This window comes from Callospermophilus lateralis, chromosome 1 (assembly GCF_048772815.1).
Source record: "Callospermophilus lateralis isolate mCalLat2 chromosome 1, mCalLat2.hap1, whole genome shotgun sequence".
NCBI lineage: Eukaryota > Metazoa > Chordata > Mammalia > Rodentia > Sciuridae > Callospermophilus > Callospermophilus lateralis.
In genome coordinates, this window is record NC_135305.1 from 21229784 (window position 1) to 21657541 (window position 427758).

The 427758-nt window shown below is 40.8% G+C and overlaps 1 protein-coding gene across 1 annotated transcript; it reads left to right on the plus strand.

The window, feature by feature from the left end:
• Positions 1 to 1124: 1124 nt before the first annotated feature.
• Chchd3 (coiled-coil-helix-coiled-coil-helix domain containing 3) lies at positions 1125 to 274867 on the plus strand. Its single transcript, XM_076833112.2, has 8 exons — positions 1125 to 1371; positions 12581 to 12668; positions 58898 to 58979; positions 101385 to 101502; positions 176036 to 176119; positions 224429 to 224499; positions 264266 to 264401; positions 274108 to 274867. Exons 1-8 carry the CDS (start codon positions 1291 to 1293, stop codon positions 274129 to 274131), a joined length of 684 nt encoding a protein of 227 aa, XP_076689227.1. The 5' UTR covers positions 1125 to 1290; the 3' UTR covers positions 274132 to 274867.
• Positions 274868 to 427758: the final 152891 nt, after the last annotated feature.

Genomic DNA, 427758 nt, shown 5'->3' on the forward strand with positions numbered 1-427758 from the left:
GCCTTGGTATGTCATGGCTCTAATGTTGAAAGGGACCAACTGAAAATAGTACCATCACTCACCTAACATTTTCCTTCCCTTCCTTTTCTTTCCCTTTTTTTGTGATCTGGGGATTGAATCTGAGGCCTTGCACATGATGCTACCAAGATATGCCCCCCGCCCCCCCCACCCATTCACCTAATTTCTAGAGAATACATCTGCCTCTGTAAGTCTAAGGTGATATGGCTAAATGTACATGTAGCAGAATGTTTAGAAAAAAAAGTTAAATCTGTACAAAAATGACCTAAATATTAATTTGGTCTTGTAGAGGTGACATATGAAACTAGAAACTTTCCAAATAAATCATCTCAGCTTGGTGTGATGTAGTTTTAGTCCCTCCACTAATTTATGCCATCATTGGCAAGCACTTAACTTTTCTCTGCTTAACCACATTATGGCCCACCTTTTGTGACTGAAGTGAAAGAAGACACCCATGTTGAAAGTGAATGCTCTACTTGTTTGGTGCAAAATTTCCCCCCGTTTTTAAAATTTCTATGCAGATTTGAAAATCAGCATTAAAAATTGTACTTTATAGAAAGAAATAAAACAAGTATTTTATGTAGTTCACGAGATAGGTACATTGGCCAATTTTTTTTTTTTCTTTTAATGGCTAAGACTAAAATATTCTAAATTTTGTGTCGGGGATTAGATGTAGTATTTAAGAACAGCTCCATTAGGGGAGTGCATCGCTCATCCAACTTCAAATTTCTTAAAGAGAGAGATTGTGTCTTTGAACTCACCAACTTCAGTTTCTAGATAATGTCTTTAAATCTCCATTGCTGGATGAGCGAACTTCTTGAAAGTTGACGAGTGACAAGGCTTTAGAGCCGCCAAGACTACAACTCCCAGAATGCCGTGCTTCCCTGTCACTCTCGAGACCAAGGCGAGTTCGCCCCAGCACCCATCGCTTCAACTCGAGACTACAATTCCCAATACACTCAGGGGCTTAGGAAACCTTGTCAAATACCACCTGTTGCCATAGCATCCGGGTCCGTGCCAACCAATCATGGCTCTCCCGCTGAGTAGAGGCGGGCCTTTCGGATCTCCGACCAACACTAGGGGGTTTTGCTATGGCGCGTGACCGGAGGAGGCGGGAGCTCGGGACCGGCGCCTTCTCCTTGCTTTTTGGGGTCGTGGCCTTGCTCCTGCCGGGCAAGGGAAGTGTCCCGGCTCCTCCACCCGCGTGAGTGCGCGGGGGCCCTGAAGGACTCGTGGGTCCGCGCTAGAACTGCGGGGACAGAAGCAGGAGCCATGGGTGGGACCGCCAGCACTCGCCGGGTCACCTTCGAGGCGGACGAGAATGAGAACATCACCGTGGTGAAGGGCATCCGGGTGAGTTTAGTGGGCGGGCGGAGGGCCAGCACTCCGACTGGGACCCCAGCGCCCCGAGGTCCCCGGGACCCGCTCCGCTGGGTGTCTCCCTGTCCCGCCCCCGTGTTTGTCCCACCCGAAGCCTGGCTCTCTGGGGAGAAGCCCGTAGTTTCCAGACTCGGGACGTTCATTCAGAGAGAGTTCCTGGTTGCGTGCCAAGTGCCAGGCACTGTGCGGGGCCGGGTGGGGCATGCCGGGTTGAACGGGACCCTCCAGGGCTCACCGCCTGGCCTTACCTGCACTGCTCACTAGTTGCAGGACTTTGGCACTCACCGCGCCTGCCGTGGGACGGGTCGTGTCTTACTGCTCCTGTATTCAGGACCCGAGCCCTGCTTTCCCACGCCTACATCATCTCTCAGGGTGAATTGGCGTTTTAAGGATCACTTTAATTTGCTTTCTGTCATTTAATGTTTTCCTTCTGATGCCACCCCTTTCCCCATCACAGACACACGCGCACACACACACACACACACGCACCCCTCCCCCTTTCTCGCCTGCCTCTGTGACTTCTGACTCCTCCCTCCTTCACTTTCATCTGATATCTGGTTTTTCCCAGGAGCCTTCTCTGTGGCCTGCTGTGCCTACGTTTTTGGACTAGTCCCAGTTACTACAGGCCTACTGTCTGCCAGCCTGATGGGGGCTGAGATAGGTTGGAAATTCTCCAGGCCAGTATAAGTTAATAGAGTCAGCTCTGACCGAGACATTGTAAGGGAATTTTTTTATGCCCTCTGCATGTACCTGATACGTAAACTGAAAACTTGATTTTTCTCTAGGGTGTCAGTATACCAGCACTAACTTCATTAACACACTCTCCGCTGCACCTGAATTTGGAGCTTCACATTTTTGGAAGTATGATGCCTGAACGTAGTAAATAAAGCACTTTTGACTTCAGGAAAGTTTTATGATACTTTATATTTTTTCTTTCTCTGTTATTACACAGCCAGCTTTACTAAATTAAATGTGTGAATTCCTTTTAGCATTTGTTATTAGGAAATAAAACTTTTTATATATTGAAAGTGTTTAAAAACTTTTTCCTTTGCTACTGTTAACCTTGAAAAGAGTTTATTAAAGTTTTCTTTTAGAAACTCAGACTGTTGAACTGTTTTTGGTCTTTGACCAGCATTGCTTTCTATAAAATATTAATGAATGGTAGTACTACATTTTGTTAAAAAAAAAAAATTCAAGGCTGCATTCTTTGCAGTATTGTGGTTGGTACTCTTTGGAGTAAAATAAACATTGCTGTAAACTCTTGAGTTTTATGGAGAGATTTTTAAAATCTTAAGTCTTGACTATTCCACACTGGAGGGTGAAAATGGCTTAAAAGAAAAAGCAAAATAAGTTCTGGGTGTGAAGATTGTAGAAAAATGCAAAAATCCATATTTTCATGCTGTAGTACAGACACAACGGTGACAACAAACTAAATTGAAAGAGAATTTGGTCATAGCAGAGATTCATGTCAAATATTAGATAAGGTTGAATAGAATAAGCATGACAATAGGGATATGTATGGATTCAAAAGGTAAGGTTGTTTATAAAACCTTTTTAAAGAACATTAAAAAAAAAAAAGAAACTATGTCCTTTGGCCCCACCATTTGATAGAAGCTTTCTTTTTTTTTTTCTTTCTCATATAATACATTTTATCTATGTTATAATTTAAAAAGAAACTTTGTCCTTTGGCCCCACATCTTGACAGAAGCTTTCTTTGTTTTTTCTCTCTCTATAATACATTTTATCTATGTTATCATAATTCAAGTACACTCTATGCTCATTTTTGACTTCTTTACTTTTCTTCAGAATGTACCCTTCACCTGGAATGCCCTTGCACTGTTCTCCATTGCTTCAAATCCTTCTTTTTCAAGGATGATTTGCAATCTCTTTGTGCTTCAATTTTCTCATCAGCAAAATGATAGCTGAGTACAGATCTATGATTTCAGTTTTGAAATGTGGTGAGCCTAGTGGCAGTGTAAGTTCTTGCAGCCATACTTAGCCTGTTACAGTTTCCTCCAAAAGTGTCATGTTGTTAACTGCTGAGTACTCAGAGGTCATTCTGATTTCTTTGAGGTCATGGTCAAAAGAATATCAACTAGGAATTAGACTGACCTCGTTTTAAATCTTACATGTTAGTTTGTGGTCTTGGACAAGTCACTTCTCGGAGAATATACCCTTATTTTTAAAGGGGGAGTACCATCACTTCCTTTGATTGGTTAGGGTAATAACCTGAGGTAAGGTCTGTGAAGCATCTTAAGATTCCTGTCACATGGAAAAAGAAAAAAGTCTAAGATTCTTTGAAAGCACTGTGTAGTGTAGAAAAAGCATGTGCTTTGAAACCAAAAAGACCTGGGTTTGGATCCTAGCTCTGCTTTGGTAGCTATGTATCCCTGGACAAGTCACTTTTAATTATGTTTCTTTCTTCAGTTTGTCTGGATTATAGAGCCTACTAGTGAGAATTTGACATGTGGATGCATTTAGCGCAGTGCCTAGTGTCAAACAGTGTTTGCTGAATAGTAGTCGTTACTAGAACTGTTTTAAGAGGACAGATGCATAAACTTACATGACCCTAAAGTAGGTAAAAATAAGACCATGTTGTGCTCCCACTGCTGAACCTAATGGCAGGAGGACTGGATATTGGGAGTTCAGTGTGATTTGTGTTTTGATACTTTGTAGATTTATTTTAGTTGATCCTTACATTTTTCTTGGCTTAAAACAGCCATATTGTTTCCTTCCGAGTCGTGGGGAACAGCACTATGGGTATGTAAGCAAGGCATTGTCTTTAGCTCAGTTGGTTACAACATGGCACTAAAGAAAACTTTACCACTTTGATTAATTTTCTAATGTTTAAGTCATTGATTATGGAAAATGTAAGTACATGTTCTGTAGCATCAGTCACTGCTGGAAAACCAATTCTGTTCCACTGATTAGGATAGTAATTTCATCTTCACTTACTGCATTAAGAATAACATTTAGTAAGCAATGTAAAACTTTTTGTAACTAAGCCAAGTTTATTGATAGATAATGTTTTTTCATATTTTTCTTGCTGAGGTCCCAAACAACTAGCAATTAAAGAACCTATTTACAATTTTAAGTTTAAAATTTCTTCTCACCTAGCAGGTGTTTTCATCATAAGGTCTGTTTATTTTCTTTATCCTTAGCAATTGTTAGCTTTTTTCCCCTTCTATAAATAACCAATATTCTGATACTTGATTCCAGTTTTGAGTCTGAAACTATTCATATGGGTTTGATGAAGGGACCCCCTCTTGCTTTGCCCTCCTCTCCAAGTCCAAAATAAGCTACTAGTGATAGAAATACCAAGCATTTTTATTACTCATATTACATGTGCTTAATAGGATTTTTGTGACCACCTGCTGTGCCTGCTTGGAAAGTATGCTTATGACCCAGTCTTTCACAGGTTTATCTGAAACATCAAAGCTGTGAGTGAACTCTTCTAGAGCAAATGTCAACTTCAATGAGTATCACTTTCAAAGTAAGACTTATCATGGTTTCCAGGCATAAATGAATCTCTGCAGCTGGCATTGAAGTTCAAGCTAAAATTCACAGGAGCAAGTTATGGCAATATGGATACTTACAAGGAGTACATCTTTTGCTTTGGGAGATATTGATAGTTGAGAGCCCCTAAATGAAGAGATTCCTTAATGGGGTGTCATACAGGCTGAATGACAAATTCATTCTGTCAGCCTTTGGGATTGTTGAGAATGTTGCACGAATAATTCAGTTAACTAATAGATGAATGGTCCCTTTAACTGTGGATTCTGTGACTCTTGTGCATAGTACCTTCTTAATCTTTCTAGGATTTAATAAAGACAGAAGTTCATGGTGTCTTCTAATGGCAAATGCAAAAAAGATACAGGTGACAAACTTATAAAGCCAAGAATTATGTATTTTATAGGTATCTGTGGGTATGGTATTCACAACTGTGCCCTATGCCCTTGAAAGTTTGGGAGTGATTTCTGTCAAATGATAATAGCAGTTTTTGGAGACTATGTCTTAAAGTAGTTGAAAAGCGTACTAAGTCTCACAAAAAATGACCTGTGCTCTGTGGAAGACCAAGAGAGAAAAATGGGTCTGAGTTCATTCGTCACTTTGATGACACATCTGGAAGAAAATAAAAACTATCATGGGGGTGAGGGTCTGGTTTGGTTCTGTCTGTCGTGGTTCCTGACTTGGGCTTTCAGAGAAGGACAATATAAGAGGAGTTCTCGCTTCCTTTTACTCTGTTCCTTGGGAGCAGAATACTTTATTTTTGCTGCTCTAACCAAGTCTCCAGTCTGAGAAAATACTGGATTTTTTAATTGGTGGGTGGTATGTTTGTGCTAATTTTTGGATAAGACCAAACAAGGTGGGTGGGAAAACTAGAAGATGACACACATCCTCCCTCTGGAGTGCGCTGGTGCGGTGAGTAATACCCATTTCAACTTGGCTTAAAATTGGTTTTAGGAGCCATGGAGAGCAGGTTGGATAGGCAAGGTCAGTTGGTTGAATGTCAGCAGGCCTGCTCTCTTGATTGCCCCATATATTAGAAGCATAGTTCTTAACTTCTTTTAGTTAATAGACCACTGTATATCTACCTGTGATCAATGAACTCTGCCCAGAACAGTGCAGTAAGCAGACAATTTTGCATACAATTGAGGAATTAGTCCATGGACCCAGTTGTAGTCCATAGACTTCTGGGTATATTCTTAGCATCAATATATTGTGTGGGTGTTATTTCACTACACTTTGATATAAATAATTTCCATAAATTGTACTTGATATTTGCCTTAGAAATTCCAGATATGAGTGGAAAGCAGGTATAATATAAGTATAGATCAATAAATAGGAAAAACCTTTTCTAAAAGGCATGCCTTGTTTATGAAAGCTGCATTTCCTGGAGAAGTTGCTTCTTGCAGAGGTTGCCTATCTAGCTCTTGCAGAAGCTTGTGCTGTACCGTTGAGTCCCCATCCCAGCTTTGGGTCAGTTTTTGTCACACATCAGAGTTATTCTACAACTGCAGATTTTGTGTGTAACCCTGGCCAGCATTTCTAAATCTTGGCAGCTGCCTAACAAGTGAATGTCCCTGTTCTGAGAGGAGATCAGGTGAGTGTACAGGTCTGAACTTACTACTGCAACTTGGAAGGTCAGCTCAGAGAGCATGAACTCTAAATGCAAACGATAACAAAGCAAGACTGTTGCCTTGGATCAGCAGAGACAGGACAGTCTGAGGACAGGCTAATAGTGCTTGAAGTCACAGAGTTGGAATTGTAGATGGTTATGGGTGCTACTCTGAAGGGCCCAAGAATGTAGTCTGGAATGAGTGTAAGAACAAATGGTTGACTTTCAACAAGGCAAACCTATATGATATGTTTATCAACCCTGCAATGTGTTTATCATCTGTTCCTGTGGGTGATGTGCTTATTAATTCATTGGACTACATATGACCAAAGACTGCATTGAGAAATATTTTGAATCATGTTAGAGTTTGACATTAAGTGGTAGAATTTGAAGCATCAAACCCACAAAAGGAGATGGACAGTTAGTAAGAAACAATTATTGATTAGGTTGAAAGAGACATTCCTCTCTTACTACCCAAAGAGCACAGATATAGGTAAAGGAGTACTTTATATATGCATACCAGCATGGAGCTGTGGCCCTAATATTTGTGCCCCATGTAGAGAAGTATAGGCTCAGGCCATTGGTGAGAATCAACCAAGAAGAAGTAAAAATCAGTGTCCTCCTGGCTGGAGCTGTATGAGCAGTAGATTTACCAAATACCTTGTAGCCAATTATAGTTAATACTGCATAAACTATAATCTTCTCTGTAACCCCCAGAAGCAAATTCACTTTTTAAATGAGGGAAGTGAGATTCATTGAAGAGACTTCCCTAGGGTTACAGAGCTAGTAAGTGGCCATGATTTTTCATCTATTCTGGGCCAGCTTTCTAAAAAAAAAAAAAAACAATCTATCTGAAAGGACGATATTTTTGAAACTACTTTGGAGATTGGAAGGACTTATCATGGTGGCCAGAGATGGTAGCAAGGTATGAATTTTTATGAGAAGTAAGATGTAATAGTTAGAAGGTATCTGTCTCCCATATGGACAAAGGTAAGGTTTATAGCTAATACTTGATTTTCCATTTTCTGATTAAGTAGAATATATTTTTAATGAAGTTCTTTGATTTTGCCCTGAAGTATATAAATATAATTAATATATAAGTTTATTATATATAAATGTAATTTATACATATTTAATATAATAAATATAAATTTGTTATAAATAAACAAAATTATATAATCACACATAAGAATTATATATAAGCTAAATTAGCTTTATGTGTCCCTTTATACAAATTATACTGGGTATGTAACAGTATGTTATACAATATAATACATAGTATATACACTGTAATATAGTGTTATATGTAACACATTGTAACAATGGTACATTATATATACTAAGTAGTATATACAATTGAAACCAGCTATTTGTATATTATCTATCACTACATATATATCACTTGGAATAGCTTTAAGATTCTAAAACGAAGGGTCACTTTATCTCTTTAAGAGGAAGTGATGTATTTTTATTATATGTGAGGGGTTGAAGGATGTTTCTTACTAGAGAGAGCATAGAACTACAGATTGGGGGTTGCCACTTCTGGTAACCCCTTGGTGCTGCCAGTAACTGCATATTACTTAGGATCTTCTTTTTTTTTAATTTGACCATTGAGGGATTTGATTCAGTCTTACTAAAGTTTTTCCTAAGCTGTATCTCAACTTTGCAGATGAGTTTTAGCAAATATTCTTGGTGATTACTGTCATTGAGAAAAGGCACAGCAGGCCGTGGCATCTTCAGGTAGAAAGCCCCTTGACACCCTGCTTTTTTGCTCAACACTTGTCTTTCATAGAGAAAGTGATCATGGGTTTTTCCTTTGAGGAACACGGCTTACGAGCTGTACTCTTTCTCTTTGCCATCTCCTCCATTCTGGTTTGGGCTCTGAGATACGAGTATCTGCTCAGACATAGACTGTTTTGTTCACATACCACAGGGCTTTAAGTAGTGCCTGGGGTAGTGAACACTGGCTGAATGAATAACTCATTAATACATAGTACCTCACCATCTTATTGAAAGGCAGACAGGGAAGTATGGAAGGGCTCATTCTTATATCATTGGGGTGCTGTATTAAAGGGTTGTGTGAGGTATAGTGGGCACAATGAAGGATAGCTTTGGTGGGAATAGAATGGGGGACTGGTTAGGTCAGTGAGAACTTTCAGATGTATGAAAAGATGGATCTTGAAAGTTGGCTCCTAAGGCCTCAGGAGAGCAGGCACTGATGGCAAAGAAAGGGCAACAAAGTGAGGTGTCGGAGTGGAACAGGTGTGAAGTGTTCAGGGACAAACTGGAGGTTGAGGTTGGGGAGAGAGGCCATCACCAAATGATGAAAAGAATTTGGAGCTGGTCATGGTGGTGCATGCTTGTGATCCCAGCTACTTAGGTGGCCGAGGAAGGAGTTCCAGGCCTGTCTGGGCAACTCAGCAAGGTGCTGAGCTGTAAAGTGAAAGGGCTGAGGATGTAGGTCAGTGATAGAGAATTTGGTTTGATCCCAAGGACTGCCAAAACTAAACCAAACCAAGGCAAGACAAAAACCTCAAAACAACAACAACAACGACAACAGCAACAACAAACCCTGAAGAATTTGGACTTTCTTGTCAGCAGAAGGTAGGTATTGAAGAGTGCAGCAGGGAGTTGTCATTATCACATTTGCATTTTGGGAGATTATTGATGGTGCCATAAATTAGGGCAGGAGAAGAGATGGTGAGTTGTTTAAACATTTAGGGGTTGAGAGAGTCCGGGCTAGGAAAGTGAAGGAGAATGAAATTAAGTAAAGTCCTGGGGGCTGATTTAGAAACTGGATAGAGGTGGTGTCACAAATGAGGTAAGCAACCTGTGAGGAAAGAGTATTTTTGTCAAACGTAAGTTCAGTTTGGACGCGTTGGTTGTGAGGTGCCTCTGGTACGTCCAAGGGAAGGTGTCAGTTAATTCAACACGTAGGCCTGGCTTTTGGGATACTGGTCTTGAACTGGAGATAAGGGTTAAGAATTCATTAATTTGTCATCAGCAGTTAAAAATCAAGGGATTGGGTGAGAGCACCAAGAGCTCCTGGAATGAAAAGAGAATAAAGACAAAGAATAAAATGTGGCCTTGAGCACTTAAAGGTATGTGGCTGAGGGGAAGACCAGGAAAGAAAGGAGACCCGCCAGAGTCCTTGGAGAACCAGCAGAGTGGGATGTCAGGAAAACCAAGGTAGGGTTTCCAGAAGAGGCCAGTGACCCAAGTTGCAGCTGCTAAAGGGAAGTTAGGAATACGGTGCTTTGTAAATATAAAATATAGTTGTTTACATAAATACAACTACAAAAGATTACTAACTTGGCCACTAGTGATGTTTACCAAAATACTTTGACATTTGTATTGAAGGAAAAGCTAAAGAGTGTTGAGTTGAGAAAGTGGCTATTGCAAGAAGGTCCTTGGTATAGGAGAGGATCACCCAGACTTGACCAGGAACCTGGGTTCTTTCCTGATGTCCTCCCTTTCTTTATTTCCACATCTAGTCAGACCCATTGTGGTACTGAAGAGGGATGGTGGACTGTGACCTTGACTCAGGCTTCCTGAGTTTGAGTCTTGGCTCCACTACTGATAAAACGTGTGATCCAGGGTGAGGTATTTCATCTGACTGTGCTTCAGTTTTCTCACCTATAAAATTGAGATGATAGAAGCATCTCTCTCATGGCATGTTAAGGATTAAGTGAGTGAAGTACTTAGCTTAGAGTCATGCCTGACTCAACAACAAGCACTCAGCGAGTATTAGCTCTTTGGACTCCCAGACGTCTTTTGAATATACTCTTCCTGGATTACTATATTTCCCCTAACAGCTTCATTGTAGAATGATTTACATGCCATGAAATTCACTTGTTTTAGTGTACAGTTCAACAGCTTTTAGTAAATTTACTGTGATGTGTAATCATTACTACAGTCCAGTTTTAGAACATCTTTGTCACCCCAGTAAGATCTTGTGAGTTAATCCTAGTTCCACCCTGGCCCTAGGCAACTACTTAGGGATTCTGTACCCACAGAGTCACCTTTTCTGGGCATTTCATATATATAGAATCTTACAATTTGTGACCTTTTAGCTGAATGATTTTTAGGTCCATCTGTATTATAGCTTGTATCAGAACTTCATCCCTCTTTGTTGCTGAACTGTGTTCTGTTGTATAGATCTATGATGTTTTGTTTATCCATTCACCAGAAAATCAACATTTGTCAGTTTCCACTCTTGCTGTTACGAATGATACGGCTCTGAACATTCCTGCGCAAGTTTTTTGTGGACATATGCCTAATAGCTTCTTAATTGGTCCTCAGCCTCCTTCAGGGGTCCTTCTGTTCTCATCCCTCTCCAGGCTGTTCTCTACACTGTAGCCAGAGTCATCTTCCTGAAATGTGCATCTGATCATGTCATTACTCTGTTTCAAGTCCTTTAGTAGTGCCTGGTTGCTTCTGGATGTAGTTCAAACTCATTAAGCTCAAGGGTTTTAATAGTCTAAAATCTCCCATCTCCCCTCTACCGCTTCTTTTCACTGTGTCCCCTCTTTAGTTTCCTGCTTCAGCCATTCTTTCATTCATCCATTCTTGTCATTTCATTTATTTATTTAAGTATTCTTTGTAGGCTTATTGATTCTGGGGTATCGTGATGGGACAGCTAAGTCCTTTTTTACACGGAGCTTTCTCTTTAATGTGAAAGGCAGAAGACAAGAAAGCATCAGGTGGTGGTAAGCACTAGCAAAAAAATAAAAAGGAATGATGCAGAAGTAATTGAGGGGCCGGTGACTCAGCTCTCCAGGCCTGAGAGTTCCTCAGAATCTCAGCGCTAATGACTTCCTACCTAATACCCCTTGCCGCAGTCTGGCTGGGCACAATTCAGGAGCCACTTGTCAAAAGAAACAAACTTTATTTTTAGAACCACACACGCCAAACAAAACAGCTCCTCAGGAAAAACCCTCAGAGCCCAACTGCCACCACCGGCTTCCCACAAGCCTCTCAGCTCAATGAGCATCTCCAATGAGCATCACCGCAGAGGAGCCAATCAGTTAGATGTTGCTGGGGCCGCTGTGAGCCAATCATCAGCTGGCAGTCTGAAAGTTTGCTGGGGCCCCTTCGGCTGTGGCTCTCAACAACCCCTATTTGGATACCTACTGGCAAACCTTGTTTCTCATGTGTACTTAATGAGGTTCCCTCATCCTGCATGGTTCTCTTCCCTCTGTCCATCTTTCCCTTGCAAGTCTTTTTATTTTTTCTCTTTTAAAAATTAGCACATATAAATTGTCCATATCAATGGGATTCTGTGTGATGTTTTCATACATGCAACAGAGTGCTTGGGTCATATCCAATCACCCATCTTCCACTCAGCATCCCCAAATACATGACCTTCCCAGTCCCTGGTAATCACTATTCTATTTTCAGGTGAAAATTTTTTTTAATCCTCTGCTCCAGACCCCACCCCTACAGCTTAGCTGGAGCGCTCCCTTTATGCTTTTTGCCTTACAGGTTGGAGCACACAAGTGGTACCTGTCACGTTACATTTAAATGCCTGACAGTTTTCTGTTTATTCCACTTTACTTTAAGCAACTTGATGACTTTGAATTGTCCAAGTCTAGCTTAGTTCCCAGCACATAGTTAATGCATAAGAAAATCTGTTGAAAGAGCAAGTGTGTCGGGTTAGCCTTAAACAAGGGAGGGAGGGAGGAACCCTGTTTTCTTTGGGACTCTTGGAAAGAAAGGAGCTAAGGACTGTTAATGCCTAAATAATTTTGTAGGTTGAGGGAGAAAGGTTGAAGGAGTTCTGATGGCTTATAGAATTTTCTCCAGGATTACAATTTAGTGCACAGCAGAAAACAAAGAATTATTTATAATGAGCAATTAGCAGTGCTTTAGAAGAAAAAAAGGAGTAGTGCTATGGGGGGCATCTTGAAATTTTAAAACTATTCTTCTAGTTTTATAGCTATTAGACTAATTTCTTTAGGCGGTTCTTTGTATATATTGATATGGGTGACTAAATAACTTAGATGTTACTGCACTGTTTCTTGTTCTTTTGTCATTGATATTATTTTGATGTTGCTTTTTCAGCTTTCGGAAAATGTGATCGATCGAATGAAGGAATCCTCTCCATCTGGTTCGAAGTCTCAGCGGTATTCTGGTATTTATGGTGCCTCAGGTATTACGGCATTTTAATTTTAGGAGTTTTAATTGAAAAGTTCTAAGTGGAGAAAGTTCACTGTAGTCAAATTCAACTACCTTCTGTGTTTCATTATTTGGACATTCAGCTTTTCCTAGGGAATGTTAGAAATCAGTATCAGGTTTTCTTTAAAATGTTTGACATGAGGAATGAGCCTACTTTCAAAACAGCCTTTGGAAAATTTTTTTCTCATCCAACTCCTGAACCCTCTACTATGCTTTGAAAGATTACTTCATATATATTTTTTTTTTTGTGTAAAATGGATTGATAATGGAGATATTGGAGATTAGGAGGAAATATATATATATATATATATATATATATATATATATATAAAAAAACATTGAACTTGGGGCTGGAGATATAGCTCAGTTGGTAGAGTGCTTGCCTTGCATGTACAAGGCCCTAGGTTCAATCACCAGCACCACAAAAAACCAAAACCAAAACAAAAAACAAAACAAACAAAACAAAACCACATTGAACTTAGAAAATATCTTCAGCTTTTCAAATTATTAAATATCTAAAATGATTTTGTTCCTTATAAATTTCTTTCAAATTTATGAAAGATTTATTTTATCATTCTAGTTATTAATGAAATTATTGTGTTAAACAAGATAGAGAATTATTATGCCTCATTTTATCTGTAGGTTTTGCTGGAAAAGAAAGAGATAAGAGACCTAATACTAGTTCCTTTCTCTTTGCACTTTCCTGCCACACCTGTGTGTTCATCCAACAAATGCTTGCTGAGTGCCTGCAATGTGTCCAGCACTGGTTTTGTTTTTATTTCTTTCCTTTCCTTCCCTTCCTCCCTCCCTCCCTCTCTTTCCTTTGGATTAAAAACAGGGCCTTGCACATGGTAGGCAAGTGCTCTACCACTGAGCTACATCCCAGCCCCAGCACTGTTATTGATACTGCCCAGTTGATGGATGAACATTTATAATTATTTTTCCATTGCCATTTTGTTTTTGTAAAATGACAACAGAAAGGTAATCGGAATGGTTAATTTTGGACTAAGTGAAAATTTTTCATATTTATTTGAAAGGGGTAAATTTGGCCAAAGACTGAAATGTGCTATTTACTTGGGGCAGTTGTGAGCCCTCTTGCTGATCATTATTTGATGGACATAGTTGAACTTCTGGTATGTTCAGTGCTGTGGGTACTAGGATTAACAAGAAACAGTTCTTGCCCTTTCAAAGCTTCCTGTTTGGTAGGAGAATTTAGAAGCTTCATGACCAATTAACACTTGATAGAAAGTGAGCACGCTCCAGCTTAATAGATCCAGATGGACACAATACCTTTGTTTTATTTATTTATTTTTATGTGGTGCTGAGGATCAAACCCATGCCTTATGTGTGCAAGGCAAGTGCTCTACCACTGAGCCACAACCCCAGCCTCCCATGGGAAGTTTTTTTTTTAACTTTTTTTTTTTGTAGTTGTAGATGGACAGAATGTCTTTATTTTACCCAGCCTCCCTTTTATTCTTAAAGACTTGCTTCTCCTCTCCATCTTTCCCCACAGGTGGTCAAACCCCAAACTAGAGATTTCATTCTCATTTCCTTTTCTCCTTACTTCTACATCAGTTCGGTGGCTAGTCTTATCTTGTTCAGCTCTGAAATATGTTTGAATTATCCTTCTGGGTCCATGTCTACTGCTACAGCTATAATCCAGATAAACCATCACTCTTACCAAACCTACTACAGAAGCCTCCTATTGCCCCCATGCAATTTTATAAAAAAAGTAAGTCAGGTTGTGGCTCAGTGGTAGAGTGCTCACCTGGCACGTGTGGGGCACTGGGTTTGACCCTCAGCAACACATAAATTTAAATAAATGAAATAAAGGTGTTGTGTCTATCTACAACTAAAAAAAAAAAAAAAAAAGAACCACAACAAAACCATAAGTCAGTTCATGTCACGTCCCAGGGGTATAAGGATTGCAGTTAGAACTGCTTCTCTTGGCTCCCGAGGAACATCATGATGGCCCATCTGCCTGTCCAGCATCATCTTGTCATTCATCATCACCTACCATCCTTCTTTTATTTACCTGCTCTCACTATTCTCTTCAGAAGATAAGCTGTTGGGCCTTTGTCCTTATCTGTCCACAACTGAATTCCCAGCTCCTAGGATAGTTCCTGCTTCTTAGTAAGTGCTCATTACTGTTTGTTGAATTAATTTAGGACAAATACCATTACTCATTTTGAAGGTAACGACTTCTGCCATGCGTGGTGGTGCAAGGCTATGACAGGAGGAGTGCAAGTTCAAAGCCAGCCTCAGAAACTTAGCGAGGCCTCAAGCAACCTTATGAGACCCTGTCTCAAAATAAAAAATAAAAAATGGGCTGGGAATGTAGCTCAGTGGTTTAACCCCTCTAGGTTCAATCCCTGGTACCACAAACAAAAAGTAACTACTTTTGATCATCCTGGAATACAATTCTATAAATTTAATTTCAATGACATTCATTATATGTTTTTTTTTTAATAAAACTTTTATTTTATTTTATTTTTTTAAGTTGTTTATGTCAGGTACTTTATTACCTAACAGAAAGCTAACACAAGCTAATGTAAGGGTGGAGTTTTCTCATACTTTTAACCATTATCATTAAATGTTTACTTTGCAAATAATTTGGTTTTTGAGCTAATTTGAGAGGACAAAATATCAAAAAGACCTGTCCTTCCAGGGTTTAGAGAATTTGGGCAGATATAACTAAATTTATAATAAGACTAGAAGCAAAGTAAAAAACTTAGTATGGAAGAAGCCTAGATGATAATGAGATTACATATGTTAAGTGTTTTGGTTTAAGAATAATTTTTGATATGAATATTTTTAAAATTGGAATTTGTTGTAAAATAATTTGTTCTAGGTAGGTTTTTTCCCCTGCTCTCTGTATTAATAAGCTAGGATGGTGGTGATGATAATGAAATAGTGATAAACAGCACTTAAAATTGTAATGTGGTAGGTGTTCTGCTAAATCCTTTTATAGCTCTTATTTTATCCTTACAATCCTTTGAGAGGGGAGCTATTATTAACCCATTTCATGTAGTAGGAAACTGAGATTCAAAGTGATTATTTTTCCTAGAATCACATAGCTGGTGAGTAATAGAGTTGAGAGTTGGGCTCGTGTCCATGTGACTAGAGCAAATGTGATCAACCACTTTTTATTATAATCTGATTTCCACCTTGCTTCATTTGTAGAAAGAGTGTGACAAAAACTAGTCAGAAGGTAATGATGTTCAGCTTGAGCTCAGGAAAGAACTGTCTATAAGTGCTTGTTGGTTTTTATAGCTTTTTTCCATATTGACTCTCATTCAGTAGAGAGGCAAATGAGAGAAAATGCTTTCCTTGTTGGGTTAGTTTCTTAGGATACTTTGAGAGAGTAGACATGGGTTTGCAGACTTTTATGAACGCTCATGTGTGTGTGGCTTCAGAGCAGGACACTGATGGCATGATAACCTCTAGCTTTGGCTAGGGATCCATCCCTTTCCATTTCTGGTTTGACATCATGAATGAGCTCTTTGGTCCATGCCCAGTTGTGACCAGGTGGGCACTGAAAGTTTTTAGAATGCCACCTTGTGTTTTGGTGGTCAGATTAGAACTATACTTTCTAACTGGTAGCTACTAGTCACATGCAACTGTTACATAAAGGCAATTAAAATGAACTAAAATAGAACTATTAGTTTCTCTGTTGCACTGCATACATTTCATGCTCCGAAGCTGTGTGTGGCTAGAGACTACCATGTTGGACGGCGCAGATATAGAACACTACTGTCATTGCAGGAAGCTCTGCCAAAGCTCTAGACTAGAATACTCCAGTGCTTGGCATTGTGAGTTTTATCAGATGGTTTCAGTGATGAGGTGATAGAAGTTATGGAGGGTAGATAGCTCTGTGTGTTTCTGTGTTTGTGAATCTTATTCCCGCCCCTTCCACATCCCAGGACCATCAATTATGGAAACTTCTAGGAGCATTCCCCTAAACTGTACTCCCTTGACATCTGTCTTTGGCATAGTTTTCCATCCTGTGTGTTATGAGTGTGCTGCTGCAGGTGCTGCCTCCTTAGCCTTGGAGTAGGATCACTTGTGCACCATGCAAAGGCTTCTTTCCTGTCTACACCATGATATGAGAAGGGCTTGACAGGGCAAATAGGACAGGTTCTTTGAGTATGTATGTGATTTCTCTAGGTTATTATTGAGATATGATTTGTGTTCCGGATCCTTTTGGATTTCTAGTTTTTAATCTGAATTAGTTTCTCCTTTGATTGACTATTCTTTTTTTAAAAAATTTATTTTTTATTCCAATTTGTTATATATGACAATAGAATGCATTACAATTCATTTTTCATGTCTCTCGTTGTATACAAGTTATATCCACACCATTCATGTCTTCATTCATGTACTTAGGGTAATGATGTCCATCTCATTCCACCATCTTTTCTACCCCCATCTCCCACCCTTCGCCTCCCATCCCTTTGCCCTATCCAGAGTTCATCTAATCCTCCCATGCTCCCCCTCCCAACCCCACTATGAATCAGCCTCCTTATATCAGAGAAAACATTCAGCATTTGGTTTTTTTGGATTGGCTAACTTCATTTAGCATTATCTTCTCTAACTCCATCCATTTACCTGCAAATGCCATGATTTTATTCTCTTTTATTGCTGAATAATATTCCATTGTGTATATATACCACAGTTTCTTTATCCATTCATCCACTGAAGGGCATCTAGGTTCCACAGTTTAGCTATGGTGAATTGTGCTGCTATAAACAAGTGTTCTTTTAGTGTAGTTCCTCCCTTCACTGGTTTTCACTTTTTTTTTTTTCCCATTTCATCTTCATGGAGTATTTTGTTGAGAAATTTCTGAAGTGCAGGCTTTCTTGTTGCAAATTCTTTTGACTTTTGTTTATCATGAAAGGTTTTTATTTCCTTTTCAAATCTGAGGCTTAATTTTGCTGGATATAGGCTCTGGCTTCTTAGCCTTGGAGTAGATGGACTACTTGTGCTCCCCATGTACCATGCATGCAAAGACTTCTTTCCTGTCTACACCATGATATGAGAAGGGCTTGGTAAAGCTAATAGGACAGATTTTTTGAGTATGTTATGTGATTTCTCTACCCCATTCCAGCTAAGCCAAGAAAGGAACTCAGATTGGCATGCTATTTTGCCTTTAGGTTAAGAATGCAATTAAATTACAATTGTGTAAATTAACAAAGTTTTATTCTCTTTAGAATTTAAAAATATGTTGCTAAAAATAGAAAGACTTTTCTGAGTTTGTCTCATTTAGGGGTTTAAGTTAGTACTCAATAATAGACTTCATATGAATTATAATTTAGATGTGTTATGAAATAATTTTTCAAGTCTACAAAAATGTATTGATAAAAATGTCACCAGGCTTTTCTACATTTTTCAATGTCAAGTAAATTATATATTAAATGTGAGTTGGATTTTTAATATTTATTAAAATACTTTCTTTCTCACAGGACTCTTATTCAACCAGCCTTAGGCTATTCAGATGTGTGAATATAGGGCAGTGTATTTGATAGACTGAGAGCCCTAGGATTTCTGAATATAGGAAGTAAGTTTTATGGTATACATAGTTTTGAGAATATAATTTATACTTCAAGTAAGTGAGTTCCTCTGAAGACTTTACTGAAACTCATTTTTGCCAAACCTTGAATCAGATCAATGACTCGTTGCAATAAGTATTTGCATGTAAAGCTGTTTGGGCAAAATAATATACTATGTGACACACAGCAGATTGTAATGCCACTTTAATAAATGAATGTGCTCTAAAGAACTTAACTGTATCCTCACTGCCTCAAATTCTTTGCTGCATTATCTCAACCATATTGGTTTGCTTTTATTCCAGGCAGTTTTTTCCTTAGGCTGACATAAGGAGATGCCATTGCACATAGTTATAAACTCACCTTTTCATGAACGTCTTGAATTTTTTGATTTTAAAAATTGATGTTGGGTATTGATTTTTTTCTTTTCCATCCTGATCATTTAGTTTTTCTGGCTCGTGGTGAGGTCAGATTGCTCATGTTTGACCCTGCGTAGTGCTGAAGAAACTGTCTCCAAATCAATAAGAAAGAAACAAACAGGAAGCGATATTAGGAGGCTATTTGTTGTCTTCTTAAGCCACTAGCAACCAGATGAAAATGATAAATCTGGAAGAAAAGACAGATGAACTTACTTTTATTATTATCCTCACTGTACAAGTTTCTCTGTAAATTTCTTGTCATTGTGAAAAATAAAAAAGATTTGCCAATTTGTGTTAAGTATATCACTGAGATCACTAAGTATTTGGCAGCCTTAACAAATTGCAGGAAACCAATTCGAGCAGGAAATAGCACAGCCTAAACTAAACAGCCAATTTAGGGAAACAAATTCATCTATATATTCTATGTATTTTTCTCCCGAAATCTGGCCCTCCTAGTTATTTTTAAACAGCTCTTTAAGGCTCTTTTAGATATAGCACCATAGGGAGGGTTCAAAATAAACAAGTTGTACTTGTTTCTTTGACTTGAGTTATAAGATCTGAAGGGAATTGCAATGTCTTGATTTTCAACTTTTAATATATGAAATTTCATGGATACCACCATCTCAACTCGATACTGTTATACAAATGTACAGGTATCTTAACTGTGTCCATTAATGGATAATTTGCTTAAAGAGTTCCAAAGTATTAAATCAGTATATTCTGTTCTTTTTTTTTTTGGTACTGGGATTGAACCCAGGGGCACTCTACCATTGAGCCACATACCCACCCCTTTTTTATTTTTTATTTTGAGACAGGGTCTTGCTAAGTTGCTGAGGCTGGCTTTGAACTTGCAGTCTTCCTGCCTCAGCTTCCAGGGCCACTGGGATTACAGCCATGTGCCACCACACCCAGCTGTATATTCTGTTTTTTTTTTTTTTTTTGTATGTGGTGCTGAGGATCAAATCCAGTCCTCACATGTGCTAGGCAAGTGCTCTATGGCTGAGCTACAACCTCAGCCCTATATTCTGTTCTTAAAAGAGATTCCATAAACAGTCTATATTTAATGGATGGTTAAAGAACTCACATTGTTAGTTCCATCCATCAAGAAGTATTCAAATGTTGGTGATCTTTGACTTCAAGGAACTTTTAGTTTGGTCAAAGCATATTTCCCATTAAAGTGGAGTGCCTGAGTGCCAGTTAAGTACCCTTCACCTGTTCTGTTAATGTTTTTGAGTTGGTGAATGAATATGTAAGTGAGATAGAATATATAAAGAGGTCTGGAAGGTGCATTAGGGATTCAGTGAAAAAGGATCAGGAGCTTGAGCAGGCAGGCAGCCTTGCCAACAGGAAGTGGATTTGAGCCAACCTTGATGATATGGTATGGGAGGGGTGTTGGTGTGGAAGGTGGCCCTGGTAGAGTCAGTATACAGACCAGATTAATTCAGATAAAGGTTTCCTGGGGCCTAACTGGTGAGTAGGTTGGAGAAGATAAGATATTGGATTTTATTCTATAGGGCCTAGACAGCTACTGAGCAGGTCCATCTAATTTTTTGATGCAAGTTTAGAAATTTGCTTTAGTTGCTCCTTCATGTATTCTCAGATATTAGTAACATTTTTTTTTTTTTTTTTCCGGTGGTGCTGGGGATTGAACGCAGGGCCTTGTGCATGTGAGGCAAGCATTCTACCAACTGAGCTATATCCCCAGCCCTCCTTAGTAACATTTTTATGGTTAAAAATGCAGTGCTGATTTTCTTGCTGATATTTTTATATTCAATAAATAAATCTGAATGGTAAGAATATGTATTTTCCACTATAGAACTAAATAAAGAAAATTTCATTTTCAGTAACAAAGTAAGTAGCCTTATTAGCATTTTTATTTGTCCTTAACTAGCCCCACAGCAAAAAGAGAAAAGAAAAAAAAAATGAAGGATATAACATGAGCAGGGGAAGTGAGATGTAACAGCAGGTTCTTGGAAGGATAATGTAAAGGATGAGCTAAAAAGTAGAGCCAGAGAAATTAGGTCATGATAGCAAACTCAAAGGACGACTTGGGGGCACTTGGTGACTTAGGCTGTGTGGCTGGGTGGTGGCAGTCCTTGACTCTCAATCCTTTTCCTCTGGTCTAGAGTACTCATTTACGTGCCACTTGATTCATCACTCTTTGCCTGAGTCACACTTTCTTCTAGTTTCCTGCAATTAGGAGCTTTTGCCCATTGATCTAGTGAGGAGATTAACACTGGCCTCAGCTGCTATTTGGTGAGTCTTCAGTGGCTGCTGCTCAGTGACCACTAATTTACTTCACATAGTGCTTCCAGGTCCTATGAACTCAAGTGCCTGCTTGTGCCTGACTTCCTAAACAGCAGCAGCATCTAGGAAGGTGTATTGCATAAGGACATTAGAACCTCAGCAATGCCAGCGTATGCTGGCCTGGAAGCTAAACCAGGCATTACTCCCTGGTACCTTTGGGGACCACAGGGAAAAAGAGAAGCTGTTTTAAAGAAACTCCCCATTTTGCTGCAGTAGATTTTGGACATTTTAAAGTGAGTTGTAACATAGTGGATTGCATTTTCTCAGAGAACAAATGTTGCTCTTGGTCATAACAACCAAGAAAATCATGGATATCATCAATGATAGAACAACTTTAAAGTAGGAGTTTTGTAATTAGGTGTCAGGACTTAGAAAATAAAATATATGACATTGGTTATATAGGCTACTCTAATGGAATATAAAGCATGGCACAAACAGTACATAAAAATACCGGTTTTGATTTAAATTTTATGTGCCAGTTGTAAAATAAACACTTACTTAATAATACTATTGCTTTTCTTGGAATTTGACAGGCTTTGAGGGCATCATCTGGATGGCCCAGATCTCTTAAAATAAATTGCCCAAGGGAGTTTCAGATGTACATTTTTCTATTGCAAGTGGAGGTATTCAAAATCAATCCATTGACTTTCCAGCTGTCAGCCAAATAGTAGGCTATTGTTGTTGATGATGATGTTTTTCCTTGTAAAAAAACATTTTAAAAAGTAAGGCCTGACACAGCATTTTATTTCTTCCCTTCATCCTTTCCTATCTCTCTGGTTTGTTCATTTATTCCCACAGTGCACTGTATTAGGCCAACCATGTTACCAGAGAACAATAAGCACTTTTAAGTCCCCTTTTAAACCTGTTCTGCCCCCAGGGCTACTTGACACTTTGTTGACAGCTGTCAAGATACTTGAGCTTCCTTGAAAAGCCTTGGGAACCCATTTGTATCATTACAGTGAGGATCTTTAAACTTTTTCTTGGCGGGACAGTGACAGGCTGAGGACAGTATTCTGGTGCTTATGTGCCCTGGTTCCCCTGAATGAGTGGCTAATTGAAATATGTATTCGAAGTAGCCAGCATCAAATGATCGGAACTTGAAATTACTTGAAGTTACCAGGTAGTAGTGGTAACTCTTATTACTATAACGATAGAAGATTGTTGGAACATCTCACAGATTGTAGGTGGGAGATACACAGCTGCTTCAGACCAGTCCTGTGCGCCCGTTTTGGTGGCAGAACTTGTTCCCTTTGTCAGATATGTGAGTGGTGCTGCTCAGCTTCTCATTCACACTCCTTTGCTCCTCCTCTCTCTCCTCTTCTTTCTCCTCCTCCTTTTATCATTTTGCTGTAGTCCCCCATCATTGCTGTAGTCCTGTAGGGGACACCCACAGACCCTGCTCTGTATTTGATGAATAGTGGTGGATCCTTGCTCTGCATTTTCCATTTTCTGATTGCAAGTTTTACAGTTTCTCCCATGCTGATGTCATTGCCTTGATCCCCGCCTCCAGACTTTATTCCCCCATCTATTTTAACTGTGGTTCCAGTAATCTTTCCAAAGCAGAAACCAATTATGGTGTTCCTCTTGAAAACTTGGGAGGCTTCCTCGCTTCTCGTTGGAGGAAGCCTAAATCTCTTTTATATGTCAACAAGGTCCTGCACAATCTTTCTCTTCCTCATCTCCCAGGCCCTCCTCTCTCACATTGAACTTCTTTATCTAGTCATATTGAAGTTCTTGAGTGTCCTTGAACTTGTTCTTGTTGGGTTTTTGACTGTTGCTCTAGACTGTCTTAACACTGTTCCTCTAACTGTCTAGCCCAGTCCCACTCCCATTTCACCCCCTACTTTTGTATGAGTTAGAAAGCATCCCAGGAAATGTTTCCTGGTGCTCAGTCTGGGTTCCATGCCCCTCTCGTGTGGCCCCACAGCCGCCTGTTTGACCTTTGTCTATCAGAGCAGTTGTCAGAGTACATACCACAGTTCCAGAAATGCCCGTTCCCTTGCCATTCTCCCCCAGATACCACAACTTCTGTTTTCCCACTTGTTCTTTCTCTCAGGACCTCCTTTTATGGCCCCGATTTCTGCACTTGCTCTTGTTTTGGTGTTGACCTCTGTGTGCAGGTGAAGAGCAGTTATTGGACTGTGTTTGTTACAGGTAAACATTGGCCAGCTGGGGCCAGATGATAAGGCAAAGTGGGATAGAAGAGAGTCTCAGAGGGTTGGGGAAGTTTGTCTTTCTTTAGGAGCCATTTCCTCGTTTTTCCAGTGTGGACTTCCCAGATGGATGCCTGTTTGGGGAATATCCTTTTCTTGTAGCACTAATTCTGCTGGCCTGATGCTTGTTCTCATGTTTACTTCATTGAGTTATAGTTACACTTTTACTTGTTTTCCCTACTTGCTTATGGGGCTTTGAATGTGGCTGCTCATCTTCTGTACCCTTAGCCACAGGGACTGTGTTGTAATTTTGGTTGCTCAGTTAATGTTTGTGGAGTGAGTGAACTAAAGCATATCAGAGTGAAACCTGATATGTCTAAGTACATGTCTCTTGTACCTAGAGACAAGGAGGAAAAGGGGTCTTTCTCTTGAATTGGTTCTGTTAGTCGTGGATGTGGGTCTTCAGCAGGTTCATAAGAAAGTGCCTCTTATAGCAGGGCTTCCTGGGGTCTGCTAGGGTTGAGGCCGACACTGACAAAGCACAGCGCTGTCTGTTTGAAGCCTGGGGTCCTGGTGTCCTGAAGCTCAGAAGAATTGAGGTTTGACTTGGTTTCTTTTGTCTCCCCAGGAAAGTTGGCTTCCCTGTGTGTGCAAACACACATCAACATCTGAGTCCTAACTAGCAAAGAAAAAGAAAAATGGCCAAGAATTTGGTATTGCTCTTGTGGGCTTTTACCCTTGCTTCTCTTTGACCTCATCACATCTGTTTTGCACTATCACGTTGGCTTTGCTCTATATTGTATTTGGTAGGTTCACTAAATAAATTCATCAAGGTGTAATTAGTCTTGCTGTTGACATAATGATCATCTGATGACCTTAAAAAATAAGATAAAATATTGATTGCCATCTACCATTTTTTCAGGATAAATGTGAGGAATGACAAGAAAATCAATTACTATAATCAGGATAGTCTTGATTTAAATCAAAAGCATTAAAGCAGAGTGTAAGGTCAACACTACCTCAAAATTGTTTTGTCTACCTGTAATCCCAGGGACTCAGGAGGCTGACTCAGGAGGCTCTCAAGTTCAAGGCCAGCCTTGACAACTTGTCAAGACCTGGTCTCAAAATAAAAATTAAAAAGGGCTGGGGATGTAGCTTAGTGATTAAGCACCTTTGGGTTCAGTTTCTAGTATTGAAGAAAAGAAATAAAAGGTTTTGTCATCACCAACTAGGTTATGGATTCTGAATCTTATCCTTTTAATTATTTAAACAATTATTTTAATAAAATATTCCCAACAGCCCTCAACTCATTCCCATTGAAACTTAGCTTTAACTGCCTGGACCCTTGCACTACAACCATGATAAGGCCACTCACCTCTCGTTTCTTTTTCCATTCATGTTTCACTTTCACCAGCAGGAAAAATAAGACTGGCTAACCGGCTTTTGTTTAATTTTGTGGGACAACACAGACCCATTGGGTACAGTGTGTTTCTTTAATTTTTCTAAATAACATGTTGATTTCTCTGGGAATCCCATGGGATTGAGCCCATAATCTGCTTTTGTGACATCTTTTTAAAGCTTTCCTAAAATGTTGCTTTAATATTCTATCTCAGAAACTTTTTTAGAGTATTATAAGATTCTGAGAAGTTATAATCCCTTTTTCATGATTATTCTTTGACCTTTGACATATTTTATTATTTTTTAAATAAAAATCTAAGAAAAACATGATCCACATAATTAAAAATATTTTTTATCAAGCCTGGTAAACATACGAATAATAAGTTACTTATTCTTTTTTCCCTATCAAACACTATACTTCTGACATAATCATTGTTTCATAACCCATATTTGGGTACAAATGACAGAGTTTTAAAAACTTAAAAACAGTGATTTCTTTATTGTTCATTGTTATGCTTATTATGTTTTATGGGACTTTGACCTGATACTTTTAAGGCTGTGTTATGTTTTGATTGGAAACCACCTCTTTCCATTCAAGTGAGATTCCTTTAGCTGAGTCATCATGGAGACCACCTGGTGCTCAGGCCAATAGCATCCTTTCTGATATAGTCCAGTAGGCATGATTTGTACCAGGCTGGACAGACCCGGGTGCAAAGGCCCCGTCCAGAATCATCACTTCTGCTTTGCCAGCAGTGAAGTAATATGATTGTGTGGTTTCAAAAACAGGGAGACAAAGGAAATGAACCTTAGTTTTTCTGAAAACAAGTGAAAAGGCTGTAGTCGCATCACCTCTGAATGGAGGGGTATTTGTGGTGTGTGTTTAGTGTTCAAAGAGCTTCTTCCACTTAATAGTCGTGTGATCTTGGGCAAGTTGTCTCATTTTCCTCCAGGATAAAATGGAGAGACTAATGCCAATTTCACATGGTTGTCATAGAGACTAAATGAGATAACGTGCAGGTGTTGAAATATAGCAGGAGATCAATAGATGTCGCTTTCTTTTTTTCTTCTTTAACGTAGCAGCCAGGGCCACAGCTTCACTGCTTCCTTTCACCTGCTCCAGGTTGACCCTTACAAAAGTGAGCTACTTTCTGTGCCCCCTCTTTGCCTTTCACTGGGTGTTCTGTTCCCTTGTTCCGGTAAACATTTTTCTAGTCCTGGCTGTGTTCCTGACATTGTACTAAGAGCTGGATTTCAGAGATGAATAGAGCAGTATGAGTTATAATGGAAATACACATGACACATGGAGGATTGATTGAGACTCACTGTCCCTGGGAAGGGCAGGCTAGACTTCATGAAAAAGGAGGTGATGTTGGAGTTTAATATTGAAAGGTGAATGGAGTCAACAATAAGGCACGATGGGTTTAGTGGTGGAGGATAATGGGAAAGGGGAAAGGCATTTCTTGGGAGGAGAAATGAGGGCGCTGTGGTTAGAATCATGAAGGACTTGGTGCTTTCTGGGAATTATGCAGATACTTAGTGGGAGATGAGGATATAAGGAGTAAATGCAGATAAAATAGCAAAGCTAAGGAGTGTGGATTTGCTTCTGTAGGAAATGCCTTCATCTCTACATCTTTATACCCAATTTTAACTAATGTACATGTGAGAAGGGGCAGGAGGAGAAGGAGATCACCTTGAAGTTTGCCTTATTAGAACTTTCCTTGTTCTTGTTTATATTGTTTTCTTCTATATTAACATGGAATTGTATTTTTCTCTGAGAATTCACTACTTTCTATATTTTATAAGTTATTTTTAGTTATGTTTGCACCTTTACCGTGCACTAAGCTCTGTGAGAACCGAATGCATACCTGAACCCTTGTGACCCATATGGCATCTGCCTCACCTGTAGAAGGTGCTCAAGAAATACTTGAGGATAGAATGAATAGAAGGACCCCCTTTCGAGCATTCCCAGCTTCTTCAAAGTACTTTTGACTTCAGAAACATTATGTTTGATGAAAGCAGCCAGTCACAAAAGACTGTGTATTGTCTGATCCCAAAACTAGTAGATTAATGGCTGCCTGGGGTTTGAGGGGGTGGGTTGGTGGTAGTAGCAAGCTCAGTGAGTCACTGCTGATGGTTGTACAACATTGAGTCTACTAAAATCCATTGCATTATACTATTTAAATGAGTGGTTTTATGATATATAAATTTTACCTAAATAAAGCTATTAGAAAGACTTGAAATTTTGTCAGATTTTAAAAAATACCCTCATTTTTTTCTGTTCCTGTATTTTCCATATACACTTAGGGACTTACATTATATTATATTTTTTAACTAACTAATTAATTATTTATTTAAACCAAGGATTGAACCTAGGTAACCACTGAGTTACATCCCCAGCCCATTTTATTTTTTGTTTTAGACAGGGTCTCACTAAGTTGCTAAGGGTTTCACTGAATTTATAAGGCTGGCTTTGAACTTCTGATCCTCCTGCCTCAGCCTCCAGAACCACTGGAATTACAGGTGTGCACCACCACCCCTGGCTAATTAATTAATTTTTGAGTGCCGGACATTGAATATAGAGCCTCATACATGCTAGGCAAGCCCTCTATGACTGACTCACATTTCAAGCCCATATTTATTATTATTTTTGAATCTTTGACTTGGAGCTCATGGCATGGACTTTGGAAATTCATTAACTCATTCAGAGATGTGAGGAATGTGTGAGAGAGCTGCTGCTGAGCCTTTGTAGTAGCTTCAGGCTCTCTACCATAGGAATGCTTCATCGGGTTGTTTTAGTATTAGCAGAGTGGCATTGGTGAGTATATTTGAACAATGTAATTTTATATTTCATGTCATTGAAGTTGTTTGTCTTCAGAGAGTAATACATTGCTTTGTCTTAATAAAAAAGACATCGCCTTGGCAGAAGTAGAAGGAATAGTGGTATTTTCTGTCACCTTCACAATAAGAGAGGTGGATATAGTTTGTTCTTTATGTGGTTGATTTCATATTTTTCATTAACTGACACTTTATTTTTACAGTGTCTTATATTAAAAGTATTTTTGAAGCCATATAGATTAATAAAGCATGCACCCTTAGTAAAGTGTTTAATATGGTTTTTGTTTTCTTCCAGATTATAGGGACTGGTGATTTCTGTTTTGCTGAAACAGCAGGGAACACCTACTCTGGTTTGCTCATTCATGCAAATTTAGGCCTCTTGAAGAATGAACAAAGATCATAGCCAAAAGTTATTCATCATATAATCTATCTACAAGAAATCGTGAATGAATTCATCATCAAATAACTTAAATAAAACAGTTATTTCCTGACACTCTATCACCAGAGTAATCCTTTAGAACATTTATCATTATTGAATGTGCATTTTCTTTTTCATATGATTGGCAACTATCTTGAAAAGTAGGATGCTTAAGATTAATGTTTTGGGATGGCTGATAGGATCTATTTGACCCTGATTTAACACAAATAATGGCTGTGGATGGTTTCTCACCATGAATCTGATTGTTACTAGGGTTTCTTGAGAGAATGTAATAGCAAAGACATTATATTTGATTTTTTTCTTGACTTTTTCTGTGAGTAGCAGAGTACTGCTCAGTGCTTTGGCTTGGGGCTGAGTTGGTAAGTCTCTCTAAGTAGGAATGGGAAGGCTTACTTGACCACAGAGAGGCACAGGCTGCAGGATTTGGTGAGAGGTTCTCCCAGTTGTCTAAGATAGGCCTCTGCATCTCCTCTGTGTGGTCGTAGAGGTTACTTAGAAACACCTTTGCAGTAAATGCCAACCTTGCACTGTGGTTGGGTGGAAGGAGCATGATGCTTGGGGACCAACCAGTCTTGAATCACCATAGGTTTCCTTATAATACCTGTAAGACTGTATAATAGAGGCTAAGTTAGTGTATTACAGGATTGATGATTGAAAATGCTTCTATCCTGTCTTAAGACCAACTAGCCATTTGACTTGGATAGGTTTCTTTATCTCTCTGGGCCTTAGTGTTTGTATCTGTCAAATGGTAGAATGGACTTCTTAGCTTTAATTCCTTTGTGAGTTTTAAAAATAGGAACCATTTTCATTCATCTTTGTATCCTAACACTGCTACCAAGGTAAAACATTTTTTGAATGAATAATCGAGTTTTCAGCTGTGTATATTTATTACCCAAGTCATAGCATATATAGTTATGAGCTTGTTCACATTTTATGTGAACATTTATTAAGTGAGAATCCCCTTTTTGAACTTTTCCCCTATCTGAAATACAACTTTATCTTTAAATATTCATTTGCATGTTTTGTATACACACACACACAACACACACACACACACAGAGATCTAATAAATAAATTTAAAAAAATTAGACAAAAATACATAAAGATTATCAGGGTATACAAATATATATATATATTTAAAAAGATCTATTACTTTAAAATGATTTATTATTTGGATTTGATGCTCAGAATAACTTGGCCAACAGAAAAATGCTTTTGGCAGCTTCCAGATTTTAAAAAACTCTAGAGAATTAGGGAAAAAACAGTAATTAAAAGGGGACTGTCAAGGTTGGTAGGTCTAAATTTAATCTCCCAGCTGTGCTTTGGTTTGTAGGAAGTGTGTGTCGTGCTGGCTCTCCGCGCTGCTCCCCCACCCTCTGCGAGCCAGGAGCACGTTACTCTGGAGATGAAGACACTGCTTCCAAAATGCAGCTTCCAGGAGTGGTGGCTGGAGAGGTGCAGTGTCCTGCTGGCTTTCAAGCACCTCATCAGTGTCTGGAGCAGTTATTGAAAGGTGGCAGGTGAAATGCTGGCTTGGCTGGCGTCTGTTTTGGAAGAAACTCTCCAGGAATGTTGGTCAGCCTTCTCCTTTGCTGGGAAAACTGTTTTATTGCATCTGAGATGCCAGCAATCATGATATACATCATTATTTTATGTTCCACTAAGAAATAGTGTTGACAGTTAAGCTATGATAAACTGCTTTCTTATCTATTTTCTTATCAAAAGTGTTCATTTTATACTTACTGGAAGAACATAGATAAAAAGGAAAATTTAGGGATAATGAATTGGTAACAATATTCCTTTTTCTTTTCTTTTTTTTTGTGGTGCTGGATGGAACCCAGGGCCTTGCATATGTTAGACAAGTGCCCTATCCCTGAGCCAAATCCCCAACCCAGTACCAATATTCTTGAAACTTAGATTTGGAATTAAGTCTTCTGAGTCATTTCCTGACTGAGTTGTTCTCGTCAGTGTTCATGGCACTCTGTGACACTCGAGTGCTAGTGATATAACATTTCTTAAAAATAGTACTCTTCTGTCCACTCTGGAATTTCCTCCCAAACAGCTGGCCCTCATCCTGCATATTTTGATGCTTTTGCTTTTTTGAGCCTTCACAATGTCATGATGTATGTTATGTACGACTGCCACTTGGCCTTCAGTGACAGAAAGGTGCCATCGTTATCAGAGACTTTAAAATGTGAATACCTGTGTGGCTTAGAATCAATTGACTGTGGCAGTAGCCCCACTAGCTATAAAAAGGAACTTGATCAAGGAGTCCCTTTCCAAGATTAGTAGTAGAGGGGTGGAATGTAGAGTCTTTTTATGCTTTTTCACATAATGAGACTCACAAGGCTGTGCGGTTGTCTCATAGGAATTCTAACCCTACTACACTTTGCCTCATCTCTGTGAAAAATAGTTGTGTTTATTCCTATTTCTTATTTAGCCACAACACCTTGAAGGCAATAAGCCTAAATGGTTAGCACCACAGTTAAAGATAATGTTTTGTGTTTAGACCCTCTTAGACTCTTTTTTTTTTTTTTTTAATGTACACTTAGTACCCTTTTCTCTCCATGGAGAATCTTAATGAAGAGTTTAACCTGAAAAGAATACTTCTCTTCTGTCTGTTCTGTTGAAATACCTTTCAAACATCAAATGTACTTTGCTTTTCAAACATTTATATTTATGTGTAAGTTTTGAGGGATCTAAAGATGAGTGACACTTTTTGGCTTCAAGGTATTGGTGGGTTAAATGAGAAATGAGAATAAACACAAGTAACAAGACTACTGAAGAGACTCGTGGACCTTGTTATGGGTGTAAAAGCATTTACTCTGCTTCATATGCTTCTATGAGTTAGGCTTTCCAAATTCTACTATGTTAAAACAATAGAGCATGTAAAAAGAATTCAAAATCTAAGTGGGATGTAATGTAAGTGGGTTCATTAAATTTAAGTTTTCATTCAATAAATTTAGTTCAGTGCTAGAACTCTGGCCTAGCATGCATGAGGCCCTAGGTTTGATCTCCAGCACTAGGAGAAAAAGTTAAAATCAATAGTGTGTAAAGAAATATGATAATGTGTATGATACTGGGTTTGATCTGAATCAGATTTTTTTCCCTTTTAAAAGACATACATTTAAATAAAGGAGCAAAAGTAAGATCAGTAGAGGAAGGAGAATGGGAGAGGGAGGAGAGGAGGGAAAGGTGGGAAGTGTATGATTTTGTCAAAAGGAACCCAACAACTATGTATAACTATAGTGCTATAATTAAACACATACACACACACACACACACACACACAATTACTTTATGAAATACAATAAATTCTATAGATTGGAGTTGTATAACTATTAATTTCTTAGTCAGATTTGCATCACTGTAACCAAAAGACCTGACAAGCACAACTTAGAGGAGGAAAAGTTTATTTTGGCTCTTGGCTTCAGAGGTCCAGTCCATGGTCGACTCATTTGAGACCTAAGGCAAAGTCTTGGATGGGATCCAAGATCAAAAGCAAGTTACATATGTTCAACATACAATGGCACAGAGTAAACATTTTCTTTCCAAAAGGAAAAAATAGGGGCATGGAAAAAAGGGATGGGACCAAAGGAAGACCAAAATCCATCTGTGAAAACAAATTCTATAGCTCCATGTCCAGGATTGGGGTCACATGGCATCATGATCTTCTTTCCAGAGGACCTTGTGTCACTCCACCCCTATGACCTTGTCCATGGCAGCCCATATGACCTCTCTCTTGGCTTGCCTCTGCTCAGTTCTTGTCTTGGGGGTCTCCACCGTAGCTTTGGCTCCCTTCTCACTTCTTTATGCTTTCTCAGGGGCTGACTATAGGAATTCTAGTTCTACTACACTTTGCCTGATCTCTGAAATCTCTTGACCCCCCAACTCCAGCATCCTGCATTCCTGCAGAACCATACCACATGGTTGATGCCGAAGCCTGCCACCACCTTGAGCAATAGCCAAGACTCCTAGGACCATGGCTGTAGCAACCTCCAAGTGCCTGTGTGGCTGGGTACAGTGGCTATGCAAACAGGGGTGCCCTATTGGTCTCTTCTCAAATAAATTTTTACTTTTAACACCTTTGAGCCTGAGATGGGTATGGTCTTAATTCCTAAAATGCCTTCAAGCCATCTTATTTTTTTTTGGGTGGGGGACAAAGTGCTTATATTCTCTTTAGTGGCTATGATCTCTTTAACAACCACACCTTCCTTAGCCCCAGTTTTACTTGCTCTTTTCTGGCCAAACTGAAAGTTTTTCAAATATTTTTGTTCTGCTTTCTATTCCTGATTATTACTATAAACTTGGTAGAAGCTGCCAGCAATATCCATGCCATTCCATGAGTGCTGTACTGCTTTGAAATTTCCTCTGCCTGATTAATTAGTCTGTTGCCTTTAAATTCAGAGTCACAGAAAGTCTTGGGACATAGGCAAAATGTAGATAACTTCTTTGACAGAATATAATATAAATGGCCTCTAGTCCAGATTCTAATAGAGTCCTCCTTCTCCTTCAAGCCATAACAGTTGTGTAATTTTGATCATGGTATTGTAGTTATGTTACAGATGTCCTTCTGTTTTGAAAATCACCCTGGAATATTTAGGGTAAAAGGCATCATCTCTATAACTTCTTATCAAATGTTTCAGAAGAATATATTAGTGTGTATATTTATGTGAATTTTTATATAGAGAGATGATCAAAGATATTTGGTAAAATTAATTTTGAAATCTCATTGGAGGGTACATGTGGATTTTTTTAAGTACTTTTGTAACTTTTCTGTAAGTCTGAAATGATCTCAAAATAAAAAGCTACTGAATTAAAAACTATTCCTAAAATAGGAAGTGTCCAAAGCACATTTTTTTGGTGACTTTTGGGCCGATATATGCTTATTTTTTAAAAATGCCATTTGCTTGGCAGGAACTTGCAGAATTCTGGTTCTTTGCTTTCAAATGCTCTGAAATGCTTTCTCAGTTGTGAATTTATATATCTTGAGGCCTTCTTGGGGGAGAATTTGCATGTTTCTATGTTACTGCTCTTTTACAAATACTCTATTATTTTTGTGTACAAGAGGTTGTAAACGATTTAGGGGGGACAGTTTCCTACACTTACCCTTGGATAGTGAATCCAGTAATCTGTGACTGGTTATCTTGATGATTGAATTTGGAAAGGAGGTCTTTCACCACTTTCTAAACCATTCCTATGATTCCAGCTTGCCTTCTGCCTCTTTGTGTATCCTTGATTGCTCAGTATCCCCTTCTCATTTCCCATCAGGACAAATTCATGATTAAGATCTGTGATATCCTGTCTCTTCCAGGAAGCCTGCCCTGATCATTTCTATGGAACTCTGATTATGTCTTAATTTGCCATTTCCCCTACTCAGTTTGCATATACTTTGTTCTATAATTAGTCTCATTGATGGATTAAAATGATCATTGCTTTGTAGTCATTTGAAATTTACCAGCCCAGTGTCAGTATTGGCTGGTACAAATTACTTTCTTCCTCCCCACTTGCAGATTTATTCCCATAGCTCATGGCTGTTATCTTAAGAAGTTAGTTCATTAAAAGATTCTGAGTGGGTGTCTCTTATTACATTCAAAATTAAAGCTACCATGTTTGACTTTTGGAATCATCTGTCTCTCTCTTCTCTTCCTTTTAAAAACTTGCAATCTCTGAGGATTAAGATAAATATATGTAATATATTCATAATTTGGGGAGCCTTCGTTGAAATAGTATTTTCATAAAGTAGCAAATTCATTTACTTTTTGTTAGTTCAAATTCACAGTCACAAATAAACTGGATTTTTCCCCCCCACCTGTAATTTCTTTCTTTTTTTTAAATATTTTTTATTTATTTATTTGTTTATTTTTAATTATTAGTTGTTCAAAACATTACAAAGCTCTTGACATATCATATTTCGTACATTTGAATCTAGCAGATAATGAACTTCCCATTTTTATCCCGTATACATATTGCAGATTCACATCAGTTACACATCTGCTTTTTACATACCGCCATACTTTTTTTAGTTATATATGGTTGCAGTATCTTTATTTTGTTTATTTACTTTTATGTGGTGTTGAGGATTGAACCCAGTACCTCACATGTGAGAGGTGAGCACTTTACTGCTGAGCCACCCCCAGCCACCCCCCACCTGTAATTTCAATCTGTGATTGTTGAAACTTGTAAAATATACTTAAACAGAACAAAACACACACACAGTTTGTGCAGGGATGTTATATTATCCCCTGTGGTAAAGATAATATAACAAAGTTGATTTTTGTTTGAGAGTATGCCACTTGCTTTTTCAACGTAACTGTTATTAATCTCTTTTTGTTTATTCAGCAGAGGTCAGTTAGCATTTCTTCTGTGACAGAAATCTATATAATTGTGGGAAATAATCAGCTGTAGCTTCTGACTTTGTCTCATATCTTGCTTCTCTTTGGATTATCCTTTTTAGATTACCTGAGAGCAAGGGTTCTCTTTTTATGGGGCTCGGATTATAAAACTTCTAAACTGTCTCTCTACCTTTGCCTGAACTTTGGGCTGGGGTTGTGGCTCAGTATTAGAGTGCTTGCCTGGCATGTGTGAGGCCCTGGGTTCTATTCTCAGCACCACATACAAATAAATAAATTGAATAAAGGTCCATCAATGACTAAAAGTAAAATATTAAAAAAAATTTTTTGGGGGGGTCACATTCTCTTAAAGAAGTCACATTGGCTGCATCTATGCTGTTAACTCCGGTGTCCTTACTGTGATTCAGTATCATTTGATTCACGTTCCTGCATGCATTTTCATATCCCCCAAACTCTCAAAAGTCTTACAGATGAAGAGACTGAGGCTCTGATAGGCTAAGTGACTTTCTCTAGACCTCAGGTGACTATGCCAGGTGTAAGTTTGTGTTTAGACTCCAAGCCTGTGTGTTCAGCTGAGTCAAGACCTCCTTCCATGTGGGAGGTCTGCTTTCACATTCTGGGGAAGTTTGATGGGCTCATTCTTGGTAGTGTTTCCCCCGCCCCCACCCCCCACCTGTACTGGGGATTGAACCTAGGGCCACTCTGCAACTGAGTTATATCCTCAGCCCTTTCCAAACATTTCTGTATTGAGACCAAGTCTTCACTTAGTTGCCAAGGTCTTAAATTTACTGTCCTTCCGCCTCAGCCTCCCAAGTTGCTGGGATTATATACATGAACCATCGTACCCAGCCTCTCAGGGTAGTGTTTTAAAATATATATAAACTACATAGTCCTACAAAGGAAACCAATAATAGGGACATTTTTCAAAATAATAAAAAATACCCCAAACTTGTAGTATGTGTTTACGTAGTAGCACATTAAGTAAAAAGTTCTAGTGTTGGTTGTAATAGTTACTGTTGCTTCAAAGTAGTGCTGAGTGTGAATATTTGGAAATGTCCAGAACTATTGTAATATGTTATAAAAATATCTGATTTCTGTTGATGGCAAATCACAGGTACTGTGGCCATTACATCATTTATAATTGAAGGAAATGCTCACTTTCATTTAGCAGCTAGTGAAAATGTATTTAAAGATGTGTTTATTTTTCCCATCCAAGTTTACAGATCCCTTAATCCCCAATTTAAATACTACTGTATTAGACCATACCGTCTCTCATGACTACCTACATTTATGTCACCTACTGGAATTGGCTTGGATTAGGCACTTAACATTTGACCAAGTAAATAACAAACTGAAAAATATATACTAACAATATCAGGTCTCATTAGAAAAAAGAGACAGGGCAGACACAGGACCTGAAATAGAGAGTCAGAGAATACCAAGGTGGCCTGGCTCTCCTGCACAGAATGTGGGCCTGAGAAGGTTTGTTGTATTGCTTTTCACCTGGCCAGTCTGAACCTCTTCATCATTTGTTAGGTCCGACAGTGTAAGTGTATTTTGGTCGCTTCTGTCCTTACCTAAAATCTAATTCTGCTTGTTCTTTCATTAGTTGAACAGGAACCAATTAAAAGCATTTTGTTTCCTCCCTTAGGTGGGGAATAGGTAAGATATTTCTTTTTAACTCTTAAACCTGCGTGTCTGATTCAGTTGTAGCTCCAGATATAGTAAGTTCCTTGGATGATGTTGTTAGGAGAAGCTTTAGGTGCAGGGGAAACACCCACCCAGCACATTTTTACTCAGTGGACTGCTGCACTTCCCAGCTGGCAGCATACAAGAGTGTGTGGCTTTGCTTTGTCGGGATGCTTCTGGGTCAGAGCTGGAGGCTCAGGAGTTATTAGGAGGCACTGTGACCTGGTCCTGCTCGCAGCCTCATGTCCTTCCTAGGCAGAAGCCTGCACCTGTGTGCACTTGCATTCAACTTCCTGAATTTCCTCTTCTGAGTTTGCCTGGCAAAACCATCAACTTGATTCCTCTTCTGCCTTATACATCCTCTCCCGCCACTCTTTCTGATGCCTAATTTGTTATTTTTCTAATCATCACAAACGCTTTACAGTCTTTGTGTTTTATCCAAAAAGCTTGCAAAGCTTACAGTCTGAATTTTTGTAATATTCTTTTGCTTACTAGAGAATACTAACTACTGATTTTCTGAGGACAGGTTGTTTTGAATTTGGCTTATAAGTTGGATAGTGCTTGCTATGGTTTGGATATGATTTGAGTGTGTCGTCTAATGGCTCATGTGTTGGAAGCTGGTCCCCGTTGTAGTGATATTGAGAAGTGGTGTGACATCTTCAAGAGGTGGAGTTTAGTGGGAGATAATTAGGTCATTGAAGATGCTCCCATGGGAAGGAACTGACCGAATTCTCTTTGGATCCTGGTTAGTACTTTGGAGAGGGTTGTTAGAAAAAGGCAAGTCTGGCTCCTCCTCGAATTCTTTCTGGCTTTCTGTGTTGTCCTGTGATTTCTCCTTCTCACCTGTGCTCCTATCATTATGATGCCATTTCCCAGGAGCTTCTCACCAGAGCCAAGCTGATGCTGGTGCCTGTCTTTGTGCTTCCAGATTGTGATCTAAATAAAACTTTTAACTAAAGTTCCAGCCTCACGTATTTTGTTATGGTAACTGAAAAGATACTAATGTTGCACTTTTTTTAGTACTTTATTTTTGGATAATACCCTTTTTACCCATTAGTGTTTATTTGGTTGCATTCCATTAGGAAACTTTTGAAACCTAAAAATATAAGTATCTTTGTTCAGCGAATATTTGAAAGAATACTGGTCTGTTTAGGTTGGTTATTTTATACCATTCTCAACTGGGGACTTCAGTGACATTGTTTTGGAGAGCACATGCTAGTAAATAATCTAAATGAGGTTATTTTAATTTCTATTAACAAATCAACTAATAAGTATTTTCTTTGAGTATTTAATGAATTTTATGATTGTTAGTAGAGATCAGGCAAATGGGTTTCAGCCCCTGAGTTGCTTTATTACACAGTTGGCTTATAATACATGCTGCTAGCTGCTATGATGATTAAACATTCATATATTTAAAATTTTTATTTGTAGTCATGTAGTGTTTAATTTATGCCCATAATGGATTATTGGTGACAGTCTAGAAACACACGGGACACTGATGCTGAAAAGCGGTTAATGAGCACCATAAAAGTGATGATGGCCCTGGAAATTAGCTTTAGGATGCTTTTTAGTTGATTGGTAAGGTATATTCATTTGCTAAAAATTCTCCTTTAGCACATCTTGGTGTGTCTAATATTTTAATGCTTAATGCTAAAAAGAGAAAGATATGGTGATTATTATGTTCAATTTTGCTTTTCATATGTTGGGAATAAAAGCTATCCACCCAAAATGTATTTGCACTTTCAAGTACTTTGAATTTTTTTCTCTTTTCTTGTCATTTAGAAACAAAACACAACGTTCGAAAATTAAAGCTGTTAATTTCCTCAAGTGCAGAATATAAGAATTCCAAATGTTAGGTCATGAAAGTGGATTTTTCTCCTTTTGATGCTATAGCAGGTTTGTCATTTTCATCTACATTTTAAAATACAGCTGGCCCTCTGTATTCCAATATTTTGAAAAAATTGGCATCTGTAATGAATACATACAGACTTTGCTTTCTTGTTATTATTCCCTAAATAATACAGTACAATAGTGTTCACATTGTCTTACGTACTGTAAGTAACCTGGAGATGTTTTAGAGTCTATGGGAGGATATGTGTGCGTTATTTGTAAATGCTATGCCTTTTATATAAGGAACTTGGGCATCCCTATTTTGGTATCCATGAGGGATCTGGACCAATCCCTGCAGATACCAAGGTATTATGGTTTGGATATGTGGTGTGTGTCCCTCAGAAGATCATACGTGAGACAATGCAAAAAACGTTCAGAGGTGGCTTCCTCCACTGGCATGGGTGGGTTAAATGGGTGGTCGCTGTGGGCAGGCAGGGTACACATTTGTCCCTGGTGAATGGAGTTCCCTCTCTTCCCTGATGGCCATGCTCTAAGCTGCTTTCTTCTTGCACACTCTTCTGCCAAGTTATTCTGCCTTACCTCAGATGCTGAGCTGTGGAGTCAGCCATCCTGTGGACTGGAATCCCTGAAACCATGCACCAAAATAAAGTTTCCTTCTTAATTATTCACATCAGATCTTTTGGTCACAGTGACGAAAAGTTGACTAAAAGCTTTACGTGGGATGATTGTACTGTTGGTCTCCAGAGCCAACATGAGGTCACCTTTGAGTTTTTTTTTACAATTAAAGATTGGAACAAATCGAATTTTATTTTTATATTTTATAAATGCTAAGAAAAGGTTATTACAACATACTTTATCATGCTCTTAATATTAGTATTAAAATATTTTAAGATTAAAACCACGTTTTTGTAACATATAAATTATAAATGTCTTCAAGCATACCAAAGGGTTTCTTAAGATGGTATTATTGTGAGAAAATTTGCACCTCTAGAAGTGTTGAGAAATGCGATCGTCTGTTGGAATGTGCAGTAGGGAGAAGAGTTTTGGGTAGAAAAATGAAACATCTTCTCAGTTTCTGCATCTGAGAGTGGCTGTATGGAAATGTGTACACACTGGCACACACCAGAGCCAGCTGTGAATGGCTTCAGCAGTACGTTGGCCTTGCTTGGTTTCCCGTGTTATTGTAGAGTTGGTTGAAATGAGTATCACCTCACAGAGATGCCAGCTCCTTCTTTCTGGGGGAAATGATGATGTAAGTCTGTTCTTTGCAGCAAGGACAGTAGAGCAACAGCATGTGTGGGTACTTGTGGGAACCCCGAGTGCTTTGGATAGGGTATGGCTGGAGTGGACCCGAAGGGTTCATGTGCTGGAATCTTGGTCCCTAGAGTGCTTGTGCTGAGAGGTGGGGGAACCTTAAACAGTGGGAGGCTCTTAGATGACTGGGGGAGCTGCCCTGAAAAGGGATTATGGTAGCTCACATAGGATGCCCAAATCACTCTCTGGCTTCCTATTTTAGGGTATCTTTTCCACCCATTTGTGCTCCCTCCATTGTAATGCCATTGACCCATGAGGATCTCACCAGAGACTGATCTGTCTAATGGGACCACCTTGTTTTGGACTTTTAGCTTCAAAAACTGAGCTAACTAAATCTCTTTTCTTTATAAAATTAGCCTGCCTGTGGTATTTCATTATAGTAATGAAAACAGGCTAGTTTGAGAGACTCTCGGGGAAATGAAAAAAAATATTATATCAGTGTGATTAAGAGATGGTTTTAAGATTGTAAAAGTACAAATATTGCTCATTAGAAAATAGATGTTAAATGTGGTGTTAAGCGAATATGTTTAAGTCAAGTATAGTTCTCCATTTACATCTTTTATAAAGTTGGGCATGTTATATTGGAAAAAAAAGTGCCTTTGGATATGATTTTCATTTCTTAAGAATGTGGCAAATCTGTCATTGCATGCTTAAAATGATTGTTTTTTTATAGAACTTTAACATGAAAAACATTACCAGTCCCTTTCATGTATTCATGTTTTACCTAACTTATACTCCAGCACACTGCTTTAGACCTAATCTAATGTTTATTTTTTAGCTGATAGTTGAGGTTCCCTGAGGAACTGTTAGGTATCAGTGAGCATTTTGAATTAGTTCAGTTGTTTGTTTTGAGATGTAAGAATCCCTAAAGTTCAGCAGCAGAACATAGATGAGAGGAAATGGATTCATGGATACAGCCCATATAGGGTGGTCCCAAATCACATTTAAGTTTTTTGCATGTAATTGGGGGGATGGAGAAGGGAAGCAATTCTGTGTGAGTTGCTCCTTATATTTCAGACTTTGCTAGAGCATTTGCATTGAAAGAAAGCCTGAACAAGGAAGATCTAGGAGGGTTTGTGTTGAACCCTGGCTGCTGTGATGTAGAATGCTTCCTAAGAAAAGAGAAGGAAAAAAAATTGAGAACTTTGCTTTAGCTAGTCAGGTTCAAAATAAACTTTGTGATAGCTGAGACTTTTCTCATAAAACTTCAGCTTGCCAGAAGGGTGATGGGGAGATATGAATTACTAGTTTGTGTGATTATGTTAGACTGTCACTAAACAGGAAGTGGTTGATTAGATGGAGCCTCGAGTAGAAAAGATTGCAGAGTAGAAAAGAGAATGTAGTCATATTGATGTGGAATCTCTGAAATTCCTTGTTACTTGAACTTTGTAGGTTATTTGTGTAGCGTTTCGGGTATAGTGGATTCATGGGAAGTGAAATGTAGTCTGATGAGGTATTGGTATGTATCAGAAGCTGATATAGCTCTTACACCAGTCCTATTACGTGATTACTTTTACTTTACCCATTTTACAGATGAGGAAATAGAGTCACAATATACAAATAACACAGGGCAGAAGAGGATTTTAGATCCTAAGAGATCTGATCCCAGAACTAACATTCTTGGTTGCTATGTAGGGATGACATGGGTAGACAGCATAACAATTTCAGAATTATGTTAACTGAAAGGGACATTAGTAGTGATCTAATTCATGTCCTTCATTATGGAAATAATAAAATGGCTCTTCTACAGAGATTAGAAACCTTGCCTGATGGCTTACTCTAGAATGGACAAAGCACCCTCAATGATTTCCCAGTCACTCTTACCGTGCATAGTAAAAAAAGAGACTTTCCCAGGGCAAGCATGTGCTTCTGCCTTCAGGTCTCTTCCAGGTCTTCCAAGAGCACTTGACATACCTGACCTTTCTGCTGCTTCTCTAAATCCTAAGCCTGTGTGTTTTTCAGGCTATCTTCCGATTCTTCTAGCTTTGACAAAGAGTTTTATCAGGATAGTGGGGCAACATTCAGTTTCACAGTTCTGATGGAGACCCTAGTTACAGTGGTTTTAAAAAGTTAGATTTTTTCCTTTCATATAACATTTTGAGCAATTTGATGATTCCTTAGTGCTGGCACCCAGTCTTCCTCTGTCTTATTGCTCAAAATGAATCCTTATGCTTCAAAATGACTTCCAGCTGCAATCAGGCCCGTACCTTGGGGTTGACCGGGCAGCTGCTCCTGCTGTATCTGCTCACGCCTCACATTAGCCAGAACTTAGGCACCAGGCTATGCCTAAGTGCTAGTGAAGCTGAAAAACGTAGTCTACTGTGACCAGCCATGTGCCCATCCAGAAACTGTGTTCCTGGTCTTAGAGGGAAAAATGGAGTATGGAGACCACTAGACGCTGCTGCCTGGGGCAGCCTGCACTGTGCCTCTTGATAGTCATACTTTTCTTTGGATTCCTGGGGAGAGCTGAAAAGGGTATAGTCAAAACTTTTCAGTGATGGGAATATTGACCACGCTGAGACACAAGTTCTTCTCAAAATAGAGCTGAGTTGTGTTGCAATATTTCAGTCACAGAGCCTTCACTTTCTCACATGTCTGAATCCCTCTTTGGATCTTAGTTACTCCTGATTTATCAGCATAGATGAAAAATTGAAAAGATTTGATGTTTTCAATTTATCTCCAAAATAGCTTAAATAGTATCTGAGAATTCCTCTGCTACTGTAAGGATGAATAATTTAGTTTGATTTCCCATTAAATCCAAATAAATAAGATGAAGATTAAACTCAAGATAAATCGATAGTATCTCTTATTGTGTCTTGTCATTTACCTTTGGTACCGTGTCTTGAAAGTTTTATGGAAAGTGATGTTTTGATATTTATTATTGAGATATAATTTCCACAAATAGGTGTTTAAAATCTCTTTGTCTTAGCCAGTTGATTGCAATGTATGCTTGGACTAAATTACTAAAAAAAAAAAAAAAAAGAAAAAAAGAAAAAGAAAATGAAGTTTGGTATGTTAAATAATAGCTTTCACTAGAGATACTTCAGGCCATGAAACCCCAGTGAGAAGTTGTCAGATTCCATTTTAGGGAAGCAAAGCTAAATTTTGATATGTGTAGCCTACCAACTATAAATCTAATCAGCAAGCAAAGAACATTAAATGTTTTATCTTGCTAGTGGCAGCAAAGAGTATAATGATGATTATAATATAGTTTGAATTTATAGTTGAAGTTCTATTTTGTAGCTTGTGCCTGTGTGGAATAAAATGAATAGGTCTCTAAGTCTGTTTCACAAAGTGGACAGTTTATAGAGTAGTTTTCTAGAATACCCCCAAACGCAGTGACTTTCTGTGACAATGACTGCTACGTTTAAGAAATGGATCTCCATAGAGTCCCACCATTGTTAGGTGGCAGTATATTTGTTGTATGATACAGAAAGTACAGTCTGGTTATCTTTCATTCCTTTTATCTGACTTTGCTTAACCTCAGCTGATTGCTTAAGTGAGTGGCCAAGAATTTTTCATCTGCTGTCCTTGGTAACACCTATTATTCATCATCCTAGGATGATTGCTGTTATCAGTTGAAAAATCTAAATGGAAGGCAAAAAATTAAATGCTCCTTGAAAAACTAGAGTGGAAGAGACCTGTTTTTGCTTTTCCCCTATTTTCTACCTATAGACACTGAATAGTCTTTTTAAAATACTTTGAATTTCATAATTTTAAATTATTTAACTCTTCAGCAAAAGAATCCTTGTCTGGTATGTTTCTAGATGTTTAGTGCAAGAAACCATATACTATAAATTGTACTTTCCCAAATGTTATTGTAAAATTGTGATTGTATTTTAATTGTTGTTAGTTTACATTTGGAAAAACTTAGAGGTATTTGTTAGAATGGGATGTGGCAGGATGACTGTGGGGTAAAGGAAAAAAATGTAAGTTTTTTTTTTTTTCTTGGATCAAATGGTGCTCACTTTTAGGCACTTAATTTCAGACAACTGTGTTTTGGAGTCTGAGCCTCTGAGAGCTAAACTGTAATTTGTACATTTGATGTTCGTGACAGAATTGATAAAGATATTTTAAATTTAATTTATTTTTATATTTTGGGTACCAGGGATTGAACTCAGGGGCACTCGTCCATGAGCCACATCCCCAATCCAAATTTTGTATTTTATTTAGAGACAGGATCTCACTGAGTTGCTTAGTGCCTCACTTTTGTTAAGGCTGGCTTTGAACTTGGGATCCTCCTGTCTCAATTTCCTAAGCTGCCACCTTTTTTATTTTTGAAGAGACAAAGTCTTGTTATGTTGCTCAGGCTGATCCTGAACTCTTGGCGTTAAATATTCCTTCTGAGTCCCAAGTAACTGGGACTACAGGTGCATGTCATCACCTGAGAAAGGTGTTTTTGAAAAACTAGGATTTCCTTTAATTATTTATGTATTGTTTAGAAATAAATTAAATAATGATGAAAGTAGGAGGTGTGTTTTTGGTAAAATAAATACAATCAAGTATACAGAGAGAAAGGAAAAGATCCATTTTCTCCCAGTACAAAGATAATCCTAATGTCTTGGCCTATATCATTCCAGGCTGTACATATATGTGTAAGTACTTCTTTGTGATGGTTCCCTTGTGCTTCTTTCAGTGCTGGACATACACAAAAAGAAAATGAATCCAACAGTATGTTTAGCCCAGTGCCTAGTCCTTTTTACCTGTGAGAATTTTTTCATAGGACTAATATTCTTCAAAGCATGTTTCTTAATATTAGTGAGGTATTTTATCATGTAGATATGCCATGTTACTATTTGATGTTATCCTGGCTTTGGCTATTTAATTTACTTTCAGGTTTTCATTGTTTTATATATAAAATATTTAATAGCCAGCCTCATTATCTGGGTCTTTGTCTTTGCCACCAGTCTTCATGTTCCTAGGAGGAAGATTCAGTAGGCTTTTAAGCTGGTCATAACAATGAATTTTTAGAAAATACTTTATGAACATCAATTTTTCTTTACCCTTCTGTCTTCTTATTATTCATCATAATCTTTGACGTTAGCAGCATTCAAAGGTAATGAAAGAGACTCAAATTAATTTTTATTACTGTCAAATCAAATTCATTTAAAATAAATATATGAACCATGGTGATCAGAAGCTAAAATACTAATGTAATTGGACCTAGACATCAAGCCAGGTCCTAAGTCCTCATGAAAGATGCACCAAAGATTTTTTTTTTTGTTGTTATATAATCTTTTCTGGAAGTTTAAAAATTGCAGCGCCTAACATATTGGCATTCTGAAGAATATATGGCTTAAAACAATCTCTTCCAAAATATAGTACTGGCTCACTGAAACGTTATACAATATCAGTAGGGACTTTTAAAATAAAACACTGGTGGTTCTTCAGTTGAATAGAGTTTCACTCTCTTAGTGTTCATCTTTGACCTTCAAATACCTCCTCAGTTCACTGCATTTCATCTTCAAGAGAAACCTAATTGGTAATTTCTAGATAAGACATTAAATCACAGGGGGAAGGGTCAGGAGAACATGGGTCTCTGTAAACCTTTTATTAAAATTGTTTGCTATCCTTCTCATTGAGTTGTTTTTCTATACATTTAAGTTGAATCAAACATGACACGATTCTGTATTTTATTTGACAGCCCTGTGGTCTATCCATGCCTCTGCAAACACCTACGTGCACCATGGCTGTGGCTGAACCTGAGCCTGTGATGTCTGGCATGTTACACCGTCCTCATGATTTCATAGCCATGTTTCACGTGCATATAAATTTACATTTGACCATTTCATCTTATCCTTTTAAAGATTTCTTATATTATACATATAAAAATATATTAAATGCATTATTAGATTAATTTCTTCTGATTAAATGCTCCATAAACTATATATCTGAGATAAAATATGTTAAAACCATTTCGAAGTGTTAAAACATGCAGTTAAATCTTATTCATTTGGAGTAATTAAATTTATAATTTGTAACAGAATTAGAGAAGATTTATGTTCACTTACACTAACAGGATGGGAGGTGGGGCAAGGGGTGAGAGTAGGGGAGGGCTTGGTAAGAACATTCCCTGAGAGGAAATCTCAAATTACTTAGCAAATTATTTGAGGAAATCATCGTGTATGTTGGAAGTTATTATTTATGGAGAATCAGTTGATATTCTAATTATTTGTTTCATTAAGTCAATTCCCCTAAGGACCTCAACCTGATAACACTTTTTTTTTAAAGGACTGGATCCAATTGCTGAAGGTACTTGAAAAGAATTCTAAATGCATTTTTTTTTTAAGTGTCATATAGGTTTAGATTGTACTCTTCCTTGCTGCCTTTCTACCATTTCTTCTGGATAACTTCATATTATGGTATCCAAAAGCTAATGTTATTTTTGGGGTTTAAAGAGAAATTATTACTTATTAAATCTTCACTTCTGTAATTTCAAAAAGGGATCTTGGTAAATTATTGTTAGTTAATTTAGGGTGAGTAACTTTAAATCCTTTTCTTATTTTCCATGAATATAAATAGAATGATGGGGTCTTATTGAACTCTTCGTTTTTGGTGTTAATTTGGATATTGTCACGTAAGAATCATGCAGTTTTAATTGGTCATGATGTAGATCATTTTGATGGGAAGTAAGTCTGAAAGAAATCTGTGCTTGGGAAATTGGTCTCTTAGGAACCTGAAAATGTCTGCAAATGCTTAGTAATGCACACCTTTGCAGTTTGTGGGTGGATGGGGTTTGCTCTGTACCTCCCTGGTTTTTCTGTGCATGTGCTCTTGTGATATCATCACAGACACCTGGGGTCTTTCTTTAGGCTGCAGTTTGCATCTGAATTAGCAGCGGAGGCCTCACCTCCTCTTAATGTATCAGGAGAGAGAGAAAAAAAAAAAAAAAGACAGAAAAGAAAATTTGATGATTAGCAGAGTAATTTTGGATCCCCCAAGGAAATTCAAAATGGTCTTTATAAGTGGACTGGGCAAATATGTTTTTTGGTGAGCAGGGAAATGAGCACCTAAAGGCAAAAATTGTGTTGGGGAGGAGAGGTTAGTGTCATCTCTAAATTTTTATCTGTGTTTTTTAAAAAAAAACCTGTAATAATATTAGTGAATTATTTGTTGATTATTAGTGGCTATGAAAATTATAAATGATATAAATTCCCCTCCCTTTTTTTAGGGTGAATATTTTAGCTTAGCTGTGGTGGGGTAGTACAGGCCAACTTTGGAAATTACTGCATGCTTTAGGCACTTTGGAAATCTGTGGGGGAGGTGCTGGTACTCACAGGTCCAGTCAGGCATCTAGATGCCCACAGTGTCTAGGGTAGTTCTGCACCTCAAAGGATTGTCCTGTACCCTCAACTTCTGATTGTCCTGTCAGAAATTCGAGCAGTTACAAACCTGTTTACCTGGCTTAGAACTTAGTTGATTTATATATAAGCCCAAAGTATGTTTTGTATGGTTTTAAAATATACTGAATTTTCTAGAAATGCAATTAACTCTGTAGCAGTAGCTACAGCTTTTGCATTTGTGGTGATTTACACAGAAACTCAATATTCAGGCTGTTTTATTGCATCTTCTAGAGTAGTTATGGTTGAGCATTTACATAGTAAAATGCCATTATTTTATTATAAATCAGCTTCCTTTATTTCTTTTTAAATATAACACTTGGGGCATTATATTGATTAAAAATTTTGTTAGATTATTATCTGTTTCATTTCAGGACAGTAATTGTAAAATATTTGCTGTTATAAAGCAGAACTGGGGGCTAGTTCTGAGGTAGAGTGCTTGCCCAGCATGTTGAGCCCTGGGTTTGTTCTTCAGCACTGCAAACAAAACAACAGCAACAATCACAAGAGCAGAGCCCCAGCTGAGAAGGGTGAGAACCACTGGTTTTATGTGGTCCTTGGAATTCCACACAATTGATACCCACCTTACAAAATGGAGTACATTACAAAAATGAAGGGCTACTTAAGGAGAAATTCCACCTCTATATAACATTGGTATTAGGAGATTCTGTATCATTTTGAATATGATCATAAGGTTTTTTTTTTTTTTTTTTCCTGTGATCTCTGTGCAGTCTAACTTTACGGTGGAGAATTTATTTTACTTTAAAAAAAAATGTAAGTGTATCCTTGCATTTAAACAAAAGACAACACCATGCTTTGGTCTTAAAATCTTTGTGTATGCAGCCTTGTATTTTAAAAGTGGTAAAATCAGCTGTGACCAGCTAAGTCACAGAGCTTCCACAAAGCTTCGCAGAGAATTATTTTTGTTTTATTAGAGATTATAACTACTTATGATACATTGAAATGGTGTTTTCTGAACATTAAGTGGAGATTTGTTACTTTAGATGAAGGAAAAAATAACAGAGCCATAGGTATTATAGTCTGACTTCAAAAGAGGCTGATCTAATTATCACAATGTGAATTAAATAAAAAACAAAGCCCAGGATATTGCACTATAGCTTAATGAAAAATATTATACCAATATGTATAATGCTGTCTCGGCATTTTAATATATTTGAGCTATCATAAATAAAATATGAATTAGGCATGGGTATAAAATCTGAATTGCTTTTAAAAAACTTCCCAGGAGAAGCCATTGTTCTGCAGTGGTTAGCCAGTATGTTAAATAGATCCTTTTGGCATCTCACCCTTAAAGGGCTCTCTGTGCAGCCACTGACACCCCCAGGTCTGGGATCCTTCCAATATTTCCATTGTCCAATAGTGGTCCATATCTAGACATAGGATTCACGTTTTCTTCCTTTTTAAAAAGAGTTTTTATTGAGTCACAAATTTTATTTTCATTCATAAGAATGAAAAGAAACTGTGGTACATACACACTATGGAATATTATTCAGCATTAAAAGAGAAAAAAATCATGGCATTTGTAGGTAAATGGATGGAGTTGGAGAATTATGCTAAGGTAAGTAAGCCAATCCCAAAAAACCAAAGGCCAAATGTTTCCTCTGATATGAGGATGCTGATCCATATGGGGATGGTGGGGGGTGGAGGGAGCATGGGAGGAATGGAGGAATTTTAGATAGGACAAAGGGGAGGGAGGGGTGGGGAGGGGGCAGGGGAGTAGGAAAGACCGCGAAATAAAATGGACATCATTATTCTCAAGTACATGTATAAAGACATGAATGGTGTGACTCCACTTTGTGTACAACCAGAGACAGGAAAAATTGTGCTCTATATGTGTACTGTAAATTGAAATGCATTCTGCTGTCATATATATATAACAAATTAGAATAAATAAATAAATTAAAGAATGAAGTGTGGAGATTGGTTTAGTTGGATTTCCTAAGGGTGTAGAAAGTTAGGTGGATTAGAAGACAGATTTCATTTTCAGACTTTTGAGTCTTTAAGCTTTCCTTGCACGTTGATTGTATCTAAAGATAAATTGAAAGTCTTCTTTACAAAATAGTATCAGTTAGAGCTTAAAGAACTAAGTAGTATATTAGTTGAATTCAGGAATTTTATTAGTGTGTAATATATTTGAAGATTAAATATATATATATATTTGATCATATACATATGACTAAAACACAGACTAGTTCATAACAATAGGAAGAGAGAAGATGATTTATGAATTAAAAATCAGAATGGAATTTGTGGTTCTATTTACCAAAACAAATTATTTAGGTAAGGCATTAGTGTTGTTTGAAGCTTTTTTTTTTTTTTTTTGGGAATTGAAATGGGCTTGTCTACTCTGTTTTAATGTTATGAAATATTCTTAAAAAAATGCTGTGAAACCTGTACTAAGATGGTCATTAGGAAAATGTACCAGAGAATAATATATAAAGATTAATTGCTTTAAGTTACTGTGTGTTAGCCTGCTCTTTATGAGTAATATATACATTATATTCTCTAAATTTCTTTGGAGAAATAATAACGAGCATCCATCTGTATCTTATAATTTAGTGACAATTATTGATCAAGACTGCTTTCAAACATGCACAGATTTCTACTATTTGTGAAAATCTTCTTTTATTTATAATTTTCACCCCTTCCTGTCTCAGTTTTAAGACCTATAATTGCTGCCTTCCACTACTCTCCTCCCACTGATGGCTGATGCTCACACAATCTGATTTCCATATATGCTCCGTGGAATGGCAGGTAATTGTAACCCAGGTTGCCAGCTCTTCCTCCTGTGCCCAGGGTAGACACTAATTCCCCGAACCTGGAGTTGTCCTCAGAGTCCTTCTACACACAGCACCCCAGGCAGCTCCTGCCAACTGATCAGAATTGGCACCTGAGATAAAGTCTATTTAGCATTTCTATGTTCTACCTTGGTTCATTTCTTAACTTTATTTCTTCTTTGTACCTAATGATTTATTTTTTTTTTTAACTCCCCTTCTTCATCTGATGAATTTTTAAGGCCTATTCCTCGGGCTTTTACCTTTTTTTCCTTTGCACACTTTTTTTTTTTTTTCTTCCTGGGCGAATTTACTGAGCTCAGATCTGTAATAGTCATTCCTAAATCAGCATTTCCAGCCAAGTCTCAAATCAAATCTGAGTTTTCAGGATCAAATATCTAATTGCCTACAATTCCATGTGGTGGTTCTACCATTACCTTCCATTGAACATGTCTGAAACTGAGCTCATTATCTTTCTTCCCCAAATACCCTCTCCTTCTTTACTTAATTGACCATCATGGGTATTAATTTTCTGGCATCTGGATGCACCTTTGACATCTTTCTCTTTCATCTCTTAGTCTCAGATGATCGGTTTTTCCCAGTGATCTGTCTTGTACCTTAGACTCTACCTTCATGGCCAGTCTCCTACTCCAGGTCCTCCTCACCATTTGCCAGTGGCTCTCAAACTTCAGTGTGCAGCAAGATCACCTGGAGCACTTATTAACACACGTTGTTGGGCCCCTTCCCCAGAGTTTTTGATTTGGCGGTTCTGTAACAAGTTCCCGGGGGGTGCTGCTGCTTTGAGGGGAGGGCAGGCATACACTCAGATCACCACTCATTGCCTGTGTTTTCCCTCCCTGGTCTGTCTGCAAACATGTACCACATTACATTTCCCATAACACCTTATTTTGCTACATTATTTTAGGTTTGTAACTGTCTGCGATGCCCTGTTTCTTAAACATTTCTTTTTAAAATTCCTGCCTAGTTTCTGAAGCTCCCTACCATTTAGCACTATTTACCCTTCTGTTTTTACTTCTTATAATCAAATCGTTTTCCTTTCCATCTGTTTAATTTAGGTCATCGCCCAAGTCCTAACTCTTTAACTATAGTTGACCTTGGTGACTTTCCTTGATACTAAACACAATTTAGTAACACAATTTTACTGATTCAGATACATTATTATATCCTTAATGGCAGGAACCATTTTATATGTCTTCATCTCTCATAAAGCCTAGTGTAGGATTAGATCAGCAAGAATTTGCTACCTGGTGAATTGATGGCTTTCTCTAGTTTGGAAGAGGCTGTTTGATTTTGGGGGAAAAAGTTAAAAAGAAAAATAACTTCATATGAGAGAACAGAAAATGGAGCTTAAACATTCAGACTGCTACTCTGTGGCCAGGGGGTATGTGATTGGTGAATGCCCAGCCCTCTCCTTCATGAGCAATATGCTGTTGGTACTGGTGGCTTCAGATTCTTTGTATAGGAGGGTTAGAAGCAGAAACCTGATGGTGGCAGCAGGGTTATGGGAGGCTGGGGAGCTGGGATTTGTCTGGAGGGTTCTTTTCTGAGTAGCAGTCAGTCTTTATATTTAGACAATATATTTTACAGTGTGTATATGTTTCTTCTAAATCTTCCCTAAGCTGTCCCCAAAGTAGGTGACTTATTTTACTAATGACTGATGCTTGACTCCACAAATTAAACAATTAACAAGTTTTTGTTGAACACCTGCACATATTTACCTAGCAAAGCCTGCATGTGTTTTTCCTTTTTCTTTGTAAAGCCTAGAGGCTGGTTTTGGTAGTTTGCTGGGTGGGTACCTGAGAGACAATTTCTGCAAATGAATAAATTGTCACTCCAAGCAAACAACTGACAATATATGTTTCCTGTGATAAACTGTAGTTTTCCTTTACCTTCTTCATTCCAGAGGCCTTTTTAGGGCCAGTGAAGGCTCAAGCCTGAATTCAATCCATCAGTCTCCCATTTAAAACAGAAGGGAAGGGATATTGGAAATTTGCTAGTTTGGACCCTGATTTTACATATGAGACAGTCTTGGCCTAAAGCAATGAAGTGTTTTGAACAAAATTACAAAAATGAATTGTGGCCCTGCCAAGAGCAGACCGAATCCCCTTCATTTCCATGTGATCCTCTCTGCATTTCTTGACTCCTTCAGATCGAACCTTTAACTATTTTAATTAAATGGAAACAAGTTTTTGGTGTTTTTTTGTACTTCATTTGGGATTGGAGAGTTAATGCTGTTTAATTTATAGTTTTATCCCCAGTGAACAAAATATATCCATTTCTGAAACAAACAAAAAATTAAGCTATGCATCAAAAAGCAATATCCAGAGGTAATTATTATTTTTTAATTTAAATTATAGATCTTATTTTCCTAGAGGCTTTGTGAGATCTTGCAACTATTATTCAGGATATTAAGACATGAAATACTAGATAGATCTGATTCTCAATTCTGGTTTTACGAATTGTCTACTTAAAAACGTGAAAACTGTAGAATATGAGTTACGAGCTTGTCTCTGGCTGTACAGCTTCTGCAGCCCAGTATTGATGTTTGTTTTCACATAGAATGGAACATGGAGCTGGTTTCTTTGAGTGCTTACGGTGAAGCAAACAATAAAACGGACATTATTTGCATATTATGCCATACAAATTAGAAATTTACAAAGGTATATAAATCCTGATGGAGCAATAATACTACAAAATAAACCATTAACTTGATGCTGTTAATGTTTAGGTTGCCAAACTCTTTGTAACACTGTTCCTTCTGACACAATATTGATGATTATGAATGTGCAGTTAAGAATTTTCATTCTACCATCTTCATTAACTTTAATGTGTAAGTAGCCACAGTTACCCTGCCAGGTATGACAGATGGCAGTTTTTTGAAGTGGCCTTTAGGTACATTCTCCTTACAGGTTAGTGAAGGTAACTGTCAGCCGAATGTACTTGTATTCTATGTGTGTGTGTGTGTGTGTGTGTGTGTGTGTGTGTGTGTGTGTATGTGTGTGGGAGAGAGAGAGAGAGAGAGAGAGAGAGAGAGAATGAGAATGAGAATGAATCAGGTTTATTTGTCTGAAAATTAGATTGTGCCACAAATGGCAAACCATTTATTTCTCACCCCTGAGATTTATCCTAGTCATGTTTCGACTCTCCTCCCAATCAAACCCTATCTCTTTTAGAAGGTAAGGAGCAGGACAAGATTTATTCAGCACATGCAGTGTCATTTAGTTCTAATATACTGTGTATTGTATTTCATTGATTGCATGGGATGCTTTCATTAGTATTTGTTGACAACACATTTTCTTTTCCTATTAATGAATTTATTGAAATTATAGATTAATGGGGATTTCTATGGTGCTGAAAATTTAATTTGGATGTATCTTATGCTCTAAGCTTTGGCTCAACTGTCTCAATCCTGCGAGAGTCAGAATCACTGTCTAAAAATCTGATATTATGAGCCGGGCATTGTGGCACAGGCCTGTAATCCCAGTGCCTCTAGAGGCTGACATAGGAAAACCATGAGTTCAAAGCCAGCCTTTGAACTTAGCCAGGGTGCTAAGCAATTCAGTGAGACTCTGTTTCTAAATAAAATGCAAAATAGGGCTGGGGATCTGGCTCAGTGATCTAGGGCCCCTGAGTTCAATCCCTAGTACCAAATAAAAAATAAATAAAATATGATATTATGCAATCTCATATATTTATTTTCTTCTCATAGTAGATCTTTACCCTTTAGTGTTTGTAAGCTAGCACAGGAAATAATAGGCTTTACATAATTTCAGTGATATGTATCGGCACATAGTAAATCCAAAATGAGAAATGCAGTTAAGGAAAAATCCCAAAGAATCTGATATTGTTTTAAAGTAGGAAGCCATAATTTTTATTAAGCAGTTTATAGAGATTGTTTAAGAAACACTGTAATTAGGGAGGGAATTAATGTGAAAGGATTATGCAAAAAAAAAAGAAGGAAAGGAAAATCATACATGGGATAAGTTGCAAAGGAAATTGGTTGGTCTGTCCCTTGAGGTCTGGGGAGTTCATGTAAGAAGTCCCAAATCATGGTTGATTTTCAGTCTTCCATTTTTTCCCCCCATAGGTGGTGAGGTTATAAAGTCCTTCCTTCTTTTGGAGTCATTTCTGTTCACCTTTCAGGGATCTGTCTTAAATGCATTGTAGTGTCTGTCCCCACTCCCGCTCGTTAGTTTGCTAGAGAAAACAGAAATTTGGCTGCACGTCATGTAAGAGAAGAGGTGTGCTGTATGTGTGCAACACTTTCTCTGAAGAATATGATATTCAGTTCCTAAGAATACTCAGAATCAAGCATAATTTAGAAATCTTTAAGTTTTTCATTTGGTCCTAACCCCAAATTTATAGCTTAGTAATTAGATTACCAAGAGAGTTAAAAGATTCCTAGGTGATCAGTAAAGACAATTCTTTGGACTAGCAACACAATTTGTTAGGAATCATCAGCTGCTTTTAATCATTCAAGTATTTATTATTTATAACAACAGTTTCACATAAAGGGTTTAGGGCCATTCTTCCTATAACCAAGCAACTGTAGTGTTTGTCTGTTTCTCATGTTTTATGGTCAGTGTCAAAACACCAGTGTTTGTGTTCATTAAGATACATTTGCTATTGAGAAAGAAATTAAAATGATGTCTGAGAAGATTTAAGAAGTGCAGGGTCAAGGATGAGAAGAAAACATTCTCTTGCCTTAACACATTTTAAGGGGAATGTATGTATGTAAAAGCCATGAAACCATACTTACTGAACTTGAAATCATTTTGCAGATTTCCACGACAAATCTGATTTATATGGCTTGAACATTTTGCTTTTACTCTTTTTCTCATTCACAAACTTTGCCAGCTCCTAAAGATCTGCTTGGAGACTCACTGTGCTAATAGGCAAAGTTGGCCTTTCCTGCGCTTCCCTTAAAGTAGTCCATCCTGAAACACTGACCTTTTAGTTTAATAACAGTTTTATTTGAGAAAATGTTCAGATCCTAAGAGCTGAAGAGTGTTTTCAGAAAGGCCACTTTAAATACTGGTCTCCAAATGGTGTATCTTTTCCCCTTATGCACTTTGGATCTGACCTATCCAAAGAAATATATTTTTGCTTTCTGTATATTCTATTGATTTACAAACAAATAACATGAAGCTTAGATTTGCTAAAAACCCATTACCACCCTGGTTTATTTTCCCATCTGTGCTTTGATTTGCTATTTTAGATTTTAAACTTTTTATCCTAGGTCATATTTTTCCTTTGTTATTATAAAATCTTGATTGTAGCTAAGGCAATTACATTTTTTAATTTGACCCTGGACTTGAGACCCAAAAGTTGTGAATTTTTTTCTTCTTTTCTGTAAGTAGTGAGGGCATTAGAAAGATAGCTGTGCTTTGGTCCCTTTTCATACCAGAAGTGATGTCACCTGAGCGTGTCTTCAGCAGCCCTGGAGTTTTGCCCGTTCAGTTGCTGGTCCTTTCTTGTCCCCACTTCCCTCCCTGTCTCATAGCCTCATCTGTCTTCTCCTCACCCTACAGCAGGCGGTAGGGCTGATCACGGCCAGCAGAAGGGTGCAGGGAAAGAAACATCAACCTTCTAAGCTAAATTTCCGTGTTCCCACACCACTGCCTCTGAAGGGCCTTCCCCATTTGGCTTCATGCCCATCCACCAAGGGTGGCCTCCTTGTTCTACCAGTTGATCACATCAGAGTACAAAGCTCGCTGCTCAGTTTGGATTTTCCTCCATAGGTCGCCCCTATGTAACAGGCATAATATGCACTATGAAGAGATGACATTGTGCTAAGTGAAATAGGTCAGATGCAGAAAAACAAATACTGCATGATCTTGCTTATACATGGACACAGAGAATAAATGGAGACCAGGACAGTGGTTGCCAGAGGCTGTGGATGGAGTGGGGAATAGGGAGATGTTGGTGAAAGCACATTAACTTGACATTATAAGGTAGGTTCTGGTGATATAGAACTTAAAGCAGAGTGACTTTATAATATTGTATCCTTTACTTGAAATTTGACAAGAAAGTGGATTTTAGGTGTCCTCACTCCATATACACACAGATGATGAATATGTGTGGTAGTTGATATGTTAGTTTGATTATAGTAATTATAGCATAATTTGTATTTATGTGAAATAATCACATTGTACATCTTGAATATATACAATTTTTTGTCAGTTATATCAATAAAGTTGGAAAGAAACTTTAAACAACAAAAAGATAATGTGAGACTTTCAGCTCATTTTCAAAGCTTATCTGTTAATTATACTTAAGAGTTGGTAGACTGAAGTCTCACAGAAGCCTAGTTTTAATTGACAAATTAAATTTTGCTTGAGAATCTGGTTGAGTTTTGCTTGAGAAAACTTTTGGTGTTGTAATTGGAACTAATCTAGGAGAAGCAGCATGATTTTAGATAGGTAGGTCTACAGTGTGTTGATCCTAATTAGCATGCTTACCTTCAGAGTGTAGATTGATCGGGTAGGACTAATTAGATTAATATTTATTTCAATATTTTCTTCTTATGGAGTTGCTGTCTGCGTACAACTTGAAAAGTTAGCATCACATTGTTTTGCTCATTTCTGAGAGGTAGATGGAAATGTGGAAATCATCACCTTGCAAAGTGCGTAGTCTAGAACTTCGTAGCCCACAGGTACACCTAACCTTGGGTGAGTATCCAAAAGTCAAAAGTTGAATATATTTACCCAAAGTCTGGCTGGTAGAAAACCAAACTGTTTAGATTCTTTGGCAAGCTATTATGCTGGCAATTTCTCAGCACTTATTTGTATTGTTTTAAAACATTTAATTGTGGAAAAACTTAAGATTTTCCTGAATACTTACAGAATTTTCTGTCCAATTGTTTCTCTAGTTTTTGTGTTATCATTTCAAAGTAGAAACCTTAAGATTCTTCTGTTTGGATTTTGGCAAACTAAATGCTCACCACATATTTAACCTTATGTGCCTGATTTCTTTTGGTTAGCATAATGTTTTTAAGGTTTATCCATGTCGTAGCATGTATCAGTACTTCATTTCCTCTTTATGGCCTATTAGTATCATACTGTGAGAGCACCTTCCTGTATCCATTCATTAGCTGATGGGCATTTGGTTGTCTCCACTTTGGGGATTCATGAATAATACTGCTATCAATATTCCTGAACAAGTTGTTGTGTAGACATGTGGTTTCAATTCTCTTGAATATTTACTTTACCTGAGAGTAGAATCACAGGGTCTAAGGTTATTCCATTTTTCAGTTTTAGAAATGCCAAACTGGGAAGAGCAGGAAGAAAAGATCAACATCAATCAGAGACATGAGGTGGGAGGGAAAGGGAGAGAAAAGGGAAATTGCATGGAAATGGAGGGAGACCCTCAATGTTATACAAAATTACATATAAGAAGTTGTGAGGGGAAGGGGAAAATAAACAAGGAGGGAAATGAATTACAGTAGATGGGGTAGAGAGAGAAGATGGGAGGGGAGGGGAGGGGAGGGGGGATAGTAGAGGATAGGAAAGGTAGCAGAATACAACAGTTACTAATAGGGCATTATGTAAAAATGTGGATGTGTAACCGATGTGATTCTGCAATCTGTATTTGGGGTAAAAATGGGAGTTCATAATCCACTTGAATCTAATATATGTAATACGAGATGTCAAGAGCTTTGTAATATTTTGAACAACCAATAAAAAAAAAAAAAATAGAAATGCCAAACTGTTTCCCAGCAGCTGTGCCATTTTATACTCCCGCCGGGCATGGATGAGGGTTCTAGTTTCTCCATCCTCACTGACACTTGTTATTGTGTATCATTTTGATGATAAAAGTTTTGAAATGGTATGTCATTGTGTGTGTGTGTGTGTGTGTGTGTCTTAGGTTTTAAATTTTAAAAAAAATTAAATATACTTTTTTAGTTGTAGATGGACATAATACCTTTATATTATTTATTTATTTGTATGTGGTGCTGGGGATCGAACTCAGAGCCTTGCACATGTAGGCCAGCGCTTTGCCACTGGGCCACAACCCCAGCCCTAGGAAGGTTTTAATTTTATTCAAGGTTTTTAAAGCTGTGTCACTGAGGTTTTGATATGCCTGGTAAGAAATGCTATTGAGTAGCTTTTATGTGCTCATTGGCCATTCTTACATCTCTTCTTTTGGGAAATGCCTGTTTATGTCCTTTGCCCATTTTTAATTGGGGTATCTTTTTATTGTTCAGGGGTAAGAATTCTTTATATATTGTACTATGTATACTCTAGAACAGTTCTCTTGTCAGAAGACACTGTTCTGTGGGTTCTGTTTTCACCATTATCCTTTTCTTCTTCTTCTTTTGTCTGAGGGCTCGAACCCAGGGGCACTTAACTGAGTCATATCCTCAGCCCTTTTTATTTGTTACTTTGAGACAGGGCCTCAGTACGTTGATTAGGCTGGCCTTGAACTTACCATCTCCTATCTCAGCCTCCTGAGCTGTTGGCATTACAGGCATGCACCATCCTGCCCCTCTTTCTTTTCATCATCTTGATGGTGTTCCAGCAACACTATGCTTTGTTGTTTTGTGATAGTCCACCACTGAGAGAAAACATCCTTATTGCATTCATATATATTTTTGCTACTATTCAAGGTTAGCTAAGTATTTAAGGATTGCGCATATCCTATTAAGTTTTTGCATATGCTCTGAGGAAAGGCACATAGAATGTCTAGTTCCTCAAGTAATGTATTCAGAGAGAAGAAACAGTACTGTCTCGATTTCCATTTAATAGGTCCAACCATTTGAAATAATGCTTGGTTTCTGTGTGTATTCCTAGATTCTCCTAAATGGTTCTGGTACTCTTTTGCTCATATTTTAGGCAGCAAGTTTCTAATGAAGAAGAGATACTGTTTGCATATTTCTCAAGGCTCATGAGGAAGTATGTAAAACTTGTCCATTTTATTTACCATCATAGTTGTAAGAATCTTTACAAAACATATCACATATCAAACATAGTCTTCTAATTGCAAAGGCCAGATGTTTCAAATCAAGTCACCAGGTATTTAGGAAAGCTCCAGCTGTGTCCTCAGCAGTGTTCTGTGTCTCCCTCCAGATGTTCGCTCTTGAATTTGAATGACATGTATTCCGGAAAACATGATTTCCAAATTTTTTAAAAATATTTTTTAGTTATATGTAGGCATAACATCTTTATTTTCTTTCTTTATTTTTACGTGGTGATGAGACTCGAACCCAGTGCCTCACATGTGCGAGGTAAGCGCTCTGCCACTGAGCCACAACCCCAGCCCTGTTTCCAAATTTTCATAAATCACAAATGTCTTCTTTTATAAGTCATGAAAAAAGAATGTAAATGCAATGATCTCCTCATTGTAGTAACTGACTTTCTTAAATAAATTTAGTTATTGAAGTGAGAAGATTTTGGTGTCCTTTCTTCTCTGAAGTCCATTACAGCTTGGCCTCCATTAACACACAATTGTTAGACTTTAATGGTGGGACATCATTTTTAAAAATTTGTACCTAGTGGATCAGTCCCCAGTGGGCAGTAAGCAGTCCTTGAGTTTATCATGCATTTTGGCAGGTGTGGAAATTTCTGGGTCACCGGGAGACTCTTGTTAAATTACTACACTTCTTAGGAAATTTCAAGGAGATACCGACCACGTGGCAGAACCTTGTGCATTTAGATCCTTCTCATCTTGGTGTTCCTGAGGGTTTTCTTTCCTTTGTTTTTAGGAAGTCACTTATTTTATCTCCTGCTCTTTGTTGATTCTAGTTTCTGATGAAGAACTAAAAAGAAGGGTCGCTGAGGAGCTGGCATTGGAGCAAGCCAAGAAGGAATCTGAAAGCCAGAAGCGGTGAGTCTCATGTTATTGCAGAGAAATGCTGATGGACTGGCTGTCTATATCATACATTTTTAGAGAAAAATTATTGTAATAAGACACATCATTAGCTTATGACTGTACTTGAGAATGTGCTGCACGTAGAATTTGGCTACTTTTTGGTTTTGGATTGTGCTTATTAGTCCTATGTTACCTCTTTCCAAACTTAATTATAAATTATCATTGTATCTCTTAATAGTTCTTAGTTACATGAACAGTGAACCTTGTTTTCTCAATATATGAGAATAGTTTTTGAGGATTCCCCAGGAGTTTCTAAATCTATTAATGAATGTATTTAAAGATTGAAAATTAAATGCCTGCTATTCTGCTATTATGTATTCAAGTAAATAATATTGTAGCTAATGATGAATAGCATATGTCATACATAGTACCCCATTAACAAAGAGCACCAATTAGTAATAGGCTTACTTAAAAAATTAAGATGTTGGGCTGGGGATGTGGCTCAAGCCGTAGCGTGCTCGCCTGGCATGCGTGTGGCCTGGGTTCGATACTCAGCACCACATACAAACAAAGGTGTTGTGTCCGCCAAAAACTAAAAAATAAACAAATATTAAAAATTCTCTCTCTCTCTCTCTCTCTTTAAAAGAAATTAAGATGTTATATAAATTTGTACTGTTGGAAATCAAAATTTTCTATAATTCCTTCCTGTGGTGATGAACTCTCACATTTTATTCATTTTATTACTCTAGATTTTTTTCTATTACATGCTTCTATCTTATAGTTGAATTATTAATGGTATTATGAATAGTAACTAAAAAGAATTCTATAGTAATAAAAACGGCATGGTATTGGCACCATAATAGACTTGTAGACCAATGATACAGAATAGAGGACACAGAGACAAACCTACATAAATATGGTTATGTCATACTAGAAAAGTTGACAAAAACATTCACTGGAGAAAAGATAGCCTATTCAACAAATGGTGCTGGGAAAACTGGAAATCCATATATAGCAAAATGAAATTAAATCTCTATCTCTCATCCTGCACAAAAATCAACTCAAAGTGGATTGAAGACTTTGGCACTAGAACAGAGACCCTGTGCCTAAGAAAAAAAATAGGCCCAAATCTTCACCACCATGGCCTAGGGTCTGACTTCCTTAACAAGACTCCTAAGTACAAGAAGTAAAACCAAAAATCGACAAATGCGATGGATTCAAATTAAAAAGCTTCTTCTCAGCAAAGGGAACAATAAAGTGAGGAGAGAGCCTACAAATTGGGAGAAAATCTTTACCTCATGCACCTCCAATAAAAATTAATCTCTAGGATATATAAAGAACTCAATAAACTTCACACCAAAAACCCAAATAACCCAATCAATAAATGTGCTAAGGAACTGAACAGACACTTCACAGAAAACGAAATAATTTGATCAATAAATACATGAAAACGTGTTCAACATCTCTAGCAATTAGAGAAATGCAAATCAAAACTACTCTAAGATTTCATCTCATTCCTGTCAGAATGGCAGTCATCAAGAATACAGGGAACAATAAATATTGACAAGGATGTGGGGGAAAAGGTACATTTATATATTGCTGGTGGGATTGCAAATTGGTGCAGTCAATATGGAAAGCAGTATGCAGATTCCTCAGAAAACTTGGAATGGAACCACTATTTGACCGAGCTATCCCACTCTTGGTTTATACCGAAAGGACTTAAAATCAGCATACCATATTGACGAAGCTACATCAATATTTATAGCAGCTCAATTCACAATAGATGGACCATGGAACCTAGGTGTCCCTCTATAGATGAATGAATAAAGAAAATGTAGTATATATGCACTCAATGGAATATTACTCAGCTTTAAAGAAGAGTGAAATTATGGCATTTGCAAGTAAATGGTTGGAATTGGAGAATATCATGCTAAACGAAATAAGCTAATCCCACAAAACCAAAGGGGGAATGTTTTCTGTAATATGTGGATGCTAATTCATAGTAAGGTGGGGGACACTAGGGAAGAATAGAGTTAGTTTAGATTAGGTAGAAGGAAGGGACTGGAGGGGATGTGAGGAGAGGAAAGATAGTAGAATGAAACAGACATTATCACTGTTTGTATATATGTGACTACATGATCAATATGATTCTGCAACATGTATACTCAGAAAAATGAGAAATTATATCCTATCTATGTATGATATCAAAGTACATAAATGCATTCTACTATCATGTAGAACTAATTAAAACAAATAAAAAAATAAAAAAAGAATGCTCATTAAAGTATTTTTGTAATAGTAGAAAATTTGAAGCAATGCAAATACCATCCTGTGGGGCTGGACAATGAGCTATGGTTCATGCTTACAGTGGAATACTAGTCAGTCAAGTAGATCCTTATGTGCTGATTCAAAAAGACAGGGAAGAGCTACAAACTGAAAAAAAGCAGCGTGCAAAACATAACAGATTATTTTTCTTTTTTCTTATTTGGCAAAAAGTACTACTTTTTAAAGACTTAAAGGATATACTTATTCATAAAAATGTGTGAGTACATTTTAATCCAAATAGAGTCAAGTACTTCCCATCTGTGCTATTTCTGACATTTGCATATAGCACGGAGCATTATGTGGTCTTGTGAATGTATTTCTTCTGTGAGCACCAAACACATGCCTGCCTCTGAGATGATGCTGGGTATGCATTTGTTTTGTTTTGAACTGTGCAACTATTTTGTTTGTGAGAATTAATGTAAAGAATCTTTGAATTGGATTGTCGTTCTCACTGGCTATAGGACCTTCAACATTTAATATAACCTCTTTGGGCCTGAAATCTTTCATTCCCATGATGAGGGGTTTGAAAAACGTTCTCTAATATGTTTTCTCTCTTGACAAACGGCTAAGCATGCTCACAATTTGCACAAACATATGGAACAGAATGAGTTGTAGATTAAGACCACCATTTTGTCAGGAAGTAGAAAAGGCTTATGGCTTAGGGTTTAAAAAATCAAGATGTAATTAGCACTGCCAAAAGGGTCTGTGTATATTTCAGTAGATTCCCATGTAGCACTTTGTAATTATTTAATTGGGTTAGTTTGATGGAGTATATAATTAGATAGTGAAGTTTAAATATTAAAAAAAATTTAAATCACTTTCATTAAGAAGCAAAGAAAATCAATAAGTTCTGGTAGCATTTCTTGTCTTTGAATTTTTAGTATTTTTAATTGAATTTTATTTTAATAAGGATTTTTTTTTTTTTGGTTAGTCTCGGGGTTACACTGCTTAATCTACAACACATAGGTTTTTTTTTGTTGTTGTTGTTGTTCTGTTGTTTTTTGTTTTGTCCCCCCCACTCCCCATATGCTGTAGGCTTTTTGTTACAATAACCCTCACTGTGATGTGTATGTGTTTTTCCCTCCCTCACTCTTCAACTCCTGTTCACTCTGCCTAGGTCCATGAAAGGGAAAGGGCAGATGAGATGAATAAAAGGTGCCAGTGAGAGCCAATTTCGTATCTCATGTGGAAGGGGCTGGCAGCCTACCTGCAACCTGGACAAATGACTATTGATAAAGAATTTATTTTCTGTCACCTTTAAGGAGTACAGAGGGTGGTACATCCTTGGTATTATTTCTTCTTATTTTTTTAAAACGTTTTGTTTGAAGCTTCCTTCATGAAAACTTCCAGCTGTCAAATCTTGACAAAAAGCATGTGTTCATCTATATGATAGTTCTCAGAAGAAACAATAGCTTTCTTTTTATTTTTTCCTCTACCAAAGAAGAAACTTTAGAAAAAGCATTAAGAAAGTTTTCTGTTCAGTCTTTTAAATACAACTTTTTTGAATGACAGAGCATTTATACATTATTGTGTCTGTTGCTTAAATTTGAATAAAGCCTTGTAAGCAGTTTTAGAAGATGGTTCTTGTGCTGTAGTGCTGTCATGTATATATGCCCACATTTTGTCTTTTCACCTCAAATGCACAGAGAACTGTCGACTGTGTTCTCCAGCATGTAAGATCTAAACATAGGCACATACCCATGCCAGTCTCAGATAAACCTGTTTGAAAAGGACTTTTAATCATGGAACACTTTAATTTCATTTAAAACTAGAGATGAACACAAGGAATTGACATAATGCATCACACACGGTTTTAGTTTTACAACCTTGTTGCTTGTACATCCCTACTCACTCTCCCAGGTGGTGAGTGTGAGAAGCAGTACAGTTTTAACAGGCTGGTGAGCTTTGTGGCAGGGAGAAATCCTGAAATGTCTTCTATCAGGATAGCTTAAATAAGGACCTTGTTCCAGTTAGATTTCTTTGATGGAAAGACTGCAACTTAACTCTGGTTAACTTATGGAGCAAGGGAATTTTTAGAGGCATATTGAACCAGTTCTAAAGAATCAAAAGGAAGACCAGAGAACCATTAGCTAGGGAAGAGCTGGATACTACTAAAACTACACAGTGGGAAGTAATTCCTCCAAAGGAGACCAGGAGGAGGGCTCCGTAACAAAGGGGAATGGATGGTGGGCGGCTGAATTTCATTGGATTGAAGATGCTATTGATTTTAAGATGTACCACTAAGAAAAAAATTGCTGCAAATTATAACGCAATAGTTTGTCTCCTAGAGTTTCCTTTTTGAAACAGCTCGTTAAGACTTATTTTGAATTTTTAGAAACATATGTCCATTTGTGTATTCATGAAAAGGAAAGAGCAAGCAAAATAAATTGGCGAAGGTGGTGATTCTCAACTGGGGGAGATTTTGGTCTCCAGGGGACACTTTGACAATATTTGGAGGCATTTTTGACTGTCATATTTGTCAAATGTTATTGGCATCTAGTGGATGGAAGCCAGGGATGCTGTTAACCATCCTATAATTCACAGGACAGGCTCTCTGACCCCTCCCTGTACAACAAAAAAGAATGATCTGGCTTAAAATGTCAGTTGTGGCAATAGCAGGAAACCCAAGCTTCAATTATTCTTCAGACCTTGTTCACATTGGGTTTCATTCCTCTGAATCACTTTTGGACTCGGGGTGTCGATGTTCTTATTTTTCCACACAATATCATATTCTGTGCCATTAAAACCTTGGCGACACCATATTGCTTAAATGAGATTGCTCCACTGTTGTTCCTGGGAGTTTTCCAAGCTGCTGACACCAGTTCTGCAAATTTTGATGCTTACATGCAAGCTCTGACAACTGCGTCAGGGCTGCCGCCTGGCAGACAACAATCGTGAGTTGCTTTCAAGCGTGTGAAAACGTGCAAAAGATAGCAATCTAGAATTGGCGAAATATAATCTGTGCAAGCGCCAGGCCACAGCCCTTCAGATTGGGAGGACTTCTTGAGAGCCTTTCTTGCCTCATCTTCCACCTGGTACAGAAGCCCTTTTAGCATCTCTGACAGGTAGCACCACGCACATGCACATTTAGGTCCTGTTCAGAATCACTTAAAGCAAAGATATTTCAATTATGGCCTAAAATTTGTCCCAACTCCTTTTAGGCACCACTCGATTAAAGTCTAATGTGGATGTGGCATAGTCAGACTTACCCCAGAGTTTTCTTACTAGAACCACAGTGACAGCACAGCTAATTATGAGAACTAAGACCATATGTCTGTTGTGTTCTCCTTCATTGTATTGTAGGTTTATTCTTGCTTATGGAAATCTTAAGTGATTTGCTTATGTAACAAAATCATGCCGACCAAATTGCCCATATATATGGGTCCACCCACTAAAATTGTTAAGTCTCATTTTGGAATCATAGTTTTGCTTATTGTGTTAGTCAGCTTTTTATCACTGTGAGAAATACCTGAGGAAAATAAGGAAAGAAAGATTTATTTTGGCTCCAGTTTCAGAGGCTTCATTCTTGGCCGCCTGGCTCCATTGCTTTTAGACCTGTATTGAGGCAGAAACATCATGGCAGAGGGTGTGGCAGAGGAAAGCTGTTTATGTCATGGAAGCAGGGGTAGGGTAGGGAAGGGGACAAAATATAGCCCCCAAAGGCATGTCTGCAAGGACCCACTTTCTTCAACCAGGTCCCACCTTCCAAAGACCTGACCACCTCCCATTCATCTGTCAATGGATATATCCACTGATGTGGTCAGAATCCTCATGATTCCATCACTTTCCCAAGCCCCAGCTCTGAATATTGGTGGCATTGGGTTGAGCTATCAACACATGTATCTTTGGGGAACACTTCACATCCAAACCATAATACTTATTGGAATATCTAATGGACAGAATAATTGCTCTGCATACTGAGAATTCAAATGCCCATGCCAGCCATATGATTTGCCGTGGTAGTCTATATTGTGTGTTTGCATTATAGCTGACCATAGTGTTGGACCTTCAGCAGGTCAAAATAGCAAGGGCATACTGTGCTACACTTTGAGTGTAGACTTTCAAAATGTGAGTGCTCTTCCCCTTTGTCTTGCGTCCAAAAGTCAGTCTCTGACAGCAAGAAAAATGTGCCTCCTCATGACCTTTGACCTTTGAATTTCACCTATTTACCTATAAATGCATATGAAAGTATTTCAGTTTTAGTGACCTTTCTTCAAGAAATGAGAAGAAAGGAAATAGCTGCTGGATGTTGTAACTGGCTGTCCATCAGCCAGGATTACTTGCTTGTTATTTTTAAATGGATATCAGTTGAGATTTTCCTTCACTTTTAATTATTTGGAAAATTACATTAGATTTGTCAGTCTTAAAATAATTGAGCTTATTAAGTAGTTTAATAAATTAGTCATAAATTTTATCAGCTATCTGGTTCAGAGTACAGCACGGCCCATTTAGTTTTCCATTGATAGCAGTATGGATGTCATCAAATAAGGACTTAAAATGTATTCATACTTTTTAGTTTCTCATGATAATGCTGCAATTCTTAGGGATTGTACCTTTAGCTTAAATCCATTCTGCTTAATAATTTATCTTGATATCAATATTAGATATTTTCAGCCTTTGGAGGATAAGGCTAAGATGGGGATGAGGACAGAGTTTGCCAGTGACAAGGAGGGCTTTGTGAGTCAGTGTCATGTTTAAAATATTTAATGTGAGAAAGCACATTTTTTTGCATGGTGCTTTTACAGAGAGGTCAAAATAGCAAGGACATACTACTATGCTACACTTTGAGTATAGACTTTCAAAATATGCTGACTCTTCCCCTTTGTCTTGCCTCCAAAAGTCAGTCTCTGACAGCAAGAAAAATGTGCCTCCTCATGACCTTTGAAAAATAGCTGTTCTACTGAGTGAATCACTAGGACTGGAAAATCTTGACCTCAGACTTTTTTTCTAGTAAGTGCGATGCTATGGTTTGGGTGTGGTTTGTTTCCAAGGATTCATGTGTTAGAGACTTGGTTTCCATGCAGTAATGTGGAAGGTAATGGAACCTTCCAAAGCTGGAGTCTCGTGGGAAGTCACTGGGGGCACTGCTCTTACAATAGCTCTTGTGGGACCACTGAGTTCTTGCTGGAGCAAGTTGTCACAAGAGTGAGACAGATGCCTGCGTCACTCTCTGCCTTACTGTCTGGCGATGTGATGTCTCTCTCTCTCATACATACTCTTGCTGTGATGCCATCTGCTGAAAATCTTTACCAGAGCTGAGTTAATGCTGGTGCTATGCCCTTGAATCTCCTGAACTATGAGCTAAATAAACCTTTTTCTTTATAAAGTTAGGCTACCTTAGGTGTTTTGTTTTAGTAATGAAAAATAGACTAATGCACACAATTTTATATTGTAGAAGTGTATGTCTATGTTCTACATTATATTAAAATAAGAGCAGAAAAAAATTAAATCATGCCTTTAAAATTAGGCACTAACCAAAGATTATAGATACCTGTCTTATAAATCTTATCTTTGTCTTAATTTGGTGTTGAACACTGTTTTCCTGTCATAGACACAAATCATAACTGTTATAAAAATTACATAACTGTAACCTACATGTACTTTCTGGATATATAATGATTTAAGGAAAATACAACTTGAAGGGAACAGGTATCTTTGATAACTAATAAATATCATGGCTCGTTGTAAAAACATAATTTTGAAATGACCTTAAGAAATCAATCACTACTGATTATGGATCATATGGCAACAGATTAAGTGCAGAAACTGATAATAAGAATCCAATAGACTTCCATTAGGATAGATATGAAAGATATTTTTAATTTTTTAAAAATTCCATCTCATGACTTCTTTTGGAAATACATTTTTCATATGAATGTGTAATGTAGTTTTACATGATGTAATGGATATTTTATTATAGGCTTTAAAGGAATTAAAATAATAAAAAAAGCAGTCACTACTGATATGAACACATAAATAAATTTTACTTCTAATTTAAAGATACTTGCAAGAAAGTGAATAACAAAAATTTGAGTTGTAACTCTTCATTGATGCACACCCAATGCCCGAGTGTGGCCTGCACCACCCTGCTGTGAAGAGGAGTTTGTCCTTCCAGGGTCTGCCTTCATTGTAGGCAGTGGGCAACATTTCTTGGTATTAACTCCAAAAATTCTTCCGTAGGTTACCCTTAAGAAATCCCTCTGGTGTATGATAGCCCACTGTTTTATTTATTTCTATTTCTTTTTAACTCCATTTGATTCTCTGTTTTTCTTTGCCATGCTTTCCACATTGCTGTTGTGTGGTACCCATGCTTTTTAAAATTTCATTCTACTTTCAAGTAGTTAAAGACTTAGTCATTCTGAATGTAATAGGAAGATGACATCCCAGCCACTCAGTATTTTTCACTGGAAGATGATTGGAAGTGCTGTTTATGTACGAGGTTTTGGAATCCTGTGCCATCTGCTACTTTCATCTTTTTTCTTCAAGTGGCATTTCTCTATTTTTAATAGAGACAACTGCTTTTCTATAACCAACAATTATAGAAGGTTGGATTATCTAAGTCTGTGTTTTATTCATATCTTTTTAGTTCTTTTTCCAAATCCAATTTCTTTCCTATTGATGCTCTGCTGTTGTAGAATCCTGCTCTGAATCCTATTTGAGAAGCTATTTTTACATGGCAAGAATTTCCAACTTGGAAAACCAAAGTCAATCAAGCATGCCATAGAAATCTGTAACTTTTTTACTAGGTATAATAACAGCAGTGATGTTCAACCACTTCTTGTTCAAATGTTTCTTTTGACAGTAATTATAGTGTTTTCTTTCATGAAGCATAGTGTTTGAAGCAATTTGTGCCCAAGTTGGTTTTTGCATTTGGAAGTCTTTAGGAATTGATTTCTCAGTGTTCTATTGTTGTAGTAGTTCTTGTTGAAGTTTCTTCATTACCTGGAACAATTTAAGTTTTCTTCTTTTTTTTTTTTGGTCAAGAGAGGGAGTTGTAATAATTCCATAAATTGTTTATTACTCCTTACATATTCCATTAGTGCGTATTGTTGGTGACCGAGGTAGACAGAACCAGATCAGATCTGGATTGCCCCATGGTCTCATTTAGTCTGAGGTCATAGAGTCCTGTTGTCTCTTGTCATTATGTAAACATTTATTCAAAGGAAATCCAAATAACATTGCTCTAAGAACCTGCTAATTATAGCCAAGACTGCGGACCTAGAGTTCTGTCAGCACCTTTGCCCTATTTTTCTTTGAGAATCTATGTTTAAAGTTTAAATTTTTTGCTGGTCTTGGAGGTGTTTGAAGCTTCCTTCAAGAAACCTTGAAACAGGATCATTTGGTCTCAGATTTGGGCATTTTCATGGAAGAGGACGTACTCTAATCCAAATTGCATTTGTTGGGTAGACTTAATTCTGTTTCATTTTAGAAGTTGAGGGGGCAGTGGCCTGATGTTCATTTCCTAAAGTCTGAAAGTCTATTTTTGGGCAGTAGTCCATATAGGCTGGACCGGGCCTGGCTGATCCTCAGTCCTGGGCCTTCTGGTGGCCATCTGCTGGTCCTGCTGGTAATGCTGTGATAGGAAGAGTATAAAACATGTGAGGCCCTTTTATGGGGTTCACTCTGGAAATGCTGGAGAAATATAGTATTCCCCCTTTCTTTTCTGTTAACTTTAATAGCTTTGCCACTTGGGCTTTGAGTTGAAAAGTAGAGGCAACATAGTTGCAAATCAACTGTTAATTTTATCTCACATTTATAATTTCTGAACACTAGAATATTTTCCTGTTTAAGTATTAACCCTCGTTCTCCTTCTTTTCCTGGTTGGAGAAGAATGTTAAAAGAAGAGTAACTTATTTCTGTTAAACATTTTAGTGAGTGAACCCATATTCTCTTTCATCTCATTCTTATCTAGAAGCAGATATATTTTGTTTTTGTTAAAAATTTCCTCACAGTTTATAGATGGCATACACATTGAATATACACAGTGGAGTCATATATTACCATATATCTGCTATGAAAACCATTTTAGAGTAGAGAACATATGCCCAATGAATATAAGAAAAATAACAAAAATAGATATTGTTTTCTTCTAATTTCATGTGCTGACAGTGTTTTAAGCATTTTTTATGTTTAAACTCATCCTCCTAGCACCCTTATGGGTAGGTATTTCCATTATCTCCGCTTTATAAAGGAGGAAACAGGGCAAGTCATTTTCCCAGGGCCATATCTGTAAGTTGTTGTTCAGAGATGTGAACCCATGTCTTGTACAGTTCTTGCACTTAAACATCCTGTGGTCCTAACTTCTGTGTACAGGGAATGTCTTCTCTAAAGTTTTCCATTTACTATATGGAAAAGAGTAATAAGCATTTACTTGGATCTTTTTCTTCTAAACCAGTAGTAAATAAAAGGTCTCTTAAAAATGGTCTCTGTTGTGTGCTATTGGGTATTAGACTTGGACAGCCATTCTCTGTGACATTCTTTTTTTTTTTCTTTTTTAAGAGAGAGAGAGAATTTTAATATTTATTTTTCAGTTTTCAGCGGACACAACATCTTTGTTTGTATGTGGTGCTGAGGATCGAACCAGGGCCGCACGCATGCCAGGCGAGCGCGCTACCGCTTGAGCCACATCCCCAGCCCTCTCTGTGACATTCTTAAAACTTCCTTTATCCTAGGACCAAACTCTTTGAGAATCTGTGTTTAAAGTTTAAGTTTTAAAGTATAAAGTATAAGTTCCTTTTCAAACCTTGTTTATGTGTACAGCTTTAGTGAATGTGGCAATTGAATTTCTTGTTAGTTCAGTTCTTGTTAGCTTGAGGTTGGGACAATTTCTTAATAGTGTGGTGGAAAATACGTGGAAGCAGATGGTTCCCTGCACTGGGAACTTTAGAGGTAAGTATCTTCTTCTGGTCAGTGAGGTACACTTGTGTCCACTGGCAATCTGCTGAGTTCAGAGGCGCAGCCTGGGTACTTTCCACAGTGGAGGAGTTTGTTGACCTCCCTCCAGGAGTCAGGAAGCAGTAAAGAGTGCAACATTTACTTTGATAAATGGTTGTGGAGTGGAAATAATTTTGCACTTCTCCATTTATAGTCTTTCTTAGACTTCTTTTTTCTCTTTTTAACCAGAAGACTGACTTACTCCATTGTTTTGTATTGGTTGTATTGCTTGATGTATTGGGTTTTTGGCTTATAGTGTTTGTTCTAACTAATTTATTTGCCCTTTGTGCGATAGTCAAGTCATCACCTTTAGTCTCCACGCTTATATGTTTTTATGATCTATTAAAAAATTACCTGGGGCTGGGGTGGTGGCTCAGAGGCAGAGCGCTTGCCTAGCATGTGTGAGGTACTGGTTCGATGCTCAGCACCACATAAATAAATTAATAAACAAAGATACTGTGTGTCCCTCTACAACTAAAATTTTATATATAAAAAAAGTTAGTTGCTGGGACAATTTGCCTTTGAAACTAGAATATTGAGTTCCTCCAGTGAAATATGTTCATGAGCATTGGAGCAATTTATAAGTTATATACTACTCACAGTTGCTTCCTTACATATAAACTAGCTAGCTCCTCCAGGCTTCAATCATTTCATTTGGAAGATTTTCAGTTTGCCCCATTCAGATGTTTTTAGTGTCAAGTAAGAATTATAAAAATGGAGGTTAGCCACATAAATGTTTCAACTAATGAGTTGAATTCAGGTTCCATCATGGCTTCTCAGAGGATCTTGTAGAATTATTCTGTTTTGTGAGTGCTGATTATGTTAAAACAAAATCTTTAAAAGACCCATATATCACAGTGTGTTCTGCTTCATGGTGGGATTGATGGATCAAACCAAATCATATCAAAACAGTACAAAAAAATAGTCACTGACACCACTGATTTAATGTGAGAAATGTCTATTTATTAAAAAACTATTATCCAACAGAGTTTCAGCAACTCTTAATTCCAGGAAACCAGGTATGTTTGACTAAAAAAAGGTCAATCCTCAAATTCTTAAAAACATGGATAACAGTGGTTTGAGGAAGACAGACCAAAGAAATACGTACCTCTTTACCCACCCACTCTCCTTTGTTCTTCTCTCCATAAAATCACTCACACATTCGTGTCCTAGGGGAAATGTATTCTTAGCATGTTATATATAGTTTTGAAAGCAAAGCAGGATGGAATAATGTTGTATAACCCGCTTTCTTCCCCTCAGTATATTCAGATCTCAAGTAGACTTTAGATTGGATAATCAACACCATTTAAGAAGGCTTTTCCTAGGAAAAGTAATGCTATTAATGGAAATATGTGATAATGCGTGATCCTATGTATTAGTCACAGCTCCCAGGTTTTGAGCACTTCCTTTGTCCAAGCACTTAGCACATATTGATCATTTCATTCCTGCTGCACTCCTATAAGGCAGGTTCTGACCTGCTGGTCTCCTCACTTTGTGGATGAAGCAGCTGAAACACAGAGAAGTTCCCTTGCTTCCAGTCACCCTGCCAGGAAGGGCAGGCGCTGGGATGAACCCAGGCTGCCTGGCCTCTAAGGCCATGTTAGACTGTGTCTCAGAAGCTAAGCTGTTTCTGTTCTAACAGCGACGTTTCTTATTATATGTCTGAATGCTCCATCTGAGTCTCCTTTGAAGCAGTTTAGTGAAGGTTTACATTTTGGAGGTTTTTAGCACAGTCAGCTAGGCCTTGATTATGGAGCTCAATAAATAAGAAATTTAGTTGAAAAAGAAATTCACAAATGAAAGGACTTCTTTGGTGTTTTTGTTTTTTTTAATCCACATGACTATATATTGAAATAAAACTGTCAAAATACTGTCAAACAGTGGGTGAAGATTAATATTTCTGTAGATTTTGCTGTAATTTGTTGGAAATTGTGCATTTCTTTATGAATATATCTGTCAACTGTGCAATTCAGTTTTTATAGAATTAAAGAAAAGAAGTCCAAACTATTTTCCAAGTGAGTTTCTGTTAACTTTCCTCAAACTATTGAAAATGTAAATATGTTAGTTTAACAAAAAGGTGAAGGTAGCATCAGAAATTTGGTTACTGATTACTTTTTTTAAAAAAATAGTTTTTAGTTGTTGATGGACCGTTATTTTATTTATTTGCATGTGGTGCTGAGGATCAAACCCAGTGCCTCACACATGCTAGGCTAGTGCTTTTCCACTGAGTTACGTCTACCTTTGTGTCTCTACTTTCCCCGTTCCTTCCAATTAATTGGGCTTCAATGTCTATATTTAAAATACAAGTCCCTTTCCATTCCTACTTTAGTCTTAGTCTTAGTCCGTGGTTCTCAGCTGTGGGAGATTTTGCTCTTTTCACCCACGGGACATTTAGCTATGTCTAGAACATCCTGGATACCACCAGCATCTATCAGATCAGAGGCAGGCAGTGCTGCTAAATATGCCCCAGGGCACAGGAAAGCCTCTTTCAACAAGGAATCTTTCCATCCAAAATGTCGCTAGTTATGAGGTTGAGAAACCCTGATCTAAGCCATTGTCCTTCTCACTTGTACTATTACAGGGTCACCTGCAGGGAGCCACTCTTGTCTTAGATTCCATTTTCCACAAAGCAGTGTTAGCGGGCTTTAGAAATGTATTTTGACTCTTGCTGGTTTCCTTGCTTAAAACCTCCAACCGCTTTTTAATTATACTTAACATAATGTACAAGCCCTTTCTCTTGACTTTTGTCCTCTGTCTGCTTTCCTGCATTCACACACTTAGACCCCCCTCACCCTGTCATTGAGCACTTGGACCACACTGGCCACTAAACCTGCTGGTTCTAATAGCTCTTTATCTAGTCTCCTCTCTCCCCCTATTTGGCATGGCTGGCTCCCTCTTGCTCTTCACAGTTCCTCTCAACCCCACAGAGAGACTTGACCTGGTCACTTTGTGGAAAATAACTATACAATTCTCCATTTTTCTCTCCTCTCACTTGAGCTGTCCCTTTTCTGCTTCTGTGTCTCTGCAACACTTTATCTGTTTCTTGTGTCTCTCCGACACTGGGTGTGTGAGACCAAAACTCCATCAATTGAGAAGTGCCAAAAAAGAATGGACTACTAAATTCTAATAGTATTTTACTGTTGCAGCTAAATGGATTAAAACGAGATATAATTTGTACAAAATGAAAAAGAGGCAGGAGAGTTATCTTATGACAACAACAGTTACCATTAGTGATCACCTCCTGTGTCCCAGGAGCTGTGCTGATACAGGTTTGTGCTTTAGCTTGGACCATCCTCGAGCCCCCTGCTGAGGCCCACCTTAGTGGGGGTTAGATAGCCCAGAAGAGACCTCCCTCTCCTTCCCTCCCAGGATCCAAGGATGGGTAATACCCTTCCCAATGATCTGGGGAGCAAATGGATATGGTAGCTATGCTTTCTATGGGATATTTTATAATATGAAGGCAGTTTACACAGGTTACATACCTAACCCTAGGCAAATGTGATTGTGTCTTCCCTTCTAGTAGGCTTCATTGTTTTTCAGGTTTTCTTATGGGAACTGCATGGACACAGTAGGTGATCACTAAATGGTAATTGTTGTTGTCATAAGATTTTTTGTCTGTTTGTTTCAGGTGATTTAGGCAAAAATGTTCTACTTCTCCCTTCTTGTCCTGAGATAATTGCTTAGTTTGCTTCATTTTTAGTGAGCACTGTCTAAAAGTAAAAACTGACAGTATGAGAATATATATACTCTAAGCTTTGGACTATTTTTATTTTTGGCTAAAAACATATTCAAGATTTGTAACTCCGTGCAAAACATATACTGTATTTCATATATTTTGTTCAGTTGGGAAACTGAACCCGAACCTGTTTCATATAAGTTTTTGAGCGTTGGCAGTTGGGACAGTCAGAAAGTGCCCTGTGTCTGTGGGCATAGACCTCTGACCCATCCCCATGGACCTGGTTGAAGGTCTTTCTCTAGTCCCTTGAACACATGGGGTTTTAAGGTCAGTTGGAGGATGGAGTAACATAGATTTGGATCTAGAATTCCTGCATTCTTTACGTGGTTGGGTGAGAGTTTTTGTTGAAGCCTGAGATCATCTCTTCTCTTCTTCTGATCTCCTGGGCCTCCTTGGCCCCTGGAAATGAGTGCCCGGCCACCAGCTGAGGCACTAGGGAAGGCAGAAGCCCATAATGACCCTTGATGACAAAGTGTTCTGAGTTTCATCCTGTGCCTGGGCATTTTGTGTGTTGAAAGTTGTCTTGTGCTTCATGCCCTCGTGTATTTGTCCTCCCACTCACTACCTTTAAGTGTTTTTCTTTTTTGCTGATTTTTTTTTTCTTTTCCAGTAGCTTGTCATAGCAATGACACATGCTCAGCAAACTCAGCCTTAGACAGCTTTTTGCAGACAAGAACAACAAATTCGCCAGTCAGGGAACAAAGTGAGAGAAAAATGAAGAACAATATTAGAAAAGAACCCTTTGGGAAGCTGCACAAAAAATGTTATATTAAAATCAATACCAGGGCTTGACCTTTTGTGGTACTGTATATTTTAAAGCCTCCTATTGATTCTCTTTTAATAACATGTTTATTCTAGTTTACTGACATAAGCCTAGGGAGAATATAAAAGGAAAAGATCAAATTCTTTATTATGGTGGTCATTTAAATTTGTCTCAGGTATTTTTTATGGCTCACTGGTGTTATCTGTATTATTTAACATATTCTTATGCAGTATAAGACTAAGAGGTTATGAAATGAATTTTTTTCTTTTGTTGAAATTATTCTTTTTTTGTGACATATAAGTATACCTGCTCCCCCACCCCATTAGAATCTTTTTTCTTTCTTTTTTTTTTGGCAAGTGGTTAGAAGACAGAAAAATCTGATTTTGACTGATAGCTCTTTTTCTTTTTCTTTTTTTTTTCCAGTTCAGAAAACCACCCATAGTCTAATCTGTCGAGTCTGGGTACATTTGGTGATAGTTCTGTGCACAAAGACAGATGCCATTTACTATATAACTAATGGCAAAAAATGTCAAAGGATAGAAAGTCTCCTTAGCTGACCCCTTTGATTGCTGAGTCTTGTCATTTCAAAGACAAAGATTCATTGCTTTTCCCCAGTGCGGTCGTTCTCATGCTGCTCAGGGTGGCATCCTCCTAAGGATATTGTCCAGTCTTGAATCAGTTACACTGTGTGTTCATCTCCTGATGGAAAAAACAATGAATTTTTCCCTTCATTCAGATGATTTTCTTCAACATACAGATATTAAGAGATACCCAGAACAGCAGGAAGGACTTGAGAGAGATACCTGGAAAGGTTATCTGGTAAATGGCAAATCAAATGAGATTCAACCTGTGGAACATCAAGTTAATAGGCTTGGGGAGAAATAGGATGCTTGGGTCTAATTCATGGTTTTAATATAATAGTCCCGTTGTTTATGGGACAGCTGATATAACATGTCCAGAAGCCAGACAGCAATTCCAGGAAGGCTGTAATGGATTAGAGGACATTGTGAAAGGGCAAGTAAATTAATCAAGAAACTAGAAGAATCAAAAGATTGGGATACATGTATTATAGAGTGAGGCCTGGAGGAGGAGCAGCAGACGCACAGCAGGGGGTCCCTAGGGAGGTGGAGAGTACCTAGTTTTCCTCTATCCTCAAGCCTCTAAATGCCGAGGAACCTGGTGCCTGGTGCACTGATACCGCTGTCTGTCTGCCCACTGCTGGGATGGGTCAGGCATTGGTCCCTGAGCAGCAGCCCTGCTTGCTAGGGTCACAGAAGGTCAATGTCGCAAAAGCTAGATTGGAAGCAAAGGTAAAACTCAAAACCAAGATGAGAAACTGTCCAGCCTTCAGAACAGTTAACTAATCTCCAGTAGAAATTGAGTCATGGTATATGTCCAAAAAGAATGAAGAGAAGACAACGACTAAATGTTAAGTGGGCCTCTTCTGGAGTCTGCTTCTGCCTGCTCCTCTTACTCGTCTGTAGTCTATTCATGACTGTAACTTCCTCTGCTTTCTCTGTGTTCTGTTATTATCCTACATTCAAATATCTTCCTAGAGCCTAAGAATATCTATAGGTTGAAGTGAAGAATCATGTGGCACTAAGAAGTACTAAGAAGTGTTTTTTTCCTAATTACAAAAATAACATACACTGATTAGGAAATTATAGAAATGCAGCTAAACAAAATGAAGAAAATTGCCCATCCTACTATTCACCCCAAACCACTATCAATATTTTGGTATGCAGGTATACACCCACAGGGGGAAAAATAACATAAGTTATTATCATATTGTTATTATTTTTATTAGCTGCTTTGTTTTTGCTCCTAAGATGTATCATGAACATATTTATTAGTGTATAAATTTATGGTAGTTCATTATTAGACATTTAGGCTTCAAATAAAAGGTTGAGAATATTTTACTATTATGAACTCATTGCATTGAATATCCTTGCAAAACCACTATTTCCTGAAGGTAGATTCCTATAAGGAAAATTACCAGGTTAAATTTGATATAAAATATCATTATTTCCAAATTACTGTCAAGAAATTGTACTAGTTAACTAACTACCAATGCCAATTTCTGTTTTTTTTCCCTTCAACTTCTGCAAATTTGAGGAACATAGTAAAACTAATATTGTATTGTTTTATACTCATCTGACCTTGCCTTATCATATCTGTTTATTTGGCTAGTATTTTCATGGGTGTTTCCTAATGGGATAGAATATTTTGATGCTCTTGTTCAGGCACTTGGTAATACTGACAAATTATTTTGGTTTGTTGTTAAGTCAATATAGTTAAAAGTATGAAAATCTATAATAATGTTTTCTTGTTAGTTGTCTGTAGGTATAAATCCTGTCACTTAGACCTATATATATCCAATGAAAGACAATAGATATATAATAGGTACAATTCAGTATACAGCTGGTGATATTCCAGGTGCACTGGATTGAGCTTCAGTGTTTCTGAAATTTCCCAAACAGGTGTCTCCTAAGTGTGATTTAGTTAACTGATGTCTACAAATGTGTGATTGTGTCATAAGAGCAAGTGACAGAAGAAATAAGCCAGCTCAAGATATTTCCATATTTAGAAGTAAAACAATATCTTGTACATAGTGGGTATTCAAAATTATCTATGGTTGAATTCGACCATTTCTTTCATCTTTTGAAGGATACTATGGTGTTTGTCTTTTGCTTGGTACCAAAACAAAACAAAACAAAACAAAAAAGAAAAAAAGAAAAAGAGCATATAAACTAGAAAATTGAAATGAAAAATCTATGGGAAGTGAAATGAATGAATAAACTTTAATCTTAAAAATATTATAAGCTTAGACTTTGTTGATTTACTACTTCTTGATTCTCCTACTATCCTGTTTTTAAAATTTCTTTTATATTTGCACATATTTACAAAAATGTTGATAGTATTATTCTGAAGTTATAAATAAAGATTTTTGCTTTTTCTTTTTTTTTTTTTTAAATAGGGTCTTGCTATATTGCTCAAGTTGGCCTTGAATTTCTGGGCTCAAGCAATCCTCCTGCCTCAATTTTCTGAGTAGCTGGAACTATAGGCATGCATACTACACCTTACCTGGCTTTGGAACTTTTGTTTTTCTTTTAGTTGTAGATGGACGCAATACCTTTGCTTATCCATTTTTTATGTGGTGCTGAGGATCGAACCCAGTGCCCCACACATGCTAGGCAAGTGCTCTACCACTGAGCCACAACCCTAGCCCATGGAAATTTTCTTGATTACAAACTAACAACAGATGCACATGACTTGTTCATTGTTGACACACACACACACTGGAGTAAGGATGAAACTGGAGAGATACGGATACTTCATCCTTAAGCCACATAAAGAACATAGAAATGGCATTTTAGAAATGGAAGATATTTATTTAAGCAGAAATAGCCTAGAACAGGAGTCAGAAGAGACCTTGTTCTAGTCCTGCCTTATCTACTCACTGATCAAGAATGAATCAATTTCAGTTTTCCTGTGTTTAAAAATGGAAATAAATATAAAAGCACTTTTTCCTTCCTAGTTTTGTTGTAAAGATGAAATAATTGGTTGAAATTGCATTGAATTTATAAACTATAATGATGCTGCTTTTTTAATAAAAAATAAGAATGATAACTATTACCACATTTACTTCTGTAACTGTTAATCTCTTGAATAAACGCCCTCATTATACAAATATGACTGTGGCTGTCATTATACAAATATGACTGTGGCTGTTTGCTACAGATGTTAGCTCAGCAATGCCCAACCTTTACGTTCTTTAGCTTGCCATATTGTGGCGATCAGATCCCCAAGCTGTGCATCTGCTTATGAAAGTTCTTTGCATTTCAGTGTCATACTATTTTAAAAAGTTCCTTTAGCCCCTCCCCTTTCTTAGGTCAGGTGTGGAATCTTTCACCCTTCACGTTACCTTTCTGCTCCTATCTTTCCCTGTGTCTTCTTGTTCTCATTCCCTTTTTTGACGTTGTCATAACTCAGTGTCTACGATGGGATTAGTTAACCTGAACTGAACTGGCTGGACAGTTTTACATCTTGGTTTTATTTGTTCTCCCTTTTCTTTAAAGTGTCCTTTCTGACTCTTCGTGTTGTGTGTGCTCTCATGGCCCACATTTACAGTCAGTCCTCCCGTTCATGAATTCTGAGTCTGCTCCATTGTTCTCCTCCAGGAGATGCATAGACTGGTTGGTAACACATATGGACAGGTCTTAGTTTTTTTTTTTTTTTTTTTTTAATTGTTCTTCCCCAGCAGCCCATTAATTTTCATGTTAAATCTTTAACGTGTCTTTTAATTCCAAAATTCAAAGTGTTTACCTTCAAAAGAAGAGTCTTGATATAGATCATTTCCAACATGCTGAAGATTTAAAAAGTCTCAGGTTAAACTGATTTATACAGATGATGTTATGTGCCCTTATTGATCTATTATTTCCCTATTTAATCTGTGTTTATCTTAGCAGGTATTTTGTAGTATCAAGTTAGGTGGGCTGGGGATAGCCACTCAAAGGTAGCAGATCACTGTGGGCAGGAGCTTGAGTTGAGGCGTTGAGCCTGAGCAAGTGTAAAACACAAGACTGTAAATTTGAACATGACAATTAAATTGGAATACATTGTCTTGGGACAGAAAAACAGAAGAAATGGTCTTTACAGCCATGTGGTGTCTTTTTCTGTCATATATGAGGGATAGTGATAAAATTATCATTTGCTCAGTTATCATGCTTGGAGTCATGTGATATCTTTAGTTATGTGTCTCATGCAGATAAAAACAAAGGATCCATTGTGGTGCTTGTTATTCTTAACTTTGCTTTTAAAATCTAATGGTCTTTCTTGTCTTCTCAAGGGACTGACCCAAATCCAAAGAGGTTAATTTGCCATTTTAAAAGCAAACAGGTCTCTAACTACTTTAAGACCATGTTTGCCAATTCTGTATTCCTTTAGCACTGTAAACATGAATCTTAAAGGAATTTTTAAGAATTGGCAATAGTAGGAATTTTATGTTCTTTTAACAATCTTTTGAAATTGTACGTTATTTTTTAAACATTTATCTTACTTGAGATACTGCCTTCTGGGGTTCATCTTGATTAATTTTGTTTATCTATATATCTCCTTAATACTTTTAGGATTTGGTTTTTCATGAACTATTTGAATTGACCTCATTGGTTTTTTTATATCCTTTTCCACTCTATTTCCTTGCTGGTAGACATAGCCAACATACTCCAACTCCTAGAAACTCAAATATATGTTTTATTTTTCAATAACTTGAATGTTTCATTTCATCCTGGGAACTGTAATGAAACTGTGTAACAGTGTTACTGATTTTCATTTTTATTCTTGCTCAATCGCTGTTTAAATGAATGGTAAGTTAATATCATTGCCACATTCACTGCTGATATGAATGCATTGTGTTTGAGGTTTCAGGAGGTGGTCATTATGATGTGACATTAAATGGAAGAGCAATTTTGGAAAGGGCTCTATAGATATTTGAAAAGAAAAGGAATTTGTAAATGTGTCTCTATTTAAATTGTACTCCCATTCTGAGTTAATTCTATTAAGTCAAGCTAAAAATGAATTAGAAATTGAAGCAGGGTTGTGGCCTCTAATAGTCTTTATACATAAGTGTTTTTTTTTTGTTGTTGTTGTTGTTGTTTTGTAGTGCTTACCTTTATTCAAGTTATCTCTGTATAAATAATGCTCTTTGTTAACTTTTAATGCACTACAAATAAAGTTATTACTAGGAAAGCCCAATTATCATGGATTTCTATAATTATAGGAATATGAAAGTCACCTAAATTGTAGGGGAAAAAAAAAAACAAACCCAGGGCCAAGAGTTAATGTCTCTTGGTTTTAGAGATGTGATTTGCATGCCAGCTTTGCCATTTAGTAACCTGTTATCCTGAGTGGGTGACTAAGCCTTTTTTGCCTCAACTTCCTCAATTAGAAAATGAAATTAATAAGAATACCTATTGGAGGGGGGGCGGGGGAGGCTGGGGTTGTGGCTCAGCGGTAGATCGATCGCCTTGTACGTGTGAGACCCTGGGTTCGATCCTCAGTGCCACATACAAATAAATGAATAAAATAAAGGTATTTTTAAAAAAGCTTAAAAAAGAATACCTATTGGATATGCTTGTTTTCAAATGAAGATTAAGTTAGGTAATTTATGTAAAGGTAATAGATGGGGCAGGTGCCACACATTGAATTTTCAATACAAAATGCTTTTTCTTATAGAGAGATTTTTTTGTTTGTTTGGTTTTTTTTTTTTTTGTTCTCTTTGCATTGAAGAGTTAGTTGAATGTGATGGTCAAGAAAATGGTCTCAGGAGTCAGTTTGTTAGGGTTGGAGTTCCGGCTTTGTGTGGTTACTGGTTCTGACCCCATGTAGTTAGTTCATTACTTACTTCATCTGAAAGATTCAGGGCAGTAAAACCCATCTGGATCTGCTTTCAGAATGTCTTTTTAATGTTTTCAGAATTAAATGGGTCATTCCATGTAAAGCACCAGAGTTTCAAACAGAATCATAGTAAATGCTCTATAAAGGTGATTATCTATTTTAGCAGTCCACTCATCCAGAGAACTAATTGTTTCCTAGTTGTATGGAAGGGAAAAAACCGATCTACTTTCTTTTATAGATGCCCTTTCTTCATCTTCTCATGTCATTACAATTTCTAAGGATTGTAGAAAATCTCTTTGTTCATGAAATGTGGGAAAAACAAGCCAAGTGAAGCTTGATGAACTTCTCTGTTGCAGGAACCACTTATGTTCTTCCTCCAAGTCTGTGCCCAGCCAGGAATTTGAGTGCCAAGTAGGAGTACAAGATCTTGCTCTTCAGATTTACAACTAATTAAAAATTTAACTTAACCTTTAGTTTGAAAACAATTGGTTTTTGTTTATATAGGTTTTAACATTGATGTTAGCATTTAATGATTAATGGTTTCATATTGATGTCTTTACTTTGATTGTTCAGAAAATCATCTTCAGGGTGCTGGAGACCTCTGTAAAGTCCAGGGGACTGTGCTGCTGGAATATTGCGGTGTTCAGTGTGAGAGAAGTGGGTAAAGTTGCATTTGACTTTTTAAAAGACGTTGTAAAAGAAGATCCGGATAGATATCAGTAGCCAGCGTTGCTAATGGAGTTAAAGTCCTGAAGTAAAGACAGCCAGCGGGTATAGCACCCAAATATTGCAATCTTAAGAATTCCCAAAAGGTAAACAAAGTGCAAGGATTGAAGGCATCAAATAGCAAGTGGAAATCAGACCTTTCAGAGAGAAATTAAATCATTTTTGGTAAGGTAGAGGCCATCAAAGCTAAACCTTGATAAAGATCTTAGAAATTAACAGGGGAACAGCTGTAAGCCATGAGATAAAATTGATGAGAGAGAAGTTTTAATAAGCACCTCTTTCTTGCTTTGAAATTTAGAAAGAAAAATATCTAACTTGTACTTAGGTGTATGACTTTGAGATTTGCTATAGCCCTGTGCTGTCCTGTGGTCACAGGTAACTATTAAATATTTAAAGTGTGATTGATCTGAATTGAGATATGTTCTAAGTATAAAACAGCAGATTTTAAAGACTCAGAATGAAAAATCATAAAACTCTCTTTAGGAATTGATTATATTGACTGCATGTTGAAATGATAATATTTGACATGTATTAGCTTAAAATAAAATACATTGTTAAAATTAATTTGAACCGATTCTTTTTGCCTTTCATTAATGGCTTCTAGAAAATTTTTAAATTACATAATGTCGTTTGCATTGTATTTCTGTTAGTGCTGCCCTCACATAGTTTGTTTTATTTAAATGTGAGATGATCTTGTAATAGTAACAGCACTGAAATGATAAAAAGCTAAAGCCCCTCTTCCTGTGTAGTGGACCATCATTAATAGTTTTTCTCCAGCCATTTTTCTAAGTATTCTGTTAAGTACATTGTTTACTAGGAAAAAAAAAAGCTGCTGTGATTTAAGAGATTTTTGATTGGTGGTGGGTATAAAGTACCAAATGAATATCTGTATGCTTTTTTTGTATTGAGTTATTCATACTTGAGAACAGTGTAATTACTGAATATGTGCACTTTTAAAGAGATACCACCTACCTGGTAGGAACATCAAGACTGGTGCTGAGGAAGAGTTGATTAATTTTCATGAATTTGTAGCACCAGTTCTTTTAAATGGTTTAAAAATGACTGTCATTGACTTTGGTGGTAATTAAGGTCTTGTCTGAATGAAGACTGTTACCTATCATGCACAAAGTTTTCAAGGTTTTGTTTTTAAAATCTTAAGCAGTTTTGTTTATTTTCATCTTTTTTTTTTTTAAATTCTTGCTGATATAATTGCTGATCTGGTAAAAGTGGGATAGAATGACTTTAGCTAATAGTATCATGGAAATGTCATGATATAAAGTAAATATGATACTGTAATTGATGGTAGTCTGATTTTTTTTAAACATAATACTTTGAACACTGTTCTAAGCATACAATAAATGTTCAATAAATGTTAATCAATGATTAATACATGTCAAATTGAATAGTAGAGTACTGAGTATTGGGAACAATTTGTTTTTTTCCAAATTAAGAAGATACTTTGTAAACTCAAACTATGACATTAGGAGAACTTAGGTGTTAGAGAAAATATTCTACTCATATATTTGGGCTCATTTTCTTCCTTGTTTATAGAAATGAAATGAGGCAAAATACAAATTGCCATTGCTTGCTTGTTTTATTGTACCAGCTACAGTGCAAAGTGTTTTGGAAAAGTATTTTCCTGAAACATTGTAGGTGCTCAATAAATATTACATGGATTTTTCTTTTTTATTTGATCTAGAGCTTGATAGTATCGCTTAATTTGGTTCTATAGTAGTTGTTTGACATAGAGTCTTATTATTCCCATCATCATATGAGAAAATCATTGATCCAGGGAGTTATATTGATGAATTCAGAGTAGAGTTTTAAACCCAGATGTTCTAACTCTAGGTTAAGTTTTAATAATCATTGGCCTGGCTGTTGTGAAGCATAAATGCAGATGCATGTTAGGGAAGCGGCTTTGTTTTCATTCTTTGAGTAGTGTTTTATTTTAAAATCATAGTAACATTAGCATTCCATTTAGGAGTACTTTAAAGTCCTTTCTTCATAGCTTTGTGGTTTGGGGTATTACTTATCTAATCTTTATAATTTCTGCTCTCTGCTGTTCTTATGCTTATTTTTAAAACATGATTGTTTGAAGTGAGGCTAGTCCAATAATGTGTGCAGATTACCCTTCCGTTGGATTAGATTGACACATTGAACCAACTTTGTTGTGTGATACTTTAGATTAAGTGCTTTCCTTTATAGAAGAAAGTGGAGACAAGTCATTATTTGATCTAAGTTACTACTTTATTACAGTTTCGGATTTTTTTAAAAAGAGGAATAATCAAATTGGCATGTTGATGCAAACGGCAGATTTGGTTTCTAAATGTGTTTCAGTGTAGAATACCCAGTGTTATTTTTGCACTAACCATCTCTCTCTTTTTTTTTTTCTTCACCCCTTGGCTTAGACATGTGAACTCTTAGTAATTTAAAAATTCTGATAAATGGCACTTGATAAATGGTGTGATCCTGTGAATACTGATAAGCACTAGAAATTCAGTTGATGAAGCATCAATTTCACACCTGAGACCCCAGTTCCAATTTTAGGTTAAAGGTTTGCCTGGCATCTTGGACTTTTTTTCAAGTCCCCTGATAAGTACAGTGATTCCAAACCACATTTTTCTTCTGCATCAAATCCAGGCAGCACTCTGAGTCATTAAATATTAAAACTTATATTCAAGAACATTATTCACTCATTAATATTGCATTGCAGCCTAAACTGCATTGTTCAAAACATTTTAGGATGTTATGCAAGTCTGTCAAAATACATTAACAAACTTAGTCGTGTTGAACTAAGCAAAAAATGACAAACTGTTTGTACCACAAACGTGTTGTAGTTGAATTTTAGTACAATGTAAGCATTTTGTGTTGGAATATTTGGAAATCACTGCAAAGATAAAACGGATTTCAGTAGAAGCCAGATGGAATGAATATTCATTTTTCACGTAACATCTGCTATATATCTTAATGAAATTTATAGTTATCTCTAAATTTTTTCTTCCTTGATAGTATTTATTTATTTTTGAGATTACTTATCTGGGAGTTGAATACGACTCAGTACCATTGCAGCTGGTTATGAATGGCACTGTCTGATTTCAGGGGCCATTTTTCAAATCTCCAGGAAGGCTACCATCTGCACGAACTCCAAGCTGTATAGGCCTCCTGTGAACCGTGGAGCAACCGAGAAACTTTTGACATTCGGCAGAGTGTAAGAGAGTGATCGAGTTCAGGCTTTAGTCTCTGTGACAAAATTTGTTCTGGATTGCTGTGAACACATCTGGTTTCTTGCTGCTTTTCACAACCCTGTTAGTTACAGTGAGAAGCCATAAAATTCTTCCTACGAAGGAAAATGACAGGAGTATTTTTGTGTTTAAAATTGTTCCTTTAAAAAAAAAGAAAGGAAAATAGTTTTTTTTTTTTTTTTTTTTGGTATGACAAAGAAAATTCAAATAGCAGAAAGTGTGAAAATTTCCAGTTGATGAGGGGATACATTGTGTTTTTGCACTGTGGTAACAACAGCTTATGAGCTTTATTTGAAGTGTGTTTATATTGATTATATTATACTTCAGCGATTATTGACATCTAATGAATTAGAATTTAATGAGGGAGGTCAGTAAGAGAGTATGGGTTGATCTAAAAACATCCTTGGCTACCTGGATTTTTTTTTTTTTTTTTTTTTTGAATGGAGGGTAGATTAATTTTTCTGTGCTATGTGGATCAAAAACTAGATAGGCAGCCTGTGGGCTCATCTTGAACACCTACAGCTGTTGTTTCAAACCCCATAGAAATGGATATTGTGAAGTAAATAATGAAGGTGGCATAGTGAATTCCTGCTGGTTGAGAGTTAAATTATTCATTTTGTTAGTTTAGCTAACATGGTTCGTGCTGCGTGGGGTTTGAGCACTATGTCAATGACTAATATTGCATAATTAAAAAGCCTCAGTTCCTCGGGCCTGAAACATAGTTGAAATTTAGAAATGGTTGTTAACATCATGGAAATTCAGTTTTATTTGTATAAGTAGATGCTGTTTGCCTAGTCATTTTGAAGTTTTTAGGATGTTAAACATTTGTGCAACACGTAGGCTGTATGCCCAAGATATTTTTAACTGTAGTTAATCTTCTAGTTCCTTCCCCTTGCTTTGCGTACCACTCCACAGTGTTTTTCTTCTCAAAAGGCTGCTCTGCAGTAAATGGTCCATTGCAAAAGCCTGGTGAGCACATCGCCTCTGCCTGGTGATGTCATTCTTCCTTGTCCTTCTCACTCGGCAGTTATGGACTGAGTGGTAAAGGTCACCACTTCTGTACCTGCCCAGTTTGGGGACTGCATATGTATTTGTACCTTTACAAAAGCAACTTCAACATTAATTTATTACCTTTTCAACTTAAGCAACTCTGAAGGAAAAGACCGCACTTAAACCTTTTAAGTTTTGTGTAATGTTGATGTAGTATTTTGTAGTCACAGTCAATTTGATTATAACCTTTTATTCTATACTTCTTCACTTAATGTAAATTTACATGCAGATGTGTACGTTTGGAATAGTTTTTCAGCCACATTTCTCAACCTTAGTCTGTGAGTGGAAAAAGATGAGTGGAAACACATTCTTGTCAGCTTGTTGACACGTGATGCTTATGTTTGCTTTTGCAGTTGCAGAGGGCTAAGTGCATGGCAGAACCCATGATGGTGCCCTGTGGACTGCAGAGGGCCGGGCTTTTTTAGGGGAGGGTAGCAAGACTAGAAAAGTCCATCAGGATTTGAATAGTAACACTGAGCATTTCACTTTGAGAGTTTTCAGCTAATCATTTGGTTCATGTAGCTTAGTGACTACAACATGATATTTGGGGTCATGAATCTAGAAGATGAATTCTACTACATTTTTGCCTTGTGTGATTTTTAGCAAGTTATCTAATGTCTTGGCTTTGGTTTCTTTAGCTCTAAAAGGGGAATACGGTGCCTCTGAGGGATTTTTGTGCCAAATAAATGAAGTAACGTTTATAAAACACCTTGCACAATGTGGAACTTAATCAGTAGTAGCTATTATAATATTATTAATAGCCAGATATTATGCATTTAAAAATTTAAGTGGCATGAGTTATATGTTAGTATCAGAACTAAAAATAACAAAATAAATGGACTAGAAAGTGAAAGGACCACATGGGTCTGATGGCTGTTGTTGGAGTGAATTAAAATCATGTGTCTTGATGACCTCTTGAGAGCAAAGCCTAGATGTTATGATATCCTGCTGGTTGATTTCTTGTCCTCACACTATGATCTACACATTAGATTCGCAAAAAAGTACTATTTAATGCACTTTTATTTCAGGCAACTTCATTGTTTGTTATTTCTTTTTTGTTCTTGATGTGAATTCTGCATAGTAATTCTTATTTCTTGAAGTATGTCTGTGATTTAACTTTTGAACTGGAGGTAAGAAATAGCAAGTGAGGGTCCAGCGTAGTGCTTCTGTCTAAAGATACTGTTCTGCATAGGTAACTTTGTTGAGAGGCAGATCTTATGTTAAGTATCCTTAACCCGCCGCCCCCCCCCCAAAAAAAAAAAAAATCCCCAGCAACAACAGTAATAAAATGGGTGGTAATAAAAGGGGTGGAGGGCAACTCTGGGAGTGATGACTGATGGGTATGTTAATGGCCTTGATGGTAATAGTTTTGTGGGTGTTTACTTATCTTACATTCACAGAGAGGCGTGCATTTGATATGGACAGCTTTTTATATGTCATTCTAATAAAGCAGCTTAATCAAGAACATGTCAAATAAGGGAATGAGCAAGAGTTATCCTAAAATGGCAATAGGCAAAATCACAGAGAAGTTTACATTTTTTTTCTCTTTTCTTTACGCTATTCTATCATTTTATTTAATGTTTAAGGTGAAAATTAAAGTAAAATAAAAAATCCAGTATAGTGCTTAGTGTGTTTTTCAGATCAGTGGATTTTTTATTGCAATATGTTTTCTTTAGCATGATTTCATGGGGAATACCAGAAATAAAGCATCTGCCAAGGAATGAAGTTTTAGTTGATGAATAGTGTCAGAGAGGCATGAAAATTATTGCTGTTATCTAAGGAATAGCACCTCATGGAGCAGGTGTGGTGGATGCTGCTGTTGTCTGGTGTGCTTCCTGTGTGTATCATGGTGATTTCTATCATAGAGATGCCGTTGGTCTAAGGGACAGGCCCCATCAACGCTTCATCTTTCTTTGGCAGTTGCAAAAGAGGTTAAGAAAAAAAAAGGTGGAAAGTAGACTATCTTTATTCAGAAGTGAGACCAATAGGAATCCTTTTAGAAGGTTTTTGTTTAACTAGCTGATAGTAAACATTGTAGTCATACCCAATGATGTAAAATTTAATTCTGAAGAGGCTGTTTATTCTTTGATTGGAAGGAGTTTCAAATAGTTTTTAGAACAGAATTGGTTTTGCAGCATATATTTCTTTGTTTTCCTGTTTTCTCATACAACTTCATTAGGCTCTTCAGCTTTCAAAAGAGGATGTTACTCTTCCTCATTTTGGTTGACCTGTACAGTGATTGACTGTATTTATCAATAGCATAATAGAAGGTGCTTGTCGTGGAGTTTAATCTTGGACTTCTTACTGTGCAATATTTAATCAAAGTGGGAATCTGAAATATGGGGGTTCTAATCCTTGATTGTCTAAAACCTGGCCTTGATTTGTGTCTGAGTGTTATTAGTGAGCTGCACAGCGGTTTACTTTCTGTCACTACTGCCCTTATTTGATTGTGTTTGTATTAATAGTTTCCATTAGCTGTATATACAGAGTTCAGAGTGCTTCCAGTATGGGGAAAATTCATTAAACCTTGAGGATTCTTTTTTAGGAAAATGCAGCCAATGGTGAAAAGATGATTCTGAGAAATTATTTCCATAACAGTTGCTGTACAGGGCCTTAGATTGCCCCATCCAGCTTTACTTATTAACTCTGCCCTAAAATTCTTTAAGTAACCTTTTAATGTTAAATAAAGATATGATAGAAAATTTAGAAGTGCAGAGGATTCTAGGAATTTAGAGGCTTGGAGCATTTCTACTCTCTTCTTTCAGTGTCAGTCTCATTACCAGCTGTATTTTCTTGGAAGAGTGTCTGGCCATGGTGGGAGCCATTGACTTGGTTTTGGCATAGCACAAGCATTCAGAGAATTGGCCTCAACTCCACGTAAATGTTCCAGAGAAAACTTTTTGGTATCCATGTCTCTTATCAACTGATTTGGGTGGATGGGGGTGTGGTAACAGAGACTTTCTCCACGTTCCCTTCACAGGGGGCTGCAAACTTGTCAGCAGGCAGTATGCCACTGGGCCACTGAGGCAGAGACCCCCTCATCTCCCACACTGGAGCTGATGCCTCCAGCTAAGGCAGCCCAGCAGCTGGACCTGAGCACAGATGAGTAGGCAGCGTAAATAAGGAGGCATGCACGATAATACCCTGCAGCCAGAGAAAAAGGGCCAAATGAGAAGAGCTCTCAGGAAAGGCAGTTTCTTGCAAGACCTCTTGGAACACTGTAGTGGTGCTTTGGTGTTTGTACCATTGACAATTATTGCCATTTGATGGTAAGACACCATCAGTTTTAAAATGCATCTTGATTTCATACATATGAAAGAGTGGAGGTCAATAACCTCATGCATGGTATATTTGTTGAAGCAGACTAAATTCTAGAAGGAGACAAAGGAAAGAGTTAGGGGAGAGGTGATAATTAAATGATATAAGCCATTCACTGAGCTGAAGAAAAACTGGAGCCTGTAAATTGAAAGGATGCTTTCTTGTAGGTAGGATTGATGAGGAAAGATGCACACCTAGTCGTGGACTGCTAACATTTCTGAAGGATAAAGAGAAAAAATTTCAAAGGATAAAAATGAAAATCTTATAAGCTTCCACACAGAAAGAACAACTAATTTATAAAGGAAATAGAATCATCCTGGGTTTAGGCTTTGCTTCTGCAAACTGGAAGGTAGACGCTGGAATGACACCTCGAGATTTCCAGGCACAAGGACTAAAATCCCAGAATCCTCTACTGAGCTCTCCCTCACCTTGAGGTGAAAACAGGGCCACAGATAGCAAGGATGTACAGAATTTATTAATGTAAACAGCCAGTAGGCAGAGTCCGTTAAGGAGACAAAACATATGAGTTATTTTTACAGGGAGAATTTCATGTAAGAATTGTTAATGAGGCATTTAAAAGCTCTAAAGGCAAAAATAAAACAAACAAAAAACCTGACTCTAGGGCAGTGCTCTTTAATAGAAGTATAATGTGCTCCATCTATGTAGTTACCTTTCTAGTTGCCATGTCTAAAGTGAAAAGAAATAGGTAAAAATAATTGTAGTTTATTTCTCAGTGCAATCAATGTAAAATATGCTGATGAGATGTATTACATCTCTCCCTCCCCCTTTTTTCCATATGGAGTCCTCAAATTCCACTGTGGATTTTTTAACCTAAAGCATATCTCAGTTTGGACTAGCCATGCTTCCTGGGTGCAGTAGCTCTACACGGTTTATGAGAACCTTATGGGACAGTGCAGCTTCAGGGCATCTCAAAGGCAGCACTGGCAGGAAGCAGTCACCATGTCTCCACTGGAGGCACATGGGAAGAGGTGGGAGCTGTTAAAACAGTGAAGCTTGGAAGTGGTCTCTGTGACACTGCGGCTCAGACCTCTAAAGTGGGGTGCATCCTGGCTGGTGCTGGTGTTTGAGCTGATGTGCCGGAGGGTGGGGCTAGTGTCTCCAGGTGGAGGTAGAGAGACTGAGCAAGCTGGAACAAACCATACCCTGGATTCCTGCTGCTGCAGAAGGCAAGGATGGCCGCTGGTGTGAAGCGTGAGGCCTGAATGGTACTATAGGAGCAGAACAGAGAGTTCTTGTTCTTTCTTCAGCCTTTCAGACCCTATTGTACTGGTTATTGGCAGACCCTATTGTAAAGCAGAAAGACACTCCCAGCATTGCAAAGCAGGGAGTAGAAGAGGGGTAGGAAGCTGAGATTCATGGCTAAATAGCTAACACAGTAGAGCATCTGAGGAGGATACCTAAAGAAGGACTCAGACCATGTTAACTACCACAGAGACCTCAGTAGAGAGGAAGATGAGGAGGAGGGGAAGCAGCCAGGGGACCAGACTTTGGCTTGCATGTATGAGTGATAGACTGGGAACATCTCATAAAAGTGCTAATAAGGATTCTTGACATTGAAGAGAAATCCTTGAGGAGAAAGTCTAAGAATTGTATGAATTTAAAAAGCACTGATCTCTTAGCCAAGAGTGGTGTTGGGGGGAAAGTCCAAGTCGTCAAATGATTCATCTTATTCGGTTTGCTGGGGGAGTAGTTGAGAAAATAGTGGGAACTGTTTTTATGTGAAAATAGGGAAAAAGTGTGAGTGTTCAGAATGGAAACACTTAATAGAATAGGAAAATTCAATATATCTCTTTCTGGGTTATTGTTCATTTGGGGATATGGTAACTTGACACAATCAGGAAAACAAGGAAAAGGATAAAAAGAGACAACAAAGTAAAATATCAATAATATTAATAATATCAAATGGAAGAAATAAATTATTTCAGTTATTCTGTTAATAGTTGTGACAGAAAACAGTCACCCATGTTAAGATCAAGGCCACCTGATTATGTTAATACACACACATTAAGTGCGCATGCACGAGCTATATGCTATGCATTAAATGCAGCTAAGATAAAGTAATTAGTTATAATCTTAATAAAGGTTAAAAATTTATGGATTAGCAAGCTGTACCAAACAAAAAGAAATATGAGAAAAGACACAATCAAAGGTTAAAAGCTCTGAAAAGAACAGCAAAGCACAATTATGTAATAATCACCAACGCAGATTGTAAAGACAAGTCATTAACCTTTATGTGTCAGTCAGATTAGCTTAGTATATTAATCAAAAGTGATTAGAAATTTTAAACTATTGAATTTAAAGAAATAAAAAAGGAGTTTGTATAATCATCCTTTCCTTAAAAATGTTTACTCTGGGTTTGATGGAAGAGCATGCCAAGCTTTGATGTTGGGCATTTCCCATAAGAAAGGTCGGGCTGGTTAGTTGATGGGTGCATGTGTGTCTGCAGGGAGCAGAGGGTCCACCCATGCCACCTCTGCCAACTCTACGTTCAGGAGGTTAACTGCTGCTTGAGGCGGGTAAGTGGCAGTTTGATTCAAGCTGGAAAGTCCTTTGAAATAGAAGAAGAGAAGTATTGACTGTGCTTCTCCACAAGTCTTAGAATGGCAGTGTCAACTCAAAGGTTTCCTAAGACTTATCAGTAATAGCATTTCAAGTATGTGTCCTGGCAAATGTATCCTGTATGAAAGAGGAATGTAAGTGCAAAACAATGTAAAAGGCTTGATGTATGTTTTGTATATGTAAATATACTGAGATTTTGACTTACAGTTCTCTTTATGAGAACCCACTCACGTCTCTCAGGTTACCACCATCTCACATGGTCATCTGCCTACAGAAAGGACTTGGTCATTTGCCCAGTGGGGGCCAATAAAGGGGGCTTACCTGGAAGTATTGCATTTGTCCTTGAGTTCCTTTTTCCTCTGGCTGAATCTAATCTCCAGTATCTTAGTAAATTGAACAGCTGCACCACTCTTTCAAGGAAGGATGCTGTAGGCCAGGATGCAAGGGGAAGGGTGTCCATACTTCCTAAACAAGTTTTTAATAATAATAGATCATACATGAACCTTTTCTTCTGCAACTTCTATAAAACAGGTTTTAATGATTGGTGTCTTTGTCTTCTCTACCATTATTCAGCTGTATTTTGACTTTTATGACAATCAAGTGTATACTTTATTGTAAAAAGTTGATCATCTTGGTTCAAGATGCCTCTAAATATTCTGTTCAAGTCAGACAAAGAAGTGGCTATAGGTCATTCTAGAGGAAGATGAGAGTGCTTTAGGTTGTATAACTTCCTCCAAGGGAGTCTGTAAACTGCTGAGGGAAAATGGGTACAGGGGCCACACCATGTATATGGGGACATTAACTTGTGAACCCAAATCTGAATACTCTGCAAATATAAATGTACTTTTCAGTGAAATAGCAGAAAATATTTGCCAAGAAGAAGGTCTCAGAAAATCCAGGGCAGGTAGTATTTTGTTCCTAAATGAGAAATAAAATAAGAACTTCAGGTACAAAATAATATACAGTATATAAATAGGAAACCATCTTCTAGAAGGGAGAGATAAAGACCATTTAGGATTAAGGTTATGAATAATCCCTAATTATAGTCATGGGCTCGTAGTTTTGGGCTGTGTTCTTTTTACCTCATGCATTATTTTGAATCTAGTTACTCTGGCAGATGTCCAGACTGTGACAAAATTTTAGTGTGAATTAAAGAAAAATTACTTTTTTAGAGTGTTCTTGTGGAAAGGAAGTTGTTAGTCAGTTTTCCATTACTGTTACAAATACCTGAGATAATCAATTTGTAAAGGGCAGCATTTATTTTGGCTCACAGTTTTGGAGCTTGAGGCCATGATTGGCCAGCACTGTTACTTTGGACCTGTGGTGAGACGGTACATCATGGCAGGAACATGTGGCAGGGCAAAACTGCTCAGCTAATCACCAGCCAGGAAGCAAAAGAGAACAGGAAGGGACCAGAGCCACACCCTCGTCACCTAAGGACCCCCTAGGTTCTACCTTGTAAAGATTCTACTGCCTCCCAGTAGTGTCACCCTGGGGACCCAGACTTTAACACATGGGCCTTTGGGAGACACCCAAGGTTCAAACCACAGCTGAAGGAAGCCTTGCTTGTTAAATTATGAGTGCCATTTTAATTAATAGTTACATAAAATTGGTGACCAAAATTAATGTTTATTTTCAGAACCAGGTTTTTATGCTGGTTAAGTACTGTTGTCTATCTAGCATATGGTTTGCTAAATTGTAGATCATTCTACTTTCTAAGACAATGCTGTTTATTGCTGAATTATTATTTTATAGATAATATACTGCTGGATTATTATTACATAAAGAGTACTTGTGTTTCATAATCTTTCTTGAAATAGCTCACTTTATTCATATCTTATTTTTATTGAATGGCTTCCAAAAGCCAGACACTACCCACTGTCTGTGTTACCGTGGTACTGAGTTTAATCCTTGCTACATCTCTCCTTGGCTTTGTGACACTCAGTAAATTAATTACACCTTCTGTAAGACTCAGTTTTACATAATTTCTCTGTGCCTCAGCTTCTCTTCTGAACTATAATAATCTATTCCATAGGGTTGTTGTGAGGATTAAATGAGTTACACTTATCAAGTGCTTAGAACTGTACGTGGTACAAAGTAAACATAAGAAAATTTTAATTCTTTATCTGGCACACAGATATTATGTACAAGCACAGTTATATTAATTCATATTCACGCTCAGGGATTTATATTGAAATATCAACCTACATTTCCTTCCAAGATTGGAAACAATCAGAACTGAAAAATGTTAGATATGTTATGTAGTCTTATTTTTATAAAGTTATAAGAGGAGAACTGTATACTTATTCAATCATTATCTTTAGTAGTCTAATAATTAGTTTGTTGGATTATCCAGCTCAGCTTTTCTGTAAAAATGTATGGTAACAGTCTTTTGAAGGCTAGTTCAGCATGTTATGACAAAGTATGATGCATTAAAATAAAATTTATGATTAACATTAAAAATGACCTTTGAGGTTGTAGTCACTCATTTTTCTCTTCCAGTGTTTGAGTCTTTCTGAATGAAGTACATTGCAATATTTTGTAGATATTATCTGTATTTAATGGCCACAGTTCAATTTTAGATAAATCGTTTAGTCAAATTGTTTTATCTTAAACAATTGCATTTTCCCATTTATTCCTACCCATTATCTGAGGTTCTTATCAACTTTTTCTCAGTAATATAATGACCGTATATATTAAATTATAAAGTAATTTTCTAAGTTAGAATCATATAGAATTACTTATGTGTCAACCTATATGAAGATAAATCTGAGTATTTGTGAATGGCCAAATGAGCAGCATCCAGATTCAGAGAAATTTTAGGGCTATTGAAAGCCTTAATATAGTAGAAACAAATTAAAGCATTTTAAAATAGCTACAAATAAATAGATTTTAAAAACTGTCCTTATATGGTCATAAAAATGAATAATAGAATGGAAACTAATTCTTGTAGAGGGACTTACTCTTAAGGAGGTTTAAGAAATGTGGCATTGGAAACCAGATCACGGTTTTTCTCTGCCTCTGGTATGGTCTCCAATTTCTAATGTTAAAATAAAGGTAGGAATGTCTCTATCTTGAAGGATGATGAAGTTCAATATATAAAAAATGCCTAGGTAAAGTTATCTCTAAAATTCCCCTTCTACTTTCTTAAGACCTTTAAGTTCTTCAGAATGAAACCACACTGGCTGGTTTTTACTCCAGGACTAAAAATACAGAACTGGATTTTATATCAGATGCAATGTGAGTTGAATATATATGAGAAGTACCCCACCCTCATTTAAAAGGACCTGTAATACTATTCATTATAGGAGATTTGACTGGTTTTTAGGAATCCATTTTGCTGGTGCATCTTAAGTCTTCCACCTGATTGGTAATATATTGAGAAAAGCTAAGTTGCTAGGGCTGAGGTGTACGGGAGGCACCAACTGGTATTTGTTTCATTAAGCTTCGGCAAGCTATCCAATTACTTAATGCAAATAAGAAAAGTTTACACTAAACTCCTACTTCTTTGCTTAAAACTCTAGAGAATTTAAATGAGGGGAGATATGTATTTAAAAGCAGGAAATTTAAATGAAACTTAAATCAGGGGCTTAATGTAGAATAATATTAGACCATGAGATCTAAAATAATAAGTAGGAAATGCCAGTAAATAAAGAGGGGAATGTATTCGCTCAAATGGTGGGTGTGTTTTCTTTTGAGATGATTCTCAAATCTTTGGAAACTGAAGTTAAGAATGAGAGACTTGGTCCCGGTCCTTCTTTTTCCTAACCCGGGCAGTGAATGCTGCTTCCCCTGGCAGGAAGAGCATCACTCTTCTTCCCAGGGGAATGTTTGTGAGATAACGTGGCTCCTGATGTTTAGCTCCACCATTGGGCAGTAGAGTTCACAGAAGTCCAGAGAACAGGGTCTCTCATTTGGCTCAAAAAAAGACAAACTGGTTGGCCACACAGCCATCTGTCTTTCATAGATAATCATTGAATAGAATATCTGGATGGGATCTGAAACCAAGGAGATCAGAGAGGATCTCCAGAAAGAACTGGGAGCTTTTGAACATATAAGCAGTTTTTCTTTGTGAAGTGGTGTACTTCATTAAATGATTTAAATGAATCACTGGAAGAGGAAACTTATTAGAGGAACAAATTGCTGTAAATTAATGTTTTGGAGAGGAGGGTGGGGGAGATGGAGGAACAGTGCAATTTAAAAGTTTCTGATCTGTAGCTTTTATTTCTAAAGGCACTTGACAAGCCTCAATTAATGCACCATTTATCTGAAACTGTGTGCTCAAAATAATGGGAAAGAAAACCTTGTTCTTTGCAGAGGCCATTTAAAGTTTCTGGGACCCTTTGAAGGTCAACATGAGACTCTATAATTCTTTCTGGGTATTTCTGGACCTGATTGGAGTTTCTTCTGCCTAAGACAGTTTCTTCTTCTCCATGTAGCTCAGCTAATTCCCTTTAGACATCCAGTCCAATAGTACTGCCCACCCATGTAGTGTCATAGCAACCTTATTTAAAAATAATGCATTTTCCTTTTTTAAAAAAATATTTTTTAAGTTATACATGGGCACAATATCTTTGTTTATTTATTTGTATGTGGTGCTGAGGATCAAACCCAGGGTCTCATACGTGCGAGGCGAGCGCTCTACCACTGAGCCACAACCCCAGCTCCTGCATTTTCCTTTTATGATTTAATTAAGCTTCATGAGGGCAGGGACTCTCTCTCTTCCTCACCACTTTATTCTCAATAACCAGAATGGTGCCTCTCACCCAGTGATTATCTACTGGATGAATTCATGAATACCATTTACTCTTACTAATGTACAGTTTTGGTTAAGGAGTGGGAAGTCTAAGAATTAGTAGAAATATAAGTGTTCACTGAATGAAAATTTGGAGATGATACTTCTCTGTTTTATTTATCCATTGGTACTATTTTTTGCAAGCATTTTATTGAATGAAATAATATGTTTCAGGTATGGGGTTTGTAAGATGTGTAGCTTCAAAGGATCTTACAATTATGAAGTTTAGCCATCAAATTTTAAAGGTGAGAAAACTGAGATTTATTAGATTCCACAGCTGAGTAGCTATTAGGAAATGAGAGTTTGTTCTGGGTCCTTCTTCTAAACTCCTAACATACAGAATTCTATTTCTTCAACAATCACTGTGCAGAACCGACCTTCCTTTAAAATAAACTGTTGGGAATTTGAGCAATTCTATTTGTAAAGATAAATGAAACTAACTCTAAGAATTTATTAAGAAAGAAAAATAATTTTCTTTGTAGTCAATTTGTAGTAGTCTCTCTGAATCCAAAATCCACAGTTAGTTAGATGTGGATGTCCCAAGAGCTCTGGAATGTTCACACCCTTCTGTTGTTGGTCATTTACTGTTGTCTGGATTTTATCACATATGTGCTGCATGTATGTTGGACGAGGATCCGGCTTGCCTCTCTGGTTGTTTCACACATCCCTCAGTCTTCTGTTTTCTCTAGGTTGATACTCATACTTGTCTATGGTTACAAGTATGCTGTTCATTTGTTCAATTGTTGACACATGCCTGCATACCTTCAACAAGTTTTTTCTGAGGACTTCCTATGTGGTAGGATGGTAGTAAGTACTGAGTACCTAGCAGTCAACAAAACTAGACCAAGGCCTTCCCTTTATGGAGTTCATGGGCAAATGGGAAGAGAGAAAGCATGAGAGAGGCATGCATGGGAAAAGGAAGGGTTGCTAGCGTCTGTAGAGTAAATTTTCTATTTTAGAAGCCCCTCGATAATAAAAGCAAAGCAGAACCTCCCGTTGGCAAAACATTGGGAAGAGAAGCTGTTTTGTGGTCACAGTGTGGTTAGTGAGTTGGGGGATTTCCTTCTTCATTTCAGAAAATCTCTACTTTTTCTGTATCCCTGATCCTGTCCTGGGCTCTGTGGTGGCTACTGCTGGCTGACACTTGCTGAGTCTTGTTGTCGTGCCAGCTTTGTGTACCAGGTTTGTTTAGGAGAAGGCTATGGGGAGGCATCACACCTGCTCATGTCCTCGTGAGAGTGGCAGGACTCAGGGAAGCTAAGAGCACTCAGCTAGCAGGTTGGAGCCTTGATTCAGACTCAGGGCTCCAACTTCATGGTTCATTCATTGGGGGCAAGTATGGCAAACTAAATAAACCTTTATTTTTATTATAGCATTGAAGACTTTTGTTCTCATGGTTTTGCTTCTTTTTTCATTAAATTGCCCAAATTTATGGCCTTATATTTAATTTGAACCACTTATAGCTCCATTGTAATTAAAATTGATATATAAGTAAACTCAACTAGAAAAAAAAGTAGTTGTTGTTAAATAGTACTTCAAAATTTGATATACCCAGTTACATGATAAAATATAGTTTATAGAATTCATTTTTACGTTTATAAATTAATAATGTCATTTTTATGATGTGTGTGTGTATGTGTGTGTAAATTGCCTAGCATAGCCGGGTGCTTGTGTTGTACGGTTTAATCCCAGTGGCTCTGGAGCCTGGAGGCAGGATGATTGTGAGTTCGAAGCCAGCCTCAGCAACTTAGAGAAGTGCTAAGCAACTCAGTGAGACCCTGTCTCTAAATAAAATACAAAAGGTGCTGGGGATGTGGGCTCAGTGGTTAAGCAACCCTGGGTTCAATTTATGACAAATAAACAAGTAAGTAAATAAATAAATAAATTGCCTACCATAGTGCCTGGCATGTAGAAAGTAATTCATAAGGATAGTAATGTTATTGTTTTATTTCAGTTTCCACCTCGCATGCAAAATCGTTGATGCTTTATTTTTATTTTTTGGTACTGGGGATTGAACTCAGGTGTACTCAACCACTGAGCCACATCCTCAGCCCTGTTTTGTATTTAATTTAGAGACAGGGTCTCACTGAGTTGCCTAGCACCTCACTAAGTTGCTGAGGCTGACTTCAAACTCATGATCCTCCTGCTTCAGCCTCCTGAGCTGCTGGGATTACAGGCGTGTGCCATCACGCCTGGGTCTGATGTTTTTTACTTGTAGTAATATACTCACAAAAGTGCTTTAAATGCACAGTTCTGTAATTTTTTTTTTTCAGATTTTAAAAACAAAATTTTTTCTTTTTTTAAAATTTATTTTTATTTCTTACATATATGACAATAGTGGAATGCATTACAACCATAATTATCCATTCACAGCACAATTTTTCGTAACTCTGTATATAAAGTATGTTCACGCCAAATTGCTGAGGTCATTAAATCAAATTACAGTTCTATAATTTGATTTAATGATCTCACCACTTATCAGTGCAATATCCTCATGTGGACTGCTCCATTTTGATGTCGCTTTCCTGGTGTGTCACCAGGATTTCTGAATTGAGCTGTGGCTCTCAAACTTGACCATGCCTCAGAACCCCTGGAGGGCTTGTTAAAAGACTCTCGGAGCTTCTGATTCAGTAGGTGTGAGGTGGGGGTCTAAGAACTGGCATTCCTAGCAAGTTCCTAGGTGATATTGCTACTGGTTTGTGGACCATGCTTTTAGAACAAATGCCCTGGGGAAATGGCATGACTTTTAATTATTGCTGTTCTCTTACATGTCCAGTGGAGTTTGATGTACTGATATCACTGATGTTGCTGAACTTATTGTATGGTCTTCATGAAATAACAGAGAAATTTGGTTCCTGTATGCATCATTGTGTTCATTGCTGAAGGAAGTTTCCTAAAGGTTTCCTTGACATTAGAGAATTTCAAAGAATAGGTCTTAATTTGTTTCTCTTATTCTTCTTTCTTCAAGACATAGAACCAGACAGGTTTTTTTTTTTTATATGTAAAGCATTAAAATTTTGGAATATATCTAATTAGTTTATTTTTATTTTTTTGGTACGAGGGACTGAACCCAGGGTTACTTAACCACTGAGTCACATCTCTAGTCCTTTTTATTTTTCATTTTGAGACAGGTTCTCAGTAGGTTGCTTTGGACCTCACTAAGTTGTTGAGGCTGGCTTTGAACTTATAATCCTTCTGCCTCAGCCTCATAAACTGCTGGGATTATAGGCATGTGCCACTGTGCCTGGCTGAAATATATTTTATTGAACAATTTTATGTTATAATTGATTTGTGAGAATTCCAAAAAATCAGGAAGTTATGGCAATTAAAATATAGTAACAAAAAGTTTTATCTTCTTAGTTTTTTTTGGAGCCTTTTTAAAGCTAAAATTTGAATAAGTAGAATTTGGTGCTCATCATTCACTGATTTCATTCAGTCTTATACCAGTGTAGCAATTTTACCTTTTCCTTTTAAAGCTTTAGATTGTACTTTTGGGGATATGATGGTGTAGAAGAGTTATTCTCTCAAAGAAGAAAAGGCAATCAGAAAATCTTTGTCCATGAGATTAGACTAAAATGTTCTCTCATTCAGTGATCACTGAATGCCTTTCTCTGCCAGGCAATATGGCAAAAATCGGTGCCAAAGTAATTTATCTTTATCATGTACAATGAGGGGTTTCAGTGGATTGTAACTTCAGATGGTCTAATTGTGTGATGAGGCTACTGATATTCTTAATGCAATCTTATGCCTTGTTAATAGAATTAGAATTGTGTACCCAGATAGGTGAGGTTCTGCTGTCTTATTTTGCTAGTCGGTGTGTGGAATGCGTGGTGTAGTTTGGAGCACAGAGAAACATTGGAGTCATTCCAGAAGTGAGTTGCCTGCTGTTGAGAGGTGTTGCTGTGTTTGCATATGAGGATTATTGGAAAATGGGAGTAAGATGTTGGGCCAAAATATGTCTTCATGTGTTAGTAGTTCATCCCTGCTGTGATGTAGCATCCATATGGACAGAGATCTGTCCACCTTGAGCACCATTGTGTCCTCAGTGCTTAACACAGGGCCTGGTGTGTGTTCTATAAATAATTGGATTGAGTCAGTTTTGGGGGAAGAATAATCATCAACCTTCAAATATTTGTTTACCCCCGCTGTGATTCAAGAAAATATTTAAGATGCTAAAGATTGTATATAGCATAACAGATCTCCATGGCTTGTTACTTAGCTTTGTTACTTAAATTTCTATAGAGTGGATGGGAATTTTTAGTTGGGGAGATTTCAGTTTTATAGAAGAACTTTTTAAAATTTAGGTCTATATGACAGTCAAATCAATAAGCTTTCTCATTGGTGTGAACTGTTTTCTCTAATGTGTGGGTAGAGGCTGCGTGGGAATTTGGTACCAACTTTTGTAAATTGTGGGTCAAGATGAGGATTTCAGCCATTGACACTCAACAATGGGTATATATCTGCATTTGTATTTAATTATCTCACTTAACAAAAAAATAATGTCAACTGATAAAATATTTTCTAAGTAGACCTTTTTTTTTTTTTATCTTTTTAGACTAAAGCAAAGCAGGGACCTGGAGCGAGAGAGGGCTGCTGCCAATGAGCAGTTGACCAGAGCCATCCTTCGAGAGAGGATTTCCAGTGAGGAGGAGCGTGCCAAGGCCAAGCACCTGGTGAGTCCTGAAGGTTGATAAAGATATTTTGCCTCCAAGAAAATCTTGGATGTCTGGGAAGAGCTAAGAACTCTGTGCCACTTTACTGTTGAGAATCTTCATGTTCTCTTTGCTTATACCTTCTTGGGTTTTGCCTTTTACAAATAGCTGATAATTTAATATTAACCATCAAGGACCCCGAGGTAACTTCAGAAGAATTAAAAGAAAGATCAGCTCACAGACAGGCAAATGTATTACACTAGGCTGTTAGCATTTTTCTCTCTTTTGGTTTTATTATCATTGAAACCTCTGGGGCCAGCTGACCAGCCTTCTTTTTCTTTCTGGTGGCAATGACCAGATATTCATCTTGGAAGACTCCAGTGATGTGAGCTAAGGTGGGTCAGTTACTCTCTGGACTTTAGGAAGGGACAATGTCAAACAAGGGCTTTGTGGAACCATCTTTTACTTTTAAGGGAACCAATAATTTTTAAAATAATTTTTCAATTTTTAAAATGGTATATAAACAGCTTTTCAAAAATAGATTGTTAATAGAAGGAAGAAAATTTAAAAGGCACCTGTAAGTCAGTCTGTCTGATGTAACCATGGTTTACATTTTTTTCTAGTCTATTACATATTTAAGATTTGGATAATGCTATATACGGTACTTTCCACCTTGAATATTTTCTTGTATCACAGGTCATTTTTTGAAATGTAGGTTTCAATGACTGAATAATACTCTATCTTTTATATCAACATAAACTCTCGACCAGTTGCCCCTTAGTAGGTAAAAGTGGAGCTGCTCTGGTTGAAGCCCGTGCTCCTGACTCTCAGCCCCTAGATCAGCCTTCTTAGAATTGCAGATGTGACTCCTCAGAACCTTTAGTCCTCCAGGGACACAGATGAGAACTCAGTGGACAGGGAGATAAGGACCTTATTGTTGAGGACTTTTGAATGCCAGAGCTCCTAGTTCAGCAGCTGTTGGGAGTTACTAATCTTTGTAAGAAAAGGGTCAATTTCTGTTCTTTCCTAGTCTGTCTGTCGCTCTTTTTATAGTGTTCATTAATATTGGAAAATATTCATTAATTTTAGGAAGTTTGACATTTTTCTTCCCATTTTTTAAATGATATATAATAATTGCACATATTTAGAGAGTCCAGGGTGATAACTCAGTATGTGTATATAACACACTATGGTCAAATCTATGTAGTTAGCATTTTTCTTTCCTTAAACAGTTATCTTTTTTTTTGTGTGTGTTGGGAAGCTTCAAACCCTTGAACTATTCTCTCCTATTCTTTATTTTAAAGTATTTTTTTTTAGTTGTCAATGGACCTTTATTTTATTTATTTACATATGTGCGGAGCTGAGAATTGAACCTGGTGTCTCGCACACGCTAGGCAAGCACTCTACCACTGAGCTACAGCCCCAGCCCCTCTTTCCTATTCTTTACCTCACTAATTTATTTGAAAAGCTAACCTAAGACCAGGTGCAAGTAGAGAAAAGACAAGGAAAAGTTAATATACTATAATAAACCTATTTGTTTCGTGACTGATGCAGAGTAGATGTTAAGCTAGAACAGAGGTGATAGACCAGAAAAGAATTGTCAGTGGGCTCACTGGCAGCCACACACTGTGTGGGACTGAGAGAGTAAGTGAGGGAGAAGGAAAGTCAGTCACAGTGGAAGAGGAATAATTTCAGAATTAAAGACACTAAGTGTTGAATAATCTAATTGATGATTACGCCTGTTCTGTGTCTAAGCTGAAGGGTTTTTTGAGGAAGTAAGAAAAACGTCAGGCATGTGGGTTGAAGCACCATTTCCGTGCCTATTGAAGTCTCCCAACTTGAAGGATAAGGATGGAGTGGAGAGGGGGGTTATTAGTGCTCATGTTTGAGAAAGGTGGGGGTGGAAAATTCTTTTTCCAGTGGGCAGAAGAATTTTTGTTTTGCATTTTCACATGCCTTTTGGCCTTTTGCATCTTAGACTTTTTTCTCTTACTACCTGAATTTGAATATAATGTCTTCTTCACTTAGTTTAAGATTCTAAAACCTCAAAACTCACTAACCATACACACTTAGGCAAGCACACACACACACACACACACACACAGCCAGGTACATGAAGAGGAGAGTGTTCACAAAAAATGTGAAAGTAGAAAAAGATTTCTTATCCAAAAGTAACTTAAATATTATATTATATAGTATGGTTGGAACAGTGTATATTCAGCCCATATTCTCTTTCTACCTAATAAATCTTGTCTATTGTATTTGTTTGTTTATTTATTTTTGTTTAGCTGGTCAAGCGTAAGAAACTGATACTATACATTCTATTTTGTAGATCTCTTTCTTACTGATTCTTGTATTGTGTGGTATAGATGGCAAATTACAGTACTCACAACTCCTAAATTTCACCATCTATCACAATATTGGCCAATTGAGTCCTCAAAGCACTGAAGGGATACAAGTAGAATTTATATAGTTGGATGCTAGCTCATTCAGAGGTCCCTTCCTAGCTTGAATGTTCCATTCTACTTGAATGTATGTTAGGGCCCATAGCTGCCGATGGCAATTAAGGTACTGGATAATTCTGGATACTGGATAATTTATTGACCATATTTTTTCCATTATTAACATTTGACAATACAGAAAACATAACTATTTATTGAAAAAAGATGAGAAATTAAACCCCAAAAATATTAAAATCAACTTAGTATCATCAAGCAAAGATAATGATGTTAATATTCCAGTTTATTATTTAAATAGTTTTTTTCACTTGCCAAAAAGTTTGTATATTTATATTTGAATGTGTAAATGTGTTAGGCCAAACACAGATAATAGAGTGCATAGTTTTGTACTCTTATATTATTAAACCTTCTCATTTGAAGACATTTAGACTATGTGGTGAAAGTCTTTGTATCTATAAATGTGGTTTTGTGTGATCACTTTTTAATGATTGAATGTATTTCAATGCATTTTTTCTAATTATTAAACTTATACAAGGTTATTATAGAAAAAATTAAAAAATATAAAAATTACTAAGAAAATAATTGTCATTTATTATTAATGGTTAGAGGTATAAAATTCTTTGTAACTCCTCCATATATATTCCATATAGATTTTAAGCTTTCAGATTCTACAACCCAGCACACTCTGAAACAGAATCATGTGGTGTGAACTGCGAGCCTGCTCTTGTACCATACCCCTTGATTCCCCGTGGAGGGGTAGGTCTCTTCCAAACCCACAGTTCATACGAGAGAGAGTCACCCCAAGGATGTTAGTATTAATCTGCTGTGAATGCTGGCCCCCTGTTGTTTAACCCTAATATATGGGCTCTTTGAACGATGGCCAAATATTGCTTTGTTCCTTTCTTTTTTTTTTTTTTTTTTGGGAGAGTGGAGAGAGAGAGAGAGAGAGAGAGAGAGAGAGAGAGAGAGAGAGAGAGGAGAGAGAGAGAGAGAGAGAGAGAATTTTTTAATATTTATTTTTTTTTTAGTTTTTCGGCAGGCACAGCATCTTTATTTGTATGTGGTGCTGAGGATCGAACCCGGGCCGCACGCATGCCAGGCGAGCGCGCTACCGCTTGAGCCACATCCCCAGCCCCTGCTTTGTTCCTTTTTATTTTGAACCCAGGCATTGCAGCCTGTAAGAAAATAGAGTTGGATTTCCTACATTTTAAATAATTAGACAGCAGGAAACCTAGGGTTGGAATTGGAAGGCCGTAAGTTGAGCATCCCTTGTCTGAAATGCTTGGGACCAGGAGTGTTTTGGATTTTTTACTTTTTTGGGATTTGAAATATTTACTGTGATATCTTGGGGATGGGAACCCAGTCTAAAGATGAAATTCATATGTGTTTCTTCTACAAATGTATGCATATAAGGTGAAGATAATTTTATCCAGTATTTTTAATGTGTCTGCATTTTGACTGTGGTCTATCACATGAGATTAGGTGGCATTTGCCACTTGTGGCATTATGCCAGCAATCAAAATATTCTGGATTTTGGAGCATCTTGGATTTTAGCTGTGTGCTCAACTTTTACAGTGACATACAGCTATCCCCTTTCCCTAATCCTCCTGCTCACTAACAATTGGTGTTTAGATCACTGTCCCCAGAATTGCCAGTCCAGGCTTCTCCTCCCACAGCTGTTGTAGCAGCTGGCTTTATCGTAGAGACAGGATGGCTTTGTCATTAAAGTTTTAACATAGAGTCAGATCAAAACTCTTCCCCCTTGGAAGAATTGCTTTGGGTGGGCAAGCTGTTACTTCCATTCTAGATCCTAGGAAGAGTATACCAGCCCCTCTATACCAGCTCCTCTATCCTGCACTGACTGATGCGGATATTTTAATCAGCTCATTTTATCCACCATCCTCTCGTGGTTTTACCTGCCTGTGAAGCAAAATTCATGTTAAAGATATGCTGCATAGAAATAGAAAAGCACCTCTGTAAAGAATGAAGACTAATTAAAAGGACAGGACCAAGAAACTCTGAAGTTAATATAATTTGACATTTTGTGTGTCTTTAAGATCTTGTACATGTTATCTGCTATTTGATATGTCATTGGAATTTTTTAAATTAAATAATAATAGGGTTTTTTTTAACTTGTAATTTTATTTGATTTCTTTTATAAAGTGATTAAAATTTTGATTCACTTTTTATGTTATTAAATTTTGTTAGTTTAATTTTAGTTATGTATTATTATTCATCACCACACTATGCAGTATTTTCTGTTTTTTTTTAATTTAAACTTTAACCTTCAATTTATTTACATAAGGCAATATTTATTTAAATATTCTGGAGCATATAAACCTGAATATGAAATGGTTTCCTTCACTTTAGGATGATGTTTTATTGAGTACTTACTATTTGAAAATTACAGGGCTAGGTACTAAAGATGTAGAAATGAAAGGACAAAATGTCCTTAGGAAATTCACTGTGTAACACAGGAGTCTACTACATTAGAAATAATGCTTGCAAGGGCAATGTCTGTTATTAAGCTATGCTACTTATTGTCTTATGAAAATTCTCATTTTTTGAAAGCAGGAACTTTGTCTTGTAGCTCATTATATCTGCATTTGTTCCTCCAACTTAGTTTAAATGTCTAATATTTGTTGATTGAATTAATGCATGAATACATATTTGTTAATTGAGTAAATGAATCAGTGAATCTACTCAAGCACTGGAAGCAGTAGGAGAGGAAATGGAGAAGAGTGAAAAGGGTTTTCTGTGAAGTGGTGCCTGAGCTGAATCTTCAGGTATGGGTGGGTATTTTCCCCAAGGTGAATGAGAGGGAATGGTGTAGCCTTGGACAATTATAGGCAGAAGCCTGATTGTGTGGGGACAGTGGAACGCTACAGAGAGTTGTTGAGTGGGAAGAATAGGGCACCAGAGTGGAAGGATGAGGCAGAAGTAGTTGGTGGAGCAAAGATTGCACAGGAAACATGTGCTTGCAAAGGACCCTGGACTAGGCATGTAGAAAAGTTTGAAGCAGGGAAATGAATGGTTAAAAAACATTTTGATGGCTCACAGTGATGTGTGAAGGAAAGAACAGAGAAGATGTGACTGGAAGCATAGAGACCAGGGGAGAGAACCTGGCATTAATCCAGGTGAGAACAGGTGGTACCTGAATTAGGGCAGTTCTCACAGGGATGCAGAGAAGAGATGTAGAAATATTTGGGAAATAGTATTACTAGGGTCTTAAGTTTTAAAGATTGAGAGAAGCATTAAGGCAAGCTACAAGGTTTTTAATATCAGTAGCTCTATATCACTTTTAATAGAAATTTTATCAGCTTTTAAAAATTGTCCTGGGTTAAATGTGCATTGTAAAGTATAGAATTGGGCAAAGTCCTGGCCTCAGATACTGCATCATTATTTTTAGCTCTTGATGAGAACGTTCAATCAGTAGGTTCTTTGGTCTCTTTCTTTGTTTTTCTCCATCACAAATTTATTAAACACCTACTATGTGCTAGGCACTGGAAGTTGCTGGGGCTGCAAATTAGACCTGGTTGCTTTTCTCAGAGAATCCAGTGGTCTTTGTGAGGAAGGTCATCCTTACCTTGGATTTTCTTCTTTTACCTATGTTATAATTTTTGAATTTGTAAAACCTCATACTGTTTAGAAAAACGTAACACTAAAAAAACTGGGTGCATAAACACATAAGTTTAGTTTTTGCAAATTTAAGTGACTGTTTCACCAAAATGTCACTTTTCATCCCCAGTTTCCTTTTTGTCTGAAATGCACCAGTGAAGCAATCAAGAAGAAGAATTGATTAATTTTGTGCTGTGTGCTTTTCAGTTCTGTGTTTTCTTTGTGCTTCAAACTGTGACAGTTGAAATTTTATGTTAAAAGAGAAAAAGGTTTTGAATTTAGGGTATGGAGGAAAATGACTAAATTAAAGGGAGTAGATAAGAATACCTCTGCTGTCCAGATGTAAGTGAGGTTCTACCCAAGGGCAAATGATACAACTAGGGTTTGTAATTCTGAAATGAGCGAACAAGATTTATGTATACAAGAGGCGTGAGAGAGTGATCTCTTGGGGTATTTAACCTCATTGCAATTAGCAAGGTGAATGAAGTTGCATGGTGACAATGATTATCTTGGGTTCTTTTATTGGACACTTAACGATGATTGTTTAAAAAATTTCCCTGTTTTTGGGTGCAGTTTAGTACTTTGACTATAACCTCTATTAAAGTTTTCCCTCTGGTTATATAAGCTGTGTGCTGGTTTTCTTGCCCCAGTTATTTGGATATGTGTAGAGTATTTGTTTGCTTTGATCGCCAAAAATGAAGTTAATGATTTTGAGCTTTTACTTTTGAAGACTATTTAAATATACAATTTCCATTTTATGTTCGAGGGATTTGAGCCTGGTTTAAGATATTTTCCTCAGGGTTATTGGTGAGTGCAGGGTCTGGAATCCATCTGCAAGTCCCATTCTTTCTACTCTTGCTCAGTTAATAGCTTACCAGGAACTTCAAAGGGCAGCATCCCTCAAGACAGGTGAGGGCAGAGGCACACTGTCATTTTGCCTCCAGTGCATTTGGATTTAGCAGGGCATTACAGTTTCCAACACAAAGCATTCGGAGTCTCTTTTCCTCTTTTCTGTTCTTTGTTATCACATGTGGTCCTGCTTCCTGTGCATTATGGCAGCATTATTATTGTTGGCTGGAATGCACACAACCCAGTGAAGAGATTGTTAATCAGCTATTCTGTGGAGTGCAGGCAGCCTCAGGTATGGTTGCTGCTGCAGTGGGAGGGGAGAAGCATGGTTTGTTCCGTTTGCCTACCTAGCTTTAATGTGTAGAGCCCAAAGAATGAGTAGGTTTGCAATTATAGATTTAAATATTGTCTGTATGCTGAAATCTTGCCCAGATGAATATATTTCTTAAATGTGCTTTATTGAAGCCCCTTCTTTTCAAGACAGGCTGAAATACCTAGGATTTTAAAAATCACTAAATTGCCTTAGAGAAGCATGATACCATGTTGACCAGACATTGAGAGATCTGGAGGAAGAGAATGGCCAAGTGTTCTTTTAGTGGTGTAGATTAAACTGCCTCGTTAAGATGGGTAAACCTACCCAGTGAACACAATCTAGAGGTGACTACAGTTTGCTTATGTTGGCTTTCTCCAAAGGATTATCTTAGACTGGGTGACCTTGTTGAGAAAGTGATTAGAGAGGAAGACAGCGCAATCGAGTATAATGCCATGGAAGGACTTGGAGAAACAATGAGCTATATTTGAAGGCAGCTGTGGGGACCAACTCTACTTAAAATGTGTTTGTCATATTTTCATTTTAAGTGTACTTTGGAAAATTCATCATGTTGCTTGCAAACCGACTGGCTCAGGGTAACTTCTCTTGAGTGGTGTCCTATGTTGTAGTGCTGCCATTAATAGCTTATTGACATCCTATCACTTGGGTCATTATGGGTGTCCAGGTGAGATATGGAGAGCACTGAGTGAAAATCCATAGGTAACTAAGGTGCAAAAGGCTGGTTATAATTCCATCTCTTTATAATGACTTGGCATTTATTGTTAATATATTTGCTTCACGGCCTGCTCGGAAATGAACTGTCATTAGGCCTTGGAATTTTATTGAACCAATGTCATAATCTTATTTCCTATTGAAGAGGCTAAGAAATGTGGCTCTCAGTGTTTGCTTTAACCTGTAACATATTAAGAATTTAACATAAGCATGATCAAGTCTGTCAGTTCTTGCAAATCCCAAGTAAGTATTTTGCACATTGTGTTTTGACTGAGACCAAGGCAGATGAATTCCTTTTTGTTCAATAGTAATCTCTCCATTTTACCTTCATGGCAAGTCTCAAGACTGTCAGTTCTGATACAGTCTTTGTGAATTGCTTTCCACCTATTATGTGTGGACCCATGGTTTAGTGAATTCAGTAGAAAATTGAATAGCAGTATTGTTTACCGTGTGATATACCATGTGTAATGAGAGCTATTTCAGTTTTGTGTATTGGACATTAATGAACATTCCAGTTCAGTGTTTCTTTCTTTTATGTATTCTTGCTTTTACTGCTTAAATACGATTTCTAAATGGAAGTGATTTATGTCCTTTCTGTGTTCTTGATGAACTGACCCATGCCCTGCTCCTGAGTGGGGGAATGTTTATTATATGGTTAAGGGGGAGAACCAACCTTGGGGTTATTCCCCTATAACCATAAAGACATTCTCCATTTTATTCCAATGTGACTCACTCTGCTCTTTTCTTTGCTAACTATATTTTAAGGATGACTTCTCCTGAAAATACCGAGGGGCAGAATTACCAAATGAAGTAAGCCCTCCATTCTCTAGAGAGCAGGAATCTGTTTACAAACCTGCAGTATTTATTACAAACCTCATTTAGTCCATTTATCATTTTAATAGAAAAATGAGTCATTTTAGATGATTCTGAAATAATTCGAGGTAAGCTACATAGCCCCAGGCAGAATATGATTTACTCAGACAGTACCAAGCTATTTTTAAAAAATATAATGGAATGATCAGCACCAATATTTTATGATTACTTATGGTAAACTTATTAGATATCTTCATTGTCATAGAAATTTGTTGATTAAACATTTGGAGTTTTCTAGCTAGTGTTCTCCCTTCTTTCTCTTATGACAAATGGGTCAGAGTTTTATACTTAGCTGTGTCTAAATATTCTTTGCTAGTCCCAAACAGAATGTAAATTTAATTCTAGATTTGTATTTAATAGTCTGTTGATAGAAAAGGTTACTAATCAGTGTCATGGGCCACTTTAATTGGAGATCATAAAACCAACTTAATATACATTTTCTGCTTAGAAATTAAACATTATCTTTTTATAGTTTCCTTAGCACAGTGTGGGCAACTATTTTGAATCCTGTCTTATTGATCCAGAGATCACATATTTGACTCCCCAGAACATAGCTAGCTGATCACTGGAACCATAGCTTCAAACCTGAAAGAAGTCACAAAGTGTTCCTAGTTAGTGTCATAAGTTTTTGCATCTAGTGTCTCATGGTAGGACATGTATCATTCCTGTTAGAGATGATCAAACAGTTGTTTAAAGAGACCATGAACCTCAGTGTTGCACAGAAATACAGCCAGGACTACAATTCAGAACATTAGGGCCTAGGTGAAATGATTCCAGGTATGATTTAGCTAATTGATTATTATTATTTTAACCTAAGGTAAATTTGATTCATTATATGAACCAGGAACATGGACAAAGTAGAAATTACTGCAGATATAAAAAAGATATGGAAATCATATCTGTAACGCACATGCACAGGAAGTGTGTGGATACATGCATTATGGGCCTGCTCAGCATAGAGGTAGGCAACCTTGACCACCCTATTAGGCCTCTGTGTTGTTGCTTAGAGAAATAGTGTATTCATAATTATAATATTCTCGAGATTGGGATTAATCTGTTTCAGAGCAGGGCATCCAGAAATATGTAATAGAACTACTAAACCATTCTGAATTTTAAAAGTTATGGCAAATCAAGTTATAAATTTCCATGTTAAAAAAATTGTCTCACATGAGTCCATACAGTGCAAAGCATACTGGTTATATGAATGAATTTCATTGTCACTTTTTGATGTGCTCAAGAAAAAACATTTTGTTATAGGTTGTCATAATCTGGGAGAAACTTTTCATTTTTTAAATCTTGGTGTGAAGTCTTTATTTACATGGGAGGGAATAGATGATGTTTGTTGAGGACAATAGAGATAGGCATGCTGCAACAGGTTATTTTAAAGAGTCAATGTGATAGATATTAGCAGTACACACTTGACTCATGCAGTGGATTCAATCAATCTTGTATTTTTATTTCATTTTATGAAAAAGTTAAAGTAAAGATACTCTACACGTTTGTCTTGTAAACTCAAACTCTGAATAGAATTCAAATAACATGCCATTGACCATTTTTGAGATTCATTGAGTTAATAGAAAAAGAACAAAAAATTAGGACATAGTTATATAATCATTAATGTATTTTCCAGTTATACTTTCTAGGTGAAGGAGTAATTCTTATTGATAGCAGGTTATAAAAATTAGTTTATTTTCCCCTAAAATACATTATTTCCACCTAGGTCTGGCAGAATGAGGAGAAAGAGCTGGTAACTTATTTTTTTGTTTTATATTTGCTATTGCAAAAATAAAAAATTGATTGTAAACATTGCTGGATTGTGTGTGTGTGTGTATAATTTATTTGTATTGCTTTTGGTAAAAAAAAAAAAGACAGTGTAAGAAAGTAAAATTTTTAAATTTATTTCTTAAGTGTCTGTCTTGATGTTTTTTAGCTTACAGAAAAGTTTTAAGAATAGTACAAAAATTTAACCAACCGTTCTCTTTTTATACATTTACTAGACTTTCTTTATCATTTATATAAATACCTGTCTGAATTTGTATAGACATATGTCTTGTATGCCTGGGGGCCATCATTTTGCCTGGGTTGCACATGCTATCCCCACTTCCCCTTTAATATTTCCTCTTAAAAGTCAGTACGTGTTTCTGATGTAAGCAAATTTGGTTGTCAAAATCAAGAAACTTAACAGTAATGGTTATTTTAATCTTTAATCAGATTCTAATTTTTATCAAATCTCTCCAACAGTGTTTTTATGGCAGACTTTTTGTCCTCATAGAGGATTTATTCTAGGATCAGGCATAGCAACTAGTTATGGATCTTAAAATTCCATCATAAGCATGATTTGCAAACAGCAGGGTTAGGATGAGCTTACTATGTTAACTGGGATCCAAGAACTTCTGCCGTCATTGCTGGAGTTTTAGGAAGAAAAAAGTAGGATGCCCCCAACAAACGAACAAACAAAAAAGAAACAGAAACAATAAAATCGCAAGAGGAGAGATGAAAGGTGTCATTCATACATACAGATTAATATTCTATATTATGAGTTAATTAAGGAAAAATGTTTTGGAAATTTCCTTTTCATGAACCAAAAATGCTATAGCAGTCATCTAAGTTGTGTCATTGAATACCATTAGAAAATGAACTTCTTTCCTATTTTTCTACAGTTTTTTGAGTAGTAATTTCTTATGAAATAGCCTCCTCTCTGTCCCTCTGCCCCTCCTTTCAGGTTATACTACATGTAATTTTAGTCAAATTGCTTCCTTTTCTTTATGCCTTTTGTTTCCATCTGCTTAAAATGAGGACAAGGTCTTTAATGTATTTCTCTTTCAAGTCTGTTGCCTTGATGAATAAATATATAAATACAGGGGTTCTTAGAGAATTCAAAATTCTATATACTTATAAATTGACTTTTCATAAAAGTAATTTTGTTTTATGAATAGGTTACCAATTCCAGGAGACACATCTATTTTAATTTTCTTTAGTTATTAAAAAAGTCCATTTCAAAAAAAAAGAAAAGAAAAATAGTTAAAGTTGAAAGCCTCTATTTTCTTGGTTAAATTGGATTTTTGTTATTGAAAACTTATTCTGATTAGTAGAGGTACATTGGTCACAGGCACAGATATAAATGTTCTTAGACAGTCATTGTATTGAAAGGTCAAAATGAGATGAGTCCCCTTTTTGAAAATAAGAGGATAGGATATTTGTTTGTTGGCTTAGAATGAAAACTCGGAGCCTCATTAGCAAAATAAATTTAAATTGATATTTAAAAATGTGTGCAACCAAATTATAAGGAACAGAAAGTAGTCTAGTTTATGCCTCAATGAAATGACTATTAAATTAAGTGTCCTAAATTTGCCAGTATGGATGAATCTGAAAGACATTATGGTGAGTGAAATAAGCTAGACAATAAAAAAAAGACAATTACTGTATGATTTCATATGTGGAACCTGGAAGAGTTGAACTCATGTAAGTGGAGATTGGAATGGCTGGGAGTTGGAGAAAATGGGAAGATATTGGTCTCCCAAACTTTCAGTTGCGAGATTAATAGGTTCTGTGTATCTAATGTACATCGTAGTGACTATAGTCAATAATAATAAATTGTGCACTTAAAATTAGTTGTGGGAATAGATCTTAAATATTTTCACCATACACAAAAAAGTAACTGTATGAGGTGACAAATGTGTTAGTTAATGTAATTATGGTAACAATTTTATGATGTATGCATATTTTAGCCATCATGTTGTTCATCTAAAATATATATAATTTTTATTTATCAAATATAACTCAGTAAAGCTGGGGAATAATAAAAGAATCGGTGGGAAAAATATCATCTTAATTTCTGTATTACAGTCAGTTAGCCCTTTTGTTCCTCTAAGCTCAAAAATTCATTTTTTTTCAAATGTTTACTGTATTTTCTTTTTATTTTCATATATTCAGCTCATGAAAAATCAATTGTTGATTTTCATTATGATTGTTGTATTTTTTGCCTTGTCCATTTTCTGGCTTTTTTTTTTTTTCATAACACTCTTTTGCCCAAGTTAACTTTGCAGCATATGGACAGTGGCATCTCTAGAATGTTCCTGTCATCTCTGTCATGCATGAGTGACAGAAGAATTTATAAATGTTTCAGGTATTATTATTATTATTATTGTTATTATTATTATTTACCTGTGATGAGACTCAATATATTATAAAGAGATTGGCTCAGTTCCAACTTCGAAGGCATCAAAAAGAACCAGTTCTAAATAGCAGTCTTCTTTAGAGTGCAGCATATTTTAACTGTGCCACCATCTTGTCGATCACCATTTCCAAGACACATCTATGACTGTACATATGCTTGGTATGCATGTTATAGTACTGTCCCCCCTCCTCTCTTCTGCACTCTCCTCTCTTTGAATAGATATATGTAGTGAGCCTTGGGAACATGTGTACTGGGCCCGTAGAGTGACACAACAAAAGCAGATTTTTTGAAGTAGTCAGGTTTTGTCCTTGTAAATGACATGGTACAAATGTATGCAGTGGAAAATATGTTCACCCTGACAGAAATCTTTTACTTGAAGTGAAAAAGCCTCCGTCAGTTCCGATGGCAACAAAGGTGGCTGCTGTGAGGGAGGGCACGTTTCTCAGCCTCCATTCTGGAGACACATTTGTTACTCTTCTCAGCTTTGAGTTGGTTATAATCTTATCTTGGCATGCTCTGTTTCCAGAAGACATCAGTTTTCACGTTTCTTTGGCTCTTTCTCAAGATTTATGAAGGGGGGCGGGCAGTTAGCTTTTTGTCTGGCAAGTAGCAAAGCCTGTTTGAGTTCCCTAATCGATAATTGTAAAATAACTAGAAATTGATCCATGCCAGCTGTAAATCCATCCATGCATTTCTATTAAAGTCTGTCATCAGAGAGCAGCTTTACAAAAGACGTTTCTGTCCCCCATCTCTGAAGACAGGACAGAAACAGGCAACTATGTATTAAGAGAGTGCTGTTATAGTGTTTCAGTTTGATACAAGGCTTTGGGGCTGTTTCTTAGATTTGTAGGGCATATTTTGCAGAAGGCTGAAAAAGTTTCTGGTCTGTAAGCACAAGCTAATTTGGGGAATTAGAGCTTATTTTATACTTTTAGGTGAAGGAATGATGTGATTTTTCAAGATTCTGCTGCTGGCTTGTTTCCTCCAAAATATACTTTTCCCTGACTTGGTGTGGCCTCTATTTCTTCTCTATTTGGTGTAAAATTCTTGTTTTCCCTTTTTCAAAATGGAATTAATTTGACAAGACCATCATTGATATATATATGTTGCTTGGGTAAAATGATGCTAGGAGGTATTTGAGGAAGAGAGGTGCACCTGTTCCTCCTCTCCCAGGTATCACGGTATCCCCTAGTTTGTCAAATTGCCACCTTGTCATTATGCTATGAGGCCTAATGGGAGTAACTGGCCAGGGGATTTTTATTTTAGGCGTATGGATTGCAGTAAAATACAGCTCAACAACTTAGAAAAAAGATCTTAATAGATTCTAGTGACAAAGCTTCAGACATGCCAAGTGACTCCAGAGTAAGGCTTGCCTGTCACTGATTTGAAGATATGAATATGTAGCAGTCCTTATTTTTCAGTCTTTAATGTTTTAAGAAGATTATTTAATGCATGAGACATGTTTACGATTTGTTTATTATAATAAAAGTCAGGGTACTCTTTAATATCTGTGTATCTGCACAGACAGAAAACTTACTAGTAGGATTGTGTTTTCCTTGTAATTTTTTCTTATACTTTAAAAAAGCCCCATTTCTGAATGTGCCTGCGTCTCTGAAATAAATATTAATTTATATACTTATGTATAGTAAAATAAAATACATTGGCCAGCTACTTAGTCTAACTTAGAGAAGCATTTAATATACAGAAAGGAAAAAGATTTAGAAGGATAAGTCGTCATAGTGAATGTTCCCTCCTTCCTGCCCTGGTCTAACAGTGGCCTGGCCCTTGAAGGCATTTCTTCATGCCATCATACATTCAGGTCATAAATCTTACCAAATAACCCTCCAGTGATGCTTTGGCTTTCCACATACATTGTTTGCAGAAAGAGCCTGTCTCAGTAGGAGGTCCCATATGCCTGTTCTTCTTGGCAGATGCAATTCTTATTTTAAAGTGATAATTTGGCCTTTTAGTGGATTTGGAGGTCTCTGCAAACTTCTGAGCTTGTTGACAAGCTAGGCTTTTAAGTGTTCACCCAAAGTCAATAGTTCTTTACCCAGGGCCTTTTGATAGGAAACCTAATGTTCCCAGTCACAACCATATGCCAGTAGTTCTTCTTCAAAATCTCACTGAAGAAAGGGACTTGAGAAGGTGTGTCCCACAGAGTGTGCCTCAATGTCCAGTGAGAGGAGACCCTCATCAAATTGGAGTAGGTGCAGCCATTTCACAGTCTTGCCCCGGACCTGCTGTTTTAGGGCCCTGTCTTCTGATCCTCCCCTTTTGTGGAGGCCAATCAGCTTTGGAGGAGATGGCAGCAAAGTATCTTGCACAACTGCTATGCTTCTTGCTAAATTTTTTTTTCTTTCAGTGCGGGGGTGGGGGTGGGGTGGGGGGTGTTGAACCCAGGGCTTTGTATACGCCAGGCAAGTTATGTGCCACTGAGCTACATCCCCAGCATTCTTGTTAGAATTTGAAGAGATCTTAAGACATGCCATCTAGCCTCCTTTTATGAAAAAGGAGGCCTGGGTCTCCCGGAAATAAAGTGACAGACAGTAGCAGCAACCCAGTCTCTGGGTTCCCTCTCTTGGGTATTTTTCAGTTTTCCTCTTAGTGGTTTCCAAACAGGCTCTAAGGATTTCTGGCCAGAGAACCAGAAGGCTCTTTCTATGTGTCTGGCTGGCATGGGACTAGAAGTTGTACTGAATGGCGCAGTCCCCTGGCTGGGTGAGCCCAGGCACCTAGCAGACATTTGGGATTGATGGCTCTTCAACAGAGCTGTGAGGCTGTATGTTTGCTTTTGTATAATGAACGTCCTGTTCTCAGCCTCTGCTGATATGCTGCCATTTTCTCAACTGCCGTTTCCACCATCTACCTACCTCCTCACCGAAGAGCCTTGAGTGACTGAGCAAGGATTAATGTGATGACTTTCTAGACGGTGAAGCAGGTGCTTCATACCTCAATCTCTCTTAAATGATGGGGAAAAGCCCACAGTATTTATCAATTTTCTTCAAGGGCACTATTACAACAGGTAAGGTAGAGAGTAAATGTCCCCAGCTTTTCTCTGTTCTTACCTTGAAACAAAGGCAGAAATATGATCACTGAAAACAGAGAGTGTTGATCAATGATAAACTTCATTGTGTGGTTATAAAGAACATTATGTGGTACTTATGTGGAATTATAATAAAGCTTATAATTTATAATATGGCTTGCCCATCATAATCAATGCCCATTAATTTAACAAAAGTGGGCTTTTCTTTGTGTACGATTTCCATTTCCATTCATCTAAGAATTATTTATCAGAGCCCACCATGTGTCAGACATTGTGGTTTATAGTCTGTGAGTACATCAAAATATATGCATAAAAATCCTTGCCCTAATAGAGCTTATATTTTATACAGGGGTTGCTATATGCCATGCTTAATGCTTATGCATTAAATACTGAGGGACTAGACATATAGGATGCTGGGATAACCCTAAAGGAATAAAAATAGTTAATGCAGAATTTAATGCTGTAATTCAATTTCTTGCTCATTGTTTTGTGCATCTATAGAATGCTTTATAATTATCCAGGCACTTTTGCTTTCATATTTATGAAGAGTTTTGACATTGAGTCAGAGGACAATGTTTACGAAAATATTTTAAAAATCTGTACAACACAGTGTGGTCTTAATAGTAGATTAATCTGTATTAATTAGATTCTCCAGAGAAATAGAATCAAGAGGAGAGAGAGAGAGTGAGAGTGAGTGAGTGAGTGTATGTGTGTGTGTGTAAGAGATTAAAAGAGGGAGAGTGTGTGCACGTGCTTGGGAGATTTATTGTAAGGAATTGCTGAATTGCGTTGTGAGGTTGTGGGGGCTGTTAAGTCTGAAGACTCCAGAGCAGGCTGATGGGTTGGCTCTCCAGGGAGGAGCTGCTATTTCAGCCTTGAGTGGGATGCAGTCTGGAGGCAGAATTCCTGCTTCCTTAGGGGACCTCGGTGTTTTCCTCTAAAGACCTTCAGTGGTTGGATAAAGCCTGACAGACATCTTCTCCTTTGACCAAGATTTTAGCCAGGCTTCTCGGGAGTCCTGCTGACTTGGCTATCCTTGGGTTTCCCTTTCTGATCGTGTAGAATCCAGTTGGAGCAAGAATCCTGCAAAGTCAGTGTAAGGACAATCCCCCACTCTTTGTATCTGATCGTTCCTGATCTCTTATCACGCTGGCCTGCCTTTAGCAAGAATTCTGTCAGGTTGTTTTGACAGAAATCTCTTTATCCAAGTTGTTCCCTCTTAGTCACTTTCTATCCACTGACTCCCATCTTGCCCCTTTGTTATAAGCCCTCACTTGTCCTTGTTAGAGATGTGGCTGAGTCCAGTCTCTCCTGCACACAAGACCCCATTGCCTAGGAATCCTTAGATCTATTGCCTTAGCTGCCCCCCTGAATAGAGGCTGCTCTGACAGCTTGAGTATATGTCATTCAGTAATTTTTCATCCCATCCACATTTTGGATGATAATCTATTTTGCTCTATGTCTACTGATTTTTCCCCCAAAGCCTGCTGATTTAAATGTTAAATCATATCTTTGAAAAATAAAATAAAAAAGGACGACCTCACAGCAACAGCTTGACTGGTGTTTGACCAAGCATCTGGATAACCGTAGTCTAGCCAAGTTGACGCATTAAATGAACTGTGACAGTTATTGTCTCTACTTTCTAGATGAAAAAGCAGGTTTTGCCCTGTCTTCTGAATGACATTGTAGGACTCTGGACAGTCACACTGGTGACATGCATACCAGTGGCTCTGAAATGCAAAGGCATTTGCTTTTTCCATAAAGTGAGTTTTTTTTGGCAAAGGTTGGGGAGAACACTTGTGATTGAGGAAAAACACACACACACACACACACACACACACACACGCCCCGAGAGAAAGTCTCCTTCACAGATTGACAGTATTTTTTTGTTACTTTTTAAATTGTAGATGGACACAATCCCTTTTTATTTTTATGTGGTGCTGAGGATTGAACCCCAGTGCCTTGCCCATGGTAGGTGAGCGCTCTACCATTGAGCCACAACCCCTGCTCTTGATTGTGCCTGGGTGCACAGTTTGATAATCTGAGACCTTATGACTTAACTGGGTTGAGCTCATAGGCCCATCTAGAGAGGGGCCTTTGCCGACCCTTCCCCAGTTGCAGTTGTCATTGTCGATGGCTCCTGCTTTGTACTCCCTCGATGTCTCCCTGCAGTGTGTTGTGTGCTTCCATTCCAGAGAAATCTGTGGGCCACAAAGAACAAATAGCCAAGTGATGACATCATAAGTCCTCCATGGTAAACGTCAGACTTTAAGAGAATAAGGCTAAAATGGCCCTCAGTCTGGCAATGTGTGGATGTCCAGAGGAACCCAGGCAGGCAGATTTAGAGGGAAGCTCACTACATACAAAATGGAGATTTCCTGCTCGATTCTGCCTGTCAGTGGCCATGACTACTGCTACCCTGGTGGCTTTTCTGGCAGAACTTTGTAGAATGTTGGGGCTGTACCTTTTAGAGCCCGTGAGCCTGGAGCTGTAGTCTCTTCTTTTCTCTGAACATTGCAGAGTCCTGTTCTAGTTGAGATGTCAAAGGCAGCACAAGAGAAGACTCTGGTGGCTTCATGTTGGCATTGTCACTTCCCTTTTCCTCTCAATTACTTTGTAAAAATTTGTCTCTGAATTAGTGTCTTAGGATAACCCCTGATCCCGTCTCCGGGACATGGATTCTACCTGCTCTGGCAATCTCTTCTGGATTCTACTAAAGTACAAGCTGTATCGTGGTCATAATCATCCTCTTGAAACAGCAGAGGTATGTAACAGGACATAGGAGACATAATGTGGCCATCCCCATTCATTCAGTTGAATACCACATGCTTATGAACCCAAGGGTTTTTGTGTCTCCTGTGTTGGAAGATAGGGGGAAAGGGGAATGGGAAATGCAAGGTGGAGCCTAATAGTTGCTCTCAAGAAGCTTAGAGTAGCTATAATGCACACTACCATATACAAAATGAAGACTGAGTCTTCTGTGCCTCAGGATGAGGTAGGCATGCCCTGCTTTTCAAATTCTCCTTGTTCCTTGTCCCGGAATGTCATCTCTGCTTTCCTACTCTGCCTTTCAGCCCTATCATTTAAATTTTGCCTTTTATTTCAAAGATAGTATTAATATCTCCTTTGTAAAAACCTTCCTGATTTCCTGGTGACTGATCATAGTCATTTCTATATTTCCAAAATCCTTTGTTCACAACAACTCTTTTATAACTAGGACAACCGTATAATTTAGCATCCAAACTGGGAAGGTGAAAGGAAACTCTCTTAATTTTATGGGACAGTACATATAAACCGGAATGTTCTAGGCAGGCCAGGAAACATGGTCACCTTATTTGTGAGTTTTACCTGTTATTGTTGTATAGTCTAGTCAAGTATGAATTCGTCTCTCATTTCAGAATTGGAGTTCCACTGGGGTAGGAGAGGCAGAAAAGAACATGCCATGTATGCTTGCTTTTCTCACTGGATTTACACTCAGTAGGAGCTCACTAATACTTGCTGAATGGAATTTTTGCTGTCCATGATAGGTGTCAGAAGTTGAGCAGGCCTGCTGGGCCACCGAGGAAAGCTGGCAGAGAGAATATCATTCTGAATAGCTGGAGCAGGGGTCAGGGAGACTCAGCTGTGGAGTGTCTCTTTATGTTGTCCCGTACTCCAAGTTTGGGATAATAGTAATTGGTACCTGTCCTGGCGGTTATGATCAACCAGATGTCTGTTCTGTAAGGCAGGAAGGCAGACAGCCCTCAGGAGCAGTCTGGAAGGTGGTGGAACTATTTCTGAGAAGCCCATGCAAGTTGACGTAGGATCTTACCTGGGGCAGGAGTATGGCCTCCTCTGAGGCAGGCAGGAGGCAGGCAGGAGGCAGGCAGGAGGCAGGCAGGAGGCAGGCAGGTGACAGGGCCTTTTCCCATGCTGTGGTCGGTATCTTCAGGGTCTGCCTTAAATCCAAACACTTCCTGGCCATCCATTAAACTCATTGCATTCGAGAAGGTTATAATCACTTAGTAAGGTTATTGCTAAAAATTATGTAGGTAGAGGACTCTGTAAGATTTTTTTTTAATAGACTAGGTGTCATCAAGGAAATTATGTGATGAAGAGTCTAAGTGACATTAGTTCCTAGGCTTTTTCATATAAATGAAGGCCTTGCCATTTGAACAGTTCTTCCCCCTGGCCGGAGCAGGCAGCCAGCCATGGGTATGATGAAGTGGGGTGTGGAGTATGATACTTAGTTCATTACCACATGGCTCTAAGATAAGTAAATAACAGATACACTGACTTCCACTGTAGACCACCTCAAAGGCCTTCCCAAAGGCTGCCTCCCCGTTGTCATTACTCCTTGTTGCCAAAGGGCTAAATCCCATTAAGAAGGTGGACATTTAAAATCCTTTTTGGGGAATGATCATTTGGTTTCACTGAAGTCTGAAATTGACTCCATTGGCAAATTGTTAGTGCAAACTTTCGAGCTGAGGATATTCAAATACATTTTATCAGATACCTATGATCGGCACATGCTATATGTCCTAAGATTATTGTATTTCCTGGGAAAGTGAACTTTTCATCCCTTCTGAAGTTAAAGACATCTTAGGCTTGATATTACCTTCTTGGAAGGATTGTATCTTGTTTAATTCTTTGCTACACTTCTTGTATTTCACTTGCTCTTGTAAAATCTACAGCCAACTTTTAAAATTGTGAATTTTGACATACTTCATGTTCTCCACCAATTGAGGATGCAGGTGCAAACAGAAGTGTTGTGTAATTCTGGGTTGGAAGTTCCCAAGTCTTCCTGGTCATTAAAGTCCCCTGTCAACCTATTACAGAGAATGAATGCCCCAGTAGAATCAGACTTACAGGGTGAGATTCGGGTATGTGTATCTTTAAAATCCACACTTTTAATGACTAGCTCTCTGTGTGCATAGCTGTTGGAGCACACGAAGGAGGCGAGGCTCGCAGCCCAGCAGTGGCTTTGGTGCTAGGCTAGCAAGGCCATTCGCTGGTACCAAGGCCTCAGTGCTCACAAACACTGTCACGCTTCCTCCACATTAGGTGAGCATAAAATCTGTGAAAACATGTCACGTAGAATCATGTTCTTAGTGTTTTTGTGAGGAAAGAGTCCTCACTCTTCTTTCTTCTTGTCCTCCCCTAGTGCCTTGGCATTCTTACGTGATCTTAGAGAAGAGTCCCTCCTGGTCCTCAGAGACAAAGCACCTGGCTGTGGCTCTGTAACTCAGGAGCTGGCGATACATAGTCTGTCGCCTCACTTACCTGAGCTTCCTGTCTCCAAACTCAAGATGGCATTTTCCTTACAGCTTTCTTGGTAAAATTAAATGAGTTAAAGTATAGGCAAGCGCTACATAGAGGTGTGGTGCCAATTATACCAAGTATATTTCACATAAATGTGCCCACGTGTACATACGTACACACACACACACACACACACACACACTGAATCAGTATCCCTATCAAAATGGATGATCAACAAAATATTCCTGACAGATGATTCTTAGAGCACAAATGGGTCTCTGTGACTTCTTTCTAAATTCCTCAACCCCGCACCCTCCTGTGAGGCTCGGGATCCTACCCTACCCTTGATTCATTCCCAGGAAGGAGGACTTCTTTTGCTGGCAGTTCCCATCTTGTGTTGGGGACCCACCAGTCAGAAGCGTGTGGAGCTTACTCCTTGGCCTTTTCAGTGGTTTAATTCTAATCACGTTGTGAAAACAATATTTCACTACTTCTGATTTTCCTAATTATCATGCAGATAAACAGTGGGGATCATGACATTAGAATAAGTGAGTGCCTTATGATTTTTGCCTCAGAAAGAGAAACTCTTGCTGTTTTTCTCCCCCCTTGAGCAACACAGCAGTAATAAACGAGCAAGTCCAGAGTACTTTATGATAGATAGTTAATGGTGCTGCGCCTCAGCCAACAGGCCTGTTTCCACGGCATCTGTCACAATTCAGAGTCATTAGCATACCTTTAATGGTTTCTTTTCAAAATAATTTCTACTAGGGCATTTAGAATGCATCAAGGAAAAATATTGAGTTGTAGAGATGAGGAATTTTAAATGTAGACAAATGGTTTTCATTCCCTCAGATGTAATTTTGATAAAACTGAAACCACATAGCAACGTACTATGGAGTATCATACATCTGACAGCATTTCAGGTACTATTGGGGAATTATTTTTTCAGGCATTCTAAGGTGGTTAATTAAAAGAAACTTTTTAAAACATAAACTTTGATTTAACAAATTATAAAGAAAATTGAGGTGTTTTTTTTTAGCACCCTTGACTCTATGGCAGGCCTTCTTCTGGTTTGTGCTTGGAAGCCTTTTTGGCTCTTTCCCATTCTGTCTTATGATCAATCGTGGGATTATGTGATTCTCATGAAAAATGCTTTGTTGGGTACATGCCATTTTTAAATAACACTGGTCAGTTTTTACTTGTTTGGTTGGAGGGAAAATCTTCAGAGAAACAAATTAAGCTGTCTTTTTCCCCTGAAATGTCAAGGGTAGGTGAGAAAAGGTCTGTATTAAGTTTTAAAAGAAGAATGCATTTACAGTGACTTATTTTCTTGAAAAACTAAGTACCTTTTTACTTTTTAAACTTGCCAACCAGGTAGTACTTATAGCATGTATGCATAGCTATTTGAATAATAGTTCTTTATGGACACCATGTAAGTTTTTCTCTTATATATTTTTTTCTCATGCTTAAGGTTTACAATAGGACTGAGAAGCAGATAGGGCACATGGTACCCTATTTTGCAAAGTAAAATTAAGAACTTCTGAAGAGGAAAGGTGCTGTGTCATGTTTATACAGTTGACAATTGGCAGGGCCAGGGCTTCTGACTTGTGTCTGCTTTTTAACCCCTTCTGTTTAATCTCATTTTATCCATTCTGTGCTATCTGGGATGATTTTTGTAGCCTCACCAGCAGTACATTCCCACACAATCCTCCTGTCACCTCTTTGGAGGAGTGTTGTTTTCTCTATATTTTTCTTAGTGCTTAGGAAGCAAATAATTTGATTTTCACATGTCTTAATACATATTTTATCAATTCTCTGATCAGAATATTGGTTTTTCTTATTTGAAACATTGACACTTCATGCCATCTTTTACTCATTGCTTTTTGCTTTTTTATTTTTTTAATTGTTGGCTTCTTTAATGTTTAGAATCAGTTCACTGAATTAGAGAGAGGGCTTCCCACTTCTGGAGGCTATCCTCATACATTTTGGCATTCGAGAACAATTGCTTTTCTGCTACTTTGGCAAATACAGACTTATAAGAAGATGGGACTTGTGATTTTAAACATTTTAAACATTAAATCATCCACAGGTCCAAGAAAGCTTAGTATCATGTGCTTGAAGAGGAGAGGGTACTCCCTTTTCCTTTAGGAGAAGTCTGGAAGGGGTGCAGATCTTTTCCCCTCACATTCTGTGCATGCCCAGCATCAAGGAAAACCAGGAAATGTCTGTTTTTTTCCAGAAAGATAATGAGCCCTGCTAAAAATCAGCAGTCTTATTATTGATAAAGGCAAGAGGGATATTATGAGGGGTTAACATCTGCCAGTTACATGGTCTTCATAACTGACATTTGAGCTTTCTGATGCAAAGGCAATTTTAGAAAGTATTTGGATATTTACCATCTCTTGACAACTCCTTTGCGATTATAAATCATATTGACTTTTTGATTGCATATATTCATTGGAAAACACCAAGTACTATTATTTTCCTAGATATTGTGGTGCTAAAAAGTTGTCAGTAAAATCTAGAATCTTTAAATAAATTTTGAAAAGGGGTGATGGACCAAATGGAATTCTAATTACAGTACTTGATTTCAACACATTTCCCTTTCATTTGAATCTTTCAAGGGAAAAGTGAAAAGCAACATTATCCTTGAGAAATTCTCTCTCAGCGTCTAAGCAGCCGTTTTTAATTACAGAAAATGTCTTCAAAAATCTGTTTTGCCATTTGAAAGTTTTGACTGTGAGAAAGTCAATTGTCAGGGGTATAATGAAGGAAAAAAATTGTAAGCTAAAAATGCCATTCATACATTATTTTGAATAGACACGTGTGTTATTTGAACATTAGTGGATGATTTCCCGTAGTAAAATTTTCCTCTTGAATATGGGTATTATTGTTGGTCATACAGATACCAAAGAGACTCTAATGTCAATCAATTCATGCCTGTGCACAACCATGACTATAATTTAATGAGAATTGTTTAAAAATAAAACCAAAATCAAATATCTTTTCTTTCTTTCAAGAATTGCCTCAAAAAGCACATTCCTTTGAAAAGTCCCCAAGGTGATAAATCTTTATCAGTTGAAAATAGATTTGATTTGGGGGAAGAACTAGAAAAGATTTGGGTGATAAAAACTATGTGACCTTTTCAGTTATGTAGAGGGAGTGGCTAGAAAGTGATGAGATCACTTTTCTTGAATTTTTAGAAGACAACTTGGAAGTAAGCTCCAAAGTAGGAAATCATGGTTTGATGTATATGTTTTCTAAAAAGCCAGTTGCTATGTGACAATGACAATGCAGGGTTTTTTTTCTTTTAGTCTTGTGTGACTGAGCATTGAACCCAGGGCCTCCCCATACCAGGTAGGCGTTCAACCTCTGAGCCACATCCCCACCTTGTGTATTATTTGCTCATTTATTTTTGTATTTGTACCTACTTTTTTTGTAGTGGCAGTGTTTTGCCACTGGTTGTCTGTGGGATCATTGTCACACTTTTATTTTATGATGATAGTCTTTTTTGGAGTCTTAATGATATCTGCATATCATATTTGAAATATAGTAATTAAAGTGACACAACACAGGAGAAAATTGAGTTTCACTCAATGTTTAATTATATAAATTGGCGACTTGATAGAGTTCTTTCTTTCTTAGTTTAGCATTTTAAAATTGGCAGCAAGGTTTTAATGCTTTTTAAAACGTAATTATGTAGATTTATATTATCAAATGCAATGATATTATAACATCATCAAATCTTATATTTTGTGCTGTCATCCACCTATATTACTTCAAAAGTGTAATCTTGCAGAAATAAATTGAGATATCCAGCACTTACACTAAGCATTCAAGTCTATTAAATATAAAATGTTCAATATCTGTTAAATATAAATCTTGACAGTTTTTTAAGGAGAATTATTTTCTTTTATTTTTGGCAGTACTGGGGATTGGACCCAGGATCTCATGCATGCTAGCCAAACACACTACCACTGAGCTACATCCCCAGTCCTTAAAGAGAATTTTAAATACACACACACACACACACACACACACACACGTGTATATGTATGTGTGTGTGTATATGTATGTGTGTGTGTATATGTATGTTAGTTTTAGTTGGACATAATACCTTTATTTTATTTATTTTTATGTGGTGCTGAGTTTGAATCCAGCATCTCACACATGCCAGGCGAGCACTCTACCACTGAGCCCCAGCCCTAGCCCTTAAAGAGAATTTTAAATTAAAAAAATAGGTAATTGTCACTTGAGTATTTCTTTTGACCTTATGTGGTATTTCACTTGTTTCAAGGCTCTAAATTAGAAACTTTAGTTTACATGGTTATTGGTCATCAGAATTTTTATTTTCAACCTTGTAACTTCATGCATAAAGTTTTGAAAGAAAGTGAAGATGCTATTGAATTTGCTTTGGAAGCAAGGTGAATAGGAAGGAAAGAAAAGAAATTAATACAAAAGTTGAAGTAAGTCTGCTGAGATTACATACCTTTTGTTTCTGATTATTTATGTTACCTGTTTTTTTCATTCAGTTTTGGGTTAATGAAGTTAAACCTCCAATCATGATAAAAACATAAAATAATTAATGCATTAATAGTAATAATTAGCCATAAATATAAGGTTGTTTTATTAGGATATCCTTTTGTCTACTTGCTTTTAAGAAAATCTGTTTATTTACATAGAAAGCAACAATCTTTATTAGATTTTCTAGTGTTTTAGCAGAGTATTCCATTTTGTAAACAAGAACTCATTAGTCTGTGTCTTGAAATTTAGTAAAGTTCTTTGCCTGTTTAGCAAAAAAAAAGATGCATGTGCCACTGTTCCAGATTCAAGTGTGTATTTAGGGCCTATGATGTGCCAGGTGTGTTGGTGCATATTTTCACTAATCAGGTACTTTCCAAAGGTATTGAAATAATCTTGCATTTATCTTTATTGTCTTCCAATTTGTGGGAGAATAGACAACTAGTAAATGTCAGTGACTTGACAAATGTTTCGGGATGTTATAAAAGTTACTGTGGATTTGAATATTAAAATAAACAAAATATTAAGTTAGATTTTTTTTTCTTATTAAGTCACCTAAACACATTGTAATGTAAGTTGCTCATTTATCCATTTATCTGATTAAAGATGACATAATATCAGATACAACTCAGTAACAGAGATGCAAGTTTACTTAAAAATAGAACTCTATCACACTGGAACACAAATCTGATATATGCCAATTTTTACCTTTATATTTATAAAACTGGAATATGAAACTAATCATTTCTGATAGAAATTCTTCATGTTAATGCCGGAAACAACTAAAAGTTGTTGTTTGCATTCCCAAGTAAGTGTGAACAAGGTCACAGGAAGAGCTCTCAGTGATGTTCCAGTTCTAGTAGGTCTAAAATTGGATGGGTTGTATTCAACAAGTATTCATTCAGTACGGGGGATTGAACCCAGAGGTGCTGAACCACGGAGCTACGTCCCTAGCTCCCAGGGTTGCACTAAGTTGCCATGGCTAGTCTTGAACTTGCTAGCCACCTGCTGCAGCCTCCTCAGTAGCTGGGATTACAGGCACTTGCCACTGTGCCAGATTCAAGTGTGTATTCAGGGCCTATGATGTGCAGGTGTGTTGGTGCATATTTTCACTAATCAGGTACTTTCCAAAGGTATTGAGATAATCTTGCATTACTCATTATTGTCTTCCAAAAGTAAATATATAATGGTCGACTAAAGTTTTTAGATAAATTGAATTATTCCCTAATGGTTAACTGAGCATCTTATCAAGGCTAAATACAGTAATCACCAGCATAATTTTTTATGTTTGATGTAATAATAATGTGTCTATTTTTTATCCAGTTTATAATTATTAGATGGATGTTTGGACAGTGTGTACATACAGATGGTTCTGTTTATAATTTTCAGGAAAAATGTTTATCTGACCTTTGTAAATCTGCCCTCTAAAGATTATGCTTTATAAAGATTTCTAGTGTTCATGAGCATAATTGCTAACTGGTGTTTATATAGATTGTGTTGAACAGTCTCATGGAAAGAAAAAAAACCACATTATGCTAGTTTTTTGGATTTCTTTTTTTCTTCAAATTTAATTCAGAAAATCTTGTGAGCACTTATTGTGCCTTTTGCCAGCTACATTATCTGAATGGCTTAATTTTTCTTTTGAAAAGTTATTTTAACACAAATTTTCAGTCAAACAAGTTGTGTTTCTTAAATGAGTGTAACACAAATGACTGCTTATTCCTCATAGCGGTGTCAGTTTTTCAGTTTGTTCTTGATGTGTTTTCTTTTAAAGGTCTCTTGTTCATTCCACTGCCATGTTTCCTATTTATCACGTTTTGTTTTTGGTAGAGCTGGGGATTGAACCTAGGGCCTCATGCATGGTAGACAAATGATGCTCTCCAACTGAACTACATCTCCATCCCTGGTTTATCAATTTTAAAGTAAAGAAGCGGGGTCATTTAATCTCATATAAATTATAATAGAAATTCGTTTTGGTGTTTGTCAACTCCATTGTTACATATTGTATGAGGGTAAGAAATTTCATGAGCATAAGAAATTTACTCATCAAATTTATGCATGAATATAAGAAATTTTGTCTATTGCATTATATTTGTTTGTCACAAACACAGTTATGGAATATCATACCTTTTTTGATTTTGATAATCCTTTTAATTTTAGTGCTGACTTAAGATGAACCTTTTTAAAAATTGAGTTTTTAAAAATGAAAACCCAAGAAGCCATCATGATTCTTAATGACAATTTAAAAGAAACACTGCCCTTAATTTCCAGAACAGGCAGGGATGTCCACTATTTGTATTATTCAGTTGACAAAGGAAAAAATAGAAGGAAAGACACGGGAGAGAAGAAGTAAAAGTTCCATTATTTGAAAATCGTATAATTGGAAAAACCAAGGAAGTCAACATATAAATTTTTTATTTTCTTTTTTAAAAATTTTTATTTGTTTTAATTAGTTATACAGGTTAGTAGAATGCATTTGTGCACTTTGATATACATAGATGGGATATAATTTCTCATTTTTTCTGAGTGTACATATTGCAGAATGATATTGGTCATGTAGTCATGTATATTCATACAGTAATAATGTCTGTTTCATTCTACTATCTTTCCTATCCCTACATCCCTACCTCTCCCCTCCCATCAGTTCCCTTTATCTAATCTAAGGTAATGCTATTCTTCTCTAGAGCTACTAGACAAGGGTGTTAAAATCATAAATTTTTATAAGATGAAAGAATTCAGCTCATAGTAGCTTGCTATAAAGTCAGTGACATTCTAAGAATAAAATTTAGAGTAGGCTTCCATTTTGAAAAAATAATTATGTATCTTTAACATTCACACTAAAATGAAAAGAAAGCCAATGTTTATTTCAAAAAAGTTTGTATTGGTTGATTTGAAAAAAGCAAGATATCTATAATCCTATGGAGCCTCCTGTAATGATTAGGGTTTGTATTTTGTTATATGTGATTCCTGTTTTTAGATATATATACATAGATGGGATGGAAGAGATACAAATTTATGCTCATCTTGCACACTACCATGTTAAAATTTCTTTCATTGCAGTAGTGTATAGTTTTTCATATTGTTAATGTTCTTCTGTGGCACTCTTGTGTAGTTTGGGTATTTGAGCACTTCCCTATTTGGGGATGTTTATGGAGCTTATTTTTTCTTTCCTCAATATCCTGAAAATTCCAAGAAAAAGAATATCGTCTTAGCTAAATCTTAGTTAATATCCATGACTAATTTTCTGTTTTTCAAAGAGTTCAAAGTTGTTGCATGCAAGGGTATATTTTAATGTTTGTTAGATGCATATACAATCATAGACACCTACGCTTTTCTCTCCAAAAAATTTGTATCAGTTTCTGTTCCCGCCAGCATTATGTGAGTATACCTACTTTCTTGCCCGGTTTTGAAGATTGGGTATTTAAAATTTCTATTATTATTTATCAAGTTGAAAATGAAAACTTTCTCATTTTTGGTTGGTTCTTAGGAGAGAGAAAGGTAGACAGACATACACACATTGCTTATTTAAATTACTTATACTTTTTTTTCCACTTTGCAGAATTATTTTAAAATATTTTCACAAGAGCCTATTTATTGTTTGCACTAATAAGTTTTAATGCTTAGATAGGGAAGTTGATAATCTTTGCCTTTTATAGTAATTATCTGCTCAGAAATGTTTTTTTCCCTTTTATTTATATAGTTACTGTTTTATTTTTACTTACGTTTTCAATTTTTTTAATAATGAAATTATTATTCCATCTTGTGTTTATTTTGGCATAGTATCTAGCCAGGTTTTTCTGTACAATTTTGCCACTTTCAGTTTTCTGAATAAATTATTCATTCTCTGTTGACTTGAGTTGGTTAGTCCTAATGTAAGTGAAGGCCCTTTCTGGTCTTTAAGTTCTGTTCAATGGTATATTTACCAATTCTTTAACCAATACTATTCTATTAATTATCATAGATTATTTATGCTTTCAAAAAAGTACTTGTGAAGGCGATTCCCTTAGTCACGATCATTAGTTTGCAAAATTTCTTTGCCAGTATGTTGTATCTGTTCTTCAAAATGAACATAGTTTCTCTTCATTGAACATTTTAATACTACATCCCTTGGGTATTCCCTTTTGTTTAGAGATACCTTTATGCAGTATCTGGAATGTCTGTATAAATCAACATTTTTGTGCTTCTTACATTTAGATATGTTGGGTGGTTTATTTTTACTGTGATTATTCCTTAATTTTTCTCTTTCCTCCTTTCATTATTTTTGTGGGTCCCTTTCTCTCCATTTGCTCTCAGACCCTTTATTGTTTGTGCATGTTAGCCAACCCTTTATCATATGTTTGTAACCAGTGGAGACCCTTGTAGCCAATCAGGTCCCTAGTGGTCGACCACACTTGAGTTGTGGTTCTTGCTTGCAATAAGTAATATCAGTTGTACACCTGAGATGTTAACTTAGCTGAATTTTCATAAGCAGAGAATTACTTCCTGCCTTTTCAGAGGACCTTTGTATCATGTTTTTTTTTTCCTTCATCTTTTACAGATATTGTCATAGAGCATCACCATGTAATTCCAGTCTAGATTCCATCATCATTTTTAACTCTTTAATGTAGTTTATGTATATATCTTCTTTTAATATAAAAACACAACATAGAAACTGTTTGAAAATTCTCCCAACATATAAAGCCACAGGATTCAGTAATGTGAAATTACAGTGGATTCTTTAGAATCTTCAGAGAATTGCAATTATTAACACTGTGAGTAATTTTCTTCTTTCCTTAACTTGTAGTTGTTAGAGAACAATTTAGAAAATTGATGCTTCTGTCAAAAGTCTGGATGGGTAGGATACATGCTCAGTCTGGATATGACAACATTGAGAACCCCACAACTTTTACTAACTGTGAAAAAAGGAATCTATTTTATACTCCATTAAACTGTTACACATCATAAATAATTTATATCAACCCCGGTTCTTGTCTTTATCATGATGATAAACTAGTCACTGTAGAGTTTTTTTTTTTTTTTTTAATGAACATAATAATATTTTCCTTTTCTGCTGCCTGCGTTTCTTTCTGCCTCTTTTCCACTGGAAAGAAGTGGCTGACTTTAACCAGCAATTATAGGACTGAAGTGTGGCTATAGGGAAGAAGTGCGGGCTCTGCAGGAATCACATGACTTAGAGCAATTGGCACCTTACATCAAACTGCTCACTAAATACATTCTTTTGAGCACAGCCCAGGCTTTCTGTTGCCCAGTTTTCTCATCTTTCAGATAAGCATTGATACTTATGTCAGAGGTTGTTTTGAGAATTCAAAGAGATAAGTGAAAGTGTTTTTTTTTAAAATTTTGATTAGTAGATGAACACTAAAATCTTATTGCTGTGGTTATTTTTGCCAATGTTGCAAAGATGGCAGATATATAGGTAATGTTTGTGGTTATACATGGGAAGCCAGGAGCTTTGGTTCGTGATTACTTAGCCTGTCTTGTGCTTTTTACAAATGTCCTCATGCCTGCTTGACTAGACTCCTGTCTCACCAGATCAGCTCACTGTCCCAGGGTTTTGATGGAAAAGTGGGGGAGATGATGGTATAAAAAAGAACAGTATCAGTATTGATGTCTCCAGCAATGATAGGAACCCTGTATCCCCAAGAAGTGGGCAATTGGTTGGTAAAGGTGGAGGGTTTCAGAATTATACACTGTTAAGGAGGGAGATAAAAAGATGGTAAATAAGGAGATTGGGGTTGAAGAGATGGACTCTAAGTTACACATGCATGTTGTAGAGCAGTCTCTGTGGTCCAGCCGTCTAGCAGTGACTGTTCCAGTGAGTGGTTGGTGTTCTTAACGGGGATGTTTTGATGAAGTCAAGGAAAACCATTGGCTTGAGCTGAAGTGTGGTTATGTTGAGCAGCAAGGAGAGCCTGTGTCTCCTAGCTGAGGATGGCCTCATGCTTGCAGCAAGTGGAGAGGCTGCCGTGCTCACTGAAGCCTGGGAGGGAACTGGCTGACACACAGCTGTGAGAAATCAAGCACCTTGTGCAAGTCCTGTCTTCAGGGATGATGTGCATCCAAGAAATGCTGTTGTAGGTACTTACTTTAGCCTCTTCTTAGGTAAGATGTAGTCACACATTTGAGGATAGAATACAAGGAACCTCTGCCGCACCATAACCTTCTTACATACACCATCACCTTCTTCTTAAATACACCATCACCTTCTTCTTACACACACCATAACCTTCCTCTTTGAACACAAGATCAGAATATATTAAAATAGATAGAAATGGGCGTGCCTTAGAATAAGGCACATGGTAACATTGGAAGCATCCACTTTTAAAGTATTTTGAAAGATCATGAGCATCGAGATTATTTGTTTACAGTGGAACTGGGATCTTGGACACCCCCCCCCCCCGTACTAAAAATAGAAACTGAAAAGGCGAGTGGAACAACACCACCTTAACTCATCCATTTTCGAGTAGTAATCAGATATGTTCAGTAAAGCCCGTGCTTTTCACCTTGTGCCCCTGCCTAGCCTTATTGACACCTGTTGAATATGTTTTTCTCAGCAAGTTCGCAAATTTTCTTCCCAGTCAATTTAACAGATTCTTAGACTGTAGTGAATAACAGATTCTGTGGTTGTTAAAAGCCATCGCAGCAGTTATGAGAGAAATGACTGCTGAGTCTGACGTCGAAGGAAGAGACCAAATATAGAAAGTAGAAACTGTATTACAGTACTTCAGTGATGCATATTACTGATGGTGGCCTGACTCATCCACAAAACAGAGCAAAAAAACCATGAAAGTCTTCACCACTTTCTAGCCAGCTGCCTCTGAGGCTGCAGGGAGTGAAATACTCGGAGGAAAGATTTTCCTTACACATAGCCAGAGTTAGCCAAGGGGCGCATAAGGGATAAGCCTCAGTTTTAGAGACAATGTACTTAGGTGGAGCACTTTATTTCCCAGAGACGGCAGATAATTGAGTTACACCTAAAATCTTGAACCATCTGACTAATGTACATGCATATACATCTAGCTTCTCAGTGCTGAAAGGTGTTAAATGGTTTGAAAACTGTAATTAAATAGCTGAAATTGTGCTGCAAACCCACAATAAGCCTTGCCTCATGTAGCATTTCAGTGTTAAGTGCTAAAATTTAATCTCAGTAGCTGTGATTAATCTAGTCTTTATTTGTAACACATTCAAATTAAGAGGTGTATGTTCTTGTTCCTGTACTTTCTCATTAGCACTAATATTGCTAATGGGAGTGACAAATGTATTATGTTTTTCCCTTCTATCACTCACGCCTTTTAGATAACCACCTCCTTAGAGGAGGTAATTTTCCCTGGGATACATTTATGAAGCTGTGTTTTAAATAGTTTTACTCAAAAGAAAGTATGTCCATAGGGACCATTTATTAGTTGATGGGCTCTGGGGAAAAGAAGTTTGGATTAATCAGTTTGAGCCATAGAAGAAATTATGATGCAATTAATGTAAATGGGGATATCACATACGCATTTGATCCTGTATGTCTTTCAAGCATTTTTTTCCTAGTTTATCATGGTGTTGGAAGGTTCTTTTCCCAGTTCTTGATGTGGATTTCTTGAACCCTTATTTCCATTCTACATTCATTTCCTTAGAGACAGTGTTAAGTAAATAGTAGTATCCTTCGGACTACTGAATTTTTATGAAAATGTAGTTCAGCTAGGTAGTGAATTATATAAAACTTGCCAGATGTAGCTCAGTGGTACCGGGCTCGTCTATCATAGGTGAGGTACTCAGTTCGGTCCCCAGTACAACACAACTAACAACAACAAAAACTTGCCTGCACTGGCTTATAACTTGGCCGTTTTTTCTACAGGAAAACACAAGTTTTTATTTCCAAAATCAAATTCCAAGTGACTTTTTGAAATTGCCCATTATCAAAAGTTATATACTGTCTTTATGTCTATCTCTTCTGGATGAGTTACTCCGTTTTTCCCAGTTTGGGAAATAGATATATCAAATCTGCAATGTAGTGTAGAGGAAAGCATTTTTGAACTTGGAATTCAGTAAGCAAGGGTATGAATCCTATTCTTCTTGCCTTTGTGTCCATGAGCAAGTCGTGTAAACTCCACAACAGTTAGAATTTCCTTCTGTTAAATGGAGGATGATTAACAGCTAGCTACAATACATCCTTCACAAAGTGCTCATGAACATTATGAGACAATATACATGAAAATGCCTTGTGGATTATTAGGAAGGGATATAAATTAAAGAAGTATTGAATGTTTAAAAATTGGAATGCTAGAACAATAGCTGTGATTAACAGGTCTGCAAAATATTATAAATATTTGTAAGTTGTTGGAGGTTTTTGCTAGTTTTTGTATCCCTGTTATTTTATAGAATCACTGATGTATTGTTTTTAAGTACTATAGATTCTTAATGAATTAATTTTCTTAATGGCAGTATGTTTGTAAGTAAAACACCTTGCAGTAATAATGTTCTGTGAAAGGGCAGTGTCCTTTGACAAATGAAAGAGAGTCAGTCTCTTTATGTCCTATAGTACAGGAATACCAGCCACTATATTAAATTTTAATCAGTAACAATGTTGCACTAATTACAAGTGTTGGTTTATATATTGGGTAAATTGCATTTGTAAACGTAGGGTTATATTAACTAATGCGGCTAATTGCCAGCCACAAATAAGCATAAGGTTTCCTAAAAGCTTCCATCAGTAGCTAGAAGTAGGCACTGCTGCCTAATACTTCAGTCTGTGTGGAAAGGCAGGTAATGACATTATGAATACATTTATAATGCAGGCCAATTTCTTCTAAAATGCATGTTAACCATTATTACTTTACCAGGAGTCTGTGAAATATGATTTATTTAATGCATTTCAGTCCCCATAATATTAAGATATAATTGAGATGCGAAGTAAAAAAAAAAAAAAAAATCCCATGCAGTCAGTATGGTACATGAATCATAGACTAAATTGCTTGTAATTTTAAAGGCACTTAGTGGAATTGTGAAATTTATATAATGCATTCTTATGTTTGGAAAAGGTTATAAGAACAATAGTCCAGTTATTTTAGTATTTCAGTCCTAAAAATAGGACTTTTTGAGTTGTTATTAAACCTAAGATAGCCGCATACATGAGCAAATCCAGATTTTTCTGTGTCCAGTTCTCATTTACTACTTTTCATACATTGTCCCTTTAAACCTCTCATGTTTTGCAAAGTGGTGAAGCAGTATATAATTCCAATAAAGGCCATAATCTAGTTTTTATGAACTGTACAACTGGATGAATGACAACAACACGAATGTTGCCAGCATGTTTAGAAGGGAATCAGTTAAATGGTACTTGGAATTTTGATGATTATTGCTTTGAAAAGACTGAAAATCACAGGTCTTGGCTTTATAGTTTAATTACTTGCTTAACAATTGCTAGTGATTCACTAAATCACAAGGCTTCCAAACAAATAACATCAGTAACTCTGTCATGCCTGAGCAACTCCAATTTTCTTGACAATGGCTACCAAACTGTGTTTAGCCTAATAGAAACTGTTAGTTTAACAGCAAGCAAGGGGAGCTTCAAGCTCATTGATGAGATGCCAGCAAACTGAGCGCTTTTACCAATGGTGACACTTGTGTCAAGAATAACTTTAGCATGTTTCATCAAGACCAGTTGGAGAAGCAAATATAGTAATTATCCACATCCTTTTTTGATATTGGATTTAATAATAATGAGCACTGTCCAGCTTTCCAGGGTTTCTAATTAATAATTGGTTCTTAAGAACACAGCATGTGGTTCCTCTCAGCTTGAATAAGATTGGGAAATAGGGCAAGCTTACGGTCCTACATACTTTCATGGGCCAAATTGAAAAAGCAGTTTAAAAGAAGATGGAGTTGTAGGAAGAGACTCAGGTGTGCTGGTGTGAAAATTTAATTTGTGCCCTTATTGACCTGTGCTCTCTTTCCTTGCTGTGTCTTAACTTGGTGGCATTTCCCTGAGTACATTACTCCCCCATCTTTGCCTTTTTGCAACAGCAACCTCTTTACTTAGATGAGTTCCTCAGTTTTTAACTCATGTAGCAGCCACAATCTTTTGCTCACAAGAGAATTATCGTATCCCATTCTTCATTATTTTGTCATAGAAATACATATGGTCCCCATCTTATGGTGACTCAACTGATGATTTTTGAATTTACAATGGTGGTAAAGCCGATCCCATTCAGTAGAAACTGTACTTCAAATGTTGGGTTTTGATCCTGGAAAAGGGATGTGCAGTCCGATCCTGTCTCACCATGCAGCGCAGTGGCAGCTCCCCACTCAGCCACACAGTCACTCGGGAAAAGGACCCAGACTCTGCAGAGTGCTGTGTTGCTGAGCTAGCATGATCAGTACATTGGGTGTATTAAATGCATTTTTGACTTGGGATATTTTCAACTTATGATGGATTTATCAGGATGTAAACCCATTGTCATAAGTCAGGGAGCATCTGTTATGGAACAGAAGTGTGTCAGACCTGTGTTTAAGGAGGGACAATAACACCTACCACTTACCGAGTGATTAGTCATGCCATTCATTATACTAAGGACTGAACATGTATTTTAATAAATTGTTACTTCATGAGGTGGTGATTTTGTTGTCCATACAATAGGAATAACTGAGGCTTAGAGTAGTTGGTTTATCTAGAGTCACCAGTTTGGCTCCAGATTCATCCTCTGCACTTCTTTGCTGTGCTACTTCCTTAGCATAAATACGTACTCCTGATATAATAACTATGGACATTACCTATTTAGGAGCATATGAAATGTTATCCTTCTTGGTATAGATAGATACTTAACAAAATTTTTAAAAGAAGTTTTGACCCCCAATAATACATTTTGCATCATGACCCATATACACACATATATTAATTCATACATAAGAAATAATATACTACTTGTGATTTATTCTCATTATTTTCTGCCCTCTTCTATTTTCTATTTTATTTTATTCTGTTTTCATTTTGCAAATGCTGGTTGTGAGCCACTGAAAAATGACTTTGCGGTCCACTAATAGGTAGCAACCTACAATTTGAGAACCACTGAGAATCCAGCTGGCCGGTGGGTTCCTGCTGGTCGGTGAAATCTGTGTTCCACTGCCTTTACTCTTGCTCGTGTGCTGCCTCAGGTACTTGCACTTCTCATTTTGTTAGTTTTCTAATTTTGTGAGACCTTGAATAGTTTTGCTAGTGGGCATTTGTGAGTGATTGAATTCTGGGGATGGATTAATGCTTTTCCTGAGGCTATGAGTTTCTTCTTTGCCATTTTATCATGGTCCTTTGGGGGTCCAGTGGAGTTGGAACTTGGCTTTCCAGAGACGGCCTTGCTTTCTTTCTGAAGTTCTTCTATGCCAGGCAGGTTCATTATAACCGTTGAAGGAAAGTAAAGGAGAAAAGTGGTCTTTCTCCATTTTGTCTCATGTTGTGTTGGATACAGTTATACCAAATGTGTTTTAAACAATCGAGGAGATGCCAGAAGAGTCTTGTGTTTACCAGACCCATCTGTTTTTTTTTTTTTTTTTTTGGTGTGTGTGTTTTGTTGTAAAGAGTTGACTGAAAGCCTTACTTGCCTTTAAAGCCTTACTTGCCTTTGCATGGGGTGAACTGGTGGCATACATGGATACAATGTAGAACCATCTCACGGGAGGTGGCTGCTTCATCTCATCTGTCCCTGAGCACGTGAGCACATCTTTGTCAAGCGACTACTCTGTGCTAGGTGGAGTTGGAGGTCCTAGGATTACAACATGGGAATGAGACACACATCACTGCTGTCTTGTGTGTATTCTAGAGAGAAGACAAACAATAAATAAGAAAGCATAGCTGTATACTTAGTTTCAGAATGTGGTAAGGATACGATGGAGAGGAGTGTAGGGTAAAGTGATAGAGAGTCGTAGACCAAACTATCTAACAAGATCAACTTACAGGAAGAAAAGTACATTTAGGGATCAAGGTTTTAGAGGTCTCAGTCCACAGACAGCCAACTCCATTGCTCTGGGCTCGAGTTAGTGCAACACATCAAGGGAGAGGGGCCTAGCAGAGGAGAGCTCCTCAGCTTATGGCCAGGTCCGAAAGCAGAGTGGGTAGGGAAAGGGCCACTGGGAAGATACACCTTCCAGGGCTGTCCCCAGAGACTCACCTCCTCCAGCTATGCCCCACCTCTCCACAGTTGCTACCTAATTAGTGCATTCAAACTAGCATAAACTGACTAGGTTACAGAGCTCATAATCAAATCGTTTCACCTCCCAACATTTCTGCATTAACAGGAGCTTTGGGGGGGACACCTCATATCCAAATCATACTCTTATTGCAGTGGCTCAGATGTGATATGTTCTGACATTCAGTACCTGTAGAGGGAGACACCAGTGGACCTAGGTGTTGGCCAAGTCAGATTAGGGACCTTTAAAGGGAATCTTGATTCTCAGTCATCACCCCAACCATTGAAATCAGTGTCTCTGCAATTTTTTCAAAGATCCCCAGGTGATTCCAGAAGGCAGCCAGGATCAAGATCCTTTGCTCTGTTGTTAGGGCCAGGGAACATTTTAGAAGGTTCTTATGATTCAGTTTGGCTGATGTTAAGATTGCATATCCATTGTCGAAACATACCCTTCTTGAGCTGTGTGGGTGTCACATGCTGAGTAGGCCATAGAAATTGAGCAGTCCCTTTCCTACAAAATGATGGCAGAACTGATGACAGGAGAGTGGAGTTGTCAGAGTGAATTCTGAGTCACCACAATGAGATGAACATCAGGGCCTGTGAGAAACATGCTGCCACAAAGGTGACTCAGTTGGTAAATGAATAATGGCATTTTTTTGTATTTGAAAAATAACAGTTCTTTTTAAAGTTGATGACATTTTGTACCTATTTGCTTTCATCTAACTCAAACCAGAATTTGCTTAATAGATTTATGAAATGGGTTAAGACCTAGGTTTTATGTCTGAATCTGGAAGTGACCTCTGGGGTCCCAAACTTGCATCTTGTGCAAGGTTTCTTTGTCAGCTTTGCTTTGGCCTTTAGCTTTGTGTGATGACACAGGACAGAGGATCAACTGGGAGCCCTCAAAGCCAGAAGATCTGAGTGGAATGAAGAGAAGGTATTCTGAGGCAGGAAACAGTGGCTAGATGAAGGGACTCCCAGGAAGATTGTGAGGGCCTTAGATTTTATAAAGTTGGATAAGCCAGGACTGTGAGTCATGGTTTGGTACAGGAGCTCAGGTGGAAAAATTGAAAGGAGGTCCCTAAAATTTTGTAGGATGTAAAAATGAGAAAATTTAGCAGAAAAGGTTTGTGTGCTCATAATGAGGCTGATTTGAAATATTGGCTTTCCAGCACTTTGATATGTGTCTGCCTTTGACGTTAAGGCCCTGTGTGAGCCGGCTTAACTTGTGAATCCAGACCAAAAGGGAACAGTTGGAGTCAGCAGCTTCAGCGCTGCTGTGTGACAGCCATTGGCTCCTGAGTTGCATAGGCCAATGAGCAGAGCCTTCCAGGGCAGAGACTGGGGGACGCGTCTCGCTTTGGCTTTGTCTTAGTGTCTGCATGCCTTTGACAAGTGAACAATAAAATGTGCTGTTTGATTCCGGACTGTCTTGCTTTTTTTCTGTGTCCCTCCTGCAATCCTCCTTTTTCATGTTGCATTACAGGAGCTGCTTTTCACCTCTCTTTCCTGACCCTGAGTTCCAGTGTTCCTAGGTCCCTCTCACCCGCAATGTGCTCTAATTGGCAAAACTATAACCTGGTAACAGCAGTTCTCCATTGCAGTTTCCTAATTGGTGTCAGGGGCTGCTGGCAGAGCTTGGCCATGTTGGATTGATTGATAGATGAGCTGCTGTGACTGCCAGGCTTCTGTCTGACCAACAGGTTTATTGCTTTTGAAACTAAAAATTAAAATGTTAAATATATCCTGCAGTATCCTTAGTGGGTCTGAAATAAAATCAGCTATTCATCATTAAGGAGCACTTTCAATGTTACCTAAGGTCCCTTGGGTTTGCAACTCAAAATTTTGTTCTATTTCTAACTCACAGCTGGCTGTTTTCTTGCTTTCATAATGCAGTGTAAAGCTGCATTATATTTCACACCGCCTGCTGCACAGTGGGTTTCTTCTTTTCAGAAATAATGCAGACATGGTGTTAAATGTGTATGTTGGGGGCAGGGGGATGGGGACTGCATTGAAGATGTCCTTACAGAACTTGAAATTTACAAGCTCATTTACACTGGTCAGTGAGAATTCAGACAGTCATGGTAATTTAATGGTGAATCATAAGAAAAAAGATAGACATTGTTTTTCAAAGGCTGTTTCATGTAATTGACATTTATGTGGAAGATATAACTGAACATTTAGGCATATGAGTGGAACATAATGACTGGTTTACCCAAATTAATGGCTGAAGTTACAGAAAGCTACAAAAGACTGCATTTTAAAATCCAGTTTTAATGCTTTGATTAGCACTTTATAGACCAGCATAATAAAACAATGCAGTGACCTTAAAGAGATCAGATGTTACCAGTGAGCAAACCTTTTTGATATTTTTGTCTCTTCTAGTGTCTGTAACAAAGTACTTAATCATTTATAGCAGTCTTTCATAAAAAGATAAGTTTGGACTCATCCTTATCAACAAATATTGTGCAAAATATCATGATAATAATACTGTCTTATACTTGTTGGCATCCTACTGATTTTCCAAAGTACTCTCATATGTATTTTGTAGTCTTTTGAATAAATTCAAACACATAAGAATGATCATTTTATGTGTTATTGATGAGGAGACTGAGAATCAAAAAGTTAAGGAACTTGACAGAAATCCCTGCTGCTATATATGTGACTGAGTCGTGACTTGAACCAGAGAATCATCTCTGTCAGGTCCAAAGCACTAATATAACACTTACCAAAGAGAGGGAGAACACGGTGGTGGGAAAACCACAGACGTGGAGTCCCAAGTACTGGTTCTGAGTGAACAGCTGAAGCAAAAATGTATGGCCATGGGAGAACACGTGTCCTCTTTCTAAAGGATGAGTGACTTCATGTAGTTAGGACTACCTAGGAGAGAGGTGTGGTCATAGTTGATAGGCTTGGAAGGTCGAGAGCAGGCCAGCTGCACTCCCGTGGAAGAGGTAAGCATGCATTGGAGGGTAGAGGGGAGGAAGGGCGAAATCTGTTAGAAATGTGGTGTAGCCTTCCAAACAAGGAGAGGTGCTCTGAGTTAGGGGGTTGCTCATTGGAATTCAAACAGGAAGATGGTGTATGATAGATATTGCTGAGAGTAAAATAAGAAGTGAGAGGTCAGAAAGTTGGAGTGAGCTAGGCCAAACAGTAAAGATCACTCCAGCTTTGAAGTCATGAGAGAACCATGGGTTCTCTGACTTTCCTATGTTGAGCTGAGGAAAGGGCCCTCCAGCATCTGCTTTTTTATGGCTAGAGGAAGCTCTTTATGTCCTCCCCTCCTGCCTCATTAGGCCCCCCAGAGCCCTGGCCATGGCCTGTGCTGTGGAGTAAAAGGTGACTATAGCATAAAGCCCAGTGACCAGCAAGATGTCGGCAGGTTTAGATTGGGTGAATGCTGAGTTATGTTTCAGATTGCTCGTCTGAGGTACCTCTAAGACAGACACATGAATGTGTTTGTTAGATAAATTGGAAGCACAGGCCTGGAACTGAGAATGGTTAAGAATGGAGAGGTCTGGGAATCCTTCTGAAAGATGAAGATCTGGGAATGGGCGAATTCTCCAAGGAGTAGTGTATGGAAAGAAGACAAGATGGCAAAGGCGGGATTTTGGAAGATGTTCATCTTTAGACAACAGGTTGAGGCAGAATTGCATAGGACACTGAGCAGGAGCCACCAGCAAGCTGAGAGAGGGAGAGTGAAGAGTGTTAAGGCAGCCAACAAAAGAGTTTTGAGAAGTAGGGTGGGCTGTTGAAGGTGAAGTTTCCAGAAAGGGCCAGTGGCATAAGTTTCAGTGAGAGGCTGTTGAATTAGGAAGTTATTGACCAGTAGCTGTCCTTACATAATGTACATAATGCACTTAATCAAAAGCAGAGCACTGAATCAGAACCCAGGTCTCAGGTGGTTGAAAAGAGGAAAAATGGAAAAGCTGGGGTGGTTACTGTCCTGTCAAGACCTTGAACTTTGGAAGAAAGTGTGATAAGGGATTTGTACCTTGAAGAGAGAGTAGGAGAACCTTCCCGCTGTAGAGTGCAAGGAGAAGAAAGCCAGGGTGGCACAGGTGGCTCTGAGTGGGAGGGAGAAAAGTCCATGTTCTGTGGTGTTCCCATTCTCAGCTCTGGCCCTTACCAATGTCACAGTCTTCCGTGTGGTTTTTTGGAGTCAGGGGCAGAGGCCACCCAAGGTGAACAAGGTCAGACAGGACAGTTGGAATGTCAGATGTTGTTACCTCTTGCCTGGCTTAATTTTCCCCTTCCAGGACTCCGTGCAGCTTTCACCCAGACCACTGTGTTTCTTTCAGTGGTTTTCTTTATCTCTGATACCAGTAGCTTCCTGTTACTGGTCTTTTGTCCTCTTCCTCTTCCTGACAAGGAATAAGGTGGGACACCTTCCTAATCAGACCTGGACTCTGGCCCCCATTCCACACACCAGCCTGACCTTGAGCTGAGCCTTGGTGTGCTCTCTCCCTGACCCTGACTGGGTGTTAACTTTGAAGGAACAGAGACTGAGGTTGCCTTGTGGGCCCTTTTCACAGCTGTGTAAGTCCATGCATTTTGTATGAATATATTAGAATATATTAGAAGCTCCTTCAGGATTTGGATATCCTTGAGTTTGGGGGTAAATCAAGATACTTCTGGAGAAAGATGGAGCCTATTTTAAAAAAGAGAGTGAAGTTTCAGAGACATCTGACAGATCTGTGTTCTGTCAGGTTAGTTTTTTCTTGCTGAAACATACTTATGAGTCCTCAGATTCTGTTCTTCCAGTGCTTCTGAAATTTCTTCTGACTCTGACAGTAGAAATGGACATCTAGTTCCAAAAATAGCCTTAAATTAAGGATTGTCAGTTTTAAAGTTTAATAGATTTCCAAGTGATAGAACTATTTTAAGTCTTTCATTTTTTGAACAATAACACTTGCTATAGAAATTTTAGCTGTTTTTAACCAATTACTTCCATCCAATTTAGTAGCAACCAAAACACTGTTATAAAAGGCCTGGGCAAGGTATAGTGTTGAAGATTTGGGGAGTCTGAGGTTTCTTTCATTTGAATTCAAGTACCCTAGTTTTGCTGCTTGATATGTATAGATTGTTTAAATCTATCTGTCTGGATGAAGGGCAGGTCTGGTTGATGGCAGTGGAGATGTCTGAAGTGAATCCAGAGGTTCCTGAGATTTGGTGTGTGTTCAAAGCAACTTTGACTTTTCCATTTAGCTTCATTGGGGTTAATAAAGACAGCTGTGAAAGGGATCATATGCATTAGTGGTTGTAGAAAACATGAGGTTTTCAGTGAAACCACTCTTGACATTGCATTTTGGGGAACAGACTATAGTATCTGTATTTTGGATTGGTTATAGTGGGTGTTTAACTGTGGATCTAATCAAGGGGGGGGTGTTATGATTTCAAAATTTGTGTGAGCACAGTTTTAATAGCCTGTGCTCCCTAAGGTTCTCTCTGACTTTGAATTCTAACCTATCCATAGCCCATAATATGTAGAACTGCTCTTACTGAGACAAATCGGCAAAACCTCTTGTTAAACAAATTGGATGCTGGCATTTTTCAAAAACAAAAATACGGAAAGTACATCTTACGGAATATATGTGCATATGGTATCTCACTGGCTTCTCACAAGTTCCTCTGAAGCAGGCACATTTCTTTTTGGTCTCTCTGCCCTGCTTGTGTGGACTCATCCAAGTTCTTGGCATCAGTCAGCTGCTCTAAACCAGCAACCCCAGACTTGTACTTTTTAGCCCGTCATTTCCAACATGTAACACTGAACCAACCTTCTCTTCCAGCCTGCCAGCTTCTTCATACTAGTTCTCCCTCTCAGTGATGGCACCACCGCCTACAGCAGAAATGCATCTATCTTCTTTGTCACACCCACCCTCTTTCCATACTCCTCTTATTCTGATTCTTTATGACTCTAGAATCCAAACCCGTGGCCCTGGACATTGCTCTGGCCCTCCCAACATTAGCCTGTAATTCTCAAATAGTTTACTTGCCTCCCCGTTCCACATTGCCTCTGGATTGGAGTTTCTCAAATGAAGCTCTAATGTGTGTTTTTCATGCAAGAAACCCTACAGTGGCTCCCCAAGGTCTCCAGGTAAAACTGGGCTTCAGTGTGGCAGAAGGCTCATCTTGGTTGTCTGCCTCAAGCTTGCTCTTGCTGCCTTATCACTGGTCATTTTTCTAAAGTGCAGCTTAGTCTCCGTTTCCTTGAACTACTGGTAGGTCACTGAACCTGCCCAGCTTTTGGATGCTACCATTCTTCTGTGCCTTAACGCCTTTGCCTGCACATATCCTTCCACCTCTTTCCCCCTTCTTTCTGGAGTCCCATCTTTTGCAAGCATTTTGTTGACATTCTCCATCCACATTGAAGTTTGTGTTTCACTCTGTACCTGTTTAATTTCCCCAGAGGTCTGTGAGCTCTCAGAGGACAAGTAGGATGTTTCTCCAGCATCTTGTGTCGTATCTGGGATACAAATGTGTACAATGAATGTTTGCAGACATCATACAGATCTCAGTCTCCCCCCACCCGCTATATATTTTTTGGTACTGGGGATTGAACTCAGGGGCACTTGACCACTGAACCACATCCCCAGCCCTATTTTGTATTTTATTTAGATACAGGTTCTCACTGAGTTGCTTAGTGCCTTGAAGTTGCTGAGGTTGGCTTTGAACTCAAAATTCTCCTGTGTCAGCCTCCCAAGCCGCTGGGATTACAGGCGTGTACCACCACACCTGTCTCTACCAATATTAAATAACTAAATGACTTCTTCAGGATTACAGGACTAGAATTAAGTACAATTAACTCCACATTCAAGGTTCTTCTGTGGAACTTTTATTCTGTTTTTATATGTAACAGTTATTCTTTTTTTTTTTTTTTTTTTTTTTAAAAAGCCATGATTAAACCTTTGGTCTTAGTTTAGTTATTCTCCTTGATTTAAAAAAAATTACATATATCAATGTTATAACAGCTCTGTAACATGGCCAGGTTCTGGTAGTTTGTGCCATGGGTGGAAATATCAGTTACAGATCTTTTTAAAATTTCTATAAAATAACCAAATTTTAAAAAATTTCACTTCACTACTTTGAAGGTGTAACTAGGGAGGAACCATGTCCTTTGTGAATAAGGCATTTTCTTGAAGCTCAGTTTTAACATTTAAAGGCAGCAACTAGACAAATTTATTACTCCCAATATTTATCTCTTATAAATTAATAAGTTGTTGCTGGAAAGCAGTAATGAAATTTGGTTATTTTGATATGAAATTAAGAGTTACGATACTTCAGGATTATTCCATGACATATCAGTGGTTTGTACTTGTACTTGTTTTTATTCTCAATGTGAAAATCTCATTTAAGTTTTGCTTAAATGAGAGTCTTCCTCCCGTTTTTAAGAAAGTGAGATTTCCTCCTTTTCTTTTTAGGGGCCCATGTGATTCCCCCTACACCTTTTCCTCTACTCTGTCCCACCTACCCCACTCCATTATTGATATTATCATTTCCTAAGGATTGTTTTGTATTTTGAGAATTAATTTTTCTCCTCAAAACCCCTACCCTTTTCCTCTAACCACATAGAATTCAAAGAAAGAATTGCCCTTCTCTCATCCATTATAAATGATTTTTCATTTGAGCATGTCATTTTGCTTTTTTGTTCCAATGGAGATCAAAGGGAGACAGGTTCACCCCCAGTGTTCAGCAGTCCTTTTCAGTGCTGGACCTTAAAGAAATGGAATCTAGTTGAATTTGTCTCAGCCTTAGATCTCTCTCCAGGCATGTGGTACTCGGATGGCTTGGTATTACTGCATGCCGAGTTCTGTGGCCCGGTGTGTGTGTATGTGTGCTGTGTGTGTGTGTGTGTGTGTGTGTGTAGATAGCAAAAGCTGGAGATTCAATATTTCATACACTTTGTCTTGCCAAAGACACACAACCCCAAGACAATATCTCAAAGGTATATATTTGTGTTGAAATATTACTACTTAAAACCAACTTGGGAGTCTGTTAAAGATTTCCCTTTAAAAATCCTCATAAGGATTCTGAATGAATATTAATATTTTTAAAAAGAAATTAAAGAAAAATAAAGTATTTAAAATCCTTGGGCTGGGGCTGTAGCTCAGTGGCAGAGCGCTTGCCTAGCATGCGTGAAGCACTGGGTTTAATCCTCAGCACCATATAAAAATAAACAAATAAAATAAAAGCTTTCTGTCCATCTACCAAAAAAAAAAAAAAAAATCTTGCTTTAATCAGAACCAGTAAGACACTTTCAAAGGAATTCTAGGTTGTTTTTATTCTCAATGTGAAAATGTCGTAGGTAAGTGAGGAGTGATCAACCGCCACCTATATTGAAAATTAGAAACAAGGAATTGGGCTTTAACAGTAAGAAATCCACAGGTTTATAAATTAAAAGTGAGTGAGTTATTTTTGACACACACAGAGGTTCATGTATTTATGTCATGATATCATGAAACTAGTGCTAGAAAATGTTAGGCTAAAGTTGTACCACTGACCATTCTGTCTGATTATTCTTAGTCTTCCGAATTCCTGTCATGTATTCCATATTGTGCTAAATGAGGCCTCTTTCTCCCCCAATCTCATCATCCTTACTTAACATCAGTATTATGATTGATCTTAACCTTACATCTAAATGCCCAAATTTCTCTAACTCCATTCCTTATTTCTCTGTTTGTGGCCAAATTCTCATTTTCTTTCCAGTATCATTGAATCTTACCCAGGATTTATAAGTCAAAGGTCGTTCTTTTGAATTACATAATTTTCTCAGTGTGGTATACAAGGTTTGGGCAATATTCTTTAGAATCCCATTCATTTATTTCATGGTACTAATAAATATTTAAATAATTTGTTTATGCATTAATTTTTGTACTTAAATTTCCCCTTTCCTCTAAATCAAGTTGAACTTTGATGTATCTGATTCTTTTTTATCTTGGGGAGGGCAAAAATTTTAAATAAGTTTTTCTGGGACTAACAGCTGGAAGTGTTTGTGATTTTTATATGGGTTCTATCTTCTAGTCTGTTTCTTCGTGACAGAACATATTTTTTTTAAAGTGTGTTTATTTGGATTTAAATTTAAGAAATTAAATACCTCACTTTGGTTCTGGTTTGTTGGCTTAGTTTTCATGTAATTTTATGGATAAAATCTGAAGATATCCTAAAATTCATGTAAGTCATGCTTATATACTCTCATACCCCTGTTGCTAAGAATTTTTTTTTAAAAAAAATTATTCACAATCAGTAATATATTCCAGCTGGTTGCATGTCTCAGAAATCTGCTCATTGTATAAATGGAACAAATTTTATTTTTTCATCTCTCTGAATATTTTGCATATTTACTTCTTTCTCTATCTAATCTTATCTATCCTATCCATATGGAAAAAATGGGCTTGACATGTCCAGTTACACATGAATCTATCTATAAATGGATAGCCATTCTCCATCCAGCAGTGTTGACACCAACTAAAATGTCAACCCAATTTTTGAAAAAGGACTGTTGATATAAATATCATTTCTTAAAATAAAACAAACTTTTTAGAAGATTCTATGTATGTTCTTGAACCTTAATTAAATGCTTATTATGACATTTTTGTGACAATGTCTGCTATAAAATATGTTTGAAAGGTGAATGCTTTGCTCCTGTTTGAGCACAACGTTATTTTGATTATCTTGAGTTCTATTATATGAAGATTATGGTTATTTTTTTTTTCAATACTGGGCATTGAACCCAGGGCCTCATGCATGCTTGGCAAGTGCTCTATCAACGAACTACTCCCAGCCCTTTGAATTTCTATTCAAAATGACTCTCTCTACCCCTTCCTGATCATTTTCAATTTCAGCATGTGTGACAATTATATAATTTTCCAGAATGGTTTTATATTTAAGTTTTAACATTCAGCACAATCATAGCTGGGGTAGGTTTGATTAAGCAAGATTATTTGGAATGATTTTTTTCTCTTTTCTTTTTGGCCAAAGGTTATGATTTAGAAAAATAAGAAGCGGTTGCTTTGCTGGTAGTGTACCTTGTTTTTGAAACGTTGGGTAGATGTTTCTAAGTAAATCTAAGATAAGTTTGAGAGTCCACTGTGGCTGAACCGTGGGAATGACTATTACTCCCTAAAAATTGGTCAACCCACTTGTATCATGAACTCAAATAATCAGAATATTTCTTACTAAAGAATATTTCTTACTAGATATGGCTTATTCATTTCAAAACCATAATTTACATATGATGAAAGTTCAGGTATGTTAATAGTTTGTCTTTTAAAAAATATTAAACAGAAAAGAGACAGATACAGTATTGAGGCCTCTTTTAATGAGTGAGCAGAATATGGGATATGGGCTTGATGTGCACTGGGTATAAATGAAATGCTTCACAGTGGGATATTGGCGATCTATAAGACTCTGACATTCTCTTTGTTGTTTGGGATTTGGAGGTGAATTGAGTATTGATGATTAATGAGCAGAGGTGTTTAGTGATGGTATTAGTAATTTTACCCAGGAAAGGTCTCATTTATGCCTTTGAACAGATTTTTGAGGCAAGAGAGATTTGGCCAACGCTCTTCTCTCTTAAGGGTATCGTACCTGTGCCATAGCTGCTCTTTGTCTTTGCATCTGTCCCAGCTCTTCTCTGTCTCAAGCAGTGTCATATGTACACCCATCCTCCCCATAAACCATTGCCTCCTTCTTCACTGCCCTAACTCTTACCTACCACGCCAAGAAGTTTTCCTTTGCCTTGTGCACTCTCTATCTAGCTTGGATATAGATATATATGAATGAATGATATATAAATATATTTTCCCCCATATCAGGAAAAAAAGGCAGAAGTGAGGCACTTCTTTGCTTTTTCTTCATATTCTTTCTAGCTGTGCATCCTTGGTTGGTCACTTATTCTTACTGAATCTTTGCTTCCTCCTCTGAACAGAGATACAGCCTGAAAGGAAGGTTTCTCAAGTCCTCTGAAACCATAAATTCTGAGTCTATGGAAGTTGTATGCTCTGTAGGGAAATTAGACTTCTCACTGGCCCCGTGTCATCCACCTCTGAGACTTGGTGATAAGAAGCCCCCTTTAGGCCATGCAGGCTGCCTTAGGACCATTTTCTAATGGAAAAATGCATTCAGAATTCCAAACAATTGCCTTAGAATTGAGTATTGGAAGATGACTTATGTAAGCCTCATGTGTTTTTGTTGTTTATGTGTGTTTCACATATTTCTGTTTTGTATTTTGTAAAGGTCTCAAGCTCTACCTTATTTAAGTTTATCTATAAATTGGAAATTTTCACACCTCCTCCAAGCAAGTATTGGGTTTATTTACTGCTTACTTTTAGGATGAACCTTGATATACAGAGACTTGTAGATTATTAATCTTTTTACTTTGTAAGAAAACTGTTTCCAGGGGTGAATACTGAAACTTGTCCCAGCACTTGGAATTTACGTGCTTTTATTACATTTCTTAAATGAAATTTCAGAGCCTGGAGGAGAGTAGTGGTGTAAGTATATTTCAGGAATATATAATTGGTTTGAATTCTTTGGTAGAGAAGAAATTTACGAAATTAGAGTATCATTATGAGCGTAGTTTAACTTCTTGCGTATGTATATATAGACCCTCAAATCTTTTTAAAATTGGGGCCATAATTTACTCAAATACAATAATAGAGCTAAAATACTGTTCAGTTTACATATATCATCATTTCCCTTCTCTTGCTCTACATTTAGTGATGTTCCATGGTTTTTGCTTCTCTGTGATGGTGATTTATCATGAGGATACTGGTGGTGATAGCTAGGAAATAACCTCTCTCTGCAGTTGCTGTTTTACCCAAAGCAATGTCCATTACTGTTTCTTTCCCTAGCCAGTAAGTGTTGGTAAGTGGGCAGAAAAGAGATGGTGTTTAGAACTACCCACCAAGAAACTGAGCTTTTTCAGGAGATATGGTTTGAAATGATGCTTTCATTATAAATTACATATCCAAATTGTTCTAAAGGTAATCTGTAGATAGCTTTTTTGCTAAAAATGCAGATGTATATTAACATTGTTGTAATAAGTGAGAAATTATCGTATACTTACTTGGGGGACAGAGAAAGCCTGTGATTCTAAGTGCCAACCACCTGAACTTACATGAGATGGGTCATTTGTTGGGCATCTGGGCTGGACACAAGGTTTGTGCCTCTAAAACACATGAAAGCATCTGTCAGCATCCTGGAACTCCATTATTATTTTTGTTTTTCATGACAATAAGCAATCAATAAAACCATAGTCAGAAAATAATATCCCCTTTACTATGAGTCATATTTTTTGTATTTAAGCAAAGTAGTCAGTTGAGAGAACTTACTGATTTTTATTGTGTTAGGTCATTCATAAAATTTAAATGATCTCACAGTGAATATTTCAAGCTTTGTATAGTATAGTTTCTCTTAGAGTTCTTGACTCTGTGTTTGTTGTATAAAAACAGCCACAGCCAACACACAAATACGTGGGGCTGCGTTCCAAAAAAACCTTTATTTCCAAAAGGCAAGATTTGGCTCTTGGGCCATAGTTTATTGACCCCCACATTAGAGTGACGATTCCTATTTATTATTCATATGTACACCAGTGTTCCATGGCTACCCATATTCTAGGCCAAGGGATGGTGATTGAGTGCATCCCCAGTGTTCTAGTTGTTGCTCTATCCTTTCCTTTTCACTTAGGGAACACATGTCAGAAACCCACAGAATGAGAGCTCAGGATAACCTGAAGTATTCTTTGATTCGGGTAACATATAAATCAGTCAAGATCTTTAGTACTTCCTTATTGGGTTCAGCTCACTTGTCACATTCCTCACCGCTGCCTGCCATCCATCAGAGTTTAGCTGCAAGGTCTTTGCAGAGTGCTTGTTTTAAAGAGCTAATTATTTGGATTAACATGGAGGTTTGTGAACAAGGGAAGCCAAATTGTAATATGCCTTGTGTTTAATAGTCTTAGATCCTTCCCTGTCTCTGACTCTTGCAAGCTACAGTTACTGCCGACTTGAGTGTAGCTGACTGAATTTGGCCAAGTTAAAAACAAAAATTTTTATAGTTTTCTGGGAGGGTGCCAGATCAACTTGTCTAGTGTATTTCTTGCCTCAAGCAAAGCTGAACTGTTTATATAGAGTCTTAAGAACAAATTTAAATATGTAGGATTGGGGTAAAAGTGATGGTGGTAGTGGTGGTGATGATGATGGTGATGGTTCAGACACAGCAGAAACTCTCCTCCGGCTTCCAGGGAATCCCCTGAGTGGTGTAGAGAGCTTCCCGTTCCTTCCTAGCATTTGCCTTCTGCTGTATGTGGCACAGTGATACTCATTACTAGTTGACCTCTGACCGGTACATGTCTTACCTGGTCTGTTCAATCAGATATTTAGCAAGAGTCAGTTGTGTTTATTTGCATACCTGTTTTTCAGTTGTGTTTATTACATAAATTAATTAAACATCATTTCATCTGTTGCTATTTGTTTGAAAAATAAGCTGAGAGTGCTTTGGAAAAAACCAAAGTCTGACTCACTAATGAATTTGCTATTGAATTAGGAGTGGGTGAAAAATTAGGAGGAAAATCTAGAAGGATTCTGCACTCTGATTGCTCTCTTAGGGTCTTTTAGTCCTCACCTTTTGAGAAACCCATTGTCGATAATCCATGATGAAGGGCTACAGAGAACTCTTGCTTAACTATGGTGTCCTGTTCTCATACATGAAAATTGGCAAAGAATTTATTACTAAGATATCTTATTGCATCTTAATGTATAAAGTAATTTCCATATCTTTTGTCTTTAATCCTTTTTCTCTTTGTATTTTAAATATGTCACTACTCTTGATTTTATGCTAGTACTTTTATCATGTACTGTGCCCGAGCTTTTCCTAAATTCCTTTATTTAATCCTCACAGCAGCCCATTAAGGAGGGTTTGATTATTACCCTCATTTTACTGATGGGGAATCAAAAGCTTAGATTGCCTATGTTGGATCAGAGATCCTGTGTCCTTCTCTCCATAATTATATCTTCCTTTTGCCAGTAGCCGCCTCAAGATATTTGAATGTTTTTGAACATGGTAGTAGGTGAGATCTTAACAAAGTCAGTCTTTGTTAAAGGATCATATGTATGTATGTATGTATGTATTATTATTATTATTATTGTTATTATTTATTTTTTTGGTACTGGTGGCTGAACACAGGCTTGCTTTCACTTAGCTACATCCCAGCCTTTTTATTTTTTATTTAGAGACAGGATCTTGCTAAGTTAACAAGGCTAGCCTCAAACTTTATATACTCCTGCCTCAGCCTCCTGAGGAGCATGGAGGTTATTATATAATAGATTGCCTAGTTTTAGTGTGGGGAATATAGACAAAGCTTGAGAGTATCTTGTAACTCTGGTGTCCCTAAGTCTTTTCTGTATTCTGCTCTTCTTCTGTTTGCTCACATTTTTACTTACAATGAGTATATTGTTTTTTTTCTATTAAAAAATGCTTTTAGTATATGATTTGATTCTCAGAAGTCAAGTAATAAAGGAGGTACTAATAGCTCTAGTTTTTTTAGATGAAGAAAATAAAGTTCAAGCAAACTCAAGTGAATTAGAGGAGTTAAGTGTTTAAATATGTACAGAAAAATTATTTGCAGTTGAAAAGCTGGATGAAGGGGTACTTTGCTGTATACTGTAGATATTTAGTTAAGAGAGGAGAAGGTGGAGCGGATGACCTAGTATGTGTAGACATATAAAGGATTACTGTGGCTCTTTTCTAGCTACATCTGAGTATGGGATTAAATATTTTTTAAAAGGATTCAATTTCAACAGGAGGGATTTAGTTTAAAGGTGGGAACTAGTTCTGGCAGAAGGAAAGTCTGTTGGTTAATCTTCTCTATGGAATTGCATAGAATAGTTTTAGATTCTGTTCAGATTCAGAATAGTAAACTAGCCAGCCAAGTACAAAGTCCTGTAGTTATATATAATGTTTACTTAAAAAAAAAAAAACAATGGGGGAACATAAATTTGAATTCAGCTTATAACATTTTAATGCACTTAAAGTAAATTATGTTTCTAGACTTTATTGTATTTAATTTCCTACTATGTTCTTTTCATTCTAGGGAAAATAAAGAGTGGTGATGTGAAAGAATATATTTAGGTATAAAGAGGCTTCTCAATAAGATCTCTCTTGTATCAGTTTATATTTCCTCCTGCTGAGTGATTTAGTTATTATTTCTAATTCTCTAAAAGAGCACTTTAATGGTAGGCCCAGACAGAAATAAACCAGTTAGAATGAAGAGTGGTGGAGTAGATAATGGGTTTAAAGGTTAGAGGTATGATGTTCTAAAAAATGAATTTCAGAGATAAGTATTGTTTAGGTAGATTATTGGGAAATAGTTATAAAAATAGACAATCAGTGGACAAGAGACACTGCACCTTCATGGGGAGGCATCGTAATCCACTGGACTGTTACCCATAGGTGTTAATTCTGCTGTGTGAAATCCCGGAACCACAGTACTGATTTTTTTTTTTTTTAATCATAGAAAGATATTTCACATTTCTGGAAAAAAAATAGTTTTATATATCTTACCACAAGGCATCACAGTATTATGTATACCAGCTGTATTGTAACTTTAGTATCCCCTGTTCCCCAGGCTTACAAAATTAACAGCTAGAAAAGTAGATAAAAGATTGGCACACCAGCAACATGAACAAAGATTGAAAGAATTAAGAATGCATTTGCTTATTCAGGCGTAGAAAATCTTTTCTCTAAAGCACTACTGATGATCCTGAGGAAAAAAGAAATTAGACAACAAGTAAGGTGGTTGGGGCGGGACTGACACTTAGTGATTCTGAGTCAGACCTATGAAATCTTCAGGTTGACTCCTCTGAATTTGAAGACAACTCTTACGCATTCCTTAAGTTGTAGCTCACCAAGGGCCAGGACAGTGAGTGAGGAAATAAAAGATGAGGAGAAAGGAATGAACAAAGAGAATGTGCTTGTAAGTGGGAGGATAAATGTGAGAGGAGAGGAGAAAGGTGAAGAGTCAAAAAGGAGCCATGGGAGGAAAGGGGAGGAGGGAGCCATTGGGGTCCCCCTCCTCTGCCCTCCAGGCCAGCTCCCGCACTTCCTCAGGGCTCCTGGTCTGTGCCCCTGCTCTCTAATTGGGCACCATCTCTTTATGGGCTCACCAGGATTGCCCTTTTCCTGACCACGTTTCCCTGAAGTCTTCAGTTCTGGTTCCTTGCTGCTCTCTTCCAGTGGATGCTCTTGAAAGCCTGTTGAGGGATATGGGATTTTAGAGTGTCTCTTTGTTGACTTTTTCTTCCTCTTTTCTATTTCAGTTTTGTCAGTGAAGCTTTCCTCCCTGCTGTTTCTAAATTGATGTATTTCAGTAATCTGATTATATATCATTTTAGAGTCCCTGTTCTCCTGCCCCGGAGCACACACCAGACAGGCACGTCTCTGCCAAGTGCCTCCTCTCCGCTCCTCTTGGAAGAGATGCACTGGGCTTGCAGAGCTGCACCCCTTGCTCTCACTCTTAGGTTTAATGGGTGGGAACATTTGAAGAAGACTGTCTAGGAAAGGAAGTGTTTTTATATTTCCTTGGATTTTTATAGTGTATCCATCACAACAAATGTATAAACCAGATCATATTTTTTAAGTTTTAAAAATTATTTTTTTACCCATTTTGTGGGAAAATGTATTTCCTATTGAATACACATATAATAGTACTAGTTTGGGGAGCACCTTGAATGAACATAATCACATCCTCATTTCTAGGTGGTGAAAGTTATAACATCATTTCCTAAATATTCAGTAGAAATCATTGATCAAGTAAACTGACACTCATAGCCCCTTTTCTCTGATTGGACACTGCATTCTAAATTAATCAAAAGTTAGAGAGCCTTTAGCTGTTGATAGCCCTGATTTTCATCCAGGCATCTTTGGAAACACAGTTGGTTTTCAGTATCAGAGGATTCTGCATTTACAGATTCGACCAGTGGTGAATTGCAAAGGTATTCCAAATACAATTCCAGAAAGTTCAAAAAACAAAAAAACCCAAAAAACAAAAAAAACCTTGAATCACCCCTGTGTTGATCACAATGCTAAATCCATGCAAATGAGGTGATATATGGGAACACCCTGCCCAAGGAGCCTCCCACCATTTCCCAGATCTCTGCAGCTGTTTGAACAATGCTAAGTTCACCTCTTATTCATGTACTCTGTATGTGGAAACTAACGTCCATGATGGTTGCTTCTGTATTGAACATGTAAAATCTTTTCAGTACTCCCCAAACAATACAACACAACAGCTTCTTACATAGCATTTTTATTGTATCTATATTGTAAGTTGCCGCAGTCCGGCTGCAGCAAAATAACCAGGGGGTGACGAACAACTTGTGTACATTGATACAGCAGGAGTAGGAGCCGTTTATTGTAAGACAACAGAGGTATTTATATATTCCACACAGCTTATCTTAATTAGCATAAATTCGATACAGCAGTCAACCAATAAGAAATCTCCACACTTAATGGCTCGCTGGCGTTACTTCACAAACCACTCCCTCTGGCATTTTGCCAGGCGCCATCCTGACTTGTTTACAGACTCTAACAGTAAGTAACATAGAGATGAAGATTATTACTATTATCAAGAACATAGGAAGGTGTATGTTGGTTATATGCAAATATTACACCATTTTTTAAGGGACTTGAACACCTGAAGATTCTAATTTCTGTACTGGGGTCCTGGAACAATTCCCTGTGGATAGTGGACACCAAAGGAAGGATGACTGCACATTTTCAGAAGCACCCAAAAGCTTTGCTGCCCACCAGTGTCATCTCTCTCTGTAGTTGCTTCCTGGCTGGTTACATCAATGTCACATTGTTGACAGTTAGTTTTCAGGCTATCTTAAAAACATCTTTCTTCCCTTCCCTCTGTCATTGGCCACCTGGCCCAGCCACTGGAATGCCTCTGCATTGTCATCCACCTTTAAGCTTGTTCAGCCTCAGCAGGAAGTGTCAGGAAGTCACTGCTTCAACATCAGTAGACCTCCCTGTTGAAGGACTTTTATATTTGGGGATTTTTCTTTCTTTCTCAGTGTAAATAAGGTAAACGGAATTGTTCAGGCACTCACATGTGTTATCAGAGTTCAAATGCTGCCTGAATTCCCCACTTCAGGGTTTTGGACATCTATTCCCTTCACCTCTAGTGCCCCTTCTCTTGCCTGCTTAACGAACAGCTTCTCAGGCTCCTGGGCCATCTCTAAGTTTACCTCCTCTAGTGAACCCTTTTCAGACTCCCTAGGCATAATTTCTTCCTTTCCCCAAGTCCCATTCTTCTGTTATCATCGTCATGATTTTTCAACACTGTCTGTCTCAGGAGACCTATAGATCCTTGTGTCAGGACTTAATTCATCATGGATGTACCTGATTCAGTTACAAAAGGTTGTTAAACTTGGAGGCGTGGGGCAGGTAGCAAAAGTTCTGGTTTAGCTGAAAAGCAGAAGAGATGCAGGGTGCATTCCCTTGACTTCAGTTGGAGTCTCAGCATTCTCTTCCCTTGCCTCCTTCAGCTTGCATCTTGAACCAGTTGGGGTTCTGGTTTATTGAGCTCTGGAGTTTTCATCATGTAGTAGACAGTGCCATTTGTTGTGCCTTAGTTGTTACAGTGCACATAAGGCTTTTGGCAGGAGCCAGTGTTGCCATTGGTTACGCTTTTTATTTGACAAACATAGAACATTTAAGCATGTTATATATTAACACCTTTAGCCTCATAACCATCTTACGAGGGAATACTATTAATATTCTATTTTTATAGATGAGAAAATAAGGAACAGAGAGGGTAAAGTAATTGTCCAGTAAGACATAGCTAGTACGTAGAAAAGCCAAAATTTCAACTGAGAGTTCCAACTGTGGATTAGGTGTGATTTCCACCCACATTTACTGCCAACATCAGTGGTGGTATTTTGCTTTCACCACTAGCAGTTGTTTACCTTTTTATGAAAGAGAAGCAAGTATCAGACCCTTGGGCCAGGTGACAGTTTCTAACTAAAAATAGTTTTTATTGTATTTTCCCTGCTATCTTCCATTTATGGTAGTTGAGTCTGTTTTTCTAGTTGTAGCAATTCTATCAAGATTTCCCTTATAATTGTTTAACTTTTTAAAGTGAGCCTACTTAAAAAAATATAAGCCAATAGCAGTAGGTCTTAAATTATGGTCAGTATAACAGAAATCCAGAAGGTGATACATAAAATACAAATTCCTATGATATTGTGATTAATTGCACATAGAGGGTAAAAGAGAGTTATGGATAGGATTCATTTCTGAATTTGCTGGTGTAATTGGCATTCTCTGTGTTAGCAGAGATAAGGAAACCAAAAGGTGAAAAGTGAGTAGCAATTGAGCAGAGAAGAAGGAATGAGAAGGACATAGGACACATTCATGTTTAATCAGTAGCTTTTATTATCTGTGTATTCTATTATTTATGTCAGGTTGGTTTATGATCAGTGAACTCACTTCAAAAGTTTGCTGTTGGGTAGTTGCTAAAAGTTTTACACATTTACCTGTTTGGGGCAGGAGAAGGGGATAGTTTAGATAAGAAGAGTATGAAGAGCCAAAAGACCATTACTGGGAAATAAGTCCAAATCAGTGGGGAAGACAGCAAGCATGTGTCTGGAAGATACAGGTAGGCTGAAGCTGGGATGGCCCAAGATAAGTTCCAGCACCTCATTACACCTCAGTACACACCACTTGCATTTCCCCAAGTCACTTTTACAACAAACTTTTATAAAGTCACAGGACTTTTATGGGAAGAAGGAGAATAAAAGCAATTTAAGCTGCCCAGGACTTTGCATTCCTTGGGCCTTTTAACAGGCCCATTTTCAGTGTCTGCCTTGACCCATTTGCTTCCTGATGGTTGCCAGGACAATCAATAGCCCTCACCCTTTCTACCAATATGATCTGGAAATAGCCTTTGCTCTCTTCCTGTTGTGACTTTGGCAGAAGCTTCAGCTAGCTCTTTGGATGGGAGTAACAAATACTCTTGTGCCACTTCCCAGGCCAGCACCACTTGCCTTAATGTCCATGTCAGTCCCTGATTCCCCAAGCATGGGCTGCTTGCCCTCTCCCTGCTTCCGTGTTGAGCTGTCAGCATGCCTCCTGAAGCTGCTGAATCCCTGCTGTGCATTAGTGGGCCTCCCATCTCCTCTAGCTTTTCTGTCATTTTCTCCACACCCTTTTTACCCTGGATGCTTTATGGCTGAGAATGGCTTGTGCCTCCTTTTGGCCTAATTTGTGATGACACCTGTACCCCTTAGTTATCTTCCCTTACTCCTCTTACTTTGCTGACCCCCGTCCCCTTGACTCTTCTTTCACCTGTAGCATGTCTGCCAGCCATGATCGTACTGTGGCCAACAGCCAGCCCACTTGAGTTCCCTGGAGTGCACTGAGCACCATGCAGGACCCCAATCAGACTCCATGAGTAAAAGGTAGTGAGACTGAGAGATGTCTGCCATGGGCACAGATGTGATGGGAACGGTGACGCTCTTGCCCTTACCTGCTGCACTTGGAAGCATATCATTGTTACCTCTTCCCTGATGAAGTTGGAAGAGTCAGGTTGGACCAACAGAAATGGAAATAGTAGGTTGACTGCTTAGAGCTAGCTCTTGGCACAGGGACACAGAGCCAATGACACCTGCAAATGCCCAGTATTAAATTGAGAGACATACATGCAAAGGGTAATTTGCAGAAATGTGCTTTGTCAAAAAGCTAATACTTGAAGTTCTAATAGTTCATAAGTACAAAAAGGGTGAGGAATATAGAGTACACATTGAGTTCAGCCTTCCTGGTCTGTCAGGAACCTAAGCAATGTGGACAAGTTGCATTGGGCTAGGCTTTAGTCACACAGTAATAAAAAGATTTGGCCCCTGCCCTCAAGGCCTCCACCAGTTATACTTTTGCCCATTGTGGTTTTGTATAAGCTTGAGTTATTTCTTGATGTATGTTTTCCATAGGCCTCCCTGATTCTGATTAATTCTTTATTCTTGCTCCTGCCCCTAAGCAGTAGCTCTGTGAATACTACCTCACACCAAGAACGTTCTCCTTAAATATTACTGTGTGAATTGTGTGCTGTGGTTGCAAGTGCCACAAAGAAAGAGTAGGTAAAAGGGAACAACCAGCAGAGCCTGGCCTGGCTTAGTAAAGAAGGTGGTGAAGGTAGTTGTGGTAATAATGCAAGAGCCATTGATTCCAAAAAGCTTGACCATCTATTGGCCATGTAACTGGACCAATTCCTTTGGCTTCTGTGTCTCTCAGTGTGCTCCAATGTGAACTGTGATAGAGTTTGTTATTTCACTGTTCCTTTGCTATGCAATATTCTAGGCATAGCTTTGAGAATCTGATTAAGTCCTAGCATTGTTTTCAGAGTTGAGTTAAGTGATATAATGAATACAAAAGAAACTTTATAAACTGAAGAGCTCTGCAGCTATTAGCACTTATCATTAGTCTTTGTTATCAGAAGAGGCTTTCCTCCAGACTCGAGTTCAGGGATCTATCCCTTGACTCCATCTTTCTTTTTATTGAAGTGTCCCAGAGCCTAAAGGAGTCTGCCTGGCCTGCCCCAGTATTGGGACCAGGGTTCACGTGTCTGACCCACGTCCTGGGATGTCTCAGCCACTTACTGAAAAGGTTGATCTCTTCGTTGGAGGACAGGCTAGAGTTTTAACTTTTAGGATCTTCCTTAGAACCCAGGGTCCTCGGATATGAAAGGATGCTTTGAGGATCAGAAAGATAGTTAAATTATCAATTAAGAACAGAATACAAGTTACTTTGATTCATGTTTTAGAGGTGGCATACTACACTTCTCGGGAAAATATTTGAACAAATACTAAAATTAGGATATTCTAAGACAAATAGAGAGGCACCAGGGTTCTACTAAAGTTGGAGATTTTATATAGTAACCTTTCATTTAGGTTAAAGGACTTAAAATTTAGTGATAGATTGCAGCAAATTGGACTTTTCAAATTGGAAAATTTTAAAGGACTGACATTGGCACTTGTAATGAGTTGGACGAGGGCAAATGCGCAGGAGTTATTTCCCATGTGGTGGCACCATAATTCTCCTAAATATCAGATTTTAAACCATAGACCAAGACTGGAAATGAGAGAAAATAACTTTTAAAACCTCATGGTGATATACCTAATTTTTCTCCTCTTTCATTAATAATGTTTTTTTCTTTAATTAATTTTATTTTAGAATAGTGTATTTGAGCTCCTAAATGTATCCTATCCCTAAATTACTTATTTTCAGTGATTATTTCTATTTGTAGGATTTTCTGTTGAACAGCCAACTTACATTAGCTCCTATACATTATCCTGTGTTTGGGAGCATAGTTTGTTGTTTAGGTTTTTCAGTTCACTGTCCTCTCTAGGGTCTATACACTTACTTCAGAGAGGTTTAGAAAGTGCTGGTGGAAACATACCTGTTGTTCAGCTCATGGAGATCCTGCTATCTCACTCCTGGATCCTTTCCACAGCTCCCTAAGGGTTTTCCTTAAGGTATTCTGTCCTCCCTGTTGTTTGTCCTATAGACCAAGATTAGTCTTTCTAAAATGCTGTTTTCATCATGCTCAAAACCTTTTAGAGCCCCCGCACCCCACCTCCCAGCCAGACTGTTAAATCTTCCTGCAGACTTGTTCCCACTTACTCTCTGCCTTCTTACTCTAACTCCCTCTTCAGCTGTTTCCATGCTGAGGTCTCCTTTCTTCTCTCCTCTGTACCTGCTTATTGCCCCTTTTTTGTGTGTGATGGCCTTTGACCTGATCTATGACCATCTAAATCCTACTCATCCAGCTTTCAAGTTCCAGTCCAGCTGATCAGATCCTTTATTTTCCTTGAAGCACTTACTGTCCTTTTCATACATTATCTTTTATTATGATAGTTTGTATATATAACCAGTGCAGCTGCCCTCTACCCAATTTGTGATTCCTGAAAGACAACATTTATAGACAGGAATGGATTCTTAGTAGTTTTATAGCTTTGCGTGTAAATGGGAGCTTTAGAATTGTAGTTTATGGTCATTGAATGAGATGCAATGGGTGTAGTTATTTATTATAGTCTACCATGTCCAACTTACTGTCTGAAAGTCTTGCACAAAATAGATTTTCATTGGATGCTTGTTGAATAAATGAATAGATTTGTTAAGTTGGTTTTGTTCTTCAGGTGGGTAAAATATTTTAGCATTTAATTTAGTATGTTAACATGTATATGGTGTATGCTTTATTATTCCAGCAGGCAAAGACACAGCCATAATGCTCCAGAGTCATTTATAGACTCTAGTGAATTGTGTAGTGTGTTTGGATCATGTCTGTGTGCTTACTTAGAACTGGATGGTAGGGGGCAGCCTTCCTACCAACCAAATTGGGAAAGTTCTCCAAAGGGTTACAGGAACTATTTGGATGACACATCAATTAATAGTTTTATGTTGCATTTCATCTCGTGAGGATGCAGACTACCTCAGGTGACAGAAAGCTCTAGTAGGACAAAAGATAGCTTCTTGCTAAGACCAGCTAGGCAGTCTTTTACAAATATTCCAGCCAGTTGTCTGCTCTTCCTTGATCATGTCATCATTACTGCTGTATTCATCTGACAGCAGACAAAGAGAATAAAGGCACAAGATAGAGGGGCTTGGGAGGGGATTCCTTCAGCGCTTAAACCCGGCTTGTCACACTGCAGGGGCACAGTGTCTGCTTTTAATAATCTCATATGTCATTATTAGTAGTAAAATACAAACCTATTTCTTAGAAGTTTTATTTTAATTCTTTGTGAAGATTATGCAATGTCTCTTATACTCTTCTTACAGGAAAGTGGCAGAGGGGGTGTTAACTTGCTAAATGTCATTACACTGCTTGTTTTCAGTTTTAGATTAATAGCAGGTGGTAGCCATTTTTCAAAGCAAACAGGCTGTCTTTTTAGCTCAGTTAGAAAAATCACTAATTCTTTACTGTAGCATGGAATATTCTGTGCAGGGTGACAAATGGCAAAGATCACAAGACATTCAACATTAAAAAAAAATGGAGTAGCTGCTAATATTGTAAAAATTTTAAAGGACCAAACTAGAACTTTAAGCAACATATTTCTCTTGCCATACTAAGTGAGTTACAGGTCTTGGTTATTTATATTTAACGTACATATGTATTACTTTCGGTGAATGTATTTTCATGCAGCCGTGTTGATTTGTGGTCTGTAATATCTTTGTCCACTCTGCAGTGCTCATCTCAGATAGAAATGTCTCTTGAAAGAAATTACATCTTAGAAGTGCTATAGATGATCACCAATGCAAATGGCAGCTCATGCGTGTGTGTGTGTGTGTGTGTGTGTGTGTGTGAGTGTGTGTGTGTATATGTGTATGAATGTGCATGCATGGTGGGGGTACTCAGCTGTGGGTGAAGTTATGTTTGGAATAATATATCAAGAATTTTTATTTTTGGATTCTTGCTTATTCACAGGTAGGTTCTAAAGAATATCTGAGGTATTTTTTAGTATGCCAACTCTAAAATATGAGTCAAGGTAATCTCTGTTCTATTCTTAGCTATGACTAACTCTGTGATATTAAAAGTATCTTTAATACCTGTGGGCTCCTGGTTCTAAGGTATATTTCTGCTTCTGAAATATATGATTCTCTCTCTTTTTGTCTGGGTGTTTTTAATATCTGAGAAACGTGGCATCAAACTTTACAGGTTTGTCATCGTGATCATCATCTTATATGTGATTTACTTAAACTTGGCTTAAGAGGCTTGAGGGTGGAGTTCACTGTCCTCTAGTCTGGACTCTGATCCATGAGCTCCTCAATCTGAATGGTTGCTAGAAGCTTTTCAGCATCTGTTCAAATGATACAAAAATCTTACAAAAAGATAATTTTTAAGCCAAAAAGGCAATATATAATTAAAATGATAGCCATAACCATAAAGTAGACAGGTAGTTAATAGTATTCTGACTTCCGAGCCGGTAACACCTAATCAAAGTGATGAGGTTGTTTTTTATTGCTGGGTCCAAACCTAGGGAAGGGTCTGCCCGGTGTGCTCCAATGGGAAGAGCCATCGATTCTGTGTGCACCAGACAGCTATTCCAGATACAGATTTCAGGCATGACTCTTATCTGCAACTATTACCTTAGCTGAAAATAAGGAAATAAATAAAAGATGTGCATAGAAACTGCACTACTTTCTTCACAGTGCTATATGTAGTGAGACTTGCCATGCAGTTATGTTGTTACAGACCTTTAAAAGCGATAAGGATATTAAAAATTGTGAAGTTGACATTTGGTTATGTTCATTCCTTAGTTTCTGGGCAGCAAAACTATGATTAAAAGCACTCCCAGTGTTCCAAGAGATTCCAGAATTTGAGATGGTTCTCCCACATCATAGTGTAAAGAGGGATGGGAACAAAGCCAAGTCCACCCTAGCCAGGGCCTAGACATGAAGAGACTAGAGGGCTGATTGCTTTCCTTCGACTGCTTCTCAGCCTGGCTTTTCCAACAGACAGTAATTTTTGTCTTCTCATCCCTCTTAACCATCTTGATCCAGGAAACACAGTGGCTTATTTTCATCCTGTGTATCCTGTTGTTCTATCCAGGTGATTTGTGCTTCCCATCTAACCATCCCTCCTTTCTACGACTTCTTTCCTTTCTGACTTTGTTTAAGCCTGAGGCTTTCACTTCTTATTTCTTAACTGAGCTTCCTTGGTCAGATAAGCTGGAAGCTTTGTACAGAGGCTAAAGACTTTCAAGAATCCCCTCACCTTTGGGCTGGGGGGAGACTAGGATATTATGAAGACCAGGTACCTTACCACACTTTCATTACCAGTGGCCATTGTCGAGGATTTGTTTTTAAAGTAATTTTTATCTCAAATACTTTCCAAATTCCATTTTTCCTTGGACTATAATCGAGTTACATCTAACTTAAGGATTTAAATTTCCAATCTGCACACAAGGTAAAAAATTCTTTGGTTCAAAATCATACTTCGGAATACAACCCTGCTAGATTTCCTTCCATTATTGGGTCAGGAATTTTCTTTGGTTGAGTACTAGATGAAAATGCTGGCTGTCACTTAAGGGTTGGTGAGTGAAATGTGTCTGATTTCAAGCTCTAGAATTCCATTCACTGGGAAGAGATGTTCTCTCTATGAGGGCACATGGGGAAAGACACAGGCTCAGAGTAGAGCTGATCCATGTCTCCTGCCCTGGCTTCCCCCTGGCGCAGGTAGAATTCCTGGGACTATGTCAATTATTCTTCGTTCATTCCACCCAGCTAGTTGAGTTTGCATAAGCTAATTGTGCCTATGATGTAATTCCACTGTGCCAGCCTCTGTAAAGAGCCGTGAATGAGACAAACATGGCTGATTATTTGCTGGCTTTCCTATTCTGATGTAGAATATGTGAACTAGGGTGATTTGGTTGGTAGCAATGAGTTGAACTTGTTTTAGAAAAGTGGGCTCTTTTAGCCCCATTTTTACCTGTTGTAATTTTTCAGGTGGTGTTAGGTTCAGGAACAGCCCAGTGAATATTGCTAAGGCCCTGTTCTGAACCCACGGCTGGTGCCAAGGCAGGCAGAGAGGGAGCATCGCTGTTGCCATGCAATGTCTGCCCCCGGCAACCAGGTGTCACATCTACATGGTTATTTCCAAACGTTGTTTAATGTGTGCTTGTCACATCCTAGCAATTTGGCAGCAGAACAGACTCATTTATTGAATTTCCTCTGGCCTAGCTATATAGTAGATTCAAAATGAGTTGTAGAAGAAATTTTGTGATAAATATAATGCATAAAATGTGAATGTTAGAGGAATCTTAGATATCTATTCTTTAGCTTATTCCCCAAATTTCATAATTAAGAAAACCTCCCCCAAAAGATTCAAGAATTTGCCCGAGACCATGAGTTAGTAGCCAAGATGCAATTAAAGCTTAATTGTTGATTGTGTTTTTATTGCTTTTTCTACTGCATAGAATTTATGGATCAGACTGTGTTCCTGGGTCTAGTTGGACTTACTGAGCCTGTCCTACGTAAGTGAAGCAGTTCCCAAGGGAACTGACACATGCAAACCACATGACCTCATCCTTAGTTTGCTAAAGTTTAACCTTCTGTTTGGACTGGAAGTTGACATCTGAGACTTGCTCACAGTTTGTTGTTTTGTTTTGTGTTAATTAGCAAATCAGATTACATGGGTAACAAAGAGAATGTGCCCTTCATATCATCTTGAGACCCTGCTGCAAAGGGCATCAGCCTGACCAACACTTTCTCAGAGCCGTGCTGGCCTTCCTCCTCTCTTCCCCATAGCAGGTGTCAGACCTGCAGCGTGGTCAGAGGCATCCTGCTTTGTCTTGCTGCTGTTCTCTCCTTCACCTTTCCCAGGTATTTCCTCATCATGAGCTGCCATTGTATACAAGTGGTTTTGAAAATTTAGAATAGCTTACATTAACTGTTGCAGAAAATCTTTAAAAATCTCTTTATGTTGAGAAGTGCTGAAAATAGCTACAAATATTTGACTAGTCATTTTTACATTCTCTTCCTTTAACTTCAAGTCAGCAGGAAGAAATAAAGCCAGAGTGATGGGAAATACACTCTGTCAAGAGGCAGGAATCCCAGAATCAATTCACTTTCTGACCTTAAAGAATTCTCTTCGCCAACAAGGAACTCGGAGCCTCACTTACTGTGTATAAAATGAACTGGATGAACTTGGGATGTGTTTTTAGCTCTGAATGGGAAAAAGATTGGAAGAGAAGTTGACTATCCAATTGGTCTCAGTAGTGTGAACATTAAATCTAAATCTAAATTGAACAAATACAAGTTAATTCAAAGAACAGGCATTCAGGAGATATATAGTAATTGTCTTCATGTTATTGTCCAATTTATTTTTCTGATCAGCACCACCAAATACCTTGGCAAGGCAATGTAGTATAACTAGCATCTCTATGTCAGAGTGTTTCTGAGCTTTTTAACATCCACACCAAAACAAGATTATATATAAGTGCCTGGAAATGGAACTTTTATTCCCCACAATATGGAATAAGAAGAGATACACATTTTAGTGTAATTGCACCTTAAATTATATAACTCCAAACCGCTTCATAGTCCTTCCCACTTTGTAACACAACAGCTGTGATTTAAAGTTGAGACCACCCTGCTGTTTATATGTAGTGTAGCATTTAATAGTTGATAGCACCAATCTATTCCATGGCTGAATTTGATAATAAAAGTCCCTCCCCGCTCTCTGTCTATATAATTCCATAGTAGTTTTATTGAATACTGTCTCTTTTACCATGTTTTCTTCTTTCAGTTTTAATTCTTATCTTTGAAGTTCTTAAGCTCATTATTGATTTTTCTGACATAGAATCCTTATTTATTTTATAGAACTTAGTCTTCTAGAACTTGGTTTTATATTCAGTTGCTGAATTTGACTCAACATGGTCTTTTAGACCTGATGCCTGTTTATTTCCACTTGTGTCTTCCATAAGCATGCAGTAGCTAAAGCCAGTGTCATTAGAGAAGATAAAACTGCTTACTTGAGCCAATGTGGTAGCACAAGGTCTATAATCCCAGCGGCTCCAGAGGCTGTGGCAGGAGGATTACAAGTCTCAGGCCAGCTGGGTAACTTAGCCAGAACCTGTCTCTAAATAAATAAATAAATAACAAGGACTGGGGACGTAGTTCAGTGGTAGAGTGCTTGCATAGCATGCCTAAGGCCCTGGGTTCAATCCTTAGTAAAAAACAAAACACACCAAAAAACTTATTTGAGAATTACCAAACCCTCACAGTTGATTCAGCATTTATTTAATGTCCCTTAGATGTTGGGGATTGTGATGAGTATTCTTCTTCAGTGGGTGGTGGGAGAGGAGAGGTGGCGCTCCAGCATCTTTCAAGTTGAAATTTCATGTTGCTTTGAAACATGAAACTTGTACATTATAATGGAATCACAATATGCCTTGTTCTTAGGAATGATATATAAAATATTTAACAACAGCACAGCATAGTCACTGCCCAAGCAGAACAGATGTTAAACAACCAGTACCAGTTCTTGTGAACTAAATATCCATCCTGCTTGAACTGAATATCAGTTCACTAGATTGAACAACTTATGTGTGATTTAGGCCTCTATTTTAAAGGGAGCTCTGGAAAAGAGTGTGCTTATGTACCTGTTTTATACTTTTTTTTCTTATTTTGAAAATAATGAATTAAAATTTCCAATTTTCCCTCTTCCTGGGACATGATTCATCACTTTATACGGATGCAGCCACTCTTGCAGGTTTTGTACACTGCTTGCAATTCAGCTGTACTTCTGGGTTGTAATACAAACAGTCCCAGCCCAGGTCTCCAATAACGTAAAGACATTTATTGAACAAAAATTTATTGGCAAGCAGGTACAAAATGATTCATAAGGCCCATTATGGGAACTCAGGGGCTTCCCCGTTTTCTGTTCCGTTAAGTGCTTTCTTTGCAGGAAAGGTTCCCCGGAGGTAAATGAGACTGCTGACAGTTGGCCTCAGACAACCAAGAATCCTTTTAAACAAGGGGTTTTCAGTAGGGAAGAAAGGTTTAGGGAACTTTTATTAGTGTCTGGAGACAAGTCACCGCTCAGGGTAAAGGGTGGCACTATTGGGCCATGCAGGTGAGAGGCCAGGAATGCTGCCAATCTCTTAAAAAGTGTGTACAAGATGGCTTCTACAACTATGAGTCATCTGATCCAAAACATCAGTAGTGCCAAAAATGAGAGTCTCATTCTTAAGTGGATGGTTGGATACAGGACCAGTTGGAGGTCAGTTCTGAGGTACCATCCCTAAGGTTGGAGTCTCATAATTCAATCATGCAACAGATGTAAGAATATCCTTGTAGTCTGATAACTAGCCCTTATAGCTTTCTCATAGCTTTTATTTTACCAGTAAGAACCCATATCTAGCATTTGTCACCGTAGTTAATGGACCATTTTCACTAGTAAAGTCCCATTTCTAACAGTCATTGTGCTAATTAGCAAAATATAATTGTTGATCCATACATGGATGAATGAAGTCCCTTGTACCATCCCCTCTTCTCTTTGAGCTTCTAGTTTTGAGCCTTTGATAAGACTTGCTGATTGCTCCTGGCTTCTGTGTTTTTGAGTAACCTGCTGGCACCACCTTGTTCTGAGCTTAGCCTACGTAACACGTGCACATGGTATCACACTGTGTGCACTGTGGTGTTTTCAAGTAAATCAGAGATTTCATCCCGGGAGCTGTGTCTGCTTGCTTTGTACACCCCCAGTGCAGTTCATTTCAGTTCAACCACCCTGACTGTTTCCTTTGTAGGAAGTACAGACACAGATTGAGCCAAGGTTATAAACAGAGAGGAGTAAAGACTTTTTCTTGCCCCAGAAGAGTTTAGAGTTAAGGAGAGGGACTAGAGGTGAGTGAATGTGTGTAATAGAAGACAAAGTCAAGAACAGGAGCCATACAAGATGGGGTGAAAAGGTTTATGAGATGAGAAAATGGGGTGACAGCCAGGGCTGTAACTTGGCAGAAACTACATGAAGTAATGTTCAAGGGCAGTTTTGAAACATAGGTGCTGGGATGGGTGGGTGCATGGTTGTAGGGTGATTTGGTAGAATCAGGATAATCATCAGGGTGGCCTATCTCCTCACTGGTGGGTTTCCTATTTCCTATTATATTAATAAGTTCTGACCAATGAAATTTAAATTAGAAAATTGGAGATGTAAATGTATGGTTTAACACTCCTCCCCAACTATAGAATAAAGCTTATGAAATTGAAAAGATAAGAATTCAAGTTTTCATTTAGCATTTAATTTTGCTTCTGTGGCAAGTACCGTGATCTGTAAACTGAAATATAGAAAAATTTAAAGCACAATACCACCAGATCACTTTCAACCTTAAGTTTATATACTCTCCTTTTACTCATTGTTGGCTTCTCTTTTTAATTTCAGAAATCACCCATCTTTGTCTCTGCTTTCTTATCTCAAGAGAATGAGCAAACATGCCCCTAAGTAACAAAGGTTGTGTTCATTTGGCTCTTTCCAGTATGTGGTTAGTTTGAAAAAACAGAAATGTAGACCCGGTTCTTAAAACTCTCTGGGGGAAGACAAGACAAGCAACAGGCTTGGCTCCAGCTCTGGGGGCTTGTGATTGAGTTCAGACCTCAGTCAGGTTCAGAGGCTGTTAGAAGAGAGGGCAGCTGCCTCATCTTTGGCCAATGTCCAGCCTCTCTCAGGTATTACATGTTAGTCAACATCAGTGTAGTTTTCACGTTTCAGGCTGGGATTTGCTGGGAACTTAAGCTTATTCCTCTAAGTACTCCTTGAAAAGATGATAGTATTGATCATAGGCAAGGTGTCATCCAAGTTCACAGAGACGTGTTACCTTCTTGAAGGTCACCTTCTGGTGTGGTTTGTAAAACATTGCTTTAAGGATCATTCTTTGTTTATTAATGCTACTTAATAAAGGCTCAGGGAGCCCTGTGTAACTTCTCATTTATAACAAAAGCCTAATATCGTACTAATTGAAAACAGGCTACTTTATTCTTTTACGCCTAATTGATATTCACAATGATTATGTCCTGTAGCTTCCAAACGTAGTATTACTTAAAGTCTGTGATTCAGCCCCCTTTGATATTTCGGTTCTTTCTGTTTTATGCGAGCATATTTTTATTAGGTTCCCATATATTGCACCACACATGTAATTTTAACAAGGAATAAAGTTCTTTTCCTTGTCTTATTTGCTAATCTATCCAAATACATTGTAAGATAGGTATAGATTTTGCCTGCCACACATTATCCATGTGATTATGAGTAATTAATCTTCCCGGCTCATTATATGTGTTTCAGAATGTTAAGAAATATAGAATAAAAGGGAATATGGTTATAGGGCTTTCCTATTTAGAGTGATTTAGATTTGTTGTCCTTTCTTAATCCTAGTCATTTCAGGCTTCATAGTATCATCTCATGGAAAATCAAACAGGTACCTTCTGTTTTCTACCTTGAGTTTTAAAATTGAAGACTGATATTTCAAGGACTTGATCATTTAAAATATACAAGCTTTCCCATCGCACAGAACCCTGCCTTCATATGCCTTGTGCTTGATGGATGAAATCATAGTATACTACCTTTGAGCTATATGATTGTGATGTCATTGGGTTCCTAGTGTCATGCACTTTGCATTGTACCTTGGTCCTCAGGAGCAACCAGGACAGAAAGACACAGTGATGCCGAGAAGTTTGCACCATGAACATTTACCTAAGAATTTATATGGGAAGGTAAAGCCATGTGTCATATCAGCTAAAGTCTTCTCTTGCATTGACTTCATGAATCCTTTCTTGTTGAGCACCTTTAAACCTCTTCTGAGGAAAGACGAGACTTTAAGGAAGGAAATACACGTGTGCCTCCTTTTTTAATCTAGCCACCAACACTGAGTTAAGACATCAGAATGTTTGTGTTAGACTCCTTAAAACGTGATTCCCTTGTTTTCTTTGTTTTTCTTGCCTGTTGGAAGCTCTAGATTTCCATAATGATCCACTTAAGCATATTCTATCACATTTTCAAGCCCAATCATGTTATCCCAAATTGAACACGACCTGAAAACTAATCAGTATATGTGTCTTTCAGGAATAGCAAATAGGAGATGGGGAAAGACTTTATACTCATCTTTCCCTCTGAAATGATTCTACCACAATAATAATGTTATAATCCTCTTTGTTTTTATTTGCTCATTTATGATTCTGTGCCTGTTAGAGAGTTTTGCAGAGAAGTTTCATTTCCTTGCAACTAGTTTACTGCTTGCCTTAAGTTGAGTGTGACTCTCCATTCTCTGCAGCTATTAGCTTAGTCAGTGTATTCTAGGCTTATTTAAGTTTCAGGATTCATATCGTGTGACTTTTCCTCCCAGCATCCCATTAACTGTTTCAAAGCAGTGTGCCATTAAAGTGTTGTGGCGTGATTCTTGCTTTGTTATTCTTCCCAGTGGATCTCAAACTATTGATTCTGTTGTAGTTGAGGAGATTTGCGACATTAGCCTATAGTTTGATGATGTTGGAAGTATCTTCTTCTTTGTGTCTTTAGTGTACCTGTCTGACTTTTTGGTGTGTTGCTTTAAAATTTATTTTAAGGATTATGTCTCAGAAAAGTGAATGAGAATATTTCTGTACCTCTTTGATTTAGGTTGTAATCAGCTCTTCACAATTAATTTGTTGGTTGGTGCAGTGTCCCCCAGTAGGCACAGCATTATACTTGCAGTATTGAATTCTCTTAGTGTTTTCTAAATAATTATAATGAAATGTCCATTAGGGCCTCATTGCGTTTTCTGAAACTCTCACTGTGTGAACAAAAGATAAGGTTGTTTACTGCTAGCATTTTAACAGCCATGGTAGGCAATGCCATAGGTTGAATGGGAAAGAGAAGCAAGCGTGAATATATCGAGGGTTTAGAAAGTAAAATAATTTCCAGGCTATGTGTAACTGTTCAAGCTGTTAAAATTTTGGAATTGTAAAGTATAATTACTTAATAGTTTACTCTTTTGCAATTCTATACTATATTACATTTCCATCTCATAGTTAAAGATACATGTATTAATATTGATGTTTAAAAGATAATTTTTCTCATTACAGAAGTAATAATTTTATTATGGAAAACAGAGAAGAGTCCAGATGACATATATCCCCTTGTGCATACCATAATCTCTGTAAACATTTTTAGCATAGTTTATTCTTTTCCCTCTTAGGCTACTAGGTTCTCATGCTTCTCTCTTCCTCCTCTGCCTCCCTCCCCATCGTTCCCTGTCCTATCCAAGAATTTACTGTACATGCCATTTGATGACTTGTTTTTTCCCCCACTTAATATTTTTGAGTTAAAAAATTAATTCTTATGCAATATCACTTAATTTTTGTTAATGTTTGATCATGTAGCTGGACCAAAATTTTTATAATAAATTTTCTATTGTTAGGGCATATCTTATTTCCCCAGACTTCTGTTGTTCCCACTTTGTTTATATAAAGCTGGATGCATTTTCTTAGATATGGATTCTTCTCTATTTTTCTTAATATTCGCTATGATTCAAAGCCTGAAAGTAAAATTTGCCACATGATAAAGTTAGCAATAGCATTTATATACACATGTATTTATATTTCATAAATTTTAGTATGCTTAATTTATATTTGCTTTAAATTTTGTATAGTTAAATTCATTCTTTTGAATTTCAACAAATGTATACAATTGTATAACCACCACAATCAGGAAAAAATAATCCGATTCTTACCCTAACAAATTCTTTTCTTTTGTTCCTTGACTAAAAGTATGTTTATTATTAATTCTGAAAACATAAATAAGCAAAATTAAGAAAGTGGAAACTATCCTAAGCCTACCACCATGCTGTGACTTCTTTGGACATGTTGTAGAATATCATTCTGGTCTTTCTCCCCTTCCCCCTTTCCTGTTTAAAAGAGGCCATACTGACTTTCTGTTTATAATCTTTTTCTTTTTTCCCATTTTTATTTGGTATATTTTGAGTATAGGTACTGCTTAACTATTGAATTGGTTTGGGGTTTTGTTTCTTTGTAGTTCTCAACAAGCCTGTAATGAACATCTTTGCATATTGCCATAATTATTTAAGAAGGGCTAGAAGTACAGTTTTTAGATGTCAGTGCATAGATACATATTGAAGACCTACTACTTTTTACAGTCTGTCAAATTGTTTTATAAAACACTTATACCAACTTACTTTCTGACCATACATTATATAGGAGACAGTGTTTTTCTGACTCTTGCCAATACTATTAATAATTTTGTCAGTTTAATAGAGGATAAGGTAACCTTATTTTAATTTGCTTTCTCTGATTTCCTGTGCTGTTGGTTGGTTTTGTTTTCATGTGTTTATATTTGTAATTTGGGGTGTGTGTGTGTGTGTGTGTGTGTATTCCCAGTGTATTTTTCTTTTGGGGTGGGGTGGGGTGGGGTGGGAATTTGAGGGAAGGATAAAGGCTTTTTAAGGGCTTTATATATTAATAACTTTAACTGTCACAGTACATGCTGAAGTTTCTTTTCCTTTTTTTTTTCCTTTGCTTATTCTATTGATTTTTGTGATTTTTGTTTTCAAAAATTTTTTTTGAGATTTTTTGAGTATTTTCTTAATTTATATTTTGGGCATGTATATTGAGTTTAGAGAAGTCTCTTCTCTTTATTTAATCTTTACATTTTTTTTCTCTCTTTGTCAAAAATTTCTTCTGTATTTATGTATTCTTTTATATTCCTAACAGACTAGTAAATTTATATATTGTTGCACCAAGAAACCTAGATTATGTACTTGCATTTGAATGTATTTTTATATAATCCTAATGTTGTATTTGTTTCTATTTATTCATTTGCTTTCAATTAGCACAAACTTTTCATTGAAATCTTGTATTTAAACTGTAAAAGCACAGTGACATTTAAATGTATCTCAAGTTCGGCATCTCCTCTTATTATTTCCCCATTGCCTTTTTTGGTTTGCATTTTATTTATTATTCATCAAATTTCTCTGTGAAATTGGAAAAAAATAGTACTTACATTGTTAAATAACTGTTTGTTTGTTTTTTAACATGCTGCAGGATATTGAAGACAAAGTAAGTAACAAAACAGCCTACGAATCTGCAAGTGAAATCACCCAAACTAAGCAGGTAGTTGAGGGGACAGGCACTCAAATGGATCGAGCCAGATGATACTGATCTCTTTACCAAATAATTGGCATGTATGAAGAATGGGAATGCCCAAACACATTTATTTCTTACAAGTTGTAGTTGGACATGTGGTTAGCATTCACTGAACAAAAAAAATGTGAAAATTCTAACTCAGGTGAGATAAGGAGATTCCTTCTGACCTGGATAAAGGCAGATAAACATAATCCAGATACCAACAACAGTTTAAGAAGTACTCTAAAAAAATTATTTTGCAAAAAATTCCATAATTTTTCAAAGATCAAAAATATTTGATTGCCTATGTTTTAATTTTGTAAAATAAGGTCTTATAAATTAGAAGTAATATAACTAAATGTTTTAAAATTACTTATTAATTTCAGTTATTATTATTTTTAATTATTAAAATAGTTAAAATAGTTTTGGATTGTGGGTCCCCTAAGCTGCTATTTCATTACAGGCAGGTTTCACTGGGTAATTTCAGAGTTCTTAAACATAAGGTTTATAGACAAAATGTTATGTAGACATTTTGCTGTAGTTCAAGGTTAGTAACTATATATCCTGGTATAAAAATTAAAAGTTTTATTGTATAAAATATTAATCCTTAAAATTACTCTTCAAAAGAGAACTGTGCTGTATCCTGACATTTTCAAATATATTTGGACAAAGTAGGACACAGCTGTTACAGTAAAAAATAATAACAATAACACAATGCAGACTCATTCTTTACATTTAAATACAGCAATCATCATCATATTAATATTTTTCTATGGAAGAGACCTAATAGATTGCAAAAATTGTCAGCTTTGTGTACTTATTTCTAATGCAATTTGTACTTGACTTTTGCTTTGCTGTTGCTGCTTTTTCTTGATATAGTATATTCCTCATTTCTTTTTTTAGGTTAAGCAGCTGGAAGAGAAAGACCGAATGATAAAGAAGCAGGATGCGTTCTACAAAGAGCAGCTGGCTAGACTGGAGGAGAGGGTATGGCTATTTCTTCATTGATTCTCTTCTCTCACTACATCTGTAGCTTTCCTGTATATTTATTTAAAAATCAATAAATTAGAACTAAACTGCTTTTACTCATTAAAAAAGTGGCCAGGAAATGAAGAGGCCAAGCAGGTAGGCCATTCTCTCTGGGAATATCATTTCTTCAGTCATTTTTGTTAGGGTTGTATTATTGACTCATTGATACATTTTACCATACAAGAACTGTCCCGAATATTTTTCCTAATTCAGTCTGTTTGTATCTGCATTGCCTCCAGGTGAAGCAGAGAATGCTACTCTTAACTCCTCTAAATGCTGAGTAAACTTAAGCGTGTTTGTAGAAGTAGTCCTGATTTAAAGGAAATGTTGTCATTATGAAACTCAGTTTCATTGCATTTCTGGCTAAGAAATGAATGTCTCCTTCAAGAATGGTGATAGAGGCCAAATAGTAGAACCTGAGGAAAAGATTTGTGAAAAAAGAAGACAGTCTAGTTGGCATGGATCTAGAGTTGGGAGACACAATGAAGGGAACTAGAACTGGAAGGAAAGAAGGCAGTATGTTTAAGAATGAAGTTTGTGTCCCTCCTCAGTCCCCTGTTCAATGAACTAGACCACTTGTCTAGGTTAATTTTATACATAGACCATAAGTTTACAGAGTGAGCGCTCTCTCTCTTCCAAAATTTGATTTGTTAAGAATATGATATTTGACAAAGAAGTTAAAAAAAAAGTAGGAAATAAATTCCTAGACTCCACTCGATATAGTTATGTTTATATTAAATGTGTCTTAGCATCTCCATATGTCACTGGTTTGCGTGCTTCTCGAATGGAAACACCATTTTCTCAATTGTTCTGCAGGTATCTACTTAAGCACCTTATATATGTCAGGTCCTGTCTAGTGCCAAAGATATCCTAGTGAAGAAAATAAAGTAACCATCTGCTCTGACAGAACTTAAATTCAATTAAAAATCATTATACTTGTTGAATGGCAGGATGGATAATAAGAGGAACAATAAATTAATTGGAAAAGGGCACCCTGGGGCCAATGTGTCGGTGTAAAGTTGGGTGAAGAGGAAGGCCTACCTAAAAAGATGACATTTGGTGTCTTCTCTGATACAAGGATGCTGATTCATAATGGGGATGGGATGGGGAGAAGCATGGGAGGACTAGATGAACTTTAGATAGGACGAAGGGGAGGGAGGAGAAGCGGGGGTACGGGGGTAGGAAAGACAGTGGAATGAAATGAGCATCGTTACCCTAAGTACGTGTATGACAACATGAATGGTGTGACTCTACTTGTGTTAAACCAGAGACAAGAAAAATTGTGCTCTATTTATATAATATGAATTGAATTGCATTCTGCTGTTATATATAACTAATTAGAATAAATAAAAATTTTAAAAAAAGATGACATTTGGGAAGAGGCCTCTCATACTAGGGAAGCAAGCCAATGTCACAGCCCTGATACAAGGGAATTCTTGGTAAGTTGGAAGGCCAGGGGGTTTGTAATTTGGCTGCTATCTTGGCAAGAATTTTGAAGCATAGGAGACTTGGTAAGAGAATGAATTCCTAACGTGGCATGTGCAAGCTGAGTAACTTACAGCATCTTACTTAACTTCTATTTCCTCATTGTAGAAGGAAGGTACATTAGTTCTTACCTCACTAACCTGTTAAAATGAACTAACACTCATAATGCATCTGTAACAGTGTCCAGTCTGAGGTCACCACTCAGTCTATGGCTGTTATTTTATTTGCATACTTCAAAGCAATATACCTGACACAGAACTTGTAAATATTACCTGAATAAATGAATGCAAGTGAAAGTTTCTGAGATGATAGTTTTCTTTGCTATTAGGTTTTACTGTGTTAGGTGCCTTATGAATTTGTCTTTAATCTCTGTAGGGTACAAGAAAAGACATTGCAAAATGTTTCCGTTTCTCATAGATCTACCCATTTGAGAGAGTTCAGTGATTATTACAAGGGACTAAGGATTTTCTTGAGGTAGATTAAGGTTGGCTGCTCAGCAAGTAAAGTACTGTGTTCAGCCTCAAGTAAACCAAGGGTAGAAGATCACATGGACATGGTGTGGTGAGGTCCTCTCCTACAAACCCAATAGTATACAATATATATATTGTGATTAGTGTCTTCTTACAGAAGCAAGACGGTTTTGAAGATCAGGCTGGAAAGTAGTTACTAAGGGCTTTAAAATGCAAACTGAGGAGTATCACTGGGGTGGAATGGTTACTCTACTATCAGTAAATACTTAACTTCTTGTTTAATAACATAGAAGAAAGAATGTTAGACTAGGAGTCAGGGGGCAAGGTTTTGTCACTTCATCTTCTGTGGTTTTTCATCTGTAGGATGGGGATACTGCTCTGTACCTTGCTCATCTTTGTGGGTCATGGGGGTAGAGGGAAGCTACATAAGGGACCTATAGGAAGACTTCTTGAAAACTGACAAGAGTTTAACAAATTTGAGCTATTGCCAATGACAAAATGTTGCTTACTTTCATTATGTGCAAGATCCTAATAATCATAAAATTAGTGTTATCCAATTTTCTCATGTCTTCTGCCCACATCTATAAAGTCCTATTTTTGTTAATTATTGACATTTCTAGAACAACTAAGTTCAATTTTTTTGCAGGTGGAATTCATCAAAGACATTTAGGTCTTTAGTGATGAAGTATTTTCTAGACTTAATACAAAAGATTGTGAAGAAATGTTATATTGTTCTAGTAGTGAAGGGTCTAGAACCATTTCTATTAGGACTTCCACATATACATTGTGTTAAAAGATATGAAAGTGCTAAAGCCAATAGTATATAATGTGAAAAAAATGTAATGGTGATAATATTAAGTTGCAGAATCATCTAACTTACTCTGAAATCCAGGTTGCTGTGGTTTAAAAGTGAACATAAGCACATATCTTTCTTTTAACCAAACGAAATGACAAAACCTTCGAGTTGATACTCAGTTATGTATTTTTAGTGGAGAAGAGGGGCGATATCAACAAGCCTTTGACAGAATTCATTCCAAGGATGAACCCCTACATGAGCTTACCATCTGCCTATCAACTAGATTGACAAAAGACAGTAACATTAACAGTTTTTGGTGACTTACCATCTTATTAGTTCATCTATTTTCACTGGTGTGATGCAGATTTCTTTTGATATGAACCAGAGACTACTATGCATATGAAGTACATTCAGTTCTGTAATACAGCTTGGTTCTTTTCTTGGATCTATTTCAATAAACTCTTCATCAGTTAGTAATTCCCATGTGACACTGCTGCTTTATTTGCATTAGCTAGTCCACCAGGAGTCTGAGATAATTTTTCCCTTATTACGCTTGTGAAGTGTAATAAATATCTTTGAACCTGTATTCAAAATCAGGAACTCTTTACTGGAAAGAAGGTGAATGGCATTCAAATATCTGTATTTCCCAGTCAAATTTGCTACCTTATCAAACCACATTGGTATAGATGTGAAAGTAAACTTTTTAAAAAAATAGTAAAGGTGTCCCAGTTAGGTATTGACCAAAAGGGACTCAGACAATATTTATTCCTTCTTATTGACGTAAGTGACTTGAAGAATATTAATTCCTGGTTGGTGATTTGCTTAGAGGAAGTCCAGAACAGTCTTCAAAAAGAAGACTGAAATATTTTTAAGGAGACTTCCCCCAATCTCTGAGGGGATTTATAATTTGGTTTTCCAACTATTAAGATATAATTGACAAATCCATAATGCCTTAATACTTCTCTTTACAATGCCCCATTATATTTGTAATAATGTGATTAGTTACGAGGATTTATCTTGTATACTTCTGGAGGGCAGATCTCATTTTATTTTGTTATCCTCTACAGTTGACACATAGTAGGAGTACAGTGAATGAATCTGAGATTTACTAAGCTTAACCATTCAGTTATATCTAAACAATGAGTGTAGACGTTTTAAATATTCATAAAATGTTTAGCATTTTCTTCCTTCTTTAATAATTTAAATCTCTCTTATGAAAGTCAAGTTTAACTTCTGAGTATTTTGGTGTCATAGATAACATCATTATTATTATAGTAGATAATGTTGACATTTATAGAACATTTATGTTGTGTTAGATACTTTGCATGGATTATCTCAGTTTATCCTCAGAAAACCCCACGAGGGGCCTACCAGCCTATTGTTTAGGCAAAGATCCTGAGGCTTAAATTTGCTCAAGAATATATAGCCCAAATGTGATAAAGCTGGAGCTGAGCCAGCTTCAAGACCTGAGCTTTTAGCCACCACTAATGCTATCTTTTAAACATGTATTAGTTCTGTACTTAAGAACTTAAATCCTACTGATTGTAGTGCCAGTTCTTTGGGTGGTAGGTTAGCTCCTTCTGGGTTCTGATTCAACTTTTTAGGCCCCAGGTCTTATAATTTGATTATTGCTACCTCATAGTCTGAAAGCATCACACATCAGAAATATATGACTTGACACCAGGATTTGGTAGTTCTAGGTAAACTTGACCAAAAGGGAATAAATAAATTCTCACACCTAGCAATCTATAGCATGATATGCCTAAGAGTTGTTTTGATATCTAGCTGTGTTTCTTTCACTTTAAAGTAAGAAATTTATAGCCATTTGAACAGTTTGAAACTTCTTGAGATGCTCATTCATTTGCTCATACTTTCACAGTGTTGCTGTAGCATAGTCATTTCATCTTCTAGGGAAAAAAACATTTTGTTTTAGTTTTGCTAAATTGTTCTAGGGTTATTTCCTTAGAGTCTGGATTGTTTGCATGTTCGTGAGGAAAAACGTGTATTTTCCAGTAGTCTGTTGGTCCTGGGGGAGGGAAGCCAGAGGAAAGCTCTCAGCTGGAGTCCAAGATGGTCGAGTTCACAGACTCCCCGGGATCTTCCAGGACGAAGGCCTCTGCCTCCCCAAGGCATCATGAAGACTTGACTCTGAGAGTTGGTGTGTCTTGCATGTGAAACTTCTCAATTATAAATCTGAATTAATTTGCGCTACTGAATTCACTTTGCTCTTGGCCTTTCTAAGGTTGGTGGGGTTTGGCACAGCATGAAGGGGAATATAAAAGCCTTAGTGGCATGAGTTCCTGAGGGAGACCAGAGAAGCTTAATGAAGTAGTTATAAAACTCAGACCAGCTGGTCATGTGGGGCGTGTCTTGCTCTCAATGTACAGACTCAGGATTTCACCAGTCAACTGCATATACACTGCAGTCAACCCCCTGGAACTAAGGGAGAAAGAGAATAAGGCAAAGAGGCTGGGCCAAGAGAATAAGGCACAGAGGCTGGTGAAAAATAAGTCACCCTTAAGATGAAAAGTACATTACTAGATTGTCACCTGTGGAGAGAGTTGCTAATTAAATCCTAAGGTCATGCTTACATCCAATGAGCAATTTTTAAAAGTCTCCCACCTTTGGTGGGTGATATATCTTCTATTGCATCACAAAGTGTTGGACTCATCTGTATGATTAATTGGCTTTTTGATTGTTTGACTTCTTTGTCAACTAATACCTTTGTTTCTGTGTTCCTCTACAGAAAGCAGGAGGGACGGGCGGAAAATGCCAACATTGATAATAAAAAGAAATGACAATGGAACAATTTATTGTCAGCCCAATATACTCCTTATGGAGAGAAATTACGATGTATTTTTACTACCAGTTGAAGTCGGCCATAAAATATTTCCATATGTAGCTGGATCAACACATGGTAAAATCAGATCACTAACATTTGAGACACTTAAAATACAAATAATCTATCTTGGGGAGAGGTAGGAAGATACATTAATAATAATAATAATCCTAAAAACTATTCTTCTTATTATTTTTATTATTATTATTATTTTTAAGAAATAAAACATTTAATATTTTTCCACTAAAATGCTTTCTAAACAATTGTCAATGATTTCAGGTCATGGAGTAACTCTTTTTGGCCATGTAATGTGAGATAAGAAATTTAACCCAATAGCTAAAAGCATAATTGTCTACTAAATATGCCTGCCTAGGTTATACTAGTTTGCACTTGCCAACCTAGAGACATCTATTCTTTTACACTTGGAAATTTTGTGCTGGCTTCCTCATTCATGTTGAAATCAGAAGAGATTCCCCTGGTTTCTGTAGTTACAAGGAGTTGCAGAAGCAGATGAAGTTCTCTGGTCCATGAATTTGGACATTGAAGCAGTAGAAGCCAATTTTGCTTTTAATTATAGTGTCATTACAAGCAACAGAGATTTGAGCAAATCTGCTTGGAACATGTACATTGAGTTACTCTCAATTTTTTTTATTGTTAACAAATAATGGTAATAATAAATGCTTTTAAATATTAACTGTTGGGCAAGAAAATTAATAAAGCCTAGGATCACCGTATCTTTGTTAATATAATTGACACAGTTATATATAATTTAGGTGCAAAGACTGAACCATTTTGCCTCTTACCTGCTTTCTTAAGGGAGGTTTCCTATTGCAGATATTTTCAAAAGTAGCAAGAATATGGGCTTCCCCCACTCCCCTATTTCATTCTCTAGGGAAAAAAAATCAATACAGTTTAGTGGATATGGTGGTCTTATCCTTAATTCATTATTCAACAAATCCTCCAAGCACATTGGCTTTTCTGTTAACCTCTGAAATTTCGAATGGGAAATGTGGTTTGAGTAACCTTGAATTGCTTTTTTAATCTGGCTTTAGGGATATGAAACTTACATTTTTTTTCAGGGGTGAGCTTTAAAAGTGCATGCCGTTAAAATGATCCCCTTAACTGGAGCCAGTTTTTCTATGTCTAACTATAGAGGAAAGATTTGCAAATCATGGGATCAGCACTTAATTTGGGGCTCTATTTACCATGTCGGCTGTCAAGAAGTATTAACCTTAAGGTAAGAAGAGAACATGGAGCACAAAGCTCTGAGCTGATGGCGCACAGTACACCAGGTATTAAATAGCATTATCCATCCTGCTTGCTACAGTAAATAGGATTTCACTATTATGATGTGTCAGGGCTTTCACTGAAATCAAATTTACAAGACACTAAACTGCCATCCTCTCTGCTGAGCAGCTTTATTCTGGGATCTTGCTTTCATATTAATCCTGTTGGTAGGAAATACTTGTACCAATTGTGCATGGAAATTATAATTTAATGATCTCTTCCTTTCCTCTATTCAAAGATTAGAATGGACCACTGTGCTTTGCAGTGATAGCCCCAGGGCTCTGAAAAAGATAATATAGAGTTCAGCTTTAAAGCCCAGTATTGCCTCTTTGTGAGTGCTTATAATGATCATAAGTGCAAAGATGCCAACAATGTGGGTTACCTACTTTCTCAACTCTCCATACCTCCTTTACCTTTTGAAAGACCATACAGTAAGATAATCTGATTCTGTTTATCATGATTTTTTTTTAAATGATGTGGCGCTTGAATGCAAAGACAAGGTAAGAAATAAACATTATGAACTTCAGGGAAGATTAGTTTCAGTTTTTAAAGATTATGTATGTTTTAGGCAGGCTTAGCAAGCAATTTTATTTGAAAAACAATTAATGCCTCCTTTCCTTTCTTTAGAATCTTTTTTTTTTTTTTTTTTTTTTTTTTTTGCTATTGACAAGAGCACTGAAGGCAGGAAGCCATTCTGTGTTTCTTTTGTATGAGATTGAAAATGGGCTAAATCTTGAATTTTCTTCACATCCAATTTCAAAATTAGTGATTGTTTTGCTTCTTGATAGCTTGTTTATTTATAAATTTTAAATTGCTCCATTTAGGGAGACCAGCCAATGCTTATTTCCCTGTTTTACTGACTAAAAAATTAAAATACATGAGTATTAAAATTTTTAAAGGAAATTGCAGAGCTTGTGATAGAAAATGTTCTTCAATTCCAGTTTTATGTTCAGACCAGGAGACAGCTGGCCCTCTGTGAGGGATTACATTTCAACACATTATCTTTGGTTAGAAAGACACGTTTGGTCATTAAAACATTTACAAATAATATTAGCTCATAGCATCAACCAATAAGGAATGCCCACCTCTGAACTTGGCATATAAAATAGGTTTTTACAGTGAGCTCAGCATCTAATAAGAGGAACCCAAATCCAATTTGACCTCTAAGACTAAAATAAGATTTTGACCTTGGTCATTCTTATCAGAATTTGGGGGGCTACAGAGAATCCATGGCATTCTCTATCCATTCAAAAACACATTTATTAATCTCTTACAACGAGCCAGGCACCACACACAGACACAGTGACAGATACAAATAGACAGACACCCATGGGCATCTGGTACAGAGCTTTTTACTGATACAGCAAATCTGTGTAGGTTGTGTCAGACTATTATTTCCAAAACCAATGTGTTTTGTGAAGAGTATCTGTTGCCTTTGTCTCTTAAAGGCCAAAAGATCATACCTGCGATTTAGAGGGAAATTTATTGGGTTGGAAAGATTCACTGGGTTAAATGCTCAGATAAAGACCTCTGGTGCCTGATGAACTGAGTTGTCTCAAATAGCTCTCTCTAAAAGTAAATCTTAAATACGTGAGTTCCATGAAGACAGGACTGTTTCCCCTTGGATCAGTGTGATAATGCCTGGCATATACTAGGCATTGGATAAAATTCTAAAATTAATAATGTCTTTGTCAGGGAGTAGGGTGAGTTCCTTGGCCAAATAATTTTGAGGAGTGTTAGCTTTGACTTAATCTGAACAGATTTCTTTACTACAGGCCTTCTCAGAGTTTCTATATATATTCAGAGTTTCCAAGTTGAAGAGCCTGAATGCCATGTTTCAGTATTATACTCAAATTATAGCCTCTAATTTTTTTATTTTATTAATTTATCTCAGTGTCATCTGAGATTTGTATGCCCTGCACAATGTCTATATCCACAATTTTTGAGTCCTGAATCTGCACCCTAGGATGTAAAGGTAGAGGAGCAATAGAATTCCATTGATAGAATTTCTGATCTGAGGGCTTTTAGGGCCTGAAGGCATGCTGGGATTGCCTTCCTTTGTACTGTGTTCCAGAGGGGTGGAAGGTGAGTAAGCGGGTTGGCTGAGAATTCTAAGGCTCCCTTGTGCTGGACTGTGTTCCCTCTCACTCTGAATTTTCCTCATAATCCTTGGTGTCTCTAAATCTTCAAGAAACTATATCCCATAGTAATCTTCTTTTTTCATTTTTCAAAAATGTATTCTCTTTAGTTATGTACAACTCCAGGATACATCCTAACATTATCACAAAGGTAGGAACTCAACTTGCTCCAGTTCAATCCCCAGCACTTCCCCACTTTCTGCCTCCATTCCCCTCCCTTCATGCCACCAGTCCCTCTTCTGTCCATTTATGGTTCTTACTTCTGTATTTTATGCATATTCTTGATTCAACCCCTCATTTTTTTCCCCAGCAATCAATTGGTAATGGGCTTCCACTCAGATTTTCCCATCAGGATTCAGAAAGTTTCTCCTCTCCTAGAAGTGTTTGAACTTAAACTTCCCTAGGTTCTGCATAAAAATTAACAATAGTAATTAATAAGTCTCAGTAAATATACCACTCAGTCAGCTTCCTTTAAGTCACTCCTGTTTTTAACCTTCTTTGATGTCAGATTCTTTTCCAAATACTCCTTTAAGGTTCTTCACTAGGAAATCACTAAGTTTTCTTTCTTTCTCCTATTAAGAGATGTTGAGTACCTACTGTATGCCTATGTATTGTGCAAAGTGTAGATACCAGTGATATATGGAGTTTAAAAATCAGGAAGGTTTACTTTAGTATCACATCTCTCCTTCTTGTCTGTTAACCTCTTGTTAGTATTAGTATTTCTAGAACTTACTCATAATGTAGTTTATATCTTGACTAAACGGACTATATGTGACATAAGGTAGGGAACTATTATGGTTTGGAACTAGGAATGTCCCCTGAAAAGCTCTTGTTAGGTAAGGCAACAATGTTCAGAGCTGAAAAGATTGGATTCAGAGAGGTAGGAACTCATCAATAGATTAATCTGTTTGATGGATTAATAAATTGAAGGACTAGTGGGTGTTAATTGTGGGCAGGTGGGCATGGCAGGAGGAGGTAGCTCACTGGGGGTGCCCTTGAGAATTATATCTTGTCCCAAGCTCCTCTGTCTCTCTTCCTGGCTGTTACAGCCCAGCAGCTTTCCTCTGCACCCTTCTGCTATGAAGTTTCTGCTTTTGACCAGCCAACCACAGACTGAACCTCTGAAACCACTGGCCAAAATCAGCTTTTCCTCCCCGAGTTGTTATGTCAGGTATTTTGGTCACAGTGAGGAAAAGCTTGACTAACACAGGAATGAAAGTAGAAATGAGAGTAGAAGAGTACAAGGCCGAGAGGAAAAGGGGCTCAGGTTCTCTAGTTGGTGTTGAGAAGATTATCTGTTTATGCTGTCATTAAGATGAAATGTGACTAGAACTACAAAAAGTGCTTCTGTAGTTCAAGAAAAATAATAGAGAGGAAACTGGGAATTGTCTGTTCTCTCGTGGTGCACTTGCTCTAAATTGTAGAAATTTGGCAGTCATCCCTAGACTATTTGTTAAAATTCAATAGTATGTAATTAAAGACAGAGACTGCCATTTCACTGTCAGGAACATTAAAAAATTATATTATGTTTCATTTGGGTTTGACCCTGAACGCCTTCCCCAAAAGAATAATGCCAGAGAGACAAAAGGGTAAGTATTTTGGTCTAAATAGAGGCTCCAGTTATATAAAGTAACTAAATTTATAGAAATATCAGTTATACTGTAGCAATTTAAGAGTAATTATGCAAAAGATAGTTTCTGAATGAATATTATTTTAGAAGTGGCCAAATGGAAGCAGTGATTATGAGGAAATTCTGGGTTTCAAGCTTTGCCAGAGAACAAAACAAGATTGCTGATATTTTAATCCTATCCCTACTGACAGTTAAAACCAATATTGGTACAGCAACCTGGCTAATCTGTTAATGAATTGGAATGTTTTATAGTCACGCAGAAGTTTACTGCTCCTTGGAACTTTAACATTCATCTAGTACAGAAGGACACTTTTTTCAGACAAGGAAATGGAAACCTGGAGGCTTGAAAATTGGTTTTATATAGTCGCAGAGGGAATGATGGGGCTGTTTATCTCTTCCTTTTGTTGTCTCATCAAATAGGTTCTAGGCAAATGAATGAATATTTTCCTGTTTAGGCTCCTAGAACTGATTTAGTGGCCCTCCCAAATACTGCAGAGGGGATTTAAAATAATGAGTACTTCAAGTATCCCTTCCTAGCTTTTATGAAATTCAGGCGGGCCGTGTCATCTTTGAATTAATTGCTGTACCAAGTGAATGAAGTTTTCAGTGGAACGCGCCTGGTTTGTCTGTCAGAGGAAAGGAGTGCTAACTTGCTGATTCGTTCCAGTTGCTAATTTTCAGACACCCATACCATGTTGTAAAGCAGTAATTCTCAGGGGGCTTGGCCCCAGATCATCTCACAATTACCTGAGGCAGTTGAGAATTCCCCCAGACCTCAGAATCTTAGGAAAACAGGCTTACGTGATTCTAGAGGACATTAATAGTGGGGACCGTTCCCCCAAAGCATCTCAACGTAAATATTATGGCATCAAAGGCAACTGAATATGGATTCAAATATGAGGCCTCCTGTTTATTAGCTATTGTCCTTGGAGATGATCATGTAACCCATTTCACCCTCAGATTTTATATTGGTAGACTGGCCTTCCTGATGTACCTCTTTGGGGTATGGAGATCAAATATATATATATATATATGTATATATATATATATATATTCACATATAATGTTTTATGTGTCTATTGAATATTAGCTATTATTGGTGGCAGCAACATCTAGGAATTTGATAATTTACCAACTGTTTGGAGGGAAAAGAAAAAATGTTCCAAAAGAATAGAGGAGCGGGGTTAAATATGGAAACACAAGTTTCATTTTGTATGAAATATTTATCTGTTATTTTTTAATGTTGAAGTAGTATATTGAATATTACCCAAAGGAATGAATTAGTGGTTCAACTAAAGAACTATTTTTGTAAAATAAATTCTTTTTTAAAAACCTACAATTAAGCCTACATGTAATCTTTAAGATTTTTAAAACCTCCTTAATGTGTATAATTTTATTCTACAAAATGGGATTCCTCTTGTATATATGTTCCTTCAAATATGGTAGATTTTATACATCTTAGATAGTAACCTGCTAGATTAGTGTACATAGTGTAGATCTATCATCCAACATCTTTGGAATAGAGGATGGTTACAATTTTATCTGTTTAGTTGGATAAGGATCAGCCAGCTAACAGGTAGGAAATTAAAAAACAAAATTAAAAATCAGCTGGTTGAGCTCTCACTTTTCCTCATTTAAAGAGATTTGTTCACTAAACCCTATGATATTGCAATAATGAAGTCCCCTCCTCCAGGCTGGAGGAAGTAACCAGGTTCCAGAGACTGTGGCTGTGAAGTTTGGGGACACCAGCTTGAAGGACATTGCTTTCCAGACGAAATGCTACCCAGGTGGTCTTTTGATGTACTCTGAACTCATCTACTGGTATTCTTGTTGTTGTAGTTGTAGTCATCAATGGAAGTCTCTGATTTAGGAAATCAATGGACAACAAGGATTCAGTATTTTCATTGTGGTGTTCGGGCCCATCTTGCTGTTATCCACTAATAGAATGGATGATGAGGAGAGCATGAAAGTGTGGGTGAGGTCCCCAGGGCTGGATGGGCAAGAGCAAGGGGACTTTCAGGAAGGACCCAGAGAAATTATTCCTCGAGAGCACTGCCCTTCTGATGATGGGGTGTGTGTGTGTGTGTGTGTGTGTGTGTGTGTGTGTGTGTACGAATGATCCTGGCTAAAGGTCTTTTCTTATAAAAGGAGACTTTTATTTTGGATTCTATTCCTGGGAGGCAGAAAACATTTCTGGAATCATGATTTCCAAAAAATGACAGTAGGATATTGATATCGATATTGTAAATTTCATTTCTACAGAAAAATGGACTAGGTCAGATGGAATTCTGGTGTGTCTCATCATTTTGTGCAGTTTATGCAAAAGTTCATATAAATAAAGTACTCACCAAAGAGTAAAATCACCAAAATCTTTTTAATTAGAAAACTAAGAAGGTCAGCATATTGTTGTCCAGCTCAGAAAAAAAATTTACAGTAGGCTCTGTTACCATTCTTAAGAATGTACTGTTTTGACTAAATTCTTCAGAAGGCATTCTGAGATTAGAAAATTTTCATTAAAATTAAGTGACTAACTCTCCAAACAATAACCATCTAAAAATATCTTTCTGTACAAACCTATAGTATCTTTCTCATGCAATCTAAATTCATTTTTATATTTCTTCCACAACTTCTTGTTTACTTAGTCTGTCTGGAAGAAAACAAACAAACAAACAAACAGAAAACTAATATTGATTACACCTCTTAAGTTGTGTTTCTTAGACTTAGGGCTTGTAGTTTTAATTCCTCAAACCAAAATATATTTTAATGACTGAAGCATGCAGTTGTTATAACACAGATTAAGTATTGAACTCTGTTTCTCATTGTGTGTATTTTATTTATTGTTTTATTTGAATATGTTACAGTGTTGAGATAAAGGCATAAACAACTGTTTAAGTGATTTTTTTGTTCTCATTTTCTCTGTGGTTCAAAATGTGGTAAAATACCTGCTAACTCTCTACCCTGACAACCACCCTTCAGTTAAATGCTCATAGCCTATTTTATATAATGTACTTTCTGGATCCTCCCATTATCCAAAGAAAATCATTTTTCTTTTGAGAAAATTACTTCTTTTTAAGTTTATCCATGCAGCAGAACAGGATATTGGTAGATATTCTTCTCTTCTTACACTTTTCTCATCATTTATTTATACTAAAATCAGTAATGGCAATAAAATACTATATGTTCATGATAAGTATGTTAAGTAACTGAAATATTGACATTTAAACATATTTTTAGTAGTACCTTCATTTATTTGTAGGCATTTTAAGGGATAGAGTGCCGCAGTCTGGCTGGGCACAAGATCACGAGCCACTCAAACAGGAACAAACTTTATTTGAAAAAACCGCCAATACCACGTTTGTGCCCGGGAAGATTCCCGATCCACCCACGCGGCGTTCCACCGGTTCCTTCCCGGAACTCCAGCGCAAGCGCCTCCCCCGGAATTCCCTCCTATTGTACTTTCCCAACCAATGGGAACTCTCTAGGAGTCCGGTATCCATATGAATGTAATTTTTAACATAATCATATCATCTCAATGGCTAGCTGGCATCACCTTTCAATCAAAAATGCCATGCATCATATTAATTGACTGTGGCTCCCAGCATCTCCCCCCTTCTGTTTAATTAAGCAACAAGTAATGTGGCTAGGGACCGTGCCTGTTAGGTTTGTCCAATTCAACATATGGTTCTTACCCGTCATTGGAAAACTGACCTTTAGGCGTCAGCCTCCTGTCTTAGGTTGATACCACTGCAATTGGATCATACCTGTCACTGACTACTGGTCCGGCATATAGCCATACTTGTGGATAGGCCTATGCACCAGTGGGGGGGTGAGGTTTTTTGCCTCACCTCTGTTGGCCCCCAGATTTGGCCTTGGTGCCAGTGGGGGGGTGAGGTTCTTTGCCTCACCTCTATTGGCCCCCAAAATTAGACCATCACTAGTAGAAGGGAGGAGGATACAGAAATGCCACGACACCAAATCAATTGACGACTCCTAGGGAAAATTGTATCACTGGTGACACATCAGCAAAGATACGCCAGCATTACCATAATTTGTTGTATCAACAGATAGATCACAGTGCATACAAGTGATACATAGTCCAGGCAAGTTTTGTAAGCAGTTCAAAGTGGAGGAATCTATCAATATGTCCATTTCCTCCCAAGATCATTGATGTATCAGTTTATACAGTTTGTTGTGATAATTATCGAAGAAGTTGTAGTTTGGTTTCATCTTTGTCTTCACCGGCACTGGGATGAAAAATAGGAATTCTGACAATGATGTTAAAGAGAGAAAGAAAAAAAAATGTAACATTTTAACAGGTACTAAGAAAACATTTTTTTTTTTAGAACAATTTACATTATCTTGAACAGAATTATTAAATATAATGAAAAGGAAAGATGAAAATAAACAAACAGATTTGTTAACCTGCTTATTTGTACACATATTAAAATAATTTTTAACAGCTGTTTACCCAATTTAAATTAAACCATTAAAATTACGTGAATAATAAAAAGTACTTGGATCCATTTTTTTATGAGCACTCCTCATATATGATCTATGGACATATGCACATATAGACATATAACACAAAACAGAAGTGTGCACATATAACATACAACACATAAGATAATAGTAAAGGCCTTGTAGTTTCACCTAGGTGAAATCTCCATTGCAATGTTAAAAACTCCACAGTCAAAAAATAAAACTGATCAGAAAAACATCAACCTAGGTCTGTATGAGCTCAAAAATAAAATAGAACTTTATGATGTGGGAAAAAGCAATAATAAAATAGATATTGAAAAAAGCATCCTGGTTAATCACTGTCGCAGATGTAAGAATGGCCAAGCTGGAGTTCTGGATATCAGCTGTTATGGATTTGAGTCAAATCATCTTCTTTTCTATCTGTAGAAATCGTTTTGGTTAGTCTTTCTGGAATCCAAATCGGCTGCTGTTCTCCCTGTGGAAACACGCAAACAGAGCCCCGACTCCAGACAATTACTGGGTCGGGACCTTTCCATTGTCCTGTTAGAATGTCTTTCCAAAGAACTTTAGGCTTATGCACATTTTTTGGATACATATGCCTTTCCGCAGCACTAAGTCCTGATGAATCCAAATTTAAAAAGTTTAGAGTAAAGAGGGTTATTTTAAGTTTATCTTTGGGGGATATATACCCCTTTCCAATTCCCTCCTTTTGTTTTAATAAGTACATTTTAATAGTTTGATGAGCTCTTTCAACTATGCCTTGTCCCTGTGGATTGTATGGAATTCCTGTTATGTGAGTAATGCCAAATGATGAGCAGAATTGTTTAAAAGAGGTAGAAGCATAACCAGGACCGTTATCTGTTTTTAACTGTTTTGGAACGCCCACAGTGGCAAAATTTTGTAAGCAATGAGCTATAACATCTTTAGTTTTTTCTCCGGCATGAAGGGAGCCCATCAAAAATCCAGAAGAAGTATCAACTGTAACATGCAAATATTTTAATTTTCCAAATTCTGGCAAGTGTGTAACGTCCATCTGCCAAATATGGTTAGGTATCAGTCCTCTAGGATTGACTCCAAGATTAACTTGTGGTAAAAATGTCACACAATTTTGACATTGTTTTATTATATGTCTGGCTTGTTCTTTAGTTATTTTAAAACGTTTTTGTAAAGTATTAGCATTGACATGGAACCTTTTATGAAAATTTATAGCTTCTTCTATTGTGGAGAAAATATGTATGTCATGTGTAGATTTATCTGCTAATTCATTGCCCAAACTAAGGGCTCCAGGCAATCCTGTATGTGCCCTGATATGTCCTATAAAGAATGGATCTTTTCTGTCCCAGATTAGACTTTGTATAGTGGAAAACAAAGAGAAAACAGTAGAAGAAGGGAAAATCCTACCAGCATCTTCAAGGGATACTATAGCATTAACTACATATTGACTATCAGAAAATAAATTAAATACAGAATCTTTAAACATCATAAAAGCTTGTAATACTGCATTAAGCTCTACCTTTTGAGCTGATTGTTTGGGTACTAAAAATGTAAAAGTTTGATCAGGGGTAACTACTGCTGCTGTACCATTATTTGACCCATCAGTGAATATATTTGGAGCATTCATGATAGGGGTCTTTCTTGTCATTTTTGGAAAAACTACAGGATGCTTAGACCAAAAAGACAACAAAGGATTAGATGGCAAGTGATTATCAAATGAAACATTAGATTTACACATGATTATTGCCCAAGTATTTAACTCATTGGCTAACTCATCAATTTGATCCATAGTATATGGAGTAATAATTTTATTGGGAGAAATCCCAAACACTCCCTTTGCTGCTTTTATTCCTTTGAGTATTAATTGTCCTACAGCCTCAGGATATCTAGTAAGAATAGTATTAGGAGAATAAGATAAATGTATCCACAATAATGGACCTTCTTGCCAAAATACTCCTGTAGGAATATTTTTTGTTGGTAGTATAATAAATAATAAAGGCAAACTTATATCAATTCTATCCAAGTGCATATTTTCCATATATGTTTCAATGATTTTTAATGCCTTTCTTGCTTCAGGCGTTAACATGCGGGGTGAATTTGGATCTATGGACCTTTTAGGATATCAAATAAAGGTCCTAGCTCTCCTGTTGGTATGCCTAGATAAGGCCTTATCCAATTTATGTCTCCCAATAACTTTTGAAAGTCGTTAAGTGACTTGAGTTGATCTACTCGTATTTGAATTTTTGGTGGACGGACCATGGTTGAGGATAATAGAACTCCTAAATAATTAATTGGAAGATTTAATTGTACTTTATCTATTGCTATCTCTAGATTATAACCTTTTAATAAATTTGTAAGTGTGGCATAACATTCTAGCAGTGTGTTTTTATCTTTATGTGCCAATAACATATCATCCATATAGTGAAATATTTGTAGTTCAGGATTTTGATTTCTAAGTGGTTGGATTGCTTTGTTAACATAAATTTGACACATAGTTGGACTATTAGCCATCCCCTGAGGGAGTACTTTCCATTCATATCTCTGATCAGGACCTTCATGATTTAGTGCAGGGATAGTAAATGCAAAATGTGGACTATCCTCAGGATGAATTGGAATTGAAAAAAAACAATCTTTAATATCTATAGCTAAAACATACCAGGTTTTTGGTAAAGCAGACAATTGGGGAATCCCTGATTGAGCAGGTCCCATAATAACCATCTCATTATTAATGGCTCTTAAATCTTGTAATAATCTCCATTTACCAGATTTTTTTTTAATGACAAAAATGGGAGTATTATGGGGAGATATGGAAGGTTGTATATGTCCTTTCGCTAATTGTTGTTTGACCAGATCATGGGCTACTTGTATCTTTTTTTTAGTTAGGGGCCACTGAGGAACCCACACTGGTCTTTCTGATTTCCAAGTAATTTTTATTGTCTCAGTGGCCCTTTCTGAAAATCCAACCCATGTCTGTCTGTTCCTTGATCTATTTGAATTGGTGCTGCTATATTTTGTCCTTGTTTTCCTAATCTTTTTTCTTTTTTAAAACCTTGTCTAGCCCTAGTAGTGGGCGCATTAGGATTGATGTTATTTGTTAACGTCAAACCTAATTGATCTAGAACATCTCGTCCCCATAAATTTATAGGAAGATGATCCAATACATATGGCTGTATAGTTCCCTCACATCCTTCAGGATCCTTCCAATCTAATACCATTGCACTTCTATGGGGATTAGTAGCCACTCCTAGGCCTCGAAGCGTTTGAGTGGCTTGTTGTAATGGCCAATGTTTTGGCCATTCCTGACTAGATATGATGCTAAGGTCTGCACCTGTGTCCAGTAGCCCATTAAAGTCGTGTCCTTGAATATTTAGTTTTAGCATGGGGCAAGAATCTAAATTTAAAGACAGCATAGCCCAATCTACACCTGTGGAGCCCAATCCCCTGGTACCTCTTTCTACAGTACGACTGGAAAATTTATCATGTAGGCTGGGTATTATTAGTAACTGTGCTATTCTATCCCCTGGTGAGATTACTGATATGCCTCTTGGAGAACTAGCTATAATTTTTATTTCACCTTCATAATCGGGATCAATTACCCCGGGACTTATCATAAGTCCTTTTAGTGTAGAAGAACTGCGTCCCAATAATAAGCCTACCGTTCCTTGGGGAAGAGGTCCTTTTACTCCTGTGGGAATGATTTGAATTCCCATCTCTGGAGTTAGTACTGCTCTTGCAGAGGCGCAGATGTCCAGCCCTGCGCTCCCTCTAGTTTGTCTGATGAGGGATTTAATGGATAATGTGTCCTGGGCACTACTTTGATGGTGCTGTTGGGTTCCTCCATTGCCCCGTATATTTGTGGTTTTGGGCCCCAGAGCATTGGGCCCTCCAGTCCGTTTTTTGGCAATGGAGCCTGATGCCTTTCTCCACGATATCGTGGGTAAACACTTGATCCTTGTCCGTTTTTTGATAACGGAGTGCCCTCTATGGTGGTTTGAAAACGGCATTCATTAGCCCAATGTCTCCCTCTACGGCATCGTGGGCAAATACCTGGTATTCTATTCCTTTGATACCTAGCTTTGTTAAACCCTCCTCCTATGGGGCAATTCCTTTTAAAATGTCCTGTCTGATCACAATTGTAGCATGTTTTTGGCCTGGCATCTAAAGCCTGTTGTACTGCTGCTAAGACTTGTCCTTGTTCATTAATGTCTCTACATAATTTAATATATGTGTTTAAATCTTCATGTTTCCATGGTCTAATGACCTCTCTGCAGCAACGATTTGCTTGGTCATAAGCCAGTTGTTTTATAAATGGCATTGCCTGTTCTACATCTCCAAATATTCTAGAAGCTGTCTGAATAAGCCTATCTACAAATTCAGCGTAAGGTTCGTTAGTTCCTTGTATTACCTTAGATAACTGTCCTTGTAAATCTCCATGCCCCTGTAAAGTTTTCCATGCCCTAACTGCATCTGCAGCAATTTGTGCGTATACACCAGGATCATATTCAATTTGTTGCCGTTGACCCTCATAAGGTCCCTTTCCTAACAACATCTCCAGATTTCTTTGAGGGTAACCGGCTGCTGTATTTCGCCTAGCTGTCTCCATGCAGAATTCCTCATTGGCAACCTTCCATAACAAATATTGTCCTCCATTTAGCACAGATCGACACATGTTAGCCCAATCTGCTGGTGTCATGTCTAAGTTGGTAATAGATTCGACCATGCTTATGGTGAAGGGTGCTTGCGGGCCATAGGTTGTTACAGCCTCCTTTAATTGCTTTACTGTTTTGAAATCTAAAGCACGGTGAATTCGTTGCCCTCCTGCCTGCTCAAGTACAGGGCATGCTAGTCTTTGGGATCTTGCCTTAGGATTTTGTGCATCAACTACGAGAGTTGAGGGCCGCTCAGCTGTAGGTGGAGCTGTTGGTTGAATTACGCCCTCTGGTGATAGAACGGAGTTAGTAGCAGCCTCCTGTTGTAACTCCCCAACTGATGGTCGTTTTTCCTCTAAGCTTTCTTTCTTCAAATTTTCCTCTGTTTGACTAGCTGGAGAGACCTTCTCTTTTGCTTGACCTGACATGTTTTCTACCACAGTTTGGACCTCTAACAATTTACTTAACAGTTTTTCGGTTTGTTTTTTACTAGTTTCTAATCTACTATAAAGGTAACGCAACCCAATAAGGTAGCATAAAACAAAACCGAAACAGAATGAAACAAAAACGGAGCAAAGAATAGTTGTATCAATTTTCTCTTTCTCCGGGCCAAACAACTTCATGCCTTGAGCCAACCATTTTTCCCAGTTTGCCTGAGAAAATTCTAGGGATAGGCAGCTTGAAACAAAAACAAAATAAATCAAAAGAAGAACACATTGTTTTTTGAAATGGTCACCCATTCTGTCGCCTACCCTCAGGGGCGAGCAATTTTACTCACCTCCAAGCTTCAGGCGCTCCCCGTACAGGGCCACCAGTTGCCGCAGTCTGGCTGGGCACAAGATCACGAGCCACTCAAACAGGAACAAACTTTATTTGAAAAAACCGCCAATACCACGTTTGTGCCCGGGAAGATTCCCGATCCACCCACGCGGCGTTCCGCCGGTTCCTTCCCGGAACCCCAGCGCAAGCGCCTCCCCCGGAATTCCCTCCTATTGTACTTTCCCAACCAATGGGAACTCTCCAGGAGTCCCGCAGCAGGAGTCCGGTATCCATATGAATGTAATTTTTAACATAATCATATCATCTCAATGGCTAGCTGGCATCACCTTTCAATCAAAAATGCCATGCATCATATTAATTGGCTGTGGCTCCCAGCAATAGAGAAGTGTTTACAAGTTAACAAGTGAAATAAAAAAATCTAAAATATGTATGCTCATATACCTACCTATGTTTCCTCCTAATTTTGGTTGAATTTAGGAATAACAACTCCAATTTCTTATTTTCATCTGAGATTTAGACTACTTTTGGGTTAACTCTATAAAGGAATCATTACTTTTTAAATATTTTTATTTCTAATCATCCTTCAGTTCCCTTGTGATTAACAATTCAGGATTTTGTCTTTTTTTTGGTATTTATTTTCTTTGCTTTATTTGTCATCATTAGCTGTTCACTGGGCTCAGTCATTCATCTCGCAAATATTTATTGAGTCTTCTGTGTGACAGGCTCTGTTTTAGGCACTGGGGATATAGCAGAGAGCAAAACAGGAATTCCTCTCCCTGTAAACAATCTGTTAATGTAGGATAGTGGACAGCACGTACTTTATGTTGATAGTGATGGGGTCTATGGAGAACTAACTGATGGTAAGACTTAGTAACAGTGTGAATGTGGAAGGTGACGTGGAGGATGCTCTTATGCATGGGGTGGCCTCTGTTAGACACTGCTTGATCAGGGGCCTGCATGAGGGAGCCGTGCATGTCATCCACCTTGGGGATGAACCTTGGGGGGAACCTTGTCAGGTCCTGTTGAATGCTACTTGCCCCAGTCTCTTGCCTGGACTCCATGTCACTTACTGCTCTAAGGTATTCTTCACACTCTTCAGAAAGAGCCAAGTTTTCTTTGCAAGTACGATATCTATCTTACCAAGCCCAGCAGATAGCTTATTTGGGTCTGCACTTTGTTGGGTGTATTGGGTCATTTGTATGTTGAGTTCAAATGGCATTTCAGCTTCCAGAGAGACTCTAATCCTTTTTCTTCTAGAGGAATAGTAAACAGGGACTAGGAGTCTGTTAAGCGAATATTGAAGTGTATTTTGGCATTCCTTATCAAATGAAAAGGCACCCATGATTTTCCCTGCGACTTTCCTCAAGCCTCCTACCAACACAGTCAACATTGATAATCCTACCTAGCTATTGGAAATGAAGAATAACATTTGTTGTGAGCTTACCATTTGCCAGTACTGCAATACTGTGTTATTTCATTTAACCTTTCCGTCTGTCCAGAGCTGGTATCCTCATTTTATAGACGAGTAAGGTGAGGCACAATAAAGGTAGTTACTTTATTCAAGATCATGAAGATGGTAAGTGGTAGAGCCAGAATCTGAAACCTGGCTGTCCAAACCCACATTCTCAACGTCTACCCTGCACAGACTTAAGGAAAGGTTAGAATAGGGATGGGATTGCATTAGACACAAAGAAGCTAAGGAAGCCTCTTTGATTTAGTGTTCCTACCAAAGCTAAACAATCTATGGATTAGCATGGGATATATTTTAATATTACTTGGGCAAACTTCCTCTTCTATTAGTGTCTGTAGATTGGAAATGGTTAGCCTGTCTACAAAATTGTGAGACCAACCTGTTTTCACATCTTCATGTTCCCTTCATTCCTTGCACTCATAGATGGAGTCCCATATCAGAACAGAAAGGCCTGATAGCTATTATTTGCACCTGTCTTTTTGTGCTGCGTCTTTGATTTTATGACTGCTTTTTACCTCTCTTCTTTGGGGGAATTCTCCTTCTTGCTTTTAGGTTTCTACTGCCCCCACTGCCTTCCCACCTTTCCCCCATTATTAAAAAACAGAAGAAGATGGGACTTCCTAAAACCTGAGGTTGCAGCCATTGAGGACAGCTGAAAAAATTAAAAGTGTCTCTTCTGGAGCTGTGGGGCCCATGATCATTCCTTGTTCTCAGCATGAGTTATCACTGTCTTTTCCCCTCAATAATTTTTCTCAAATTAAAACACCCATTCCTGTGATATTGCTTTCTAATATGTTTGACATAATTTATTCAGTATTTAAAGCATCTTTGTGCCATAGCCCTCTTATCTGACAAATTAAAATTCATTTTAATGTTCTCTCTTATCCCTCTGACTATAGAAAATGAAGTTTTAATGAGCAAGGTATGTGGATGGAAGTCATCCTTGTTGTGATTAATAGAGATATTGTTGACATTGTATTCAAAAACTGTTTGTTCTCAGGATAATATACAGGATAATACAAAAGAGTGCTCAGAACTTTTTACAACTTCTGTAGAGTCTTTGCAATGTGTGAATCATTGTTTTAATTTGAGACCTAAATTCATCATATTGCCAACTCAATTTTTTTAATTGATACATTTCTCTACCTTAGATTAGGTAGAGAGAAGTGATGGGAGGGGAGGGGAAGGGATGTGGGGATAGGAAAAATAGTAGAATGAAATACACATTATTACTGTATGTGTATATGTGACTGCGTGACCAATATGATTCTGCAACATGTACACTCAGAAAAATTAGAAATTATATTCCATCTATGTATGATATATCAAAGTGCATAAATGCATTCTGCTGTCATGTATAACTAATTTAAAAAATTATAAAAAAATAAATAAAATGATATATTTCTCAACATGGTCAGATACTACCAGAATCAAGGGAAAATAAGCTTTCACCTTTGTTTGAGACTCCATATGTTTCTGTTAATTTTTCTGAGAGGTACCAGATAGACAAATACTGGGATTTAGTTCTCCTGTTCTGGTAAAGTGATCATCACAAAATCAAAGTATTTCTTCTCTTCTTTCCTCCTTCCCTTCCTGTTCACAAACATTAGGTGCTAGGCATGGAGATTCATGGACGTGAATCTCAAGGGGACAGTAGGCCAGTAGGAGAGTAGCAGATAAATATAAGGATTACTTTACAGTATGAAAAATTCTTTCATAAACGTTACTAATCATTCAGTTTACATTTTTTCGCCTTCCTAGTTCTTAATACCCGATGCCTGAATCTGGGATAGATGAGGCCATCAGCAAACAAACAGCCTGCATGCTGAGAATAGTTTTTATAGTTTTAACTGGTCGGGGAAAAAAAAATCAAAAGAATTATTTCATGACAAAATTCAATGGAATTCACATTGCAGCACTCATAAGTGGTGGTGTTGGAGCATGGCCACACTCGTTTGTTTGCGTATTGTCTCTGGCTACTTTCACACTACAACAGAGTTGAGCAGTTGCCACAGACATCTATGGCCATACAGCTAAAAATGGTCACTCTCAGGGCCTTCATGGGAGAAGTTTGTCAACTCCTGCTTCAGACATTGTTTTTATTTCCCCCGAATTGCTCAGGATACTTGATTGCACGAACATTTCTTGAGTTCCAGTTACAGGTGCACAGGAAATAGCAGCAAGCCTGAAGGACAGGTTCCTTGTTGTCATAGATTGTAGAGTCTAGCGAGCAGAAGACAATAAAGAAAACAAAATTTCGATTGATTCTGCTTCCAAAATACAGCTCAATTTTTTTCCACTCCCTCATTTTATACAAACATAGACCAACTCTCTGCCATCTTTTTTTTATTTGTTCTGATTAGTTATGCAGGATAGCAGAATGCATTTTGATTTATTGTACACAAATGAAACACAGCTTTTCATTTGGTTGTACATAATGTGGAGTTGCACCACACGTACAGTCATACATGTACCTAGGGTATTGATATTCACCTCATTCCAACATCTTTCCTACCCCCTTACTCCCCCTCCCTCCCCTTTCCCCCCTCCCCTTTGCCCAATCAAGGTTTCTCCCCCACCCCCATTATGGGTCAGCATCCACTTATCAGAGAGAACATTCAGCCTTTGGTTTTGGGGGATTGGCTTACTTCACTTTGTATGATATTCTCCAGTTCTATGCATTTACCTGCAAATGCCATAATTTCATTCTCTTTTAATGCTGAGTAATATTCCATTGTGTATATATATATGTCACAGTTTCTTTATCCATTCATCTATTGAAGGGCATGTAGGTTGTTTTCATGGTTTAGCAATTTTGAGTTGCGCTGCTATAAACATTGAAGTGGCTGTGTTACTGTAGTATGCTCTTTTTAAGTCTTTAGGGTATAGACTGAGAAGTGGGATAGATGGTCAAATGGTGGTTCCATTCCAACTTTTCTAAGGAATCTCCATGCTGCTTTCCAGATTGATTGCACCATTTTGCAGCAAGGTATGAGTGTGGCTTCTCCCCCACATTCTCGTCAACACTTATTGTTGCTTGATTTCTTGATAACTGGCATTCTGACTGTTAGATGAAATCTTAGAGTAGTTTTTTTGGGAGAACTGGAAATCCATATGCAGCAAAATGAAACTGACCCCCTGTCTTTCATCATGTACAAAACTCAACTCAAAGTGGATCAAAGGACCTAGGAATTAGACCAGAGACTTTGTGCCTAATAGAAGAAAAAGTAGGCCCAAACCTTCATCATGTTGGATTAGGCCCCAGCTTCCTTAACAAGCCTTCTAAAGCACAAGAAATAAAATCAAGAATCAATCAATAGGATGGATTCAAACTAAAAAGCTTCTTCTCGGCAAAAGAAACAATCAGTGAGGTGAAGAGAGAGCCTACATTTTGGGAGCAAATTTTTGCCACACGCAGGTCAAATAGAGCAGTAATTTCCAGTATATATGAAGAACTCAAAAAAAGAGCAACCCAGTCAATAAATGGGCTAAGGAGCTGAACAAACACTTCTCAGAAGAAGAAATACGATCCATCAACAAATTTATGAAAAAATGCTCAACGTCTCTGCCAGTTAGAGAAACACCTCTCCCATCTTGCACCTGAACTCTTGCTTCCTTACTTGTCTCCCTACCTTGAGCCTCTGCTCCCATCACCACTGTCTATTCGGAACTTGAGTTGGATTATATAATCTCTCGGCTTAGAAACCTTCTTTGTTTCCCCAGTGCACTTAAAATAAAATTCAAACCCTAGTCCTGCTTGTTACAGAAGATACAGAAGACTTCCCTGTCCACAGTGTAGGGAGTAAGGAACTTTGATCTGATGGGCAGGATGTAATAGGAAAAAAATAGAACAGGAAGGAAGGAGGTTGGTTCTTGTGTTTCTGGATCCAGCCAATGGGTGAAAGGTAGAGCCAGTAATGAGTCTAGGAAGAAAAAGAAAAATGAATTTTCTTGCTGAAGCAAGGATGTAACTATTGGGTATATAAATCACAAATTGTATTTTGTCAATTATATTTAAAGTACCTGCATGATATCTAATCAAGGACTTCAGTGAAACATTTGGACCACTGAGTTATGGACTCAAAGGCAAAGTCTAACCCAGATATATAAATTTGGGAGTTGTTAGCCCATGGGGAAGATTTAAGCTGTAAGACTAGAAAAACATCCCCAAGAGACCAAGTGTAGATCCAGAAGAAAAGTGGACCTTGAGCAAGCCCTGAGGTCTGAACTGAGGTCTTACTTCTTTGGGAAACATAAGAGTTTGGCAGAAAGATTCTTCTGCTAGAGTTGGATCATAAATAATACAGGACCTGTGCTAATGATCATGGAGGCAATGAGAATTTAAGCTAGAAAAATGCAAAAGATTATTAAAAGCATCTTTTATAAGCAGCAATATCCTTGACTTGGCTAAATTTAATCTGGGTCTTGTAATACACAGCTTAGGAGTTCATTTAAATTTAATTTGTATAGGGTGGAAGTAGTTTTTGACCTTTACAACTCTTGTTGCCAAAAGAGTCACATTTATTAACTTGTTCACCAATTTTCCATCTATGATTGCTCTTCTGTTCTTTGGCGTTAGTGTGCAACATAGAGATTTCAAAAATAAGTGTCGGCATATCCACAAAGACATCAGAGCCTTTTAGCACCTGTGTCTGCTTTTGTTTGGAATGACAGTTGACTGAAGTCCCCATCTTCCCCCTTAAGTAAAATATATATTTAGAAATTTTTAGTATAATGACTTAAATATCACCTAGTAGATTGAGGCAAGCTAGTAGGATTAGAGTCTAAATGCCACTTCCTACACGAAGCCTTCTGATCGTTCTCTTTAGGTGACATCTCATTTAATAAGGCATTGAAGTTTACATGGCTATTTGGAATTCTCTGTGCTTTAGCTACTAAGAATATTAACTCTGGAGTGAGGCTGCTTGGATTCAGTCCTATCAGTATCACTGACGAGCTCAAACAATCTGGTAAATTATTCTACTTTGGGCCTCAGTTTTCTCATCTGGAAGACTGAGGATAATAGAAGCAACCTGATAGTGTTATTGATGTTTAAATGAGACGATCCATAGAAAGCCTAGTGTGGTACCTGGCAGATAGGTTTGTATCAATAAATTTGAAATATTCCTATTAACACAGCTACTCCCACCCCCACCAGATTGTGTGCATTGGTTGAGGACAGTTTGTATGGCATGGATCTTGGCGCCCTATGTATAGTGAAGTGTTTGAAAGAAGTTACATTATCTTTTAAGAAATAAGGACATTTTCAGAAACACTTTAACTTGGATAAAATAAGTGGTGGAACTAAATTGAAAAATCTTACTTACCATGCTGTGTTGTGCAGTGGAATCTATAGGAGTTGTTAACCTGTGAACCACCCCTGAAGAACCCGCATTGCTTTTATCTAAGCTGGGCTGTATAAAACATAACACAACTAAGAGAAACTCTAGCATCTTGGTCATTATGGAACAGATAGAATTTTTTTATGAAGTGTCCTCTAACTTTATGTTGACACTAACTATATTGGAAAGAGAACACAAATTAATCTTTGAAGATTTTACTGCTGTGTTTCATAGACTGCTAAAAAATTATCGAATACACTTCTGCATCAGTTCCTTCCATTGAGCTCAGTGACAGGAAGTAAAACTTTCATAGTAGTGAATGAGGATCTTGTACAGGTGATAAACTGAGGCTCCTGGATATAACTGAAACTGATCAGTGTTATGGTCTGAATATTGGTATAAAAGACAGTTTGACTGCCCAGCTGCTCTCAGATAAGATTTAAGAGCTGTTTAGGAAAAAGGAAAATCTGTATAAGCATTTAGCTAAAAGATGTCACTGATTTGTAAAGGTAATGTTATTATTAGCATTTATACTCTTCTTATTCCCCCAATGAGTAATATTTTAAATTCTTTCATTAGTACATTATAGTTACACAGAGCAGTGGCATTCACTTTGATAGAATCATACATGCTTGGAGTTTAATGTGCTCCAATCCCCAGTGCTTGCTCTTTTCCTCCCCTCTTCCCTCCTCCTTTTCCCCTTTCTTTCCTCTACTGAGCTTCCTTCTATTTATTAATCTATTTTTAATTGTTGCTTTATAGATAGACAGGTGGAATTCACTGTGGTATATTTGTGTTTAGACATAGCACAATGTTGTCAAATGTATTTGCATTTCCTTCCTTTTCCCCATCCCTCCTTCCTCCCCTGCTTCCTCTGCTTCACTTAGCATAATGTTCTTCAGTTCTGTCCATTTACGGGCAAATTCCCTAATTTCATTCTTCTTTATGGCTGAGTAAAACTCCATTGTATATGTATGCCACATTTTCCTTATCCATTCAGTTGGTGTGCACCTGAACTGGCTTTATAATTTAGCCATTGTGAATTGTGTTGCTATAAACACTGATGTGCCTATAACTGTAAAATGCTTATCTTAATTCTTTTGGATAAATATTGAGGAATGGGTTAGCTGGGTCTTATGGTGGTTTTATTCCTAGTCTTTTGAGGAATCTCCACACTGCTTTCCAGAGTGGTTGCATTAATTTGCACTCCCACCAACAATGTATGAGTGTACATTTTCCCCCACATCCTTGTCAGCATTTATTATTATTTGTATTTTTAAATTCTTATTTATTTATTTATTTATTTAGTACTAGGAATTGAACTTAGAGGCATTTAGCCACTGAGTCACATCCCCAGCCCTTTTTATTTTTTTATATGAGACAGGGTCTTGTTGAGTTGCTTAGGGACTCACTAAGTTGCTGAGGCTGACTTTGACCTTGTGAACCTCCTGTCTCAGCCTCCTGAGCTGCTGGGTTTACTAGTGTGCACCACCACACCCAGTTATTATTATTTGTATTCTTAATGATTGCCTTTCTAACTGGAGTGAGGTGGAATCTCAATGTAATTTGATTTGCATTTCCCTGATGTCTGCAATGTTGAACATTTTTTCATATATTTGTTAGCCGTTTTTATTTCTTCTTTTGAGAAGTGTCTGGTTCTTTTGCCCATTTATTGATTGGGTTATTTGTTGTTTGGGGGTTGAGGTTTTTGAACTCTTACGCTCATACATTCTCGATGTGGGTACTCTGTTGGAGGAAAAGTGACAAAGATCCTTCTCCCATTCTCTGCGTTCTCCCTTCATGCTCGTAAATGTCTCCTTTGCTATGCAGAAGCTCCTTAATTTGATGCCATCCTATTTGTTAGTTCTTGGGTTTATTGCTTGAGCTTTAGGGGTCTTGGTAAGACAGTTGATGCTTATACCAGTATACTGGAGTAGTGACCCTATGTTTTCTTCTAGCAGTTGCAAAGTTTCTGGTCTAATCCCTGGGTTTTTGATCCACTTTGATTTGACTTTTGTACAGGATGAGAGAGAGGGATCTAGTTTCATTCTTTTACGTATGGATATCCAGTTTCCCAATACCATTTGTTAAAAAGGCTCTTTTCTCTGACATTATTTATTAGGTTTCTTTCTGTTTTCTCTTAAGGTAGATACCTGATACTGTAAATGTTCCTCTTAATACTGCCTTCATACTGTCCTGTTCTCATTGGCTTCTAGGAATTTCTTGATTCCTTCTCTCATTTCTCCTATGATCCATTCCTCACCAAAACGACTACTACTTTAAGAAATGGTTTATCAGGAGGACTGGGGTTTTCTAAGGTACAAACTCACAGGACAAAAGACTGGAAATTAAAATTCCTTTTATAACCATTATCTGGCCCAATATGGGGATTTTTATGCTTCTCTGAACTGAAAGATAAACTCCAGAAAGTTGGTGTTAGAGCATCTGGATGCCCAGGGCATGGCTGGCAGAGGCGGGCGCTGGAGGAGTTGTGTTAGCGACTGCGGCCTCCGCAGAACTTGCTGTTGCGTTACTGCTGCTGCTTTTTGTCAAGAATTGAAGTGGCAAGAGGAAAGCTGGCTTGAGGGAAATGAAGCCAGGGGGAAAGAGGGGAAGGAGCTGAAGAAAGAACTAAAGCAAACAAATAAAAAAACGCTGAAGAACGCTGAGCTTTGAGCAAGTTCAGATGTGCCTTGCATCTCAGCATAGAGTCACGAACAGTGTGCCTGCTCTGCTTATGGACGGGCACAGTCTCAGAAGAGCTGAATTATCCAAGGTGACTACAGGGCCACATAGTCTGTAGTTGAGCCTCTAAATGATTTCCCTCTCCTTCCGCTCTGGTTGTTTCAACATAAGGTTTTTCAATACCTAAGAACAAAGACCCTGAGGCCCTGAGGGGTTGAATGGCTTAGACAAAGCAACACCAGCCAGGCCACCTTTAGGAAGTACCCCTGCCAGCCAGTCTTCTGCTGGAAAACAGGCTGCACTGTGAGATCTGCCAGTCTCCTCATTGCCACCAGTGTCTCAGGCAAAATGAGAGGGATCACTTGTCAGGGACAGTGCAAAGGAGAGTCTTGCAAAAGGATTCAGTGACCTGTAAGGTCCTTAAAATTCAGTGGGTCTAGCTTCCGTTTCATGGATTTAATAAGGCAATACTCTCCCTAGCTCCCCGAATAAATGGATCTTTAAAAGCATTTTGTTGTATTTTCCATTTAAAATAGCAATTAGCTTTGCATCTCAGATGCTTCACAGTGCGCCATGTATACTATTTATCTGAAATGCCTGTTCACTAGCTAATAGCCACCATTTTGGTTATATATGAAATGGTAGGTTGGTGAAATAACATCACGGCTCCTCACTAAACCAAAAGCTTGAGCAAGCTTCTTGTCGCAGAGAGACCCTCATTTTCCCAGCTGTCAACCTGACTGATATTTTAATTTTTCTGCCCTGTAGAAAACTTCAGTCTCTTATCCGATAGATAAATGAATGAACCCCCAGGAAATGCAGCAGAATGTTTCTGTTTGCCAATGCAATAAATGCAGAAGCTAATAAATGTCTACTTCCATCAGGAGGAGGCGTGTAATGAGTAAATGATGAGAAAAAGAATTCAGGGAAACAAATGATCAGTCCAATCTAAGATGACAAACAATTTCTTAATAACTTTGCCTCTTGTTGGAGAAAGGGCTTTCACCAGGCAGAGGGGATGCCTGTTGAAACCAAGCCTAGCACAAGGCCATTTATATCCAGCTGCTGATGGATTTGGTCTGGTTACATTTGGGTCACACCAAGCAATAAGCTGATTCAAATCGAGCCTGGTTATTGCAGACTTGCTCTGCTTTGCTTTGTAATTTCTGTGGATGTATGCGAGGAAAAGGAATCATTTCGGGGCCTAATTCACATTGCTTACCCCAGATTCCATTTATATTTTACATTTATCTTTTTAATAAAGACCTTTTTCAAAAGTAAAGATCCAGTTGCTTGCCCTTGAGATGTGTTCAGACCAGAGTTGCACAAGAGCCTTTCTCCTGTGGGGTGAGTGTGCTATTCTTTAAACACTTTGGTAGACCTCGGCCTTCTAAATCCCCAGTGACTGCCTTTGTGGGAGCAGGTAGAAGCAGCATGCTTTGTCCCTTGTGGATGGATGCATTTGTTTACAGGACTTGCTTGAAAGACCTCAGACTCTACTCGGCAGAATGCACAGTGTAATTAAGATGGAGTAAATGAGCTAGGCCTTGGAAGGAGGAGAGTTGCAACCCACATGGAAAATGTGAGAGAGCGACATTGTGCCAGAATGAAAGATCATTTGATGAGATGCATTTTGTTATCACCCTTTTGTGGGATCTTTCTAAGAACATTTCTCTGAAGAGTCACGTGGAAAAGATTGGCTACCAAATACCAGCCGTTTTCAGGGACAGATTTTCATGAATATTTCTAGAAGACTATCAGATTTGCTTATTGTGTCCTCCATAATTATCTTTTCCTCCCCATTCCACCCATCCTATCCCACCCTCCTTTTAAAAAAAGAAATATGACACATTCTGTGGTATTTGGTGCCATATGAAGGAGTGCACTTCTGAGTGGAGGGGTGGCACTTTTAAGCAGTAGTAGGGTTTGGGGTCATAATTCAGGAAAATGCTAATGAGCCATCAGATGGAAGCTGGACAGAGGCGATACTGCAGGGCCCTTGGTGTACTTGGCAGCCTATGAAATGCACCTTAGAGAGTCAGGAATCCTGCACAGTGCTTTCTAACCGAGAGCCATTATATCTGAAAGCTAAGACTTTTCAATGTGCTTCTATTCACATGCATATTTCTATGCCAAATCTTTCAAAAGGCCTTTCCTTTGAAATACAAAAAGATAAACACATCTTTGAAAGGGATAGGTGATCTCCTTGCCACTTTTGAAATCTTTCTCCATTTTATATCTGAAATTTTTAACCCTTAAATTAAGACTGATTTTTCTATTCACCTGTGTGGTTTCCTACCTTTGCAAGCACTAGGGAAAACCATGTCACAATTATTAAGACCTGAGTTTGTGCTCAAATCCAGGAAGGAAAATTAAAACCTGAGGTGTATCATCTGGGGTGGATCTTTCCTTTCATGTTGCAGTTCATTTCTTCTGTGACTGTTAATAAATAAATTTAAGACCTCATAGTTAAAGAAAAGCATGAATTTTGTCAGGCACTCAGTTGGACACCATCCATTGCTAAAATATTTCTAAATCTCAACACCTAAGGCCTTCTGTTTCTGGACTTAGCGTATAAGATCTGGATTCCTTCGGTTAATACCTATGGGACACCAAGGAAACGTACAGCCTCAGTTATGCACACTGTTCCCGGCAGGGAAAAATGAAGACAGTAGCACCTAGCCTTACTCCCTCCTCAGCTGGTTTAATCGTGAAATCAAAAGAGATAGATAGGAGAAATGATTGATTACTGATAATATTTGCTTCGGGGAGCCCAAGTCTCCAGCCTCCTCCTAATAGCCTCGACTCTTGCTCTTAAGGAATTGTGTTTACTTGGCAAGGAGGAATCTCTAATCCTCTCTCTTTCTAGGCACCACATCCTGATAGATCATGAGCCCTGGAATTACATAACTGATTTTTTTAATATCCCCTCAGCTGCCACTGCTACCTTACCCTGTAGGAGTTGGATGTCTGAATATTGACCCACTTAACAAATGGCAGCTGAATTCCAGAGACACCAAGAATAACGAGAGCATTCACCTCCATAATTTAAAATAAATATGCTCCATACCCACTTGTTAAAAATTAATCCTTATTGTTGTCTGTATTGGCTTATGGTTGGATCCACATGTAGCAGGTGGAAATGTCAGACTTATGCTATTATTTTTTTGTTTTGAAGACGAGCTCTTCTAGTTTGTAACATAAGAAACTGTTGTGACTCTCCTCATTCTTAAATCTGTTCACCAAGAGCTAAAACTTAAAGGAATTTAAACATTTCTCCTCTCCTTTTCCTTCAAAAGAAGAAATTAATAATAATTTTAAACAACCCCATCTTTCCATCATCTGGATGATCTATTTTAGCTATCCTCTGTGGTTGAATGTTTTCCATTCTTCAATATAATAAAGTCTGTGATGGACAATTTTTTAGTTAAATTTTATACCCATGATTATTTCAGATGTTTCTAGAAATTGAACTTTTGAATTTGAGTATATGTTATTGAAAGGTATCTGAAATGTTGCCATAAATTGTACCAATTTATACTCTCACTAGTAAATTCTGAGAAAACCCACTTCCTCATGTGCTCATTGATACTTAATCTATGTTTTTTTTAAAGCCAATGAAAACCAGTTTGATAGGTGTAAAATAAGATGATTGTATCAATCCTTATCTCACAAATTTTTTCAAATACTGCTCTCAGGAGGCGTGTGTGCCAGTACCTGTGTTCTAGACCTTTACCTCCTCCAGGCCCCGGATGGGAGATTTTAAGAATGGCATTTTCTGTTAGGTAAAATTTCTACTTAGAAAATAATAAAATTCTTTTTAAATTTTTCCTTGTGGTTAGGTTTTAGAGTGTTCTCTTAGTTAGACCTCTGATAGTGCACAGCGCCCATGATTCAGTAAGCGATTCACAAAGGAGAAACTGACAGACGGCCATTCCATGCCAGTTCCCTGCACAGCCCTATGACTTTATTAAATGAAGGTGTGAGATACAGGTCCCAAGACTGTTGAATGTACGTGTTCAATGTACGCATTAAGAGAGAGTGAGCACCAGAGTTGTTAATGAGCAAATCTATTTTATACACCACGTGATGTTATTTACTTAGAAGGTGACACAAATAACTCTCTAAGAAGGTGATGAAATTATCTCTGGAAGGATGCTTGGAGGATGCTTCACCTTATCCACAGCATCACAGCCGCTCCTCATTAAACGTCCGCTGGGGTCAGTCGGGATTTTCTCATCATCTTATTTCCTCAGGGAAGTGCACAGAGCCTGGGATCTGAGCTTGTCTGTGGCACTCACCTTCTTGAGAGCCCCTTATTCGTGTCGGCGAGGTATTACTTCTGAGCAGGGAGAGCGCTGTGGCGTCTGTGGACGAGTGTGCTCAGTTTGCAGGGTAGTTCTGTGCCAGGAGAGTCTCTGGATCAGAATACCTTATTGGTTGGGCCTCAGTGGAATGTCTCCATGTCATCTCATGAGAGAGACCTGATGAAATCACATATTTAAAAATCAAGTTTTAGGAAAGTGGGCAACGGGCTAGCTTTGTCTTTTCTCTCCACTCCAAGCTCCCGTTTCCTCTCTAGTGTCCCATTTCTTCCCTAGCACAGAGATTCCTGCTTTTCTTTGGCTTTGGGAAGAATCTTCTCCCACCAGTTGCTTATGAGTCTCTTCTAGAAAATTAACTCTAAATAAGCTCAAGGGTGACAGTTGTTTTCACTCTTCTTAACCTGGGTTCCAAGAAAATGACCTCAGAGGTCTTCCCACAATCTTTCAGTCTGTGTTTTCTTTATGTGATGAATAGCATCGTATTTTCTGTCAATAGGATGGACCTAAGTTGGATGGTATTTGCAAAGATGGAGCAGTAAAAACTGAGGCCAGGTATGTTTGTGGACTGTGCCTGGTTAACTGTACATCTCTCTCCCCATTAGGCTCCCGCAGCCTCTTCAGGGACTATCCCCGCACCTGGCCGTGTTAGCTCATTGACCACAGTGCTTTTTGAATGAGTGACTCTGAGGGTGGCCTGTCGAGAGGCTGGAAGCCAGGTCATCCAAGTGAGCATGTGCCGTAAATTCCTTAGATGATCCGTGTAAAACGGATTGGCCCAAGTGCTAAGTAGTTGCTGGTAAATGAGCTAATGTTTGCCTGCTTCCTCTACAGTGAGGGTGGTGGCTTTTGGCTGTCTTCTTAGCTCACTGTCTTCAAGAGGGCTCCATTGTCACAGTTCCAGGAGAGGTTCTCTGTTGGACCTCTGGAGGACCTGCCCACGGGAGAGGGAAGGGACCTGCTCTGGTACAGGGGAGAGCGAGCCTGAGAGTTTTCTTATAAAAATCAGATAAGACGCTGTGGATAGCTCAGCTTCTTCCACTGTGAAGCAGCCCACTGGTTGCTGTTAACTGTACATGCAGTGTCACCTCCTCCAGCACTTCCCAAGGAAGACTTGTGACCTCCAGAGTGACAGTGTTGCATCCCACAGCCCTCAAGAGAAGCAGAGTCTTCTGTACCGTGACATGTAGTGACTCAAGAGTCACCCTACAGGTCTTGTGAGACATCCTGGTAAATTCTGTTGATGACTCTTCTGATGTAACTGAGATTGCTTTGACTCACCCTGTGGAAGAAACAGTGAGACACAAACCACGGTGTGAGCAGAAAGGTCTCATGCATGTGATACAGAAGTCCAAAGTGAGGGTAGAAGAGTGGTACTGTTTTGTCCCAGGGAGAAGAGCTACAGACAGGGCTTTAAGACCTTCTGTTGGCATAATACAAAAGGACATAGTGAGAAAAATACAATTAAGCATGAAAAAATGGGAGCTGGGTGGAAAAGGACCAGTCACTTTCCCAGTTCTATGTAGAGCAGTTAACTTTCTTGCATAAGGATTGTGGAGTGATGCCTCATGGAAATTAAGAAATAATTAGTTTTCTTATAAAAATTAGGTAAGGCCATGCTAAAACCTTAAGTTGTTACAGAAGGCTATTAAATGAGAAGGAAAAGTATCTCCTCCATACAAATCTTTCATCGCAGGACCTTCCTGGGTATTGGTGTGCTGAATACATGCCAGTCACCTTCAGGAACACTCTTCAAAGTGTTTTGCAGCTTTGTTCACATATTTTCCATATTAAGACAAGTAGATCTCATTTTTTTTTCTTCTCGCTCGCTCTCTTTCTCTCTCTCTTTTTTTTTTTTTTTCTAGTACTGGGGGTTAGACATGTCAGCAAGTGCTCCGCCACTGGATACATCCCCAGACCTTTTTCCTTTTATTTAAAAAAAAAAATTTTAATTATACCTGTATACAATATCTTTTCTTTGTTTATTTTTATGCGGTGCTGAGGATCGAACCCAGTGCCTCATATGTGCGAGGCAAGTGCTCTGCCACTGAGCCACAACCCCCAGCCCTTCCTTTTATTATTATTATTTTTTTAACATTCTTTTGAGGCAGGGTCTTGCATAGTTACCCAGTCTGGCCTTGAACTTGCAGTCATCCTGCCTTGGCCTCCTGAGTAGCTGGGATTACAGGTGTGCATCACTAGATCTCTATCCTTAAAAGAGGTCAGAATAACTTTTAAGAGAGAGAACGCAGAGATGTAGCCTCTGGGTGTCTCACAGAAATAACCAGAGAAATAAAGAGGAAATGAAATCATAGCTAAGTCAGGAGCTAAATATGAAAGGCAGTCAGGTACTTTAGAGAAATATAGGGCTTTAGAGACTCATTAGAAAAACCCCTTCCTAGAAATAAAAACTTCTACATAGCCATTCTAGGGCACTGTGATACTTTACTAATTACACATTTATTTATGATTTTAAAATTTATGCCTGTCTCTGCTGTTATGCCATCAGCTCCATGAAAGCAGGGCCACGTCTCTGTTTGCTCACTATATTCCCGGTTCCTGGCCTCATAACTGGCACGACCTTCAGTACGTGGGGAATGGACAGGTGAACAAACGAAAGGAAACGCAGGCTGCCCTGGAGTTTTGGGTGCAGCTGTATTTTTTTAAATTTCCCAGATGAAGAAACTGAGGACGGGATGCGTTAGCTAAGGTTATCCTGCGTAGTGGCAAGGCTGCCAGCGAATCTGGGATTCCTATTTTAATTAGAAAACTAAGTCAAGGAAAAGAAACCTGAGACTCTAATTAGTGAAGTTTCTAAAGCTCCTGGAATAAAACTGGAAATGCCAGCAGCAGCTCTGAATAGCTCTGTTGCTTTTATGAGAAATGGTAAAGATGGAGCGAAAGAGTAATTACAAAAGAAGTTTATTAATTTTTGCCCAGGTACCCAGGAGACAATGGGCTTTTCACAAGATGTGGCTTTTTCGAGATGATGAGATTTGATGCTGGAGTTAAACATGACTGGGAAATTTTTTTTTCTAATACTCCCTGTTCTTGGTTGGAGAAGGACAGAGGCAGAAGGAAAAGGAAATTTCTGACAAGTGGAAGCAAAGTACTACTGCAAAGGAGAGCTGTCCCAGGGTGTCACTGCGTTTGGCTTTATTGAAGTTATTCATGAGGCGTATGAAAGGCAAACATCTCAGCGCTTCAAGAAGGACTGTGCCTAATTAGTTGGACTCCGTATATCATAAAAAATAGAGTGGCTTAATTTAAAAAGAAGTTTATTTTTCTCTTATTTAATAAAAGTCTAAAGGTGAGCAACTCAGGACTGACCTGGTAGCTTTGGTGTCATCAGAACCCCCTTATTTTTCACTCTGTACCCTAACAGTTTCCCTCTTTAATCTCACATTCCAAGATGGCTGCTGGAGCTCAAGCCATCACGTCTACATTGCAAAAGGGAGGCTGGGGTGGTGGGTGTGGGGGTTGGGAGGGGTAATGCAAATAACCTAAAAAGATACCCTGTCAACTCTCTTTATGCAGCCTACCTGGAAGTCTCACAGAACAATTCTGCTTACAGCTCAGCCTAATTGGAAGCAAGCATGATAGTTTACTTTAGTTGACTGTATCCAGCTTAAAGCCAGGATTATCTAAAAAGGAAGGAGAGATGTTGGGATGAGGTTCTTTTTTTCCTACTTGGAATCTTCATTTGTCTTTAGAATGTCATAGGATTTTTTAATCAATAGAAAGTGTTAGTCATTTGGTATTGATCACTAGTGAAACAAATTTGAAAAAAACAAAATAGGGCTGAGAAAACTAAGATATACTGATGGATATTCACAAATGGTTATTAGCAGAAATTTAGCAGTCCTATAGATAAATACGTAGCCTTTTGAGTTTAATATCAACAACAAAACAAATAGCAAAGCTGATTGTTAGAGGTGCAGTGTGAAACCATCTACTCAGCGACTACGTTTCAGGTTCATGCGTAGTTTGCAGGTAAATTAGCGGAAATTCAGGCTCTTAGAGTGCGGGGGGATCCAGGACTTGTTGGCAGGACTGGTGTTGTAACTGAGAACCTCTGCTTTCTGCAAGGGGAAATCAGGCTAAGTGCCAACCAGTGAACCTATTGTCCTGTTGATGGAATTGCACCTCATTTTAGATGTTAAAAAGTGAGACTCAGTTTAAATAGCCCAAACCATTCCTTGCTTGGTGTACTTTTAGATGCAGAATACTAGATCTGATATACCATGAATCTGAGCCAGTGTCAGCAATTGGCAAGCTGTTTCAATGGCGACAGCAGGTACAGGGGCAGAAGGGCATGAAAGAAGACAATGCTACCAGGGCCCTGGCTTTCAAAAGTTCCACTAGTAAAAGGTCCTTTAAGATGCCAGCTACTCTATTCAAAGGACCATTCTCTGAGAATTTCAGATTCCACTGTTCTCTTTCCCAACTCTAACAGACTACAACAGGGAAACAGAGAGAGGCGAAACTCACACCAGCCATTAAGTTTTCCGATAAAAGGTTTTTCAGGAGAAATACTGAAACCACTAGATAAACTAAATTTGGACCATTAGTGATTTTTTTCTTTTAAATCGATAGCTCTTAAAATTGTTGAGCTATAAATGTAGTTATGTTGCAAAGTCAGTCTTTGGATTCTGTGAAATTCGGACAGGATGGTGGATAAGGCACGAACTCTTTTGGGCCATCTGATGCCATTAAATAAATAACTGTTTCAGGGCTTCCATGACTGGAATTGTGTCTGAGTTACAGTTGGTGGAGCATTGAGTTGGGTTCCTAAATGCTTGCTTTCCCCCTGGAGGAAACGTGTACCTGTATCATGTGTTATAACCTACTTCTTAGGGGGAGTGTTATCACAAAACATATAAACAAGACTGATTTGGACCTGGGAACTCTCTTGTTGGCATTGGTGTTTGAGTCCTGGACCTTTGTTTGAATTGACAAGCCACATCAAGTGACATGTCTATTGGGTATGTTGTGAGATGTGTTGAGACCTGTAATGTTTAGCTGAAGTTGTAGATTTGCTTACAAAGAGGAAAACCACACCTATGGCTGGACTGATCGTATTCAGGAACAGATTTGTTCCTTCTGCTGTTCATTTTGGGCTAAATGAACAAGGGAGTCACAGAGTCCTTGAGTGGACAGTGAGGAGGAATGCTTTCAGGCCACCAGAATTTAAATTGTACCTTGGCTCTGGTGTGTTATCTACTTAGGCCCTAATCTCTTTATGAAGCATTTTGTTAAAGAACTGCCAAGGGCTAATTAACAAATTTTTCTTATGACTTTTCGATTTGTTCTTTTCTTATACACAATAGGTGCTATCAGAGTAGCTACAAGGGAGCAGAAATAAGATTCAGAATCCGAGAAAAGATTGCAAGAACACTGCATGTGTGCATGTTTTCTTTTGATCTAATTTAGAACTTGAAAACAGACACTTTTCAAATCTAGCAATAACGTGTATCTGTGTGTGTGCATTTTAATATATACTTTTAAAAGAGAGACATTCTGAAAATGGAAAATGGCAGTGTATCACGCATTCACAAACTTGGGCTGCAGCCAGCCCAAGGAAACTTGGGAATGATGCCCGCTCTTCTTGATTTCCATTTCCTTCCAACACTGTCTAAGACTTTGTTCTTGGGTATCAGATGGGTGAGTCCCCACACATACCCCAGATTAGGAATTGAAGGGACATTGGAAATCCTGCATCTTAAATTACCCATACGGTTCTATACATGCTTTTGTGCTGTTGCCTCAACTCTCTGTGGCAGGTGTGACAAATTGGCTCAATGAAACTCTGCAAATTCCTTCTTTTCTTTCTTTACCCTTAAAGTAGGAAAGCAAAAATACTGGATTTCCCTGCCTCTTTTGCAGCCAGCATTGTGCATGTTCTATAATTCTGGCCAAAGAGATGTTAAGCGGAAATTTCTGGAGAGGACTACTTTTCTTCCCCCTCTCTACCTTTCCTTTCTTCCTCCCTTACAGCATGGATATATTAATGGGGGGGGGGGCAGGAGGAACCATAACTTATCTTGAGACCATGTGGACAAAGCTAAATGCTAAGGGAGACTAGAAAGGAATAGAGAAAAACAACCCGGTGAATGATGTCGCAGCTGGGCAGCCACATCAGTCCTCGGTTTCCAACCTCCAAACTTCTTATTACATGAAAAAAATAATCGCTTTACCGGTTTAGCCAGAGGTACTGTTTGCAGCTCTGACTATACTGTTGCTATAATTGAACAGTCTTAAGCAACATCCATGCCCTTTGTGTGTGTGTGTGTGTGTATGTGGGTGTGTGTGTACATATGTGTAGCACTGCAGGTTGAAGTATTATCCATCTAGGAGACCCAGTAAATAGAGTATTTCATCTTATTCTTGTTATGACAGTATTATATTTACATAAGACTCGTCTCCCTGTCCCATCCTGTTTTAAATAAGAGCCAAAGTTGAAGTGCAATTCAGGATTACTGCTGCCACTCTAACATTATTTCAGTGAGTTTTATGTGCCATGTATCTTTCTAAGTGCTCTAAGTGTAAAGATGAATAGGACAAGATACCCGCCTTGGGTTTCTTATGGATAGTTAGAGACCATATGGAAACACATATTGTTGGTCTAGTGTGGTAAGTGCTTCAGTAAAAGTCTGTGTTCTTTATGAGAACACAGAGAAAGGACATGAATCAGTGACGTTTTCTATATAACAAACTGGCCCAAAACTAAAGGCTTAAAACACTCACCGTGTATTTACCTCCTGATTCTGCAGGTCATCTGTTCAGCTGGGGTCATCTGGGCAGTGTGGGCTCTCTCCTTCTGAGATGGCAGAGGTTTGGCTGGACTAGGATGCCTGGGTACTTCAGTAGGCTTCCCTGGGCTTATTGATGTGGCACCGAGGCAGGGTGCCAAGACAGAAGCCCAGGTTTGTAACGGGCTCATTGCTACTTCCATTCCCTTCTGTTGTCCAGAGAAGTCACTGAACAGCCCAGATTGAAGGGGTGGGGAAACAGACCTTACCTTTCATGCCAAGAGCCAAGGGACATGAATACAGAAAGGAATAAGAAATTTTGGCTATTTTTGTAATCTACCACAGGATTCAAGGGAACATGAGGCAGGTACAGCAACAATTTTCTTGAAAGGATTTCGTCTCACATTTTAAAAACTCTTGGCAATAATAGCATGTTCTTTGAATAAAAGGTGATAGCATCAGTCATCAGTTTTGAATCATTTTTCAATATTGTCAATTTCTTCTCCTTTCTTATTTGTTTCTCATTTCTTAACATTAGTTTTAAAGTAATCCATAAGAAAATATTGCTTTGAGAAAAGAAAAGTAGTGTGTCAAAAGTGCAGGATTGAAATAATATTTGGACTTTTCTTTAATTCAGCATTTCTCATGGACCATTACAGGGGATTCTACTCCCTCAAGATAAGTGAATGCTAGTCCATAATAGGGAGGGAGGAGGCGTGGGAAAACTGCAGGAACTTTGATTGGGCAAATGGGAGGAGGGAAGGGAGGGTGCATGGAGGCAGGAAAGATGGTGGGATGAGAAATGGACATCATTACCCTAGGTACATGTATGACTGCACACATGGTGTGACGCTACACAGAGTGCAATCAGAGAAATGAAATGTTGCGCTGCAATTGTGTACAATAAATCAAAATGCATTCTGCTGTCATAGATACCTAATTATAATTAATTAATTAATTAAAAAAAGAAAGTAAAAATAAAATATATGCATCATAGTCAAAGGTTTCCAGGAGCAATCAGTTTGGGAATCCTCATGAACAATATTACTTGGAGTTTTACAATGCACGGCAAGAGTTAAAGCTGTGGAAAGTCCTGGCACTAAAGTACTTTTGCTATTTCATTTAGAAATCATTGGATTTCATTGGTGACAAGTCAAAAATGATTAGTCTGATTTTTACATGGGCTAGTTGGTTAGCCCCATAACCATTAACACTCCCACAATGACTAGCCATCGCCTTCACATTTCCACACTGAATGTAATGCTTGGTTTAATAGAAGGAAAGACTTTGTTCTTTTCTGAATATTTTTTAAATGTCCCTTGGAAAAAAAGTATATTAGTTTCATGTACTATCTTATTTAATATCCAAAGAATCCTACCAGGCAATTGATGTCACTGACCCTGTTTTACATATGTGAGGCAAGTTTTTGAGGTTTAGTAACTTATTCAATTCCACAGGGGTGGAACCATGGTTTGGCAGCGTGACCCCAGAAGTCCGTGTCCCTAACCTTGGTGCTCTACTGCGCAGTGCAAAATGCAGTGGGCAACGTATGTTTCATGTTCTAAATGAAACACTTAAAAGTTTTGTACCGTGGAACAATGTCCCACTCAGCTCGCCGCTCCTGTTTCCAGTAATTGATTGCTGGTGCCTCAGGTTGGAAGATGTTTTACATAGCAAATAAATATACCTGTTGTTTCCAGTAATGCCTTGTCCTCTAACATAGGTGACAGAAATATCTTCCAAATATGAAGAATTATATTGTTATTTTTTAGATCATTAGCCTTCCAGGAACTCATTGCTTGATAAAGAAAGATAGCCTTTATCAGACTTTTAATAGAGCTAAAAGATACTATCATCTACTTTGAATTTATGAGATCTACCTCTCGAAGAAAGTCTTGGTGGGAAACATGTTTGATGCTTTTATCAATAAAAGTTTCTGTCTTAAAGGAAGAAATTAATGAATCGGACCTTTGGTATTTGATTTAAATCACATTTACCTGCCATGAATTTATACTTCCACCCGTCAAATCATGTCAAGAATTTTTCCTCTGGTTGATGGGGCAGGAGACTACACAGAACAAATCTGAGTGGAGATATTTTTAATTTTAGGTTGTTGAGGTCTTTACAGAAAGAAGTGATAAGCCTTTATGCAAAGCAGTAATCATTCATCGAAAGACCACCTTGCAAGGTCATGAACACCTTTCTCTACCTGTTCCTTTTGGCTCTCTTTAAAGACATCTTACCAGGATTTCACCCCCACCCATACAATAAAAGGACTTTATGTATCAGCCAAGTTTGAAGGGAATATGCATGTGCTAATTTAGAAATGAGAATGTGGATGTTACTTATTTGAACCATATTCAGCTATTATAAAATGATTAGATAAAATACACTTGGTGTAATTATATGTTACTACAGATTGTAGGGTTAACCAAATAACAAACTTAGTTACAATGATGAATTTAAAGTAACAGTAATCTGTAATTAATAAAAAACATAGCAGCCTTACCACCTGTTACTAACTCAAGACAACAGAGATAACAAAAGCAACCTTTCTGAAAATTATTATACTTCTCCTTCCTCTCCATTCAGGGTAGCAACATTGCAGCGTTGCTAGGCAATGTGTGAAGCCAGAGCTCTTGGAGCAGTTTGGGGTCCACTAGTGATTTTCAGACAATGCTGGCAGAATCACTAATTTGGAACAACTTTGTAAAGATTATAGCTATATTTAATTATGGAAAGTGATGTTTGCCATCATTCTTCAGGAACACCGATTATTTTTCACTATGAATGGCAAGTTAAATAGTACATTCTTCTTTCATTGTTCTGAAAGCCCATTAGTTGTCAGATTTAGTGGGTATTGAGAATCATCTGAAATATTTAAAAATGCAACTTCTTGGCCCCAGAGATTGAGGATGTTACCCAGGACTGCAGTTTGGTAAGGTCCAAAAGTACCCCTAACGCAGTTGGTCCATAGGCCTTTACCCAAAGCTTCACAATACAGTAGCGCAAGAGTTGGGTCCCCTTTATCTCCCATTCCATAATTTATAATCACACTGTGGGGTTCATTAGGACACCTACCCACTCTTGGAAAATTTTATTTCTAAAGACTTCCTATACAGCTACATAGCTTTCATTATCAAGTACAAAAGTAAATGAAGATTTTCATTATATATCAATAAGGTATGCAGTGATGTTACTTAAAAATAAGTGCACAGGCTGGGGATCTGGCTCAGTGGTAGAGTGCTTGTCTAGCATACGTAAGGCCCTGGGTTCCATCCCCAGCATCACAAAAGAATATGCACCATCAGAACATTACGGGATCATTGTGGTTGCAGGCAGGACTCACTGGTGGGTACAGAAAAGTGATGGACAAAACTTTGAGGATCCACAGGATATTTGCACGTCTCAAAGTATCTTCTGCAAGATATCAAAGGAAAAATTGTAACTTTGCTGTGGAAAAACCCTGTGGACACCACCATAATCAAGTGATTAAGGTCAACATCAGTAAAAAGATCTGTCGGCATCATGGAACCCCTGAAGGGCACATTCCTTCTGTGGTATTCTTCCCTAGCATGCGTGAACTCGGCCAAACCATGAGGAAACCTCAGACAAGCCTAAATTGCAAAATATTCTACAAAATAACCAGACCCGTATTCTTCAGAAGTGCCAAGATAAGAAAAGACTGAGAATTGCCACAGGTTAGAGGAGACTGAGCAGCCAAGACAACTTCATGCTAACCAGGATCCAGGATTAGATCCCAGAATAGAAGAGGAGCACTAATGGAAAACTCCAGAGTCTGTGGTTTAGTGCATACCAGATACTACGAGTTCAAGTATGTATCCTTGTTATCACTCTAGGTCATTGTAGTATGACTGAGATGTTGGCATGAGGGAAAGCTGAATGATATAGGGACCCGCTGCTATTTTTTGCCCCTTTTCTGTAAGTCTAAAATTATTTCACAATGAAAAGCTGGAAAAAAAGACATTTGTTTCTTAATGTGCACACAGTGGCTTAGTTTTCAAGAACATATAAAATCTCTGCACTGCCAACGTCTTCAGCATCTATCTTCTTCCAGCTTTTTATATCGTAGTCCAGTTAATCATTTGCTGCTGTTATTAGCTCCTTTGTGGCTGGCAGGGGTGGGGTAAGACAAATTATTTATGTATTATGAAATGTTTAAAACCAGTGTAACAACTAGCTGCACCAATACCTCATTTTAGGGGACGTTACAATGCTGTAGTGAAACCTCCCCTGTGTTTCCTTCATAGCAGTCTGCCCTTCTGGTCCCCTTCTACCACTACCATATAACTTGGAGAAAGCCAGTGAAATTTGTCATTAGTATCCTTGTGTTTTATTTTGCACTTTTCTAAACTTGACATATATTGCATCCTACCATATTTCTTCAACCCACCCTGTGTATGTGTATATACTTATATGTATGTGTATGAAATATCTGTATACACACACACACACACACACACACACACATATATATACACACATATACACACATACACATATATTTGATTCCTTTTCTCTACAAATTTCCACTGTGCAAATTCATCCATTCTCCCATTGGCAGCAATGTTGGGGTCTTTTCATTTTGAGTAGGTGGTGCTTATGAAGTGTTTTCTGGGGCCAAAGAAGATCTCGGTTCTTTCTGAACTTGAAAAACACCATCTGTAATTTTTAACTTGGCCCCTCTGGCCTTTCATTATGATTGTTTTTCTTTCCTCTCATATAAGATGGAAAAACTTGTTCAGGGTGTAATTTCCCAAAATGGATGTTATTTGGATAATAGGGACCTAATGTTGAATGAATAAGGAATTATTTGAGTGGATCAGACACTGTCCGCCTACGTATCTTGAGTATGTTTCTGTTTATTCCCTTAGAATTTTATTCATATGGTGCTGCCTCCTGAGGAATTCTCATTGTGAGGAAGATTTATGCGGCATGGGAAACTGGTCACTGAAGTTGAAAAATGGAGCCTAAATAAAGTCTAAAACTTTAATTTGAGATTATATGCTAAGTTTGCAGGCTATGGGTGTACTGGTCTTTTGTGTTTTAACATCCAAGGGAAATTTTGACACATTCAGTAATAATTACCTGCATTTGGCATAATGGAACAAGAGGAGATCTCACCTTATTATGGAAACCCTTGTTCTGTGCATCATTCTTGTTAGAAATGTCATATTTACTTTTTGGTCAGTTAGAATTTGTATCCAGAGTGGAATTACCCAAATTAGTTATTTTCTTGTAAAATTATTTTATTTGGATGTTGATCTTACTCTGCAAAAACAGTTAACAGTTTTCACAGCTTTCTTCTTGATCTTATTTGATTTCTACAACAGTTTGGATAGAGATAAGCAGGGCTAATATTACCATCCATATTTACAGGTTAAGAACCCTGGAAACGAAGTGGGGTGGGGGTGGGGGAAAAAGACCTACTCAAGGTCACAGAAAAGAACCAGAAACCAGAACTTTCAACCCCATTCTGTCCAGATGTTATAGTTTCTTAAAATAAGTGAAAGTATTAATCAAGATGTTATTGCTTTGCCAGCATTTTAATAGATAATTCAGTAACATAATGCCCACTTGACAGTTAAACATAGTAATTTGGGAGTTCTTTGTCATTGTTAGTGATAGATTAGTAACTGCCTTTTTTTGCTGCCCTCATTGTTTAAAAAAAAAAAAAAAGTTCAAAAAAAAGCTTAAATCAAACATTGCAAAAGAACATGTCATGACTGGTGTGTATCTTAAAGGAAAAAACCTAATAAGTGAAACAGAAAGGAAAATGTGACATAACCTGAAGTTAAAATATCTGAGAAAACAAATGACTTTTTGATAGCTTTAGACCAACAGATGAATTAAAACCTCTCAGCATACAGACTGGTGCAGTTTATCACTCAAATTGCAATTTTTAAAAATGCAGAAGCAGTATACTTCGAATATTGTCTCCATGTCAGAAATGCACCTTTGTGCTTGAAAATGATAAAAAATTACAATCGATCCTTACAACTGTTCTGTTCATCTTTATTGATCAGGTGCAAGAAAGATAAATCGTAACCCAAATAAGATTATAGTAAATGTTAGCATCGTAGGGGACTATAGGTTGATAGAAAGCCATTCATCATCTCAAATGGTGACCTGTCCATGGCTCCAGCCACCCTGCATCTGCTGTCTAATCACATACCTATTGATTTTATCTACATCCTAGAAACCTGGATGTGACTGTCATTGGACAACCCAGATTGTTAAATGCAAAGGGGTCGCTGGTGTGAAGTGGATTTCATTTTCATTTTCTCACCAACCAACAATGATTTATTAAAAAATAATCTACCCCAAGCCATGCATGTGAAACCTGAGTGATTAAGGAATGAAGGCACACAATAGACCCCTGTATTGTACTGTGTTCTTTAGCACTGCCGAGTATTTGGCAGGATATTTCATTGAGTCTGAGGGCTGGTGGGGTCATTTAGGCCACCCTCTAAGACTGGTAAGATTGGTTTCAAAGTAGCTAGTCAGCTGCCCTAGGAAAGGCATTATTTTACCATTGCAATTTGGTTTGTGTTGCTTACATGTTCTTATAAGAGGAAACATTTTTTTAAATTAATGTTACCTAAGTCTGCTCTCTCATTCCTACTGATGGTTCTGAATGTCGATGCTCTTTTGGTCATATGGAGGTGATTGAAAAAAAAATTATTCATAAAGAATTCACTTTGAGGCCAAAATGTTGTGTAAAAGAAATAATCCTCTAACATCCTAGTTGGAACTCTGATGGAATAATAGGCAAATTTCATCTCAAACCTCCTTTGATCTTGCCATGGTAGATTCCAAATATGACAGATCTAAGTAGTCTTTCAAAAATATGCTAGGAATTTTCTTATGGAGATTAAATAATGACAAATTATAATTATGAAATTTGGTTCTGTAATTGAAATCTGTGTATCAACCAGTGTGTTATTTAAACAAATAGCCTTCCATGCATTTCTAAAAGTATCCATGCAACTTAGTACAAGAAATCCTTCTATACTTCAGCAGCTGAAATAAGGCTTTATGAATTGTTTTTGTTTTGGAAAATCATAAGTCTTCACACATTTGTCCTTCTGGGTAATGAGCACTCTATTATCCATCTTTGTCCACAGAGCTCAGAGTTCTACAAAGTCACCACTGAGCAATATCAGAAAGCTGCTGAAGAGGTGGAAGCGAAGTTCAAGTGAGTTTTTAATCCCACTATGATCATTTACTATTCTTAACAGGATGAAAGAATGATTGTATTGCTGTTTGAACAGAAGATAGTTTGTTAGGCAGCACTCTGGAATACTCAAAAGTGTGTGGGGGTGTGCAAGATGGGTCGTGTTATCTGCTGTTCTTGAATCCAGGTACGACTGAAGGGCACTTGATGAAAGCTTGTTACACCTCCATCCATTCTGTGAACTAAGGGGAAATCAAAAGCAATGGTGATACAATTTTCATTGGGAATAATATTTAAGGTAGCACGCCTTAAATTGATGTTAAATTGCTACCTGTATTAATGGAAGCCATTCATTTTTGTGTAGTAAAGTGATAGTCATGTCCAAATTTGGATATACGCCTTTCTCATATTTAAACTATTTTTATTTCTTTACATGTACCTTGAAAGCATTTAAATCATAGATTTTACCTTGCCCTTGATTATGAAGGTGATATTAAATTGCTACCTCTATTAATCCTTGGGATGTCTAAATGAATGTTCTGTAATTGATGGATCAAAGTGTCCATGACCCATAGCCTTCTATGTTCTCTTTACTGCCAGTTCTCACAGTAGGTAAGAAGACATCATTCAGATTATCCTAAGTGTATAAATGACTCCATTGTATAAACCTGTTAGTAGCTCATGTGCAAATTAGTGAAGCAAAAAAGGTGTTGTGACAGGTTTAGTTGAAAGATTGCATTGGGCTCTGACCTCCTTCCTTGCACATGTTTATAAGTATTTGATAAAATGATTAAACCCTAAGGTGGAGTTATTAGATTCTGCAACAGTACAATTTCTGTGGTAATGGATGTTAGTGTTACTTTAATGTTGATTAAAACTAGATTTGCTTTTAAAAGGTGCTTTGAGGTAAAAATCTTTAGTCTTCCTTAGTAAATTATCTCTTTTAGCAGTAGTAGGGAGAAGACTGCATCACAAATATCACCCTTAAAGGATAATGTGAGATCTTAAGAATTTGGATATAGAATTGGGTATAGATTTGATATTAAAAGGTCTCTAGAAGTGGGGGAATAGCTGAGTGGTAGATCACTTGCCCAGCAAGGTTTAATCCCCAGCACTACTACCAAAAGAAAGAAAGCATATTCAATATAATTTTTAAATTTTGTAATATCTTTTAAACTGTGTGCTATGAGAACCTTTGACTTTTCACCCTGTGTATTTCTTCATTATAAGATCATAACTATGAAAATAACTAAAATTTGAGATAAATCAGAGATCGATTCTAACTACAATGATCTATGAAGTCTTCATAAAGAAGATGGTATTTAGTGAGGCTTGAAAAAAAAAAGTATTGAGTAGGTGGAAGGGAAAGATATTCAGGAGGAAAATCACACTCTATAGTTGGTAGGTGGCAACTTTAGTGAAGATCAATGGTGTGACTCTGAGAGATCAGTCAAGATACAGCTGGCGAGGTCACTAGGGTCATTCATTAGCTGCTGGGCTGGGAATTTGGTCTTCTTTTAGCAGAAAGTACTGGAAAGCATTTGCTTGGTGAGTGCCCTGATGTCTGTGTACGTGTAGGAAGGGTAGTCTGACCCTGGAGGTGAGTTTGGTTGGAGGTATGAGAAATGAGAGCCAGGAGTACCACGTGGGAGGGCTCTGCCAGTGAAAGAGAAGAGCGCTGGTGCGGCAGCAGCAGTCATTGAAAGATTGGACATCCTATGGCTTGAATCTCAAATGTCCCCCAAGGTCGCGTGTTGAAGACGTGGTCCAAGAGCGCCAATGTTCAGAGGCGGGGCTTTTAGAAAATGGTTGGATCACAAGGGCTTTGACCCATCAGTGGATTAATCTATGTGATGGATTCATGATTTACAGCGGCTACCAGGAGGTGGTGAGAAGGTAGGGAGGGAGAGTGTGGCTGGAGGAGTAGGCCCTGCGGGTGTGCCCTTGGGGACGATGTTTTTTCCCTACTCCCCTCTTTCTTGCTTCCCAGCTGCCATGAGCTGAGCAACTTTCTTCCACTGTGCCCTTCCTCCATGACGTTCTGCCTCACCTTAGGCCCAAAGCGATGGAGTCGTCTGACCATGGACTGAAACCTCGGAGACCATGAGCCAAAATAAATCCTTCCTCCTTTCAGGTAGTTTCGTGTCAGGCATTTTGGTCACAGCAATAAAAATCTGGCTTCCACGGATGTGAATTAGAGCTTGATTGGTACATTAGCTTGCCAGGCTGCAGAGTACCACGACTGGGTAACTTCAGTAACACATGTGTTTTCTCACAAGTCTGGAGGCTAGAGGCCTGAGATCTAAGTGTTGGCAAGGTTGGATTTTTTTCTGAGTCCTCTCTGCAGAGCTTGTCAATGGCTGTCTTTTCCCTGTGCGGCTTCCCTCTATGAATGTCTATGTTCTGTTCTTTTTATTTTTTTCAGAAGGATAATAGTGGACTACCGTCCACCCTTATGAGCTCATTTTAACTTACATTAATTCTTTAAAGACTCTTAAATAGTCACATTTTGAAGTACCAGGCATAAGCATATGAACTGGAAGGAAAGACACAATTCAATCCAAAGTGTCTGCATAGAAGAGGCGAAAGAACAAAAAAATAAGAGCTTAGCTGGTTGGAAAATTTAGTGGAAAGTGGATTTTACAGAGAGAAATAAGTTTGGTTTTAGATGAGAAAAATCTTTCTTGAAGCCCTGACCAGCTGCCATGTCATTCAGGGTGGGCCAGACTAGAGAATGAGAAGTCTCAGGGAACACCAAAGTATGTATTCTGGTGGCTTAGCTTTTACAAGACAAATGTGGGCCTTATAGATTAGTCTTGATCTTAAACAAAACCTCAATAGCTTCATTCTTTCTTATCTTTTAAAGATAATATTCCTTTTTAACGCTATTGTATTTTTTTATGTCTTTATCTTATTTATTTTTATGTGGTGCTGAGGATCGAACCCAGTGCCCCACAAATGCTAGGCAAGCTTACCATTGAGCTACATCCACAGCCCCAGATAATATTCTTTCTAAGATGCTGTTTTGATCTGGCTAAACTGTGTAGTAGGGATGTGGCCTTACCAAAAAGAAGTCTGGGCTTTCTACCAGGCTCCCACAAGGTGACCTTTGGAATTTCCCTAGCGATAAAAGTTGTTGCTCATGGTGGGCCCCTTAGCCAATGTGTTGGAGAGTGGGGCAATTGATCAGTCAATAATGAGGCCCCAATACAATTCTGTATACAGTGAGCTACCCTGGCTGACAGTACTCCGTGCACATTTTCACACATTGGTACCAGGTCCTGGGGACAATGGAAGTTTTGCATATGGAATCCTCCCAGACAATCTTTGCTAATTTCCTGTATTATTCCTCTGAATCCATAACTGTGAGTTAATAGTTTTCTATGAGACATATGAATTTTAGCAAATTATTGAACCTTAGGGTGATCTGTGAACCCTTCTGAGCTTGCCGCTGGTATCAGAAGGCAGTCTTGAGGACTGCGCTCTCACACTGCTGTCTGGCTAACCCCAGTACAAATGGCAACCCAGTGTTCACACGCTGAGGGACTGTCAAGAGCTAGTGTTTTGGCCTGGTGATGTAGCTCAGTGGTGGAGCACTTGCTTAGCCCTTGCATGAGATCCTGGGTTCTATCCTTAGCACTGAAAAAAAAAAAAAGAGCCAGTGTTTTAGAAAGCAACTTCTTTGTACTAATACCCTTCCCTGCAGCCCCCAACTTCTGCTGCTAGCCTGAGCTTTGTAGAAAGTCATATTTTGATTTGCAGTGAACGTGTTAGCTTCACATCTGTGAAGGGATGGCACAGTGGCTGTAAGATGCTTGCCGTCTATGAAGTCAAAGATCTTTTAGTAGAACTTTGTTTCTTCTTAGAAATTTGACTGTCTCAGATAATCACAACCCTTAGCCTTATGTAAGGCAGGATACTATAGTATTTCCATCGTGTAACGGAACTGTCTTGCCCCGCCAAGAAAATGTACATGAATGTAGTAATGGTCCGAGGTGTGTCAGTATATTTCCCTGTCTCCCATCTGCACAACCAGCTTACTACCTGTAGCTTCACCTTGAAGATCTCTGACCTCCTTGAATTGCACTCACAGTCGCTCTTCGGCAGCAAGCTCTGAGACATTTTGAAGAGGATGTAGTTAATTTTATCTGATGGAAAATAGGATTCATTGGGGTGCATCTTTGGCTTCAGGAGATGGAAGCTTTTAAAATTGCAATTTCAAGGGCACTGTTTTACAGCTGTAGGGGGTCACCCAAAATCACCATAAAGGGAAAGAAAACCAAGAATATTTGCAACTAGACAGGACTAACACCAGTCACATTGGTGCATCCTACCAGGATAGCTAACAAATTCTTTTTTTTTTTTTTTTAATTTCAGAAACATTTTATTTTTTTATTTTTTATTTGTTTCAATTAGTTATACATGACAGTAGAATGCACTTATATACTTTGATATATCATACATACATGGGATAACAAATTCCTTAAGGGTGCTTAAAATATTTACTCAGACTTTGGTTCCTCGGTTTATAGTTTGAGTAGTATTAGACCATTTAAGCACTTTAAAGTTAATGAGGTTTTTCCCTACTTCATCCACACATCATTTATCGATAGAAGCACCTATGTGACATGTCCCCTGCTGTATTCTGAATATTCATCTATGGAGAAAGCAATCAGGGTCTTACTAACATGAACTTACTGTTCATCATAGAAAAAAACAAGAGGAAGACAGATTTTTTAAATGAAAATCTTTTTAAAAACCCAGAGTTGTACTATGATGGAGTATTTATAGCCCTAATTAATATTAAGTTATCAAAATATCATTTACCAATATTTTAGTGAGAATGAAAGGACTTGAAATTAGAGAGTTTGTACTTTTTATTTTCCTACAGGAACTTTTGCCCATAATAGCTTTGAGATTTTAGCTATAAAATGTAAAGCACTGACAAATTCAGCACATTTTTACATCCAGTTTTCAATCTGAAGAAATAGGTATTCTTTTTCTAATCTAACTAAAACAATCATTATCAACACTTTGTATCACATTTATCACCCTTTTGTCATTATCAATAAATAGAATACCTTACAGTGCTGGTTCCTAGTTATGTGCTATTGTGCCATGTTATAGTTCAGTTGAATGAAAACTATGCTCTCTATTAATCTTTCTATTTTGCTTTATAGGTAATTAATTAAAATATTACATTAAATCATGTTCCCTGGGGCTGGGGATGTAGCTTAGTGGTAGAGTGCTTGGCTAGCCTGCTTGAGCCCTGAGTTCAATCCCCAGCACCACAAAGGAGAAAAAAAAGAAGCTATTTAGAGTTCGTAGCACAGATCTGGCACAAAGTAAATGTTAGGTTTTATTATTATGTCAACTCAAGTTATAAAACTAGGGGCCATAGGAGAAATTTCTGTATTTGTTTCCATACAAAATCTAGATGCTATTAAACCTGCAAATGGAACATTAGAAGGAGTCTGGACCCTTAGGGAGTCCACACTGCAGCCAGGATTACGAGTACATAAAGCACTCGTGACAGTATTGCTCATAAGAGGTGTGTGGCAGCAAAGTCGTCACAGTGCTGTGGGCCCTGTTTCCTGTCAGCATCATAGTTGACTCTGGGAGGACTGGAGCAACATGTATAGAAAGGAAATATTACCAGTGTTCATGCACAGGCTGATTGTCTTTAAACAAATATCCAGCAAGTGAAAAGCAAGTATCAAAGAAACAAACTTCTTTAAAGGCAATATAAACGTTGTAAAGACAATATAATATCAAACATAAGGAAAGCATTTTAGCAACAGTTGATATTTCATTCCCATGCTGTCATTTAGGTAATCAAGTGACCGATTTCTACCTTCCATAAAAGAAAAAAAAATATGGAAAGTGACATAGGTCTCTGGAAATATTTTTTAGTTGCTTTCATTGGTTATTGAGCTTTCCAACTTGGCTTCAGTTTCTTTGAAAGATGAAGTACTTGTAAAGAAGTATGATTTTATGAAACTGTACATGAATGCGAGTAATGATCCACGGTGTGTCAAATTTTCACTTTTGTCCTTGATGGAAGTTGTAGGAACGTGACATAAATGTAGGCTCATGGGAAGACACTTTGGGTTATCCATAGAAAGTATTTAAAGATGAGTTGGAGTTGCCCTATAGGTGTGGTGCGGGTGACTAGAGAGGACTTAGGGAATGCTGTGTACAGAAGAAATGGACTTTTTAAAAGTATTGCATTACTATGTGTTCAAAGTCCTTTCTTTTTTCCCGTGTAAAAACCCTTTAACTTTCAAATGTCCTTGTTCTTTTTTTTTCCGGGGGGCACTTTACTGTTTAATTTCCTTTTTTGGTATTGGATTGTAATAGGTGTGCACTATGAATGAATTTGTGAACCTGAGGATGACATACCAAGAGTATCAGCAGGTGTTTCTCCTGTTCACTATAATTAAAGTGTGGATCTTGGACAGTTGTAAGCAACAGTGCTTAAAGATCCTGCTTAATTGGCTGTAAAATAATTAAATAAGGTTTTGACTGGCAAATTTATAATTCTGTTAGATGCATAAGCCAGTGTGCCCAAATGTCAATGTGACTTCAATTTGGAAATATTAGATTAATAGAACTAATTGGACTGCAGTTACAAAGTTTACTCTGATTAATAGTCTTAAGTCTCTTCTAGAAGTTCAGTCAGGTAAATTTATGTTACTTACCTTTTTGCCTAAACTTTTAATTAAACGTTTTTTTTCAGAAGTTTGAGCTAGTCAGTTGCTCTGTGCTGCTCTATCTAGTTTTTCTGAAGTTGAGCTTTTGTGGTTTTTCAATGATGCCAGCTGCCTTATTGAATAACTTGCCTTATCAAAAGGATTAGCATTATATACTGTTGTATGCATATTTATATCTGCAGCTGACAGGTAGCCTGCACATCTGTCTCTAACACTTATTGATGTCTACTTATAACCTACCATAGTGTGGCGTGAATGGATCTAATATACCAAATATACATGATAAATGTTTTATCTCTGATTCTCATTGATCAGTTTTGAAATGATCAAATGGTTTATCTCAGTAAGACACTAATTCACATTGATCAAATTCTAAATGACCAAGTTGACTTGGTTTCTGCTGAACACAAATTATATTAAAACAACATTACTTGAACATGCTGCCTTTTCTAATGCAGGAGTTATGTTACCAGCAGTTACATTATAACTAGAGTTATTGTATTATAAAGATGTCTCCTTCATAATGAAAAGTTTACCCAAGAAGAAAAGAATGCGATATTACGGGAAGAACAGGGCTTGAGGCAAGGATTTGGGCTTTTACTAACTAATTAAATTCTGCATTTGTATTGGGCCTTTCTTCCCCCTTTTTTAATTTGAAGGGCTGTGAGCAGGAAATATAGCAGCTGCAATGGTGACATTTTATTCCCTATGGTCCTTGGAGCCAAGTAACATCTTGATTATTCAGTTAGAGAGTAAGTGAAGGGGCAAAATTCTAGATAAAGTAAATAAACCTGTACCTTTGTGCATGAGTTTCTTGGTTACAGTGGCCTTTTGAGAAATTTAGGTTGTTTGTTGTTTTTTGTTTCTTAAACATCAGGTTACCAGTTGACCTCCATAATAATTCATGCCCTCTGGACCATGGAGGAAGATTTTAATTCTGAAATTGAAGAAAGATATTTGTACTTTTTATATGAAACTAATAATAACGAATGTACATTAGACTGAAACATAGATTTGGTTATATAGAACACCCAGTTCCAGCAGGTTATTTATTGTATCTTCCATAATAATATATATGTTTCCTCTTTAGGGCATGTAAAATGAAAAGGTTTAAGAGTTACCAACAGAAAGTTTTCAATGATCCTTATCTAAAAAGGTGGTCATAAGTTGTTTTATTCAACTCTAAGACGGTGGCAACCTCGAGGTGTGTTTTAGATGGTTTCTTCTGAAACTCATCAGGCTTCTATAAAGTCAGTTCTCAAGCTATGAATTTGGTTATTTGGGTGGGTGGTTGTTGATTGGTCAGTTGGTTGAAATGGTTGTTGATTGATTGGTTGGTTGGTTGGATTGTTCCACCAGCACCATATTAGTTCCAAGTACAGTGGGGCCTGTTTTGGAACGCACCAATATTTGACAATGTTTCTTACGTTAAACATTTAGAATTTCTTACATTTGTAATGAAACCTTAGGTGATTGATACTTTTTCTCCCCTTCTAAGATTGGAACTCTTTCAATAAGATCTGTCTGGTTGAATAGCTTCTTTTTATTTTTTAGGTTTGCATCTCTATACTTAATCTACATACTCTTTTCTAAGGTAATAGAAGTAAATGCTAAGAAATGTTATTAACTCTTGAGAGTTTGACTTCCATCTGCATTATTTCTCTTACTTTCCAACTGCTTCCCCACAGCATTCCACCAATTCAGTGGTGTCCTGCAGGATGGGGTAGAGCAATATGGCAAACCTGATTGCAATATAAAGCTAAAAAGATCAGGAGCAGAACTGTGAACTAGGACCACACAGTATTGTCTGTTTCTGCAAAAAAGGACAAATACAAACTACTGCCATCTCATGAACATCTGCACTTGGTTCCAAGATGGGGAAGATCACTGTAGAAACATTCTTACCCTTCAATATAGTGTATGAAGATATCTCAAGTGGCAAATGTGCTGTGAGGGTCCAGGTGGATTATCTGCATCCTGTAACAGATCTGTGACCTGGAATACTCTTCCCTGTCCCAGCCTTGGCATTTGGGATTTGTCAGGGTGGCTCTGGGTGTCTTCTTTTCCTTTAATCTCTTTATGTATTACATGTAAAGGATCAAAACCAGTCTTGTTGCTTCCTCAGGTTCATGGCCCTAAGCTCCTGAATTCACGATTATGATTCCTTCTTTGTGAGATAACAAATTGTTCTGTTTTCCCCTACAGGAACATTAGCATTGAACTTTCTTTCTTAATCAATACAATCCATTAAGAATCTAGCATGCCCTACATGTTATATGAAATATTAATTGTACCCTGTTAGTTAGATAAATGAAGATTCTGCCAAAATGATAACTTGTTTCTTTCCTTATATCATAATATATTAAATGAGAACATTTTGAGTTCTAGGGTACATGATATTTTGGAATTCATGTATCGATCCTTATTTGAGTAATTAACTGCGTGGCTCATGGTTCTCAAAAGTTATTTCTAACTGGAGCTACTGAATTTTTCCTCTTGCTGATTCCAACCAGAGTTCATTTACTTTTTCAAGACTTCAGATGGAAATAATTTCTATCATTTTTCCTTTGATGCTTTAAAAGATAAGGAAACATTATTTTGCTTTTTGAGTGCTGTTCAGCTACAGATAGAAAGCAGTGAAGCTTGCAGGGGGCGGCAATTAGAGTTAATTATTGTCTGACTGACCTGCCACATTATTGTCCAGGAAGACTTGTAGAGGTAGATTTTAAATTCTGTCCTTGTGTCAAATTTACAAAGGTAACCAGCTTAAGACTTGAGCGTGGTTAAAAATTGTAGCAAAGAAGTCATCTACTCATAAAAATGGTAGCTCTCAAGATAATCTCTGGGATATTGTGTAGGCTCATCTCTATTGAGTTATGTTATCCCTTCGTTTAGTGAGCCCATTTCAAATGCTATCATTTCTTTCTCATTTTCAACAAGATAATTAACAACAGTACTGTGTGGCTGTTTCCATTTATATAGAAATCTGGAAGTGGTTGGTGAGGCTAGAGGGGAAACTGATTGGAAAGGGACACAAAAACATTTTTGGAGTCATTAGAAGAAGTCTTTAGCATTCTGAGTGATAGTTTCACAAGTATATGAGACTTTTAATACAATATGAACACCTAAGATTAGGGCATTTTGTTGTATATTAATTATACTCTAAATTCCCTTAATTAATTTTAATTAGAGAAAATACTGGGAATTTCTAATTTCTAACAGTATTTTGCCCGAGATCAAATATTTCAGTTTTATCACAATCTTAAACATACAATTTCTAATTCTATCCACAGTCATATTTTTTTTCATTAGAATTTGAATCCCTTATCTCAAAGTCTGGGCTTCTTCATTCAGTATTTTTCATTACTCTAGAAATAGGAATACATCTTGCTTGTATTTGTTAAGAATTAATCTTTTTCCCTTTTACTAAATTCCATTTGCCTATTGTATTCTCCTGCTGTTTAGCCTGGAGCTTTGGAGGTAGGCCTGGTTAAGTTTGGTAAGTTGTTTTTGATAAGGAGATTTTGAAAGCAGTATTTGTAAATAAGTAGCTCTTGGTAGGTTTTTAACATAATAATCTTAGGCAGCAGTTTGTTCATACTATTTATTGAGTCCTGGCAGAACGCTTGAAAACTTGTAAAAGCCTGCATCTTGGCCCTTCCCTACATGTTGAAATGAAAGCACACATGTTCATATGTTAAAGTGTCGCCAAGCAGCCTCAACCATCCCCAACTTGCTCACATGGCTGCCTTAAGTTATTTTATGTGTGTTCTTATTCAGTGGCCAGCAGTTAAATTGCCTCATTCCTTTTGTGCATATGTAAGTCTAAATGCTGTAATCAACTGTGTCCCTTGAAAATTGATAGATGTGCTCATTAAGGAAAGTTCTTGCTCCTGGCACTGTTTCACCAGTCACCTCAGCTAGCATTTCTGGATGAAGCTGGCAGGAAATACTGTGCAGTGATACATCTGCTTTATACTCCTTTTCAAGGACTAACCCCTCCTTATTCAATATGTTAAACATGCATTTTAGGGATCTCACAAGTACAAAGAAGTCAGCTATTTGCTAATTACAGTATTTATACAAGAAAGACCAAGGTCTTCTGTTGTGTGGTGAGATTCTTTGATTTAAGCATGCCATTTGCTCCTTGTTTTTTGTTTTTGTTTTTCTTTTGTGTTTCTGCAACTACACAAATACAAATACCTATTTGTGAGATGGATCCATCTAATGGAGACTCAGATGTCCACCAGCCTGCCACTGGCATAGATCTCAACAAAGCTGTCTGCGTGAGAGATGCATTCAGTGTGGTTTCTGATTGGGATTTCGAAGGTAGCATACACCTGTTTCTGCTTTCAGGATGAAAAATGAATTGCCAATTACTGTCGACATGTTCAGACACGACACTTCATATGGTAGGAGCCTGCTCAGCCTGCTTTCTGCTGGGCCCCCAACTAGGAAGCTATTAGTTCTGGGAAAAGGGGTGTGTTGGCAAGGAGGAAAAGTGAGAAGGGGACCAGTCTCGGATCCTTTCCCATTGTTTGCACTTGTGCGGGCTGTGGGCAGGGGGTCAGCGCCTCTCACCTTGGTTTCCCCAGCAGAGCTCTTGAACAAGATGAAGTGATCAAAGATAGTGCCAGGGCCTCGTCACAGTCTCATTACTTTGCAAGCTGCACGCCCAGATGCTGCTGTTTCCTGCATCAGGCCTTGCTGATTTGCATTCCTAACACCTCCATTACAGCTCATTGGGTGCTACTCATCATTAGCCAGTTCTTTTCTTTTCATGATCAAGTTTCTCCAATATAATAAACATTGAAGGGGAAAATGACACGACTGGGTGTGGAATGTATCTTTCTGGGTTAGTGGACAAGAAGCAGGAAGCAAAGGTTTTGCTGCCTTGCACACCATTCCTGGTTTTGGGTTGATAGTGCGGCGTTGGGTTGGTGGGAGTTTCTAAAGAATTGAGTTTGAGACGTTTCATTTTTGCCAGGAGACTGATTTCATCACTCCTCTCTCTTGGGAGTTCTTTTCAATCATAATTCAACAACCTGTCCTCATTTGTTTGACTTCTTGGCCCAGTATAAAGCTCAATGCCATCTATTTATTTTTTTAAAGGTATGACTGTGACAACTTTGCTTAGAAGAACTGAGTCATTGTTCTTCAAATTCTGTCAGAATTGAAAATGCAGAAATACAAGTCCCTACCCTCAGAGATCCTATACTCATTGAGATCATTAGCTCTCCCATAGACGTGTCAAAATCAGACACAAGAATTATAATTTTTACATTTATTCAGGAAAAAATTTTTGTGCCAATCCTCATATACCCCAGATGCTTTTTAATATATTGGGATTTCAAAAAGTGACATTACTGTGATAAGTGCAACATGAAGGTACAAATAAAGTACTGTAGGAAGGAGGAGGGGTGCTCTGAGTTGCAGGTAGAAGTGACTGGCATAGCTGGTTAAGGAGGAGAATGGGTCTCCATACAGAGGGATTCAAATGCTAGGAATAGTCGGAAGAAACATAAGAAGAGGTCAAGTGGAAAATGAGACCATGAAGAGAGACTGGACTCAGACTTTGAAGGAGCGTAAATGCAGTTTTGAAAGGCAGCATTGATAGAGGGTATAAGGATTCAGCCCAAAGTTCTGCCTCCTTGGGAATATTTTTTCATGCCTATAATTCTCACCATTAAAATCATGCTCATCTTTGAGTTGCTCATTGTTTCTAGAAGTCTTCTGACAAATCTACAAGTATAACAATCGGTGAACATATGTTGTCTATATGTTAATTATGATAATTATAATTGTCTGAATCATTAATTACATTATATTATCATATTAATATCCATTCAACAAATAAGCACATATTCACTTGCTATATTAACTGTCTCCTGGCAAAGTTTAGGACTTGGAGAGAATGAGACCCAGGAAATAGTAGTTTTAACTGAACATCTGGGGAGGAGAGAGTTCAGGAAAGATTTGGTTCATTGGATGCTATCTGGGGAAAATCCTGGACTTTAGAAGAGGAGTCCCATCTTCTTGCACCATTGGAATGGTATATGTGAACCTTTTGAATATTCCCACAGTCTCTTTGAATGGTACCCTAAGTATTCAGATAAAACCAAATTCTACCTCTTGCAAAGAATATGTGTTATGGTTTGGATGTGAGATGTCCCCCAAAAGCTCATGTGTGAGACAATGCAAGCAGCTTCTGAGAAGAAATGATTGCATTATGAGAGCCTTAAAACAATCAATGAATTAATCACCTAATGGGATTAATTAAGTGGGAGCCGAAGGCCAGTAGGGTGTGATTGGAGGAGATGGGGCACTGGGGTATATATTTACATCTGGCAAGTGGAGATCTCTCTCAGTTTACTGATCGTCATGTGAGCCTCTTCCCTCCACCACATTCTTCCGCCATGTTGTTCTGCCTCACTCAGAGACCTGAGGAATAAAGCCAGCTGTCTATAGATTGAAACTGTGAGCCCTCAAATAAACTTTTCCTGTTTTACAGTTGTTCTGGTTGGGTCCTTTTAGTCATAGAAGTGAAAAGCTGACTAAAACAATATTTTAGAGGCAAATTTATAGGGTTTTCAGATAGCATTTCTCTGGGTATGTCCAATCTTCTGTCTATAACTCTGACTGAACATAGTCACATGTAAACTTAGCTCCTATTCTAGGTAAATTTGTATTCCTAGTCCTCTTGAAGATGCTAATGCATTATTAAACAAGCCTTTTTAAGTATTCTCTTTCCCATTGAATTTTATGATCAACTTTTGCCTTTTGATAGCCTTCCTAGAGGCTTCCAGGAAGAGAAAAGACTACAAAATTAGTCAATATTATTGAATTTTTATTTGAATTATTAACGTAGTATTTTTTTCTTCCTACAATAAGGGAAATGAAATTTTCCCCTTTTCTTTTCCAAGTCAACTTCTTAAAAGTAAAGCATATGAAATTGTAGTTTGATATTTATCCTTCCATGTTTATCTCTATGAATAGAAATGTTATTAAACATAGGTTTTATTTTTATACAACCATGAATTTATGCCATATTTATTTTTGCATATGTTTATGATAGAAATATCTCCCCTGGTCAATACTTACAAATCCAACCATTCTTTTAAATAGCTACAAACTGTTCCATGTTCTACCATAATTTATTGTATTCTTCCTATCCTGACAGGTACTCAGGTTATTTCAAATGATTTTTATTTTCCTGACATACAAAAAAACCAAACAGGAATAGCTACAGTGCCACATACTTGTACATAAGCCCTTAAAAACTGGTATACATTTTATCTCTACAACATGGATAGGTTTGGAATTGCGACCAGTCCCTCTAGCTGTGTAGTGTCAAGCTGCTTAACCTCTTGAGTTGTTTTTTGATGATGTAGAAAAAGCATATGGAACTGCTCATAGGGTTGTAATAAGGGTTGTGAAATAAATAGGTGAAATTTCAGGCATTTAGTTGGTACCCAGCCCTATACATCTCAATTTTTTAAGGATCTAGTAGGGTTAAAGTTGTCAGGGCCCCGTAATTTAACCTTATAGGTTTTATCATGGTGGGAATCTAAATCGGTCCTCCTACGCCTTTATTTATTTATTTATCAAAAAAAAAAAAAAGAAAGCCTGTTTTGTGAAAATTTTAGGCTCTTTTGGACTTGTGTAATTTAAAAGTACTGCATTTTGGCACAACCTTTGCAGTTTTTGCTGCTAGTTTGTAATTCCCCAGAGGTGAATTGAAAAGATTAGTGGTAGAAGTTTTTCCATTAACTCTGGGAAAAACTACAGAGCAAAAAATTGTCCTTTGGCAGAAATGTCAATCCATACCTCTTTTGGAACATTTGGAAACTGAAGTGCTGAGGAACTGATTTAATAGGAGAATTGAAAACCAAAATGTATACACATCTTCACCTTTTCCAACTGACGACAAGACAAATGAAAAATGCGTTCTCAGAACTTGATGATGCAGAGAAAATAAGATTGTTGCTCCGGAGAGTGCATTAAGGCTGGATCTTTAAAAGATTTGAGTGCTAAACTTTTGGAGAAAGCCTGATCCATTCTTATTAATGATACATCTATTTGTACTTCATGCCATAAAATTCCCCTTTTGTATGACAGAGGACCTAGGAAGTAGATTTAAGAAAAGGGGAATGTTTAATATGCCACAGGTTCTGCTAGAGCAGCCACTAGAAAATATGCTCATTTGCTCCTGTTTGTGGTTCTTTGTTTTTCAGATTTTTTAAAAACTTAGAACTTCTGTTAATTTCCCATGCCATGAGGTCAATACAACTATAATAAAATGATAAATATCCACATGTGCAAAAATTTTATTGGACATAAAGTATATAGGTGTCTTTCCCTGAATACAGTAGACCTACTCTAGCAAGTTACTCTTCCTGCCTCACACCCTTCTCTACATCTATAAAATGATGTTACTGATGGAGAATATAAGAATATAAGAATCAAATGTATAGATCAGTTTTTATTGAATGAATTTTGTGTTTTTTTAATTGATCCCCATCGTATAATCCAATATATATTTCCCTGATGAATAAATCCCTGGACACGATAAATTTTCAATTGAGAAAATACCATGTCTCTAAAAGCTTGTGTTTAAAGACAAATGTTTCTGTCAAATCACTAACCAACAGTTAGCAACACTGCTCAAAATAATAATTATATTTTACGACACTAAATGAGAAGAACTACCTAATTTGGTTAGAAATGTATATGGAATGATGTGCTCAGATAAATGCCACTATTATTAGTTTCATGATATAGTTCTCATCTAATATCTTGTCATGCCTTTAGAATATATATATTTATTTGTGACTTATGAGCAGTTACATGTTGGTCTGTACTGAACAAACAAGAGTCACCCTAACATCTGTTCTGAAGGCAGTTGCTTGCCACTTAGACCATACTTTTTCACAGAAATAATGACACTTGTGGGTGAGTGTCTAGGTTGGTCTTTAAAATCCTGCTTAGCTCCTATTTAGTTACAATTAAGAATGAAAGGTTGGAGATTGGGGACAGTGAAAAAGCAAGAAGCAAAAAAAGTACATTTGAGGACATGGGAATGTACATGGCGTTTAAACCACATTCTGAATTTAAAAGGCTTAATCACAGGGAGAGCTGGATTTCTTTGAAAAGGGAATGAAGAAGCCTCAGGGAGAGTAGCTTCATCTCCCCTGCCTCCACCTTGGAAGGAGCAGCTTCCTGCCCTTCTGCCAGTCCCTTTAGAACTTTTTGACCTTTTTATTTAGCAGTTAGTGGGATCCTGTTTTCAAATGAAATCTTCTGTAGAGTCCTAATACCTACAACCGACAATATACTATTTTTTTTTTACTATAGTTTATAAGCTTATTTGCAAATAGAACAATTACTATAAAGAGGACAGTGAATTTTAGTTTTGTGAATACAGTATTTAATAATTGGAGGCTATGGGTGAAGGCTACAGTCTTATCTCGACCTCAGAACTCAAATTTCTTTATTTGGTTGCAGTGTTGTGATAATCCCGGTTTGTGGTGATAAGTAGTGGCGCATGATAACAGTTTTGTTTTTTTAAAAAACAGCTTGTCTTGCAGTCACAAGATACTCATCCATCAGTCTGATCTATATGATTAAAAGCAAAATAAGTTTCTGCTTCAAAGCTGAATAATTGACAGTATGTAATAAATCACAATATAGAAGTTGGGACGAACACCCTCAACTTGCAATATTAAGGCACATGAAAATAACCTTCGCCACCTCCTCGGGCTCATCTTTTGACACCCTCCTTTCTGCACCTCAGAGTTCATTTATGACGTGCCTTCCCCTTCTGACTTCAGCAGCTGCTCCTGTCACCTGCACACAGAGCACAGCACACCTTTCTCATTTTCTTCCTGGTGAACTCATGCATTTGTCAGGGCCTGTCTCATATGTTAATTTCTCCATGAAGTCTTCAGCACCTCCTTTCTCACTAAAGCACCCCAATTTAACTACTCCCTGTGTGTTTGTGAACCCCAAGCCCCTCTTGCAGCCTAGCTCATGTGGTGGTTGCCTGTGCTCATCTCCCTTCTCCGGTGCAAGCCCTGTAAGGTGGAGCTGTACCCAAGCTGTCCTTACAACAGCAGCAGACTCCAAGCTTGTGTTTGAAGGATTGCCACTTACTGCGCTGAGTTGAACTCATATCCATACTTTTCATCCTAGGCACTCAGAACATTTTTAATCTAGAAGGAGCCCTAAAATGACTGGGAATGTACAGAAGAGGAAGCTTATCAAAAAGCTAAGTAAGAGTTACAGACTCTCGGGAGCCTGAAGAGCTTGTTGGCAAGGTCTTATATCCAGGTATAGCGTGTACATCTCATGGAAACCTTCATGAGAGCAGGGATTCAATTCTCTTTATAGATTTCCCCCAGAAACTAGCACATATGCTGCATTTGGGAAATAGATGTTGAAATAAATTCATTCAGGAAATTAGGAGCCTGTGGCTATGTTGACCTATCTGTGTCCAGTCTAATGGCTTGCTTTATCTAGCTGTGGATGATCTCCATTATAGGCAGTTAATACAGGTTTGATTTTTGTTGGATGTTAGCTAATTTCCAGGGTTCATCTCCAACACATGCTCAATAGAAGCCAGGCCTTCCTCTTCATGGTATCTATAGAGTAATTAGGACTGAAGTGAAATTCAAACCATGATAGAATATTGTATATTAGATGAAGCTTTGTCACTAATTGTTCAGATTTCTGTTATGTTGTAGATTTTTGTCAAGATTGTAAGGTCTTATCTACATGGGTTTGATTACAGAAACTAATAAAAAGTATTCTCTAATGAAATAAGAAAGATTATTGGTACTTGAAAACAACTTTTTCTGATTTTGAGGACAATATTATATTGTGCTTCTGTTAATGTAGACAAGATTTATATATTTCCTGAAACCAAGGTATGTGTCATTAACATTTTCTAATTGTATGTGTCAACATGATATCTTCAAGTCAGGTGGCTCTACCAAGAATACCAATTAAATGCTGTATAATAAGAATTCTTCTCTGAAAAGCCTACCTACCTACTTCCCCATGAGATCTCTCTTGTCTGCCATGTGAGCCTGTACTAAACAGGATCACAGTCATTTCCTGATGGAAGTACTGATAGGACCAAGGTAGAGAGGAGAAAACCCCTGTATACTTTAAGGAAAGGGTAAGAGGGCGAGGCCATTGCTTTCTCTGGCTCAATTAAAAGTGTACTGACTGTCAAGTCCCATTAACCCGGTGGGTCACTACCTTGCATGCATTAACAGCAGCCTCACTGTAAGGTGGCACGGTCTTGCCACTTTGTGGACACATTTATGAAGATTGATAACAGCTAAGGTTCGGTGTTAACTTTTATTGTCAGGCAGGCTGTACAAGAAACTGTCTGGTATTGGCTTTTGCTTTGATTTATGAAAAGGTTGCCACATGAAGAAGATATCACATAAAGCAGCCCTGCTGGCAGCAGTGTTATTAGATGCCATTGTAACTATAGCAAATAATAACGAACTCTAATTAAGTCAGTTCTCCTTTCTTTTTACATCCCATGCTTTGGATGGGCCAGACCCTCTGAGCAACACAATATTCTCCGAAAGGAGTGGGGGATTCACTTCCTTTCTCCAAAGGGTTTTTCTGAACAGAAGCCAACAGTGTGCTGCTCATCATCTAAGAGAGAATCATGAAATAGTGGACTTGGCAGTTCAGTAATCCCAGGGTGACAGTGGTTGAGTAATTACCTTTTGGTTTTGCCTCTGGGCACATGTGCATGCTCATTCTGCTATGCAAACCCTGAAGGTGGAAGGAGTCTGAAATTCTGGCTCCTGAATATCTGCAGAAGCTCCAAGTAGTAGCAGGTGGCTCTTCTGGAAAATGGCACCTATAGCTTCTTGCTCAATAGGACTTTTGTCCCCAAGGAGAATAGTCACTTTGCCTCCATTTTTTGGTTTCAAAGCACTTTGGTATAGTGAAGTGTCTTTCATGCGGTAAAAACTTTCCTTCCCTTTGAAATCTTTGGTCTCCCCAGTTCCTACACTTGCATCTTAATATGAGAGAACGGCAGCTGTGTTTTCCTGTAAGCAAAGGTAATTGTGGGGGAAGACTGTCTGTTTATCCCACAGACACATACATTACGTAAATGCCAAAAAAAATTTTAAAAAACCAATGACCCCAGGAAAATTATGTACATCTTTTCAACTCTTTCTGGAGCCGAGGAAAGACGCCCTTGGAGGGGGTGCCTCCTCCAGTGTATTCTTTAGAGCTAGCAGCTGTGGGGGCTGAGGAAGGGCAGCTAGCGATGAGCACATACGTGTACAGAAACCACCCCCTTAATTTCAGCTCCCAGGTACAGACAGAGGTGTCCTTTGAGTCTCTGGCTTGTGTCTGTTTTTTGGGCAGCCACATTTTAGTCATAAAATGACTAAATCTCCTTCAGAACCTACGTCCATCTTAATATTCCAAAATTTAGGGAAGATTTTATGTGTCATTGATTGAATTAAGTTCTGACAGCATCTTTGTCTGAGGAGATGCTCTGTGAAGGTTTGAGAGACAGTGGCCTCTCAAGCAGCGGAATGAAAGAAATGGGCAGAAGTATGGATCAGCTATTGCTGGGAGCAGAATATGGCCCTGACCCGAGCAGGTTGCTTCTAACAGCCCCTCGTTGCCTGGGAGGCTTCTGTTCATGGAGTGGCTTAGAGTGAGCAGACAAGCCCCCACCATGAAGGAGGAAGCCCAGCAGCAGCTGGGGAGAGTCGCATTTGGCCCACAACGGCAGGAAGATGGTGCCTGGGAAGCCCTGCTCTCTGATTTGGAGGAGCCAAATTATGAAGGCTGGATGTGAGATGGTGTCATTAAAGGCTTTCTGGAGAGAGAGTGCAATTAAACATGAAGCCAAATGAGCAAGTGTGTTAATATATGGGGAAGGTGCTCCTAAAATGTTCATGAGGAAAATCTATTAATGTCATGAAACTTTCTTTTAAACACATACTTTTTAAAAAGGCGAATATGCAACCTAACCCTCAAACCAACTTTAAAACAGGCTTAGACATTAATCGAGGCCCATTCTTTTTCTCCAGAAAGTGAACAAATACACTTCTAAACCCAGATTTTTCACGGCTTTGCTTCCCTTAGAGAGGGATGTGGAATGAGTCAGAAAAGGGGGCATTATCTGGTCTCTTTCTTACTTTCAGAAACCTTGGGTTTTGTATGGCAAAGTGCTTATTGGAAGAGAGCCAGCCTTTCATGATCTTCAACATCACAAAATGCTCAGCTTAATTGCAGGACCATAGGAAAGTGCAAAACTAAGAGATTCCAACCCAGTGCCAAAGCTAGAACACTGAGGGAAAGTTGACTGCAAGGGAAGTCAAATAAATTTTATTTCAGGCACTGACTTCAATTGATTGTGATGGTTCTTGCATCATTTTGTTGAAGGATTCTGAGAGTTTGATGGGTTCCACCTGAAAGTCTGTCTGGATTGATTAGTGATGTCTGCCACTGGCATCAGATTGAGAGTTGGCCTTTTTACTTATATTTGCTACTTGTACTTTAGAAGCCTATGCAAATATCTATTTACCCCTTACTTAACTGTGCCTAAAACAAAAATAGGAAGTATGGGAAATGGAGGAATGAAAGAAGGAAGGGAAAGAGGAGAATGCTGAAAAGTGCATAATCCAGTATCAATATCTGTTCTCGGTCCCGATGTCACTTTTATTCCGACCATCAGGCTTGGTGAAATGAAATGCCTCGAAACAGAACTCTAGTTTGTTGCTTCTTGTCCCAACACTGCTCCTAGGAGGATCTCCCATCACTTCTCACTCATTTCATGTACCTGAGCATCCAAAACTGACTGGCATTTGCAGGGACTTCAGAAGTTTTCAGGATAAAAACAACTACTGGTCAAGTGTCCCTGAAGTACAGTCAGATCTGCCATTTTCTTTGTAATAAGAGATTATATCAACATTACATTGTGCTTAGCAAATTTGTAATATGTACAAAGATATTAACCTTCTGTGCATTTCTGAAATAAAGTCTCATAGGCAAAAGTCTTAGGTCACAAGTAAGGAAAAAGACTTCAGTTCAACAACAACAACAACAAAAAGTTGCATGATCTTACTTAGGTATGGATGTGCTTAAAAAAAAAAAAAAATGTCTATACAAAGAGATAGAGAACCTGTGGTTACCACAGGTAGAGGGTGGGGTGAGGAAATGGGATGGTGTAGATCAGAAGATAGAAGATACTCAAGAGGAACAATTTGGAAATCTTAATACATGTGAGGACCATAGGTTATAAAATTGTCTCTGTGTTTGTAATTCGTGCTAATTGAGCAGATTATAACATCCCTTTCCACAAAACAAACAAAAAGGGAGGGTTAACTACAGGAGATGAGGGTAGGAATGCTAATTTGCTTCAGTAGTAACCATTTTATTGTGTATTTGTACTTCGTGATATCATATTAATACCCAAAATATACACGATATTTTATGTTATATGTAATTTAGCCACACTTTTAAAATTATACACTTTAAATGGGTAAATTGTATGATATGTGAATCATACTTTAATAGAATTAAGTTAATAAAAGGAAAAAAATGACCTCGCTCAAATACTGAGAGTAGGAAAGCTTCATTTGTTAAACAGTTCTTCCTTCAGTCTAAATATTGGTGCTTATAGCTAGTAGTAAAAGTGTAGAATTTGATAACATTTGGTAGAAATTATTGTGTGATTGATTTATCATTGTCTTGAAAAGCTTTGCTAAAAGCCCTCATTGCTTTATTTTATTCTAGGTGGTTATGATAAAAATTATCTCATTAATCTATTCAATTTAGGAGCCAAACCATTATTCACACCTTAAACTAAATTACAGTCCTGGGCAGCACTTGAGATCCTCCTTCAGGGTTCTTCAGCCCAAACCCAAGCCGGAGTCGCTGGCCTTCATCAGCCAGTTTGACAGTTTGTAGTAATCCAATTAGGCAGATAAGTCTAAAGTGTCTATTTCATGTTCTGCTATCTAGCCACAGCCATTATATACCTCTTACCGTATGATATGATATAGCAAAGTTCCAAATTTTACAGGCTTTTCACATAATCATTTAGTAATGTACAATTAACTTCTGAATAGGAATCAATCCGCAAATACCGTAGTTTTATGTGTTTGGCTCCGGGTTCTCGTTCATCCTTCACAAAAGCCATTTGTTCAGGCCTAGGGAAGCCCATCTTTAACTTTTATTGGGGTTTTCCTGGCATCCAGCCATGGGGTGTGTATTACAGAAAGAAGGATCCTTCAGCCCCTCCTCTCCCCCATCCCTGCCTGTGGACTGGGCAGCAGGACCAACCATTAGTGCTATTATTATTACCTGGCCATCGGAAGCCCTTGGAAAATGAAATCGTCATTAGTATTTTCCTCTCCCTATTGTTTCTGAATGTCCTTTGGGGTTGCAGCTTCTCAGGATGGAGGAGGGGAAGGAGCAGAACTCGCCGCATGAACAAACCAAAATGGTATCTGACATTTTTAATTAACACTGGCACTTCCAGGCTTCCCGCTGAGAACTGCCAGCTTGACTTTCCAGAATGACATTTATGACCCTAAAGATACAGAAACTTTCTCAAAGAGGCTGAAAACCAGTTTCTGGCCTGTTTGAATACTGGTTTAATGGTAATAGAAATTTAACTGTGTGGTCTTTATTATTCTTAAAATGTCCAACTTATTTTACACAGGATTGTGCTAGTGTGAAAGCAAATTAAAGCAGTTTGCCATCAATTCTGTTAAGTTCCCCTCACTGCCTAGTCACAAGTAGCAGCCATGCCACCAGCAGTGGGCAAATCTGTGCCAAGTGTAATTACTTCAAATACAATTCCATTTATTCATAGGGAGGACTGTGCACCCCATGAGAACTTAGTTCAGGAAAGAAAAGGTATATAGGTTTATGTTAATGATGTGCTCCATGCTGGAGGTTTGATTTTTAACATGGGTACAGTTTTTTTAATCCCTTTAACAAAAACACGTGCAGCAACCATCTTTTGACCCCACTGGAGCACTTGGTGGGCACCTTCAAGTTATGTAAACAGTCACCAATGCTCAGATGCACTGCATTCTAAAACTTGATTTTCAAGTTGGCCATTTGAAAGTAGAAACCACTTTGGAAATAAAGAAAAACTAATAAACAGGATCCCAAAATAACCTGTAGAAGTGCATTCGTTGAAATAATAATGATGATAGTGGTTAGCATTCATCCAAAGCTTACTCTGTGCTGGGTGTTGTGTTGAGAGCTTAGATGTTACTCACTAACATTCACGACAATCTTAAGTGGTGGCAACTGATGGAAGAGTTGCACCTTAGAGAGATGAAGCAACTTCCTCAGGTTTATTTCTCTAGTCAGAGATTGGACATGCAGATTTGGACATGCAGGTTATAGATGCTGGAGCTTATAGTCTAATGGAAGAAATGACCAATCACCTATATAACTTGACAATGTTACCTATGAAAAGTGCTGTCAAGCTGGGTGCAGTGGCAAACGCCTGTAATCCCAGCGGCTCGGGAGGCTGAGGCAGGAGGATCGCGAATTCAAAGCCAGCCTCAGCAATGGGGAGGTGTTAAGCAACTCAGTGAGACCTTGTCTCTAAATAAAATACAAAGTAGGGCTGGGGATGTAGCTCAGTGGTGTTGTGCCCCTGAGTTCAATCCCCGGAACCCACCCCCGGCTCGAAAAAAAGTGCTGTCAAGTTCTGTAGATGTGTACCACTAGAATCAACCAAAGGAACAACCAGAGTGTCTTTTAAGTGACGAATCTGAACTTACATCTTCCAACCTAACCCTTCAAAGACTTCCCATGCCTCTTGAAACAAAATCCCAAATAGGATTATGGCCAGAGTCCTCTGAGATGCCGCCCCTACGCATTTCTTTCTGCTGTGCTTCCCACACTCTACTTCCTTTCAGAACTCAGAAGGAGTTGAGCTCTTTCAACAGACGGTTTCACACACTGGCCCTGCAGCCAGCCCTTCCATTATGCTTCCCTAAAGCCTCCTATTTGAGCCCCCAGATTCCAGTCTTAAGAACGTACCTTTGTTCATGAATTGCAGTGAAGATGAAGGTGGGGGACTGAGAATGGAGAGCAAGAGACTGCTTTGGAGACTATTGAAATATTCCAGGAAGGTAATTATAGTGGCTTGGACTAGGCTAATGACAATGGAAATGGAGAGAAATGGGTTGCTTGCAGATGTCTGTTTGATGTTTAATTGACAAGACTTGGATATTGGAAATGCCAGAGGAGAAGTGGCAAAGAGGGCTCCCTGATTTTGGAGGCCCGTTTACTGAAATGAGGAGCACAGAACAGATTGTTAGGGGTACAGGAAGGAACTAAGAGTTCAGTTTTAAGCATGAGGTACCTATGAAACCTTCAGTATAAATGGCAGGGGGCAGCCTCCCGCATAAGAGGACTGGGATAGATACAGAATCTGATAGCTTCCAACACACAGATTGCAGTTAGAGCCATGAGAACGGTCGAGATACCTGCAGGGAGAGTACAAGAGAGAAAAGAGCAAAGACCTGCCGTCCTGAGGACTCCAACATTTAGAGATCAGTTAAAGGTAAGACAGAGCTAGGAGGAAAAGCAGAAGAGTGGTATATTATGAAGCAAAGAAACTCTTTCAAGAAAGAGGGGTAATGTACTGGAATCCATCTGTGCTCTGGTCAGTCTTATGAGATGTCTATGAAAAATAACTGAAAGCTAAAGATTTAGCTCAAGTGGTAGAGTACTTGCCTAACATGTGAAAAGCCCTGGGTGCTATGCCCAACACTACTCTTCACCATCCCACCACCAGGAGGTGGAAAAAAATTTTATATATAAAATCTCTCTCCAAAATCCCATTCAATGGTGCTGTTCCATTGAATGCTGGAGTGAAAACCACATTGGTGTGGATGGAAGAGTGGGTAGAAGGTAAGGAAATGGAAGAGGCCATGGCAAGGATAGAGTTGTTAGAGCTTGGCTTTCAACGCTATGGTATCCTCCAGCCACAGCTGTCTCTTTGCATTTAAATTCACTAAAGTTAAGTAAAATTTAAAATGTATTTCCTTTGCTGCACTAGGAGTATTTTAGGTGCTCATCAGCCACATGGCTGTGGCCACCATGTTGGACAGCATGGATTCAGGACTTCTCCATCACTGCAGAAAGTTTTTCTGGGTAGCTAGAGAGTGTTGGAGTGCTGGTGAAAATGACCTAGTATAGGAAGAGGTCGAGGATACAACGAGAAAAAAAATCCCACTAGAAGGCAGAGTAAAGGGCAGGTGAGAATTGGATCCATGGGTATTTATTTTTTAAATATCATTATATTTTGTTGCAGATCTTAGCCTTTCTTTTTATAAGACAAATTCTTCCCCTAAAAAAGATGGGGGGAAAGGGGAAGATGGGTGCAGATCTAGGTTTTATGATGGAAAGCAGGGAGAATTATCCTTTGGTTTTTATTTTTCTCCATGAAATAAGAGACCAGGTCATTAGCCAAGAGCAAAAGGGGGTAAAAAGGGATGTGATCCCAGAGGAGGTTGACTCTATCATGAATAACCATAATAATGAAGGGGAGAGTGAGGTTAGCACAGAAGTGTGATGACATTGTAGGCAGGACTTACTGTCTACTTGGAAATTTATACTGATTCCAGTTTCCCTAGTTTTGTGATTTTTCTCGAGAAACACTCAACTGGAAAGCTGTATTAAGGGACATTCATAAGGCAGACATTTGTAGATGGGGGCTGTATGTAATGGCATAGATTAATACTGCTGAATTGGAACCCTTAGGGAGATGTAAAACTAATGGAGCTCAGCATGGTGAATCCAATCCAGACTTGAATTGAGAAATGTATTATTTGGTCCTGCAGTAATACATCATTATGCCTTTATGCGGGAATCACTGAGATTCCACCTCTGAAATACTGGAGTATGAGGCTGATCATAATCATTTGGAGAATTTGTGTAGCAGATTGTTGTTTTCTGTACTTCATATTTCGTCTTGTTCATTTTAAGTCTCAGCAGCAGCCCAGAATGTTAAGCCAATTTGCTAAATCTTGCCTGTCCTCTGAAAAATACTTAAATCCATTTATGTAACACAAGAGAGGATAAGATTATATGATGTGTTAGGATTTAATGCCTTCTTATGACATCAGTACTGAATACTTCAGTTAATCAGAAGAAAAAAAGAGCATTAGATTTTTAAAGTTGCAAAGTTATTGTGTGGATGTTCCATAAAGGGACATGTACTTTAATATGTTTATATGCCTGTATAAATATTTCAATTTTATACTACAAAGCACCTTGAAAAGGTATATTTTCTTCTGATTTTTGTATTTACTTTATGATGGAGTATGAAGTAGGGAAAATTTTAGCAACTATTTGAATCCATCGTGTACTCCTCAAGATTAGTAAATAGTGTTACCATACCATGTAAAAGTAGTCGTGCCTAATGCTAGAAATGAAACACTAATAATTAGCAATTTACCTTTTAAATTCTCTTCTTAACCGGTTCCCTTAAACATATCCATTTCTCCATTGCAAAGAGACTGTCTTTCATTTCCTGGGACTTGGGGGAGTAAAAGGTTAATATTTCTAATGCTCTGAGCTTCAAGGATATAAGGCACTATATACAAAATTGTTGTTATTTGAGCCCTTTTTTTAAGCCTCTATGTCCAACCTTTTGAAATGAATTTAGTTCCTATGGAAACTTATTGCTGCTATAGATAGTGCCTTTATCCACAAGTGAAAAATAAAATCAATTCAGAGAATGATTTTATAATTTTATAACATGGCTTGGGAAATGGACATTAGGAATATGTGTAGTTGTGCTCCTTGGCTGTTATACTGGTTCATATTGGATTGTGTTCGAAAACAACCTTGCAAATGTCACCATCTGTGCTCCGCTTTGAGGCCAGAATAGGTAAATAGAGATTTAGTAGAAGTTTCAATGGATATTTTTTTCTATCAATGCAACAAGTAGTAGCTTGTGAGAAGGCAAGGTATATGACAGATATTTTGGAAGTAAAATTAGCTTTAGGAGGTGGAAGAGATGGGAGAATTCTGGTTGATTCCAAGCCGAGGCTGGCATTTTGCAGGCTCTTCATTGAGAAGAATTTGTGTTGGTAAGAATGAAAAGCTGAGGGCAGAGGGACTGGAGACTGTAGTAATAGTATATGCATGAAGTGAGAGCCTAGCACAAGATGATGATGGGGAAACTGAGGAATAGTTGAAGGCAAAAAGCATTTCAAAGGAAGAACTAACTGTCTTAATGGCATCTTACATACAAAATATTAAATACCAAAAATAAAATACCCTGAAATTTAATGCAAAAACAGCATTGCTGTTGATGAAAAATGGAAGGAAAATCTTGTCTGCATCAGAAAATAGAAAATAACAAAATTGAACATATCCAGCTGATACTTGGCATAGAGTACTCAAATATAGAAGGAATCAGATCTAGCCCTGGCTTCAGACAGGTAAGAGTACTATCTATCTGTGTATTTTATAGAAGAACTAAAGAACTGAAATCCAATGAAATCTAAACTCAGGGCTGCTGACTGGTGAAGAGTCTAGAAATTCATTCTCACCAGAGCAGTAGGAGAAACTCCAGGAACTGTGAAAGAAGAAGGGATAAAGACCTGAGCTTTGGGAGTCATTGTAATTAATAATTGTAAGAGAATTAATTGTAATTCTCTTATAATCAAGAGAGGAAAAGAGGTGGGGCATGAGTGACTACAAAGACAGAGGAGGGACTAACTTGGAAGAATTCCATGGATAGAGAAAGCATCTAGGCTAGAGTTCCCTGTTACACTTACTCCCAATGCTTTGACCCATGACTTCACTAATTTGGCAGTTTCTCTGTCCTTTTTCTCACAAGGTTACTGAGATATTAAATCAGGACTTGTGCCAAACTTGTGCTGAAGGCTGACAGGTAGGGAGGTATTGAGTTATTTCCCAATTTACATTTTTGCCTTGGTGTAGCATTGGCATGTGGAGTTTCATATCTGGTGTCTTGGGGTTAAATTTTTCATCATTTTTCTATTTAATGCCACAAAACCCATGGAAATGACATTACCATTAGAAATTGCGGGGCCTAGGCATCTGGAGGGAAAGCAAACTTTCTCATAGCGATTTTTCAGGAGCACACATCATATAAATATGGTATACCATTGCATTTTAAAAATTATTTCTTGATAAGCAGTATATATGCATGATAGAAAATCCAAATATCATATGCAAAAGTTAGTCTCCTTCTCAACTCTGACCACCTATCCAGTTCCCTTCCTTGGAAGCAACTGCTCTTTCCAATTGTGTATTTTTTTTTAGGTATATTTCAGGCATCTATTGGCACATAGATGTTCTATGATTTTAAATTGAACTTGCATACTTATAGTTGCAAGTTGACCAACATCCATAAATTCCTATTTTTTAAGTGTATTTCATGCCAGGCTTTCTCCATTAACCATTAGCCAACCATTCATTTGAGAGCACTTCTGTCTTAGAGAGCAAGAAAGGGGCTTAAGCTGGAAGAACTGGAGATTTGGTACAGGTGTGAGAAGACGGCCATCAGCTAATGCACAAATAACCCGTCTTAGAGATGTTTATTTTCTATGTAGATACGTGTGCCTCAGTGAAAAGTCCAACTTGGGAGATACAGGAGGGAGTCTGACACGCCCCTCATCAGTATTGAGCATCCCTGGGAAGTCCTCTGTCCCTGCTCAGGTACCAGGGCTTTGCAGGTCGGCTGCACTCTGCTGCTCTGTGCCAACTTCCGTAGGAAAACCCTCCCTTTCTTAGGAGTGGCTTGCTCTCTGGATTCCTGCTGCAGTTGGGTGATTCATCCGACCTTTGAGGTTTCCCACCCAGCAAACCATTTCCTTCCACTCCTCCCCCACCTCACCACCCTCATTTTAAAATATTCTTCACTGTGGACTTTTTGCTTGAGCCAAGAAATCTGTGTGTTACTCCTCAACTGCACCCTCTCTGCACAAACCACATCCTCCTCTCTTCACATCTTTTAAAAATACTTGAAAACTCATCTTTTTCACACAGTCTGCTCAGCTGGCCAACTTCTGAACACCTTTACTCCTTGCCCTCACTCTGTGTTATGGCAATGTGCTTGCACAATGTGTCCTTGCTGAAAGTGTTTTCCCTCTTTAATCTCTATGTAAATTTCCATATGAATCTTAAAAGAAAAACGTCCATTAGTGGCAGCCCGTCCTCCTGCTCCAGCCTCCCCCCCTCTTCCTTCACTGCCTTCCCTTCCTTCTCTGTCTGGAATATCTGCCTGCCCCACCACTCAGGCCTGAGCCCTTCCCATTCCTTCCTGGAATTCCATTGTCTTATCTCAGGCTTTCATCTCCAACCAGATTTAAGGCAGCTGTCATCTCCCACAGTGCCCAGAGTATGTGAAGGACCCATCTAATCCCACTGCCTCCATTTCTTTGTGTCCATTTCCTTCTTTATCAGTTTCCTGCCGTCTGGCTTCTGCCTTGTGCATTAGGCTGAGTTCCTCCTCCAGATTGCTAGGAATCCCATTCCATCCCATTCCGTGGCCTCTTACCAGTCTTCGTTCCTTTAGACCCTCTCCTCTGGGGAACTCTGGTCTCCCCAGCCCTGTGTACTGCCTTATGTTGCTGCTTCTCTCCGAGCTCACTTGTCCTCCTGTTCCATCTTCCTTTCCTGTCATTTCTCGACACAGGCCATTCTCAAGGCCCAGCTTTCTTTCCGGCCCTCTCCCTGTGCGTCTTGGGGGGATTTGTACTGTGTGATTATAGTCCTGCCCTCGGGCTGAGCTCCAGCTGCACACTTTAGATCCTGGGGCAGGGGGGACTCATTTCCACCTGGGTTCCTGACAGTGCTTGAGCACTCTCATCTTTACCTCCCTGAGTCACTCTGTGATTCTCCTAGCCCTTCCTCTCCTCTCCTTCCGTGTCCTTCACTTACTATGTCCTTCCATTCTTGCTTGCTAGTCCTCCATCTTGCCAGACCAGTCCCCTCATCAGCTTATTTCACTTTAGCCAAGCACCACTCCACCCGTGGGCCACCCAGCCAGGGGATCTCCACTTCCATCCATCTGATTCCTTCACATCAGATCAGCTTTCTAAGGTGATGCTTCACTTATGTCCAGAAAGGCTGGTGGCCTGCCATCACCTGTGCAGCAGAACCTGAGCATGCCATCTCTTTTCAAAAACTGTATGTCCCAACCCCTCCCTTCTCAGCGCTACCTCTCCCCACCTACAACCAGTTCCCTGACCATGCTGGACTTGCCTGAGCCAGGATCTTGGCTCACACTGGCCCTCACAGATGTCCTCCCTACCCCTTACAATCCTTCCCTGCACCTAGGGGTCTCCTCTCCTCCAAAAACCCCCCACGCTACTCCCAAATAGAAGCAATCACTGCCTCCCTCCTCAGACCTCCGTACCACCTACTTGCTGCCCTATTTCCTGAACACTTAGATTCCCTATGACACCTGTGACCTTGAGGAGGGTACATCTTTCATGATAAGCTTTTGGGGGTGAATTTAGTGTTCTCCCCACTTTGTTCCTACACATCCTTTATTGCCTGGATACAGTGGCCTCAACCCATACGGAATTCTGTCTGCCTGGCAACCCTGCACCCCTGGGGGATTCCCTCTTTCTGTGGCATGTCTAGCATCCTCCCCTTCCAGACATCGAAAGAGACTTGGAGGACAGACAAACGGCTTAACTCTTCCCCCTCCCAGCAACCACTTCCTCCTCTCCTCATTTTGATACTTAAAGGGCCAATCAGTGTGGGTAATTTTTTCCTTCCCTTGTCACTAAATAAATACATTTGCAGTTCTTTCTGTTAAGGGAGCCAGACACATTCCTTCCAGTGTGTATCTGGTATTTAGATCTTGCTTTTTAAATGTAGTGGAAGAAAGAGTACCACCTAAAGGAATGTAAGACACTCTCTCACTACTGACTTAAATTGTGGTCTTAACTTAGATTTTTAGGATGTGTCACAGTCCTCGTTGAGATATGTGACAGTTTTTAAATTTTTCAAATTAAGCTCTTCTTGGCTTATCTTGGTATTAAAAGCACTCTCTTAAATTTGATCCTACAGGAAAGAGGTAGGGGTACTGCAATGTATTTTTATGCCTGGGTGACTCAAATGGAATTTCACCAAACTCACCCCTCAAATCTCCCCTCAGCCAAGAAGCAGCATAAAAAATTCATCCCTAAGGGTAATTCTTTTTGAAAAATTATTAAATACCTAGAAATAGAAGCTCGGCATGACTGTGTGCTCTCAACTGTATATCTGCACAGGGTGCTGCTTCTGTACTGCTCAATTCACAGGAAGATTTGGTGATTCTCTGTTATTACGACAGTTAAATTTCATTGATAACAATAACACAGTAAGGCCTTTAGAGGTAAATATTTCTCCAAATATGGGAGGTTATGTTTGATGTTCATTAAATTTTCTCAGAAGCTCTTAGGTTATTGCAAGCATCCTTTGTCAGAAAACCCTGGTAGATTGCCAGGACTGGCACTCCACCCGTTGGTTCTACCAAGGATACCGTTGCTGGCTTTCCAATTCTCTCTCCTCCGAACTCAAAGGCTTTCTTCAGGAAGAACAGTTGATGAACAGGGCCTTTTCGAGAACTTGAAATTAGAGTTCTCTTGGAGAACAAGTGCCCCAGTTTGCTTTAGTTCCCTGCTCTAGACCTTGCAGTCTCCTCTTTCCCGTGGCCTTCCCAGTGAGTTTGTTGCTATGCTCCATAGGTCAGCCCTCTCTTTTTTTCTCCAACTGAACCAATATGGCGCATGACTCCTATAATTCTGGCAAATTATTCTGCTTCCCAGGTTTCTTCTACTTTCTCCAACTTATCCCAGTTCCTCCTCTCTCCCTTCTGCCTCCAAATCTGGGCATTGATCCAGGAACAAATTATCCCGCTTTCTCCTTCTTGGCAACATCACTCACAAGCCATCGAGTGCTGACAAAAGGCACTCCTGCGAAGGAAGCAAAGGAGGCTAAAGAGCAGTAGTGGTGCCAACTGGAAGTCACCCGCAGAGCCTTCCCAGCAAGACTTAGCCTCAGCATTCTTGTTGTTGGTAAGTAGGAAAGTTGGTCTCTGGCTGCTCCTTCCTTGTGGATTCTCTAGTTGACTCAGAATTTACAAGTTCCTACTGTACACAGCTATTCTCACCTCTCCAAACGACGCCTGTGTTAACATGTGTCATGAGCACACACGGAACTTTTATCTGAGGAAAAGCAAAGAGTTTAGAAAGCTTATGATTAGGGGGGTATTCATAATTCAAGGTCAACGTCTCTGGCGTCTGGATCCACTGGGCACTGTTCCTGCTGGCTGGAAAGTTGGTTCATGAGAATCTTGAGGCCAGTCCTCACTAGTGGTAGATTTCTTCTTATCTGGAATATGATGTATTTGGCTTGGGTCATTTCTAAAACTAGACATCTGTGTTTGCCTTGCAATGTGTTGATGTTATTCCCTCTCTATCTGATTATAAGACCCCATGTACACTTCTGTCTTGCCCCGCTGGACTATGAGCTGGCTGTCGGCAAGGATCACATCTTATTTATCCCCTGTCACAGTAGATGGCATGTAATGAGTGCTCAATAATTGTCTGTGGCTTAATCATATTTGTTGTGGGAGTGACCAAGTGGATGAAAGAGTGAATGAACCCACCAGCTTCTATTTTTTACCCTTGGAACACTTAGAACATTCCAGAGTAGCAGTGTGGAGGAAGAGAAATAATTCACAAAGCACAGGGGCTAAAATAACTGAGTCAGTGTCAATGTAAGTTCAACATATCATATAGATACACATGTTTAAGGAAAAAGAGATCTAATGTTGATGCATTATATATGATTCTCATGTTCTCAGTTGTCTAAACTATTTACAGTTAAATGAGATTAAATGCCATGCTTTTCAATAATAATAATAATAATAATAATAATAATAATAATAATAATAATGCTTTTCTTGGCTCTGAAACCACAAATTAAGATAGTCAAGTAAGACTAATTTTGTGCATAGGATTACTTGGTCTCATCCACACATGGATACATCCTGTGGGGATTCAAATGTAACTTGCAACCCTGAAATCTAGTTCCCAGGTGTTGCAATTTTGTAACCACCGGTTGATCCTGTGAACTGTGACTTTATCTGCCCCTACTGTGTGCAGGGCAAGAGGTCCTGCTTCAGCAGAGGGACCATATAGGAGCTGCTGCACTGATACTTGTGAACTCACTAGTGTCTGTTTTACTGCAGCATTGTTGCCTGATGTTCATTTAAAAATAACAATATTTCAAGCATTGGTAAGAAGGTGGGAGACCTATATGTCTAAATGAAGTCTTCCCCACCAACACCACAGTGCAATATGGTAGCTGTAGAATTTTGTCAGGTGGGAAGACCTTGAGAGCTTAAGAAAGCAGCATCCTAGTTTGTCCTAAACGTGTTGTGATCTGGAAGTCCATTTCAGGTCCTTCCAGATTGAGTAAATGTTGACATTGATTCTTTTTGCCCCACAGTCTAGATCTATTTTATGTAAAGTAAGAATTATTTTATATCCTATTGAGAGGTAAAACCTGTGATGTACTTAATATGAGTCTAGAATACCATGATATGGTGGAAAATAAAAATTAGCCAACTAATTGGGGTTTTTTGCCTCACATCAGATGCCTGACTTCACAGATCTTTTCATCTGAATAACTTATTTCTTGTCAAAGGTATTATTACTTGGAAAATTTTTCTGGAAAAAATCATTTTACTAATATGAAGTCATTTTTAGCCTCTCTGTGATGTCTGATTTTAAGAGACTATTTGCAAAACAAAATAGTAGGGGCTCTCATTCCTTGTAGACTCAGCAGAAAATGGTCCCATTTTTCTAAGTGCAAAATCCTCAAGAGAGGCCGGAGTTCTCCCGCAGTGTACTTGTGCTGGGTGAGCCAAGGTGGCCTGATCCCCTCCATTTGGTGTGGCAGGTGAGATGCCCCGAGAGGTTCTCAGTGAAGGGAAGAGCAAGAGCTGCCTCCTTGGGCAAAGAGACTGGGCGTCAGGAGTCCCCCACTGTTAGAGTGCACCATTCTTCACTGGCTGCCACCCACCAGCCAGCGTGCGGTCACATGCTATGAAATCCCCACACTGCCTCATTTTCCCAAGTACCTGGTATGATCGAATAAGAATGAAAATGCATCGCAAAACTGAAAAGATTTTGGCTTACCTTACATTTTGGTGTGTTGGTGAGTGAGGTCAGTTGGCATAAGAACGTTGTATCTGTGGGTAGAGACAGTCTCATCCTCACGAGAGCTGGGATAGGTGAGCAGAGATCCTGTCGGGATTTTTCTGGATGGAGGACTTTTACTCAGGATCCTAAAACCTGGTGGAACACTGGCTATGCTTTCCCCTCCCTGCTTGTGGATCCAGATTATGGAGTGGTGATTCTGACATCTTTTGCCTCAACTAGCAGATTGAAATAGTAAGGTATTTTCAGATAGATGCTGCTCTCAAGCCTGGGGGTTTCAGGAGAGAACTCTCTCTTTAGGCCTCCCTCTGTATCCACATGGGATTGGTTCCAGGACTCCCAAGGACACTAATATCCACAGATGCTCAAGTCCCTTATGGAAAATGGCTTAGTATTTGCATGTAACCTGCATATGTCCTCCTGTATACTTTAATTCATCTCACGATGATTTAGAATGCCAAATACAATGTAAATGCTGTGTAAGAAGTTGTTATATTGTATCATTTAGGGAGTAATGACCCAAAAAAAGACTGTGTTCAATACAAACTCATTTTTTAAAAAATATTTTCTGAGACTGGCAATATGCAGCTGTGGAGGGCTGGCTGGACTCTCTTGTAATCTAGCCAGAGCTGATGGTTTCTTTGACTGCACTCAAGTTGAGTCCGTTGGTTGAGTGGACAGTGCTCCTGATGGTCTGCTGTCAGCTTGACTGGTTCATTGAGCTAAGGGCTGCACCAGGGTACTCAAGGCCAGTGTGGCCTTCTCTGATGACTCTTGGTTTTTTTTGTGTGTGTGTGGGGGGGTGTGCTGTAATGATGGACAACATAGTAGTTAACATTCATTATTGTTAGTAATAGTTGTTAGTGAGGGAAAATCTCTTCCATTTTTATTTTATTCTTTAAGAAATCATGTCACAGAACATATGTGCAAACAAATGGAAACAAAGAAAGCAGGTACCTTTGGAAGAAATTTGGCCTCTCAAGCATAATTATGGAAATTTGATTATAGCCCAGATAGACATAATTAATGAAATGGTTAGCAGTTATTAGGAATGTCAGAAATGCTTGAAATTGAGTTCTTTTTCAGATCCTACGTTTTCAGAAAAAGACTGTTTACATTTTATTCTGAACATTTTATTAGATCCCTGAAATATAAGGTAAAATAAAAATGAAAAAATTCATAGGAGATAATAAATATATTTTGGATATTTTTCTTCCTTTTTACTACCTTACACTGGCTTTATTATAATAAGAGCAATGAGTGAATTGTTACATCATTTTAAATACTAGCAACATGCTTAGCAGCTTTAGTTTTATGTTTTGAAAGAAAAGCAGAAACCCTAGCCACTGGGCTTAATGTATAATGAACAGTTTAGTGCAAAATAAAATAAGAGATTCTGCATTGTGCTGTAGGAATTAGGCTTAAAAGATCTGACTCCAGAGCTGTGTTGTATGCCTGCTTTTAGTGTGTTAGATGTGGTTTGATGAGACTGTGTGACCTCATGAAGGGTGCATCATTGGACCCTGTTTAAAAATCAGAATTTTCCTTTTAGCACCAGGCCATTTTCATTAATTCTCTCTACCCTCCCTCCCTCCCCCCCTCCTTCCTTCCCTCCCCCAACCCTTCCCTTTCTCCTTGTGGTTCATTATGGTATCTGTAGAACTCTCTCAGGTACTTACTGGTCCAAATACATGCCAAGGATCTTCTTTACATGCGCCTGCACTCATAATGAACAATTTCTGTGTTCCTGCGAGCTTTAGGAATTGTGGCTTCTAACTGATTGTCATTACATGACTTCTTTCACCTTCTGAGTGAAGAGTGGTAGGAGAAGAGCTGTCTCCATATTTTTTTCTTCTCTGAAGTTACCCTATTATACTTGCCATTTATATTAGCAGAACTAAAACGATGGGTAAGTAGTTTCCTTGAAATTTAAAGCTCAGAACCCACATCAAAGAAGAGTCTAAGACATGAAAGTAGGAGAGACATCAGTGAAACCAGCGATGGCTGTAAAACAGGTTCCCAAGTAGAACCGTATTGGAGGGTCTTAAGAGGAGACTTGTGAATACGTTTAACTTAGCTTCATTTTTACTGAAAATGTTTTTATTTCTCTTTGATCAATTAACTCAACGTATAAGAAAATCTCCTAAGGAAATAATCAGAAATTGTAGTAATAATTCACATCCATCAGCAGGTTATTTGAAATACTGTAAAATTGGAAACAGCCTAAATGGATATTCTTTTTCTTTTTTCTCTTTTTCCAAAGTTTCTACAGAGGACCTGTCAAGTATAATGAGAAAAATACTTGGGTATATTTTCTTCAGTGCCTTTTAAGTGAATATTAGCATTGAACATTAGCCAAAGCCAGGGGAAACAGTTTTGTTGGCTATAGAACACCACCAGGAGTAATTCTTTCGATTTGTTTCTTGGACAAACCTTTGGTTCTCCAATTCTGCCTTCATGTGCTGACCTGCTTTGGCCACAGCTGCCACTGTTGGTGGCGGGAAGCTCAAGCTGAAGGCAGACTTCTTGTTCTTGTGAAAATGAAGAGAAGGAAAGAAACTAAGAATCAAAGGACAGGGAGAAAATAAAAGAGCTATGCATAAGGTATATTCCATTAAAAGTCCCCAACAATGCCAATAGACCAGAAAACAGGATTTTTTTTCCTTAATTGTTTTTGATGAACGTATATTCTCAAAGGTTGACTTTATTCTACCAATTCTTTTTTGCTAAACTTGTTTGTTTGGTTTTTGATGACTGTGATGTCTTATTGTTCCAAGTTCTCTAAAATTATATTCCATCTTCCTCTTTACAGCCTCACCATTGCTTTGTTGAATCTTCCTTATGAACAATGAGATTGAACTGTTTTAATGTCGTTTGCAACTAAGATTTAATTTTCCTTCTTAGATATCTTGAAATTCTGCCTTTTGTTATTTTTGCTTAATAATGGCTTTTTCCATCAGCAGGAATGAAAGCAGTCAATAAAAGTCTATTGCCGACTCTATGATTACACAGAGGGTTTACCATAATGCATATTGGAAATGTCTTTGAAACCCTTTTCCTGAATGGAGGGTGCCGTGGCTCGTGCTTTATGGCCTTCTAATGCTAGATGGTAATCTCATTTAGCATTTTCCCAAAGTGAAAACAGTGCATTAGGGCAGCCTAACAAGCATGGCAGATCAATACAGAGGCAGAGCTTTACCCTTACAGATTAATCCAAGGAGAATGTACCAGAGTCTACCCCAGGAACTGGGGGACAATTATGCTGATTTCCACCACTTCCCTCCCCCCTCTACCATCTAATCATCAATACAGGTTAAAACATATACAAAAAGGATTTCAGATGATGGCTGCACTCACACTCATCCAAACAGACTACCAGACAGGAAGTCAAGGGCCCTGGAAGCAAGCAGTAGTATTGATTTGTGGTGATAAAAGTATATTTTGACACATTCCAAATCATAAATAACTCATGGACTTCAACTTGTATGAATAATAGCTCAGCTCAGGGTAAATGCTTATATGCAATTTATATTACTTCTTTCTAAGGAGCCCACAGTTTAGATGAATTATCCCATTTCAAATAGTCTTTTTTAAGGTAAAAAAAAAAAAATGTATACACACTATCTTCTTTCTGGTGTGCAGTGCATCGATGCTCACTCTTCCGGCCTTTTCCTCTCCCTACTGGGAAGGGCCATGTATCTGATGAGGTTTTCCTAGGCTTCCCTCCCCACCCTCTTCCCTTTGACTTTAAATCTAAGATACTTTGGAGACACATCAAGTTGTGAGCACCAGGGTGGAATGAAATTCTGCTGTGAACTGCTAGAGTAAGTTATCATTATTCCTGTATTTACTAGATTCAGCTGACCTGATGCTAATCACATTTTATTCAGTATTCATCCAGATGCAGGTCTTGCTACAAGCAGTCAGTGGTATCTGCACCTGTGCTCTTGGAAATACAGCTGACTCTTTTTAAATGCTGGTGTTCATAGTAGAAGATTAGGGAAGTCTGTGTCCAGAAAAATTCACAAACATCTGAACTTGAAATCTTAAAAAGAATTAAACTCCTGGGATTGGGTTTAACTTCTGTTCTTGGGTATTTGACCAAGTAGTAAGATAATGAATGAAAAAGTAAAAGCAAAGTTATGTAAAATTCGCAGGAGTATTTTTTTTCCCCTGTATGTCTGCCTTCTTTGGAGAGCAGTGGGAAGTAAATTCCCTTAGGGACCAGTAGCATGGTTTGCATTTCTATTTCAGCAAAATATATATTAGCTTAGTGTGTTGGATAAAAGTAATGAGGAGACAAATCGTCACCCAGGGGTTTCCTTATTGATGGGAAATATCCCCTGTGTTCTCTAGGGGTTTTTTTAGAACCCATTAAATTTAAAATAATGTGATTTCAAGATTATATGGAAATAACAAATTTAAATTTCAAAGACAGAACTGATAAGAAAAGACTGGAAGCATTTTTTGTTAAACAAAACTAATTTGAAAAAAAAATGGATTCCTAGATTAAAAGTGATAATTTTATGTATTTTCTCCATGTGCATTTAGTTCTTAAAATCCAAGTACCCTTACCATGTTAATAAGAATATTTTATTTTTGTTTGTATAATTCATTTGATTTGCTATTTTTCAAGTGTGTATTATGAACTTTTTTGGAAACATTTACATTTGGTAAAGCATATTCATATTCACTGAGAATAATTAACTAAAATCTGAGATTTCCGAATACAATTGCAAAATTTTATCCCAGGGAATTTTAAAATGCTTTCCTTCCACTCATTTGTATTCATTCAACAGATTCATTGCTTGACTTCTAGAAGAGATAGTTAATCTAAAAGGAGAGGACACACACACAAAAAAGACAAGAGTCCCACTTGGAAATTGCGTTCCAGTTAATGTAGGCTAGCAAATGGCACTGGACTATGCTAGTCAGTCACTGTGGGGTGAGGAAGTGAATGGGGATCAATGGGTCACCATAAGGAGTGACAGACTCCCGGGGGAGGAGAGCTAGTGAAAGCCGCACCCAGAAGGCTGTACTTGAGCAGTTGGAAGATGGATAGGTATTTTCCAGATTTATAAGCGTTTGTTGGTGATTTGGGTGCAGAACACTTCCAGATCAAGAGCAGCAGGAGCAAAGACACAAGAAGTGTACGCACCAAACCTGAATGCGGTTTGTCCAGGCTGCAGCCGTGTGCAGGGTGGGGATGGAGATGAAGGAGGAGGCAAGAGCATGACCAAGAAGGACTGTGCCTGTTGGCCTTGTATTTTATTTAAGAAGTAGTAAGGAAAGACACTGACTCGGATGTATGTATTAGGAAGAACCCTCTGGAAGTCGTGGGGGCAGGAATAGAGGGCAAAACACCGTGACAGAGACCTGTTTGGAGGTCATTGCTTGAATACAGGATATAAATAATTTGGAATTGCAGTAAGGACAGTGGGCATGGAGAAGGACGACCTGACTGCTGCTCCAGCTTCTTGACCTGCTGGACGTGGGGATGGAGGGAGAGTGAGGCCTACAGGTTTCTGGCTTGGCAGGCTGGCTACAGAGTGCCACACTGTTCACAGGGGTTTGGGTTTGGGTTTAAGAGAGACGGTCATGGTGTCCAGAGTCACTTGTAATTGTATTAATCCATGAAACTACATTTCCTAAAATTCATGAACTCTATATGCATTCTTTCATGGGAATAATTTCATTGTGCTTCTTTGGAATTTGAAGATAATTATTCCATTAAATATTTTTCTATATTTACAAGGTACCTTCTGTAATGTTTTATGTATTCTTCAACCTCAGTCATCATTCTGAGTAAAGATCATTTGTCTCACCGGTCCCTGTTTTTGTTTGCAGGCGGTATGAGTATCATCCAGTCTGTGCTGACCTGCAGGCCCAAATCCTCCAGTGTTATCGCCAGAATAGCCACCAGACCCTCAGCTGCTCTGCTCTGGCCAACCAGTACATGCACTGTGTCAATCATGCCAAACAGGTGAGTGTGCGAGCAAGGCCAACTGGGACACCAGGAGAATGGAGAGCCCAATGTCATGGGGCAGTATTAAGGATTCAGTGTATAAGAAAACGCATTACAAACTCAAGCCCTCCTCTTCAGGAATTACTGCAAGAATTGTTGCCACCCAGATCAGCCTAAGAAGAGTCAGGATTTTTCCTGTGTTCAACTCATTTACATGCAGAGGGGGAAACTCTATTAAAATTATACTTCTTTCATTTGCCCCAAACCTTTTGTCTTTTAATAATTATATGCTCAAGGTCATTGCCTTGCTTTCCTAAGCCACTATTCAAAGCCAGCAAAGAGGAAGGCCATAAATTCAGGAGCCAGGAACTTTGGATCCATAAGCAGCAGATAGCCTTGGAGAGAACCTAGTTTAAAAATGACAGCAATGAAAGAAACCTGCTATTCAACCCCTTGTCGTTCCTTCTACCGGTTGGTGGAGTCCACCCAGGCAAGGAAAGGGAGACTGGAGATGGGATTTAGGAAAGAATTTCCCTTGCTTTCATATATCGTATTCTTCTCTTGACCCCTCGTCTCAGAATAACACAATGTGCACAGAATGTGTATTTGTTCTGATTTATGTACTTCAGAAGGCTAATGATAACCCTAAAGCAAATTAACAATGCCAACAGGTCATGTAATTGCCTCTCATTTAACTGCTTTAATAGTTGGATGTAGGTGGTTCTGAGAGACAGAAATTATTGGAAACTTTGGTTCTTTCTGCTGACGAGTTCCCTAGAGTTGACCTTCTAACCCAACTAAATCTAGTGTTTGAGTTACACAGCATGCCTTTCTGCAGTCCAATTTGCTGTAGTTATAACAATACCACTTAGTGTAAATTTCTCATACTCTATAAATATCTGAAGGGAGGACTGGTATTGTCTGGATGGCTGGGAAATAACAGTAACACTAGAGGAGAAAATGTAATCAAGATGAAAAGCCCATGTTGTCTTTCAGAGCCTGGGAGCTTGTGGCTTTTGTTTCCTTCCTGCTTCTAGCAGCTTGTGTCTGCCAGGGACTCTTTTCTTTAAGGGTGTTTGGTAGAGGTGACGTTGCTAGTGTTAAGTTAGTACATTTTATTTGTCAAAAACAGCTTCTGATTTGTTCTTACTGAGCCCCAACCTTCAATATTGATAGAACTGGAAGTGATTGGGACTAGTTGGTTGACTCAGGGGTTTTCTAACTTGATAATCATGCCTTATTGAGGAGGAGCTGAGGAATCAAAGGAAGGAATGGCCATGACATAATGCACATTCATCCTGGTGTCTGACGCACACACCTGTTTCCATGGCGTGCTTCGTAACATTACCGAAGGTGGCGACTATAAGCGCGTTGGAAATATTGACTCCCTCTGCCTGTCTCACTTTTGTGGAATCCTCTACCCATAGTTCCAGGGGATCAATGGGGCATCTTTATAGGATAAACAAAATTAACATGATAAGGTCAAATACACCACAGGATGCAAGAAAGTTAGAATCTGGCAGGTCTGAGTTGGTACCATATCCATGTCCAGCATTTGACAGGGGCTGTGACCTTGCTTGAGCCTTCATTTTTCTCGTGTGTGATTGTGGTAATGTGATGATTACATTCACGTAAAGTTTTCAACAATCTCTTCCCCTTCTTTCTCAGTTATAGTCTTTCATGCTGAAATGAAACAGATTAACATTAAATTATTGCTAGTGACTCCCAAAGAGACCCTGCTTCCTCACCCTCACTTCCCAGTCCGACACATCATTTAGTGTTATTGGTGGTCAGATGTTTCAAGTACCTATTGTTTTATGGCTCTTATATTCAGTTATAATACAAGGTAATATTAAAAGATATGTCAAAAAAACCTTTATCCTAAGACAGGCAACATTGAAATGGGCGAGAATCAAGAAACATACCCCTTTGTATTTCTATAGTACTTGGGATTTCAAGGTCATTTCACATTCATCGTGACTTGTTTTTTATGACAACCTGAGATGTAAATAGAGATGGTTTTATTGTCACCATTTTACAGTTGAGAGCATCGAAACCCAGGGAAATTGTGATGGTGAATTTAATAACTAGACTGAGAGCTACCTTGCCATAAAAACAAATTTCAAAATAAGTTAAGTAGTGTTTGGTTTTTGAGCAGGTATGTGTATGAGGGGATATCGATCATCCACTAATACAGAAATAAGGCAATAATGGAAAATGCCGGCAGTGATGATAAAGCAAGGAACACAGGAGCACCAATAATCTGACAAGGTAGTAATAGAGTCCTGAAGGTCACAAATAGGGAGTGAGATGGTCACAGGGACAGCTCGCACTGCCCCTTGGAAGATGACACAAGGTGGCAGGAGGGAGCTGACACCAGTGTTTCATGAGAAGTTGCTGTCCTTCTGATCCCAGGTTGTCCTTTTGCTCACTGTGAAGTTGGTCTCACCTCATGACACCATCCCTGCTTCTTGGTTGGAAGAGACTGTGGCACTGTTTGTGGTCTTCACTGCCTATTGTGACAGTTCCTGATGGCCAACTCCCCTTCTTATGCTTCCTGTTCAATCCAGAGGTCAGGCTGGACATGTGAACATGACAACAGCCCATTAGGTGGTATTGTCCATTTCCGACGTAGTGCAAGGGTTTCCCCCGTGGAATAATCCCAACAGCCAAATCCCCTGCACTTCTAAATGACTCATAAGATTGGGCTTTCACAGGTTCCCTGGGGTACCATCTTAGAGACTAATAGATTTTACTGGTAGGAAAATTTCCGGATGTTCCTTAGCCTTACTTTTCTTTTCTTCTTATTCATCCACTTACATCAATCTTCAGCTGTTCTTAAACAATTCCTCATGGGTTGACATGAGACATTTAGACTGTTATTTCCAGTATATTAAGTTACATGTGTTCTTCATAAGAGTAAAGAGATTTTAAATTGCTCTAATTGTTAACTCTAAGACTTAAAAGCTACCGGTTAGCTAAGATACGCCATTTATGGAGAAGAACTCATCGATTGACAAGACTTCTGTGTCTTTTATTTCTTGTGCCTGCTTAGCCCTGTAACTCTTTTAAGCGCCCCAAGATTGAATTATCTTGTCTTACCTTTAAAACCTGGTTCCTACTCACCCTCTCCACTCCTGCCTTCCATGGGACTATGCGGTGGGGGAGCTAATAGTATCTATCTACTAGTGGACCTAAATATGCCCAAGTTCTATTTTAAAAGGCTGGAAGAGTGTAGAAAAGACTGGCGTCCAGATCTGCATTGCTCTGTTCCCTAAAACACTCCACTACCTGATACTTACCTGCAGAACGGGCCCACTTTGAGGGGAGGGAGTCTAAGTATTTCAGCTTTTCCCCAACCTTGCTGGCTGGATTCTCTTTGAACATTCTGTTCACCAGAGGGTAGAGTTATGAGAAAATTCTATTGCTACTATCCTAAACTAGTTAAGGAGTCTAGCGCTTCAGTTTCTTATGTGGTGAATCGAGGGTTGAAGTAGGTGTTCATTGAGGGTCTTCCAGCTCCATTATTCCAAGACTGGTTCTACTTTCATGGACGGTACCAAGAGGCAGGACATAAGCATGCGTGGTTCACAGACACACTCAAGCTGCGCTGTGGCTCGTCTGCCAGTCGCCTGGCCTCCCACAGCCACGTACCCTTCCTTGAGTTCACACTCCCGACAGCCCTTAGGAAGTCTAGGTGGCAGAACAAACTGGGAGTGGGTAGAAATAGTTTCCCAGTTTCTCCGATGTCAGCGAAGTGAAAAGCAGCCATGTGCACGCTGCTGCAAGATGCAGCCTGCCATCTGAAAGCTCCGTTAGGAAATGCAGGAGTCCTCAGCCAGCTCAGGCTCGGCTGAGCTGTGACGCCTCTTTCCCGTGAGGTTGGGTCCAGGGGAGGGAAGAGATTTTGGAAATGGAGCAGGAAGCCAGGATCAGAAGAACTAAGATCACTCTAGGACCAGCAGTAAGGGCCAACCCCTGGAGATGCCCAAAGAGCAGAGAGAAATATGGGCCCTACAGTCTGAAATGGAGAGTCCAGAAACCACAGCAGAGGTTTAAGTCAGTGAGTAGGAGTGGATCAATAGCCACGCAGTCAGCTCAGCTCAAGGAATGACCAAACTGAGGACATCTTATAAGTGAGACAAGGCCCTCCCTCTTTGGGGGAGATCAGAAAGGAACTAATTTGTGTGGGGTCAACACCCTGACAAATAAGGCTGAATCTCAATGTGACATTGCTCCTTCCCAAGGCTCCTGCACCTAGACCTTCCATATCTCAAATATAAATGACATCTTCAGTACATGGTTAGCCTCCAAAACAGAAGAACTCAAGGTCAGTGCATGTGCAGGATTTTGCCCTGCCCATATTTCTTCTGAAGGTTCAGATATTTCTTTTATTATTTAGAGTATGAAGAGGACCTGAAAACATAATAGGAACTATTGCTTAGAAATCAGGATTCTTGAAAGCACCCTGGTGCCAGAGCAGGCTGTATTTCACGACTCTGTTTTAGTAGACCAGGCTGTTGGAGCTAGAAGGACTTAAAGATCAGGTCACCCAGCTTCATCTTTTCACTTTCACACTCAGAGACTCTCAGTGATCCGTAGGTGTAGCAGAACCCAGACCCAAAGGCTGCTCTTGGTCCCAAGCCCAGGGACCTTTTCCCTGTCATATCTGACCAGCAGTGTGAATGGACTTCACAGTCACCCTGGAAGTCTGTTTCAGGTGCACATGCCCAGCCTCCTCTCCGGAGATTCTGATTTGGAAGGTCAGTGATGAGGCCTGGGACCTCAAGTTTTACCAGATACCCAGGAGGTCGTGCACAAGATCTGAGAAGTTCCTCCAGAGCCCATTGGCCTGGACCCCACTGAAGGTCTTCCACCTTTCAGAGATCCTGCTGGGTTGGTGTTTTTCCTCTTTCAGAGATGAGAACTGTCTACCCATCCAAGCCACCTGGCTGTAGTCCAACCCTAGAATATATCCTTAGCCTCAGGAACAAATTGGAAGATGGCCTTGAAAAGAAGGTGGGATCCCCTTCAAAGAAAGTTTTCTTTTCTCCTCTTGCTTCCACTGAAACTGTAGGTGGTCCTGCATGAGGCGCCACTCCTGGTGTTCCTAGGCAGGAGCAAGGGACGAGCACTGAGCCAAGGTGACACGGTCACAGTTGTGACCAAACCTCCCTTGTCTATGCTATTCCTAGGCAACCGCTCCATATCGGGAGAGGGGGGTCTTCTGATTCACACAACACCCACCTTCAGAGAGCACAAGGAGAAATCCAGAGGTGAACTTTGTGGGGAGACCCACGGGAACTTGTGTCTCTTGTGTCCAGGGCCTTGTTTATTATCATCGCCTAATGACATTTATTCATCTCTGGCTGGGCTACTGTTCATGGGGTGACACACAGGAATTTCATAATAGATCTGCTACCCTTCTTGGGGGCGGCCAAATCTGGAGACACATCAAAACAAACTAAATTCCAAACTTTAAATTTGTTACCCCAGCCTCTTCCATCATAGAAATCCTTTTCTAAACCACTTTCTGAAAGTAATGGTTTGCTTTATGACATTTTCTCTTTTTTTTAATCTGAGTTTAATAGAAGAAATATTACCATGGCAATAGATTTTCATTTTTCTTAATAGGTATTTCTTTTCCAGTGCTCATCCTTCAAGAGTTAGGACTGCAGTATGTTTGTGTTTTGTCTGTTATTGCAGCAAGTTTATAAACAGTTAATTACTTGTAACTTAATTTGAATATTACACATAGCCTTTGTCTAGAAGACCTAAAACCAGATAGAGACAGAGGAAAGTTTACTTGTGTTTCCTCCAAAGTGGGAAGAACAAAGAGCAGCCCTGACTGGGGGTTATATAGACATTGCAAACAGAGCAAGTGAGCTAACCAGTGTCCAGATGGGGCGGAGCAGTGCAGGGCCCACAGGCAAAGCTGGCTTTCTGCTTTGGTAGATCGAAATTATAGATGACTTTCCTTCCCATCTCCCAGTCTTCTCCTGTCTTGTCCCTCCTCCAGCTTTATTCTCTTCCCACCCTGACTTCCTGTCCCTCCTTAATGACAGCTCAGGTGCCAAAGCTGTGTCTAACCTAGGACACATGCCTGTGTCAATTTTCCCTGGACTTATATAAACCTTCCTATGTCTATTCCCAACTTAATTAGGTCTGAAATCTTGGGGAGATGCAGAATAAGCTAGCCCAGAGATAAGTATTCTGAGTGATATCTTTGGGGGGCGGAAATGACTATTCTCTTTGTCATGATTACTCAATAATCCAAGGTTGCCATAATTCCTTTCAAATATATTGGGACAGCCAGGAGCCAGCAGGCTGCTGGGATAGTTAACCCCTGCAAGAGAGCTGTAATGCAGAAATCAGTTGACAGGATGACTGTGTAACCAAAACATTTGAGGAAAGTGGTTAAGATCATTTTAATAAGTGGAAATGACACACAATTTCAGGTCTCCAGGGCGCTGTTCTTGTTTGACAGGGTGAGCTGCCAGTTGTTCCTCTGTGGCTGGAATCAGGGAGAGATTCGGGAAAAGAGCAGTGTTAACGCGTGAACCATTCTCTCCTTTTGGTAATTTACCCAGCTGTTGACAAAAGGAGTTTCTGTGGGTCCAAATATGTGAATGATGAGCAGAAGCAAAGAATTTCTCTCTCCACATTAAGATTAAGTGTTAGCAGTTCCTTAAATGAAGGAAGCAATTTTTTATAACTTGCAAAGCTTCTCCCTCATTCTTCAGGGAATTTCCTATGTTAATTTATGCAGTGTTAAATTTATGCAGTGTTGAAATTCAGCCCAACAGCATCTCCTTACAGAACCGATACAGATATTGCCAGGGAACCTATATGGTGGAAACACATACCCTGCCAGGCCCGAGGATCCCCCAGCTGAAGGCCCTCCTGCATGGGGTTGGGCAGGTTTTATCACACAAAGCTGTGACATAGTAATAACACAGAATGCTTCATCAGTTTATTCATCTTTTTAAAAATTCAACTTGACATTGTATGAGTTAATGTCTCTGACAGCAGCTAGACAGTTTTGTACCACCTCTGCCACCCTTTGGTGGCAACTAACTGCAGTTTGACAGCAGGTTTATAGACCAGCCCTGGAGCTTTCCTGTGGGCCCTGGAGTCTCTAAGATGTCACTTGTGAATCCACTGAATCACTACACTATTGTTGAACATGAGGATTTTAATACACATAGCAGAGGATGTGAGGTTATGAGTTTTGCATTTGCTCACATGTGGTTTAAGAGTATCTTTGTGTTACACTGGCCCATTGATCCCCAAACCAACTAGGGCCAGCTTGTCTCTCTCCAGGACAGTCTGACCTTGTTAGCATTATATGATTTGTTTGAAAAATTACCCATCTACGTTTGATCAGGGTTACAGAGGAGAAAAAAAAATGATATAAAAAAATCCTTAGACTCTCCAAAACCCCTTTAACTGGGGCTTTAATTATGTTGTAGCTGCAGATTATTTTGCAGCATATAAAAAGGGGCATATTGCCACACATCTATCCTTATAACCGTAAGACCTAAATGGTAGGGAGAGACACAACCATGTCATCTTAACCAGGTAGTATGTTCAAGAATACAGTGAGTGCAGGCCCCAAAATGCACAGTGGTGGGTGGCGTCACTCATAGATGGGTCAATTTCTTTGGGAACTAAATGCCCTTCGGTGGGCCGGGTGGGGGTCTGCTTTATAACAGCTTCACTGGGTGTTTAATGAAGAATGTTGGGGTGAAGTTGTCTGTATATCAGGAAGTTACAGGGCACCCCTGTGTGATGGAGACTTTCACACAGGTCAGGTGACAAGGGGTCAACATAGATGAGATGCTGGACGGTGTCCGACTCTTGCTTGCCTGGTAGCTGCTCATTGTTCTGTTTTCCCAGCAAGCCCAGAGCTCCTGGGGCGACGCCTGGGAGAGAAGCCTCACTTCCAGTGTGTGCTCTCAGGACAGCTCTGCCCAGAGCCTTCCCCTTGGTCTACCGCGTCCTTCTGGTTTCTAGATGCATCTTGCTTTCTCATTTGTTTCCCATTTGACTGAACATCATCTTGCCTTCCGTTTCCATGTGTGTTCTCTGTAGCTAGTTGTCTGCCTTTACTCTGTGAACTCCTTAGAAATCTACGATCATAGACACTTGGGGGTACTCTGTCCACCTTCGCTTCTGTGACCCAACACCCTTGTTTGTTCTTCCACTCTCTTTTCTGCCCATTTTAAATTCTCTTTTCTTTTTTTATCTTTGACCTTAAATCGTTATCTCTAGTGACCTTTGACCTCCCTTCTCCAACCTGCAACTTACTTCCCGGCGTTTCCACCCAGGACGTCTCCTTCAAAAATCATCTAACGCACAAATATAAAATTGACGTCCTCATTCCCAGACTGGCTCCTCCCACCAGCCTCTCTATTCTCTTGGTGACCTTCCCACACACTCACACTGTCCCTGAAGGTCCACCGGTACCTCGGGCCTCATCTTCTCTCTTGGTATGTGTGTGTATTTCCTGTTCCCATCCTTGTTTGATTTCTTAAATGTTCCTCCCAGCTTTCCTCTCTGGGATCCATTCTGCCTGGTTCTTGTTGGACCCCCACATTGTAGCAGCAGGGAGCATCTCAGCCTGACTCCATTCTGGGCCCCTCTTGTGCTCTGTCTCTTGGTAAATCTTGAGCACACACCTTGCCTTTCAGCAGGCCCTCTCCCTCCTTCCTGGTCATCCAGGAACTGCTGGCTCTCAACTCTTTGCCTCTGCTTCTCACCCCCACCCCTCCCCCTCCCTCCCCCTGTGCTCTGCTCTGTTCCATCCCAATGAAAGATCACCTGAGAAGCTGTCCCTGATCCTTCCTTCAGTGGGAGGCAGAACAACCCTCTGTCCATCTAATGCCTTCCCTGGAAGCATCCACAAGAAAACAGGAGGAAGGAAAAAACTGCTTTTTCCCAGATAAACTTTTGTTCCTTTTGAATTTTTTACCATGAACATATTACTTGTTCAGTGAAATAAATTTTAGCATATATTTAGCAAATAAATAAAAATTAGCAGATTAGGACCCTGAATCTCATGATGTTTTGATCAGCAGGTGTTATTTGATCAGCGGATTTGTTTCTTCATAGCCCTGAACTGAGAGCAGAGAGAACCCTGTAGGAGGCCAGCTAAGAGCTGAGCCAGTGTGGGGTTGCTGGGAGGGTGCAGGAAGCCAGGGGAAGGCGTCCACCCCTGAGGGCCCCACCCACCCTCTTCTGAATAATTTTAGCATTGTGTCACTTGTTTCTTCTTAAAGATCTCTGAGAATGGAAGAGGTAGATCCCTGCATCAGCTAGCTGTAGGAGAATCTTCCTGGGAGATTCCCTCTCAGAGCCCTTGGGTTCAAGTCCCCAAACCCCTGTCACACTGCACTGACAATCCTTGCCCTCTCTGGTCAATGTGGTCACATCTCCAGATGCCCCTGGTAGTGAGATGGCACTACATGCCCACTCTACCCCAGCAGCCAGGCCATGTTATTAGGGTGTTCTGCTGGGATTCTTGTGGGGAGGGCTCATTCAGATATCAGGAGTGTGCGTTAAAGGTAGTAATACTGGTGGCCGGGAAGCATATGCCTTGTTTTATTGTTGAAGTAGATATTTGGAAAACAGTGTAAATCATCTTAAATAGTTTACTGCCTTCTTGTGTTTTCATGATGTCTTTCTGGTGGTAAAACTTATACGCTTTCTATTTCTCTTGCAGAGCATGCTGGAGAAGGGAGGGTAAACCACCTAGAGAACATGCAAGCTCCTTCAACATTAATTCCAGAGGTGGAACATTTTTTTTTTTCCTACTAAGAAAAGAACCCAGTTACAGAGAAGACCACTAAAGAGAAGGACCGGAAAATGGACTCAACAGAATCATGTCATGTTTTGATCAGCAACAATTTGAAGGACCGAGGCCTGGCTCAAGGCTCCGTCATCCAAGGACGCTGTCCAGCGTTATTAAACCCCACTGATGGTGAATAAAGACAAGGGCGGCCTCTCCACCTTTTTGTACTTTCTATTTAACTTCCACTAACCATAAAAGGCTTCCCGAGCCACCAAGCTCCACTGTTTGGTGAAACCCCACTCTCACAGAGCCTGGAGGGTATCGGGAGGCCGAGCTTATCATAGTGGAGGGGAGAGACAGTAAAAGAGCCACCCGAGCTCAGAGCCTCGGTGGTGCTGGGGGGGGGGGGTGTCTGGACCTGTCTGGGCCGCAGCTAGTTGCTTCCACTCTCTTCCTTTTCTTCTTTGATTTATATGAGAATTTATTTCATTTTAACTTATTATGGTGATCATGCAAATAAGAAGACAGAAAGGAAAGAAAATGTTCCCTTTAACTGGAATAATGTTTATGATTACAAGTGAAATAAGGCATTTTTACCAACATAAAGGCCACCTGGCTTATGCAACCTCTGTCATGAATACTGACAACTTTACTTTGCTCACTATCAATAATAAATATATTTTCTGACAAAGACTGGCATTGTAGCTCGGGGCCTCCTGCATCCTTTGTCTGAGGCGGATGGGTGTGCTATGGGACAAGAGGCAATGTACATTGTTACTAATTTGCATTTGTGCTGTACCTTTTCTCCAAAAAAGCACTGAAGCACATCACAGGACCACAGGCAGGCAAGGGATAACTAGCAGCTTCCTCTCCGGTAGGTAGAGTCCAGTAAGATTTTTACAAACTGCATGAGCCTTCCTGTTGTGGGATGACTGAAGTCATCATGCCTGGGGCAAGAAACAGATTAGATGACCTTGGTTAGGACCTTCTGACCCTGCGATGGTATGAAATGTTTTTTAAAAAGTCAGCCTTTAGAGTTAACCTCTTTCCAGTTTCATTGAAACTTGTGGTTATAACTCTCCCTTTTCTATGAGGTTTGGTGCTTCGGCCCTGAATTGGAGCAAGTTGGAAGCTGAATGGGACGGGCCTTCCAGGAAAAAAAAAGGAGGAGGAGAAAATGTTGGGGCTCTGTGATATCTATCCTCGATGTCTTTTGTCATGTAGAATTTTTATTTCATTTTTATTTTGTTAGAGGGAGAAGTTAGCAAAATTACTTAGAATACATGCTTTGGAATAAGGCTTATTTGTGTTCAGATTCTGGCTCTGCTACATACCAGCTGTGAGGCCCACCATCCAATTCACCTACTTAATGACACCTCCATTTCTTTTCTGTGGTACTAGGGACTGAACCTAGGTGCTGTACCATTGAGCTACACTCCCTGCCCTTTTATGCTTAATTTTGAGATAGGATCTCATTAAGTTGCTGAGACTGGCCTTGAACTTGCAATTCTCTTGCCTCATTACCAAGTTGCTGGGATTATGGTGTGTGTCACCCCTCCCAGCTTTAACCCACCCCCCGCCCTGCCCAATTTCTTAAACTGTAAAAAAAAAAAAAAAAAAGTCAATGGAAGAACCTAGTGTTTAGATTTACCGTGAAGAATCAGTATGTTGACCATATACATTTGGTCAGACTCAGTAAAGGTTGCAGATTTGTGTGATTGTTCTTTAAGGGTATTTGGGGTTGGGGGCATGGAAGGAATGTGTACAACTTATGTCCTTACTGACTTTTATTTAAAGAAAGTCAGGTTGAACTTGAGAGGAGATAGTGTCACCCAACCCATGTAAAGGGAACTAGCTTCTTCAGCCAAGTCCCTGGGTTGGCGCCATCTGAATGACATCCTCGTGTGCACTTGAGAACACACCTGTAGGTCTGATGTTGATTCTGAGTGACACTGGAGACCCTCCTTCCACAATTACCAGGCTCCTCTGTGATTACTGTTTAATGAAGGTGTTTTTGGTTTTTTGTTTTGTTTTGTTTTTTTAATGGTGCACAATAAGCTGAGCTCATTTAAGTGTGAATGAAGGAGAGCTCATTTAAGTGTGAATGAAGGAGTCATTGGTGACTGGAGGAGCTGCGCATTTTGGCACTGTCAGGATGGCATGCAGGTAACCACCTGAGAGAAATAATAGGTACACAGAAACAAATGTTTACACGGTGACTTGCTATAGTGTTTGCAAATCAGCTAACTCACAAATTCCCTCCTATACTGTTTTGTTTTGCAATTTGGAGCCAAGAACTTGGCACATCCCAGGCTGCCAGTCCTGTGGCTGGCAGAGAAACACAGCACTGCAGAGTCAGGCGTTTAGAGGTGGCTGAATCTGGGGGAAGGAGGGGGCTCATCGGGCCATCTCTCTTCCAGCACCTGCTATTAATTTATCATTCATATACACATGATGCATTTGGGAGGAACAAAAAGATAAAATGATCCCTTTTGCTACACCTGTGCAGATCTCCCTATTGATGGCATCCCAGCTCTGTCCTGGTCACCGCTGGCTCTGAGGACAACTACTTGGGAAGAACATTGGGATTTATATGAGGCTTCTGAAGTGATAGGTTCCAATCAGTTGGGTTTGTCCATTAAGAACACACCTTGAACCACAGAATGAAGCCAAGAAGACTAAAGTCTCTTGAAAGCTCTCAGATGTTCTCACACTCACTGAGTGTCTGATGAACTTGTAGGAGACGGCTAAGTTGAACCAGCATAAAGTCCTCCTTTTGAAAAGTCAGTTACTTATCATAGAAAACTACTTGTGAACATGAATAATGAAAAAAAAATTACTGACATTCTTTTTAATCCCAAATGTAGACTACTTAAAGTCATGTGCTTATGGCCTACTGGTCGACCAGCGAGACCCTAACATAAGTGTTCCGTAGTATTGCTTAGAACTGAACAAGCTGCCCCAGTCCTCAGCTTCTCTGGCTTAGCCCTTGGGGACACGTGGCTCTTTGCTCGATCTCTTCTGGCCTACAGATCTAAATGCCTTTGCTGAAAATCCACATTTCCATGAGCCATAGGAGCTGACACTTTCAGTACTTAAGAATTAGAGCAACAGAATTTTGGTTTGATAGAGGTAAGTTCAAGAGACCTATTGTACCACATGGTGACTATAGTTAATAATATATCCTTGAAAAGTTAAGAATTAGGGCAGTTGAACCATTGAAAGGGCTGCAGCAGCTTACTGGGATTCAAACCAACTGCATTGAAAAGTTGGAGTCTGTTTTGAGTGAATACTCATTCCAATCCTCCTCTCTTCCTTCCTGCCTCCTTCCTCTATTCCTCCCCGAGTTATCTTCCATAGCTCTGCTTCCTCCTCTCTGTCCCTGCCTCTTCATCTCCTCCTCCAGGCTCTCACCTGGGGCTGCTGCCACAGCTTGGGCCATGTCACTGTCCTTGGTGTACTGTGACCCGCCCTGGTTCCTTTCCATTATAATGTTTGATCCTTCTCTCTTTTCCTCCCCAGCCTCCCAAATCTTTGGTCATATAGATAGTACTTCTTATCATTTAGTAATTGTTTGTGATTCTTAATTTCTAAACCAGGCAAATGGAACTTGTTAATTCTTTGGGGGGAAACCAGCCTATATTTGTATTTAATTCCCTGTGCCCTTGACTGTGCTTTCCCTAGGATTTTTGATCTGGATTAGATGGGAGAAAAAGCCCATCACTGCTGCAGAGGTTTTGCTCAGTGGCCAGGCTGATTCCAGGCTGGGATGCATTAAGGTCTGCAGGAGAGACCCACAGTCCAAGCCACCCCTGGGACAGACCACAGCATGAGTGCAGAATAATTAACTGTGTTCCAAAGTCCACAGTTTATTTCAGCACATTCTATTACAGATATTTATTTTTGCCTCTTCTCCCTCTGGGTCTTGGAAGATTGCAAAATACAGCAGGTTTCAGTGTTGACTCTCTTTTCTTGACCCCCTTGTTTCAGAGGTGCCAACAATGAAACAACGATAAAGGAAGGACAGGAGGGGGACAGGGACCTGTTTAGCATTCCCAGAAGGCAGCAGAGGCTCATGATCAAGTCTGTGCATGGAGAATCTGGACATTATTCTCAAAAATGTCTTCACCCTCTCGCCTCTCTCATTTTGAACCTATGATCACAGGAAGAGAAATATCATTTTTTAAAAATTATTCTAATGTGAATGGGTCCACTTACTATATATAATCACTGCAGGGTATGACCTGGGGAGACAGTAGTAGTGACTTTCGTGACTCAGGAGTGAGGTGTGAACCTCCGAGGCTTCCCTGGGGTATGAGAGACTGCCTCCTGGCCTATCTCCCTTGGGAGTCCAGCTCAGGCTGCTGTCAGGCTCCATGGACTGAATTGATAACACTGAAGACAAAGTAGATTTGTTCCCCTGACCCAGACTGAGAGTCACTCTACTTGTCCCACAAGGTCCCTGATGTGTTTCAGGGACTTTCTGTTCCATTATCTCCCAGGGCCCAGTGTCATGGGATACTGGATTTGGGAGCAAAACAACCAGTCACCCAACTCAATACCCTACCTCCAGGCTGATGTTCGGATGAAGACGTCCACGTCTGCACCCCACTCTGGGGCCTCCAGGCTCAGCGTCACTGGCAGAGCCCCTGGAGAAAGTGAATTCATTTGCCGCAGAGGAGGAAGCCAGCATCGTCCACAGCAAAGGTGTCTTCCACTCTTCCTACTCTTCCCGGCAGCTCTGTGGTTGTCTCCAGACCATGATGTCCTTGTATTTGGGGCACAATCCAGTGTTCAATGCACTTTGGATTCAGAAATCTGATCACCATCTTCATGCTTTCCAGTTAAGGAAGTTGGAAATGGAAACTATCCAGCTTAGTCCCTGAAACTCCCTCAAACCAGGTCATCTGGGATGGAAAACAACTGGAGCTCAATCTAATACAGTGCTCCAAACCTCCTGCAGTGAGTCTGGGGAGGCGAGTCCCCCTCCGTACCGCATTTCCCATGCCGAAAAGCCTCCCTGCCCTCTCCTCTCTGCCACTCTCCACATGGTCTCCCCTGCCTCTCCTGGAAGACCCATATTGGACTGTGGTCATGTCACTTTGCTGAGGGGGTAGTGTGCTTTGAATATAACCCTGCCTTCAGAGTAAATTACATTTCCATAATGGCTTTTAAATGCAAATGTGGAAACTAGAGGTCAGGGGTCCCTTGCAGGGAACCACTCTATCCTCAGTGGCCCACATCTGGGGAGTCTCCTGCAGAGTCCTCCCTTCTGCGGGTTCTGCCCTTTGCCCAGGCTACTGCTGGCCCCTGTCAGTGCCCATTGCATGGGTTGAAAGCCCGTGCTCCCTCTCTCTGCCCCACCTGCAGGTATATAAAATCAGGTTCAAGAGCCAGATGACCGGGGCCAACTGCCTATTAGCTGCTGCCTGGGCAGACTAAGAGATGAGGGGAAGCCATATTCATTTCATAGCCGTGGACCGTGTCCAAACCAGCAGAGCGGGTCCAGCCTCACATTGTGGCCTGGCTCTGCCTCTCCCCAGGGTAACAGACTCCCTACCTCGGGAGCACGCCGCGAAGTCCCAGGGAACAGCTCAACACAGACTTGAGTGGCGTGGAAAACAGGCCTCAGAGCAAGAGGGTGCACAGGACACTGGCCCACTGCTGTCGCAGGGCTATTCCAAGTTACCTCTGTGTTCTTAAATTCACTTGGCAGCACCCCCATGTTAAATGCAAACCCAAAATAAAAGAGCACCCACCTATGCCTCATGCTCTGGTGCTTAACATGGAACTTGGAAATATGAGTGACCACGGCAGAGTTTCTTCCACCAGAAATGAGCAGAGCAGTGAGGTGGAGAATGTGATTGTGGAGAAGACTGAGGGGTTTTTCTGGGGTCATGATGCTTCAGGAGCATCTGAAGTCCCTGTCTGGAGTTTTCCTAACCACTGTTCACTCCCGGAGAAGTTACCAGCCCACAATGGCCATGTACACACCTCTGTCTGCATCATTCCTACATTAATTCATCAGATCAGCATAGCCTGTGGACACTGGGCACTGTCCAGGGCATCAGGGAGATAGATGAACAAGACCTATAGGGTCCTGACCTGCAGAGCATGTGTGCACAGTGGACTCATGTCAGGCAGCGGTGAGTCTACCAGGAAGGAAGAGTCGGGGGTGGAGAGAACAGGCACTTGGGTGGTGCTGTTTATTTAGACAGGGAGGTGAAGACAAAAACTATAAGGAGGAGAACTCTAAGCAGATTTCTGGATACGTGAGAGCCATCTGTGGGAAGATCTGGAGGAAGTGCATTCCAAGTTGGGGAACAGTACACACAAAGGTCCTGAGGCAGGAGCGAGTTTATTGTATTTTGGGAATGGCAAGGAAGTCTTCCTGGCTCCAGCCGAGTAAAAAAGGCAGATGAGTTCAAAGAGGTCGTCAGGAACAGAGAGGACCGTTTTGTCTGTGGTAAAGAATTGAGTTTTATTCTGAGTGTGATGAAACCCCATTGGAGGGTTTTGTAGTGAGGCATCTGTTGATCTGAGTAAAGTTATAAAAGGCCCCTCTGGCTGCGGTGTGAAGAGTTACCCACGCCGTGGGTGCAAAGAGAGTATCAGGAGGCCATCGCATTAATGACCCAAATGAGAAATCAGCAACAGAGAAGTCAGATGTCAGGTCCACGGGCCATGGCAGCCGATGTGGTGTGGGGGAGAGAGGCATCAAACAGTGGAAGACCACCTCAAATTGGGTGAGCACCTACCAAAATGGGGTGCCATCTACCGTGATGGAGACACCTAACACCATAAGAATCGGGGGTGGCGTGGGCAGGAAGCAAAGGTCCAGCTTTGACTGTGTGAGGTTGAACACACGTTGGATTCCTGGCTGAGAGGAGGCCGTTAGGCAGGAGCCGGAGCAGAGGGAAGACCGAGTCCTCCGTGTGCAGGTGAGCTGGGTCCTTGGCCCGGGGCCCAGCCTGGGTGAATGTGGACAGGGAGGAGGGTGGAGGGCAGCCTGTGGCTCCTCAGCTTGACAAGCTTGGGGAGAGGAGAGAAGCTGGCCAGGGGCAAGGAGAGCCCATTGGCGGGAGGCCCACGGGCAGGGAAGAAAGTGCCTCCAGAAAGAGGGGAGACCTGCCATTTTAAATGCTACTGTGGGTCGAATGGGGGGTGGACCCAATGAGCTGGTGACTTCCGCAGTGTGAAGGTTACTTTTTGAGTGGTTTTGGTGACTGGTGAGAATGGAAGCCTGGTCACAATGCAGGTGAGGAAGGAGTGGGTTAGGGAAGTGGAGACCAAGGGAGGCTTAAGGAGGTTTACTAAAGGAAGCTTGATGCAGTGGCCCCAGCTACTCGGGAGGCTGAGGCAGGAGGACCGTACGTTCGAGGACAGCCTGGGCAACTTAGGGAGACTGTAGCTCAGTGGTAGAGTGCCCCAGGTGTAATCCCCAATACCGGGGGTGGGAGAGAGTTTTACTATAAGGAAAAGGATCAGAGAGAGAAGAAGGTGGAGGACAGGTGGGGCTTCAGATTTATTTTTAAGATACAAGATATTATAGCATTTTGTATGGAGATAACCAGAAAGAGGATAGATTCGGCCAAAAGACTGGGATCCAGCCTCAGACAGAATAGGGAGTTCGTCCACTGTAAAGAGGAAGCCAAGTGCGTCCACATGCAGGCTCGCGAGTGGATTTGGTGGAAAGATCAGGCCGTTCTATTGTGATGGCTTCTACTTTCTGATCAGTCATGAGCAGTGTCCCAAGTAAAGGCTCCCGTGTAATGACAAAATGTCTGCGTGCCCTCCTGTTTCTCTGCTTTTCTTCCCTCCTAAATAACCCAGTCCAAAAGCCACTAGGCAGAGCCAAGCAAGTAGGCCTGTATGCAGAGGTTTGGGGGTGGTGGCGGCCCAGAGTGAGGTGCTTCAGCAGGGTGCCAGGCTGAGTGACCAGAGGACTCCTCGGTGGGGAAAGACGGTGGCAGTAGCAATGGGAAAGTGGTTACGTGTGGAGGACACTGTCCCAATAAATGAGCCATAGTGGGCAATGGGAGCCAGGTTCCCTACTGCAGGATCAACAAGCTACACAGATGGAAAGGGGAAAAAATCAAAATGAACTCTGGCGTGCGTTTGGAGTTGGGGGTGTTGATGTGCAACGGTGACTGTAAATACAGAGATATGCTGAAGTGCAGGTATAACTGTGCATGATATTCACATACATACTCACACTCCCACATAGACAAGCACACCCACGGCACAGTCCTTGGTTTCTAGATACCATTCTCCCTGTGCTAGTCCACGTTTCACCTCTGCGACCAAAATACCCCAAACAAACAATGTAGAGGAGGAAAAGTGTAGTTTGAGCTCATGGTTTCAGAGGTCTTAATCCATGGACAACTGACTCCATTGCTGCGGAGGTGAGGTGAGGCAGAAGAGGGAAGCTGCTCAGCTCCTGGCACCCAGGAAGGAGAGAGAGAGAGAGAGAGAGAGAGAGAGAGAGAGAGAGAGAGAGAGAGAGAGAGAGAGGAGCTAGGGATAAGGTCATGCCCCGGTGACCTACTCCCTCCAGCCCCTCCCCACCTGCCTACAGTTACCAACTAGTAAGGCATCCAAATGATTGACCCATCAGATGGGTTGATTCACTGAGTAGGTTATAGTTCTCATAATCTATTTCACCTTTGGACATTTCTGCATTTTTTGACACATGAGCTTTTGTGGGGTTATCTTATATTTAACCCATAGCACTCCCTAAAAGGAGCCATGGCCTCCTGAGGAAATGGCTAACCCCAGGGAAAATACACATGAAAACATATCAGAAGAGTAGTGCCAAATCCGAGACCATTTAAGTGTTAAAATTTATAGTGATAACAATCTAGTGAATAACGTAAGCAGATCCCATACTGATACTGGGGGTTCATACTACCAGATAAATAAATGATTGGAGAAAGGAGAAAGTGTTTCATTAGGATAGGTAGAATGCAAACGAATATACATAAAAGGAATGATGAATTATGAAATCATTAAATGGCCCCCATCATAGTACTTTGGGCAATGGATGTTAATTCCAGGAGGGTTTCGTTTTTTTGAGAAACAGGATGTTTCTCAAATCACTTTCTATATCAGTCTATTTTCTGTTGCTACAACAAAATACCTGAGGCTAAGTCATTTATAAAACAAAGAGGCTTATTTAGCTCACAGTCTTGGAGGCAAAAATCCAAACAGCATGTTGCCAGCTCCGATGAGGGTCTTGTGGCAGATGGTATCACAGCGGGAGCACATACGAGAGCCGTCACATGGCAAGATAGGAAGCCAGAGGGGTCAATCTTGCTTTTTGACAGTAATCCTCTCACGAGAACTAACCAGGGTTCCATGAAAAGTGCCTTAATCCCTTCTTAATACAGAGTCCCCTGTGATCTAAGGACCTTCCGCTTGGCCCCACCCCTAAAAGCCCATCACCTCTCAACATTGCCACAGTAGGGACCACGTTTCTAACATAAACTTGGGGAACACACACAACCACAGAACCTCCCGATGTAGGATCTACAAAAGCGTGTGACAGATTTTAGCGTTACAGTGGAGAACCCTGCCAGGCATCACCTAAGTCAAGTGATAAACCTAACAACTACCACCATGGGTCACATTGAAATCCGATCAGGTCCAGGAAGAAGAATCCAACAGCTTTGCTTCTGTGATATTCTAACCCCCCTCCCCAAAATGTATAGTCTTACTCTAATCACAAAGAAACATCAGGTACACGTAAGTGAGGGAATGGCTGGTCTGGAACCTTCTGGAATGTCGAAATCATGAAAGTTGAGAGAGAAGCACATTCACACAAAGAAAATCCTGAAGAACCGTGCAAGTTGAAGGCAACAAAAAGACCTAATAACTACACACAGTATATGGCCCCAGACTGGATCCTTTGCTGTGAAGGACATCTCCGGGCCTGTGGTCAGACACAGTGTGGCTGGCTGTGTTTCTCATTTTCGTGATTCATCGTGGGCACAGAGGAAGCTGCTCTTGTTTGGGGCAGCGGAGGAGATGGGGCATCTCACTCAAATGGTTAGGGAAAAAAAGAAACACTATTGGTACTCTTCCTGAAACTTTTCTGTAAGTTTGAAAGTGTTCCGAATTGGAGAAGAATTGTATTTGCATGAAAATAAACAAGGGTAAAGGAAATTTACTTGAAGAAGTAAATTAAGGAAGAGGGAAGACATTCTCCATGAACAAATAAGTGGGAGGGCTTTTTCTACAAGAATCATTAGAAATCCAGTAATGAAAGAGTATGACATGGAATAGATGAAAGGGACAGATTGCGGAGTCCAGAAACGGACCCCTGCCTGGGTGGACAGGTAATTCATGACCGAGTTCATGGTGCACGGGGAAGAACGATCTTAATAAAATAAATAAATAAATAAAATTGATGCTGGGTCAGCCGAACCCTACCTCCCTCCAAACTCAAAAGTCAGTTTCAATTGGAGCATCATTTAAATGAGTAAGTAAAAGGCCAGAGCTTCTAGAAAATACTATGGAAGCATAATTCCTTGACCTCAGTGTAAAGAAATATTTCTTTTAAAAGGTAAAAGACACACTAGCCATGAGGGGGAAAGTTCATAAATTGAATTCCTTATAAAGTCTAAGATTTTTGTCCATTGAGAGACTGTGAAGAGCATGAAAAGGCGATCCTCAGAAGAGAAGATGCTTGTGGATCAGCCGACTCAGGGCTCTCTGGTGCTGTGGACATGAGGTGTCCCCCAGAAGCCCCTGTGTCAATTCAGACATTTTCAGAGTGAAGTGATTCCATCACGAGAGCTGTGACCTAACTGGTCCATCCTAGTTTGAATGGGCGGATTGGGTGGTAACCGGGCAGGTGGGGCAGGGCTAGGGCAGGTGAGTCACCGGGGCCTGCCCTGGAAGGGGGCATCTTCCCTGCGCGCACTTCCTCCTTCCCTGCTTTGTGGCTGCCGTGAGCTGAGCAGCCCGTCTCCAGCCCGACCTTGGCCATGAGGTTCGACCTCACTCAGGCCCACAGCAATGGAGTCTGCTGACCACGGACTGAACCTCTGAAAGTGGGAGCCCCAAATGAACCATTCCTCCTGTAAGCTGTTCTTGTCTGGCATTTTCATCACAGCGATAAAAGCTCATGTCCTGAATATACAAGAAAAAGACAACTAAGAAGAAAAATGGACAAGAGACTGAAATAGGCACTTTACAAAGTGTGAATAAGTGACCAATAAGCATATGAAATGTATCAACAGTACAGCTAATTAGGGAATTGCGAATTAAACTCACAAGCAGTTCCCAGTTATCTCCCAGCATGGCAAAAATTAAAAAGATAGAAAATATTGAGTGTTGACAAGGATGTGAAGCAGTTAGTCTGTTCCATCCATGGTGAGCATGTAAATTGGTACAACCACTTTGGGAAATGATTCAGCACTCTCTATTAAAGCTGAACGCGTACATACATCATGACCCAGCAATACCATTCCTAGGTACACACCTAGACAATGTCCAGTAACATTATTCACAGTAGCTACAAGGAGAAAAATCAAATGTGCATCACAGTTAAAAGGCCAAATGTGTTAAGGTCTGTAAACAAGTCAGGATGGCACCTGGTATTTTGCCAGAGAAATGTTAGAGTCTGTAAACAAGTCTGCATGGTGCCTGGCAAAATGCCAGAGGGAGTGGTTTATGAAGTAACAAAAGCGAGCCATTAAGTGTGGAGATTCCTTATTGGTTGAGTGCTGTATCTATTTTATGCTAATTAGATAAGCTGTGTAAAATGTATAAATACCACTCCTGTCCTACAATAAACGGCTCCTATTCCTGCTGCATCAACGTACACAAATTATTCGTCACCCCCCCCCCCCGGATATTTTGCCCAGCCAGCCAGGCTGCGGCACAAATAGATGGAGGAATTTGGAATATTATATAATAATTCAAATGAATGAATTATGCCTATACATATAAACATGGAGGATTCTTACAATGTTGAGTAAAATATGCTAAATACTAAAGACTGCACATTGTATACTTCTATTCATACAGATTGATTAAAATAGTGTTCCAGAATGGATATATTTGTAGCAAAACTATTAAGAAAAGTTAGGAAGTGTTATCATAAATGGACAACAGTTTCTCTACTGGGAGGGAACACAAATGGGACTAGGGTCCTGCTAATGGTCTGCTCTTTGCTTGAGTGCTTAGTGGGTGTATTTAATTTTTTGTTTGTTTGTTTGTTCTAAGACAGAGTCTCACTATGGTTCCCAGACTGGCCTCAAACTCATGGGCTCAATGAGCCTCTTGCCCCAGCCTCCAGAGTAGCTGGGACTACAGGCATGTGCTACCACAAAGATGGTGTGTTAAATTTTTGATAATTCATTGAGCTACACATTTGTGTGCACTTCACTGTGTATCTTATTCTTCATAATAAAAAGGGTTAGCAGTAAATGCAAACAGGTTCTATAATCCCAAGACAAAGTCATTTCCCCTCCCTTGATGATAGCTTCCAGTAAGTGACATTAATTGAGGGGTGTTCTGAGCCAGGCAATGTATGGAACATTTTGTACACATTACCTTCTATTGCAATGATCCTATAAATTACGTTCCTTTGTTATCTCAACTTTGCAGATAAGAAAATGGAGGCTGAGAGGTTAAGTAACTCACCAAGAGTCCAACAGCTAGAGAGCAGCAACTCTGTCCTGCCCTCCCCAGAAATCTAGCCCTCACCTGCTGCGTGGGCTCCTCTCTGCACAAGCCCCATCCTGATACTGGATTTGTAGGGCACTCCCCGGCTAACCTCCAAACCATTCCCCTAGTGCTGACCACAGTGCATTTGTACAGTATAAGCCTTCAATAAATGTTGAGCTGAATAAACAATGGATAAAAACCCCCATTTTTTACTGACTTCCCCTCATGGATTGCATGCAGTCACACAAAATATCTTTGTAAAGTTAGAGAAGTTTCAAGCAGAGGAAAAGTAACTGGAGAGCCTTCTGCCTGTGGCTGATGCTAATTTTGTTCACTGGGGTCTGTCAGACAAATCCCTTACTTCCTTTTTTTACTTTCCCTGAGCTCCAAGACATCTGCCTAAAGACATCGCTTTCCTTCCCTCAGCCTGCCTCCCAGGAAGTGGGAAATGGAGGGACCCAGCCAGGCTAAATGTGTGCCCACTGCTTCTGCCTCCCGAGGGGGTCCCAGGTGCAACCGCTCAGGCGGCCCCAGGTGGGCCATCAGGGTGCAGCCATTCTAAGTAGAACCCCCAGGTGCACGTGGCTGCTGGGTACCCAAGTTCATCTGAGGCACAAAGATTGGAAGGAAAGTGACAGTTGGTCTGGAACTTTCTGGCCCTACTCCGTAGGCTTGGAAGCAGGGGCTGCTACACAATGCAGATCCAGAGCCGCTGAGTGGGGCTCCGTGAGGCAGCACCAGCATGGCCTTGCCACCTGCCTTCACCAGGTGCCCTTTTCTCTTGGTAGGAGATTAGATATAAGCAGCAACCACACACACACACACACACACACACACACACAGAGGAAAAAAAAAAGAAAGAAGGAAAAAGAAAAGGAAAAAAATAGGAAATTAAGGCTTCAAAACTTGACACATTTTCCTAGATAATTTGGACCACAATCTCCAACTGTCCAAAGTCAATAATGATCTACGATTCTCCCACCTGTCCCTCACTTCTCTCAAACCGAGTCCTCATCCTTTGGACTTCCTGACACTCCACCCACCATTCTGAGTCCCCATCACTTGGGCCTGGGGTCTAGGAGCCGCGGACTCCTCCCTTATCCACCTAATCCTCCCAGGCTTCAAGTACTATCCACTTGGTCCCGGTAGGTAGCCTTTTAGAGCCGGAGAACTTGAGTCAATCCTTTGTTTTATAGACAGTTGAAGCCACATAAATAATGTCCTGAGAACGAGGATTACTAGGCCCTAAAAAGGTTACAGATGGTCTATAATAGCCTTCCGGAAATCTCCATAAACCTGCAGAGGGTGGCGGAAAAGGGTCGAGTCTCTTCCACTTCTCTTTTCCATAATTTCTCAGTCCAGAGTGTAATAAATAGTGCTCACTGTGCCTGCCCAGAGTTAATGCCTCCCTTCCTGACACAACTTGAGTTCGTTCAATCAGAGGGCAGTCAAGTCTTTCTGGGTCAACAACCCCCATGCCCCGACTCAGGGGTGGAGGGTGGTTTGTCTAAGCCAATCATAGTAATCCCACGTCCCTTGCCAGTGATTGGTTTAGGAATGTGCATGTGACATGATCCTGGCCAATGAGGTGTCTGCAGGGTGCTTCTGCAAAACTTTAAAAGGAGCACTAGTAAGGCTGGATCCTAGGTCCTCTGATGGCCTTTGGTGTTGTGCGAGTGTATGAGACCTGGAACTTGGCTGGCCCCCTTGTCATCATGGAGTGATGGGCCTGAAGACAGAAACTAAGGCACAGAAGACAGCAGAGGTAAAAGATGGGGAAAACCCATTGTTTGATAACATTGTGCCACTGAATTAATCATCTAAATCATGTACCCTTGGGCTTCTTGTTACAAGAGGCAGTTGAATTTGCTTTATGGGGTTGGATTGGGTTTGCTGTGACTGTTAGCTGAAAACCCTGTGACCTGCCTTTGACAAAGATGGAGTCTCCTCTCCTGGTTCCCTTTCCACTATCAGGACACCAACTTCAGGCTTTGTCCTAAGCACAGGTTTGGGTTTTTACTGATTGCATCATAATCTCCCACCTGATTCTCCTTCTCATTAAATGCTTGGTCAAGATTGGATTTTTAATCTCTAGCCGTGGAAGAAAACAGTGTTAAATGAAACCCCCAATCAGACACATCAGAACCCACATGGAAAACAGGTAAAGGCATGCAAATTAAACCACAGCACACTACCCTTCACCAAGATGTCTATGATTGCTAAAGAGGACAAGAACAGGTGAGAGTACAGAGAAATCAGAGCTCTCATAGATTGCTGATGGGAAAGTAAAATGGTGTGACTACTTTGGAAAACAAACTGGAAATTCCTCAACTGGTTAAATATGGAGTTACCATATGACCCTATCCCCAGGGATATACACAGGAGAACGGAAAACATAGGTTCATATAAAAATGTGTACACAGTTGTTCATAGAAATTTTATTAATAGCCATGGACTGGGATGTAGCTCAGTGAGACATCCCTTGCTTAGTAGGTGCAAGGCCTTGGGTTCAATCCCCAGCACAACAACAACAAAACCAAATCCATGATAGCCAAAACATAGAAAACCCCCCAAATCCCTACCTGCTGATGAATGAATAAAACGTGGTATTTCCACACAATGGAATCTTATTTAATAAAAGGGAAAGCAGTTCTGATGCAAGGGACAACGTGGATGAGCCCTGACAACAATATGCTAAAGAAGCCAGTCACCGAAGGTCACATGCAGAATTGTGTGATTCCTTTTATATGAAATGTCAAAATAGACAAATCCACAAACAAAGTGGCTCAGTGGTTGCCAGGGGAAATGGGGAGTGACTGCTGAAGGGTACAGAGTTGATTTATCTTCACATCAGAGTTAGGGCTTTGATTGATAGGTGAATTTCGAGGGGATGCAGATGAGTCCACAGCACCTGACCTGCGTCCTCCAGGCCCAGCTCAACCTGCTTCTTTCTCTTCTGCCCTCCTGAGCACCTTCGAGTGTCTCCACTCCAGCCCTGGTCCGCCTTTCTTCATCTTGCAAGGTCTGTTGATGCTGGTCGTCAATGCCTTGCCCTACTGGGCACAGGGTCATCTAGGGCCACCTGCAGTGGACAACATGTGAGCAGCCTCAGGTCCCAGCTAATCTTTATGTTCTCAGAAGTTCTGTAAATGCCACCCAGGAGACTGCCAGCAGCAGACATTGAAATAGCTTTGAAAAACCAGGGCTTGGCTCCCACCACAGCCACACCAAGGCCTTTTGCTGGAACAGCGTCCTGGCTGTGCTTGATTGGCTGAGCAAACGGCTCCAAAGTGTGCGGCCCTTCCCAACAGTACCTCCCTATCCAATTTGCTGAGGGTTATTGTCATGACCTAAGTCAGCACTGGTGCCTCCCAGGCCCAAGGGACCTGGCTTCTGCTCCTTTCTGCTCCAGCGGTGTTGATGGACATGCACTGAGCCCCAAGCTGCCTTGCTCCTTAGCACTTGCCTGGGTTGCTAACCCTCCCTCCGAGAAAGGGTTTGCTTTCCCTCTTAGAGCCGGTGCTTCCCGCACCTCCCAAATTGGTATCATCTGTGAATTTCATCGCTGGCTGTTTACCGCACTTCCCCTGGCGCATTAACAGGGATGGAAGTGGAAGACGCTCTCTCTCCATCATGGCAAGGGAGAGAGCCTGGCTGCCATGAGCTCCAAGGGGGGCTTCACCCAGTGCCAAGAGCTGTAGGCCTTGGCTGAGAGGAGCTGGTGCCTGCTCAGGAAGAAGAAAACCTCAGAGCTCTTTAGAAGCTGGTTGGGAGACACAGAATCACCAGCAGGAACGAGCGTCTCCTTGTCCCTCCAGGCCTCAAGTGGGGGCCAAGAGGCATCATAGCTTCCCCCAACTCCCGTCAATGAAGTGAGGGGCCACGTGTCCCGCTGGCCCAGAGGGTCCTACCAGATAAAAGCTCTTCCACCCTGATGGCTTCATAATGGCCCTGGGGTTTTTTATTTTTGATGTTGTCTGACAACCCCTTGCATCTGAGTGCATTCCTTTATCACTTCAATTGACTGATGTTAACACAAAGTTTGGCAGAATGTAAAAATAAGAATACTCAAATGTTTGGAAAGTATCCAGTCCTACTGATCAAAATGGGGTCAATAGGAGACCTTCAGTAGTTCAGAACTGAGGGATTCTAGATAAAAGCAAAATTTGAATTGAAGTGGGCCTATTCAGTTTTATGATGGGGTTATGTCAGTTTCATTCATTTCTTTAAACAACTTTATTGAAATATAATTCACCTACCACGTAGTTTGGATTGTCTATTTGGTACAATTTGTACCATTCAAGTGGACATTTCAGTATCTTTGAGTATAATCAGGATGGTACAACCACCACCATAATCTAGCTTTAGAATATTTGCATCACCTAGGAAGAAGCCCTAAGGTCATTCTCAATCAGATCCTTTCCCCAGTCCTCATGCCCTGGCAACCATGAATTCACTTTCTGACTCTACAAATTTGCCTATCCTGAATATTTCATATAAATGGATTGTGCAGTATGTGCTCTTTCAGAGACTGATTTCTTTTGCTTAGCATGATATTTTCAAGGTTTATTCATGTTGTAGCATTTGTCAGAACTTCATTTTATTGTCAGATATATTACTGTGTGGATATACCCTGTTTTGTTGTGGGATATGCACTTTTTTACATAGCAAAAAAAAAAAAGACAAATCAAAAAGGTTTTCACTTTTTGATTATTAGGAATAATACTACAGTAAACATGTGCAAGTTTGGTTTTAATTTCTCTTGGGTACCTACTTGGGAATGGGATTTCTGGATTGTATGGTACTTGTGTTTAAGGTTCTGAGGCACCTCCAAGCATGTTCCAAAGTGGTGGTACCATTTTATATTCTCATCTGCAGTGTTTTAGAGTTTTACTCTCTTCACAACCTCAGTACTTGTTGGCCTTCATTTGAATCATAGCCACCTTGGTTGGTATGGAGTGGTCTTACATTGTGATTTACATCAGCTGGGTGACTAATGATGCTGAACTTTTTTATGGGTGTATTAGCCATTTGTATATCTTTGGTTTCTATCCTTCTTCCTGTGTCCCCAGTCCCCACAAGGACATGATCAGATCTGGGATCTGAGCACTTAACCAGCCCAAAAGTCCACTTTTCTAAAACCAAAATTTCCAGACCTACAAAAATCACGCTGTAGTTTATGGTTTTAAAAAAAAATTAGTAGTGTACCAAGTTACGCACGAGAGATTGCATGAGTCTCTTCTATGGCCTGTCTTCTGCATTTCCTCCATCCCCCAATCACTTTTAAAGTCTTGGCTGTGGGCTGGCAGGTGATTTCAAATTACTTTTTCATGTAAGTAAATGATAGCTATTTGGAAACTTGGAAAATACACAAGAGATTCAAGTAATCGATGTTTTGTTTACAAGCGAAAGTAATTTACACATGAACAACAAAGTACTTTAGGGAGACTTATTTAATAGAACATTTTTAATGACACATTTTTAAAAAGGAGTTAAATGTGGTTATTTGACAATGATTATGGTTTTAATTCCTTGTACCGCCATGATCCTCTCCTTCTGGCATGGCAAACAGGTGTCTGCTGTGCTCTTAGCCACTGACGTATCTACATCCTGCATCACCTTCTCCCTGGACCAAAATGTTGCTAGAAACTTAGTGGAATTAAATTTACAGAAACTTCTTAATTGCTAACATAGCTGACCTAAGAAGGAAAGACTATAGTATGACCCAAGCTTTACTGTAGAACAACTCCTTATTTAAGAAGAAAAGAAAAAAGTATATTTTAGTATCTTGCTAGGAGTTGGGGTTCCCTGGAACCCCATTTGGGAAATACTGCTCTGCATTGAGCCATGAACACCCTAAAACCAATAGTACGGGCTTCTGAGGCATCCAGCTGAGTGGAGGAGCAGCTTGTAGCTATGACTGATTTCTGATGGAAATGTAGGATGAAGTAGGATGCTGAATGGGGAGTGGAACCCCGAGTTAGTCTTGCTGCCCATTAATGGGGTGGATTTGGTTACTCACAACTGAGGATGTTTCCTTCCCTACAAATGGGGAATCAGATCTGCTTCCTAGGGTGCTTGTGAAGGGATCAGTATCACTTAGGAAAATACTTAGTTCAATATAAATGCTCGGGACAAGTAATTTGAAGGTGTTTATTAGTACAGGAGCAGACTCGAACTCTGTAACCTTGTTAACACTGTGTTTTAATGACATGGCTCAGCCCTGGAGTTCCAGAATCCAGTCCCATCTGTACTCTGTAGGAGCACCTGGGGAGGAGCATGGACGTACCTGCTCCACAGTGCCCAGCCCCTCCCTATCCTACCATGGGACATACTCTCAATCATGTTGGGGGTCCTACTGCACAAGGACGCCCAACCACCAGCCATGGGAGCTGCCACCTCACCTGCATTGGTCCCAGAAGATTAGAAGCAGCCAGAGGCACCTTGCTTCCTTCCCCACTGACCCTGATGGAGAGGTCTTCCTGGAGTGCTGTCAGAGCCCAGGCAAACACGCAGAGCTGGAAACCCCAGCACTCTTCTCGTGGGGTCCCCTCTCCATGCTGTGGGGCTGGGCATGAACTGCCAACTTCGGAGTCTCCATTCTCTCATCTAGTAAAAAGTCTGGCGATGCCAACCTCACGAGAGAGTGGCAGACAAGCCAGAAAAAGGTCCCTGACCTCCCACATCAAGGGGCTCGTATTTGAGTTTGGGAGACCAGACACACAGTCTCAATGGCAGCAGAGCCTTTCTTAAGGATGAAAGCCAGCATGACACAGGGTGTGACATCCACACCCAGCTGTGTGGCTTCGGCCGCTCGCCATGGCTGAGGAACCTAACTGGTTATAGGGTGATGACTCAGATTGCCATAGCCAAGTCCCACAGACTGGGTGCCTTGAACTGTGGAGGTGGTGTTTCCTAGCTGTACCTAGAAGACCAGGATGTAGGTGCCAGCATGGCTGGGTTCTGGTGGGTCTCCTTTGCAGATTATGACCTCACACGGCCTTTCCTGGACATGAGGAGGAACAGTCTCTCTCTTTTTTCTCTGTCTCTTTCTCCCCTTTTGCCCTTCCCATTCCCTTCCTTCCTCCCTCTGTAAAGGCCCTATCTCCAAGTATGTCACATTGGGGTTGGGACTTCAACGTACGAATTTGGGGAACACGATTCACTCCACAGCAGATGGGAGCAAGGCCAAGGCTGCGCAGCATTGTGTTCCCGAGGTTCAGCTTCCTACCCTGGCTCAAGGCACAGAGAACTGCACCCAGGCCTGCTGGCAGGTCCTGGGGTGTGGATACATGCAGACCAGTGAGTGGCTGACTGTTAGACTCCTACGCAGGGTCTCGATTACTTCTTCCCTTCAAGAATGAGAAAATCATGACTCACAGAAATAATGTGGTATCTCTAGATGCCACAGTCCTAGTCCTGACTCCCTCAGGGGTTGACTTTTAAGAACATGAGATTTCGAATAACCAGGCCCATGGATGCCACCTTCAACTAGTTCAGGGCTGTGTATATGGCACCTTCCAGGCACTAAGATGAATTGATCGGGAGCATTGATCGTAAACAAATTCTTAGCAGCCCCTGTGACTGCTTGAGCCAGGAAGCCAGAGCCCAACCTAATGTCTTCAAACCATTCTCCCTTTAGAAATTTCTGGAGCCTTCTAGGAAAACCCAAGGGGGACTCCTGGGACACAAGTGAGAATTCACTGATGCTAGTCTTCAGAGACAGGCCTGGAGGAAAGTGCTTTGCCTAGAATCACACAGGAAACACAGGAAGTTAACGGAAAAGCCTGGAACACAACCAAGCTTCCCACTGAAAATCTCCAGTCCCGTCTAGTCCAGAAGATCCCAAACTCCATGAAGTGTCAGACACTTGCTCTCCCGTTGTTTAAGATAGGTTTTTTTTTTCATGCACCACCCAAAGTTCTCAGTTCAAGGGGTTTTATGTGGCCCTGGTGTGGGGATTCTTAATGGTGCCTGGTGGGGCTTCTGTTGCCGTGAGCGAGCACTCAAGGTGCATTTAATCAGGTGCACAGTGATGCAATCGACTGCAAGACTGTAAGAGGCAGGGAAAGGAGTCTGGAGCCTTTGCAGGTCCCTCTAGCACCAAGAGCTCTATCCTTGACTCTATCAGAGTACCAAAGGGTGCATCCTCAAAGCTATAGGATGTACCTGATCCCATGTCTGCGCTTGGTAGACTCTTCCAGAAAGTTCCTTACACATTCCTATAGGTGGAATGCATGCATAAACAATAACAGGTGCAGACAGGCGATTCCACTAATTATCACCATCTGGATGAATAGTCTGAAGGGAAAAAAAACCCTATGTGATGGAATTTTCCCCTCTTTGTTTTCTTATTTCTGGTGGCTTAAATACTGTGTTTGGTTTAAATACAGACATGATCCGTCCACAAACATTATGGGCGGAAGAGCCAACTCAGCCCACTCGTGGAGAGACTGTTGCTTCCAGGTATGAAATAAAAATAGTGCTTGCTGCGTCTCCAGGTGTTCCTGGCTCTTCTTGGCATGTGTTACATCGCTTCTCCACAGGACTTCCCTGGGAATTAGTTTATTCCCATTTTAGAGAGGAATTAATTGGAGGAGGAGAGTTTAGAGGCCTAAGGGCACAGAAAATTGGTGACAGAGTTGAAATGAAACCCAGATGGCATGTCCTCACCATGACCAGGTCTAGCCCTGGGTCCTGGATCCCAGAGACAGGGCCAATGAGGAGAACTAAGTTCATGGTCCTAGAATAAAGTTCCTTTGCTGAAAGGAACTCCGGGTCCTTGTCTTTGTTCTGATGATGGATAAGGGGCACTTGAAAGAAGTCAGCTATGTCAAGAGCATGCCAACCCTGTGCTAGGTCTTCCTGGCCCCTGGATGTTAGGTGTCTCTGCCTTCATGGCAAACAGGTGGGAGAGACAGCTGATCTCAGCTGCCAGGATGCCCCTGGTGACAGGTGTCCCCGACCCATTGGACCCCTTCGGCATTTGGGAAGTGGGGATTTCATCCTGAAGCCCAGGCCTTGGTGGATTGGCATGGTGTAGGCTGTATTTCCGAGGCTCTGCATCTGACCCTTCCCCAGGTCACTTAACAAGTTCTCCCTGCTCTGCAAGAGTGTGGAGGAGGCCTGATCAGATATGGGGAAGGGAGTGAGAGCCAGGCTGCCTTTTCCCTCTTTCCTGAAGCCTGGTCAGCAGAACCCTGGGTGCTGGCAATTCCATTTTAACTCACTGTGGAACTCAGAAATAAAAATACGAGGTTCCTGCCTCCCCAACAAACTTCACACAGTGCTACCAGGCAAGTAGACATGTGGATGGGGCCTGTTCAAGCAGGCTTCTGTGAACAGGGGAGGGACCCCTTTTCTGCAGAGGGGCATAGATGGGGTCAGGCAGGGGTAAATGGGTCTCTCCAGAATCTATAACTCCTGGAACGTGACATACCTCGGGTTGTTTACAGAATCATTGAAGCTTATTTTACATCTCTATGAGTCTTGCAGGTTTGTTAGAGGGCTTTAAGATATTGAGCTGGCCAATTTGTTTGAGTCTCTTTCTGGGGGCAGGACGGGGACAAGTAACTACCTGTGAATGCAGAAACATCCGCAGCTGGTCTTTTTCCAGTTAGGGCACCTGAGTCTTGTTAAAGGGAGAATGTAATCTGGCGATGTTATTAGTTGTAGCACCTTGGTTCCATTGAGCAAAGGAGATTCGCAGCTTCCCTGACAGGGCCCTGGGAGGGCAGACCTTAGGACAGGTGCTGTTTTCATTAGGGATGAGATGCAGGGAGGGGAGCCAGGAAGGTGACCTGACCATACGCCCCACTCCATCTGTAGAAAGGATATCTGCATGAGGACCTCGGCTGAGGCTTTCCTGTGGTTGGGAGAATCCACACGCTGGATGGTAATGCCCACACTCCACCAGCCTGCTGGGCCCATACCTGTCCATTCTCCCTGCACCTGAGCCTGCGGGACAGAAACACACATATTTTTACCCCTGCCTCCACTGCGTCCTTCAGGGCCACCTGTGTCTCAGGTCTGCCCTGGCTTTCCTCATGTGACTGAGGTCATCCTCTCCTGCCGCTGTCCTCTTACTCTGAACTCTCCTCCTCACTTGATGGGAAAGGAGGGCTGCCAAGGGCTTCTGAGGTCTTCGTTTGTGCGGCGTAGGCAGTTTCACCCTCTGTGGCCGCTTGCAGTGCAGCTACAAATGCTCACTGATTCCTCTCTGCCCCTCCCCTCCAGTGGTGCCAGCCTGAGGTCCCAGCTCCATGGGAGGCTGAGATGGGAGGGTCACTTGAGTCCTAGGGTTCAAGGCTAGTCTGGAAAATATAGCAAGACCCCACCTCGTTAAGGAAAAAAAAAAAAAAAATCAGACAGCTTGTGGAAATAGAACTCATTTCATGTCCTGTGAGGGACAGAGGGGTTGACCCCTTGAATGGCCACACAGACCCCCATGGAGCTTTTCTCTCAGCCCATGTCTTTGGACCTTGCTGTGATAGGAGAGTTAAAGAAGAATCTGAATGTTAGAAATCTGTAGATTTTGCAAATCTTGTTGATTGCCTCTCCTGACTTGATAAATGTGGTCACTAGGCCGTTGGAAGAAGAGAGAGTTATTGATTTAGTTTGGCAGTGCTGTGGAAGGAGCACAAGGCGTCACTGCGACTAGGCGAGTGCTCCTCCACTGAGGTACATCCTCCGCCCAGAAGAGGCGTTTTAGATAAGTGAAGATGCTTCCGTCTGTTGAGCTGGGGTTGTACTAGGCAGAAAGGGACGGCTGGCTGGTTCCTTGGAGCATGAAGAACTCTGAGTAACCCCAGTGCAGGGTCTTAAACATGTGTGAGTGTGTACTGAAGAGCTAGGAGGGATCAACCACAGCACCCCCAGCGGGACTGCCATCTCATTAAATGCCAGCAGAGGGATGATATGTAACCAGTCCCTCTCCTGGTTACTGCCACTTTCAAATGGAAAAAATCTGGAAAGTTATAAATGTGGAAGGTGGCTGCTGATACACCACGGGGGAGGTATAATTCAAATCCCCAGAAGAATTCTGTGTTCTGTCCTCAGCTATGTGAGGCAGCTTCTAGATCTCCACGATCCTACCTATAAGGGTATCTTTGTTTACTTAGAGATCTTGGACCACAGGACAACATGATATAGGGTAGGCCTTTGGGCCAGTGGTATTCACGCCATGTCTGGAGGGACTGGAGCTAAAAGGTCAGCCATGTGAGAGGTAAACCATGGAACCCCAGTAAAATTCTGAGCGCCAAGGCTCAGGCAAACTTCTCTGGTTCCTAATACCCCATGGATATTGCTGGGGGCAGTTAGCACAGTTCACAACTCCAAAAGCCAAGGACCACGGGATGTTCCATGCATGGAATTTCCCTGGATTCAGTCTTTGGGCCTTGTTATGGTTTGAATATGAGGTGTCCCCCAAAGCTCATGAGACAACACGGCAATGTTCTGAGGTGAGGTGATTAGATTATGAGAGTCATAACCTAATCAAAGGTCCATTTGGTGAACTGATGATTTGAATGGACTGCTGGGTGGTGACTGTGGGCAGGTGGGATGGGGCTAGAGAACTAGGTCACTGGGAGCACACCCTTGGGAATCACATCTTGTCCCTTTTCTTCACACTCATTCTCCGCATCTTAGCCGTCGTGAGCTGGGCAGCTTGTCCCCAACATGCTGCCTCCGTCATGTTCTGCCCTACTTGGGCCCAGAGCAATGGAGTCAGTAGACTGTGGACTGAACCTCTTAAACGGTGAGCCCCAGTGATCTTTTTCTCCTCTAAAATACCTTGTCAGGTATTTTGGTCATGGCCGCAGTTGAATAACAGGCCTCTTTCCTTGTCTGATTATAACCTGTATCCTGTAGCAGGAACAAACAACAATTGTAAGTATCATGGCTTCCAGTGAGTTCTGTGGGTCCTTCTAGCAAATTACCCACCTGACAGTCATCTTGAGAACCCCTCTGACCTTGGTCAGTGTAGGGTGTCCTGTGGGCTACTCTCAGAGCATGATCAGAACGATGCAGGTGGGTAGACTCTTTACATCTGAATGTCTTAGAAATCAAGAAACCAGGGCTGGGTTGTGGCTCAGTGGTAGAGCGCTTGCCTGGCACACATGAGGCACTGGGTTAGATCCCCAGCCACCACATCAAAAAACAAAAACAAAAACAAAACTAAATAAACAAAATAAGGGTATTGTGTCCACCTACAGCTGAAAAATCAAGAAACCAGTGCTAGGGACACAGGGTCTTAGTGGCAGACGTCATAGCAGTTCCCCACAGGATGGGCCACATCAGCTTCAAGCATGGAGACTGAGCAAGTGGGATTCAGGGAGGACAGTGGAAAAGAATGAACATTTGGGTACTATCTCCATCTAAGGCCACGCTAGGGATTTAACTTTCTGTAATAATCTAGGTTTTCCAGAGAAGCAAATCTATGTTTGTTGAGAAAAAAAGTATTTCTGTATGAAAAAAATATTTCTTCTTCAGTAAACCTCAAACTTGGCTCTAAACTTTTCAACTGATTGAACGAGGCCCACCCACATTGTGGAGGGTAATCCATTTTATTCCAAGTCCACTGGGTTAAATGTCAATCACATCTTAAAATAAATAAGGCAATAAAAATTCAGCAACATCTAGATGGGTATTTGACCAAGTAACTGGGCACCTTAGCCTGAGCAAGTTGCCACATGGTAACCATCCCAGTTTCTCAGGTAATGCTCACAGCCACAACACAAATTAGGCATCGTTAGGGGAGATCAGCATGGAAGCTGGGTCTGAGACTTCCTAACTCCACCTCTCATGACGCCAGTCTGTACCTTGTGTATGATCCCAAAGATCTTCCAACTGGGGCATTTAAATTCTTTGTGAACCAAGCACAAATAACTCTTAGAGTTACCCTCTTCCCTTTTTTAAAAGACTTAATGATCTGCCAGGAGCCTGGAAGGCTCATTAGTAGACTTGTTTTCAGACTAAAGCCTTGGCCTTGTTCCATACTCTGACACTTACCAGCTACTCCAAGTTGGAGTCCCCGCTGAATGAATGGTCCAAGGAGAGCACCCGTCCCTTTAACCAAGTCTGATAGATGTCTGTGAGGTGCCAAGCCATAGCATAGGGCTGTGAGGTAACGTGGCAAAGACACAGACCTGTTTGTGTTGCTCAGCGTAGCCAGCCTTTGAGAAGATTATGAAAAATATTGAGCAAATGTTTGGAAAAGTGCATTTATGTGGCAAAATGCTAGCTGAGTCTACACGCTCACTGAATACTCTCCCTTCCAGTGATCCTGCAAAAATGACACAGGTGACTTCACTGTCAACATGGAAGGGACTAAGCACTGCATACATCCTGAGCATTTATTTGCTTAAAGTTTTAAGAAGTATATTAATTTCTTCGACTCTTGTGAAAGCTGGGGCAACTTGGAAGAAATGCGCTTATGAAAAATCTGAAGTGAAACTCAACAATGAGTTTCTCCAAAGGAAGGAAAGAATGACTGGCAATGAGGAGTGTCACCAGGTAGCACTGAGTCTGTACAGTGCCAGGTGCTGGTAATCAGACCTTTACCAGAGGGAAGAAGGCAGCACAGGAAGAGTGACGTCACTGAACTCGGTGAGCTCTCACACCTCCGGGGCTTGCTCTCCACTCAGGAAGAGGCCTTCTTCTAAGGAAGATGGTTCACTGGTTAAATCGCCCCATGATTGGAGAGATGAATTTTGTCATCCATCCACCTAGGATGTCATGAATGACGTGTTCTTAAGACAACGATTTTTGACCTCAAAGGTTAGAACTGCAAGACTAGTATTTTTATGCTGAAATGTACGGATAAATGAAATATATATTTTACCAATGCAAAGCACTACCATTCCTTGGTTTTAAAGATATGTTGATGGAAAGAAAAATAAGTTTTAAAAATAGTTGTAGGCCCATGTAGAACATGGGCGCCCAGAACCCTAAAGGTGGCATACAGATATCCAGGACAGTTTCTGTTTAGGTTTTTTTTTTGGGGGGGGCGGGCAGGGGTTGCTTATTGGGGATTGAACCCAGGGGCACTTAACCACTGAGCCACATCCCCAGCCCTTTTTTTGTATTTTATTTAGAGACGGGGTCTCACTGATTTGCTTAGGGCCTTGCTAAGTTGCTGAAGCTGGCTTTGAAGTCATGATCCTCCTGCCTCAGCCTCCTGAGCCACTGGGATTACAGGTGTGGGTCACCGTGCCCTGATGTTTAGGTGGTTTTTAGCAATTGCTTTAGTGTTCCCAGCCCTGGTACTAGCCAAAAAGCTAGTTAACTCTACTACTTTCTAGTTACTGAATGTCTGTAATCAAGTCTCTTTTCTTTTTTAACAAAAGATTCCAAATAAGCTGTGGATACTAGGTATTTCATTCATGTTCTGCCCCTGCCCCACCCCATTTTTGGAGCCTGTTTTTTAAGTCATAGTAATGAACTAACTTCTCTGGTTCACAGAGCCCCATGGATATTGCCAGGGGCAGTTAGCACCGTTCACAACTCCAAAAGGGAAGGACCACTGAATGTTCCAGGGTCGTAGTAATGAAAAGTTTTGGTTTGAAAGTGTGTAGGTTTAATTTCTCCCTATCCCCCCGTCTTCTGAAGTCACAGACCTCTCACGCTCTGTATCCTCAACACCATTCAGATGGCTTGGGTGTGCGAAGCTCAGGAAGTCATTCATTTTATTTCAAGCTTGAGTGAAATGGAAGCTTTGGACCCTCCCTCATGTTGATAGTCTTGTCTGTACCTGGAATGAGGTGGGCAGGGAGGGACGGTGGCTTCTAGGGCCAGATAAGGTCTGAGGGTTCACTTCCATCTCTCAGAAGAGCCTCTGAGACCAACATTTGGTGAGGAGGCAGGGGTGTGCTCAAGGGGTTGCCATGGCAACTCCTGGACTGTGTGTGCTGCAGACCTCCTGACTGCCGGGCTCTGCCCTTGCTCCTGGAGGTCTTTTTCAATGGGAGGAGAACAAACATGGGAGTTGCGTGGGGATATGAGGGTGTTCTCACAAGTCATCCTGCAGCCCCGGGGCCCAGGGCCAAGGTGGCACACTGCATCCCGGAGAGACCTTGGCTCTGTCTGTGAGACTCCACTCACCCCACCTGAGTCCCCTCTGAGTCCCCTCAGCCCACACGTTGGTATTGACGTGTGGTAAGCAAGCATTTGTAAGATTTCTCAGCTGTTGAAGCCTGCGATCAACAGAAGAGTTTGCTTAGGTAGAAACTGTTTATATGAGAAATCACGCGTGCGACTATGCAGCCTTGGCACGGGCAGGCACTGCTGCAGCCGGCAGAGATCTGGGCTCAGAGAGGAGCTAGGACTGAACGGGAAAAGGGAGGGGCGAAGGGGAGCTACCCAGAGGAGCCGGGAAGCTGCAGGGGAGAGGAGGGAAGGGTGGGAAGTCTAGGGGAGAGATGGAATCTGGAAGCCAGGGAAGAAGAGTAGAGGAAAAGTCAGGTAGCGCTTAATTAGGGAAGAGCCCGGGGTATGGAGCACTTCCTACTTCCAGTAAGGAAGTGGTTTTGATTTTGGTCCCTGAACCTCAGATCTGTGGAGTGGGCCTCCTGCCCTGTGTGAGGACTTGAAGATCTGGACCTGCCCCCACCAGGCCCGTTGGCTGTCCCTGATGGCTGGAGAGACTGGTGATAGTCCCCAGCCTGCCCAGGCTGAGAAGGCGGAAGTGTCACTGCAGGTAGCTGTGGCGATGGCTGTGTGTACACATGTGAGCTCATCGGAGTTTGGTCTGCGAGGCGGAGCTGATGCCAGATTGGCTTCACCCTGTTCCGTGCTGTTCCCTCCTGCTTTTTTTTTTTTTTTTTTTTCTCAGACTCCCTGGCTTGGAAGAAAGTTCTGGCAAGAGCCTCTACGTATGCTATGAAAACAAGATTCTGTGCACGCTATATATAGTCGCGCACAGGTGTTACGTAAGAAGTACATGTGCTATGAGTGTAAGATGGAGTCAGGAGACCCAGATGCAGAAATCTATTTATTCACAGTCGTGTGTATCTGTTTCCAAATGACCCGGTGGTCCCGGCCCTAGTCCAGAGAACTGCTTAGGACCATTCAAAATGAAGCATGCTTGTCAACATGTTCTAAAAGCCAGTTAATAAAAAAAAGAAAATGTCAAGTTGCTTTCAAATCAATCTAAGTAGGATTTAAAAACAAAAATGTACCCAGCGAAAGTTATTTATGAGACAGTTTCTATCATTTTACACAAAAAATATCTTTAATGATATACTCTGTCTGTGGTGGAAAGAATGCAGATTCCTCTGGTCATTCAAGGTGTTTCACAGCCTGGACCTAAGGTTATCCATCTTTACAACTGTGTCTTTGGTTGCTCATAACACAGAACTTATTTTTGGTTGCATCTTTTTTGCCCACATGGGAAAAAATCCATTTATTGGGCAAATATAATTGACATGCACAACTGGTTTGTAGATGGTCCAAAGCTGAGAGTGTTAATGAATTTATTTATTCAACTACTGTTGAACATTTAGGATGAGCTGGCCTTGGCTCTAGCCCTGAGGATAGAGCAGGAGAGAAAACAGAGCCCCTACTCACATGGAAGGCGCGCATCCTTGCCGGGGAGGAAGCAGATGTGCCCCACGGGTGAGTGCTTGGGAGAGATGCTGAGCTGCTCATGGCGCGGCTGGAAGGTGGCCTTTGAGACCTGCATGCAGTGAAGGGGACACCCACCAAGACTCTGGAGAAGGGTGTTTTTAGGCAGTGAAACAGCAAATGCAAGGCTTCTGAGGCAAGAGTATGTTGGAGAGTGTGTGCAAGAGCAGGAAGGCCACCGTGGCTGGGGTAGAGTGAGGGCGAGAGGAGTAGGAGGTGGGGTCAGGAAGGACCAAAGGCCCGACCATGCAGAGCACGCTGGTTGTGGTGATGACTTTGGATGGTACTCCGGTGACATGAGAAGCCACTGGAAGGTTTCAAGCAGCTGAGAGACGTGATTGACTTGTGTGTTGAATGATTACTGCTGCTGCCATGTGCAGAGCAGGCTACCATGAGGGTCAAGGAAAGAAGCTGAAGACCAATCAGACGGCTGTTCTAATAGGGTAGGTGGGACAATGGAGTGAGTGACAGAGGTGGTGAACAGGGTGTGGCTCTGTAGATGTGTTGTAGTTGGACTTGTAAGATCTGCTGGTAGATCGGATGTGGAATGTGAGAGGGGAGTCTGTGATTTTGGACTGTGCGATCAGGAAAATGGAGCTTATGGTTGGTGTTTATGGAGACGGGGAGAAGTTTAGGGGTGGGGTAGGCATGAAAACCAAGGTTTCCTTTTGGATCGGTTAAATTTAAGATCCTTGCTGTACTGTGAAGCGATTTAGTAAGCAATTGGATATATAAGTGTGAAATTCAGGGGAGAAATTAGGACTTGGAAGTTGTTCAGATGGTTTTATAGCCGGAGGGTGGGTAAAGAAGAGAAGGGAGTCCAGGGGCCTGAGAGGGGGCTACTGAGGGGATATGTTATAGTTTGGATCTAGAATGTCGCCCAAGGTCTCATGCGTTGGACCAATCCCCAGTGCAGCAGTGTTTAGAGGTGGGAAAGTGATGGGATCATGGTGGCCCTGATCTCATTGGTGGATGAATCCCATGATGGCTTCTCAATTTGGTGACATTATTGGGAGGTGGTGGAAAGTGTAGGGATGGGGCCTCTCTCTGCATCCTGGCTGCCAGGAGGGGAGCAGCTTAGCTCCACCCCAAGGTCCCCACCAGGATGTTCTGCCTCACCACAGGCCCAGAAACCATGAAGTCAGGTGGCCATGGGCTGAAACTTCTGAAGCCACGAGCCAAAATAAACTCGTCCCCCTATAAATTTTCTTAGGTATTTCGTCACAGAAAACTCACAGGGTTTGAGGAAGACCGAAAGGAGGGGGTGTCTTCTGAGACCAGAGAAACAAAGTGTCCCCAGGAAGAGGAGTGATTAAATGTGTCAGATGTTGCTGATACATCAGGATGGAGTTGGGAACTGACCACTGGACTGAACAATAGAGAGCCTGCTGGTGGCATCGATAAGAGCAGTTCCCATGGAGTGTAATAGTCAAAAGCCTGATTAGAATGGATATTGTGAATTAAAGATTGTCATTTTCTGAATTCATACGTTGAAGCCCTGACGCCCAGTGCGACATCTGGAGATGAGCCTTGCTCACCTCTCCCAACCACATGCACAGAGGAAATTCTGTGTGAAGCCACCGAGAGAGGGTGGCGGTCTGCATGCCAGGAAGAGGAGTCTCCGCAGAGGTGGAGTATGCCAACACCTTGACCTGGGACTTCCAGCCCCTACAACGGTGAGAAAATCCATTTACATTGTTGAAGATCCCAGTCTGGGGTGTTTTGTTATGGCAGCCTGAGCAAAGAAATAGCAATGGCTAAAACAGACGGGGTGGACAGGGGCAGCAGCTAGAATGGACATGTTTTGCTAGAAGGAGGCACAGGGAGAATAGGAAAAAACATGGCCACGTAGAATTTAGGTTTAGAAAGTCTCCATCTGGCTCAAACTATTATGATTCATTTAGTAGGAAGCCACGTCGATGGTCAAATGGTCATTTTCACGTAAGGACTAGAAGATCTGATTTCACAGTAGTTCATGGGACAAGGCCTAGGGCTCATAACTATGGGTGCCACGTGAGCCACCACCTGATGGGAATATTGGTCCCCAAATAGGCAAGAAGACAAAGGGGACAGAATAGAAGACCCAGAGACAAAACTATGTGAATATAGTTACTTCACACACTAGACACACTGGAGAAAATATAGCTTCATCAACAAATGATGCTGGGAAAACTGGAAGTCCATGTATAATAGAAAGGTAACCCCTAACTATCACCCTGCACGAAAATCAACTCTAGGTGGGTCAAAGACCTGGGAATTAGCCCAGAAACCCTGTATTTACTAGAAGAAACTGTAGGCCCAACCCTTGAACATATCGGCACAGGAGCTGACTTCCTGAACAAGACTCCTAAAGCTCAAGAAATAAAATAAAAAATCAATAAATGGGATGACATCAAACTAAAAAGCTTCTTCACAGCAAAAGAAATAATCAAGAGCAGGAAGAGAGAACCTACAGAATGGGAGAAAATCTTTGCCACCTACACCTCCAAAAGTGTGTTAATTTCTAGGATATACAAAGAACTCAAAATAACCTGATCAATAAATGGACATAGGAACAGAAAGACCCTTCTCAAAAGAAGAAATATGAAAGACCAACAAACACATGAAATAAAATTCAATATCTCTAGCAATTAGAGCAATGGAAATTAAAATTACAATGAGATTAATTTCACTCCAGTCAGAACGGCAATTATCAAGAATACAAATGTTGGCAAGAATGTGGGGAAAAAGGAATGCTCATACATTGTTGGTGGGACTGAAAATTGGTTCAGTCCTTCTGGAAAGCAGTATGGAGATTCCTCAAATAATTAGGAATGGAACCACCCTTTGACCCAGTTATCCCAGTCCTTAGCATTTATCCAAAGAATTTTAAATCAGCATACTGCAGTGACACAGCCACATCAATATTTATGGCAGCACAATTCACAATAGCTAAGCTATGGAACCAATCTAGATGCTCATCGACAAATGAATGGATAAAGAAAGTGTGGTATAGATACACAATGGAATGTTACTCAGCCATAAAGAAGAATGACTTTATGACATTTGCCAGTAAATGGATGCATCTGAAGACTATCATGCTAAGTAAAATAAACCAGTCCCCAAAAACCAAAGGTTCAATGTTTTTGCTGATATGTGGAAACTAAAGCACAATAAAGGTGGGGAGGGGAAGAAGAGAAGTTTAGTAGATTAGACCAAAGGGAACAAAAGGAAAGGAGTGGGGATAGGAATAGGAAAGGCAATAGAATAAATCTAACAATTCCCCCATGTACACATATGAAATACCTAAATGAATCCCACCATCGTGCCCACCCACAAGAATTTATCCCATTCCTGTATAATTTTATCAAAATGGATTCTACTGTCATGTATAACTAAGAAGAACCGAAAGAAACGAAAAAAAAAAAAAAAAGGCCACATGCACACCAGCTTTGCAGAAGCAGAGCTTCTGGACTAAGGTATTAGAGTCCCCTGGGGGGAGCCTACTGCAATAGGTGAATATACGTCTTTCCTGAGCCTCATACCTGTGAAAAGGAGGGACAAACCAGAAGTACTTTGGAGACATTTTTAAATAATAAAAATTTGTTGCAGAATGGACCCAAACGACTTATTCTTTCTCACCTAGTGGCAGGACTAGGTGGTCCTTCTGCTGGTTTCACCTGGGCTGGTATGACTATGCTCTAAGGGGATTGGCAGGGCTCTGGGCTCAGCTGAGCCCCTTGGACCTTGAGATCTTTTATCTACAAGGAGGCAAACTTGGGCTCCCTGTCATCTGATGGAGGGGGTACTTGACTCTTGCTCTGGCTGGTCCAAAGTCTGAGTCCTTCATAGGAAGCTAGGCTGTCTCCATAAAATTATCATGTGTGTTACAGTTCAGAAGATTTGAAAGGACTTTACCTACAAAAGCTCATTCAAGCTGACAAACATGAGAAAATATCATCCTCATTAAACAGATGAAGGACCTGAGGCTCAGAGAGGTTGAGTCAGACAGAGAGGGGGCTTTGGCATTAGCTCTTCTCTCAGCCTGTAATGTTTGCATGACATCACATGACTGGTTCCTTCTTCATTCAGACACCTAGAATGTGACTTGCTCAGAAAAGTGTTCCCTAATCATCAAGTCTAAAGTGGACCTAAGTCTTTACCTCTTTTTTCTGTAGCACTTGGCACTGTTTGCATGATCTGTTTGTTGTCATCATGTGGTGTTATTTTGTATTTTCTTAGTTGTTGATTGTCAATTTCCCCTACTAGATGCTAAACTCCATGGATACAAGATATCTTTTTTTTTTCATTTTTCAATTGCTCAAGTTGATTTTATCTTAATCCACAAATCAGACACATATATTGTGCTTTTCATAATCACATTTATTTTTATTTACATATAGATTTGCTTAAGTATTTTTACTGCTTAAGAGTCCTTCTTGCATTTTATTACTATTACTTTTGGGTATCATTTTTCTTCTTCCTAAGGGGTATCCTTTAATTCATACAACAGTGAAAGTCTGTGAAACTAAGCTCTGCTTTGCGTGTCTAAAAATGGCTTTATTTTTCCTTGTTCTTGAAATATAGGATCCCTGCATATATGTAATAAAATTCTGAGCTGACAGTGATTGTCTTTCAGGATTTGGAAGCTATTCTTCTACTACCTCTGGCTTTTATTTTCTCTGTGAGAGCAGCTATCAGGTAGTCACTGTGATCCCTGTTCTGTGAATAGTGCTTTTAAATTAAAAAACAAATCAAAACAAAAAAAAAAAAAAACAAAAAACAAAAAACAAAAAACCTCTGGCTGTTTCTAAGATCTTTGTTTTGACTTTGGTTTCCCTTAATTTTAGTAAGATGTGTGTTGCTTGGAATTGGTTGCATTCCCTGAAACTAAGAAGTGGTGTCAATCTGGAAAATTCTAATTTATTTTCTGTTCAAATAGTTCTTCTTCCTCTTTGTCTCTATTTGAATCTTTTGGGATCTCAATTATACTTGTGTTGCATCTTCTCATCTTTTTCCTATATTTTAACCTCTTATTTGCATTTTTTTAACCCTTTTCTCCCTGATGCATTCTGGGAAACTTTTCAGCTCTCCCCTCCAATTTACTTGATACATTTCTGCTGTGTCTAACATGTTTTGTGATCCATCCATTAAGTTTTACATTTAGCTTATTATAATAATTTTCATTTCAAGAAGGTTTACTCAACATTGGTCATATCTTGCTCCTTTGAAATACTTAAAATACCCTTTTATTTCTTTAACTATATTAAACCTATTTATTTAACATTTTTACCTGATAATTCAATCTCTGCAGGCTTTCTGGGTCTGCTGTTGTTTCTGCCAACTCTTGCTCACGTTGGCTTCTATTCCCAAATGTGCAGTGATGTTGCTCTTCATATTAACAGTACAACGGCCTGGGTTGAGGGTTGGTTTCTTCAGAGAGAATTTGTGTGGATTCTACCAGGTGTTTGGAGCACTACCAACCTGGGACCACTTTAAACCAAATTTGGAATTTTTCTTTATTTTTTCTCTCTGGCCTCACATGTGGTGTGAATGCTGATATCAGAAAATGATAGGAAAAAATTTTTCTCTCACTCAACTTCCTACTCCAAAGGCCAAACCTAAGCCAAACATACCTCTTCCTGTGAAGCCACTGAAGCATCACATTGAAGGATTCCAGCTCATTTTGCTTGGGCCCTAGGATTTTTTTTTCTCTGCAGTCTTTTGTGTGTGTGGCTTTAAGCTACCTGGAAATCCATGAATTTCCTAAGGAAAAATGCCTATATGGCTTATTATCCCCATGAATTTTACTTTCTTATTTTTATTTTCTCTGCTTGTTTGTTCTTATTCTCTTTCTAGCTCAGCCATGATCTAAAAATAGGTCTTATGTTTTCTCCAGAATTTCTAGATGTTCTGGGAAGACGTTCTCTACTCATTTAGTCCAACATATTTCCAGAAGCAAAAACACCTATTTTCCCACACTCTACCACTTTGCCTTGAAGCTTGATGAACACTTGGCAGAGACTTAGCAAAAAGTCATTTCTGTTTTTCAGCAATGTTACTCAGACTCTGTTCCCCTGATGTTAAAAGTTTCCTTTTTCCTTCAGTCCCTTTAGCTGTAAAGAGAAGCAAGTGCCTTGCTATAAAATGAAGGTCGAATGTGGCTGAAACACACAATAAGAAACGGGAAGAAATATATGGAGGGAGTAAGTTTGAGATGTGGGTTGGAATGGGCACATGGAAGACTATTCTGAGCAGCTAGTTCCCATTCTAAGTCAAATGGGAAGCCATATGAGGTATTAAACAGGGAAAGGATGGGAACTTATTTTATTTTTAAAATATACATGTGGATCACTGGAGAGAAGAAGTGGGGAAAAAGAGACCAGCTAAGAGGATTATCTGTAGTACAGATAAGAAATACAGGTAGTTTGGAATTGTGTGGTAGCTCTGGGTGACAAAGGAGGGGGGATAGTAGAGGATAGGAAAGGTAGCAGAATACAACAGTTACTAATAGGGCATTATGTAAAAATGTGGATTTGTAACCGATGTGATTCTGCAATCTGTATACGGGGTAAAAATGGGAGTTCATAACCCACTTGAATCTAAAGTATGAAATATGATATGTCAAGAGCTTTGTAATGTTTTGAACAACCAATAAAAAAAAAATGTGGTTGGGTAGGTTATCTGCTGTCGTGTAACTATTTACCTCAACATTTAGCAGCTGAAAATGACCAACACTCATATCACACAGCTTCTCATGAGTCCACAGCTATTTAACTGGGTGTTTCTAGATCAAGGTCTCTCATAAGGTTATATTCAACCTTTTGGCTGGAGCTGTAAGCATCTAAGGCTAAATGGGACTGAAGAATCTCCTTCCCAGCTCATTCATATGATTATTCCAAGGTCAGTTCCTGAAGTTGTTGGCCAAAGGTCTCTGTTCCCTAACACAGGGTCCTTTCCAGGGGCTATTCTTATTATTGACTGCTTCCTTCGGAGTGAGAGGAATATGTCTATATTTATCTCTGTGTCCACTGAGAAAGAGGAAAGGTAAAGCACACAAGGCAGAAGTTAGTCTTTTTAGGACCTGATCTTTGAAGTGGCACGCCATCAGTTCTGGAGTTGGTCACACAAACCATCACTGGTACCATGTTGGAAGAGACTCCACAAAAGTTTAAATGCCCAAAGTGGGATTATTGGTGGTCATCCTGGGAGCTGCCAACCACAATGGGCATGAGATCTACTTTGGTTGCTAATGAATTTGATTAATGGGAGGAAAAGGGAGGAAGCAAGAATGGCTTTTCGGTTTTTGGTTTTCTCCACAATGGGAACCATTGGAAGAGAAACATTTGAAGGTGGGAAGAAGTCAAGAGTAATATTTTCATCTTCTGAAGTTTGCAAAACTGTTTAGATGTCGAAGTGGACAGGTCAAGTAAGCAGTTAGAATGAATGGTTCTGAAACTCAAGAGAGAGCTCAGTCAGGAGACTATAATTTGGGAATCATAGCCCATGTATAGAATTGAGAACTTAGGAACCAAATAAGATCACCTAGTTGTTGTCACTCAAACTTAGCTGCCCAGTGGAATCACATGAGAAGCTTTAAAGAATTCAGACACAGGCAGTTCTCCATACTGATTACATGAGTATCTCTGGGGATGGTTTCCTGCCATCGGGATTTTTTAAAGCTCCCCAGTTCCAATGTGCAACCAAATTGAGAACTAGCAATAAAGATAATTAAATAAATAAAGATGCCCAGGAACCCATGATGTGTATGAGGTAGAGAACAGCACAGTGTTTCAGAGAGAAACAGTGACAGAATCAGTTTCTTTGCAGAGCCCAATAATCAGTTGGTTTCATGGTGTGTGTGTAACTGAGCCGTGGACCAGCTGGAGAGAACATTTTGTGCATTCCAAATGCAGAGGCTATCATCTGTGGCCATGGAGAGTGGAGAGTCACTTTGGAATTTCAAAATGTAAGAGTCGAATACACTGATTCTATTTCATAATGCAATCAGACTTAATTAGACCCAAAGTATTTACCAAGTATTCCTCTGGCCTTTTTAATTAGGGATAAAAGTTAAGCAAATTTGAATCTGACACTCTTTAAGATTAGATGATTTTGTGCAGAGATGTGGCTGGGTTCCAGCCAGAAGCCCCTAAAATAAGGCTGCAAGAGAAGTGTCCAGCTCAGTTTAACTTCAAGTGAACAACAAAATGCTATCCTTTCTATGCAAAAAAGATCTCAGGCAATCCAATATTAAGTGGGTATTTGGAGTTTTTTTTTTTTTCTTATGTGGGGACTTGTGAATTGAGAGATACCTTTTTCTAATATAAAAGTCTCTATTATTCGAGTCACCCCAAACTTTTGCAGATTGATGTACCTGATAAGCTAAGAAATCAGTGGTTTGCACCATAATATCAACTCTGTTTCCTCAGTCATTGAAACTCTGGTGCCATTAATCAATTTTCCATGACTTAACCAACAAATCAAACAGAGCAAAATCATAAACATGGAAGTATATAACATATTCCCTTACCCCATATCTGCACTGTCTGAATTATTTTAAAAGCTCTCACTTTGTCTGTGTTTCTGACTATTAAGATTATTAAAGGGGCCAAAAACATTCTCTGTATTTGGAGTCCAAAGACCTGGATTCAAGATTTAGTACTGCAGCCTGTTGCCTATGAACCGTAGGGTGAGCTACTAGGTCTTGCAAAGGCTGACTCTGGGTAAACTGGGGATGATTGCTGCCTTTTCCCTGAATTCATCAACTACCTTGGATGGGATCATTTGCTTTGAAGAGTATAGAACAATATGTGACTATAGACAGTTTGATCTTGCTGTTGTAAACTTGCTGCCATCATCATATGCCCTGGGCAGATACAAAACTAATCGTGTGCCTTGGCCATCTGCTTCTTCCCCTTTCCACCATCATCTCCTGGCACAAGCCTCTGGGCCTTCAGTAGGTCCTGCTTGATTAACCCCATCTCACCTAAATCACTCTTTTTGTTTTTCTCTAGTGCCAGGAGAATATGTTATTGTTTTAAAGTAAAATACTATTTTACTGCCTGTTTGTCCATAGATAAAAGTTAAGCAAATTTGAATCCGACACTCTTTAAGGATGGATGATTCTGTGCAGAAATGTCCCAAATCCTCATTTTGGATCTGCATGAGATTCTGAGCTTTTGGGGGGTATGCACTGGAGTTTTTCTTCCAGTAATTTGCAGCATGTTTCAATATGAAAGTTCTGTCCTTCAATGTGGACCACCCACTTCTTTTCGTATCTTTTATATATTTTTCACCGATCTGCACAAATCGGCTTCACCCAGAAAGCAATCAAGCTTGGGATGTTCATAGATATTTCCTACATGGACAGCTCCGTCCTTCTCTTATTAAAACAATTCCTGGCTTCCAGAATTTTATTGATCATTGGCTATCAGCCAGTGAGGAGGGAATGGAAGCATTCATTTTTGCTTTTCATTAGCTGGAAGATGTCTCCTTTGGAACACTCGGCTGAGATTTCAACATTCCTATCCTTTCTTCCTTCTCTTTCACATTGTTCCTAGCCTGGTGACATTCAAAAGGATGAGTCACTGTCTAAATGTGGAAGCTGTCATTCTTTAGGCACCACTGTGCGTGCTTGGGTGCCATCCCAGTCTGTGATGGTAAGCATGGCTCTGACCTCGCAGGGGAGGGGATCCTGAGAATGAGCCCCCATGAGCTTGAAAGTGGCATAAATCATGTTCTGATATTTTTGGAAACCCCACAGGGACTAGAGGACTCCAGCTGATGCTTTGGGGTTTTGCATAATGTAGATGCATCATAGACTTCTCTGGCAAAGTAGAAATAGCACTGTTCTTAGAGACAGGAGGCCTGAATTGGAGTCTTGCTCTTCGGCTAAATAGTAGTGTGACCTTGGGCAAGCCACACTATCACTCTGAGCTTCAGAAAGGAAGCAGGTGAAACTGGATCATCTTAAAGATAATTTGCAAAGAGCTCGGAGGGGGGGGGTCTTTAGAAAGGGGGTCTTTAGAAAGCTATAATACTGACCTGATCAACAGGACTTTGCAATTTGGTCTTGGTCTTCTATTTTGGCTTCTCTGAAGAGGTGGTAGAGAGAAAGGATTCCGGGGTAACTCTATGAAGGTTTAATAGATACACAGGTCACAGGTGGTAAGACGATATCAGAAGCCAGACTAGGAATGGGAAAAGACAGGAAAGACAAAAAGAAAAGAGGATTTCCATGGGTTTCCATCCACACTACCAGTTTCCAAGATACAGGAGTCCCTGCCAGGACAGGGTAGGGCTGGGAACTTCCAGCAGCAGCTTCTCATGGACTTCCTCTTCCAGGCCCACTGGTGGCCCTCCTTGGCCTGCATCTCTCTAAGCAACGTGCAGGCTCGCAGGAGAGAGCATGAATATGCTGGGATCGTGGCTTCATGTCTGGGGTCTGTTGGAAAAAGGAAAGAATCAACATTTGAAAAGTGCTTTTCCAGTGTTGGGCATATACTAACTGTCATATAAATGTTTGTTAAGTAATAAAATGTGAAACAAATAATTTTGTTCAACATTCTGTGTCTCATCCCTAACCCCTCTCCCCCTTTTAAAGTGAAATGATGGTAAAAGCAGATGGTAGTAAGTTTTTTCCCCTAAGTATCCTAGCTTAGCAAAATAAGGAGTTGGTGCTTTTGATTTTACAATTTTACATCTATGAATTTCAAAAATCTGGGGGAAATTAATGTCAGGCTAGATATAAAAGTCTATCTTTCCTCCTTCCCCCAATACGTAGAAATGGCAAAAGATTTTTTTTTTTTTTAATTACAAAGGATAGAAAGATCAGGAGATGTTACCACTAAAGATCAGAAGAGTCAAGAATTTCTGAAACATACTAGGTCCATTAATGAATAGGTAAGTAACCTAAAAAGAAATTCAGGAAAAACATGAAGATATGCCCAACTTTCCTAACAATTCAATGCAAATTAAAACAACAGTGCAATACCATTTCTTTCTTTTTTTGTTTTTTTGGACATATGATAAAAATGCAATATGATGAGGAAATGGAGAAATTTTGTCCTTTTCATAGATTGATGTTTTGTAGATAATTTAGTTACAAACTTTTAAAGAAAATTGACAATATCTGTCAAACCCATATAATACACTTTTTGATCTAGTAGTTCTGTTCTCTTAATTGACCTTCTATTAACCACATTGTTACCAATATTTGTTTTTTCAGTAACAGAAACTGAATGCCAACAGGGTGCAACGAAGCATCCCTACATCATGATTTATGTGCTTTCTAAGAGGTCACTCAATTGTTTTTTTCCAAATCTGTAGGTTATGGTTTGAATATGAGGTGTCCCCCAAAAGGTTCTGTATTAATGCAGGAATGTTTAGAAGTGGAATGATTAGATTACTGATTAGAACTATAGATTAATCATGGATTAGTCCATTTGATGAATTAATTATTTCAATGGATTAACTGGGTAGTAACTGTAGGCAGGGGGGACATAACGGGAGGAAGTAGGTAATTGGGGGGCACGCCCTTTGAATTTATATTTTGTCCCCGGTTCCTTGATCTCTCTTACTATGCTTCCTGGCTGTCATGAGGTGAGCATCTTCCCTCTGCCACACACTTCTACAACCGTGTCCTAACTCACCTGAGGCCCAGAGCAGTGGAATCAGCAGATCATGAATCTATCTCTCTGACACTGTGAGCCAAAATACATTTTTTCTCCTTGGAGTTGTTCTTGTCAGGTATTTTAATGGCATTGATGAAAAATTTAATAATTTTAATACCACAGAAATTGGTACCAACAGTGTGGGTCATTGTTGGGTCTAACCTGATCATGTAGTTCAGAACCTTTTGGAATTAGTTTGCAGGAGGAGTTTAGAAAAATTTGGAGATGCAGGGTAGAGAAGCCTTAGAATAGTGTAAGCAGAGTGTAATGAACAGCTCAGGTGGGGGCTCCTACGAGAACGCCAATAGGAATGCAAAAAGTAAGGACTGTGCTCATGAGGCTGCTGAAGGAAAACACCCTCACCTGCCTGTCATGGTACATTCTGGAAAAAAAAAAATATATATATATGTTGTCTGTATTTTGCCCATGTCCTGAGACTTTCTCTGAGGCTGAATTTAAAGGTGCTGAATGAATTAATCGGGTGAAGGAAATTTCAAGGCAGCGTTGCATTTAGACAGAGGCATGGATGTTGCTAGAAACTTGTAGCCAGATTTATTGTGAGAATCAGGAGCAGGAAACAGGAAAGATTTGAAACTTGCAGATTTGACCACAGAAGAACACAATATTGGGGCCAAGGAAGTTGTGGTCATTGGAAAGATCACCACCACGAAAGAGAAGCTTGGTGCAGAGACAGTAGGAAAAGTGCCTCAGGAATCAGCAAGGCCACACCACCGTAGGCTTAAGGGTGTAGAGATGAAAACTCATGTAAGAGAATCTGGGGGGCAACCTGCTTGTACAAGGGCATCTAAAAAGCTGTCTCCCTAAGATTGGCTTCACTGTGGTCCGTCACCCAGGCACTCACAGGCAGCTGCAGCCCTGGTCCCGGGAGGCCCAGCCACTGCTAGAGCTGGCTCCAGGCCTTGGCGTCATCTGCAGGAATGCAGGTCGCTAGAGTTAGGGGTCATGGAGGCTTCCACCAAGATTTCAAAAGGACTGGGAGGCCAGGCAGAGCGCATCAGCCTGTGGGAAGGTGACACACGTGAGGGGAAGTCAGAGTCGCCCTGGAGAATCCCCAGATTAAGACGTGCTGATAATGCGGGAAATCTGCGGAGGAGAGCTGCAGGCTGGGCTGGGGACAGTGGTGCATGCCTGTGACCCTAGCCGCTCGGGAGGCTGAGGGAGGAGGATTGTGAGTTCAAAACCAGCCTCAGCAAAAATGCAAGGCGCTAGGCAACTCAGGGAGACCCTGTCTCTAAATAAAATACAAAAAAAAAAAAAAAAAAAATCGGGCTGAGGGTGTGGTTCAGTGGTTGAGTACCTCTGAGTTCAATCCCTGGTACCCAAAACCAACAAAAACAAAAACAAAAAAACTGCAGGCTGTGGACAGAACTAGCTAAAGACAGATGGCTGCAACCAGCAAGGCCCTAGGGGCGGGGCTGTCCACGTCCTCTGGAGATGACATCTCACTGTCGCATTCCCCATAGGTCAGACGTGGAGTTACGTGACCGAACATTGGCCAAGCTGGATGTTGGTCTTGTGTTGGTCCAACTCCTTCTTTATAGGCCCCTGTGTCTCCCTTTGGAATGGGAGTGTTTACTCTGTGCCATTTTGTGTTGGATATGTGCATTTACTCTTGATCTTTATAAGGACTCACATTCCAGGAATTTTCCTGGAGTCTCAGGAGACTTTGGACTTGAACTTTTGGGCCATGATGGAAAGGTTAAGACCATGGGGACTCTTGCAGTTGGACTAAATGAATTTCACATTGTGAGATGGGCATAAGCTTTTGGGGGACTATGGGAAGAATGCTATGATTTGGATTTGAGGTGTCCTCCCAAAGCTCCTAGGTTAACAAGGAATGTCCAGAGGTGAAAAGATTGGATTATTAGAACTGTGACCTCATCAATGGATCAGAATTGGATTTTATTTGATGGATTAATAATGTAAATGGATTAATTGCATGGTAACTATAGGCAGGCGGGCATAACTGGAGGAAGTAGGTCACTGGGCATTTGTCTGGGTATTTATATTTTGTCCTTGGTGCTTCAAACCCTCTATTTCCTGGGTGTCACGAGGGGAGCATCCTTCCTCTGTCACATCCTTCTGCCATGATGTCCTACCTCATCTGAGGCCCAGAACAATGGGTCAACAGACCATGAACTGCTACCTCTATAACCAGGAGCCCGAATAAACTTTTCCTCCTCTGAATTGTTCCCATTAAATATTTTAGTGACAAAAACAGACTAATACACTGTAATGTGTTGGTTGTACTTGGTGATCTTGTAATCTTAAGGACAATTATGTGAATCTTTGAAACGCTTTTTTTTTTTTTTTTTTACTATGAACACCATGTTAAATACATGGTGTTCATAGTAAAAAATAAAATATACCTTTGCTGTTTAAAAATATGGAAATGTTTGATAAATAATGGTGTATCCATGAGATGAAATATTAGGCTGCGAATAAAATTATGTTGTCAAAGAAACCTTACCATGTGAAAACAGTGAAATTACACAATTATGTCTCACTGGGTTTATAATATACATATACATGGTGTTAATGCCTTTGGATGCTGGTAACAGAGGTGGTTTTGATATTCTTAACACTTATTCTTAAAATTCTATATAATAATTGCATTACTTTAGTCATCATAAAAATACCTCTTAAAAACTTATTTTCTGAATACACATTGAGAAAATAATAGTGACCAGATAGCTAGTGAATAGCAAGTCCATGCAAGAACCATAAACAACATCCATGAACTTGTTTGTCTCCAGGAGGACCCTGGCCTAGTACTCTCAAGACCAGGGTTGGTGGACTGTCAGCTTCATGATGCACTAATAGGGATGGGGCACATCACCTGCGGCACCCATGGGCAGAGGGGGCCATGGCATAAATGTGGCCTGAACATACTAGTTTAGAGGGGACAAGAACAAGATGTGTCTTGGTCCTCTACCCCTCTTTGTTCTAAATTATGAAATATTTTAGATATTTACAAAGTTTCAAGAAATTAATACATACCATGTATCAAGTGCTCGGTTTAAGAAACAAAATATTGTAGGTGTAGTTGAAACCCACTATAGTTACCTCCTCCCAGGATGTAACCAATGTTCCAAATTTGGTGTTTTCTTTTCCATGTGCTTGTCCTTCACATATTTCTTTGCATGCCTTTAACTTTGTATCAAGTTCTAGAATGCCTGCATCTCTCTAAATCTTGCTTCCCCTACTCCCCATAGATCCACATTGATACATGAAGTTCTGGTTCATTAATTCTGATTCCCTAGCACTTTTCTTCTGTAAGAACATATCAGTATTTATGTATTCTTCTGTTGACAGACATGTATGTTGTTTCTAATCCTCTTTTTAGTAAAAGCAAAGCTACAATACATATTCTTATGCATCTGGGATTGTTGCTAAAACAGATTTTAGGTGCTCTTTATCACACCCACAAATTTGTAACTATGTGGGATGATGGATATGTTAATTTACTTGACTACAGTAAATATTTAGCTACTTATATGCATATCAAAGCATGTCATATGTTTCTAATATGTACAAGAAAATTTAACAATAGAAAAAGGAAAGCGGGGATAATCCTACATGTAACTAGAAACAAATAGCTCTTGCATGTGAGAAAGTTATAGAAAGTAGAAGGTAAATAAAAGATTAGGTTCAACTTTATAGCAGATAAGAAGGCAATATTTTTATAAACCTCAAAAAATTTCTGTTCTGCGTATTTGGAAGCGTTCATCTAGCATTTTTAATAATCTTCTTAATGATACCAGAGCTGGGCTAGTTTGATGGAAAAGGATGAGAGGAAGTAAAAGTTCTTAATAAGACCAATTCTTTAATGTCACCCTGCTGCAGAGCCTCTTAAAGTCACTTCCCTCAGCCAGAGGGCTGGAGAGGAGTGCAGGTATTGTCATGGACTGCAAATACTTCATCATGTGGTGAATGGGGATGTGCTAGGGACTATTACCTAGAAGGACGGAGAACAGCATGCTTCACACTGGGTTATTTGAACAATATATGATTATTATGGGCCCACGCCTGGGGCTTGGATATATTTTTGTTAAGGTGGAAATTTCTTCGTAATGGAATTGGTTATAATGGGATTAGATCTCCATTCATCTCACTTACCCATTCTCCCTCTGGCGTCTCTGAGAGCCCTTGCCCTCTTTGCAGCAGTCAACCCAGCCGTGTCTGAGGACCCAAACATGCCTCTAATTTGTGACCAAAAGCTCTCCAACAAGGCTCTCCTCGTAAGCCCCAGATCTTGTTGATTTACTAAACACTCATCCATCATGGATGGCCTTACTCAATCTGTGAGTTTCCTAAGACGTTTATTGTGTTACTTAGCTGATCTCCCTTGGAACTTCCCAGTCTGTTGAGACACAACGACTTAGTTGGTCACACATTAAAGATGATGAACGGTCGTGTTCTGATGGTTCTGAGTTTGGCCCCTGCTCAGTGAGGGGGTCATGTCTGTCTGGGCGGGGTAGTGGTCCATCAGAGGGGGATGCTAACAAGCCTCGCATCACAGGTTTCTGAACGGGACATCTGTTAGCTACCTCACAACAGTGTTTGCAGTTTAATAAAGTTTGGCCTGAGAGGAGGGTGGGCATGATTCAACTCAGTAAATCCCCACGACACTGCAGCCTACACAATTGGTTTTGTCAGACAATCTGTGTGCAAATAAGTAATTTCTTTTCTCCTGCATGCTTTGTTAAGTATGTTAAAGCTTGGTTGTATTTACCTAATTGTTCTCTCCCCTTTCTTGTTCTGTACATAGGTTGATTCTGTATGAAGGCACAATATTGGCAGCTGCTTATAGCATTTCATTTGATGGGGGCTAAGGCCCCACCCCCACTAGCCTAGTTCCTTTGCCAAGGCGCCCAAGACCCCACCATGCATGGCATCTGGGAAAATGTGACTTTAATATGTTGGAGAATATAAATTATCATCATTCTCAGACTATGGTTAATTCATTAGGTTAGCAGAGATCCAGGGCTCCCAGAAAGTATAGCACAATGCTCATTCAGAAAACCTTTGTTTGAACTAAGTTTGGCCTAAAGCTGCCTCCAAACACATTTAGCTTAAATGTTCCTCTGTAGCGAACAGTAACCTCACTTGATGTGTAAACAGCCTTCAACTTATTTTTTACTGATTACAAGTAGCTGAGTCTCAGCCAATCACAGCATCTGAGCTGTAGTCAACTACAGGCAGCCAACTATTCAAACCAGGTTCAAATAAGGCAAGTGCTAAGCTTTAGCCAGTCAAGCTTTCTGTACCTCAATTCTACTTTCTGCATGTCACTTACTTTTCTCTGGCTACCGATAAACATGCCCATGTAGTGGGGCAGAGCATCCTGAGCTGTTTTAGGTCCATATTGCTATCTGATTCTAGAATCACATATAAAGCCAATTTTGTCTCAGAAGTGTCAGATGCCAGGGGCTCTGTTAGGAACTGCAGATTTGCCTGTGCCCTACCTGAGAGGGGCACACGGTGTGGTGGTATCTCCAAGAGAGCACTGCGCTGGGGGCTGAGGCCCTTGGATTCTGGTGGCAATCCTGTACCAGATCTGAGAACTGGCTGACCGGGAACCTCTTTGGGTCACCTTTTCCACATCTTTAAAGTGGGGAGAGGGTGGAGTGGGCTCTCCAAAGTTCCCTCCAGCCATGACTGCTGAGGGGACACAGGTTTTCTTTTTTTTTTCTAATATGTAGACATTGATGTGGTGGGTACGTGGCACCCAAAGGGCACAGAAGCTCTGTGTCACCACCCCTGCCACCCCTATATCCCTTGCCCATCCCATTTGACTCTTCCTGCCGGGTCAGATCCCTTACCATAAAACTACAGTGCTTCCTGTGAGCCATTCTGGCAAATCTTCCAACCTAGGGCTGGGGTTTCTTTTTTGAATAACAACATATTCTCCATCAGTCAGGAAATGCCAAAGACTTTAGGAGCTCTATCAGGAACTGGAGACAAAGACAGATACAGCCATAATATCCTAATACATCGATGTCCTCTTCCACTCTTGCCATTAGTGAACCTGTTTCCCCACAGCGTTGCCGGCCCCACGGGTGATTGAACTCTTGGCCCTTTGCTAACTTGATGGTGCTAAATGGAATCTCAGAGCAGCTTTAGTTTGTATTTCTTTTGTTCTGAATAGGGTCAAGCATCTTTTTTGTGTGTGTGCTGGAAAACTGTATTTTGAAGCGGCAGGCCTTGAAGGGAAGAGAATGGAAAGATCCAGAACTTGGGATTCCTTAGGGAACGTAGGAGGAGGGGATGTTCAGTTCTGCAAAAACAGGGGCATGCAAACATCCCTGTGGACAGGAGGCCACTGGTTTTTTTTTTTTGTTGTTGTTGTTGTCACATATTTTTATTAGAGTCACCCCATTGACCTCCTCTGTTGCCCACCCCAAAGTTCCACAGTGACCCCTTGGGTGAGTGAGTCACAGTCCCCTTAGTAGGCGTCTCAGGCTGAAGGAAGATCCTTCATGACTGGTTTCTTGGGTGAGCTGAGGTGAACCTGCTGAAGGCCCAGCTGACAGCCCAGTGGCTGCATGTTGCTGGTCACTGATTTCTGATGTCCTTTGGAGGATCAAAATCCCAGGTGAGCGTGGGCATCCTGTGGTACCTACCTCCACCTGTGCAGAGCCTGCCGCCTCCTGGGTCATGGCGCTGTCCTAGGAGTGTTGTGTGTATCCGAGACGGGAGAGGAAGCAGCCGGACCTGCCTGTCCTCATGACAGTGGGAGAGCCAAGTGGCGCGGGCTCCCTGGGGAATGATTCTCTGTTGGTCTCCACTGTGTGGATGGATTTATGTCTCAATCCAGGACATGTGTGCTGCCAGCTGTCTCGGGGGAAGCATGAGGGGTAGGTGTGGAAGTCTTGTCTCTTCTGGGCAGAATGTAGGAAGCGGTTCCAATAGCCAAGCTAAGAGGGTCAGCTGTCCCTGGGAGGGGACCCCATTTATGCATCTGGGCATGGGAGGGGACTCCACTCATCCATCTGGGCATGGATGAGGGGCAGCCTGCCACTCCCCCATAATTATATCTGAGTGTATCATTGTTGTGGTTTAGATATATGGACCCCCCAAAGCTCATGTATAAGACAATGTAAGAAGGTTCAGAGGTGAAATGATTGAGTTATGAGAGCCTTGACCCAATCTATGTGTTAATCCCCTCGTAAGGATTAACTGAGAGGTAAGCACAGGCAGGCAGGCAGGCAGTGCTGGGGCAGGGGGTCCCTGGGGTGTGCCTCCGGGGTACATATTTTGTCTTGCCGAGCAGAGCTCTCTCTGCTTCCTGGTAATGTCCTGAGATGCTTTTGTCCACCACACTCTCCCGCCACCATGTTCTGCCTCATCTTGAGCCCCGAGGAATGCAACCAGCCTTCCATGGACGGAGAACCCTGAAACCGGGAGCCCCGCAGTAAACTTCTTCTCCTTCCATTGTTTTTGTCAGGTCTTTTGGTCACAGTAGTGAGGACACTGACTCAAACGATTTTAGTGCTCAATTGTCGGCTTTTATTCAGTGTCCACTGTGTGCCGAAGTTCTCCCTGGGTCCTGAGCTCAGAGGGACAGGAATGTCACTGGTCCAACAACTGTGCGCCTCAGGTATCAGGTCTGGAGGGGGCTTGTTTAGATAGAGAAAATGGGGCCCAGAGATGTGCAGTGACAGCCTGCGATCACCCCACAAGACAGTATCAGCGTGGGGACGGGAACTCCCCAAGGAGTCCTGCTGTGAGATGCTGATGCGGCATCATGTTCAGGGCAGAAGTTCAGGCAGCCATCTCTGCCTCCTCCCACCACAGAGAACCCTAGCACAATAAGGAGAGTGTCTACCATGCAGTGGCATCAGTACCGCAGAGACAGGGGCTCGCTTTGCTGAATGACCTTGCAATGGCTTCCCACCACGGCAGCCCTTCTTGGGGTTCTGCATCCTCTTTCTTCTCCTCAGTTTCAGATTCCGCAGACCCTGACTCTCCTAGAGAAACTCTGGGGAGATACATTCTGAGAAGGGAGATGGTCAGGGAATTCAGGCATTTCAACCAGATCTGATTGTGCGTAGACCTAGGATATCACCCTCTGTATTCTCTTCTTTCTTATTTTGTTTGCGTATGAATTGGAGGTTAAGTTCCAGCTGCCAACAACCCCTCCCTGGAGGAAGTGCCAGGGCAAGCCAGTGTCGATTTGGTTAAGAAAGGTACTTTATTCAAAGTGGGCGTTTTGCATGGAGTGACTTTGCTCTTTCACTCGGGTGTAAATGTTCTTTGTTTAAACTCTATTCCTGGGTCCTGGTCCAGGAGGGGTGAGCTGAGGGACATCTATCACCTCCTGGGCTGGGCGGGGGCAGGAGGGGGCTGCTCTCATGTCTGAGTTAGTGTGTGTCCCATCTGGATGGGGAATCGGGTGGCCTGGGTTCCAGCCTCAGTGCCCACTTCTTACAACAGTCTGAGCCACTTCACTTCTCGGATCCTCAGTTGCCTCAACGGGAAAGGGCAGAGGCAGACCTGTGGCAGAGACGGCTGACTGGTCACCAAGACTCACTCTCCTCTGTTTGTGGTATAGAGGTGCAGCCCAAGCTGCCCACCAGGGAGAGTGTCCAACTCAGCACCCTGCCCCTGGGCGGGAAAGCCTGAGTAGCGTGTGGGATGGATGGACCGTGAACCCAAGGGGCGATGTCACTTCCAGCTCATGGCAGTGAAGAGGTGAAAGTCCTTTCTGCACTCTCTCTCTCTGACTTTTTGTTGGTGCCAGGCAGGTCTAGGCCCTGGGACCACCATGTCCTCTACCACTTTCTGGGATAAAGGAAATGTCTAATTCTACACTGTTAAATATAGTAGCATGTTAGCTTCCCCCCACACACTGTGACAAAACACCCGACATAAACAACACAGAGGAGGAAAGATTCATTTTGGTTTCAGTCCAAGATTGGCTGGCTCCATTGCTTTGGGTCTAAGGTGAGGCAGAATATCATGGCAGTGGGCCTGTGTGACAGAGGGGGATCACCTTGTGGCAGTTAGGAGGAAGAGAGAAAGGAGAGAAGGGGCAGGGAGAAGACATGCTCTTCTGGTGATGGGTTTCCTCCAGGTAGACCCTGACATCCTTTAATTCCCACCGCCTCCCAGTGACGCCGTTGGATAATGGATCCCTCAGCAGATAAACCCACGGGTGAGGGCAGAGCCCTGATCCAATCACCTCCTTCCTAAGGCCCACTCTGAACACTGCTGCACTGGAGAGGAGCCGTCAACACGTGAGCCTTTGGAGGATGTTCCAGATCCAGACCATAATAGGTGACACTGTCTACCTGTGGCTCCTGAGCACTTGACATGCAATTAGTGCAACCGGGAAACTGAACTTTAAATTCTATGTGCTTTAATTCATTTCCATGGAAATGAGAGGAGCCCGGGTTGGATCATGCAGCCACTGAGATTTGGGAGGCCACAGACGGAAGCATCCGGATCCCCATGAGGAAAGTCACCCACTTTTCACCTGTAAATATCCCAGGAACTTTTCATCTGAACCTCATGACCCTAGTAGTGTGTGTCTGGGCTCCTTTGCATGTCACCTGAGAGCTTGCTTGATGCCAGTTCCGGGTCTGAGCTGAGCTACGACACGTCAGCGTTCATTCTTATGGTAACTGATGCTTCCCTGACGCCCTTTAGTGAGGATAAATGATCTGATCTGTCGGTGATGCTGGGCGAGCCCAGAAGTGCAGCCTGACCGTGTGGCACACGCTATGAGCGTTGGCTGTTCCTGCTGCCTGAAGGGTATCCCAAGTGTTTCCTGTGAAGCAGGGAGGCAGAAATATGACCTTGACGGTCTGAGAAAAGTGACTGAAGTCATTCTTGTTCTCTGACACATGCACAGCCTCACTTCTCCTGGCTCCTGCTGCTTTTGACTCAGAGGGCTCCACCACCTGAGTCGTCTCTCTAGCTCTCTCGGTCTTGCCTCCAAAGGTGGCCCTGGCCCTCCTGTCTTCGTTCCTTCTGCGCATACCTCGTGGAAGTGGACTTAGTGAGAACATTCTTTGTTCTCAGTATGGACCCAAGGGGTGCAAATGAAGGGAGGCCTGGAGGATGGTTGCTTTGCAGAGTGGGGTGAAGAGACTGTTGAGATATATTAAGACTAGGGAAGCCTCCCCCTTGGTAACTGTTTTAGTTTTAGTTTTTTTTTTTTTGTTGTTGTTGTTGTTATAACAAAATACCTGAAGCTGGATAACTGGTAAAGAAAAGAGGTTTATTGAGCACACAGTTTTGGAGGCTGAAAGTTCAAACAGCCTGGTACCAGCTCTGACAAAGGTCCCCATGGCTACAATATATCAGAGCAGATAACATCATGGTGGGAATGGTTGCGTGTGGAGGAGGGGAGAAAACACAGCAAGACAGGAAGCCAGGGAATGGGAGGGGGTCAGGCTTGCGCTTTGATAACAACCCAACTCTCTTGGGAACCCTTGGGAACTATATTAATCCCTTCCAAAGGAAGTGCCCTCTACCATTGAGGATCTTGCACTGACCCCATCTCATAAAGATCCCACTATCCCTTGATATTGCCACACTGTGGACCAAACTTGCATTGCATCGACCCTGGGATGACAGTCCATGTCCAAACTGTAGCAGAAACGTGGGGCATTCCCGTGGACCCTTTGTGCATTGTCTGCACAGGTGACAGCATCCCTTTCCCCTGGCTGAGGGGCTGGGACAGGACGGGGAGGTGGGGCTGGGGAACGGGTGCTTCTTTTGGCCTCATGATCCCATGTCCCTTCTTCCAGGCTGTCCCCAGTCACAGCCCTCAGCACGGATGCCTGGGAAATAGGGCAAGCGTCCCGTTCTCAGTGCGCCCATCTGTCTGTTCCACAGCACTGTCTCCACAGTGCAGCTGTGTCTCCTCTCTGCTCCTATTCCGTCCTGCCTGACTCAGTTTCCACATCTGTAGAATGGTGGTGAGAGTTTCCATAAATTTCTCATCTCCGGGAAGGATCCCAAAGACCAGTGCTCGGATCTTCTCCAAGGAGCAATGAGGGTGAGTGAGGGTGGAGCATGGCTCCCTCCACCTGGATTTTATCAGCCCTTAGACAGAGTGCTCCCCAAGCCGTGATGGATGGAGGTCCCCTGCTGCAAGATTTTGGCAGCCAGCAGCCTGCCTGGAGTCTGATGAGCAGCCAACTCGGAATGAAGACAAAGCACCGTTGAGCTTTGATGGACGATGGGCAAAGCTTCTCTTGAAATTGGTCTCTCAAAACAATATACAAACTAATACACAAATCAATGCAAAGTGTTTCAACTGCCAACAGAACTCAGCCCATCTATCACACTTAAGGGAAAGTGGGGGCCATGCAGTTGGTGATTGCTTGAGTCCCCAAGGCCCTGGGGACAGAATGTGCTTCTCTGGGAACTGCTTTATCCAGCACCTCCCTCTTGAGCTCAGATCCCAGTATGACTTGAAGTGGGGAAAGGGGGAAGGATTCCTGGCCTTAGCCGTCTCTCATGCTGTCTATGAAGAGCTAAAGGTGCTTTCGTTCTGTGTTCCCCAAGTGGTCACTCAAGGATGGGCCTGACTTTTGGGGATGGTCCTGAAATGGGCAATAGCTTCCAGGTCTTGAGTTAGCGATGAGGCAAGAGCTGGTCTCAGCTCAGGGTGACTAAGAGCCTGGCAGCTTGAGAACCTGTGATCAACTGATATTGTTGCATTCTTCAAATTATCTTTCTCCAAGATGAATGCTCCTCAGCTGTCATTCCAGCCCCATCTCTACCCCGTCCGGGGGAGAGTCACTTCTTTCTGGTAGAAATGAGAACTGCACAGCTGTCCCCTAATATCCAAAATACTGAGTACTCCCACAGCTACCCCAATCCATAACGCTTCAGTCCCTCAAATGGTGCAGCATCTGTACAGACCTATTCCATCTTACTGTGTACTTTAGATCATCTCCAGATTACTTACAGAGTCGAATGCAATAGAGACGCTTTGTAAACAGTTGTAATGTTGAATTATTTAGAGAATATTGATAAAGTCTATACATGTTCAGTACATATGCATTTTCCCCTGAATGTCATCCATCTGTGGCAGGAGGAACCCGTGGAAATGAAGGGCCACCTGGAGTCCTGTTGCAATTCCAAATGTTTGTAGACAGAAGCTGGCTTCTGGCAAGGCCTCTCCTGGTCCCAGCTTCCACGGACTCTGGGGAAGGGTTAGAAACTCCACCCTTCCCTTCTGTTGTAATGGTTTCTGACCTCCTCTGGGGGCACTAGCCAGTGGCAGCGTGGTGGACAGGCTGGGCATCAGTGCCTGTACTTCAGGAGACTGCAGATTTGTGCTGGATAAGAGTGACTTTTAAAAGGTTTCCTCCTGTGGCTAAAAAATGGAGGAACAGCCTGTCCCCAACCCTGACAACAGACAGAGAGAACTGGTGATCTTGGTGAAGGGGCCATGTAGCTCACAGGGCAGAAGATCCCCTAGGCCTCGTCTCACCTCTTCGTCCTTTAGGCTACACCCGTCCCAGCCACATATGCTTCTGGCTTGCCCTTGAGTGATTTTTTGGAGGTAAAGAGATGGTCCTATGGAGCTGTTCATGCCCCTGTTTGGCAGTTCATCTTAAATCCCTCCTTCCGTCATGTTGATCCATGCTCTCTGGTCTGTGTCCTGTTGGGATGGCCCAGACCTGTGAAGTTATCCCCTGAACCTCGGGACTGTGTTCTGTGCTATAGGAGTCACCCTGAAGTGTGTGGTCAGTTCTGGTGTCGGGGAAGTGAGCAGGATCTAGAATGGGTGGCCACCAGCTATGTCCAGAACAGTCCTGCGGTCTGTATTCTGTGGAAGGGGGTCTGGACTAATTGGTTGGGATTCAAAATGGTACATTTGGAAAAATGCAGGAGCAGATGGGGATCGGGGACACAGAGGTGCAGAGCTGCTGGGAATGTGTGGCTGGAGAGACGGGAGAGACCGGCTCGCATTGCTTCTGGAGTTTGTTCCTGAGAGAAGGTCAGTGATTGGAGGTCAGTAGATGGTTCTTTGGAGAAAGGCTCAGAGGGGGCAAGATTAGGTCAAGGATGGCCTCAGGGGGCTGGGCCAGCGTCTGCCTGTACCAAAGGGAACACTGTAGTTCTTCTGTGGGAGTGGAGAGAGTCTCTGGGGGTTGTCCGGGATCCTCCTCTCCATCGGCTCCCCTGATCTTAGAGAAGGGCAGGATGTGGGTGGAAGAGGGGCTTTAGGCAGAGCCCATTGGGTCAGGGGTACCGGCTGCTGCCACAGATTGCCTGGGTTGTGGGAACAGCAGTCCATAGAAGCCTGCCTGGCCCTTCTTGCCGTTTTCTGGTCATTCCGCGTATTTCAGCATCTGGCTCCAGGGGCTTCCGGGAAGTCCAGCTGCCCAGGGTGAGAATTCCAGGTGCACTGCAGGGGAGAAGCCCCCAGGAGGGTCCTGGGAAGAGCATGAAGCAGTGCATTTCCAAACACCTGCTCCCTGGTTCTGTGGACAGGAAAAAAAAAACCCTTTTATTTTCATAGACAAATAGATGCTCATCCAGGAAAGCCTTTGGGGAGAGTGGCTCTGGTCTGAGTCCCATTTCACTTGGCCCTGCAGGAAGCCATATCTAGGCACTACCATCACCAGGCAGGGTTCATGGAGGCTGAGGCCAGTCCCACCACAGACTTGTAAAGAAAAAATGTTGGCATTACCACCATTTTTTTTTTATATCAAATTTGTCATCTTAACCATTTTTAAGTGTGCAGTTCAATAGTGTTAAGTGCATCCACGTTACTGTGCATCTGTCACCATCATCTACCTTCTCATCTTACAAAACTGAAACTTCACGTCCATAAAACTAAACAACTCCTCATATCCCACTGTCCCTGCATCTGGCAACCTCCATGTGACTCTCTGTTTCTCTGAACCTGTGGAATCATACAGTATTTATCCTTTTGTCTGGCTTACGTCAATGAGCATAATGTCCCCAAGGTTCATCCATATTGTGGCATGTGTCAAAATTTCCTTCCTTTTTAAAGGCTGAATAATATTCCATTGTATGTATAAACCATATTTTGTTTGTATATTTGTTTAAAAAAGAACACTTGGATTGCTTCCATATTTTGACTCATGAACACGGATGGGGGACTATCTGTGACCCCGCTTTTAAATTTTTGAAATTACTAGATTATATGCTATTTCTATTTTTAACTTTTTGAGGAAACACTGTACTATTTTCCATGAAGCTGTATCATTTTGGAACTGCCACCACAAACTTTTCATGACATGCCTAAAGCCACAGGGCTATCACGGGTGGCAAAGACACAGAGAGAGTTATGGCCACACTGGGCATGTAATTCAACGCTCAACCATACCTCTGCATGCTCGTGAGCCCTGGTGGGTAGTGGAGTGTCTTGGCCAACCACAGCTCAAAATTACTTTTGTTCAATTTCAGAGCCTTGGGTTTAAATGTAAAAAATCTCACCTAAATGTCCACTTAGAAAACAATAAACATTTTGAACCAACTGCCTGAGCTCTAGGTTGTGTATGTGGCTAGTTATCTCATATATTTTGTTCCTTTTTTTTTTAAATTAATGGAATATTCCAAGATGTCTCATTTTGAGGATGTCAAGATGCCGCCAGGAGTGTGGGCCACCTGCTCTGTAAGATTGCCTTGACGTCAGAAGAACTCCTATTACTCCTGTTTGGCTTCCATGTGAGGTGTTGATACAGGGGACCCTCACGGAGGTCTCGTCTTGGACCTTTCTCTCTGGAGCCTGATTGTCCCATCTCAGCCTTTGGTAACCAGCGGCCACCTTTTGGCTGTTTCTCTCTTACGCACACTCTCTTTTCCTGACTAAGGGGTTCATCAACCATTGACCTGCACGGAACAAATTCTTCTAGAGATTTGGAGTCGTGTCTAAGGCAGGGTTTACCTGAGTAGCCAAAAAGCCCCAAATGCTCTGCTGTCTGCCTGTTTCTTTCTTTCTTTCTTTTGGTGGTGCTGGGGATTGAACCCAGGGCCTTGTGCATGTGAGGCAAGCACTCTACCCACTGAGCTATCTCCCCAGCCCTGGTCTGCTGGTTTTTGTAAATAAAATTTTATTGGAGCACAGCCACAGGCCCAGCGCTAACATAGTGACCATGGCTGCTTGGGGAGACAACGGTAGAATTGAGTAGTTACACTGGGAAGTATGTGGCCTGCACAGCTGAAAGCACTTTATATCGGGCCCTTATTGAAGTTGCCAGCCCTTGGTCTAAGGGAAAGTCAGCCTCTCTGGCCAGAATCGAGTAGGTGAACCCCTAAATCTGAGGGGTAGCCACATTCTGCCTTGTAGCCTGAAGAGTTAGCCAGTCTGCAGGAAGGGAAAACAAGCATCAGAGGACTGGAGATGGGAGGTGAGGGCCTGAGGACAATCCCTAGAGCCCTTGACCCCTCGGTTCTATATCCTTCCTGGGACTGCTGGGTTTCATTAGTTACTACCAGGTCCTTGTGACAAAATCGCCTTTCATCTAGTACAAATCACTGTCTGTTTTTGGCAACTGGAGGCCCACGTAATTCTGCATCTCCCTGTCTCCCAGAGCCGGGGTGGATCAGCACATCCAAGCTTAGCTGGGAATTCAGCCTTGCCCCTTTTCTTCTGGGCCTGTGTCTCCTGGCACCACCAACAGAAGCAGGTGTGTGTGCGAAGGTGGCAGCTGAGCTGACGCAGAGAAAAAGCCGTTGGTGAGGAGCCCAGGATAAGAGCCCAGGGGCATGTCCTCTGGCTGGTGACTGACAGCTACCGCATCCTCCCGGCAGGAGCTGAGTGGCCTCCAACCCTGGTGTGCTCCAGCAGCTGCAGTCAGGGGAGATGCCAGGGGCTGCCGACCCTGGCCTTTCAGCCCTTGGACCTTTTGAAACAGTTCTCTCAAGTCCACCTTGAATTTCCTTTAGTAACTTTTTAATAAAAACAGACTCAGTCTAATCTTTAGTCTAACATTGATCCCAGCAACCTATTAAAGTCAAACATCATGTTGGGCACATCGTGGAATCGCATTAGTCGTTTGAACTCAGTGGAATTCAAACAAAATTTCAATGAGCACTTCTGGTTCAAGATGGTGGAGGGAACCCATGCTTTTACCCCAGCCGGTTCTGAGACGTCTGTCATGGCGAAGAGTCTGGGGAGGAGGAAGGTTTCCTCAAGGCAGGAAAGCTCAACACCTTCCTGGATGATGGAATGAAGGGAATTTTGATGTGTGCAAGAGTTAGAAAAAAGCAAAACCTGGAATAAAAATGGAGCTGCAGTGGCCAGGGGAACCAGTAGCCCTATTTGAAAGTAAAAAGGATTCTGGACCCACAGTTGGCAGGTACGAAGACAGGAGTGGAAAATAGGCAGAAGGAATGGTTAAGAGTTGGTACAGCCCACGTGGCCCACTTAGGTACAGATAATCTAGTATCTGCATTGAGACAAACTATCAAAAGTGTATCTCTAAATTTAAACCAGGCCTCTGGGGAAGGCTAAGGCTTCTAGTGCATGTTTTGGTGGAGACAGAAGGGAGCCCTTCTCTGCCTGGTATCTGGAGTGTTCGCTTGACTATCAAGACTCATTATGGTTTGGATGTGTGGTGTCTCAAAAAAACTCAGGTGTGAGACAATGCAGAAATTTTCAGAGGTGATAAGATTAGATTATGAGGGTTGTGAACTATCAGTGGATTAATCCACTGATATGGATTAACTGGGAGGTAACTGTGGGCCGATAAGGTGTGGCTGGAAGAGATATGTCACTGGGGGCCTGCCTTGTGTCCCTTGTGAGCAGAGCTCCCCCCTGCCCCCTCCCTGCTTCCTGAGTGCCCTGTCTCCAGCTATTTCCCTTTGCCATGCGCATGTGTCCTGATGTCCTGCCTCACCTTGGGCTGACAGCAATGGAGTCAGCCAACTATGGACTGAGACTTCTGAAACTGAGAGCCAAAGTAAACTTTCCCTCCTCTAAGTTCTTCTTGTTGGATGGTTTGGTCACGGCAGTGCAAAGCTAGCTAAAACCAGTCAGCTCCTTACACATGCTCTTGAAGGCCGACACTGCCATCAGGTAAACAGGCAAATGGCACTTCGCAGAGAGCTAGGGGAGGGACCGGTGAAAAAATAAATCTCCTGGGTTCCACTGTAATGCAGAAAACCCCACATCACTGCCTCGATGACCTTTCTAAGTAGGAAAGGACAACCAGGGATCTCAAAAATCAAAGATAAACCAGAAGCATGAAAGAGACAGACGAAGACGGTCTGACCCCGCTAGACACTAACTCAATTCAGAAAACATAAATCTCATGCAATTTATACCCTCAACTTCAAAAGCATATTTATATTCATAAAAGGTAAGATATAATGAAAAAGTAACAAAGGATAGAGAGTTTTTAGAGACTAATAAATAATTTTGAATACCAAAATAGAAAAATCAAAAACCAACTTGAAGTATGCAGTCAGGGGAAATTTTCTCAATGGAGAAAAGAAATATAAAGAGAAGGAAATATTGGAGTCAGGTAAGAGACATGAGAACTCATCCTTAAGGTCAAACATGAAATGAAAAAGAATCCTAGAAAAGAAAAATGGGGAAAACAGAAATTAGGGAAAAAACAGTAGAAGAAAAAATTTTTTCAGTGCTCAAGAAGGACCTTGATCCCCAAGGGTCCCGAGTATTCAATACAGTAAATAAAAACAAGACAAAACAGATCCGTCCACACTAGAGACTTTTCTGAAAATCCCCAGGGCACCAAGGATAATTGGTAGATCCTAAGATCTCCTAGTAAGATGAGACAGACCACCTGAGAGGAACTGAACTCCAGCGGGCGATTGAGTTTCCATTTGCTACCCTCCGTTCTCAACATCCTTAAAGATCTGAGAGGTGGGCTCTGGCTGTAATTTCCATGTTCCCTTTCTTAGGGAGATTCCCCAGGAGCCTGGGGAAATGGAGGGAAAGAGATGACAGAATCCAGGAGACAGGAGAACAGTGAAGATCTCAGGTGGGCAGCAGATCTGGAGGAAGTCAGGCCTGGAGGGCAGCCAGACTGCAGGGGAATGAGGCGAGGAAAACGTCTGGGAAACGCGGAACTTACTTGAGAGGATGGGAAATCCTAGGGATGTGAGAATTTATGAGTCAAGGAAACATATATTTAGAAGCTCCTCGTAAAACAAAAAGCTTACCAGGAAGTCATCCAAACAGCAGGTAGAATGTCTCATGATTCTAAGCAGTTGCTAGAATATCTGAAAGGAAATTCACTGAACTTCATGTTGGGGCCATGCTTCTTGGAGTGGCCTGGGGACTGTGTTCTCAGATTTGCGGAAAAGAAATTGGTCCTCTAGCCCTGCTGTTCGGTCAACAAGAAATATGCATATGATGAGATAATGTAAACACTTTTAAAAAATCCCCAAATATTTAGAGTGATCCCATGAAGTCGACCTTAGAGGATGGGGTGTGGTAGTTGCAAAATGTAAATGTTGACTCTGGCCATTTAATGTGGACATTTATCTGAGAGTAGGTTGAAGATAGACGGAGAAGGAAGGTAGAGCATAATTACTCTCATCTTAAGTGAAGAAGAATCAAAATACTGATTAAAGTTGATGCAATAGTAATTGGAGATACTATACATATATAATTTAATGTTATAATGTAACCAAATATATCTGTAAAATATACTATGAAACCACAAACATTGAGCTAGACTTGAAGAAGGGCAGTTTAAGTGAGTTTAAATCCTCATATTTTACAGAGGTGAGTCAATGGATGCTGTTTACTCTTTTAAACAAGAAGTGGGATTGTAAAAGCCATTTGGGTTAAGCCAATGACCGTCAGCAGAGCGCTGTTTGGATCCTCTCTGATTGTTGTAGGGCAGGTGGGGCCAGGAGTGACCAAAGCTCCAGGCTGGTCTCAGGCTGCAATTAGCTCTTTCTACTTCCTCCAGTGAATTTTCTATTTGTCCACGGAGCAGAGCAAAGTTTGGGGACAGTATTTTATACAGCCTGGGTGGCCTAGCTGTCCTAGGTGCCAGGCCCTTGTTCCTGTTGGAGGCAGAATACTTCACAGGGTCCTGTGTGGTCAGCAGTGACCTCCAGGACACTGGAAATCAGAGGCAGAGCTGGGGAGCCCTTCAGACCCACAGAAGGCCTGCAACCTGCCGCCAAAACTTCTTTACAACTGGTTGGGGAGCAGCTGTACGGCATGCTCTGCTCCTGACATCTGAATGTTTGAGACAAGTCTGAGGTCTCTGGATTTCCCCAGGAGATTCTGGTCTGTATGCACTGCTACGGTGGTTTTAGAGAAAACAGAGAACATACTTTAAGGATGAAGAAGAGCACCCACAGGTGTTCTGCCTGGCTGAAGTGTGCCGTCAGTGGGAAGCCTGGTGGCACAGGTGGCACAGGTCTGTGCTATCCTCCAGTCACCGTGGTAGAGGCCAATCCTTTGTAGCCACACATTCTGTGTTTGGCAGCACTTAACAAAAGTCAGGACAGGCTTCCACTTGAGGATGCAGTAGACTTTTTAAAAGAGGACAGAAGAGCCAGCCCCCTGGACTTTCCCTTCACGGACTTCAAGGACAGACATGATCTTTGAAGATGCATCAAAATCTCTCCAGTTCCAAGGGACGATGCAAAACCACCTTAAAGGCGTCTTAGAACGATGGGGAACAATGTCAGAAGAGAACAACGGATGGTTTGAATGGAAACACTCATCTTTAGACAAGTTTAGAACTGCTTGCCCCAAAGCTTGCGTAATGGGGGCAAAGAATGTGGGAGCTGATCCCAGAAAAGCAGGCTTGAGGATGCACATGTGTGTGAATGAAATGGGTTCCGAGTGATAAAGAGAGGCAGCTGGATTGTAGGTTGTAGGTTTGCCTGCTCTCTTTAGAGATGGCGGGGAGGATGGCGACTGGGACTTGGAGAAAATGAGGGAAGCCCAAACAATTGGAGACATCCAGTCCAGAAGCCAGAGCTGATCTGAAGAGACTGGTGGATGCCTAATGTTACTTCAGTGTATGCGTGAAGACTGGAAGAAGAAATCCAAACAACACCCCCCAAGTTATGAGGAAAATCAAATGAATTAAGAGTGTCCAGGACACGTGACAAGTTTCCAAACTGAGCACGCATCTTTGCCATCTGAAATTCACAGCTTGCACACAGTGATATTAAGAAATGCATCAAGAACATGGGAATGCAACATCAGAGGAAAATCTATTGAGGAGGAAATACCTTGCCTAGCAATAGAGAGAAAATGTCCCCCAGTGAGCAGAAACATGAGTGATATATGTCCGAAGTGCAAGTTCTACAGGAAGATGGCGGAAGATGTGGACAAAGAATTGGAGAGAAACACCTCCTTTCATCAAGAAGAGATTGTCTTCTATGAGCGAAGTGTTCAAGAAAGTCATGTGGCAGCTCTGTAACCAGAAAGCTCAACAAGCTAAGAAGAGAAAATGATCAACAAATACTGGCGAAGGTGGAGGTTAGGTCCCAGCCTCTCCTGGGTGGCCCCCTGGCTCCTGCTCTTGCCCACAGAGCCTCAGAAGGCTCAGGGCTCCCTGGGTCCAATCTCTACTACTTCTCTATCTGTAAATGTTTCCTCAGTCATCCCTGTTATAAAGTTATACCACCTGGCACTGGCCATTTATGTCTCCACGCCCTTTGGCACAAAAGAGCACTTCTGTAAGATTTGATCTGCTACTGTATGCGTGTCATTTCAGAGAATTGCAACTGTACAAAACCATTTCTTGAATCTGTCCTGTGGGGCAGGCTTGGTTCTGAGTGCTGAGGATGGGACTTTAAGTAATAGGAGCTAAGGTACTTTTGGAATGAAGATCTAAGAGCTGTGTTTTGCAGCCTCAGTGACACTTACAAAAGACTATTTGTGAATTTCACTTAAACCACTGCCCATCGTCCCCACCATGTGCCCTTAGCCTTCCTGAGGAAAGAATTATTTGTTTATGGTCCCAGAGTCGGGGGCTTCTGGCATGACCAGACTTTCTGCTTGTCAACAACTTTGACCAGCATTGAGAAGGTCCTGAAGGTGGCCGGAGAGTTATACTAAATGGACCAGAGTTTACAGTCGATGACATATTCCTGGGTTTGGAGTTAGTGTTGGAGGAGCAATGTGCCAGCTGATGAGAAGACAGGATTTGGATTTGCCTTTTATCCCTGAGGGACTTCCTGTCCTTCTAAGTTTCAATTCTCTTTTCAAAGATAAAAACCAGCAAATAAAAAACTAACCATTTTCTTTCTGCCATAGTTGACTCCGTTGGGGGCAGTGAGGTCAAAGTGATGAATTCAACCCCTGGGTTGGTTTTGGCTATTAGCCACGACCCTGGGGCAATAAGGACTTGACCTTGAACCTCATGTGCTCAGGAGACTGCTGGGCACATGGTAAGTGCTCAGAAAATTATTAAATAAAAAGCAAGTTGTACTCTATACTAAAATCACAGGTGCCAAACTCCCCCTCCCCCACAAAATTAACTAATGAGCTTGTTTCTAAATTATAAGCTTTAGTCTGAATACATAAACCATGTGGTTAATCCCTCTTCTCCCCCAGAAAGCTGAGAGAATGAATGGATAGATAAATAGATGCTCTTGTTAAAAAATGAAAACTTGCTATGAGGGTGCCTCAGCTTAGATACCACATAAAATACGCTTTTGGGTTTTTTTTTATATGGTATAAAAATATACTTTATGCTCTTATAAATATAAAAGGACAGCATCTATTTTATTGTCAATAACACTTCAACAAAATTAATTTCTTTGGGGTTTTTGTTTCTGTATTTTAACGTTCTAATGGAGTGCCCGGCACACACTAGATAACAGTTTCCTTCCTCCTCTCGTTTTTCTCAGTTTCTCGAAAGCTTGTGATTGAGCAAATGATTCACTGCATATTGACCTTTATTTTGCCCCCCTCCCCCTCCCTCCCAGTGTTCTATTTATTGTGCAGGAACCTGGCTTGAACCAGAGCAGAGAGGCACACTAACCCAGAATCAAGGAATATGACACCTGCTTAGGAGTCACCTAGCGCCAAAGAATCTGCCTCTGATGGGATCTGGTCCCCTGTTGTCATGGAGAAGAGGGCTAGAGGCAGAGAAAGCCATAGGTCAGGAGGAGACTACAGGATTGGTGAGGAATCTAGGGAGGGAGAAAGTGCCGCTCTGTACCCCTGGGTGGGATGCAGTTGTCACCTACAGTGTCACACATTTCATTGCCCCCTTTTTCCTGCTTGGTGCCCGCTGGTGACTGTACGGAGGCACAGAGACGAGTTAATTGCAGTTGAAATTTAGACTTGGTGGGTGTGATGGTGGGTGGTGGTGTTTTGCCCTTAAGGGCTGCAGGAAAAAATGTCTTCTCTTGGGCCTTCATTTTCTGTATCTGTAAAATGGAGCTGGCTGAAGACGACACGGAGATGTCATCTGAAACCCAGCCTAAGAAGAACAGCCTCATCTTCCATTGCGCCAAGAAAATGACCCGTCACAGCCGGGGCAGTGCCCCTTTTGACAGATCTAAACCCGTGGGGGAAGGAGCTGCTTTCTGGTCAAAGCAGAGCCCTTCAGAAGGATGTTTTATGGGTACCTCTGAAAACACAGGGGGTACAGTAAAACACAGGGACACGAGTGAATTGAGGCAGAGGTCCCATCCGTTCTACTTGACAGACGTAAATTACTAACAGACGCAGGCATTTCCCCTCAGTCACCGCCTGATGAAGCGGAGAGCTTATTTTCTAAATGATATATTGATCCAATCAAATTACTATTACATCGTCTCTACTGCCTATCACCACTCACAATGGGAGGCATCACAGGGAAGGAAGGCTCCCTGTGGAAGGGGGTGCAGAGACGTGCATGTGTTCGGTGTCCACGTGTGTAAAGATTTTGGACAGAGAAGGCTAAGGAGCTTCGTTAATGACAGTGACGGAGCTCCAGTACTCACGCACAAACAGGCTCGATTCTGGGGACTCTCCCCAGAGGGTGGCAGTTGAACTTAGATGCTCTCAGGGAGCAGTGTGGAAAGGAGGGAGACTAAAGGGCTTTTGTTAGCATCAGTGTGTCTTCCTTAAAGACAGGGTGAGGGAGGAGTATCCATACTGTGGAATTTCAGAAGTCTGGTACCTGCAGTGGCAGGGAGCAGGGCTGGGAATGGGTGGCTGAGTGCAGGGTTCTCAGGCTCGCTCAAAGCGTGCTTTATAGCGATTTGGGGGCAGGTCCAAAGTCATGGCACTGTCTTCTCCTGAGGCAAGTTACTGGTGTGATAAGGTCCTTGAGTCAAGTTCTGTATTGGAACTATGCCCCTCTTTGGTGACAGAGGGCTGGGATAGTGTAGATGGTGCAGGTGTGAGTGTGACCCCAAAGCTGAACTAGCTTTAACCACCTCGCCCCTAAAGATAACTTTGTCTGAGTCCTCAGTTACTTCCCTTGCTCCTGGAGAGCTAAGGACTGCTTTAGTTGGCTTTTCATCACTGTGACAAAAATACCTGAAAAGAACAACTCAGAGGAGGAAAAGTTTATTTTGACTCCTGATTTCAGAGGTTCAGTCCATGGTAAGACAGCTCCACAGCTCTGGGCCCAAGGTGAGGTCCTAGAAGAATGGCAGCCAGGAAGCAGGGAGCTCTGCTCACCAGGGACAAAATACAAACCCCAAAGGCACGCCCCCAGTGACCTGCTTCCTCCAGCCATGCAACCCTACCTGCCTACAGTTACCACCCAGTTAATCCTTATTAGTGGATTAACCCACCACTTAGGTTACAACTCCTCATCTCGATCATTTCACCTCTGAACATTTTTGCATTGTCTCACACATGAGCTTTTGGAGAATACCACATACTCAAACCATAACAAGGACCCTGCTGACTTCAGTGAATTTGAGAAACAGCTGCACCCTGGGGAGTTCTTCTCTCATGACCAAATGGATCGTTTCCCAAAGCATCACAGTAGCAGTCTGCAATGAAAGCTTGGCACACCTATGAGCTTTAGGTTCGAGAACACAAACATGCAACCAAGCTTTGAACAGTCTTTAGAGCTGGTGACCCCAAAAGAAGACTAAGTAGGTGCAAGCCCATGAACATCTCTTTTATAAGGGATTTAGATAATTGACAGTATCTTGTGAAAATCAACAGTATTATGTGATCATCTGGTTAAAAAAAAAAAAGTCTGAACCAGGTGGGACTTTCACTCTTACGGTTTAGTGCCATTTTTATTTTGAACGCCACATAAGGACTCATGGTATTTTTAGTGTTTTGGACTTTGGTCACTTTGGGTGCTTCATACCCAAAGATCCTCAAGTGGAGGGAGCTGTGAGAACTGGGTATTCTCTTAGAGAACCTGGGGCTCACTGAATGTGTGCCCAAGGAGACATAGCCAGCCCTTTTGGAGACGTTTGGGGTCCCTCCTCCCTTGGAGTCTTTCTAACTCTTCTTGTATTCAGATTTGTACTTTGGGGATAAAATTTAGTGGGGGAGGAACCCTACCAATACAAGCTTAGATAAAGCTTCACTTTTGCTGCGTAGTTTAGGACAGTTCCACCTTGTAAGACTTGTGTTGCTTCCAGGTCCACATGGATCTGTTCCTTCAGGACCCTGCCTCAGAGGAAAGCCAGGAGGAGGGGCAGATGGCCCTCCAAAACTCCAAAATAAGACAGAACTGCCTTCTACCCCAACTCCACCACCTGCCAACGGTTCCCCATCCTCTCTCAGGCTCAGTTCCATTTTCTATAAGGTGGAGATAATAATTCCTTCCTTGGATTCACGTCTGGTTTAGGAAGTATGATTTAATTAGGCCTTTGTGGTTGGAGGTTAAGCCCTCGACAACATCAGCTGCTATGGTCCATGCGTACGTGAACAGGTCACCCTCATTATCATTGGTGATATCAGTTGGCTGAAGAGTTCCCGTTGAAGGACAAGTCTGAGGAGTGTGGCCATGATTCTGGAAAAGGCGTCAATCATTGCATAATGCAGTGAGAAAGGAAACCTCTTTGAACACACAGACGAAAACACCTGCAGGTTGAGGGTGTAATCTCACCCCGAGGTGTTGTGTGGTATAAACAGGCTCCGTGACATTGCTAGCACTGTATATGCTGGCTGTCTACTTCATGTTGAACCTAATCCATCTTATTTTCACAAACCCGAGAATGTTTAAAAAACGGTCTTTGTAGCCATCGTGGAAAAAAGCAATGAGGTTATCTGACAAACCAACTGTGCAATGGCCCATACTGACATGGCTTTTGAGTTACCTTCCAAAGTTTCTGGGCATGGTAGGGAAGGATGGAACTGTGACAGAAGGAAAGGAACTCAAGGGGCACTGAGAGATATCAAAAGAAGGGCTCTAGAGACTTTTATACACAACTTATCTTGAAAGATATTTTATGATATGTGTTCCCAGATATTTGATGATATGTGTTCTTTCTCTAAAATGGATGATTACAATGCAGCTAATTTGTGTGGTTATGAGTTTATTCGAAAAGACAACGCTATTATCATACCTCTAATAATTGTATGTTTCTGGAAGAATTCCTGCTTGGGATCCTCTTTGCACCTCGTCCGTTTCATGAGAGGGGAGCAGACACTCCCAGTCAGCATCTGAGCCACCTCCATCCCACCCTCATGCAGAAGGCCGCTGCCAGGGTCAGTCTCCGCAAAGTCTAGAAAACTCTGTCCTTCCTGCTGCCAAAGGCTGGGTGATGTGTTCTTTCTGCTTCCCTCCTAAAGCTGTGCTCAGGCTAGTTTTAAAGACTCCACTAAATTCACTCCCACTGAGGAGCAAGTGGATATGAGTACGGTGACTCTTCTCCTGGGGGTGCTCTTTAAATTGGGCCCATGCCTTCACCCAAAGGAATGGCTCCATAATGACAGAATTTCAGACCTCAGGTGTATGCGGTGGCAGGAAAAATGTGCTGAGGAATGGGTGATTGAGTGCAAGGTTCTTCTTAGAATCTCTCCAAATGGCACCACACAAGTGGCCTTTTATTCTGCTGGCGGTTTAATAATACAGCAGCAATTAGAATCTCGTACCAAAAGGCCAGAGAAGGTTCAGAAAATACAGTGAAATCCTGTTGCTCTACAGCAGACCCTTGACATTCATAAAGGATATGGCCTCGGACCTTGGTGAATTATCACATTTGAGAAATGACATTAGTCATACCATCTCTACCTCCGCAAGGTGACAAAGTATAATTGAAAAATGGAGTCCTCTTTCCGAGTCATAATGGTTCTTTAAATATGGGACTCGGGTAATTCCTAAAGCTGCTTCATGGCCTATGCTGCCCCACATGAGCCCTCTTCCCTCTCCTCCCTCGCCAGCAGCTGCCTTTCTTTGCAGACCCAGTTTCCTCCAGAGAACGCGAGCTTTATTACTTGCTGTGCATTCCGTGACAGCTGGAGAGGAGCAAAGCCACCAGCAGGTGCCCGTCCATGCACCAGAGTGCATGATTCAAGTTTGTGCCCTAGCAAAATGACAAATGACTGCACGTCCTGTGCCATCAGTTATGGGGTCATTCATGAATAGTTAAAAACCACGAATGCTGCAGCCTGGATGCCGAGACCTCCTGGGCCCAGACCAGGACAATGACTTCCACACTGAACCAGAGGCTGAGAAGCACGTTGCCTGTCCTGGTCCTCACCAGAGACAGCATCCCCGCCCTTCACATTGCCCACAGTCACTTTTGTGGATGGACAACTGTATTTGTTCCTTAAGGCTTCCCTAACCAAGTGCCACAATCTAGGTGTTTCAGAATAACGGAAATTCATCGGCTCATAGTTCTGAAAGCTGCAAGCCCAACATGGAGGGTCAGCAAGTCTGTGCTCCTCCGAAGAAAACAGGGAAAGGGTCTGTTGCAGCTCAGGCCTCTGGCAGTCTCAGGTGCTCCTTGGCTTGCGGATGGGTGTCTTCACATCACCTCCCTCTGTGTGTCTGTCTCCTCACCTATTGGGTTAGGTCCACCTACTCCAGTACGACCTCATCTCAACTATTTGCCTCTGCAGTGACCCCGTCTCCAAATAAGGTCACATTCTGAGGTACTGGTGATGAGGACTTCAAATGAATCTAGGAGGGGCGTATTTCAACCCATAACAACCTCATCAACGTCTTTTAAGCTTCTGCTAATATTTGTGAGGAGGTGACTTTCAGGAACCAAAGGAGTGATCAATACCTAGTCTGACTTGTTCTTACCCCTCTCACCACATGCATGATGTGTGTGCTCACATGTGCACACATACACACACACATCCTCATTTATCTGACTGCTTTTAAAGAAAAGAATACCTTTAGGAGCACTGCTATCAAGCAACAACAAAAACAATAACAAAACAGAAAATAAATGCTGGCAAGGACGTGGAGAAATTGGAATCCTTGTGCACTGTTGGCGCTAATGAAAACTGGCATAGCAGCTAGGGAAAACAGTATGGTGTGTCCATGAAAAATTAAAAATAGAATTACTCTGTGACCTAGCATTCTACTTCTGAGTATTTACCTGAAATAATCGAAAGCAGAGTCCCAAACAGATGTTTGTACTTTCATGCTTATAGCAGCATTCACCACAGAAGCCAAAAGGTAGAAATAATCTAAGTGTCCATCACAGATGAATGAACAGACAAACTGTGGTATATCCATACAAAGGAATAATATTAAGTCTTAAAAAGGAAGGTGATTTTGACACATGCTACACATGGATGAATCCAAGGTCATTATCTCAGTGAAATAATACAGTGACAAATAGACACGTTCCATTTGATCCCACTTAAATGAGCTACCTAGAACAGTTGATTCATGGAGACAGAAAGCAGAATGGTGGTTGTCAGAGGCTGGTGGGAAGGAGTATGGGGGAACTTCAGTTCAATGGATACAGAGTTTCAGTTCTGAAAGGTGGAAAATGTTCTGGAGGTGGTTGGTGGTAATGGTTGCACAGAAACGTGAATGTGCTTCATGCCACCGAACTGTATGCCCAACATGGTTAAGCTGATAAAATTTATGTATGCTTAAACATGATTTCATTTATTTATTCTTGAAAATTCAGTTTTATTCATTTTTCTGCTCTATCCATAAGCAATGATATTACAAACTGTTATGTTAAGGTAATACACAATTGGAGGAAAAGAAGCAGCATATGGTTATGTTAATGACAGGTGTATTGACAAAACTAGCATTTCTTATAAAATATTTTTATTGGTGAGTTATAATTTTACTTACTAGTAGGCTTCACTGTGATCTATGCATGCCTACACATAGCATAATTTATTCTAATTCATTTCTCTGCCCCTTCCCCTTCCCTCCCACCCCTTTCCTCCTAATCTCCATCTTCTCCTGGTCTGTCTTCTATTTTCTGAGATCCTCTTTGCTTTCCAGATTCTACAGATGAGAGAAAACATGAGCCTTGGTTTTCTGAGTTTGACTTATTTCATTCAGCATGATGTTCTCCAGGTACATCCACTTTCCTGCAAATGACATGATTTCATCCTTCTTTATGGCTGTGTAAAACTCCATGATGTATCCATACCATATTTTCTTTATTTATTCATCCAGTCATGGGCACCTAGGCTGGCTCCACAGTTCGTTTCTTGTGCATTGTGCTGCTATGAACATTGGTGTTTATATGTATCGTTAGAGTATGCGGACTTATTTTTTCTAAAGAATTTTCCCCACAAAACCTTTATTTTATTTATTTATTTTTATTAGCTACTGAGGATCGAACCCGGTGCCTCACGCGTGCTATGCAAGTGCTCTGCCCCTGAGCCCCAGCCTCAGCCCTGACTTTAACTCTTTAGGATAAATACCAAGGAGGGGTACAGCTGGGCCATGTGGGGGTTCCATTCCTAGTCTTTTGAGGAAACTCTGTGCTGATTTCCATAATGGTTGTTCTAATCCATAATCCCACCGACAGTGTGTAAGTTCCTGTTTCCCACATTCTTTATTAATTTCCACTGGTTCTTCTTAGTCATATATAACATTAGGGTTCACTTTGGCATAATTATGAAAGCATGGGAGATAATTCGCTCCCATTCAGACCCCAGTCCTTCCCCTTTCCCTCTCTTCTTCCTACTGATCTTTCTGCTATTTACTTACAGTTTTTTTCTTAATTAGTGTCTTGGGGCTATACCTGAGGGTGGATTCGCTGTGGTATATTTAGATAAGTACAGAGGAAAGTCAGGCCACTCTTCTTCCCTTCCTCCATTCCCCCTTCCCCCCCAGTCCCCTTCCTCGACTCCTCCACTCATTTTTCTTCTACTTGGATTGTTTCCCCACATTCTTGTCAACACTTATTATTATTTCTATTCTTGGAAATCACATTCTACCAGACGTGAGATTAGAATCTAGGTGTAGTTTTGATTTTCATTTCCCTAATGGCTAAAGATACCGGACATCTCTTCGTGTATTTCTTGCCCACTTGTTGGTTGGTTTGTTTTTCTGGTGTTTGGGTCATTTGAGTTCTTTACATATTCTGGCTATTAAGCCCTCGTCAGAGGAGTAGCTGGCAAAGGTCTTCCCCATTCTGTGGCTCTTTCTTCATGCTCTTTGTCTCCTTTGCTGGGTAGAAGCTTTCTAATTTGATGTCATCCTATTTATTCATTCTTGGTACCATCTCCTGAGCTTGAGGGGTCCAATTCAGGAAGCTGTTACCTGTGCTTTTATGTTAGAGTCTTGACTACATGTTTTCTTCTAGCAGCTGCAAAGTTTCTGGTCTAACTCCTAGGTCTTTGGTACCACTTTGGGTTAACTTTTGTGCAGGGCGAGAGACAGGGCTCTAGTTTCATTCTTCTCCGTGTGGATAACCAGTTTCCCCAGCATCATTTATTAAAGTGTCTGTCTTTTTTCTTTAACATGTTGATGGTTCCTTTGTCAAGAATCAGATGACTGTATCTGGGTGGGTTTTTCTCTGTGTCTTCTATTCTATTCCACTGGTCTTCATGTCTGCTTGTGCCAGTACCACACTGTCTGTTTCTGTAGCTCTGTGGTATAATTTGAAGTCAGATATTGTGATGCCTGAAGCCTGGTCATTGCTCAGGATTGCCTTGGTTATATTGGATCTTTTATTCTTCCATTCTAATTTTAGGGCTGTTTCTCTTAGTTCTGTGAAGAATGTCATTAATATTTGAATGGAGATTGCATTGAATCTAGAGATCACATTTTGTAATATGTCCTCTTGACCATATAAATTCTGCCCATCCAAGAACGTGGGAGGTCTTTCCATCTTCTAGGGTTATTTCACCTTCTTTCTTCAGTATAAACGCACTTTTTTAAAGCAGACATTTTGGAGGTCATCTTATAGCTCTGTCAACTTGGGCCTGGCTCTCGGATTTCACTTGGGTGGCTTTTCCTTTTCTCAGATCAATTTTCTCCTTTTCGAAGGGGAATGGTATAGCCACATTGTCTTCCAGGTTGAGAGCTGGGGCCTGCTGAGAAACTAACCTGAGTGCAGAAACCTGTGCCGTGGAGGCACCGTGGGGACTCAGGTGTGTCTCCCGGAGACAGGACAGGGCCTAATGACAGCAGTGGAAGCAAGGTCCCCAGGCAGCAGGGCACATGACCCAGGCAGAAAGAGACCCAGTCTGGGCACTGAGGAGTTAAATGCCCAGCAAGCTGGAAACTCCCTTCAAAGCCCAGTACTCACAGCCAAAGGTCTTTGGGGAGAGTGGAAACAAGTCGTTTTGCCCTGTGAACCTCTGCCCTGGCTTGTTGCAAGGCTGGCTCCTCTGAGCGAAGGAGTGTGATCACTCCAGGTCTGACCATCTCTCCAGAGACCACAGGGAAATGGAGACTGGGCACCGTGGCCATGCACCGAGCCCAGCAAACACTCCTGCCAGAATGAACAAGCATGAGACCAAAGCTGTCTACATTTCGAGTCTCACTGATCTTTTCTTGTCTGGTGCCGAGAGGACACAAACCCTGCTTAGGGATCCCTTCTAGATTCCAGTCTAGAGCTGCTTTTCAGAGCCACTGAGCTGGGCCAGAGAGTCCGCTCCACGGAGCCAAGGTACTGCGGGGGCTGAGCCATGCGGTGAGAGGTCACCAACGGGAGCGTGAACATCCAGGAAGTGCTTTGTGGTTAATGCTCTTCCTCAGCCTCACGACTCTGCCTGCCCAGAGGAAGTGTTAGAGTTCTTGGTTTCCCTCCTCCACTCCTTGGTTTCATTTTCACTTCTCTCCATTCATGAATTTTCTGTCAATAAGTTAGACCTAGAATGGCCTCCAAGCCTGAGACCGGAGCTTTGTCAAAGAGAGTCATGGCCCACGAAGTCATTTCTGTCCCTTTTGGAGGAAACCTGTCCAATTAGGAGCTCGAGAGCCAGTTAACCACCCTCCCTCCTGTGGTTGGGGGTTCTGTCCCCTCAGGGTCTTGTGCATCAGCAGCTTGGTCCCTGTGTGGCATGACGAGGCGGTGGAGCCTAGTGGAAGGCCTTGGGAAACATTAGGTGGCTTCTGTGGAACCCCAGTTAGTTCTTCTGAGAGGTTTTATAAGAGAGAACCCAATTCTTGGGTCAGCCTTTGACTTCTTGTTTTGCCACAAGATCTCTCCCTCTCACATGCTTCCACCTTTGTGGTGCCTTCTGCCATGAGATCCTCAACCAAATGCCATTGCCCTGCCTTTGAACCTATAGAACTGTGAACTAAGTGAACCTCTCTTTTTTGAAAGTACCTAGCCTCAGGTATTTCATCGTAGTAATGGAAGACTGATATAATCCCCAGAGCCATTGGCTAAAGAACCATATTCCCTGTACAAAGCCAGCATTTCTCTCCCTAGGCCATCTGTACTCATTGAGCTATTTATCTTGTGAAGAAGCTGGTAAGGCTGATTCCTCTGCTCTCAGCCCCATTCCCCTCATGGCTAGATAGCGGAGGACTATGAGCAGGAGTCAATCTTAAGTGTTCACTGGGGATTGACCATGGAGTCTTTAAGAGTTACCCCAATTATGTAGTTTCAGGCTACCCAGCAGGAAGGGACACCCCACAGATTGAGTCCCTGCCCTGTGCTAGGGTCGCATTAGGTATTATCACAGAGTAGCCTCCTGTGCGATAATCCTTCAAGTAGATCTGGTTACCGCCAGTTTTACGAGCCTCATCTGAGGCCCCAGAGGCTAACCAAGCCACCAGAGTCACCCTGGGGCGCTTTAGAATCTCCACTGTCTGCAGAGGCCAGACCTCCATTAAAACCAAGGAGCACCACTATCTGGGGAATCGCCCCGAGGGAAGCAAGTGCAAGTGCAAGGAGAAGAGGACGCCCCTGGAGCCAGGGAAACCTGCCCCAGCTTTTCTGATGTTGATGGGTGGAACTTTCTAGAAATCTTCAGGAAGAAAAACCACCATCAAGGTGGTTCCAGCAGCAGCAGCATTTGCAGACGAATGTGCCTTCCGTGGAGGGATAATGACAAGGCCGGAGGGAACCCTAGGTGCTTTTTGTGCGGGGGATGAAGGCCGAGCTGGGCCTAGGAGGCACCTGTGCCTGGGAGGGCGAGGGAAGGCAGCAGAGATGCCCCTCTTCTCCTCGCTCCCTCTGCACGGCCTTAAGCACCCAGTGAGAGCAGGATCTAATACCACTCAGACCCCTAAGACAGCAACCTGGGCTTTTGCTCTTGTTTCTCCCTCCCTGACCGCGTGTGGGGTGCCTGCTGTGAGGGGCAGAAAAACACCTCTCAGAAGCCTCTCCGCCATGGCTGCTCTGAGGCTCAGAGGTGAGTGCTGCGCCTGGTGGCCGGGGTTCCTGGCTGTGCCAACCCTCTCCTGCGATACGACCATCAACCCCAGCACTGGTGATAGCTGCCCTTGTGTAGAGCCCGGCCGAGGTGGGCCGCGGTGGGCCAGGGTGGGCTGGGGTGGGCCGAGGTGGCCCCTGTCCTGAGGTCCTGAGGCAGGCACGTGGGAACAGGAGCTGCGGACAGGAGCATGGGGGTCCGAGCCCAAAGCTGGCACTTGTGGCAAGCGGAGGGTGGGGAGGGGTGGATGTCATGTCCGACACCTGCCTCTTCAGGACGTGTACAGCGGGGGTTGGCAGCCGTGGCCACAGGCTGAATCCAAATGAGGACCTGTTTTTCTGTGGCCTTTGAACTAAGCATGATTTTTTATGTTTTTAAATAGTTGAGGGGAAAAAAGAATCCAAAGGAGAATAATATTCTGTGACAGGTGAAAATGACATGAAATTCCAATTTTAGTGTTCACAAATGGAGTTTTATGGGAACTCGGCTCACGTGTCCGTGCTGGCTCGGGCTGATCTGCTCGACATGGCAGAGTAGAGGTGACGGAGACCACGGCTCAGATGACCTTCGATATTTATTATCTGGCCCTCCCAGAAAGAGAGTGTTGGCCGAGAGGGACTTCAGTCCCAGCTCTGACACAGAGTCGGGGGCTTTGGACAGGTGCTCTAGCTCTTGTTAGGTTGCACCTGTCCCATCTGTAGACTGGAGGCACGGAGTGGCTTCATTATGGTGTTGTGAGGATTCCCCACGATGGCAGGCGCCCAGAGGGCAGCCAGCAAAGGCTGGGTGCAGAATAAGTGCTCAGTGGAGGTCTGAGGCTGTTACTCTGCTTGCCCCACTTCCCAAGGAAAAGACCCCTGTGAGCAGTGCTGGTCCCCCAGCCCTAGGATCTCCACAGTGTGCTACACCAGAGCAGAGCTGGAAAAGCTTGATATTTATTCTCCAGTCTCCCTTGCATCCAGAAATAATCATGATCCAGTTGGGCTGATCAGGCATAAGTGGAAGTCAGCTCTGAAACTTTGGCTTTTCTCATAAAAAGGAAGGCATGACTGAGCTCCCCAACCCTCTTCTTCCTACCTTGACTATAAGTGTGATGTCTGGTGCAGGGGCAGATATTTGGGGTCCTTGAAAGTCAATACGTTACAGGGCAACTCAGTCTGAAGTCACTGAGCTGCTCAACACTGTCTTCAGCTACCTGCCTTCAGACTTATTATTTGAGAAAAACAAAACCTGGTTTGTTTAAACTGTTGTAGCTCAGGTTTCTATTATTTGTAAGTGTATTTCTGTTCTTTGAATGTATTTCAATCTAAAACATCACTTCAGAAGTTGAGTGGAATGCAGGACAGACATGTGGCAGAGGGGAGCCCTTCTGACTAAGGAAATTAGACATGACCAACAGCTACAGGGACATAAGGATGTACCTTTGGAGAAGGTGAGTTCAGAGACCCAGGCCCACAGCCAAGAGATAGGAGCTCAGGGCTGTGGTCAAGCTCAGAGCTGGTGAAGAGGATGATGGCTGCCCTTCTTGGCCAAGCTGTTCTGGAAGAGGCTGGGGCTGAGGGGGAAGAAGTGAATGGAAATATGCACTATCATCCTAAGGAAAATTCACACACTTTTGGGAAACAGACATATCACATTCCTCCTTTGTGTAACTGAGCAGCCCAAAGAGAGTCTACCCATTGGATCTGAGCCTTTGTAGACGAGGTCAGCCCCAGGAGACACCTGAAGGAGAGGCGTAGGCTGGTGGGGGCAGGTGACTCTCCCCCAAGCTGCCTGGACCCCATTAAATTTCCCAGAGCATAAGATACCTTGGCTTGGGAGAGAGGAGCATTGGGTAGTAGCCTCAATGGGATGGGAAATAACCATTTCCTGGCAACCTTTGCAAGTTGTGGTTTTCTCTGGGACAATCTCAGAAGGTTCTGTCAAGGAGGGATAGTCTGAATTTAAATGTAGAGCTTTTTGTATATTTTTTGTTTAGAAAGTTAATCCATGCTCATTATAGAACATTCAAATGATGGAGAAGTTATAAAAAAGAGGAAAATCACTCTGAAATCCCTCATAACATAACACACTGCAGGCAACCAGTTTCCCAGACTGCCCTCTGGGCATATACACATGTAATTAGAAATTTTACACAAATGGAATCCCATCCGGCAGAACATGCTTCTCTCTCCCCTCTCCCCTCCCTCTCCTCTCCCTCTCATCCTATTTTCTATTTGTATAATATTTTTTTTCTTCTTGGTGAACGTAGCTGTGCATCATCTTTATGTTGTGGCTCTGTTAAGGACAGAATTGGGGGACTATTTGAACGGGGGGAAGCAGTGGTCTGGTGGGCACATATTCTCAGGCTGGAGTTGAAATCTGGGGATAATGTAGAGAAAGCTCTTGAGGGGGTTTTGAGTGAAGGTGTAAGTTGGGTTGGAGATGGGGAGACAGGTTACTATGCTTTGAATATGTCTCCTCTCAATTCAGATGTTGCCAGAGTGATAGACTTCAGAGGCACGATTGGGCCAGGAAGACTCCTTTTGTGAATGGGAGTAGGTGCCCTTAGAGGAGGCCTTGATGGAGGGGGTTAGTCCCCTTTGCCCTTCTGCCTTCTGCCATGTAGGTCATAGCACTCTTCCCTTCTGTAGCCTCAAGGCGCCATCTTGGAAGCAGAGAGTAGCCCTCCCCAGACACTCAACCTGCTGGTGCTTTGATCTTGGACTTCCCGTTCTCCAAAATTGTGGGAAATAAATTTTGCTTCTTTATAAACAACCTAGTCTCAAGTATTCTGTTAGAGCAGCACAAACAGACTGAATCCTGTGAAGGACAGAAAAACTGCCACCTCCTGCTGACCCTGCATCCCAAGCACAATGAGAACTCACCTGCTGTCCTCTCCATGAGCGGTTTAGGGCTCCACTGCCTGGAGGGATGTCCACCTGCACCTTGGGATCAGCCCTGGCCCATGCTTTGTTGGGCAGTTGGCCCTGACAGGTGGATAGAAGTGGTCACACCCCTTCACTCACCCTGAGGCCACTAGATTGTATATCACCAACCGGGAAACAAGGTGGATGGTGGCCCAGCAACCTGCCAAGTTCTTTTTTTCCAGGAATCCCCTCAGTGATTAGGCCCTTTCAGAAAATAAATGGCAGCTTAGATGTGTGTTTCATGGACACAAAACCAGAGCAAAAGTATTAAAAAATAATTTCAAACAACATGGTACTGGCACCAAAACAGGCTGGTAGACCAATGGTACAAAATAGAGGACACAGAGACAAATCCACAAAAGTACAACTACCTTATAGTAGACAAAGGGGCTAAAACCATGCAATGGAGAAAGGATAGAATCTTCACCAAATGGTGCTGGGAGAACTGGAAATCCATAGGCAACAAAATGAAATTGAATCCCTTTCTCTCACCATGCACAAAAGTCAACTCAAAATGGATCAAGTTCTAGGAATCAGACCAGAGACTCTGTGTCTAATAGAAGATAAAGTTGGCCCTAATCTCCATCACGTGGGTCAAACCCCAAATTCCTTAATAAGACACCTATAGCACAAGAGTTAAAACCAAGAATCAACAAATGGGACAAATTCAAACTAAAAAGTGTTTTCTCAGCAAGAGAAATAATATGTGAGGTGAATAGGGAGCCTACATCCTGGGAACAAATTTTTACCCCTCACACATCAGATAGAGCTCTAATCTCTAGGGTATATAAAGAACTCAAAAAGTTAAACAACAAAAAGGCAAATAACCCAATCAACAAATGGACCAAGGACTTGAACAGAAACTTCTCAGAAGAGGATATACAATCAATCAACAAATACATGAAAAAATGCTCACCATCTCTAGCAATCAGAGAAATGCAAATTAAAACTACTCTAAGATACCATCTCACTCCAATAAGAATGGCAGCCATTATGAAGTTAAACAACAGCAAGTGCTGGTGAGGATGTGGGAAAAAAGGTACACTCATACATTGCTGGTGGGACTGCAAATTGGTGCAGCCAATTTGGAAAGCAGGATGGAGATTACTTGGAAAGCTGGGAATGGAACCACCATTTGACCCAGCTATTCCCCTTTTCGGACTATACCCAAAAGACCTAAAAAGAGCATACAACAGGGACACAGCCACATCAATGTTTATAGCAGCACAATTCACAATAGCTAGAATATGGAACCAACCTAGATGCCCTTCAATAGATGAATGGATTAAAAAATGTGGCATTTATATACTGCTGCAGTCTGGCTGGGCACAAATCACGAGCCACCACACAGCTTGTAGATTTAAACAGCAACTCTTTATTCCCGAACTCACACCAGCCGTCTACAATCACGTTCTGGGGAAATCCACGTTCTCTGCCCAAATCCACACCTCCACTGGGCTTCTGTCTCCCAAATATATTGTCTGAATCCCGTGAGAACTCAAGAGGAACTCAGGCAGCAGGATACGCCCTATTCCCAGCAGGAATAATCCTAAACCCGAATCCGCCCTGGTCCTTGAGCAAGGTCACCTTACATGCAATGTCACTGCAAAATGTCCTATTTCCATGAGTCCTTCCACTAAGCAATATGGGGTACGCTGGCAAGGAAATTGTCATACCTACTTGGCTAATGGCTCCCAGCATCTCCCCCCTTCTGATTAATTAAACAACAAGTAATGTGGCTTAAGGACCGTGCCTGGTAGGTTGTCCAATTCAACATATGGTTCTTACCTGTTATTGGAAAACTGACCTTTAGGCTTCAGCCTCCTGTCTTAGGTTGATACCACTGCAACTGGATCATACCCGTCACTGACTACCGGTCCAGCATACAGCCATACTTGTGGATAGGTCTATGCACCAGTGGGGGGGTGAGGTTCTTTGCCTCACCTCTGTTGGCCCCCAAATTTGGCCTTGGTGCCAGTGGGGGAGTGAGGTTAATGTGGCTTAAGGACCATCACTAGCAGAAGGGAGGAGGATACAGAAATGCCACGACACCAAGCCAATTGACAGCTCCTTTGGAAAAATTGCATCACTGGTGACACATCAGCAAAGATATGCCAGCACTACCACAATTCGCTGCACCAAACGATAGTTACATAGTCCAGGCAAGTTCTGCAAGCAGTTCAAAGCGGAGGAATCTATCAATATGTCCATCTCCTCCCAAGGTCCGTTTCCTCCCAAAGTAAGTTGACTCCTTGATTGAGAATTACTTGTTGAATTATATTCATTGATGCATCAGTTTACTGTGATAGCTATCATAGAAGCTGTAGTTTGGTTTTATCTTTGTCTTCACTGGCACTGGGATGAAGATAGGAATTCTGGCAATGATGCTAAAGAGACATTATCCTGAAAAGAATTATTAAATATAATGAAAAGGAAAGGTGAAAGTAAACAAACAGATCTGTTAACCTCCTTTAAAAACAATCCTTAACAGCTGTTTACCTAATTTAAATTAGTAAACAGATCTGTTAACCACCTTTACAAACAATCCTTAACAGCTGTTTACCTAATTTAAATTAAGCCATTTAAATCACATGAATAAAAAAAAATAATAATTTGGATTCATTTTTCATGAGCGCTCCTCATATATGAAATATGGACATACGCACACACAGGCGTACAACACAAAACACAAGAGTACAACACATAAGACAATAATAAAGGCCTTGTAGCTTTACCTAGGTGAAATCTCCATTGCAATGTTTAAAAACTCCACAGTCAAAAAATAAAACTGATCATAAAAACATTAACCTAGGTTTGTATGAGCTCAAAAAATAAAAATAGAACCTTATGATGTGGAAAAATGCAATAATAAAATAGATATTGAAAAAAGCATCCTGGTTAATCACTGTCGCAGAAGTAAGAATGGCCAAGCTGGAGTTCTGGATATCAGCTGTTATGGATTTGAGTCAAATCATCTTCTTTTCGATCTGTAGAAATTGTTTTAGTTAATCTCTCTGGAATCCAAATCGGCTGGGAGCCATTAGCCAAGTAGGTATGACAATTTCCTTGCCAGCGTACCCCATTTGCTTAGTGGAAGGACTCGTGGAAATAGGACATTTTGCAGTGACATTGCATGTAAGGTGACCTTGCTCAAGGACCAGGGCGGATCCGGGTTTAGGATTATTCCTGCTGGGAATAGGGCATATCCTGCTGCCTGAGTTCCTCTTGAGTTCTCACGGGATTCAGACAATATATTTGGGAGACAGAAGCCCAGTGGAGGTGTGGATTTGGGCAGAGAACATGGATTTCCCCAGAACGTGATTGTAGACGGCTGGTGTGAGATCGGGAATAAAGAGTTGCTGTTCTCCCTGTGGAAAAACACAAACAGAACCCTGACTCCAGACAATCACTGGGTCAGGACCTTTCCATTGTCCTGTTAGAATATCTTTCCAAAGTACCTTAGGCTTATGTACATTTTTTGGATACATATGCCTTTCCGCAGCACTAAGTCCTGATGAATCCAAATTTAAAAAGTTTAGAGTAAAAAGGGTTATTTTAAGTTTATCTTTGGGGGATATATACCCCTTTCCAATTCCCTCTTTTTGTTTTAATAAGTACATTTTAATCTTCTATTTTATCCAATATTTGACTTTAAACTTTTCTCTTCTACCTTATGTTATCTTGAATGTCTGTATCTAATAGTTGTCTTAGCTTTTTGCATTTTCTATCTGAAATACCTTACTTGACATATTCAACCATTTTTTATCTTATTTCTATCTTCTAGTTTTTTTCCAAGGTTTGTACATTCACCCTTAGTTGCTTTTTTTCCTCCTAGTTTTCTTTTGTTCCCTATTTTGTGGGTTTAAAATTTTTGTCTTCCTACATCTTCTCTACCTTCTTACATCTTCTCTTTTTTTTTACCTTTCTGTACTTCTGTCTTAAAGTTTTTCACTTCAAATTTTTAATCTTCTTTATCTAAGTATCTTTTATCTTATTACCTTCCCATTTTCATGTTTTTTTTCCTCTATCATGAAGGCATCTTAATCACCTTCAATTTAACCTTTTAAAGCCTTCCAATTTCATCTATACTGTACTTTTAAATGTACTTTTTCACCACCTACAGCTTCACTCTTTTAAACGAGGCTTAGATTCTGTTTAAATCGCTTTAATGTTAGTTTACATGGCTGCCCTTCAACCAAAGGCCTTTTTTACTCCATTAATAAGCTTTGTCTCAATCTGCCATGTACAAATACCTTTTTCTTCTTTCTTCATTTCTCAAACTTTTAAAGTAAGTCTAGTTTCCTCAAAATCTTTTTAAATGGCATTTTACATCTTTTTACTTTACCACATAGAGATTATCTCATCTAGAAACATTTCTTTTTCTTTTAACCTTCCATATTAAAATATATTTTCACATCTTCAATCTTTTAATATCTCTTTTCTAGCCGTTAACCCTTTTTATAAATTCACATTCTGAAACAACTCTTATAAAATTTCTGATTTAGACAAATTACTCCACTTTAATAAGATGAAATACTTTCATGTTTTTTTATGGTACTATAATACTATAATTGAAACCCAACTGAAACTTCTTATACTCTTTGTATATAAATTACACATGATAGAATCTTAACTCTTAGTAACCTTGTTTTAGCAAAGACACAGACACAAAGCAATATTAAACATTTTTCCATTCACCAATTTATGAAAACACACATATTGTTTAAATATATTACCTTATGGAACTTAATAAGTAAAGAGTACTTGATTTTATATTTAGTGGTTGATATTTTAACACTTTAGCTTTCTAAATTAATCAGATATCTGTAAAAACCAAGATAAAATCAGAAAAATGTAGTAAACAGAACTAGCCATCTCTTTCTTGTTGAAGAAAAATCCTTCTACAGGATACCGTGATGGTCCCATTGATATATTTAATAACTCGTCTTTAAAAAGCCATGGGCTACATTTTTGTATTGTATCAACATATGCCTTAACTGTTCTTGGTCTTACTGGGGTGCCTCCTTCCTCTAACAATTTTTCTTCCTCAGGGGTGAACAACTTCAAACCTTGAGTTAACCATTTTCCCCAGTTTGCCTGAGAAAGTTCTAGGAACAGGCAACTTGAAATAAAAACAAAATAAATCAGAACAAGAACACATTGTTTTTTGAAATGCTCACCCATTCTTTTTCACTCTCCTTCAGGGACGAGTAATTTCACTTACCCCCAAGCTTCAGGCGTTCCCCGTACGGCCACCAAATGCCGCAGTCTGGCTGGACACAAATCACGAGCCACCACACAGCTTGTAGATTCAAACAGCAACTCTTTATTCCCGATCTCACACCAGCCGTCTACAATCACGTTCTGGGGAAATCCATGTTCTCTGCCCAAATCCACACCTCCACTGGGCTTCTGTCTCCCAAATATATTGTCTGAATCCCGTGAGAACTCAAGAGGAACTCAGGCAGCAGGATACGCCCTATTCCCAGCAGGAATAATCCTAAACCTGGATCCGCCCTGGTCCTTGAGCAAGGTCACCTTACATGCAATGTCACTGCAAAATGTCCTATTTCCATGAGTCCTTCCACTAAGCAACATGGGGTACGCTGGCAAGGAAATTGTCATACCTACTTGGCTAATGGCTCCCAGCAATACACAATGGAATATTACTCAGCACTAAAAATAACAAGATCATGGCATTTGCAGGCAAATGAATGGCATTAGAGCAGATCATGCTAAGTGAAGTTAGCCAGTCCCTAAAAAACAAATGCCGAATGTCTTCTCTGATATAAGGGGGCTGACTCAAAATGGGATAGGGAGGAAGAGCATGAGAAGAAGATTACCACTATAAATGGAAGAGAGGTGGGAGGGGAAAAGAGGGAGAAGGGGAGTTGCACGGAAGATGGAAGGAGGACCTCATTGGTATACAGAATACATATATGATGTTTTGAGGAGAAAAAGAAAAAAAAAGTGTGTCACATTAGATTGGATAGAGAGAAAGGATGGGAGAGGAGGGGAGGGGTAAGGAGGATAGGAAGGGCAGCAGAATAGAATAGACAATATGATTGATGCATATACATTCCATGTATGTATTATATGTCAAAATTCATTCTGCTGTCATGTATGACTAAAAAAAATAAAAATAAATCATAGGGTAAAAAAAAATAATGATAATTTTATAGATTCCATGCTGAGGGGGTTATAGATTTGACCCGTCAGTGTTCCCTCTCTTTGGATGGATTTTAATAGTATTTTGTCTTTCCCTCACCCTGCCTCCTTCCTGCAGTGGTCACCAGTAAGAGAGAATATTGCATTTTATAGGCGCATGCACTAGGAGTTCCCTGGCTTTACATCTTGGCTTCATTACCTACTGGCTGGGTGAATTTGGAAAAGTTACTTGAGCATCAGATTCTTGGTGTGTAAAATGGGATACAAGTGCTTTGGGAATGCTGCATGTTCATGACCTGGCTTCCTACCCAAAGGAGGTCTCTATCCACGCAGTTCCCCACCATCCTCCCTATCAACGTTGTTGTGGTCCGGCCCTCCCCTTGATAACTGTGCTTGTTGGTGGTCCTTTTGGTTTGAAGCATTTGTCCAAGGGCTTTGGTTAAAGGCTTCCTTCCCCAGGCACCCTAAGGAACAGAAGTGAACACAGTGTAGTGGTTCAGGTCGCCTCAGGACTTCATCCCTAACTTTGCTTACATATGCTAATAGGAACCAGAAATAAAACCTTAACTCAAGTAGGAGGCGGCAAGCAGGAGGTAGGGCCAATGAGATAATGGACTCAAACAGCTGTGAGTGGGAGAGGAGATGGAGACCTCTCCCAAACACCCGAGCTGGTGGGAGGGGAAGGCACCGTCCTCCATCTGTCTCCACAGAGGGGCACATGTCCCGGCTCCACGCCAAGCACCAGCCCAGGCTGAGTCCCCAGCAGGGCTGCGGGGTGAGCAAACTTGCTCCCTTTAGGAGGCAAAGCTGCAGAGAAGGGGACCAGAGTGCTCCTGGGCAGGTCCTGGGATCCTGGGGCAGGCGGAGGCTTTGGCTCTGATCTTTTTCTTGCATGTTCCAGTGACCTGACCAGAAAGCCAAAGGGATCGTGCAGGGACATCAAGAAAGTGGACAGGGAATCTGGGCTGCCTGCTGGCTGGCCCTGCATCTTTTAAAGCCAGATTTTAACTAAAGTGGGCCTTCCCTGTGTCCCTTGCTGCCTTCTTCACCAGCCTCTCTTCTTTTGAGGGGAAAAATTCCCTTAGATTGGGGGTGGGGGGAGTGCTAGAGAAGGACTGTGTACCTCAAGAAGGAAGCGCTTCACCAAATTCAGAGGTAAGACTAGGGTGCCCCCAGATGAGCATGGTGGTGCATGCCTACAAACCCTGCAACTCAGGAGGCTGAGGCTCGAGGATCACAAGTTCAAGGCCAGCCTGGACAACTTAGTCAGACCCTGTCTACAAGTAAGAAAGGAAGGAAGGAAAAAGAAAGGAAGAAAGAAAAGGGCTGGGAAAGCCCTTATCTCAGTGGTAAAGCGCCCCCAGATTGAATCTCCAATACAAAAAATCATCAGGTTCACTTGCCCTTGATTCCGTGACTGAACCCCCAATCTGAGCGCTGCTGAGTGCTGGTGGGGGAGCACAGAGCGCTTATCCCTGTTTCCTCACTCCCCTTGCTGTGCCCAGTTCATAGTCAGACCCCAGGCTGGGATCTCTGCTGGACTTGAGAGCTGGGCAGTTCCAGTTGCAGCTGAGCTCATGGGAGGGGATTCTGGCCAGAGACCGCAGAGTACATGTTCCTGCTGAGAAGCAGGTTCCTTCGCGTTCCAAGTCCCCAGATGCCACGAACAGCAAAGTTTAAAGCCCACACAGCCCTTCTAAACTCCATTCCAACATCGCAAGGAACTCCCAGCACACGTCAGAGAGGGGGCCCAAACTTGGGAGTGGCTGCTGAAGGGGGCTGGGCTACTCTTGTGGATTTCAGGGCCCTAAGCTGGCTGGAGTCAAACCCAAAGGGCCAACTGCCACTGTTCTGTTTTGGGAGGAAAAAAAAAAAAGAGCGCATTTCACTCTATAATAGAAAACAAGCGTTAAACACAACACTTTATACCCCTCTAAATTCTCACCCATTATTTGTCAATAATTATACACCTTTTTATATCGTTGTAATCACTGTGTACACAGTATTTTATGTTGCTTTCCCACTTAACATGATTTAGGAGGCGTGTTTCCCACATATTGACATAGTTTGAGTCTCGCCCTGTGAGTAGCTGTGTGCATAACCCATTAAATGTATACCCTTTAATGTGGTTTAGCCCAGCTAGTCCCCCATTGCTGGACATTTGGGTCATTTCCAGTTTCTCGCCCTTATAAATAGAACTGGCAGCGACGTCTTAAGATGCCACAGTCACGATCAAGAGCTGAGATGTTGCTGACTTTATTTTCACGGGCAACCAAATTTAGAGAGTCTCAATGTTGCTCCTCCCCAATGCAGAGTAATTAAACAGCTGCCTGGAAGGACGGCAGGATGATTTATAGGCAAGGAGATGCGTTCAGTGGGTTTGTCAGTATCCTGCGGCATTAAGGATACGCTTGTTAATTATCGGCGGTTAATATGATAATTTAGGAAAAACAACACCGATTAAGAGTTCTTCATCAGGCAAAAGGCTTCTCAGTTTTGAGTGAACAAAAGCCTCCAAAATTAATGATATTCACCTTTGATCTGTCACTGGGCAAGGAGAACAAAGCGTGAGCCCCGCTTACTTATAACTTTTCCACGACACGCTGGGTAAAAAGAGTCTCCCTCTTGGAAAGCCCTCCCAGGCCTCGCCCCTGCCTCTAGAGCTGTCTCTTTACAGAAACACCAAATTAACCATTGTGGGACCAATTAGGTTTTTTTTTCCAGGTGTCTCAATCAACTTTTGCTTCAGCAGATGAATTAAGAAACTTTTACCTGCTCACCTCTGGGATTTAACTGGAGCAAGCAGTAGTCTGTTTATTTTTCAGATGAAGAAACTGAGATCCAGTGACATTGAGTGGCCTCCTCAAGGTCCCATGGCCAGGTACGGGATGGACAAGGGGACTCAGGTCTCCCAACCCTCAAGAACTCCTCTAGCCTTCCCTCAAAGGCCCCCTACCCTCAGGCAGAGCCCAAACTAGAACCAGGAGGAGATTGTTATTCCTGGGGAAGCATCTGAACCTATTTCAGTCCCTGCGAGGGAGGGAGTGCCAGAGAAAAGGGGAATGGCATAATGTGACACTGGAGACGATATCTGGAAGACCCAAGAAGAAATAGCCCGACGGCACATCACCTCATCTCCATACTTCAGTAAGTATTGAATGTAACTCATGGGCTGCATTCAATCACGGCTCCCAGGTGTCACCGACTCGTCCTCCACTGCCCGCCTTCATATTTCATTGTGGCCTGGACAGTGCAAAGTCCACTGAAGCCATCAAGAATAATTTTTATGTGTGGGGCTTCTGCTGAGCCAGCATCCTGCTGCACAGATTCCCAATTATCCTGTTTGGTGGCGGGCAGGAGGCTCGGGGTAAATGGGGAGAAAGCTTTCCTAAGCAGGAGGCCAATCTGTGCATCAGCACCGTCCTGCAGAGCCGCTCCGGCCTCTGCCCTTTAGGGCAACACCAGTCCTGATTTTAGGGAAATACTGAGACATCTCACATGGTATCCCTTCATGAGAGTGAGGAGGATAGAAGGGACAACACAGATTTCTATGCACTGAGGCCTTCATTCACTCTGACATTTATTCTTCATAATAAACCCGTGTGGCCTGAGCCAGGTCCCCATCCACTGTGAGTTAGCAGGACCCTAAGAGGTGAAATCCTTGTTCGAGGTCACACAGATTAAGTTGCAGAGTCGGGGATTTTGACTTGCTGGGCTTGCACCCCTCCACCTACCCCTTGGTGACTCTGGCATTGAGCTGGCCCTCTTTGGGAGTGGTTAGGCAGGACAGCATGGTGTCACAGCAGAAGCTACAGGGCAGAAGCCTCGTAGGGTGCCTGTCGAGACAGCTGCACCCCACTAGCCTTCAGGTGCACGTGTGTGTGGGGTGTCACAATGACACTGGAAGTGGCCCCTGGGGACAAAAGCCTCGGAGGACAATCCCTTTCCATTAATTCACCTCCATCTGGGTCTGAGTGCCAACCTGACCGTTGTTTTTCTGGGGGAGGGAAGACATGGGTGAAATCAGAAGAGAGCTACATCAGCCCTAATTTCAAGTCCCCACTGTTGTATAGCTATAAAATTATGGTCCCAGGCAACCATCTAACCATGTTCAGAGCCCGTTTCTTCTTTGTGCAACAGAGATGATGAACATGTGCTCGGGCTGCATCCTGGGGTCTGGGAGACCAACTCAAGTGAGTAGGAAAGCGACCATGCACGTGCTTAGATGAACAATTCAATTTTAACCTCATAGTTCCTATTTCCTTCCTGACAACCTCACCTTCTGGTAGTTTCTTAGAGGATACACTCACCAGGGCTTTTCAAAGGGTGGTCCAGGGACCAACTACATTAGCGACCTTATGAAACAGGAGCTGGGGGACCCCGGAGAGAAAGGAATCTGCATATCAACCTGCTCCATGGATGATTCTTGAAGCCTGTTCTTGGGGTCCTTCATCTAACTCATTTGCAGAGCACCCACTTTCTCTGTTTTGGGACTTGGGGAAGGGAGGCTAAAGGGAGCAAGTGGACGTTCGTGTCCATTTGTCTGGTTTCTGCAGGTGCCTGGCAGACTTTGGAAACCTTGGCACAGGCTGCTCCCCCTGCAGGGGAGTGCTCTGCCTCCTCTGTGTCCTTCCCTCACACTCGGGGGCAGCCTGGGTCCTTTGAGGTTCCGCTGGTGACCACAGCCCCCTGCACCCTCCACTTTGGTCTTGCAGCTGGCTGTCATCTAGTTTTTAAGTCTGCATCTTTGTCCCCCAGGGGAAGACTTGTGCAGGTGTGTGTCTTGCCCCACCCAGGGATGAAAGAGATTTTCACTCTTGGAATGGAGTCTGCCTGCAGGACAGCAGGACTCCCGCTCTGCCTCCCTGGAGCTCACACCCGGGCAGTAAGGGGCTGCGGAGGTCAGGGCCGGTGAGGGCGGAAGGCAGCCGCCCTGGAGAGTCACCAGGAGCTCCTTCTAAGGCACTTTGGAGTCCGATCTGGGCCGGGGTGTAAGCTCTGTGCAGGAAGGGGCAGGGTTTGCCCTGGGCTCTTGATCTGACTCTCAAACCCAGCTCTCAGGCTGCCAAAAACCAGCCAGAGAAGAAATGGGTGGCTGCTGGAAGGGGCTCAGCAGGGAGTGAGAAAGGGCAGACCCCGCGCCCTCCTGGCCGGTAGGGAAGACTTGCCTCATCTGTCCTGATGACTTACGCCCTTCGTCTCCAGGAGTCCCATCATTTCCGCCAAGTTCTCCCCCACAGACCCTCAGCTGTGTCCTGACCATACACGGTCTACCTCACTGCCACCCTGGCCCCCGCGCCCAGCGACAGGCAGCGATGGCGTCTCTCGAGGCTGCCCTGCGCAGCGTGGCTGAAGGAGGGCTGATTTCACGCTTCACTGATCCGTCTCCCTCGGTGGCTCCGCACCCGTTCATCTTCCATTCACAGTTCTCTTTGTTCACCCCTGACTGATCTGGCCCTTGCCTCGTTCTAAAATCTAATTTTTTCCCCTCCCTGCCCCCCAATTGGCCATTGAATTGTGTCAATGTTACTGTCCACTTCTATCTTCCTTTTCTTTTCTTCTGCCTTCTCTTCCCCTGTCATATCCCTGCAGGCCCAGCTCATGGGCTTGTGCATGCTCATGATTGCTCCTGCGGTGTCCTCAAGGTCCACATCTACGGAGCCATGTGACCCATCCTGGCCCTTTCCTTCTTTGCTCTTGTTTTTTCATTTGTAAAATTGGATCATCTGAGCTGATCGTCTCTAAGTTCCCCTTTAGCTCTATTATTGGTTGGTTCTGTGGTTCAGGGGATTTGCCTGATGGCAGATAATCACTCTGTTTTAATACCCAGGAAAGCAGTGGTATTGGTCAGTTTTGTGTTACTATAATAAAATGCCTGAGATGTTTAACTTGTAAGAGAAAATGTTTCTTTAGGTCAGTTTTGGAGGTTCCAGTGAAGACTGGGCAGGCCCCTAGCTTTGGGCCTCCAGTGAGGATGGCAGATGGCAATGGTGAGGAGCACATGGGAGAACGAACTGCTTAGCTCATGGTCAGGAAGAAAAAGAGAGAAAGAAGAAGGGGTTAATTTTCCACAATCTTCTTCAAGGGAATGCCCCCCAATGATCTAAGGGCTTCTCACCAGGACCCACCTCCTAAAGTTTCTACCACCTCCTATTAGTGCCACCAAAGCCATGAAGACTTTAACACACATGGACCAATGGGGACACTTGAGATCCAAACTATAGAAGTGGTCTACTCCTAACTACCTGCACAGAGAATCCCTGCATCTGATTCTGTATTTCTTGATAATTTTCCCAGGCGTCCTTACACCACCAGGTCAGTGGGTTTGGGGAATATAAAATATTGACCTAAAGCTAAGGTAAGTCCAAGATGACAGTGACCAGAGATCCAAGTGCTAAGTGTTTATCAATTATTTGGTTTGTTATCCAGGTGTATGTTCCCCTCACTTTTAGGGGATCCTTGAATATTAGCGGTAACATTTTTTCATCCTAGAGTGGAGACTAGGACCCACCCTTGAGATCTGACTGGACATTGATGAGGCAAGCCTGGGTCTGTGGTGTGGTAGGTTGGGGCTCCTGATGGCCAGTTGGTTGCTTTTGGGCAACTTAGATAAAGGTGCCCCTTCGAGTTGGATACACCCATTATTCATGGCTTGGTAAGTCTGCCTGAGGACCCTGTAAGAGAAGGCTGTCCAACATCTGCCGTTTTGTCACTGCCTGAGACAACCCAGGTCCCTTTCTTTCCAGAGTCCTAGAGGAACTGCACTCAACTCGCTGTGGGACCACCTGATGGCCTTATGCATCACCATAGCTCTCCCCACCAAGCGGACTTCCACTTGGGACCTGCACTGGCCTTTGTCTTTTTCTGGATGCCATCCACTTTTTCTCTGTTTTAGAAATCGACGGGGGCATGGAAAACTCATGGAACACACTCTGAATGTCCAGTAACCCTCCTATTTAGGCTGCACCCAGCTCTCACGCTGGTTTCCACCTGGCTCCTCGTGCCTAAGCTCATTCCCTTCCTGAGTCTTGACTCTGCTCCTGTGAGTTGTTAAGTACCACCCAGGGCAGTGGTTTCCATTTAAAAAACCAGATCGTCAAGGTGGTTATCACGGAGCTGGATCTCAGTGTGCTTGAACAAATGCTGTGAGGAGAAAGGTGGCCCTGGTTGCCCAGCCTTGCCAGGGGAAGCAGCTGTGCCCCTTCTTCCTGGGCGCCCCTCCCTGGCTCCAACTCAGGTTCTGAGTGTCTTCTGGGGAAACAGTTCTTGATCTTACTGCCAGCGAAAGTGGATAATGTGCTAAAAATTGACCTCTCGTGTATCTGGCCGACTGCTTTCGGTATTGAAGAGGTTTTCCGGATGAATAAGAAGGGAGATGAACAGATAAGAGGCTGTTTCCTGGAGGGGCCGTGACAGCATCCAGCAGTCACTTGGACTTTCTTTCCTTTTCTCCCTTTATCTCCATGTCACATCCACAGCCTGGTTTTGCCAGGGTGGTGGGGTAGGTGGCAGAGAGGCCAGAGGAAGTGCCCAGAGACAGCATGGGAGGCATGTGATTTATTGGGGAAAGCTTACAAGAGATCAGCGACTGCTCCAAGAAGAATTCGGTGGTGACAGTCTGAACAGATAGCACCTCTGTCCCTCAAGGTGCTTTCAAGGAGCACCTCCTCTCCCTCATGGTGTTTTGTCCAGGGGCAGCCAGCTGGACAATGGACATGCATTCTTCCACAGGGTCTCAGCTCCGCACCCATCCCCACTCAGAGAAGCTGCAGAAGCAGTGACGTCATCAGCGTTAGCTTGCTTAGTTTGCATATGTGACCAGCATCCCAAGGCCCAAATGTCCTGACATTCATGCAAGAAAGTGATTTTCTATGGAACGTGAACTTGCTCTTAACATCCCAGCATATGTATGAGAGAGCCAGTGTCCTTTAAGATAATATGTGTCTGGATGTATTATCCATGTTCCCTCGACTTGGCTAGATTTTGGGGACCAGGGAGGAGCCATTCAGGAGAAGATGTCTTATTTTGCTTTAAGGATGATACACTTCATAAACCACCGTGGGGTGCCAATGGGGAGGGGAATGGGTGAGAAGAAGGTCTCCCTTGCTCTGGGACAGCAGGGAGTCTGGGTGGGGCATGCATACCCAGACCAATTCAATTAGATTCTTTGTGCATGGGGGCTAAGACATGGTAGTTTTTATTTTATTTGCAGGGTTGAGGATTGAACCCAGGGCCGTTCACATGATAGGCAAGAGATCTTACCACTTAGCTACACCCCTATCCTGGGCATGGGCAGTTTTCGAGGCTTCCTAGGCAATTCCAACGCCCAGCCAAAGTTGGAATCACTTTTCCAATCTAACCTCCCATTTTACATTCGAGGAATTGAAATCAGAGGAGTAAAGTGACTCCTCCCAATGCCAACATCTTCCAGGGAGTTAGGAGCAATTCCTGGACTTTGGAAAAAGTGTACCTTCCTCCAGAGCGAAAAAGGACCTGCAGATGGTAGACCCTTCTCCAGTCCACTTTGTCCTGTCTTCACTCACATTTTCCTTTATAAACCACCCCTTTCTGCCAGGTACTGAGCATGGCTCCCCAGGAACTGACACCTAATATGTGGTCCTTGTCCTCCAAGTAAGGTCTCTTTTGGGGAATTAGGTCACTCAAAAACAAAACAAAACAAAACAAAAAACCAGAACCAGAAGTGGTAGGGACAGTGTGTGGTTGTGTCCCTAGTGAGCGGTGCAGGAGGTCCCTCTGAGCAGTGGGCCCTGAGCTGAGCGTGCTGTCACCACACAGGATCGATGTTTTCTGCAGAGAGTTGAAATACTGTTTACGCTCTGCGTTGTCAGAAAGACCATTGGCCTGGGATCCCTCACGCTTAGGCCTGGGCCGTCCCCTCAAAAACTTCCTGGTCCTTGTGCCCCACTGCAGCCCCGCACCTCTGGGTGAGGCGGGGGCCCTGCCCCAGGAGGGAATGAGTAATAAAAATAGTTCACAAAGTGCTTTCACAGGCATGATCTCACTGGAGTTGATGACCCAGGGGCTCTTGAATGGAGAAGGAAGTGGGGGGCTTGGGAATTCAAATTGCATCTCCACTGTCTTGGGAAACCCTTTCCGGCAAATAGGAGTCAGCAGATCCCCACCTTGCCTTCCCTGCTTTTCAGGCCAGGAGCATTTAGAACTAATTGAATCACTAGATTAGCTAATGCAGCCTCCATTAAGACCATAGGGTCCCAGGGGAGAGAGCACTGAAGAGAAGCACAAAGATCCACACCCACCCAAGCAGTGTCCCAGCCCCACGTTGGTCTTAGTAGTCTCATTGCTCATGGACCCACCTGGCTGACCCCTTTAGACATCCTGTGGCTCTAGGAGTCATGCTCACTATTTATGCCAGCTCTTTATCCCAAGGAATAGTAGATAGCATGTTAGAGGTCATAGAGGTATTCTTAATGGATGATGTGTATTTCTTCTCTGCATTTTCTTCTAGGATAAACTCTTTTGGGGACACTGGATCACTAAGTAAATAGATGACCTTTGCCAAAAGTCATGAGGTGGGCCACTGGAAAGTAGGAAGAAAAAGACATGGTCTTCTGGTCAATTTTCTTTCTACCCAGATCAACAGCCTCTTCCGTCTTTAGGGGAATTCCCCTTGGATTTGCTCATAATTTGTGTTTATTGGATGTCTACCAGTGGGCGTGCTGACAGGTGGTGGGGGAACACAGTAAGTAAGGCCATCACAGTGCGGGGACTTGTTGAGCTGAGGGGCAGTGTCTGGAACAGGAGTGCTCCATGCAAACTGATGGAATGAATGAGCAAAGGGGAGCTGGCGCCCCACTGGGATGGTGATGAGTGTCACCTGGCACATGTACTGTAGCCCGGTGAAGGCTGAGGTCTTGCCGCTTCCCTCCGGAGCTCTTTCTTGGCATCTTACCCAGACTGGAGGTCTTTCCATCCTCAAGTCATAGTCACTATTGCACAGTCTGTTCTCCCTTGTCCCTGCTATGGACCTGGGGTGCCCATGTCTCTTCTCGCCGCTCCCTTCCTCACCCCAACACACCAGTGTGCCTGGGGGAGGCACCATGTCTGACTGTTAAGTCTTCCTTTCCCCCACCTTCCCCTGTTCTCTCTTCTCCCTGCCTTCTCCATGTCTGTTGTCCTAGGAGGTGACAGAACCCACTGCCGGGGCACAGCTTCTGTGTGCTGAGCACCCTGCTGACCTTCCCAGTGTCTTAGGGTAATGACGAGTTCCCTCAAAGGTTTGATCTTTCTTTTTCTAAAAAACAATACTTTTTCATCTTATCATCATAATATCTCATTGTGGAAAAAAGTTTAAAAGATAGAAAAGTGCACAAAATAGAAATATCATCTGCTACTATCTAGGAATAAGTATTGTTAACATTTCGGTGAGTTTCTTTCCACCCTTTTAACTACACACACACACACACACACACACACACACACATACATACACACACATACACCCCATATATATATGTATGTATATGAGCAAAATATATATATAATATATAAGAGCAATATACACATATGCAATATATTTATACAGATATACAGGTTAATTATCTCTTATCCAAAATGCTTGGAGCCAGGTATACTTCAGATTTCAGGTTTTTTGGAATTGAGAAAATAATGCTCACTCTTTGCATAATGATGTCTTGGTCAACTACAGACCACCTGTGTCATGGTGTTCCCCTAAGATTATAACTGAGCTGAAACTTCTTATCCCTCAGTGATAGGAAGCTGTTTCCATTTTGTAAGTGCCCTCTGTGAAGTGTGCACAATGTTGAAATCACCTAATAACACATTTCTCAGAATGTATCCCGTCTTCATTAAGTGACATATTACATTTTCAGGTATATGAAGCTCAATTGCAGTTGAGCTTCCCCTAATTTCAAAATCTGAAATCCAAGATTCCAAAATCTAAAACATTTTGAGCATCATGTCAGCACTCAAAAAGTCTCAGATTTTTGGATGAAGGATGCATGGCTTGTCTACACCTCTTTATATGTTGTGTGTTTGTGTGTACACACCTATTTAAAAAGGCAAAACCAAAATGAGGCCAAGCCTTAAAAGGGTTTCTTTTCAAAGAGATTCGGTCAAGAACTAATCGAAAAATCCACCTGCTACTCATAGGGTGCTCTTTATGGCCAAAACCCGTGTGCCCAACCCGCAGGGATGGGGTGGCCCTGTCCCAGCCATCTCAGTGAATGTGGGCTGTGGCTGCCACCCCAAGAACCAACGTCTTCATGGGCAGTCTGGGACGGCAGGCCATCATTCCTGGGCCTGTTTCACTGAAGTCCAGCAGATACACAACCTCAATTTCTTCATCTGTAAAATGAGAATACGAATGGTACAAACTCGAGGGCTTGCATCATATCTGCAAGCAAAGCCAGAGACAAGGACTTGGGTGCCGGTGGTTTATTTGGGAGTGACCAGGAGGCAGGAGGAGGCAGCAGAGGGAAGGAAGGCTATGGGATCTCTGTGCCGCTAGGGTTTCTTACCCCCAGGAGGATCTGCCCGAGGATGATGGGGCGTTTTCATACCAGCTCGTGCCCTGGTTGGTTGAGAACTGCCCCTGGAGGGGTGACCTCTGTGCTTCTGCTGTGCTGTGTGCAGGTCAAAGCCACAGTGACAGAGAAGGAGCTGGGGGGCCAAAGAAGGTGAGCTGGCCTGTGTGTTCCTGAAGCAGGACGCTGTGTCTGTGGGGTGACTCGGCACTACAGCTGGGAGTAAAATTAGAAGTGGGCCCAGGGATGTGACAGGACCCTGGGCTTCTGCTGCATTCCATAAAAGGCCTCTCGGGTGAAAGCCTAGTACACAGAGAAGGATTCAGAGACCGTGACACACACACACACACACACACACACACCCACCCCATGATTTCAAGCCTAGTCTTTGACTAGACAGAGGAAAGAGCCAGGTGACATGGCAAAGAGAGAGTGAGACTTCAGAGCCACTCGGCCTCCTGAAGTGAAATAGAGCTGCCTTCTAGTAGCGGGTGGCCTTGCCCTCACCTGACACCCATGCCTCACTTGCTACCCCAGAAGGACAAGCACATTCTGACGAGGAGTGTGGACGAGGGTGGGGGAAAGGACAGGGCTGCCTGTCTACCATGTCACACTCTGGCCCAGGCTGGGTTCTATTGGACCTCAGGCAACCCGTCTGTCCACTTGAAGGAGCCGCAGCATCCTCGGCATCCGTGGCCCCTGGTTTGGGGAAGGGCTTTAGCATTTAGCTCATGACTAAGTCAGAACTACTTTGAGCCTCAGTTTGTTCGGTTGTAAAATGGGCTCAAATTCAGAATATCACATAGCCTTGTAGCACTGGTGAGGTGAAGCTCACTCAAATCCATACAACCTGCCAAGGACACCTCTTCCCAAGTTTACATTCGGCGACATCTCATTGGTGGCTTAAAGTTGACAGTGAGAATATTTACACCAGGTTAATGGGCAAATGCTACAACTCAGGGCTTTTTAACTTGTGGATTCAGGGGTTAGACATAAACCAGCACATCACTGCCCTCTACAAATGTCATCTATTCTGCAAGCAATGGACAGATAATGTAGAGAAGGGTTTGGGGGAATAGTGATGTGCCTTGTGCAGGTACTTTGACTTGGTGTGGGGGTAGTGCTGGGCCCATCAGAAAGAGGCACCATCTTCTCATTGTGTGGAGCCCCCTGGCCCCCCATCCTGATACCCTGGGGGTGTCTGTTCTCTTTTCACTTTAATGTATGATTCTCGGACTCTTAGCTGCCTTTTACAGATAGGGGCTAAAATGTCCCCGTGGTCTCTTGCTCCTTCTCCCTTTCCTCCAGCCCCACCCTTCAGGAGCCTGCCTGCCACCAAATTGCCATGCCAGCAATTTTCTCAGCCGCTTAAAAGGCCATCAAGACGGCATCAAACTGCCTGTACATGCTAAACCCAAATGCTTATGGAGCAGAGCCCAGAGTGGGATGCTAAATTGGATTCTATCAAATCAACATCAGCTGCGTGCAAGCCGCTGATAATGAAAGCCTTCTAACGATGGCGTTCATCGCTCTGAAGAGATGGCTAGGAGCTGAGAATGCGTGGCTGCTGGCTGTTGCCGGGGTGGGAAGGAGGCACCAGGGAGGGTGATGGACTGCCCCTTGGTGGATGCCTGCTGGAGGAGGAAGGGATGAGGAGGCAGGGGATCGTCCTCCATTCTTAGAATGGGGCTGGGCGTAGGAAGGGCATTGACGTCTTCCTGTCTATTTCATATACATACAAAACCCAGAAACCCATGGAGATCGTGTGGCTGTGGCTCGCTTCAAATCCATCATGCCCCACCCCCGCCGGCCCTTCCTCAGGCCTGAACAGTAATTGCTTCAGAGGAGGAAAGATGGGAGAGTTGGTCTGGGACTTGTCTGGGGGTCTCTCATTTTATGTTCCCATCTCCATCTTCGGAGTTTTCTGTGGCTGCTGCAACAAATCGCCACACATTTAGTGGCTGAAAATAGCCCTGATTTATGATCTCACCACTCCTGAGCCTGAAGTCTCCCGGGGGCTCACCAGGGGAAGATCAAGATGGGGACAGGGTTGCATTCCTTTCTGGAGGCGGAAGGGAGAATGGCTTCTTTGCCTTCTCAGCTTCTGCAGGCCACCTGCAGTGCTTGGCTCTTGGCTCCTTCCTCCATCCTTGTGGCCAGCACGGCCCCATCTCCCTGACTCTCCTGTAGTCATGTCTCCCCCTGACTGTGTCTGGGAAAGCTTCCCATTTTTAAGGACTGAAATGGTTAGATTAGGTCTACCTGGGTAATCAAGTGTTCTCTCCCAATCCAAAGGCTTTACCTTAAATCACCACCTGGGAAGTCCCTTTTGCTACATCAAAGGGTGACATATTCACGGGTTCTGGGGCTTCGTGAGAGGAGATCTTCTGGGAACGCCATCATTTGCCTACACAGAATGCATAACCTGAAGCCTCGCTGCTCCAGTCCCTTTCATTTGGCTGAAATGCCTGGTGATCGGGATGGAGCCAGATGCGATCGGCTCTCACAGGCTGAGATGCCATGGCCGTGGGCAGAGTCGCTGAGGAACTGGTGTCTGTGTGCATCCCTGCCAAAGTCTGCACCAGCTGGAATGGGGAGAGAGAGCCCTATTGGATGGGAGCTGCCTCGAGTCTCGTTCCTGAAAACAGTAATGCCAACGGTGATGCCCATGGATGATGCCTTGTGGTTTCCAAAGCCACATTGAAACAGCCTCGCATGCAGCTGGTAGGACTTGTGGAGATTAGACTCACATTGCAGAGGGAAAACCTGAGGCTCAACAAGGGTCAGAATGTCCTCCGAGCCATCGATGGCTTTATGACCATATGTGAGGCTTTTAATGTCTAGACCCGGGCTCTGTTCAGCTGAAGGAAGTATCTAGAGATGGTGCTAATGGCTCAGCTTGGATGAGGTCACAACAGGCCAGCCAGGGGCTTCATGGAGCAGCAGAGGGCAGGAAACAGCATCTGACTCAGACTCCCATCACAGGAAGTTCTCTGCTGTCTGCGCTTCTGGTGGGTTTCCGTTACTCCCTGGCAGGGAATCGCCCTTCTTGCTGGGTCTTGCAGTCTATGATGACTCACAGGTGTCTGTGGGTCACTGTTAGGCTAGTTTTCCAGGTTTCTGTTGTCATCAGCCTGGGAATTGCATTCAGATGGCAAAGGCTCACCTTTGCCATCCTCTGACCAGATGACTCTCGACCAATGTTCATGCAGCAGAGAGGAACTTTGTGAGCAGGCTGTCTTACCACTATGAAGACTTTGGACCGACTCACTCTAACTTAGACTAATGATGTAAACACGGGGGCATAAAAGATCACAAGAAAGAAAACCCAGTACCTGGGCATCTCTTCTGGGGAGGAGCCAGTTCTATCTCTGGTATCACATCTATTACTTTGTAGGTGCACTAATGTTTTAGTTGGCAAGTGTTTCAGAGTACCCATGACATACTCAATGGTGGGCACTCTGCCTGCACAAAGCCTGCCATCTGACTAGCTTATACCACAGGCTTATCCTCTGTCCTACTCTCTGCCCACAGGCCAGCGTTTCTCACAACTAATGGGCCTGGAAGAGCCTTGGGAAGGAGTTGAGAAGAACTGGCACTAAAGTCTGGCAGTTGTGGTTTTAGGCAAGTTACTTTAATTGTTTCAGTGCTAATTTCTTCATCTGTAAAATGGGACAATAATAATTGCAAGTATTTACTGAGTGTTATGAATCAGGAACTTGTCTATTGGGGGTTTTATGGTTTTCAGGCATGGTGATAGTTAATTTTGTGTGTCAACTTGGTGAGATCATGGTGCTCCCTTGTTTGGGCAAACAACCATTTAGATGTTGCTGTAAAAGTATGTTTTAAAGATGTGACTAACTTTTCTTCAGAAAGAGTATAAAAATTCTCACAATATCAAATTATATTACCACGTATCCGCATGTGGAAATTCTTAGAGAGTATAATTCAGTTCGTTGCGAATATCTTTATGTTTACATAGAATAACTAATTTTCAATAATATCTCTATTTTTTCTTTATACAATTCCCTATGATATCAAGTCTATTTTTTAGTAATCATAAAAATTAAAACTCTTTGAAAACACTTCTCCAGTGAAAATATTTCCTTACCAATTAAAATGCAGAGTTTACTTATTATCCTAAATTTCTAAAAGCATGTCTCATGTTTTCCTAGAAATTAACCCAATTTAATGGAAAAATTTTGAGTTATTATTATATAGGCTTTATATTTTCCTAAAGAGCTCGATGCAATAAAAAATTGAAAACATTTGGCATAAGAAAAATTCTCAAGCAATTTACCTGGTCTAATCCAAAAAAACTAAAAAACTCTTTTTTTAAAAATTTATGCATTATAATTATACATAATAGTGGGATTCTTTATGCCATACTCATACATGCACATAATTTGATTGGTTTCATTCTCTAATACCTTCCCTTTCTTTCCTTTCCTCCTCGCTCTACTCTATTGATCTCCCTTCATTGCTATTAGTTTTATTTTAATTAGTGTATTATAATTACATATATAAGTGGGACTCATTTTGATATACTTTGAGGAAAGCAGATTACCCTATGTGATGTGGGTTGGCCTCATTCAATCAGTTGAAGGCATTAAGAGAAAGGACCGAGGTCTCCCAATGGGAAGGGATTCTGCCTCCAAACTGGCCTTGAACACAAATCTGCATCATGAATTCCTGCTGTAATTTCCAGTCTGCCCTGCACATTTCCAACATCTAGACACCATAGTCATGTGAGCCAATCCCTTAAAGAAAATCTCTTTTCTTTTTCTCTCTCTTCCTTTCTCTCTCCTATTTGTCTGGAGACCTCCGACTAAGGCAGACATGTGGAGCAGGCAACATGATCATGTCCATGGCTTACATGAGTAAGAGGGGCAGGCTCTTGCACCTGAAACCAAGATGACAGCACTCCTCAATCCACATGCTCCACATTTCCCAGCCTCCAGTGCTTCGAGATTGGTCCTGTGAATAATTCTGGCTACTGGATTGTAGACACAGGGACATATCAGAGCTATACTTGTCTTGGAATTTCCTACCCGCTTTGTACTTTGGCTAAATAGAATAGACCCAGTGGAGACTCTGAGAAGAAGCCATTAGATATAAGGAAGCTTAGATCCCAAACCCTCCTGTGGAAGGCCACTCTCATGGGATTGGGCTTGACACACACAAGAAATAAGCTTTTATAGTATTCTGTCACTTAAATTTTGAAGTAATTTGTTGCAGCAAATGGCCCACTCTGACAATTTATTGTCTGAAGTTACCCAACCAGCAGGGGACAGAGTCAGGGCTAAAACCCAGGCAGTCTGTCTTGCTTACCTATTACCTACTACATTTCTCCATGCCACATGTGCCTTGTGGTGGCGGGGGGGGGGGGTAGTTAAATGAGATAGTGCATAGGAGGTACATTAGTCAGGGTTCTCTAGAGGAACAGAGACAATAGGAGGTATGATTATAAGAAGGGGATTCATTAGATTGGCTTACACAACCAGAAGTTGGATAGTCCACAATGGCCGTCTGCAGGCTGCAGTCCAACAGGCTGAAGCTTCAGAACAAGAGGGATCAATGATGCTACTCCAGTCCTACACCAAAGGCTTCTGGAAACTCCCTGGAGAATCACTGGCAGAGTCTACTTTGGAAGATCAAGGGAGAGAGAGTCTGATGTCCTCAGGCAACTGCAGCAGCAATCAAGAACCCATTCAAGAAGAATGGAGCTTGCATCTGCTGCCGCTTCCTTGTTCTTCCAACTTTATTCCATCCAAGCTATCTTCCTATTGGACAGTGCTGCCCACACTTAGGGAGGGTCTCCACTTCAGTTTGCTATCCCGCATGCCAATCATTCTAGGCACACCCTCATTGACACACCCAGAGATGCTCAATCTTAGGCATCTCTTAATCCAATCAAGTTAACAATTCAAACTGACCATTACAGTAGGCCTGACACTTGGTAGGCACTATCCTATACATGATGTTAGGATTTGTATATATATTTCTGTGTGTTGAATGGTGGCTTCCTCACTGATTGAACAATTGTCCCCAAGGAGTGTTGATGAATGAATTGGTGTCCATCAGAAAGTCCATATTGCTAGGTCACAGGAGGCTTGTCCATTTCCCTCAAGAACCATACAATGTGTCTGTCTTTTTTGACATTTTATCCTCTGATACATGGAGACATAGGAGGCCTGCTTAGCAAATTGATAGATGAAGCAAAGTGAGATGGGAAAGCTAATGTGTTGGATGACAGAGTGAAGATTCAAAAAAGGTCTGGGCAGGGCAGAACAATGAACTGAAACTAACAAGATAAAATGTAGAAGGTATAAATCAAAGTCCTGCTTTAGTTTAAAAACCAACTGAATGTGGATAGGATGAGAAAGGCTTCATACAATAGCTGCTCATAGATGAAAGTCCTGGGATTCTCGTCTGTTAGACTGACAGGAGTCAAGACAATGACAGATGGTTTATAAATGGAGAACACCATGGGTTGCATTAATAAAAGCATCATGTCCAGACTGTGTTCATCTATTCATCTAGTGTATGTCGATTGCTTGCTATGTGCCGGGCATTGTGCTGGGTATCAGAGGTAAGGCATTTGAACCCTGCCTTCATGCAGCTGACATTTAGGGATGGAATTATCCTGGGATCTGCAACCACAAGGTAAAGAACTTGGAAATCATGTGATATGGAGAATAGTCCAAGAAACTAGGAATAATGAGATGTAGTGAAGCTTCATAAAGATGAAGTGTCATATTTTCTGACAAATGACCTACATTTCAGAAGGAGAAAGAGGACCAATGGCTAAGAAGAGGTGAGTGAGATTTGGGCTAGATACTGTATTCTTGTCCTTTCAGTTAGCCCTCCCAACTGAGGGAGACATTATTTCTCTATATCAGATGAGGAAACAAAGGCTCAGAGAGGATAGCATGATGTGGACAATTCATAGAGCTGGCAAGCAGGTGAGCTAGGATGTGAATCCCACCTGCCTGAATTCAAAGTTTCATATTCTTTCCTATTCATCACCCTGACCAATTTCACCAGCATTTAAGGATGGTGTTTCAAGAAACTGCAGCTCCGCATAAGTGGACATAGTGTGCTTGTACGAGGAGTGTTATGTCAGAAGCTGGAGACCCCTGGGGTCTCCCCTGAGGGGTTTCTCCATTGGTACCCATGGGATAGGAAGGCAAGGTTGATGTCGCAGACTCTGTGCCTTCGTTTTTGGCTTCATCTGCCACATTTCAACCACATGGCCCTGGCATTCTGCAGGTGGGACATCTTCTGGCCCATGCTAGGGCAATTTCACACATCACCCCCATGCCCATTTCCCCAGAATGAACTACTACCCATCTTCCTGGCTTTAATCAAGTGTTACTTTATGCAGGAAGTGATTCCTGACACTTGACATTGGATTATGGGTCCCTTTTGTAGAGTTTCCAAGCATGCTTATTCTGGCCAGCTCAGAATTTATCTGAGGTTTCCTGAGAAGAGGGCCTGGGTCTGTCTTATATTCTGCCCTTTCCTCATTGACTAGCATACAGAAGGCCCTCAAGAAAGGCTTTGCAATATCTAACATCTAGGGATGATCTTGGTGCTGTGCAAATAGTCAAAACAATCAGCCTGTAGTCTTCTCCACTGAGTTAGAAACTAGGCAAGGGACGGCTGCTGGAGCCAGGACCAGCCAGGGCAGGGTTGTGAGCTGCCCCAATGACCTCAGTGATTATCTGGGTCTCTTTGTAGCTTCTGGGCTGCCCAGTATATTTCTTCCTTTTCCCAGTGTCTCCAAGGCCCTGGCCTTTCCAGACATGGGGGCTGCAACTCATTATACTGTTCCTTTATGTGTCCCTGGGCTTGACTTCCTGACAGGAGGCAGCAGGGAGAGAAGGGGGTTAATGATGAGCCCTGCACATGGGAGAATGGAGGATGATGTCAGCCAGGCCGCAAGGCAGAGACAAAAGCCCCTAATTGCTCTTTTCCTTCTTGTTGGAAAGTGCAGTGACTGATTCCATAGTGACTGTAATAAAGGCCTGTGGACAGGGAAGGTGGCCGACTAATGAGAGGGCCATTGTTCAGTGAAGAGGGGAAGTGAGAGAGGAGACAGGCCCGTGGTCCTGGAGCTGCGCTCCCTGGAGGGAAGAGAGGACAGTCCATTGGGTCACTTGGCTGGGGCTGGTGGGGAGGGCCTTGCAGGGGTGGTATTTGACTTTCATTTTTAATGGCTTGAGCCTGGGGACTGCTGTGATGTGACAGAGTTCCAGGATTTCGCTGGGAGTGTGACCGGGCGGAAAGAAGTCGGTCCTGGGTGGCTGGGGGACTTTGTTAACCAGGAGGGTGACTTCTTGCAGGGGCAGGTCTCATAGAAGCCATTTCATCTGCAGGGGATTGTCCTGGACACCAGGTCACTCTATCTTCTCTTAGAATATGTTGGGATTACTCTCCATTGAGCAATTCCCCTTCTAGAACCTACCTTACAATAGGGATGGGTATCCTTGCCAGGCCACAGTCCCCTAGTCAGGGAGCCACTGGCAGCTCCTTAGACACCACAGTCCAGGTTCCTGTGGACACCTTCACACACCTGAGCACAAGCAGCACCCTCCACCAGCTCTTTGCCAGAGCCCGACATGGAGTCTGCATGGAGACATCGGGCTTCCCCAGTCTCCACGGTGACTCACACCTGGATCGACACGCCCTCCTTCCTCCACCCTTGAAAACTTGCCTCCCACCTTCTGCCAGAAAGCTACTTGAATAAACAAATTGCAGGTCGTAGAGTATTATTCATCCTTAAAAAGGAAGGAAGTTCTGACATGTTACAGAATGGATAAACCTTGAGACACCTTGAGTGAAAGAAGCCAGTCAGTCACAAAAGGACGAATAGTGTACCATCCCACCAACACGAGGACCTAGAGTAGTCAAATTCAGAGACAGAAGGTAGAAGAGTGGTGTCCAGGGGCTGGGGTGAGGGCAACGGAATATTGCTATTTATCAAGTATAGAACTTCAGCTTTACCGGATCCAGAGTCCTGGGGATGTGTGGTGGTGACAGTTACACGACGCTGAGATATTCAACAGCCTGGAGCTGTATGCTTAAAAAGGGGTAATTTTGTCAATTTATATTTTAATAAATAAAAAAGGAAGCTCTCAGTTTATTTTTCCATTCTCTGGAACATCTACAGAACTCACCCCAGACCCCTAATTTTAGCATGTACTTGAACTTGGCACATGTTGAATCCACCAGTTTTGTTTGGCCTTGCCTCTGTCTCTGGATGGTGCTCATACTGGAGGCTCTTCTTATCTTCGTCTTTACCCCAGAGCTGACTACTTAGTGTTCAGGATGTACTTGGCTTTATTGGATGAACTTGGATTGTGGTCTGCATCCTTAGAAGATAAGGTTTTCGCTCGGGTGATTGGGGTAAACTAAACTTTGATAAAACTGGATGAATTAGGGGTCCTGGAGCCCCGGAACTCAGAGCCATCATGTAGGAGGCAAACATGGGGTCATTTCAGGAGAAGGGGCCATCTGGATACAGGACCAGGAGCCAGGAAGTTGTTTCCAACTTTCTCACCAGGTGAAGCTGAGCAGGGGACTTCTGTGGTTGGGTAGCTTTGGGAAATGTTGTAAGTTAACTTAAACTATTTCTTTTAGTTTAGATTCTTTTAGATTCCTAAGATCCTTTAAAACACAAGTGTGCATGTGGGTCTTGATGTATGTTGCTTCCGCATGACTCACTCTGCAATCCCTTGTGGGGGAATCATCTCCCAGGAGCCAGGTTTCATGGCTTAGTCTTGGGGAACCTCCTATGTGGGTGGGCTTCACGTAGAAGACGGAGGGGTTCATACATACCCTTACTTAGGGTCCAGGCCTTGGAGGAGCATAGAGAGTCTTGGGTATACCTGGTTTCTTACCTACCTGGGTGGGTGCTTCTGGCTCTCCTGGCCTGTCCTGAGCTGGGGCTGTGACTGTGAGCTCTGCCCATTCCCAGCTCAGCCTCATCTTCTCATTTCCATCCTTCCCATCTGAAGGCTCATTTATCTTTTGCGCTTCTCCGGTTCCCTTTGGCACCCCACTCTGGCTCAAGTGCCATCATTTATTCACAGTTCCACATCTCCACCCTGCTGCTCTCAGTCAGTGATCCCATCCATATTCAGTCTTGCATTATTTAACTCTAGAAATGTTCTGGCCCTGAAATGAGGAGAGAGAGAGACTCATTAGTCTGGGCCATATATATATTTATATATATTTAATTCTTTGGAACTTCAGAGGGCTTGGCAACCATTATTCCAGAGAACTCTTTCTTCATGCAGAAGAACAGAGGCACACAGGAGGCCACCTAGGCTGGGGTGGGAGTGCCTTGGCTATGGCATTGCGGTTGATACCTACCCTGCCAGGTGGGGAGGCCTAGAGTAAAGGTCGGAGGGTCTGCATGCAGGACCTGCTTGGCCCCTAGTGACCCATGCTCTTCCAGTGCATTATTTTCTCTGTCTGGTCCTGGTGTCCTCATTTGTAAAGTGAGGACATTGCTCCAAGAGGCCTCCCAGCTCCCTCTAAGGTACATATATATTCTGTCCCATATGCATCCATATTCTTCCACCACACCAAAGGGTGAACGAGTAAAAGTCAAGCAAATGGCACTTTTGAACTTGTATATCTTTCAAACACATATTAAAACTCATGAAAAGCAGAACAATCACAAAATGAGTTCAGCATCTTAAATTATTTTGTAGCAATAGGAAACTAGGGAATGCTCAGCACAGAGACTTTAAATCCATTGTATTTATATAGCAACTTTATTTCTAAAGTGCTTGAAATACATTTTCATATTTGGTTTCCACAGTCTATTTGCAGAAGGTGAGTCGAGGAGAGTGAGTATTCCAGTTTACATATAGGGAAGTTGAAGCAGCCAGGCATCGAATGCCTTTCTTAAGCCACTGAGCTGCACTGCAACAGGGATCTAGGCTCTAATATTTCTGTAGAATTTCTCCTATGGGATATCTCCAGGCCCTCAGGCTTCCTCAAATGGAACCAGCCCCTTCTCTCCCAAGCCTTGTCTTCCTCTTGGTCAGATCCAGCTAGTTTCATCCAGGCCAGGAGTCTGATGGCCATCCTTACTCTTGTGAACTCATCATGACCCATATCCAATCAAGCATCCACTCACTGTCCTGAGGATCCCCCAATTCCTTCCCCTTATCTCCATCCTGAAGTCAGACTGAGGGCAGACCTCATCATGCCTCCTCGGGACTGGACTTTTGCCATAGCTTCCTAACTGGTCTCCTTGTCCCAAGACTTCCTCAAATCCATGGTTTAAAAATTGAAATCTGGTTACACCTCACCTCTTCCCCTACCCCTCACCCACCAGTTGGAAACCCTTCAATGGCTCTTCATCTTTACTGAAAAATCCTGCTGCGGATCCCATGTTGCCTGTCGATCTGCACCAGTTCTGTGTTTTCTTAGAGCTGGGCCAACAGTTCTTCCCCCACATGAACCTTGCAATTTCCCGCTTCTTGCTTTTGCTGGTGCTGTTTTCTCTGCCAGAGCAACCAGCACAGGCTGGTCTCCTCTTTTTGACTCACTGCTCCTCCTTGCCTTTGAGAAACACATCAAGCCTGAGGCTGGATTCGGTGCATTCTTCTGTGTTCCTGTAACACGGTGTACCCACTTCCAACACGGGATTTTCTGGGGTATTGATAGAAATGATATGTTTACTTATCTGTCTCCATTAAAAGCCTTTAGTTTCTTGAGATCAGGAAACTAAACCTTATTCATTTTTATAGCCTCAGTGCAGCTGCTACAAAGCAGAACAAAGTAGGTAAGTGGTGGGAGTTTTAGAGAAGACACTCTCTTTGATCTTATTCTCAGAATGGTGGAGGGGAACAAAATGCCTAAGGGTCCTGATAAAGATTGCATTTCTTCTCTTTGTACGGATCCCAAGGGCCTCTTTCTAAAATGTTTCGCTGACGTTTAGGTGCTCAGTCAAGGTCAACCATAACTGTGTAACGCTTTCCTCTAGTTCTGAGTTCAAGACTGTGGATCCCACCTCTCAAAGGGAGCTGATAACCTTAGGAAAAAACCTAATTCCACAGCCACTTACATTCCCAGAATCCTGGACAGCCATCTTGGAAATTGATATCCTTGGCCACAAGAATGAGCTGGTGACACATCATAGAAAGAGTGCTGTAAACCTGTCCCTTCTCTGTGTCCTGGGGAAGAGAGAACGTGACTCCAAAAGGCCTCAGGGTCACTTCCCAGCAGTGGTAGTGGGGGAGGAAGGGGAACAGAGAGCAAGCAACATTTCAAGGAAATGTGTGTGTGCCTCTGTGTGTGTGTGTGTGTGTGTGTGCCTGTGAGTCACACTTATCTCCCCTGCTGCTTAGGGAGAGTGAATCAGTGTTGGGCCAGCGTCCGTCCAGCAGCAGCCAGGGTTGACCAGAAGTACCAGTTGTCTTTCCCTCCCACGGGGACTCTTGGTTCCTGTCTGTCCATGGGCCTAACAAAGCAATCACTGCCTCCCACTGTTTCAATCTTTTACTCAATCACTTAATGATTTCTCAGGTCCAGGTAGCAAAGCCACCGTCCCGGTATTAACACAGACTATAATTACCCATCTTATTCCTCACCAACGCACCTCCTGTTTAGAGCTCCTAAGTGGACCAGCTTTCACCCGTCTTCTTGCTGTGGGCATAAAAAGGACCGAGGGCCTCTAATCGCTGCCTGGGGTCTTGGAGCAGCCAGCCATAAACTGCAATATCGGCTCGTTTATTCCTGTTCATTCAATTGGCTTCAAATTGCTCTGAACGAATTCTTGGGCTGAAGAAGAAGCTGTGCAGGCTTATTTTCATTAACATGGACACTGAAAAGGGAGAGGGGGAGAGAAACAGACAAAAGGGAGCCCTTGGTTGCTGGAACATTCTCTGATCCTCACCACTACCTTATCCCTCAGTTCTGCTGCACAGACTGACCCCTGTAGACAGCCAGCAGACCACTCCAGGGGGCCTGGATTTCCGTGGAGAACCTGGGTCTTATTGTTAAGGATGGCTCACTCCCATTCAACTCCATGGTGGAAGAAGGTTCTCAGCTGCACTGCCCTCCCAGGTTGAAAGAAGCTCCCAAGGTCAAGACGTTGGCTTTCTCTGCCTTGTATTCTGCCTTGATTTCCTGCCTCATGCTTCTCACAGTTTAGGGGTTCTCAGGGATGTCTGATCTGGATCTTCCTTATGTAACGGGAGCCTATTTCTTTTACATTCGTCTTTTTCTGGTCTTGTCTGTCTATAACCCTTTGAAAAGCCCCATTATGAAAGTCCTGCTTCCTCTGCCTTCTGTTCTCCAGGCCAAATCCTGTCCATTCCGAGAGTCCTGGAATCGGGGAACTTGAGAGCCGGAAGGATTTCTGTCACCAACCCTCCTCAGCTTGACTTTGTTGTCCTCTATTTATACAGATGAGCGACTTCTTTTAGATCCTGCCTGATTTCTCTGCAAGATTTTTAGAATGTGGGAGATCAGCTGCTATTTCTAATGGTTCATGTGGCCCTGGGGGTTGAACTGCCTACTTTAGAGAGAGGTTTTTGTTCTCTGAGACTTCCTTCCAGAGAAGTAGGTGGATGGACATTAACTTCATTTCGTTTTTCCCTTCCCTTAAAGATGAGGCATAGGCTTGGGGGAAGCATAGCCCCTTTTTTAGCCCTCTGCGGGAGGCCTTCCCAGGCCTTCCCAGGGGGCTGTGCTAGGAAGAACACTGCGTTTCTCTGTATTTAGGACACCGGCCTCCTTGGTCCAGTTCTCCAACCCTAGGTGGGTAAGCTTGGGCAAGTCCTGTGTCTCTCTGGGTCTCCACATCCCTGTCTATAAGATGAAGAAAATAGAGCGATTTTTTTTTTTCTAAAAGTCCTCTCTAGCTCTGACTTTTAGGAGTCAAGAGCCCCTTAGAGGAATGACAGACAGCCCAGTCTGGATGAGGGATACTGGTGACTGTTGGAGAACCAGATGGGACAAATGGGACTTGAATGGAACTGCCAAGATGAAATGATGGGGGAACGCACATGAGAAAGAGGATGTTTTGGGGGGTGGGGGCTGGTGTATAATGAATGTATGGGGGTGGTCAGGCCCAAGCATGCTGCAGTAGCATGATCTCTTTGGGTTCTGAAAGGTGTGACCCATTTCCATGGTGCTGTTCATGGCATTTGACCTCTGATGGGTATCTTTCTCCTGTGCTAAAAGCTCCTATTTGAAGTAGATTGCTCCAAGCCTTTCAGGTCACCTGGGGACTGCAGTGTTTTGTAGGGTTCCTCTCCATCTGGTCATCCGGTAGGTGAAGGAACATGTCTAAGGTCTGAGCTCCTCTTGCAGACAAATAACAAGTCCCTGTCAGCTTTAAGCAAAAAAAAAAAAAAAAAAAAAAAAAAAAAAAGAAAGAAAGAAAGAAAGAAAGAAAAGAAAGAAAGAAATTCTTTTCAACAAAGGATCCAACAGCTAATATTTTCCACTGTTTTTTTTTTCTATTAATGTCATGTGCATTAGATGAGCTGGATGGTTTGGAGAAGGATCAAGACTCTATTTTCTGTGTCTGTAAACATTCTCCCCCAGGCTTCCTTGAGATGGTTGGATGTCTTGAGCCCAGGTGAGCAGCGTGTCCACTGAAGTAAGCTAGTCCGCCTGTCTCGTGTCTCGCCTGGGCTCAGCTGATTTCCCCAACCAATAGAAAATGGGGCTTTCTTCTGGTGATGGAGGCTGGAGCTGGTTTGGGGCCCTGTCGCTTGCCAGACTGGCTGAGCACTGCTGCCATGTGAAAGGGATCCCAGAGGCAGAGGCAGAGGCAGCAGAGAGACCAGGTTGACTCATGGCCGCTTCCCAGAGCCATGCCATTTCCTGGCAGCTAAGCCAGCTCTGGTAAGTCAGGGGCCAGGGCTTCCCAGACAACTGAGGATGGTATTCCCATTTCTGTTCTCAGCAAATGCTCTGGACATTGTGGCTGAGGACACTTAGGGCAAGCCTCATTGTCAGAGTCACCAATTGTATTTATCTTCCCTCTCTTTTACCCCTGGGACCTCTTACCTTCTACCAACTCCTCACTTCATGACGGATAATAGTAGTTTTAATTTATTTAATGTTCTATATACTTCATTGCATTTCTTCATGATATCCCTGTGACATGGTCACTATTATCATCCCATCTTACAGAAGAGGGGACCAAAGACTGGAATGATTAAGTCATTTGTCCCAGCACTCATGGAGAGTAAATATCAGAGCTGGGACTCATATTCTAGTTGGTTTGCCAAAGCCTGTGGCCCAGCTACTACCCTGAAGCCAGAGGGAACCTGTTTTGTGAGAGACCAAGGACAGATGAGTCCTTCTGTGAGTGCTGAGTCTGGATTCAGGGGAGTCAGTCGGGTGCTCAGCCTCTCAGTGATGATTTTCTTCTCAAACGTGAATTCTCATCCATATGGCAAGGCCAAGTCATGGAAAAGGAGTGAGGACCACAGACTCAGGGGACCTTGGTTCTGGTTTTGGTCCCACTTTAGCTTACACAGTATGTGACCTTGGACAAGTCACTTGATTCTTTTCTTTCTGCAAAATAGCAACATTTCACCCTTGACTATTGCCTGCAGCCTCCTCTTGGAGGATGTACAGAAGGGGTCCCAGACCTGAAGTCAGGAATCTGGGCTCAAATTTCAGCAGTTCCACATAAATCACAACCATTTTAGTCAGCTTTGTGTTGCTATGACTAAATATCTGATAAAAATAGCTTAGAGGGGAAATGTTTAGTTTGCCTCCTGGTTTCAGAAGTTCAGTCCATAGCCGAAGTTGGCCAACTCCATAGCTCTGGGCCCCATGATGGAACTGTATGGCAGAGGAAAGTAGCTCAGGACATGACAGCCTGGGGGAGGGGGTGGAAAGAGAGAGAGAGAGAGACAGAGAGAGAGACACAGAGAGACACAGAGAGACACAGAGACAGAGACAGACAGACTTCTACTCACCAGGTACAAAATATAAACCCTGAAGTCATGGCCCCAGTGACCTGCTTCCTCCAGTGATACCCTATCTGCCTATAGTTACCACCTAGTTAATCCATATCAAAGGATTAATCCACTGATCAGGTCAAAGGTCTCATAATCTAATCATTTCACCTCTGACTATTACTGCATTGTCTTACACAGAATTTTTTGGTGGAAGCAGCTTGTAGCTAAATGGTAGCAGCAACCTTGTGGCCTCAAGCAATACATCTCACCCCTATAAGCTTCAATTTCTTCATCTGTAAGATGGATTTGCTAATATTTGTCCTGCCTATGAAGTGCCATTTGTATCAAAGGAGATAACAGAACTCTGAAAAAGGAAAAGATTTGTACAAAATTAAAATAGTGCTAATAGAGTAGATGTGTGTGGGAGGTCTCATGTGGCATTCCTTGAATCCTCATCAGAAAGGATGTATGTAAAGTGGCCGTTGAAAGTCCTGTGATTAGCAAGGAAGTGAGCATTTAAGACCTTCTGTGGCTCTCAGAGTGCCAGGCTGTCATTATTATCGTCTGAGTCATCTGCTGGCACCTGGGAAATTATGCATCATTGGCGCTGCCCAATCACTTATCGAGATAGTACTAAAGTCATCCCTGGGAGATATTTTGGGGAGGACAGAGAGAGGAGATAGGAGGGATCATGAAGTTTCTGGGTCCTGGTGATTTGCGCTTCTGCTCTGCACACTCTGGTCATCTTCTGAATCTATCATCAGTATTTCCAGGAAGACCCAAAGCTACAGTGGGAGGATTCACCTCTTGAGAATGCCTTATCCAGGGGGCTCACCGGGCCATGGGAATCATGGAGATCTTGCACTCGTATTGATCAACTTTAAGCCAACACATTGAAGAAAGCCTTATGTGTTACGGATATTTCATAAAAAAGAGAATCAAGCTAAGGTCCTGTGCATGAAGGACAGTTTTCTTAAAAGACATTATGTATTTAAAAAGCCATTCTAGTATTTTCCTTTGCCTTTACATTAGGATGTGTCTAGGCCTGGCCTGCATCACATGTACAGGTATCTGTATTATTCTTTAAAACCTTCTAGGATAGGAGATTCCACAATTGCCCTAGACAAGCCATAGTAGTATCAGCAAATTTAACATTCTGGAAGACTGGATCCACATTTCTTCCTATAGTGTAAGACAATATCATGAGTTCTTATGAAGGGAGGAATAAAGTTTGTTGACTTCTCTTTGAAGATGTACAATTCTTTTTTTTTAATTGAAATTTGTTTTCAAATCTATTAATGCCAATGGCTTTGAAGAGTCTTCTTTTACTCTACTAAAGCTGAAGTGTTATTGTTGTAAGTTGGCAGAAAACACGATATTCCTGTATCAGAGATGATAAATTTTATCACTCCTAGCAAATGGAGTAACAAGATTGCCAATTTACATGTATGAGCCCCAATTCCCACAGGATGAGAGTGAAGATAGCCAGATGACACTTGTACACACAGTGAATTCCATTTTAGAAGAGAAATCCTAAGCTTAGGGAACCCAAATCTTTTATAATGGGAAATAGACATTCCTACTGTGTTCTGGAGTGGGGCCCTGTCTCTATCTTCTGGGCTGTTTGCTATATAAACATTCTAGTAAAGGCAATCTGGAACAGAAGTCCATTAGCACCTTGCTTGTAAGATGTGTAAAAAACCCCTGAGCATCCTATGGAGAAGCGTCTCCCAGGACTTACTGGTTTTATTAGGTTTAGGTGAGCAAATTCCTGTTTCCTTAATCTTTTCCCCTAGATTTGTTTCCCAGCCCCTTCACTTGTCAGTTATCTCCACCAGGGACCTGGCTCTCTTCGAGTCCTGTACTTTTCTGCCCTCTGGCCACACCATTCAGACAGATCATCTATTCTTCTGTAGGAGACTTCTTAGGACATTTGTGAAAGAAGTTTATCTTCTTGTTTAGGTGTCCCAAAGGAAACTGCACCTGGAAGGTGCATTGTCTCATCTCTTCAGTTCTAGAAAGATGAAGACAAATTACAGGCAGTTTGGAGACAAGTAACTTAGGTGATTAGGGATGATGTCGGGGGGGAAGATGAAAAGAACTGCACATGCAAGCGTCTGCTCAGAGTACGGTAAAGCAACTGGGAGGAGGGGATGCTGGGAAGCACCCAGAGCCCCAGTGGGTCAGGCTCATAGGCCTTTCCGGTTCAGCTCTGACTCTGATGCTCCCTGGATTGACCTCACTGTGCATCATTTCTTTTCTTTCTTTCTTTTTTTTTTTTAATGAAACTGGTCTTTTGTTGCTGAGGATTAAAAGGCACACTGTGTATAGATAATCACAGTAGTCCCATCAGAAAGTGATCAAGCGATACAAGCTATTTTTTGAAATGCAGAAAATGAGAGCTAGAAAGAACTTTAGAGAGCCACAGATTTCAGATTCTCAGTCTACAAAGGAGGAAACTGAAACTCAGAAGGAGCGCTAACTCATCCACACACACAATACTAGTTATGGGAAGAACGCGATTGACTAGAAGTTAATTAGAAACTGCATGTCTTGATAGCTAAGTTGGTGCAAGATTGAGATCAGTTTCTTTTCTGCTGTTTATCAAATGACGGTGTAACTTTCTAGGTCAAAATTCATTCAGAACATTTAAGACAGAAAAATATACATGTTTCTGTGTCATTTTAACATGATTTAATTGTTAGTGTCCACAGTAAAAGAAAAAATAACACAAGCGTATTAGATTCCAAGTTCTCCTTTTGAGTTCCTTAAGAGAGAGCAAATGCATCAATGACAGCTTTTTTTTTTTTTTTTTTGAAGGAAACATGAACATTTTTCTTTCAAAGGCTTTCTGCTAAAATTCTTCTCACTCACTTTGGATGTTGACCTCAATGGTTAAATGCATATGGGCTTCTTATTCCAGGGGTTGAGTAGTAGCAGCTGCAAGTTCCTCATTTCCATAATTCTCTTGTAAGTCTGTAGGTATGGGTGAAACAATTTATTACAACTTCCCACAAACAAATTAAGCTTCTTTTTACAACACAGATTAAGGATGCCCATGCCTTTCACTTCCAAGGAATCTCACAAGACATTTCTTTTAATCAAGCTACATTGATTAAATAATGATTGTCTTCCCATCTGATGTTAATCAAAATTAACTGCCGGTCAGAGCTTCTGATCAGTATATGACCACTGTTCTTCCCCTGGGTCCAAACAATTCTAGGCCTTAAATCTAAACATGAAGTGTCAGTGTGGTCAGTGAGCAAACGTACTGCCAACCAACGGTTTCTCTTACACTTTGGGAAATACTGAAAATCGTCTAAAGATTCTCATTACTACTTTCAAGAAGTGCTAGAACCCTTAGCCCCAGGATCCAGAAGCGGCAAGAGATCTTAGGAATGTTCTAGTCCAACTTCTGGTTTTCACAGAAAGAATTGAAAAGTTCCCGGCCGAGGCCTCCGGGAGGGACTCTCCAGCCTTTCTGACCTTGCTCTGTTCTGAGAACGGCTGTGGTCTGGGGGAGGCCCCCGGGGCTCTGACTGAGCCCTTGTCCTCTGCTGGTGGGTTTCTTCTCAGTGAGACCTGGAGACTGCCAGCTCTGTCTTCTGGTCTCGAGAGTCTGACTTTCAGAACAGAGCTCTGAAGTTAGGTCCATGAGGGGAAGGGCCAGTGGAAGAACTTTCCCCATCTCCTGATGCCAAGCGCCAAAAGCTACTGTCAGGCTTCCCGGTAGTCTTACAGATCCATCTCTTTCTTCAGTTTCACAAGATGCCCCCATGTCCTTCCAATGAATTCTTCCTAAAAAAAAAGTGTGATGATCATTTAGAGTTGGTTTCCAGTACCGACTAGCAAAAGAACCTTAGCTTTAAAAGACACAGAATTAATCAACAGTAATATTCTGTAAGAACTTTTAATCGAATCCTCATTCTAGCATGACATGCTGCTACTCAAAACCCCCTATAAATCCTTGGTATAACTCATGCTTTATGTGACATAATAACTAGTAGACAAAGTAAGTTCTAGAGGAAAAAGCAATCTTTTTTTTTCAATCTTTATTAAAAACTCTTTTTCAAAGCATGAGCCAGAGAAAACTAAAATCACGTATATACCTAAATACTCTAACATTAAATTAGAAGAATGAATTAATTTACTTTAACGTGAGATATTATTATAAGAAATCTCTAGGGTAGATTCAGCAAAGCATTGGGATACAAAATAGGCATTCTCTGAATTTGAATCTTTCAGTGTGGTACATTTAATAATAGTACTTGGTTTTCTAGAGTTCCTAGAAGAATGCAAATGAATATGCTTCTATAGATGAAAGAATATACTCTTTTCTTCCAGGTTGTGAGTGAAAAAAAGAATAAGAATTTTTTATTTTACTACTGTTCCTATTTTATCAGCAGAGACACTGCACATAATTTAATTGATTGAGGGTAAATGAGGAGGAGCCAAGACATAAATATATTAGCCAGACCAGACTCCCTTACTGTAACAAAAATACTTGAGATAACAAACTTAAAAAGAGGAAAGATTGATTCTGGCTGGAAGATTTGGAGGTTTCTGTCTGTGGTCAGTTGGCCCGTTGCTTATGGGTCTGTGGTAGTAGCACATCACAGTGGGGAGCACCTGGTGCAGAAAGCTGCTCACCTCATAGCAGCTGAGGAGCAAAGGAGAAAGGGGAGAGGCCAGAGAGTCAACATCCCTCTCTAGGGCACACCCCATGTGACCGGAAGACTTCCAGATCTTAAAGTGCCACCACCTCCCATTAGCATGATGTTGGGGATCAAGCCTTTAACCCATGCCAATGAGCCAGAATCAACCCTCCTGTGTTTTCTGCTCTTTAAGGTTGGGAGTCGCTTTTGAAGTGTATTTTGAATGAAAGGAGAAAGTCCATGTGACTCCCCAGGCCTGGCACATAAATAGGTATTTAATAAATACTGAAGGAAGGATGGAGGGAAGAAGGGAGGCGTGGGGGAGCCAAGAGAGGAGACAGGAAGGAGGGCAGAAAGACAGGGCTGTTGAACTTGACAACGCCAGAGGAGGCCTATACGGAAACCATTCCGCCAAGTCCTGTGTCCTGGTGAACTTAGGAGGCAGACAAATTAGAAACCCCAGGCCCTGTGCCTGGAATGGTGACTAGTTTCTGGGGAAAGGGAAGAGATGCAGAGCAGGACAGGGGAGGAGGGAAAAGAAGATATCCAAAGAAAGCAAAAGAGGAGAAGGTAGAGGTTGACCCTGGAGAATATGCACAGGGTCTGTTGAAGGCCGGCCGCTTCCTCACTATGGGCTCTCGCCTCCACCTGGCTCAACAGCCCCTCCTTGCTCACGGTGCCCACTCCCCTCGGTTCCATCCTCAGCTGGCCTCCAGGAGTGGCGACATCCTCATGGACGATGAAACACTGACCTCTCTGACAGCATTACCAAGACACTTGTGTCTTAGCCGATCCGGGCTACAGGGATGGCTTTGTAATGACGGAATTTCCATGACCAGCCAGGGACTGGCCAAGTTTGGCTCAATCTCATCGAGTGACTAGTCTCTTCCTGCTTCATTCCCAACTGTTCTTCCTCATTCCACTTTCTGACTCATCCTCCCCCATACACCTGGGCACGACTTGCTGTCCATCTGTTTGGCTTCCCCCACTTACTACTTGACTGGGAAACTAAGCATTAAGAAATCCCCGTCTCATACACACAGAGAAGGAATTGTGCTCTCCATGCAAAAGGTGGTGTGCACTATCCATGCAGAATGTGAGGGTTTCCTCCTCCCAGGGTCAACGGGGCCGCTCTTAGGTGAGTGAAGTGTGCTGGGGCCCAGGGTGGCTTGTCTTCCCTCCTTGTGCTTCATGCTTATCAATAACAGAGGCCAACCTGAGATACGAGAGGGAAGCTTAGGTCTGAAGGGCCAGAGAGGGAAATATGGGGCTAGATGGAGGCAGGTGGGATCAGAAGAAATGAGTACAGGTCCACCTGACCACAGCGGTTAGATGCCACTTGCAGATGCTTTCCAGGGGCAGTGTTGCCTGCAGGATCCACCCTGTGGTGGTCTGGGATTATTCCACCATGTGAGTAATTTGAATTCTACAGAATACGATCATGGAGTGGAGAGTGCCAAGGTAAGACTTGTGGTTTAAAGGCACAAATGAACTATGATGTGCACTCAGGTGTGTTGGAAATTGGTGAGGGGCAAGAAACTATGACTTTGAAAAATGAAAAAGAAAAATAAAGATCATCTTCTGTTCCCACATGGCTAATGCTCCTCCTGGGGTGTGGATGGGGTTCCTGTGCTGGGAACTGGGTGCCTGGTGAGGCAGTGTGGAGCTGATAGGCCCTTGACAATTGGAGGGAGTCTAGGGGGAGGGAACCGGATCGTGGGGGCACCACCCTCATGAATGACTAATGATGTCCTCTGGAGTTCTAGCTCCTGTGGGCTAGATCAGGACTACAAGAGTGAGTTGTTGTACAGACGACGCCACGTTCTTGGCCCTTACAGATGTGGCTGGTTCCTTTGTGTTTCTCCACCATGTATTTTTTTTTAAGTTTATTTATTTAAATTAGGATTCTATGACAGCAGAATGCATTTTGATTCATTGTACACAATTGCAGCACAATTTTTCATTTCTCTGGCTGTACACCATGTAGCATCACACCACGTGTGCAGTCATATATGTACCTAGGGTAATGATGTCCATCTCATTCCACCATCTTTCCTGCCCCCATGTCCCCTCCCCACCCCTCCCTCCCCTTTGCCAATCACAGTTCCTCCATTCCCTCCCCCCCCCATTGTGGATCAGCATCCACTTATCAGAGAGAACATTCAGCCTTTGGTTTTTTGGGATTAGTTTACTTCACTTAGCATGATATTCTCTAACTCCATCCATTTACCTGCAAATGCCATGATTTCATTCTCTTTTATTGCTGAGTAACATTCCATTGTGTACGTGTACCACAGTTTCTTTATCCATTCATCTATTAGAGGGCACCTAGGTTGGTTCCACAATGTATCTATTGTGAATTGAGCTCCGTAAACATTGATGTGGCTGAATTACTATAGTATCCTGATTTTAAGTCCTTTGGGTATAGACCAAGGAGTGGGACAGCTGGATCAATTGGTGGTTCCATTCCAAGATTTCTAAGGAATCTCCATTCTGTTTTCCAGATTGGTTGCACCAATTTGCAGTCCCACCAGCAACGTATGAATGTGCCTTTTCCCCCACATCCTCGCCAACACTTATTGTTGTTTGTATTTTTGATAACTGGCATTCTGAGTGGAGTGAGATGAAATCTTAAGAGTAGTTTTGGTTTGCATCTCTCTCTCTCTCTTTTTTGTCTTTTTTAGTTGTTGATAGGCCTTTATTTTATTTATTTATATGCAGTGCTGAGAGTTGAACCCAGTGCCTCACACATGCCAGGGAAGTATGTTACCTCTGAGCTACAACCCCAGTCCTGATTTGCATTTCTCTAATTACCATGCTCTTGGATAGGCAAAATTAATATTGTCAAAATGGCCATACTACCCAAAGCACTCTACAGATTCAATGAAATTCCAGTTAAAATCCCAAAGTCATTCTTTATAGAAATAGAAAAAGCAATCATGAAATTCGTTTGGAAAAATAAGAGAACTAGAATCACCAAAGCAATCCTTAGCAAGAAGAGTGAAAAGGGAGGCATCACAATACTAGACCTTAAATTATACTACAGAGCCATAGTAACAAAAACAGCATGGTATTGGCACCAAAATAAGCATGTAGACCCATGGTACAGAATAGAAGACACAGAGACAAGCCCATATAAATGCAGTTATCTTATAGTAGACAAAGGTGCCAAAAACATACATTGGAGAAAAGATAGCCTCTTCAACAAATGGTGCTGGGAAAACTGGAAATCCATATGCAACAAAATGAGATTAAACCCCTGTCTCTCACCATGCACAAAACTCAACTCCAAGTGGATCAAGGACCTAGGAATTAGACCAGAGACCATGTGCCTACTAGTGGAAAAAGTAGGCCCAAATCTCCATCACTTTGGATTAGGCCCTCACTTTCTTAACAAGATTCCTAAAGCACAAGAAATAAAATCAAGAATCAATAAATGGAATAGATTCAAACTAAAAAGCTTCTTCTCAGCAAAAGAAACAATCAATGAGGTGAAGAGAGAGCCTACATTTTGGGACCAAATTTTTGCCACATGCATGTCAGAGCATTAATCTCCAGGATATATAAAGAACTCAAAAAACTTAACACCAAATAAAACCCCACAAACAAACAACCCAATCAATAAATGGACTAAGGAGCTGAACAGACACTTCTCAGAAGAAGATATACAATAAACCAACAAATAAATGAAAAAATGTTCCACCATGTTTTAATGCAGCCAGAGAGCCTTCACCAGAGTTAGCAAATGAGGCCACTTGATCTTGAGATTCCTGTCTCTAAAACTGAGCTCACTAAACCTCTTTTCTTTCAAAATACCAGTCTCAGGCATTTTGTTATAGCAATACAAAACAGATTAAGACAGCTTCTCTACACATCTGGACCAGACTCTTTAAGGGCACATACTTCAACTCTTGGTCCTTCAGTTTCCCTTCTAAATGAGCATTACGTAATTTACCACTGTGATTTTTTTTGGCCTTGTCCACCATTCAGCACAAGCAATTCAAATCTCTGCCTTCATAAAATTGAAAATTACTTTGAGTAATAGTCCTCCTGAGTCAAAAAAGCAAATTTTTTTCCTTTTTTTTAAATTAGTTGTTCAAAACATTACATAGCTCTTGACATATCATATTTCATACCTTTGAAAAAAAGCAAATATTAAACCTGTAAATGCTAAGGCTCTGCCTTGTATGGAAGTAAAATCCAGAGGGAGGTGGTTTGGTGGGGGTTCCCACACAATTCTGGTCCCATTAATGCTCTGAGCTGCTGTGTTTTGAGATAAAGGGACCAGGGCTCTAAAGTGAAATGCAAGTCTATTTGAGCATCCTCTTTTCTTAAGCTGAGGCTGTGAGTGCACCATGGAGACTGTTGGACCAGCTGCTGTGGTCTCTTCTCCCAGGATAGGGAGAGGCAGCTGCAGCCTGCGCCTCAGCTGGCTCTGGGTGAGAAGCTTGGGTCGGGATTTTTGCAGGAGAAGAAGTAGACAAGGGGAACCCAGCACAGATGCTTGTGAGCCAGGAGAGGTTCTCGCATCTGCCAAGTTGATGGAGAGCCCTGGATTGCTGCATGTTGCAAGGGGGGAGAAGGGGGCCCAGGCCCCACCAGGAAAGCGGCTGCACTTCCTCTCTGGTTGGATTCCCGTTAGCAGGTCAGAGAAAGAAGAGGGTGGAGGGGAGAGGAAGGTCAATTGTTTTTCACATTTATTGATCGCCTTCCATGAATCACAGTGGTAATGGAATGGGAGGGAGAGGAGGAGAGGGGTCAACCTCAAAGGGCAGGTGAGAAGCCATCCGGGGGGCAGTGGGGGTTCCACCAGACCACGGAGGTCGAGCCTGCCCCTGTGGCCCTGCCAGGGTATGGAGGGAACAAGGCTCAAGGCTCCCCAGCTTGGTGGGGAGGGGCCAGAGAGCTGAGTCGCACAGAGAGGCATCAGAACTTTTTTCCTCCCAGTTTCCACCCATTTCAGAAAATAATGCATGTCTAATTACTCAGGGTGGAAATGAGTAATATATTAGAAAAATATATAATTTCACTAGAGTTTTGCAACCATTCCCATCACTGATTTCTAAATATGGTTTGTGGGATGATATAATATCTTGCTTCTTTTCCTTATCAACAAAGCACATTTTCCATATTATTTTAAGTTCTTCCGAGCATCTTTTAAGCAAGATTCTTTTTTTTTTTTTTTTGGTATAAAATAACAAATCATCATTATAAAAAAAAAATTGGGAAAATAAAACCAATGAGTATAAAAAAGGAAGTAAAAATATTCAGAATTTTATCCCCTAGAAATGAAACTCCTGTTGATATTTTGGTGTACGTCATTGTTACGGTTTGGATGTGAGGTGTCCCCTGAAAGCTCACCTGTGAGACAAAGCAAGAAGGCCTGGAGGGTTACAGTCTGAGCCTCATCACTGCGTTGATCCCTGATGGGGTTAACTGAAGTGGTGGGGTGTGGCGGGAGGCGGGGGGAATTGGGGCGTGGCTTTGGGTATATATTTCTATCTGGAGAGTGGAGTTTCTCTCTGCTTCCTGGTGTGAGCTGCCACACTCTGCCACACTCTGCCACACTCTGCCACACTCCACCACACTCCGCCACACTCCCCTGCCATGATGTTCAGCCTCACCTCGAGCCCCGAGCCATGGAGCCGGCCTTCTATGGACTAAGACCTCTGGAAGTCTGAGCCCTCAAGCAACCTTTTCCTCCTTGCATCTGCTCTGCTCAGATCCTTTAGTCACACAGTGAGAAAGCCGACTAAAACACTCATTCTAGCTTTTTTCTAAGCGAAGTGTATGTGCATGGACATAGAGCATGGATGATTGCTCCAGGAAATTTCAATAATGAAATGTATATAATTTGGGGTTCTGCTTTTTCCACTTACGTGATGAAATAATTTTTAAGAACATTATTTTTAATGCTGTCTAATAGATCCCACTGGTTCTGTGTTCACCAATTTGCTATTAACCACACACTCCTCCGCCATGAGGTCTTGCTCATCTTGGGCCCAGAGCAGTGGAGCTGGCTGTCTATGGCCTATGACCTCTGGAATCATAAGCCAAATAAGCTTTTCCCCCTCAAAAATGGTTCTTGTCAGGCCTTTTGGCCCCAGTGGTGAAAAGCTGACTGAACAGGACCCGAATGGTGATGAGCCTCAGAGGAGGGAACGCAGCAGGTAGACCGCCTCTCCAGGTGGGGACGGCTCAGCTGAAAGGAGTGGGCATCGTCCCGCAGTCACTGGTCTACGAGAGGAGACCTCCAGGGGAGGGTAGAATTCCTCTCAGTATGTCCCAGCAGGTTTGACAGCACCATTGACCTAGCTCTCCCACTCCCAGGTTTACACCCAAAGGTCTTAAAATCAGCACACTACAGTGACGTAGCCACATGGATGTTTATAACAGCTCAACTCACAATAGCTAAGCTATGGACACAACCTAGGTGTCCTTCAACAGATGAATGGATAAAGAAAATGTGGAATATTACTCAGCCTTAAAGAAGCACAAAATATAATATTTAGTGCTGTCTGGCGAGTGAGACTACCAGACATCACTTCCCTTCATGGAGAACTTTCTCAGTGTCAGCAGACTCTGACCCTGAGTGGCAGGCAGGTCAGGATAGGGACAACTGGCACTTCGAGGGAGACCAGGTATTATGGGGTAAGTGGCTCAAATACACCAGGGCATTGAGAAAGACAGGGTCTGGGACACACTACACATGACACTAGTAAAAACCACAGCTCGAAACCGTTGATTCACATCCCAACCATAGTGTCAGCATCCAGGATCAAACTGCTGCGTCCCAAACAAATGATACCAGCCGGGCACACAGAGAGGCCTCAGGGCTTCAGTGCTGTTGGGAGACAGTCTGGTGGCCAAAGAAGCTCTCCCTCCAGGGTGGCCTTTGTCTGGGAGGAATATTCTAGACCCCCTTCCAAGACCCCTCATTCTTTTCTGCTCTTCCTAGAAGACATTAGCCCAGAGGAGGGAGAAAGTGGAGTTCTTCCACCCAGGAGGGAGGACGTGGGGTGGGCATCTCGGCTCTCTAGGCCTCTGGTCAGCAGTGGACCCCTAGTTCTGTAAGAGCCAAAGCAAAGGCCAAGTTTGTTCTGCTTAGTGACCAATCCCTGTGGGCACAGGGCAGGTGCTCCCTGATTTTTGTTGAATAAATAATCAGCAAAGATTTTACAGCTCTGATTCATCTGGCCTTACCCGGCCCAAACATACCCTCAAATGTCAAATGTCTTTTAGGGAAGATGACGTTTGGAACCAGACACAGCTTTGCTTCATATTCTTTCTCAATATTCTAATTTTTATTATATGATATTTGATATATGCAAAACGTCTGTACTGTCTGTAGAGTAGTAAAGCATGATGATGAAATGCACCACTTGAATTAAGAATTAAAGTTTTACCAATATGCTAACTGTATTCTCCCTATAAATCTTTATGGATCAGCAAGGCCCACTATTTTGATTTTTTTTTTTATAAAAAAAAAATTCTGAAGTTTGTGGTTATCATGTCATCATTTTTTTTGTTCTAATTAGTGATACCTGACAGTAGAATCACTTTGACACATCATTTGTAAATGGAGTACAATTTCTCATTCTTCTGGTGGTACGTGATGTAGAATCACACCAGTTGTGTAATAATATATGCACACAGGGTCATAATGTCAGATTCATTCTCCTACCTTCCTACCCCCATATCCACTTTCCTCTCTTCACTCCCCTCTATCTAATCCAAAGTAACTCTATTCTTTCCTAGCCACCCCACAAATCCATTGTGAATTAGCACCCACATATCAGAGAAAACATTCAGCCTTTGGTTTGGGGGGGAATTGGCTTGTTTCACTTAGCATGATGTTCTCTAGCTCCATCCATTTACCTGAAAATGCCATAATTTCATTCTTCTTTAAGGCTGAGTAACAGTCCATCATGTATATATGCCACATTTTCTTTATCCATTCATCTGTTGAAGGACACCTAGATTGTTTCCATAGTTTAGCTATTGTGAGTTGAGCTGTTATAAACATCCATGTGGCTATGTCACTGTGGTGTGCTGATTTTAAGACCTTTGGGTGTAAACCTAGGAGTGGGAGAGCTAGGTCAAACGGTGGTTCCATTTCAAGTTTTCTGAGGAATCTCCATATTGCCTTCCATAACGGTTGCACCAATTTGGAATCCCACCAGCATTTCATGGATTTTTAGAAGATGGTTTCACTTCCTCATTTCTGTGAATCAGACAATATGTTGATTGATTTATTCTGCTTGCTTTTGAGTTTCTAAAAGATATATTAATGATTGTTCTCCAAGACTCATTTTTTTATTCAATGTTACATTTCTAAGATAATCCTTGTAACTGTGTGTAGTGGTATTACATTCATTTTCATTGCTGTCTAATATTCCAGTGTGTGAATATACCAGAATTTGTATATTTGCTTTTTCTGTTGGTGGACATTGGGGTTGTTTCATAGTTTTGAGAACATTATAGATGGGAATGTGTGTATTTTTCCTGGTACACACAGGTATGAATTTCTCTATTGTGTATACCTAGAGTAACATCACATGGCCTGTGGTAGGTGCAGTTTTAGCTTTCAAGATGTTTTAATTGTATTTTCTGAAATAACTGAATTAGCCTACTCCCCTGAAAGCAGAGCTCCTACTGCTGCATCCCCCAATTCCCTCTTGTTATTCTCAGATTTCTTCTTCTCTGTTAGGCTGGTGAGTGCATCTTGTGTCTCTCTCGGCTTGTAACACACATTCTAATTACTGAGACTGATGGTCTTTTCACATTTTTTTCCATATTTCCTCTTCAGTGACATCCCTTTTCATGTCTTTGCTCTGTGTTTTAGACACCAATCCTTTGCTGATTATACATCCTTTCAATGTTTTCTCCCAGTTTCTACTTACTTATTTTACTTATTTAATGATATCTTTTGAGAACTCAAATTTCTTTTTTTATTTTTGGACAGAAATTCTTGATTTCAGAGTGGTCCACACTTGTCAGTCTTGTGTGTGTGTGTGTGTGTGTGTGTGTGTGTGTGTGTGTGTGAATCTCTTTCTTATCTTGATCTTACAAAATGCTCCCCTATTCCATCTTGCGAATGTTTTCATGTTTGCATTTCCTATTGAGTCTTCGGTGCACGTGGGATTGATTTTTATGCGAGACCAGATTTAGGAATTCACACATTCCCCTCCTTCTCCCCATCCTTTCATGGCTAGCCAGTAGTCTTGGGACCGTTTACTGTAAACTCGTCTCTTCCTCCGAGACCTGAAATGCCCCTTCGGCTTCCAGGATGTGGCTCTACACAGTGGATCCTGAGATCTGCTGGGGCAAACGCCCTCCTTCCTTCTTCTTAAGGAAGATCTTTCTTCCGTTCTTGAGAATCCGCAGTAAAAACGGTGGTGCTGGCGCCCTAGACCATGAATCCCCGGGATGAAGAACGTTGGCAATTTGTGTGTGAAGCTTGCCTATGAAGCCTGCATCAAGCACACGGTGCCAAAACCATCTGTCGGGGATGGTGAAGTTCCCTTTTCAGGGTGGGAAATTCTGAATGTCTTTTAGCCTTGGGCTCTACTCTCAATATCTTTCTAAGTCCTGAATTCCTAACACACAGGAACCATCTGACACAAATGTTAGAGTTTACCCAAGGACGCGAAAAATGCCAGCGTTTGGCTTGTAAACCGGATGCGGTGGACGTGACAGTCCCCGGAGAGACTCAGCCTGGTCTCAGGATGACTTGCAGACCGTGGTGCTGTGCTGTCACACATTAGGAGGAGAAAATGAGGCAGAAAAATAGCCACTGCCGGAGACAGTCTCAGCAAAGTGCTTTTCCATCAAAGCTTCCGCCTCTTGACAAACTGCCTCTGAAATGCATCTAGGGAATGTCTCTGATGTAGAAAATCTAAAATCAAAGGATCATCAGATATGGGGAGAATCCATTGATTCATCCAGATGCTAGCGATTTACTGAGCACTTACTATGTGCCAGGCATTATTCTGGGACCCGGGGAATACATCCCTGAGCAAGACAGACAGCTGACATTCTAGTGGTGGCAGGGTGGGGGAGAGGAATAAATATCGTCACAAGTGATCAAGATGATCTTAGATATGAATCACGCTAATCTAGAAAGAAATCTGTGTTGCTCAGGAGAGGTTTCCGCGAGGAAAGATGACTGACAGGGAGAGAAAGCCTGGGGAGTGTTGGAATATTAATGCTCTAGTTGGGGACAGTAAGTGAACAACTTGAGGTGCTTTGGGGGACAGGGAGAACCTCTCTGAGGCTGGGGTACAAGGACCAGGTGGTGCCATGTGACGTTGAGAAGGCAGGCAGCAGCCAGGTCCCATGGTGACGTACGTGCCATGGTCAGGAGTTCGGGTTTTCCTTTGATGGAACGGGAAGGGACTGGAGGGTATTCGTCAGGGAAGTAAGGTGCTCTGGCTGAGAATCAGAAAGGGACCGTCTTGTTCAAAAGGTGAGGAACAAGTTCTGTAAGGCAAGGAAGAAGTTCTGTGGGGACTGTGCTATGGATTGGATGTGAGGTGTCCCCACAAGAGCTTGTGTTTGGGACAATGCAAGAAGATTTAGAGGTGAAGTGATCGGGTTAGACCCCATCAGTGAACTCGTCCCCTGGCAGGATTAGCTGAGTGGCCACTGAGGGCAGGTGGGGTGTGGCAGGAGGTGGGTCACTGGGACGGGCCGTTGGCGTGTGTTTGTAGGATGGAGTCTCTCTGCTGCCTGATCCTCCTGGGAGCTGATTCACTCTGCCACACTCTTCCCCTGACGTTCTGCCTTGAGGAACGGAGCCGGCTGCCCATGAACTCAGACCTCTGAAACCGTGAGCACCTACTATGTGCTTTTCCTCCTGAGAATTGTTCCTGTCAGGTCTCTTGGTCACACGGTGAAGGACCAAACGGAGGCCACTCAGCTGAGCAGCAGCAGCACCACACGTGGCCCCCAGCCCAGCGCTCGGCCTGTGCTTCGGGATCCTTCTCTTGGCTGTCAGTCTGTCCTTCTCCTGGGTGTTGGTCAGCTGTCTGTCACTGTGGCAAAATACCTGACAAAGTGAACTTAAAAGGAGGGTTGTTTGGGCTCATGGCTTTGGGGGTTTCACTCCGCAGTCACTGGGCCCAGTTCTTCGGGCCTGTGGCGGTCCATTACATCATGGCGGCAGGAGAGCCTGGTACAGGAAGACGTCACCTCAGGGCAGCCAGGAAGCACAGGGAGGGGAAGGGGTCTGTTGGGGTGTCCCAGTGACCTATCTTCTTCCACTGGGTCCCACTTCCTAAAGATTCCACTATCTCCTGATAACCCCATGGGCTGGTGACAAAGCCGGTACCACATGAGACTTCCGGGGGTCATTTCCGGTCCAGACTCCGACAGCCTGGCTCAGGGCTGATGCTCTGAGTGGTGCTGACTGTCTGTCAGCCAGGGTTTGGGGCCACGGCCTTGAGCGCTTCAGGTGCAGGTGGACCTGGGTCTGCCTGCACTCCTTCATACCTAGCTTTCACCGATGGTATGGGAATCAGCTGGGAAATGTATCAGAGAAGGGTTCGATTTTGTAGAGAACCTGGGGTGTGGTTTCCTGCAGGGCTGCTATCCCTGACTATCCTCCAGCATCAGGGCCATCCCTCCAGGGCCTCGGACTTTCCCAGCCATTGAGGTTCCTGCCTTTCTCCTGGATGCGGTCATACAGCAGCTGATGACCCAGTCCATCAACACGGGCCGGTCAAAGGGGCAGCTGGGCCCAGATGGGAGCCCCTCTGTGCGCTCGTCCTGGGGAGGCCTGGCGTTTCTTCTACACTCGTGCAGGTGGTCTTTCACTCTCTAGCTGCCTCACCCCTTGTCTCCCCATCCAACACCCTCCTCTGGACTGTGATGGCTTCCTTAGAGAGTGTCCACTCCTTTTTGGACACTGTGTTCTTCTAGAAGCAGCCCCTTGGCATGAGCCACAGGTCTCATGCTCTTTGCTACCCCGCCAACCTGGCCTTCCCTGTTTGGCCACGATGCACCAGGCTCTCTCCAGCCCTGGGCCTGCCCTTGACCCATCTGTGATGCAAAGAGCCTGGGACCAGAAATCAAGAGTCCTGTGTCCTCGCTGCAACTTGCCATGTGATCCTGGTGAAGATCCTCCAGATGTGCACCCACAAGAGCCAACGATTGCACCAGGGAGCCTCATACTGTGCTGTGGACCCAGGTCTTCCCTCTCTTCCAGGGATTTGGACTCTATTCAAAAAATTTTTTGTCGATGAAGCAGAAAAGCATAGCTCCAATGAGTTATATGCCAAATATCAACATATTAAAACCCAACATGCCAATTTTTTTTTGTTTGCTAAGGGAACTCATATTTTATCCAGATCTTAGAACAAAGCTCTACCTACCATCTGTGTAGATATGTGTATGTGTATGTTTCTTTCCGTGTGTGTATGTATAAACTATTTATTAACATGCCATTGATTTGGAAGGATGTAGCCCTGCACTTATTTAGCAGGTCTCCATTCCAAGAAATAGTACCAGCAAGTGCATTAGTGTAAAACACACACCCTCTCTGAGCAATTAACCACCAGGCAAGGCTCAGATGTATGTGTTCCTGGCATGCTCCTGGCATCCATAATCATCAGTTTCACAGGGCCTAGGGAACATGTAATATGCTGCTTTGTGTTCCTGCAGTCTGGGCCTGCCTGTTTTTAGATAAACACTTTATTTGGAAATAATTTTGGATTTACAGAAAAGCTGCCAAGATAGTACAGAAAATTCCCCTCTACCCTCCCTCCAGCATCCCTAATCCTCCTACATACCCAACATGCTATTGTCAGAACAGGGAAATTAACACTAGTGCAATCACATTACCCAGAGTAGAGACTTTATTCAGATTTCCCGGCTTTTCTACTGGCATCCTTTTCTGTCTTAGGACCCACTCCAGGGTCCCGCATGACATATAGTTGTCAAGTTTTCTGAGTTGTCCCTTTAGAAGAGTACTGGTCACGTCATTGGTGGAATCGGCTCAACTTGGGAGTGTCTGATGTTTTCTTCTGATTAGGCTGGGGTTATGGGATTTGGGGATGCAAACCACGTGGACCCACTGTGTTTGTGCACAGGGATCTTGCCCACTAGTAGCCACGGCCTGGTCAGTGTTTGGGGACACAACCAATCAGGTTAGCGTTTCTTCCTCTTGAACAAGATCAAGGGGGGATGAAATTAGGCACCCAAACCTTAATGTTATGCTTTCATTTCCCAAAATACAGAAAAAGGATGGGGTGGCGGAACATTCTAGTAAGCATCCCTGGGGTACCGAGCATGGTTGCTGTTGAAAGCGTGGTGATCGAGGAAGGCATGAGTAACAGCTTGTAATGATGTCTCTTGGCCAAGTCCCCAGGGGACATGGCAAAATCCTATCTTTTGATTCACTGAAAAAATTGGTAGGAGTTGGATAAGAAGTTACTCATCTTAATAATTTGATACTAATGGAAATGGAAATAAGTCTGTTAGAGGGAGAGTCTTGATGTATATGTGAGTGTGCACATGAGTATATGTGTGAGTGTTCGCATGACTGCGTGCATGTGTTACATGAGTGTCTTAGTGGGTGAGTGGGCATATGCATGTGAGTGTGTTTGTGTGAGAGTGTGTATGTGGGTGTATAACTGTGTGAGTGTGGGAGTGTGACTACGGGACAGATAGTGGGTTGGAATTGTGTCTTAAGCTTGGTTTATTCAGCGATTCTGCCTCTCAATTTCTCAGTCCATAACCTGAGTGGCTCCAGTCCCACATGGTCACTGCAGGAGGAAATAAATATGAACGTGCTTTGGGAAAATGTAAAGTGGTGTGCACACGCAGGGTGGAGTCACCCTCAAGGCAAGTAGAGGAGTAGGAGCTGGAGTTACTGGCCAGAGAGGGGAGAGAACCGGACCTGAGAAGAGGGTGGGGATCTAGAGTCACAGACCTGCCTAGAAACTCAAGACCCAATTTTGTACGTGGGTGAGGGCTTTGAATCCCGAGGTCAGGCTCGCCTTCTGCGTAGATCTGAGGAGCTGTGGACTCGGCGTTCTTGCTGCCCGTCTTCCCTCTTGCTGGCCTGATTTCCATTTCTAACCGTGGCTCTTGCGGCAGAGGTACAGTATATTATAGACTAATTAAGGCTGTTAATGATAATGGCAATCCAGTAAGTAATCTGCAATATTATCCTGATCTATCTCTGTCACTTCCTTTCATCAGGCCATTAAGGTGACAAGCTTCATAGAGCACAGCATGTCCTCTCTGCCAGCCCGCTTAGTATTTTTCTCCCAGGAAAAGTAAGAAGTCTCTTGGGCTGAGTCATGTGAGGAGGTAGCCAAGGGATCGGACTGACCCAGCTCCTTTCCACGCTCACGGATCCCAGGCACATGGGAAGTTTTCTACGTCTTCCCTGTTAGGGGTTAAGTGTTTGTGTGCCCCTCAGAATTCACCTGTCAAAGCCTTCACCTCCAGCGAGGTGGAATCTGGAGGTAGGTCCTCTAGGAGTTAATTTGGTTTAGATGAAGTCACGACAGTGAAGTCCAACGATGAAATCAATGATCTTACAAGGACAGGAAAAGACACCAAAACTCTCAATCCACTCTGGGAGGATGCAGCAAGAAGGGAGCCACCTGCAACCCAGGAAGTGGACCCTCACTAGGAACCGAATCTATCGACACTTTGATCTTAGACTTCTCACCCTCTGGAACTGTGTCATTGAAGCCACCCAGTTTATGGGATTCTGTGACCGCATCCCAAGCATCCTAAGATACTCTGCTAGAATTTGTACAGAGGGGGACATGAAACAACAGGAAAGGAAGCAACTGCTTTGAGATCTGGTGCCTGGTCCTGATGGGGGTCCCTTATGAGCTTCCTTAGCTCAGTTCTGCAAGCCGGGCCACACGTGGCTGAGAGAATGTTGCATAGACCACAGTGGATTTAATATGGAAGGCATTCAGTGTGGTCAACAAGGAGGAGCTAGTGGTCGCCCAGATCCTCAGGCTCTTGGCTGCTATGCCCCCCTCTCCTTCCCTGTGTCCTGGGTGGGCATGCAGGGTTGGCAGCTGGTCTCGGAAGTGTGAGAGGGAGGGAAGTGAGTTTGGGGATTTTTATCAGGCGAAGAGACTCGGAATCAACCCTCACCCTCGTTCAAAGACTGACACTGGGAGGCAGGGGGAGGAGAGTCACACGGCCCAAAGTCCCAGTGGGAAGCCCGCCTGCCCCTCAGACGTTGATTCGTCATCTTTAATTGTGGGTGGGACATGCATAGCGTATATTCTTTCAAGCCACAGATGCACTGCCACCTTCTTCTTCATCATCTTCCTCTTTCGATCTGTCATGAAGGGATCAGAGTGATGGGGGACCACCTATGTCCCTGGCACTGATGCTGAAAGGGAGCCAGGGTAACAAATGTCCTTTTAGAGAAAAGCGACATTCTCTGCTGAGTTGACATGTGCCTCTGTGGCCACACAGCCCCGTTGGTGGAGTAGAGGCAGGAAGCCGTGGAGCCCATTGCTGCCTGGGCAGCCGACGGTTGGAGGCTAAGGAACAGCAGCTAGTCAGGGGACAGCAGAGGCAACCGGGATGGTGGCCCTTGCTCAGAACACAAGCCACTGGGTGCTCTGTGGTCTGCACGGGGGTCAAGGAGCTTGAGTGAGCTCCAGGGAGTGTTCTGTGCTTGAGACAGTGTTAGCGCCCATTTCTCAAGTTTTGGGTCAAGCTACTAACATCCACCCATGGGATACACATGGCCACCATCTCTGTTTTGCCAAGCTGGGAGGTGAAGTGACTCACCAGGGAGGACAAATCAGAGAGGTAGCATTTGAGCCCAGCTGGCTTGACTCCAGGGTCTTTTCCTTCTTTCTCTGGACCACTGGTTTTCCAACACTTCTGGCTGCAACCCACAGTGAGAAATTATATTTCATCCTTATTAATGTGATGCGCTCTGATTTTAATAAAATTCCCTTCTCTTTTAAAAAGGCTACTTGGACCCACTAAATTGATCTCACGACTCACTAATGGATTGTGAGTTCTCAGTTTGTGGATCCTTCTCTGGGTGCCTCTTGAGAGTTGTTTTACCCAAAAAAACCCCCCAATTCTGAGAAGGGCGTGTGTCTCTGGCTCTGAGACTGGCGGATATAACTGGAGCTATCCCTGAGCTCCCCAGGCTGCGTTTGTCTTTGGGGCAGACTCCAGAGGCTGCCTTGTGGTAGGGAGATGAGCCAGCAAGTCTGGCAGCTGGAATTAAGACGCCCCTTGCTATTTGCTTAGTCTGGCATGCGCTGGGTGCTGTGGGGATTCTGAACTTGCACCTGAAGCTTCTTGCCCTTGAGGAGTTTATGGTCTTTCTCAACAGCATCCCCATGTGAAATACCAGAAGAACGGGATTCGGCCAGCGCAGGCCTGAGGGAACGTGGAGCACCTCCAGTGCTATTTGTCCAGATGAAACTCTTTCCCCAAAGAGCCACAGCCCCGGATGAAGTGCCCTTACTCCCAGCCCTGCCCCCCAGCCCCGCTACCTCCTGGCCCCCTCTTTTCCCTCTTCCTTTTGTTCTCTTCCTTTTTCCTTCCTCCTTCTAACAGGCAAGATTTCAGACTTAAATGACTCCAAAGGGTTGACCACTGAAATTGTCCCTCCTGCTCCCTGTCCCTAGCCACCTGATGTCTCTCTCTGGAGGTAACCCAGTTTTCTAGTTTCTTGGGTATCCTCCCAGAAATAGTCAAATAAATATAAGCAAATATAAATCTTTTTTTTTTCCTTTTGGAAAAAAACAACAACAACATACATTACATTAAAAAACTTGTCTTGCATCTAGCACTGAATATACACTGATTCTATCCTGGAGATCATTTAATAACCCCAGGGAGAGAGTGCAAAGTTCCTTTTTCGGCAACTTTCTAGGAATTCTCTTTTGGCTGGATCCAAAGTTTATTTACCCGTCTCTTATTGACAAAAGAGTTAGATAATTCGTAAATCTTTGCTCTTACAGTAAATGAAGCAATGAATGACTTCCCCACACTCCGTGATGTGTCCCATCATGGCCCAAGAGACCAAGCAGACCTCCTCCTGCATCCCACACTGCATCCCGACCTGCCCTTCTGATCCCACCCTCAGCATCAAGTTTTCAGTCACCTCCTCCTCCTTGGCCTCTGTGCATGCTGTTCCTTCTAGAATGTTCTTCCCTGGCTGCCTTTCCTGGTCTCAGCTTGAGAGTCCTTTCTCAGATGGGTTCCCTTCCCCTTCACAGCACTTTGTAGGCTTGGAACCAATCAGCACTGTACAGGGAGGCCCTAAGTCTGCAAGCAGCTTGGGATTTTGGTAACTTCACTTCTATACATTATACTAACAATCTGCAAGACGAAAACAGAATTTAACCATAATGTACTCTGTTTAATTATAGAAATGTTGGCTTTTGACATATCCAGCATCATTTGAGATACACTGGGATATAAGCATTCTATATAGCAAAAGGTTTATTACCTAGAAAATTAAAGAAAGAAATTACAGTAAATGAATCATTAAAATTTTCCTCGAAATCTTGATTAAATTCCTTTTCTGTTGCGTTTTGCAAAGTGTGTATATATTATATAGAAATGAATTAATTAAAAACTCAAACTGCACAGTAACTACATTGATATCCTAATCAAATTTATTTTACCATATTGTGTATAACACTTGCCACTCTTTTCCATATTTAGAAGCATTTCTGACCTTACACTATGGGCTGGGTGGCAGTCCCAGCTGCTGCTACTGCTACTGTCTAAGCAGCCACTGTCTCGGTCATCTTCATCCACATTGTCATCCTTTCAATAGGTTAGGTACCTGGTTGACATTATATGTGTGAGGTATAATTTGTATTTAAAATACCTTCAAAATGGTGTCACTCTGGATGAAACAAAAAATTCACGTATACAGGAAGGAATAGCTGGGCATGAATTTTTCTGTTTTTTGGGGGGCAGCAGAGTACCAGGGATTGAACTTCTGAGGGCACTTGACCACTAAGCCATAACCCCAGCCTCGTTTTGTATTTTATCTAGAGATAGGGTCTTACTGAGTTGCTTGGAGCTTTGCTTTTGTTGAGGCTGGCTTTGAACTCACGATCCTCCAGCCTCAGTCTCCTGAGCCGTGAACCACTGTGCCCAGCACTGAGTGTCCATTTGACGTTAGCAAGCAAAGCAAATTTTCATTTTAAAGTCAACTTTACTTCAATATTTTCTTGTAAAGTAGCAATAAAATGTTTTACAGGACTGCCCTGAAAAGAATTCTGTCCCAGGACTAATGTCCTTATAAGAAGACAAATAGACACAAAGGATGTGCATCTCAGAGGAAAGGCCACCTAAGGACACAGCAAGACAGTGATGATCTAGAAGCCAGGAGGGAGTCCTCAGCAGCAACTGAACTGTCCTCGCCTGTCCTTGAACTTTCAGCCTCCAGAATCCTGAGAACATAAGGCTCTGTTGTTGATGCCACTCAGGCTGTGACATTTTATTAGGGAGCCTTAGCTGCCAGTCAGTTCTATGAGGACCACATCTTTTTTGGTCACACTGTAGTTTGGGTCTTGAATATCCCCCAAAGACCTGTATGTTAAGGTCTTGGTCCTGGATCTGTGCTATTGGGACGTGATGGGACTTTTAAAAGTGAGGCCTAGTGAGAGGCCTTTAGGTCATTGGGGGAAGGTTCTTGAAGAGGATTGTAGGACCACAGACTCTTCCTTTCTCTTTGTTCTCTCACTTGTGATATAAGTGATTTTGCTCTACCACGCACTCCTGCCTGATGTGCACCTCAACACGGGCCTAAAAGCAATGGGTTTACCCAATCATGAGCTGAAATCTCTGAAACTGTAAGTTCAAATGAACCTTTTCTCTTTATAAATTAATTATCTCAGGTATTTTATTCTAGTGATAGAAAACTAAAATAGAGTCACCATTGCACCCTAGCACCTAGCATATGGTCTGGCATGAGGTAGGTGCTCTGTGAATGTTTGTTGTCTCACTGGCATCTTTTAGTGATCTTCTCCAAGAACTGTGCACAGTTTCCGCTTTGGAAAAGAATGCCAGAGATCTCCCATATGTGCTTCAGACACTGGTGTCAGGACCCAATCCTGTCTCAGTCATAATTTACTAATTGTGACTGACAGTGCAATGCAAGAATGTCAGAGCTGGGTGATCCTTACAAATCTAGCCAGATACTCTCAACTCACAGATAAGAAAGCTGGGCAAAGTCCTTACTCAGCTAGTCAGAGGCAGAACTAGATCTTGGTCTTGGGTCTCCTCTATAATGCCCCAAAGCCATGACTCCGATCCCTAGCCTGGAAACTCTGAAGTGTCATGTGGAACGGAATGCCCTGGCTCTGAGACTTTTGCTATTTGATGTGCAGAAGCCAGAAAATTGGTCATTGGAAAATTGCATGCATTTTTTTTTTCCTAGCTAGAGATGAAAACTTTAATATTATATTTGGGAAGATTAGTCTTTTGTTTTGCAAGACCTCCTGAATGGGCACTTTGTTATGTAGAGCAGCATCCCCCTGTGCTGCGGAACCTGGGAGGGCAGGCTTGGCTTAATGCAGAGATAAAGCCTGAAAGGATAAACATTCATCTTAGGAGCATTTCATGTCAGTAATGAAGCGGGGAGTGGAACTTGGGGAGCTTTATGGGGCATGGGAGAGGCTGAATGTAAACATTTTATTTCGCTTCTCCTGAATTCTTGCTTTGCTTTATACAAGTACTGTGTATAAAGTGTCTCTAAACATGTTGATAAGCAGGTAGGAGAGGTTGGGAGTTGTTTTCAAGAAAATGGAAGCAGAAACATGAGATTTGATGGAAATGGAAACTGAGGGAGGCATGGACTACTGCGCCATAGGAAATGAGCCCGATTGTCCCGGGGCTCAGAACCATCCCAGCCCGTTCAGCAGGGGAAGCCCTGGCGTGGGCTCCAGGATTTGGAGGGTGGATAGAAGTGAGTCTCAGCACCAACGTGATACTCTAGTTTCCTCCTCCTTGGATAACATCGAGGGTGCCCAGATGTGGCACCATGTGGGTATGACACTCCGTTTACCCTCCACGGTGAGCCTTGACAAAGACCCAAGGTGTAGCAAGGTTGCTACTCTGGACATCAACCCCCTAGACCACGGTATGAGGGGTGCCCCTGGAGATGAGAAGTAATGGACACATTAAGCAATTTTTGAGGACTTTAGGGATATTTGGGGACCTGGAAAAGAGTGAGATATTCTGTAGTCAACAGACTGGGACTCTGAGGCCTTGCTATCTGTGCACTGAATGTCCACGCACATCTACCCCCCGGGCTGAGGCATTCCCATCACACACACACCAGAGCATCTCTTGCTTCCTCCTAAGATCATCTCTTTTTCTCCTTTCATATTATGGGGGTTAAAAAAAGCAGAAGGGTTAAAGACAGTGGGGCGACCGTAGCCCAGTAACCTCGGGTACTGCTATTCTCCTTTACAGTTTTACACAAGCCTTCTCAGTTGGTCAAACAGCTGTGCTAGGCCTACTTGACATGACAACTGTTAATATCATGGTGCCATGGGGCAGTCAGGGAGGGGGACAGGATCATGCCTGGCACGAGAGCTACTCCTGCTCAGGGTAAGAGATGTGAAAACTAAGCTCCAGTCTCCCTTCAGGGCACAGCTCTGCAGGGAAAAGGCTCTGGAGCAGCGGCTGCCTGTGGGGGGATGGGCCGAGTCAGGAAGCCCTGCTGTGGATGACCACAGACACCAGCTGACCAGCGAGGGCTGGGGCTCCAGGCGGTCTCCAGGACTGAAAGGGACCAGGCAGACCCCTGCTTGGTTTCCCTCATTACGGAGTTAGAAGCTAGGACTGAAGTAGAAAACTTTCCATTTGAAAATAGAGACTGAGCCATTTTATTAACTTCCTGCCTCTCTGAGGATTGGTTGGGGAGCTGGGCAGAGGTGCGGGAAGGGAAGGCCTGGTACGCAGCCTGTAAGAAAAGGGAAGGTAGATGTGGGGGAAATGAAGGAAGGCCCTGAACTCATGGTGCATGGAGGTCCGTTTCTCATTTCTGTTTATTTGCTCCTTTATTTATTTGCTGCTCCATTAACTGCAACACAGGTTAGAAAACTGAGGTACGGGTCAGGCCAATGCTAAGGTTTCTGAGGGTTTCTTTTAGACTGAAAGGCAATCCTGATCTATGATTGGCAGCCTTCCAAAATCTTCTTAGGCATGAGCAGAGGCAAAGAGAAACTGAAAGAAAGTCTAGGGGCATCTTTGTTAATTTTTTTTTTTACTCTAGATGAAGGGCACCCCCAGTGTCTGAGAACACTGTGTAGCTGTCCCCTTGTGCAAGGTGTGGAAAATTGCCTTCTCCTGTGCTCCCGGCAGCCGGAGAGAGCCTGGCATGCACGGGAGCTTCTCCTCTCTTTGTCAATTCCTCTGTGACAGCTGCAGACTCAGAGACCACATTTCAATTATGTACCCAGCAGGTGAGGGGTGCTTGGACAGGGGCCATCACGTTGAGATCAAGGAGGCAATTCATCCTTCTGCCTGCAGAAGGATTGTGCATACAGATTGTGGCCCTGGCCAGAGAGGGAGAGAGAAGCTAAGAGCCAAGCAAATGATCAAACAGCTCTTTGGAAATGGACTGGTGGGACCATCTATGTCTGCGCTCTCTCACTCGTCCCTGCTTTGCAGACCTTCCTACAGAGGACTGCTTTCCTGCATCACACAGGACCAAGAAGGCTTGAAGGGACAGGTTCCCGGGAGGGAGGAGGTACTTGTTGCACATGCTGGATGGAGCAGAGCTCTTTCCAGTCCCACCTCCTGCATCCTTTGGGTTCAGTGAGTTGTGGCTTCTGTAACCGTATTCAAATGCCAAAGGCCATGGGCTGGCTTGGGTGTCTCCAAAGGGGACTGAATGATTTAGTGCCCGAGGCCAGTTGCATTTCTGAAAGAGGATGGACCACAGGGATCTGGTAGCTGAGAAGGCCTTTCTCTGCTCAAAGAGGGTGCCCTTTTTGGGGTGCAGTAAAAAAAAGAAAGCATGTGTGGTAACACCCCATCAAATCAGATGCCAGTTAAGGCTTGAAGCCAATCCAGGAGAGCAACAGCCAGAGCAGGTTTTGTAGGCAACTTCACTGCTCCCTGAGCCACATATGGCGCTGCCATGAAGCCCCGCTGCACCAGGACATTTGGACATTTACATGACAAGAATGGGATGGAGGTGAGCCTGTGGGACAGCACCTGCCCATCACCACTGGGGAGTGAGTCCTACTTATGGGTCCCTGAAGCTCACCAATCCCGGAAAACCCATTCCCCAAAGTGCCACACCTAGTGCATGGGTCTGGAGGGGAATCTCCCATCCCAGGTTGCTGGCACCTCAGCTTCCCTCCCTGACCCTGTGCATCCCCTGTCACTTCTGTGCCGCCTGGTTTCTCTGGTTCCTCAGACTCCCAGAAGCCTGACAGCTCTTAGTGACCGTTTCCAAAGAGCTCCCCTGCTTTCTGGCCACAAAGGTGTCAGTGTTCTTGGAGTTTCTGTGCAGGGACAGAGGCTTATTGCTCCATTTCCTATCTTTACTCGTTCATTTTCTGACTGGGTGCATTATAAAAAATGAGGTTCATTTTGGCTCATGGTTCTGGTCCAAGGTTGGAGATTCTCATGCAATGATGGCTTTCTTGCCGACAGACTTCCACAGTGGAGCAGGGTACCCCATAGCAGGAGACAGGGAGGGAGGAAGGAGGAGGAGACACAGTGTGTGTGTGTGTGTGTGTGTGTGGTCTGTCTTCTTATAAAGCCACCAGGATATGATCATGGGGCCACCCTAATGACCTTATCTAATCCTAATCACTTCCCAAGCCCCACCTGTAAAAACGATAGTTGAAATAAGTTTTCATCCTAGAAATTCCTCACAACAGGGACCAAATCAAAACACAAGAAGACTTGGGGGACACCCTCAAACCACATCCAAACCACAACACCATTCTTACGGCAAGACATGGTGGATGCTCCTCCTCTACTCTGCAACCCCTTTAGAGGGGATGTCAGCTTCTGAAGCTCCTGATCCTCAAAGTTCAGTCCAAAGGGCTTCTTCTTACAAGACCTTGGGGCCCCCTTCATCCCCAGCCTGCCTGGAGCAGAGTCACATTCCCTCATGGCTGCCTGCAGATAAGCACATATTGTACCTCTCTTTAAAAGTTGCCCAAGACAGTGATGGAAAGAATTTACCCTTGCCTAACCCAGTCCCCAGAAAATACTTGTGCTATTAAATGTACAAAAAGGCTTCCCAATGCTGTCCCTGTTGGGTTTTGCATCTTCCAGACCTGGATGAACATTTGAGACTAGCTTGGCAAAGGCCTGGGGCAAGGTATAGACCAGTGGAGTAAGAAAGCCAATCCTCAGGTGAGGGAAGGTATCTGTTTTCCTCCTCAGTTCTCCACAAAACCTTTTTGAGCAATGTTAACTCATATTATTTTTAAAATATTTTTTTAGTTGTAGATGAACACAATACCTTTATTTATTTTTATGTTGTTCTGAGGATTGAGCCCAGGGCCTCACACATGCAAGGTGCCTTCTACCACGGAGCCACAACCCCAGCCCCAACTCATATTATTTTTTTCCCCAGTTGCTGGGAATGTACTTTACCATGCATTCCAGCTCGAGGTAGTCTTATGCCTATGGGCACCATCTCTCCAGCTAACTTACTAGCTCTTAAGGGCAGAGACCACTTTTCATCTGGCTCCCTACGGGCAAGAACACAGGTAAGAGAACCTATTTAAGTTCTGCTCTGTGCCCAGTGTATTGCCGGCAAAGAGAATGCAAACATAAACATGATACGACCTTGTTTCCAAGAGGGAAGCATGATTTCATTGCAGCACGGTGACCGTCACCATGGCGTATGCACACACACTCATGTGACCAAGCCAGGTGAGAGGCAGGGGCTGGGCCAAGATCTCACAGTGCTTCCTGGAGAAGCAGGGACCTCAGAGAGGTGGGAAAGAGCGGAGAGGAATTAGGTGGAAAGAGACAAGGGCAGTCTAGACAGAGGACAGTTTCAGGCAAAGGCTCAGAGGCACTTTATAGAGATTGAGAGGGAAGTTCATGTCCCTGAAGAACTGAATGCCAGGCAGGGAGTGGCATAGAATGTTGTGGCTGTGTGTGTGTGTGATGGAGCTACCAGGAGTGCTGTGCTGGAGGGCTCTGACTTGATTCACTTGGTGACAGGTGAGGAGACATGAAAGGAGGAATTAAATCACAGGGGATGCTATGGTCAGATCTGCATTTTAGAAAGCTCAGTCCAGGAGAGGATGGACAGGCCGTGGGGACACTGGGCAAAACTATTTCAATAGTCAACCCCCAAAAAACTGATGAGGGGCAGAGTCAGGGAAGCTGTGGGGGAAAATGTGAAAAAGATTTAGGAAGCAAAACAGGACCAGAGCCTCACCTTTAGCTATTCAGTGACTGAATAAACGCTGGTTGATGGCAGTAGAAACAAAGAAGGAATAATTCCCAAGATTGAGACATCAAGCCTCAGTTTTCTCAATCACTTTGAGCAAATTTCGTTGGTTCTCCCCTGTCTTGGGCAATGAACTCTCCCATTTCATGTTTAGACCTTTGGTCTCTGCCGCCCACTCAGCACACTGGCTTCATTGATTTGGTTTCTCCCTCTCTGTCGCCTCTCCCACCTCCCCCACCACGCTGCTTGCTCTTGGCCTGGGAAGATGTTGAGTTGATGGGAGTGTAGGAAGTCTGGTTGCATGGAGGATGCCTTGGTGAGGGACAGATACAGGCTTTCCCTCCTGGGAATGGTCCTAGGATTGAAGCCCAGGGTCTGTATACGCCCACCCCTGGTTCTAAGTGGGCCTAGAGATTCGGCTCTGTGTCTTGAGAAAACAGAGACCCAGCAAGCTGATTTGTGGCTCCAGGGGCTGCAAAAAGATCGCAGCAGGTCCTGGATAGTTCCTGCAGGTCTTCAGCAAAATAGGGAAGAGAACGGGAAAGTACTGATTTTCATAAGTCTAAATTTATTCTGCTGAAGTTTCTGCTTTTATCCTGAGATTATTTTCTTCCTATTTGGTGGTGTTAACAAGTCATTAAAAAAAATGAAACGATAGTGATAATAGGATTTATTTTTAATGTGCTTATTTGGCAATATAAACTTGGCAATCCTGTGTTGATCTACCTTCCCCCGAATTATTTTGAAATGTTCTTGGCATGTGAAACGTTCGATCCTGGGAGCTGTTGAGGTAGATGCTACATTTCTGCTTCAGAAGGTAGAGAGTGAGGAGAAGGCCACTCTGGAGCGAGGCACAGACTGGGTTCATGCTCAGACCGCAGCCACGAGCTGTGTAACTTCTGGGCTTCAGGTGCCCCATCTGTAAAGTGGGACTAATGTAGAACCTACCTATAGGGTTGGGAGGGTTGAATGAGTTCCTGTTCTCTATTATTATTGCTTCTAAAGAGTTCCATTAAAGATATCCTTTCCTTTTCTATCATAAGTTGTAATCTACAAATTCTACATAGGAAACTTAGAACATCCCCCCCCCCCCCCCCGCCAGCTGGTTAATCTGACCTCTCTCTGGCATTCAGGGTTTTGGTGAAAGGAAAGGATGGAGGGGAACTGAAAGCAGAAAAAGCTAAGACAGTGCTGTAGAGCCACGTACCTGTCTGGTTATCCTTTGGTATCAGGATGCCCCACAGATAGTACAATCTGTGGATATGAAGTCCCTCCAAAAATGGCATAATATTTGTGTATGACCTGTGCCCATGGTATGCTTTAAATTATCACTTATAATACCTAATACAAAGTAAAAACTCTGTAAATAGTTGTTATGCTGAACTGTTAAGGGACTAATGACAAAGAAGATTGAATATTTAGTACTCATCCTTTTTTTTTCTAACTACTTTTGATCCACGGTTGGTTGAATATGAGGATCAATCATACTGTATAGAGGGATGACTGTGTCACTATTATGGCCAACATAAAAGACTCAGAAGGAAAGGGACTCTCCAATAGCTGCCTCCACCTCTCCTCCTCTTCCCTTCCTCCTCCTCCTCCTCCCTCTTTTTCCTCCTCTTCTTTCTCCTCCTCCTCTTCTTTTTTTCTTCCTCCTCTTCCTTTCCCCCCTTCTTCTTTTCCTCCTCCTCCTCTTCCTCCTCCTCCTTCTTCTCTTCCTCTTCCTCTTTCTTCTCTTCCTCCTTCTTCCCTTCCTTCTCTTCCTCCCCACTAGACCTGGTTCTTAGCTACGGGGAAAGTTGAAGAAATCTGTACTAACCCCAGTAGGAATCCCTCCCTTCCATGGCCTCTAATCTCTGTCTTCTTCCTGGAAGACAGGTAGCTTACTTTCATGTTTCTTCACGCTGGAATGGGAAGGACTTCCCAAGGCATCCCTCCCAGGACATTTTGTAGAGGGAAGGTGTAGTGATTCAGAGGAAGAATTTCTTCCTCTGAAAGACTTCAGGAGGAGATTGCTTTAGGTTAGGGGGCTATCTCTGCGGTACTGAAGTTGGAGCATCTGTCTAATCCCTCAGTGTAAGACCAGCCCTGCTTCCGAGAACACAGCTTCATATGGGCCTGGACATGTAGCATAGGTTTAATCTTCCCAAGGGTAATGAGGAGGGGCAAGTGAGGAGCAGGGAAGAGTGCAGTGGGGGAGGTTCTCTAGGTTAGGAGATAGATAAGACCCTTCAGTTATGAGGCTCAGCCAGAGATACAGCTACCCTGGGATCTCAGGGCAAAAGTTTGGATGTAAGAAAATTTGGAAAAGCTTCCAGCCCAGGGTACTATCCAGAGCGCATGCTAGATCGTGTATTCATTCCTCCCTTTTGAATGTGGCATAGTTAAAATCTACCAGATGTGCCATATCTCGCCATTCCCCATCCAAATAATATCCTTCTTTCATGTTCGTTTCATTCAGTTCATGAATCAAATACCTGTTAAGTATTTCCTGAGGGCCATAGACTCTGGTTGGTGTTGGGAACACAATAAGAATAAGGCACTTTAAGATTAAGGGTTGAGACTCAAGTTGAGGCATGTGTCTCATGGATACACAAAACAATGAGATAAACACAATCAGTCTTCCAAAGCATCAATTTTACTTGAAGATTGGGGAAGGCAAGGAAAGCAAAGCAAGTTGAGTGCCAAGTAATTTAAAATAATATTCTTATATTAAAATAAACAGTTCTATTATGGAATAGGGGCAAAATTTGCATATACTTAAAAAAATAAAACTTGAGATTTCAAAGAAATTTCATGCAAGTGGTTGACTTTTTTGGACTGCATCCCAGAAACTTGGGAATACACATGTTAATTCTCTTCTGCCACTATGGGTGAATTGGTTAAAAAGTTTGAAAGTTCTTTCTGTATGTCACAGGGAGATATTGAAAGGTTTTAGTTGGGAATGAGTCATAATAAAGATTGAGGTTTAGAAATGTCATTCTTAAGAAATACTAGGTAAAGTTACATATTGAACACTGGCATTTATTTCTACTCTTTCCCCAAACTTCACTGAAATGACTATAAAGAATGTTTTAAAAGGGCAAGCAATGCGTACAAAATTGTTAAGGGGAAAAGTAATGGGCACAAATGACTTATCAGTGCAGAGAAAGCTTAAACTATGTTAGGGAGAAGTCAAGAAGAAGCAAATTGATTTGCAGAAAGAACCAGGGATCAAAGGTAATGATTTCCTCTGAAGTTGTCTTTTTATAGACTGTGTGCTATTGAATGAATTGTGTCCCCCCATTCATATGGTGAAGCCCTATCCCAAAAGTGACTGTATTTGAAGATAGGACCTTTAGGAGATAATTAAGATGAATTGAGATCATGAAGGTGGACTCCTAACCTGATATGCTTAATTTCCTTATAAAAAGAGACACTAGACAACTCTGTCCATGCATGCACAGAAGAAAGGCCACATAAGGCCATCTGCAAGCCAGGAAGAAAACTTTTACCAGAAATCAAATTATCTAGAATCTTAATCTTGGACTTCCAGCCTTCAGAACTGTGAGAGAGTAACCTTCCATTGTTTATACCACCCATTCTATTTTATTTGATTATATCAGCTAAGATATTGTGGCCAGTCCCAGTGGCTCGGGAGGCTGAGACAGAATGATTGTGAGTTCCAAGCCAGCCTCAGCAATGGTGAGGCCCTAAGCAACCCAATGAGACCCTTCTCTAAATACATAAAATATAAAATAGGGCTGGGGATGTGGCTCAGTGGTCAAGTGCCCCTGAGCTCAATCCCCAGTACTGCACCCTACCCCCCGCCAAAAAAAAAAAAAAATATTGTGGCCAGTAATGGAAGAAATGGTTGAACATATTTATAAAGAGTAGTAGATAGAGCCAGGGTTTGCAGTCCTCAGAATGCACGATTTTCCTGGGAGAGTTTCAAAATATACTGGTCAGAACCTTACCCTGAGAGAATCAAATTTATATATATATATATATATATATAATCAATGGACCTTTATTTTATTTATTTATATGCAGTGCGGAGAATCGAACCCAGTGCCTCACACATGCTAGGCAAACACTCTACCACTGAGCTAAATCCCAGCCCAGGAGAGACTCAAATTTAATTGGTTCAGCAGAGGGTCCAGAAATAGCAGTTTTAAAAATGTTCCCCAGGTGATCCTAATGTACACTCAGCATTAGGTTTATGGAATGATTCCAACCAGATTCTCTTTCCAGCTCTGCACACCAGGTAGCTGTCTACATTCCCAGCACGGGAATATAGCTTTAGTCTCCGGAGAGTCTGTGGTCTTAAAGCCATAGGGGGACTTAAAGACAACCTCATCCTCCTGCTCCCATTTAGCTTTCCATAAAACCAGTAATTAGGCTTATCTGCCCCAAAGAGGAGTTCCAAGGATTCTTCTCTGAGTAAAGCAATCCATCCAAGATAAAGGATCTAAAGGTATCAACACTTGGGGTCTCCAAACCAAAAGGCCTACTCCCCAAATAACCACCGTATGCTAAAGTCAATGGGAAATCCAATAATGGAACTTCCAGTTAGCATCTGATTACCTCACTTTTGAATGTAAATAAGTAGGCAAGGACATCAGACATTGGATGAAAGATTTTAACAGACAAAATTTGAACTCAGTAAACTAGAAAGAATTCAGAAGAAACAAATTTAAGGCTTAGTATAGAAGGAAAATAAAAGTATTCCTATTATTAAAATACTTTGAGATGTAAGACAAGACACTGTATTTAAGAAAAAAAGAACAGAAAACATTAAAACAAGACATTGCAGAGAATAAGCTCTCAGAAATTAAAAATAAGAGAACAGAAATAAATCTAACAAAAAAAATCACAAGATAAAGTTGAGGAAACCCTTCAAGAAATTAGGTCCAAACAAGAAGTGAAAGATAAAAAGAAATTTCAGGACATCCCGAATCTGGATAAAATATACTTAGAAAAGTAGAAGAGGAAATGAGAGAGATGAAGAGAGGACACACACACACACACACACACACACACACACACACACACAGAGAGAGAGAGAGAGAGAGAGAGAAACATAAAAGTATAGGAGTCAGCATGCATGGTTTTCTCATCAACAATATTAAAAGTTAAGATATGAGCCATATTTTCAGCATTCTGAAGCAATATGGTGTAGACCCTAGAATTCTATATCCAGCCAAACTACCTAAAGTATGCGGCTAGAGTCAGTGTTCTGAAATGCAAGTCTCAAAAATGACCTCCTAGGTACCCTTTATCAGGTAACTGCCAGAAAATGTGTTCTACAAGAATGAGGACTATTGAGTGGCATCAGAGGGCTTTAGCCCATATTGAAAAAAAGAGGGGAGATCTCCAGGAAGGATGTTTCCAAGAAGAAGAATATTTTCCCCAGGACTGCAGCTTGTGCCTGCTAGGCGGGCAGTCTACCACTGGGACACATCCCCAGCCCTCCAAAAAGAAAGACATTCAGTAGACTCATTACCGGGTGTGATTGGGCATACTGAGAAGTATTCTGGCGGAGAGTTTAGAGAAGAATTAGTAAAGGCCTCTTACTCCATTCTTGCTGGTAAAACAAAATACCTTAGCTGGATAATTTATAAAGAATAGAAATTTATTTTCTCACAGTTGTGAAGTCAGGAAAATCCAAGATCAAGGCACCAGCAGATTTGTTGTGTGGTGAGTGCTGTTCTCTGTTCAAAGGTGGCGCCTCCTTGCTGAATCCTCACAGAGTGGAAAGGATGAACACTGAGTCTTATATGGTAGAACTGACTAAGGGCAGCTTCCTCAAACCCTTTTACAAGGGCACTGATCCCACTCGTGAATGCCGAGTCCTCGTTGCCTAATCAACTCTCAAAGGCCCCACCTCTTAACCCTCGCACACTGGGTCTTAATTCCAACATGTGAATTTCGCGAGGACACATACATTCAGACTCTAATACTGAAAGGTACACAATACCTAAGCAAACAAAGCAACCCAGGAAAACAAACAAGCAAAAATGTACAGGAAAAGAAGTAAATCACAGTATAAAACATGGATCAGCTGTGAAAAGACAGAGTCAAAACAAGAAAAAAAAAACAATTAAAACTGCGACTTCACAATTTCAGGAGAATGAAGAGAGAAAAAAAAAATGTGTGTGTGTGTGTGTTTAAATGATCTAAACTCTCATCTTCCAGAGTTGGAAGTCAACAGATATCTAAAACTAAAAAATGTCAACAAGTAAAAGCATAAGCGTTATTCAGAAATGTGAAAACGAATGGCAAAAGGTGAAGGTGTGGGTCGGGGAAGGGAGCACCATTCTTCTGTCTAATCCTTAAGTTATATTTGATTTCATAATCTCTGTAGTACTTCAATAAAAGTAAAAGTTAAATCTTAAAAGTTAGAAATATCATGTTTTTGTAGGTAATCAGAGATAAGATTGGTGAAGCGTTGAGTAGAGGCATAAAAGTCAGGAGGCGGCTCTGCAATTTTCTTGGAATCACAAGTTGGATTCCACCAGGCAGGGTGCTCATTTCAGGAGGACCCTTGAGATCAGCACCTGTAGAAGGGAGGAGGCAGAAGAATGTGCCCTGCTGTGATGAAGGACCAACTGCAGCCTCAGCTAGCCCCACAGGAAGCTCTGGAACTAGAATAGCGGCTCTTGGGAGCCGTCCTGGGTTGAAGGCACCAACCTTGGATCAAATAGTTCTCTGCATGAAAACTGAAATGCACGAACCTTGGAGAAGCTAGATTTCTGCAGCAGCAGCAAAACCTGAAGGGTCTGACAGCTGGAGGCTGGGTGCCAACAGCACTCCCAGAGCCGAGGCAGCAAATCTTTCATTAAAGAGGGACCTAGGCTGTGTGTGACAGAATCCACCATAGTAGGTATGAAATGATGATGGCTTGAACTGGGTTGTAGCAGAGGAAACAGATTTCAGAGGCATTTAGGAGGCAAAAGCTGCATGACAAGCCTGATTGTAAATTATCTGGTATGCTTCAGGTTTCTTGCTAGTAAGACTGGGTAGATAGTGATGAGGACTGGGTTCATGGGTGGAGGACATAGTGATGAATTCAGTTTGAGATGGGCTTAAAAAAAAAAAAGGCTGTGGGGAGAAGATCTGCTTGAAACTTTTACCTTAGCCATCTGGATCTCTTCTCTACACTATTGATGTTTTTTTTTTTATTTTCTGAACTCCACAATCAAACTCTGAAATACATATCCTGCTAGAATGTAAGCTTCACGAGGGAGGAGGTTTTTGTCTGTCTTGGGCTTCGCTGTGTCTGTACCTGGAGCAGATCCTGTATTCAGTATGTAGCATATATGAACACGTTTTGTTGATCTGGGATTCTGACCTCAGCATCCTCTCTCTGTTTGTCTGGCCTCTTCAATAACAGGCCAGGCCTTTTGTTGCTGTTGTTTTAAATTGTTTTACTTCTGTGCATCCCACAGTGTCCAGCACAGTGTTGGGCACAGAATACAACATGCCACGTGCACGTGAGCCAAGCAATTGATGAGTGGCCAGGGGAATCTCAGGCCGTTAGTCATCTAGAACTCCACACAGCCATTCTGCCTCTCGGACCTGTTCCCATATTCTGCAAGGTTCTTCTCTGGTGCTGGATACGCCAAGTGATCTGCAGGGTCTGTGTCAATTGTGTGAGAACTGGGTGCCCAGAAAGAGGGGGGATTTAAAACATTTAAATTATTGTGTAGTCAGTTTTGTGAGAGATGAGCTCAGATCATATACCTTAGCAGGATAGGGAGATAGTTGCATTTTAGGGCCACAAGATTCAGAAAGAAAAAGCTAGTGACCCCCTGATCATCCTAACCGTGTTCCTTCAAGCTCCAGAATTGTGCTGGGCTCAGGAGGTGTCTGTGTGTGGGGGGGTGGGGTGGGGGTGTCCTTCATTATGTGATTGTACAACCCTCAACCCAGAGAGGGAGGATTCTGCATCCTCTAATCCTCCCAAGCTTAAATCATTGGTCTGAGCCCCATCATGAGGGATTTAGTTTCTTGGAAATTGGCTCTCACTTTTGAGATGAAAAAAGCAAATAGAGGAGAAATTTGAAGAATAAAAGAAAGAAGGACCTTGAGGGTCAAATATATTTTTGTATTATTGGGGCTCAGTTTTCTGTTGGCAAAAATGCGTTCATAGCATTGGTCATTCATGGAGAAGGAGTTATCTTCTCTACTTTGGATGAGGAAAAGACCCTGGGCAATCTAAAAGTATGAGACTTTAATGAAAGTCCCATGACTTGAGCTTTTATTGTCTAGTACACAAGACCCCCCTGTACTCACACCTCCTGCTCATGCTTGAGGACTGACTTAGATGTAGGGTTTATGGTGAATTTGATTCTACACTCTTAGCAGGCAGGCTATGGGCAGTCTAGATAGGTCAGCCTTTGCAAAATTTGCTGATGGGGCTGTTGTTTAAACCTTAGACACTAAACACTAAATTAGCAACCTGTGAGTTTTATGGACCAAGTTCATGACTTACACCAGGACCCAGGAATTGTAGCTTTCAAGCTTAATGCTTCCTTTTCCAAGATTGAGTAACACCCAGACGTGACTTTCCATGTGCAGTTTGACTTGGGTTTTGTGTTGGTTTCTATGTCAGGAGGGTGAGGCGGTTCTGATCTGCTCCTATTCTACACCCACAGTGACCTCCGGCATGAGCATTTAGACTCTGTTGTGGGGTCTGTAATCTATGCTTGTGGAGCTGGGGTCACTTTTCTCAGTGTAAAGAGACAGAACCTGCAGCTAATGAGATAACCAGCCAGGCATATCCTTATTGGCCAAAGATTGGAGACCATCTGAGCTTTGCCTGTTGCTGAGATCTTAATGAATAAGAGGCTACTAGCACCCCTACCTTATGATTTGTTACCATCAAAGAATCTCAGTGGTGAAGGTAGTAGAAAGATCATTGGTACTCACAGCCTGAAGATGTGACCCCACACCTACAACTGCCCTTGACTGTGTGGTCTTGAGTAGGTCATCTCTTTCTCTCTGAAATTCAGTTTCTACTAACAGGATGATGATCTCTGTCTTTCCTCTCTCACAATGGGGTCTGGGGACTGAATGAGACAATATAGTGAGAAATGTCCTATCAACTGTGAAGTGCTATGTAGCCAATTTCCTGTGACTGTTTCCAATTGCAATATAAAAGGGAAGCTTCTTTTATTCTTTCATTCCCTGGATATGAAGTACCAGCCATGTGTGGGATGCTCAGCAGATGCTGGGAATCCAAGAGGCAGAAAGCAGATAAGCAGAATGTCTTTGTAGTCCAGTAAGATTTCCACATTCAGATTTGCTTGGCTGCCACTTCTGGGGACAGAGCTGTGTACATTGGAGGTTGCTTCTTGCTAGAACTTTGGATGGGCCACTAGGCCCATCCACTAGGAAGAGTCTTTGGATGTGCCATTTAAAAACTGTACTCTGCAGGGTCCAAGGGTACCAATTTGAAGCTCACAAGGGAGTGAGTGATCCTGGGTCTTCCTCGCTGCCTCCAGATGGGTTTGCTTCTCTTTGCTTTATTTGATTGTCTGAAAACTGCTGCTTTGGTGGAAGGAGTGAGATCACTTGGCTACTTGATCTTTTCTAACTTTTGCAGTTGACTTTTGGGTGAGACTCTCTAAAGGTTCACCCTTCCCAGTGGCAACCAGAGGCATAGACAGCTTGTTGCTGTTATTGGAATGCAACCAGGGTATGGTGACCTTAATTCTAGTTCTTACACATAATAGGAAAGGAGCTGGGTGGGTGGCAGGTCATCTGGAGGGGAGGGCTGGTTTCCTTTGATAGCCACAGGGCATCAGCCTACACAAATAGCTTTTGATAGCTACCCAGCTAGGCAGCTGTGCCTCTTCAGAAATGCTGGCCATGACTCTACCTAAGGCACTTTCTCTGCTCCACAGAAAGTCAATCTCAACAGATAACCATGTGGTAGCTTCAGCCCTGGCCCCGAGCTCGTGGGCGGCATTCTAACAGCAAATGCCATTCTGTGAATCTTTGACCTCAGATGAAACAATTTTGTAGCATCCAGACTTTCTGCAGTAATTGACCCTGATGGCTCACAGGACATTTCTAAGGGACAGTCCCCAAGCCTGAAGCACTGATCCACAACCAGTCTTCCATTAAATGGTCCTTTACAGGTTACAGTAGAGACTGGAAAATGGATGAAATTCCTTTCTTAGCCAAACTAAGAAAAAAAAAAATCCAAGGGTTTCTGACTTCAGATAGCTCATAAATATTTAGATGGTTCCTAAGGTGGAATGTTCTGTCCTGGGAGATATACCTAAAATGTTAGAGAACTGGGCCTTGATGGTTTTTTTGCAAACTTTTTATGAAGAAATTTCCACTATATATGATGACTAGGAAGACGAATAGGCCCTCAAATGCTCAAACATGATAGTAGTTTGTCTCTTGCTCACATTAAATCTAAACAGGTGTTTTGGATTGTGAGTCTCTCTCTTCCAAGTTGTTTTTCCAGCACTCAGGCATCTTTTCTCTGTGTTTTTGCCATCTTCAATGTATGGCTTCCAAGTTTAGCTCACCTATTTGTGTCAGAGCAGTGGAGGGGAAAAGAACGTAGAAGATGGTGTGTGGAAGGTTTTCATGTGTGCAGTGCACACCTCCCTCCACTGACATTCTAATGGTTGGACCCCCAAATCAGGGATCCACCTAACTGCTCAGCAATAGACCACTTATCCAAGGTCACTTCAAAAGTCACAGGAGTAGTTGGGGTTAGAAAATCATGCATATTGGGAGTGTCCTTTCGTCTTAGGGGATAATGTGGCCTTATAGTCTTGAATTTACTAACCATAAGGAAGAGCTCATCAACAAAACTGTCAAGGACTGCTGCAATTGTGCAGGAGTTCTCAAATGCTTCAGCACTTGGAGTGAGGTTCCATACCTAAAATAAAGTAGTTGGCCACACATGATTGTTTAGTATCTAGAATATTCTGGACACTCTACTAGGAGCTGCAGTAGCAATGGATAAGACAGTTATTGCCATTTTGTTTTTAGAGCTTATAGTCTAGACATATTTTCTTAATTGCCAAAAAATTAGTGAATTAATAGAATCTTCTCCAATTTTTGTGTTCTTCCCTATACTTTTCCTTTGATTTTTGATATTTTTGCTCACAAACCCAGACAGAAAACATCAATAAAGTCAATGACCAGGAACAAGTGAATACTAACAGTAAACTTCAGAAATAGTTTCTTAGTTTAATTTTGATGACTGACCTTTTTGGACATGTATGCATGGGCATAATATTGTGATTTGTATTATGATATAATCCTGTTGTCTTTAACTAAAATTGTTGATTTGTAAATGGAATTAAGGGATACAAACATCTCAGGGGGCTCTGCAGAGACAAGCACACTCTCCAAGCTCAGCCAACCTGAAAACAGTTGAGAACCACTGACAGTGTTTTGCAGATTTGTTTATTTCTCCTAAGATTTCAGTGGGCAGAAATCTTTGTGAAGAAGGCTTTCTGGGATTTCTACTTTGCTGACATTTTCCTTCCCTCTGAGCCATAGCTTGTCCAGTCACCAAGCGATGTCTGGATCCTGTAAACACAGGTGAATAAATTTAAACATTTCCCAAATAGTTTACATCCTCTGCATGGTTTTCTAATGCCCGGAAGTCCATGATACTTCGTAAGTCCACTTTTCTTTCCTATCCACTTCCCTCATGAAGCCTGATTAGTTCAACACTGCCCCCCAACTTTCATCTTCTGCTTCTTGTCTCTCTCCTCCTCCTTTCCACATACAGGCACACCACAAGATGCCAGGCCTGGAGAAGTGGAAGGAAAGATGGAGAGATAGGGTAGGTGAAGCTAGACAGAACCGGGGGGAGAAGGGAGAGAAACAGTCAGAGGTTCCTCAGGATTGCCTTTTCACATACTCATTTGCATAATAATTCACTTAGTCAATACAGTTGTCCCCCTTTTCAGGAGTGGGAAGGGGGATTAAATTCTAGAATCTCCAGTGGATATCTGAAACTGTAGATAGTTCGAACCCTATACATGCTTTATCCTATACATACATATCTATGATAAAGTTTAATTTACAAATTAAACACAGTAATACTGAGATTAAAAATAATCAGCTAGACCCATTATAATAATATATTGCTTCATATCTGGCCAAGTTGAGATTTTTAAGAACTTCATTTTTAATTTGTAATAAAAATTTACAACTTGATTTTTTTTTTTCAAAAAAGTCAACAAACTGCAAGCATCTGTTAATAAAGGTCTTAAAAAATAATATATTGCAATAAAAACTTTATATGAACATGGGTTCTCTTTTTCAAAATATCTTATTGTACTGTATATGTAGGGTTCAATAGCCAGGGATAACTGAAGCCAGGGAAAACAAAACCATGGGTGAGGATAAGGGAGGACTCCCATGCACATTCATCAAGTCCTTACAAAGTGCCTGGGATACAAGGATAAACAGGATGAGTGCAGCTCTGCCTTCATGGAGCTTCATCTAGTGGACACAGAGGAGTAAATAAAACTCAGTGAATTGCAATGAATGCTCTGGGCACCATGAAAGCTCAGGGGCTGGGAGGAGGTCGGAGAAAGGCTTCCTGAAGAAGGCCACACAGCATACCAGCCAGCCACAGGTATCCCTTCTCCTCTTCTTTTTTAAATAATAGCAGGAGACTACATTTCCCAGGCTTCCTTGCAGCTAAGCTTGGCCATATGACTAAATCCTGGTCAATGAGATGTGAGCAGAAGTAATGTATATAACTTCTAGTTTATGCCTGTAACATGAAGGGTATGCCTTTCTTCTCCTATTCCTATTGAATAGAATGTAGGCATGGAGGTGGTAACTGGAACCACCATTTTAGACCCAGGTGATAGAAGCGCAATGGTAAAGGTGGCAGAGGAAAAAGAACACATTTGGAATAATTTTATGCAGTGGAGTGCCCTACCAGCCCAAGACCTGCAGTCTGTTTATTTGAGATAGGGGAAAAGAAAAAAAAAAGTTCTATTGCTATTTAGTTTCAGTTAGGGTATTTGGACCAATATGTTAAATCTTATCAGATTTAAAAGACAATTCCAAATTCCTAATCTCCTCTTTCTAACCACTTGGGACTCCACAGTGAAATTCAATAGCTTGGGTCAATAATCTGGGAGGCATTTGGGAAATGGGCTGTCAGTGTTCTAGATTCCATGGAGAGGTAACCTCAGTTAACTAGGTATTTTTCTACTTAATTCTCCTGGAAACTTCTAAGTGACAGAGGTCCACTGTCTTGGGAGTTGAAAGAATAGCCTTAAAAGGGAGAAATTCCTGTTTTGGCCTGAAATCAAACTTCTTTTTATTAGGAAGGCACACAACACGCAGAAACCAGGATTACAGCGTCATCTTTCACTCTCTGGCTTGGAGCTTATTACCCAGGGATCCTGATAGCCTTTGGACCACAGTGGAAAATGCCCATCAATTCCTGGGCTAAATCTTCCCAGATGGTGCCTTCTCGATCTCTGTTTTTGGTCTTCTGACTCTGGGCTATTTCTTCATCTTCATCCCATGTTCCCTGCTCTTCCTCCTCCATGGTGCAGTGGCTTATCATCACTACCAAGGAGTATCATCTCAGTGTGACTGCTAGGAGAGATCAGATCTCAGAGAACAAGCCCATGACCACAATCACAATAGTGCTTAGGTTCTTCAAAATAGGATTAGTTAAGATAAGTTAGTTTGTGCTGCAGTAACAAAAGCTTCCAATCTTCCAATCCAAAATGGGTGGCAATGTCTGCTCATTTTAGCCACTCAAGACATTTGGGATGATCCTCTTATGAGACATATTCCAACAGGAGGTTTCAAGCTCTGTTGTGCCATTAAAAAAGAAGAAAAGTCATAGTTCTTGATGCCCAGTCGGAATTGACCCATTGATTGGACAAAGAAATTCATGCAGCCACTCTGGACTTCAAGGGGAAGTGTGTGTGCAGGAAGGGAACTGAAATAGAGATTATCTGTGAAGGAGCTGTGAAGAGGTTGATGGGCAATTCCAGAGAGGCTTCAAAGCAGATGTGTGCCTAGGAGGTGCACAAGATGATCAAGCACGTGCCCAGGAGGTGCATGAGATGATCCACAGGGTGCAGAGAGAACATAATGAAATGTCTACTTATGTTTATTCTTTATCTTCTTTTACAATTTCTATTTTCTGAGTGTGTCTGTTACTTCCATTATAATGAGTATGTCTATTTATAATATACATAATTTTGGACATGTGGTTGTACGTGATTATAATTATAAATAAATAAATATGTATATACTGGAGGTGGATGCTCAAAAAAGTTCTACGGATGGGGCAAGCAATCAAAAATGTTTAGAGTCCACTGGGCGGAGAAGAGAACCCAGAGAACCTTAGGTTGTGAATGC

Bases quoted from the DNA above. Each gene is read 5' to 3' on its own strand.
- Chchd3 (XM_076833112.2), top strand. From the start codon at position 1,291: ATGGGTGGGACCGCCAGCACTCGCCGGGTCACCTTCGAGGCGGACGAG. The intron at 58,980-101,384 runs GTGAGTCTCATG...TTATCTTTTTAG, and splicing joins GAATCTGAAAGCCAGAAGCG to ACTAAAGCAAAGCAGGGACC. The intron at 264,402-274,107 runs GTGAGTGTGCGA...TTTCTCTTGCAG, and splicing joins GTGTCAATCATGCCAAACAG to AGCATGCTGGAGAAGGGAGG.